At 44.0% G+C, this 576716-nt stretch overlaps 2 protein-coding genes and 3 long non-coding RNA genes across 6 annotated transcripts; 4 read left to right on the forward strand and 1 right to left on the reverse strand.

Moving 5' to 3' along the window:
• The first annotated feature begins 15447 nt into the window (after positions 1-15447).
• SYN2 (synapsin II) lies at positions 15448-450285 on the forward strand. Of its 2 annotated transcripts, XM_073574250.1 has the most exons (13): positions 15448-16003; positions 202501-202558; positions 205799-205890; positions 206554-206710; positions 207461-207550; positions 263733-263795; positions 278927-279069; positions 280744-280818; positions 282509-282611; positions 355621-355770; positions 413329-413389; positions 427517-427751; positions 446879-450285. In XM_073574250.1, exons 1-13 carry the CDS (start codon positions 15720-15722, stop codon positions 447012-447014), a joined length of 1647 nt encoding a protein of 548 aa, XP_073430351.1. In that variant the 5' UTR covers positions 15448-15719; the 3' UTR covers positions 447015-450285. The 2 variants fall into 2 exon arrangements, with proteins under 2 accessions (XP_073430351.1, XP_073430352.1); XM_073574251.1 differs by lacking the exon at positions 427517-427751 and having other exon boundaries at positions 15451-16003.
• TIMP4 (TIMP metallopeptidase inhibitor 4) lies at positions 213354-254983 on the reverse strand. Its single transcript, XM_073574252.1, has 5 exons — positions 254731-254983; positions 225433-225521; positions 223838-223943; positions 218100-218230; positions 213354-216387 (listed from the first exon to the last, which is right to left on the reverse strand). Exons 1-5 carry the CDS (start codon positions 254852-254854, stop codon positions 216214-216216), a joined length of 624 nt encoding a protein of 207 aa, XP_073430353.1. The 5' UTR covers positions 254855-254983; the 3' UTR covers positions 213354-216213.
• A 46976-nt stretch (positions 450286-497261) lies between the features above and the next one.
• On the forward strand, positions 497262-498445 carry LOC141088355 (uncharacterized). The gene is made up of 3 exons (XR_012231917.1): positions 497262-497347; positions 497672-497760; positions 498395-498445. It is a non-coding gene; the product is annotated as an uncharacterized lncRNA (long non-coding RNA).
• A 48184-nt stretch (positions 498446-546629) lies between these two features.
• Positions 546630-547807, forward strand: LOC141088356 (uncharacterized). The gene is made up of 3 exons (XR_012231918.1): positions 546630-546715; positions 547034-547122; positions 547757-547807. It is a non-coding gene; the product is annotated as an uncharacterized lncRNA (long non-coding RNA).
• Positions 547808-571974: 24167 nt separating this feature from the next.
• LOC141088357 (uncharacterized) lies at positions 571975-573152 on the forward strand. The gene is made up of 3 exons (XR_012231919.1): positions 571975-572060; positions 572379-572467; positions 573102-573152. It is a non-coding gene; the product is annotated as an uncharacterized lncRNA (long non-coding RNA).
• Positions 573153-576716: the final 3564 nt, after the last annotated feature.

The following is a 576716-nucleotide window of genomic DNA, read 5'->3' on the forward strand; positions in this document are numbered from 1 at the left end:
ACACCACACACTATACCGCCTATACACCACACACACTATATACCCTATACACCACACACACTATACCCCTATACACCACACACACACTATACCCCCTATAAACCACACACTATACCCCTATACACCACACACTATGCCCCCTATACACCACACACTATGCCCCCTATACACCACACACACTATACCCCTATACACCACACACACTATACCCCATATAAACCACACACTATGCCCCCTATACACCACACACACACTATACCCCTATACACCACACACACACTATACCCCCTATACACCACACACACTATGCCCCCTATACACCACACACACTGTACCCCCTATACACCACACACACTATGCCCCCTATACACCACACACACTATACCCCCTAAACACCACACACACTATACCCCCTATATACCACACACACTATACCCCATATAAACCACACACTATGCCCCCTATACACCACACACACTATACCCCCTATACACCACACACACTATACCCCTATACACCACACACACTATACCCCTATACACCACACACACTATACCCCCTATACACCACACACACTATACCCCATATAAACCACACACTATGCCCCCTATACACCACACACACACTATACCCCCTATACACCATACACACTGTACCCCCTATACACCACACACACTATACACCACACACCACACCGTATACACCACACACACTATACCACCATACACTATACCTCCTATACACCACACACTATGCCCCCTATACACCACACACTATACCCCCTATACACCACACACACTATACCCCCTATAAACCACACACTATACCCCTATACACCACACACACTATACCCCCTATACACCACACACTATAACCCCTATACACCATACACACTGTACCCCCTATACACCACACACACTATACACCACACACCACACCCTATACACCACACACACTATACCACCATACACCACACACTATACCTCCTATACACCACACACTATGCCCCCTATACACCACACAATATACCCCCTATACACCACACACACTATACCCCCTATAAACCACACACACTATACCCCTATAAACCACACACACACTATACCCCCTATACACCACACACACTATAATCCCTATACACCATACACACTGTACCCCCTATACACCACACACACTATACACCACACCCTATACACCACACACACTATATACCCCCATACACCACACACACTATACCTCCTATACACCATACACACTATGCCCCCTATACACCACACATTATACCCCCTATACACCACACACTATACCCCTATACACCACACACACACTATACCCCCTATACACCAAATACACTATACCCCTATACACCATACACACTGTACCCCCTATACACCACACACACTATACCCCCTATAAACCACACACACACTATACCCCTATACACCACACACACACTATACCCCCTATACACCACACACACTATACCCCCAATACACCATACACACTGTACCCCTATACACCACACACACTATACACCACACCCTATACACCACACAAACTATATACCCCCATACACCACACACACTATACCTCCTATACACCATACACACTATGCCCCCTATACACCACACACTATACCCCCTATACACCACACACACTATACCCCTATACACCACACACACTATACCCCCTATACACCACATACACTATAACCCCTATACACCATACACACTGTACCCCCTATACACCACACACACTATATACCACACACCACACCCTATACACCACACACACTATATACCCCATACACCACACACACTATACCCCCATACACCACACACACTATACCTCCTATACACCACACACACTATGCCCCTTATACACCACACACTATACCGCCTATACACCACACACACTATATACCCTATACACCACACACACTATACCCCTATACACCACACACACTATACCCCCTATAAACCACACACTATACCCCTATACACCACACACTATGCCCCCTATACACCACACACTATGCCCCCTATACACCACACACACTATACCCCATATAAACCACACACTATGCCCCCTATACACCACACACACACTATACCCCCTATACACCACACACACACTATACCCCCTATACACCACACACACTATGCCCCCTATACACCACACACACTGTACCCCCTATACACCACACACACTATGCCCCCTATACACCACACACACTATACCCCCTAAACACCACACACACTATACCCCCTATATACCACACACACTATACCCCATATAAACCATACACTATGCCCCCTATACACCACACACACTATACCCCCTATACACCACACACACTATACCCCTATACACCACACACACTATACCCCTATACACCACACACACTATACCCCCTATACACCACACACACTATGCCCCCTATACACCACACACAATATACCCCCTAAACACCACACACACTATACCCCCTATACACCACACACTATACCCCATATAAACCACACATTATGCCCCCTATACACCACACACACACTATACCCAATATACACCACACACACTATACCCCTATACACCACACACACTATACCCCCTATACACCACACACACTATACCCCCTATACACCACACACACTATGCCCCCTATACACCACACACACTATACCCCCTAAACACCACACACACTATACCCCCTATACACCACACACACTATACCCCATATAAACCACACACTATGCCCCCTATACACCACACACACACTATACCCCCTATACACCACACACACTATACCCCTATACACCACACACACTATACCTATACACCACACACACTATACCCCCTATACACCACACACTATGCCCCCTATACACCACACACACTATACCCCTATACACCACACACACTATACCCCCTATACACCACACACACTATACCCCTATACACCACACACACTATACCCCTATACACCACACACACTATACCCCCTATACACCACACACACTATACCCCCTATACACCACACACACTATACCCCCTATACACCACACACACTATACCCCTTATACACCACACACACTATGCCCCTATACACCACACACACTATACCCCTAAACACCACACACACTATACCCCCTATACACCACACACACTATACCCCCTATACACCACACACTATACCCCCTAAACACCACACACACTATACCCCCTATACACCACACACACTATACCCCCTATACACCACACACTATACCCCCTAAACACCACACACACTATACCCCCTATACACCACAAACACTATGCCCCCAATACACCACACACACTATATCCCCAATACACAACACACACTATACCCCCTATACACCACACACACTATACCCCCAATACACCACACACACTATACCCCCTAAACACCACACACACTATACCCCCAATACACCACACACACTATACCCCCAATTCACCACACACACTATACCCCCAATACACCACACACACTATACCCCCAATACACCACACACACTATGCCCCCTATACACCACATACACTATACCCCCTAAACACCACACACACTATACCCCCAATACACCACACACACTATACCCCCTATACACCACACACACTATGCCCCCAATACACCACACACACTATGCCCCCTATACACCACACACACTATACCCCCTAAACACCACACACACTATACCCCCTATACACCACACACACTATGCCCCCTATACACCACACACACTATGCCCCCTATACACCACACACACTATACCCCCTAAACACCACACACACTATACCCCCAATACACCACACACATTATACCCCCAATACACCACACACACTATGCCCCCTATACACCACACACACTATACCCCCTAAACACCACACACACTATACCCCCAATACACCACACACACTATACCCCCTATACACCACACACACTATACCTCCTATACACTATGCCCCCTATACACCACACACACTATACCCCCAATACACCAAACACACTATACCCCCTATACACCACACACACTATACCCCCAATACACCACACACACTATACCCCCTATACACCACACACACTATACCCCCTATACACCACACACACTATACCCCCTAAACACCACACACACTATACCCCCAATACACCACACACACTATACCCCCTATACACCACACACACTATACCCCCTATACACCACACACACTATACCCCCTATACACCACACACACTGTACCCCCTATACACCACACACACTATACCCCCAATACACCACACACACTATACCCCCAATACACCACACACACTATACCCCCTATACACCACACACACTATACCCCCTAAACACCACACACACTATGCCCCCTATACACCACACACACTATACCCCCTATACACCACACACACTATACCCCCTAAACACCACACACACTATGCCCCCTATACACCACACACACTGTACCCCTATACACCACACACACTATGCCCCCTATACACCACACACACTATGCCCCCTATACACCACACACACTATACCTCCTATACACCACACACACTATACCTCCTATACACCACACACGCTATGCCCCCAATACACCACACACACTATGCCCCCTATACACCACACACACTATACCCCCTATACACCACACACACTATACCCCCTAAACACCACACACACTATGCCCCCTATACACCACACACACTGTACCCCTATACACCACACACACTATGCCCCCTATACACCACACACACACTATGCCCCCTATACACCACACACACTATACCTCCTATACACCACACACACTATACCTCCTATACACCACACACACTGTACCCCCTATACACCACACACACTGTACCCCCTATACACCACACACACTGTACCCCTATACACCACACACACTATACCCCCTATACACCACACACACTATACCCCCTATACACCACACACACTATACCCCCTATACACCACACACACTATGCCCCCTATACACCACACACACTATGCCCCCTATACACCACACACACTATACCCCCTAAACACCACACACACTATACCCCCTAAACACCACACACACTATGCCCCCTATACACCACACACACTATGCCCCTTATACACCACACACACTATGCCCCCTATACACCACACACACTATACCTCCTATACACCACACACACTATACCTCCTATACACCATACACACTGTACCCCCTATACACCACACACACTGTACCCCCTATACACCACACACACTGTACCCCTATACACCACACACACTATACCCCCTATACACCACACACACTATACCCCCTATACACCACACACACTATACCCCCTATACACCACACACACTATACCCCCTATACACCACACACACTATACCCCCTATACACCACACACACTATGCCCCCTATACACCACACACACTATACCCCCTATACACCACACACACTATACCCCCTATACACCACACACACTATGCCCCCTATACACCACACACACTATACCCCCTATACACCACACACACTATACCCCCTATACACCACACACACTATGCCCCCTATACACCACACACACTATACCCCCTAAACACCACACACACTATACCCCCTATACACCACACACTATACCCCATATAAACCACACATTATGCCCCCTATACACCACACACACACTATACCCAATATACACCACACACTATACCCCCTATACACCACACACACTATGCCCCCTATACACCACACACTATACCCCCTATACACCACACACACTATACCCCCTATACACCACACACACTATGCCCCCTATACACCACACACACTATACCCCCTATACACCACACACACTATGCCCCCTATACACCACACACACTATACCCCTATACACCACACACTATGCCCCCTATACACCACACACACTATGCCCCCTATACACCACACACTATACCCCCTATACACCACACACACTATTCCCCCTATACACCACACACTATGCCCCCTATACACCACACACACTATACCCCCTATACACCACACACACTATACCCCCTATACACCACACACTATACCCCATATAAACCACACATTATGCCCCCTATACACCACACACACACTATACCCAATATACACCATACACTATACCCCCTATACACCACACACACTATGCCCCCTATACACCACACACACTATACCCCCTATACACCACACACACTATACCCCCTATACACCACACACACTATGCCCCCTATACACCACACACACTATACCCCCTATACACCACACACACTTTACCCCCTATACACCACACACACTATGCCCCCTATACACCACACACACTATACCCCCTATACACCACACACACTATGCCCCCTATACACCAAACACACTATGCCCCCTATACACCACACACACTATACCCCCTATACACCACACACACTATTCCCCCTATACACCACACTATGCCCCCTATACACCACACACACTATGCCCCCTATACACCACACACACTATACCCCCTATACACCACACACACTATTCCCCCTATACACCACACACACTATACCCCCTATACACCACACACACTATACCCCCTATACACCACACACACTATGCCCCTATACACCACACACACTATACCCCCTATACACCACACACACTATACCCCCTATACACCACACACACTTTACCCCCTATACACCACACACACTATGCCCCCCTTACACCACACACACTATGCCCCCTATACACCACACACACTATGCCCCCTATACACCACACACACTATACCCCCTATACACCACACACACTATTCCCCCTATACACCACACACTATGCCCCCTATACACCACACACACTATACCCCTAAACACCACACACACTATACCCCTAAACACCACACACACTATACCCCTATACACCACACACACTATACCCCCTATACACCACACACTATTCCCCCTATACACCACACACACTATGCCCCCTATACACCACACACACTATTCCCCCTATACACCACACACACTATGCCCCCTATACACCACACACTATACCCCCTATACACCACACACTATGCCCCCTATACACCACACACACTATGCCCCCTATACACCACACACACTATACCCCCTATACACCACACACACTATTCCCCCTATACACCACACACTATGCCCCCTATACACCACACACACTATACCCCCTATACACCACACACACTATACCCCCTATACACCACACACTATACCCCATATAAACCACACATTATGCCCCCTATACACCACACACACACTATACCCAATATACACCACACACTATACCCCCTATACACCACACACACTATGCCCCCTATACACCACACACACTATACCCCCTATACACCACACACACTATACCCCCTATACACCACACACACTATGCCCCCTATACACCACACACACTATGCCCCCTATACACCACACACACTATACCCCCTATACACCACACACACTATTCCCCCTATACACCACACACTATGCCCCCTATACACCACACACACTATGCCCCCTATACACCACACACACTATACCCCCTATACACCACACACACTATTCCCCCTATACACCACACACTATGCCCCCTATACACCACACACACTATACCCCCTATACACCACACACACTATACCCCCTATACACCACACACTATACCCCATATAAACCACACATTATGCCCCCTATACACCACACACACACTATACCCAATATACACCACACACTATACCCCCTATACACCACACACACTATGCCCCCTATACACCACACACACTATACCCCCTATACACCACACACACTATACCCCCTATACACCACACACACTATGCCCCCTATACACCACACACACTATACCCCCTATACACCACACACACTATACCCCCTATACACCACACACACTATACCCCCTATACACCACACACACTATGCCCCCTATACACCACACACACTATTCCCCCTATACACCACACACACTATGCCCCCTATACACCACACACACTATACCCCCTATACACCACACACTATTCCCCCTATACACCACACACTATGCCCCCTATACACCACACACACTATACCCCCTATACACCACACACACTATACCCCCTATACACCACCCACTATACCCCATATAAACCACACATTATGCCCCCTATACACCACACACACACTATACCCAATATACACCACACACTATACCCCCTATACACCACACACACTATACCCCCTATACACCACACACACTATGCCCCCTATACACCACACACACTATGCCCCCTATACACCACACACACTATACCCCTATACACCACACACACTATACCCCCTATACACCACACACTATACCCCCTATACACCACACACACTATGCCCCCTATACACCACACACACTATGCCCCCTATACACCACACACACTATGCCCCCTATACACCACACACACTATGCCCCCTATACACCACACACACTATGCCCCCTATACACCACACACACTATGCCCCCTATACACCACACACACTATACCCCTATACACCACACACACTATGCCCCCTATACACCACACACACTATACCCCCTATACACCACACACACTATGCCCCCTATACACCACACACACTATACCCCCTATACACCACACACACTATACCCCCTATACAGCACACACACTATGCCCCCTATACACCACACACACTATACCCCCTATACACCACACACACTATACCCCCTATACACCACACACACTATACCCCCTATACACCACACACACTATGCCCCCTATACACCACACACACTATACCCCCTATACACCACACACACTATACCCCCTATACACCACACACACTATGCCCCCTATACACCACACACACTATACCCCCTATACACCACACACACTATACCCCCTATACACCACACACACTATGCCCCCTATACACCACACACACTATACCCCCTAAACACCACACACACTATACCCCCTATACACCACACACTATACCCCATATAAACCACACATTATGCCCCCTATACACCACACACACACTATACCCAATATACACCACACACTATACCCCCTATACACCACACACACTATGCCCCCTATACACCACACACTATACCCCCTATACACCACACACACTATACCCCCTATACACCACACACACTATGCCCCCTATACACCACACACACTATACCCCCTATACACCACACACACTATGCCCCCTATACACCACACACACTATACCCCTATACACCACACACTATGCCCCCTATACACCACACACACTATGCCCCCTATACACCACACACTATACCCCCTATACACCACACACACTATTCCCCCTATACACCACACACTATGCCCCCTATACACCACACACACTATACCCCCTATACACCACACACACTATACCCCCTATACACCACACACTATACCCCATATAAACCACACATTATGCCCCCTATACACCACACACACACTATACCCAATATACACCATACACTATACCCCCTATACACCACACACACTATGCCCCCTATACACCACACACACTATACCCCCTATACACCACACACACTATACCCCCTATACACCACACACACTATGCCCCCTATACACCACACACACTATACCCCCTATACACCACACACACTTTACCCCCTATACACCACACACACTATGCCCCCTATACACCACACACACTATACCCCCTATACACCACACACACTATGCCCCCTATACACCAAACACACTATGCCCCCTATACACCACACACACTATACCCCCTATACACCACACACACTATTCCCCCTATACACCACACTATGCCCCCTATACACCACACACACTATGCCCCCTATACACCACACACACTATACCCCCTATACACCACACACACTATTCCCCCTATACACCACACACTATGCCCCCTATACACCACACACACTATACCCCCTATACACCACACACACTATACCCCCTATACACCACACACTATACCCCATATAAACCACACATTATGCCCCCTATACACACACACACACACTATACCCAATATACACCACACACTATACCCCCTATACACCACACACACTATGCCCCCTATACACCACACACACTATACCCCCTATACACCACACACACTATACCCCCTATACACCACACACACTATGCCCCTATACACCACACACACTATACCCCCTATACACCACACACACTATACCCCCTATACACCACACACACTTTACCCCTATACACCACACACACTATGCCCCCCTTACACCACACACACTATGCTCCCTATACACCACACACACTATGCCCCCTATACACCACACACACTATACCCCCTATACACCACACACACTATTCCCCCTATACACCACACACTATGCCCCCTATACACCACACACACTATACCCCTAAACACCACACACACTATACCCCTAAACACCACACACACTATACCCCTATACACCACACACACTATACCCCCTATACACCACACACTATTCCCCCTATACACCACACACACTATGCCCCCTATACACCACACACACTATTCCCCCTATACACCACACACACTATGCCCCCTATACACCACACACTATACCCCCTATACACCACACACTATGCCCCCTATACACCACACACACTATGCCCCCTATACACCACACACACTATACCCCCTATACACCACACACACTATTCCCCCTATACACCACACACTATGCCCCCTATACACCACACACACTATACCCCCTATACACCACACACACTATACCCCCTATACACCACACACTATACCCCATATAAACCACACATTATGCCCCCTATACACCACACACACACTATACCCAATATACACCACACACTATACCCCCTATACACCACACACACTATGCCCCCTATACACCACACACACTATACCCCCTATACACCACACACACTATACCCCCTATACACCACACACACTATGCCCCTATACACCACACACACTATACCCCCTATACACCACACACACTTTACCCCCTATACACCACACACACTATGCCCCCTATACACCACACACACTATACCCCCTATACACCACACACACTATGCCCCCTATACACCACACACACTATGCCCCCTATACACCACACACACTATACCCCCTATACACCACACACACTATTCCCCCTATACACCACACACTATGCCCCCTATACACCACACACACTATGCCCCCTATACACCACACACACTATACCCCCTATACACCACACACACTATTCCCCCTATACACCACACACTATGCCCCCTATACACCACACACACTATACCCCCTATACACCACACACACTATACCCCCTATACACCACACACTATACCCCATATAAACCACACATTATGCCCCCTATACACCACACACACACTATACCCAATATACACCACACACTATACCCCCTATACACCACACACACTATGCCCCCTATACACCACACACACTATACCCCCTATACACCACACACACTATACCCCCTATACACCACACACACTATGCCCCCTATACACCACACACACTATACCCCCTATACACCACACACACTATACCCCCTATACACCACACACACTATACCCCCTATACACCACACACACTATGCCCCCTATACACCACACACACTATTCCCCCTATACACCACACACACTATGCCCCCTATACACCACACACACTATACCCCCTATACACCACACACTATTCCCCCTATACACCACACACTATGCCCCCTATACACCACACACACTATACCCCCTATACACCACACACACTATACCCCCTATACACCACCCACTATACCCCATATAAACCACACATTATGCCCCCTATACACCACACACACACTATACCCAATATACACCACACACTATACCCCCTATACACCACACACACTATACCCCCTATACACCACACACACTATGCCCCCTATACACCACACACACTATGCCCCCTATACACCACACACACTATACCCCTATACACCACACACACTATACCCCCTATACACCACACACACTATACCCCCTATACACCACACACACTATGCCCCCTATACACCACACACACTATGCCCCCTATACACCACACACACTATGCCCCCTATACACCACACACACTATGCCCCCTATACACCACACACACTATGCCCCCTATACACCACACACACTATGCCCCCTATACACCACACACACTATGCCCCCTATACACCACACACACTATACCCCTATACACCACACACACTATGCCCCCTATACACCACACACACTATACCCCCTATACACCACACACACTATGCCCCCTATACACCACACACACTATACCCCCTATACACCACACACACTATACCCCCTATACAGCACACACACTATGCCCCCTATACACCACACACACTATACCCCCTATACACCACACACACTATACCCCCTATACACCACACACACTATACCCCCTATACACCACACACACTATGCCCCCTATACACCACACACACTATACCCCCTATACACCACACACACTATACCCCCTATACACCACACACACTATGCCCCCTATACACCACACACACTATGCCCCCTATACACCACACACACTATACCCCCTATACACCACACACACTATGCCCCCTATACACCACACACTATGCCCCCTATACAGCACACACACTATGCCCCCTATACACCACACACACTATGCCCCCTATACACCACACACACTATACCCCCTATACACCACACACACTATACCCCCTATACACCACACACACTATACCCCCTATACACCACACACACTATGCCCCCTATACACCACACACACTATACCCCCTATACACCACACACACTATACCCCCTATACACCACACACACTATACCCCCTATACAGCACACACACTATGCCCCCTATACACCACACACACTATACCCCCTATACACCACACACACTATACCCCCTATACACCACACACACTATACCCCCTATACACCACACACACTATGCCCCCTATACACCACACACACTATACCCCCTATACACCACACACACTATACCCCCTATACACCACACACACTATGCCCCCTATACACCACACACACTATGCCCCCTATACACCACACACACTATACCCCCTATACACCACACACACTATACCCCCTATACACCACACACACTATGCCCCCTATACACCACACACTATACCCCCTATACACCACACACACTATGCCCCCTATACACCACACACACTATACCCCCTATACACCACACACACTATACCCCCTATACACCACACACACTATGCCCCCTATACACCACACACTATGCCCCCTATACACCACACACACTATACCCCCTATACACCACACACACTATGCCCCCTATACACCACACACACTATGCCCCCTATACACCACACACACTATGCCCCCTATACACCACACACACTATGCCCCCTATACACCACACACACTATGCCCCCTATACACCACACACACTATACCCCTATACACCACACACACTATGCCCCCTATACACCACACACACTATACCCCCTATACACCACACACACTATGCCCCCTATACACCACACACACTATACCCCCTATACACCACACACACTATACCCCCTATACAGCACACACACTATGCCCCTATACACCACACACACTATACCCCCTATACACCACACACACTATACCCCCTATACACCACACACACTATACCCCCTATACACCACACACACTATGCCCCCTATACACCACACACACTATACCCCCTATACACCACACACACTATACCCCCTATACACCACACACACTATGCCCCCTATACACCACACACACTATGCCCCCTATACACCACACACACTATACCCCCTATACACCACACACACTATGCCCCCTATACACCACACACACTATTCCCCCTATACACCACACACACTATACCCCTATACACCACACACACTATACCCCTATACACCACACACACTATACCCCCTATACACCACACACACTATGCCCCTATACACCACACACACTATACCCCCTATACACCACACACACTATACCCCCTATACACCACACACACTATGCCCCCCTATACACCACACACACTATGCCCCCTATACACCACACACACTATACCCCCTATACACCACACACACTATGCCCCCTATACACCACACACTATTCCCCCTATACACCACACACACTATACCCCTATACACCACACACACTATACCCCTATACACCACACACACTATACCCCCTATACACCACACACACTATGCCCCCTATACACCACACACACTATGCCCCCTATACACCACACACACTATACCCCCTATACACCACACACACTATGCCCCCTATACACCACACACACTATGCCCCCTATACACCACACACACTATGCCCCCTATACACCACACACACTATACCCCCTATACACCACACACACTATACCCCCTATACACAACACACACTATGCCCCCTATACACCACACACACTATACCCCTATACACCACACACACTATGCCCCCTATACACCACACACACTATACCCCCTATACACCACACACACTATGCCCCCTATACACCACACACACTATGCCCCCTATACACCACACACACTATACCCCTATACACCACACACACTATGCCCCCTATACACCACACACACTATGCCCCCTATACACCACACACACTATACCCCTATACACCACACACACTATGCCCCCTATACACCACACACACTATGCCCCCTATACACCACACACACTATGCCCCCTATACACAACACACACTATGCCCCCTATACACCACACACACTATACCCCTATACACCACACACACTATGCCCCCTATACACCACACACACTATACCCCCTATACACCACACACACTATGCCCCCTATACACCACACACACTATGCCCCCTATACACCACACACACTATACCCCTATACACCACACACACTATGCCCCCTATACACCACACACACTATGCCCCCTATACACCACACACACTATACCCCTATACACCACACACACTATGCCCCCTATACACCACACACACTATACCCCCTATACACCACACACACTATGCCCCCTATACACCACACACACTATGCCCCCTATACACCACACACACTATACCCCTATACACCACACACACTATGCCCCCTTTACACCACACACACTATGCCCCCTATACACCACACACACTATACCCCTATACACCACACACACTATGCCCCTATACACCACACACACTATGCCCCCTTTACACCACACACTATGCCCCCTGCTGTCAGTCACCGGTACATTAGGGAGCTGCTCTTCCTCCTCCTCACATCCATCAGTGCACACCCATCACCCTCCTCCCATACACGGAGCCTCCCCGCCGGCATCCCTCCTCTGCACCGCGCACATCTGGGCAGCCTCGTCCTCTGCACGCAGCTCCGGCGCCGTCCGGGGTGCGGGGGGGTCGCAGGTTGTGGTCACTGCGGACCGGCAGCTCCTCCTCCCCGGCTCTGACAGCTCCCAGCCCCGGTAAAGCGGCAGTCAGTGCGGGAGGTAGCGGCGGTGTCCTTCCTCCAGCACCCGGGCACGTCCCTGCTCAGTCACCGCTCCGCCATGAACTTCCTCCGGCGCCGGCTGTCGGACAGCAGCTTCATCGCCAACCTGCCCAATGGCTACATGACCGACCTGCAGCGCCCGGAGCCCCCGCAGCCCCCGCCGCCCTCCGCGCCGGACCGGAGCAAGCAGAGCGGGGCACAGGTGGCCGGGGGCTTCTTCTCCTCCATCACCAACGCGGTCAAGCAGACGGCGGCCTCGGCCGGACTGGGGGAGCAGAGTGCGGGGGTCCCCGGGAGGAAGTCCCGAGTCCTGCTGGTCATAGACGAGCCCCACACCGACTGGTGAGTCCGCGGCCACGGTGCACTCTGCATGTAGGGGCCCCTGTGTGAGCGGGCTATAGGGCCCCTGTGTGAGCGGGCTATAGGGGCCCCTGTGTGTGCGGGCTATAGGGGCCCCTGTGTGTGCGGTCTATAGGGGCCCCTGTGTGTGATCGGTCTATAGGGGCCCCTGTGTGTGATCGGTCTATAGGGGCCCCTGTGTGTGATTGGTCTATAGGGGCCCCTGTGTGTGATCGGTCTATAGGGGCCCCTGTGTGTGATTGGTCTATAGGGGCCCCTGTGTGTGATCGGTCTATAGGGGCCCCTGTGTGTGATCGGTCTATAGGGGTCCCTGTGTGAGCGGTCTATAGGGACCCCTGTGTGTGCGGGCTATAGGGGCCCCTGTGTGTGAGCGGTCTATAGGGGATCCTGTGTGAGCGGTCTACAGGGGCCCCTGTGTGTGAGCGGGCTATAGGGGATCCTGTGTGAGCGGTCTACAGGGGCCCCTGTGTGTGAGCGGGCTATAGGGGCCCCATGTGTGCGGGCTATAGGGGCCCCTGTGTGAGCGGTCTATAGGGGATCCTGTGTGTGTGTGTGGGCTATAGGGGATCCTGTGTGAGCGGTCTACAGGGGCCCCTGTGTGTGAGCGGGCTATAGGGGCCCCATGTGTGCGGGCTATAGGGGCCCCTGTGTGAGCGGTCTATAGGGGATCCTGTGTGTGGGCTATAGGGGATCCTGTGTGAGCGGTCTATAGGGGCCCCCGTGTGTGCGTGCTATAGGGGCCCCCGTATGTGCGGGCTATAGGGGACCCCGTGTGTGATCGGTCTTTAGGGGCCCCCGTGTATCCTGCTGCATATAGGAACTCCTGTGTTATACTGCATGCAGTGGCCACGGATTATACTGCACATAGGGGCCCCTGTGTATTCTATTGCATGTAGGGTCCCCTGTGTTATACTGCATATAGAGGTCCATGTTATAGTGCATGTAGGGACCATGCTATACTGCATATAGGGGTCCGTGTTATACTGTACATAGACTGGGGGGGTGGCCCCTGCTGTACAGGACCCCCATACTGGCTGGTGGGCTCCCTTAGGGTGTGTGCAGACGCTGCGGAATCCGCTGCGGATTAATCCGCACGGATTTTGCAAAAAACGCAGATAAACCGCAGGTCAAAAGACCTGCGGATTATCTGCGGTTTTGCCTGCGGTTTGGTCCTGCGGATTCACCATCTCCACAATGGTGGAGATAGGAACCCGCTGCGGATTCCGCAGAAAGAATTGACATGTCACTTCTTTCTGCGGTTTCAAAACCGCAGCAAATCCGCTCGGATTTTTCTGCAACGTCTACACAGCGGTTTTTTTTTCCATTCATTTGAATGGTACTGTACACCGCAGCTAAAACTGCTGCGGAAACGCAGTGGAATCCGCAGCGTGTGCACATACCCATATAATGAGACCTGATGCAAAATGTATCTGTCCATGGTGCTGAAATGTAAGTGTCTATGACGCCGATATATACGGCATATACATTATGTGGACCCTTGGGTGCACTTGTTCCTTTGCTTTGGGCATCAGGAGGGACACGTTGCCCCGTTTACATCCTCCTGAATGCCGCCATGTTTAGTCCTGCCCGGTTTGCTCATAGATGTCTCCTGGTTCTGATGATTCCTATAGGATGAAGCGCATTAGTGGGGATTTTTGAGCAATCTAGTGCAGCCTTACAGTCCGGACTAGGACACAGGTCTTCAGGAGCTTGCATTCGGCGATTTTAATAAACGTCCTTTTCAGGGGGCTGATCCTCTCCGCACCTTTTTGGGACCCTTCTCCTAATCGATTTTTTTTCAGGACGTTCGACATTGACTGATTGTACCTCTCCAACCATCGTTATTAGGTCTTTTCTCCATAAATTCCACAAACTGGGGTGGAATTCAATTGATTTATGGTCCTATTTGGGGCATAGGGAAAATTGAGCGAGGCAACTTAACATCCTCTTAGGGGGCGCTAACGGCCATTCTTTTTAGAACGCTATTCCATGTATCCCTCCGACTGAGGTATGGGGTTGATATTCAGTTGCTCAAATGGGCCGAGGTGGCTAAACGTCCTCTAGAGCATGCTATGCTATCCCAAACCATCCTCCTAAGGGCTCTACGCCATGTATGACAACGACTGGGGTGGAAATCAGTTCATTTATGGTCCTAAGCCTGAACATCAGGATAATATACTGGATTAGGGTAAGATTATAGTTCATCCTTTTGAGGGCGCTTATTCCATCCATCCTTCTTAGGACAATAATCACTATCTACACTCCATGTAGTGCACCAATTGGGGCGTTAGCAAAATGATCCGTAATCCCAATTGGGATATAGGGTGAACAGTATCCTCATAGGGCTGGGTGGTATAACATCCTTTTGTGTGCACTAAGCTCATCCATCCAAACCCGCCATCGAGGGTCCTATATGTCCCACCAATTAGGGGGAGGGATGATTCGATAAGTGTAAGGTCTTTATTGGGATGTAGGGTGCCGGCCCCAACTGTCCCTTATGGGACATTAACCACTGTCCATGTTCCATGTCTTATACTGACGTAGGTGGAACTATATGGTCCTAATTGGGACTTAGCGTTATTGGTATTTCTGTAGGACAAGGTGACCAAACATCCACCACAGGGGCACCTTACTCATCCGTCCTTGTCAGGAGATCCCATGGCAAACAATGTCTATGTTCTGGTGGTATATGAAGTTGAAAGTGCTCACATAAGAAGTGGTAACAAAAGGTCCTCCTGACACTGTTCTTTTTAGGACGATAACCATTATCAATGCTCTTTGTACTCAACCCATTGAGGTGGAATTCATCCAGACCAAGTTGAGCAGAATTTTCATCATGCCATCAAACAGTAAGATTAGCGTCCTTATACCTTTGCTAATAGGCATGGTTCCTTGCCAAACTTTACTTTTTTTGGTTTTGCTTATGTATTTGTATTTCCTGACGCACCGATTTACCAATGATTTTAATGGTTTAATAAAAGTGAAGTATTGTGTACTCTACAAGGTGATCTTTATCATGTTTTTTGTGTCCTACAACTCTGCGGCTTACCGACTGATCCAGAAGGGAGTCACCGGTATTCCGTTACTGATGTGTGCGCCACACAGGATTAATCTATGGAATGAATTATTGGATAGTTGGGGTCTACTGTGTGGGATTGTTGTCTATTGTGTGGGGTTGGGTTCTACTGTGTAGGGTTGGGGTTTACTGCGTGGGGTTGGGGTCTACTGCGTGGGGTTGGGGTCTACTGCGTGGGGTTTGGGGTCTACTGGGTGGGGTTTGGGGTCTACTGCGTGGGGTTTGGAGTCTACTGTGTGGGGTTGGGGTCTACTGTGTGGGGTTGGGGTCTACTGCGTGGGGTTGGGGTCTACTGCATGGATATGAGAAACAGATGTGAGGCATATTGTAACCATGCATATAAGAAGAATGTAAAAGTTTTTTGATTACATAGAAATTCATCACTTCAGATCTCAAATTCTACAAAGCCCAGTGGGGAACCAAGATTAAGGAAGGATAATAGTAGCAAAAAATACAATTCTGCCATACAGGCCAATTATTGCGGATAATGTCAATCTAATTATCATGGAGGTGACATCTTAACGGAACAAATCTGTGTTCATTGTGCCCCCCAGATCACGGTAAAGGAACATTGACATCATTTTCGTCCATTGTTGAGGTTCCCATCATTTTTGCCGAAAAGAATAACGCCATTTGATGCACTGTTCTTGTTGAACCTCCGAGCCGCGATGTGCCCCGCTATAAACTGTTTCAGAAAGATATCACGGTTTTCTTTTATAGTGGAAGCCATGACGCCACTGTGAACAAAGACTTAACATGCATAAGTCATGACAGTTGTACCCAGAACAGTTGTGACATCGGTTCCCATTATAGGCTGCGGTGATAAAGGGGTTTTAGAAACCTGGCACAGTTTGTTTTGTAAAAAAAAAAAAAAAAGTAACCATGCATTTCTCATCCTGTCTGGGTTCCCGTACCCCAACAGAATGTTGATGATGCTAAATCAAACCAAGAGAAACTGATACAAAAAAGGTATACTGAAAACTTTTATAACTTTTTATTCTACAAAGAGTAATGTTTATTTGCTGAATCTGCAATGTTCCTTAGATGGGTCAGTCTGGTTTTCAGATGCCACATTGAGAAAGCATAATATAGTACAGGAGGACCCCCTGTGTGCTGGACCCCAATGATTCTATCTCTGGAGGATACATACTGTCCCTGTGATTTCAGTGGATACCATTCAATGCTGCACTTACTCGCTGGCTGCTTGGTAGAGAAATAGAACTGGAGAAAAAGCAATTAATAAATTATCGAGACGTCCATAGTGCCATTCCTAATATCAGCTTCTAAAGGTCACCTTGGTTGACTTTCTTTGTAAACATATAACTCAATAAAATGCTTAAACTCCCGTATACCTTGGATGGCTTGTAGCCGAATGAGGGTTTGACTGATCGTTAGGCCGGCAGCTCTCTCGGCCATCTCTCCCATACATGGGAGCCCTGTGACTTGGTAGAATTTCGACTTGATGCTGACTTCCATGGATGGAGATCAGGAAACTGCGGCCAAAGTGTCCAAAACAGTTCTACTGTAGAACTGATCCACTCTGCCAAGTGCCCCATCTTGTCTATGAGAAAACCACTGCCAGACATCTCTGGCGGCGGCTTATAACAAGGAAGACAAAAGGATCAGCAGTCCGAAGGCAGACATGCTGGATCTTTCTGTCCAGGGATCCCATACATATTAGACTATCAGCCAAACCAGCAAATTTGTCTGATGGCAGTCTAACGTGTATGGGTGGGATGCTTTAGATTTTGTTGGGATTGGCATACCATCTAATGTGTATTTATCAGATGATGTCAGGGGAGATAAAGGTCAGGTGATCCTTATGTTCTGCACGCAGAATAATATGGCAGCAAATTTCACCTCTTGTCCCATAGATAACACATGAACGCCCGGCCAAGTGGAGCATTCATGTTCCTTGTGGGGCTGAGTCATGTTAGAAGGTACGTTATAGGGTTGATATCTCCATTAGGTGATACTACAAGGCTAGTTTTCTTCATCCTTCAGTAGAGCCGGTTTTCAGACTTTTTCCCCAGGGAGCATTGCCTGCCCTACGAGTCTCTATAAGGAGAAGCTGCAGCCATCTAGACCTGTGATGCCTCCTAATATAAAATACAGTGGGTACGGAAAGTATTCAGACCCCTTTAAATTTTTCACTCTGTTTCATTGCAGCCATTTGGTAAATTCAAAAAAGTTCATTTTTTTTTCTCATTAATGTACACTCTGCACCCCATCCATCTTGACTGAAAAAAAACAGAAATGTAGAAATTTTTGCAAATTTATTAAAAAAAACCTGAAATATCACATGGTCATAAGTATTCAGACTCTTTGCTCAGACACTCATATTTAAGTCACATGCTGTGCATTTCCTTGTGATCCGCCTTGAGATGGCTCTACTCCTTCATTGGAGTCCAGGTGTGTTTAATTAATCTGATAGGACTTGATTTGTAAAGGCGCACACCTGTCTATATAAGACCTCACAACTCACAGTGCATGTCAGACCAAATGAGAATCATGAGGTCAAAGGAACTGGCCAAGGAGCTCAGAGACAGAATTGTGGCAAGGGACAGATCTGGCCAAGGTTACAAAAGAATTTCTGCAGTACTCACGGTGCCTAAAAGCACAGAGGCTTACATGGAAGAAGTTTGGGACCACCAGAATTCTTCCTACATCTGAGCAATTGTGGGAGAAGAGCCTTGGTGAGAGAGGTAAAGCAGAACCCCAAGATCAATGTGGCTGAGCTCCACAGATGCAGTAAGGAGATGGGAGAAAGTTCCACAAAGTCAACTATCACTGCAGCCCTCCACCAGTCGGGTCTGTTAGGCTATGTGTACACGTTGCGGATTCTGCTGCGTTTCCGCAGCGTTTTTGGCCCTGCGGAAACGGGCACTTCCGCAGACATGGTACAGTACCATGTTAGCCGATGGCATTTCAAAACCGCTGTGCTCACGCTGCGGTTTTTTCCGCACGGTTTTGCTGCGGTTTACAAACCGCAGCATGTCAATTGTTTGTGTGGATGCCGCAGCGGTTTCACACCTTTAACATAGTAGAGGTGTGAAACCGCAGGGCAAAAGCGCAGGCTAATCCGCAGGAAAACCGCAGGTCACTTTACCTGCGGTTTTACCTGCGGATCCGCGCGGAAAAAACAGCAGGTGAATCTGCAGCGTGTGCACATAGCCTTATGGCAGAGTGGCCTGACGGAAGCCTCTTCTCAGTGCAAGACATATGAAAGCATAGAGTTTGCAAAAAAAAACACATGAAGGACTCCCAGACTATGAGAAATAAGATTCTCTGGTCTGATGAGATGAAGATAGAACTTTTTGGTGCTAATTCTAAGCGGTATGTGTGAAGAAAACCAGGCACTGCTCATCACCTGCCCAATACAATCCCAACAGTGAAACATGGTGGTGGCAGCATCATGCTATGGGGGTGTTTTTCAGCTGCAGGGACAGGACTAGTTGCCATTGAAGGAAACATGAATGCAGCCATGTACAGAGATATCCTGGATGAAACCCTCGTCCAGAGTGCTCTGGACCTCAGATTCGGCCAAAGGTTCACCTTCCAACAAGACAATGACCTTAAGCACACAGCTAAAATAACAAAGGAGTGGCTTCAGAACAACTCTGTGACCATTCCTGACTGGCCCAGCCAGAGCCCTCACCTAAACCCAAAGGAGCATCTCTGGAGAGACCTGAAACTGGCTGTCCACCAACGTTCACCATCCATCCTGATGGAACTGGAGAGGATCTGCAGGGAAGAATGGCAGAGGATCCCCAAATCCAGGTGTGAAAAACTTTTTGCATCATTCCCAAGAAGACTCATGGCTGTACTAGCTCAAAAGGTGCTTCTACTCAATACTGAGCAAAGGGTCTGAATATTTATGACCATGTGATATTTCAGTTTTTCTTTTTAAATAAATTTGCAAAAATTTCTACATTTCTGTTTTTCAGTCAAGATGGATGGGGTGCAGAGTGTACATTAATGAGAAAAAAAAATTAACTTTATTGAATTTACCAAATGGCTGCAATGAAACAAAGAATGAAAAATTTAAAGGGGTCTGAATACTTTCCGTACCCACTGTATACTTATAGCATCATGTCACCTGTGTATCTTTTTATATTTTCACATATTGAGTTCATTACCCCATACTTGTTAGTACGGGATGTACACTGCTCAAAAAAAATAAAGGGAACACTTAAACAACAGAATGTAACTCCAAGTAAATCAAACTTCTGTGAAATCAAACTGTCCACTTAGGAAGCAACACTGATTGCCAATCATTTTCACATGCTGTTTTGCAAATGGAATAGACAACAGATGGAAATTATTGGCAATTATCAAGACATGGTAGATAAAGCACTAGACAGTTTCAAGGACAAACTGACATAAGTCTCACCAAAAAATATTATATAGAGTATAAAGCAATAGGTGAAAATATAAAATATAACTTTTAATCAATCATTTAAAAGTACTAATTAATGTGTCACCCTGTGGAGATAAAAAAGCAGCATACAGCTGCTTATCAGGCATATAGGTCTATACTTAAAAAAGAAAAAACGGCCAAGCCTGAATAAAGGGATATAGATGGTCACCCAAAGAATTCTCTATATGGGTGTACAGAAAACATCTATGGGTTAGAGCAGTTGAGAACACTTTCCCATAAATGCCATGACCCTTTTGCATATATATATAGAAAAATGCAAATTTTCGGCCAAAAGGTCACCAAGGACCAAAAATTGACAGTCAGGTGAGAATAATAAAAGAGGAACAACCTCACCCAGTGGATAGATGGGCCAGGAGTCCGGAAGAATCCTCTATTCAGTCCAACTGGAGGATGCAGTAGGGGAAGACAATGTCCCATCGCCTTAGGGAAAGTGCAGGGCATGTGTTGTTAGGGTCAGCTGTGGACTGCCCTTGTTAGGGCAGGAGTCTGGGTTTGAGCCTAATTTAGGTGTTAGGGATGTGACAGGGTATTGTCTTGCCCTACTGCATCCTCCAGTTTGACTGAACAGAGGATTCTTCCGGACTCCTGACCCATCTATCCACTGGGTGAGGTTGTTCCTCTTTTATTATTCTCACCTGACTGTCAATTTTTGGTCCTTGGTGACCTTTTGGCCGAAAATTTGCATTTTTCTATATATATATATATATATATATATATATATATATATATATATATATATATATGCAAAAGGGTCATGGCATTTATGGGAAAGTGTTCTCAACTGCTCTAACCCATAGATGTTTTCTGTGCACCCATATAGAGAATTCTTTGGGTGACCATCTATATCCCTTTATTCAGGCTTGGCCGTTTTTTCTTTTTTAAGTATAGACCTATATGCCTGATAAGCAGCTGTATGCTGCTTTTTTATCTCCACATGGTGACACATTAATTAGTACTTTTAAATGATTGATTAAAAGTTATATTTTATATTTTCACCTATTGCTTTATACTCAATTATCAAGACACCCTCAATAAAGGAGTGGTTCTGCAAGTGGGGACCACAGACCACATCTCGGTACCAATGTTTCCTGGTTGATGTTTTGGTCACTTTTGAATGTTGGTTGTGCTTTCACATGCGTGGTAGCATGACGGACTCTACAACCCACACAAGTGGCTCAGGTAGTGTAGCTCATCCAGGATGGCACATCAATGCGAGCTGTGGCAAGAAGGTTTGGTGTGCCTGTTTGTGTAGTGTCCAGAGGCTGGAGGCGCTACCAGGGGACAGGCCAGTACACCAGGAGACATGGAGGGGGCCGTAGAAGGGCAACAACCCAGCCGCAGGACCGCTACCTCCGCCTTTGTGCAAGGAGGAACAGGAGGAGCACTGCCAGAGCCCTGCAAAATGACCTCCAGCAGGCCACAAATGTGCATGTGTCTGCACAAACGGTTAGAAACCGACTCCATGAGGATGGTCTGAGGGCCCGACGTCCACAGATTGGGGTTGTGCTCACAGCCCAACACCGTGCAGGACGCTTGGCATTTGCCACAGAACACCAGGATTGGTAAATTTGCCACTGGCGCCCTGTTCTCTTCACAGATAAAAGCAGGTTCACACTGAGCACATGTTACAGACGTGACAGAGTCTGGAGAAGCCGTGTAGAGCGATCTGCCTGCAACATCTTTCAGCATGACCGGTTTGGCAGTGGGTCAGTAATGGTGTCGGGTGGCATTTCTTTGGAGGGCCGCACAGCCCTCCATGTGCTCGCCAGAGGTAGCTTGACTTCCATTAGGTACCATGCTGGTGCAGTTGGCCCTGGGTTCCTCCTAATGCAGTACAATGCCAGACCTCATGTGGCTGGAGTGTGTCGGCAGTTCCTGCAAGATGAAGGCATTGAAGCTATGGACTTTCCCGCCCGTTCCCCAGACCTGAATCCGACTGAGCACATTTGGGACATCATGTCTCGCTCCATCCACCAACGTCACGTTGCACCACAGACTGTCCAGGAGTTGGTGGATGCTTAAGTCCAGGTCTGGGAGGAGATCCCTGAGGAGACCATCCGCCGCCTCATCAGGAGCATGCCCAGGCGTTGTACAGTAGGGAGGTCATACAGGCACGTGGAGGCCACACACAATACTGAGCCTCATTTTGACTTGTTTTAAGGACACTACATTCCACTTTAATTTTGTGTGTGACTCCAATTCCAGGCATCCTATTGGTTAATAAATTTGATTTCCATTGATGATTTTTCTGTGACTTTGTTGTCAACACATTCAACTTTGTACAGAACAAAGTAGTCAATGAGAATATTTCATTCATTCAGATCTAGGATGTGTTATTTGAGTGTTCCGTTTATTCTTTTGGGCAGTGTATATAAGACTGGGCAAGCGTTTATAGAGCAGTGGTGTCACAACTGTAGAATATACCTGCCAACAGTGTAACCCCGCTGTCCCTAAAATTTCTTCTGAATATTGACGGAAATGAGTACTGGGTATGTTGGATCACCATATGCCTGGGGGCTTAATAAGTGAGGGAACTCGTGCCTTGGCGTATCAGTGGGTTCCTTTGGCCCCACATGAGAAGACCCATGATAGTTGGAGGACTTTTTGGAGATTTTACTTTGTGAACCCATAAGCTTCAAGTTATGCTGCTGCTTATGTCTTATAAGATATATTCCCCCATACCCCGTTCATATAATAGGTCATTTCCATATATAATGGCTAAGGGTGGTGCGTACACAAAGCAGAGTTTACGCTCTTGCTGCGATTTTCTGGCTTGACTTGTAAAGATTGTGAACGATCACTCACATGCAGAAGCCTCCATTATGCCTCCATTATGACCCAGAGGCCATTCTTTCTTGCACTAATAAATGAATGATGACTTTGGGTCACTTACACATGGTGATTATCTCCAGGCACAACTGGAATTAATCCAATCAGTTGCAAGATCCAACATCGATTGGCACTTTTTTTGCGTAATTCCTTTTGCATGTTTTGATGCTGAAACCGGCTGTAAAGTCACCCATCGTTTCTCATGTGAGTTGTCAAACTGCATTGTTCACCCTGACAAATAATAGCACAGCGGGTGCACCTCGTATTGCCCTTATCTACGTCATAAATTCAATTTCCAAGCTGATTCGCTCTATTGATTTTCTGTCCAGGAGACGGCAAGTGCCGGCACATCGGCGCTGCGGACGGCAGGTAACCATCAAGGATGTGGGCATGGACATACTGCAATTGTGCTTTCTGCTGCAGCTTATAGCATGGAATGATACTGTTCCTCCTGTTATTCCTGACTGTGTTTGTTAGACTCTGTCCACACTACGGTCACGGCTTCCACCGTTTGCTTACAATATAAAGATGAACTCGATTTGTGCTGCATCCTGTTTGTTAGTTTTCACTCCTTTGCCTGGTATACGCTGCCCCAAATCCTGGCCATAATCTTCTCTCCCCGACATCATTTTTTGGGACAAGAAAAGGGATGGTCCTCTACGAATTGGATAGTCGGCCGATTCCACAGAACTCGTTGGTTCCTACCAACGTTTATCGGATGTGTATAAAGGCAAATGTCGCAGTTCTTAGTCATTGCATACAATTCATTGTAATCGCCCATTGGATTACGGTATTTTCTTTTTGCATGGGACTGCAAGTTGAAAGTAAAAATGTTTTTCCATTTGCATGCTTTGGGCATTTGGATATCATAGAGCAAACTTTTTTTTTTTTTTACCCAATTTTTTATTCAGGTTATACAATGATTTTTTTCACACTTTATGGACAGAAGAAATGGCGGCCAACAGAATGGAAGCCTTGTCTTAACAACCCAAATATCAAATTCCCGGGCTCCTGTAAATATAACTTAGCGGAGGAGAGGTTGAAAGGAGTAAAAGTGCATTTTCCACATTGACAGGTGTTGTTTGCTGTGAATGCTGCAGTTTATTTTTTATTCTAGCACAAACATTGATTTGCTGAATGGCTCGGTGATATTTTTGGCTGGTGTCACGCTCATCAGGCCAGCCAAGACTTATTCCAATGGTGCAATTATGGGTTATTGTGTAGAAGCGTGCTCCAAGTCTCCGGCAGCTACAGTCCCCTCTTCCGTCTGAGACACGTATGATTCAGAGGTGCAATTTGTCACAATCCCAAAGGCAAATTCCCACAACCCTGGATTTGCTTGGGCATTGATAAGGTGCCCTATTATCGCTTCCCATGGATGAAAGTTACTCCATTGTTACCTAACGAGCAGATGTTGCTTCTTTGTGGGATTAGCATGGCCAAGACGGGTTGTTTGACAAGCGCTTGCAGGCGATAAAAGTTCTTTCCAGTAAGCCTGATGGCGTTGGTTGGCTTCCCTAGAGATATCAAACAGTATAGGATGTCCTCCAATTAGTGTCGGGAGGACATTATTTAAAAATTACGCTTTTAATGATCGATCGGAGATCATCAGTGTGGAGAATAGGAGGTGGCCGTTCTCTACCTTCAGTGGAGGGTGACGGGCATAAAAAAAAAACCCATTGGGATCAAAATATTGCAGGAATAATACAATATTCCCTGAAGTTATCTCAAGTAGGGTCATCCCAAAAATAATTTGTGTCAATTCAATAACAAGAAAATCCGTCTGTTCCACTATAACTCCACATTAAGTGGAAGGGGACAGAATATACACAAAATCCCCAAAATTGTCTTTAGAATTAATTGAACAAAATTTTTTGACAAAAAAGTAAAATTACATAATTTTAATACAAATCTATAGTAACCTCAAGAATTGAGGGACACGAAATGTTAATGGCTCCTGTCAACACACTATGGAGTAAGCAGAGTAAAAACTTGCTAATATAGGGCAAATTGTACAAAATTAAAGTGCATGCGTTAAATGACAACTAAAGAAAACTGAGCAGATAACTAATACAGGTGAAACAAATCCAAGGATATAAAAATCAGTGAGAGCTGCTGGTAGAGGTAAAAGACTTAGAACATTGAGGACAGGACCCTGTACACACAGTGTATCCGAGGCCCAGGTACAGAACAGCGCTGTACTGGAGGGAGGCGCTACCGCACCAGTAACCCATGTGCGTTACCAGCAAAATGCCTTCACCTACAAAGTGCAAGTGTCTCCAGTCTGGACTGGCTGAGGTGTCGTATGTTTAATGTGGTCTTTAAGCCTACAGAGCCTACATACAGTTTTTCTTATTGTCCATTTTCTTTCTTAAATGTAAAGTTAATCAGCTTTCTAAATATTCTTCATGAAAAATGTTTTAGGGTCTTGCTGCTGCAGCGTGTCTGTATGTTGGGGGCTCACCTGGTGAGGTGGGTATTTGTTAAGCCTCAGGTTATGGTGGACGGCACGGACTGAAGGTGATGGCACCGCAGGCAGGACTTTCCAGCTGGCACCAGGAACAGCGAAGACCAGGACAGCAGGCAGACAAACAGAGCAAGGAGCAGCAGAAGATCCCGTGCTAGGAGTTACACTCTGGCACTGGAGACGTAAAGTCAGATCAGGATTGGCGGCAACATTCGCCATGTGAGCAAAATGATTTTTTTTATGCTTATCGCAGACAAAGGGTTTATTGTAAGGTCTGAGGAAGGATGTGCGTGCTGATTCAAGAAACCTACATGAGGTGGCTGAGATGATTGCCAGCTGAGAAAGATGGTGAGATAAAACTCCAAGGTACAAGGTGACAACACAAAGCCTGTATCCTAAAAGATCATACTGACACCCTACAACCCCACCGCCGGTGGCGGCTGGATGTTAGCATTTTCAGAGCTGAGCAGTGCAGCGTCGTCCATTGTGTAGTGGCCTCTGGCTGGTTGCTGCACATTTGTCTTTATTCAAACTATAGGGAACCTGTCACCAGATTTGACCGATATGAGATATGGCCACCACCTATCAGGCCTGATACACAGCATTCTATAAAGGTGTACATCTGCCCCCAACCCGACCTGCAAGACAAGAAGAAGAGCTTTTATAATACTCCCCTGCGGGGCGATCCGATCCTAGGGGTGTCGCTGGTCTTGGTCCGGCTCCTCCCATCTTCTTTCGATGTCTTCCTCCTTCTTGCTTCGTGTGCATGACTCATCCCTACGTCATCCACACAGTCTCCTCGGCATCGTGCTCTTGCGCAGGCGTACTTATCTGACCATAGCTGTGTGCGTGCGGCACAAGACCAGTGATAGGCTGCAGCGGTCAGGGCTACAGCCAAATAGACAGAGAAGCGGGGAGGCTACAGATGCTGGTTGTTATTATTTTATCATATTTCTTCTCCTTGACCATAATTTTTGGAAAAGCATAAAATCTATTAAGTAATTAATGAATCAGCCATTACCTGACATTATGCCAAATATGCTGAAAAAAAATTGAATTACTTAAAGAGAATCAGTCAGCAGGTTTTTGCTATGTAATCTGAGAGCAGCATGATGTAGGGACAGAGACCCTGAATCTACCGGTGTCTCTTACTAGGTTGAGTGTGTTTGTTTCAATAAAATCAGTGTTTCATCAGCAGAATATTATCACTACAGGACTAGGTGTCTCATGCCTCCTGGTCCAATCACACCCCCAGCACTGATTAGCAGATGTCTATCAATGGACAGTGTACACGGAAGCTGCTAGTCAGTTTTGTGGACAGGGTTATACACAGTTCAGCATTCAGAGCTGTGTTAGATCTGAAGAAGAGAAAACTGTGATTGCATCGAAACTGCTGCACCCAGTAAACTAAGTGATACATCGCTGGAATCAGGGTCTCTATCCCTACTTTATGCTGCTGTTAGATTACAGAGCTAAACCTTACTGACAGATTCCCTGTAAATTGTCAGTTACAGAAAAATGGTCCATTTAAAAATGGCGTATTACCAAGAGAGCAAAGATATGTTTATACACTCCCTGACAGAAGTTATGTCGCTTATCCATGTTGTGTAAATAAAAGCTTATAACCTGACGTTAAAGTCATCCATTGGTTGTATAAATTACTCTTTCGAAAGCAGAAAACCCTCCGAAATGTGGTTTAGGTTAAGAAAATAAATTGGCATCAATGCAGAAATATTGATCATTTAATGGACCCAGAATGGTCAGATTTTGGCAAGACAAATGTTTTGTCGCCTGGTCATATAATGCACCCAATCCTAGTTTACATCCTCACCTGTGCTCAGTAAATGATCGGTTAATTAGTGGGTGTGTATAAAAAGAGACCCAGCACCCCAGACCTTCACTTGAGCGGCAACTTGAGCTCTGACAACATGCCAAAAATCCACCCTGCGACCAAAGCCTTGATTATCAAGAGGCTGAAGACCAGATCCACTGCAGAGGTGGCTGGCACCTTTAATGTGTCTCAGCGTCAAGTACAAAGAATTAAAAAAAAAAGATTTGAAGAGACTGGAGATGTGTTTGACAAGCCCAGGTCCGGCAGACCCCGCAAGACAACTGCTCAGGAGGAACGTTTGTTGGTTAGAAAATCCAAAGCAAGCCCTTCTTCCACTGCAGCAGAGCTCCAACAGGCCTGGTCACCTCAAGTCCCTGTGTCAGCTAGAACAGTTTGTAGGATTCTGTCTCGAAATGGCCTCCATGGTCGAATCAGTGCCCAGAAGCCAGCACTAAACAAAAGGCAAATAAAAAACCGTGTGGCATTTGCAAACTCCTACAGCCTGCTAAACAGATGAACGCTGGAAAAATGGCAGAAGGTGGATTTCTCTGATGAATCTTCAGTAGAATTACACCACAGCCGCCGCAGATACTGCAGGAGATCTACTGGAGCCCGTATGGATCCAAAATACACCCAGAAAACAGTTAAATTTGGTGGTGGAAAGATCATGGTCTGGGGTTACATTCAGTATGGGGGTGTGCGAAACATTTGCAAGGTGGAAGGCAATATCAATAGCCTAAAATATCAAGAAGTATTAGCTACCTCTTATATTCCAAATCATAAAAGGGGTCAAATTCTGCAGCAGGATGGTCCTCCATCTCATACATCCATCTGTACAACAAAGTTCCTCCAGGCAAAAAAGATCAAGGTGCTCAAGGACTGGCCAGCCCAGTCACCAGACATGAACATCATTGAGCATGTTTGGGGTAGGATGAAAGACGAAGCTTGGAAGACAAAACCAAAGAATCTAGATGAACTCTGGGAGGCATGTAAGACTGCATTCTTTGCTATTCCTGATGACTTCATTAATAAATTGTATGAATCATTGTTGAACTGCATGGATGCAGTCCTTCAAGCTCATGGAAGTCACACAAAATATTAAATATGACTCTAATAGCAGCACAACTTCATTCACCAATGTTATGCAACATATATTTGTATATTAAGTTAATTATTTGTTTGAATATCACATTACTTTCTGTGGCCGACAAAACTTTTGTCTTGCCAAAATCTGACCATTCTGTTTCCATTAAATGATCAATATTTCTGCATTGATGGCAATTTATTTTCTCAACCGAAACCACATTTCAGAAGGTTTCAGTTTTCAAAAGAATAATTTATACAACCAATGGATGAATTTAACGTCAGGTTATAAGCTTTTATTCATATAACATGGATAAGCGACATAACTTCTGTCAGGGAGTGTACACTGGGGACCTAGCTTACACACATACCCCGTACATTGCCCGTTCCTGGGACACCCGCAAAATACCGTGTTAGATAATTAGTAATTACAATTTCCTTGCAATATTGCAAAGGTCAACATACCCTGTGAATCCATCCGTATACTGATGGCATTTTGTACAAAACAGGCCAAATTTATCAATGTAATTACATTAGTTTTCGGACTTAATTGCATTGGAAACAAAATGGCGCTCTTCATAAACATCGAATTTATCAAGTTCATCCATTTCCAGCTCCGACACAGCATTCCTCTCGGCTTGTACACCACATGACTGATTAATAAGGTTTTCTTATTCAATAAGACCACAAGAAATGTGTAATAAATGTACATAAATGCATCTACTCCATGAAACGCTCATCTATGACCCCCTGAGTGAAGAATACAGAATATGTGACCAGCGGGAAAATTCCTATCACCTTCTCGATAGCACTCAGCCCTAAGAATTCTGCTGCTTCCTTGTCTGCGGGTAATGATTTATGTCAGCAACTCACATATTGACTACAGAACTGCTTGCGGTGATAAATGACCAATCAACAGCTATGCAGGATAATAGCACACTAGTTGCGGCTTTATGAAAATAATAAAAACAGTTTCCCTTAAAATCAAGAAAATTACAAGTATATAAAAATCCAAGCTGATAGCAATTCGATTCATACTTTTCAGAGATAGCTCTTATTTATGTTGTTGTGCGAGCTAGCTGACAGCTACAGCTTTCCTGAATGTCAGATCTTCCCATTTCTGTGATGATATGTGAGCAGTGAATGTATCACTGCAGATTCCCTGGAATCCAAGTGATTGCAGAATCGATTGCACTGATTGGGATCTCAGTGATCGGTGAAATTTACATTGTCACTCTTTTTACCTGAAGCTTCCAGAAATGGCCATTATTACGGCCGGGATACTGCCATTATTCTTTAAGTAATAATAGTTAATATTCTGATAAATTGTATGCCACATAAAGATGTCAAATTTGGACAACACCTTTAAAAAAAGTAATCTTTTACTTGCAATAACCTTGTAACACATATCTGGTGTAAATTCCACTGTTCTCCTGAATCTGGCATTATTTTATTTTTGTTTCTGTGCCTTTCAGTTCCTGAGATATGACAACTTCTATGCATGAAGATCTAATCTGATTATCCTCGGGGGCATGATCCTTAGCTCCTCTCTGTGGGCGGGACTACACCATATTGGCTAGTAAGAGTAGATTTACATACAGGGAAGAAAGGGCCATATCTCAGGAACGGCAAGGCGTAGGAACAAAATAAAAACAACGCCGGATTCAGGAGAACAGCGACATTTACATCAGATAAAATAAACTAAAACAAACCCTACATATTATTATAAGTGATGCAAGTTACAGATCTTCTTTAACGAAAATTTCTACCTTTTAACAATGTTATTTGTAGGCCTGAAATTCTGTGCTCATTGGGTTGCTACATAGGAGAAGGTTGCCAGCTCACTGTATCTTGTAGTCCAGCAGGCACGGAATAACACTCTGACAATCTTAGATGCCCCAGAAAAAAACTAAGAAACACATGGCGATGCGTTTCGTACACAATCTAGCGTTCTTCCTCAAGTCTTTGGATTGCGTTGAAAATGCGTCGCCATCGGTTTTCCTGCTCTCTGCTTAATTGCCATGGATTTTTAAATGTTTGAATAAATACCCAAAACTTTTTACCAGGGCTGTGGAGTCGATAAGCCAAACCTGCGACTCCGACTCCAACTCCACGACTCCGACTCCCACATACATTGCTTATATTTAAGTGAAAAATTTATTGTAGTACAATGTGAACATCAGACATTTAATCATTTCTATGATCCAATAATCAAGATATTTATATAGAACATAATATCTATTTATTGGAATACAACTTTAGAACACAAAAAACTGTAATAAATTGTAAATATGTAATACACTGTATACATGTACATGTATACAGTACAGACCAAAGTTTGGACACACCTTCTCATTCAAAGAGTTTTCTTTATTTTCATGACTATGAAAATTGAAGATTCATTCTGAAGGCATCAAAACAATGAATTAACACATGTGGAATTATATAATTAAAGTGTGAAACAACTGAAAATATGTCTTATATTCTAGATTCTTCAAAGTAGCCACCTTTTGCATTGATTACTGCTTTGCACACTCTTGGCATTCTATTGATGAGCTTCAAGTGGTAGTCACCAGAAATGGTCTTCCAACAGTCTTGAAGGAGTTCCCAGAGATGCTTAGCACTTGTTGGCCCTTTTGCCTTCACTCTGCGGTCCAGCTCACCCCAAACCATCTCGATTGGGTTCAGGTCTGGTGACTGTGGAGGCCAGGTCATCTGGCGTAGCACCCCATCACTCTCCTTCTTGGTCAAATAGCCCTTACACAGCCTTGAGGTGTGTTTGAGGCCATTGTCCTGTTGAAAAATAAATGATGGTCCAACTAAACACAAACCGGATGGAATAGCATGCCGCTGCAAGATGCTGTGGTAGCCATGCTGGTTCAGTATGCCTTCAATTTTGAATAAATCCCCAACAGTGTCACCAGCAAAGCACCCCCACACCATCACACCTCCTCCTCCATGCTTCACGGTGGGAACCAGGCATGTAGAGTCCATCCGTTCACCTTTTCTGCGTCGCATAAAGACACGGTGGTTGGAACCAAAGATCTCAAATTTGGACTCATCAGACCAAAGCACAGATTTCCACTGGTCTAATGTCCATTCCTTGTGTTCTCTAGCCCAAACAAGTCTCTTCTGCTTGTTGCCTGTCCTTAGCAGTGGTTTCCTACCAGCTATTTTACCATGAAGGCCTGCTGCACAAAGTCTCCTCTTAACAGTTGTTGTAGAGATGTGTCTGCTGCTAGAACTCTGTGTGGCATTGACCTGGTCTCTATTCTGAGCTGCTGTTAACCTGCGATTTCTGAGGCTGGAGACTCGGATGAACTTATCCTCCGCAGCAGAGGTGACTCTTGGTCTTCCTTTCCTGGGGCGGTCCTCATGTGAGCCAATTTCTTTGTAGCGCTTGATGGTTTTTGCCAATGCACTTGGGGACACTTTCAAAGTTTTCCCAATTTTTCGGACTAACCTTCATTTCTTAAAGTAATGATGGCCACTCGTTTTTCTTAACTCAGCTGCTTTTTTCTTGCCATAATACAAATTCTAACAGTCTATTCAGTAGGACTATCACCTGTGTATCCACCAGACTTCTGCACAACACAACTGATGGTCCCAACCTCATTTATAAGGCAAGAAATCCCACTTACTAAACCTGACAGGGCACACCTGTGAAGTGAAAACCATTTCCGGTGACTACCTCTTGAAGCTCATCAAGAGAATGCCAAGAGTGTGCAAAGCAGAAATCAAAGCAAAAGGTGGCTACTTTGAAGAACCTAGAATATAAGACATACAGTATTTTCAGTTGTTTCACACTTTTTTGTTAATTTTGTTAATTATATACAGTGCCTACAAGTAGTATTCAACCCCCTGCAGATTTAGCAGGTTTGATAAGATGCAAATAAGTTAGAGCCTTCAAACTTCACACAAGAGCAGGATTTATTAACAGATGCATAAATCTTACAAACCAAAAAGTTATGTTGCTCAGGTAAATTTTAATAAATTTTAAACATACAAGTGTGGGTCAATTATTATTCAACCCCTAGGTTTAATATTTTGTGGAATAACCCTTGTTTGCAATTACAGCTAATAATCGTCTTTTATAAGACCTGATCAGGCCGGCACAGGTCTCTGGAGTTATCTTGGCCCACTCCTCCATGCAGATCTTCTCCAAGTTATCTAGGTTCTTTGGGTGTCTCATGTGGACTTTAATCTTGAGCTCCTTCCACAAGTTTTCAATTGGGTTAAGGTCAGGAGACTGACTAGGCCACTCCAACACCTTGATTTTTTTCCTCTTGAACCAGGCCTTGGTTTTCTTGGCTGTGTGCTTTGGGTCGTTGTCTTGTTGAAAGATGAAATGACGACCCATCTTAAGATCCTTGATGGAGGTGCGGAGGTTCTTGGCCAAAATCTCCAGGTAGGCCGTGCTATCCATCTTCCCATGGATGCGGACCAGATGGCCAGGCCCCTTGGCTGAGAAACAGCCCCACAGCATGATGCTGCCACCACCATGCTTGACTGTAGGGATGGTATTCTTGGGGTCGTATGCAGTGCCATCCAGTCTCCAAACGTCACGTGTGTGGTTGGCACCAAAGATCTCGATCTTGGTCTCATCAGACCAGAGAACCTTGAACCAGTCTGTCTCAGAGTCCTCCAAGTGATCATGAGCAAACTGTAGAGGAGCCTTGAAATGACGCTTTGAAAGTAAAGGTACCTTACGGGCTCGTCTGGAACGGAGACCATTGCGGTGGAGTACGTTACTTATGGTATTGACTGAAACCAATGTCCCCACTGCCATGAGATCTTCCCGGAGCTCCTTCCTTGTTGTCCTTGGGTTAGCCTTGACTCTTCGGACAAGTCTGGCCTCGGCACGGGAGGAAACTTTCAAAGGCTCTCCAGGCCGTGGAAGGCTAACAGTAGTTCCATAAGCCTTCCACTTCCGGATGATGCTCCCAACAGTGGAGACAGGTAGGCCCAACTCCTTGGAAAGGGTTTTGTACCCCTTGCCAGCCTTGTGACCCTCCACGATCTTGTCTCTGATGGCCTTGGAATGCTCCTTTGTCTTTCCCATGTTGACCATGTATGAGTGCTGTTCACAAGTTTGGGGAGGGTCTTAAATAGTCAGAAAAGGCTGGAAAAAGAGATAATTAATCCAAACATGTGAAGCTCATTGTTCTTTGTGCCTGAAATACTTCTTAATACTTTAGGGGAACCAAACAGAATTCTGGTGGTTTGAGGGGTTGAATAATAAATGACCCTCTGAATAAACTTTTCACAATTTACAAAAAAATTAAACAAAGAAATAACATTCTTTTTTGCTGCAGTGCATTTCACACTTCCAGGCTGATCTACAGTCCAAATGTCACAATGCCAAGTTAATTCCGAATGTGTAAACCTGCTAAATCTACAGGGGGTTGAATACTACTTGTAGGCACTGTAAATCCACATGTGTTAATTCATAGTTTTGATGCCTTCAGAGTGAATCTACAATTTTCAATTTTCATAGTCATGAAAATAAAGAAAACACTTTGATAGAGAAGGTGTGTCCAAACTTTTGGTCTGTACTGTGTATATATATATATATATATATATATATATATATATACACGCACATACATACAGACACACACTATGACTTATCTCGGCTAAGATAAAGCCCAGATCCTCAGGCTACATTCACACTATGGGCGTAGCCAGGATCAAACCTAGGGGGGGGGGCAGAACCTCATACTGTTCTGCAGAATTTCATACTGCACACCTCAGCTGCTGCAGAACCTCATACTTCACACCCCTACACTTGAAAATAAAGCCTGCACCTTAAGAAGATGTGGTGATGAATGCAGTCTATTTATTCCAACTATCAGTTGATGTTGATGTTACTGAAGACGAGCAATGCCTGTCCTGGGCGTCCTTTTGGGCAGCTATGAGGTGTACCTGACTGGTGCTAAAAAAAAAAGGAGTGTTAGTCTGTGTGCTATCCGGCTTTCATTCTTTCATCTGGATAGACAGATATGGATAAATGGATATATAGAGCAGATTTCTAATCTGCTTTTGCTATTGAAAACATTATCTATGAGCTCAAAAACCTTTCAGGTGATGCGGTTTTTTAAACAGCTGATCTGCTTTTGCAACTGAAAAATGTATCCTCAAAAAACGCAGCAAAAACGCTGTGTGTGAATGTAGCCTTAGATGAGGAATAGAACAGTCATTTATAGGACATTTCATAACTTTCCCAAATTCCTATGAAAAATTATTCAGCATATTCTGCATTGAACTACTGTACCCAATGTATTATATATTTTAGGAGTCGGAGTCGGTCCATTTTATACCGACTCCAACTCTGACTCCGACTTCACCAAAATGAGCACCGACTCCACGACTCCGACTCCACAGCCCTGCTTTTTACCATTTATACTAGAAGCTGAAATCTTCGGGTTTTTTTACGCTAATTACGCTTGCAAAATGCTAGTTTTTCCGTGGGAAAATCGCGGGAATTTAAAATGCGATTTTCCCGCGGAATGGAATTCCGGAATTCTCGCGGTAATTTCCGCGAGAGTTCCGCTACGTGTGAACCTAGCCTTAGGGTAGTGTCATCAATAGACATCTAGGTTATTTCTTATATGTGATGGCCACGGGCAAATGGTTTTTCTAAAGAAAAATAAGTTTGGGTGTTTATAGATTTATTCCCATCATTTTGCAAATGTTCATTTTTTGAAAGTAAGACTTAACTGTAAAATACCACTAATTATATACGGTAATCTTTGTTGTGAATTGGACTTATGCCTACGTGCGCACATGCCTATAATATCCGGATCATGGATAGCAGCCATAGATGTCCATCTTCAGATCCGTCATCTGTTATCGTTGAGAAATAGATAAGATTGGTAAATTTTCCATAATGTTTTAAAAACCTATCCCTGTAGTATAACAATGTGTAAAAAGAAATTAACGTTTAATGATCAGCCTTTGCAAAGTTCTTATCAGGATCCTGACAGCGCCGGCGTACAGCCTCCGCTGAGCAGGGACTCACCCGCACCGTAGGGACCCCTGGGTACCAGAATAGCCAGAAAGTATAGGTGCACAAGACCTTAGTGATGAAGTTTAGCAAGCCGGCACGGGACCTACGGTCATGTGACTGCAAGGGGGCGGGGCTTAGTGTCCTGCTTTCACAGAAAACAGCAAACTCAGAGTCAGGCAAAACGGAGGTCGTTCACAGTACGGACAGCGAGGTACAGGAGGGATAAACAGACGGAAGGTCAGACAAAGCCAAAGGTCATACACAGGGCGACGCGGTACCAAGGGGATGAGCAGAGAGAAGTCGGGTCACAAGCAGAGAGTCATACACGAGAGGTAGCGCAGTACAAGAGGGACAGGCAGAACTCGTAACAGGGCCAGAACCGAATCAAAACCAAACAAGCAAGCAAGATATCAGGCACAAGGCACACGTACGCACAAGGTCAACTAACTCAGCCGAGGGCAGGAGTATAACTGACACCGGACCTAGGTCCAGTGAGCATTAAATAGCCGCCCTCTGCCAGGGAGAGGTGGAACAATTAACCCCCAATCAGACCAGGACGGGCCAAAGCGAAACCCCGTCCTGGATCATGACAGTACCCTCCTCTCAATGGGGGGCCACTGGACCCCCCAGGTCTCTCAGGGTACTTGGCGTGAAAGGCCCGGACCAACCGATCTGCATGAACCGATCGAGCAGGAACCCACGAGCGTTCTTCAGGACCGTAGCCTTTCCAATGTACCAGATATTGAAGGGCACGACGGACCAACCTGGAGTCGACAATTCGTTCCACCTCGTACTCCGACTGCCCGTCTACCAAAACCGGTGTTGGGGAAGCTGATGATCCCTCCCCAGTGGACCTCACAGGTTTCAAAAGGGCCTTATGAAAAACATTTGGGATCCGCAGAGATGGCGGGAGACGCAACCGAAAAGCCACCGGGTTAACTGCCTCGGTAATTTCATAAGGACCGATAAACTTGGGTCCAAGCTTCGCAGAGGGGACCTTGAGTCTTATATTCTTGGTGGACAACCATACCTTATCCCCAATCTGCAACACCGGTCCCGCGGATCGTTTTTTGTCCGCAAAAAATTTAAACTTGTCCTGGGCCTTCGTAATATTACTCTGGACCTCTCGCCATACCTCCCCCAACCGCTGGATCGTCTCATCCGCCCCAGGACACCCAGAATTCAAACGGGAAAATTCTCCAAAATGAGGATGAAACCCATAATTGCAAAAAAAGGGAGATGTACCCGTAGACTGGTTAACACGGTTGTTAAATGCAAACTCAGCCACCGGTAACACTGAACACCAATCATCTTGTCGGTCTGGAGTCAAGCAATGCAGAATTTGATCCAGAGACTGATTGGCCCGCTCGGTCTGCCCATTAGTCTCTGGATGATAAGCGGATGAAAAGGACAGACCAATACCCAACCTTTTACAAAAAGCCCTCCAAAATCTGGAAACAAATTGCACTCCTCTATCAGACACCACATTCAAGGGTACCCCATGCAACCGCACCACATGCTCAGCAAACAATCTGGACAACGTTTCCGCATTAGGTAGAGCTGCCAAAGGTGCAAAATGTGCCTGCTTACTAAGCCTGTCCACCACAACCCAGATGACGGTATTACCCTTGGAGGGGGGGAAGGTTGGTGATGAAATCCATGGACAAATGCGTCCATGGTCTCTCAGGAATTGGCAGTGGTACCAATTGGACGGCCGGTTATGGGGGGTTTTTGCACAGGCACAAACATCACAAGCAGACACATATTCCCCAACATCAGAGGCTAAAGCAGACCACCAGAATACTCTAGCAATGGCCTTCCGGGTAGCCGAGATCCCTGGATGTCCACCCAGAACTGAGTCATGGAACTCCCGGAGGACCTTAAGGCGAAGCTGAGCTGGCACAAAAAGTTTGTCCACCGGCTTAGCCGGCGGTGCAAGGGACTGGGCTTCCCGAATCTCTCGTTCCAACATATTCGAAATACCTGCCAGCACCACCCCAGGCTGAAGAATGGAGGATGGAGGTTCCGGGGGGGACACCGGATCTAGACTGCGTGACAAGGCATCTGCTCTGACATTTTTAGATCCTGGCCGAAAAGTGATGGAGAAGTTGAATCAGGAAAAAAAAAGTGACCATCTAGCCTGTCTAGGAGTCAACCTCTTAGCTAACTCAATATAAGCTAGGTTTTTGTGGTCCGTAATTACGGTTATAGGATGGACAGCCCCCTCCAAAACATGCCTCCATTCTTCAAAGGCCAACTTAACAGCCAGAAGTTCTCGATTTCCCACATCATAGTTTCTCTCCGCAGGAGAGAATTTCTTTGAGAAAAAGGCGCAAGGTCTTAAATTGGTCAAAGTGGCGGGTCCTTGGGACAATACCGCCCCCACCCCCACCTCTGAGGCATCTACCTCAATAATAAATGGTTCAGACGGGTCCAGTTGAACAAGAACCAGGGCCGACATGAAACATGTTTTCAAAAACTGAAATGCCGCTACCGCTGCAGTTGACCAATTCTTGATATCGGCCCCCTTGTGAGTCATGTCTGTGAGGGGTGTAACCACCTGTGAGAACCCCTTTATAAATTTGCGATAGTAATTGGCAAATCTAGGAAACGCTGCAGAGCCTTCAAATCACAAGGTTGAACCCACTCGACAATGGCCTGCACCTTATTGGGATCCATGCGATACCCTTCAGCAGACACGATGAACCCCAGAAACGACAGTTCCTGAAAAAAAAAAAAAAATTTTTCCAGTTTAGCAAAGAGACAGTTCTCCCGGAGCCTTTGGAGAACTCCCCGAACGTGACCAATGTGAGTCTGTTTATCAGGAGAATAGATCAATATGTCATCCAAATATATCACCAAAAAACGTCCAATAAAATCAGAGAACACGTGATTTATGAAGTTTTGGAAGACCGCTGGAGCATTCGTCAAGCCGAAAGGCATGACCAGATTTTCAAACAACCCTTCAGTAGTGAGAAAAGCGGTTTTCCATTCATCTCCGTCTCGGACTCGGATAAGGTTATACGCTCCCCGTAGATCTAATTTTGAAAACTTAGCTCCGGACAATTGGTTGTATAAATCAGGAATAAGTGGAAGGGGATACGTATTCCTCACAGTTATCTTATTTAACTCGCGAAAATCGAGGCATGGGCATAAACCACCGTCTTTTTTTCTTTACAAAAAAGAACCCCGCTGCTACAGGAGAAACAGAAGGATGAATGTGTCCCTTACGGAGGCTCTCGGAAATATACTCCTTCATTGCAGCCCGTTCTGGACCCGAAAGGTTATACAAGCGGGCCTTGGGCAATTTAGCACCTGGAACCAGGTCAATGGCACAATCAAATGGGCGGTGTGGTGGTAAAACCTCAGCCTCTTTTTCGGAGAAAACGTCCGTATAGTCTATCAGGCACTCCGGAATACCTTCCAGACCCACAGACGACACAGACACAGTATCAAGACATTTCTCAGAACAATAAGGACCCCATTTAACAATGTCCCGACATTCCCAATTAATTACTGGATTATGCAATTGTAACCAGGGGAACCCCAACACCAGTCCCGCTGGCATGTTGTCCATCACAAAACATGAAATACGTTCCTGGTCAGTACGAAACATAATGTCATTTTTTACCAGTGGTGTTTTGTCAATGGCCACAAGGTGAATAGGAGTCTCCAACCTAACTGTCCCTAACTTACACCTGGATACCAAATCAGAGTCAATAAAGTTAAATGTTGATCCGCAATCCACGAAGGCAGAAGTGGATGTGGAGACACTCCCACAACAAAGTTCCACCTGCAACAACATTTTAGAGAAGGCAGAAAAAGGTACCTGAGAGCCTGGGTGACCTCCACGACAATCACCCAGGCTCAGTCGCTTGGTTAGTGGACGGAAGGGGCACACCTTTCTCCAATGTCCAGAATCGCCACAGTGAAAACAGTATTTTCCCACGCGCTGTGGTCTCCTTTCATTTTCCTTGAGGTCGATGGTTCCCATCTCCGCGATCTCCAAAATAGGACTGGGTCCCCTTCCTTGGGAGAATAGCTGTCTTTCACTTTGCATCACTCCCCTCGCCCGTAGCCGGTGATCCATTCGGATGGCCTGTGTCATAGCCTCCTCCAGGGAATCAGGCGGAGGGTGGAGAGCCAAGGCATCTTTCAGATATTCAGACAGGCCTCTACGGAACAAACCCCGGAGGGCGGCATCATTCCAACAGACCTCCGCTGCCCAGCGTCTGAATTCTGTACAAAACCATTCGGCTGAGTGCTTTCCCTGGCACACACTCATCACCATGTCCTCAGTCATACGCATGCGATCAGGCTCATCATAAATATGCCCCAGGGGCTTAAAAAATGCATCTACCGTCATACGCCCAGGGGCCGTGGTCGGAAGGGAGAAATCCCAAGATTGGGGGGCTCCCCTTAACAGAGACATAATGACCCCCACTCTCTGACTTTCATCCCCAGAAGAGTGTGGTCTAAGGCCATGTGCACACGATGCAGATTTGCAGCGTTTCCGCAGCGGATTTTACCACGCAGAAACGTTGCATATCCGCATTGTGATGTACAGTACCTTTAAAATGAATGAAAAAAAAAAAACGCTGTGCAGACGCTGCGGATTTTTCCGCGCGGTTTTCCTGCGGTACAAAATCCGCAGCATGTTGCTTCTTTTGTGCGGTTTTCTATCTCCCCTGTTACCAAATCCGCAGGGGGAAGACCGCAATGGAAAACCGCACAAAATCCGCATGAAAACCGCGTGAAAAATGGAAGAAATCCGCAGGAAAAATGCAGGTCATTTGACCTGCGGTTTTCTTCCATTCTGCACGGAAAAATCCGCAGGGCTCAAAACTCCGTCTGCACTCAGCCTTAAGGAAAAAAAAAGTTTACAGCCCTCCTTGAAAACTCTGAACTCTTTTTATTTCCAGAAAAGGTATCTGGTAACTTCACTGGAGACTCAGGGGAAACTAATGTAATATCCTGAGCCCCCGATGAAAAAGCCCCCTGCACAGTGTCAGCGATCACCTGTTGAGACTGAGCCAGGACTCGTTGTTCTCCAAGGAGTTTCTGAGACATCTGGGTTAGGTGTTTAACCTGCTCAGAAAGAGCGTGCATAGGATCCATCACACAGGTGAATGGAAGCAGAGAAAAAAAAAATGGTATCGGTCAGTTATAATATCAGGATCCTGACAGCGCCGGCGTACAGCCTCCGCTGAGCAGGGACTCACCCGCACTGTAGGGACCCCTGGGGACCAGAATAGCCAGAAAGTATAGGTGCACAGGACCTTAGTGATGAAGTTTAGCAAGCCGGCACGGGACCTACGGTCATGTGACTGCAAGGGGGCGGGGCTTAGTGTCCTGCTTTCACAGAAGACAGCAAACTCAGAGTCAGGCAAAACGGAGGTCGTTCACAGTACGGACAGCGACGTACAGAAGGGGTAAACAGATGGAAGGTCAGACAAAGCCAAAGGTCATACACAAGAGGGCGACGCGGTACCAAGGGGACGAGCAGAGAGAAGTCGGGTCACAAGCAGAGAGTCATACACGAGAGGTAGCGCAGTACAAGAGGGTCAGGCAGAACTCGTAACAGGGCCAGAACCGAATCAAAACCAAACAAGCAAGCAAGATATCAGGCACAAGGCACACGTAAGCACAAGGTCAACTAACTCAGCTGAGGGCAGGAGTATATCTGACACCGGGCCTAGGTCCAGTGAGCATTAAATAGCCGCCCTCTGCCAGGGAGAGGCGGAACAATTAATCCCCAATCAGACCAGGACGGGCCAAAGCAAAGCCCCGTCCTGGATCATGACAGTTCTGCTTTTTTGTAATATGCTCCATTACCTTATTTTTCTTCCTTCTCTCTCGAGCACCATGCTTAAAGTGCTATTTTAACTGCCTAGATCTTTTAGAAGCGGCTTTGAACTGCTGCTCCAGCAAATATGTCTACTTGAAACAGTATTCACAAACTCTTTCCCTGCTGGAGCTTCTGTGCTCCCATCCTTTATTCTCAGAGAGTGAGAGTGTTTGTAACTGGTGTTTAAGTGCTGATTTTTGCTACAGCAGCAGTTCAAAGCAGCTTCAAAAAGAGCGTGAAGTAGACAGGTAAAGCAGCACCTTCAGCTAAGTGTTTGAAAGACAATGATGCAAAATAAGGTAATAGACGACATTACAAAGATTCAGAACTGATCAAAAATCCAATAAAAACTGTCTAGTTATCCTGTAAGATCCTCCCAGCCTCAATTACCCTTGCTCCAATCCAAAATCCATGTGTGTATGGTCTTTATAAATACAAAGTGCTTTTTTATTTCCATGCTTTGGTGGAATGGAGCCTGTAAGTTATTTTTGCATGGACACATAATGTGACCTTAAAATACACTTTTTTGAGCAAAGTTGCTTGTCGTTTGGTATATTCTACTAAGTCTTATAAGTAGTGTTACATTGCATAGCTCTCTGCGCTCATTATGGACATTGATTTATGCAGCCAGCTTACCGGACTCTTCTACCTGGATTTTCCCGCATATTACATTTTGATCCCATGGACCTGTCTATGAATATGTGTTCCAGAATTTGTAATGCACATAATTGGCTGCATTTCTGTTGATCGACATTGTCTTATGGATTTATTAAATCACTTGCAGTTTACTTTTAGTGTTGATTTATTTGTAGACGTAGAATTAGAATTTTTTTTTTAACTAATTTGTAGCTTCATTTTTTACACAGCTACGAGCTTGCCTGTAGAAAACGTATTAATGTAATATTATTATTGTATGTCCATTTACTTATCATTAGGGCAACGTGTGGCCATATCCTTATTACGCCATATGGATATCATCAAGAAGGGCTACACTTAATACTACATTTACCCAGTAGAGGACGCTACCGGGGAACACAGCTGACAGTAACATCCCCTGGCAAAATCAGCTTTTTTAAAGGGATTATGTGGGACTTTAACATTGATGGCTATCCTTAGGATAGGTCATCACTGTCTGATTGGTGGGGGTGCCACACCTGGTACTCCCGCCGATCAGCTGCTCCTGGTGTTGGCAGCGGCTGAAACTGCTCAGTTACGGCGCTACACAGCACAGCTCCGCTGACTGTATAGTGGCCGTGGCCGGGTACTGCACATCTGTCTATTCCAACCAACTTCTCTATTCTCTCTCTACACGGCCCTAATTGGACAGACCATCAGCAGATTTGGCTTTCAGTGCCATCTTTATGCTGATGACACACAACTATACACGTCATTCCCCAACCTTACCCCCGGTGTACTACAGAACGCCAGTGACTGTCTGTCCACAGTCTCCAACATCATGTCCGCTCTCTATCTGAAACTCAACCTCTCCAAAGCTGAACTTGTTCTGCTCCCACCGTCTACTAACCTCCCTAAATCTGACATTTCCCTCTCTGTGGGTGGCACCATAATAACACCCCGACACCAGGCGCTCTGTCAGGGTGTTATGGTTGACACCAATCTCTCCTTCACCTCCCATATACAATCTCTTGCCCGCTTTTGCCGCTTACACCTAAAGAACATCTCTAGAATCGGCTCTTTTCTCACCATGGAAACAACAAAAACCCTCACTGTAGCATTGATCCACTCCCGCCTGGATTACTGCAACGCTCTATTAATTGGCCTCCCTGTTACTCGACTTTCCCCTTTCCAGTCCATCCTTAATGCAGCGGCCAGGGTCGTCCATCTGGCTAATCAGTACTCGGATGCATCCGCTCTTCGCCAGTCGTTACACTGGCTGCCGATTTATTATAGGATCCAATTCAAAGTACTTGTTCTCACCCACAAAGCTCTCCACAGTGCGGCACCCCCCTACATCTCCTCCCTCATTTCTGCCTATCGGCCTAGCCGATTACTGCGCTCTGCAATGGCTTTCGACTAATCTCTGCACTATTCCGTACCTCCCAATCCCGACTCCAAGACTTCTCCAGCGCTGTACCAATCCTCTGGAATGCTCTACCCCAAGAAATTAGGACTATCCAAAATTTGCATAGTTTCAGGCACTTCCTCAAAATACATTTGTTCAGAGCAGCCTATCATATTCCCAAAGTCATTTTATGTGGAAGTGTGTGTGTGTAGCCCATTCACTATCCCCATCCATCCCTCACTCCCTCAAGATGGCTGGACCATCATTGTAAATACATCATTGTAAATACACACCTGTACTTTGTATCTCCCCCACCTCATTGTAGATTGTAAGCTCTCACGAGCAGGGTCGTCTTATTTTGCTTTAATTATTGTATTGTTAACGTTGTTACTTATGACTTGTGTTTTGAAACTTAAACTGCAAAGCGCTGCGGAATATGTTGGCACTATATAAATAAAGATTATTATTTTTATTAGAGGGTCAGATGTGCAGTACCCAGCCATGGCCACTATTCTGTTGATAGAGCTGTGCTGTGCGGGTGTCGCACCCCCACTGATTCCCACTGATCAGGCATCAATGACCTTTCCTAAGGATAGGACCATAATGCTACATTCCTTGACAACTCCTTAAGTAGTTGTAGGACCTGTATGCAATCAAGTTGTCACAATAACGGCTCTAAAATTAAAGGTATTGTCTGTGGTGAGACAACCTCTTTACGGTGATTTTAAGAATTTCTTTTTTCCACTAATCTATAGTCTTTGGTGGGTAATAATATGGATTTACTTCTATCGAACAGAAGATTTTTATATTCACTATTATTTTCCACCCCAAGATGTTAATAGTGTTTTTTGGCTATGTGGCGACTTTGGCCCCGGCACGGGTCACGGGAACAATGATCGCTCCAAGCTTCTTTTATAGCTCTGCAAAATGCAGGTGAATGGGGTTGCCCACGTGACTTTCTATTTTTTTCTTGGCAGCTTAAGAGAAAATCACGGACAGACAATATTTTTTAAGGACGCATTGAAAAGCCATAATAAATCATTATTATTATAAGTGACACATGCCTACAGCCCGGTTTTCTCATTTGAGCATATTAGTTGTATACTGTAAAATTATGATAATTTGATAGTTTCTTCAGCGCCTCCAAAATTTCCCTACATTTTTTTTTTTTTTACAAACAAGTCAAAAATGTGTCCTATTTTATGGTTGTCCTAGAATTTCTGGATGGTTGGCAACCCTGGTATTGAACAGAAAGGGCATTGATTGTGGGGAAGTAGTGTAATCATTGATTTACCAACTAGGTCAAGACTACAATGAGTTTTAAAGTACTGCTTGTCGTAGCAATGATACTGTATATGGACTGTACACCTAAGATACGTGAATTTGTATAAGAAAAAAAAGCATACGAAAATGTAGATAAATGAAATGTCGGATTATTCCTTGATCTGCATTGATAATGTGTGACAGATCTTCAAGCTTTTGGGCTTGATAAAATACTGTAACACCGTTTAGAGGCTTGGACTGGCCGACAGGAGAACAGGAGGATCCTCTGGTGGGCCGCTATGCATATGATCATTACTTGGTACAATATAGAGACAAAGGTGACATCTTATTCATTTATCGATCTACCCAGTTCATTGTTATATACATTAATTTGTGATTGAGGATAATGTCACATTTGCATGTAGCTGAGAAGTGGGGCCCTGGGGTTTTTTGTTTTTTTTCAATATACTGTATATTTCACATGCATGACCCAGATATGATTTGGATGGAATATCTGGGAGATTCCACGTCTATTTTTCCTATGTCAGGAAGTATGACAGAGCTGCGTTGTTAGGGGCAGAATGTCCTCCTGGTGTTGAGCGGCCTCTCAGAGATAACGTTCTGTTGCCGCAGCATTTACATCTGCAGCTTTGTCAGCGGTGACTTCTGTGATGCATCATTCAGAAATAGAATAACTTAGTTAAATAAGCTGTAAAAGCCCAATGTCTCGCCCTGTCTGCCCAAGACTTCTCAGGAGAGCATTACTGCCTGGCTGGAGCATAATGCCACCCCAGCGTACAGGGTTCAGTCTTGTCAGATAAATTGCCTATTATAAATCCAGAAATGAATTACATACCGTAGATGGGAGACAATCCGGCTCCTTTGCTGACACATAAAAAAAAAATATGGACCCTATCCTCCTCCTGTACCTTTGGTTAGGTTCATACTGGAGTTGTGTAATATGCAATACAGGGTGGACCATTTATATGGATACACCTAAATAAAATGGGAATGGATGGTGATATCAACTTCCTGTTTGTGGCACATTAGTATTTGAGAGGGGGAAAACTTTTCAAAATGGGTGGTGACCATGGCGGCCATTTTGAAGTCAGCCATTTTGGATGCAACTTTATAAATGGCCCACCCAGGTGTGTCCATATAAATGGCCCACCCTGTATATATATATAACACATAAAACAAGTGCTTCCACTTATTTTTAACATTAAAGCCTTATTTTCATCTCAACCTTTCAAGTCTAGGACAGAAATAACCCCGTCCAGTAGACCACCACTAGATGCAAAGAGTGGCCAAGTCACGTAGTTTCCGTAAACTATATTAATTTCTGTAAGAGTCTCGGCCGGACGGTCTTGATTGTTTCTGTAGCCAAACCTCCAGTGATCGACTCCTGAAAAGAGTTAAGATGGGAATAACCCTTTCTTTAGACGATGTTGAGTATTTGGTGAGTTTTTTACCTCAGTATCTGTAAGCCAAAACCATGAGCGGGTGATAAATACAGAAGTGGTGATGTGTTTCCATTATACTTTTCCTCTGATTGCTCCAATCCTGGTTTTGGCTTATAAATACTGAGGTAAAATGCTGACCAAATACTGAACCTGTGAACGTGGCCTAATGAGACTTTCTTATTTGTTTTCAGCCCTTTTTTTGTTGCCCCACTGATTTCCTAGAAACCCTACTCTACGGGTGGTCACCCAGCTGCCTACATTGACTATAGGAAGACATCTATCTAACTCTTTGCTAGGAGGACACTTAAAGAATTTCTGTCGTTTTAATTTTTATTTCAGAAATCAATATTACACATTATTATTTTTTATTATAGCACTATTTATTTCATGGCACTTTATACATGAAAATAAGCAACTCTGTAATATATCTTATCAGAGAATAATATATCTTGCTTCTTTCACCTCCTATCTTGATATTTCACTCTCAATTAATGGTAAAAAATATGTATTCAGTGAGGACAGAATTCAAATTCCGGAGATAGGAGATGACAGTTGGTGCTTTTAAAATTCTATGGAGGAGGAGCTAGAGGCTGACACAGACACTCTGCTGCAAGTTCTCCTGAAAAGACAGTTACAGTTCTCTTTAGAACATTATAAGCACCAACTGTCATCTTCTAGCTCATTAATGGGAAAATCTGTCCTCACTGAATACAGATTTTACCCGTAAATTGAGAGTGAAAGATGAATCCAGGAGGAGAAAGAAATCTTGGTTGATTTACGAAAAATAAAGTAAAATGACCGTTACCCTTTAATCAGTATTAGGGGGTAATATTTCCTCCTTCAAGCAGACTATGTGCATTTGGAGGTTTTTTTTTTAGATTTTAGGAGAGGAAGCTCTTAAAATCCTCCTCAAAAATGCAAAACTCCTTAAAAGCCTGAAGGTTCTGCTCAGTTTCCTCTAAAAAAAAGACAAAAAAACTCAGCAAAGACACATAGCCTAAGAGTAATATTTTGGATCGGCGGGTCAGCAAGCATCCCTAAAGCTTTGTTCACTTATTGCATTTTTGCTGCATTTTTTTAATGTAAATTTTAAGCTGCGTTTTACAGTACCAGCAAAGTCTATGAGTTTTCAGAATCTCAGGCACGCACATTGTTTTTTTTTCCTGACTGATTTGGAAAACTGCTGCGTTTTTGAAAACATGTCACTTCTTTCAGCATTTTTGCGTCGTTTTTTCACCTATCGAAAGCAATAAGTGTAAGCAGTAAGTGTAAAAACATAGTAAAAAGTGCAGGCATCAGGTTTTGCCGTGTTTTTAGTGAAAAAAAACATGTACAGCAGTATATAAAACACATTTATTTTTGTGATTTTTCCCAAGTTTAAACCTTAATGCCTTGCTCTCCTCACCTGAGAATGGCAATTTGGATTAATACAGTTTAATTCAATTAGTGATGTGTACAATTTAAACATTGGCCGACCAAGGTGTGAGATTGAACAATACCTGACATAGCGAATCAGAAGAACTATACTACATTTCTAACTGGAGGTATTTGCTGATATTATCCATGTGTAGGGGAGATCTGTTTTACATCTTATTTGACTGCTACGTGACATCATGGCTGAATAATACATATACTGTACATTTTTTTCCGACTGCTTCATTAACTCCAATTATGGTAAAATTCCATTAAATGTAGGTCGCTGACACTATAAATCCTGCCTCGTGCTGCATATATTTACGCTCTACACATACAATATTAATGTATACTTAGTAGGATGATGCTTTAGGTGCTCTCTTCACACTCAGTTTACACTTTCTATTTAGGGATAATTGTAGATAAAAAGAATGACTTACCGGTAATGTTGTGAGTTACACGGAAATTCCAGTAAAAAAAATGACCTTTCTTTTGTGCTCATTGAGGAATCCGATGGCGTTTCGCATCCTAAGTGTTCATTAGGATGTCCGTCATACTCACTAAGGAATATATCTATATATTTTTAGAAAATTTTTGCACCTGATTAAGTTTGGGTGAATGCCAAGTAATTATTGCTGGCATCAGCCGGTGGCATTTCTAGGCATTCACGGCCCTGGGGACAGAGAGATGGGTCATTCTGTGCGATTAAGTGTGGACAAAAGGGCTTCCTTTAGAAGACATCCGATGCTAGCGTTGCGCTGCGGGGATGTTGGGTTTTGTGACGTTTTGCAGTCTGGCGGCCATCACCCCTTAAACCTCAGTCGGTCATCTGCTGACTTTCTAATTGACACCCCAAGCTTGTTCTGTCTGATGACTTTTATGCTTAGTTATCTCTGCTCAGCTTCCTTCTCCTCGGAACTTGCCACTTTCGGCATGCCATTTTCGGTTCGAGTGCTATCCGTGAAAAAAAACAGACATCACTCAGACCAATGTTATTCAATGGGCCGGTGCAGAAGAGCCATTATTTTTGTTTACCGAATCTGCGCGTGAAAAAGAAATCACAGCATGCACTATACTCTCCTCTCGTGTAAATCAGATGAGACTCAACCATTCGTCTATGTCTGGGCAAAAAAAGCCTTCAGAGCCACAGTATAGCATCCATTTTTTTACAGGTACATTGCAATTCTGTAATATAGGAAACTAATAATGGTCTTCTACAGTATTAATAGATGCTGCTGTAAAAACAGATTACATATGGACTGCTCACAGATAACAAATGAGGATAAAAACTTACAAGTTTTGTAGATCAAACTGTGAATGATTTTGTTACACACATGTCCCGGCTATCCCTGGCTCCTCTTCCTTCCCTTGGATCTACTGCTGTCTGTTGTGCTCCATGTTAGATTTTGCAAGTTGCCAGTTATGGATTAATGATATCATCTCCCTAGACCAAGTGTATGAGGGCAGAGACAGTACAAGAAATTTTATCTCCCCGAAGTACCCCTTTAAGGCTTGATAAGACACACCTGTGTCTTGGTATTGAGACTCTAGTTCTTTGTTATGCTCCACCATCTGTGCTTTTTCTGCTTGCATTTATCCCTGCTGGGTTCTACTTCACTCGTAGGACAACCAACCGTGTGCCTCTAATGCAACCCCACTGTACATAAGCCAATATTTGTGTAGAACGATTTCAACACCTACTAATCCAAAGGAGGTTCAATAATTTAGGGAGCATTACCTAATTGTGACACTGCATGGAGCACCGTATCTCTGTACACACAGGGCCCCGTGCTCCTTACTATGGAGCCCAGACTACGTATACCATGGAGCACCGTATCTCCGCACACACAGGGCCCCCTACTCCTTACTATGGAGCCCAGACTACGTACACCATGGAGCCCCGTATCTCCGCACACACAGGGCCCCCTACTCCTGACTATAGAGCCCTGACTACGTGTACCATGGAGCACCGTATCTCCGCACACACGGGGCCCCCTACTCCTTACTATGGAGCCCAGACTCCGTGCACCATATCTCCACACACAGGGCCCCCTTCTCCTTACTATGGAGCCCAGACTACGTACACCATGGAGCACCGTATCTCCGCACACACAGGGCCTCCTACTCCTGACTATAGAGCCCTGACTACGTGTACCATGGAGCACCATATCTCCGCACACACGGGGCCCCCTACTCCTTACTATGGAGCCCAGACTACGTATACCATGGAGCACCGTATCTCCGCACACACAGGGCCCCCTACTCCTTACTATGGAGCCCAGACTACGTACACCATGGAGCCCCGTATCTCCGCACACACAGGGCCCCCTACTCCTGACTATAGAGCCCTGACTACGTGTACCATGGAGCACCGTATCTCCGCACACACGGGGCCCCCTACTCCTTACTATGGAGCCCAGACTCCGTGCACTATGGAGCACCATATCTCCACACACAGGGCCCCCTACTCCTTACTATGGAGCCCAGACTACATACACCATGCAGCACCGTATCTCTGCACACACAGGGCCCCCTACTCCTTACTATGGAGCCCAGACTACGTACACCATGGAGCACCGTATCTCCGCACACACAGGGCCCCCTACTCCTTATTATGGAGCCCAGACTACGTACACCATGGAGCACCGTATCTCCGCACACACAGGGCCTCCTACTCCTGACTATAGAGCCCTGACTACGTGTACCATGGAGCACCATATCTCCGCACACACGGGGCCCCCTACTCCTTACTATGGAGCCCAGACTACGTATACCATGGAGCACCGTATCTCCGCACACACAGGGCCCCCTACTCCTTACTATGGAGCCCAGACTACGTACACCATGGAGCCCCGTATCTCCGCACACACAGGGCCCCCTACTCCTGACTATAGAGCCCTGACTACGTGTACCATGGAGCACCGTATCTCCGCACACACGGGGCCCCCTACTCCTTACTATGGAGCCCAGACTCCGTGCACCATATCTCCACACACAGGGCCCCCTACTCCTTACTATGGAGCCCAGACTACGTACACCATGGAGCACCGTATCTCCGCACACACAGGGCCTCCTACTCCTGACTATAGAGCCCTTACTACGTGTACCATGGAGCACCATATCTCCGCACACACGGGGCCCCCTACTCCTTACTATGGAGCCCAGACTCCGTACACCATGGAGCACCGTATCTCCGCACACACAGGGCCCCCTACTCCTTACTATGGAGCCCAGACTCCGTACACCATGGAGCACCATATCTCCACACACAGGGCCCCCTACTCCTTACTATGGAGCCCAGACTACATACACCATGCAGCACCGTATCTCTGCACACACAGGGCCCCCTACTCCTTACTATGGAGCCCAGACTACGTACACCATGGAGCACCGTATCTCCGCACACACAGGGCCCCCTACTCCTTATTATGGAGCCCAGACTACGTACACCATGGAGCCCCGTATCTCCGCACACACAGGGCCCCCTACTCCTTACTATGGAGCCCAGACTACATACACCATGGAGCCCCGTATCTCCGTACACACAGGGCCCCCTACTCCTTACTATGGAGCCCTGACTACGTACACCATGGAGCCCCGTATCTCTGCACACACAGGGCCCCCTACTCCTTACTATGGAGCCCAGACTACGTACACCATGGGGCACCGTATCTCCACACACACAGGGCCCCCTACTCCTTACTATGGAGCCCAGACTGCGTACACCATGGAGCACCGTATCTCCGTACACACAGGGCCCCCTACTCCTTACTATGGAGCCCAGACTGCGTACACCATGGAGCACCATATATCCGCACACACAGGGCCCCCTACTCCTTACTATGGAGCCCAGACTGCGTACACCATGGAGCACCGTATCTCCGTACACACAGGGCCCCCTACTCCTTACTATGGAGCCCAGACTACGTACACCATGGAGCACCGTATCTCCGTACACACAGGGTCCCCTACTCCTTACTATGGAGCCCAGACTCCGTACACCATGGAGCACCGTATCTCCGTACACACAGGGCCCCCTACTCCTTACTATGGAGCCCAGACTACGTACTCCATGGAGCACCGTATCTCCGTACACACAGGGCCCCCTACTCCTTACTATGGAGCCCAGACTCCGTACACCATGGAGCACCGTATCTCCACACACAGGGCCCCCTACTCCTTACTATGGAGCCCTGACTACGTACACCATGGAGCCCCGTATCTCCGCACACACAGGGCCCCCTACTCCTTACTATGGAGCCCAGAATCCGTACACCATGGAGCCCCGTATCTCCGTACACACAGGGCCCCCTACTCCTTACTATGGAGCCCTGACTACGTACACCATGGAGCCCCGTATCTCCGCACACACAGGGCCCCCTACTCCTTACTATGGAGCCCAGAATCCGTACACCATGGAGCCCCGTATCTCGGTACACACAGGGCCCCCTACTCCTTACTATGGAGCCCAGACTACGTACACCATGGAGCACCGTATTTCCAGTACACACAGGGCCCCCTACTCCTTACTATGGAGCCCTGACTACGTACACCATGGAGCCCCGTATCTCCGCACACACAGGGCCCCCTACTCCTTACTATGGAGCCCAGAATACGTACACCATGGAGCACCGTATCTCCGCTCATACAGGGCCCCCTACTCCTTACTATGGAGCCAAGAATACGTACACCATGGAATACCGTATCTCCGCACACACAGGGCCCCCTACTCCTTACTATGGAGCCCAGACTCCGTACACCATGGAGCACCGTATCTCCGTACACACAGGGCCCCCTACTCTTTACTATGGAGCCCAGACTCCGTACACCATGGAGCACCGTATCTCCGTACACACAGGGCCCCCTACTCCTTACTATGGAGCCCAGACTCCGTACACCATGGAGCACCGTATCTCCGTACACACAGGGCCCCCTACTCCTTACTATGGAGCCCAGACTCCGTACACCATGGAACACCGTATCTCCGCGTACACAGGGCCCCCTACTCCTTACTATGGAGCCCAGACTATGTACACCATGGAATACCGTATCTCCGCGTACACAGGGCCCCCTACTCCTTACTATGGAGCCCAGACTATGTACACCATGGAGCACCGTATCTCCGCACACACAGGGCCCCCTACTCCTTACTATGGAGCCCAGACTCCGTACACCATGGAGCACCGTATCTCCGCACACACGGGGCCCCCTACTCCTTACTATGGAGCCCAGACTCCGTACACCATGGAGCACCATATCTCCACACACACAGGGCCCCCTACTCCTTACTTATGGAGCCCAGACTACGTACACAGAGCAGTGTGCATGAGGCTTTAGGTCCAGACTTTTTGCTTTTGTTGTGCACCACAAGCTCAGAAAAAAAAAATATGCACTGCAGTGGGCTGCTGTGTTTTTGCTATAGAAGCAGGACAATGACATATTTCTAAAATTACTTTTGTAAAAGGCTGTGATCAGGGCACTGCACCACAGCGGAAATGTGATGGATAATAGATTTTAAAGTAATCAGTGTCATGGCTGGACATGCTCGCTCGGGTACAGAAACATTACTCCGAAGCCATCTCCCTGGTCATTCTCTTACAGACTGCCTTTACCAAAGGTTTCATTTATATCAGGAGGAAAAATATTGCGTTTGAGAAAAGGGATTTATATTTGGCTACTTTCTTTTATTGTCATGTTTACTCTTAAAGGAAATCCGTCAGCAGTTTTTGCCATGTGATCTGAGGGCAGCACAATGTAGGTGCCGAGATCCTGATTTCAGCGATGTGTCATTTGCTGGGCTACTTGCTGTAGTTTTGAGAAAAATTAAAGTTTTATCAGCAGGAGGTTACCACCACAGGACTAGATGTCTCGTGCCTTCTAGTCAAGTCTTCTGTGTAGCCACGTCCCCCACCACTTAGCAGCTTTTTTTTCAATATACAGTGTATCCAGAAAGCTGCCAATCAGTGGTGTGGGCGGGGCTATGCAGAGCTCAGCATTTAGAGAACTGCTGGATCTGCTGCAAAGAAAACAGTGATTGTATCAAAATGGCAGCAAGCAGTCTACTAAGTGACACATCACTGGACTTAGGGTCTCTGCCCCTACATCATGCTGCTCTTACACTACATAGCAAAAACCTGCTGACAGATTAATAAATACCTGGCTTCGCTTTTGGTATGGCAATAGTTCAACACATGCAAAGATCACTGACCCTTTAGCTGTCAGTTAACCAAGCCGTGGCAGAATTTCTACTTGTAAGAACGGTCCCTTAAAGGGGTTGTACAGGCATGGTGCTCAAGTCTGCAGTCTCTGCTTGTTACTTGGCGACTTTACCTGAGACACAGGGCATGCGGCTATGGATTTCTGTATGCCGCTGCTCCACCCAAACCTAATACAAGTGAATGGGGTTATATTAAGACCTGCAAGGTGCCATGACCACAAATGGCAAGTTGTAGAAAAACCCAACTTTTTCTCACTTGCATTATGCTACAATGCAGCACTAGTATACAACTACTGTATCTTTGACTATGTGCACAGCCAATGTCAGTGTGTAACCCCAGCCTTATTCCTTATCTTGAATAAGTGCATGGCTAAATATTTTAGTTATCTCCTGTCTGCAACCTTCCTAGTTGTCCCTTTTCCCCTTGGGTCAATGCTTTGTCAACTCTCCTTTTAGCAAGAAAGTACTGCAATTTTCTGAGCTCCCATAGAAATTAATGGAGAGAATCGCACACGTCCTTTCCATACAGCACACGAGGGGGCTGCATTTTTTTAGATGGACTCAGTCAGACCCAAATCTTTCAGATGGAGTCAAAGTTGTACCTGCATCTATTGGACATTTATGACTTATGTAAATTTGTCATGTCCCAGAGTTTCCTATAGAGTCTCCAGTATGCCGAAGGCCTTTGGAAGTTTCCATCACGATGCAAATGATAGCGAGGCTCCTGAGAAGATGAATATTTTCTTAGTGTAAGGGATTGATATTAACTGACCAGCATGTCTCTTGGATTTGTGATTTCTAATGTGCTTATTGGGTGGAAAGAACTCACCATGATTCTTTAATCATATGGTGAGACATTGGATCTCAATGTTGGAGGAGAGAGCACATAGCTGGAGTCCCAAAAGGGGTATAAACGACCCATTATTGCCTCATATGAAAAGCATTCAGGGAGATATCCCAGAGGGAAGACATCCTTGTGGAAAGGGGTCCAGGAGACATTCAGGGTGGGCCATACCAAGGAGTGAGCCATATCAAGGAGGGGACCATACCAAGGAGAAGGGACCATACCAAGAAGGGGAGATCATACCAAGGAGAGGAAAATACCAACAAGAGGGTAACATACCAAGGAGGGGGGACCAAACCATGGAAAGGGGGACTATGCCAAGAAGAAGGTCATACAAAGGAAGGGAGATCATACTAAGGAAAGGACAATACCAATAAGAGGGGAACATTCCAAGGAGTTGACCATACCAAGGAGGGTAGACCAAACTAAGGCGGGAGGGCCATCCCAAGGAGAAGAATGCCAAGTAGAATGCCATATTAAGAAGAGGAGATCATACCAAGTAGAGGACAATGCCAACAAGAGGGTAACATACCAAGGAGGGGGGACTATGCCAAAGAGAAGGCCATACTAAGGAAGGGAGATCATACGAAGAAGAGGACAATACCAATGAGAGGGGAACATTCCAAGGAGTGGATCATACCAAGGAGGGTAGACCAAACCAAGGAGGGAGGGCCATAACAAGGAGAAGAATGCCAAGTAGAATGCCATACTAAGAAGTAGAGATCATACCAAGGAGAGGACATTATCAACAAGAGGGTAACATACCAAGGAGGAGAGGCAAAACCAAGGAGGGGGACTATGCCAAGGAGAAGTGACCATACCAAGTAGAAAGTCATACCAAGAAGGGGAGATCATACCAAGGAGAAGACAATACCAACAAGAGGGTAACATACCAAGGAGTGGGAACCAAACCAAGGAGGGGGGGGACTATGCCAAGGAGGATGCCATACTAAGGAAGGGAGATCATACAATGGAAAGGACAATACCAAGGAGAGGGGGCCATACCCAGGAGTGGACTATATCAAGATGGATGGCCTTATCAAGGAGAGGACCACACCAAGAGGAGAGGAGGAGGCCATACCAGGAAGGTACATATTAGAGGACAGGAGGAGATATTAGGGCTATACCAAGGTGGCATAACAAAGAGGCTCCATGTGAAATATATGGGGACACTTACCGTATATACTCGTGTATAAGCCAACCCGTGTATAAGCCGACCCCCCTAATTTTGTCACAAAAAACTGGGAAAACTTATTGACTCGCGTATAAGCCAAGGGTGCACAGTGAGTGGCCCCAGTTAAGCTGCACAGTGAGTGGCCCCAGATAATGCTGCACAGTGAGTGGCCCCAGATAATGCTGCACAGTGAGTGGCCCCAGATAATGCTGCACAGTGAGTGGCCCCAGATAATGCTACACAGTGAGAGGCCCCAGATAATGCTGCACAGTGAGTGGCCCCAGATAATGCTACACAGTGAGTGGCCCCAGATAATGCTGCACAGTGAGTGGCCCCAGATAATGCTTCACAGTGAGTGGCTCCAGATAATGCTGCACAGTGTGTGGCCCCAGATAATGCTACACAGTGAGTGGCCCCAGATAATGCTGCACAGTGAGTGACCCCAGTTATGCTGCACAGTGAGTGGCCCCAGATAATGCTGCACAGTGAGTGGCCCCAGTTAATGCTACACAGTGAGTGGCCCCAGATAATGCTGCACAGTGAGTGACCCCAGTTATGCTGCACAGTGAGTGGCCCCAGATAATACTGCACAGTGAGTGACCCCAGTTATGCTGCACAGTGAGTGGCCCCAGATAATGCTGCACAGTGAGTGGCCCCAGATAATGCTACACAGTGAGTGGCCCCAGATAATGCTGCACAGTGAGTGACCCCAGTTATGCTGCACAGTGAGAGGCCCCAGATAATGCTGCACAGTGAGTGGCCCCAGATAATGCTGCACAGTGAGTGGCCCCAGATAATGCTACACAGTGAGTGGCCCCAGATAATGCTGCACAGTGAGTGACCCCAGTTATGCTGCACAGTGAGTGGCCCCAGATAATGCTGCACAGTGAGTGGCCCCAGATAGTGCTGCATAGTGTGTGGCCCCAGTTATCTGCACAGTGAGTGGCCCCAGATAATGCTGCAGAGTGTGTGGCCCCAGATAATGCTACACAGTGAGTGGCCCCAGATAATGCTGCACAGTGAGTGACCCCAGATAATGCTGCACAGTGAGTGGCCCCAGATAATGCTACACAGTGAGTGGCCCCAGATAATGCTGCACAGTGAGTGGCCCCAGATAATGCTGCACAGTGAGTGGCCCCAGATAATGCTGCACAGTGAGAGGCCGCAGAAAATGCTACACAGTGAGTGGCCCCAGATAATGCTGCACAGTGAGTGGCCCCAGATAATGCTACACAGTGAGTGGCCCCAGATAATGCTGCACAGTGAGTGGCCCCAGATAATGCTGCACAGTGAGTGACCCCAGTTATGCTGCACAGTGAGTGGCCCCAGATAATGCTGCACAGTGAGTGGCCCCAGATAATGCTGCACAGTGAGTGGCCCCAGATAATGCTACACAGTGAGTGGCCCCAGATAATGCTGCACAGTGAGTAACCCCAGTTATGCTGCACAGTGAGTGGCCCCAGATAATGCTGCACAGTGAGTGGCCCCAGATAATGCTGCACAGTGTGTGGCCCCCCGTTATGTTGCACAGTGAGTGGCCCCAGATAGTGCTGCATAGTGTGTGGCCCCAGTTATCTGCACAGTGAGTGGCCCCAGTTATGCTGCACAGTGAGTGGCCCCAGCTTTGCTGCACAGTGAGTGGCCCCAGTTATCTGCACAGTGTGTGGCCCCATCATATTGCTGCTGCTGCCTCCGTTACAAAAAAAACTGTATACTCACCTCTGTCGCTGCCTCCTGCTCATCAGCATTACTGGCTCTGCAGTGACTGTGCAGGCAGAGGGTACGATCGCGCCCTCTGACCTGAATGTCACTGCAGAGGACGCAAGACAGCAGAGCGCAGGGACAGGTGAATATGCCCCCCCCTTCATACTCACCTGGTCCTGGCGCTTGTCTCTGCAGCTCCCCTGTTTGTTCCATGTTGTCGGCGCTGCTCTCTTCCTGTTTCAGCGGTCACGTGGTACCGCTCATTAAATATGCACATATTTAACGAGCGGGTACCATTTGACAGCTGAAGCAGGAAGAGAGCAGTGCCGACAACGTGGAACAAGCAGGGGAGCTGCAGAGAAGGGTGAGTATGATCTGACACCCCCGCTCCCCCTCCCCCGCCGATCCCCCCGGTATAAGACTCGTGTATAAGCCGAGAGGGGGACTTTCAGCCCAAAAAATGGGCTGAAAATCTCGGCTTATACGCGAGTGTATACGGTTGGAAATAGAGACCTGATTGTGTGAAAGGTTCTGGTAACTGCGATATTTCTGAGATGACTGTAAATTTGTTGTGATTAATGTCTGTTGTTTGTGTGAAATATAATATTGTAATTTTTGAGTTATTGGAAAGTTATTTGTTTTTGCCTTTTTTTTTTTCAATTTTATGTTGTTCATTTGATTTTGAGCATAGTACAATTTCTTTTTCATACACTTTTGTTGATGTGCCATCTTTGCTGCTATTGTCCCCTAGAGTCTACATAGTTTTATTGTTCAGTGTTTTTATCAATTGATATTGATATCAATAATATTTCTTACACTGTTTTACAATAATGGAAAATTATGAGTGTTGTGTGGTGCTTTACACTGCAGCTTTGTATATTTTCAGGACTTGTACCGGTTGCCCGGTTGTGTGTGATATTTCCAGTCTATTTGACCTCATTGTTTTTACTGTGAGATGACGGCAGACATGATGTGAACATTCATATGCTCAGTAACGTCCCTCGTGGGGTTGATTGTACCCTTTACGCTTCACTAATTGACCGGTGATCTCCAGATGTGAAACTCACCATGGGAACAGTAGAAATATCTTGTTTATACAAGCCATTATAAATGGTAAGGTTGTGTGTTCGTTGGACTACGAGTTCAAGGGTTATTCCCAAGATCTTTAATATGTACAATTGTAAATTGCTTGAAAAAAAAGAAGCTATTTTGCAATTTAATTGCTACAAAGCAATTTTCCTTTCTCAACAATAGTCTACTTATAGTCTATGAGCCGTGAGTGGTCTCCTAGGCAAGGAGTGCGCGCTTACAAGCAGTAGAACTTGCTTGTAAGTGCGCCACTTAAGTGCCCCTGTTTTCTCGCAATGCTGTAGAAGTAAAGTTGCTTGCAGCATCAGAGATCTTAGTTTTCGGACCAGCGGCACAACCAGGCTGCTGCTGTCCTGAACTGTCAGTCAGGAGCACAAGCAGGAGGCAGGGAAGCGGTGCACTCTTGAAGACCAATCATGAGAAAACGCCATAAATTATCAGGACAGATAGGTTCACTCTATGTCGTGGCATTTCGATTACTCGTATGCGTGCCTGTCCATTTGTATACGTCTGCATATTGACTCCAACCACACTTTTTTTTACAGTTCTAATAAAAATGTTGACTTTGCTTTTCCCATAGACATAATAGTCAAAGATATGCTTAGTAGACCTTTTGGCATAAAGAAATGATGAATAAATGTCCTTATATTCCCTGTAAAGATGCACATACATTGACAAAATTGTTGATACCCGTCTGAAGAAAGTAAGAAAAATCCACAATAGTCACTGAAATAACATGATACTCAAAAAGGTCATTTTCAATGCTAATTTACTGAATATCAACTAATGAAAATCAGTCATTGGTTTTGAATTGTAGTTAAACAAAAAAAATTGATACTGGCCTGCACAAAAATGATTGCTCCTTAACTTAATATTTAACGTTTTGTGTCAATTACTGTAAATGACTTCTCTAACTCACAATGAGACTTCTGCACCTGCAGGTAATTTGGCCCTATCCTCGGGAGCAAACGGGCTCCCACTGTCCCAGTGGGAAGGGTCCCTTCTCCAGACTGTGGGATTCAACTCCTTCCACAGATGTTCAGTAACATTACATAGATCAGTTCTCATGGAAGCCTCTTCAGAATAATCCAATGCTTTGCTTTTGACTATTCATGGATGTTTTTATCTATGTGTTTTGGGTAATTATTCTGTTGGAGAACCCATGGCTTGCAACTCAGACCAAGCTTTCTGAATAGGCAGCACATTTTGCTCCAGAATTACTTGATAGTCTTGAGATTTCATTGTACCCTGCACAGTTTCATGACACCCTTTGTCAAATGCAGAAAAGCAGCCCCAAAACTTAACCGAATGTCCTCCATGTTTCACAGTAGGTACAATGTTATTTTCTTTGTATCCTTCATTTTTTTCGCATGTGAATATAGAGCTGATGGGACTTATCAAAAAACTCGTCTTGTCTCATCTGTACAAAGGACATTCTCCCAGAAGCTTTGTGGCTTGTCAATATGTATTTTGGCAAATTCCAGTCTTGGTGTTTTATGATTTGCTTTTAACAGTGGCTTCCTCCTTGATCGTTTTCCATGTAGTGAATGAATGGTGCGATCTGACACTGACGCACCTTGATCTTGAAGTTCACCTCTAATCTCTTTGGAAATTGTTCTGATCTTTTTGGTTACTATTCATATTATCCATCTCTTCAATGTGTCATGAATTTTCTTCTTGTGGCCACATACAGGGAGGATGGCTACAGACCAATAGATCTTACACTTCTGAATAATATGGTGAAACTATAGTACCAGGAACATCAGTCTGTTAGTAGATGGTCTTGTAGCCTTTACCTGTACTCATAACTTGTTTGACTATAATTTTCTTTCTGATCTCCTGAGACAACTCTCTCCTTAGCTTTCTTTGGTTCATGTTCAGTGTGGGTGCTTACCATGATAACAAACAGCACAATGACTACTTTTCACCCTGTAAAATAGGCAGACTGACTGATTACAAGTTTGTAGACACTTGTGATGCTAATTACGAGATACGCCTTAGTTTAATATGTCCCTAGGGTCAAATAATTTTCAGTCTTCTACGGGAAGAATCATTTTTGTCCAAGTCATTTTCATTAGTTTTTTTTTAATTTTATTTTTCTGTTGAACCACAATCCAAAAGCAATGACTAATTATCATCAGTTAATATTCAGTAAATTTAAATTGAAAATTACTTTCTAGTTATTTTACTAACCATAGTGGGTTTTTCTTACTTTACCAGAAGGGTTCCAACAATTTTGTCCACGTGTGTAGATATATAGGTATTGAATGTATAGGTCTTATTTCAGCTCTGGATCTAGAAGTGGCCATAACAGAGAACACCTTTAAAATGGATTTGTACTTTCATATTTTGCTTATTTCTTTTTTGTAGTATTGTACGCTCATATATAACATTTTGGTTCTTGAACCCTTTGTCTTAGCCTTTTTTCTACTTGCTGTATATTATTATAAAGTGTGGGAAGTACAGAGACGCTCATTTCACCCCAGAGCACTGACCACAACCAAAGGGTCTGCTGTACAGATAACAAACGGTAATTGGACTTATTGATTTAATAAGCCCGGTAAAGAGCTCTGATGTCTAAGAAGTAGGAATACACAGCCACATGGGCAACGTATCAAAGCAGATGGCAAGTCAGAGCGAAGAGAAGCTCGGTGACGTCAGATCCTTCTTGGCTCGGTTCTGCACTGTCCTTTGTATCTCTACACAACTGGCTGCTCTATGACAGTAATGTTACAGCCATCCAAGCCATTATCTTGGGTAATTCCGGCAATATAATCCACAGTGACAGTGTATGCTAATATTTATTGATGTATTACGCTGCGGAGACACTAGAAATAGATTTCTGTGCCCAATGACTTCATGATGTCTTACTTTTCATAAATAGCACCGTAGCTGTGGCTTGAATATATTTTTGGACTTCACTTTTCTTTATCTACGTTCATATTACGGTTGAAGTAAGACGCTTGTTCATCAAGTTCAACCGAGGGATGGGAAAGGAAAAAGGGAAGCGGTATAGAGATGTCCATAATGCTTGACCCAATTTGCCCCAAAGAGCAAGTTTTGATCCCGAGTGTTCATCGAATTTCACAATAAGAACTTTACACATTTACATCATTATTTATTTTTTTCTTAAAAAAAACAATCTAAGCCTTTTTTATTAAGCCATCAACAGTTCCCACCATGACCAGCTCCTGGGGTAAACTAATAATTATCCTGGTGAAGACTTGTCTCCTGGAGAATGAACATTTCTTTCTCTAGGGAGTGCTCCCTTGTTTTCTTGAGGGTGTTTTACATAAAACAGGTTGTTTTTTCCATAATTTTTGTAGGGGCCATTTATGTGCTTGTACAAGTTAAGCATGTCTGCCCTTAGACGTCTCACCCTAAGACTAAATACATTTAATTCTTTTAATCTTCCCTCATAACCAAGATTCTTTATGCCACTTATCAGTTTTGTGGAGAGTGAGTATGTTTGGCCCTTGACACTGGGGGTTCGGACGAGTCCCCCGCATGGCATCGCACTTTTAACTGTATCGGCATCCTGGACACCAATACAGTTGAAAGCAATAATGGAGGAAGGAATGTCAGCTGACGCTCCCTCGCCCATTATTCCCCTCTGCGTCTGACATTTCAGCGCAGCGGGTACAATGACGTCATTAGGACAAGGAAAGGAGACACCATAAAAGAACTTGGGAGAGGTGAGTATTTATTTTTTTTAATGTGGGGCCCATTATACTTCATGAAGCACAACGTGGGGCCATTATTCTGTATGGAGGTCTATATGGAGCTCATGACACTGTATGGAGCACAATGTGGGGCTCATTATATTGTATAGAGCACTTTCTGGGGCCATCATACTGTATGGCACACTAGGTGGGGCCATTATACTATATTGAGCACTATGTGGGACCCATTATATTGTATGTAGCACTATGTGGAGCCATTATACTTTATGGAGCACTTTTTGTGGCCATTCTACTGTATGGAGCACTATGTGGGGCCTTTATACTGCATGGATCACTGTGTATAGGGCACTTTTTGATGCCAATTTACTGTGTGAAAGGTTGTGTAGGGATCACAGATAGTGTATGGGGTCACAATACTTTGCCTTGGGTATTGAGGAAGGGGTGGTACAGTAGAGTCATCATACTGTGTGTGTGGAGGGTACTATGGAGGAATTCACTGTGGGGGGTTTCTTACTGTGTTTCAGGGGCACTTGTTGGCATCATACTTTTTTATCTGTATTAAAGTTTTTTTATCCTTTGTTACTATATATTTAAATGAGGCCATTGGGCCTTATGCTTATTAATGCTCTTACCTAACATATTATGTTATTACAATATTCTATTCTGAGATCTGTTAATTAAAATGTACTTTGTTTGTGGGAAACTCCTTTAAGTTTGTTTCTGTTTTGAAAAAGTTAATCGTTATATTTAATGTCTCAATTGTAGACTTTTTTTTGAATAAATATCAAGGTTGGCCCCCAACTTTGTCCAAGCTTTTAATTTTACCCCTCTGTGGATTCGACTTTGACATCCCTGCGCCTAGAACATATGATGTCTACATATAATTAGTGCCCAGATGCATAACTTTATATTTCTCTACATTGAAATTTATCTGCCAAGTGAATGCCCAAACACTCAACATTCAGTTGGTCCACGTCAAGTCGTAACTTGTGGAATCAGAAGATAATCTTGTCTTCTATATAACTAGTAAATAAGTTGAATAAAAGTTGAATAATATGGGTTGACTTCTAACCTCAAGTCCATAAATGACCCCTCCCCCCCAACGTCGCTCTCTGTTACAAATGTGGGGCAAACTCCAACTCTTTTGGATAGGTCTCATTACAAACCCCTAAAATGATGTTGTTCCCCAATTACTTTAACTGATCTGCATCTTTCCGGTCCCTGTTTCATCTCATTGCCTGAAAATATCTCAATGTTTGATTACCATTTTTGTCTGGAGTGGTGGTCTGTCTCCAAGTAAACAGAGCCACATTATACCACCACCGCTTAAGAGATGGCCTTGGGGGTCTCTAACCTGACCAAATCCTACCAGGCTGCTCAACTGCTCCAGTTGACCCTATATCACATGTTTTCTGAGCCACCTCTCTGACTTTCCCGGGAAGCCCCAAAATGTCACCCATTGGCCCTTGATACCCTTCTTTAGCTTCTCCCACACCAAGCAAACATATTTAAAGTCCTACAATGTCCTATTCACTTAAAATCTGTGATTACTTAACATACCCCTTTGCCCTCATCTCTCCTTTTCTACCCTTAGCACCCTTATGGGGTGATACCCAATTCCCTAAAGGTGCACAGTCCCCCCTAGTATTCTGCATGTGGACCACTGCGGGTGTCACTAAGCTTCACCACTTATTTAATGTAGATATACTGTAATGTAGATGTACGGTAATCTACATCTTCTTTTCCATTCCCTTCTTTAGTTGTTCCCCACAATATTTTTCGTTTTATATTTTTTTTAATCAAAAGTTTGTACTTTTGTAATTTTGTAATATTATTATCCCATTTGACTTTAAAACATTCAATAAAAGTCATCCAGTGCTTTTCCATCTTAAAGGGGAACACTTTTCCAAAACCAAATAGTGACTCAAGTTTTTTCCCTAACCTGTTGGTATTTTATGATTTTTTTTTTTAAACATTCTATATCCTGTATCTAGTTACTGGGGTAGCGGTTTTCCTGAGCTGCTGTCAAAGCGTAACTGTCCTTTTTTTTATATGCTGTGGTGTACAGTGTCACATCATAGACCCATAGGCTTACTATTGAGCCCGAACAGCACGCTAATGCTATGGCACACTACCGTATTTTCTCACTTTCGAGAAAATCGGTCTGATTATGCAAATCACACTCTGATCGGAGTTTGATCAGAGTTTGTTCCGATTTTATTGGATGAGGAAAAGACGAAAAAAATGTTTTTAATCATCTTCTCCATTCTGTCAATCCATGAAAGTTTGACCAAACTTGGATATCATCCAAGTGCGGTCCAATTATTTTTCCACAGACTCATGGTCGAATGCAAATCGCGCAAGATACTATTTTTTATGTGCACGGCCCCATAGAATAACATTGGTCCAAGTTCGATCCGATGTTTTGTTGGATCGGACTGAAAATATGATCTCCTGTATGACCTCTTAGAGGACGCAACTCGTAAGAGCAGCACACTTCAGAGCAGGGTTTTGATCCATTGGTGGTGGTCATTGTGCAGAAGGTGAAGGAGAGGAGCAGTGATCATTATCTACCGTGAGGAAAGGATCCAAGTAATCCTCTGTGCATAAAAGTTTTGTTTTCCTGCCTGTTAGGATAATGAGAGTGCTGAAAAGTCTGGAGTATGAGTCTAATATTAAGCTTCGTAGCAAAGGTGATTTTTTTTTTAAAATAAAAATTCTAAATGGGAAATATAAAAAACACGACTCAAAATTGTAGAATTTGATTTAAACGATCAGTTGAACACATTTCCTTCCATGCGAGTATCACAAAGAAATAGGAATAGGCAGGAATTTTTGCATTTGTAAGTGAAGGCTTCAGCCAGACGCCATTCTCCCCTTTGTGCATAGGACGTTCAGCACCATGGACAGGTCTCTGCTATCTGTGCCATATGGTTATATTTGATTCCACCATTTGTCAGGGTTATTGTAGAACTGTGAAACCTAATTATTACCACTGAGACAGGATTATACAACGGCCTGCAGAATTGTTATTTATGATCGTCGTCTAGGTTTTCAATGTGTGAATGGAATTTTCTATTTTTATGACCCTGTGTTCATTATGTATTCTTGGCAATCACGAGTACAGCATATAGGAAGACAGAAATACTTGGCCTAAAGTAAAAATATCCTCTTCCTATTGTGTGACGATGATATCTTTTATTGGTGTATAAATGTACACTCCACAGTACCAAGAAGGAAAAGTTGTGGAACTATGGAAATCACATGATCGAGGGATGCATTACTCCAAAGTGTCCCAGGAGCCATTTTTCAACACAAAAAGCCAGGTCACGTGTTGCCCATGGTCCTGTGAGCATCCTACGTGAGCAAAACGTGCTACAATGGCCTGCAGGGTCTCCAGACTTGTGTCCCCTTCCCATTTGGGACGTCCTTGGTCGGCAAGAGCTGCCATGTGTATCCATCCTGTGATTTCCAGAATTCCACAACTTTTCATTCTTGGTGTTAGGGACGGCGGAACGCACTAAATATAAATAATAGGAAGTGCGAACGCCGCCCGGGGTCCACCGTGCAGTAGGTGTAACAACCGCTCCTGAGTAATGGCAGACTCGCTATATGGCGGTATACTGCACTTGGGTTAAACGTCACCCGAGGTGCGCAGAGCGGACTCTGTTAAACTCACAGAGGCGCTTTAGTATAAGTAAAGTATAAACGCCGAGCCTGTTAGCTTCACAGGTCTCAGCTGGTTTGCACACACGGTATACAGTCACAGGACACGGCCCAAGACAGAGGTCGGTGTCAGACTTGACCTACCATTCGTGCGGCGCGCTACCGCGGACGCGGGTAAGTGCTGCTAACTGCAGCGTGGCGGTAACTACTGCCGTTGTACAACAGTGCCGTGAGGCATAACACTATCGGACGCTAGTGTAGCGGTGCGGTAGGCACAGTGGCGTATGGCTTGCCACTGACTGGCGCTGACTATAACTCTAATTCCCTAACCACATACGTAATATCAGAGGGAATGGGTTTCAAATGAGTCAGTCACCAGAATCATACATCCGTCACCATTCACACATAGCAAGTATAGTCTATACTAGCGCATGGCCGAGCGGCCATGCGGGCCTTTTATAGCCATGCGCTTCCGAGACCTTCCAGACCTCTGAGATGGGCCAATCAGATCAGGAGAAGGACCTGAGCACGTGACCCCCGATCTCCACTGGGAGATCGTCTCGTGGGCATGCCCAGTAGCGAGGCGAGAGGACTTAGTCTCTGGAGTGGTTTTCTGCAAAGCAGGTTGCGCTACCATTGCTGGTCCAGAGGTGGCAGCAACATCCAGACCCAGAGAGCTGGTCTGAGCAGGGCGCCTGGATCGCCGAGATTGCTGTGCAGGTCCCTGAGCGGTTGAAAAGGAATGGGAGACCGCTGGATGTATGGCTCTGGATTCCCGCTGTGCAGCTGCAGGAACCCGACGCCTAACACTTGGTGTTGTAATTTCAATTTTTAGTAGTGTGTGTGTGCGCCAGATGGGATGAGGTTAAATCCTAGCACAACAGGGTCCAGCCTGCATCAGTTAAAGTGCAGCCCATATCAGATTCCCTCAGAAGGTGTAGGCAAGGTGACATCGATGGGTGGGTGGTATGGTTTAGATGGATATGGAGGGGTGAAGAGAGCGCATGGTGCGTGAGGGTTTAGACAAAATCTTTGTTAAGGAGAGTGTGGTGAGGTTGTATTCGTCAGTAGACAGGTAATGAAATGATTGAATTGTAGGTATCAAAACACTTCTTCTGGAGGGAAGATGGAAGTTTACTTGGATAGTTAGGAAAATGAATGATTTCATCTACATTAAATAAGTGGTGACGTTTAGGCTCTTCTTCCGGACTAGTCCTGCCTTGGATCTTCTAATCACACCTCTCTGGGCATGATTGATGATTGACAGCCTGCATGCATTCCCCACTATGGAAGGACTGATATACATGGTGTGAGGTACACCCAAGGAAGCATAATTACAAGATAAGAGACAGAACTAGTCCAGGGGTAGAGACACCCCTTTTGGGCTACTCCTGTTACATTAGCATATGCAATGCGGTTCCAACCTATTATTCGTCAAACACTGCAGCGTTTAATAATCCCATAAAACACAATATCAGAATATACAGGGTGGGCCATTTATATGGATACACCTAAATAAAATAGGAATGGTTGGTGCTATCAACTTCCTTTTTGCGGCACATTAGTATATAGGAGGGGGGAAACTTTTCAAGGTGGGTGTTGACCACAGCGGCCATTTTGAAGTCGGCCATTTTGGGAAGAGGGTCATGTGACACATCAAACTTATTGAGAATTTCAGAAGAAAAACAATGGTGTGCTTGGTTGTAACATAATTTTATTCTTTCATAAGTTATTTCCAAGTTTATGACCACTTATAAAATATGTTCAAAGTGCTGCCCATTGTGCTGGATTGTCAATGCAACCCTCTTCTCCCACTCTTGACACACCATTGTTTCAGATGCTGCGCATCTCGTATCTTCACAGTATAGACAATTGCCATCAGATGACACCAAACATAAAAGTCTAAGGGGGTCAGATCGGGAGACCTTGGTGGCCATTCACCAATCCACTTTCCAGGAAACTGTTCATGTAGGAATGCTCGGACCTGACACCCATAATTGATGGTATGGTGTGGTATATAGAGTACAAAGATAGTGGGGCCATTCTTCATCAATGGAAACCTCAATGACACTGGATATCTGAAATTGCTACATGGTGATGTGTTGCCCTCTTTATGCACTGAAGATGGCATGTTCCCTGAGTTTTTCCAGCAAGATGGTGCACCACCACATTATGGGTGTCAGGTCCGAGCATTCCTACAAGGATTCTAATCCCCTTAGACTAGCATTTCTTGTGCCGTGTTGCTATCAGTGTGTCAAGAGTGGGAGAAGAGGGTTGCATTGACAATCGAACACAATGGGCAGCACTTTGAACACATTTTATAAGTGCTCATAAACTTCTAAATAGCTCATGAAAGAATAAAGTTACGTTTAAACCAAGCACACCATTGTTTTTCCTGTGAAATTCTCAATAAGTTTAATGTGTCACATGACCCTCTTTCCATTGGAAAAACTAAAGTTGGATCCAAAATGGCCGCCGTGGTCAACACCCATCTTGAAAAGTTTCCCCCCTCCCATATGCTAATGTGCCACAAACAGGAAGTTGATATCACCAACCATTCCCATTTCATTTAGGTGTATCCATATAAATGGCCCACACTGTAGAAATCCCCGCGCACACTGCCATATCACTTGGGGACAGACTGGGGACCTGATGGGTTCACAATAACAGTAGCCTATTAATAGTGCCTATTGGCAAATCGGCATTGTCTGTCATGCAGTTAACACGTTTTTGGGAGCCTACTTTACCTACTGACCATTTTCAGCCGCTGGTTACCTGTGCAATCATCAGTCGGATGGGGGTGGCTAATAGAGGCGTTGCACACCACAGGACCCCTGCTATAGAATAAAACTGGAGAACTTTCAGATTTTTCACTCATTATCCTGAGTAACAAATATGTTGTGACCGGAAAAATTGCTTTTAGTGCAAAAGCAAAAAAATTATTTATTTTTGCCCAAGGATATATTTCTTTATTAAAGATGTCTTCCTAAAATTCTTTCCTTTTCCAAACTCTTTGGAGACGCACCTTGCCTTAGATAGATTTATTCTCTTTAGATACGTAAGACTAAAAGTAAGGTTGGACCTACGCTCGTTGAATAATTCTGAGATAAAAATAATAGATGCATTTCTTGCTTTTAACAAGTTTTGACTCGCTGTCAATGAAACATAACTGCTGAATGGCAGATTAAGGAGAATTCTGGTGTTTTCTAACTTTTTTTTAGACTTCCTACTTTTGGGTTACTCTTTAGTACAGTACTTTTGGTTAAATGAGGACTTCACAAAATTTGTTGTTTGAAGTTTTTAGGTAAGTTGAATCTTATTTGCTTTAGCCATGTGTGATAATGCGACTCACTCGGCTGCTCTCAGAGGTAGACACAGGAACGTTTCTTCTACTGGTTTATTCAAACACGGCATAAACCAGTGCAGTTGCACATAAACACTTCTATGGAGCTTCCTACCTCCAAATCCACAGACCAAGAAAAAAACTTAGTGGTCAGATATTTAACCACACCCTTGGGGAGGAGATATGGTGAGTGGCCGTCCCACCCATCTCATACAGCCACTCACAAAAAGCCCAACCCTGTCATGGCTGATTAACTCCTCTCAACACATAACATGCTGGAGAAAAACTTCTAGGTTTTCACATCACAGAAGATAGCAATCTTCATGATACATATCTCCCCTCACTTACATTGCCAGTGACCCTGTCACACATGTAATTAGCAACTTTGTTTCATGAGTTTTTAACAATTTAGAGTCCTTGTGGTCTGTGGCTTTAATCCATAAAATAATACTTCTTTTGGGTCAAATTTGTAATTTTATTGCTTTTAATCTACAGAAGTTTTGAGATGAGTCATCTCTAGCCACAAAATTCAGTAAGTGCCTGTAAGCTTGGAGCTCCAATATTGTGAGAAACCATAAATGAAGGTTCAGTTTAAATAAAGGAGATGACTTTGTCATTCCCGATGGCTGCAAAATGAGCGACTTGTTTACAAAGTTACTTAAAGGGCTTGATCATACTCTCCCATCTAATTTGATGGGAGTTGGGGGAGATGCTAGTTAATGCTGGACATTACAGCTGCCATTGCAGAAATCCTACGCCCAGGGTGTTTAGTGCATGGCACCCTTTTTTGTGAAGTAGAATCCTAGCTCAATGCTTGCAAAGCATCATGACAATTGTCTTTCCTTGCTTGTTATTCAAAATCCTCTCTGTCACGATCCATTTTTGGATTTGTGGCAGCTCTGGTTCCATTATGATTTAAATGTAGTTTTTTTCCTTTCAGGCCAGCAGGGGTTAATGTCACTTTCCCTTGCTGCAACTGCAGAGTTGCTAGGTCAGCTGATGTGGGTGGTGACCACTCCCACCATCCTTTAAATGGTCACCTGATGCATCAGCTGACTGTTGGTGATAGAGTCAGTCTATGGAGACCAGCCGTGCAGTTGCAGATATCTGATGTCAGCTACTTCTGGAGTTTGGAGTCCTGTTTCCGTGTACTCTGCGGTGTGGAGCTTGGCAGCAGTGCCTGGAGCTAAGTTTGTGTTTTACCTTGTCGGTCTCGTGTTTGTCACCACCCCTTTTTGTGCCACCTACAGTGGTGAGGCTAGCGCTTTAAAGGCCAGTGCACTAGCCAGGGCAGTGAGAGGTGACCGCAAGGGACAAGGTTCGTGACTGCGGCAGGGGGAAGGACCCGCTTAGGGTGTTAGGGGAGTGCAGGGACAGGCTCAAGTTGGAGCTCAGGGGGAGTCCCGTCCATCATTCCCTATCGGTAGGGCCTTTCCCCATTTCCATCCCATTGTTTGTGTGTCGTGCTGTCCGCTGACTGACCCTCTGGTGAGATTGTGACACTCTCCCTTCACAAAAACAGAAGGATTTTAATTTTTTAACTGCTCGTTTCCGAGGTTGCCGGCCAACACTGTGTTATAGAAGCTGTGGACAAACATGCACACTATGAACTCTCAATTCTGGCCAAACATCAGTCGCCTTGCGCTCTCCTATTGCCGCTGTCATGCCCGCAGTCTGCATAGGTAGTTCGTGGACCCACTGTGCCACGAGACCAGGTTTGCCTAGGAGGGGTGAAGCTAAGCGGCTACCTAGTGTTCACTGAAGCTCCTGAAGGTGGAGTCATTCTTGAGCTGCAGATAGCTGCCAGATACCACCCCTAGGTAGTCTTCGGTACGTCGGCTGACGATTCCAGGGGTCCAGTTCTCTGGGCAAAGATAGGACAGGGCTGGAATGACTGACAAGCAGGATTTGAATACTGGCCGGACTACTTGGACTTCGGGGATAAGTTCTCATTCAGACACAGTGGTCTCGGGAAACGGTTTAAGTATCGCCGACACGGCTATAGGATTCAGTGGCTTCAGAGTCACGTATAAACTGTACAAAACTACTGGGACAATACTGAATAAGGAAATATCTATAATAAACTAAGGATAGGGGACCTGATAACATACAGATACACACATATTACCACAAAGTATCTATAGGGGTTGCTCAGGCACCTCCCTATTGGGGTGGGTGGCTTTTATACAAGATGCCTCCCAGAGGTGCGCTCGCTGATGCTTTAAGAGCAGGAAGTGCGCACGCTCTAGGCATGCCACCGGAAGTCACTGTGGCGTGCACAGGAGAAAGGGAGAGAGGAGCACGAGGACGTTGCTGTGGCCGGGGCACTGAGTGTGTTGGCGTCCCCCCCATGTAGAGAGCAGAGGAACCAGGCGAGGGCGCCTGCAATGAATGTTACAGCTGCAGAGGCAACGCTGCCTCTACTTTCAGCATCAGAGAGCGAACTGTCACTCAAGCAGGAGCGTACTGCCTCCGGCAAGAGGAAAGAGAGTCTGGGGATCAGTGGACTCATCAATTTTATGTTGCAAAGCTGTTTTGTTGGAGGAGTGAGTGTATCAGATAAATTGCATTTTTTATCTTTTCCAATACGAATGTATTTTTTATACTCAAGAATGGATCAGACTTCCCTCCCGCAAGGTATAATTGCCGGTGTATGACTTTGTGAAGTAAAGGAATTGTGGAAATAACGAGTATGTTTGGAAGATTCGGTGCTTGTTCAATTCTGAATAATTGTCCCAGGGCTCTAATTAGTCACATGGGAGGTGCAGTGAAGTGGAAATTAAGCTGTCAGATATTGCTTAACTGTCCCTTGTATTTCTCATACAGGATAATACAATGCACATCACTGCAGATAAAGGATTTGTATTCCAGAGCTGAGATGCATTAGAAAAGTCCTCTTTGTATTTTTTTTTAACATTATTAACAAATCATATGTGGAGAATTAGAATTTATACCGTTGCTGAGAATATAATCTCTCCATAGCTATGAAATGTTACGAAGAAGTGCGGTATTGTAAAGATTCCATCTACCACATACAGGCGACAGCGCTATACGAGGCTCAGGAACACCCGATTTTTATGAATCCCATTTTGAATATCGTAGGGATTAACTTTGGTTTACAGAATCTGTAAACCAGTAGTAATGCGGAATAAGGATTTTTTTACAGAAGTCTAAACATAGCTTTGGGACATTTCATCCTAATGTTAATGTGGTTTCTCGTGCTCAGTTGGCACTGCAGTCCCGGGCCCAATGAGTGATGAGGCCCAACACTATAAACCCTGCGCAGCACTATAAGCCCTGACCAACACTATAAGCCCTGTCCAGCACTATAAGCCCTGACCAGCACTATAAGCCCTGACCAACACTATAAGCCTTGACCAACACTATAAGCCTTGACCAACACTCTAAGCCCTGCCCAACACTCTAAGCCCTGCCCAACACTATAAGCCCTGCTCAGCACTATAAGCCCTGCTCAGCACTATAAGCCCTGCTCAGCACTATAAGCCTTGACCAACACTATAAGCCTTGACCAACACTATGAACCCTGCCCAAAGCTATAAGCCCTGCCCAACACTATAAGCCTTGACCAACACTATAAACCCTGCCCAACACTATAAACCCCTGCCCAACACTATAAGCCCTGCCCAACACTATAAGCCCTGCCCAACACTATAAGCCCTGCCCAACACTATAAACCGTGCCGAGCACTATAAGCCCAGCCCAACACTATAAGCCCTGCCCAACACTATAAGCCCTGCCCAACACTATAAACCGTGCCGAACACTATAAGCCCTGACCAACACTATAAACCCTGCCCAACACTATAAGCCCTGCCCAACACTATAAGTCCTGCCCAACACTATAAGCTCTGCTCTGCACTATAAGCCCTGCCCAACAATATAAGTCTTGACCAACACTATAAGCCTTGACCAACACTATAAGCCCTGCAAAACACTATAAGCCCTGCCCAACACTATAATCCCTGCCCAACACTATAATCCCTGCCCAACACTATAATGCCTGCCCAACACCATAAACCCTGACCAACACCATAAGCCCTGACCAGCACTATAAGCCCTGCCCAACACTATAAGCCCTGCCCAACACTATAAGCCCTGCCCAACACTATAAACCGTGCCGAACACTATAAGCCCTACCCAACACTATAAGCCCTACCCAACACTATAAGCCCTACCCAACACTATAAGCCCTGCCCAACACTATAAGCCCTGCCTTGCACTGACCCTTTGATTGACTGCACCATTCTTTGTCTCACTCTTGATGGCTGAAATCTTAATCATGGGCCGCAGACACCTAGGACAGCTCATGAGCAGAACTTTTACCTTTCGCTGTATACTGCGTGCACAGTTATTAATCAATTTGTATTTTTGATGATTATTTTTATTATTGAACTTCTGCAATGCTGCCAATCAGTGCAAAAGGTTAATAAACCTGAGATCTGAATATTTAAGAAAGTAAAAGTGAGGTTTAGACTTTCTTAAGAGAACTTCTTTGGCAGTTAATCTTTGTCATCAACACAATTTTTGCGACCCTGTTGATTATCTGCAACAAAACTTTTGATGTTTCTGCGATCGCGCCCCATTATCTTAGCAATTTGAGGAGTTCTGCATCCCTCAGTAAGGCATGTAACACTCTATTTTGGACCATTTTCCTGACAAAAATAAGCTGCTTAATCTGCACACCTTGATAAAGCGAGTTGCGTCCTTAGGCCGCAGCCTCCTCATTACACAAATACACATCACCTGATCTGCTTCATCCAATAAGCATTCAAGTTTGTACAGCTTGAAGATAGAAAATCTGCATAAAAATGATGATATGGTCAAAATACTCACTTCCTTGATAATTGTACACACAGAGTATAATGTGGTTGTCCAACTGCACAGCATTAGGATGTGGTGTATGCGCAGGACGACATTGCAGGGCAAGTAGACCATACGCATGCTCTATTCTGTGATTCCATTGTGACTGCACAAGATTTCAGCTCTGGAGAGTGATGAATGCTGGGCGCAGGCATACAGTCAAGACTAAGGAGGCGGCACAGGGTAGTTTTTCCTAGAAGACCCTGCTGTGATCGAACCGCCCTCTGGACCCTTGTAACTTCATTAGCATAAGAGTGTGAATACTTGCTTAGGGGCCAAAATGGGGACCTGTCACTTGCCATCAACTTATAATTTTTATTTGGTGTAAATGTCTCAGTGCTCCTTAATCTGCCACTGTTTTTCTATTGTTTCTGCTCCTCTCTGTTCTTGAGATTTTGCTCCATTTTCCTGTATGCAAATCTTGGTCTTTTTATCAAAGGGTGGCATGGTCTTCAAAGGGGGCATGGTCTTCAAAGGGGGCATGGTCTTCAAAGGGGGCATGGTCTTCAAAGGGGGCATGTCTTCAAAGGGGACCATGGTCTTCAAAGGGGGCCCATGGTCTTCAAAAGGGGCATGGTCTTCAAAGGGGCCATGGTCTTCAAAGAGATCCAGGGGAAAAGAAAGCGGTCACTGGGGATGTCTGTGAGGGCCGCAGTTAAAAATAAAGGCAAAAGGTCCATCGCAGCTCCAGCCGTTAACCTTCTAAGAGGATACAAAATGCAGTAGAAAATAATAACGGTCCTAGGAGCGCTGGATATGAGACCAAGACAAGGATTTTAGTGTTTAACCACAACGCGTTTTAGCTTTCACCTGATGAAGACGGTGTAACCGTTGAAACGCGTTGTGGTTCAACACTAAAATCCTTGTCTTGGTCTCATTTCCAGCGCTCCTATGACCATTATTATTATTTTCTACTGTATGGTCTTCAAAGAGGGCATGGTCTTCAAAGAGTGCATGGTCTTCAAAGAGGTCATGGTCTTCAGAGGGGGCATGGTCTTCAAGTAGACGTTCCCAGAGAACAGTTGAGGCCTACTGATCTAAGGATATTAGATTTACTCTCAAAGAAGAGATGGGGATATCTAAGGAACGGAGAGGAGCAGAAACAAAAGAAAAACAGCGCAGGATTCAGGAGAACTTTTACAGCAGGTGAAAAAAATCCAAACCAAAACATATTAATGGCTAACTATAGATCACCTTTAGGCGCCCCACTTTGCATTCCTACTGGTTTAATGGACAGAAAGGAGTGGACATACTTCCTTTAAGTCCAGTTGTTGCAGCCCAGTATATGTTTACATTAGGGCTGTGACATCTTTCTGTTTTTTTGCACGCCTTCTGGTGTTTTACATCTACCCCAGTATTTGTCACAAGTTCGGCTATGGCTCCTCAGTGCATCTTTCTCTCGCTAATGTCTCGTCGTACTTCTTGGTTACTCTGCACATCACACCATGCTGTTGGCTCCATTCGAGGGATAAATGTGTTCTTTGATTTAGTTCACCAGTTTAGCTCCATTATCTAGAGAAATCTTCCATCCATCCTATTAATTTTACATCTCCCACGTGTCCATCTGCGTTAAGAGTGGATGATGGAGAGAACAATCTGTAGTCAGTCAGATTGTGGAATACGAGAAGATTTTAGCTGTGCCCGGATCATATTTAATAAGAATCTGTCATAAAACCAGACTTGCAGCATCTGAAATCTGGAAGATCCGAGCATAAAATCTGGAGCTTCTTCTCTCCCATATCTGCACTATTTCTAAAAAAATCATTTCTGCTAAAACATCAGTGAGAAAATGTAGAATTCACATCACGATCATCCAGTCTCCATCTGTAAATCCCATCTAATGGTTGTGTTAAGTTAATGCATTTTATTGGTGCCGGGGAGAATAATTTCTTAACATTTATTATTTCTGCAGCCAGCACTAGCAACTAAAAACTAAGGCAAAAGATGCAAAATTTGGAATGAAACCCAAATGCAAAAATGATTTTTTAGCCAAATATACTTATATTTAAGTATGAAAAACAAAATTGCCCCCAAAGGTTGGCAATGTCTTGGCGGGGAGTGTGAAGCCAGTGGTGAATGGCCGCAGGGATCATGTGATATAATTTTACAAGATTCCCCGGAGAGCCTCTGGAATGGCGCCGGCATCAGAAGTGATTGTAGGTGTTATTATTTTACTGGAGTGAAACATAGGGATGGAGAAGGGGTTGTCGGAGTAGTGGGTAACCCCTTTTTGCCCATTATTCATTATTTTAAAGCCTGTTCGGACCACACTTTCCATGTACACAGAACAATTGATAGTACAAGTGTTCTGTGCGCACAGAACATCATTATTCTCAGCAGCACATGTTGGGTTTACGCGGGATGATGTGTCGTTGAGAATTATTATTTTTGAGGAAACTTAAAATTGACTTCACCTGAATGAGCAGCCATGTTTAATCAATCATTTATTCCTTGCTTTTTACTGGGACATTTCAGGTTTGCAAATGGCATTGAGTCCTCTGGACGGTATACATTTTAAAGCCGAAACTTTGTCACCCGATTGTTTCCTATACCACTATACCGCTATATATTCCTGGTATAAAGGTGCTATCTGAGCATGCGCCTGTGGGGGGAGGAAAACGGCTCTCTAGTGGCAATGAAAAATGGTGTTCAGCATATTCACGAAAATGGCAGAAAATGTATACCGAGTGAGTAAACTAGTAAAAGTCATAGTTTGATTGCGCCCTTTGTATTCTCTAATAGTATTTGCCAATATGAATACATAGGGCAGCACCTATGGCGACAGTGATGATGGCTGTAAAGCGCTGTAGAAGATGATGGGGCTGTATAAGCCAGAAAAAGGAATACATTTTGAGTGTCGATTACCAGTAATAGTAAATCTGTCATAGAATATCCTGAGATCAAACTATCCCTCTTCCCCCATTTTGGGATAGTAAGGTACTCAACTACTTTTGCTAAATTTTCTTCTGGGTATGATCCCAACACCTATGGGAAGCTGGGCAAGTGTAGCCTTTAAGAAGACCTGTCGCCAGGTTAGAGTTGACCATTTTTGTTCCCTCTGATTTTATTCCCACTGCTCCTCTGAATAGTCTGCTTTTTTCTTTTTAAAAATCTGCTATACGGTTCCAGAGATAAGGGCCTTGTTATTTACTGTTCATTTTTATACTCTTTATAGGTGGTCACAGGGTAATTATGCTGAGCAGCCTAAAGGCCTGCCCCAGAGGAGCCTGTGAGCCACGCCCCCTTGTAGAGGACAAAAAATTAGCCCTAAATAAAAATGCTCATATCTCCGGAATTGAATAGCAGATTAAAAAAAAGATACCGTATATTCAGGAGAACAGTGGGAATAAAATTATAGCAAAAGCTGGCAGGTCCTCTTTAATGTTGGTACTTTTTTTTTTTTAAGAAGGGTTGATATAATACAGTCGGGAATGACTTAGATAATCACAACATCAATTTTTTTAGTGGTCAGTAATGGGGAACTTTTGTTGACATAAGTTCATTTTTACCATCCAGGTGTTATCTGCTTTCCTTGCATGCAAAGACTTTTACCAAAGCTTCTCCAAGCAACTGTTCAGTAATGCAACTCAAAGTTTGGTCCACAGTAAGACATGTCAGCTTCTTTTTGTTTTAATTCGAACCATCGGTCAGCAGTAAAAAATGACATGTGAAAACATTCACATTGTCAAAAATAGAGCTGAGACAAAAGATTAGGCTTTGTTGGTAGTCCGTGGCCGCCGGACCAGTCCACTGAGAACTTCCTACTTTCTCGTTATCCCCAGTTGGTGCCTCTTCTGTTTTTTAGGCCACCATGACGTCATGGCATTGTGTTGCGACTCACTCCTGACGTTGTGGTGGCCTACTAATTAAAGGAAGCGCCGGGGAGATTCTAGAAGGTCTCCAGTGCTGTGGTTCAGTGACCCCGGACTACTAGCGTAGCCGCTAGACCCATGTCCTACGAGTCTTTTTTTATTCATCTCTAGTGGAAAAATTCGTAAGAAAATGGTCATGTTATTCCTGGATTTTATCCACAAGACTTGTGATATTTCATTCATAATCTTATCTTATAAGTCGTGCAGGTTCTCAAATATTCACGAGGCAGCCGCGTTAGACGGCTGTGGTGAGAATGTAATCTGTAAATTCTAATGGAATTATTTGGAAAAAGATCGCAGTAAGACTTTTAGATTAAAGACGTTAAATAAATGTGGCGCGGACGGCCCCACTGCGGTTTCATCAACCATAAGTCGGTGCTCAAGCATACAGTATGTTTTTCTTGATTCTCAAGTGTTAAAAAAAAATCCATAAATAAGTTGTCGACAATTGGATGGGGAATATAAATTGCTTTTTTATATTCAAAACTAAGCTCTTATAATTTATGAGTCTTTATTTTTATGTGAACATAACAAAAGCAGTCCTCTCTGAGCCAGAATATTTTATGCACAGGTCATGACAATTTAATAACAGTACAAAAATGTATTGTCCATTCGGTACATTTCCCCTTCAAATGTTCTATTAGATGTAAGCATGCAATACCATATGTCACCTGCGGTGTCACTGCTGGAAAATCTGTCACCTGCGGTGTCACTGCTGGAAAATCATGTAGTTTCTGACATTGATATTCTTGATCACCAGATCAGCACTCCATAGTGGAGAGTTACACTAAATTCAGCTGTTGGCTTTAAGCGAATGTATCATCAGAAAATACGTTTTGGGGGTTACATTGTTTTTTTTTAATTTGGCAATAAAAAAAATAGTAATCTTGCAATTTTCACACTGGCTAATGAAGCTATTTTAGCTGTCATCACAAACAGTGTTGCAGAACAACAGTTAACAGCTAATAACAGGTTATCCACCAATAACAATAGGTGATGTCACAGATCTCCCTGATGTCTCTTTTCACATGCTCATTAAATGCTTCTATATAAAAGATAGTGTTTTTGGGTCATTCTGTTGCTGCTAATGTGCATGTGAATTTCCTAAAAGAAAAGGAAATATGAGTCTAGAATAGCCCCAGTGGCCAGTGTGAATTTTCTTTTCAAATACTGATCATGAATTAAAAAAAAGTAACATAAAAGCCTGATTTAAACAGTAGGTTATTTTCTGATGACATATTCCCTTTAAATTGTGTGTCTAGTATTTTAATATTGATGACCCATCTTCAGGATAAGTCATCAATATAAGATTTCGGACGTCCGACACCAGACACCCCCCACGGATCAGCTGTTGTCACCTTAGGTGTTCGGATATAAACAGTGTACAGAGGGGAACAGCACAGGACTGGACACTGTGTAATCTTGATAATCTCCGATTGAAGAGAATAACAGCATATGTTGGCCCCCACCAATCTTATTCTAGGGATAGGTCTTATTCTAGGGAGAGGTCGTTTTTATTGGAAGTCTGCTCTTTTAGCCCAGTTTGGCATAAAACATGAGATTTGTGTAATGGTTTCATCTTTACTGTGGCCTAGGGATGCTGTGAGTGACGGCTCAACTACCCTATGGGATATGGAGTGTGCAGGGCTGTCAGTATTGTGACAGTCCAATCATCCACGCTGGGGCGTGCAGGGCTGTCAGCATTTTAATTGACTGCCCTGTTGTTCAACCTAGCTTAGCCTGTGGGCGTTTCTCCAAATGCCTACCGTTCTTTATGGTTTGCTACCTATTTAACTCACTACTGTGAGCAGTCCAGTGTCAACTGTAGCTTAGCTTAGTTTGTTGTGTGCTTATCTCTGTATCTGATTGTGTCATTCTCTGATCTTGTTGTCAGACCTAGGATTTTTCGTGACCATTCGTGTGGATTATCCCTTCTGCTCTTGACATTTTCTGACTTCATGTACCTAACCTGGACTTGTCCTCTGACTATCCGTTTTTCTTGCTCCCTTATCTTGAATTACCCTTATGGTATTTAACCCCGGACTGCTACCTGACCACACCTTTGTCTTGCCCTTCTGAACCATGAACCCTCCTGGTATCTGACCTCGGACTTCCTGACTTCCCTGTCTCATGACTCTTATCTGACTTTGGACCTCCTGACTACCTTGTCTCATGGCTGGTATCGGACCTCCTGACTACCCTGTCTCACGGCTGGTATCTGACCATGGACCTCCTGATTACCCTGTCTCACGGCTTGTCCGTGAGTAGTGACTCAGCATCACAATTTGTTTCTGTCCATATCAAATCTAGGCCAAATATTCCTGTCTCTTTGTTACCCTTCATTTAAAGCGAACCTGTCAGGTGATTCATTGTGCCCGATCCACCAGCACCATGGATCAGAACTAGGCTCCGTCATATTCAACTCTAGGAACCATCAGGTGTATCCTCGCTCTGATTGATTGACAGGTGAGTCCCTACACACATGTATTCAGGTGGGGAAAAACCAGGGGGCACTTGCCTCCATGAAAGGTTCCTCTCTAATGGCAAATGCCTAAACAATGTTTCCTATGCAGGACAAAGCAGTTTTATTATTCAGATTTTTCTGCTTATATTTCATATATAACCACATAAAAATGTTTGTAGAGACCTAATTATCTATTCACTGAAGAGCAGCTTGAAATATCTGTATCTTTGATTGATACACAGGATTTCTAATCCTATAGTCTGTTTATCGTTCCTCTTCCTGGGATCAATCGAAGCTGCGCAGTGTTCAGGATAGATAGTGGCGCCATCTCTTGCATTCTGCCATCAAATATTCATCAGCTTCCTTTTAAGAGAAATGTTTCCATCCAGTGATCAGCTCCACCGGGTGCCTGCATAATGCAAGATAATACAGCCTTCATCCCAGCCGGTACGGAACATCGTCATGTACTGTCATGCTGCATATAATATACTGTATACTGAGTTAAAGCAGGAGTGGCGCCCAACACACAATGCGAGCTGCGGTATTGTGGTCTGATACAGGTCATTTATTTCTATACAAAAGAGATTTTCCTCCATCTTGCTTTAGGCAAAGATTTACCAAGTACAAATGAGCAAATGGATTTGATCCATCCTGTTCTGCCATCCTCCGTGGCAGCTGGACCAGGGCAGTATTCATTTCGGCATTAGCAGTCCTCTGCCTTTTACCAGTGCCATGAATGTGCCGCATTCTGCTGAAAACTTTGGGGTATCTGGGATGAGAAGGTCGCAGCGGTTGGCGGATTGCACGTCCTCTTTGGAGTGTACTTGGTTTTTTACCAGTATTATGAATGTGCTGCATCCTGCTTAAAACTTTGGGGTATCTGGGATGAGAAGGTCGCAGCGGTTGGCGGATTGCACGTCCTCTTTGGAGTGTACTTGGTTTTTTACCAGTGTCATGAATGTGCCGCATCCTGCTGAAAACTTTGGGGTATCTGGGATGAGAAGGCCGCAGTGGATGGCGGATTGCACGTCCTCTTTGGAGTGTACCAGGCTTTTTACCAGTGTCATGAATGTGCTGCATCCTGCTTAAAACTTTGGGGTATCTGGGATCAGAAGAAGGTCACCTCAGTTGGCGGATTTCATGTCCTCTTTGGAGTCTACTTGACGTTTAAGCTGAGGTGTCCAGATTGATTTTCACTTGATGCTGAAGGGATTAAGATTTCCTTTTTAATCCTGCTTGGATTCCTTATGGCTCTTATCTCAGATGCTGTCACTCCCTTCCATTATTTAAACTCACTCCTAGCTCTCTCCTATGGCGGTTATAGACTTCCTATGCTGATCTCATTAGAGAAGTTGTTCCAGTCCCTGAGAGGTTGTTCCTGTTTAAGTGGGGGAGTGCCATTTGTTGTTTAATTCTTCCCTATTTGTTTCCCTCCCTGTGTTTCCTTAATTTATTAATGAGACTAGTGTCTTACTCTTAGTTCAGCCTAGCTCAGGGCCAGCAAGGGCTTAGGCACGTAGCAGGGCACTAGGGGGAAGGACCCATTTAGGGACTATAGGGAGTGCAAGGTGCAGTCTCAGGTGAGTGTTTGAGGGAGTCCCTTCTCTCCTTCCCTTATTGTTAGGGCACCTTTCACCTTCTTTCCTTTGTTTGCGCAGCACTCTGAGCATTTCCTTGCTCCGGCATGAACACTAGACCCCACAGCATCAGAGGATTGCTGATGCAGAAGTGAACACTGCCTCGGAGGATGCTGGACCAAGGTAGTCTTATTCTTTATGCTCATCTCAAATATCCAACAATGCAAAAAGCATGCAAAAACTATTTTCAGCATTTTTCTTTTTTTTTGTTTAGTATCATCAGATGGCTAAATTTAGACAACGTGAAATTGAAATTACATTATTCAAAAACTACAGGCATAAATTAACTACAAATATGCTAAATGCTTTATTTATCCAAAATGATGTTTTTAGCAAGAAAAAATCACTCCCAAACGCGGCCCACTAGGTTTCTACCTTCTGTAAAACTTGCTGCCTGTTGTCAAGTGTCATCCGTCTCCAGCAGCAAAGACACCGAGATGAATTACAGTAAGTGGGAGCTGCTTTTTGTTTCTCTGCTCTTGTTCTTCTATTTGTCAGACTGCATATTAACAAGAAAGAGAGGTGGATTCGTATTCCAGGGCAGCTACCGTATACTATTGGATAATGACAGGAGCAATGGATGATGGGGAATAAGGACACTTCCAGCACCTATAGTACTGGCAGAATTCTGGCAATCCATTGACAGAGATTGACAGCCTAATTTAATTATTTAAACTGCATTGATCGGAGCTGTAATTGCAGAATTACTGTACTTCATGATACTCGATCCTTCTGACAGCCACATAGGAACACAGAATTCTCGATGTCACTGGCTCCGCTCTGGATGATCATTCTTGATAATAAGAAATTCTCTATCAAGAAGTTTCTCTTTTCTATCTCTTTATCAAAAATAAAAAAACTATATCCATGTTTATTTATTGCAGGATTTTGTTAAATGAATATGACAGAATGAGATGAAAAAAAAACTAATATAACTGCTTTACCCCGATAAATAAAACATCGCTGGGATGTCCTTGGATTTACGGCTGAACAGCAGAAAAACAAGCTGTCAAAATCGCTAAAATCGTCTGTCAGCGCCAAAGAATAACCAGAGATAAGTACAATCCCTGACAGGAGGAATAAAGTTTTCTGTTATCAAACCTGCAATAATGGCCTGAACCTCGGTGACATTTCTAGACCGGGAACTGTCATTTATACCGCATCGGTGACATCTCCAGAATTCCAAGAACTGCAGGATTAATATGGAAATGTTCCTATTAAATAGAAGAGAGAAGGAATAAAAATCATTATATCCGATCACATGTATATGAAACCATGCATTGTGTACGGTGACTTGAGAAAGTGTTCACACCTCTTGGCATTTTTTTGTGTTTTGCTACTATCACAACCTGGAATTTACTGTTTTTTTCTTGGTTTGCATCAGTACATGTAAAGAACATGCTTTTTCTTTTTATTGTGAAGCAAATAACCAATAGGACAAAATAACAAAACGTTTAGTGTGCATAACTATTCACACCCCCCCAAGTCAGTACTTTGTAGAGCCTCCTTTTGCAGTAATTACAGCTGCAAGTCACTTTGGAAAAGTCTCTTTGAGCTTTCCACATCCTGCCACTGTGATTTTTGGGCAAAAGGCAAAACTGCTTCACCTCCTTCAAGTTAGATGGTTTCCTCTGGGGAACAGCAATGGTCAAGTCTGACCACAAATTCTCAATTTGATTAAGGTCTGGGCTTTGACTAGGCCACTCCAAAACATTTATACGTTTCCTGTCCACTCAATTGTTGCTTTATCAGTATGCTTTGGGTCATTGTCTTGTTGGAAGGTGAACCTCCAACCCATTCTCAAATCACTGACAGACTGAAACAGGTTTTGCTCAAGAATATCCCTGTATTTCGCACCATCCATCTTCCCCTCGACTCAGACCATTTTCCCTGTCTCTGCTGCCAAAAAACATCCCTACAGCATGATATTGCCACCACTATGTTTCACTGTGGGTTTGGTGTTTTTGGGGTGATTAACTGTGTTGGGTAGGGCGCCAGAAATAGTGTTTATCTTGGTGGCCAAAAATTTCAATTTTGGGCTCATCTGACCCCAGCACATTCCATTTTTCTTTTTGTAATTTTTAAAATGCAAAAGATTAAAATGTATATTTTTTTTTTCTAAAATACAAGGAAAATTTGTCATCTTTAACTTAAGGCCTTTCGGAGATCAATTCATCTTCAACTTTCTTAACTGTTCACAATAACAGTCATTTTGACTAGGGGTGCCTAAACTTTTACATGCCATCATATGGCTGCAATAATGCAGTTGGTGTCTGATTCATGCTGTGAGTGTCCTATCAGGTTCTCTTTAACCACTACATATCTGGAGTGAACCTGCACCTATTTCCAGAACATGGATCCCCATTCCAACTGGTGCCATGTCTTCTAGAGAAGTTCTATGACTGAAGAGGTGGCAGCGCATCCTGTTGAAATGCCAAGAAGTGTCCGAGATGAGACTGCCTCCTAAAGTGCAGCCTGGATGAGACTGCCTCCTAAAGTGCAGCCTGGACCACTTCCACGTTGCAGTAGAGGACCAAAATACCCTAATATCATGTTGTAAAAAAGCAACTGTCGTCTTTTATAACCCTATAACATGTTTTTTTTTTCATTTTTAACTAGACGGACGCTTTAATTTATCCTAACTTCAAGAAGGAAAGATTTTGGAAATATTAGAGCAGCTGCAGATGAACTTCTCCCCCTTCGTATCCTCAACAGAACATGGGTGCCATGTAGAGAGCGCGGAGGGGCTGTCGTCACGCACTGACGGCCAATATAGCAGTCCCTCCGCTTCATCCGATGACAGAGTACAGGTGTTGCGAACATAACCATAAAGAAACTAATCTCTCCTCTATTACACAATTCCCTATATTATAAGCGAAGGTGGTGAACATCTGCAATAAATAAAAGCAATACACCAGTGAACGAATATAATTAATATGCGCACACAGCGGATCTGCTGTAAAAGTCAGCTAAACTTAAGACTAATTATTCCAACAGCCATAACTTTTTTTAATTCTCTTTTTTTTTTCTATTTTTCCATAAACATAAGCCGGCATTTGCCATTTGCCTTTTTAATGATACCATTGATTTTATCCTATAATGACTTGGAAAAATAGGAACAAAAAAAATGAAGTGATGAAAAAAAACAAATTTGCCTGATTTTTTGGGGGGTTTTATTTTATTTTTACGTCATTCAGTGTTCATTAATAATGACCGGGCAGCATGATTCTCTGGGTCAGTACAAATACAGCGATACCAAACGCATGTAATTTTCTTTTTATATATTTTAACACTTAAAAAAATGGATAACTTTGTAAAGATGAAAATTATATTTTCTTTTCTGTTGATTAACTAAACTTATATTTGGATAGATCGGACTTTTGCAGATATACTGATATCAATTTTTTTTTCTTATATATTTTTTTTATATTGGAAACGGTGAATAAAATTTTTTTATTTTTAAAAGTGGTTTCTTTTTGTTTATACCATTTTTATTTTTTACCTTTTTTTGTAGTATATGCTGCCATACTTAGGGTTCATGCAGACGTCTATCAATCTCGGTCTGATCATGGACTGCAATACACGGACTGGCTGTGGATCATCCAATCTGGGCATGACAGCCTCATAGACATATATAAAGATGTCATCCTACGGTCAGAGATCCGCGGTCAGTCCGTGCATTGATGTCCATGATGGGACCAATCTTTCTGCTCCTTTGTGTTGCGATATGTGACTAGCCCTGCGTGGCGTGACCCGACGACCGGTCAGTCACAAAGCAACAAGACAAACAAGGGGACACCGGGGAAGCAATTACAACGGTGGGCCCTGCTATAGGGAACGGGGAAAGGGACACCTCCTGCACACTGCTACGGCTGAGTCCTGGACGAACATGGCGTCCCAGAGCAGGATACCTTGTCCCTCACTTACCCTGCACCTATCCTTCACTAGGGAATTGGTAAGTGCGGACACTGGTCCCACCGCTGCACTAATAAAACACCAAGGGGAAATACGACAGACAGGGTTAAACAAAACAACACTAAGGGTGAGTTCACACAGTGCGGATTCAACTGCGGATTTTTCCACGCGGATTTTCGGGTAAAACTGCAGGTAAAGTGACCTGCGGATTTGTCAGCGGTTTTCCCGTGCGGTTTGACACCCGGACAATGGAATAGGTGTGAAACCGCTGCGGAATCCGCAGAAAGAATTGACATGCTGCGGATTTAAAACCGCAGCAAATCCGCGCGAAAAAATCTGCAGCATGTGCACTGCGGTTTTGAAATCCCATTGATTTGCATTGTACTGTACAATGCCTGAGGATCTGCAGTGGATCCCCAGAGGGAAATCCGCTGTGGATCCGCAGCAAAATCCGCACTGTGCACATACCCTTAGCTTTCTCTGCGGCCAATGCACTGTGCAGCAGAGTAAGGCTCCTGAACTCAGCTTTCAGCAGAATCACCACTGCTCCAGAAAGCTCCTCTCTTCAGCAGAACCACCACTGCTCCCAATAAGCTGAACCACCTCTGCACCAGGTAGCTCCAGCCTTCACCACAGTTGGTATCCAAATAGGACCTGTCATAACCAATAGTCAGCTGATGCGCCAGGTGACCTTATATAGGAAGGTGGGAGTGGTCACCACCAGCACACGCAGACTTACTAAACATGTAGTAACACCACCGGGGGGGGAACTACTATTAACCCCTGACGGCCTGAAAGGAAAAAAGTTTATATGTGAGCAGTCCAAACTGACACATCCAAAAATGGATTGTGAAACTTTGAAGCCCAGCCTAATGGCTTACGTCGGGCTTCAAAGGAACAGAAAGATTGCAAGAAGGCCTTCGGTAGGTCCTTAGCTGCAATCCGCAATCCTGTTGGGAGATATGGCAGGCGATGGGCGCCCAACATGGCCCACCACCAATGTCACAGTTCTTAAATACTGTTGACAGAGATTGATAGTACTGTTGAAGTTCTTAAAGAGTAGCGATCGCAGCTCCTATTGCTGCTGCTATCTTTCGGTGCTGGCTGTTTAGTACAGCTGGCGCCCTTCATGCATGGAGCAAGCTCAGTTTCATACACCCAGACCCGACATGCATCATACATGTTTCACTGGGAGTCAACAAGTGGTTTAGAGAAGGGGTTCCATATTCAGGAACCGTGTTTGTAAGTTACCGAGGATTCCACCCCAAAAAGGGGATAAAAAAAAAGCTGGTAACAGGCTGATGGAAATCACATACTACATTCCTCATTGTACTGCTGCATTTTTATGTCATCTTTGCCCTGAGACACGTCAATATCTGGGCTCCAGTGCCCGTACTTTATTTTATGCCGTTGTCTCCATTATCGTTGGGCTTTCTGTAAAGCTCACCTTATGATTGACATTTGGATAAGGCTTCCAGTACTATACACTTTCTTGTAGCTTGGATAATAATGGAAAAATGTCAGCTCTCAGGGTGTCATTAATTGGCTGCAGCCGTTCGTTCTCGTTGCTGCTGAAATCCTGATGTTTTGTCAGTTCCCTAACAAACATTGAGGGAAGGTTTAGCTCCTTTGCAGCATTTTTGCCGGACCACGTTCTTACCTGCGATCTTCAGGGCAGTAGTAAACATTTCCATGAATTTAGAAAAAAATGGATAGAAGATAGATGACCATACGTAAGTTCTAGAGGAGAAATACTTTGGATTCAGTTTTCCTAAAGAGCACAATGCCTTGTAAGTCTAGGTTTACAGGAACACCACAGAAAGAGGAAAAAATCCTCCAAAAAATTGGTTACAAACCAGACAGGCCCAATTGCATCTGCACTAATCCAGGGTGCAGCGGACCCAAGTAAAATGGCAGCTGCACAGGTGCATAAATACCGAATGAAACAGCCAGCCTACAATGAGGGATTGGCCGTGTGGTACACCAGTGCAGTGCCAATGATTCACTGGGATAGGTGTTCTTTTAATATTTTGTTAAATAAATTTGGCATTTTAGGGGATTTATATGTTTGCAATTTCATAATATGTCGGGGTGTTGTGCATTTCTATGTCTATCGATCTGTCTATATGTTTGTCTGTCTATCTCTTTAGTATTCATTGCTGTCCAAAAACGTGGCAGAAATGCGTCAGAAAGAATGTTTTTGCCACTGCGTTTTTCCTGGCCAAGATTTACAAAAATTGTACAGAAATTTCTGCATCCAAAATACTCATCGTGTGCATCTACCATAATATGTCTCTTACATTCCACTTTGGATAACCGCCACTAAAAAGGGCTGAGCTGTGGAGGAACCGGAACATGGTGTGATAACGCCGCCCATATGATTCATGAAAAGTGTCAGCATATTGTAACTCCTGTAATGGTATTCCAGTCCCTGATTATGATACTCCAGTCCTTGACTGGGGTAGAATTACTAGGCAGGCGCACGGCGCTCAAAAAAAGAGCCAATCATTATGTGGCATGCGCCTCTTAATGATTTTGCTGCCTCTTATACGCCATCAAAACTGGCATAGAGCAAGCATGTGTTATGCCATTCATGATGAATCGGCCGAATAGTGCACAGCAGTGTAAAAACAACATTTCTGTGCACATGTTCAGTCTCTAGTTACCTCTTTTAACCACTTCAGGGTTCGGAAATCATGAAGCAGTTAAAAGAAGTAGCATGTTATTTTGTTGGGCGACTCGCTAGCGGAAACTACCCACAAACAAACCACAGCACGGGATCACAAATAATTTTTTTCATTGAGGTCAATCATTGTTTAAAAACAGGCAGGGCCTCTGACCTTTCCCGGTTCCTGCGCAATGCAGTACTTTGCTCTGCCCTCAGCAGGCCAGAGAAATACGCCTGCGCAGGAGCGCAATGCCGGAGAGCCATGAAGCAAGCAGGAGGGCGGTGTCACAAGAAGATGAGAGGCGCCGGACCCGGACCTGCGACACCCATCGGACCGGACCGCCCCCCGGGTGAGTATAATAAAACTCATTTTTCTTATCTTTCAGGTCGGATCGGGGGCTTATCTACAGCATTACAGAATACTGTAGATAAGCCCTGAAAGGCGATGGCCGCATCTTATAGCGGCCAAAACAGGTGACAGGTTCCCTTTAAGTATTCCATTGAATCAGTTACTTTCCCTGAGGTCGCCGTCAGGAGGCCGTATAACATGAACAACGATCGCTTCGCAATGCTCAGACTGGCCGGCGGCTCTCCTGATCTGAGCCTGACAGAATGTATTTCTATGCAGCTGTCAATCTCAGATCAGGAGAGCCACCGGCCAGTCCGTGCAGCGCGATGGGATCGTCGTCCGTGTCAAACAGCCGTCTGACTACGCCCTTAGAGACTTTTTATCAATTCAGATAAAGCAGGAAAAAACACTTCCTTTTCACGTCGCCATATTTATCCTTTAATCCAGTGCTTTTTTCTAATTGAAAGATGTTTGAGAACCTCGGTGCCCACTCGTTCCTGCACATTCAACCTGTCACCTTCACATTTTAGATTTCTCCAAACCCCTGATCGTTTTCTGGCTTTGTGCAGGCTCTGCGGATTATTTTACTTGGACAATAAAGCAATTAATCACTTAATTAAAGAACAGTTAGATATGGGAACTGCAGGGAAACCCTAATGGAAGTCACAATGTCCAACTACTGTGTCTTTTCGATCCATATTAATTGGCATCATTGGTGGTTACTAATTTAGCCTATTGTGTAGTCAGAGCAAAGGTTTTACTGAATGAGTCGGATTTCAATATCTGTAATATGCGGTAATTATTGAGGTTTGTTTTTAGTTTAAAGCAGAATTAATGGCATGGATTAGATCGGTCGTCTCTTAGCAGTTGCAAAACTACAGCGCCAACAATACTCACAGCTACAGGTTATGATGAGAGTTATATTTTGGCTACAACTGAAGAGACACAGTTTAGAGACATCCGAGATGACTCCTTGTGCCGTCACCATGGAGCTTTTGTAAGTTTTCTGCCCTAAAATTCCTTGAAATGTCACAAATATTTAGCAAAACTAAAAAACCCGCCACTTTTGGCATTTTTACACTAGATTCCACAGCTGAGTTTAAAAAAGAGGAGTTGATTTCTTAATTTAAACTGAGTACCTCCTCCAATTACCGCTTTTCTGCTGATTTTAGAACAGATTTTCTTTTTATTCTATGCCGCTCGATTCCAAAGTTATGGCCCTGTGGAAATAAAGATACAAATGTCCCCTTCAGCCATTCAGGCATATACTACAGAACTTCCCTGTTGGCGTTTTATTGTACTCCGACGATGGCCAATCAAAACAAGGCCACACCCACAGAGAAGTTCTCTGGTACACGCCTAGTTGGGCGAAGGGAAAATATGCACCTTTATTATCAGGGAGCATAATTTTGGAATGGAGGGGCCCAGAAGAAAAAGAAATACTATTCTAGAATCAGCGGAACATCGGTAATTAGAGCAGATACGCTGGTTAAAAAAAAATATCAACTGAAAAGTCGCCTCTAAGGCTACTTTCACACTTGCGTTTTTTTGCAGTGCGTTTTTTTGCACACACAAATGCATGAAAAAAATGCATACAAACGCTGCGTTTTTTTCCAGCATTTTTATGCGCATGCAGGTAAAAAATGCAGCGTTTGTATGCAGTTTTAATGCGTTTGCGTTTTTTTGCACATTGTTTTTCCTCACCAAAAAAAAAATCTAGATAGCAATCTTGCAACACACACCACCAATGTGACATCAGTGGCGGTGTGGTATGTTAATATACAGACCCTGTCTACAGTATTCTTCACATTTGCTTGATTTTTCTCGTGTCAACATGGATCTGCGCTGGAAGAGTTTTCACTTCAACTTGGATTTGGACATCGCGATGGCTAGGGCATATGCAGTTGCTTGCCATGAACAAATGAAGAGAGAGAGACAGCAAAGACGGCAGCGGCGGCGTATGTGGATACATCCGATTGTTGAACTTCGGGAGAACTGTGGGGCGTACCACACCCTCTACAGTGAGCTACAGGCAAACCCGGAGAAATTTACAGATTATATCCGGATGTCCCAAGAAAGCTTCAGGGATTTGCTTGCTCGTGTCCAAGAATCCATCCGGAGACAGGACACACAGCTCCGTCGTGCGATTCCTCCTGAGGAACGGCTCCTGGTAACATTACGGTACGTAATATTTAAAAACCAAGGGGTGGGGTCTGATTTTTTTTTTTTTTTACATGTACTATACAAAACCTGGCCTAATTATTTTTCGTGAATGTACTAATTTTTTATTTTATAGTTTTAAAAAACCATATACAGAAATATTAATTTTACTTCTCTCTCTGTTTCGCAGATTCCTGGCGACTGGAGAGACCCTATCTTCACTACACTTCCAGTACCGTATTGGAATCTCCACCTTCTCTGGAATTGTTGCGGACACCTGCCGGGCTCTCTGGAACGTTCTTTGTCCAGAATTTATGCCCCTGCCCACCGCTGAAAAGTGGATGGAAATTGCTGACAAATTCTGGACAGTCTGCAATTTCGCCAACTGTTTGGGAGCTGTTGATGGTAAACACATATGGATCATCAAACCCCAAAGAACGGGATCTGAGTACTATAATTACAAAAAGTACTTTTCAACAGTACTCATGGCCATTGCGGATGCCGGATGTATGTTTGTAGCAGTGGACATTGGAGCATTTGGCCGTGGTAATGACTCCCAGGCTTTTAAAAACTCAGACATGGGCCGGAGGTTGTATGGCAACCAATTTAATTTCCCTATGCCACGACCTCTTCCCCACACCGAAGGTCCGCCACTGCCCTTTGTAATGGTTGGGGATGAGGCTTTTCAAATGTGCGCAAACCTACTGAAACCCTACTCCAGCCGTGACTTGGACCACACCAAAAAAAATCTTTAATTACAGGCTGACCAGGGCCCGAAGAACTGTAGAGTGTGCTTTTGGGATTCTTGTCTCCAGATGGCGAATTCTCGGCACAGCCATTAATCTTAAACTTGAAACAGTGGATGAGGTGGTGAAGGCGTTTGTGGTTCAAAATAATTTTGTGATGGCTAAAGAGCACCCGTCCTTTGAAATCGATGCTGCTCCTAACCCATTGCCTGAATTCACTCAGCACCCTCTCAGGTCATCCGTTGAAGTTGGCCAAATGAGGGACCAATTTGCGGCCTACTTTATCTCTGATGTAGGACGGGTGCACTGGCAAGATGAAATGGTGTAAAAATGTTTTCGTGTGTGTATGTTAATAAAAAACCTGTTTTGATACCTGTACCGAGTGCACTATGTTTTTTACACTCCAATAAAATAAACAACTTCCTTGGTAGGATCGGGTTTCATGAAACAAAATTTGTTTCAAATGAAACTGGTCCGACTAGTGGAAAAAAAGTCGGAGTTTCGTCCAAAACCCGACCCCAATGCAAGTCAATGGGGAATAAAAGTCAGCATTGAGTGGATGAATGTAATCCGCTCAATGCCGACTTTTATTTCCCATTAACTTACATTGTGGTCGGGTTTTGGACGAAACTCTGACTTTTTTTCCCCTAGTTTGACCAGTTTCATTTGAAAAAAATTCTGTTTCAAGAAACCAGATCCTAGTCGGTCAACTCTAGTTATTATACTAGGCTTGGGTATTGAACATATGACGTGTATTTTACCCATCAGTAGATTAAACACACACGTAATAAGAGTATGTTGTTAATTACAAGGTATATCTAAAATCCCCCTTGCCTGGTATCACAGTAAGTGAAATGAGGATGGTAAAGTATTTTCCATGCATGAAAAAACGGACCGATTATTCTGATCATTCTCTTATCAGAGTGTGGTTCAAATGTCATCAGTTTCTTTCATACATGCAGAGGAAAAAGAAGATTCGATTCTTCACCTCATCCTTTCAGACAGTCTGTGAAATTCGGACTGCACTTGAATGTCGTCCGATTTTCTTCACAGACCCATAGACATGTATGGCCGATTTTGATCTGACCCTCGGATCAAAATCGGAATTGTCACTGAAGCAAAACTGACATGTGCACAGCGCCATAGAATATCATAGGTGCGAGTGCTATCTGTGAAAGATGCAGAGAGCACTTGTGCAAAAAAGTTGGACGTGTGAATGAGCGCTAAGACTTTTGTGCAAATTGCCAGTCTTAATTATTTGGGCCCAAAATCTTTTATATTACTTGCTTCATACAGAACACTGAACCCATCATGCGCCTACAGATTAGTGTATTAGTGTGAACAGGGCCTGAATTACACCTAGAAGTTGTGTTCACTATCCATTATTCATTAATCTACCGCAGGTAATTATATTAAGGGGTACAGTAACATTTTACACATGAGATTGGTTATAGTTTACGTAGGTGTGAAATTTCCTAGGCTGCAGTATGCATGGTATCCCTCAATAACTTTCTATAAACAAATCCCATAAATGCCATACTGTCATATACTGAGAAAGTTTTTAAAGGGACCCTATATAAAATAAAAGTGCTACCTTTATGCCCTATGACACATTACCCAACCAATCTGTACATAAGCCATATCCAGCATACGGTCTGATTGGTGCCGCAGGTCCGTGCTTGTCGCCTTATCACTCCGCAATCGCTGACCCCGCTGTCTTGATGGCTATGGATGGCATCTTCTATGTTATCCACCCAGTGCTCTGCCTTCCTCTAGAAAGACTAAAGCCCTGTAATGTGCCGGTTTCCTTTTCGGGTCATTGACTTCCTCAGGAGGGAGAATCGAAATGCGTCTGCACAGGTTTGTGCTTCAACTGTATGGACTGGAAATTTGAAGTGCTGGGTGGATGACGTAGGCACCATCGGACCAGACCATACTGTATTCTAAAAGGTATTTTCATGGATACATATACTGTATTGCTGGAGTGATGTGTAAGAAGGCTTAAAGGGAATCTGTCAGTAGGATCAACCCTCCTAACCTGTCTATATGACGTGTAGGTCATAGGAGGCTGAATTAAATGATACCTTGATATCTGTAATTTGATGGGGTTTTTTCCAGAGAAATCCATGTTTTTCTTAATATGTAAATGAGGTGTTATGGCCGGACATAGATCTCATTGAGAATCTGCCTCCAGAGCTTATTTTCAATAAAAGAGGGGGCATTACCAGTGTGAGACATGTAATGACTGACATTCTGCGCTCCTGAACTACATGTCTCACACTGGTAACGTCCCCTTTCATTTACAAAAATCCCTGGAGGCAGATTATGTCCGGCCCATAGATCTTAACAGCTCATTTACATATTAAGAAAAATGTGGATTTCTCTGGAATAAGACATTGCGTCACAGATATCAAGGTATCATTTTATTCAGCTTTCTAAGACCTACATGCCCATATAGAAGGGATTGGAGGGTTGATCCTACTGACAGATTCCCTTTAAGCTTTTCCTACTCATTTAACCGTAAAAAATGAACAGCACTTGGATCTAAATGGAGCCCGAACTGAATTTATCTGAATTGCCTCCAAAACGACCTCCCTTAGAGGAATGGAATTGATTTTCATTTGCAGAAATTGCTGCACCAAATCTGGCCCATGTGAATTCACCCTTATAGATAAAATTTTAGAAATGTATCACCGTCTCTCCCATGATCTCTAATATCACACAGCCCAAATTGCAGCCGAAAATATAATCTGTGACACATTAGGGTGGCTTCACATCTGACTCGGAAGTTCTGTGCAAGGCAACGTCACAGGTTCTGTCCAAAAAGAAAGAAAAATACTGCACTATATGCCGGAGACACCGTGATGGAAACGTAACGGAGCCCATTGAGGTCAATGGGGTTCGTCAGACTGGTTGTTTTCCATCATGCCAGCGTTAAATTCCATTTTTCTGCCGATAGGATGGAACAAAAAAGGCAGAATTCTTAAAGCAAATGTGAACCTACCCTGATAACACAGAAGTCTTGGCTTAATAAGATCAGTCTGCTGGCTTAGAAGATTATCCTAATTGTCACTGACCATTAGTAAATCAGATTGTACAGCTCTCCTCTCAGACATGTTTTATCTCGCTTCCCTATAATCCCATTATCTACTTCCAGGAGTCTTGATCTTAACCCTGTGAGATGCGATAAACATTTCACAATAGAAAGGACATTTGTGATCTCAATGAGGATGAGATAAAGGCCTGGAAAGGATCATAAAAGTGACAAGGGATAAGCCGCGTGCTTCCATTCTCCGTTTTCTACCTCTTCTGGTGCAGGTATATTTTAGAAACCTTAAAATAGTTATTAAGTGAGCATTCACACTGCCTAAACAGGCTGCTGATTACCCGACTAATGAGCAAAATGCTCGTTTGTTGAGTGAAATTATTTTTAACCTGGTTTAAAAATCATTGTTCTCAGCAGCACATTGTGCCGTGTAGCACACCAAGTCCATCAAGTAATAGTATAAGTACACTCTTATAAAGAAAGTATTAATGCTCCAAGTATCCCCTTATTAAAGGGAAATTGTCACCAGATTTTTGCTACACCAAATGAGAGCAGCATGATGTAGGGGCAGAGACCCTGATTCCAAAGATATGTCACTTACTGGGTTGCTTCCTGTAGTTTTGATAAAATCATTGTTTTCCCTGCTGCAGATCTTGCAGTTCTCTGAATGGTGAGCTCTGTATAACTCCGCCCACACCACTGATTGGTAGCTTCCTGTGTACATAGGCAGAGAAGCTACCAATCAGTGGCATGGGCGGGGTTACACAGAGCAGGAGGACTAGATGGCACGGGACATGTAGTCCTGTATTGTTAATTTTCTACTGATAAAACACTGTTTTTATTAAAATGGCAACAGGCAGCTCAATAAGTGATACATCGCTGGAATAAGGGTCTCTGCTCCTACATCATACTGCTCTCAGATTGCATAGCAAAAACCTTCTAAGTAATATTAACTTCAGTGATGTCTTATGAAATAAAAATGCCCCCTTAACAAGTAATAATGCCCCTATAAACATTGGTATAGTTGAGATTGGCACTACCTCGTGGAGGGAGATGGCTGTCAGCCTCACACCCGGGGCCTGTGATCACAAACCATTGCTCTCTAGACCATATTGTATGACCTCTGTAGTTTTTTTGTCTCTTCCAGTAATCCTCCATGTTGGGATGATATAGTTAAAACTTGTCGTATGTCCCAAGTAAAACTGTTCATTTTCCCCAAAATGTCTGAATGCTGAGTGATTCTGCTGAAAGCAGAAATTTGCAACAGGCAGGGGCATCATTTTCAATGTGCACCATACGTTACCGATTTTAGTTTTTTCCCCACTTGATGGCACAACCAGAAACCAGGTACAACCTGGCACAATTCAGATTAAATAGTTTATATAACACCCTAACCTTTAGATCTCGTCAGTGAGATCGTTATATCCTCTAGTAATGAGAGCATTAATTCTATCTCAATAGATAAATGTACTCTGACGTGTAAGTTTTCCATCGATCCGAACATTTCCCTCCACACTAGAGACATAATAATAACTTCTGTGTCGGTCACAAAGGAAATGACTTTGTGATTAACATTTTACATTCCGCACCATAAATTTTAGTGATTATGTGCAGGGAGCTGCCGGTGGGAGTTGTAGTTCTTCATATGCAGCATCCTAATACTACCTGCTGATCCTTGTATTCAATAACACGAGGAAGGTGAGAAAATCAGAGCAACTATATTCCCAAATGAGATCTCTTTGAGCACGCTCGGACTGGCCCACAGGGGAACAGGAGAATCCTCCGGTGGGCCCCCATGTAGGAGTGGCTACAACTCTCTTATGTGAGCAGTGCTTGGCACAATACACTTGATTCACCATATACAGACAATGAAGCATCTTATTAATTTAACAATCAAGCCAATTTATTGCTATAGAATTTTGTGAATGAGGAGAAAGTCATTTTTGCATGTAGATGAGAGGAGGGGGTCCCATAGGTGATGTTACTAGTGGGCACTTAGCACACCAGTCCGACACTGTTTTCGAGAGTCAATGACTGGCCGTTAAAAAGTCTTGAAAAATGACTGTATTGGCAAGCTAGGCTTTGTTCACATGGAGTTTTTCTTTTAGGTATTCAAAAACTATTCATTTTTCAACTGGAAACCTCTTAGGCCTCTTTCACACATCCGTTTGTCACCATCAGTCAAAATCCGCCGTTTTGCCAAATTAACGGATCCGCCATTTTTCTTGGCGGATCCGTTTTTTTCCCCATTGACTTGCATTATCGGCGGATCTTGACGGATGGTCATCCGTTGGATCCGTTTTTTTACGGATCCACCAACATTTTAGCGTCCGCTGGCATGACTGGACGGACCATGAAACGTTTTTTTGCTTGGCCGGATCCGCATTTTTCACTGCGCATGCCCGGAAGAATTACCTTTTATTTATCTCTCTCTCTCCCTCTCTCTCTCTCCCCCTCTCTCTCTCTCTCCCTCTCCCTCTCTCTCTCCCCCTCCCTCTCCCTCTCTCTGTCCCCCTCCCTCTCCCCCTCTCTCTCCCTCTCCCTCTTTCTCCCTCTCTCTCTCCCTCTCCCTCTCCCTCTCTCTCTCCCCCTCCCTCTCTCCCTCTCCCTCTCTCTCTCTCTCTCTCCCTCTCTCTTCCAGACACGGTTACTTTGAGCAGAAATGCGGATGTGTGAAACAGGCCTTCAGGAAATGCTATTTTTGGGGATTTTTTTTAGGAGTTTTTATTAAACGATTTTGAAAAGTTTTTTTACCTTGAAGAGTTCTTTTTATTCTTTTTTAGTCTTGCAGCGTATTCTATGCCGTACTTTTTTCCCCCCACTTTTTTAAAAAAAACTGTTCAAACTGCTCATGGAAAAGGAAAAAGAAGATTTGCCATCAAACTGAATAGGAAAGAGTTTTTTTCCGAGTGTTTTTAAAGTAGTATTTGAGGACTATTTTGGAGCGAGTTTGAACTTTTGGAAAACTTTTCCAATTAATTTCTATGGAAAATCCAATTTACTGTACATATGATTATATTAAGCTTTTATTTTATTTTTTTTGTTCCTGAATAGCTTTTTGAAAAACACTTGGTGGAAAAAGAATTCAAGTGGACGCCATGTCTTTAAAGCAGATCCTGAAGCAAACTTCTGCAAACTAGGGACCGTCCAATGAAAAGGCTGCAAAAACAATTTTAGAAAAAAAAAAACATAACTTTTTTGGGAGCGTTTTTAGTGTAGATAAGCATTTTAATTTTTGGGGAGAGGCGGGGGGATTTTCTCTTTTTTTTTTTTTTTTTTTTTTTACATCACTTCTTTTTAACTCCTTTTATGTTTTTGGAAATCTGAAGCAGTTAAAAACAATTAGAAGCCCATATACAAGGACAGCAAGTCGTTTTTCAAAAGAGCTGAATCGGAAGAGTTTTTCAAGCGTTTTCTAAGCATTTATTCAGGCGTTTTTTTTTGGGGGGGGGGGGGGAGGTTTGAGCAGACCGGTTCAAAAAATGCCTCACAAAAAATGTAGTGTGAACATTTCTGGTTAATGAATAGTTCTTCACACCTTGCTGTTATAAAAACCAAGGATCGTTCCATCACGAGATTTTCTATCTTCTTGGAAAATCTATTGGGAAGGCTGGCCATACGGTTGAGAGCTGTTGTCAAAATGCATAAAATGGTCTTCTGGTGCTGACAAAATGTTTTTTTCGATATTCATCTAATGTGCATGGCCGCCTCAAAGAATCATAGAATCATAGAATCGTAGAGTTGGAAGGGACCTCCTGGGCCATCTGGTCCAACCCCCTGCTCAAAGCAGGATTCGCTAAATCATCCCAGTCAGATGTCTGTCCAGCCTCTGTTTGAAGACTTCCATTGAAGGAGAACTCACCACTTCTCGTGGCAGCTTGTTCCACTCATTGATCACTCTAACTGTCAAAAAGTTTTTTCTAATATCTAATCTGTGTCTCCTCCCATTCAGTTTCATTCCATCGCTTCTAGTCTTTCCTTGTGCAAATGAGAATAAAGTTGATCCTTCTACAATGTGACAGCCCTTTAGATATTTGTAGAAAGCTATTAAGTCTCCTCTCAGTCTTCTCTTTTGCAAACTAAACATTCCCAAATCCTGCAACCTTTCCTCATAAGACAGGGTTTGCAGACCGTTCACCATTCTGGTCGCTCTTTTCTGAACTTGCTCCAGTTTGTTGATGTCTTTTTTAAAATGTGGCGCCCAAAACTGGACACAATATTCCAGATGAGGTCTGACCAAAGAGGAGTAGAGGGCAATAATGACTTCACGTGATCTAGACTGTATGCTTCTGTTAATACATCCTAGAATTGCATTTGCCTTTTTTGCTGCTGCATCACACTGTTGACTCATATTCAGTCTGTGATCTATTAGTATACCCAAGTCCAAGAGGTTGTCATGGACTGACATATTAATGACCTTATCCCTTGGATGGGTCATCAATATGAGATTGGTGGGGGTCCAACTTTGTAAAGTAGTAGTGCACTTGGGATAATTCCTGCAGTATATGGTAGAAGGGTCCTATGATACAAATTAAATGACAGTATCCCCCATTCTAGGATCAACTGTTAAACGGGCTGTCCGGTCCAAGAGCGATAAGTCTGCCGTCACTCTGTGTGCTGTGTGGATTCGCCAGTTCCTGATCTGGGATCGAGGGTATGTATGAGCAGAATTCTTAGATGTGCTAGCAGTACACGTGCCTCGGACTCCTGCCCAGGGTGCTGGTTTTCCAAGCAAGCTCCACTTTGAACTGCGTCTTTGTTAACATGACGCTGATACATTTGGACCCCGTGGTAGAGCGGGGAGCTACGGCTCTCTGCTCCACCATTCTCTGTCCTGTGAGCCTAGGGATTATATGACATGAGCGTCCCGGTTCAGGTGGTGCAGTCATGTCATTGCATTGCACCACCTTTTTTTTGCAGGGGATGGCACAACGGTGACATTACTGCATTTGGAGTAGGAAGTTGGGGGCATCATTACTTCTTAAGGGGGCTTTAATATTTTCAAAAGAGGACATTATTTTAAGGGGGCTCCCAGGGATCATTTTGGGTGGATTTTACAGGGTGCGATACTTGCTTTGCCACGCATGCTGACAACCCACATTACGCCTCTGTCCCATTTCAGTCAATAGTTGTCCATGTAATGCAGGACAGGTAGGACAACCCATTAATCGCCACATGTATGGTTCCCATAGAATTTAGTAAATCCATACTGGGCCACGGTGAGAAATAAAATATGGTGTCACACTCCGTGGTATAAGAGCATTATTTCAGGAAGACATGCGCTGTTACATGGAGGTACTATACATTGGCCCACAGAGGTCCTAAAGCCACCACGTGGGTCTGGACAGACAGCGCCGATATATTCATCAGCCCCAAATTAATTACATCTATAAGGAAATTAGCGAGGAAATACATATTTGTCTGTAGCGAACATTGATAAATCCCGACGTTTCCTTGCATGGTGTGACTGTAATTAATCGCAAGGCACACGGCGTCATGAATATACATCACGTAGAGCCACGCGGAAACCAACGAGAATCCGGCAATGCAATAACACAGGGAAGATTAGAATGACAGATGGCTTCAGCGTAGATATCATTTATAGCGCGGCTGACCTTTTTCCTCCTTGACAGTATCTCGGGGGAGCAAGATGTACTCTAGAGGTGTAAATTTAATTTAATGTTGAAGGCTCTCCTGAGACTTACAGATCCCCTAGAGGATTTCCTTTACACTTTGTGATTCCGAACGAAGGATGAGAACAGAGGAGTTTCCGCAGCGCAGCAAAATGAGATAAAAGACGACTGCATTCCTTGATTTCACGCTTTGTTAAAGGGAATGTATCGCCAGGTTTTTTTTTTTGAGAGCATAACGTAGGGACAGAGACCCTGATTCCAGCGATGTGTCACTTACTGGGCTGCTTAGTATAGCGTTTATAAAATCAACTTTTTTTCAGCAGATTATCTAAACCTAATGCCAGGTAGTCCAACCCTGCCCCCTGCACTGATTGGTACCTATGCAGTGTACACAGCTTCCAGTCAGTGGTGTGTGGGCAGGGTTATACAGAGCTCAGCATTCAGAGAACTGGTAGATCTGCAGCAGAGAAAATAGTGACATCATAAAAACTAAGCAATCAGCCCAGTTAAAGACACATCGCTATATCAGGGTCTCTGCCCCCTTTTTACATAGTAAAAATCTGGTGATCGATTCCCTTTAAAGGATTGATTTTGACTTTTAGGGTTGCTGCCTCCAATAGATGGTACTAGAGATTCAGTTCTCTTACGCTCTGATTTGCATATTTAAATTCCCAAGGGAGCATTGCATGGCCTATAAGTCTCCTTACATCGACTTCTGCACAAGGAGAACCTTTATCCCCGTAATTCGTTATCCTGACCTTGGTCTGCAAATCCAGGGTTAAAAAAAGATTCCATCTCACCAGAACATAACAGCATTAATAGAGTTTATTCCAAGATCGCTGAATTATATATACAGCTCTGGCAAATGTTCAGTTTGTCTGATTTTTCTCTTTATAGGTATATTTTTGAGTAAAATGTAAATTGCCCTTTTATTCTATAAACTACTGACAACATGTCTCCGAATTTCCAAGCAATAAAGTTTGTATTTATTTTCAGAAAATGAGAAATGGTCAAAATAGCAAAAAATGCTAAGAAAACAAGTTCATAATCATTTAGAAACAACAATACTAATGTTTTAACTCAGGAAGAGTTCATAAATCAATATATTGTGGAATAACCATGACTTTTAATCACAGCTTTCATGCTTCTTGGCTGCTTTCCTCCAGTCTGTCACATTGCTTTTGGGTGACCTTATGCCACTCCTGGTACAAAAATGTAAGCAGTTCTTTGTTTGATGGCTTGTGACTATCCATCTTCCTCTTGATTACATTCCAGAGGTTTTCAGTGGGTTTCAGGTCTGGAGATTGGGCTGGCCATGACAAGGATTTGATGTGGTGGTCCTTCATCCACACATTGATTGACCTAGATGTGTGGCATGGCGCATTGTCCTGCTGGAAAAAACAGTCCTTAGAGCTAGGAACATTGCGTGAGCAGAAGAAATAAACTGTTTTTCCAGGATAACTTTGTATGCGGCTTGATTCATACGTCCTTTGCAAAGATAAATCTGCCCAATTCCAGCCTTGCTGAAGCATCCCCAGATCATCACCGATCCTCCACCAAATTTCACAGTGGGTACAAGACACTGTGGCTTGTACGCCTCTCCAGGTCTCTGTCTAACCATTAGATGACCAGGTGTTGGGCAAAGCTGAAAATTAGACTCATCAGAGAAGATTACCTTACTCCAGTCCTCTGTGGTCCAATCCTTATGGCCTTTGGCAAACTTCAGCCTGGCTCTCCTTTGCTTCTCATTGATGAAAGGCTTTTTTCTAGCTTTACATGACTTGAGCCCTGCCTCTAGGAGCCTGTTACGAACTGTTTTTGCTATGCATCTTACCCCAGCTGCCATTTGCCATTCCTTTTGTAGGTCACTTGATGTTATCCTGCGGTTGCTCAGTGACATTCGAATAAGATGACGGTCATCTCGGTCAGTGGAGAGTCAGTTTCGCCTGCCTTCTACCGGTCTGTAGCTTTGTTGTCCCCAATGTCTGCTGCTTGACCTTGTTGTAATGGACTGCCGTCTTGGAAATTTTAAGGATGGAGGCTGTAATGTCACGTGTGACTGGATACACCCGTGAACCTGGATACACCGCCTCCAGCAGGGCGAATTTAAACAGAGTTAAGGGAAACACCGGGGAAATAGTTACAATGGAGGGCCCTGCAATAGGGAACGGGGACGTGGAGACCTCCTGCACTCCCCTGAGTCAGTGTCCCTACACTCCTGACAATCCCTAGGCAGGTTCCGCACCTGGCAACAAGCTGGATACCTCAAATCCCTAGCTCGCCCTGCACCTATCCCTTTCTAGTGAACTGGACGGTGCAGAAACTAATCCCACCACTGCACTAATACACACACAAGGAAAGTCACAAACAGGGAAAAACACCACTTAGCTTTGCTCTGTTGCTATTGCTTCCAGCAACAGAGTACAACACCAAAGTTCAGCTTCACCCTGAAGCTCGACACCTGAATTCAGCTTCCACCTGAAGCTATTACACCAGAGCTCCCCTGAGCTGCCAGGAACTCCTCTCTGTAGTTCCTTCCTTCACCAGACTTGGTTGGAAATGAGCAATAAACACCAACCGTGATTGAGACCACCTGCTACTCCTTTATAGATAGCAGCTAGGGAATCACACCTGCTTCATTATCATGTGCAATAACACTAGCGGCCACCGGGGGCAACTAAACTAAAGTAACCAGAGTGCAATGATCCTAACAGCCACCGGGGGCAAAACTAGAACTAAAACAACCACAGTGTAATGACCCTATTGGCCACCGGGGGCAAAACTAACTTTAAGCCAACAGCTTAAAGGAAAAAAAAGGTTACTTGTGCAAAATCTGTCATCATCCAACCTGGATCATGACAGAGGCAACATGACGCTCACTGTATCCCTCTGCTAGTAAAGCCAGAATTGAACCCTTCTTTTCCTCACTCAAGACTTTTCAACTCCTTTGGCATGGTAAAAAGTTATTTTTTCATTCCTATTACTTTTGGGATATTTCTAGCACTTGTTTTGCCATCCAGCTTGTCCTATTGCAAGAGGATTGTGAACACTACAGCAGGGTTTTTATACTTTCCTTCATTAAATAAGATTTGGTTCAGGTGATCACCTAATCAGAAGCACATTAAGTAGAATGAGGTGCACTCTGGTTGGAATTCAACTGACACTGGAATGGAATGGCTGTCAGACATGTAGAGAAGCTGATTTTTATACAACTGTGCAGTGGTCTCTTCATTTTTGCCAGAGCTGTATGTTCAGGGAAATATTTAATCGCTCGTCATTACAGATGCTCTCCCTTAGAAATCAGCGCACCGGGACTCTGCGGTGCACAGTTGATTGCAGAGGACACAAGCGAGGCACGTTTTCCTTTCCCTACCCGCATGACTCTGTGTGATTTCTAAAAGCGGCTCGTTTAAGAGAACACTGCTACGTCAATTTACACTCCATGATCTGCACGATGAGCAGGTGCAAATTGTGGAGTGTGAACATCTCTCCCCCCACTACTATTATGGCTTTAAAGTCTGAGATTTTCTCCCTTCTGGCCTTTCAAGAGGTTGCTCACCCTTGTGAACTGTTTGTTTAAATGCATATAGTTTTGGCTAAAAATATTTTTTTTCAATTGAGTTTTATTAGAAATGTTGCACTGTTTGCCTTCTGCAGCCTCTGTGTTGCACTATCTGGTACTGGCTGCAGAAAGAGTTAACTAAGAATCTGTAAGTGAGCTGATTCTGGCAATTCAATTAGAGAGTTTATAAAAACTGGTTTATGTGTCTTTTTCTGCACTACATTAAAGTTAAATCTACAGGGAGCAAGGAGCCTATAAAAAAGTCATTTAAAACAAAATTGATGAATAATAGTAGTAAGCAAGTTTTGTGCAGCTTCTTGGTAATAAGGGAGTTTTGTGCGGCTTCTTGGTAATAAGGGAGTTTTGCGCGGCTTCTTGGTAATAAGGGAGTTTTGCGTGGCTTCTTGGTAATAAGGGAGTTTTGCGCAGCTTCTTGGTAATAAGGGAGTATTGTGCGGCTTCTTGGTAACAAGGGAGTTTTGCACGGCTTCATGGTAATAAGGGAGTTTTGCACGGCTTCTTGGTAATAAGGGAGTTTTGCGCAGCTTCTTGGTAATAAGGGAGTTTTGCACGGCTTCTTGGTAATAAGGGAGTTTTGCTGCAGCTTCTTGATAATAAGGGAGTTTCGCCGCAGCTTCTTGGTAATAAGGAAGTTTTGTGCGGCTTCTTGGTAATAAGGAAGTTTTGCACGGCTTCTTGGTAATAAGGGAGTTTTGCATGGCTTCTTGGTAATAAGGGAGTTTTGCACGGCTTCTTGGTAATAAGGGAGTTTTGAACGGCTTCTTGGTAATAAGGGAGTTTTGCGCAGCTTCTTGGTAATAAGGGAGTTTTGCGTGGCTTCTTGGTAATAAGGGAGTTTTGCGTGGCTTCTTGGTAATAAGGGAGTTTTGCGTGGCTTCTTGGTACTAAGGGAGTTTTGCTGCAGCTTCTTGATAATAAGGGAGTTTCGCCGCAGCTTCTTGGTAATAAGGAAGTTTTGTGCGGCTTCTTGGTAATAAGGAAGTTTTGCACGGCTTCTTGGTAATAAGGGAGTTTTGCACGGCTTCTTGGTAATAAGGGAGTTTTGCACGGCTTCTTGGTAATAAGGGAGTTTTGCATGGCTTCTTGGTAATAAAGGAGTTTTGCGCAGCTTCTTGGTAATAAGGGAGTTTTGCGTGGCTTCTTGGTAATAAGGGAGTTTTGCGTGGCTTCTTGGTAATAAGGGAGTTTCGCTGCAGCTTCTTGGTAATAAAGGAGTTTTGCTGCAGCTTCTTGATAATAAGGGAGTTTCGCTGCAGCTTCTTGGTAATAAGGGAGTTTTTCGCAGCTTCTTGGTAATAAGGAAGTTTTGTGCGGCTTCTTGGTAATAAGGGAGTTTTGCGCGGCTTCTTGGTAATAAGGAAGTTTTGTGCGGCTTCTTGGTAATAAGGGAGTTTTGCACGGCTTCTTGGTAATAAGGGAGTTTTGCACAGCTTCTTGGTAATAAGGGAGTTTTGCACTGCTTCTTGGTAATAAGGGAGTTTTGCACAGCTTCTTGGTAATAAGGGAGTTTTGCACTGCTTCTTGGTAATAAGGGAGTTTTGCACAGCTCCTTGGTAATAAGGGAGTTTCGCCGCCGCTTCTTGCTAATAAGGGAGTTTAGCCACAGCTTCTTGGTAATAAGGGAGTTTTGCAATCAATTGTTCTGTATCACTCTCAGGAATGAATGAAGCGGCACTCCATTCACAAGGGGTACTTCAGAGCGCTGGGTTTGGTGGGGGTCCCACAGGTCTGACCGGGAAGTTGTCCCTTATCCCTGGGAGAGGGAATAACTATCAAACTTGAGAATACGGTACCTTTAAATTCTGTACATACTTTACCTGATTTTCTAGAGGGTTTCACAAAGATGGTATATGATATATTTGGTGGAACTGAAAATCTTTCAAAGGAAATCCGGTCTGGGTAAAAGGCTGGTCTTCTACTGAAATGTTATTCCTGGTGTTCCTTTGGGGGGAAAAGAATCTCAAAAATGCCTTTGGTGCCCGACTGTTTGGTAATATGGAGCACACTACTGTGTAGAAGAGAGTGTGCAGAAATCCGATGCACTTGGTACCCCCTAAAATCCACGCTTGAGAGGAAAAGGTCTTTTATGTTGGTAAACCTGGCAATGGACGTCAGTAAATATGGTACTCAGAGTTGTTTCCTGGCCCAGCGCCATCTATCCCCGCTGTCTGTCTATGCTCACTGTCTTTTCCACTTTTAGGCGACCTCTACATTTAGAAGGGGATAACACAGAGTTTATTTTTGATGATTGTTTTGCTGAGGTTCTGTGTTTAGTTTGCTGACAGGTGCAGTCTGAGCAAACAACACATCCCTGCTGTTTACTAGGCCCGGGAAAAAACATCTGCGCCGGAGTCTGTAAATGATGAGATTTACTTGGTTTAATTTATCTATAGCTTTGTGATAATGTGGCGAAGTTATGAAGTGCCGCCGTTCGCAACATCAGGGTGAGCAAAGCCCTTTCTTAACTTTGGGCAAAAATTGGGCGATTCCGTCATTGAGAGGAGGGTATATTTGGCCCATGTGCTGTTTTTACGTGCCATGGACAGGACACAGACCCATCATAGCCAGTGTACATGGGCAATTTTCCACGTGGACTGTCAGAAGTTTTCGATGACATGGTCTGATAAAGTGAATTCAATGGAAGGTATCTGCAGCACCCATCCTCAAAGCGGACATACTCTTAGGCTCGGAACACATGAGCAGTAGCATGCAGTATGGTCAATTAATGTTTATTTGCAGTTGAAATATGTTAAAACATTGGCAATGTGGCACGCTACGGCACACGTGAATTTAGTATGAGATTTGCACACTTCCGGCCACTTTCTGACGACTGGACACGTCCGGGTTTGCTAAATTCTCTTGTATTAATTGAGGCTGCGCACGTTTAGTCGGCATGTGACCCCATGTATGCAAATCGCACCCACCCGCTCCCAGCACTGGAGTATCCTGACAGCAAATATTCATAAGTCTTCAGTCACATAGAATGATTTCAAGCATGGACAACCCCTTTAACTACTAAAATCCATTTTGCGCAAAAGATGGTGTTTCAGCTGCACTTAAGGATGAGATTACAGCTACCTAATGAAGTCTGTGGATAGGGGATGAGGAAGGAGGAGCGATGAGATGAGTGAGAGAGAGGGAGAAGATTCTCCTGCTATCCATTAAGTGTTCTACTTCACCCCAGAGCTGGATTCACAGCTACACTGTACAGTATGGCTGTATATTACCCTCCATGCTGCTGCTTCTGAGACAGACAGGAGAGGAGGAATCCCTCGTATCTATGTGTGCATTAAAAACGGCGCCATAACTGCTGTCATCTGATACGTCTGCACCACATCAATATTGGCAAGAAGACACATTTTAGGTGTGTGGTTTTTTTCCCCAACAATCAGTTCTAGGAAGTTTCAGGAGCCTAATAAACAAGAACCGCAGTCTCATTAAGGCTTGTTAACACTGCAGTTGCCTTGTGATCAGAATTTAAAGAAGGAGAAGTAATAAAGTCCTGCATATTTTAGTTTTAGTAATGCCCAGGGGAATAGGTGGAATCTGATTACAGTCAGCGTCCTATAGCAGGACAGCGCCTGATACTGAATGCGGGGGTCTTCATCGCTAGCTATTGAGAAAAGCATCTATTGCCTAAATTGCAACTTATTGGAAAAATCTCTTTCCCCGATGAGTGGGACCCTTTTATACAAGGTTCTTTTTCCTGGAATGTATTGCCGTTTTTGGAGAGCTAAAATGATGAGTGTACGTTCAGAAAACTCCCAGGGACTTATGTAATTGGATCAATTAGTCATCGTTCGGCTTTGGCAGGAAAAAAAAATACAATTGGGCTCGTTTTTTGTGCCGCACATTTCTCATCTCCATTTTCGACAAAGCTGCGTAGCATATGCTGTGTAGCATTCGACACCAGGTGGTACATTTTACATAAATATATTAATCATTTATCAAATTTCTCAGAGCATGTTGTAATAGTATCGGGATTCATTTTTTAAAAGGAATCTGTCACCTCCTAATCTGAGAGAAGCATAATTTAGAGACCTTGATTCCAGTGATGTATCACTTACTGTTCTGCTTGCTGTAGTTTTGATAAAATCGCAGTTTTAGGAGATTATCACTAGAGGACTAGTAAACCTGCTGCCATGTAATTCTCTATATTCATGAGTACTGTATAACCCCGCCCCCACATCTGATTGGCAGCTTTCAGTGTACACCGTGCATAGGCAGAAAACAGCCAATCAGTGATGTGGGTGGAGTTATACAGAGCTCATCATTCAGGGAACTGGTAGATCTGCAGCAGATAAAACAGGGATTTTATGAAAAGTAAGTGATAGACTGCTGGAATCAAGGTCTCTACCACTACATTATACTGCTCTCGGATGGGGAAGCAAAAACCTGCTGATAAATTGCCTTGTTCACACTGAGGTTTGTTGTTTTCAAGACTGTCAGAAACAACAAGTTTTTCGAACAGAAAATGTTTCAGGATATGCTCTTTTTTTGTCAGCTTTTTGGAAGAGTTTTTCTTTTTGTAAAGCATCTTGAACAAGTTTTCCTTCCTGATGTGTTTTTTTTTTTTTTTCTTGCAGCATTTTGATTTGATCCTGCCTAGTTTTGGAGCGGATTACATCAGGAATTTTTTTGAAAATCTTTTCAGGAAATCTTCACTGCAGCCTGTCAGCCACTGCCTTAAAGGGAATCTGTCAGTAAGTTTTTGTTATTTAATATGAGAGCAGCGTAATATAGAGCCAGAGATCCTGATTCCTGGGTTGTGTCACTTATTAGGCTATATGCTGTAGTTTCAATACAATCAGTATTTTATGAGCAGGAGGTTATCACTGCCGGACTAGGTCTCACATGCAGATCAGTCAGGCTATTTTGTGAAACCACGCCCCCACCACTGATTGGCAGATTCACAGTGTACACAGAAAGCTTCCAATCACTGGTGTGGGTGGGGTTATACACAGCTCAGAAGCTTTAGCTCTGCTACATCAAGGATTCATAACTGCACCAAGCAGTCCAGTGAGTGATACATCGCTGGAATCAGGATATCTTGCCCTACATTATGCTTTTCCCAGATCACGTTTAAAAAACTTGCTGACTGATTCACTTTAAGGTGTTCGGGTTGCTATTTTTCCCCCGTTGTCTTCGTGGTGGCTCCGCCGCCGGTATTCTTTTTGTTATTTAGACTTTTAAGTAGCTGGAGCCACCCAAAGAGTGGACAGGTTACTTCTTCTAAAGGCTTCCCAGCTTTGGAAGCCTGAAGCGGTTAGAAGTGAGAAAAGACGGAACACGTGCACAGCAAGTTTATTTTACAGTGCTGTGCATTATGTTCATTCTTTTTAGCATTTTTTTCCACCTGGAACCTGCTTGATAAAGACGTGTGCACATACCATGACTTGTCCAGCATTGCAGAAATTTCATTTGTTAGAGCTGATAGAGACAGAAAAGCCTCGGACAGATTTATTCATGGCATGTATGGATCCATCAGGAACAAAGGGCTTTGAAAAAGCAGTGACGGACATTGCAGTGATCAATATATATATGTATTATATTCATCATTTTCTGAGTTTGATCCTGCATTGACTTAATAATGAAACATATTCCCGGCCACACGGGGACATCATTCCTTTATCAGTCATTTCTCTTGAGTTTTCGGAGCAGATATTGCATTTTTCATTCCACCCCCAATCCGTCTGGAAAAAGTTGCACCAAAGCCCCCAATTAAAATTAACAGGTTCCAAGCGGAATCCGGCTGAAAAAGATGCTGAATATTTTTTTTGCAGCCTTTTGATTGGACAGTTTGCAGCGGATATCATCAAGATCCACTTTGAAGAAGGGTGATGCAATTTCTTCTTTATTTTTTCCACCAAGAGTTTTACAAAACTTTTTCAGGGAATAAAAAGCGTTAATAAAACTCCTCATAATGGACCGCGAAGTGAAGAAGTAGAACTTTTCCAAGCATTTTGATAAGGGATTGCAAAGCAAGCAAACAGTGTGAACATAGCCTTATGGCTTCCACCCTTGGACCAAGCTTGGACAGAACTGAGATCACCATATATGATCCATCCAGTAGAACTAGCCAAAAAAATGTATATATGTTACAACTGGTGGTTCTTATACTGCTACCATTAGAGATGGCAGAATCAATTCACAAGACTTTGGTACTTTGGCCATGACTGTAATCTGTGGCCTCTGGACAGAAGCCCTGTTGATCTTCTTACCTCTCGGCATTTCTGGTTCTTTTTTGGTTAGCCAAAAGTGGTCATCATTGCTGCGTGACCCACACACGATGTCGCTCTTGCCCGGCTAATCGAAAGAAGAGCCAGGAATATTGAGGACATTTTCATGGTTCCTTACTGGCAGTCATAGATAATTGTGACCTGGCCCGGAGTCCTTCAATCGATTCTCCCATGCTTGGCCAACGTGGTCTACTCATGTACCCAAGTGAATCTTTTCACAATGGCGTGCAAGAAAGAAACGGCTTCTGAGGTGCCAAGAGATTAGTTTTACGCTCAATGATGGGCATGGAAAAAAAAAAGACGTAAAAAATAGTTGGCTAATTTCGGGACCCCAAAATTGTACCTCTAATTTTGCCTGTGACTCTGACAAGTCCCCCGGATAGAGTTAGCAATCTCAATTCTGCGAAGGACATAGACGAGGCAGTCAGCAGATTTTTATGTCACTGGCAGAATTTAGCTGACGCCAGCTCATTTATTATGGGAATGAAAGCCTTCAGTTACCATTGACAAATTGGCGGCCGCTCAGATCCCGTCAGGCTTCAGTTGTGCTGTAAATTGAAATTTATTATAATTCACTGTTTTATTACGTCTTTCACTGAAAAAAAAAAAACATTTCCAGTCTGTATACTAGTAGAGTGCAAACGCCAAAATCTTGCCAAACTAACTCCTTTCTAAGGTGTGTGCACACAGAGATTTGTGAGTTTTTCAAAAAGCGATGAGTTTTCAAGAGGAAACCCATTCACAAATTTCTTTGCGTTTTGTGAGCCCAGAGTTTTTTGTGGACTTTTTGGAGCAGAAACCGAGAGGAAACTCAAAGTCCTCCTCCAAATCTCCACCAAAACTTTGAGTTTTCACCCAGTTTCTGCTCTGAAATCTAAGCAAAACGACTACGTGTGCACCTAGCTTTGAGAATTTTTTGTTGGAGGAGTTTTTAATTTCCCGTAGACGTTCCGAAGAGATTTCGCAGCATTTTTATAAAAGTTTCTTAATGCCTTTTAATTGGACAGTGCCTAGTTTAGAGCCTGTTCAGTCAGGAGCCTTTTCAAAGAAGTGACATGCAATTTATTTTTTCCCACCCGGCGTCATCCAATACCCAAAATGGAAAAAGAGACTAAAAATATTGAACAAATGAACAGCAAGACGGTTTTACAATAGAAATGAATAGGAAGTGTCTTTCAAAAGTTTTTAAAGATGTTTTTTTAGAAGTGGATTTGTTACAAAGAAAGCTTAAAAAAATCTTTCTGCATATACTCTATGGGTGTGTGCCCACTGACTTATCACTGATTTATTTACAAGGGGTTTTGGAGTAGAAACTTAACGCTCCATTTAAAATTCTTGTTTTTTGAACACCTCATGATTTTTGAAGAATTTCTGCTCCAAAAAACTCCTGAACACACCCTAAGGGTATGATCACCAAGTGTTTTTTTGCAATTTTTTTCCAGCATGAAAAAAAGCAGAGTTGGCAGGAGAACCACTTTGTCAGCATTTTTTATGCTAGACTTGAATATGTAAAAAACTCTAAAATAACTGACATTCTGAATATATAAAAAAAACTGTAAAAGAATTGACATGCTGAGATTTAAAAAAACAACTTCACCACAGCTAAAAAAAAAAAAAACGCAATTACGTCATGTAATTCAAGTGGCAGGCTGTTCTAGTCACATATCCGCAGATCACTGGTATGTGTATTTACGATACCGCTTCTCTGTCAGTTGAGACACAGGTCTTGGGAGCTGTGTTTCTTCAGACTGCAGCCCTTCTTGATACGTGAATAGAACTGACTGTCATTTCAGTAATGTTTTACATTTTTGGAGAACCCCTTTAATTAATAGTCACCAATGTTTTGTGGCTTGCATTATGCTCTACTGGATCCATCATACTAAGGATCCGAATGGAGTCTCATTGCCTTATTTATCATGTTGAATACTTTTCTATTTTTCCAGTCAAAAGCGACAGAACAGCCTATGGAAGCTCCAACTGGTTCTCAAAATAGCAATGTGAACATTTCCAGTGTGGCTGGAGGCTTCTTGGTTTTTTTATGCACATTTTGCAGCTTTACATTTCGGAGAGGTGCTGTGTTGTTCAGGGGAGGAGATGGATACGCAGTCTCTTTTGCAGAAGCACCATCTGTTAACGTGTAAAAATAGGAGACACTTTCAAGCTCTGAAAATTACACATGGCTGTGGATGATAATTAGCAGCTCGCGAAGTTCCCCTGTGTCTTCTGTAAACTTCTCTATTTATAGGCCGGAGCCTGGAAATAACAATTAGTGTAAATTCACCGCTCTAATTAATAATTTCAGAGAGATATGGGATGTGCTGATCCTCTTCTTGTAGGCGCACAGGATGGATAAATAAGATGGTGTAATCTTCTTTAAGCCTCTCGGATAACCATATTGTTTGGGGAACTTATCCACAGGAGCTAGTGTCTTGGACCACATTTCATTACCCTCATCCGGGGTATCGCTGGCGCTAGTGGTTCCCTTCTTCCATAGAATAAGACAATGGCTATGATATGAGGGGGTGCTTATATTGGGGGTAGAGTTGGTGCGAATTGATTTGCAGTACCCTGTCCAAAAGCCAAATCGGATGAAGTGTGTGAACCACCTCCTATCTCTTGACATCCGCGACTCTTTTGATTAGCTGGCGCTAATGGTGCCCTCTGCCACATAAGAATATGTCAGTATTATAAATGGCAATGAAATAAGAGGTGGTGCCTGTATTGAGGGTAGAGTTGGTACAAATCGTTTTGCATGACCCGATCTAGCGGCCAAATCGGTAATCTGTGGTCTCTGGATGGGAGCAGGAGAACCACCTCCTATCTCGGCATCCGCAGTTCTTTTGATTACCTGGTGCTGCCCTCTGCCACATAAGAAGACACCAGTATTATAAATGGTAATGAAATGAGGGGGGTTCTTGTATTGGGGCTAGGGTTGAATATGCAGGACCCAGTCCAGCGGTCAAATCAATAATCTCTGGTCTCCGGATGGGAGCGGGGGAACCGCTTCCTACTGCTCTGCATCCGCAACTCTTCTTTTAAGCGCAACGTCGCACGTGCATCAGGTCACAACGATGACGGCAGGCCAGCTAATCAAAAGCTTATAAACTAATGGCAGGTCACTAAGAAGAGAATACCCACTTTAAAGACAACAAGATGTTTTGTGCTTTAATGGCGTGAAAAGCAATCCCTCCTCTTGCTTAGATGACACAGCGTGCATCCAGGTCCCAGATCATTGCGATGGGAGTGTAAGAAGTTTACGCTGCCTCGTGTTATAATTGCAGAATCTATAAATAATGCATGGTCCTAATTTTCTCTAGATACTCAATTCCAACATCATTTTGAAGATGAGAAAAGCAGAAGATGTCGCCTGGGATGATAAATGTTTACACTTGCCAAAAAGTGGCCCACTTTTGCATAAGTCTACCCAGCAAATCCTGATCGTTCACTAATATCTTACAGCAAAGCAGAGTTTGCAGCGGTGCTGAAGTGACTTACGCAGCAGGGTAGGACATCAGTCATACTCGGGAGGAGTGGTCCAGAGGCCGGATTCATCTGGGGGAGCTCGTGCTCTGCTGGACTCTGTCTCAGTCATTTGCATATGGCGATTGGAGAGATAAAATTTGTATGGACAAAAATAAGGATTTTCTCGGGGAGGTTTGTTAGAGCTTACAAGTTCCCTTTAAGATATTTTGAAATGCCCCTCTTGAAAGTTGCTGTTTGTTTCTTAGTCCACCCTGATATATTCACCCTATTTTGCAGGATGTAGCCAGAATTCTTGCACAAAAACTTTGAGAAATTGTGCCAAAATTTAGCAACTTTTGACCTTTTAACACCAATTTCTCCCAGCTCCAACAAATTTAGTTAAACCGGGGCGGAAGTGGGTGGAGGGGGGCATGACAACTGACTGCCATTCGCCAAATTCATGATGAGTGCTGGCGTTAACAATGCCACAAATCTTACTCCAGCAGGGGCTGGAGTAGGATATGTGATGAGGCGCACAAAGAGGTGTTCACCGCTCGTTCAACATGCTTGATTCATGAACCGGGAGCGTCTTTCTCCAGCCTGTCTCTTCATCAAGACCGGCGTCAATACCAGTTTTGATATATTGGGCCTATAGAATACAAAATGTAGATTAAAACAAATACAGAGAAGGGAAGTCTCATTGGTTATTGTCAATGTGAAAAAAATAAACAAAATAGTTGATCTATGATATGCATTAATGGCCACTTTTTTGCTTTTATTGAGCTTATTTGGTCTAAAAACTGAGAAATTTAATTAATGAATCTCCCTATGTTGTAAAGGAGTTGAGTGTTAGGCGTTGAGTTCCTGTCGCTGCACAGCAGGAATCCCGAGCTTTGCCTTCGGCGGTCTCCCATTCCTCTCCGGCCGCAGAGGAATGGGAGTTAGGCGTTGAGTTCCTGTCGCTGCACAGCAGGAATCCCGAGCCTTGCCTTCGGCGGTCTCCCATTCCTCTCCGGCCGCAGAGGAATGGGAGACCGCCGAAGGCAAGGCTCGGGATTCCTGCTGTGCAGTGACAGGAACCCGGGATCGACGAGTCTGCTGAGCAGCCTCGCTCAGCAGACTCGTCGATCCCGGCGCTCTGCTCAGACTGGCACTGTGGGTTTGGTTGCTGCTGCCACCTCTGGTCCAGCTATAGCACCGCATGCTGGTCAGCAGCGAGCTACTCCAGGGAATAAGTCCTCCTTTCGGTCCACTGAGCATGCCCGTGGGACGATCTCTCATTGGAGATCGGAGGTCACATGCTCAGGTCCTTCTCCAGCTCGGATTGGACCATCAGGAAGGTCCCGGAAGGATGATGCTATAAAAGGTTCTCATGGCCGCTCGGCCATGTGCTAGAATACACAGTATTTGGTAGAGGTGTGTGTGTTGGTAGATGCTTGTGAAACGCTGACTGATTTATTATGAAACCCCTTCCCTTTGATACGTATGTTGCTAGGGTTTAGGGTCTTTGAGTCAGCACCAAGTACTGACACTGCCTAGCGCTGCAGTGCTCTCAGCTTCATTTATGTATCAGCACCTGAGGGCACCATTCAGCACACGGCACCTCGGTACTGCATTACCACATCATCCGTCAGAGCGGCGCCGTGCGCAGTTAGTGCGCTTTCCAGCTCTAAGCTGAGGCTGGTTAGTGGCGTCCGCCAGTGCAGGGCTGTACTTTGTGCGGTAAGCAGCTGTCTGCTGCACTCTGTGACAGTTAACAGGGCACAGCATACCTTAAGAGTATACTCCTGGCACCGCAGTTGCGGTCCCGTGCGCGAGTGGGTCTAGAGGGCCGCTGACCCCGTGTCTTGGGGCAGTGTCCTGTGACATTACACTAGCGCTCACTCCGCCAAGTCCTGTGATGTTAACAGGCTCCCGCATTTGTTACAGCGGCTCTGTGAAGCAACAGAGTTCACTCCCGTACACACCGGGTCAGCGGTTAACCCGCCGGTGTTTTCTTAGTACGCCATTACTGAGCAACAGTTTTCCATCTCTGCACGGTGGACCCCAGGTTGCGATCGCACGTCCTTATATTTTATATTTAGTGCGATCCGCAACCTTAAGGCTGTGTTCACACATAGCGTTTTTTTTGCGTTTTCGTGGCGGTTTTAAATGCACAATTTTGCCGCGAAAACGCAAAAAAAAGCATCCCATGCAATCCTATGGCATTCCGCACATGCTGTACTAATGCTGCGGATTTTTCCACGGCGGAATCGCATCGCGGAAAAATATGCAGCATGCTCATTCTTTGTGCGGAATCGCAGGAAAATCCGCACACATAGGAATGCATTGTTCTGCTTACTTTCCGCATGTGGCTGTGCCCACCATGCGAAAAGTAAGCAGAACATTTGCGGATGGTACCCACGGTCTGGAGGAGAGGAGACTGTCCTCCAGGCTCTGGGTACCATATCCCTGTAAAAAATAGAATTAAAATTAAAAAATTGTCATATTCTCACCTTCCGATGTCCCTGGCAGCGTCAGCAGGCCTCAGCGATGCTCCCGGCAACTCCCGTTCCCAGTGATGCATTGCGACAATGACCTTTGATGACGTCGCGGTCTCGCGATACCGTAGGGGTCTCGTGAGACCGCGATGTCATCAAAGGTCATTGGCGTAATGCATCACTGGGAACAGGACCTGCCGGGAGCATCGCGATGATCGGGAACGCAGCGCGAGACGTCGGAAGGTGAGAAAAACACGATTTTTTATTTTTTTTATTATTTTTAACATTAGATCTTTTTACTACTGATGCTGCATAGGCGGCCTCAATAGTAAAAAGTTGGTCACACTCGTCAAACACTGCTTGACGAGTGTGACCAACCTGTCAATCAGTTTTCCAAGTGGTGCTACAGATCGCTTGGAAAACGCTAGCATTCTGCAAATTCTAGCAAATCGCTAGTTTTTCCACGGGAAATAGGCGGGAATTAAAATGCAGTTTTCTTGCATATTTCCCGCGGAATGGAATTCCGGAATTCCTGCGGAAATTTCCATGGCAATTCCAAAACGTGTGCACATAGCCTAACAATGAGTACTGTCACCTTCTTCTTACTCATTGTCTTTTTGTGTAGCTGTAAAACAACTGGCTGCAGCAGAAGCCTCTCCCCACCTCTGTCCTCTCTGCAGTAACACAAAGTATTAGTAAACCACTCCTTTTGGATAAGTGGGTGGAGCTTCAACCAGCCACTTACTGAAGAAGGAACTGATCAGCAGGAGCTTAAGGGTACGTGCACACGCTGCAGAATCTGCTGCAGATTCATCCGCGTGGATTTTGCAAAATCCGCAGATAAATCCGCAGGTCAAAAGACCTGCGGTTTATCTGCGGATTATCCTGCGGTTTTGGCCCTGCGGTTTCACCATCTCCACAATGGTGGAGATAGGAAACCGCTGCGGAATCCGCAAAAAGAATTGATATGTCATTTCTTTCTGCGGTTTAGAAAACGCCGATAATCCGCGCTGAGAATTCCGCAGCGTCTGCACAGTGGTTTCCATTTCCCATAGGGAATAATGATACTGTACACCGCAGCAGAAACTGTTGCGGATCCGCAGCGGCCAAATCCGCAGCAGAATCCGCAGCATGTGCACACACCCTAAAGGGAATCTGTCACCGGAAGTTGCAGGCCTATGTAAATGGCCTGGGTCCTGTCCGATGGGCGGTGTTTCTTCTTTTTTCTTCACCCCATCTGTGGCCCCCGTCCGTGCTTTTCTCCGGTATTCTTCTCCATCGTTCGCGCGTGTGCAAAGCAATCTTGGGCAGTATGCTTTGCCCAACTGTGGGCAAAGCTGAAAATCATTACTGCACATGCGCTGGTACACTATGTCCCGAAAGTATTTCGCTGTGTTCTGAAACATAGTGTACCGGCGCATGCGCAATAATGGTTTTCAGCTTTGCCCGCAGTTGGGCAAAGCATACTGCGCGTGCATGAAGCAAGATTGCTTTGCACATGCGTGAACGATGGAGAAGAGCGCGGACGGGGGCCACGGATGGGGTGGAGAAAAAAGAAGAAACACCGCCCATCGGACCAGACCCAGGCCATTTACATAGGCCTGCAACTTCCGGTGACAGATTCCCTTTAACCCCTTTGTTCTCTACAGGATTTCTGCGAGACTGACTGTTTTAGGCTATGTGCACACGGTGCGGATTCTGCTGTGGATCCGCAGCGTTTCTGCAGCTGCGGGTCCGCAGCAGATTTAGCTGTGTTGTACAGTACCATTGTTTTCAATGGTAAACTGGAAAACGCTGTCCACATGCTGTGGATTTTTCCGCGTGGTTTTGCTGCGGTTTACAATCCGCAGCATGTCAATTCTTTAGTGCAGAAATGCTGCGGTTTCACACTTCATCCATTATGAGGTGTAAAACCGCAGATAACCTGCGGATTTATCTGCGGTTTTCACTACAAAATCCGCAGAGGCAAAAAACTCTGTGTGCACATAGCCTTAGGATCATGCAGAAAATGCTGCAGACAAGCAGTGAGGAAAACTTATTCCTTTTATAATTTAAACGTTCATCTCTAGGTTTTGTGTTCCTTTAAGTTAGACCATGAGTTTAGGCTCACTGATTCTGTGAGTATCTGAGATTAATCTGCATTTATTACAAATGAAAAATTGTATTTTAGATCTGTTTTTTTCTTTCCAAAAACTTGTGTTTTCTCTATAGACGTCGCAGAGCCGAAATTCAGAACACCGACACGCTATATTGGAAGTGAAGAGACCGCCTGCTTTTTAGCTGTCGCATACCTCACAAATACTTCATAGAATTGTTCTGAGAATTTTAAGGAGAAGTCAGAGTTTAGAACAATTCTTCTTGATGGCAAATGAAAAAGCAGAAATAATCAAGGCAATAAGCACAGGCGAGTCCTTTGGAGAACGGCCAAGGACATTGCTGCCGGAGCCGTAGTATAAGGAAAGCAAAACAAAAGCTTATATATTGAATAGCGACAAAAGAATGAATGCGGAGACATTTTTGCTCTTGTGTAAAATGCCGGCCATGGTCACATAGTGTCCTGCGTTGACTACAAAAGTGTATTTTGCAAATCACATAATTGCATACAATACAAAACCCATTTATATTGTTTAAAACATTATTGAAGTTTGTGCACTATTAGAGACAATGGTGCAAACAAATTAATAAAATATGGGGACGCGTGCTGGTTCGGTGATAGCATTGTCACCTCGCAGCGCTAAGGTCATGGGATCAAATTTACCCTCAGAGAATATCTGCTGTTTCACTCCAGAAATATACTGAGTGTACAATTCACTTCCTATTAAACTGACCATACTGTGTCTAAAATAGGGAAACGGAGATTGTGAGCCCCACTGAGACTGATGCGAATAGTAATAATCTCTGTACTGTGCTGCTTATGTTTATAGAGTAACTAAACTTTTTTATTTTATTTCCCAGGCATTGCAAAGTTATTAATTTTTGTAATACATTTTATTGCTTTTTTTTTTTTTTTTTTTTTTTTACTTATCTCCACACTATAATCTACAGAATGCTGTAGAGTTGTTTCACATGCCAAGTTCATGGTCCTTTAGAAGTTGCTTTCAACTGCTTCTCAGCCAAAGTAGGTACTCTTTTTGCAAACAATCAGAGTAGGAGAATTTTCCTGTCTGAGTAGATGGAATTTTCCTGTCTCAGGAGGGGGAATTCTCCTGTCTAAGAAGAGAAATGCTCCTGTCTGAATATGGGAAATTCTCCTGTCTGAGTATGGGGAATTCTCCTGTCTTAGGAGGGGACTTTTCCTGTCTGAGTAGTGGAATTCACCTATCTGAGTAAACGAGATTCTTCTGTCTGAGTATGTGGAACTACCCTTTCTGACTAGGAGAATTCTCCAACTTGCATATGAAAATTCTCTTGTCTTGAGTAGGGGATTTTCCTCTTTGAGTAAAGGGATTTTTTTTGTCTGTCTGTGTAGGAGAATTATGGTACCCTGTCTTGAGTATGGGAATGGAGAGCAAAGGGGGCTCAGAGAGGGGAATTCCCCTACTCTGATTATTTTTAAATAGAGCAGCAGTTGAAAGCAGCTGATAAAGGAGCATGAACTGTTCATGTGAAACAGCACTGCAGCATAATATTTCGGAGATAAGGAAGAAAAAAAAAGCAATGATGTGTATTACAAAGATTCATAACTTTGCAATGCCTGGAGGATAACTTAATACAAATAAAAGTTAATTTACTGTAATATAATAGTAGTAATAAAAACACTAATAATATAGAACCTAAGGTGGTAGTAATTCAGTGGTCATGCTTCACCGTGACCCTTGGCAAACAGATAATCTTTCCAGGAGTAGTTGTCATCTAAAGAACATTTCAACGACAGCAGAATGTAGAATAACATAGCGGCCAATAAGACATGAATCCACTGCTGGGGTGGTGAGTGCTTTAGTGAAGGAATTTGTTTTTCTTTAAAAAAAAATGTGAATTTTTTTGCATGTTTTAATAAGTCGTATAATGTCCAATATGCAGTATGTATGAAATCAGGGTATCGTTTGGTCCTTTTAGTGTTGATACAGATTTCTTAGAGGTTTTTTCTTCATTAGACAAGGATTTCCAACGGAAAAGCCAAACAATACACCTCCATCAGGTTAATGCATAGACTGTAGCGCTCTGCCGGCATTTCTATACCTGACACCGTGCGTTGCCGATCTTTGCAGAACTCTCTGCAGGCAGCACGGCAGCCATGTAATTAGTGATGGCTGCATATGGCCTTAATAGGAATAATTCATCCTAATTATTCTAATTAGTCAATAAAACGTTGTATTAGTAGTTCTGCTGCTGACAGATGCTGTCCAGAAAAATGGTTAATAGGTACACATAACAGACATAGCAGGTAGCTCCATCCATAATTACTGTGTATGTGTGCGCTTACAGTTACTCTACATTCCACAGAGACTTATGCCATTTGTGTTAATGTTTTTATAGAAAACACGAAGGGCAGCAAAAATGTTACTGCTAAATTGTATTTTAAAATTATGAAAAATGAGACACCATTTCTTTTCTTTTATCGGTGATTTCTTAAAGCGTACCTGTCCTTTTACGCAAAACCCGTAGGAAAATATGGTGTCTTTCCAAACTGCTTTGGGTGTAAATATCAGTCCAATGCATTCAGTAAGTGTCCCGAATCTTAAGCTCTGTAACTTGCCATCTATTCTTTTACGGTGGATGGTTCATTCTCTATCAATATTTTACCAGTACTATAGGTGCTGGAGCATCCTATCAGTATATTATTATTACTATAGGTGCTGGAACTTCCTATCAGTATGTTGCCAGTACTATAGGTGCTGGAACTTCCTATCAGTATGTTACCAGTACTATAGTTGCTGGAGCATCATATCAGTATATTATTATTACTATAGGTGCTGGAACTTCCTATCAGTATGTTACCGGTACTATAGGTGCTGGAACTTCCTATCAGTATGTTACCAGTACTATAGTTGCTGGAGCATCATATCAGTATGTTATTATTACTATAGGTGCTGGAACTATCAGTATGTTACCAGTACTATAGTTGCTGGAGCATCATATCAGTATGTTATTATTACTATAGGTGCTGGAACTTCCTATCAGTATGTTATTATTACTATAGGTGCTGGAACTTCCTATCAGTATGTTACCAGTACTATAGGTGCTGGAACTTCCTATCAGTATGTTGCCAGTACTATAGGTGCTGGAACTTCCTATCAGTATGTTGCCAGTACTATAGGTGCTGGAACTTCCTATCAGTATGTTGCCAGTACTATAGGTGCTGGAACTTCCTATCAGTATGTTACCAGTACTATAGGTGCTGGAGCATCATATCAGTATGTTATTATTATTATAGGTGCTGGAACTTCCTATCAGTATGTTACCGGTACTATAGGTGCTGGAACTTCCTATCAGTATGTTACCAATACTATAGGTGCTGGAGCATCATATCAGTATGTTATTATTATAGGTGCTGGAACTTCCTATCAGTATGTTGCCAGTACTATAGGTGCTGGAACTTCCTATCAGTATGTTACCAGTACTATAGGTGCTGGAGCATCATATCAGTATGTTATTATTACTATAGGTGCTGGAACTTCCTATCAGTACGTTACCAGTACTATAGGTGCTGGAGCATCATATCAGTATGTTATTATTATTATAGGTACGGGAACTTCCTATCAGTATGTTGCCAGTACTATAGGTGCTGGAACTTCCTATCAGTATGTTACCATTACTATAGGTGCTGGAGCATCATATCAGTATGTTATTATTATTATTATAGGTGCTGGAACTTCCTATCAGTATGTTACCGGTACTATAGGTGCTGGAACTTCCTATCAGTATGTTACCAGTACTATAGGTGCTGGAGCATCATATCAGTATGTTATTATTATAGGTGCTGGAACTTCCTATCAGTATGTTGCCAGTACTATAGGTGCTGGAACTTCCTATCAGTATGTTACCAGTACTATAGGTGCTGGAGCATCATATCAGTATGTTATTATTATTATAGGTGCTGGAACTTCCTATCAGTATGTTACCGGTACTATAGGTGCTGGAACTTCCTATCAGTATGTTACCAATACTATAGGTGCTGGAGCATCATATCAGTATGTTATTATTATAGGTGCTGGAACTTCCTATCAGTATGTTGCCAGTACTATAGGTGCTGGAACTTCCTATCAGTATGTTACCAGTACTATAGGTGCTGGAGCATCATATCAGTATGTTATTATTACTATAGGTGCTGGAACTTCCTATCAGTACGTTACCAGTACTATAGGTGCTGGAGCATCATATCAGTATGTTATTATTATTATAGGTACGGGAACTTCCTATCAGTATGTTGCCAGTACTATAGGTGCTGGAACTTCCTATCAGTATGTTACCATTACTATAGGTGCTGGAACTTCCTATCAGTATGTTGCCAGTACTATAGGTGCTGGAACTTCCTATCAGTATGTTGCCAGTACTATAGGTGCTGGAACTTCCTATCAGTATGTTACCAGTACTATAGGTGCTGGAGCATCATATCAGTATGTTATTATTATTATAGGTGCTGGAACTTCCTATCAGTATGTTACCGGTACTATAGGTGCTGGAACTTCCTATCAGTATGTTACCAATACTATAGGTGCTGGAGCATCATATCAGTATGTTATTATTATAGGTGCTGGAACTTCCTATCAGTATGTTGCCAGTACTATAGGTGCTGGAACTTCCTATCAGTATGTTACCAGTACTATAGGTGCTGGAGCATCATATCAGTATGTTATTATTACTATAGGTGCTGGAACTTCCTATCAGTACGTTACCAGTACTATAGGTGCTGGAGCATCATATCAGTATGTTATTATTATTATAGGTACGGGAACTTCCTATCAGTATGTTGCCAGTACTATAGGTGCTGGAACTTCCTATCAGTATGTTACCATTACTATAGGTGCTGGAGCATCATATCAGTATGTTATTATTATTATTATAGGTGCTGGAACTTCCTATCAGTATGTTACCGGTACTATAGGTGCTGGAACTTCCTATCAGTATGTTACCAGTACTATAGGTGCTGGAGCATCATATCAGTATGTTATTATTATAGGTGCTGGAACTTCCTATCAGTATGTTGCCAGTACTATAGGTGCTGGAACTTCCTATCAGTATGTTACCAGTACTATAGGTGCTGGAGCATCATATCAGTATGTTATTATTATTATAGGTGCTGGAACTTCCTATCAGTATGTTACCGGTACTATAGGTGCTGGAACTTCCTATCAGTATGTTACCAATACTATAGGTGCTGGAGCATCATATCAGTATGTTATTATTATAGGTGCTGGAACTTCCTATCAGTATGTTGCCAGTACTATAGGTGCTGGAACTTCCTATCAGTATGTTACCAGTACTATAGGTGCTGGAGCATCATATCAGTATGTTATTATTACTATAGGTGCTGGAACTTCCTATCAGTACGTTACCAGTACTATAGGTGCTGGAGCATCATATCAGTATGTTATTATTATTATAGGTGCTGGAACTTCCTATCAGTATGTTACCAGTACTATAGGTGCTGGAACTTCCTATCAGTATGTTACCAGTACTATAGGTGCTGGAGCATCATATCAGTATGTTATTATTACTATAGGTGCTGGAACTTCCTATCAGTACGTTACCAGTACTATAGGTGCTGGAGCATCATATCAGTATGTTATTATTATTATAGGTGCTGGAACTTCCTATCAGTACGTTACCAGTACTGTAGGTGCTGGAGCATCATATCAGTATGTTATTATTATTATAGGTGCTGGAACTTCCTATCAGTACGTTACCAGTACTATAGGTGCTGGAGCATCATATCAGTATGTTATTATTATTATAGGTGCTGGAACTTCCTATCAGTACGTTACCAGTACTATAGGTGCTGGAATTTCCTTTTCACTCACCTCCCAGCATGCATTAGACTAAAGCTTGATGGCCCTGAATTCAAAGCTCATCTCTTTGTTATTATTCAACGCAGTTTTACAAAGAGAAGAGTAGGAGTAGAGATAAAAGAGCCGCCTTCACTTCCTGTAATCTGCGTCTTTGCTGCTGTAGACAGATTACACTTTACAACAGGCAGTTTCCCTCACTTTGGAGTGTTTTTCTGAGTGTAAGACCAGGGACAAGGTATTTTGGTGAAGCCGATGCCCCCCCCCCCCCCCCCCCGAAAAAATGAATCCTCAGCACCAAAGTAAAGGAATGGGTCATAGAGCCCCTAAATTACCCCCATTTTTCACACACAAATTCCAGCAAAAGAAAAAAAAAAAAGGTCTACTGTAGGTGTGAAGCCCAACAGGGAGTGTGCTTTTGAAGTTATATGTGGAATCATTCATTGTTTGCGGACTATTGACACAATACAAGGGATAGATAGCGATATTCATCCCTGACGTCCTATATTTTATATGTCAGACACAAGGACGGTCTTGGAAACTAATATAATTTTGCTATAATCGGGGCCGTTTGGTTTCAATTAAAGCGTCCGTCATTTGGCAGATGCCCCTAACTGAAACTAAACAGACCCCATTATAGATAGAGGGATACAGATAGATATCACTGTTTTTAAAGAAGCCCTCCTCGTCCTCCCATCAAAATTTTTATTCTCTTAACCCCTTCACGACCTAGGGGTTTTCCGTTTTTATGTTTCAATTTTTTCCTTCCGTTCTTCCCAGAGCCATAACTTTTTTTTTTTTAGTTTTTCGTCAATATGGCCATGTAAGGGCTTGTTTTTTTTCGTGGGACGAGTTGTAGTTTTGAAAGGCACCATTTTTTTTAACATATCGTCTACTGGAAAACGGGGAAAAAATACGGGAAAAAAATCCAAGGGCTCTGAAAGTGCAAAAAAAGTGCAATCCCGCAGTTGTATTATTATTTTTTTTTTTTTTTACCATGTTCACTAAATGCTAAAACTGACCTGCCATTATGATTCTCCAAGCTATTACGAGTTCTCGGATACCAAACATGTCTAGGTTCATTTTTATTTAAGTGGTGAAAAAAATTCAAAGTTTGCAGAAAAAATAGCTAAATAAAATGGCGCCATTTTTTGGGCGTCTGAAGCTAGGTGAAGGCTTATTTTTTGCCTCTTTTATTGATACCATTTTGGTGTTGATACAATGTTTTGATCACCCGTCATTGCAATGTTGCCGTGACAAATTGGAGTTCTGATGTTTTGATTTTTTTTTTTAATCCGTTTACCAATTGGATTAATTCTTTAGATATATTGATTGGGTGTTTCTGAACGTGGTGATACCAAATATGTTTATTTTTTTAAATTTTATTTTGATTGGGGAAAATGGGGGGGGGGGGGGTCATTTGAACTTTTATATTTTTTTAACCCCTTAACCCCCAAGGGTGGTACGCATGTTAATGCCCGGGCCAATTATTGCAATTCTGACCACTGTCCCTTTATGAAGTAATAACTCTGGAACGCTTCCCTGGATCCTGGTGATTCTGACATTGTTTTTTTTCGTGACATATTGTAAGTCACGATAGAGGTAAAATTTAATTGATATAACTTGCGTTTATTTGTGAAAAAAACAGAAATTTGGCAAAAATTTTGAAAATTTCACAATTTTCCAACTTTGAATTTTCATTCCCTTAAGGCTATGTACGCACGTTGGAGAAATGCTGCGGAAATTTCTGCAACATTTCCGCACTCCCGCTGCGGGTAAAACGCACGCGACTTCGCATGCATTTTTCCCGTGGAAAACAAGCGTTTTGCAAGCATTTTTCGCTTGTGGAATGCTTGCGCATTCCAAGCGATTAGCATCGCTTGGAATGTGATAGGCAGGATGTTAAATAATAAAAAAAAATATTGTTATTCTCACCTTCCGACGGCCCCAGATCTACTCTGCGGCGCTACCAGCATCTTCCAGTCCCAGTAATGCTTTGCGCGATGGACCTGAGATGACGTCACGCTTGCGAGAGTGCGACGTCCTCGCGGTCATTCGCGCAAAGCATCACTGGGACAGGAAGATGCCGGGAGCACGATGAGAGGCTGGAAGGATTTCTGGGGCCGCCGCAGGGTGAGTATATCACTATTTTTTATTTTTATTCTATTTTTTATGGTGATATGATATGATATGGTGCCCAGAGCCTGGAGGACAGTCTCCTCTCCTCCAGACCCTGGGTACCATCCGCACATGATCCGCTTACTTTGCGCATGGTGGGCATAGCCACATGCGGAAAGTAAGCGGATCAATGCATTCCTATGGGTGCGGAATCGCCGCGATTCCGCAAAAAGAATGAGCATGCTGCGGATTTTTCCACTATGCAATTCCGCAGCGGAAAAATCCACAGCATTAGCACAGCAACTGTGGAATGCCTTAGGATTGCATGGGATGCGTTTTTTTGCGTTTTTGCGGCAATTACGCAGCAGAAAAATGCTGTGAAAACACAAAAAAAAGCAACATGTGCACACAGCCTAAATCACAGAGATACGGCACACAAAATACTTAATAAGTAACATTTCCCACATGTTTACTTTACATCAGCACAATTTTGTAACCAAAATTTTTTTTGCTAGGAAGTTATAAGGGTTAAAAGTTGACCAGCGATTTCTCATTTTTACAACACCATTTTTTTTTTTAGGGCCCACATCACATTTGAAGTCACTCTGAGTGGTCTATATGATAGAAAATACCCAAAAGTGACACCATTCAAAAATCTGTACCCCTCAGGCCATGTGCACACGATGCAGATTTCCAGCGGATCCGCAGCGGATTTTACCGCGCAGAGACGCTGCATATCCGCATTGTGATGTACAGTAGCATGTTAATCAATAGAAAAAAAAAACCGCTGTGCAGACGCTGCAGATTTTTCCGCGCGGTTTTCTTGTGGTTCAAAATATGCAGCATGTCACTTCTTTTGTGCGGTTTTCCACCTGCTCCATTCTCCAAATCCGCAGGGGAAAACCGCACAAAAACCGCAAGAAAAAAGGAAGAAATCCGCAGGAAAAATGCAGGTCATTTAACCTGCGGATTTCTTCAATTCTGCGTGGAAAAATCCGCAGGGCAAAAAAGTACGTGTGCACTTAGCCTCAAGGTGCTCAAAACCTCATTCAAGAAGTTTATTAACCCTTCAGGTGCTTCACAGGAATTTTTTGAATATTTAAAAAAAAAATAAAATTTAACTTTTCTTCACAAAAAAATTACTTCAGGTCCATTTTTTTTTATTTTACCAAGGGTAACAGGAGAAATTGGACCATAAAAGTTATTGATCAATTTGTCCTGAGTACACTGATACCTGATATGTGGGGAGGGGCAACCACTGTTTCGGCGCATGGCAGAGCTCGGAAGGGAAGGAGCGCCGTTTGACTTTTTCAACACAAAATTGGCTGGAATTAAGATCAGACGCCATGTCGCGTTTGGCGAGCCCCTGATGTGCCTGAACAGTGGAAACCTCCCACAAGTGACCCCATTTTGGAAACTAGACCCCCAAGGAACTTATCTAGATGTGTGGTGAGCACTTTGAACCCCCTAGTGCTTCACAGAAATTTATAACACCCGGGCGTGAAAATAAAAAAATCATATTTTTCCCACAAACATGATCTTTTACTCTCCAATTTTTCATTTTCCCAAGGATAACAGGAGAAATTGGACCCCAAAAGTTGTTGTCCAATTTGTCCTGAGTACACTGATACCCCATATATTGGAATAAACTACTGTATGGGCACACGTCGGGGCTCGGAAGGGAAGTAGTGACGTTTTGGAATGCACACTTTGATGGAATGGTCTGCGGGTGTCATGTCGCGTTTGGAGAGCCCCTGATGTACCTAAACATTGGAAACCCCCCCACTAATGACCCCATTTTGGAAACTATACTCCCCAAGGAACTTATCTAGATGTGTGGTGAGCACTTTGAACCCCCAAGTGCTTCACAGAAGTTTATAACTCCCGGGTGTGAAAATAAAAAAAATCATATTTTTCCCACAAACATGATCTTTTACTCCCCAATTTTTCATTTTCCCAAGGGTAACAGGAGAAATTGGACCCCAAAATTTGTTGTGCAATTTGTTCTAAGTAGGCTGATACCCCATATGTGGGGGTAAACCACTGTTTGGGCGCATGGCAGAGCTTGGAAGGGAAAAAGCACCGTTTGACTTTTTCAACGCAGAATTGGCTGGAATTGAGATCAGACGCCATGTTGCGTTTGGAGAGCACCTGATGTGCCCAAACAGTGGAAACCCCCCAATTCTAACTCTAACCCTAATCCCAACCCTAACCCTAACCCTAATGGGAAAATGGAAATAAATACATTTTTTTAAAAATTATTTTCCCTAACTAACGGGGTGATAACGGCGGGTTTGATTTACTATTTTAGCTGGTTTTTATGTTTGGCAGCAGTCACACGTTAAAAGACGCTTTCTATTGCAAAAAAATAGTTTTTACATCACCACATTTTGAGAGCTATAATTTTTCCATATTTTGACCCACTGAGTCATGTCAGGTGTAATTTTTGCGGGACGAGTTGACGTTTTTATTGGTACCATTTTCGGGCACGTGACATTTTTTGATCGTTTTTTGTTACGATATTTGGGAGGCAGAATGAACAAAAACCAGCGTTTCATGAATTTCTTCTGGGGGGTGTGTTTACACCGTTCCGCCTGCGGTAAAATTGATAAAGCGGTTTTATTCTTCGGGTCAGTACGATTACAGCGATGCCTCATTTATATCATTTTTTTATGTTTTGGGGCTTTTTTACAATAAAAACAACTTTATATAAAATTAATTATTTTTGCATCGCTTTATTCTGCGAGCTATAACTTTTTTATTCTTTCGCTGATGACGCTGTGTGGCGGCTCGTTTTTTTGCGGGACAAGATGGAAGTTTTCAGAGGTACCATGGTTATTTATATCCGTCTTTTTGATCGCGCGCTATTGCACTTTTTGTTTGGCGGTATGATGAGAAAGCATTGTTTTTTTGCCTTTTTTTTTTGAAGGGGTTCACTAAAGGGGTTAACTAGTGGGACAGTTTATAGGGCGGGTCGTTATGGACACAACGATGCTAAATATGTATCCTTTTATTGTTTTTTGTTTTTTTTTATTTACAAAAAAAAGAGTTTAGTAGGGAATATTTTTTTGTGTTTATTTAAGATTTTTTTTTATTTTACTTTTTTATTTTACTTTTTTATTTTTTTTACTTTATTATATTGTCCCAGAAGAATGACGAATTTCAGGAAAACTGCCACCAGTTTCTGCTCCAAAATCCCCTAAAAAAAATTCTGTAGAGCTGTTCACATGTCCGTATTTGTGGGCAAATTAAGTCTCTGAAAAAAAAAAAAAAAAATTTCTGTTTTTCGATCACGAAGTCTCGAATCAAAATTTCACATCATCCCAGTCTTATGAAACTGATGATTAAAAACCAACACTCTGACCAAACACGGATGAAAACCTGATCCAAAACACTGGTGGAAATCAGTCTGTTTATTTTCCAGGATGTCTCAATGTGACCTTATCTGGTGTCATTGCTAGGGGTGGTGGGTTTTTTTTGCCCATGGTGGCATAGAATTGTTTTCTTTTAGCATCTGGAGTCTCAAAAATCCAAAAGAAAAAGAAATGATTGCATGGGAAATAGAATGCCATATGGTAAAGATATATTTTTACATCTTCCAACATATGATTCTGCATTGAGCTCCATGTGGCAGCCCACCGAGCCCTGAGCCGCAGGGGCTTTGTGTCCCACCATACATCTTCCTGCCATGTTCATGAGGCTTTATACATAAATGGTTGATTTGTTTCTAATTTGTTGACATTTTCAATATCTATATATCATGTGTGTTTGTTTTTAAAGATATAATGTAACATAAGGGTATTTGTTCTGTGTTGACGGGGGCTGCGTTGAGCCGCAGGGCAGAGCGAGTGTTTTGCTGCAGTGCACCTGCCGTCGTACCCCTGGGATCTCCTCTCTACAATGTATCGCGGGTTAACTAATGCTCGGCAGATTGCGGTCAATCATTCTCACTTTTCTGCCAGGTTCGGTTTACATAAATGATCTCGTCTACAGCTCAGAATTCCTACTGGGAGAATTAAAGAAGAAGAGCCCTAGACCATGTTCTTCATGCAGAAAATTGCACAAAGTTTGGAAAGTTTTCTATAAATAAACTGATAGAACTTGTGGTCCAAATGGCGCAAAATTTTCACAGTGTCTAATAGTGGTGAAATTAACCAAATGCGCCTAACACCATATTTTCTACTCTTGGCACTGAATTTCGCCTATGAGTTTTCTTGTTTCCTGTAGATTACACCGGATTTGTTTTTTCTTTCAACCAATCCTTTAGATCCCTAGCTGCGTTGGGTGGCAGTTTCCATATTGCCTGTGACATGCATGGAGCTTCACAGGGTCGTCTATGTTGGGCGGCAGTTTTCATATTGCCTGTGACATGCATGGAGCTGCACAGGTTCGTCCATTACTTTGGGCTGCAGTTTTCCTATTGCCTGTGACATGCATGGAGCTGCGCAGGTTCGTCTGCTATGTTGGGCTGCAGTTTTCATATTGCCTGTGACATGCATGTAGCTGCGCAGGTTCGTCCGCTATGTTGGGCTGCAGTTTTCATATTGCCTGTGACATGCATGGAGCTGCGCAGGTTCGTCCGCTATGTTGGGCAGCAGTTTTCCTATTGCCTGTGACATGCATGGAGCTGCACAGGTTCGTCCTCTATGTTGGGCTGCAGTTTTCATATTGTCTGTGACATGCTTGTAGCTGCACAGGTTCGTCTGCTATGTTGGGCTGCAGTTTTCATATTGCCTGTGACGTGCATGGAGCTGCAGAGGTTCGTCCTCTATGTTGGGCTGCAGTTTTCATATTGTTTGTGACATGCATGTAGCTGCACAGGTTCGTCCGCTATGTTGGGCTGCAGTTTTCATATTGTTTGTGACATGCATGTAGCTGCACAGGTTCGTCCGCTATGTTGGGCTGCAGTTTTCATATTGTTTGTGACATGCATGGAGCTGCACAGGTTCGTCCGCTATGTTGGGCTGCAGTTTTCCTATTGCCTGTGACATTCATGTAGCTGCACAGGTTCGTCCTCTATGTTGGGCTGCAGTTTTCATATTGTTTGTGACATGCATGGAGCTGCACAGGTTCGTCCGCTATGTTGGGCTGCAGTTTTCCTATTGCCTGTGACATTCATGTAGCTGCACAGGTTCGTCCTCTATGTTGGGCTGCAGTTTTCATATTGCCTGTGACATGCATGGAGCTGCACAGGTTCGTCCGCTATGTTGGGCTGCAGTTTTCCTATTGCCTGTGACATTCATGTAGCTGCACAGGGTCGTCTGCTATGTTGGGCTGCAGTTTTCATATTGCCTGTGACATGCATTGAGCTGCACAGGTTCGTCCGCTATGTTGGGCAGCAGTTTTCATATTGCCTGTGACATGCATGGAGCTGCACATTGTCGTCTGCTATGTTGGGCTGCAGTTTTCATATTGTCTGTGACATGCTTGTAGCTGCACAGGTTCGTCCGCTATGTTGGGCTGCAGTTTTCCTATTGCCTGTGACATGCTTGTAGCTGCACAGGTTCGTCCGCTATGTTTGGCTGCAGTTTTCCTATTGCCTGTGACATGCTTGTAGCTGCACAGGTTCGTCCTCTATGTTGGGCTGCAGTTTTCATATTGTTTGTGACATGCATGGAGCTGCACAGGTTCGTCCGCTATGTTGGGCTGCAGTTTTCCTATTGCCTGTGACATTCATGTAGCTGCACAGGTTCGTCTGCTATGTTGGGCTGCAGTTTTCATATTGCCTGTGACATGCATGGAGCTGCACAGGTTCGTCCGCTATGTTGGGCAGCAGTTTTCATATTGCCTGTGACATGCATGGAGCTGCACAGGTTCGTCCGCTATGTTGGGCGGCAGTTTTCATATTGTTTGTGACATGCATGTAGCTGCACAGGTTCGTCCGCTATGTTGGGCTGCAGTTTTCATATTGCCTGTGACATGCATGGAGCTGCACAGGTTCGTCTGCTATGTTGGGCTGCAGTTTTCATATTGTTTGTGACATGCATGTAGCTGCACAGGTTCGTCCTCTATGTTGGGCGGCAGTTTTCATATTGTTTGTGACATGCATGTAGCTGCACAGGTTCGTCTGCTATGTTGGGCTGCAGTTTTCATATTGCCTGTGACATGCATGGAGCTGCACAGGTTCGTCTGCTATGTTGGGCTTCAGTTTTCATATTGCCTGTGACATGCATGTAGCTGCACAGGTTCGTCCGCTATGTTGGGCGGCAGTTTTCATATTGTTTGTGACATGCATGTAGCTGCACAGGTTCGTCCGCTATGTTGGGCTTCAGTTTTCATATTGCCTGTGACATGCATGGAGCTGCACAGGTTCATCCGCTATGTTGGGCTGCAGTTTTCATATTGCCTGTGACATGCATGTAGCTGCACAGGTTCGTCCGCTATGTTGGGCGGCAGTTTTCATATTGTTTGTGACATGCATGTAGCTGCACAGGTTCGTCCGCTATGTTGGGCTGCAGTTTTCATATTGCCTGTGACATGCATGGAGCTGCACAGGTTCGTCTGCTATGTTGGGCTGCAGTTTTCATATTGTTTGTGACATGCATGTAGCTGCACAGGTTCGTCCTCTATGTTGGGCGGCAGTTTTCATATTGTTTGTGACATGCATGTAGCTGCACAGGTTCGTCTGCTATGTTGGGCTGCAGTTTTCATATTGCCTGTGACATGCATGGAGCTGCACAGGTTCGTCTGCTATGTTGGGCTGCAGTTTTCATATTGCCTGTGACATGCATGTAGCTGCACAGGTTCGTCTGCTATGTTGGGCTGCAGTTTTCCTATTGCCTGTGACATTCATGTAACTGCACAGGTTCGTCCGCTATGTTGGGCAGCAGTTTTCCTATTGCCTGTGACATGCATGTAGCTACACAGGTTCGTCCGCTATGTTGGGCGGCAGTTTTCATATTGCCTGTGACATGCATGGAGCTGCACAGGTTCGTCCGCTATGTTGGGCTTCAGTTTTCCTATTGCCTGTGACATTCATGTAACTGCACAGGTTCGTCCGCTATGTTGGGCAGCAGTTTTCCTATTGCCTGTGACATGCATGGAGCTGCACAGGCTCGTCCACAGTCTCCACACTCCCTCCACCCCTGCTCACTTCTTGCTAACAAATTTTCTTAGGTGGGCTAGAAGAAAGGGATGTATGGGAGGGGGTGACGGCGGCAGGATCAAACTACGCAAGATCAATCTACACAGGATTTGTTTGAAGTCTGTAATCATGGAAACCAGATTTGAAGACAATGAGATATGGATGTAAACACAAAATGATGGGATATCATAAACCAAGTCTGTTTGTAAAGTTAAAGGGGTCATCCAGTGAAAATAAGTTGTCAGCTCTGAAGAGAATAGTTGGTAACTCATTTATCGGTGAGAGTCCAACCACTTGGACCTGCACCGATCGGCAGAACTGGGAATTTTTTACCCCTACAGGGTGTTTTGATCCCCTTTAGAATGGAGGCACATGCGCAGTAATTTCCACATGATATTGTTGAGGCTAGAAATCAATCTATGCATGTGCCGGCTGCGGCAAAGACAGATCCTGAGTGATATTTCTGCCAGAGCAGGCAGGCTACTGAAAAAGCATGGACCTGTCAGTCATAGACTTAGGCGTCGGGTTCCTGCAGCAGCTCAGCAGGAATCCAGAGCCTCACATTCTGCGGTCTCATTGTCTATCGACCGCAGAGGAGATTGCTCAGCAGTCTCAGCGTCCCAGACGCTCTGCCCAGACCTGCTCTGTGGGTCTGGCTGTTGCTGCCACCTTTGGGTCAGCAATAGCAATGCAGGCTGCTTTGCAGCAAAACGCTCCAGAAGCCAAGTCCTCTCGTCGCGCTACTGAGCATGCTCACGAGACGATCTCCCATTGGAGATCGAGAGTCACATGCTCAGGTCCTTCTGCTGATCTCATTGGTCCATCTCAGAGAGCTGGAAGGTCCCGGAAGCGCACGGCTATAAAAGGCCCGCATGGCCGCTCGGCCATGCGCTAGTATAGCCTCTAGTTGCTAATGTGTGAATGATGATGGATGCATGAATCTGCATATGACTCATTAAGACTCCCCTCCCTCTGATATTACGAGTGTGTATAGGGACTTAGGTTTAGAGTCTGCACCAGCCAGTGGCAAGCTGCAAGCCACAACAGCATCCTCCACAGTGCTAGCGTCCGACAGTGCGCCTGCTACCGGGCATTGTCGATTAGCGGCAGTGTCTGTCGCCGTGCTGCAGTCGGCAGCACCTCTTGGCGTCCGCAGTTGCGACGCCGCACGCACAGTAGGTCTAGACGGACTCTGACCCTCTGCCTAGGGCCCAGGTCCTGTGACCATATATCGTGCGTGCACTTATCTGAGACCTGTGAATCTAACAGGCTCAACATTTATGTTAATTTCCTAGGCATCTCTGTGAAGTTAACAGAGTACGCCCAGCGCACACCGGGTGACGTCTAACCCGCGTGCAATATACCGCGTCTGCCATTATCTAGCAGCGGTTCTATCACCTACTGCACGGTGGACCCCGAGCGGCGAACGCACTTTATTATATATTTATTTAGTGCGTTCCGCCATTCCTAACATTATACTAGCGCCAGGGTCTGGCTAGTAATGGCAGACCAGCAGCAGCTACTGCAGTAGATTTGGCAGCTGGAGGGCAGATTGGCTACTCTCGAGAGTGCCACCTCAGCTGCGAAGTTTACAGAGGCTGCTGCCCAGGCAGTCGCAGAGGCTGTCTCACGTGTGTCCACGTCCACGCCTGCGCCGACAGTTTCCCGCCTCCCGTTACCCGATAAATTTTCTGGCGACAGTGCCTCCTGCAGGGGTTTCGTGAGCCAGTGCTCTATCCAGCTTGAGTTACTGGCCGCACGATTCCATACGGAACAGGCTAAGGTGGGATTTATCGTTTCCCTTCTGTCGGGCAGGGCGTGGGAGTGGGCCACGCCACTGTGGGAGTGTGGTGACCCAGAGGTTCGGACCGCTGCTCAGTTCTTAACATCCCTAAAGCAGATCTTCTTGGGCCACGGGTCACCCACGACACCTCTCTCCAGCTACTAGCGTTAACTCAGGGATCCCTCTCGGTCAGCCAATACGCCGTCCGTTTCCAGACACTGGCTTCCGAGCTGGAATCGTCTGATAAAACCCTCATCCCTGTGTTCTGGAGAGGTTTGGCGGAGCATGTTAAGGATGCTCTATCTACCAGAGAGGTTCCCGTAAGTCTGGAAGAGCTGATTGCCATTTCCACCCGCATCGATCTCCGTTTTTCAGAGTGCGGGCTGGAGCGTGCTCAATCCAGACGGAAAGTTAGCTTGGCTCCCAACCTCTTTTAACCTCTAGGACCACCCGAGCCGGAGAGTTTACCTGCAGAGCCCATGGAGGTGTCCCGCGCTGGTCTTAAGAACCTATCAACACAACTAGCCGTGGGGGGCTCCTACGATGCCCTAGGCCCCTCGATCACAGCCGGAGGACTACATAGCCTAAAGACAGAAAGGGAAATCTAAACTGCCCCAGAGCAGACCCCAAAGCAAAAGGCAGCCCCCCACATATAATGACGGTGAAGCAAGAAGAAAGAACAAAACACAGACAGAAAGATAGACTGAGCAAAGATGGGGCCCACGCTAGCTTAGATAGGAAAGGACAGGAAGGCTGCTGTCTGCAATCCATGAAAAACCCTATGAAAATAAGAGCCAACAAACTGACAGTAAGAAAGGCCCTGAAGACGCTAGGCTTCAAAAAAGCTATGTCAGTACTCAGGAATATTCTGAAGACAGAGCAACAGGCAAAAGGAGATTCAGCTCACCCCAGCAGGGAAAGGCAGAATCCAGAAAAGCAAGGAAAACAAAACACTAATGCAAAAAGGCAAAGCAGAAATCTTAGCTTTAGATGAGCAGGAATCAGACTGGTTTCCTAGAAGTCCACAGAGAAATCACCCGCAGGCCAGAAGGGCGTCGGCAGCCTTATATCCAGTCATTAACTCCACTCAGCCAGTCATCATCATCAGCCCCAGGTGTTTGACAATCAGGCTCACTACCTTTCTTCACCAGAAGAGGGAGTTCCTCGGGCCTCAGTAGTGAAGGGGAAAATGAACTCACAACAGGTGGGGGTCTATTCGCTATGGAGACCTTCGCTCCCAAACCGGCGCTCCAAGGGACGTTAGATAGCGGTGATTCCTCTTGGGAGGTACGGGTCACGGTGGATTCCGGGGCAGAAGGGAACTTTATGTCTTCGTCCTTCGCCAAACAGCACGCTATCCCATTGGTACCACTTCCTCGCCCAGTGCCCATCAGGGTGGTCAACGGGGCGACCTTATCCCAGATTACCCACCAAACAGCACCTCGCGGTTCCCTGGCTCCGTTGCAATACCCCTCATATAGAGTGGTCCTCAGGGAAAATACTGGGATAGAGCAAACACTGTATGGGAAGGTGCATGGGGGAAAGCATCCAAGTAGCCTCTGCGGAGGTGCCTGCGGACCTTTCCGCACCCCCTACCGTGGCTCCGGTCATCCTTGAGTTAGTGCCGCCGGGGAAGACCTTTGTCCCGTCTCACTTACGGTCCAAGGTTCTTGAGTGGGCACACACGTCCAGGGTGGGTGGTCACTTTGGCTACAAGCAGGCCACAAAACTTCTGGCAAGATCGTATTGGTGGCCGCACAGGGCTTGGGACACTAAAAAATACATTCAGGCATACGCCTCTTGTGCTCGGAGCAGCTCCTCTGAACAGAGGCAGGCTGGGTTACTATATCCCTTGCCGGTGGCAGACCAGGCAGTGGAGGTTCGTGACAGTCGCACCCCGCATGTCACTCAAGCCTCTAAAGAGAGAATGAAGATGCCCGCCGACACATATCGGTGCCCCGCTCCAACTTTTGCTCCTTGCGACTTTGCCGTCCCTGACGCTTTCCACGTGTCCCTTCTCAAACCTGTTCACATGTCACGGTTTTCTAAGTCATCTGCCGGGGACATCAGACTTGTCTGAGGCCTATGCCTCTATGGGACACAAGGTGGTACATGGCGAAAAACGAAAACATTTTTTTTGATGGATTGGAAGGCTCAGGGGGGAGAGGGCCCTAGGAAGGGGGGTAATGTTAGCGTCGGGTTCCTGCAGCGGCTCAGCAGGAATCCAGAGCCTCACATTCTGCGGTCTCTCATTGTTTATCGACCGCAGAGGAGATTGCTCAGCGTCCCAGACGCTCTGCCCAGACCTGCTCTGTGGGTCTGGCTGTGGCTGCCACCTTTGGGTCAGCAATAGCAATGCAGGCTGCTTTGCAGCAAAACGCTCCAGAGGCTAAGTCCTCTCGTTGCGCTACTGGGCATGCTGACGAGACAATCTCCCATTGGAGATCGACAGTCACATGCTCAGGTTCTTCTCCTGATCTCATTGGTCCATCTCAGAGATCTGGAAGGTCCCGGAAGCGCACGGCTATAAAAGGCCCGCATGGCTGCTCGGCCATGCGCTAGTATAGTCTGTAGTTGCTACAGTGTGAATGATGATGGATGCATGAACCTGCAAATGACTCATTAAGATCCCCTTCCTCTGATATTACGAGTGTGTATAGGGACTTAGGTTTAGAGTCTGCGCCAGCCAGTGGCAAGCTGCAAGCCACAACAGCATCCTCCACAGTGCTAGCGTCCGACAGTGCGCCTGCTACCGGGCATTGTCGATTAGCGGCAGTGTCTATCGCCGCGCTGCAGTCGGCAGCACCTCTTGGCGTCCGCAGTTGCGACGCCGCACGCACAGTAGGTCTAGACGGACTCTGACCCTCTGCCTAGGGCCCAGCTCCTGTGACCATATATCGTGCGTGCACTTATCTGAGACCTGTGAGTTTAACAGGCTCAGCATATATGTTAATTCCTTAGGCGTCTCTGTGAACTTAAGAGTACGCCCAGCGCACACCGGGTGACGTCTAACCCGCATGCGATATACCGCCACATAGCGCGTCTGCCATTATCTAGCAGCGGTTTAACACCTACTGCACGGTGGACCCCGAGCGGCGAACGCAATATATTATATATTTATTTAGTGCGTTCCGTCGTTCCTAACATAGACCTGAGGCAGGTGGAGGAGATGGAAAATATCAGTGTTTTATCAGCAAGAGATTATCACTGCAGGACTATGTCTCACCTGCAGGCTAGTCAGGCTAATTTGTGTAACCCCACCCCCACCACTGATTAGCTGGTAGCTGACAGTGTACAAAGGAAACTGCCAATCAGTGGTGTGGGCGGGGTTATACACAGCTCAGCATTCAGCACTCTACTAGACCTGACTTAGAGAAACCAGGGATTCTATCAAAACTGCAGCAAGTAGCCCAGTAAGTGACACATCACTGGAATCAGGCTTTCAGCCCCTGCATTATGCTGTTTTTCAGATTCCATAGCAAAAACCTTCTGACAGATTCCCTTTAAAAATGCATTGTCATGGGGAATATGTCCCTTCACTGAATTTCTAACAAGCTTTGACGTTTTGTTTCTCTTTGGCTTTGATGTTCAGCTCCACCAGGACTTCAGTAAATTGAATGCATTTCCGGTAGAAACATCAAAAAGCTCATGATTCTGACAGATATCCATTGCAGGTGTTAAAGGCGCCCTAAAAAGTCTTATTGATACCATTACAAATGATCAGGACTTGAGAGCAGCCGCCTCATTTTTCCTTGGATCAGTGCCACATCTACAGCTACAACGAAATCTGCGTACAGCAGCGCACCTTGGTTTATAAGAAAGCAAAAGTGACAACAACCGGCAAATAATGTGTTGTGTAGGAGGTAATTATCATCATCACAGCCGTGTGCTGATTTTAGAGCAGATGCTGCTTTATGACTGAGTATTGTTGCGTTTTTCTTCTCTTCCAGCGCCATCTGTCTTCTTTTAATCTGAAAACCTTAGACCCTGTTCCCAAGTACAAAAACTGCTTTTTTCTGCACCAAAATAAGCAATAGGAATCTGCTTATCCGTTTTTTATTGCTTTTTTTTATGCGTTCTCACTTTTTTATTCTTTTTTTTTTATTTCGTCTAAAATATTTAGAAAACCATGTATCATATCCTTTACACTTTTTGCTTTTTTGTGTTGATATATCACATAAAATCCCAATAAAATACATTTATGTTTGTGGGTGTAACATGAAAAAATATGGAAAAGTTCACAGGGTAAGAATACTTTTTCCAGACACTGAAGTCATATATAATATTTGCATCTTTCACTGCCCTTGTGTCAGAAGTGCAACTGCTGAGGATGATGTTGCTTTACTCCAAAAACCACTCCTTTAATTTTGACTTAAATGTTGACCCTTAGGCTGGGTTCACACGTAGCGGAACTCTCGCGGAAATTACCGCTAGAGTTCCGGACTTCCATTCCGCAGGAAAATCGCATTTTGAATTCCCGCGATTTTCCCGCTGAAAAACTAGCATTTTGCAAGCATAATTAGCTTGGAGAATTGCTACCGTTTTCCAAGCGATCTGGAGCATCGCTTGGAGAACTGATTGACAGGTTGGTCACACTCGTCAAACATAGTGTTTGACCAGTAAGACCAACTTTTTACTATTGAGGCCGCCTATGCGGTATCAATAGTAAAAGCCAGAATGTAAATAATACTAATAAAAAAAAAAATATTGTTATTCTCACCTTCCGACGTCCCGCGCAGCGCTCCCGCCTCTCTCCACGCTCCCGGTCCCAGTAATCCATTGTGACAATTACCGCGATGACGTCAATTCTCGCGGGATCGTGACGTCTCGCGGTCATTCGTGATGACATCGCGCGAATGACCGCGAGACTTCGCGATCCCGCGAGAACGGACGTCATCGCTCGCTAAGGCTTACTGGGACCGGGAGCGTGGAGAGAAGCGGGAAGGCTGTGCGGGACGTCGGAAGGTGAGAATAGCAATATTTTTTATTTTAAATTCTATTTTTTACAGGGATATGGTACCCAAAGCCCGGAGGACAGTCTCCTCTCCTCCGGACCGTGGGTACCATCTGCAAATGTTCTGCTTACTTTTCGCATGGTGTGCACAGCCACATGCGGAAAGTAAGCAGAGCAATGCATTGCTATGGGATCGCCGCGATTCCGCAAAATTAATGAGCATGCTGCGTTTTTTACCGCGAAGCAATTCTGCCGCGGTAAAAACCGCAGCATTAGCACAGCATTGCGGAATCCCATAGGAATGCATGGGATGCTTAGTTTTCGCGGCAAAATCGCGCGGTTAAAACCGCCGCGGAAACGCGAAAAAAACGCCACGTGTGAATTCAGCCTTAGGGGGTCTCGTTTCTGTCTAATTTATTATACAGCATAAACAGACTGTCGATCACCCAACTCGTTCATCAGGTGAAATGATCTATTAGTTTCCACAAAAGATCATCATTCCCGGCAGCGTATTGTCCTGTGTAAGCAAAATCTGTGCTGCCAAGAACAATGGCAACCTATGAGTTCTGAGTACAGATTGTTCAGTGCCCATCAGAAGCGGGGTCAGCCTGTGTAGACAGACCATTAAATGACAGCCAACCAGTAAACATGTTGCCGATTGTGTAAATAAACCCTAACACAGAGGTGGTTTTCTGTTTTCAGGTAGGAAAACAGATGATAGCCGTAGCAATACATGCTAGGAGGTGAAGGAAATGGAGTCCCAGTACCTATAGTGCTGGTAGAATTTTGATAACGAGAAACTGCTCACTGATAATAGCAATTAGCAAATTATGACACATGACAATCTGAAGATTTTCTGGAAAAATTTACACAAAAGGTAGTTTTAACTTGTCAGGATGGTGGGGGCAGCCAGACCATGCTTTTCTACAGCTTTTGTATAAAATGACTGGTGTGCTTTAAAGAAGTGCTCCCATAAAAGTCTTAATTACTTAATTACTATATATAGTAATCATCATATATATGTGTACATACCATTGCTCATTTTACCTTTCTACCCTATTAATTATTCTCTTTCCTCTGCTCTATGTAGAAACAGGAAGTCTCTTGTCCCTTCATTTATCATTCCCCTCTTCATTTCCTGACCCAGCTGCTCTCTTCTTCCCCTTGACTTTTGCAGTGATGACTGTTGTGAATTCGCTTTCTGGCTTACCTCTGGTTACTAGTGAAGGTAGTGGAGCTAGTTATATTGACAGAGGGGTCGCGAGTTCTCTTTCTGGGCTCCCTCTGGAGGTTACTGGAGGTAATGGAGCTGATTTTATTAACAGAGGCTTGCCACCTGATAATGAGGAGGACGATTGGAGATCTGGGGTTTCTGACTGGATATAAGACAGCCGACTCCCTCTATCCCTGCTGGTGATTTTTTCCTGCTTCCTGAGATCTTAGTTTCCAGCTCAGTCCCTGCATGCTCAGCTAAGTGTTCTTTTGCTATTGTTCACATTTGATCTGGTTTTGTCTATTTCAGTTTTGTGTGGTCAGCCAGCTCCGGCTGGGGCTGTGCTGAATCTCTATCCATATGTTACTGATTGTGCCAGTTAGTTTTTGTCCCTTCCTAGATTGGCCTCTTTTTGCTCTGCTTTCAGAATATACCAAGGTGCTATAGTGGGCGAAGTCTAGTGACTTCAGTATTTTTCTATCAGACGTGTTGGGCATTTTTTGCAGGTTTTTTTGCATGATTGCAGACAGTGTCTTTCCTGTCCTGTCTAGTTAGTGTGGGCCCCATTGTTTGCTCAGTCTATTTTCCTATCTGTGTTTGTGTTTTCATCTTGTCTCACCGACAATACATGTGTGGGGGCTATCTATTCCTTTGGGGTCTGCTCTGGGGCAGTTTAGATTTCCCCTTTCTTGCTTTAGGCTTATTTAGCTCTCCGGCTGTGTCGAGGCGTCTAGGATCATCGTAGGTACGCTCCACGGCTACTGCTATTTGTGTGGATAGGATCAAGGGTCTGCAATCCGGTTAGTTACCAACCTCTCTGGTTTTCTATGGCTTAGCTTTGTCCACCTCTTCTCCTCGGTGACCCAATCATAACAGATGACTTATACAGGGAAGATTGACCTCCTGTTTCTACATAGAGATTAGAAGGATTCAGCTTGTCCGTTTTCAATCATGTAATGCCATAGACCTTATGGAAACGAGAAGAATTATCTGGGTAGAAAGGCAAAATGAGCAATTGTAAGTACACAGTGCTGTATAATATGATGACTGCAATATATTAAGAGGATACTTCCAAGGGACAACCAGTATGGCCATCAATAAAACCCTACTGGGGTTCTTTCCTAATTTTCCAGACTTTTGAATAGCAAGTTGCCCATTTATACAGAAGTAGGGGGCCATTGGATGTATCTCCGCTGGCCCACTGTATCCAAATCTGGGAAAACAGGATTACACTATCTTGTTGCTGGAGACTAAATTGGGGCTTTGCCGGTTGTCACGCTTTCAGAACAAGTTTGATGCATCATTCTCTCAAAAATGCCAAAGAAAACACATGTGCAAAATTGAGTCCCATGACATCAATGAAGAACTAAACCCTTAACCCCTTTCTGCCATATGACGTACTATCCCGTCCATGTGCCCTGGGACTTAATTCCCAAGGATGGGATAGTACGTCATATGCGATCAGCGGCGCTCAAGGGGGGGAGCGCCGCTGATCGCGGCCAGGCGGTCATGGACCGCCCCCGGCACATTAACCCTTCGCATGTATCGGGGGCATAGGGAAGAATCGATCAGGGAGAGGGCTCCCTGCGTGCTACCCTAAGACCCTCAGAGCAACGTGATGTGCTTGCGTTGCTCTAAGGGCCTCCCCCCTGCAGGCCCCCAGATCCAATATGGCCACGGGGGCCTTTGGGGTCCTGCAGGGAGGCGGCTTTCTCAGTGCCTGCTGAGAGCAAGCGTTGAGAAAGCCTCCTGCAGTGCCTGTCAGATCGCTGATCAGACACAGTGCACCACACATCTAGATAAGTTCTTTGGGGGGGTCTAGTTACCAAAATGGGGTCACTTGTGGGGGATTTCCACAGTTTAGGCACATCAAGGGCTCTCCAAACGCGACATGACATCCGCAGACCCTTCCATCAAAGTCTGCATTCTGTCACGTGGTCCAGTCCTGTGTGACACGGCCCGCAGGCCGGTAACTGAAACAACAAGACACGGCACGTGAAACTGTCCTGTGTGACATTATCACCAGCCAACCCATTTTTTCCTGGTGAGCCATGGCCCTAATGCAGGCCTGTCTCCAATTGCTGCAGACCCTCACTGAGGAGCGTGGGGTGCTGCGTGGTGTGTTGGAGCAACAGCTGCAGTAGTGGGAGGGGTACGGGGCCTCAGCTCAGATGCAGGCTCAACCAGAGCCCAAGTTATCTCTCCCAGACAGGTTTTCTGGAGGGAGAGAGAATTTTTTGTTTTCTCAGGAGGCCTGCAAGCTACACTTCAGGCTCCGCCCTCGTTCATTAGGGAGTGAGGTACAGCGGGTGGGATTCATTATAGCCCTCCTTGAAGGTGATCTCCTATCCTGGGCCTTCTCCCTGCCGGCCGATTCACCATCTCTACGGTCGGTGGACGAGTTTTTTGCGGCTTTGGCTAATATGCCCCCTGGGGTCCTTGCTGAGGAGGAGGACTCACAGGTGCAGGTGGATGAGCCCAGGCAGGTGGGAGGAGTTGGTTCCCCAGCGGTGTTGCCTGTGGATCGTCGTGATGTGAGGGCATGTTTTAGCTGTGGTCATGCTTTCAGGGTCTCCCCAGCGTGCGCCAAATCTTCTGTACCATCTAAGGAGCCGCGCCCCCCTGGTCGTGTGGAGGAAGACAACCTGGAAGTGTATATTTCCTCCATTTTGCCCTCAGAAGGTACTTTGTCAGCTGAGGTGATGGTTGTCGAGATACCAGAGAGCATACCGTTGTTAGTTAACAGTGGAGCAGAAGTCAGTCTGGTAGATGCTCAGTTTGTCCAGACTCATGGTCTGAGGTGTAAGATGCTGGACAAACCTATAAGTGTCCAGGCCATTAACTCTGTCCCACTGAGCCAGGGGGGTTAAACCAAGTCGTAGAAGACATTGAGCTGCATAGCGGACATCAGGATGTGTCCCGGCCATACTACGTCTTGGAAGGAAATCCAGCACCTATCATTCTGGGCCCCCCTTGGTCTAAAAAACGCAACCTGGTCTTAGATTGGCAGACTAGGGAAGTAGTCAGCTGGGAGCAGTAGTGTGAGGGCTGCTGCCTAGGGGCTACTGTCTCTGCCATCTCTCTACAAACGTCCCCTTCCTCTCCAGTGGTAGCAGCTGAGGTGCTGCAGGAGAGTAGGGGCAAGGCTCAACCCTCGCCATTGGCCAACCCTGAGAGGCGCAGACCTCGTAGTAGGAGGGGTTGGAGGGTGGTGTTTCCCTTGGTGAATTGCGGGGGTGTGAGTGTGGTGACACAGGGGGACGCTTCTGTTGCCAGTTCCAGATTGAGTTCACCAAATTTTGACAAACGAATGTGTGGCAATAAACGTTCAGGTCCAGACCTGTGTGTGAACGAGCATGTATGGGTGGCCACCAAAAACATCCAGTGGAAGTGTGTTGCGGGGGTCTGGAATTTTCAGGTGATCGGGCCGTATTTGGTGTCGGCTGTCCAGGGCCCGGAGACTTACCAGCTGGAGTTACCCACATACTTGCCCATACATCTCTCGTTCCCCAGATCAGCGCTTTGGAGATGGGTGGTGCCTCCGGAACATACATTGCCAATACCAGTTGTGCTCGGTTGTCATAAACCTGAAGTGCAGGTAGTTGCTGGGGTGAACTCTGGACCTGGGCGTCCCCACTGTAGGTGGTTCCCTGATGAGGAGCGGTCTTGAGGGTCCAGAGGCCCCTCGTTAAGGGGAGGGTACTGTCATGATCCATGCTGGATCATGACAGATAAAATGCACTAGTAACCTTTTTTCTTAAGCTGTGGTGCTTAAAGATAGTTTTTGCCCCCCGGTGGCCATTAGGGTCATTACACTGTGGTGGTTTCAGTTTTAGTTTTGCCCCTGGTGGCCGTTAGGGTCATTGCACACTGGTTTCTTTAGTTTAGTGCATGTGATTATAAAGCAGGTGTGATTGCTCTGGCTCTGCTATAAAAGAGTGTCAGGTGTTGCAATCAGTGTTGGTGATAGTGGTCATTTCAACCATCCTTGGTGAAGGAAGAATCTAGAGAGAGGTCCTGGCAGCTCAGTCAGAGCCCTGGTGTGGAAGGAGTCAGAGGGGATTTCCTTGCAGCTCTGACAGAGCTTGGTGGCAGCTATTCAGGAGGAATGCTGCATTCTGGTGGTGGACTCTGTTGCTGGGAGCAAGAGCAACAGAGCAAAGCTAAGTGGTGTTTCCCTGTTTGTATTTTTCCCTGGTGTGTATTAGTACAGCGGTGGGGCCAGTGCCTGCACCACCCAGCTCCCTAGCAAAGGATAGGTGTAGGGTGTGCTAGGGTGACAGGTATTCTGATCGGCGCCCGGTGCGGAACCGGCATAGGGAACGTTAGGAGTGTTAGGGACACTGACTCAGGGGAGTGCAGGAGGTCTCCACGTCCCCGTTCCCTATCACAGGGCCCACTGTTGTAACTGTTTCCCTTTCCCTTGTCTTGTTTTTAGTTACCGGCCTGCGGGCCGTGTCACACAGGACAGTTACACGTGCCGTGTCTTGTTGTTTTAGTTACCGGCCTGCGGGTCGTGTCACACAGGACGGGTCCACGTGACACATTCCAAAACGTCACTACTTTTCTCCTCATGTGGGGTATCAGCGTACTCAGGACAAATTGGACAACAACCCTTGGGGTCCAATTTCTCCTGTTACCCTTGGGAAAATAAAAAAAATTGAGGGCTAAAAGATCATGTTTGTGGAAAAAATATGATTTTTTTATTTTCACGCCCGGGCGTTATAAACTTCTGTGAAGCACTTGGGTTCAAAGTGCTCACCACACATCTAGATAAGTTCCTTGGGGGGTATAGTTTCCAAAATTGGGTCACTTGTGGGGGGTTTCCACTGTTTAGGCACATCAGGGGCTATCCAAACGCGGCATGGCGTCCGATCTCAATTCCAGCCAATTTTGCGTTGAAAAAGCCAAACGGCGCTCCTTCCCTTCTGAGCTCTGCCATGCGCCAAAACAGTGGTCCCCCCCACATATCAGGTATCAGCATACTCAGGACAAATTGCACAATAACTTTTGCCATCCAACTTCTCCTGTTACGCTTGGTAAAATAAAAAAAATTGGACCTGAATTAATATTTTTTGGGAAAAGATGTTAAATGTTCATTTTTTTTAAACATTCAAAAAAATCCTGTGAAGCACCTGAAGGGTTAATAAACTTCTTGAATGTGGTTTTGAGCACCTTGAGGGGTGCAGTTTTTAGAATGGTGTCACTTTTGGGTATTTTCTATCATATAGACCCCTCAAAGTGACTCCAAATGTGATGTGGTCAGTAAAAAAAAATGGTGTTGTAAAAATGAGAAATCGCTGGTCAACTTTTAACCCATATAACTTCCTAACAAAAAAAATTTTGGTTCCAAAATTGTGCTGATGTAAAGTAAACATATGTGTAATGTTACTTATTAAATTTTTTTGTGTGCCATATCTCTGTGATTTAAGGGCATAAAAATTCAAAATTGCGAAATTTTCAAAATTTTCGCCAAATTTCCGTTTTTTTCACAAATAAATGCAAGTTATATCAATTAAATTTTACCACTAACATGAAGTACAATATGTCACGAGAAAACGTTGTCAGAATCACCGGGATCCATGGAAGTGTTCCAGAGTTATTACCTCATAAAGGGACAGTGGTCAGAATTGTAAAAATTGGCCCGGGCATTAACGTGCAAACCCGCCTTGGGGGTAAAGGGGTTAAAGTAAAGCCTGTGTTGTGATGGGAGAGGCGCTCGCTGAGTGTGGAAATGAGTTAAATTATCCTTTTTTTGCTTAATAGATTAAACAAAAGAATATCCGTCTTCACGGACTGATCATACAAAAGACATAAGTACTCCATAATAGGATCCCTCGGGGTCTCCTTTCCATTTATCTAGGCTGGAGGATGAGTGGTTGGCAAAACGAGCACAAGGGGAGAAGGAGCTGTGCCGGGGGCCGCTCCCTAGATCCGTAGGAGTCAGACTTTTTCCCTTGCGGGCGTCACTCGTAGACCTTCAGGCCTAAACAGTGGTAAATAAAACCACAACAACATCAATCCTGAGGTGTCTTCGGAATAGACCGCTTATTCTGCTGCCCCAAGAAAACCATAAATCAATGTCAGTGTGATATTGCACACTGCGAATTGGCGCTTCATTGCAGAAGGATACGTAGAAGAAGATGTGCGACCGCCTCGTGTATCTACTGACCTGCCCTTTCCCTTTCGCTTGTTAAAGAGAACATGTCCTCAGAAAATTAAGCTTTTGTGTTGAATGTATTTTACTATTTTAATTTTTTGCAACATTTTTTCCCCCATATCTTTACTAAAAATAAAACTAAGAAATCATGCAATACTCACACCGGCCACTAGAGCTTTTTTTAGATTCTAATTTTCTGTTGTTTCAGGAAACAACACATGTATATTGTAAGCAAAGAACAGACCCAGTTCCTATCCTTTTGTATTGCAACATGTAGTGAGCATTTACAAAGGTCATCATGAAGGCAGATCAGATGTGACATCCGCTATTGTGATTGTTGGATCCTGTATTATGAGGCTGGGTTCACACGTAGCGGAACTCTTGCGGAAATTACAGCGAGAATTCCGGAATTCCATTCCGCGGGAAAATCGCATTTTAAATTCCCGCGATTTTCCCGCGGAAAAACTAGCATTTTGCAAGCGTAATTAGCTTGCAGAATTGCTAGCATTTTCCAAGCGATCTGGAGCATCGCTTGGAGAACTGATTGACAGGTTGGTCACACTCGTCAAACAGTGTTTGACGAGTGTGACCAACTTTTTACTATTGAGGCCGCCTATGCGGCATCAATAGTAAAAGATAGAATGTAAAAAATAATAATAAAAAAAATTGTTATTCTCACCTTCCGACGTCCCGCGCAGCCTTCCCGTCTCTCTCCACGCTCCCGGTCCCAGTAATCCTTTGCAACAATTACCGCGATGACGTCTGTTCTTGCGGGATCGCGACGTCTCGTGTTCATTCGCGATCCCGCGAGAACGGACGTCATCGATCGCAAAGGCTTTCTGGGACCGGGAGTGTGGAGAGAGGCGGGAAGGCTGTGCGGGACGTCGGAAGGTGAGAATAACAATATTTTTTATTTTAAATTCTATTTTTTACAGGGATATGGTACCCAAAGCCCGTAGGACAGTCTCCTCTCCTCCGGACCATGGGTACCATCCGCAAATGTTCTGCTTACTTTTCTCATGGTGTGCACAGCCACATGCGGAAAGTAAGCAGAACAATGTATTCCTATGGGTGCGGGATCGCCGCGATTCTGCGAAATTAATGAGCATGCTGCGTTTTTTACCGCGAAGCGGTTCCGCCGCGGTAAAAACCGCAGCATTAGCACAGCATTGCGGAATCCCTTAGGAATGCATGCGATACTTATTTTTCGCGGTTAAAACCGCCGCGGAAACGCAAAAAAAAGCCACGTGTGGACTCAGCCTTAGTATAGAAGTTACCTGTCATTGTAATCCTGCCTGTGATGATAACGAGCCTGCTGAAAACTGTTCTTGAAAGGACAGGAAGTATGAGTCTAAAAAAGCTCTAGTGGCCAGTGTGAAAATTGCAAGATTACTTATTTTGGTTTTCAATAATTAATTGTGACATTACAAAAACAAAATACATTTTTTTTAAATACATGTAACACTGAAATTTTCTGACATGTTCAAGTTCTGTCCGATTTTTATTTAGAGCATGTCTTATTTTGATCCGAGATGCGGATCAGTCTCAGCTATTCAAGTTTATGGGGATCCATGAGACACGGTTGCAGATCGGAAGGTTTCGAATTTGTTTCCATTTTGCATTTGTGTTTCACCGATCTGTTGCTCAGTGACAAATTTTATTAAAACGTCAACGTCCAAGAGTTTTTTTATTGGCTTGGAAGCAAGTACAACTCTTTCGTCATAAAAAAAATAGAAAGAAGAAAAAAACAGGAGCAACTAGGATGATACATAAGAAAAAAAAATCGGTCCACTTCTCTTGGAAGGCAGCACTCACACGGATATATGAATGTAGCCTTAAAGAGGTACTTTGGGGGAAAACAATTTTTTGTACTTTTCCTGCCCCATAGATGCCCAGTGTACTTTAATTATCTTTATGACCCTTGTGATTCCATCTGACAGGAGCTGCTCCTCACTGATCCCCCCCTCTATGGGACATTACATCACACAGCAGTCTGCAGCTTCCCCCTGTGAGTATGAGCCAGTTTCCTGGTAATAGGGGGTGTTACCTGCTCCTGGCTGTTCCTAGCTGCCCACCCCATAATATCTGTCTCTATTTAGTCCAAGAACTGGGGTCCTGCTCCTTTCTAGTAGCAGTCATGTCAACAAGAAGATGCAAATACATGCTGTGATCCTCTGCTGTACAGCCCATGACAGTGCATAATGTATCCTGCCATGTGTCAGGCAGGGAGCACTGCATTGGTCAATCACCCCTTCCCCCATATCAACTGGGCGGTGTCCTGACCCCTGCAACTTTATCAATCTGGATTGTCAGGTGTCTCCTAAGCCTGAGAAAAGCATCCAGAGTGATAAAGTTTCAAGAACTCTTGCAATTCATTCTTTGTTCTAAAATTGTGCAAAAATTTGAAAATAATTCCAAAATTAGAAAAAGTGGACAAAGCGGGCAAGGTCTCCATGCGTCTGACAAATGAGTTGTGTTAAAAGAAAATAAATTGTGCGTTTTTTTTATTCAAATCTATACCTGAGCATTGAAAGTATAGATGATATGTTCAGACTTTTAGAAAGTCTAAAATGTAAAAAAAAAATTAAGAAACCTCTTAAGAAAAGTTGCTACATTTCGCTGATATGAGCTTTGGTTTAAGAAGGACGTATGAAATGCAAATCTTAGTATATCTACCCAAAACTGTATATTGTTTTAGAGGGAATATATTACTGCATGTAATGCAGTTGCTTCCTTCTTATCAGAAGGGACTGATGATGGAGGCGTCAAGCAAATTCTCTGACAGCAGTGTGAACTAAGCCTACCCTCACAGTATAATTTTATCTTCTATAGGACTGTTGGTTATCAACAGCATCGCCAAGATTTTCGTTTGTTTTATTTTGTACAGTTCCTAAAAGAAGAAAAAAAAAAAACCATAAAATAAATGTGTAACAAGAATCAAGTTCTGATTGCCAGAGGACGTGTAGGGTTTGGAGGGAGCGGTAGGGATCATCCAGTGACCCGGTAGAGTTCGAGGTGATCTCAGTAATGTAGGACCAATTTGAGCAGAATGAAGAGAAAACACTGTATCCATTTATTTCCCTGACTTTTCCTTCCCGCTGTGTCGAGTGATGCATTATAGGGCTAAATAAATGTTTCCTTTAATCCGTCTGCGTGTGCTGCTCCGATGATTAGACTGCTAACGATGCTGATTTCTCTGCTGATGACCCTGATGCAGTTTGCTAATCACAGAATGAAGATTTATCTGCACAAGAACACTTGCACTCCATATAAACTCTGATTCGGAAACTCGGTCGATTCCACTAAGACATAAAGTAGTTCAGCCTTCTGCCGTCTTTCTTATCATTTCTTCATGTTGTACAAAGGTTTCCTAATCTTTTTTCCCCCGTCTAACTGACTATATGCGGAATAAATAATCTACATAGCAGATATTTCTATGACGGCGGTGTAATCTTCAGAGCGTGTTGCTGTCTAATAATCCAATAACTTCGTGTTTGTAGAGTTTGCGTGATCTTCTGACTAATTCGTTGCGACCTCTTTATTGCGCTGGGAAGGAAACGGGTTCCAATTAAAACTGAGATACATAATCAGAGATTGAGCGGTAGAGATGGCGTAGGTGGATTTCGCAAAAGGTATTCGATGTCTACCAGACATGGTTCCACCGTGTTATTTCTACTTTATTTTGGTAATGACAGGAGAAAAAAAAGGGGTTGCCTCATCATATACTAAAGCAAGCCAAGCAATTAGCTAATGACCACCAGTCCAGCTGCAGTGATCTCCCTTGATCATCTGCTATCACAACGGCAATCTCCAGCAGGCTGTACATGCCAATCATTCACACTGCGTCTGCCACTGTTTGTAGCGTCTGTCTATTCTAGATAATAGAAAAAGTTTCTTACGGGGGAGATCAACCATCCATAAAATCCAAATGCCCTCATATGGCATACAAACAACTATCATAATGCAACTGTGATGCTGAGTCAGTACTCACAGACAAGTGAGACAGGGTAGTACTAGTCAGGAGATCCAAGATCTGCTACCAGGAGGCCTCGTGGTACAGAGGGGCAAGACAAAGGTGTGATTAGGTAACAGTCTGTGCTCAAATGCCAGGAGGGTATGTCAAGATAAGGGATTAAGAATAAGGGATAGTCAGAGGCCAAGTGCGGGGACAGATACCGGAAGTCAGAAAGCATCAAGAGCAGAAGGGATAATCCATACAACATATCCTAGGTACAGCAACAAGATCAGAGAATCATACACAGCTAAGCCCACACTAAACTACGCTAAGATACAGCTTATATTGGACTGCTCACAGCTAGCCAGCTAAATAGCTAAGAAATCACCAAGGATGGGAGACACCTGGGTAAATACCAGGAGATTAGTCCAGATTGTGCTGCAGGGCTGTCAGTCAAAATGCTGACAGTCCAGTATGCCCCAGCATCAGCTTGGATGACTGGATTGTCACTCACAACACTTGGTAGTCCATAAAACTTCAGATCCCATAGGGCAGTTGAGCTGTCACTCACAGCGTCCATTGTCACAGTAACGTGTCAAGTACCTTTAAAAGGAACCTTACAGCTGATACATGATGTCCGATCCACGGGCATTGGACACTGGCTGGGTGAATTCAGCCAGGTATGTTCGACTTCGGAAAGGCTGCAGATTTTAAGAGAAAAACAACTTGAAAGTCACCGAGGACCGAGCCTCATGGGAGACTAGTTGGACAGTTGGTTCTTTGGAGGATTCTCCCCGCTACTCCCCTTGAGTGACAGGCCTTTCCCTGTGTTCATGTAGAAGGAAAATCCTGTGAATCACTGGAAACATTCCCTTTAATTCCGTTGCTGCCATAAAAATGTTCACACATTTGACAACTGTAAATAAAAAAAAATTATAAAATGAAAAAAAAAATTGAGTTGTATCCCTATGCCCATGTTTTTTTTTCAAAGTAGGCACTTATCAAAAACATATTCTTGCTAACTGATAAAAGGGTGATAACATGAAAAAAGTTCCCCTGGGGTATCTGCTGAAAGCTGTAGTGTAGGAAGCACTCTGTATTCTTACTGCTGTCCATTTTAACTTTTCCCTTCCTTCCACTCCCTCACACTCACACAGCCGAGAAGTAAATCTTTTCATTGTGCTCCTAGGCTTCCAATGAGTCCTATATCCCAAAAGCCACAATTCTGGGATTTAAGTTAGAAAAGTCAGTTCTCAGTATTTGTCTTTTTAAATAAATACTTGTATTACCCAGGAAAAGAGCAAGTCTGGAGTAACTTATTTTGGAACATTGTGTTGTTTAGTTCTTTTAGTAATAATACTTGAAATGTATAAATAAATTGACAACTGGGTATGACCATTCCCCATGTCAAAGGGGCGTGTCTCTTCACAGTGAACACTATTTAGACAAGCTGAGATTGTGTAGGGACGCCTTCTCAACTCTTAACGCCCACTTGCCATTTTATTTATAAATGTTTAGGAGGAATAACACAATTTGGGTTCTAACAATAGCAGAATTCATTTATTTACCAAAGAGGTCTGTTTTAATATGATGCAAACATTTAAACTATGTTCCTAAATTTCTTGTTGCAGTCTATTAAGTCCGGGTAATTACATTTGTCTTGTCGTGAAGGGGTTAATGAGGCTTCGAGGGGGAAAAAAAAGGCATTTGAATAATTAGTATAAATTAGACCATCGCAATCTTTGTAATTATGGAATAAATTGACCTAACGTAACCTGGAGTGAATCAAACACGTCTCGATCTGAACATTCCGAGAAATAACATTAGATTGCAGGTATCGCTTAGATGTGCTAGCGGAGTTTTCCCATTGACCTTCTTAAAATAACCTTAAAGCATACCACCCATATATCCCTCTAATGTATTTTCTTCGGTATATCTAATACTCAGTTGCCTACCACAGAAGCAGGACATGCCACAAGGGAAATCTGGAGCGAGTCAGAGTAATCATCATACTCTGCTCCCTCCGTCAGCCGCTATGGTGGCTGCAATGTTATCCCTTCCCGCATTGTACTCTTTGAGATTCAAGTACATTAACTCCCATCATTGTATAAATATAGGAATGAACGCTTTATTATAGAAAGTCGATAGTGCTGCTTGGTAAAGGAATGTTGGAGAGCTGCGCAGTAATCATCACAAATTGTGGTTGATGCTTATGATCTCCTCCGCATGTAAATGCTTTACACTCAGTTTCAAACATTTCGTTTTTTTCCCATTGAGTTGCATTTCTGGCGGATCTTGACGGACGGCCATCCGTTGGATCCGTTTTTTTGCGGATCCGCCAAAATTTTGACGTCCGCCGACATGCCCGAGCGGACCATGCAATGTTTTTTCGGGCGTCCGGATCCGCATTTCTCACTGCGCATGCCCGAAAGACTTCACTCAGCCGCAAATTTAACCCTAAACTCTGTTCTGGCGGCTGAAAAATTCTCTCTCTCTCTCCTTCCCCAGGCAGCGGTTCCTTTGACGGATCATCCGGTGCCAAATGTTGTGGTCAGTACAGGAACGGATCCGTTATCCGCCATTTTAGCAGATTTTGACTGACCAAAAAAACCGATGTGTGAAACAGGCCTGAGCAGAAATGTAATCATCCTACGATCTAGCGTTATCTAGCGCCACTTTCACTTCCACATGTAGAGATAAAAGACTCTGCTGATGTGGTGTCTGTCGGCCACTTTTGACAGGTCTCGTGCATACTGATGGCAGAGCTCACAAGAGCGGACTTGAGCTGTTCTGGCTCCTAGAGGATGTTGGAAGCAGAGACCCTTTTTCACTTTTTTATGCCCTAGTAAGGCACACAGGTGGGGTTGTCAGTATTGGACAACCCCATTAAGAGGAACTTGTCACTAAATCAAAACCATGTCGTTCTCATGCGGAACAGATTTCTAAATATGTACCTATCTTTAACAAAATTTACAGTGGCACGTAAAAGTTTGGGCACCCCCGGTCAAAATTACTGTTATTGTGAACAGTGAAGCAATTTAAAGACGAAATGATCTCTAAAAGGCCTACAGTTAAAGATGACATATTTCCTTTGTATTTTAGGCAAAAAAAATATATTCTAATTTTTTACATTTTAAAAATTAAAAAAATGAAATGTATATATAAAAACAAATTAGAATTTAGTAGTATGTGTATGTAAATTACCTGAGAAGAGTTATATGGGTGGTCACAGTCTCTTGAGGAGTCATGCAGTCCTGGCAGCCGCCCACATGACTCTTTCCAGGTAATTTGCTTACAGTGTGCACCGTATAAAAAGTCTTGTTTTTATACATAACTCTAAATTAGAAACACTTGATATGGGGCATATTTAGAAAGATATTCCCTATCTATATAACAACATGATGGATTTTTTTCAGTGGCTGAAGATCCAGCCTAACGCTGCTGGGAAAAAATGAACTTTATTCCTCCCAGCAGCATTCTTGATTCAGTCACAGAGGCGGTGCTGGTGGTGGTTCAGTCACCACTCCAAGTATACAGAACGGTGGCTGTAACCGCGCGCCCCGGCCTTGACTGACAGCCGTCCTCAATGCAGAGCTAGTGTCAGTCAGGGCAGAGGGCGCGGTTTCAGTCACATGGGCGGTGCTGGCACTGATTCTGGTTCAGTCACCACTCCAAGTATACAGAGCGGTGGCTGTAACCGCGCCCCCGGCCCTGACTGACAGCCGGCCCCAATGCAGTGCTAGCGTCAGTCAGGGCAGAGGGCGCGGTTTCAGTCACATGGGCGGTGCTGGCACTGATTCTGGTTCAGTCACCACTCCAAGTATACAGAGCGGTGGCTGTAACCGCGCCCCCGGCCCTGACTGACAGCCGGACCCAATGCAGTGCTAGCGTCAGTCAGGGCAGAGGGCACAATTTCAGTCACAAGGGCAGTGCCGGCACTGGTTCAGTCACTGCTCTGTTCGGCTGTATCTGCGCCCCTGGCATTGGGGGCTAGCTGTTAGTGCCGGGGGTGTGGTTACAGTTGCCGCTCTTTATACTCAAAGCGGTGACTGAACCAGCGCCGGTGGCACCCACGTGAATGTAATGGGACCGCTTCCAGGGACATTAAAGTTTCTCCTCGCATTATTCGGCTACCATAATAACACTCTTAACCTCATGTCTGCAGGTTAATTGCGGTTTTCATGGTGACAGGTTCTCTTTAAGCTCCTGGCTGAAATATACGCAATCACTAGTATGGTGTAGTAAATTGGTAGTATAGTGTAATGGCTACACTAAAATTAGGTTTCAAACTTCATAATTGTCTTCTTAAGCTTCATGGCTTATGCTCTCCTCTGTGTGCACGGCACAAGCTGAAGAATGATCTCCATCAAGCCGGAAGGATAGTTGCCTTACTCAATTAAAGAAGAAGTACGCCAAGTCACATCCAGGCCTCTCCCCCTCCTCTGGAGTAGTAACATCCTTTTCCTGTCCCTCTCAAAGTAGTGACAACCAAAGCGCTCAATACCGGTATGAAAGCCAAAGTTTCCCCATCACACCAAGACCTTGTGCATCTCGGGGTTCCCACCTTACCCCGATTCAGTATTCTCACATCAAGCTCTCCCACCACACTGCCACATCCATCTTCAAGCACTTCTTCCGACTATCCAACTATCTCCAGATTATACTTAATTTGACATCTCTCTCAAAACCATCAGTTGACCAGTGCCTCCATATACATGAGAGTGCCGGCCGAACCTGTTGATAACGGAGGTGGGGTGGGGGGGGTGTTAGCCAACATTAGTCTAATTTATATAGAATCCTTAAGGCCCTTTTACATTTAGCGATGCACCAGCGTTCCGACCAGCGATCCGACCCGGTCAGGATCGCTGGTGCATCGCTAAATGATCGCTAGTGAGCTTTCACACAGAAAGATCTCACAGCGATGCAGCAGCGACGCAGCGCACGATACTCACCTTTCGCACACAGCGATGAAGACGTCCTCCCGCCCGCCTCCACGCGTCGCTCGTCTCACACAGCAGGAAGCCCCAGCAGGAAGCAGACGACGAGAAATGGAGCCGCCCGATCTCGCGCGATCAGCGATGGACAGCCGGGGAGCCGGTCGGAGGTAAGTATCACACATAGCGATAACGCTATAACGTCACAAAATCAGTGATGTTTTAGCGATATTGCTGGCGATATCGCTATGTGTAAAACCCCCTTTAAGTAATGGGTAATAGTTCACATATTGAGAGGTCAGACTAGACATTGGGTCACCATATTTATTAATACATGTTTAGAGTAAAATTCATTTAGTCAGTGCTTTGTGGTAAGACATACAGTGGGTACAGAAAGTATTCAGACCCCTTTAAGATTTTCACTCTGTTTCATTGCAGCGATTTGGTAAATTCAAAAAAGTTCATTTTTTTCTCATTAATGTACACTCTGCACTCCATCTTGACTGAAAAAAAGCAGAAATGTAGAAATTTTTGCAAATTTATTAAAAAAGAAAAACTGAAATATCACATGGTCATAAGTATTCAGACCCTTTACCCAGTACTGAATAGAAGCACCCTTTTGCGTATAGTACAGTCATGAGTCTTCTTGGGAATGATGCAACAAGTTTTTCACACCTGGATTTGGGGATCCTCTGCCATTCTTCCTTGCAGATCCTCTCCAGTTCCGTCAGGATGGATGGTGAAAGTTGGTGGACAGCCATTTTCAGGTCTCTCCAGAGATGCTCAATTGGGTTTAGGTCAGGGTTCTGGCTGGGCCAGTCAAGAATGGTCACAGAGTTGTTCTAAAGCCACTCCTTTGTTATTTTAGCTGTGTGGTTAGGGTTGTTAGGGTCATTGTCTTGTTGGAAGGTGAACCTTTGGCCAAGTCTGAGGTCCAGAGCACTCTGGAAGAGGTTTTCATCCAGGATATCTCTGTACTTGGCAGCATTCATGTTTCCCTCAATGGCAACAAGTCGTCCTGTCCCTGCAGCTGAAAAACACCCCCATAGCATGATGCTGCCACCACCATGTTTCACTGTTGGGATTGTACTGGGCAAGTGATGAGCAGTGCCTGGTTTCCTCCACACATACCGCTTAGCATTATCACTAAAAGCTCAATCTTTGTCTCATCAGACCAGATAATCTTATTTCTCATAATCTGAGAGTCCTTCATGTGTTTTTTAGCAAACTCTATGTGGGCTTTCATATGTCTGGCACTGAGGAGAGGCTTCTGTCGGGCCACTCAGCCATAAAGGCCCGACTGGTGGAGAGCTGCAGTGATAGTTGACTTCGTGGAACTTTCTCCCATCTCCCTACTGCATCTGTGGAGCTCAGCCACCGTGATCTTGAGCTTTTTCTTTACCTCTCTCACCAAGGCTCATCTCCCACGATTGCTCAGTTTGGCTTGACGGCCAGGTCTAAGAAGACTTCTGGTAGTCCCAAACTTCTTCCATTTAAGAATTATAGAGGCCACTGTGCTCCTAGGAACCTTGAATACTGCAGAAATTCTTTTGTAACCTTGGCCAGCTCTGTGCCTTGCCACAATTCTGTCTCTGAGCTCCTTGGCCAGTTTCTTTGACCTCATGATTGTCATTTGGTCTGACATGCACTGTGAGCTGTGAGGTCTTATATAGACAGGTGTGCACCTTTACAAATCAAGTCCTATCAGTTTAGATAAACACAGCTGGACTCCAAAGAAGGAGTAGAGCCATCTCAAGGAGGATCACAAGGAAATGGACAGCATGTGACTTAGATATGAGTTTCTGAGCAAAGGGTCTGAATACTTATGACCATGTGATATTTCAGTTTTTCTTTTTTAATAAATTTGCAAAAATTCCTACATTTCTGTTTTTTTCAGTCAAGATGGGGTGCAGAGTGTACATTAATGAGAAAAAATGAACTTTTTTTGAATTTACCAAATGGCTGCAATGAAACAAAGAGTGAAAAATGTAAAGGGGTCTGAATACTTTCCGTACCCACTGTAAGTGGCATTGATTCCAATAGGTGACCTGAATCATATATTTTTAAGCATCAGAAAATATAATTATCACTCAACTGTTTCAGCCAATGCTGGGTTATTGTAACTTTATTCGATTGGTTTAGTGTTGGGTTATATGTCATTTATATACCGGCAGAGCCGCCAAGTTTTACCAGGCGAAGACATTTCAGGAATATTCCATCGGTCATTTTCTGACGCGGCTTCACCGGCGGCTGTGCTCTATACTCTTAGTATAGAGCATGGGCGTTATCCAAAGAATGAATATGTTGCTTCTTTTACCACTTCAGGATCTCCGAACCCTGAAACGGTTAAAAATATTCATATGATCTAGAACAAGTGCCGTTTGTGCACTATGTTCATTTCATGGGGCAGTTTCTGGATGAATCCTGCCTGATTGTTTGTACATAGCCTTCTATTGTTTTTTTTTATCCATTAGAGGCTTATTGTCATACATTTTAAATCCTATCAGTTGTCAAAAAAATTGGAATTCGGAGCTAAGGATGCCTCATTATACAACATCAGAGAGCTCAGGTTTCAGGCAACCAGCGCGATGATACCACTGGTTCAAACTGACAGTCAAGCAGGAGCACGGTCCCCAGCAGGAGGCGGGGGAGCTGTGCTTTCCTGCAGAAAAAGTTTGGACAACTCCTTTAAAAACCCATAAACAAAAAAATAACTTTGGTGTCAAACGTTATTAAAATCTATTGTATCCTTTTCTCCATCACATGCACTTCGGGGAATACTTGGTGACAAGCAGCTTCATTGGCGTTAGAGGAATTATTGACTAAGTAACAATTATTTTTTACTGTTACTTCCGTCGGAATCGATAAAGGATCCTATTAAAAAAGTTGTCGCATGTTTGTTTTGATATCATACAGTAGATGAGCCTTTGTCTTACGCTTAATAACTATTTCTGGAAAGTATAGATTTTTTTTTTCCTAGAAGTGTATTATATAAAACTAACTTCTTTGCTGTAATGAAGGATTCAACCTTTACAGCTTCCTATTGATCGCTCTACCTTGTAGCAGATCCCTGCGGTGACGCGTGTTCTTCCCATGGCTGCACAGATGGTCTCCGAGCTGGCCTGTATTCCACACTTAATTGCACTTTTGAACAAAATTCCCAGCGTTTCGCCGTTCAGCTGCCGACGTCGAGTGCTCAGTACAGCAGTTAATATCATCAGGGAAGGAAGCCCTGTGTAGGATTTAAGGCACGTTCTAAGTATAGACTGCCTCCAATATATATTTATTCTAAAAAAAAAGAGGGTGGCTAATTCTCCCATCCATTATCCGTAGATGGATATAACCTTTTTAAAGTCTATTTTATGTTTCCTGTCTTTTTTTTTTTATGTTGGCTATTGTGGACATGTGTTGGGGTTTTCAACTAATTGTGATTTTTTTTTTTAAATAAAAGACTGACTGGCACTTCCAAGCTGATGTGAATATGTGGATACTAGGAGGAGCCACCTCCATATACAATATACAAAAAAAAGTTGCACTCTATCGTGCTAAAGCTTGTCAATATGAAATATATGAAATATGAATAGCAATACTGCTCTGGATAATTAGAAAAAAATTGAGACGCTTAGCACATAATTTGGCCAATTCATGCATGCCCAGCAACCAACGACAAGGTGGTCTCACTCTGCTGGGACCCTAGTGTGAAAACTCTCTTACGCTGAAGTCTGAATTCCTGGGTGAATGTGGATACCTCTCAAAAAAGCCTGTATTTATGGGTAGGCATGATCCTGCTGTAATTAAAACCACCACATGTTGAAGGGTGGACTGCTCGGTCAGAGAGCTAACATAGAAGTGACAAAAGACTGACTGGCACTTCCAAGCTAATACTGAAACCACCTTGTCGTTGGTTGCTGGGCATGCATGAATTGGCCAAATTATGTGCTAAGCGTCTCAATTTTTTTCCTTATTATCCAGAGCAGTATTGCTATTCATATTTCATATATTCCATGTCTACATGCTTTAGGACAATAGAGTGCAGCAATTTTTTATTTTGATGCAAAGATACTTCAGTCCAACCTGGAGTGATTTTATACACTGCGGAAATCTTGGTGCAAATTTTGAAAAATTTTAGCTTAACATTTTACTTTTTTCTCTAAAAAGTTGAGGGAAAAAAAACAGGTTAAACTTAAATTCAACAACCACATTCTCCAAAACTGTCAACGAATGTTGCAAGACAAAAAAAAAGAAAAGTGAGTATAAAAAAAGAGCATGGAACTAGAGCGAATGGCTACTTTTTGTGACCTAAGAAGAAAGCGAAAAAAACATTGTATTTATGATTTACTGGAAAATATAGGACAGGAGTGAGTATGATATCATGTCTGCAGATTTGGTTATATCTTGATTTATTTGCAATACTGTAGGAAGCCAGATTGGATAAGACCCAGCGCCTCGGGGTAATTAGCTGGATTGCTCTTGCAAGCTCCAGTGCACCTTAGTTCTGTGACCAGTCATTACATACATTGCTTCCTCAACTCATTATTTCTGCGGTCATTTTCCAACCTGCTTACTAAATTGGCAGGTAATTAATTCTGTAAAGGCCAATTTCAGGAAAGGGGGTAATTTTCTTGGTTTCCATTACTGGATCATGATGTAAAGTGACACATTTCTGTTATCTTTACACTTTTGTGAATCAGAGGAGTTGTCTCTAGAGATACTGTGAATCAATTTGCAGTACCTAATCAGTAATCTCTGACCATCACATGGGAGATCTCCTACTTCCCGGCATCCATGGTATTTTGATTAGCCATCCTGGCGCAACGACACGTGCTCTAATCATGTGATGTATTGGAAAGCGGGGAAAAAAAAGTGTGGCTAAGGGCAGTTTCACACGTTAGTGTCTCCGGTACGTGTAGTGCCAGTTTTCTCACGTACCGGAGACACTGACACACGTAGACACATTCTCAGGAATGTGTCTATGCAGATGTCAGCGTGTTTTCATCGACCGTGTGTCCGTGTGCAAAACACGCTGACATGTACGTTTTTGTGCAACAGCACGGATCACACGGACCCATACAAGTCAATGGGTCCGTGTAAACACGTACCGCACAAGGATGGCGTCCGTGTGCTGTTTGTGTGCGATCCGTGTGCGTTTTTAAAAGTCAAAGGGTTAACATTTAAAATAATACGGACAGCACACGGATGGTACACACGGACATACGGATAGCACACAGATGTCACACGGATGGCCTACGTATGCACACGGACACGGATAGCTCCGGTACCGTTTTTTCCGGTAACGAAATTAAACTGCCCTTACAAGCGAAAAACCCCACTATTCTGCAATTTTATTTATTTTTTTTACAGTAAAACTGGTCAGGCAGTATGATTCTCTAGGTCAGTACAATTATGGCGATACCAAGCATGCATAGGTTTTGTTTTATATGGTGAAAAAAGTTCAGAAATTTATTTAAAAAAAATCACAGTTTTGCTTGTGTACTTATTTTCCAAGAGCCATAACATTTCCAATTTTCTAGAGATGGGGCTGTGTAAAGATTTGTTTTTTGCACCCTGAGCTGAAGTTTTTATTGATGCTTTTTTTTCGGGTAGATACAGTGTTTTGATCGCCTCTTATTACTTCTTTTTTTGCGCTGTTGCAGCAGCGTTCTGATTTTTTTTCTCGCTACAACATTTACCAGTCAGATACAATTATTTTGTATTTTCATAGATCAGACTTTTACGAACACAATCGTTACAAAATATGAACTTTTTTAAATTTATTTATTATTTCTTAATTTTTAATTGGGGAATAGTAGGGGTGATTTGAACTTTTATTTTTTTTTGTATTTTTTTCATATTTTTTTTAAAAGATTTTTTTCCCTGAATTTATTAGTCCCCTTAGGGGACCTGAACCTGAGATTGTCCGGGCTGTCGTTCTATATACAGCAAAGCCACAGAATTGCTAAATATAGCAAAAAATCAGAGTCTCCTATATATGCCAGTTACGGGACGGTTTTCACAGTATTACAGTCATCACAGGCATGAGGGTCTTCAGAAGACCACTGTCTATCACAGTATCCCATCCTAACACCATGGTTGCGTTGCGAGAGTGCACATTTCGGGAAGGCAGTGCAACTATGCTGCTGGTTCCAACTATCAGGCCGGAGTCACACTGGCGAGGAATACGGGCACGTGAGAGGCGCAAAAAACACGCATTACACACGGACAAATGATTTTCAATGGGGTCACTCGCACCAGGCGTTTTTTTCTCTTCCGTATCCTACGCTCCGTGCCAATCGCAGCATGCTGCGATTGTCAGCGTACTACGCCCGTAGTACGCCAATTCAAGTCAATGGGTGCGCAAAAAATACGGATTACACACGGACCACACGTGTGACCTGCGAGCAATATGCAGGTCTTTTGGCTGGTGAACAGGAAACGGGCCAATCCATCATCAGGAAGCCTAGACATGCAAATGAGCTCAAAAAGCGCTCCAGACATCCAGGAAGTACGCCTCCACGGAGTACAGCAGCAGCATGGCGTCCACATATATTAACGTTGAGATGCTAATTGTCCTGGTGCAGGAACGTCCCGAAATATGGGACCCACGCGATGCTAATTATGCGAACCGGACCAGAAAGGAGGCGTCATGGAGGCGCATCTGTCGCCAGATGTACCATGACTTTGGTGACAGACCACGTGATGAGCAGCATAAAATTCGTAAGTGCAACCATAAAAACATCATTAACCTTAGCGCGCGCTTAAAAATGATTCTACAATCAGCCCCCCCCCTTCCTGTGCATGTACTTTTATTAGCCTCATGAGGCCGTTACATTTGGATGTGACACGTGGCTTCACACAGCCATAATTAGGGATTAGGCCACAAGCTCCTCATCCTCCTAGCCAATAAAATTATTAAGTGTAGCTAATGAGACCCTGTGTATCTGCCCAATTAGATATGCCACCATGGGTAGAACGCACACCCCAGAAGGCCCCATGCCTAGACTACTGGTAGAAAATGTGACCTCTCAAATATGTGATTTTGACAATCTTTCCTGTCACATTGCAGTGGAAGATGTGATGAAACGGTGGAGAAGCATCAGGGACCAGTTCCGCCGGGAACGCCAGCAGCGGTCCAGGAGTGGGGATGCTGGCCATGTCAAGCGCAAATATATCTACTATGACCGGCTGAACTTCCTCGCCCCAATTCTGGATCTGAGACCGTAAGTACATAGCTCACACCACATTACACAAATACATTACACGAATACTTTACAGTGTCAAAAATATTGATGTATTTTTGCCTCTGTTCTATTTCATAACAGAACTCAATCCAACCTTACGGATCGAGGAACGGCCTCAGAGGCAGAGCCCATTATAGATCCTGTAGGGGATGATGTGGCTGGCCCATCTTCTCCCCCTACAAGAAGGATGGCTGAAGAGGAGGCATCACCAGAACACACAATGGCTGCCCGACACAACACACCACCAGGACGGTCTGCTGCTGCCACCTCACCCATCCTGGAAGAGCCGGGCAACTTGAGCAGCAGCCCAACTGCCCTGATCAGGCCCTCCCCACAGGCTGCTGTAGCATCACGGCGAACAAGAAGAAGGCGCCAGGTCACTCTTCAAGAGAGTAGGACCAATGTGGACACAGGGGTCCTAAATTATTTGTCCAGAGTAACAACAGATGATGGTGAGGAGGCCTATGCACGTAGCCTCACCCTTTATCTCCGTGCCCTTACCCGTGAGGTCAGGCTCCGTATTAGGGGATGTATTCAGATCCTGCTTGATGCAAGCACCCCCCCAATACCCCATATGAGGTGTTTGAATTTCTGGAGAGGTGGCAGCTCTCACCACGAAATTTAATGCGCATGAGACCATCTACACAGATGCTTGCTCAAGCAGGGTCTGAACAGCCCCTAATACGTGGGCCAACACCTCAACCCCTTCCTCCCCCTACCCAACCGTCTATACCGCAGCACCAAATGTCTTCCTCAAGCCAGCCCCACCAATATGGCCACTTGTACCCACCCAGTGTTGGAGGCTGGTCCCAACCTGGTTGGGGACGATCTGGCTACGTTGGTGGGTATGAGCCACGGGCCTACCAGAGCCAACAAGAAGCCCCTCACCATCATCAGTACTCTGGCCAGTATCCCCAACAGTCCCAGGAGGCAGGACAATTCCAGCATCATGGGCACCAGTATGGCCCCACACAGGGCGATGTTGGCCACAATGTCCAGCAGCACCCACAGGCTGTTGATCCACGTTCCCCTTCCCCAACATATGAGGATTTATGATTCTGATGGCTGGAGATGTCCAGTCAGATGTAACTGGTGCTCCTAATCTAAATTTAAAAACAGGTGTTCTCCTTCACCAACATTTATAACATAATGTAACATTCATATTTTTAAATAATGTTTTCCAAACATGAAACAATCCATCATGACAGGCAACGCTACCTCACGCCTTTCAGACAGATATTACATGTGTGTAGAAAAGAGAATATTTAAATGCGCTATACTGTGACATGAAAGGATGAAAATACACTACTCACTTGCTAATGCATAGGAAAGGCGTGCTGCCCTTAGTGAAGTAGTCACCTGTTTTGGTAGCAATGTCTAGGACAAAATTTCTAGGCGACCAGCATTCAGAATAACACGCTTTCTCTATGTATTAACAAGTGAGTTTTGTATTTTCATCCTTTCCAGTATAGCATGCTTAAATATTGTCTGGTCTACAGACAGGTAATATCTGTGTGAATGCTGTGAGGTAGCCTTGCCTGTCATGGTGGAATCTTTCTATGATTGGAAAACATTATGAGGAAATGTGAGTGTTATCTCGTAGCCTTTATTTTGGTGATGGAGCTCACCTTTTGTTGGCAAATCTAGGTTAATCTAGTGATGCAGCAATGTTGTTATTGCATAATGTTTGTGGCTGTTTTGTTCTGTTATGTTCACTTTACAACAAGTTAAAGAAGGCACAAAGGGTCATTTTGCCCATTGCCAAATTTGTGTTATGGCAATATTATGTTTGCCTTTAAGCGAAAAAAAAAAAAGGACAAAACTAAATATTTGTCTACTCTACTTAACGTCTCGGTGTGATTTTTCACAATCCCTCACAACATACTAACAGACACCAACCAATGCACTGAAACACTCATAGAATCATATAATTGAGTAATATATATTTAGACACACTTAAAGCAACAAATTATAACATAGACACAGCATGCTCTTGCCAAGAAGTTGCCCCCTCAGGTGAGATAAAGTAATTCGTGAATATATCACGCACTTTGAGGCCAGAGAGCGGTCTACGTTGAGGGATGATAGGTGGTCTCACCCTGCGCACATTGTCCGGCCTACACACAACACCATCAGAGGAGGAGCAATCATGTATCCTGGTGAAGTTATGCAGAACAACACAGGCTTTCACAACTTCATTCACATTTTGCTCACTCAACTGAATGGCAGACTGGAGTACCCGCCATTTGGCAGAAAGAATCCCAAAGGAACACTCCACCAGTCGCCTAGCACGTGATAGGCGCAAGTTAAAAATTCTGCGCCTGTGGTCAAGGTTGCGCCGGGGATATGGCCTCATGACATTGCGCGATAACTGAAAGGCCTCATCTGCCACAAGGACATAAGGGACTGATTGTTCGGGGGAGCCTGGTAGCTGGCGTGGTGGTGGTAGATCCAACTGGTTGGTGCGTAGCCGGCGAGCCATTATGGAAGTATTGAAGACTCTAGAGTCTCCCGTCCTTCCATAGGCCCCAATGTCAACAATTATAAACTTGTATTGAGGGTCGGCCACAGCCAACAATACAACAGAAAAGTATTGTTTATAATTGAAGAATTGGGAGCCTGAGTTCGGCGGCTTACGCACCCTGATATGTTTGCCATCCAGGGCCCCAATACAATTTGGAAACTGGCAGTCCTCCTCAAAGTCCCTTGAAATCCTTAACCAGTCTTCCATCCTGGGCTCGGGTAGGACCACCTGATGGAGTCTTGTCCAGATTTGTGCACATGTAGACCTCACTATGCCTGAAATGGTTGACTTTCCAATGAGAAACTCATGGTGGAGGGCGGCATAAGACAGGCCAGTGGACAGGAAGCTGTAGAACAACAGAAATAGTAAAGTTTAGAATGGCTAAAGTAAAAAAACATCAGTTACATGCCGACCAAACTTGGTAGGAAATGAGAGAGAAGAACACACACATATTTGGTGGCACAATGACTAAGTGATATGCAGGACATATTAGACCTAACATTCTGCTGTGTCAGGTGATTCATATTTGGAGTAAGATGAGGGCATTAAACTTTGTCCAAGAAGGCCAAAAAACATAAATTAACACACACATTATGAACATAGAGAATGTGGTTGTGTAGTACATACCGTATTGTGAGTAGAAGTCGCTCCTCTGCAGATATGGCTTGGCGCATCCTAGTGTCCTGAAAGGTGATCCCAGGGCGCACTGTCTCCAAGAGGCGATCAAATGTGGAAATGTTCATTCGACAGTACTGGTAAAATTTCTCCGGATGCTCCCGCAGAGAATACAGGCGGTGAAAATGCCCTCTGGTGAGTCGTTGCCTCAAAAGTGGATGTACCCACATGCGTCTCCTCCTCCGCGGATCCACTATCACAGGATATGGTTGCCCAAAGCGCCGTGACAAAAGCCAGGTAAAGAGAACCTGCTCAGTTGTATTGAATGTCAGACCCTCTGCCATGCTGCACAAAGAACACCAACACACCTCGTGAGAGCAAGGTGACAAATGGCCAGAATGGAGGCAGCCACCTGTTTCTGAGTGTCTAAATAGGGTGCAGGCTAATGATTTAAATTGTTTGCAGGCCTCAAAACCGTTAAATGTCCATTTTGCAAGGCCGCGAGAAAATCTCGCCATACGGATTGCATACGGATGCCACACGGATTAGATACGGATGCACACATGCGCAAAATACGCGACTGCACCCTGCTTACGGATGGCCTACGGAGCACTATTTAGTGGTCATTCATCCGTATTACGCAAGTAAACTACGGACCGTATTTTGCGCAGGTTAGTGTGACTCCGGCCTCAGTCTTCTGAAGCATACTGCCTTCACCAAGTAGGAACCCGGGAGTTGGGGGAGCGATGCGCTCTTGAAGACTAAAGACGAGAAACTGCGTCATGAATTTTTCAACAGATAAAGTTTGTGGAAGAAAAGTACAGGGAAATATATACAATAAACCTACAGTGATAAAGGATAATATTAGTGCATGGTATCATGCACAATTTGTAAAAACCAAAAAAAAATATACGTACAAAATGAAAAATTGGTTTCACAAAATTTGTTTTTACTTTTTCAGATCGTGCCCCCCAAAATCAGTCGCCATAAGGCTTTCCATGGTGCTCTAGGTCATGATTAGTGTGTAGGCAAGGGGTGGAAAACGTGGCCCCCAAAGTGCATTATTTGTAGGGTTACCGGTAAAATGACATCATGTCCCGCTCCAGTTTTGTTGCACAGCAGCAGTGAAATCCTGGGTTTGAATCTCACCATCATCGGCATGACAATTGTGTTTTAGGTGTTGGGTTCTCTGGTTTTCTTTTACGTCCTGTCTATTATTGGCTCTTGTGCCTTTGGAGACTCGGACTTGTGACTGATGTGCAGGGCGGCAATCTGTAGAGCAGCGGAACGTCGCAGAAATATAAGCAATGGGAAATAATGCTGCTCTGACCCCAACTGTGTGCAGGGTGTTGTGCGCTCACGGTGATGGACAACCAGGATAGATCGGTCACATGAGCCTCTGCCTAGAAGAACTTTATTGCTTTGTTGAAAGCACAGGCCGGTCACACCGAATATTGATTATGATTTTGATTTCTCTTTTGTTCATTCACTTTGCATTTCGTTAATTGGTAAAAAAATAAACTATAAACACTTCTATTTTTTTAAAAAACATTCTTAATTTGCAGCATTTTTCTACACCTGCCTAAAACTTTTGCACAGTATTAAACATTTTTGCACCTGGATATGGATTCCTGATTGAAAAATGCACATACTGGACACTTTATCTAGATTAATGCTCACCGTGTTTTGTTGACCACAAAGGCGTGTCCACACTAGTGTATAACACAGCCGAGTGCCATGTGATGTTTTATCGGATAGCACTCAGTCTAGTGTTAATCTATGGCGCAATGCAGATCTGTGATTTTTTTTTTATGGCAGAATATACAGCAGTGTGAGCGAACCCTAATGCTACGTTCTTACAATAAGTACTTGGTGAGTTTTTGGCTGTGTGCACACGCCGCGGATTAGTTGCAGATTCATCCGTGCGGATTTTGCACAATCCGCAGGTCAAAAGACCTGCGGTTTTACCTGCGGATTGCTCTGCGGTTTTGCCCTGCGGTTTACCGTCTCCTCAATGGATGAGATGGCAAACCGCAGCAGAATCTGCAGAAAGAATTGACATGTCAATTCTTTCTGCGGATTGAAAACCGCAGCTAATCCGCACGGAAAATTCCGCACCATCTGCACTGCGGTTTTTGATTCCCATAGGGAACCGCATGCATGCGTTCCCATAGACTTTAATGTGTTGTTTTTGCGCATTCCGTGCGCAAGCGTGCGCATGCGTTTTTTTGACGAGACAGGGCGGACCAAAAAATGCAACATGTTGCGTCTGGCGCGCCTGGCGCGAAAGACAAAAAAACGCATGCGCACGAAAACGCAAGTGTGCGCAAGACCATGCGCACGTCATGTTAAACATAGGTGCGCAGTGCGCATGCACACGGGTGCGCACTATGCGCTGTGCACAAAAGCGCTAATGTGAAACCAGCCTAACGCGTTTTTTTTGTCTGTTTGGTGTGTCATGCTTTAAATAAAGCTGCTTTGTTTTTTAAACTTCCTGGTATTTGACATACTTAGGTGCAGATTACATGCATTTTTCATGTGTTTCTGCCGCAAAAACGCACAGAAAACTCAGCGTAACCGCAAGAGAAATTAACATGCTGCAGATTGGAACTATGCACCGCTGGTCAGTTACGCAGCATAAATAAAAAGCACAGTGGGTGCGAGATTCCTATCAATCCCATCCACTTTGCTGGAACTGTAGAACGCTATAAAAAATATCCAGTGTCAAAAATGCGATAAAAGCCCAACGTGGGCACACAGCCTAAGGGTGAGTGCACACAGTGCGGATTCACCTTTGGATTTTTCCGCGCGGATTTGCAGATAGTGACCTGCGGTTTTCCTGCAGATTAACCTGCGGTTTGACACCCGGACAATGGAACAGTTGTCAAACCGCTGCGGAATCCGCAGAAAGAATTGACATGCTGCAGATTTAAAACCGCAGCAAATCCACAGCATGTGCACTGCAGTTTTGAAATCCCATTGGCTAACATGGTACTGTACATTGCTTGCGGATCTACTGCGGATCCAGAGGGCCAAATCCGCTGCGGATCCGCAGCAGAATCCACAGCGTGTGCACATACCCTAAGACGCAGTTTTAAGCAAGAAAAACACTTGCTAAAAAGTGTGTGCACAGAGGAAGAAGATGATGGTCACATTTGACCTGAAGGTCTTATTGTGCAGCCGGTAGCGCGACCTCTCTGGGGATAGTATATGTTTTATCCAAGCTGAATCTGAACAGCCCGGAAAGTCGTCTCATGGAAAGTCACATATACGCAGAACAAAGTGTGTTCTCATGCCCGGCAGCAAAGACTGAATACAGCTCTTGTACTGTGTATACTATATCGCCAAGCACATCCGCCCTGTGTCTAGATAATGGCGCTTCAACTTCAAAATAAGATGTGGGAAAAGTGCAGATTACCGATCCGTCCATCATGTTTTTAAGTTAAAAGCAAAAATAATGATGATAAAAAAAAAGATACCGCGAGTTGTATAATTACCAAATATCAGTTCTTCATGATTTTTGGGGTGAAATTGTAGAAATTTTCACCATGTAAGGGTAAACCTTTACATGCTAAAACCTCACAGGGTGTTTTTCATCCCTTTTATTTGATTAAGGTATGTCCCAAGTGTGCTATAAAAAAAATTGCACCTATGGGCCCCCGGCTGCTCCTCCATCCTGCTGGCGAGGTTCCCTGCTGGTCTCTCCTTCTCTTCCAGCCTGATGACCGCTGGAGACAGTCATTGGCCCCAGCAGCGTCACCACTCTGATGATGAGGCGCCAGGGATGCCAGCAGGTAGGAGGAAGAGGGTCCTGGGAAATCTTTTTGCTCAAGTATAGTGGTTAGAATATATTTTGATACTTTTAGTCCGGATTTTGGAGCCTTTGTAATGTATCTGTATATACGATTCCCTTGGTTGATACTTTCTATGTATTATTCCATATTATTACTGTTTGAGTGATGAAATATCCATCTTCAATGCTTTTGTTTTGTATTATTAAATTGCGAGTAAAATAAACGCCACAATTTAATATTTTTAAGGTTGCATTCTGACAAGTAACCACTAGGTGGCAGCGTTTTCCTGTGAATGTTTCGCCTCCTACTAGATGAAGGGGGATTGAAGGAACACGAAAAATGGATTTCTACATCTACGTAATAAACAGTGTTCAGGTTAGGGATTGCAATAGTGATATCTAGTCACTGGCAGAAAAGGGACCCTGTGCAAGAACACTATATGGGCCCTTTGCAGCACAATAATTCATCTTGTTTTAATTGGTCAATCCCTTTAAGAGGATGTCTAAAGGTGCAAAAACAGTATTTTTTTTAATTTTAATACCTTACTGATTTGCCACATCTCCCATACCAACATTACCCTTCTTTCCCGCCTCTCTGTACTTTTTCTCCATCTGGACAGACAGTGATTGCCTGCAGCCGTCTCATGTCTGTCTAGACAGGAATACAGAGACCGGCAGGAAGTGTGGATTGATCTTTAAGGCCTTATTCAGACATCACCTTAGAGACCAATTTTCCTGATCAGGCTTTGATCAGAGTGTGGTCTGAGTGATTTTCTCGTATATGGAGAAATAATAATAAAAAAAATTCTCCATTTTGACAGTCCATGAAAATTGGACTGCACTCGGATGTCATCAGAGTGCAGTCTGATTTTATTTAACAGACCCATAGACTTGCATCGGCCCTCGGATCAAAAACAGAAATGTCGCTGATATGTTGGACTCGGACTGCTCGGTCCGAGGAAAAAAAAATCAGATATGTGCACAGGCCCATAGAATATCATGGGTACAAGGGATACTTGTGAAAATCGCGGCTTGCAATAATATGCAAAAATCGGACGTGTGAATGAGCCCTAAGGCTAAGATCTCATGGTGCTTAAAACCTGCTTTTTTTTTTCTGTGCTCTCAGAAAAAAAAAACGCAGCATCTTATAGTTGAAAGCAAAAACTCCAGCTTTCCATACCCTATATGGAAAAACATACCCACTCCAAAAAATTCATGAACAATAGGAGAATTAGGAGTAATCAGCTGAATAGAGTAAAAATATAAATTTTTATTAGAAAAACATTAAAAAGATTAAAGTATTAATGTAAAGTGACGCCATACAAGAATGAACAGATGCACTAGGGTCACTACTCAGAATGACAGCAGTAGTTTAACATTGCCTGTGCACCCAGTAATAAGGTATACAAAGTACTAGTGTGTCAGAGAATAAACCCTGGTAAAGACCATCCCAGAAGGTAATGACAGCATGAGAAAAGGTCAACTGAATAGTCAGAATGAGTCACACAAAGGGATATTGCTTGCCAGAGTTAAGGGATGACAATACCCCAACGCACGTTTCGCTTTCTCAAGGGGATTCGGTGAGATTATGAACAGGACCTTCTTATGGCTCAGGTGGTCAGTCACAAGGTCGCTGTGGACCAATATCAGCGTCGCGATCGGCACACGGCAGATCCTGGCAGCTACATCACAGGACGTCAAGCATCACTGCGCATGCGCAGGAAGGGGAGAAGTACGCAGGCGTACACAGGAGGCAGAAAGATGACCGGCTGTGTGCAGGACCCTGAGAACAGCAACGCGAATGTGCCCAGCCACAAGAGTGCACAATATGAGCCTCATATCAGACATGATTTAAAGGAACAGTACACATTTAAAAAAAAAATACAGAGATGAAAGCCCAAACGTGGTAAGACTTCACAAAATGATCCATATTGTTGTATCTCAGCGGGCCCTTTGGTAAAATTCCAATTGAGGAGATGTATTACAGATGGTGCTAACGAGGAGGATGGCGCCAGAGATCACTATAAGCACTATGGGTCAATAGTTGGCACTAAATAATGATAGCAAAAAGGAAAACAACAGTAAAAAACAATAACAAAACGACCACAATATTAAAATAAAAAGCACCTGGACACAAGGGGTATTAAGATGAGTAGAAAGGACTGTGGGACAGTTCATTAAGTCAATAAATGTAACAGAAACTGATGTTATAAAAAGGAAGAGAAACTGAGGGATTCATTCAAACCCTAAGGGTATGTGCACACGTTGCGGATTCTGGTGCCGATCCGCAGCGGATTTGGCCCGGATCCGCAGTAGATTCTCCTGTGTTGTACAGTACCATTCTATCCTATGTAAAATAAAAAACGCTGTGCACATGCTGCAGAAAAATCCGCACGGAAACGCAGCATGTCAATTCTTTGTGCGAATTCCGCAGCGTTTTTACACCCATTCCATTATAGAAATCCGCAGGTGTAAAAACGCAGGTGAAATCCGCACAAAGGTAAAATGCAGGTAATTTTACCTGCGGATTTAGCAAAATCCGCAACGTGTGCACATACCCTTAGGGGTCTTAGTATCCAGGGTAAGGCTGTGTGCACACGCTGCGGATTAGGTGCGTATTCATCCGCGCGGATTTTGTAAAAAGCGCAGGTCAAAATACCTGCGGTTTTACCTGCGGATTGCTCTGCGGTTTTGCCCTGCGGTTTTTCATCTCAATGGAGGAGATGGCAAACCGCAGCAGAATCCGCAGAAAGAATTGACATGTCAATTCTTTCTGCGGATTGAAAACCGCAGATAATCCGCGCGGAAAATTCCGCACCGTCTGCACTGCGGTTTTTGATTCCCATAGGGAATCATGGTACTGTACACCGCAGCAAAATCCGCAGCGTGTGCACACAGCCTAACTATTCACTTTGTTTCCAGCTGAGCAAGGAGTTTTTTGTTTTTATCTCCCCGATGCCCATATGGATAATATCGATCCCCCTAACCATGAGTGTCTTGGCATGACAATTGTGATGAAGCCTAAAATTGTGGGTGATCGTTCTTAGGCCAGAGGGGTCACTGCCTTGTCCGCACAAATGTCCCACACATGCTTCCATATCCGCAGTCTAAGCTCTTTAGCGGTAAGACCAATGTATATCCTTAAGCAGCCACACGTAGCATAGTAAATCACATTACTACTGCCACAGGATATACGATGTTGGATATCAAATTGTCTCAAGCCATCTGAAGAGTGAAAGGTGGAGCAGCGCAGGAAATGTACACAGGCAATACAGTGGCCGCATGGGATGGAACCTGGGGTAGGGCCCCTAGAACCAAACAGATTGGTCGGAGCCGGAATGTAATGACTCCTAACCAGCAAGTCATTTAGATTTTTGGACCTCCTAGAGGTCATGGAAGGAAAAGCACCCAAAGAGGTCCCCAGGGAATGCTCGGCCCCAAGGATGACCTAGTGTTCGGCCAAAATTTGCCTCATGTTATCCCACTCGTGATTGTAAGTGGAGATAAACCATAAAGGTCCCTCCCCATCAGCACTCTTACAGCCCTTTGATGACTGCAAAAGGCTACTGCATGAGTTCTTTCTTGCTTTATTATATCCATGTCTGATGCACCTGCGGCTGTAGCCACGGGCCTCAAAACGTGATTTAAGATTCGAGGCTTGTGCCTCGAATCTGTCGTCAGAGGAGCAGATCCGCCTCATAGTTAGAAACTGTCCGACTGAGACAGCCCTAATGGTGGCAGGGTTATAGCTGATTCAGCATGGATCAAAGCATTGACGGACGTGGGCTTCCTGTAGTCATAGAATGGTAGCGTTGGAAGGGACCTCCTGGGCCATCTGATCCAACCCCCTGCTCAAAGCAGGATTCGCTAAATCATCCCAGACAGATGTCTGTCCAGCCTCTGTTTGAAGACTTCTATTGAAGGAGAACTCACCACTTCTTGTGGCAGCCTGTTCCACTCATTCATCACTCTAACTGTCCAGAAGTTGTTTCTAATATCTAATCTGCGTCTCCTCCCATTCAGTTTCATCCCATTGCTTCTTGTCTTTCCTTGTGCAAATGAGAATAAAGATGATCCTTCTACAATGTGACAGCCCTTGAGATATTTGTAGACAGCTATTAAGTCTCCTCTCAGTCTTCTCTTCTGCAAGCTAAACATTCCCATATCCTGCAACCTTTCCTCATAAGACAGGGTTTGCAGACCGGTCACCATTCTGGTCGCTCTTTTCTGAACTTGCTCCAGTTTGTTGATGTCTTTTTTAAAATGGTCTGGTCTGGACATGCCTGTTGGCGTCAGTTTTCAGAGAAAAGTCCAGGAATTGTATTTTCTTATATTCAAAATTATAAGCAAGACTGTTGTGAGCTCATTTTTGGGTTTGCCTCTGGCTTCTGGTGAGGGTTATGGAGCTGGCTGTGCTGACAGAGGAGTAGTGAGTTCTCTATCTTGACTCCCTCTGTTGGTGAAGGGAGATAATGAAGCTGATCTAAATGGCAGAGGCCGGCCACCTGAGGAAGAGGACTGCGATTGGACATCAGGAGTTTCTGATTGGATTTAAGGCAGCCGACTCCCTAGTTTCTTGCTGGTGATTTTTCCTGACTGTGGCTCCTGGTTTCCAGTTTGGTTCCTGCCTTCCTAAAGTTAAGTTTTCTCTGCTATTGTTCATATGAGTTTTTGTCTGGTTTACTTAGTTTTTGTGTTCAGCCAGCCCTGGCTGGGACTGGGCTGAATCTCCATTTTGTCTCTGATCAGTTGATCTCTTTTGCTCTGTCTTCAGAATATACCTGAGTGCTGATATAGTGATTTGAAGTCTAGCGACTTCAGGGCCTTTTTCTATCAGACGTGTTGGACATTCTTTTTGGCAGGGTTTTTTGCGTGATTGCAGACAGCAGCTTTTCTTTCCTGTCCTTTCTAGTTAGCGAGGGCCCCATCGTTTGCTCAGCCTATCTTTCTACCTGTGTCTGTGTTTTCATCCTTTTTCACCGACAATACATGTTGGGGGCTGTCTTTTGCTTTGGGGTCTGCTCTGGGGCAGTTTAGATTTTCCCTTTCTTTCTTTAGGCTTATTTAGTTCTCCGGCCGTGACGCGGCGTCTAGGACCACCGTAGGCATGCTCCACGGCTACTGCTAGTTGTTGTGGATAGGATCAGGGGTCTGCAATCCGCTAGCTACCAACCTCTCCGGTTTTCTGGGCTTAGCTTGCTTTTTGTTTTTTCCTCGGTGACTCATTCATAACAGAATCACCAGCCATACCGCAGATTCTAGGGTACTCTAAAGCAGGAGAGAATTGTAAAAAAAAAAAAAGTGGCAATTTTTTTTTTTATATGTATATTTTCTCCTCTTTTTCTCTGGGGCCGTAGGAGGATTCTTTTTTTTTTTTCTTCTTTTTCTCCTTGATGGAGATTAAGCAATTGTCTGATCGTGTGGAGCAGCTCGCTGCTGAAGTGCGGGGAATTTCCGCCTATCTCACTCATTCACATGCTGTTGAACCAAGGATCCCTGCTCCTGATGTGTTTTCTGGGGATCGGTCAAAATTTTTGAATTTTAATAATAATTGTAAATTATTTCTGGCCTTGAAGCCTAACTCATCGGGGAGCTCTGCGCAGCAGGTTAAAATTGTGATCTCCTTGCTGCGTGGCGATCCCCAGGATTGGGCGTTATCTTTGACACCTGAAGATCCTGTTTTGACTAATGTGGATGCATTTTTTCAAACCTTGGGGTTGTTATATGATGAACCTAATGCTATTGATCAAGAACCAGGGTCAAGATCCTGCAGAGTTATACTGTCAGAAATTCCAAAAGTGGGCGGTCCTTACTGCATGGAATGATAGTGCATTGGCAGCTCTCTTTCGGAAGGATTTGTCTGAGACTTTAAAAGATACTATAGTGGGATTTCCTGTTCCCTCTGGTCTTGACGATTCTATGTCATTAGCCATTCAAGTTGATCGGCGTTTACGTGAACGCAAGACTACACGGGAGTCGCTGCCACATTTTGAACAAATGTCTGAACCTATGCAATGTGATGGAGTTTTGTCTAGGGCGCAAAGTCAGGAGTTTAGAAGGCGTAATGAGGTGTGTTTTTTCTGTGGAGATGCCTCTCATGTTATTTCTGTCTGCCCTAAACGATAGAAACGTTTTGCACATACATTTGCTGTGGGTGGTGTACAACCTAAGTTTCTTTTGTCAATTACTCTGATCTGCTCCTTAGCCACATTTTCCGCGAAGGCTTTTGTGGATTCAGGAGGGGCCTTGAATCTAATGGACTTGGATTTTGCTAAACGTTGTGGTTTTCCTATGACACCTCTGCGGACGCCTATTCCTTTGAGGGATATTGATGCTACTCCTTTGGCGAAGAATAAACCTCAGTTTTGGACCCAGGTGATAATGCGGGTCGCCCCAGACCACCAAGAAAATTGCAGATTTTTGGTGTTGCATAATTCACATGATACCATTGTTCTGGGTTTTCCCTGGTTGCAAATCCATAGTCCGGTTTTGGATTGAAAATCTGTGTCTGTGGTGAGTTGGGGTTGTTGGTGTGCTCTTGGTGACACTCCTGTTTTCTCCACCTCTCCCCAGTCGCATGATGTTCCTGACTATTTGGCTGATTTTTATGATGTGTTTAGTGAGAGCAAGTCTGCGTCTTTGCCTCCTCATAGGAGATATGACTGTGCAATTGAGTTGAGACCTGGGTGTAAATTTCCCAAGGGTCAACTTTTCAATTTATCTGTACCCAAACACGAGGCTATGCGATCTTATATTAAGGAGTCGTTGGAGAAGGGTCATATTAGACCATCCTCTTCGCCCTTAGGTGCTGGGTTTTTTTTCGTGGCCAAGAAGGATGGTTCATTAAGGCCTTGTATTGACTATCGTTCCCTCAACAAAATTACTGTTAAATATCAGTATCCGTTACCCCTGATTTCTGATCTATTCTCCAGAGTTAAAGGTGCTTGCTGGTTTACTAAGCTTGACCTCAGGGGGGCGTATAATCTTATTCGCATCAAGCATGGGGATGAATGGAAGACGGCGTTTAATACTCCGGATGGACATTTTGAGTACCTGGTGATGCCTTTTGGGCTCACTAATGCCCCTTCTGTCTTCCAATCCTTCATGAATGATATTTTCCGGGACTTTGTCGATAAGTTTTTGATCATCTATCTGGATGATATTTTGATCTTTTCCAGGGATTGGGACTCTCATGTGGAACATGTTCGGACTGTTTTCCGGATTTTGAGGGAGAATTCCTTGTATGTTAAGGGATCGAAGTGCCTTTTTGGTGTACAGAGGATTTCATTTTTGGGATTTATTTTGTCTCCATCAACTATTGAAATAGACCCGGCCAAGGTACAGGCCATTTATGATTGGGTTCAACCCACTTCTTTGAAGGCTCTCCAGAAGTTTTTGGGTTTTGCTAATTTTTATCGTAAATTTATAGCTAATTTTTCTGGTATTGCTAAACCACTGACTGATTTAACTAAGAAGGTTGCTGATGTGCTGAATTGGTCTTCAGAGGCTGTTTCGGCCTTTCAGGAGCTGAAGCGGAGGTTCACTTCTGCTCCGGTTTTGCGGCAACCTGATGTCTCACTTCCTTTTCAGGTGGAGGTAGACGCTTCAGAGATTGGTGCAGGAGCTGTTTTGTCCCAAAAAGATCCGGTGATGTCTAAAATGAATCCCTGTGCCTTCTTTTCCCGAAAGTTCTCCCCATCTGAACGCAACTATGATGTGAGGAATCGGGAATTGTTAGCCATGAAATGGGCATTTGAGGAGTGGAGACATTGGTTGGAGGAAGCTAGACATCAAGTTGTGGTCCTCACTGACCACAAAAATTTGATTTAACTTGAGTCGGCCAAACGCTTGAATCCTAGACAGGCTAGGTGGGCCTTGTTTTTTACGCGTTTTGATTTTGTGGTCTCCTTTCTTCCAGGCACTAAGAATGTTAAGGCAGATGCCCTTTCTAGGAGTTTCTTTGCTGATTCTCCTATTGTGACCAAGCCTACTACCATCCTAGGTGATGGGGTAGTTCTTTCTGCCATCTCACCCGATTTGAGACGTGCTCTGGAAGAATTCCAGGAGGACAAACCTGAGCGTTGTCCTATGGGAAAATTGTATGTTCCTGACCAGTGGAGGAAGAGAGTGATGTCTGAAGTTCATTGCTCTGCATTGGCTGGTCATCCTGGTATTTTTGGTACCAGAGATTTGGTGAGTCGGTCTTTTTGGTGGCCCGCCTTATCTCATGATGTCAGGAATTTTGTGCAGTCCTGTGGGACTTGTTCCCGGTCTAAGCAGTGTGGGGTGCATGCAGGCATCTCATTAGCAAAGCATCACAGAAGCTAAGCATCCAGCAAAACGGCAGTTATACATGGCATGGAATTAACATTCATCTTCTCTCTTCACACAGGTAATCAACTGAGCCACCCTGCATGTATTTACTCCATTCACTGCTAGCAAGCAGCCTGAATGATACAACTTCCCACCTCTGCTGCCTCTATTCTCTGCTGCAATATATCCAAATGGTACAACTCCATACTTCTGTTGCTTTACCATTTTGCTGCATATTTTAAAGTGCTTGCTAAAGCTCTGGTATAATTCATTTGTTGCACTGTATGTAATACTTACTGCTTTAGATCCGTGACTGGGGCCTTTCTAGATCTTATCAGGTGGAAGGTGCTATAGCATATTGACACATCTTGGCCTAGTGCCTTTGATCATCTAACCATCCCCTGGTGTGCTGGCCCCAGCTGCCAAATTATACCCAACCAGCTCCCACAATCCCCCTCTCCTGACCCTGTAGTGTGGCCTATATATGTAGTAGTTCCTAAGGGGAAGCACGCAGTGTGGGGTGCACGTAGGCATCTCATAAGCAAAGCATCACAGAAGCTAAGCATCCAGCAAAATGGCAGTTATACATGGCAGTTAGTCAGGGCAGGAGTCAGGTAACCCACACTTTGCTCTCCCCTTTAACCATGTGCTTTATTTTTATCCTCCTGTGTTCCCCTGCCATCCACATTCACCACCCTATCCCCCCTCCATCACGACTCATACACATCAGCCCCTCTATACTTCCCTTTCCCATGTACAGCTCCCACGCACTCCTCACCTTCCTGAGAAACCTCAGCCCATCTTGCCCAAACACATCGCAGAAAAAAACTACTTACAATTCCAACAACTATTTGCTCTTTATCTTCCTACTCCTACTGATTTCAGGGGACATCTCCCCCAACCCTGGACCACCATCCCCCAACCTCAACCCCTACCCTACCTCATATTGAAACCACAATCTTATTAACATTACTTGCACTCCCTCATCTCTATCTTTTAATTGTGCCCTCTGGAATCCACGGTCTGCTTGTAACAAGCTTCCTTTCCTACACAACTACTTTCTGAACAACTCTCTTAATCTGTTGGCCCTCACTGAAACCTGGATTCAGGATTCTGACACTGCCTCTCCTGCTGCCATTTCCTACGGTGGCTTACAATTCTCTCACTCCCCGAGACCCACAAACAGACCTGGTGGTGGAGTCGGCATACTCCTGTCCCCACATTGCACTTTCCAAGTCATCCCCCCAGTTCCATCACTCTTATTCCCTTCTTTTGAGGTCCACACCATCAGGCTCTTCCGTCCCCTCTCCCTTAGGGTATCGGTCATATACCGGCCCCCAGGCTCACCCACCCACTTCCTTGACCACTTTTCAGCTTGGCTGCCGCACTTCATGTCCTCAGAACTACCAACCCTCATCCTGGGAGACTTCAACATCCCCATTAACAGCCCTACTTCCACATCTGCATCCCAGCTTCTATCACTAACCACCTCTCTAGGCCTCTCACAGCTTTCAACCTCTGAGACACATAAGGACGGTAACACCCTTGATCTGGTCTTCTGCCGGCTCTGTTCAATCTCCCACCTAAATAACTCACCACTTCCACTCTCTGACCACAACATTCTCTCCTTCATGCTCACAAATCCTCGCCCACCCCAGCTCACTCCTACCTACCACACAGTCAGAAATCTACAAGCTATTAAACCTCAGACACTTTCAGATTCCCTACACTCATCACTGTCCCCAATCTCCTCTCTTTCCTGTCCTATTCTGGCTGTTCATCACTACAATGACACTCTTAGAAGCACCCTTGACCAAGTAGCTCCCCTCACTCTCAGAACCTCCAAACACAGAGTAAAACAGCCCTGGCTCACATCTCAAACTCAACTTCTCCAGCGATGCTCCAGGAGTGCTGAACGCCTATGGAGAAAAACCCGCACACCAGAAGACTTCATCCACTTCAAATTTATGTTAAGAACCTATAACGCTGCCCTTCACCTCGCCAAACAGACCTACTTCACCACCCTGGTCTCCTCACTAGCCAACAACCCCAAGAAACTTTTTGACACTTTTCACTCCCTCCTCAGGCCAAAAGCACAAGCCCCTATCACAGACATTTGTGCTGATGACCTGGCCTCCCACTTTACAGAAAAAATAGATAATATCCGTCAAGAAATCTGCTCCCAACCACCAAGTGCTGTGACTCCCATCCCTTCCTGCATCTCCCCTGGCTCACTTTCCACATTTGATCCCATCACAGAAGAAGAAGTCTCCAGACTCCTCTCTTCTTCTCATCCGACTACATGCACTACCGACCCCATTCCCTCACATCTCCTCCAGTCTCTGTCTCCAGTCGTCACAACCCACCTAACTACAATCTTTAATCTCTCCCTCTCCTCGGGCATTTTCCCATCCTCCTTCAAACACGCCATTGTTACTCCATTACTAAAGAAACCCGCTCTCGACCCATCCTGCACAAACAATTACAGACCAGTCTCCAATCTACCCTTCATCTCTAAACTTTTGGAACGCCTAGTTTACTCCCGCCTTACCCGTTACCTCTCCACTCACTCCCTTCTAGACCCTTCACAGTTCGGCTTCCGCCCCCTTCATTCGACTGAAACTGCACTCATCAAAGTGACCAATGACCTTCTGACAGCAAAACGTAACGGTGACCACTCTCTGCTTATTCTTCTTGACCTATCTGCAGCTTTCGATACTGTTGACCACCATCTCCTACTCTCTAGGCTCCAGTCACTAGGCATTAAGGACACTGCACTCTCCTGGTTCTCTTCCTATCTCTCTGACCGCTCCTTCAGTGTTTTGTTCTCTGGCTCCACGTCATCTCCTCTTCCTCTTGCTGTCGGGGTACCTCAGGGCTCAGTCCTTGGCACCCTTCTTTTCTCTCTCTACACGGCCCCAATTGGACAGACCATCAGCAGATTTGGCTTTCAGTACCATCTTTATGCTGATGACACACAACTATACACGTCGTCCCCCGACCTTACCCCCGCTGTACTACAGAACGCCAGTGACTGTCTGTCCGCAGTCTCCAATATCATGTCCACTCTCTATCTGAAACTCAACCTCTCTAAAACTGAACTTCTTCTGCTCCCGCCGTCTACTTACCTCCCTAAATCTGACATTTCCCTCTCCGTGGGTGGTACCACAATAACACCCCGGCAGCAGGTGCGGTGTCTGGGTGTTATGTTTCACACCAATCTCTCTTTCACATCCCATATACAATCTCTTGCCCGCTCTTGCCGCTTACACCTAAAGAACATCTCTAGAATCCGCCCTTTTCTCACTATGGAAACAACAAAAACCCTCACTGTTGCATTGATCCACTCCCGCCTGGATTACTGCAACGCTCTATTAATTGGCCTCCCCGTCACTCGACTATCCCCTCTCCAGTCCATACTTAATGCAGCGGCCAGGATCGTCCACCTGGCTAATCGGTACTCGGACGCGTCCGCTCTTCGCCAGTCCTTACATTGGCTGCCCATTCATTATAGGATCCAATTCAAAGTACTTGTTCTCACCCACAAAGCTCTCCACAGTGCGGCACCCCCTTACATCTCTTCCCTCATTTCTGTCTATCGGCCTAGCCGATTGCTGCGCTCTGCAAACGACTTTCGACTAACCTCTGCACTAATCTGTACCTCCCACTCCCAACTCCAAGACTTCTCCCGTGCTGCTCCTATCCTCTGGAATGCTCTACCTCAAGAAATCAGGATGATCCACAATTTGCATAGTTTTAGGCGCTCCCTCAAAACACTTGTTCAGAGTGGCCTATCACGTTCACTAATCAAAGTTATTCTCTGTGTAAGTGTGCGTGTGTCGCCCATTCACTATCTCCATCTATCCTTCACTCCATCAAGATGGCTGGACCTGCATTGTAAATACACAGTTGTAAATACACACCTGTACTTTGAATCTCCCTCACCTCATTGTAGATTGTAAGCTCTCACGAGCAGGGTCGTCTTATTTTGCTTGAAATATTGTATTGTGACTTGTGTTTTGAAACTGTTAAACTGTTAAGCGCTGCGGAATATGTTGGCGCTATATAAATAAAGATTATTATTATTATTATTATTATTATTAAACCCTGTTGTCGCTCTAGTGGGTTGTTGATGCCCTTGCCGGTGCCTAAGAGGCCATGGACCCATATTTCATTGGATTTTATTTCTGATCTTCCTGTATCTCAGAAAATGACTTATTTGGCTGATTTGTGATAGATTCTCTAAGATGGTCCATCTTGTGCCACTCCCAAAGTTGCCATCTTCCTCAGAGTTGGTATCCTTGTTTTTACAACAGGTGGTTCGGTTGCAAGGGATTCCTGAGAACATTGTATCGGACAGAGGAGTTCAGTTTGTTTCCAGATTCTGGAAAGCCTTTTGTTCCAAGCTGGGAATTTAGTTGTCCTTCTCCTCTGCGTTTCACCCTCAGACCAATGGGCAGACGGAGAGAACAAACCAGACTTTGGAGTCCTATTTGAGATGTTTTATATCTGCTGATCAGGATGATTGGGTTTCATTTTTGCCCTTGGCCGAATTTTCTTTAAATAATAGAGCTAGTTCTGCCACCTTGATGTCGCCCTTTTTCTGTAACTTTGGGTTTCATCATCGATTTTCTTCAGGGCAAGTGGAATCTTCAGCCTGCCCAGGTGTTGACACCTGTGGTAGAGAGAATACAGCAGATTTGGGACCAAGTAGTGGATAAGTTGTCTCTCTCAGGGAAAGGCCCAGGACCATTGGTCCCCGGTTTAAAGTGGGTGATATGGTTTGGTTGTCATCAAAGAATATCTCTATGAAGGTGGCTTCTCCAAAGTTCAAGCCAAGATTTATTGGACCTTACAAGATTTTGGAGATTCTTAATCCGGTTTCTTTTCGATTGGCTCTTCCTGTTACGTTTAAGATCCATAACGTGTTTCATAAGTCGCTGTTGAAGAGATATGTTGAGCCAGTAGTTCCTATGGCTGCACCTTCTGACCCTGTATTGGTTGAAGGTAATGTGGAATATGAGGTAGAGAAAATACTGGATTCTCGTCTGGCTAGACGGAGACTCCAGTATTTGGTCAAGTGGAAGGGTTATGGCCAGGAGGACAATTCTTTGGTCTCTGCCTCTGATATTCGTGCCGATAGATTGGTTCGTGCTTTTCATCGGGCCAATCCTGATCGGCCCGGTGGCGTGGATGATGGTTCGGTGACCCCTCCTCAAGGGAGGGTACTGTTGTAAGCTCATTTTCGGGTTTGACTCTGGCTTCTGGTGAGGGTTATGGAGCTGGCTGTGCTGACAGAGGAGTAGTGAGTTCTCTATCTGGACTCCCTCTGTTGGTGAAGGGAGGTAATGAAGCTGATCTAAATGGCAGAGGCCTGCGATTGGACATCAGGAGTTTCTGATTGGATTTAAGGCAGCCGACTCCCTAGTTTCTTGCTGGTGAATTTTCCTGACTGTGGCTCCTGGTTTCCAGTTTGGTTCTTGCCTTCCTAAAGCTAAGTTTTCTCTGCTATTGTTCATATGAGTTTTTGTCTGGTTTACTTAGTTTTTGTGTTCAGCCAGCCCTGGCTGGGACTGGGCTGAATCCCCATTTTGTCTCTGATCAGTTGATCTCTTTTGCTCTGTCTTCAGAATATACCTGAGTTCTGATATAGTGATTTGGCCTTTTTCTATCAGACGTGTTGGACATTCTTTTTGGCAGGGTTTTTTGCGTGATTGCAGACAGCAGCTTTTCTTTCCTGTCCTTTCTAGTTAGCGAGGGCCCCATCGTTTGCTCAGCCTATCTTTTTACCTGTGTCTGTGTTTTCATCTTGTTTCATCGACAATACATGTTGGGGGCTGTCTTTTCCTTTGGGGTCTGCTCTGGGGCAGTTTAGATTTTCCCTTTCTTTCTTTAGGCATATTTAGTTCTCCGGCCGTGATGAGGCGTCTTTGACCACCGTAGGCACGCTCCACGGCTACTGCTAGTTGTTGTGGATAGGATCAGGGGTCTGCAATCTGCTAGCTACCAACCTCTCCGGTTTTCTGGGCTTAGCTTGCTTTTTGTTTTTTCCTCCTCGGTGACTCATTCATAACACAAGACGTATATTCCAAGAATTGCCGTTTAAATCTGACATATATTCCTCGAGCCGATGCACTGTTCCATTCCACAAAAACAAAACATCATCAATATACCTAAGCCAGCACAGCACATGGGAGACGGCCGGTGTGCCCCCATCGCCAAAAAGATATCTCTCCCAGGACCCTAGGAAGAGATTTGCATATGAGGGTGCACAGGCCATACCCATGGCCATGCCGCGCTTCTGCAAATAAAAATTGTACATAAATACAAAAAAAATTGTGAGTAAAGACATAGTGCATCAGCTAGACAGACCACTAAGAACAAATCATCTGGGGGGGATGAGGAGGTCTCCATGTATTAAACGTCTTCTCTCATGTCCTTACTGACATACAATTGTGGATGCGATTTATAGAAAGCTTACGCCCGTTGTAGAAAACTCGATTTGTCAACTTCTCAAGCAGTAAATACATGTTTTACTTGCAGATTTTCCCCATAGACTCCAATGAAGTACAGAAATTCCAGATAAAAAAAAAAACGCACCTGCTGCGGAAGCTCAGTAAGAACATGTAAAGTTTTATCAAAGTTCAGTTTATGCAAAAATGAAAGTTCACAAACTACCAAAAAGGGACCAAAAATGCAATAAAAAACGTATACCGTATATTGTATTGGTGCAAAAAGTAAAAAAACAACAAAAATCCGTAAAAAATAGTGGGTCCAAAGAAAGAGATCCAAAGAGGAATAAAGGGGAATAAGTGTGCCCTGTTCTATCGGTCCGTTTGGTTACCATCGGTCGGACCCCCGCCATCCTAACAGTGTGGCTAGGTCATAGCTTATTGTCACTGGAGACTCCCTTTAATGAGTAATAGAGCGCTAAACCTTAACAATCGCCGTAACGTCAGGCTTTTCCTATGTGAAGGTTACTCTCTAATGAAGTCTGATTTCAGACCGATGCCGCTAATGTACAAATCGTATTTGCACCTTATTTATAGGTAATGGCCATCGGAGCGGAGTCAAAGGTTTCATTCTCCCGCACAAGGTTAATGGGTGAAAAAAACAACCAAAAATCATCATAAAAAATTCAGAAGCTGAAATTGAAAAATATATTGCCATTAAGCTGCTGGCAGTAAAAATGGAGAGGTGAGAAATCTAATGCATCGCAATGAATGGGAGCTAATATTTCCACTTCTGGTTTGTTGTGTAGTTTCTTATACTCTGGGTTCTCGTCTTTCTATATATCGCTCTGTTTTCCATCAGGTTTATATTCATTTAGTAGAATGAAAATTGATTTAAAGGCATTGTCCATCTCTGGGGGCAATTTTTTTTTCTTAAATGTATGTATTTGGGCTAAAACTCATTTTCATGAAAATTTTTTTCACCGTTTGGCTTTTTTAAAGGCTTTTAGTTTCCCACCTCATTCAACTTTGATGTGGTCTCCAGTCATAAATCAGCTGAGAGGAGCTCAGAATAAGACAGATAAGGAGCTCCAAACTTTCACATTGGAACATCAGAACAAGCTCACTGATAGATTCTCAGTTAACTCATACTACATCCAGTAATAGATATAATGCAACAGAGAGGCTATAGAAGGCAAAAGGTTTTGCTCTTGGAGACTCGGGTTAGATCTGTTTTGTGCTGGAAGCAGTCACTGAGGACACGAGAACTTGAAGGGTCCTGTTATGTGTCAACAGGTTGACAAATCCAGCCCTGTGCTGTGTTTTCACCGCTGTGAATCAGTAAGTCAAGGTTTTCACTGCTCTATTTCTCCACATTCTGATTCCAGTTCCGACTCCTTCATAAATGGCCAATAATTGTAATAACTAAGTGATGGGCGGACCACTGGATGTTCGAGTTCGGCTGAACAGTTAAAAAAAAGTTTGGTTCAGGCACCAGAACTGTACCCAAACCTGAACCCAGACTCCATTCAGATGAATGGGGGGCCCGAACATCCATTGTTTGCCATGCTGTTATCAGCATGACAACACGGCCATCACTGGCTCTGATGGGCTGTAAGATTATTACCACCAGTCAGAGCTCTGTGGTTCCCATGCTATCAAATGATAGTGTGAGCCCGAAGTTGTGACCGGCGGTAAAAAGTTTACCTATGACTATAGAAGTAGTAATGGGGTTGTCTTATAGATCCCTCTCCATTACCAATCCGTGGGCTTGATGTCACCTGACAATACAAAGGTGACATCAACCCCACAAATATTACCCCACTTTCCACCACCACAGAGTAAGCAGGAAGAGCCGGGCGAAGAGCCAGAATTGGCTCAACTAAGACAATGCTATTTTTAGGCTGGGGGGGCAATATCCATGACCTTTTACCAGACAGAGAATACCTGCCCCCAGCTGTCTGTTTTAGCTTGGCTAGTTGTCAAAAAAAAATAAAATAAAACTCTATTCCTGATAACCAGCCTTGCTGAAGCTGACAGCTGAGGGTTGCAGCCCTCAGCTGTCAGTTTTGCCTGGCTTGTTATCAAAAATACAGGGGAAGCCACGCCGTTTTTTAAAATTATTTATAGCTCAGGCGCCGGCTGATGACTACTTCCATCAGCTGCCATTTGCTCTCACTGTTATCAGCGACAGCAGGCATCGGCTGATAGGAGTTGTACTGTGATTGGAGGTAAACTGTTACCGCCGATCACAGCTGATTTCTGTTAGATCAACCACAGTACTCTGACCAGTGGTAATAATCTTACCGCGATCAGAGCCGCTGGTGTTTCTCGCGCTGTCATGCGATCATGAGAAGTCCGTGTTCATGGTCCGTGCTTGAAAAGTAGGTGTTCGGCACTGACCCCGAACTTTAATGTTCGTATATATATATATATGCGTTTACAGTGACATTTCCAGGTTTTTCTAAATTTCTATGAAAGTTTAGAGGGTTGGCTCGTCTTCTTAAATGGGTGAGATTTAAAAGTGCAATCTTTTGCAATTTGACTCTTTTCAAGAATGAAGGGATTTTTAAATTTAGTATATACTGCTTGATGCCTAAGTTACCGACCACCTCTACAGTCTATCAGAGGCGACCAGTCTCCCATGTAAGGAGCGTGGCGCTCACAGGTTCTTTGCTGTATAGAGCTAGCATGCAGAGCCCTGATGCAAAGGTTTCTGGATCCAGTCAGCACCACTGCCCTTGCGCTCCTCCGATGTTACAGAGCTAAAGGTGCCTCTGTTTGCAGAATCGGAGAGCGCACAGCGCTGGTAGCGATGCAACCATACACACCTGTCCCCAGTTAGCAGCTGTGGCGCCCCTGAGGCTCAGTCACCACAGAGGTACTGCACCTCCTCCTGAGGTGTGGTGCCCCACCATCCAGGTAAGGTGGAGACACCTGACCAGCCTCCAACACCTGCACCCCACACCACAAAGTAGTGTAGCAAAGCACCTTCGGCGGCTCCCTGCTTGGAGTATAGCAAAGCACCCATTGGTGGCTCCCTGCTTGGAACACGAAACGTGCTGGGAGGTGGGTGGAGATAGTTTACATTACAAGGAGCGAGAAGAGTTTAGCATGGGAGGTCAGTTGGTTAGAGAGTTGGAGAGAAGAAGATCCCCATAGAGAGGGATAGATGGATGGAAGTGCTGCAGCAGATCCCAGTGACCTGGAAAGGGAGAAGGAGCAACATAGACTGAAAGCCTGACTCTCCATAGAGAGGAAGATCAGTACGGAACGTGAGGGGTAAAAGAGAACAGAGGACGTGGGTGAGAAGAGAACCCTTCCTAGAAGTTCTAAGCGCAAGGCCGGGGCCCGGTCCCCGAGGTTGTATGGATACTAATGGTCCTGCAGCAGACACCGGAGGAATAGAAGTAGTGACCACTTTATTCCCACACAAGACTTGGGGGCACAACAGCAACTGGATAGTGAGCCGGGACTTAGTAGCAAGGAGTCCCCGAAGCAGGCTACAGCTGTCTACCGTACACGTAGAGTTCATAAGAACATCTGACAGGAGGAACTCCAGTGTAACTCAGTACTAGGAGTACTTCATCTAAAGGCGGTATAAGAGGAGACGTTCAGAAAGGCACAAGTTGGCGGAGTGTTGGAAAGGAGTATTCCATCTTGCCTGGAGGTTGACTGAGTTTCTGACCGGAGGACACAGCACGGAGGCGGGCACCTGTTTGTACAACAGACTGTGAGTAAAGCTTTGGAACTACATGCCCCGGTGTCCTCCACTTATTCCCTGCGCCAACCTGCCCAGCACTGCTACCCCTCTGCGCCTGACACTACACCATCTACGTGTCACTTCACTTACTCTGCCCTGGGACTCCAGCCCTGCCTGTGGAGGGCTATAACATCACTGCTGCACCACACCATCTGTCCCAGAGGATCTGTCTGCAGCGTCGGCTTAACATCTTCATTGCCGCACACCACAGGTGGTGTCACGAATCACTTATAAACTTTCATTACCATAAGCACACTGCAATAACCCCTTTTACAATGGGCGCCCAGGGCCACGGACCGGGTCACTGCCACTGTGACAACCCCCATTGAAATCCACCGGGCCCGGCTCCGAGTACCCCACAGCCCTGGGTGTGAGGGAGTCCCATAGCCATATAATATATTTTATTTGTATTTTTTTGGATTTGGGCATCATTCCTGCTATGTCCAACACTATAAAAACAAATCAACAAAAATCAATGGCAGAATCATGTTTTTTGCCATTTCACTGCACATCAAGTTTTTTTTCTTGGTTTCCAGTAAAAAAAAGTTATGGCTTTTGGAAGAAGCGAAGGGAAAAAAAAATTGTCTGGTCACGGAGGGGTTAAGGGGTAACTCCCAATGTTCTTTAGTTTTTATATGATTTGCGCACATGCTGCTGATCGCTGGGTGTCTAGGGACCCCCGGGTTAAGAATGTGAAACGTAAAAATAAATCAAAATAATACGGACATTTAAATTTGAAACAGCGGGTGAGATTGTAGTTCACCTTTCTACCACCGGAGGGCATCAAACATTAATATTCTTTTATGGTTTATTCCCTGGACTATGATTGGACTATCACTGGACTATGAAACACCTTCTAGTATAGTAAATTAACTTCAAAAGGGGCATCTGATGCCGTGACCACCATCTGTTACCATAATTCTTCATCAACATTGCACACCGGTACTCATTTACATAAAACAGTAAAGCGATTAAAATTTCAGGGCAAGTTAGGAAAAACCAATGCAGATGCCACAACTTTAGACCCTGGTTTTCTTAGTTAGACCAAAACAGAAAAAATTAAGGAAATTTACCCTCGTCACCGCCGATAGTTTTTTTTTACGGGGCTGAGGAATAGCTTATTAATGCTCCTGCCCCCCAACGACGGGAGAAAATGCATCAGTTTTGATCAGTTTTAGCACCGATTGTGACCGGTTAAGCCCACTAGATGCTGCTGTCAGTCCTGACTATGACATCTAGATATAGGGCTCCATATACAGAAGTATCGCAATGGTGCAGGAGACAAGCGATCAAAGTGTTCAAGTTCTATAAGTAAAAATGCAAAAAAATAAATAAAATTTGTAAAAATTAAAAAAATCGCAAAAAATTGTGAAAAACTGTTTTGACACCAAAAATGTAGCTTTTGTGTAGCAAATATAAACAAAAAAACACGTATACATACTTGGTATGACCCAAACTATTGAACTGTCACGTTTGACCCCTGATGGACCCATTCACTGTAATGAGGCAGATGGAGTCACTCTGGTCTCTGTTTTACGGTGGTGTCCGTCTTTTTAGGCATCTTTTTGACACAGAAAGGTATGCTCAGCCATAGTGTGAATGCCTAAAAAAAAAAAACAGGACCCCATTGCCACATTCTGAGTATAACTGACTCATTTTTGGGAAGGAGTTAGACGGAAATCTCCTCGAAGGTGCTCAGCGTAGAGCACAGGATAAATTGGAACCGGGCCTTAAAAGTGATTAAAAAAATAGTTATGTGCCCCAAAATGCTACTAATAAAAACTTCAACTTGTTTGACAAAAAAAAACAAGTCCCAAGTCAGTTCCTTCATCTGTCAATGGAAAAATAGGGAGTTCAATGTTACAGCTAGCTCATCACTGTCAAAAAGTGTCATGTCTCCCACTTCCTCCCCCCAAATAAAATCCAGTAAAATCTGCGCATCTAAATTCAATCCCCCCTCCCCCGGCCGAGCGCCACTTTGTGCCAAAACTGATGTTAGGGTACACATCTTTAGTATTGCTGTAGTGGGGAAAGCCCAATTAATATATGGATTGTGTGTTTCCCGAAGCACGAGCTGGGCACTAGGCTGGCATATTTTCACTTTTCCAGGAAAAAAGCATGTATTGGATATAGATGAATTCATTGAGAGGTATATAATTTCCGATATGGGGTCACTCTTGCGGTTTATACAGTAGGTTCCACTTTTTGAGCCACCTTAAATGAGTTGTGGGCAGCACGATGGATCAGTGGTTAGCACTGTTGCAGCGCTGGGGTCCTAAGTTCCAATCCCATCAAGGACAACATATGCAAGGAGTTTGTATGTTCTCGCCGTGTTTGCATGAGTTTCCTCCCACACTTCAAAGACTTACAGGGAAATTAGATTGGTCTTGATGAATCGCCCCCATGGTTTTTTTTGCCTGATGTCTGAATTAAGTTCTTCAAAGCACTACAAACATTTATTTTTGTGGCATGTTTTCAAAGTTTGTTTTTTTGGGGGGTCCTTAAGAGTTTTTTCTCTCCCAAATGCAGCATTCTCTAGGTGTGCCATTTTTCATGTGTTTTTTTAGTGCACTTCTTTATAGAGAATAAAAAGGCATAAAAACTCATGTGATCAAAAAGGGCCACAAAAAAATGCAAAAACAGGTTACGTTTAGTTCATAAATTGTACGATATTTCAGTCTGCAGTTTTTCTTACCGCATTAGTTTTCAGGCCCCTCCTATGCAGTTTGCAGCCTGCTCCAAGTGTCACGTTTTTCTTTTGTGGGAGACCGAGGTAAAAAACTCACCAAATACTGAAGGTGTGAACGTGGATTAACACTGAGTAAGGCAGGAAGAAATCGCAGAGCGCCATGAGAAATAAGCAAAAGCTCTGATGGATTTATAACATTTTTTGCAAAGCACTCCGCTCGATAAAAATCCTTTCGACGCTGCAGAATAATGGTAGAAACTTTTAATGAAGGCTATGTAGAAAGTTCATTACCTTTACACAAGGTAGTTTCTGTGTAATCGGGGCAAATACCCGTACTGCAATCTTCAAGCCAAAGAAGATGTTTCTCCTTTACTGTCACGTGTGTTGCTGCATGCAGTGGGCGAGTGCCTCCATGTACTAAAGGCGAGTTCACACTGAGGTTTTTTTTGCTGAGTTTTTGGAGCAGAATCTCTTACATTTTTTAGGAGAATTTTGGAGAGTTACTGCAGAAAAAACTCCTAAAAAAGTGTGAGCATATCCTACTAGTGCCCCATTGTGCCTCCGTACTGTATAGTAATAGCTCCTCTCCAAACAAAATAATAGTACCCATGCTGTACCACCATATAGTATTATTGCACCTATTGTACCTCCACATAGTGAGCGTGCCCCACACAGTAATGATTCACCCATATTACTTCCACATAGTAAAAGTGTCTTTATTTTTGCACCGAATAGTAATAGTCCCTCTCTCTGTGCCTCCACATGGAAATAGTGCCCCCTTCTGTCTCCATGGTGAAAAAATGTGACTTCTGGCATTTTCACACCATTCTTGCCCCACCTCCAAAAAGTTGACGTAGCTGAGGCGGGATGGAGTCAGGGAGTGGTGACTCCTACTTGACAGAGGCTGGAGTAAGATTTGTGGCAAGGCACACATAGCAGCGCACTACCCTGATTTCACTTGTGGGACTTGAAGACTGTTGCCTGACATTTCCACTATACTGTGACATGTGTGGCCTGATGCAGTGGGTAAATGCCTCTACATATTAAGGGCGAGTACACACTGAGTTTTTTTGGAGCAGAATTTCTATTTTTTTTGAGAGTTTCTGCAATAAAAAAAGTATGAGCAAATCCTACTAGTGTCTCCATTGTGGCTCCACTTAGTAATAGTCACCCCTCCGAAACAAAATAATAGTGGCTATGTTGTGCCACCATATTGTAGTATTGCATCAGCTGTACCTCCACATAGTAATAGTGTCCCCATATTACCTCCAAAAGAATGTCCTTATTCTGGCCCCAAATAGTAATAGTCCCTCTCTCTGTACCATCACAAAGTATTAGTGCCGTCTTCTGTGCCTCTCATAGAAACAGTGCCCCCTTCTGTCTCCCGCATGAAAAAAGTACATCCGCATGATAATAATGCCCCCTGTACATGGTAATGCTCTCCCTCTCATGCCTTGTTTGCAGCAATAAAAGAATCTTAACGCTCACGAGGAGCAGTGACCTGTGTCTTCTGCTTGCAGCGCGCATCGGGGTACACTTGGTGCCTTTGTCCTCTGCATACCACCTAATGACCTCTGGCATGATACAGGCTTATGGCAGCTCATGACTTATCTAGTAATCCACAGCTTTCCACGACATCCACATTCCGTGGACTTGGTTACCATTGATGGTGACCCCATTTATATAAATTGGTCGGTGCCCCTCTTGGTGGTACCAGCAGTCGTGACTTTGCTCTTACCAATCAAATGAACAATTAAAAAAAAAATTACGTGCAAAGAAAATGAAGATAATGGCCTTTAACCCCTTCATGACCTAGCCTATTTTGACCTTAATGACCTGGCCATTTTTTGCAATTCTGACCAGTGTCCCTTTATGAGGTAACAACTCAGGAACGCTTCAACGTATCCTAGCGATTCCGAGATTTTTTTTTTCTTGACATATTGGGCTTCATGTTAGTGGTATATTTAGGTCGATAATTTTTGCATTTATTTGTGAAAAAAACGGAAATTTGGCGAAAATTTTGAAAATTTCGCAATTTTCACATTTTGAATTTTTATTCTGTTAAACCAGAGAGTTAATAAATAACATTTCCCACATGTCTACTTTACATCAGCACAATTTTGGAAACAACATTTTTTTGTTAGGAAGTTGTAAGGGTTAAAAGTTGACCACGATTTCTCATTTTTACATAATTTGCAAAACCATTTTTTTAGGGACCACCTCACATTTGAAGTCACTTTGAGGGGTCTTTTGGGCAGAAAATACCCAAAAGTAACACCATTCTAAAAACTGCACCCTCAAGCTACTCAAAACTACATTCAAGAAGATTATTAACTCTTCAGGTGCTTCACAGGAACTAAAGCAACGTGGAGGGAAAAAATGGACATTTTAATTTTTCGAACATAAATTTTCTTTTAGCATCAATTTTTTCATTTTCACATGGGCAATAGGATAAAATGGATCCTAAATTTTGTTGGGCAATTTCTCCTGAGTACACCGATACCTCATATGTGGTCATAAACCACTGTTTGGGCGCATGGCAGGGCTCAGAAGGGAAGGAGCGCCATTTGACTTTTTGAGTGGAAAATATGCTTGAATATTTAGCGGTTGCCATGTCGCGTTTGGAGAGCCCCTGTGCACCTAAACATTGAATCTCCCCCACAAGTGACCCCATATTGGAAACTAGACCATCCAAGGAACTTATCTAGATGCATAGTGAGCACTTTGAACCCCCAGGTGCTTCACAAATTGATCCGTAAAAAAAAAAAGTACTTTTTTTCACATAAATTTTATTTAGCCTCAGTTTTTTCATTTTCACATGGGTAATAGGATAAAATGGATCCTAAATTTTGTTGGGCAATTTCTCCTGAATACACCGATACCTCATATGTGGTCATACACCACTGTTTGGGTGCATGGCAGAGCCCGGAAGGGAAGGAGCGCCATTTGACTTTTTGATTGGAAAATTAGCTCCAATCGTTAGCGGACACCATGTTGCGTTTGGAGAGCCCCTGTGTGCCTAAACATTGGAACTCCCCCACAAGTGACCCCATTTTGGAAACTGGACCCAAGAAGGAGCTTATCTAGATGTGTAGTGAGCACTTTGAACCCCCAAGTGCTTCACAGAAGTTTATAACGCAGAGCAGTGAAAATAAAAAATCATTTTTTTTTGCTCAAAAATGATTTTTTAGCCCACTATTTTTTATTTTCACAATGGTAACAGGATAAATTGGACCCCAAAAGTTGTCCAGTTTGTCCTGAGTATGCTGGTACCCATATAAGGGGGAACCACTGTTTGGGCACACGGCAGGGCTCAGAAGGGAAGGAAATTTTTTCCTCAAAAAATGATTTTTAGCCCACTATTTTTTATTTTCACAAGGGTAACAGGATAAATTTGGGCCCCAAAAGTAGTTGTCCAGTTTGTCCTGAGTATGCTGGTACCCTGTTGTGAGTTCATTCTCTGGTTCACCAGTTGTGCGTTCCCCTTCTGGACTCCCTCTCGTGATGACGGGAGGTGGTGCGGCTGGTTTGATCTGTGGAGATCTGCCACCTGAGAATGAGGATGACGATTGGATCTCTGGATTCTCAGATTGGATTTAAGACAGCCAACGCCCTATTCAGTTGCTGGTGATTCCTTCTGGCTTGTCAGCTCTTGGTTTTCAGCTCTGTTCCAGTCATCTAAAGCTAAGTTTTTCTGCTAATGTTCACACTTGATTTTGTTGGTCTATTCAGTTTTTTGTGTGGTCTGCCAGCCCCGGTTGGGGGCTGAGCTGAATTTCCACTCTTATTTATCAGTATTTTGCCAATTGGCTTTTTGTCCCTTACTAGTTCGGTCTCTTTTTGCTCTGTCTCAGAATATTTCAGAGTGCTGATATAGTGGGAGAAGTCTAGTGACTTCAGGGTTAATTTTGCTATCAGAAGTGTTGGACATTATTTTTGTAGGGTTTTTTGCAGGTTGCAGACAGTGTCTTCCCTTTCCTTTCCTGTCTAGTTAGTTTGGGCCCCATCATTTGCTCAGCCTATTTTCCTGCCTGTGTTTGTGCCTTCATCTTGTTTCACCGTCAATACATGTGTGGGGGCTATCTATTCCTTTGGGGTCTGCTCTGGGGCAGTTAGTTTTTCCTTTTCTTGCTTTAGGCTTATGTAGTCCTCCGGCCGTGACGAGGCGTCTAGGTTCATCGTAGGCACGCTCCACGGCTACTGCTAGTTGTGTGGTAAGATCAGGGATCTGCAATCTGCATAGTTACCAACCACTCTGGTTTTCTGTGGCTTAGCTTGTTATGCTTCTTTTTCCTCGGTGACCCATTCATAACAGTACCCCATATGTGGGGGGGACCACTGTTCGGGCACACGTTGGGCTCGGAAGGGAAATAGTGACGTTTTGAAATGCCGACTTGATGGAATGGTCTGCAGGAGCCATGTTACGTTTACAGAGCCCCTGATGTACCTAAATGATGGAAACCTGTTATGAATGGGTCACCGAGGAGGGGAAAAAAAAGGCAACAAGCTAAGTCTCAGAAAACCAGAGAAGTTGGTAACTATGCAGATTGCAGATCCCTGATCTTAACCGCACAACTAGCAGCAGTCGTGGAGCGTTCGTACGATGGTCCTAGACGCCTCGTCACGACCGGAGAGCTACATAAGCCTAAAGCAGGAAAAGAGGAAAACTAACTGCCCCAGAGCAGACCCCAAAGGAAAGACAGCCCCCCACATGTATTGACGGTAAAACAAGATGAAAATACAAACAAAGGTAGGAAAATCGGCTGAGCAAACGATGGAGCCCGGCTAACTAAAAAGGACAGGAAAGGAAAGACACTGTCTGCAATATGCCAAAAAAAACCTACAAAAATATTGTCAAACACTTCTGATAGCAAAATTAACCCTGAAGTCACTAGACTTCAAAACCTATATCAGCACTCTGAAAAATTCTGAGACAGAGCAAAAAGAGGCCAATCTAATACGGGACAAAAAGCAGATTGGCAAATACTGATAAATAGGAGTGGAAATTCAGCATAGCCCCAGCAGGGGCAGGCTGATTACACAAGAAACTGAATTGACCAACAAGCGCAAGTGTGAACATAAGCAAAAAACAAACCTAACTTGAGAAGACTGGAAGAGAGCTAAAGGCCAGGACCTGAGAAGCAGACTGAATCACCAGCACTAGGATAGGGCGTCGGCTGTCTTATATCCAGTCTGATACTCCAGAGATCCAATCGTTATCTTCCTCATCAGGTGGCAGATCGCTACCACTTAAACCAACCTCACTACCTCCTGTCACCACCAGAGGGAGAACGGAAGGGGAACTCTCAACTGGTGGAGCAGAAAATGAGTTCATAACAGAAACCCCCCACAAGTGACCCCATTTTGGAAACTAGACCACCCAAGGAACTAATTTAGATGTGTGGTGAGCACCTTGAACCCCCAAGTGCTTCACAGAAGTTTATAACGCAGAGGCGTGAAAATAAAAAATAATTTTTTTTCCACAAAAATAATTATTTAGCCCCCAATTTTTTATTTTTCCAAGGGTACCAGGAGAAATTAGACCCCCAAATTTGTTGTGCAATTTTTCCTGAGTGCGCTGATACCCCATATGTGGGGTAAACCACTGTTTGTGCGCACGTCGGGGCTTGAATTGGAGGGAGCACTGTTTAACTTTTTGAATGCAAAATTGGCTGGAACAAATGGTGGCGCTATGTCGCGTTTGGAGACCCCATGATGTGGCTAAACAAGCCTAACCGTAATCCCAACCCCAACCCACCCCTAACCCTAATCCCAACCCTAATTCCAACCCTAACCGTAATTCCAACCCTAACCCTAATTCTAAGCCTAACCCTAATTCTAACCCTAGCCCTAATTCCAACCCTAATATAAAAATAAAAATATTTTCTTTATTTTATATGTCCCTACCTATGGGGGTGATAAGGGGGGCGGTGATTTACTTTTTTTTTTTTATTTTGATCGCTGCGAAAGTGATCAAAATAAATGAATGAATCTGCAGGTCGCAGATTCCCGGCGGGCGCACTGCGCATGCACCCGCCATTTTCCAAGATGGCAGCGCCCATCATCCGGGACGGCGGCAAACCGTGATGGCCAGAGGGACTTCGGAGCCACCGTGCAGGGTGAGAGGGGGTGATCGGAGGGCGGGGGGACCGGAGGGAAGGCGGGGAGAGCAGATTTTGACAGCGGCTGCTGATCGGCGCCGTCAGATGGTGGCGGCGGCCGATCGGCGCTGTCAGTCAGTTGGGGGAAGGGTCGGTTCAGTGTCTCCAGCCATGCCCGATGCTATTTCAGCATCGGCCATGGCTGGATTTGTAATATTTCATCAAATTTCATTGATGAAATATTTCAATCGCTCTGATTGGCAGTTTCACTTTTAACAGCCAATCAGAGCGATCGTAGGCATGTGGGGGCTAAGCCACGCCCCCTGTGGTTAACTCTAAAGTGTCCTCTGTGTGTGGGTCGGGTGACCTTTCAGTGACCCCGGTCACCCGACCCGCAGGGGGTCAATCAATTCATGACGCCACATAGGCATCATGGGTCGTTTTGGCACGACTTTTCATGACGCCTATGTGGCGTTAAAGGTCGGGAAGGGGTTAAGGAGTTTCTTGAAAAACCTTTATAAAAAAATGGTCCAAAGAAACTTCAGTAGAAGTTACTGCAATGACCACGATGTAGTATCAATACCTTTCAATACGCTCTTTACTTCTTGGCATGGTGCCCGCGCTTCGACCACACAAGTCTCCTAATAGAGGTAGAAAGCTCTGGTCTAATTTGCATGCTAATGGAATAATTTACATACAGCTGTGTCTAATTTGCATAGACAAGGTTACTCACAAGTGCTCCTTCCGTCTCGAATGGATAATTTTCGGAACAGCTTCAAAACTTAACGCTAAATTCAGCCGAAGGATCTCACACGGCGATTACATGAGCTCTTATCCACTTACAGTTCTGCAATGAGGGTCATTAAAAATAGTCGAAAATCACAGCAAGGGAGGAAAAAAATCACCTATTGTTATGTCTCATGGGTGAAAAGGTAGATTTGTGATGCGCTCTAATGGTCCTAGATTGCGTGACTTAGTGAATAGCCCATTGTGTATCATTGGCCAATGTTGCATTCATCCGCATTCAAATGACTGCTGCAGTACCAGACACAGCCTACAGATAATGCTGGCGCCGTTTCGGCCAGCAAATCCCTTGTTTTAAGCTTGGACAGCTTTTATCTGATCTTTATCCCAGTAACGCATCTAGTAAAATTGACCAGATTTGTTATTACTGTTTATGACGTTTGATCATTTTCATGGTTGCATCTTTATCTTAAAAAAGTATTTTTTTTTATATATTTTAGGGCAAAATGTTTCAGAGGAAAAAAGCTTCAAGGCGATTATGATATACGAATTGAACAGGTAAATCCATATATTCAGGTCATGATAGTAATTGAATCAGTGTCATGATTACTGCAAACATTTATTTTCAGGTTTTATTTTGACCTATTATTAAAATCAGGATTTTGTATTAAATATGTTGGTTTTTTTTTATATTTTGGACATTTTTCTTTCTTAAAATATCACAATCTTTATTAAAAATAAAAAATAGATATCTTGCAATTTTCACACTGGTGACAGAGGCTTTTTTAGATTCCTAAATACTATTTGTTTCAGGAAACAATACGTGCACATTGTCATAGAATCATAGAATTGTAGAGTTGGAAGGGACCTCCTGGGCCATCTGGTCCAACCCCCTGCTCAAAGCAGGATTCGCTAAATCATCCCATTCAGATGTCTGTCCAGCCTCTGTTTGAAGACTTCCATTGAAGGAGAACTCACCACTTCTCGTGGCAGCCTGTTCCACTCATTGATTACTCTAACTGTCAAAAAGTTTTTTCTAATATCTAATCTGTGTCTCCTCCCATTCTGTTTCATCCCATTGCTTCTAGTCTTTCCTTGTGCAAATGAGAATAAAGTTGATCCTTCTACAATGTGACAGCCCTTTAGATATTTGTAGACAGCTATTAAGTCTCCTCTCAGTCTTCTCTTTTGCAAACTAAACATTCCCAAATCTTGCAACCTTTCCTCATAAGACAGGGTTTGCAGACCGGTCACCATTCTGGTCGCTCTTTTCTGAACTTGCTCCAGTTTGTTGATGTCTTTTTTAAAATGTGGTGCCCAAAACTGGCCACAATATTCCAGATGAGGTCTGACCAAAGAGGAGTAGAGGGAAATAATGACTTCACGTGATCTAGACTGTATGCTTCTGTTAATACATCCTAGAATTGCATTTGCCTTTTTTGCTGCTGCATCACACTGTTGACTCATATTCAGTCTGTGATCTATTAGTATACCCAAGTCTTTTTCACATGTGCTGTTGCTTAGGCCTATTTCTCCCATTCTGTATATGTTTTTTTTCATTTTTATTGCCCAGATGTAGTACTTTGCATTTTTCCCTGTTAAAAACCATTCTGTTAGTTGCTGCCCACTTATCCAGTTTATTTATATCTTTTTGAATCCTCTCTCTCTCTTCTCTAGTATTAGCTATCCCTCCTAGCTTTGTGTCATCAGCAAATTTATTCAGTTTACCCTCAATTCCTTCATCTAAATCGTTGATAAAGATGTTGAACAATACAGGGCCCAGGACAGAGCCCTGTGGTACCCCACTTGAGACATTCTTCCAACTGGATGTGCAGCCATTTACGACCACTCTTTGAGTCCGATCACTAAGCCAGTTATGAATCCACCTAACAGTTGCCTTGTCCATTCCATACTTAGTCATTTTTTCAATAAGGATTGTATGAGATACTTTGTCAAATGCTTTGCTGAAGTCAAGATATACTATATCTACAGCATTTCCTTGATCCACCCAATCAGTGATTCCGTCATAGAAGGAAATTAAGTTAGTCTGACATGACTTATTAGTTACAAACCCATGCTGACTCTGTTTAATCACTTCATTCTTATCCAGGTACTGACATACATGTTGTTTAATAATTTGTTCAAAGATCTTTCCTGGTATAGAAGTCAGACTCACCAGCCTATAGTTGCCTGGGTCCACCTTCTTCCCCTTTTTGAAGTTAGGAACAACATTTGCTCTTTTCTTCCAGTCTTCTGGGACTTCTCCTGTTCTCCAAGAATTTTCAAAGATTATGGAGAGGGGTTCAAAAATTTCTTCTGCTATCTCCTTCAGTACTCTGGGGTGTAATTCATCTGGACCTGGAGACTTGAATTCATTTAGGTTAGCTAAGTGTTTCCTCACTATCTTTCTGTTTATAGATATCCTGGATTCTTTCTGTCCTCGATGAACAGACCCCGACCTTATCTTTTTGTACTGAAGCATCTAATAAGCGTGTGCAGAGGTCATTGTGAAGCTGTAGATAAGCCCCTGATCTATCCTGAAAGATAAGAAAAACAGGTTTTATAATACTCACCCGGGGGCGGTCTGGTCCGATGGGTGTCACAGGTCCGGGACCTCCCATCTTCTTGTGATGTTGTCATCTTACTTGCTTCGTGTCGTGCTCCTGCGCAGGCGTACTGATCTGTCCTGTTGAGGGCAGAGTACTGCAGTGCGCAGGCGCTGCGTCTCTCTGACCTTTCCTGGCGCCTGTGCACTGCAGTACTTTGTTCTGCCCTCAACATGGCAGATCAGTACGCCTGCACACGAGCCCGACACAAAGCAAGGAAGATGACGACATTGCATGAAGATGAGAGGCGCCGGACCCAAACCTGCGACACCCATCGGACCGGACCGGGTGAGTATAATAAAACTTGTTTTTCTTATCTTTCAGGTTAGTTCAGGGGCTTATCTACAGCATTCTAGAATGCTGTAGATAAGCCCCGAAAAGCAGTGGCAGCATCTCATAACTCAAAAACGAGGTGACAGGTTCCCTTTAAAGATCATGATCTGAAAAAAACAAAACATTCCCAGCATTTAAAAAAATACATATCCAAATAGACTCTTCAGAAGGAAGAGGATTTTATCTCTGGTGTCATCTATTGGATGTAATGAACCTTGCTACATCACTTAAGATAAGAAGCAAAACCTGAAACTCCACTTCCAGACACGTGTTTCAGGGTGTTGCCCCTCCTCAGTGCAAAGTGGGAGACATGATTTGGCCAGGTGAGCAGCCTCTGACTGGGGGTGTTAAAAAATGTGTAGCACACAAACCTGTGCTGGGGTCCTGGGTTCACATTCCACCAAGGACAACATCTGCATGGAGTTTGTGTGTTTTCCTTGGGTTTCCTCCAAATTCTCCAGTAGATTGTGAGCCCTAGTGGGGACAGTGATGATGATGCCCATAATGTGCTGCGGAATATGATGGCGCTAGATAACCAAGTACAATAAATACATAGATAAAAAAAATACATAATTATGGCAAGTGGTGAGTCCTATTTAGTTGAGCTCTGTATATACAGTGGGGAAAATAAGTATTTCACACTGCAGATTTTGCAAGTTTTCCCACCTAAAAAGAATGGAGAGGTCTGGAATTTTTATCATAGGTACACTTCAACTGTGAGAAACAGAATCTAAAAATAAAAACCAGAAAAAACTAATTTTAGCTCCTTTTTTTTTTTTTTTTTTTTTATCTACGCTACATCTATCTTCTCTTTGTCTTTGATCTGTTGTGAATTGCTTTACTCTTTCCTTCCCTTTAGGCTGAATTTTCAGAAATAAACCTCATTGCTCATTCTGACGGCACGTTTGCTGTAGATCTGCAAATGTTCCGGAATGGGACCCTAGTTGTCAGGTGAGTCCAAAAGAATTGCAAATGATTTAAATATTGATTGGATCAAAGTTCAAGTTTTACAGTTCCAGCAAAGTAGATGGGACTTAGGGCTCATACTCAGATGCGAGAAACTCGGACGAGTCTCGCACGTTAAAACACACGGCACTGCCGCCGGCACTTGGATCGGAGCGTTCAGCTACATAGAAATACATGCAGCTGAACGCTCCGCTCCCGAGTGCCGGCGGCAGTGCCGGGTATTGACGTGCGAGACTCGTCCAAGTTTCTCACATCTGAGTATGAGCCCTTATAGAAATCTTGCGCCCACTGTGCTTCTTTTTTACGCTACATAAATTGACCTGCGGAGCGTATTTTAACTCCGCAACATGTCACCTTCTCTTTCGGGTGCGCTGAGTGCTCTGTGCGGAGTCTTCCCATAGACTTGCATTAGATGCAGAAAATCCGCAGGTAGAAACGAGATGAAAACGCATGTAAAAAAACAAACAAAAAACGCAATAAACTAATATACATATTAGGTACAGAAACTCTGCAGCGTCAAAAACTCACCTGAACCTCCACGTGGGAACGTAGACTTATATGTTTAAAACACAATATGTTTGTCAGTAAGTAGTAGACATTATGATTTTATCACTTCGTAGTGTAATTGCACATTTCTGTGTTTTCTAGATCTTTTCGACCAGATTTCGTACTCATTCGACAACATTCCTTTAGTATGGCGGAAAATGAAGATTTTCGCAACCTCATCATTGGTATGCAATATGCCGGTATTCCCAGTGTAAACTCTCTGGAGTCCATCTACAACTTCTGCGACAAGCCATGGGTGGTAAGGGAACATACACTAATATTGGCCGAATCGGAGGATCTCTACTAGTAATCTTCAGTGCACAGTTGATTCACAGTTAGGTCGCTGCACAATCTTTACAAAGCTGCAGACAATTTACGGTATTCACAAGAATTTTGTGTTTTTCCTCTTAGTGGTATTTTTACCACAAAATCCACAGTGGAGTCCTCAAACTCTACCTTAAGTGTGGCTTGGGCTCTGCCGCACCATTTCCATTATATGTGAATGGACTAATGGCTAATGCTGTATATGTTGTAAGGTGAAGTGTGATTACTAAGCACCATGTCATGATTATCTTACAACAAGTGTGATTACTAAGCACCATGTCATGATTATCATACAGGTGTGATTACTAAGCACCATGTCATGATTAATTTACAACAAGTGTGATTACTAAGCACCATGTCATGATTATCATACAGGTGTGATTACTAAGCACCATGTCATGATTATCATACAGGTGTGATTACTAAGCACCATGTCATGATTATCATACAGGTGTGATTACTAAGCACCATGTCATGATTATCTTACAACAAGTGTGATTACTAAGCACCATGTCATGATTATCATACAGGTGTGATTACTAAGCACCATGTCATGATTATCTTACAACAAGTGTGATTACTAAGCACCATGTCATGATTATCATACAGGTGTGATTACTAAGCACCACGCCGTGATTATCTTACAAGTGTGATTACTAAACAACATGTCATGATTTTTTTACAGTTTGCCCAACTAATATCTGCCTATAAAACTTTGGGAGCAGAAAAGTTTCCTTTAATTGAGCAGACATACTACCCAAACCACAAGGAGATGGTAAGTTTCATAACAACTTGTGCATTTCCAATTAATGGCCTCTATGGTGTAACCATCATTGGACGCTGTAGGCTGTAACCTTTCTTTGTACACTATAGCTTTTGTTTATACGCTCTAGTTTTTTTAATGCTGTAGCTTTTCTTTGTATATTGTAGATTTTTTTTTAGTAGGCCATAGTTCTTTTTTGGAGGCTGCAGCTTTTCTCTGTTTGCTTTAGTTTTTCTTTGTACATTGTAGCCTTTTTTGCATTAGCTTTTTTTTAGTATGCTGTAGCTTTTCTTTATACGCTGTAGTTTTTCTTTGTACGTTGTAGCTTTTTTTAGTAGGCTGTAGTTCTTTTTTGAATGCTGTAGCTTTTCTTTGTATGTTGTAGCTTTTTTTGGAGGCTGTAGCTTTTCTTTGTATGCTTTAGTTTTTCTTTGTACGTTGTAACTTTTCTTTGTAAGCTATAGCTTTTTTAGTAGGCTGTAGTTCTTTTTTGGAGGCTTGTAGCTTTTCTTTGTATGCGATAGGTTTTCTTTGTACGTTGTAGCTTTTCTTTTTTGCATTAAGTTTTTTTTAGCAAGCTGTAGCTTTTCTTTGTACGCTGCAGCTTTTCTTTGTATGTTGTAGCTTTTTTAGTAGGCTGTAGTTCTTTTTTGGAGGCTGTAGCTTTTATTTGTACACTGTAGCTTTTCTATGTATGCTGTAGCATTTCTCTGTATGCTGTAGCTTTTCTTTGTATGTTGCAGCTTTTTTATTAGGCTGTAGTTTTTTTGGAGGCTGTACCTTTTCTTTGTTTGCTTTAGTTTTTCTTGGTACGCTGTAGCTTTACTTTTTTGCACTAGCTTTCTTTCATAGACCCTAGCTTTTCTTTGTAATCTCTAGCTTCTCTTTGTACCCTGTAACTTTTCTTTTTTGTACTCTGTTTTTTTTGTACGCTGTAGCTTTTCTTTGTTATGTTGTAGCCTTCTTTGTATAATTGTTTTTTGAAGATTTTCTTAGTACAGTGTAGCTTTCCTTTGTATACTGTACAGTCATAGCCAAAAGTTGAGAATGACACAAATATTATATTTTCACATGATCTGCTGGCCTCTGGTTTTTATGTGTTTGTCAGATGTTTTTTTATCACATACAGAAATATAATTGCAATCATATTATGAGTAGCAAAAGGTTATATTGACAGTTAGAATGAGTTAATGCAGCAAGTCAATATTTGCAGTGTTGACCCTTCTTCTTCAGGACCTCAGCAATTCTCCCTGGCATGCTCTCAATCAACTTCTGGATCAAATCCTGACTGATAGCAGTCCATTCTTGCAAAATCAATGCTTTTATTTTGTCTGAATTTGAAGGTTTTTGTTTGTCCACCCGTCTCTTGATGATTGACCACAAGTTCTCAATGGGATTAAGATCTGGGGAGTTTCCAGGCCATGGTCCCAAAATCTCTATGTTTTGTTCCCTGAGCCATTTAGTTATCACCTTTGCTTTATGGCAAGGTGCTCCATCATGTTGAAAAAGGCATTGTTGATCGCCAAACTGCTCTTGGACGGTTGGGAGAAGTTGCTCTCGGAGGACATTCTGGTACCATTCTTTATTCATGGCTGTGTTTTTAGGCAAGACTGAGAGAGAGCCCATTCCCTTGGCTGAGAAGCCACCTCACACATGAATGGTTTCAGGATGCTTGACAGTTGGCATGAGACAAGACTGGTGGTAGCGCTCATCTGGTCTTCTCCAAATAAGCCGTTTTCCAGATGTCCCAAACAATCGAAAAGGGGATTCATCAGAGAAAATGACTTTACCCCAGTCCTCAGCAGTCCACTCCCTGTACCTCTTGCAGAATATCAGTCTGTCCATGATGTTTTTTCTGGAGAGAAGTGGCTTCTTTGCTGCCCTCCTTGAGACCAGGCCTTGCTCCAAGAGTCTCCGCCTCACAGTGCATGCAGATGCACGCACACCTGCCTGCTGCCATTCCTGAGCAAGCTCTGCACTGCTGGTAGCCCGATCCCGCAGCTGAAACACTTTTAAGAGACGGTCCTGGCGCTTGCTGGTCTTTCTTGGGCGCCCTGGAGCCTTTTTGACAACAAGGGAACCTCTCTCCTTGAAGTTCTTGATGATGCGATAGATTGTTGACTGAGGTGCAATCTTTCTAGCTGCTTTCTAGCTTTCTTCCCTGTTAGGCCATTTTTGTGCAGCGCAATGATGACTGCGCGTGTTTCTTTAGAGATAACCATGGTTAACAGAAGAGAAACAATGATTCCAAGCACCAGCCTCCTAATAAAGTGTCCAGTGGTGTCATTCTTACTTAATCATGACAGATTGCTCCATTAACACAGGTGTGGGTGTTGATGAGGACAGGGCTGGAGATCAATCACTGAAACGATGTTAGCTGGTCCTTTTAAGGCAGGGCTGCAATGATGTTGAAATATGTTTTGGGGGATAAAGTTCATTTTCTAGGCAAATATTGACTTTGCAAGTAATTGCTGTTAAGCTGATCACTCTTTATAACATTCTGGAGTATATGCAAATTGCCATTAGAAAAAATGAAGCAGTAGACTTTGTAAAAATTAATATTTGTGTCATTCTCAAAATTTTTGGCCATGACTGTAGCTTCTGTTGGTACTCTGTAGCTTTACTTTGTACACTTTTCTTTGTAGTCTGTAGCTTTTTTTTATTCACTGTAAGGTTTCGCTCAGGTAGGCATTAGGCAGTGTTCACATAGACATGCAGTTTCTTGTCCAAACAGGAAGGTTTATTAACTCCATAAACTTCCTCTTGCATAGTCTAAGCAACTTTCACCGATCCTCTATCTTGCATCCACAGACCCAAACACCAGGGGTGTGTGCGCCTCTACTCCTGGACAAGGAATGAATAGCTCAGCTGCCCTTTTAAACCAGTTGCACCTCCTATTAACCCTCTCAGTTCCTCCTATCCAGGATTATGCCAGTTGCTTGTCTACAACTGTCTCTTATTTTTGTCCACTACCTTTTTTGAGTAAATTCACAACTATTGTCAATTTCCAATGTTCTTGTCAGTATACCCAATATAATATAGGAAAGATGTATATCTTTGTACTGTGTTAGCCAGTAGATAGAAAAATATTGATAGTCCTCAGTGGTTGATACCTTTTAATGGCTAAGGCCGGAGTCACACTACAGCGAGATACGGCCGAGTCTCGCAGGTTAAGACCAAGCTCTGGCGCCGGCACTCCGGAGCGGAGCATGCAGCCGCACAGCAATACATGGACGCTCCGCTCCAGAGTGCCTAGAGGTTGGTTTTAACCTGCGAGACTCGGCCGTATCTCGCTGTGTGTGATCCCGGCCTAACTGACAAGATGGTAACACATTGCAAGCTTTCGAGACTACTCAGGTCTCTTCATCAGGATAGACTAATACAAAATCTGAAGAGTCACATATTTATGCACAATACAACACAGAAAAAATGCAATAGATGAGACAAGTGACATAAAGCAGAACTATCAATATGGGAGAGGGAGAAACATAAATATTGGACCAGTACATAGAGAAGGGGTCCGGATGTTTTATAGTCCTCTGATTGGGGTCTCCTAATGTGTTGTGATGCCCCCACAAGGTCTTGGAAGCAAATTCCTTAATTGATGTAAAAAGTCATAAATCCATGCGACACATTCATTCCAGCACAGAGAGTGTCAAAGGTCGTCTAAATTTATACTCACAAACTCTTCTCTCTCTCTGAGATGTGACGTTACCTTTCAATACCAGTAATTTCATATCCATGTTGCTGTGATCAGGGATACAAAAATGTTTTGCCACAGGTAGATCCATTCTTTTTTCTCTTATTGTGTGACGATGAGCATTCATCCTTGTTCTAAGCTTTTGCCCTGTCTCCCCCACATACAGACCCCCAGTTGGACATTTAGTACAAATAATTAAGTACACCACATTAGATGTAATGCAGGTGAAAGTACCTGGGATCTTGTAGTCCTGATGCGAGTTGGGGATCTTTATCTTGTCCGTGGTCATTATAAATGGACAGGTTTTACATTTTTTCTGGTTGCAAGGAAAGGTTCCTGCAGCTGTTGGAGAGGACAGGGAGCTTCTGACAATGATGCTTCTTAAATTTGGGGGCTGCCTAAAACACAGCAGTGGGGGGTCTGGAAAAATGGATTGTAATCGGGCATCTTTTTGTAGTAAAGGTTGTAATTTCCGTGCAGCTCCCCTTAGCACCTCCAGATTTGGGTTGTAGGTGACCACTAGAGGCACCCGGTTATTTTCTTCTTTAGCTTTGTAATGTAGCAGGTGATTCCTTGACATTCTGGTGGCTCTTGTAATTTGGTTTTCAATTGTTCTTGGATGGTAACCCTGATTCAAAAAGGTCTTTTTGAGGCGACCAAGGTGTTTGTCTCTATCCATGGGGTTGGAACATATACGATTGTATCTGATGGCTTAGCTATAGATAATAGAGTTCTTTATGTGTTTTGGATGGAAACTGTCCCATTTCAGGTATGTTGGACAGTCGATTGGCTTCTATAATATATTGAGTTTTATATAATATTAGCAAGCTATTATAAACAGACAGACAGTCCAACTGAAGGCTGTAGAATTATCTGCATGTCTTACATTTATCGCTATGAGCAGGGAATGTATACGGTAACTGTAGGAAACACGACATGGCTCAGAATAATTATGTGTATAATAAAATAATATACGTTTAACGTTTAGGCCGTGTCCTAGAGTCTGGTCAGAAGATTGGGAATATAAGGGCTGGATGACAGATTGCATGACAACAACCTGCTGACAGATTCCCTTTAAAAAGAAAGTAATCAAACCAGATCAGACATGCGTTATCTGAGCATGCTCGGGTGCTAACCCAGTGACTTCGGCATGCTCGAGTAATATGTTCGCGTCCCCGTGGTGTCTCGCAACTGTTTGACAACCTCAACACATGCAGGGATTGCCTGTTTGTAGGCAAACCGTTGCGAGACATTTAACCGCGGGGACGCGAACATATTACTCGAGCACGCCGAAGTCACTGGGTTAGCACCCGAGCATGCTCAGATAACACCTTATCCCAGCACTATTAACCATGCTTTTTTTTGGTTATGTAATCATATGTAATGACAATGATCGAGGTAGAGAAAAAGGGGGTGGTTGGAGCTTACTACACTTGTAAGATTAGAGTCCATGGGAGGGAGAGTGGCATTTCCAGCAGCTCAATAAAAAAAAGATTTCATTTAGCAAGCCATAAAAAAAATACAAACAGGGTTAAAAAAAAACTGATTAGTTTCTGGCGTCCAGGTCGCCCTTAACGATTGTTATTAGAAAAATGACTATGATCATATTATACAGCACTGTGTACTTACAATTGTTCATTTTGCCTTTCTACCCAGATAATTCTCTTTTCCATTAGGTCTATGACATCACGTGATTAATAACTGACTAGCTGAATCCTTCTAAGCTCTATGTAGAAACAGGAGGTCAGTTTTCCCTGTATGAGTCATCAGTCACTGCAAAAGACCCTGGTGGGGAGAGGAGGGAGCAGCTGGGTCAGGAGAGGAAGAGGGGAATGATAAATGCAGGGACATGAGACTTTGTTTCTGCAGAGAAAAGAGGAGAATTATCTGGATAGAAAGGCAAAATGAGCAATTGTAAGTTCACAGTGCTGTATAATATGGTGACTGCAATATATTAAAAAGGATAAATTGGAGAAGTGCTTCTTTAATGGAGCAAAGGTAAATAGCAACAAAAAAAGCAGGTAGTCATCATAAGTACTGGCTTGTATATCACCTTTAAGTTCCTGACTAGACCATTGCTCTAAGAACACAAAAAGAAACTGCGTGGACAAAGAGTAAAGTAATATTTGAATTTTATTTGTTCTAAATTAGGCAAATTGGATGAGATTGTGCATGATATATACAGCGGTAATTACTTACTAACATATATAATTTGTTAATTTTTTTTACGAAATATTGTAGTTGAAGAAAAATCCGTGAGGCATATAATCAAGTGACACAAATATCTCGACAAAGGATGTGACATAAATATCCACCGTCTTATCATACTATGACGCCATCATCTCACAGCAGCGTCACTAAATCTCACGAGTCTAGTTCTCTGTCTATTCTTCATTCCCGTAAGCTGTGTACCTCCAATGGGATGACCACCCGATTCGGCACCACCAGAAATCTCGCCAGAATCTTTGCGTAGTTTGGCCATAAATGGAGACCCGGTAGCCAAGACCGGACGTGTTTCTAATTAGAATTTGTGCAAATCGGTTTGTAGGACCTAGGTCATTAATCCATGTATGTCGGAGAGGAGCCCTAAGAACGGCCTCCTACCTCCCATCATACATGGCTCTTCTTTCGATTATCCGACAGGCGCGACATCATTGTTGTGCCGTGATCCACATGTGATATCACGCCAGGCCATCTAATCAAAAGAAGACCCGCGGATACAAGGAGGAAGGAGATGGATTACTGACGTGGTGGCTGGATTGGGTTCTGTGAATCAGTTCGCACCAACTCTAGTTCTTATATTAGACATCGTTGATCAATTTGGGTTTAGTCCTTCTTTAAACCATAATTAATTTTGACCAAGGATGTACATACCATATGCACAGACCATACAGTAGCTATACGGCCTATGGAGAGGCGACCCAGCCCCGATTGGTGTAGGATACATGTGTCTTTCCAGTAACCTAGTAAGCCAGATCACATGTACATCTTCTCCATTGCTCTGAGCCTTTCTGGAGAAGTGAAACCTCAGCCCCTGTCAGGGCACATATTTCAGAACCTGGTCTTTGACAGGGTCACGTGTTGCCCAATGGGCGTCATAGTGCTGGAAAAAAAAAAAATGAATTTGGACATCGTAGAGAAGGCACAATTTACAGACAAGCAAAATACAAAAAGCTCGAGCAGTCAGTGTAGATTGACCCAAGACTGTGTATAATAGTCGAGACGTGATCCAAGACAACATATAGTACCATAAACCAATATGAATACTATATGACATATGGGTAGATTCACATTCACCGAGATTAATAGAATTCAGTAGATGAATTTTCACTTTCAGGAATTTCTGCGACAGATCTGCCATGTGTGAATTGTAGCCTAACACTATAGGAGCAGAGTGACTCGATAGAATAGTAGCATAGCCATACAGTGACACAAAACAACATGTAGCTGTGTCAAGACCGTGACCAAATCCTATACATATGAGGCTATAAATGAAGAGTGGACAACAGAGCTACCAGACGTGAATTATAATCCATCATCTGGGATCTGCAGAGAAACCAGTAGGCTGTCCATGTAATCACAGTGCTTGGTCCTTCAGTGAAAGATACTTTTTGCAGTCTACACTCTGTCTAATTGAATAAAGGTACTGTACTTAAAAATGTTTTTATCCAATCAACCCCCTTAAAAGAGAATCTGTCACCAAGTTTTTGCTATGGAATTAAGAGCACCGTGATGTTGGGGCTGAGACCCTGATTCGAACGATGTGTCTCTTGCTGGTCTGCACGCTGTCATTTTGATATAATTCCTGTTTTCTTTGCTGTAGATCTTTGTATAACCCCGCCCACACTACTGAAAACTGCCAATCAGTGGTGGGGGCGGAGTTACACACAGCAGTTGACCAGGAGGCACCAGACACCTAGTCCTCTAGTGAATCTCCTGCTGATAAAACTGTGATTCTATTGAAACAGCCTCACACAGCCCAGCAAATGGCACATCGCTGGAATCAGTCTCTCAGCCCTTACAGCACACTGCTCTGAGATTATATAGCAAAAAGCAGCTGATGAATTCCCTTTAGTTGCTTGAGCAGCAATTTTAATGAGCGTATTTCGTTCTACAGGACCTGTCCTTAAAAATATGAATAAGCACTGTGTAATTCTTAACTTTCCCTGAGGGGGCACTGTTGGGAAATTTACCGTTTGCGTTGCTAATTGTTTTGTCCACAGATTATACAGCTGATTGCCAAGTCTTAGTAAATAGACACATAGTACGGTAATCCTCTTTTTGCCAAAATAATCTTTAACCAGTAGCGACTGTTCAAAACGGAGAACCCTCTAAGGACTAGTTACATTTTTGAACATTTGAGTCTGTATAAATTGCTCATCTTGTAATGGAAAAATTAAACTTCCAATTTTTTTTTTTTTTTTTTTTACAATAAGCTAGCATTTTATAGCAAGTCAGCCTCAATTAATTAATGGAAGTAATGGGTTAGCGTTCGATTGTTTTACAATGATTATATTCCCATGAAAATATAAATATACAGAGAAACAATTTGCATTTCACTAGTCGCTTATTTGCCTCCCAAAGTTCTGAAAAAAAAGGATTAGATAGAGGCCAGGTGTAATGGTCAAATTGCACCCGTGCGCATGTGACGATTGGAAACCATCAGCAAGCAGTTACACCTTATGAATAGTTACAGATCAGAATTTTTTCCAATTTCATTCTAAAGACAATTTTTTTTTTATTTCTATAAATTGCTTTTCTAGGAAAATGCTAAAAAAAATTCTGCTTATTTCTTACTTCATTAATTTTCTTTCATACATGGATTTTTGCTGAATTAAAGCATTTCTTTATTGATTCCATTATACTCCACAATTTCATGATGCTTTCTGTACAGTTTATTATACTGGTTGCGATCCAGGATGATCCAGCTGGTCGTTCCAGCAGAAATAAGAGCCACGGGGGCCATTGTGATCCTCTAAGGATGGCTGGAGGTAGTCTTGTCAGACATACTTGGGTACCAGCTGCAATTTCCATCTCTCCATTTAATGCAAGCGTGCTCGCCCTCCAGCATCTCACTCTGTTCCCACGCTATACAAGGGCACTCATTTGGCGATAGATTATCGTAGGATTCCATGCCACAATATTTAATCTAAAGCAATAAAATAAGGTTTTAATATAATTATCACAAAAATAATTGTAAAAAATAGAAAAATCTAAAGGGAATCAGTCACCAGTTTTTGTGCCACTTAATCTGAGACCCTGATTCCACTGATGTATCACTTAGCTATTTGCTGTAGTTTTCATAAAATTAACTGTTTCATTAGCAGCTCTGCTAGATCTCCAACAGATAAAAGAGAGCTTTTATCAAAACTAGCAAGCAGCCACGCACGTGACACATCACTGGAATCAGGGTCTCTGCCACCTACATTATGCTGCTCTAAGATGTGGTAGTAAAAACCTGGTGACAGATTCCCTTTAAGAGAATTGAAATTATTCTGCACTTCGAAAGAAGGGAAAAACAATGCCAAGTCCATCTTGGACACAGTCATTAAAGGGATTGAACACTATTTGGACAAGCCCTTCTCAATCCTTATATTGCCCCCTAGTAAAATATTAACATTTATACTCACCTCCGATGCTGGCACCATTCTAGTAGTATCGGCTTTGGCTCTCCTCTGGCTTGCTTGACATTATGTCACGTGATCACTGAGGCCACTCATCACTGGCTTCAACTCTTACCTCCTCTGGACAATTCAGAAATCCGGAGAAAGTGAGGGCTGCGGCTGCACTCACCACCTCCTCATGTCAATTAAGTCCGTAGGAAAGTAAAGCGAAGCCATAGCTGATTGGCCACAGGGATCACATGACAATGTCATGCTAGCCCCAGGAGAGCCATTGCTTGCACGACACCCGCAGCAGCACCAGAGGTGAGTATAAGTGTTACTATTTTACTAGGGCTTGAGAAGGGGTTGTCCGAGTACTGGATGACCTCTTTATGCATTTTTTTTTTTTAAACTAACTTTTTTGTTCACAGAAGCTGCATATTAAAATGACCCAAGAGTTGGGTCCAAACTTCCGATAGATCAGTTGTCATCATACCAGCAGCATACTATGAAAAGCCTCAAGATCATCTCACTAGTCATCTCTTGATTCTGTGGCTATAACTAAAAAGAGTTCTGTATATCGCTTCTCTGATAGGACGTCTTTTCCAATCCGATCTCGAGAGGCTACTCATGAAGACAGAGGCCACTGCTCCCAACAGTGGCCACATGATGGACGTAGCCCTCTGATATGCTTGCCACCCCTGTGCGGCGTGCCATGTTCCAGCTCCATACAACACCAGCCTTGTACATAAAGCCTTAAATCAGTATTTAAAGGGCTGTCCACCATTTTTTTTTTTTTTAAATTAATCACTACTTGGTCCAAAACCATTTCTGTATTATACTAGTGTACCAACCCTCATCCGCTCCTGTTTATCACTGCTCAGGCCTCCACTGGTGTCCTTGCATCTTCCTCCAGAAGAGATGGGCATGTGACTACTGCAGCCAACTCGTGTCCAGGATTGGCTGCAGCGGTCACAAAGCCATTCGACTATAACAGAATGCCAGAAGAGGAAGCGAGGAACGATCCCAGGCGGGATTGTGGACGATCAATAGATAAGTCTAGTTTTTTGGGGGGTTTTTGCCTTTAGACCTCTGAGCTAAGGTGGTTGTTGGTGGCTGGTTTTCTAGATATTCTCTGTGATATACTAAAGCTTTCCAATTGGAAACGCTTGCAGGATCCCATCCATGCCCCTAAGTGTATGTCTCCTGCTTTACAGCTTCCATTAATAGTAAAACATCCTGTAGGATCAGCTCTTACCTTACAGTCACAGCCCCGCTGATATCCAGTGTCCGGGTGAGTGAGACTCTTTATTTGGAAAGCAGTCAGACTGTTCCAAGGGACGTTAAGCCAACAAAGGCCGATACTGAATCTGCCGTCGTAATAGCTGCCTTTAACAAAGCAGAGGGGAAAAAAAGCGGTGACAACGTGCACAGCATGAATCATCGGGATCTATACACACTCGCAGTACATTATCGGTAATTTTCCAAGTTATTTAATGGGTAAATTTCCAAGGTGATTGTAAGAACAAGCAACTTTGTGATTTAGTGCTTATTAAAGGGGTTGTCTGATCTAAATTGATAAATCTGCAGTCACTCTATTTGGCTGCAGACTTATAAATTCCCACAGCGCACGCATTGTACAGTGTGGAAATCCGCAGGATTCTGAGCCGGGACTGACGGGTATGTATGCGTTATACATGTTCTAGGCCAGAGTATGTCTAGTAGGCGTATGGAGCGGAGGCCGCACCCAATCTAGTGATGCGGAGTTCCAGTGGTTGGGGCTTCACTTGATAAAAGTGTATGGAGCGAGGCCACGCCCACTGGAAGGCTCTGCCTGGGAGTATGCATAACGTACTGGCATAATTGCTTTGATGATTCCAGGCCTATAGTGTTTTATGCTTAAGGGGCTCCATATACATTAGATACACAGGAGGACTCCCTCTGCCGAGCGCTCTACAAAAGAACCACTGCTAGACTCCTCTAGTAAAAGAAATCACCAGTTTTAAATCCGACATGCCAGATCCTTATCCTTCCAACATCATCAGTTGGGAGAGCAGTCGCCAGCCCCCCTGCATACAAATTAGCCCCCCCATCTAAGCAAATTTGGCTGAGGTTAGTCTAATCTGCATGGAGGCTGGACATAGACCTAAAGGTACTGTCACACTTAGCGATGTACCAGCGATATGACGCGGTCAGGATCGCTGGTACATCGCTAAGTGGTCGCTAGTGAGCTGCCACACAGGCAGATCTCACCAGCGACATCGCAGGGGACGGGGGTCGCTACTTACCTGTCACACTAGGCGATCCTGCGTCCTCCCGCCCGGCTCCACAGGAAGCGCCGCAGGAAGCTGACGAGAAGCGGTCCTGAACGATTTTCACGCGATCAGCGATAACCAGCAGGGGAGCGGGTCGTAGGCAAGTATCAGACACAGCGATGTCGCTAGCAATATCGCTATAACGTCACAAGTTATAGCGATATTGCTAGCGATATCTCTTAGTGTGACAGGCCCTTTAGATACAATAATTATCTGTAAAGTCCTTGTTGCCTTCCTTCCCCCTTTGTGCTACCAGCGAAATGAAGGACCAAGCATGGTAAAAATCCAACATTCCTAAAATTTTCTTTCCCAACATCAGCCATCGAGGAAACTCTTAAGAGGCCCACATACACATTGAAATGCCTGCACATCAAGCTCAAAGTAGTGGACATGTCCCGAATTAATATATATGACCATCTTTATGCCCAACTTACATCACACACAGGTATATGACCAATCGGATCAGAATCAATCTTAATAGTTATGAATTGGTGTGTTAGATGTCAATGGCAGCCTATAATTTCTTGATGGCTTCTGGGAGCAACCACCTGAGTCTGAACAATGTAGTTACTCTGACCCTTATCGTAGCTCTACTGCTACTTTATTAGTTCACAGTTTAAACCAATGGTGTCCTGACGCCCCCCAGGATGAAGCCAGCAGAGAAACGTGCGTCGGGGTGGGGAGACGCCATCTCTATTTTGCATGAGGTAAAGACTTGAACTTCTTTATATGTGCTGTGTGGTTTTGGGCTTGTAATTTCCCATGGGCTACTGAGTTACAGTGATACACATGCCTATGCTGTCTACCTTCTTGACATGGACATCTTGGACTAGTGCTAATCGATAACAATTTATATTTGCTAACTAGCATCACACACCAGTCGATGAGCCAGAAGCTGCAAGCGCTGCTGAAACACGGCATGGGCGGATGAAGCGGTAGCGGACCTTCTAAAATGGGTACGGAGAGCGAGCGTTGTACTTTTCCTACCAAATCTGGCAGCTCCATGTCGCTTTTCAGAAAGCATTGAACCATGAGATTAAGTACATGAGACAGGCATGGTATGTGTGAGCTTGCATCACCACAGAGCAGCCAACAGGTTCCAGCCATTGTCACACACAACCATGCCTGACTGTTGGTTCAGCGGTGTCAGCCACATATCTGCCTGCTGTTTCAGAGCTCTCCACAACTCTTCATCATTGTGCTGTTTGTCACATAAGCATATTATCTTCACCGCAGCCTGTTGCCGCTTTGATGAGGCAGTGCTTCAAGCTTGTGACTGATGTGCCATTTTGGGAGATGGAGGCTGAAGAGGAAGCAAAGAAGGAGGAGGTCCAGGATCTGTAGAATGTGGGGGCAACCCAGATTGACGTAGGGCCCGCAATACTCTGGGTTGGGAGGACGTGCACCATGCCAAGGTTGGAGTGAGTCCCGGCTTCCACTATGTTAACCCAGTGTGCCCTCAGTGAGCAGTACCGTCCCTGACCACAAGCACTTGTCCACGTGTTTGCTGTTGATTAAGTCCACCTAACCACATTGTTGAGGGCACAGGCAATGTTGTGGGACACGTGCCTGTGTAATGTCGGGACGGCACACCAGGACAAATAGTCCCGAATGTTTGTTGGCTTGGGGTGATCCTTCACTCTGCCCTCTTTCAAGCTACATATCCAAGCCCTTGCCTTCTCCTGCCCACTACAACTGTTAAACATTTCCTGAATCCGTACATTCCAAGAAACTTCAAAAGTGTTTGGGCATACCCTCATATGCCACCTCGACTGTTGCAAACTTCTACTCTGTCTTGCACTCTTGCAACACTCAAATCTATCCTAAACTTTGCTGCCAGAGTAATCCAACTATCCCTCTGTTATTCCCCAGTCTCTCCTCTCTGCCAGGCCCTTCACTGCCTTCCAATTGTCCATAGGCTACAGTTCAAAAACCTAACTATGACTTACAAAGCCTTGCACAACCTGTCTCCTCCATACATCTGTGACATGGTTTCCCAATGTCTGACTGGATTATGACTTCTTTGCTAACCCAGTGTGCCGTCAGCGAGATGTAATGTCCCTGCCCACAATGACATGTCCACGTGTCTGGTTAGGTGCACTTTCCCTGTAACAGCATTGTTGAGTGCACAGGTAATGTTGTGGGACACATGCTTGCGTAATGTCATGACAGCAGACCGGGAGAAAGGTGTGGACCGAGTACCTAGTTACAGTCACTGCCATCAGGTTGCGGAGAGCTTCTGTCCCCCATGAGCCCAAAATGCAACATTTCAAAGTCAAGCAGATGAGAAATGTGTGAATTTAGTACTGTGGCGTTGGCTGCATATTTCCGCTTGCGTTCCATGGACTGGGATATGAACAACTGAACACTGCGTTGGGACAAGGATGTGGACGTGCTAGTTAATGGTGCTAGTTGAGTTTATGTGCAACTACAGATACAGGGCAGGAGGCATCTTTGCATGCACCATGGACAGGGGATTGGCTTGCATGCACAATAGCAGAAGAAACAGTGGTATCATACACAGACACTGTTCATGGAACCTGGTGTTCAACCAACAAAGTTGGATGCTTTGCTGCCATGTGCCTTATGCTGGTGGTGGTAGTTTTGCTCCCCCTGCTGATGAGGCCATGGCTGGTGATGCAAATGGCCTTTAGGTTATCAGCAGAGTCTTTAAAAAAAAAACAAGACTGTTAGGGGGACATTCATTGTATCCCTCTCCCACACCACCTCCTCATGTCGACACCTGTCTTTTGGTGTTCCCCAAGGCTCAGTTCTAGGACCCCTACTCTTCTCCATTTACACCTTCAGCATGGGACAGCTGATGTAATGGTACGGTTTGCAATCTCATCACTACGCCGATGACAAGCACATCTACCTACCTGTACCTGACTTCACCTCCTTACTGACCAAAATCACACGTCTTCCCGCCTAATCATCCTGTAGGTGGCGCCTGATTATTGCTTTTGCTTCCTTGATAGGTCTTCTTGGTGCCTGCATGGTGGCTCGCTGTTGTCAGGTCCACTACCTTGTATTTTGGCGTGCTTCCCAGCACGCACTCTGCCTTGTACCCAGACGTGCTTCACAGTACATGTCCTGCACCATCCTGTACCCAGATGTGCTTCACAGTACATGTCCTGCATCATCCTGTATTATGCGTGCCCCAGTGTTCATGCTCTACGCACTTCCGTACCCAGAGTACACTGTACATATTCATGTATCCTGCGTGCCCCCGTCTTCACCCTGCTTAATACCGTCTCTCGTGCCTTTCGAGCCGGCCACCTGGTTCCAGCAGTCGAGGTACTTTTACCCTTGGCCTGCCCCTAACGCTCCCTGTATAGGGGGTGGTCCTCACCAGGTCAGCTCGCCCAGGGTTGGTATCATGGCCCAGAGAGTCCACTCCAGGAGTTGTCACACGAGCAAGGGTGGGTGGTTTTGCTGAGCTTAAAATACTTGTTATGGAAAAGGTTGAGGTGTACCCCACAGGGGAACATGTTTGCCAGCCAACACACTTAGTGTATGGGCATTACAAGTCTAGGAGACCCGCTCTTTTTTTAATGGGACATTTTTTGTTAAGAGGCCCTCCTCCATGTATCTTCCAAGGGGGGGGGGATTGACGTTATTGGGGTGCATATGACTTGGTAGCAGGGCAGACCTTGCAGTAAAGGCAACATTTTTTAGGGAAGCCCTCCTTGACATCTCGTGAAATGGGTATTGAGGTGCGTCGTAATTCTTGACAGCCTATCCACTTACTGCATAGGCTATAACAGTTTAGGAGACCCACTGTTTAATAATGGCCCTTTAAGCAGATTAATGCTGCCTGATGCCCCTGTAAAAATAGGCTCTGTGACTTTTAACAGTCCCTCCTTCAGAAATGAAACAAGATGTGTCTCCTTATGTGTCACACAACACATGGCCAGCTAGGGTTGTTAAAGGTTACATGACATTACAGTGAATGCATTAGTATTGGTTGGAAAGCAATGTTAAAGTTGAAAAACGCTGTTTCTGAACATAGCCCAAGTGGGGGATGAACATTTTGGTTTTTGGTTAATTATTTTGCCTTATATACAAGTCATTAACCTGGAAAGGATGTTCCTTTACATATTTCCAAACAAAATCCGTTTTAGTGTTTTTTGTTGCACCAGTATAAATGGCATGAAACTCTGAAAAAATTGTTTAAAGCTGTGAACTAGGACTCAGGAATGCTTTCAGGGGCGATCCCCATGATGTCGCGCAAGCATTACTGGGACCGAAAGATGCTGGGAGCGTGGCGGACAGGCGGAAAGGCTCCGGCGGCCGTCGGAAGGTGAGAATATCACTATTTTTTTTTTTAATTTTTTATTATTAATTTTAACATCCCATCTTTTATTACTGATGCCGCATAGGCAGCATCAATAGTAAAAAGTTGGTCACACTTGTCAAGCACTATGCTTGACAAGTGTGACCAACTTGTCAACATTTCCAAGCGATGCTTGAAAGTGCTTGGAATGCGCAAGCATAATACGCTTGCAAAACGCTTGTTCTTCGGGGAAAAACGTATGCGAATTCGCATGCGTTTTACCCGTGGCGGGAGTTGCAGAAATTTCAGCAGCATTTCTGCAACTTGGGTACATAGCCTTACAATGATGTTAGTAGAGAAGGGGAAAAAAAAAAAAAAATACCGCATCTTTATATGACATCTTACCTGTCAGGAGATATTCCTTTTGCTCCAACGTTTTTCCGCAGGCAGCAGATTCAGCTGGGGTGTACACAAAATTAATATCTGTCACGTTCTCGACTCCTTTGAACATCTATAAATATAGATTTGTGTGTTATTTAATGTAAAATTAGTGTAACTGGTTCATTTCTGAAAACTGAACCATTTTTATTGATACCATTTTGGGGTACATATGTTTAGATTTATTTTATTGTTTGGGAGAATTGTGGCACCCCAAAAATTTCAGATCTGGATAGTTTTTTTTACAGCTTTGAATATATGATTTATATAATTTTAGGTCTTGATAGATTTCTACAGACCTGACAATATGAAATAAACATTTTTCTTTATTTTTAAACTTGAGAAAGGAAAGTGATTTAAGCTTTTTTTTTTTCGTCTTTATTTTTTTGTAATGTTTAAAAAAAATCTTTTTTTTACTTTAGATTTTTAGTCCCTTTAGGGGACTTGAACCTGTCATTAAATCAATTTTATTGTAAGCTCTAATTCCTATGGAACAGAACCATTTGGTGGACTTATAGGAGAAGTAATGTGGCAGCAATGGGGTCTTTCAGCAGGCCCCTAGGTGCCTTGGTCACCCATGATCATATCACGGGGGCAACTGGAGCCTGTACATGAGCGCATCGGTGATCAAGCCCTTTAAAGGCCACTGTCAGGGATTGGCAGTGACTGACCTTGAATGTGGCATAATGCTCTCTCCAAACTTGCATTTGAGGGGGTTTTTCAATGTTACTTTTAAGAATAATGCCTGGTTTACACAGCACAATCATGGTCGTTGATGCAAGTCAATCAGCAGTCATTTAGGCTAGCCAAACGCAATTCTATGCGCTCAGAACAACCGTTAAATGATATTGTATGCGCACAGAAAGATTGTATTAACGATTGTTCTGTGCGCCTAGATTACCATTTTTCTTGCACAGTACGATGTATCTACATGTACGATAAGTCTACATTCAAACATCCTTGTAAAATGCCTGTGCTGTCAGGTTTTTTTCTCAGCACATCAATCCATAGAGTTACATGGATGGAAATCAGAAGACTTCCATATCTTACGGATCCTTTGCTTTTCCAGGGGGTTTTTTTTTTTTAATGGCTTTGAGACCAAACACATCCTTTCAGTAAAAAAAAAAAAAAAAAAAAAAAATTATATATATATATATATATATATATATATATATATATATATATATATATATATATATATATATACACACACACACACACACACACACAACACACACACACACACAGCAACTAGAGTGACACCTGAGAAAAAAAAATGGTCTGTCTCTCACTGATGGTAAAATTCACATGGATGGGTGAATGTAGGTTAACAATTTTTTTTTTTTATCCAGTTTAAAAATCATCGCATCCGACAATCAATATGCTTGTTCGTAGAGCGTTTGTCAGCCTGTTTAAACAGGCTGACAATCAGGAAAAATGTTTCCCTAGATTTTCCGATTATTGACCCATCTAAATGGGTTGTCATTAGCAATAGAACTTAGAGGCCAGTGACATAGTAATGTAAGTGTTAATAATAGTCATACAAAAGAAGCATTCAATACCTTGATCATTTTGATCTCATACTGGATCGTAGTGCCAAAATAATCTGGGGAGGGAATTGTCTTTTCTCCAAACACTTTTGCACGAATTACTAAAATAAAGGAAATATTAGTAACAAGGGTTAATATTTAGATTTTGCATAAAAAGACGGTGTACTTTCATCCTCACATGCGGTCAGACCATAAAATGTCAGGAGAATATTGTGAACAGGTTAGTTTTTATTAAACGAACCCATGCACGTGCTGTAACGCCACACCACGACTAAGTTCACTTATGCTGCACGGAGTGAGCTGGAGAGAAAAGTGTCAGTCATTACATGTCTCACTCTGGTAGCGACTCCTTTTATTGAGCTCTGGAGGCCAATTCTCAGTTATTATGGGTAGCATGTATGATCCGATTCCCCCGTTCATTAGTATGATGGCTGTCATTCTTCGTACATTTTAGTCACATTTATCAGCTTAGACACATTTTTAATGGACAATAAATGAGGAGGATGTTCTGCATACAGTAATTAACTATGCAGGCAATTAGACACTAATTAAACCAGCTGAGGTTGTTGCTTCATTTTCCAGATGGAGACATATGTCTGTCATGGCGAGTAATTTTTATTTATTTATTTTTTTTAAAGTTATTCTGGAAGCCTTTTTCCAATCACTTACCTGTTCTCGCAGTACTATAGCATCAAGGTGACTTTTCTCTGAACCTAGACGTGTAAATTGGCCTCGGTATATTACCAGACCTCACCGTGTTATGTATTGTTTGCCATAGCCTGCACTGTGGTTTAGAGGCGTCTCATTATACAAGTATACTGTATATAATTATATTGAAAAAGTTAAACACATCTCGGACCTATTCTGTGGATAATATTTACTAGACGCACTACCACTGGGATCCATATTTACTCCCGAGAATGGGGTCCTGTTGCATCATGTCTAACATGAAGACCTGGCTGCATATGCACAGCCGCCACTTCTCCACTGACTATGGTGCTGCCGGCTGACTATGCCATAAAGGTTTGTAATGGGGGGGAATTTAATTATAACAAACCTCTAGCCAAAATAAAATGGTCAATTTTGCTTGTAGCTTACACAGACCTATATTAGGCCATGTTCACAAGACCCGTTCTCAATGATTTTCTTTTGCAGCAACTCTCCAAAAAAACGCTAAAAACGTTGTAAAGTAATGCAACGTACCCAAATTAGGATTTATCTGTTTACGAATCGTATGCTTGGACCATGTTGTACGGACATCTGCATGAGCGCTAAGTGAGTGGTTAATGAACACCGTGTCGCCTCTGATGTATGGTTTTATCAAATATTATTGACTTAAAGTTGTCCACTACTTTCATGATCTATCCTTAGGATAGGTCATCAATTTCCGATTGTTCGGGGTCAGTCACCCAATACCCGTGCCAATCAGCAGGTCTCGGCGGCTGCCTGTCGGAAATGCTCAATTGCTGGAGCTGGCAGTCTTCTGATAGTGGCCGCGGCAAGGTAATGCTCATCCGCCTCCTATTGATTTGATTAGGAGGTGGAAGGGCAGTTCCCTGCCATGTCCACTATCAGAAGAAAGATCACCTCCACGATCGAGCATTTCCGGCTGGAAGCCGCCAACACCCAGAACAGCTAATCGTCGAGGAAGGGTGGGGCGGGTTTCAAACCCTGATCGATCAGACACATTGGTAGCCTATCCTAAGGATAGCTCATCAGTGTGAAAGTTTTGGAAAACTCTTTAAGATACAGTATATTAAAGCCTGTAGTATCCAAAGAGTCCAACATTTAATCATCAGTCCTTACAAGTTCATCCCAAATGGCTTGGTGCTTAAGGAGCAATGGAGACAATTGAGGGAAAACTACGGACGCATTTACGCGCCTTTTTATGGATGCAAAAATGAATTGCGGGTCTAGGAAACCAAACTAACAGCCTCAACAGTATTTATGAAGCCATGAGTTCAGATCTTTAGGTCCTGGAGTCAAATACGGACTTGAGTCCATAATATAAGTGAACAAATAGAACCTTGAACATGTTGATTTGAAATGGACCTTACTTCTGCACAGCATTGCTCTTTTTTTCCCATTATGCTTTTGTGCACATTTTTTGCAGGTTTTTTTTGACAAATGTAATTCACACCAATTTTTTTTGCTTTTAAATGAGTTTTAAACTTTCAAGCCACTGACCAAACAATTGAAGAAAAATGCCAAAGTGCAATTTGCACTGTTTGAATTGATGTGAAGACACCATCAATCTTATTTTTGTTCTGTCTTAGGCCTTTGTTCAGATGTCCGTTTCTCTCACATACAAGAAAAATGGACTGATTTTGATTAGAGTTTAATCAAGAGTCTAGTCTGAGTGTTATCAGTTTTTCTCTCAAGTGGAGAAAAAAAAAAGTTTCTCCACCTTCTCCGATGTTAGTCTGTGAAAATCGTACCATGCTTGGAGGTCATCCAAATGCGGTCCAATTTTTTTTTCATAGACTTCAATTGCTGATTCTGTTCCTACACTTGGATCAAAGTCAGACATCACTCAGCGATTTTGCACGGAGGACCACTTGGTTCGCAGAAAATGATGGACATGTGAATGGCCCCATAGACTATCACAGGTACGAGTGCTATCCGTTAAAACTCAAAAATAGCACTCATGCGCGAAATCAGGTTTCTAAACGAGGCCTTAGTCATGAAGAATGATTTTAGCCGAATCAGAACCTTTATTGTGTTGATGGTAGAAATGAGCTGATGCATTGACAGGACCTTGGTCCATCTGGTAGGTCATTAATTCCGTGCCTGCTGGATGGGAGCCCTAAAAACCACCGTCTACCCAATAGCATTCAAGACTCCTCTTTTGATTAGTCAGCTTGGTGTGACATCAACATTGCAGCATGATGTACATGTGATGTCACACCAACCTGACTGATTTAAAGATGACCAATGGATGCAGATACGTAGAGGGCTGTTTTCCCGAGTTCCCATTCAACAGCCAGGGAATACTGACCCTGCTGCTGCTGGAATTTATTCACTCATCTTTAGTTGATGGACATCTAGGGTACTTGTAAATTATACTGCTAATGAGCAAAATCCACACATTGGTGAATACCAGGGTAACATCCTAGAAAATCAGCTGATCAAATAACCATGATATATAGGACAGTCGCAAAGCAAGCCAAGAAACATGAGGGAACCTCAAAACATGACCAAGCAGTCCAAAATACTATAAAATTACAAAATGTATTTAATGGACAAATATTACAGGGAAAATAGTGGACAATGAAGCGCAACAGATCCGCATCTTGCATGGATGTAAGAAGCAAGGGGTGCTGGAGAAGGTAGTAACCCAAGTCTCATATGTATCATTAATAAGCAATCAAAAAAACAAATCAAATTAATATGCCACAGGAGATTACAGGTACATGCATGGTAATAGGGGGCAGTGGACAAAATTAGTCCATGAATAAGTCTATTGTGCTAACATAATAGTGCCCCAGTACCCATCAGTGCAACAAAGAGTTAATACCAACATATGTAAATTACCTCAGCGTGGCGGGAGATACAGGGGCACATACCAGACACCCACCCCGACGCGCATTTTGGATCTTTTAATCCTTCATCAGGGGGCAGGTGGACATCTAGGGTACTTGGTAGTTTTCTAGATTGTGCTGTGTATTGGCAACCAGTTACTATTCCAAGTCTCTGTATCGGTGTTATTGAATGACAATTTTTTTTGCTGGGGGGGACCTGAAATAAGCAGTGAATTTACAGAAACCCACCGTTAGCCCCGTCAAACTAGTTCTAATGCAAAGTTTGCAAAAATTCCTTGGCAGTGGTGACACAAAGTGGAATCAGTAAATACACCTGGGGGAGGGTAAATAAAGCTATATAATATGCCTGAAATAGGTGGCCTCCAAATAATTAGAATTGCCCATAACAGTAACATGAAATAAAATTAATCCTAACTTTATACGTAGAATGTTTCCAGGCAGCTGACATTGTGAAACCTCACCCGATGTTTTTAGCTTTTATTCTATAAACGTATTAATCGAAACTCCCGTTGGCATAATTGTAATTAATTACTTTGGAACGGTATATTAATAATAGTGCACAATGGTCCAATTATAGCATTTTTGATTGTAAGTAAAAGGTGTGTTGTTGTGCAAGTCTTGGTAATTGATAGTGTGTAGTAATATATCTACGTGCAGACAACTAACCATTAAACGTGTATGATAGTAACAGACAGAAGATCTTCAGTCTATCAATTCATTTTAGAAGAACTGACAATTTAATAAAATAACATTCTTAAGGGGACGATGTAAAGTTGAACTTTAGTACAGTGGATTGGAATAGGTGTCCCCTTTAAGATGACCTTGTTTTCTAATGTAAAGAATTTGAAGCAGTGGTTCAGATTTTCGACAGTAGCTAACCTACTAACATTACAGCTAATATGAAGCCAAAAGATGTCCCTAAATGTCTCTGAAGACTGTCCAAACAGCTGTGGGCCTTCTTTCTTCATCTAAGTGTCACACTGTGGCAGTCTTCGGTATGGAATGGGGCCTCACACGGTTTCTGGAACTCGGACTCTAATTATCCCTGTCCCGGGGATACTCTTGAAGATGGAGAGGCCCATGTCTCTGACCATACTATGCTCCTGTTAAACCCTGATCTTTTCCCGCCCCCACCCCGTGAGGCATGGGAGAAAAATGAAAGATAAACAAGACACAGACAAAGCAGGGATAACAGAAAATCTTTATCATACAAAAGCACTAACCAACAATAGTGAGGAGGATAGGGACAGGGAGGTATAAACTAAATGGAAACAAGGACCAGGAGATAAACACACACACACACACACACACACACTACAGCAAACCACAGAACATTACTACAACATCTCTTCTCCAACCACTTAGCTGTAGCACAGGAAGATGAATTTTTCACCGGCAGGGACAAGGTCTGACAAGTATTTATAGTAAGACGTAATAAGATCAGAAGCAGCTAAAATGGACTTGCATGTTTCTGACCAGCATATAAAGGGTCGTTAACTACCTCAGCATCAGAAAACTAAATCCATTTGATATGGGACACTAATCACACCATCTCTAAAGAAGACCTGCGTTTTATTACCCGATGTGACCGTCTAGCTCCAGGGCTTCCAGTGGGACTTGACACCCTCATGACACTAAGGTCCAATACATACAACCCCACGAAGAAAACATTGGGCACATGTAACATTCTTATAGCGATATCGATATCTAGCGCCTGGTTGCAGGTGTCCCATCGGGATTGCCCTATTAATATTATATTAGACAATCTGGTTATTGGTTTACTTTTGTTATCCGTTTGATAGGATTTCAATAGGGTGAGTAGGGACAGCCACCGTGGAGCGGGGGCGCCATTTGCATTCCAAGAGGGTGCCAACCTCCGCTGTTAGGTAGGGGTCAGTCACAGGGCCCCACAGGGATAGTCGGATTAATACTCACTACCGAGTGTTGTGAGAAACATTTGTATAGGCTGGATTATAATGGAGTGTATAGCATCTAAGGTGCCTTTGGTTCTAATACTTTGAGATTTTTTAACAAATTGAGAATAAAGGAATTTTTTTAAAATTAGTGTTTCTTTTTGAGCAGTCCAAGTATTCTGCTATCTTTGGGAAACAAAGGCACAATGTTTGTTCATATTGAAGAACACCAATGGGTCAACATATTAAGGACAATCTATGCATGTTGTTTGAACATTCCAGCAGCGAGGGATGGCCTCCTGCCACCTTCCCACAAGCCTGTGGTAGAATGACTGAATGAGAAGTTGTCACCTATAAAGAGGAGGTTCTTCCTGTGTTCATGGAGTCTACATTACAGAAGTCATGGCATCATCACTCCAACTGAAGAAATAGAGCTGCCTCACTGAACCATCAAAGACGTTTAGAGAATCCATGTTGGGACAGTCAGGTCACCTGGCCACATACCTCACTGCTCTGTTAGCTTCCTAAACTTGTCCTTAGCTCCTTGCTGTGTGGGGCGCCACTGGTGGGGGTATGCGGCACTGGAAGCATCTCTAATCCCGGCAAGTCAGCGGAAGGGTGAGACTCTATAATTTGCACCATCTCAGGTATTTGCTGGGACTATTCTATATGCTATTGTGTGTTAGCTGTACAATAAATTTGTCACATCGTTTTACCCTCACCCTGTGTTGTCTGAGTAGTGTTCTGCCCACAGGAGGGGGGGGGGGGGGGAGAAGAGAGAGAGAGAGAGAGAGAGAGAGAGAGAGAGAGAGAGAGAGAGAGAGAGAGAGAGAGAGAGAGAGAGAGAGAGAGAGAGAGAGAGAGAGAGAGGACATTCAGTGGTAAAGACTGCCAGGACAGCGGACAAGAGCACCCACTGACCCCCATGCCTCCACAGTTGTCTTTGAGACTCCTTTCATGACAATTTACATAAATGAATTAGTGACTGAGTGAGCAAAATTAGAATGGTATAGAGCAGAAGCCATTAATTTTGCCGAGTAGGGTGAACTTAATGAATATTTGACTTTTCTACATATCTGTCTATAGACTAGCCTATATGGTTTATATGCAACACAACCAAAAAAAAAAACCAAAACAAAACAAACTATAGCCCATACACACACACACGTGGTCAAAATTGTTGGCATTTTCCATTTAATGACAGAAACACCCACAATGGTCACAGAAATAACTTGAATCAGACAAAAGTAAAATAATGAACAAATGAAAGTCAGACATTGCTTTTCAACCATGCTTCCACAGAATAAAAAAAAAAAAAAAAAAAAACACACCACAAAATAGCCAGACTGGAATTTGCCAAACTACATGTTGACAAGCCACAAAGCTTCTGGGAGAATGTCCTATGACCAGATGAGACAAAAATGGAACTTTTTGGCAAGGCGCATCAGATCTAGGTTCACAGATGGAAAAATGAAGCTTTTCAAGAAAACACTGTCCCTACTGTGAAACATGGAGGAGGCGCTGTTATGTTCTGGGGCTGCTTTGCTGCATCTGGCACAGGGTGTCTAGAATCTGTGCAGGAAACAATGAAGTCTCAAGAATATCAAGGGATTCTAAAGAGTAATGTGCCAGAAAGCTTGGTCTCAGTCACAGGTCATGGGTGTTGCAACAGGATAATGACCCAAAACACACAGCTAAAAACACCCAAAGAATGGCTAAGAGGAAAACATAAGACTATTTTGAAGTGGCAGTCTATGAGCCCTGACCTAAATTCTATTGAGCATTTTTTGGAAAGAGCTGAAACGTGCCATCTGGAAAAGGCAACCTTCAAAAACGAGACAACTGGAGCAGTTTGCTCTTGAAGAGTGGGCCAAAATACCTGTCGAGAGGTGCAGAAGTCTCGTTGATAGTTACAGGAATCGTTTGATTGCCTCAAAAGGTTGTGCAACAAAATATGAAGTTAAGGGAACCATCAATTCTGTCCAGACCTATTGCATGTTTTTTTTTTTTTTTTTTTTTTTTTAATTCTGTGGAAGCATGGTTGAAAAGCAGTGTCTGACTTTCATTTGTTCATTATCATAGATTTCTTAAGTTATTATCACTTTTGTCAGATTCAAGTTATTTCTGTCACCATTGTGGGTTTTTCTATCATTAAACAAGGGGTTTTGACCACTTGTGTAAAAAAAAAAAAAAATAAAAAAAAATTATTATATCTCAATCTTTATTAGTTCAATACATGAATGATTAAAAACAAATAAAAAGGAGACTGAACAATGATAACTTTTCACCAGGAAAAAAGCTCAAAAGGCTAAAGTGCCAGGCTGATTATAATTTAAAATAATTAAGATTACATTTGAATAAAGTCATGGCTGAAAGTGTTGGCACCCTTCAAGTTATTCCAGAAAATGAAATATTTCTCAGAAAATTATTGCAGTTACACATGTTTATTCCCTTTGTGTGTACTGGAACAATACAAAAACAGAAGAGAAAAAAAAAAAAAAAAAAAAAAAAAAAAAAAAAAAGGCAAATTTGATATAAATTTCACACAAAACCACAAAATTAGCAGGACAAAATTTTTTGCACCTTTTCAGAATTGTGGGTAAACAACTTTGTTTCAAGCACGTGATGTTCATTCAAACTCACCTGTGGCAAGTACAAGGTGTGGCAAATATGAAAATCATACCAGAAACCAGATAAAAAGGGGAGAAGTTGATTCAATCTTTGCATTGTGTGATGGTTTGTGCCACACTAAGTATAGAGAACAGAAGGGGGAAAAAGAGAACTGTCTGAGGACTTGAGAGCCAAAATTGTTGAAAAATATCAGCACTCTCCAGAGATCTTGATGTTCATTTGTCCATACTGTGCAACATAAATCAAGAAGTTTACAACCCACGGCACTGCAACTAAACACACTGGAAGTGGACAGCAGAGAAAAATTGATGAATGCTTGCAACGCAGAATAGTCTGAATGGTGGATAAGCGGCCCCAATCAAGTTCCAAAGAAATTCAAGCTGTCCTGCAGGCTCAGGGTGCATCAGTGTCAGCATGAACTATCCGTCGACATTTGAATATAATTAAACACAATGTCAGGAGACCTAGGAGGACCCCACTGCTGACAGACAAAAAAAAAAAAAAAAAAAAAAAAGTGTCATGCTTGCTTCTGACTGTTCACACTGGGGAGCGTGTTGTGCAGTCTTAAGGCCCTGTCACACACAGCGAGGTCGCTGATTTTGTGACGCCACAGCGATCTCGCCAACGATATCGCTGTGTGTGACATACATCAGCGACCGGCCCCCTGCCGGGTATCACTGCAGGATCGTCCTGGGCCAATTTTTGATCGTTGCTCTCCCCCTGGCCAGCGCGCATCGCTGCATGTTGGCAGCGGGAGCCAACGATCAGCGAGGCTCCCAGCGCTCTAAGCAGGCGCTGGGAGCTAGTATCTAAGGTAAATATTGGGTTACTAAGCGGCGCGCGTCACTTAGTCGCTTCATAACCCAATATTTACCTTAGATACCAGCTTCCTCGTTGGTGCTGATCGCTGGTGAAGCTGCCTGTTTGGCAGCTCACCAGCGATCATGTAGCAATGCACCAGCGATCCTGACAAGGTTGTATTGTTGTCGGGATCCCTGGTGCATCTTTAAGTGTAATGGTACCTTTAGACCTTCCTGTTGCTCATCCTGAGTTTGAGCGTCGGTTTGTTCACCGATGTTCGGCTTGGCAGGAGTTAACTTTTTGATTAGTGGCTGAGGCTGCTGGGAACACTTTTTCCCTTTTAAGTATGGCTCAGAACATTCCTGGATGCAGACTATAGCATTTGAGTGCCTCTTGCATGCCGTCCTGTTTTGGAGTAGCTGTAGAGTCACATCTTAATTTGGAGACTAGTGAAGTATACTTTGTGGTTTGTTCATTTGCCTATTTGTATTGCGTTTTCCCTTACACACATATTGCGTCGTCCTGACAGTTTGCGTTGTGGTTCAGTTTTCTTTATCCCTGTCAGTCTTTATCTGTGGTTTCTCTTACAGTTCACCTCCTGGGGTGGGGATTAGCTCAGAGCTGGCCAGGAGATAGGGACAGGTTGGTGACTCAGGCCTCCCTACCATCAAGGGTACCCTTGAGTTAAGGAAAGACAGGGCACCCCTAGCCTGAGGGGTAGTTCAGGGGCCCAGGTTCCTTATCTCCTGTTTTCCCATTGCTCCCCGTGACAAAGCTAGACTGCAGTTTGCCAAAATGTACATGAGTAATCCAAAATCTTTCTAGGAAAGCCTCTTGTGGACAAATGAGACCAAGATAGAACTTTTGCTAAAGCCCATCTGTTGTGAACTCATTTTCTGGTTTACCTCTGGCTTCTGGTGAGGGTGGTGGAGCTGGCTGTGTTGACAGAGGAATCGTGAGTTCTCCATCCGGGCTCCCTCTGGTGGTAACAGCAGGTAATGAAGCTGATCTAAATAGCAGAGACCTGCCACCTGAGGAGGACTGATTGGACATCAGGAGTCTCTGACTGGGATTTAAGACAGCCGACTCCCTAATTTTGTGCTGATGATTTTTTCCTGCCCTGAGGTTCTGGTTTCCAGTTCTATTCCTGCTTTCTCAAGCTAAGTGTGCTCTATTTTTTCTCATGAGATTTGGTCTGGTTTACTCAGTTTTTGTGGTCAGCCAGCCCCTGCTGGGGCTGTGCTGAATTTCCATTCTTATGTCTGTTTATGCCAGTTTGCTTTTTGTCCCTGTTCAGATTGGTATATTCTGAAGACCGAGCAAAAAAGACCAGAGTGCTGATATAGGGAATTGAAGTCTAGCGACTTCAAGGTTTTTGTTATCAGAAAGTGTTGGACATTTTTTGGCAGGGTTTTGTGTGTGATTGCAGACAGCATCTTTTTTTCCTTTCTAGTTAGTGTGGGCCCCATCGTTTGCTCAGCCTTTCTATCTTGTCTCACCGACAATACATGTTTGGGGGCTGTCTATTGCTTTGGGGTCTTCTCTGGGGCAGTTTAGATTTCCCCTTTTCTTGCTTTAGGCTTATTTAGTCCTCCGGCTGTGACGAGGCGTCTAGGATCATCGTAGGTACGCTCCACGGCTACTGCTAGTTGTGTGGATAGGATCAGGGGTCTGCAATCTGCTTAGTTACCAACCCCTCTGGTTTTCTGTGGCTTAGCTTGTTTGTTTTTCCTCCTCGGTGACTCATTCATAACACCCATCATTCTACTGTTACTGAAAATGAAATAAGGCCTACAAGGAAAAGAACACTACCTACAGTCAAATATGGTGTTAGTTCAAGGATTGATTGCAGTTATTTATTCCAAGGGGTGTGCAACCAAATAGTAAGTTGAGGGTGCCAACAATTTTGTTCTGCCCATTTTTGGAGTGGTGTGAAATTATGTCCAATTTGCCTCTTTTTTGTGTTGCTCCAATACAAACGAAATAAACGTATATAACAAAACATGTGCAGTTGCAATAATTTTCTGGGAGACATATGGTACTTCATTTACTGGAACAATTTCTAGAGTGCTAATACTTTTGGCCATGACTGTAGGTTTACGTAAAACTACATAATATGGTAACTCATGAAGATAAAAACTGTCAGAGAAATTGTACTTACTAGAGAAAAGTTCAGTGTCTAATTCAGGAACAATAAATGGAATGTAAAAGTGACTTGCCAAAATTCAAAAGTCAAGATTTATGATGGGTGAGCCTGTGGATTGTCGAGTTCTTGCGGGTTCAGCTGAACATTTTTAAAAAGTTCGGTTCAGGTACCAGAACTGTCCGTGAACCTGGCCACATTCAAATGAATGGGGTCCTGATTATCCGGTGTTTTCTGCGCTGTCATCTACATGACCGCTTGAGAAACACTGGCACTAATCGGTGGTTAGTTTGTTACCACTGGTCAGAGTGCTGCAGTTCTCACATTGTCGTGCAAATGACAGTGTGTGAGCCACCAGCTGTGACTGGGCGAAAAAAGGTTACCGCCAGTCACGGGCATCAGATGATGATAGTAGTACTACTGATCATCGTATCCTCGGTCTTGCTGATAGCAAATAAGCGGGCGCCTTTGCAATAAATAAAAATTGTGTGGGGTCCCCTCTGTTTTAACTAACCAGTGCAGGAAAAAACCTACAGCTGCAGGCCTCAGCTGTCAGTGTTATCTTGGCTGATCAAAATTAAAGGGGTCCGTTTATTTAAATGGCATAGGATCCCCCTCCATTTTTGACAACCAGCTAAGCTGAAGCAGACAGCTGGGGGCTGGTATTCTCAGATTAGGAAGGGGCCATGGAAATTGGCACTCCCCAACCTAAAAATAGCAGCCCGTAGCCACCCCATAAAAGGCCTATCAGATGTGCCAATTCTGGTGCTTTTCCCCACTTGCCCTGGTTCGGTGGCAAGTGTGGTAATATTTGTGGGGTTGATGTCAGGTGACATCAACTGCCATTTTTCATTTATTTTACAGGTGCTGACTGATGAATACTCTCATCATCATATGCCTGCTCTCGCTACTAACAGCGAAACCGGGCGTACGATGATGAGAGTAGTACTTCAATACACGGTTTGGATGGTGGATTTCAACCTCCAAACTTCTTTAGAAACTCACGTTGGCACCTTGTTAAGGACTCAGTTTTCCAATAAGTTTACACGCTCCTCCAAACTGTATCTGTACATTGTTAACAAATGAAGAAGGAATTTGGCAGGAGTGAAATGCATTCACCACGCATAAACTACCAACACGCAGAAAGGCACGAAGCAAGTCTGTCTCTTAGTGGAGATGAGTGGCGGGGGCAACAAGTCGGCGAGACCACTCAGGGCGAGGATGTTTCTCATTGCTGTCGCTGAGGTTCATTGCATTCCAACTTCTCATGAACTAAAGTATAGTCCAAATTTCAGTAAGGTCGACCAGACATTTTAGAAGTTACAGCAATTTTTCTGGGTTAAGTAGTGAGTAAATCGCACTGGAATGCAGGGTGAAACAACTACTTTCCAGCAGCAGTGTGGTCAACCAAAAACCTCCAAATCCTTTTACTCCTCAAAGTAACACATACTGGCACCTAATGTGCATAGAAGAACATATCCTGTAGTTCTTGTAAATAATACCTGAAGAAATAGAAAGTAAACAAAATGGTAATGAAGGACAAGAATCTGCAAGAGAAATCACAGAGAGAACACCCCAATGCATGTTTTGTGTTTAGCTTTTTGTTAATGGTTTATATGTTTATGAATGTCTGCACCTCTTTAAATACCTGATATTGATAATCAGCTAACAATGTACCGAGGGCCAAAATAGACATTCTTATTGTGTTACCGAGTGGCCATAGAATTTTTTTTCTGGTAAAACTAAAACAATAGCCATTGGATTATATTCAATTGAACCCGTCAATTTTTCCAGCAACAGATGAGTTTGTGGAAGAGAAAGATCAGGCAATGTGGACAAATTGCCAATCTTTTTGTTCTCCTGGGAAATAAGTCACCGCCAGACGTGTCTGACAGTAGCCTACTCCGCTCTTGCCATAGAGAACACATGAATGCGCTGCCAAGTCTATGGGAAGAGATAGTTGTCAGCTGAATAAGCAGTTGGCCGACAGCCAAGTTGCTTGGACACCTTAATTGGCTTTCAACTGTGCTTCATAGCCCCAGACTATACAGTATGTTAACCCCTTAAGCCCCAAGGGTGGTTTGCACGTTAATGACCGGGCCATTTTTTACATTTCTGACCACTGTCTCTTTATGAGGTCATAACTCTGGAACGCTTCAACGGATCTAGGCAATTCTGAGATTTTCTCGTGACATTGTACTTCATGTTAGTGGTAACATTTCATTCATATAACTTGTGTTTAACTATGAAAAAAAATGGAAAAATTTTTGAAAATATTGCAGTTTCCAAACTTTGAATTTTTATGCCCTTAAAATAGAGAAATATGTGACACAAAGTAATTACTAAATAACATTTCCCACATGTCTACTTTACATCAGCACTATTTTGGAAACAATTTCTTTTATTAGGAAGTTATAAGGGTTAAAAGTTGACCAGCGATTTCTCATTTTTACAACACTTTAAGGGACCACCTCACATTCAAAGTCAGTTTGAAGGGTCTATATGGCAGAAAATACCCAAAAGTGACACCATTCTAAAAACTGCACCCCTCAAGCTACATTCAAGAAGATTAACCCTTCAGGTGTTTCACAGGAGCAGAAGCAATGTGGAAGGAAAAAAAATGAACATTTAACTTTTTAGTCACAAAAATGATCTTTTAGCAACATTTTTTTTTTTATTTTCCCAAGGGTAACAGGAGAAATTGGACCCAAAAAGTTGTTAACCAATTTGTCCTGAGTACGCTGATTCCCCAAATGTGGGGCGGAACCACTGTTTTAGCGCATGGCAGGGCTCAGAAGGGAAGGCGCGCCGTTTGACTTTTTCAACCTAAAATTGAGATCAGACGCCATGTTCCGTTTGGAGAGCCCATGATATGCCTAAACAGTGGAAACCCCCACAAGTGACCCCATTTTGGAAACTAGACCCCCTAAGGAACTCATCTAGATGTGTGATGAGCACTTTGAACCCCCAAGTGTTTCGCTAAAGCTTATAATGCTTATTAAAAAAAAAATTTTTCCACAAAAATGATCTTAGTCCCCAATTTGTTATTTTCCCAAGAGTATCAGGAGAAATTGGACCCCAAAAGTTGTTGTCCAATTTGTCCTGAGTGCGCTAATACCCCATATGTGGGGGAGAAACACTGTTTGGGCACACAGCAGGGCTCAAAAGGGAAGTAATGACGTTTTGGAATGCAGACTTTGATGGAATGGTCTGCGGGCATCATGTTCTGTTTGCAGAGCCATCGATGTACCTAAACAGTGGAAACCCGCCACAAATTACCCCGTTTTGGAAACTAGACCCCCTAAGGAACTTATCTAGATGTGTGGTGAGCACTTTGAACCCCCCAAGTGTTTCACTAAAGCTTATAATGCCCGGGCGTGAAAATATAAAATCCTATTTTGTTTCCACATAAATTATTTAGTCCCCAATTTAGTTTTCCCAAGAGTAACAGAAGAAATTGGACCCCCAAAGACGTTGTCCAATTTGACCTGAGTACGCTGGTACCCCACATGTGGGAAAAAAACTGTTTAGGCACATGTCGGGGCTCGAAAGGGAAGTAGTGACGTCTTGGAATGCAGACTTTGATGGGTCTGCTGGCGTCATGTTCCGTTTGCAGAGCCCCTGATGTGCCTAAACAGGAAAAAACCCACATGAGACATCATTTTGCATACTAGACCCCCAAAGAACAAATCTAGATGTGCCCCCAACTACACTAATGTAAATTAGTAGTGCATGGAGGTGTGGTGCAATTTGAAGCAATCCTTCATACACAGGCCAGGTTTTTCAGGGCAGGTGTCGCACTGGTAAATGGTGTCCTTGCATATTCCCTATTTGTAACACACTCAGCACCTTTTTTTGCGGCTTACCTTTTCTACCAGTTGGCGGGACCACCCCCGGAAAATGCTGACCTGGTACGATACGAGCACCTTCAGTTCCGGAAGTACTGGGACCCTCTCCTTCCTGAGCGCCAAACATCAGGGCCTTAACCACTACCTCCTGGAAATGAAGGTACAACGCATCGGTGGGGTGTGCACATTGTGACAGCAGGAATGCTTTGAGCATTGCCATTTGTACGATGTGCACGGCCAGCTTTTTGTACCACATCCTTGCCTTTCTGAGAGCATTGTACGGTTGAAGGTATTGAACGCCCCCCCCCCCCCCCATGTTTTTGTTGTACCCCACTACACAGGTCGGTTTTCTGACCTGTGTGGAGGTACCCCCGTACAGTGCGGAGGGTGCTGCCATCACCGTGTATGGTGGTCAAGAGATGGACATCCCTCTTGTCCTTGACCACCAGCAGGTGGTCGCTACATTGGGCTCTGCTCTCACCTTTTACGAGCATCTGTCCAAGTAGCGTCTTCGGAAGGCATCTCTGATTTTTGCGGACAGTACCGCAGAGTGGGATGCTGATATAAAAGTTATCAGTGTAGAGGTGATCACCTTTATCCAGCAGTGGGTGAATCAAATCCCACAGTTTTCCTACTCACTCCCAGGACAGGGGGGGACACTCAGGGGGTTCAATCCTGGTGTCCTTTCCTTCGTAGACTCTAAACCTGTGAGTGTACCCCGAGGTACTCTCACAAAGTTTGTAGAGTTTGATTCCGTACCTGGCCCTCTTACTGGGCAGGTATTGACGGAATCTGAGCCTTCCCTTGAAATGGACAAAGGACTCATCCACGCTGATGTTCCTTTGGGGCACGTACACTTCAGCAAACTTTGTTGAAGTGTTCGATGACCGGCCGAACTTTGAACAGACGGTCAAAGTTGGGGGTCATCTCGTGCAGGACAGTGCATTATCTGTATAATGCAGAAACTTGTGGATGGCCTCAAAACGCATCCGGACGATGACCATTCGGAACACTGGAGTGTTGTATAAAATATCAACACTCCCAATATTGCCAAATTTCCGGCTTCTTCTGTACCCCCATGTGGAGGACCAGGCCCCAAAACTGCATCATTTCAACTGCGTCCACAGGAGACCAGTTGGAATATGTTGAAATCGGGTTTTCCGCCAAAAATTGACGAGCGTACAAATCAGTTTGCTCCACCATGAGATTAACAAAATCCTCAGAGAAAAAGACTTTGAAGAAGTCTGTCTGTGAGGCTGGTGGTGTCAAACTTGATTCCCGATTCTGCCACAAAATCAGGAATCAGTGGCTCGTAATTTTCAGGGGGGGGGGGGGGGGGGCGAAGTCCATACAGGGTCTACTGAATCAGCTTCGGGCATGGTGGGCGCTGCCTCATCTTCTGTCCTGGAGCATCTGCGTGGCGGTTCCACAGGACCCGAAGAGGAAGAGGATGAAGAATCCGAAAAAGAAAAGTCGGATCGTCATCCTCGCTATCAGTGTCGGAGGCAAGGTAAGAGTATGCCTCCTCCATTGAATAGCGCTGTTGGGACGAACGCGATGGGCGGGACATTTTTTGTGAAAGTGGTGCTTGGGTGTACTTTATTTACAACTATGTGCATGTGTGGGGGGCTAGTGATTGGTGCACACTATCCTGTAAAGAAAAAGCTAAAAGAAAAAAGGAAATGGGGAGAAAAATACCTGTGAAAAGAAAAGTCTAAGACAGCAGGCCCTAGCTCTGATAAGTGAACGGCGTCACTTATCAAAGTTCAGTGGCAGCTGCTGAGTGTGCGTACAGGTGTGGTGCAAGGGGGGGGGGGGGTGAAAAAAAAGGAAATCAGCAGGCACAAGCTCTGATAAGTGAACTATGTCACTTATCACAGTTTGGCGGCTGTGCGATGCGAATAAGGAGTTGGCGCTAAGGGGGCTGCTAAATGTGTGCACAGAGGCGACGCAAAGGGGGATTGAGGGGGGATGAAGAGATCGGACAGGGATTAGCACTTACGCTTGTAGTCAGGTGGCGCAAAGAGGGAGTGAAAAAAAAGGAAGTCAGCAAGCACAAGCTATGATAAGTGAACTATGTCAACTTATCAAAGTTTGGCGGCTGTAGGATGCGAATACGGAACTGGCGCAAAGGGGGAAAAAAAAACAAAACGCAAGCACGAATGTTGATTGGTGAACTGCGTCACCAATCGACGCAAAGGGGGGGGGGGTGAAGGGGGATGAAGCCAGATTTGGCAGGGATCAGGCAATACTTACAGTTGTAGGGTTTTCTCTTTTTCCTTTAGCAGGTATTGTGATGCTACAAGCTGCTGTGGCACCACAATACCCAGCACACCAGGAGTTCCAGACGTATGACTGCTCTAGGGAATCCTCAGCTAGTGTGAGGACCCCCTGCAGAGCTGTCATACAGGTCACAGGCAGGTCACATCAGTGCTGTGACCTGCCATTGGTGGGATCGAATGATAATATTGATCCACCAATCACTGCACTGCCTGTGACCATGGCAACCGCCTAGGATCAGAGCTCACAGCTCCGATTCAAAGGCAGGTCATGCCCAGGTCATCAGGAGGGCACAGAGCGGTCACAGAGTGACCGCTGCTGTGCCCTGTGGTTGGCGCAATCGCCGATCTAATCGATCGCGCCAACCAGCTCCTGCAGGCCCTACTGGGCCTCTATCAGGTCCCTGCCTAGGATCGGCACTAATACAGCACCGATCCAGACTGATACTGGCAGGGCAGAGTGGTGCTATAGCGCCGCTGTGCCCTGCGATTGGCGCGATCGGTGATCGGTGGGGGGAGTTGCCGGTGCCTGGATCCAGTACATCGGTACTCGATCCCAGCCTAGCACATCAGCCGCGTCGATTGGCTGAAACAATGAGAAGCACTGATTGGCTGTTTCAATTTCAACAGCCAATCACAGTGATCGGGAGGAAGGGAGGGTGGCGGCAGACCCCTGGATGCCAAGGCCATCTACCATAAGGTAGGATGGCGTTGGAATTTTAATGCGATCATCTCGACTGAAGTCGCGATGTCGCATTAAATGCCATGACGTACTATGCCGTTGTGGGAGTTAAGTCCCAGAGCACATGGACTGGATAGTACGTCTCATGGCAGAAAGGGGTTAAAGGGAACCTGTCACTTGAAAAGAAAAAAAAAAAAAAAAAATATAATAGCTATTAACCTGCAGATGTGGGGTTAATCTGCAGGTTAATACTGTTCTGAACCTGCCTGGCGCCTGCACTTAGACTCCCGCTGCTGGGAGAAAATTACCTTTATTCCCCCTGGCAGCGTTCCGGTTTCAGTTACTGGGGTGGTGCTGGTACAGGTTCAGTCTCAGCTCAGTGTATATAGAGCAGCGGCTGTAACCTCTCCCCCCACACTGACAGAAGCTCAACATTAGGGCCAGCTGTCAGTCAGTGCCGAGGGCACGGTTACAGCCGCCACTCTATACACTGAGCGGTGACTGAGCCTACACCGGTGCCGCCCCCATCACTGAAACGCTGCCGGGAGGAATGAAGTTAATTTCCTGACGGAAGAGTGGGTCTATGTGCCGGCACCGCGGAGGTTCAGAACACTTAACATGCAGATTAACTTCATATCTCAAGGATTAAAGCATTTTTTCAGGTGACAGATTCCGATTAAGGCTCACCAGGTGAGGTGGATCCTCTAATCCTTAGGTTGAGGTGGAAACATGGACCCCAGGTGTTTATGCAGAAACCAGAAAGTCATGTGGGTGGCAAGGAGTCTAAAGGCTGATGGGATTCTCAGGATCAGCAGGATGGATGAAGGGAAACCCAGCAGGGATGAATGCAAGCAAAACCACAAATACAGATCATGGAGCACACCAAACGTAGGACAGGGTGTCTTAATCCCAAGACACAGGTGAGTGTGTCAGTGGGACTTAAAAAGGTCTAGGGAGAGGATGTCACTGATCCTCTCTGGGCAACCTGCAAAACCCGACGTGGAGCAAAGCAGAGGGCAGTGGTCCCAGAGGAAGGAAGCCGATACCAGGGACATGTGTAACAGTACTAATTTTTTTTTTTATAAATTCTTTATTTTAAGACTCACAATGAAATCCAGGTTAACATAATTGAAACCAGACAAGTAGACAAATACAACCAATTACAGTACCTCAATTTGCCTGGCCATTCACCTTCCAATGTAACTTTCTCTATTAGCATGTTTTACCAGTGATGAAGACACAAAACCACGTGATGTGAAAGATTTCCGAAATCCCATCCCGATCTCGGTGTAGATTTTTAGTGGTGCGGAAGCCACATGGAAAATCAACATGCATTGACCTACTTTCTTACCCATAGTGTTCGCACAAACAATATTGAGAAGAGGAAAAAGCACATTTTTCATCTTTAAAAGCATCCCCACATCATGATATATAATCATGGCCCGCTTAACTCTTGTTTTGATGTAGGAAAATCTTTTAGATATGGGTTATGAGCAGTGGCAGAATGTGTACAACCTTGGGGCCTCTAATGCTGCAGGCATTAAGCTTTTTTCCAAGTGGATTGCCAAGAGTTACGTCTTTTCACCTGTGAGATGTTAAGCACAGATTGGAATTTCTGATATGTGATATTTTATCCAAGACTGTATCCCTGCCGACTAGGCTGCTCAAGAATCATGGTGACCTACGTGTGCAGACTGATGTCAACTGTCATTGTTCTACAGGCAACTTACATCTATAGCAGTGACCTGGTTAGATAATTAGACTGATACAAAAGAAAAAAATAAGGAGAGTTGGTTACTCATACCTGGACACTCCCTCAGTTAAAGGGAGATGCAAAAACCTCTCCATTGGAACAGAGCATTGACCACATGTATGGGTGGGATTCTGGAGCTCCAGATTCGATTTGACCTGTTTGGGATTTTTTTGACCTATAGTCATCATTTATAGTATTGCCGTTTAGAAAATGTTTTGGAAGATGATTTTTTCCAAGTACTAATTTAATGGACATGATAGACTGGCCTCCACCTGAAGATTAAGAATAATTTGGTGGGTCAGAAACCAAAAAAAGATTCCAAACTTCAACAATCTCTGCGTTCCAGCAGACAACCCCATCAGAAGATGATGCTCAAGTTTATGAAAGTTTGGAATTATTTGAGAATTACATTGTCCTATAGATTTTATGATCTCACTGAGAAAAGTGGAGTATATAATACAGTTAACTGATGTCCAGACAAATAAAAGCTTATTTCAGAGTCTTAAATTTTAATAATTCTCCCAATGTTCTAACTTATGTTCCACTTAGCTCCATTGGTGGTAGATATCATTAAAGTATACAGATCTAGCAAAGGTTGCCTTGGCTGAGATAAAATGGTCCGGGGATATCATGGCACAAAGGAGTGCAATTCAACATCTAACTTGACATCAGTCAATGACATCTTAATCCTGTTAAAGGATCCATGGTTTCCCATTTTCTTGGAGGATTGACAGTTCCGACCAGCGGCTTTGTGATGCCACCGATTCGAGCTGAGCGCTCTCTAAGGCTACTGGCAGAAGCAGCTTTGTCTGCAGAATGGGATTTGGTGATCCGGACAGCTTCACAACAGTGACAGGAAGCTCTGAAGCTTAGAACTTACAATCGGAGTGAGCTTCTCACCTAGGAAATCCTAAGCAAGTAGCTGTACACAACAAAATAAAAAATCCCTCAATTCAGAAGGGAGAAAATTTTTAATAGGAATTAAACTGTGTTTACAAGTATTTTACACATTTAAGAACTCAAGACTAGGGATAAGCGGACCCGTGGATGTTCGGGGTCTTCGGATTCGACAGAACTTTAGTCCAAAGTTTTGTTCTGGTACCAGAACTCTACCTGAACTTTAACCCCATACAAATCAATGGGGACCTGGAAAATTGTCTCTCTCTCACACACACACACACACACTAGGTATGCAGTACAAACCCCAAATTTTACAGTTCGGGTTCACTAATCTCTACTCAAGACCCTAGATTTTCAGGCAAACTAAGCGACCCAAAGAATGAACATGTTACTACTTTTAACCACTTTCATAAGACAGAACATGTGCAGAGCAATGTTGTCTTGATGTCGCTGTGCATTATGCCATACTTTTTAGGTGTTTCCCCCCCCCCCCCCCCCCCCCCCCCCCCAAGTGGCTTGAACATGGAATCAACCTGAAAAAGGAGTGTGCACATGTCCTTTTGGTGCCTGGACAACCCCTTTATCAGTATTCATGTCCTTTTGACTCCTCAGAAACTGGTGGTCTGGCAAATCATATACGTGATTTACGTTCGGTTGCTGAACATGATTTTTCGTGGTTCTGCTGTGACTTGGTGACCACGCCAACATCGCTCATCTCACCCTGCTTCCGTCCTGATGAGATTCTTAAGGCTTTTTGCAGGGTAGCTGGATCTGTTTTGTAGCTATGCGTGTTGTAAAGGAATCAGCCTGACAAGACAAAAGAGCACTGACAAGGAGAAGACGACAAAATGTCACACCACTAATCACCCACACAAAAGTGGAGAGGAAAGTGCTTGGCCCAGACTTAATTTCTCTGCTTACTTCTTGTAGGAGATGTAAGATGAAATCCCAGCCCTTTCACAGGACTTACACAGCTCATTGGTGACTGGGGCTCTGCAATATTGTAGCAAGGTGACCCCTGAGAGAAAGTGCAGTAGAACAAACACATGCTTTGTTCAGCAGGAGCCAAGGAAATGTCATGATTTAAATATATTTTTTTCTTGTTGCAAAGTGTTGTGTTTGGTGGAGGTTATCAAGCAGTACAGCATGGTGGCACAATTTTTATTATCGTTAGCACAGACACTTCTTTGGCAAAGTCAAATATCAGTATAGTAGATGTCTGTAGAACACTGTCGCGAATGTTCTATTCTGCAGTGCCTCCACAGGAGAAGAAGGGTGTTGCATGTACTCTTTAAAGTTAATGGGCTGTCTTTGTAAACCGCCCAGTCCTAGGTCCTCCAAAATTGAGATTTTTTTTTTTTGGTCAACCCCGCTTAGTCTGGTTTAAATGGGTTGTAGGTTTAAAAAAAAAAAAAATAAAAAAAAAAAAAGTATATATATATATATATATATATATATATATATATATATATTGGATAATGCTTAAGCAATAAAAAAAAAAAACAAAAACAAAGGGAACCTGTTATGAGCAAAAATTATATTTACCTATAGATATAGGGCTAAAAGCGTAGTTGCTGAAAGCTGGCGGAAGGAAGTGAACTGATATCTTGCAGGTGCCACTCACTTTCAGTCATAGGGGCAGTCCAGAGAGCGTTGAGTCATCAGCACTATACTGAGCAGCGGCTGTAATCTCTCACTGGCAGTTTGATTGACAGCTCATCTGAAAAGATGTGCTGCAGAGCAAGCCGTCAAATTGCTGTGGAGTGTTTACAGTCTAATCACGCTGTGCAGGGACTAGTTGAGAGGTGGCGCTCTAGTGGTAGGGGCTTAAATAGGTAATATGACGCCTATTTTGTTAGTTTAAAGCATGCATCTACCGGTACCCCATTGTTTTTTTCTGAAAATTGAGAACCCCCTTTAACAATAAATGTGCCTGCCAATATGGCCATGGTTTTCAACCAGTGCTGGAGATTGCTGGGTGACATCCTACCTGGTTTCCCTAGTAAATTGGCCAAAAAGAGTTTTAGAACTTCATGGTGTTTATCAAGCATTACTCCTTAACTTTTTATCTTTGAACACTGTCTTTTTTTTCCCCAAGCTTGAACACCTCTTTAGACTTATGGAGAGAACATCATCTCTTGGGTAGACTGAAAAGCTGCTCTTCATGCAGATAACCCAATAATGTGAATACACACTTTGTCATGCTTAATTTCCCTTATGGTGATGCTACAAGGAAAGGGAGGCCTTTTCTCAGGTTTCCCCATGGATAACTACTGATTGCTTGGATGTCCCACCCAGTGTAAACCACTTTTTGATCTGCATATTTTCTAGGGACCATGGTCCCTTAAAGGGAGTCTGTTCGTAAGATCAAACCCTCAAAGTCGACTATATGGGCATGGAAGTCTTAGAAAGCTAAATTCGCAGACATCTTTATATCCTCTGTTGCCGCATTTCTGAAAAATCAGAATTTTAATTCATATGCAAATTAGGCATTAAGTACTCTGGGTGTGATGGAGCACTCCCCAAGCCTCTGCCTCCTCAGTTTGTTTCCCCGCCCAGCACCAGCCACTTTAGCTTGATTGATAGCTCACTGTCTGATTTCCTTAGCTTGTGCCTGATGTCACAGACAGTGAACTATCAAGTGGTGCTGACCAAGAAAACAAACTGGGGAGGCAGAGGCTCAGGAAGCGCCCTGTCACTCCCAGAGCACTTAACACCTTATTTGCATATGAGTTGATTTTCTCTATACTAATCCTGTACTGTGATTGATTGCTTTGGGTAACAAGGTCACTTTTTTGGTTAGACAGTTTTTATAAATGAGGCCCAGTGTCACTGTCAGGAGGGTGTCACATCCCCCTGGAAGATGGTCACTTTGGGTAATCACAGGACTTCTTTAGAGATGGTGTTATTTGTGTTCCATATTAAATGAATTTTGTTTCTCTTGGTGCTGAAGAGGTTAACAACCCTTTCTATGCCAGTCAGAAACATGCGGATCCATTTTAGCTGCTTCTGATCTGGCCATTACCTCTTCTTATATAAACTGGCCAACTGGACTGTTGTAGTAGTGTTCTGTGGTTTGCTGTAGTACATGTGTGTTTATCTCCTGGTCCCTGTTACCATTTAGTTTATTCCTCCCTGTCCCTATCCTCTTCACTATTGTTGGTTATTGCTTCTCTGTTCTCCCCGTTTTGTCTTTGTTTCTTATTTCGCTAACATTTGTGCCCCATGCCTCATGGGTTGGGGGAGGGGACAGATCAGGGTTTAACAGGAGCATAGTAAGTTTGGAGACTGGGGCCTCTCTACCTTCAAAGAGTACCCCCGGGACAAGGATAGTTAGGGTCCCAATTTCAGGGACAGTGTGGGGAACCACTTCGTTACTGTAGACAGTCATAGCATGACATACAGTCATATGTAAAAGTTTGGGCACCCCTATTAATGTTAACCTTTTTTCTTTATAACAATTTTGGTTTTTGCAACAGGTATTTCAGTTTCATATATCTAATAACTGATTGACTCAGTTATATTTCTGGATTCAAATGAGGTTTATTGTACTAACAGAAAATGTGCAATCTGCATTTAAACAAAATTTGACTGGTGCAAAAGTATGGGCACCCTTATCATTTTCTTGATTTGAACACTCCTAACTACTTTTTACTGACTTCCTGAAGCACTAAATTGGTTTTGTAACCTCATTGAGCTTTGAACTTCATAGCCAGGTGTATCAAATCATGAGAAAAGGTATTTAAGGTGGCCACTTGCAAGTAGTTCTCCTATTTGATTCTCCTATGAAGAGTGGCATCATGGGCTCCTCAAAACAACTCTCAAATGATCTGAAAACAAAGATTATTCAACATAGCTTTTCAGGGGAAGGATACAAAAAGTTGTCTCAGATTTAACCGGTCAGTTTCCACTGTGAGGAACATAGTAAGGAAATGGAAGAACACAGGTACAGTTCTTGTTAAGCCCAGAAGTGGCAGGCCAAGAAAAATATCAGAAAGGCAGAGAAGAAGAATGGTGAGAACAGTCAAGGACAAGCCACAGACCACCTCCAAAGACCTGCAGCATCATCTTGCTGCAGATGGTGTCACTGTGCATCGGTCAACAATACAGCGCACTTTGCACAAGGAGAAGCTGTATGGGAGAGTGATGCAAAAGAAGCCGTTTCTGCAAGCACGCCACAAACAGAGTCGCCTGAGGTATGCAAAAGCACATTTGGACAAGCCAGTTACATTTTGGAAGAAGGTCCTGTGGACTGATGAAACAAAGATTGAGTTGTTTGGTCATACAAAAAGGCGTTATGCATGGAGGCTAAAAAACACAGCATTCCAAGAAAAACATTTGCTACCCACAGTAAAATTTGGTGGAGGTTCCATCATGCTTTGGAGCTGTGTGGCCAATGCCGGCACCGGGAATCTTGTTAAAGTTGTGGGTCGCATGGATTCAACTCAGTATCAGCAGATTCTTGACAATAATGTGCAAGAATCAGTGACAAAGTTGAAGTTACGCAGGGGATGGATATTTCAGCAAGACAATGATCCAAAACACCGCTCCAAATCTACTCAGGCATTCATGCAGAGGAGCATTTACAATGTTCTGGAATGGCCATCCCAGTCCCCAGACCTGAATATCATTGAACATCTGTGGGATGATTTGAAGCGGGCTGTCCATGCTCGGCGACAATCAAACTTAACTGAACTGGAATTGTTTTGTAAACAGGAATGGTCACAAATACCTTCATCCAGGATCTCATTAATAGCTACAGGAAGCGACTAGAGGCTGTTATTTTTGCAAAAGGAGGATCTACGAAATATTAATGTCACTTTTATGTTAAGGTGCCCATACTTTTGCACCGGTCAAATTTTGTTAAAATGCAGATTGCTCATTTTCTGTTAGTACAATAAACCTCATTTGAATCCAGAAATATAACTGAGTCCATCAGTTATTAGATATATGAAACTGAAATAGCTGTTGCAAAAACCAAAATTGTTATAAAGAAAAAAGGTTAACATTAATAGGGGTGCCCAAACTTTTACATATGACTGTATATTCCTAGTGAACACAAACACTGGTCTAAATGTGGCAAATTTCAATTTTTATCTATATTGGTATGTGAACATTTTAGTGGAAGTCTAGTTGTAGAAGGGTCACCGAGTGCTGAGGCGCGTAATGTATAAAAGCCAACAACGCTCTGCTATCTCCAATACTGCAAAACCGAAACTTCTGGTATTAACATCTAAACAAAAACTGTGCACTAGGATCGTCGTGGCATGGGTTTCCATGGATGAGCAGATGCATTTAGCCATACATCACCAAGCACAACTCAAAGTTTTACAGTATATAGTGTGGTGTAAAGCAGTGTTCTGTGCATTGACGTATCACTTTTCTATCAGGCATCTAATGGGCGAATCTGGGTTTGGCAACTTTACATTGTGCTACAGTAAAGTCGGGGTTGTCTTTTTTTTTTTTTTTTTTTTAGAGGCTAGTCTAGGCCCCTAAGCTCCAGTGAAGGGAAATCGTAACGCTTCAGCATACGAGACATTTGGACAACTGTAGCTCTCAACTTTGCTGGAACAATTTGGAAGAGGCCCTCTTCTGTTCCCCCTGACTGTGCCCAGTGCACAAAGCAAGATCCAGAAAGATATGGTTGGGGTTCTTTGGTGTGGAAGAACATGACCAGCCATGCAGAGCACCGACCTTAGCCCCATCCAACACCTTTGGGATGAACTAGAATGGAGATTACGTGCCAGGACCTTTCATCCAACATTACTATCTATCCTCACAAATGGGAAAATATTCCCACAGTCAAATATGTTGTAAAAAAAAAAAAAAAAAAAAAAAAAAAAAAAAAAAATTTACCAGAAGAGTGGGAGATGTTTTAGCTACAAAATCCTTATTAAAGCCTATAGATTTAGAGTGGAATACCATATTATCTCCTGTAGGTGTAATGTGGAGACGTCCCCATTAGTGACGAGCGAGTATATGCGTTGATCGGGAAAATGCGAGTAAGGCCGGGGTCACACTAACCGACGCAAAATACGGTCAGTATTTTACATGCGTAATACGGATGAATGTCCCCTAAATAGTGCTCCGTATGTCATCCGTAATCAAGGTGTGGTCGCGTATTTTGCGCATGTCAGCATCCGTATGGCGAGATTTTCTTGCAGGCTTGCAAAATAGACATATAATGGAGCCCTATGACAGGGTTTCTAACAGAAACCAAAGAATAGATATAGACACACACATATATATATGCGCATTCTATGTATTCTATGTGTAAATAGCTATTCATTCGTTTCTTTATTAAACCTGTCAGTGTGAGATTACTGTATAGTGCACAGAATTGCCGGCTTTGCTAAAAGACACCTGGTGCGTATTTCTCGCAAGTCACACATGTGGTCCGTGTGTAATCCGTATTTTTTGCGCACCCATAGACTTGCATTGGCTTTATACGGGCGTAGTACGCTGACAATCGCAGCATGCTGCGATTGGCACGGACTGTAGAATACGGATGAGAAATATACGCCTGGTGCGAGGGACCCCATAGAGAATCATTGGTCCTTGTCTAATGCGTGCTTTTAGCGCCTCTCACTCAGCCGTATTCCTCGCCAGTGTGACCCCGGCCTAACGAGTATACTCGCTGATCACTAGTCCCCATCTCTTTCTCCATATAGTCCTTATGGATAAACATGTTTTTTTTTTTTTTTTTTTTAAAACAACACCCCCCTTAGCCCCATCCCTTTTCAGGCGGACATAGATTCTCTCATCCAAGATAATCAGGCTGATTATGCAAATGATACTCTGATCAAACTGATCAGATTGTGACCATAATGTGATCCAATTCTCTTGGATGAGTGACTCAGAGCACACTGTGGAGAAGATGGAGAAAATAAAATTTCTCCATTCTGTGAGTCCCTGGAAGTCAGACTGCACTTGGATGTCATCTGAGTGCTGTCCAATGTTTTCCCAAGTACCCATAGATATGAATGGGTGAGTGGTAAAGTGAAATTGCAGAATGCTGCATTTTTTTTTTTTTTTCTTCACACTGACATTATGTCAATGAAAAAAAAAAAAAAAAAAAGTCATGCATCGGCACTGCACCATTAAGGCTACTTTCACTTTTTTTAGCGCTGCGCTTCGTGCGCAATAGAAACGCATGCAAAAAACGCATCATGTGGTTTAGCCAGTTTCTAGCCATGTTAACTCTTAAAATGCATGCGATTTTAAACGCAGGCGTGCACATGTCCATACGCACACCTGTATTCCCATAGACTGTAAGGTGTTATTTTGTCGCATTCTGTGCGCAAGCGTTTTTTTTTTTTTTACATAGGTTGGACGGACCAAAAATGCAACAGGTTGCGTCCGGCGCGCTTAGACGCACACTCCAAAAAACCTGCATGTGCACAAAAACGCATACGAACGCTAGACCATGTTAAACATAGGGGCGCATGAACGCACACGCTGCGCTAAAAAACGCTAATGTGAAACCAGCCTAAGTAACATTGTTCCGAGCACTATCTGCCAAAAATCAGATATCATTGTCCAATTTGTACGCTCTTAGGAAACCCTTAAGCTGAGATTTAATGCAGAAATCACTATAAATTTCTCCCATATAAGGCTACTTTCACATTAGCGTTTTTGTAGCGCTGCGCTTCGTGCACAATAGAAACGCATCATGCATTTTGCGCTTTTACCAGTTTATAGCCACGTTCACTCTTAAAACGAATGCGATTTTAAACGCAGGAATGCGCATGGGGCACGCCAGGGTTCCCATAGATTTTTTTTTTTGCGCATTCCGTGTGCTAGAGGGCGCATGCGTTTTTTTTTTTTGAAGGACCCAAAAGTGCAACAGGTTGCGTATGGCGCACTACGAAAAAAAAAACACATGCGTACGAAAACGCATACAAACGCTAGACCATGCGCCCTCCATGTTAAACATAGGGGAGCATGGACGCGCACAATGCGCTGCGCTAAAAAACGCAAATGTGAAACCAGCCTAAGTACTAACATTTTACAGATATCCATATTAGTATACAAAGCACATCATGCGTTTCCACTTACTTATAGCCAGGCAGCCATTGTATCATGGGCAGATGCAGGAAACTAACCCAAAAAAAGTCAGTGTAAGTAATGATCTTTCGTGCTAGGAGTCTGGCCCACAAAGATATTTTCTTGGCGGCTTTTCGAGCTATTAATCTGTATGCAGTAAGTGCCGTCTGCACTATAGAGATGCTAATTGTGAGGTTCTTCGGAGAGGCATGTTGTACATCTACTGCGCGCATGGGATGAGAGCTAAGCAGCCACAGCATGACTCGATGAATTAAATGGACTTTACATTTTCTCCTGTGTCCGACCCTTGGGTGTAAGAATGAAGGCAAATCTTATTTCACCTGATCTGTGTCACAAGACGCAATGAGACATATCGACAATGGATATTCACATGAATACAGATGCCCAAAATGTGATCACCAGAGTGTAAATGATAAATGCTCAGCTTAGCAATTGGTGTCCAAAGTTTAGCACCGAGATCTCGAAATGCAAGTGCTGGTAACACCATGGCATTGCAATAGCATTACCATTTCATTAAAGGTTGCCTTCTGCTGAAAATTGCTTTCCGACCTGGGATATGCGGACTGATTTTAATACAGTTTAACCCACAGATTGATTTTTGCATACTTTGTCACAACCGATGAAGCCTCGAAAAGTTTAAGGGCAAGTTTAGAATAAGAAATATAAAAAAAGACCATTAAAAAAAAAAAAAAAAACCCACACACACACCTTCTACACCATGTACGAGGGCTGTAAACATAAAATGACTCACCAAACTTGGCATTACAGAATTGCTGCTGGGGGTGAGCCGTGGCGCAGGAGCATGCCTCTGTCAGTTCCTTAGGGGTTAAAAGTAGCAGGGCGCAACAGAGCAATGTGTGTATGAAAGGATTCATGCTGAGTCTACAACGTGCACCTCCAGCCAAGAAAGGGATTCTTTTCAGAAGCTGGTCTTCCTCTGACAAGCGTGGAAATTTCTTCAGGCTCTTGAAAATCTGATGTCCTATTACCACGGCATGAAAGCTTCTTATTTATGGATGAAGAACGCTGACCCCTCCTTCTAAACACAAGAAACACCAATCACAGGAGCAAAAATCCAGCGTGGCTGTCTGCTGGTACTGACACAGTTACTGACAAGTTGTCATTGCCTCAGTGCTGTCAGTCTGACAACCTGCACACCGTCCTATGCCAAGGTGAAAATGGCCCTTCGTCCGCGCCCCCAGCAGCACCCTTGCATGTGGACAGTCACAATCCAAATTAAATCAGTGTTCCTGAGGAATCTTGGTTCTAACTTTTCTTGCGCTTTTGGGTCATTAAAAGTGCCCATCTTGATGTTCAGTCATGGAGACCTTCAGCACTTAGTATGTGCCTTGCTATACGAATTAAAACCTCAGTGTCTGCTACCACCAGGTGATGCTGCAGGTCTTTTGCAGTCACTTAGGGTGTGTGCACACGCTGCGGATTGGGGCGCGGATTTTGTAAAATCCGCAGGTAAATCTGCAGGTCAAAAGACCTGCGGTTTTACCTGCGGATTGCTTTGCGGTTTTGCCCTGCGTTTTTTCATCTCCTCAATGGAGGAGATGGCAAACCGCAGCGGAATCCGCAGAAAGAATTGACATGTCTATTCTTTCTGCGGTTTCAAAACCGCGCTGAAAAATCAGCACCGTCTGCACTGCGGTTTTTTAGTCCCATAGGGAATAATGTTACTGTACACCGCAGCAAAAACCGCTGCAGAACCGCAGCAGAATCCGCAGCGTGTGCACACACCCATAAGGGTTTTTGACTGGGTATCTGATGGCAGCCGGTGACATCTCGCTCTTTCTGCCACCTCCAGTTAGAGTAATCACGGTTACAATAAGTCGGAACTTGCAATCTATGGTTCCAGCTGTATCTTTAGGATAATTTATTAATGCCTTTACTCTATTTTTACATCTTTTTCATTATTTGTGCAAGTGTCCAATCTTTTTGGACTAGACCTTTGCAGTAGCTACACATCACAAGCGCGCCTAATGCAACTAATGAAGTCATTGATTAGTTTCATCAGGTGCTTGAGACAACATTCAATTTGCTAATTCTATTCAAGGGGTTGAATAATTATGATTTTGCAGTTGTCAGTAAATGTGGCATCTTTCGAGAAACTACTTGTTCCATTAGTTAAAACTAAAAACAAAACGCAAAACAAATATCCTAAAATAAAAAAGTAAAAAATAAATTGCAGAAATTGCATGAAGGTAGTAATAATAATAAGGGTATTTAGTTAACATAATTTTGATCAAAATAATGTACAAGCCATCCCGCCATGTCACGGCAACCCTTGTGGGACAGTCCCTACTCTAGTATTTAAAACCTTTTCACTTGTCAAGTGACGTGAATGTGAACAAGGATCGAGGGACTGAACCACCAGTAATAGCATAGGCCAGACAGGATGGATTTCCCAGCTCAGAAGCAGGGCGGTCACACCCTCATATGCACTGAATGCTCACTGAACTAAATGAGAAACTGGGTCTGAGCTGAAAAAGTAAATTAATGTGTATGCACAATGTAAATGCATATGAACACAGGACCTTTACACAGAGAAAAACAAAAACAAATATCCTAAAATAAAAAAGTAAAAAATAAATTGCAAAAATTGCCTGAAGGTATCAATAATAATAAGGGTATTTAGTTAACATAATTTTGATCAAAATAATGTACAAGCCATGACGTGGCGGGATGGCTTGTACATTATTTTGATCAAAATTATGTTAACTAAATACCCTTATTATTATTGATACCTTCAGGCAATTTTTGCAATTTATTTTTTACTTTTTTATTTTAGGATATTTGTTTTGTTTTTGGTTTTCTCTGTGTAAGGCTACTTTCACACTAGCGTTTTTTGCGCTGCGTGCGCAGTCCAAACGCATCAAGCATTTTGCATGCGTTTGCGTATTTTATGCGCATGCATTTTAACCAGTTTGTAGCCATATTGACTCTTAAAACGCATGCTATTTTAAACGCTTACGTAGGCCGTAATGTGTTATTTTGTCGCATTCCGTGTGCACGCGTGCGCATGCGTTTTTTTTTAAGACAGGTCGAACGGACCAAAAATGCAACAGGTTGCGTCCGGCGCGCCTGGGCGCACACCGGAAAAAACGCTTGCACACGAAAACGCATACGAACGTGTGCAAACGCTAGACCATGCGCCCCCATGTTAAAGATAGGGGATCAGGACGCATGCGCATGTACGCACACGATGCGCTGCGTTAAAAAGCGCCAGTGTGAAACCAGCCTAAGGCTCTGTGCACACAGTGCGGTTTCTACTGTGGATCCGCAGCGGATTTGCCACTGCAGATCTGCAGGTGATGTACAGTACCATTATAGGCTATGAAAAAAAAACGCTGTGCACATGCTGCGGATTTTTCCGCGAAAAAAAAAAGCAGCATGTGACTTCTTTTGTGCGGTTTTGCTGCATTTTTCCACCTGCTCCATTCTACAAATCCACAGGTGGAAAACAGCAAAAAAAAAGGAAGAAATCCGCAGGAAAAATGCAGGTCATTTGACCTGCGGATTAATCCGCGGGAGGATCCACACCGTGTGCACATAGCCTAAAGGTCATGTATTCATATGCATTTACATTGTGCATACACATTAATTTACTTTTTCAGCTCAGACCCAGTTTCTCATTTAGTTCAGTGTGCATTCAGTGCATATGAGGGTGTGACCGCCCTGCTTCTGAGCTGGGAAATCCATCCTGTCTGGCCTATGCTTTACTAGTGGGTCAGTCCCTCGATCCTTGTTCACATTCACGTCACTTGACAAGTGGAAAGGTTTTAAATACAAGAGTTAGGACTGTCCCACAAGGGTTGCCATGATGTGGCGGGATGGTTTGTACATTATTTTGATCAAAATTATGTTAACTAAATACCCTTATTATTATTACTACCGTCATGCAATTTTTGCAATTTATTTTTTACTTTTTTATTTTAGGATATTTGTTTTGTGTTTTGTTTTTGATTTTCTCTGTGTAAAGGTCCTGTGTTCATATGCATTTACATTTTGCATACACATTAATTTACTTTTTCAGCTCAGACCTAGTTTCTCATTTTGTTCCATTAGTTGTGTTGAGATATTTAAATTGGGGCGTGCAGTGCCTGAGAGAAATCCCTGCCTCCTGTCTTCATTACAATACTACCCCGCTCCTATGTATGTCAGTTATGGCTCCGGTATTCCAGCACCTGCCCCCTAGACTCTCTCTCAGAAATACATACCTCATCCTCCCTTATCGGTATGCACATCGGAAGTCACTGGAGCAAAAGTCACCTGGATACAGTGCCCAAAGAAGGGAGGATGAGGAAGGTATTTCTGAGGGAGTGCAGGGCACAGGTGCGGGAACCGGGGTAACCACTGACGTGCATTGGTGGGGGGTAGTATTGTTCTGAGGACAAGAGGCAGGGATTTCTTCCAGCACCGCACGCCCCGGAGCCTGGAAGAAATCATTAACATAAAGACAGAATATAACATCTCTCAGCAACAAGACCATTAATATGAGGCATACAGGTAGTACTAGAGTGACATTGACATTTTTATTACCTGTATGCCCATATTAATAGGTCATATACGTCCCAGGGGGGGGGGATGACAGATTCCCTTTAATTAACCAAGAATGTTCAACAAGTAAAATATATAATTTTGACTTAAATTGGAATGATATACCATGAGAAAACAGTTCTGAAAATATGGTGTTATTAGATTGATGATACTTCTCAAGTAACCTCATCAGAGGTCAAATAAATTGGAACAGTGAATTGTGTCCCTTAAGATGGGTTTGTAAGGGGCCTTATACACAGTCGTTAGCTGTCAGACGTTTGATGGGTTTGGATAATCAGTTATCCAGCAGCTATCGCTCCAATTCTTCTGCCGAGCACTCATGTGCACTCTACTAAAGAGTCGCCACCAGACTCCCCTGCCGATGGGGGAGAGGACATCCCAGATCCTTATCTCGCCAAACATCATCTGTTTGGGGAGAGTTTGGAGCTCCCATGCATACTAGACTGTCGGCCAAAGCTAACGAATATGATGGGTTCTACAGACGTTAATCTAACGTGTTTGTGCACTTTAATCCCCTCTTTGACCCCACAAGCATAAAATTGGCATGCTCGGTTCCTTTACGGAGAGGTTTTTTTAACATATGCATTGTGGCTTCTGTAACACAAGTTTGGAAGCTGTGCCAAGTAAATAATTTTATAGCTGTCAATGATGGACCCCATTGACTTTGGTCTCCACTGATTATGGTGCTGCGGTGGCATTGTGAACATAAATATAATCCTACAGTATGTTATGCACAATTGTTCGCATACTGTACAGCATAACACAGGATGACAGATTGCCCATACACCATTGATGTCTGTTGCCCGAATCCTTTATTGCCCGACAGCGATGTCGCCGATCTGACCACTATACATGAAAGGGGAGAAGGTCTCTACCAGACACCACAGGTAGAGGCTGACAACAAGGCAAGCACAGTGTACAGTGAGCGGCCCGCTTTGTAGAGCGGTACTTCCAACTTTTTCCTTCCAAATCTTTTTTTAAAGGTGATGTATCATTAGAAAATGACCCATTGTTTAAATCATATTTTTGTGTTAATTGTATTTTATCGTTAATGTTTTTTTTTTCTTACCACCTTCAGAACTCAAACCTACTTGTTCTTTTCAGAAGACTTTTCAACAGTCTCATTATCATCACAGGCACGATTGCAATGGCAGGAAGGTGATAACAGGATCCACAGTTCACATCAGGCATTGTCACATCTCGCCTCTTCCTCTTCCAAATTACCTTTGCACACGCTCATATATCGCTTCAATTCAAGAGATAGGGTCAAAGTGAAATTTACGAGATTTCTAATTTTTTTAAATCCAGATTGCCATGTGAAAAAAAAAACAAAAACAATGCATTACTAAAAATGATATAAAATGCATTTAACATAAATATCTTATTTAAATAGTAGGTTAATTTCTGATAACACATTTCCTTTAAGAAACACAGAGGATAATGATATGTTAATAGACACAGACTGGCAGAGGACACTGTACAGAAATAATCCAACCGGTCTTACAGGATACATCCCACATCATGCTTTCCTCACATTCACACACTTCACTTCTGACGAACATTGTTAGTTATGTTTTTTTTTTACCCAAGCTCATCACTTTCTTCACCTCCTAATTAACAATAAACGTCTAAACTAAGTGCCGTCTTAGAATAATTTATGTTTATTTTCTTAGAAATGATCTGTACATGCATTTCTGGCAGCAGAATTACTGTACGGTTGTGTAGAGAGCCGGGTGGTGTAAATTATTACTCCTAGGTGTAATAATGAAACTTTTTACTCCCGATGACAAATTTAGCTCCTGGGCTATAATTAGGGTTGCACGGAAAGTGACTTTGATGACTGTTTAGTGTGCTGCGGTCTCTCCAGTCTCTCTTTATTTCACGGTTCCTCCCTTGTTTCCTATGTGTTTTTTTTTCCATTGATGGCTGGGGTTTCGGAATAATTGGTCAGTAGTAGCTGCTGTGTGTAGAGAGGTAGGCATAGTCCCTGCTGACGTAGGGGTAAAGAACTCCATGATCCGGCATCCTGTAGACCATGATATGAGGACATATTGTGGGAGCACAAATCAAACACACAGCCATCCAACCACCATAATCCGTGGTATTACTATGGGTCATCCTGAAGACCTTAGGGACATTAAACAAGGCCAGACTTTATGGACATTTTTTCAACCTAATTAAAGAGAGTATTCCCATCTCCAAGATCGTATCCCAATATGTAGTAGGTGTAATAATAATAATATTAGCAAATACCTCCAATTAGAAATGTAGTGTAGTTTTTCTGATTCGCTATGTCTTTCCTCATGTGCCGGCATTGCAGGACCTTAAGTATCTATGGTTACGAACAATAGCAGCTAACTGTGATTATATGAGTGGACGTAACCAAGGATACCTAAGGTCCTGCAATGCTTGCACATGAGGAAAGAGACATAATAAAACAGAAAAACTATACAACATTTCTAATTGGAGTTATTTGCTAATATTATTATTTTTATACCTACTGGATATTGGGCTAGGATCTTGGAGATGAGAATACCCCTTTAAGGAGGTATCACTGAAACAGAGCGAGCGGCTTCTGGACACGGAAGCACCTGGTGCATAAATCATTGTCTATCCTCTGTTGCATGAGTTACTACAGTGTTCCTAACCAGACATGCCATCAGGACACGAATTGTGCCCAGGAGCTTCATGTAATGGGCCTTCATGGTCTATCAGCTGTCCCTGAGCCAAATATCACCATGACCAGTGTCAAGCATTGACTGGATTGGTGTAACGCACATAACCGCTGGACTCTTAAGCAGTGGAAATGAGTTCTGTGGAGTGACTAGTCCATTTTAATGTTTGTCAGATAGACCTGGGTTTGGCGGCTATCCAGAGAGTGTCAGCTACCTAATACATAGTGACCACAGTGAAATTCACTGGAGGAGTAGATGATATTTTAGACAATTTCATGTTCCTGGTTCTTGTCTCCCAGTAGTGATGGGGATGGGACCAATCAGGCCTAGGTCACTTATAGCCACGATCCCCACAGAAACTGCATGATCTTATACACTGTATATAGTGTACAATGAATTTGGTAATAATTTTTTTTTGTAAAAAAAAAAAATCACTGTTTTTATGCCATCATAAAAATTAAGATAGTGATTAGTGATGAGCGAGTAGCCTCGTTGCTCTGGTTTTCCCGAGCATGCTCGAGTGTCCTAGTATTTTGGCGTGCTCGAAGATACAGTACATCCCACATGTATTCAGGCTGTCTAGCAGCCGCAAATCATGCAGCTGCGTCAACAAAAACTAAATCTCCCAGCACTCCAAAATACTCGGGAAAACCCGAGCAACGAGTATACTTGCTCATCACTAATGGTGATACGTTTACAAGTAATATATTATTATTGTAGTATCCATGGTCATTTTTCCTTTTTTTGGAGAGTTTCCATATATCATATACTAGTGAATAATGTGAGCCCTGTAATTGAATGATGGAAATGACAAGTGTTTATTATGTTCTTCATTAACATCTCTATTATTATATACAGTGGGGAAAAAAAGTATTTAGTCAGTCAGCAATAGTGCAAGTTCCACCACTTAAAAAGATGAGAGGCGTCTGTAATTTACATCATAGGTAGACCTCAACTATGGGAGACAAACTGATAAAAAAAAATCCAGAAAATCACATTGTCTGTTTTTTTTTTCATTTTATTTGCATATTATGGTGGAAAATAAGTATTTGGTCAGAAACAAAATTTCATCTCAATACTTTGTGATATATCCTTTGTTGGCAATGACAGAGGTCAAACGTTTTCTGTAAGTCTTCACAAGGTTGCCACACACTGTTGTTGGTATGTTGGCCCATTCCTCCATGCAGATCTCCTCTAGAGCAGTGATGTTTTTGGCTTTTCGCTTGGCAACACGGACTTTCAACTCCCTCCAAAGGTTTTCTATAGGGTTGAGATCTGGAGACTGGCTAGGCCACTCCAAAACCTTGAAATGCTTCTTACGAAGCCACTCCTTCGTTGCCCTGGCGGTGTGCTTTGGATCATTGTCATGTTGAAAGACCCAGCCACGTTTCATCTTCAATGCCCTTGCTGATGGAAGGAGGTTTGCACTCAAAATCTCACGATACATGGCCCCATTCATTCTTTCATGTACCCGGATCAGTCGTCCTGGCCCCTTTGCAGAGAAACAGCCCCAAAGCATGATGTTTCCACCACCATGCTTTACAGTAGGTATGGTGTTTGATGGATGCAACTCAGTATTCTTTTTCCTCCAAACACGACAAGTTGTGTTTCTACCAAACAGTTCCAGTTTGGTTTCATCAGACCATAGGACATTCTCCCAAAACTCCTCTGGATCATCCAAATGCTCTCTAGCAAACTTCAGACGGGCCCGGACATGTACAGGCTTAAGCAGTGGGACACGTCTGGCACTGCAGGATCTGAGTCCATGGTGGAGTAGTGTGTTACTTATGGTAGGCCTTGTTACATTGGTCCCAGCTCTCTGCAGTTCATTCACTAGGTCCCCCCGCGTGGTTCTGGGATTTTTGCTCACCGTTCTTGTGATCATTCTGACCCCACGGGGTGGGATTTTGCGTGGAGCACCAGATCGAGGGAGATTATCAGTGGTCTTGTATGTCTTCCATTTTCTAATTATTGCTCCCACAGTTGATTTCTTCACTCCAAGCTGGTTGGCTATTGCAGATTCAGTCTTCCCAGCCTGGTGCAGGGCTACAATTTTGTTTCTGGTGTCCTTTGACAGCTCTTTGGTCTTCACCATAGTGGAGTTTGGAGTCAGACTGTTTGAGGGTGTGCACAGGTGTCTTTTTATACTGATAACAAGTTAAAACAGGTGCCATTACTACAGGTAATGAGTGGAGGAAAGAGGAGACTCTTAAAGAAGAAGTTACAGGTCTGTGAGAGCCAGAAATCTTGATTGCTTGTTGCTGACCAAATACTTATTTTCCACCATAATATGCAAATAAAATGAAAAAAAAACAGACAATGTGATTTTCAGGATTTTTTTTTCTCAGTTTGTCTCCCATAGTTGAGGTCTACCTATGATGTAAATTACAGACGCCTCTCATCTTTTTAAGTGGTGGAACTTGCACTATTGCTGACTGACTAAATACTTTTTTTCCCCACTGTATTTGTATTATTTTAAGAACTTTCATTTCATTTTTGGCTTGTATTTCAGCTTGCAATGCCATCATTTCCAGTTGTAGTGAAGATTGGACATGCACATTCTGGAATGGGAAAGGTAACTATAAATTTTATTTTACAAGTCAAGCTCAAACATTAAACCAGCGCTAGAGTCACGGGTCAGGCCTAGGGCTTGTTGATGCACGTGGAGAGCTAAGGCTTGCCCGCCCGGTCCACTCCAACACAGAAGATGTTTTAGCACAAATTTCTGAAAAAGACAATCCGGGCTATAATAGGTATGAAAGGTGTTGGACACCACAGTGCATGACAGCTTGTTACGTTTTTGGTTGTGTAGCCGCAGAGCGGTAATAGTGCACAATCTCACTCCTCTCAAAAGGGAGTATGTATTAGAAAGTAATGGCAGTTGGATGCTGTCGGAGAAGAAGGCAAGCCAATGTAAGTAGTTTCGTGCTCAGGGCAGTGTTCTGCTTGAAAACTATTGCTTCTGGTATTCTTGTGGATGTTACTTTGACATGCATCACCTATCTAAACCTTGTACAGACCAGGCAATGTTGCTCCCTAATAATAGTAGCTTCTTCAGCAAGAAAACGCAGCCTTTCCACCAGGGCTGTGGAGTCGGAGCTGTGGAGTCGGAGTCGGTGTCCATTTTGTTGTAGGCGGAATCTGTATAAAATGGATCTACTCCAACTCTTAAAATCTATATATATAAAAGTGAATGTATGTGTGTGTGTGTATCACCAACCAAATCACGAAGCATCTTTCATTTAAACAAAACTGTTTAAAAGAAGCTGAGCTGGGATTGGTTGCTATGAGCAACAGTTTTTTCACTCCACGACAACACCTCAGCAGACAGTGACCGGGTGGGAGAAATCTGGCATCCCCGGAAACATAAGCTCCCAGCCATTGTCTGCCCCCCAGAAAGGAGCAGAGAGCACATGACAGAAATGAATCCCCCCCCTCCCGTGCCCATATACTCATCACACATTCTCCAACCCATAAGCACATCTTCCCTCTTAAAGGGATCTCCGGTATGGAATTTAGGGCAAATCCCTCAGCGCTCTGATTCTGACCCCAGTGTTATGAATGAGTCACCGTAGGAGGCAAAAACAGAAATACTAGCTAAGTCCAGAAAACCAGAGAAGTTGGCAGCTATCGGATTGCAGACCCCTGAACCTATCAACAACAACTAGCAGTAGCCGTGGGGGGTTCCTACGGTGCCCTAGACCCCTCGATCACAGCCGGAGAACTAAATAGCCTAAAGACAAAGGGAAATCTAAACTGCCCCATAGCAGACCCCAAAGCAATAGGCAGCCCCCAACATATAATGACGGTGAAGCAAGATGAAAAAACACTCACACAATCAAACAAGGCAAAACAAAACCAAAACACAAATGCAAAAAGCAGAGCAGAAAACTTAGCTTTTGAGGAGCAGGAATCAGACTGGTCTCCTAGAATCCTTCAGAGAGATCACCAGCAAGGCAGAAGGGCGTCGGCTGCCTTATATCCAGTCAGCAATTCCAGTCACCCAGTCATCATCACCCTGCTCAGGTGCTTGGTAATCAGCCTCACTACCTTCCTTCACCAGAAGAGGGAGTTCATCAGACCTCAATGGTGAAGGGGAAAATTAACTCACAACAGTACCTCCCCCTTGAGGAGGGGTCACCGAACCCTCGTCCATGCCACCAGGGCGATCAGGGTGAGCCCGATGAAAGGCACGCACCAATATTTTGGCATGAATATCAGAGGCAGAGACCCAGGAATTATCCTCCTGACCATAACCCTTCCACTTAACCAAATACTGGAGTCTCCGTCTAGCCAGACGGGAATCCAGTATCTTCTCTACCTCATATTCCATGTTACCTTCAACCAATTCAGGGTCCGGAGGTGCCACCCCAGGAACAACTGGTTCAACAAACCTCTTCAACAAGGACTTATGAAACACATTATGGATTTTAAATGTGACAGGAAGAGCCAAACGAAAAGAGACGGGATTAATAATCTCCAAAATCTTGTAAGGTCCAATAAATCTAGGCTTAAACTTAGGAGAAGCCACCTTCATAGCGATATTTTTTGATGATAACCAAACCATATCACCAACCTTAAACTGGGGACCAATGGTCCTATGCCGGTTGGAAAACCACTGGGCCTTTTCCTGGGAGAGAGATAACTTATCCACCACTTGGTCCCAGATCTGGTGCATTCTCTCCACCACAGTGTCAACACCTGGGCAGGCCGAAGGCTCCACCTGCCCTGAAGAAAATCGAGGATGAAACCCAAAGTTACAAAAAAAAGGTGACATCAAAGTGGCAGAACTAGCTCTATTATTTAAAGCAAATTCGGCCAAGGGCAAAAATGAAACCCAATCATCCTGATCAGCGGAAATAAAACATCTCAAATACGACTCCAAGGTCTGGTTTGTTCTCTCCGTCTGCCCATTGGTCTGAGGGTGAAAAGCAGAGGAGAAGGACAACTGAATTCCCAGCTTGGAACAGAAAGTCCTCAAAAATCTAGACACAAACTGAACTCTTCTGTCAGATACAATGTTCTCAGGAATCCCATGCAAGCGAACCACATGTTGCAAAAACAGGGGCACCAACTCAGAGGAAGATGGCAACTTAGGGAGTGGTACAAGATGAACCATCTTAGAGAACCTATCACAAATCACCCAAATAACAGTCATTCTCTGAGAGACAGGCATATCAGAGATGAAATCCATTGAAATATGGGTCCATGGCCTCCTGGGGACCGGCAAAGGCATCAACAACCGACTAGAGCGAGAACAAGGTTTAGACCGGGAGCAAGTCCCACAGGACTGCCCAAAATTCCTGACATCACGAGACAAGGCGGACCACCAAAAAGACCGACTCACCAGATCTCTAGTACCAAAAATACCTGGATGACCAGCCAATGCAGAGCAATGAACTTCAGACATCACTCTCTTCTTCCACTGGTCAGGAACATACAACTTTCCACTGGGACAACGCTCAGGCTTGTTCTCCTGTAACTCTTCCAGAGCACGTCTCAAATCGGGCGAGATGGCAGAAAGAACTACCCCTTCACCTAAGATGGTAGCAGGCTTGGTCACCACAGGAGAATCAGCAAAGAAGCTCCTAGAGAGAGCGTCAGCCTTGACATTCTTAGTGCCAGGAAGAAAAGAGACCACAAAATCAAAACGTGTAAAAAACAAGGCCCACCTAGCCTGTCTAGGGTTCAAGCATTTGGCCGACTCCAGGTAAATCAAATTCTTGTGGTCAGTGAGGACCACGACTTGATGTTTAGCTCCCTCCAACCAATGTCTCCACTCCTCAAATGCCCATTTCATGGCTAACAGTTCCCGATTCCCCACATCATAGTTATGTTCAGATGGAGAGCACTTTCGGGAAAAGAAAGCACAGGGATTCATTTTAGATGTTACAGGATCCTTTTGGGACAAAACAGCTCCTGCACCAATCTCAGAAGCATCCACCTCTACCTGGAACGGGAGTGAGACATCAGGTTGCCGCAAAACTGGGGCAGAAGTGAATCTTCGCTTCAGCTCCTGAAAGGAAGAAACAGCCTCCGGAGACCAATTTAACACATCAGCACGCTTCTTAGTCAGATCAGTCAATGGCTTGGCAATACTAGAAAATTTTGCTATAAATTTCCGATAAAAATTAGCAAAACCCAAAAACTTCTGGAGGGCCTTCAAAGAAGTGGGCTGAACCTAATCATAAATGGCCTGTACCTTGGCCGAGTCCTTTTCAATAGTTGACGGAGACAAAATAAATCCCAAAAATGAAATCCTCTGTACCCCAAAAAGGCATTTCGATCCTTTGACATACAGGGAATTCTCCCTCAAGATCCGGAACACAGTCCGAACATGTTCCACATGAGAATCCCAATCCTTGGAGAAGATCAAAATATCATCCAGATAGATAATCAAAAATTTATCCACAGTCTCGGAAAATGTCGTTCATGAAGCACTGGAAGACAGAAGGGGCTTTAGTGAGCCCAAAAGGCACCACCAGGTACTCAAAATGTCCCTCCGGAGTATTAAACGCCGTCTTCCATTCATCCCCATGCTTAATGCGGATAAGATTATACGCCCCCCTGAGGTCAAGCTTGGTAAACCATCAAGCACCTTTAACTCTGGAGAATAGATCCGAAATCAGGGGTAATGGGTACTGATATTTAATAGTAATTTTGTTGAGGGCACGATAATCAATACAAGGCCTTAATGAACCATCCTTTTTAGGCGCGAAAAAAACCCCGGCACCTAAGGGTGAAGAGGATGGTCTAATATGACCCTTCTCCAACGCCTCCTTAATATAGGATCGCATAGCCTCGTGCTCGGGTACAGATAAATTGAAGAGCCGACCCTTGGGAAATTTACACCCCGGGCTCAGTTCAGTTGCACAGTCATAACTCCTATGAGGAGGCAAAGACGCAGACTCATTCTCACTAAATATATCATAAAAGTCCGCCAAATAGTCAGGAACATCATGCGACTGAGGAGAGGTGGAAAAAACGGAGCCTCACTAAGGGCACACCGACAACCCCAACTCACCACAGACACAGATTTCCAATCCAAAACTGGATTATGAATTTGCAACCAGGGAAACCCCAGAACACTGGTATCATGCAAATTATGCAACACCAAAAATCTGCAATTTTCTTGATGGTCTGGGGCGACCCGCATTACCACCTGGGTCCAAAACTGAGGTTTATTTTTCACCAAAGGAGTAGCATCAATCCCCCTCAAAGGGATAGGCGTCCACAGAGGTATCATCGGAAATCCACAACGTTTAGCAAAATCCAAGTCCATTAGGTTCAGGGCTGCTCCCTAATCCGCAAAAGCCTTCGCGGAAAATGTGGACAGGGAGCAGATCAGAGTAATTGCCAGAAGAAACTTAGGTTGAACACCACCCACAGAAAACGTGTGTGCAAGACGTTTCTCTCGTTTAGTACAGACAGAAATAATATGCGAGGCATCTCCACAAAAAAAACACAGCTTATTACGCCTTCTGAACTCCTGACGTTGCTCCCTGGACAAAACTCTATCACATTGCATAGATTCAGACACTTGTTCAACAGGTGGCAACACCTCTCATGCAGTCCTGCGTTCACGTAAACGCCGATCAGCCTGAATGGCTAATGACATAGAATCGTCAAAACCAGAGGGAACAGGAAATCCCACCATAGTATCTTTTACGGCTTCTGACAAACCCTTCCGAAAGAGAGCTGCCAAGGCATTATCATTCCAGGTAGGAAGGACCGCCCACTTTCGAAATTTTTGACAGTACAATTCTGCAGAATCTCGACCCTGGCTCAATGCCAACAGGGTCTTTTGAGCCTGATCAATAGCATTAGGTTCGTCATACAACAACCCCAAGGCTTGAAAAAATGCGTTCACATTAGTCAGAATAGGATCATCTGGTTTCAAAGAAAACGCCCAATCCTGGGGATCGCCACGCAGCAAAGAGATGACAATTTTAACCCGCTGCGCGGAGCTCCCTGACGAGTTAGGCTTTAAGGCAAAAAATAATTTACAATTATTTTTGAAATTCAAAAATTTAGACCGATCCCCAAAAAACACATAAGGAGTAGGGATCTTTAGTTCAGCAGCATGTGAATGAGCAAGATAGGCGGAAATTCCCCACACTTCCGCAGCGAGCTGCTCCACATGATCAGAATTGCTTTATCTCCATTGAGAGAAAAAAAAATTCCCCCTACGGCCTCAGAGATATAGAGGAAATAATATACACACTTTTTTTTTTCTTTACAATTCTTTCCTGCTATTGAGTACCCTAGGATCTGCGGTATGGCTGGTGATTCTGTTATGAATGAGTCACCGTAGGAGGCAAAAACAGAATTACTAGCTAAGTCCAGAAAACCAGAGAAGTTGGCAGCTATCGGATTGCAGACCCCTGAACCTATCAACAACAACTAGCAGTAGCCGTGGGGGGTTCCTACGGTGCCCTAGACCCCTCGATCACAGCCGGAGAACTAAATAGCCTAAAGACAAAGGGAAATCTAAACTGCCCCAGAGCAGACCCCAAAGCAATAGGCAGCCCCCAACATATAATGACGGTGAAGCAAGATGAAAAAACACTCACACAGATAGAAAGATAGGCTCAGCAAATGATGGGGCCCAAGCTAACTAAATAGGACAGGATAGAAAAGTTGCTGTCTGCTATCCGCCAAAACCCTATCAAAACAAGAGCCAACAGACTGATAGGGAAAAAAGCCCTGAAGACGCTAGGCTTCAAAAAGACTATATCAGTACTCCCTTTCTTTCTTTAGGCTTATTTAGTTCTCCGGCCGTGACGAGGCGTCTAGGACCACCGTAGGTACGCTCCACGGCTACTGCTAGTTGTTGTGGATAGGATCAGGGGTCTGCAATCCGCTAGTTACCAACCTCTCCGGTTTTCTGGGCTTAGCTTGCTTTTTGTTTTTTCCTCCTCGGTGACTCATTCATAACAGAAGCCCCCGTCCGGACCTGACGCGGCCGCGCAGGTCCCTACAGAGACCCCTGCGGACCCGGGGCTGCCGTTAACTCCACCGCTATCCCCGGTGTCCCACCGAACGGCGTCCACTGCCCCCATGCCTGCACTGGAGCAGAGACCACACTGCCGGGAGGCCCCAGGTACGTTTGATGCCCCTACACCTGGGAAGGCCCTGGGGTGTACCGCGGTTGCAGCGGCTGGCAAGGTCGTGCTACATCTGGTCTGGGACTGGGATGCCTGTCCTCGGGGGGAAACACCGGAACCTGTTATGAACGGGTCGCCGAGGAGAAAATAAAAAACAACACAAGCTAAGTCTCAGAAAACCAAAGAGGTTGGTAACTATGCAGACTGCAGACCCCTGATCCTAACACACAACTAGCAGCAGTCGTGGAGCGTTCCTACGGTGGTCCTAGGCTCCTCGTCACAACCGGAGAGCTAAATAAGCCTAAAGCAGGAAAAGAGGAAAACTAACTGCCCCAGAGCAGACCCCAAAGGAAAGACAGCCCCCCCACATGTATTGACGGTGAAACAAGATGAAAACACAAACAAAGGCAGGAAAATTGGCTGAGCAAACGATGGGGCCAAACTAACTAGAAAGTACAGGAAAGGAAAGACACTGTCTGCAATCTGCCAAAACCCCTACCAAAATGTCCAACACAACTGATAGCAAAATTAACCCTGAAGTCACTAGACTTCTCCCACTATATCAGCACTCTGAAATATTCTGAGACAGAGCAAAAAGAGGCCAATCTAATAAGGGACAAAAAAAGGCAATTTGGCAAATACAGATAAATAAGAGTGGAAATTCAGCACAGCCCAGCCTGGCTGGCTGACCACACAAAAAACTGAATTGACCAACAAGAACAAGTGTGAACATTAGCAAAAACAAACTTAACTTGAGAAGACTGGAACAGAGCTGAGCCCAAGACCTGAGAAGCAGACTGAATCACCAGAACCAGGATAGGGCGTCGGCTGTCTTATATCCAGTCTGATACTCCAGTATCCAATCGTTATCTTCCTCACCAGGTGGCAGATCACTACAAATTAAACCAACCTCACTACCTCCTGTCACCACCAGAGGGAGAACGGAAGGAGAACTCTCAATTGGTGGAGCAGAAAATGAGCTCTTAACAGGAACCCCTGAATGTGGCGCCGCAGTACCAAACCAGTCTGGAGCGGTCCTGGGAGGAACGGGAGGATGAGGAGAACTGGGCTAGTTGTCAAGCTACCATCCATCAACTGGCAGCTGAACACCGGAAGAGGGAGCAGCGCCGGCTAGCAGTTCTAGGCCCAGATTTGGACCGGAAGGAGCGGGTCCGTGCCGGTCATTATGGTCCCAGAGATGCAGCAGGTTGGGGCCACGTCCTGAACGTGAACCATGAGAGGGGGTTCGGCTTTATCCATGACCCTAGCCGAATCTCCAATCTGTTCTTTAACCGGCGGGATGTAGAGCCACATCTGAGAAAGGGGCACCCTGCCAGGAACCTGAGCCCGGGAGATCACGTGACCTTCACTGGACATGAAGGACTGAGAGGCTGGTACACCATGAATATTAGGCGAGTCCCGGAGGATCTCATCCAGACCTGCAGGCAGAAACCACCTACTGCCCCCAAGTGCCAAGATGTACCAAAGGTACAGAAGACCTCAAGCTTCACTCCACTGCAGGAAGAGTACCTGAGGACTGCACAAGCATTCTTTTTATCTGGTAGCAGTTCCCAATCAGCAGCTTACAGAACCCCAGGAGGGGACCACCACTTGTAACCTGCAAAATAACCAACTTTTGTTACCCAGGAGGATTTAGTTGCACAGTTGTGCCTTTGTTTTTCCTATTATGTTCCAGATTTTGTTTTCCAGTGTTGCCCTGTTTTGATTGGCAGCGTTTCTTCAATTAGAACTGTGGAGATCATGGTGCCCTCTCTTGGTTTTACATAGACACTTTGCGAAGATAACGTCTACCTCTTGTGGAGCAAGACTCCAATCAAAGGACACTGCAAGAGATCCCGGCTGGGAGCGGTGTCCAGCTTTTACAAGAATTATTGAAAAGTTTTAATGTGAAGTATATGATGATGTGTCTTATGAGAGTAAATGGCTTTTATATAGAATTAAGAAATGTTTTGACAGAGAAATGAGAGATTTGAATAAAGAATAAAGAGTTGAAAATGTAGATGGTGAATATCACTTTGAGCTGATGACAGAAAAGTAGAAAATGTGAAAAAGGAAAGATGATGAAGAAATGTGTTGATGAAGAATACTGAAGTGATAGTGAGTAACAGATGATAGCACTTTGAATTACGTCTTGTATTGAAAATTGCACTTTTGACTTAGGATTTTAGATAGTTAATTAAGAATTGTTTGCAACGTTCAAGAATGAGTGCCTCTCATATTGGGAAGTTTAGTATAAGAAATCTTTATTCAGTATTGCAAAAATTTTGTATGTCCCTGTATTGTCAACTTTGTTTGCCTTGCAGCCCGCGGACGTGCTGTGTTTAACGGGGGGGTATGTGGCGCCCCTGAGGCTCAGTCACCACAGAGGTTCTGCACCTCCTCCTGAGGTGTGATACCCCACCATCCAGGTAAGGTGGGAGCTCCTAACCACGCTCCAACACTCGCACCCCACACAACAGAGTAGTTCAGCAAACCACATTGCGGCTCCTTGCTTAGAGAGTAGCAGAGCACCTTTGGTGGTTCCCTGCTTGGAACACTAATCGTGCTGGGAGGTGGGTGGAGTTGAGAATACATAAAAGAGCGGGGAGGTTTAGGATTACAGGTCAGTCTGATGGGAGGTCAGTCAGTAGGGCAGTCGGGAAGGAAGCCACTCAGAGAGGAGTGGGGATCCCTGGAAGAAGGGATGGAGGAAGGAGTGCTGCAGCTGCCTCAGTGACCTGAGCCAGCTGGCACGGGAAAGTAAAGAAGGAGAAAGACGTAGAACTGAAACCTAAGCTTCCATAGGAAAGAAAGACAAGTACGGAACGAAGGAGTAGAAGAGAACACAGAGGACGTGGGTTAGGAGAGAACCCTGCCTAGAAGTTCTAAGCGCGAGGCCGGGGCCCGGTCCCCGAGGTTGTATGGACACTAACGGTTCTGCAGCAGACACCGGTGGAGTAGTGGGCTGTAAATGCACTACTCCCATCTAAGACTTGGGGGCACAACAGCAACACGTATAGAGAGCCGGGACTCAGGAGTAAGGGAGTCCCCGAAGCAGGCTACAGCTGTCTGCCATACAAGTAGAGTTCTTGGGAACATCTGATAGGAGGAACTCCAGTGTAACTCAGTACTAGGAGATCTTCACACTAAAAGGCGCTATAGAGGAGACGTTCAGAAAGGCACATGTTGGCGGAGTGTGGGAAGGGAGCATTCCATCTTGCCTGGAGGTTGCCTGAGTCCCTGACCCGGAGGACACGGTACGGAGGCAGGCACCTGTGTGTACTACAGTCTGTGAGTAAAGCTTTGGAACTACAAGCCCTGGTATCCTCCATTGATTCCTGCGCCAACACACTCAACACCGCTATATCTGGGTACCAGCTTCCACACCGCCTGCGCCTCTTCTCTTCCCCCTACATCTACACTGCCCTGGGGCTACAGCTCCACCTGTGGGGAGCTACACCATCTTGGCTGCAACACACCACCAGCCCCAGAGGACCTGCATGCAGCGTCGGCCTAACATCTCACTTGCCGAACACCACAGGTGGCGTCACAAACTATTCATTCAAACCATTACATTCCCCCATTACTTGGGCGCCCAAGGCCACGGACCAGGTCACTGCTGCTGTGACGCGTCCCGCTGACACCGGCCCGATACCGAGTACCCCACAGCCCTGGGAGGGCGACCCAACTGTGGAGATGAATCTGTGCTGCACTTTATGCACATGCTCAGTAGTGACCAGTGCTGTGGAGTCGTAGTGGAGATGAATTTGTGCTGCACCTTATGTACATGCTCAGTAGTGACCAGTGCTGTGGAGTCGTAGTGGGGATGAACCTGTGCTGCACTTTATGCACATGCTCATTAATTGACTAGTGCTGTGGGGTCGTAGTGGGGATGAATCTGTGCTGCACTTTATGTACAGGCTCAGTAGTGACTCTGTGCTGTGGAGTCGTAGTGGGGATGAATCTGTGCTGCTGCACTTTATGCACATGCTCAGTAGTGACCAGTGCTGTGGGGTCGTAGATGAAATGAATCTGTGCTGCACTTTATGTACATGCTCAGTAGTGACCAGTGCTGTGGGGTCGTAGTGGAGATGAATCTGTGCTGCACTTTATGTACACGCTCAGTAGTGACCAGTGCTGTGGGGTCGTAGTGGAGATGAATCTGTGCTGCACTTTATGTACATGCTCAGTAGTGACCAGTGCTGTGGGGTCGTAGTGGAGATGAATCTGTGCTGCACTTTATGTACACGCTCAGTAGTGACCAGTGCTGTGGGGTCGTAGTGGAGATGAATCTGTGCTGCACTTTATGTACAGGCTCTGTAGTGACCAGTGCTGTGGGGTCGTAGATGAGATGAATCTGTGCTACACTTTATGTACAGGCTCTGTAGTGACCAGTGCTGTGGAGTTGTAGTGGAGATGAATCTGTGCTGCACTTTATGTACATGCTCAGTAGTGACCAGTGCTGTGGAATTATAGTGGAGATGAATCTGTGCTGCACTTTATGTACAGGCTCAGTAGTGACCAGTGCTGTGGAGTCGTAGTGGAGATGAATCTGTGCTGCACTTTATGCGCATGCTCAGTAGTGACCAGTGCTGTGGAGTCGTAGTGGAGATGAATCTGTCCTGCACTTTATGTACAGGCTCAGTAGTGACCAGTGCTGTGGGGTCGTAGTGGAGATGAATCTGTGCTGCACTTTATGCACATGCTCAGTAGTGACCAGTGCTGTGGAGTCGTAGATGAGATGAATCTGTGCTGCACTTTATGTACATGCTCAGTAGTGACAAGTGCTGTGGAGTCGTAGATGAGAAGAATCTGTGCTGCACTTTATGCACATGATCAGTAGTGACCAGTGCTGTGGAATTATAGTGGAGATAAATCTGTGCTGCACTTTATGTACAGGCTCAGTAGTGACCAGTGCTGTGGAGTCGTAGTGGAGATGAATCTGTGCTGCACGTTATGTACAGGCTCAGTAGTGACCACTGCTGTGGATTCGTAGTGGAGATGAATCTGTGCTCCCCTTTATGCACATGCTCAGTAGTGACCAGTTCTGTGGAGTCGTAGATGAGATGAATCAGTGCTGCACTTTATGTACAGGCTCAGTAGTGACCAGTGCTGTGGAGTTGTAGCTGAGATGAATCAGTGCTGCACTTTATGCACATGCTCAGTAGTGACCAGTGCTGTGGAGTTGTAGCTGAGATGAATCTGTGCTGCTCTTTATGTACAGGCTCAGTAGTGACCAGTGCTGTGGGGTCGTAGTGGAGATGAATCTGTGCTGCTGCACTTTATGCACATGCTCAGTAGTGACCAGTGCTGTGGGGTCGTAGATGAAATGAATCTGTGCTGCACTTTATGTACATGATCAGTAGTGACCAGTGCTGTGGGGTCGTAGTGGAGATGAATCTGTGCTGCACTTTATGTACACGCTCAGTAGTGACCAGTGCTGTGGGGTCGTAGTGGAGATGAATCTGTGCTGCACTTTATGTACATGATCAGTAGTGACCAGTGCTGTGGGGTCGTAGTGGAGATGAATCTGTGCTGCACTTTATGTGACCAGTGCTGTGGAGTCGTAGTGGGGATGAACCTGTGCTGCACTTTATGCACATGCTCATTAATTGACCAGTGCTGTGGGGTCGTAGTGGGGATGAATCTACGACCCCACAGCATATGTACATAAAGTGCAGCACAGATTCATCTCCACACTTGGGTCGCCCTCCCAGGGCTGTGGGGTACTCGGTATCGGGCCGGTGTCAGCGGGACGCGTCACAGCAGCAGTGACCCGGTCCGTGGCCTTGGGCGCCCAAGTAATGGGGGAATGTAATGGTTTGAATAAATAGTTTGTGACGCCACTTGTGGTGTTCGGCAAGTGAGATGTTAGGCCGACGCTGCGTGCAGGTCCTCTGGGGCTGGTGGTGTGTTGCAGCCAAGATGGTGTAGCTCCCCACAGGTGGAACTGTAGCCCCAGGGCAGTGTAGATGTAGTGCTGTGGAGTCGTAGATGAGAAGAATCTGTGCTGCACTTTATGCACATGATCAGTAGTGACCAGTGCTGTGGAATTATAGTGGAGATAAATCTGTGCTGCACTTTATGTACAGGCTCAGTAGTGACCAGTGCTGTGGAGTCGTAGTGGAGATGAATCTGTGCTGCACGTTATGTACAGGCTCAGTAGTGACCACTGCTGTGGAGTCGTAGTGGAGATGAATCTGTGCTCCCTTTTATGCACATGCTCAGTAGTGACCAGTTCTGTGGAGTCGTAGATGAGATGAATCAGTGCTGCACTTTATGTACAGGCTCAGTAGTGACCAGTGCTGTGGAGTTGTAGCTGAGATGAATCAGTGCTGCACTTTATGCACATGCTCAGTAGTGACCAGTGCTGTGGAGTTGTAGCTGAGATGAATCTGTGCTGCACTTTATGTACAGGCTCAGTAGTGACCAGTGCTGTGGGGTCGTAGTGGAGATGAATCTGTGCTGCACTTTATGTACATGATCAGTAGTGACCAGTGCTGTGGGGTCGTAGTGGAGATGAATCTGTGCTGCACTTTATGTACATGCTCAGTAGTGACCAGTGCTGTGGAGTCGTAGATGAGATGAATCTGTGCTGCACTTTATGTACAGGCTCAGTAGTGACCAGTGCTGTGGAGTTGTAGCTGAGATGAATCAGTGCTGCACTTTATGCACATGCTCAGTAGTGACCAGTGCTGTGGAGTTGTAGCTGAGATGAATCTGTGATGCACTTTATGTACATGCTCAGTAGTGACCAGTGCTGTGGGGTCGTAGTGGAGATGAATCTGTGCTGCACTTTATGTACACGCTCAGTAGTGACCAGTGCTGTGGGGTCGTAGTGGAGATGAATCTGTGCTGCACTTTATGTACATGATCAGTAGTGACCAGTGCTGTGGGGTCGTAGTGGAGATGAATCTGTGATGCACTTTATGTACACGCTCAGTAGTGACCAGTGCTGTGGGGTCGTAGTGGAGATGAATCTGTGCTGCACTTTATGTACATGATCAGTAGTGACCAGTGCTGTGGGGTCGTAGTGGAGATGAATCTGTGCTGCACTTTATGTACATGATCAGTAGTGACCAGTGCTGTGGGGTCGTAGTGGAGATGAATCTGTGCTGCACTTTATGTACATGCTCAGTAGTGACCAGTGCTGTGGAGTCGTAGATGAGATGAATCTGTGCTGCACTTTATGTACAGGCTCAGTAGTGACCAGTGCTGTGGAATTATAGTGGAGATGAATCTGTGCTGCACTTTATGTACATGCTCAGTAGTGACCAGTGCTGTGGAATTATAGTGGATATGAATCTGTGCTGCACTTTATGCACATGCTCAGTAGTGACCAGTGCTGTGGGGTCGTAGTGGAGATGAATCTGTGCTGCACTTTATGCACATGCTCAGTAGTGACAAGTGCTGTGGAGTCGTAGTGGAGATGAATCTGTGCTGCACTTTATGTACATGCTTACTAGTGACCAGTGCTGTGTGGCTGGAAGTCAGGGAAATAGAGGAGTTGGAGTCGGTGGTTTCGCCTACCGACTGCACATCAGTTGCCACACTACAAAAATTGTTCAAGAATAGGAACATGACATCACAACTTACAGGATCTGGTCCTAATATCGTGAAGCAAGATACCAGAGAACATCTTCAGAAGTCTTTAGGAGTTCATGCTTAGAAGAATCAGAGCTATTTTGGAGGCACCATGCAGCTTGCACAATATGAGGCAGCTAGTTTCATTGCTGCATGTGACTAATCTGTCTAAATCCATCTCTCCAGAGAGCCAAGGAGTTTGCTGATTTCTGTATCATCATTATTAGGGTTTTACCAGGGTTAAAAGTTATCTCCTATTCATAGAATATATAGTATCTTGCTATTTGCTGATAGTTTGGCTGCTGGGATGTCCTGATCTGAATAGTGGGGCTCTTCAAAGATCCTTTTTAATGGGGTTCTCTCATCTTCAGAATGGTAAAATTGCTAAGTGCTTGTAAAATTTACCTCTTATTAAGTACCCTCTCCGTTCTTCAGAACAAAGGGACTTTTAGTGTTGTACTTTACTGCTCATAGCCTAAGTTACTGGCCACCTCTGTAATTTATCAGTACGAGTCTTCTCCTGCAGCCGGCCAATTGCCGGATCAGGCCAGTTTCAGTACTCCTGTGCGTCTACGAGGCTGCAGAGTCAAAGCTGTCTCCGCTTCCAGCACTGGAGGGCTAGTGATAACAACCAGTCGCTGGTCCGAACTGTCAATGATTCATGGAAGCACCACCCCTTAGCAAGCAGGAAGTCGGGAGGCTGGGGAGCGGTGTGCTCCTGAACAGTAATCGTGAGACAACCCTTTCGCTAGAGAAGAGATTGAGCACGTGCACCTCTGCTCCAGGCGGCCCATCCCATAGACCATAAATGAAGCGGAGATACAAATGCATACATACAAGCTATGGAGCCGTGTGTGCAGTGGTCCAGACTGAACTGTAATGCAATCTTTGGTGGGAAATATTGGTAGACATTTTGCTCTGATATGTTTTCTGGTGTTTTATTTTTTATTTCTCTAAAGCATTTTTACTGATGGTCCTTGTGTATAAAGGTTGTGACTGGTGTTTTCTTCTACAGGTGAAGATAGAGAACCACTATGATTTCCAGGATATCGCCAGCGTCGTGGCCTTAACGCAGACCTATGCCACCACCGAACCCTTTGTAGATTCTAAGTATGACATCAGGATTCAGAAGATAGGAAATAACTACAAGGCATACATGTAAGCCCTCCATGTCATACGTCATGCTGGATGTATAGATTCTACGTCTTATGTTTCATTGAAGAAGTAGGATGGGTACGCAGCATTCGAGTGATCATATCCTGTCCATCATTTGTGTGTAAATACATGGCTCACCCTAATTATATTCTCAGGGCTGTCCAGTTATAGATCAGTGGTGGTCCTACTGATGGAACTCCACTGATTGTCCTTTTAAAATGCTTGACCTCTGCTCCATTCTTTCTCTAAGGCGCTGCTGGAGAAAGACAATGTAGCTAAGGGGAGTGCCTCATTCACAACCTCCATTAATTTGCAGAAATGAAGAGCACCTGTCAATGGAGGATCCAACATGCCCATTCATTATACAGACAGCTTAATGATTTCAGTGGACTTAGTGTAATGCTTCATTTCGCCTGCGATGGTGCTATAGAGGATATTTAACACCTCCCGACTTCCGTAGATAATAGCTGATCTCTGGACAGATGCAGGGTTCCCTCTTCAGGGGACATAACTGATAAAAAGGCATTACCTACAGCAGACGACCCCTTTAAAGACGACGGATAAGCCTGCACTGCGACATGAGATCAGTGTCACATTGGGATATCGCATTTTGTGATGTCGTCTAGTGACACAGAGTCGCAAATGTTTCCAAAAGGGTTGGATTTTCTGCTTGGTCGTAATTCGCACATGACTCACTTGCCGCAGACTTAATTACAAGCCACATGTGACTTATTGGAAATTTAGCCATTTTTTTTTTGCAGCAAGATCTCATCTCTAAAATAGTCACAGGACAACAAATTGTAGATGTTTTTCTTTTTGCTTGGCTTTTCTGAGAATTGTTCCCGCATGACACATGTCACCGTGTAGCCCCAACCTAAAGGCCCCGTTACATTTAGCGATGCACCAGCGATCTCGACCACGATACGACCCGGTCAGGATCGCTGGTGCATCGCTAAATGGTCGCTAGTGAGCTGCCAAACAGGCAGATCTCAATAGCGATGCAGCAGCGGTTGGCGGTCGTTACTTACCTGTCAGACGCGGTGAAGGTGACCGTCTTCCGCCCGCGTCCATGGCTTGCTCGTCAGCAGGAAGCCGACGACGAGAAATGGACCAGGCCGATCTCGCGCGGTCAGCAATATCCAGCGGGGGAGCCGGTCGGAGGTGAGTATCACATGTAGCGATATCGCTAGTGATATCGCACTGCGTCACAAAATCGGTGACACTTTAGCGATATCGCTAGCGATATCGCTATGTGTAAAGGGCCCTTAAGCTTCCTTAAACATCATCATTCTGGGCAGCGCATCACCCTTTGTAAACAGGAGATGTTCTGTCGAGAACTATGACAATCTATGCGCACAGAACGATCTATTACCGATCGTTCTGTGCACATTCAAACTGCATTCAGCCTGCAGTACACCATCCGCCACAAGTCGGATGGTGTAGATCCACCATTAATCTAAATAGAACTGCATTTTAATACTGCAAAATGTGACCAAAAGTGGGTACTGGACCTAGAGGGAAAAGATCTCAATTACAATGGAAGTCTGTTTGTGTCATCTTAAAGGGGTTGTCAATCTGTAAAAGAATGAATGGTGTGTACAGTTGGGGGAATGTATGGTATAAGTTTATTTAAATTGGTTTCTATAAATTATATTTTATTTTTTATTTTTTAACCAGGAGAACCTCAATATCTGGTAATTGGAAGACCAACACTGGGTCTGCAATGTTAGAGCAAGTGGCGATGTCGGATAGGTAAGTAACATTGAAATTACACTGAAATTTCCAACATAGATTTTATATATCAGTGTCTTCGAGGGGATCTGTCAGCAGTTTTGACCCCTGAAAATTTTATAGGAGCTGAGCAGTTTAAACCTACCTCGGTTGATGGTTTTTAATAAAACTATGACCTATTTAGAATATTCGATTTATGTACTACTTTTATGCACAAACCCAATTCCCAAAAAGTTGGGTCGCGGTGTAAAATGTAAAGAAATCAAAAATCCCATGATTTGGAAATCTCTTATAGCCATATATTATTCGCAGCCGAACATAGATCACAGATTAGAAAGTGAATGTTGGACATTTTTTCATTCATTTGATAAAAAGTAACTCATTTAAAAATCGATGGCCGCACTAAATCACAAAATAAAGTTGGGACAGGAAAATTAAGTGTTACTAATGATTAACAGCTGGAAAGTCAATTTTTAACTAAGTCACATGACTGTGCATAAAAAGAGCATGTTAGAGAGGCAGAGTCTCTCAGAAGCAAAGATGGTCGGAGGTTCACTAATCTGTAAACAACTAAGTCTAAAAATTGGGAAACAATTTTAGAAAAATGATACTGAATGTAAAATTGTAGACTTTGAATATCCCACCCTCTACAGTACATAATATCAAAAGATTCAGAGATTCTGGAGAAATCCAGGTGCACGTGGGGGAAAAGGCCGACTATCAATATTGGATGAGCGTGATCTTTGGGCCTTCAGGAAGCCCTGCATTAAAACAGGCATGATTGAGTATTGCAAATCATTTCATGTGCTCAGGAATATTTCCAGAATATTTCCAGAAATCATTGACTGTAAACACTTTGCCGTGCAATCCACAAATGCAAGTTAATACTATATCATGCAAAGTAGATGCCACAGTCCCGATATGCTGCCATCTTCTCTGGGCCAAAGCTCATCTAAAAAAGACTAAGGCAAACTGTTCTGTGGTCAGATGATTCAAAATATGATTTTTTTTTATGGAAACCACGAATGGTGTGTCCTGTGGAATCAAGAGGAGAGGGACCATCCAGTTTGTTATGTGTCCTGTGGAATCAAGAGGAGCGGGACCATCCAACTTGTTATCAGCACATAGTTCCCACATCTCTGATGGCTGGGGTTGCACTACTGCCTATGACATGGGCAGCTTACACAATGTTGAGCATTATGTAGAAAGTTTAGAACAACATGTGCTCCATCCAGACAATGTCTATTTCAGTGAAGGCCTTGTATATTTCAGCAAGACAATGTAAATCACATCCCAACAGCATGGCTTGATTGAAGAAGCATTTGGGGGATGAATTAGCCTCCTGCATTCTACACTTTTCACCAATAGGAAACATATGGCAGGTCATGAAATGAAAAATTCTGCAAAGACCCAACAATTGTGGAGTAAGGAGAATTATACATCACACAAGAGTAGGACAACGTTCTATTCCCCAAACTCCAGCAATTGTTCTCCTCAACTTCCCAGATGTTCATACACTGTTGTAAAAAGAAGATGGGATGCTACACAATGATAGACTATGTATAAATGTAATTATAAATAGGGTGTAATAACTAATATAAAACATTTATAAACGTGGCTGATGCAGTTTCAAGAGGAATCTGTCTTAATTTTTTCACCAATTTTGGAGCAAACATAATGCTAATTGTCCTCCTGTGCTTTGTATCTGCAGGTATAAGATGTGGGTGGACATGTGTTCAGAAATCTTTGGTGGCTTAGATATCTGCGCTGTGAAGATTGTGCATGGAAAAGATGGAAAAGATTATATAATAGAGGTCAGTATAGCATGCAGACTCCAGCATCATGATCAGCTCAACTCCCAATATTCAGTTCAGCGATATTTTGAATTACATTTTTGAAACCCGCTAATAGATACTGATAATGGAGGATCGACATGGGACACCGCACAGAGGGTGAAGGTGCGGCATTGGTTGGGAACATGAGTATTGTTTTTATTCTACCCTGGTTCTACTAAGTTTAATTAGGATTATATTGGACACAACCTTTAAAGTCCCTGATCGCAAGTGTCTGATTAGGATTATTCTTCTCTTTTGGGCAAGGCTGGCTACTGAAGTTTTGTGTTGTGCCACCTGCCTCAGGTTCAAATACCTTCATTCTAAAAAGTTTGAGCTTTGTGGGCCAGAGTCTTTTTTTTTTTTAACTAATGTAACTTTGTTGAACATTTTATATGGCGCTCTTCTTTATTAAGTTAATATGCATCATGATCTGTTTGCAGTTTAATATTTTGTTTTTACAGTTATATAGGAGTGAATATAAAATAATGATCAACCATATCTGGCCCCCGCTTCCTGCAGAATAGTGCACTCTCGGCGATGGATTTTACATTAACAGAAAACCATTTAGGTCACTCTTGCAAGTGTGATGCGAGAAACTTGCACAAGTCTCTCGCATCAATACCCGGCACTGCCGCCGGCACTTGGACCGGAGTGTGTGGCTGCATGTATTTCTATGCAGCCACACACTCCTCTCCCAAGTGCCGACGGCAGTGCCGGTATTGATGTGAGAGACTTGCGCAAGTTTCTCGCATCACATTCACAAGTCTGACCCCAACCTAACTGCAATTACAGTATTTGGTTGACAACACACTAGCACAAACCCAAAATGTCAGCCACTTTGGGTCTTCAAATGACAATCAACAAAATAAGAATAGTTGTGTGATTAAAGAGAAATGTCCCAAAATATTTTTAATTGGAAAATGAAGTTGATAAATCGAGAATTTGGAATTATCAAAGACATAAAGAGGTTACATTAATTATTCCAGTGCCACACAGTGAAGGCTGTATGACACATTGATAGATGTTTTTGGGGATGTGTAATTGTATTTGGCTTTTAGTTTTAGTCTTTTTTCCTGCCGGTGCCACTGACAAATGCTAACTGGCACAAGAGTCACCCATCCAGTATGGTGGATGATTGGAAGGGCATTTTGAAAGTTTGGCCAAGAGAGTAACCACAGATGTCCTGCCACCAGTGTCATCTATTATTTATTTTTGGATAGTACTCTGGTTCCCCTTCTGGATTGTTACTTTTTATCTCGGCTGAATACTTAACCACGCTCCAGATTAGCCCATGGATGACCTTACTGGTTTGACCCATGTACTGCCTGACTCCTCTCAGTCTTCTGATTCTGCGTTCCCTCCTGGTCTCTGACCCAAATTCCCCTGAATACACATTTGGATATGATTTATTCCTTGTCATATTAGGTTTAATCTTACTTTCTGTACCATTCAGCAACTACTCCATGGACACAATCGAAGGGCCCCTGCCCGGCCCCGACGTCTACGTGCCTGTACAGAGCTTGACTGGTGAAAACCAGGAATCCCCTGAATCCAACTCTGCAGAGTGGTCTCACCAAGCCTGACCATGGCAACTTGCATGGAGTTGACAAATTGTCACAAGTCTTAGCTGCTGCAGCCCAGCACATCCGCACTAAAGTCAAAACTTGTAGATGCAGATTTTTTTTCGCAGTGTGTGAAAAGGTTTACTGTAGTTTGCTGCATATTTTACATGAGATTTTGCTAATTTTTTTTTTGCTAATTTTGCAAGTGGTTTAAAATTGCCCATTGACTTTAAATAGCTGTTGGGAGATCTCTTGTATTACTGACAGCTCTCTCTCATCACCTCTTATACCTGCATGCTTGTTGTCAAAGGGAAGTAGATAATAATCCACTTAAAGAAGCCTCCCTTGAAGGCATAGTGGAGATTTTGCCTCCAGCATGTCTCATACTGTAGCTGGAGAAAATGCCAATCGTACAAATATGCAATTACAGACAGCAGAGAGGGACACCGGGCAGAAAAGGTGGGAAAACAAAATAGGAGAGGATGAGGATATGCACACAGCAGAGACACCAAGCAACAGTCAGAGATCTACACGCATCTACTAATAACCAACACTTCCACTACACACCAGGCAGTACAAGACTAACACTGGCAATCCAGATTGCCAGGAGCAAGGATATATAGGAGAGAGGAGTGGCCAACACTGAACTGCTGAGATCATCCAAGCAGGAAAGTTTCAGAGACTCTCAGCTGAACAGTTTAAGCCCTGCACTGATAAAAGAAACCTGCACCGTTTATTACAGTGGAATTGCTTTTAATAAGTGCAGGAGTATGTGAAATCAGACACAGTGGTCTTGTGACCCCATTCTGTTGCCACAAACTTGAGACAATGGCAGTCAGGCAGTGAAATGAAAAAAACAAAAAACGCAGGAGTAATGCTTTAAAATATCTGTCAGCTAAACTCTCAGTCAGACAACAGGACTTCCTCTTCACATCCCTATACGAATGTATGCTCATCTTGGTTGAGCGTGTATGTGCGTTCAATGGGGAGAGTGGAATATGCATTGCCTAGACTTCTCTAGCTGTGGCTTACCTTCCATGGGAACATATGATTAGGCATGTTCAAATCTAATATGCCTGATCTTTCATTCCCCTTGACATCTGCCTTTAGTGGAGGGTTGAGTCAGCCTCGTACATATTAGATAGCTTGTCATGGCAAAACAACATGGGTATTTTATTTAATATGTATGGCCACTTTAGCCAAGGTTTCTGGACTAATTTAATAATTTTAAGGGCTTGTGTCCCTGAATACCAAGTACAGTAGAAGCTCAACAGTTTTTATTACTAACACTCACAGTATCTGGATACCCAGATGTACATATCCAGATTAAACACTCACACAAGGAAATAGAAAAATCACAATAATCAAGTTTATTGCTCATGCAATCAAACAATATAAACCAATACCATATTGTTAGCGGTGTATTATTCAGGCATGGTCTAGGCGTGTACCAGGTCAGTTTTTCAGGAAAAGAACCTATAAAGTTTTTGTTCTTACAGTATGACTCATAAGCACATCTGTCAGTGTTGGTAGGTGGGATATCTGTCCATGTATTTTCCCTTTGTCCTCCTGGGATAATTTTTTTAAACGCTTAAAATAACTTTAGTTCCTCCTTAGGTTTTTTAAAGGGAATTTGTCAATAGATTTGTGCTACCCCATCTGATATCAGCATGACAGAGACCCCGAATCCAGCAATGTGTCACTTGCTGGGCTTCTTGCTGAAGTTACGATAAAATCTCTGTTTTATATGCTGCAGTCTTACCAGTTGTCTGAATGCTGAGCTCTGTATTACCCCACCCACAGCGCTGGTTGACATCTTCTGTGTACACTGTGCATAGGCAGAAAGCTGCCAATTACTAGTGGAGACGGAGTTATATAGAGCTTATGAATATGGAGGACTACCTGGTCATCCATTCTAGTGCAGGGGTGTGCTGAGCTGTTGATATTTTGTTAGACAGCTCAGCTGTCCAATTTGATACTGGTAGGTGCTGACTTCTTGCGGGTGCTTCATGTTTCTACATTATTACCTAGCTACTTAGCTGAGCTCTCGGCCCCAGATCCCTGCCAATCGTAGCGTGGTACTGTTTGCCTGGTATTCTTGTGCTCTATTTATTGATCTATTACTGCCTGACTTTGAGCCTCGTTCTGACCATCCATTTGCCTAGCCTCTTTGCTCTGATCCCCTATGTTTCTGGTATACTGACCTCGAACCGTGACCTGACTTTGTCTTTTCCCTTTTGTTTACTGCGTGCTTTCTTAGTATCTGACTACCCTGCCTCACGGTTTCTTCCTGAGTAGTGACTAGTGTCACAGGGACATTCCCTATCTGAGGAAAAAGAAAAGATCCAACCAGCTTACCTGTTGCAGCTTGTGGTGTGTGGGAGCACGGGAACACGTAGTCCAACGTGTGTTCAATTAAGAAAAAAAAAGGGAGAAATTCCCAGCTTCCAAAAGATCCATAATTTATTGTGTAAAAACAAAGTTGACAGAGTTCACATGAATGTCAGAGCGACGCGTTTCGAACACTAGACCTGTGTTCAACCGGTATTTCATTTGGTTGTACCTCTCTGTTAGAGCAGAAAAAAAACTTTGGTAATGGTTGGTTCAACGAAAACACTTTTTGACTGTCTTCAGCTACTTCTTGCCTCAATAGACAATAATACAACCAACATTTGCTTGCTGGACCCAGCGATCGGGCTTTCTCCTAATTTGATCGAGAAGCTGTTTTTCAATTTGCTATCACTTGAATACCCAGCCCATCTGGGGTTAATTAAAATCGATAGAGTAAGAGCAGACTGAGCTCGTGTTTTCAATGTGGAGAAAAGAATATGGCACTTTCAAACTTCTCTGGCAATGGCTTATGTTAAACAGAAAGAAAGGATCGGGCAGGTTGAAATCCAACATGCCCGATCATTTATTATTCCCAACGTTTACTGTTTGGGAACAGATTTAGGACATTCACATTAGATAGTCAAGTCATCACGCAGAAAATAGGCGAGTTCATTCTGCTCTCATCTAATGTGTATGGCCACCTTAAATGTCAGATGAAATGATTTCGTATTTTTGAGGGCCTAAAGTAGGGTAGAAACTTTGCTGTTATATTACAAATATGCACAGTATCCGGATATCCAGACTTATAGACTCACATTTGTACAAGGAAATACAAAAATCAGAATTGTCAAGTTTATTGCTCAGATAGTCTAACCAATCCCATATTGTTATCAGCTGATTATTGAGGACATTGCCCGAGTGGGTGGTTTATTTGGAAAGAGGACGTGTAAAGTATTTATTACAGGATTACACGTCAGCTCGTCTGAGGGTTTTTTTTTAAAAAAAAAACCTATTAGCAGATTGACGCAGTTTCTCCATTCCCAGCTTGATTGCAGTTTCTCTCTCGATTAGTAAAAACTGGTAATTTTGGCACCTTTGTTGGGTAGAAAACTTCTATCTTCTTCTCACTGGATCTGGATTTCCAAATAGGTCCCATTTCCGGTGATCTTGGTTTCAAAATTTTTGTCTTAGGGTGTTACCAAATAATTTATGTAATCTTGGTGACCCAAAATTACATCCTTCTCCAAAGAGAAGATATTACCTTCTGTTCCTGGTATTGTAGCTCTCAGCAGCTCAGTCCCATTCAAGTGAGTTTCGGTACCAGGCACAGCCACTACAAGATGCTAAACAATGAAGGGGCCCACCGGCTTCACACTAGCTCTTTAATTAGCTGATTTGTGGAGGTTATGAGCGCTAGACTCTCATTGACCTGATATTAAAGGCAACCTGTCACCAGGTTTTCCCAGTGTAAACTACACCCACTACCTTTAGCTCTTCTTTTACAGCAGTCTAGCAAGCTGTATATACAGTAAGTCGCCAACCCTTCTGTAGATCCCCAAAAAATACCTTTTATAACTTGGGATATGGCGCAGTCATATCCAATCGGCGCCCCTCGAGAAAGCCATACGTGAAACGTGCGTCAGGGTTCCCAGCCTGCACCTCTTAGGTATAGTGCCTGCGTTATTTTGCTCTTTCACTTTAAGTTACTTACTTTCACCTCTTATCCTCTTTCTTTTTGCAATTGCAAGCATCCAGTATGCACTTTTTTTTGCGTGGTTTGCACATACTGTATAATGATTCAATGTATGCACACTAAGTATTGATACTTCCCTGGTAATGGATTTCATTTGTTACCGGTATATTACAATTTATTAACTATTCGGCCATTCTTATTCTTGATAGGAGGTTTATTAACCCCTAATATACCTTTATGGCATATTATTTATTTTTTTATTTATTTATCTATTTATATACTCTATATGATATCCATCTATATACCTTGTATTATTTAGTCGCTTTTATGTAACCTTTTTGCACACTACCACTATTGTGCGACTCTCCATTTGCATACTGTGTCCACAATATTTTGACATGGATTTATGCTATTTTAAAAAATAAGTTTTTTTTATTGAACTCAAATAAAGTTTAAACAATTTTAGACATAGCTTCCTTTTGCTCTTTTGATGTTTTTGTATGTTTGAAGCAGTCTTCCCTAGGCGTTTAATTGATTTTGAAACATATCCAATGGTTGTTGTTGGTCTTGCTTGGTACTGTCACGCGTACCCTTCCTGTGTGACACGACCCGCAGGCCGGTAACTAAGACAACAAGACACGGGGGAAGGGGAAACAGTTACAACGGTGGGCCCTGCGATAGGGAACGGGGACGTGGAGACCTCCTGCACTCCCTTAAGTCAGTGTCCCTCACACTTCTAACGTTCCCTATACAGGCTCCACACCTGTCGCCGAGCCAGAACCTGTCACTGTTGTGAGTTCATTTTCCCCTTCACCATTGAGGTCTGATGAACTCCCTCTTCTGGTGAAGGAAGGTAGTGAGGCTGATTACCAAGCAACTGAGCTGGATGATGATGACTGGGTGAAGGGAATTGCTGACTGGATATAAGGCAGCCGACGCCCTTCTGCCTGGCTGGTGATTTCTCTGAGGGATTCTAGGAGACCAGTCTGATTCCTGCTCCTTAAAAGCTAAGTTTTCTGCTCTACTTTTTGCATTTGTGTTTTGGTTTTGTTTTGCATTGTTTTTCTGGATTTCTGCCAATCCCTGCTGGGGTGAGCTGAATTCCTTTTTGCCTTTTTGCTCTGTCTTCAGAAAATACCTGAGTACTGATATAGTCTTTTTGAAGCCTAGCGTCTTCAGGGCTTTTTTTCCCTGTCAGTCTGTTGGCTCATGTTTTGATAGGGTTTTTGTGCGGATTGCAGCAGCAGCTTTTCTATCCTGTCCTATTTAGTTAGCTTGGGCTCCATCATTTGCTCAGCCTATCTTTCTATCTGTGTTAGTGTTTTTTCATCTTGCTTCACCGTCATTATATGTTGGGGGATGCCTATTGCTTTGGGGTCTGCTCTGGGGCAGTTTAGATTTCCCTTTCTGTCTTTAGGCTATTTAGCTCTCCGGCTGTGATCGAGGGGTCTAGGGCACCGTAGGAACCCCCCCACGGCTACTGCTAGTTGTTGTTGATAGGTTCAGGGGTCTGCAATCCGATAGCTGCCAACTTCTCTGGTTTTCTGGACTTAGCTAGTATTTCTTTTTTGCCTCCTACGGTGACTCATTTAAAACAGAATCACCAGCCATACCGCAGATCCTAGGGTACTCAATAGCAGGAAAGAATTGTAAAAAAAAAAAAAGTGTGTATATTTTTTCCTCTATATCTCTGAGGCCGTAGGGGGAATTTTTTTTTTCTCTCAATGGAGATAAAGCAATTCTGATCATGTGGAGCAGCTCGCTGCGGAAGTGCGGGGGATTTCCGCCTACCTTGCTCATTCACATGCTGCTGAACCAAAGATCCCTACTCCTGATGTGTTTTTTGGGGATCGGTCTAAATTTTTCAATTTCAAAAATAATTGTAAATTATTTTTTACCTTGAAGCCTAACTCGTCAGGGAGCTCCGCGCAGCAGGTTAAAATTGTCATCTCTTTGCTGCGTGGCGATCCCCAGGATTGGGCGTTTTCTTTGAAACCAGATGATCCTATTCTGACTAACGTGAACGCATTTCTTCAAGCCTTGGGGTTGTTGTATGACGAACCTAATGCTGTTGATCAGGCTGAAAAGACCCTGTTGGCATTGAGCCAGGGTCGAGATTCTGCAGAATTGTACTGTCAAAAATTCCGAAAGTGGGCGGTCCTTACTATCTGGAATGATAATGCCTTGGCTGCTCTCTTTCGGAAGGGTTTGTCAGAAGCCGTAAAAAATACTATGGTGGGATTTCCTGTTCCCTCTGGTCTTGACGATTCTATGTCATTAGCTATTCAGGTTGATCGGCGTTTACGTGAACGCAGGACTGCATGAGAGGTGTTGCCACCTGTTGAACAAGTGTCTGAACCTATGCAATGTGAGAGTTTTGTCCAGGGAGCAACGTCAGGAGTTCAGAAGGCGTAATAAGCTGTGTTTTTTTTTGTGGAGATGCCTCGCATATTATTTCTGTCTGTCCTAAACGAGAGAAACATTTTGCACACACGTTTTCTGTGGGTGGTGTTCAACCTAAGTTTCTTCTGGCAATTACTCTGATCTGCTCCCTGTCCACATTTTGCGCCAAGGCTTTTGTGGATTCGGGAGCAGCCCTGAACCTAATGGACTTGGATTTTGCTAAACGTTGTGGATTTCCTATGACACCTCTGCGGATGCCTATCCCTTTGAGGGGGATTGATGCTACTCCTTTGGCGAAAAATAAACCTCAGTTTTGGACCCAGGTGGTAATGCGGGTCGCCCCAGACCATAAAGAAAATTGCAGGTTTTTGGTGTTGCATAATGTGCATGATACCATTGTTCTGGGGTTTCCCTGGTTGCAAATCCATAATCCAGTTTTGGATTGGAAATCTGTGTCTGTGGTGAGTTGGGGTTGTCGGTGTGCCCTTAGTGAGGCTCCGGTTTTTTCCACCTCTCCTCAGTCGCATGATGTTCCTGACTATTTGGCGGACTTTTTTGATGTATTTAGTGAGAATGAGTCTGCGTCTTTACCTCCTCATAGGAGTTATGACTGTGCAACTGAACTGAGCCCGGGGTGTAAATTTCCCAAGGGTCGGCTCTTCAATTTATCTGTACCCGAGCACGAGGTTATGCGATCCTATATTAAGGAGGCGTTGGAGAAGGGTCATATTAGACCATCCTCTTCACCCTTAGGTGCTGGGTTTTTTTTCGTGGCCAAAAAGGATGGTTCATTAAGGCCTTGTATTGATTATCATGCCCTCAACAAAATTACTATTAAATATCAGTATCCGTTACCCCTGATTTCGGATCTATTCTCCAGAGTTAAAGGTGCTTGCTGGTTTACCAAGCTTGACCTCAGGGGGGCGTATAATCTTATCCGCATTAAGCATGGGGATGAATGGAAGACGGCGTTTAATACTCCGGAGGGACATTTTGAGTACCTGGTGATGCCTTTTGGGCTCACTAATGCCCCTTCTGTCTTCTAGTGCTTCATGAACGACATTTTCTGAGACTTTGTGGATACATTTTTATTTATCTATCTGGATGATATTTTGATCTTCTCCAAGGATTGGGATTCTCATGTGGAACATGTTCGGACTGTGTTCCGGATCTTGAGGGAGAATTCCCTGTATGTCAAAGGATCGAAATGCCTTTTTGGGGTACAGAGAATTTCATTTTTGGGATTTATTTTGTCTCCATCAACTATTGAAATGGACCCGGCCAAGGTACAGGCCATTTATGATTGGGTTCAGCCCACTTCTTTGAAGGCCCTCCAGAAGTTTTTGGGTTTTGCTAATTTTTATCGGAAATTTATAGCAAAATTTTCTAGTATTGCCAAGCCATTGACTGATCTGACTAAGAAGGGTGCTGATGTGTTGAATTGGTCTCCGGAGGCTGTTTCTTCCTTTCAGGAGCTGAAGCGAAGATTCACTTCTGCCCCAGTTTTGCGGCAACCTGATGTCTCACTCCCATTCCAGGTAGAGGTGGACGCTTCTGAGATTGGTGCAGGAGCTGTTTTGTCCCAAAAGGATCCTGTAACATCTAAAATGAATCCCTGTGCTTTCTTTTCCCGAAAGTTCTCCCCATCTGAACGTAACTATGATGTGGGGAATCGGGGACTGTTAGCCATGAAATGGGCATTTGAGGAGTGGAGACATTGGTTGGAGGGAGCTAAACATCAAGTTGTGGTCCTCACTGATCACAAGAATTTGATTTACCTGGAGTCGGCCAAACGCTTGAACCCTAGACAGGCTAGATGGGCCTTGTTTTTTACACGTTTTGATTTTGTGGTCTCTTTTCTTCCTGGCACTAAGAATGTCAAGGCTGACGCTCTCTAGGAGCTTCTTTGCTGATTCTCCTGTGGTGACCAAGCCTGCTACCATCTTAGGCGAAGGGGTAGTTCTTTCTGCCATCTCGCCCAATTTGAGACGTGCTCTGGAAGAATTCCAGGAGGACAAACCTGAGCGTTGTCCCAGTGGAAAGTTGTATGTTCCTGACCAGTGGAAGAAGAGAGTGATGTCTGAAGTTCATTGCTCTGCATTGGCTGGTCATCCAGGTATTTTTGGTACTAGAGATCTGGTGAGTCGGTCTTTTTGGTGGTCCGCCTTGTCTCGTGATGTCAGGAATTTTGTGCAGTCCTATGGGACTTGCTCCCGGTCTAAACCTTGTTCTCGCTCTAGTGGGTTGTTGATGCCTTTGCCGGTCCCCAGGAGGCCATGGACCCATATTTCATTGGATTTCATCTCTGATATGCCCGTCTCTCAGAGAATGACTGTTATTTGGGCGATTTGTGATAGGTTCTCTAAGATGGTTCATCTTGTACCACTCCCTAAGTTGCCATCTTCCTCTGGGTTGGTGCCCCTGTTTTTGCAACAGGTGGTTCGCTTGCACGGGATTCCTGAGAACATTGTATCTGACAGAGGAGTTCAGTTTGCATCTAGATTTTGGAGGATTTTCTGTTCCAAGCAGGGAATTCAGTTGTCCTTCTCCTCTGCTTTTCACCCTCCGACCAATGGGCAGACGGAGAGAACAAACCAGACCTTGGAGTCGTATTTGAGATGTTTTATTTCCGCTGATCAGGATGATTGGGTTTCATTTTTGCCCTTGGCCAAATTTGCTTTAAATAATAGAGCTAGTTCTTCCACTTTGATGTCACCTTTTTTTTGTAACTTTGTGTTTCATCCTCGATTTTCTTCAGGGCAGGTGGAGCCTTCTGCCTGCCCAGGTGTTGACACTGTGGTGGAGAGAATGCACCAGATCTGGGACCAAGTGGTGGATAAGTTATCTCTCTCGCAGGAAAAGGCCCAGCGGTTTTCCAACCGACATAGGACCATTGGTCCCCAGTTTAAGGTGGGTGATATGGTTTGGTTATCATCAAAAAATATCGCTATGAAGGTGGCTTCTCCTAAGTTTAAGCCTAGATTTATTGGACCTTACAAGATTTTGGAGATTATTAATCTGGTCTCTTTTCGGTTGGCTCTTCCTGTCACATTTAAAATCCATAATGTGTTTCATAAGTCCTTGTTGAAGAGGTTTGTTGAACCAGTAGTTCCTGGGGTGGCACCTCCGGACCCTGTATTGGTTGAAGGTAACATGGAATATGAGGTAGAGAAGATACTGGATTCCTGTCTGGCTAGACGGAGACTACAGTATTTGGTTAAGTGGAAGGGTTATGGTCAGGAGGATAATTCCTGGGTCTCTGCCTCTGATATTCATGCCAAGAGATTGGTGCGTGCCTTTCATCGGGCTCACCCTGATCGCCCTGGTGGCGTGGATGAGGGTTCGGTGACCCCTCCTCAAGGGGGAGGTACTGTTGTGAGTTCATTTTCCCCTTCACCATTGAGGTCTGATGAACTCCCTCTTCTGGTGAAGGAAGGTAGTGAGGCTGATTACCAAGCACCTGAGCTGGATGATGATGACTGGGTGACGGGAATTGCTGACTGGATATAATGCAGCCGACGCCCTTCTGCCTGGTTGGTGATTTCTCTGAGGGATTCTAGGAGACCAGTCTGATTCCTGCTCCACAAAAGCTAAGTTTTCTGCTCTACTTTTTGCATTTGTGTTTTGGTTTTGTTTTGCATTGTTTTTCTGGATTTCTGCCATTCCCTGCTGGGGTGAATTCCTTTTTGCCTTTTTGCTCTGTCTTCAGAAAATACCTGAGTACTGATATAGCCTTTTTGAAGCCTAGCGACTTCAGGGCTTTTTTTCCCTGTCAGTCTGTTGGTTCATGTTTTGATAGGGTTTTTGTGCGGATTGCAGACAGCAGCTTTTCTATCCTGTCCTATTTAGTTAGCTTGGGCCCCATCATTTGCTCAGCCTATCTTTCTATCTGTGTTAGTGTTTTTTCATCTTGCTTCACCGTCATTATATGTTGGGGGCTGCCTATTGCTTTGGGGTCTGCTCTGGGGCAGTTTAGATTTCCCTTTCTGTCTTTAGGCTATTTTGCTCTCCGGCTGTGATCGTGGGGTCTAGGGCACCGTAGGAACTCCCCACGGCTACTGCTAGTTGTTGTTGATAGGTTCAGGGGTCTGCAATCCGATAGCTGCCAACTTCTCTGGTTTTCTGGACTTAGCTAGTATTTCTGTTTTTGCCTCCTACGGTGACTCATTCATAAAATGTCACCCTAGCACACCCTACACCTATCCCTTGCTAGGGAGCTGGGTGGTGCAGGCACTGGCCCCATCGCTGTACTAATACACACCAGGGAAAAATACAAACAGAGAAACACCACTTAGCTTTGCTCTGTTGCTATTGCTCCCAGCAACAGAGTCCACCACCAGAATGCAGCTTTCCTCCAGAATAGCTGCTACTTCACCAAGCTTTGTCAGAGCTGCAAGGAACACCTCTCTGTAATTCCTTCCTTCACCAGACTTTACACCAGAGCTCCCCTGAGCTGCTCTCTGTAGTTCCTTCCTTCACCAGTCTTGGTTGGAAATGAGCAATATCACTAACACCTGCTCATAGACCATGTGACCCTATATAGGAAAAGGGAATGGTCAAATGATCAGGGCCAAAAGCTGCTATAATCCCAGTGACCACCAGGGGCAAAAGGCAAAGCAAAGAAAACATCAAGTGCAATGACCCTTACGGCCACCGGGGGGCAAAACTAGAACTGAAACCACCAGCTTAAGGAAATAAAAGGTTACTAGTGCTTTCTAGCCTTTCTAGAAAACACCGGCGATTGTCTAAACGCTGTGTCTAACATCATGTCCTCACTATATCTGAAACTGAACCTGTCAAAGACTGAACTCCTTGTGTTTCCTCCCACTACTAATGTACCTATACCAGACATTGCCATTTCCGTGTGTGGTTCCACTATTACTCCCCAGCAACATGCCCGCTGTCTTGGGGTCATACTTGACTCCGAGCTTTCCTTTGTCCCCCACATACGGTCACTGACTCGCTCTTGTAATCTGCATCTCAAAAACATTTCTAGAATTCGACCTTTTCTTACTTTTGACTCCGCAAAAACTCTGACTGTTTCTCTTATTCATTCTCGTCTCGACTATTGTAACTCCCTTCTAATCGGTCTCCATTTTACCAAACTCTCCCCCCTCCAATCTGTCTTGAATGCTGCTGCCAGCATCATATTCCTCGCCAATCGTTACACCGATGCCTCTATCTTGTGCCAGTCATTACACTGGCTACCCATCCACTCCAGAATCCAGTACAAACTTATTACCCTCACCTACAAAGCTTTTCATGGCTCAGCGCTCTCCGTTCTGCTGATGACCTGAGGTTAGCATCCTCAATAATCAGAACCTCCCACTCCCGTCTCCAAGACTATACACTTGCTGCGCCAATTTTTTGGAATGCACTTCCCAGGTCAATACGAGTAGTCCCCAATCCCCACAATTTTAAGCGTGCCCTGAAAACACATTTATTCAGACTGGCCTATCACCTCAACACATTAACCTAATCTATCCCTGTGTGGCACAGCCAAAAGTTTTACCATAACCAGGTTCCCCGCATCATGTTCCCACATGCTTTATGCATCCATTAGCCCTCTGTGTCCGTACTGTGTTACACACTTAACATTATGGCTGGTCCAAACAATCAGGGCAACGGTTACCACCCACCTTTCGTGTCTCCCCTTTTTTCCTCATAGATTGTAAGCTTGCGAGCAGGGCCCTCATTCCTCTTGGTATTTGTTATAATCTATGTGATTATTGTTATGCTGTAATGTCTATTGTCTGTACAAGTCCCCTCTGAAATGTAAAGTGATGCGGAATATGTCGGCGCTATAGAAATAAAATTTATTATTATTATTATTATTATTTTATCTGTCATGATCCCGCATGGATCATGACTGGTACCTCCTCTCTTCCTGCAATCACCATCCTCCTGCCCTATTTTGTGTGGATCATGAGATCTACTCCAGCCATACTGAGAGCAGGGCAAGGTCCTGTAGTGTGCATGCGCATGCTTTACTTCTGGGTCATTGGCCTCTCCCGGCACATGCACACTACAGTGTCCTATGAGGAAGGGTGTGTGTGCTCAACAGAAACACTTCAGGCTTTGGGTCATTTTAAACTTTTTTTAAACTGCTCCAATAAAGAATAGTTTTATTACCGGATTGGATTGTGCTGATGGAATCTTTTTTTTGTTTCTGAACATGGCTGTTGTCACCAGCGGATACAGCACCCTCCGACTGAACTCTTGCTTAGAACCGAGGTCTTCAACGTGGTGAGCTTCACCCACCTTCTCCCCACCTTCCCTCCTTGCACACTACAGTACTTTGCCCTTCCCTCGTCAGGGCAGAGCAAATTACTCTTGCGCAGTAGTGTGATAGGGAGCGCTGTGTGGACGATGTAAGATGCATCATCCAATTGAAATAGGGCAAGATTGATGGCGATTGCGGGGATAGAGGAGGCACCGAAGCAAGATCAATAACGCCCATCGGAATGGACCAAGCCTTATGGTCGGGTTATGAAAGGGTATTTGTGATCTGCAGAGGGAGCTGGAGACATATATACAGATTACTAGACTACTGTAAAAGAGTCATTACAGGTGGTGGCCATAGTAATGCGAAGACATATTCTACATTATTTCCATTCTTGGTTTCACTTAGTTGAACGGGACTTCTTACTTTGCATGAATGTCCTACTTTAGAAACAAACATTATTTGCACTTGCGCCTTTTTTTGTTCTAGTTTTGCTGTTTTTCACCTATATTTCATTTGTACCTTATTCTTCTAATTTACGCTTTTTTTAAAGTCTGTTATACATACATATGTTCGTCTGTGGGTTTTTTTTTTTACGTTCATCATTGTTTGCGAGGCTTGAGGTTTGCCGATGTTTTCGACCTATTCATCAATTACAAATTTTTGTGGTGCAAATGTACTCCAGTCCCCCTTGTGGAGTAACGTTATGCGCACCTGAAATTTATGTGACATTTGAGCAGAACATGCATTTTTTTGCGTAAAAAAAAGGTTAAAGACAAAATAAAGAGCATAGATGATTTTTTAGCAAAATTCATGATTCACGCGTACTAGTTTGAGGGATTTGGCACAAAAATTTGAATGAATACCATAAGAGAAAAAAAAAGAAACGTGCCATAGCTGTAGAAAAAAAAACCATGAACCGCACATCCTCATTTTATGATTTGATCTTATACGGCTAAGCAAAATTTTAATAACTGAATATAAGGTCCTTAGTTAATATTTTGATCAGAATGTGCAAGCCCACTGCGACACCACGGCGAATCTATCAGTGGGCTCCTAACCTGCCAAGTGCCCGTCTTGGGAACCCTGAGCCAGGACTTTTGGATCCCTAAAGTTCGACCCCCCCTGTATTTATAGGCTAGGTAATAAATACGTTTAGTGGGAGAGCCCTCCTCAATGGATATACAGTAGTTAGGTGGGTAATGGCCTTATATGTGTAGAGTATAATTACTATTTCAGCCAAAAAGATAGGAAAGTTGGAATCGTTGTGTGGACACCATGATGGTCGTCTCCACTTTTGACTGGTGGCTAGCTTGGTCTAGCGGTCAGCTTATCTTTATTGGTCCACACTGGGACCCTTCTATGCTCTGGTAGGTCATTGAGATGCTGGTTCTGATCCCAGGCTCTAAAAGGGATCCCCGGTATGGAAGACAGGGTAATTCCACTCAGTGCTCTGATTCTGACCCCAGTTTTTCTTAAAGGGATCATTGGTATGGAAGTTAGGTCAATTCCACTCAGCGCTCTGGTTCTGACCCCAGGCCCCTCTTAAAGGGATCACCGGTATGGAAGTGAGGGTAAATCCAAACTGGGCTTTGGTACTGACCCCAGGCCTCTCTTAAAGGGATCTCCGGTATGGAAGTTAGGGCAAATCCCTCAGCCCTCTGATTCTCACCCCAGGATTCTATTAAAGGGATCATTGGTATGGAAGTCAGGGCAAATCCACTCAGCGCTTTGGTTCTGACGCCAGGCCTCTCTTAACGGGAGCCCCGGTATGGAAGTTAGGACCGTTCCACTCAGCGCTCTGGTTCTGACCCCAGGCTGACGGGATGATGTGGGATATTAGGGGTAGTAGTCTGGTGGCTCTGGCTGATAGGATGATGTGGGATATTAGGGGTAGTAGTCTGGTGGCTCTGGCTGACAGGATGATGTGGGATATTAGGGGTAGTCCGGTGGCTCTGACAGAATGATGTGGGATATTAGGGGTAGTAGTCCGGTGGCTCTGACGGAATGATGTGGGATATTAGTGGTAGTAGTCCGGCGGCTGTGACGGGGTGATGTGGGATGTTAGTGGTAGTTGTCCGGTGGCTTTGATGGGATAATATGGGATATTAGGGGTAGTAGTCCGGTGGCTCTGATGGGATGATGTGGGATATTAGTGGTAGTAGTCCAGTGGCTCTGGCTGAAGGGATGACGTGGGAGATTAATGGTAGCAGTCCAGTAGCTCTGGCTGACGGGACGATGTCTGATATTAGGGGTAGTAGACCGGTGGCTCTGGCTGATGGGATGATGTGGGATATTAGGTGTAGTAGTCCGGCGGCTGTGACGGGGTGATGTGGGATATTAGTGGTAGTAGTACGGTAGCTCTGGCTGACGGTATGATGTGGGATATTAGGGGTAGTAGTCCGGTGGCTCTGGCTGATGGGATGATGTGGGATATTAGGGGTAGTAGTCCGGTGGCTCTGGCTGATGGGATGATGTGGGATATTAGGGGTAGTAGTCCGGTGGCTCTGGCTGACGTTATGATTTGGGATATTAGGGGTAGTTGTCCGGTAGCTCTGGCTGACGGGATGATGTGGGATATTAGGGGTAGTAGTCCGGTAGCTCTCGCTGATGGGATAGTGGGATATTAGGGGTAGTAGTCCGGTGGCTCTGGCTGATAGGATGATGTGGGATATTAATAGTAGTTGTCCGGTAGCTCTGGCTGACGGGACGATGTGGGATATTAGGGGTAGTAGTCCGGTAGCTCTGGCTGACGGGATGATGTGGAATATTATAGTGAATGTGGCTATGCGGAGTGGGCGGGGCTATACACTCAGCTTTATATATATATATATATATATATATAGATATAATCATCATAATTTGTTATAACTGTAGTTAATTACTATGCCCGGGCAGCACCAGGCTCTTCAGCTAGTATATTTATATTATTAAACCCTAGCTGTTGTGAATTCGCTTTCTGGCCTACCTCTGGTTACTAGTGAAGGTAGTGGAGCTGGTTATATTGACAGAGGGGTCGCAAGTTCTCTCTCCGGGCTCCCTCTGGTAGTTACTGGAGGTAGTGGAGCTGATCTAATTAACAGAGGCCTGTCACCTGATAATGAGGAGGATGACTGGAGATCTGGAGTTTCTGACTGGATTTAAGACAGCCGACTCCCTCTATCCCTGCTGGTGATTTTTCCTGCCTCCTGAGGTCTTAGTTTCCAGCTCAGTCCCTGCATGCTCAGCTGATGGATTCAGACTTTGCTAAATGTTGTGGTTTTCCCATGATACCCCTGCGGACTCTTATCCCTTTGAAGGGTATTGATGCTACTCCTTTGGCGGAGAATAAACCCCAGTTTTGGACCCAGGTGATAATGCGGGTCACCCCGGACCACCAAGAAAATTGTAAATTTTTGGTGTTGCACAATTTGCATGATACTATTTTTCTGGGTTTCCCTGGTTGCAAACTCATAATCCTGTTTTGGATTGGAAATCTGTGTCTGTGGTGAGTTGGGGTTGTCAGTGTTTTCTTAGTGACACTCCTGTTTTCTCCACCTCTCTCCAGTCTCACAACATTCCTGATTATTTGGCTGATTTTTCTGATGTATTTAGTGAGAGTAAGTCTGCGTCTTTGCCTCCTCATAGGAGTTATGACTGTGCAATTGAGTTAATGCCCATGTGTAAATTTCCCAAGGGTCGGCTTTTCAACTTATCGGTACCCGAACATGATGCTATGCGATCTTATATCAAGGAGTCGTTGGAGAAGGGTCATATTAGGCCATCCTCTTCACCTTTAGGCGCTGGGATTTTTTTTGTGGCCAAGAAAGATGGTTCATTAAGGCCTTGTATTGACTATCGTTCCCTTAACAAAATCACTGTTAAATATCAATACCCGTTACCCCTTTTGTAAGGGAGGCAGCGGCAGCAGCAACATGATGGGGCCACTCACTGTGCAGATAACTGGGGCCACTCACTGTGCATGATAACTGGGGCCACTCACTGTGCAGAAAAGCTGGGGCCACTCACTGTGCATCATAACTGGGGCCACTCACTGTGCAGAAAAGCTGGGGCCACTCACTGTGCATCATAACTGGGGCCACTCACTGTGCAGAAAAGCTGGGGCCACTCACTGTGCATCATAACTGGGGCCACTCACTGTGCAGAAAAGCTGGGGCCACTCACTGTGCATCATAACTGGGGCCACTCACTGTGCAGAAAAGCTGGGGCCACTCACTGTGCATCATAACTGGGGCCACTCACTGTGCAGAAAAGCTGGGGCCACTCACTGTGCATCATAACTGGGGCCACTCACTGTGCATGATAACTGGGGCCACTCACTGTGCAAATAACTGGGGCCACTCACTGTGCATCATAACTGGGGCCACTCACTGTGCATCATAACTGGGGCCACATACTATGCAGATAACTGGGGCCACTCACTGTGCATCATAACTGGGGCCACATACTATGCAGATAACTGAGGCCACTCACTGTGCACCCTCGACTTATACGCGAGTCAATACATTTTTCCCAGTTTTTTTAGGTAAAATTAGGGGGGTCGACTTATACACGGGTCGACTTATACACGAGTATATACGGTATGTTTGGGGGCTATCTATTCCTTTGGGGTCTGCTCTGGGGCAGTTTAGATTTCTCCTTTCTTGCTTTAGGCTTATTTAGTTTTCCGGCTGTGTCGAGGCGTCTAGAATCATCATAGGTACGCTCCACGGCTACTACTAGTTGTGTGGATAGGATCAGGGGTCTGCAATACGCTTAGTTACCAACCTCTGTCATTTTCTGTGGCTTAGCTTGGATTTGCGTTCCTCCTCGGTGACCCAATCATAACAGAATCACCAGCCTAAACCGTAGATTCTATGGTACTCAAAAGCAGGAGAGAATTGGAAAAAAAAAAAGTATTTTTTCCTCTTTTTCTCTGGGGCCGTAGGAGGATTTTTTTTTTCTTTAATGGAGATAAGGCAATTGTCTGATTGTGTTGAGCAGCTCACTGCTGAAGTGTGGGGAATTTCCGCCTATCTCGCTCAATTATCTGCTGTTGAACCAAAAATCCCTACTCCTGATGTGTTTCCTGGGGATCAGTCTAAATTTTTGAATTTTAAGAATAATTGTAAACTATTTCTTACCTTGAAGCCTAACTCATCGTGGAGCTCTGTGCAGCAGGTTAAAATTGTCATCTCCTTGCTGCGCGGCGATTCCCAGAATTGGGCTTTTTCTCTGACACCCGGAGATCCTATTCTGACTAATGTGGACGCATTTTTTCATGCCTTGGGGTTGTTGTATGATGAACCTAATGCTATTAATCAAACTGAGAAAACCCTATTGGCATTGAACCAGGGTCAGGATTCTACACAGCTATACTGTCAAAAATTCCGAAAGTGGGCGGTCCTTACTAAATGGAATGACGATACCCTAGCAGCGCTCTTTCGGAAGGGATTGGCAGAAACCGTAAAAGATATTATGGTGGGCTTTCCTGTTCCCTCTGGTGTTGTGAGTTCATTTTTCCCTTCACCGTTGAGGTCTGATGAACTCCCTCCTCTGGTGAAGGAAGGTAGTAGTAAGGCTGATTACCAAACACCTGGGCAGCTAGATGATGACTGGGTGGCTGGAATTGAGGACTGGATATAAGGCAGCCGACGCCCTTCTGCCTTGCTGGTGATCCTGCTGGATTCTTGGAGACCAGTCTGATTCCTGCGTCTCAAGGCTAGGTTTTTCTGCTCTGCTTTGTACACTTCAGTTTTGTTTTTGTTTTGCCTTGTTTTTTGGGAGTTCTGCCATCCCCGGCTGGGGGTGAGCTGAATTCCATTTTTGTCTCTGATCTGTTGATCTTTTGCTCTGTCTTCAGAATATACTGAGTGCTGATATAGTCTTTTGAAGCCTAGCGACTTCAGGGCCTGTTTTTCCTATCAGTCGGTTGGCACATTTTGGATAGGGTTTTTGCGGATAGCAGACAGCGGCTTTCCTATCCTGTCCTATTTAGTTAGCTTGGGCCCCATCATTTGCTCAACCTATCTTTCTATCTGTGTTAGTGTTTTCATCTTGCTTCACCGTCATTATATGTTGGGGGCTGCCTATTGCTTTGGGGTCTGCTCTGGGGCAGTTTAGTTTTTCCCCTTTCTGTCTTTAGGCTATGTAGTTCTCCGGCTGCGATCGAGGGGTCTAGGGCACCGTAGGAACCCCCCACGGCTACTGCTAGTTGTTGTGGATAGGTTCAGGGGTCTGCAATCCGATAGCTCCCAACCTCTCTGGTTTTTCTGGACTTAGCTAGTATTTTGTTTTTTCCTCCTTCGGTGACTCATCATAACACTCTGGTCTTGATGATTCTATGTCATTAGCCATTCAAGTTGATCGGCGCTTTCGTCAACGTAAAACTACACGAGAGGCATTGCCTCTGAACCCATGCAATGTGATAGGGTTTTGTCTAGGGCGCAACGTCAGGAGTTTAGAAGGCGTAATAAGCTGTGTTTTTTTCTGTGGAGACGCCTCTCTGCTATTTCTCTCTGCCCTAAACGAGAAAAACGTTTTGCGCACACATTTGCTGTGGGCAGTGTACAACCTAAGTTCCTTTTGGCAATTACTCTGATCTGCTCCTTGTCTACATTTCCCGCTAAGGCTTTTGTAGATTCAGGAGCAGCTTTGAATCTGATGGATTCAGACTTTGCTAAACGTTGTGGTTTTCCCATGATACCCCTGCGGACTCTTATCCCTTTGAAGGGTATTGATGCTACTCCTTTGGCGGAGAATAAACCCCAGTTTTGGACCCAGGTGATAATGCGGGTCGCCCCGGACCACCAAGAAAATTGTAAATTTTTGGTGTTGCACAATTTGCATGATACTATTTTTCTGGGTTTTCCCTGGTTGCAAACTCATAATCCTGTTTTGGATTGGAAATCTGTGTCTGTGGTGAGTTGGGGTTGTCAGTGTTTTCTTAGTGACACTCCTGTTTTCTCCACCTCTCTCCAGTCTCACGACATTCCTGATTATTTGGCTGATTTTTCTGATGTATTTAGTGAGAGTAAGTCTGCGTCTTTGCCTCCTCATAGGAGTTATGACTGTGCAGTTGAGTTAATGCCCATGTGTAAATTTCCCAAGGGTCGGCTTTTCAACTTATCGGTACCCGAACATGAGGCTATGCGATCTTATATCAAGGAGTCGTTGGAGAAGGGTCATATTAGGCCATCCTCTTCACCTTTAGGTGCTGGGATTTTTTTTGTGGCCAAGAAAGATGGTTCATTAAGGCCTTGTATTGACTATCGTTCCCTTAACAAAATCACTGTTAAATATCAATACCCGTTACCCCTGATTTCTGATTTATTTTCCAGAGTTAAAAGTGCCTGCTGGTTTACCAAGCTTGACCACGGGGGCGTATAATCTTATAAATATCAAGCACGGGGATGACTGGAAAACGGCGTTTAATACTCCAGAGGGACATTTTGAGTACCTGGTGATGCCTTTTGGGCTCACTAATGCCCTTCTGTCTTCCAATCTTTTATGAACAATATTTTCCGTGACTTTGTGGATAAGTTTTTGATCATTTATCTGGATGATATGTTGATCTTTTCCAGTGATTGGGATTCTCATGTGGAACATGTCCGGACTGTGTTCCGGATTTTGAGGGAGAATTCCCTGTTTGTTAAGGGATCGAAGTGCCTCTTTGGTGTACAGAGGATTTCATTTTTGGGATTTATTTTGTCCCCATCGGCTATTGAAATGGACCCGGCCAAGGTACAGGCCATTTATGATTGGGTTCAGCCCACTTCTTTGAAGGCCCTCCAGAAGTTTTTGGGTTTTGCTAATTTCTATCGTAAATTTATAAGTAATTTTTCTGGTATTGTCAAACCACTGACTGATCTGACCAAAAAGGGAACTGATGTGGTGAATTGGTCTCCAGAGGCTGTCTCGGCATTTCAGGAGCTTAAGCAGAGATTCACTTCTGCTCCGGTTCTACGGCAACCTGATGTCTCACTTCCATTTCAGGTGGAGGTAGATGCTTCTGAGATTGGTGCAGGAGCCGTTTTGTCCCAAAAAGATCCGGTGACTTCTAAAATGAATCCCTGTGCCTTCTTTTCTCAAAATGTCTCTCCTTCTGAACGTAACTATGATGTGGGAAATCGGGAATTGTTGGCCATGAAATGTGCATTTGAAGAGTGGAGACATTGGTTGGACGGAGCTAGACATTAAGTTGTGGTCCTCACCGACCACAAGAATTTGATTTATCTTGAATCAGCCAAACGCTTGAATCCTAGACAGGCTAGGTGGGCCTTGTTTTTTACACGTTTTAATTTTGTGGTCTCTTTTCTTCCGGGCACTAAGAATGTTAAGTCGGATGCCCTTTCTAGGAGTTTCTTTGCGGATTCTCTTATTGTGGCCGAGCCTACTACCATTCTAAATGAGGGGGTAGTTCTTTCCGCCATCTCACCCGATTTGAGTCGTTCCCTGGAGGAATTTCAGGAGGACAAACCTGAGCGTTGCCCTATGGGAAAATTGTATGTTCCTGACCAGTGGAGGAAGAGAGTGATGTCTGAAATTCATTGCTCCGCGTTGGCTGGTCATCCAGGTATTTTTGGTACCAGAGATTTGGTGAGTCGGTCTTTTTGGTGGCCCGCCTTATCTCGTGATGTCAGGAATTTTGTGCAGTCCTGTGGGACTTGTTCTCGGTCTAAACCCTGTTCTCGTTCTAGTGGGTTGTTGATGCCCTTGCCGGTGCCCAAGAGGCCATGGATCCATATCTCAATGGATTTTATTTCTGATCTTCCTGTCTCTCAGAGAATGACTGTTATCTGGGTGATTTGTGATAGATTTTCTAAGATGGTCCATCTTGTACCACTCCCAAAGCTGCCATCTTCCTCAGAGTTGGTGCCCTTGTTTTTACAACAGGTGGTTCTGTTGCATGGGATTCCTGAGAACATTGTGTCGGACAGAGGAGTCCAGTTTGTCTCCAGATTTTGGAAAGCTTTTTGTTCCAAGCTGGGAATTCAGTTATCCTTCTCCTCTGCGTTTCACCCACAGACCAATGGGCAGACTGAGAGAACAAACCAGACTTTGGAGTCCTATTTGAGATGTTTTATATCTGCTGATCAGGATGATTGGGTCTCATTTTTGCCCTTGGCCGAATTCGCCCTAAATAATAGAGCTAGTTCTGCCACATTGATGTCGCCCTTTTTCTGAAACTTTGGGTTTCATCCTCGATTTTCTTCAGGGCAAGTGGTATCTTCAGCCTGCCCAGGTGTTGACACTGTGGTAGAGAGAATGCAGCAGATTTGGGACTAAGTGGTGGATAAGTTTTCCCTCTCTCAAGAAAAGGCCCAGCGGTTTTCCAACCGGCATAGGACCATTGGTCCCCGGTTTAAAGTAGGTGATATGGTTTGGTTGTCGTCAAAGAATATTCCTATGAAGGTTGCATCTCCAAAGTTCAAACCAAGATTCATTGGACCTTATAAGATTTTGAAGATTCTTAATCCTGTTTCTTTTCGATTGGCTCTTCCAGTTATGTTTAAGATCCATAACTTGTTTCATAAATCTCTGTTGAAGAGGTTCGTGGAGCTAGTAGTTCCTATGGAGGCGCCTCCTGACCCTGTATTGGTTAAAGGCAATGTGGAATATGAGGTAGAGAAAATATTGGATTCTCGTTTGGCTAGACGGAGACTCCAGTACTTGGTGAAATGGATGGGTTATGGCCAGGAGGATAATTCTTGGGTCTCTGCTTCTGACATTCATGCCGATAGATTGGTTCATGCTTTTCACCGGGCCCATCCTGATTGGCCTGGTGGCGTGGATGAGGGTTCGGTGACCCCTACTCAAGGGGGGTACTGTTGTGAATTCGCTTTCTGGCCTACCTCTGGATACTAGTGAAGGTAGTGGAGCTGGTTATATTGATAGAGGGGTCGCGAGTTCTTTCCGGGCTCCCTCTGGTGGTTACTGGAGGTAGTGGAGCTGATCTAATTAACAGAGGCCTGCCACCTGATAATGAGGAGGATGACTGGAGATCTGGAGTTTCTGACTGGATTTAAGACAGCCGACTCCCTCTATCCCTGCTGGTGATTTTTCCTGCCTCCTGAGGTCTTAGTTTCCAGCTCAGTCCCTGCATGCTCAGCTAAGTGTTCTTTTGCTATTGTTCACATTTGATCTGGTTTTGTCTATTTCAGTTTTGTGTGGTCAGCCAGCTCCGGCTGGGGCTGTGCTGAATTTCCATCCTTATGTTACTGCTTGTGCCAGTTTGTTTTTGTCCCTTATTAGATTGGCCTCTTTTTGCTCTGCTTTCAGAATATGCCAGAGTGCTGATATAGTGGGCGAAGTCTAGTGACTTCAGTATTTTTCTATCAGACATGTTGGGCATTTTTTGCAGGGTTTTTTGTGTGATTGCAGACAGGGTCTTTCCTGTCCTGTCTTGTTAGTGTGGGCCCCATCGTTTGCTCAGTCTATTTTCCTACCTGCGTTTGTGTTTTCATCTTGTCTCACCGACAGTATGTGTTTGGGGGCTATCTATTCCTTTGGGGTCTGCTCTGGGGCAGTTTAGATTTCTCCTTTCTTGCTTTAGGCTTATTTAGTTCTCCGACTGTGCCGAGGCGTCTAGGATCATCGTAGGTACGTTCCACGGCTACTGCTAGTTGTGTGGATAGGATCAGGGATCTCCAATCCACTTAGTTACCAAACACTCTGATTTTCTGTGGCTTAGCTTGGTTTTGCTTTCCTCCTCGGTGACCCAATCATAACACCTAGCTGTATTCCCTTCTGCAATGACGTGTCACATTTTAGCTTGGACGGATGTGAGTCACCTAACTGTCCTCCTTATATATAAGTTTCTGTTCCAAGGATATCACCGGAAATGTTTAATTGTTTTTTATTGACAACAGTGCTTTTATATATTAAATGTATATATGTACTAGGGCTTAAAGGGGGCAGTCCCTCAATGTGAGGCTATCCCCAGTATATAGGATAGGGGAAAACTTACTAGGATCCCAACAGTTCTGAGAACACGTGTCTGGAGAACTCCATCTTGGATGGGGAAGAGTTGCGCATGCTGGACCGCCTCTCCATTAATTGTCTATGTGACTGCTGGAAATAGCAGTCGCCGGCAGTCCAATAGACAATGAATGGAGCTGAGCTTTATCCTATGGCTAGAGGATAACATATTTGTGGGAATATCCTTAAAAAGCCCTCTATCAACTGTTTTTGGCCAAACTGGAATACTGTCTAATGTGTATGGGGGCCTCCTAAATATTAGTTTTTAAAAAATTCACTCCACTGTGTGGCTCAGCTCTTAAACTCGCTCCATAAATCTGCACCGGATTTTAACCTGCACAGCCGATTTGAAGTATAAAATGACAATTTACTCCAGAGATTTTTGTTTAGCAAGGATTTAACCCTTTTCAAAGTAGCTTCCTTAACAGATTCACTTCTTTGTCCAGTAAATTGATGGAGCGGGGTCCGGCGCTATCCTTTTTTTCCTAAAAATAAATAATAATGCAGATGTGAACTTAGCCTAAGATGTCATAGGGTATATGCCCACGGCGCTTTCTGGATGCCAGCCTTTCATATTCATTTTGAAGTAGAAGACACTTAAGGAAAACGTTGGCGGTGTTTTTCCCCATGCATTTTCTTTGATTTCAGAGCAAAAAGATCCCTTGTATCTTCCTTAACCCACAACCCCAAACAGTTGTTCAATACTTTTAACTCCCTCCTCCGCCCACCACTGCCACCTCCGACTTCCCTAATCTCTGCCGAGGACTTTGCCGCACACTTCAAAAACAAGATGGACCAATCACCGCAAGTCTTTATTGCTCAACCACCACAACCCTTTTGTATACCAGACCAATGCCCAAACCCCATAACCTCCATATCTAACATCACTGAAGAGGAGCTTGCTCATCTTCTCTCCAAATCACACCTCACCTCTTGTGCACTTGACCCTATGCTATCCCACCTCCTCCCCTACATCACCACCACTCTTATCCCATCCCTAACCCACCTCTTCAACCTATCACTAACTTCTGGTACCTTCCCTTCTGCTTTCAAACATGCTGCAATCATGCCTATCCTTAAAAAGCCAACCCTCGATCCAACAGCCACGTCCAGCTATCGCCCCATATCGCTGCTCCCATTCGCTTCTAAACTCCTGGAGCAGCATGTCCACACTGAACTTTCCTCCCACCTCTCATCTAACTTGCTCTTTGACAATCTACAATCTGGCTTCCGCCCCCATCATTCCACTGAGACAGCCCTGACCAAAATTACCAATGACATACATACAGCCAAAGCTAACGGACAATACTCTATACTCCTCCTTCTAGACCTGTCCTCTGCTTTCGACACAGTTGACCACTGCCTCCTACTACAGATCCTCTCCTCCTTTGGCATCAAAGACCTCGCCCTATCCTGGATCTCCTCATACCTTTCCAACCACACATTCAGGGTCTCCCACTCCCACACTACCTCTTCATCCCACCCTCTCTCTGTTGGAGTCCCCCAAGGCTCTGTTCTAGGACCCCTACTCTTCTCAATCTACACACTTGGCCTGGGGCAACTCATACGGTCCCACGGATTCCAGTACCACGTTTATGCCGATGATACTCAGATCTACCTCTCTGGCCCAGACGTCACCTCTCTGATCTCCAGAATCCCAGAGTGTCTATCAGCCATATTCTCCTTCTTCTCCTCTCGCTTCCTCAAACTCAATGTGGACAAATCTGAACTGATCATCTTTCCCCCATCTCACAGATCTTCCTTACCCGACCTTTCTATAACAATTGACAACATTGCGCTTTCCCCCGTACCGGAGGTCCGCTGCCTCGGAGTAACCCTTGACTCTGCCTTGTCCTTCAAACCACACATCCAAGCTCTCTCCACCTCCTGTCACCTCCAGCTCAAAAATATTTCCAGAATCCGTCCCTTCCTCAACCCTCAATCTACTAAAATGCCTGTGCATGCCCTCATCATCTCCCACCTCAACTATTGCAACATCCTTTTCTGTGGCCTCCCTGCTAACACCCTTGCACCTCTCCAGTCCATCCTCAACTCTGCCGCCTGACTAATTCATCTCTCTCCTCACTACTCCTCCGCTTCTCCCCTCTGCAAATCTCTTCACTGGCTCCCATTCCCTCAGCGTATCTAATTCAAATTACTAATACTGACCTACAAGGCCATCTACAACCTGTCTCCTCCATACATCTCTGAACTAATCTCCCGATACCTTCCCTCACGTAATCTCCGGTCCTCCCAAGACCTCCTTCTCTTCTCCACACTTATTCGCTCCTCACCCAACCGCCTCCAAGACTTCTCCCGAATAGCCCCCATCCTCTGGAATTCCCTGCCCCAACACGTCCGGCTATCAACTGCACTCGGATCCTTCAGACGGAACCTGAAAACCCACCTCTTCAGGAAAACCTACAGCCTGCAATGACCCCCGCTGCCTCCTCACCACTACTGGAGCCACCGCCTCACCATCACTGCAGCTGCTACAACCCCCCAACCTACTGTCTCCTTCCCCACCATCCTGTAGCATGTAAGCCCGAAAGGGCAGGGTCCTCTCCCCCCTGTATCAGTCTGTCATTATAAGTTTGTTTACTGTAAGTGAGATCTGTAATTTGTATGTAACCCCTTCTCATGTACAGCACCATGGAACCAGTGGTGCTTTATAAATAATAAAAATAATAATAATTTCAGTTTTATACTATAGTGATATCCAGTGCTGCGTTTAAAATGCAAGAGACAAATCTCGCAAAGCAAAACACAGCAAAAAACGTAGCAAAAACGCAGCAAAGAAAGCTAGAAAAACCAAGGAAAAAACGCCTAGTGTGAACTTACCCCAAGGCCATGTGCACACATTGAGTATTTGGTGAGTTTTTTACCTCAGTATTTGTAAGCCAAAACCAGGAGTGGAAGAATCAGAGGAAAAATATAATAGAAACTCGTCACCACTTCTGTATTTATCACCCACTCCTGGCTTTGGCCTACAAATTCTGAGGTAAAATACTGACCAAATCTGCATGTGGCCTAAGGGTCGTAATAGAGATGCTAAAATGGGACCTGAACCTTAAGACTGAGTGCAGACGGACTTTTTAGCCCTGCGGATTTTTCCGCGCAGAATGGAAGAAATCCGCAGGTCAAATGACCTGCATTTTTCATGCGGTTTTCATGCGGTTTTCGTGCGGTTCTCCATTGCGGTTTTCCCCCTGCGGATTTGGTGACAGGGGAGATGGAAAACCGCACAAAAGAAGTAACATGCTGCGGATTTTGTACCGCGGGAAAACCGCACGGAAAAATCCGCAGCGTCTGCACAGCGTTTTTTTCCATTGATTTTTAAAGCCTCCTGTACATCACAATGCGGATATGCAACGTTTCTGCGCGGTAAAATCCGCTGCGGAACCGCTGCAAATCTGCATCGTGTGCACACAGCCTTATAATTAGGGCTGGGGAGCACGAATGTTATTTATACGCTTACTGCTTTCTCTGTAAGGCGATGAGAAATACGTTGGCGCTGTATAAAAAATAGCTTACTACTATTATTAGTAATATAATGATTGTGGTTGTACAAATGGATGATTACAGCTAGGAGGAAACCACAGAAATTCCTAATGAGCTTCCTATAACCTATATTTGGAAAGCAGAGAGAAATTTAGGGATTTTGCAACAACCTAATTAAGTACCGTAATATTCTAGGAATGAAAGATGTCCTATAGTCTATAAAGATAAATATCCAGTTCTGATCCCGACTCTCAGGCGTGAAGAAACCTATACACCATGCGTAGAATAACATGAGTCTATAACAAGTTTCTAGAGTATGCGAGAAAGGTTTCACGATTAGGGCTCATGCAGACGACCGTCGTTTCGGTCCAAGTGCTCGCCAACAAAGCATTGGAACGCACTCGGACCAATTTTATTAAATGAGTCCGTGCATTTGTCCGATTAGTTCCTCGGACCAAGGAAAAAAAAAATTGCAGGATGCACGATTTGCCTCCGCTTGTTGTATCGCACTCGGCCATTTAAGTCTATGGTCCCGTGAAAAAAAAAAAATCAGACTTCACTCGGATGACATCCAAGTGCAGTCGGTATTTCACGGACTGATGGAATGGAGAAACCTTTTTTTTAAATTCTACAAGTCTGAGAAAAACGAATCACACTCTGATCAAACTCGTATCGGATGTGGAATATACGGTCGTGTGACCGTAGGCCCGCACAACTTCGTGTGGATTTCACCTAGCTCCCATCTGTAAAAGTACAAAAGAAATATGAAAAAGAATGAACATATAATGTGAAAACGACTTTCTGATCTCGGGTTCCGTCTTTTTTTACTTCTTTCCATCGCTTCAGGCTTTGAAAGCCAAAAAGTAGCTGAAAGAAAGGACTTGACCATTCTTTTAGGTGTTTTCCACTTAGAAGCTGCCAATATCTTAATATATAAAACCTTAAGGAAAAAAAAGCCGGTGGAAATTATGAGGCAAAAAGGTGCAAAAAAAAAAATCAAAGAAAATGCATGGGGAAAAACACCGCCAACGTTTTCCTTAAGTGTCTTCTACTTCAAAATGAATATGAAAGGCTGGCATCCAGAAAGCGCCGTGGGCACATACCCTATGACCTCTTAGGCTAAGTTCACATCTGCATTATTATTTATTTTTAGGAAAAAAAGGATAGCGCCGGACCCCGCTCCATCAATTTACTGAACAAAGAAGTGAATCTGTTATGGAAGCTACTTTGAAAAGGGTTAAATCCTTGCTAAACAAAAATCTCTGGAGTAAATTGTCATTTTATACTTCAAATCGGCTGTGCCGGTTAAAATCCGGTGCAGATTTATGGAGCGAGTTTAAGAGCTGAGCCACACAGTGGAGTGAATTTTTTAAACATTAATAGTTAGGAGGCCCCCATACACATTAGTCAGTATTCCAGTTTGGCCAAAAACAGTTGATAGAGGGCTTTATCAGGATATTCCCACAAATATGTTATCCTCTAGCCATAGGATAAGAGCTCAGCTCCATTCATTGTCTATTGGACTGCCGGCGACTGCTATTTCCAGCAGTCACATAGACAATTAATGGAGAGGCGGCCCAGAATGCACAACTCTTCCCCATCCCCACCAACTCTTCCCCACCCTATAAACTCATCTCTCTCACCCACAAAGCTCTCCACTGTTCTGCACCGCCTTATATCTCCTCTCTCGTCTCTGTCTATCGCCCTACACGTGCCCTCCGTTCTACAAATGACCTAAGACTAACATCCCCCGTAATCCGAACCTCGCACCTCCGTCTCCAAGACTTCTCTCGTGCTGCTCCAGCTCTCTGGAATGCACTTCCCCAGACGATCAGACTGATACCTAGCCCTGACCTATTCAAGCGCGCTTTGAAAACCCATCTCTTCAAACAAGCCTACCACATCAACTACTCAGCAAGCTAACTTTGCCCTGTTCCCTCCTTCCAAATATTATTCTGAATCTGCACCCTACTATTCATCTGTCTCCACACCCTTCATGCACATGATAACTGCATTTGATACTTGTCTATTGCACTTAAACACACGGGCTGATGACCGGATCATGCAGCTTTATATGAAAATCCCTATTATAATTGCCAGACCTGAATTAACAAGCATTTCTCACCTACTGTGTCCCCCCATTTCCTTGTAGATTGTAAGCTTGCGAGCAGGGACCTCACTCCTAATGTCACTGTTTGAATTGTCTTAACTTGTATTTAATTTATTGTCTGTACATGTCCCAGCTTAATTGTAAAGTGCTGCGGAATATGTTGGCGCTATATAAATAAAAATTATTATTATTATTATCCAAGATGTAGCTCTCCAGACACGTGTTCTCAGAACCGTTGGGATCCTAGTAAGTTTTCCCCTATCCTATATATTGGGGATAACCTCATATTGAGGGATTGCCGCCTTTAAGCCCTTGTACATATATACATTTAATATATAAAAACACGGTTGTCAATAAAATACAGTCATATGTAAAAGTTTGGGCACCCCTATTAATGTTAACCTTTTTTCTTTATAACAATTTTGGTTTTTGCAACAGCTATTTCAGTTTCATATATCTAATAATTGATGGACTTAGTTATATTTCTGGATTCAAATGAGGTTTATTGTACTAACAGAAAATGTGCAATCTGCATTTTAACAATATTTGACCGGTGCAAAAGTATGGGCACCTCAACATAAAAGTGACATTAATATTTCGTAGATCCTCCTTTTGCAAAAATAACAGCCTCTAGTCGCTTCCTGTAGCTATTAATGAGTTCCTGGATCCTGGATAAAGGTATTTGTGACCATTCCTGTTTACAAAACAATTCCAGTTCAGTTAAGTTTGATGGTCGCCGAGCATGGACAGCCCGCTTCAAATCATCCCACAGATGTTCAATGATATTCAGGTCTGGGGACTGGGATGGCCATTCCAGAACATTGTAATTGTTCCTCTGCATGAATGCCTGAGTAGATTTGGAGCGGTGTTTTGGATCATTGTCTTGCTGAAATATCCATCCCCTGCGTAACTTCAACATTGTCACTGATTCTTGCACATTATTGTCAAGAATCTGCTGATACTGAGTTGAATCCATGCGACCCTCAACTTTAACAAGATTCCCGGTGCCGGCATTGGCCACACAGCCCCAAAGCATGATGGAACCTCCACCAAATTTTACTGTGGGTAGCAAGTGTTTTTCTTGGAATGCTGTGTTTTTTAGCCTCTATGAATAACGCCTTTTTGTATGACCAAACAACTCAATCTTTGTTTCATCAGTCCACAGGACCTTCTTCCAAAATGTAACTGGCTTGTCCAAATGTGCTTTTGCATACCTCAGGCGACTCTGTTTGTGGCGTGCTTGCAGAAGCGGCTTCTTTTGCATCACTCTCCCATACAGCTTCTCCTTGTGCAATGTGCGCTGTATTGTTGACCGATGCACAGTGACACCATCTGCAGCAAGATGATGCTGCAGGTCTTTGGAGGTGGTCTGTGGATGGTCCTTGACTGTTCTCACCATTCTTCTTCTCTGCCTTTCTGATATTTTTCTTGGCCTGCCACTTCTGGGCTTAACAAGAACTGTACCTGTGTTCTTCCATTTCCTTACTATGTTCCTCACAGTGGAAACTGACAGGTTAAATCTCTGAGACAACTTTTTGTATCCTTCCCCTGAAAAGCTATGTTGAATAATCTTTGTTTTCAGATCATTTGAGAGTTGTTTTGAGGAGCCCATGATGCCACTCTTCATAGGATAACCAAATAGGAGAACTACTTGCAAGTGGCCACCTTAAATACCTTTTCTCATGCTTTGATACACCTGGCTATGAAGTTCAAAGCTCAATGAGGTTACAAAACCAATTTAGTGCTTCAGAAAGTCAGTAAAAAGTAGTTAGGAGTGTTCAAATCAAGAAAATGATAAGGGTGCCCATACTTTTGCACCGGTCAAATTTTGTTTAAATGCAGATTGCACATTTTCTGTTAGTACAATAAACCTCATTTGAATCCAGAAATATAACTGAGTCCATCAGTTATTAGATATATGAAACTGAAATAGCTGTTGCAAAAACCAAAATTGTTATAAAGAAAAAAGGTTAACAATAGGGGTGCCCAAACTTTAACATATGACTGTACAATAAAAAATTTCCGGTGACATCCTTGGAACACAAACTTACATATAAGGAGGACAGTTAGGTGACTCACACCTGCCCATGCTAAAATGTGACACGTCATTGCAAATGGGAATACAGCTAGGGTTTATTAATATGAATATGCTAGCTGAAGAGCCCACGCTGCCCGGGCATAGTAATTAACTACAGTTAGTTATAACAAATTATGATGATTATATCTATATCTATATATATATATATATATATATATATATATATATATATATATAAAGCTGAGTGTATAGCCCCGCCCACTCCGCATAGCCACATTCACTATAATATCCCACATCCAGGGCCGGCGTTAGGGGCAGGCAGACCAGGCAGCTGCCTAGGGCCCCCGCTCCTCCAGGGGCCCCCAGCCAGCGGCACATCACGCAGCCGCTATGGGGCCCCTATGAGGCAGGGGGGCCTGCCTGCCCCCAGCGCCGACTCCTGCAGTCTCCCGCCACCGCATTGAAGGAGGCAGTGATGGAGGAGAGAGCGTCAGCTGATGCTCCCTCTCCCATCATTCCCCGCTCTGCCTCTGACGTCATCGCACTCTCACTGTGTGCCAGACAGAGCAGGAGGAGACAGGAGCAGCCAGCAGCGCAGGCACAAGGAGAAGGTGAGGAGTGTTTTGTTTTTTTTTTTTAAATCAGTGTGAGTACTGGGCAGTGGGGCCACTCTAGGGGGACTATATACCATGCTCGGCTGTATCATACCATGCTGGGGGGACTATATACCATTCTGGGCTGTATCATACCATGCTGGGGGGGGCTATATACCATTCTGGACTGTATCATACCATGCTGGGGGGGCTATATACCATGCTGGGCCGCATTATACCATGCTGGGATGTATTACACCATTCTGGGGGGCTATATACCATGCTGGGCTGTATTATTCCGTACTGGGCTGTATTATACCATTCTGGGGGGCTATATACCATGCTGGTCTGTATTATACCATGCTGGGCTGTATTATACCATTCTGGGGGGGGCTATATACCATGCTGGGCTGTATTATACCATTCTGGGGGTTATATATCATGCTGGGCTGTATTATACCAATTTGGGAGGGCTATATACCATGCTGGGCTGTATTATACCATGCTGGGCTGTATTATACCATTCTGGGGGGGGGGCTATACACCATGCTGGGCTGTATTATACCGTTCTGGGGGGCTATATACCATGCTGGGCTGTATTATACCATGCTGGGCTGTATTATACCATTCTGGGGGGGCTATATACCATGCTGGGCTGTATTATACCATTCTGGGGGTTTTATATCATGCTGGGCTGTATTATACCGTGCTGGGCTGTATTATACCAATTTGGGAGGGCTATATACCATGCTGGGCTGTATTATACCTTGCTGGGCTGTATTATACCATTCTGGGGGGCTATACACCATGCTGGGCTGTATTATACCGTTCTGGGCTGTATTATACCATTCTGGGGGGGAATGATACCATGCTGGGCAGTATTATACCGTACTGGGCTGTACTATACCATTCTGGGGGGATATATACCATGCTGGGCTGTATTATACCATTCTGGGGGGGGCTATATACCATGCTGGGCTGCATTATACCCTGCTGGGCTGTATTATAAAATTCTGGGGGGCTATATAGCATGCTGGGCTGTATTATACTATGCTGGGCTGTATTATACCATTCTGGGGGGCTATTTACCATGCTGGGCTGTATTATACCTTGCTGGGCTGTATTATACCATTCTGGGGGGGCTACATACCATTCTGGGCTGTATTATACCATGCTGGGCTGTATTATACCATTCTGGAGTGGCTATATACCATGCTGGGCTGTATTATACCATCATGGGCTGTATTATACCATTCTGGGGGGCTATATATCATTCTGGGTTGTATTATACCATGCTGGGCTGTATTATAACATTCTGGGGGGGAATGATACCATGCTGGGCAGTATTATACCGTACTGGGCTGTACTATACCATTCTGGGGGGATATATACCATGCTGGGCTGTATTATACCCTGCTGGGCTGTATTATACCATTCTGGGTGGGGCTATATACCATGCTGGGCTGCATTATACCCTGCTGGGCTGTATTATAAAATTCTGGGGGGCTATATAGCATGCTGGGCTGTATTATACTATGCTGGGCTGTATTATACCATTCTGGGGGGCTATTTACCATGCTGGGCTGTATTATACCTTGCTGGGCTGTATTATACCATTCTGGGGGGGCTACATACCATTCTGGGCTGTATTATACCATGCTGGGCTGTATTATACCATTCTGGAGTGGCTATATACCATGCTGGGCTGTATTATACCATGATGGGCTGTATTATACCATTCTGGGGGGCTATATATCATTCTGGGTTGTATTATACCATGCTGGGCTGTATTATAACATTCTGGGGGGGAATGATACCATGCTGGGCAGTATTATACCGTACTGGGCTGTACTATACCATTCTGGGGGGATATATACCATGCTGGGCTGTATTATACCCTGCTGGGCTGTATTATACCATTCTGGGGGGGGCTATATACCATGCTGGGCTGCATTATACCCTGCTGGGCTGTATTATAAAATTCTGGGGGGCTATATAGCATGCCTGGCTGTATTATACTATGCTGGGCTGTATTATACCATTCTGGGGGGCTATTTACCATGCTGGGCTGTATTATACCTTGCTGGGCTGTATTATACCATTCTGGGGGGGCTATATACCATTCTGGGCTGTATTATACCATGCTGGGCTGTATTATACCATTCTGGAGTGGCTATATACCATTCTGGGCTGTATTATACCATGCTGGGCTGTATTATACCATTCTGGGGGGCTATATATCATTCTGGGTTGTATTATACCATGCTGGGCTGTATTATAACATTCTGGGGGGGAATGATACCATGCTGGGCTGTATTATACCGTACTGGGCTGTATTATACCATTCCGGGGGGGCTATATACCATGCTGGGCTGTATTATACCATGCTGGGCTGTATTATACCATTCTGGGGTGGCTATATATCATTCTGGGCTGTATTATACCATGCTGGGCTGTATTATACCATTCTGGGGGGGCTATATAACATGCTGGGCTGTAATATACCATGGTGGACTGTATTATACCATGCTGTGCTATATACCATGGTGGGCTGGGCTGTATACCATGGTGGGCTGGGCTGTATACCATGGTGGGGTGGGCTGTATACCATGGTGGACTGGGATGTTTACCATGTGGTGCTGGGGTATATACCATGTGGTGCTGGGCTATATACCATGGGGGGTACATTTTACATTATATTCTATAGGGGGAGGCTGTGTTATGTAATATGGGGGGGCTACATTATATTCTATGGGGAGGTTGGCTGTATTATATTCTATTTGGGGCTACATTATATTCTATGGGGGGGCTGTATTATATTTATTATATTCGATGGGGGCTGCATTATAATATATGAGGAGGGCTACATTGTATTCTATGGAGTGGCTACATTATACTATATAAGGAGCTGCATTATATCCTATGAGGGGTTGCCATATATTCTATGGAGGGGATGCATTACACTGTATGGGGGTGGGGCTGCATTATATTCTATGGGGGGTTACATTATATTCTGTGGAGTGGCTGCATTATACTCTGGGGTAGCTGCATTATTCTCTAAGGGGTGGCTGCATTATACTATAAGAGGGGGGCTGCATTATATTCTATGGAGGTTACATTATATTGTATGGCGGGGCTGCATTATACTCTGTGGGGTGGCTGCATTATACTATATGTGGGCTGCATTATACTGTATCGAGGACTATGGGGGATACATTAAATGAAGAACTATGGGGTGCATTATACTATAGGAAGTGAATTGTACTACATGGGTGACTATGGCGGTGCATTGTAGTATATGGAGAACTATGAGGAGTGTATTATACTATATGGAGGACTGAACAGTGTATTTTAATATATGGAGGGCTATGAGGAGTGTATTATACTATATGGAGGACTGAGGAGTGTATTACACTATATGGAGGACTATGGGGCACATTATATTATATGGAGGACTATGGGGTGTAAACTGTAGATGTGCTGCTGATAACATGAAACTGTATGGTGATTTGTTAGGGTGTGTGCACACGTTGCGGATTAGTCTGCGGCTTTTTCTGCAGAGAATCCATATCTCTTGGCAGAAACCGCAGGGTAAAACACATGCATTTTTCCTGCAGATTCCTAGCATGTGTACAGCGGATTTGATGCAGGTTCTAGTGCGGTTTGGCAGTGTGGATGAGAGAGATTGATTGATTTGTATGTCCCGGAACGTACACTGCAGCTGCGGTTCCACAAAAAAAAAGTAACATGCTGCGGAAAATAAACCGCAGCAAATCTGCGCGGAATCTTCCGCAGCATGTGCACAGCGGATTTGGTTTTCCATAGGTTTACATGGTACTGTAAACCGCATGGAAACTGCTGCGGATCCACAGGACCAAATCCGCTGCAGATCCACAGCAAAAACAGCAACGTGTGCACACACCCTTAGTGATCCATTAGTGATCGTTCTGTTCCCATCATTCTTTCTCAGACGGTGGAAAGAGGCTGGGAAACAAGTGTTGAACGATTTCTTCAATTTGTCGATCACACTCATTTAGCGGCCTGAACTCCGCGCATGTAAATACAATCGAAATGCTTCTGTGATGTGCAATATGTTAGCATTTGGAGCCCCATTTTAAACTTTGCCTAGGGCACCACTTTGCCTAAAACCGGCCCTGCCCACATCATCCCGTCAGCCAGAGCTACCGGACTGCTATCCCTAATATCCCACATGGTCCCGTCAGCCAGAGCTACCGGACTACTACCACTAATTTCCCACATCATCCCATCAGCCAGAGCCACCGGGCTACTCCCCCTAATATCCCACATCGTCCCATCAGCCAGAGCCACCGGGCTACTCCCCCTAATATCCCACATCGTCCCATCAGCCAGAGCCACCGGGCTACTCCCCCTAATATCCCACATCGTCCCGTCAGCCAGAGCTACCGGACTACTACCCCTAATATCCCACATCATCCCATCAGCCAGAGCTACCGGACTACTACCCCTAATATCCCACATCATCCCATCAGCCAGAGCCACCGGACTACTACCCCTAATATCCCACATCGTCCCGTCAGCCAGAGCTACCGGACTACTACCCCTAATATCCCACATTATCCCATCAGCCAGAGCCACCGGACAACTACCCCTAATATCCCACATCATCCCATCAGTCAGAGCCACCGGACAACTACCCCTAATATCCCACATCATCCCGTCAGCCAAAGCCACCGGACTACTACCCCTAATATCAAACGTCTGGGCCAGAGAGGTAGATCTGAGTATCATCGGCATCCCTAAATTTCTTTCTGCTTTCCAAATATAGGTTATAGAAAGCTCATTAGGAATTTCTGTGGTTTCCTCCTAGCTGTAATCATCCATTTGTACAACCACAATCATTATATTACTAATAATAGTAGTAAGCTATTTTTTATACAGCGCCAACGTATTTCTCATCGCCTTACAGAGAAAGCAGTAAGCGTATAAATAACATTCGTGCTCCCCAACCCTAATTATAAGGCTGTGTGCATACGATGCAGATTTGCAGCGGTTCCGCAGCGGATTTTACCGCGCAGAAACGTTGCATTTCTGCATTGTGATGTACAGTAGCCTTTAAAAATCAATGGAAAAAAACGCTGTGCAGACGCTGCGGATTTTTCCGTGCGGTTTTCCCGCGGTACAAAATCCGCAGCATGTTACTTCTTTTGTGCGGTTTTCCATCTCCCCTGTCACCAAATCCGCAGGGGGAAAACCGCAATGGAAAACGGCAAGAAAACCGCATCAAAAATGGAAGAAATCCTCAGGAAAAATGCAGGTCATTTGACCTGCGGATTTCTTCCATTCTGCGCGGAAAAATCCGCAGGGCCAAAAAGTCTATCTGCACTCAGCCTTAAGGTTCAGGTCCCATTTTAGCATCTCTATTACGACCCTTAGGCCACATGCAGACATCCAGTATTTGGTCAGTATTTTACCTCAGAATTTGTAGGCCAAAGCCAGGAGTGGGTGATAAATACAGAAGTGGTGACGTGTTTCTATTATACTTTTCCTATGATTGTTCCTCTCCTGGTTTTGGCTTACAAATACTGAGGTAAAAAACTCACCAAATACTCAATGTGTGCACATGGCCTTGGGGTAAGTTCACACTAGGCGTTTTTTCCTTGGTTTTTCTAGCTTTCTTTGCTGCGTTTTAGATGAGTTTTTTTGCTGTGTAGTGTTTTGCTTTGCGAGATTTGTCTCTTGCATTTTAAACGCAGCACTGGATATCACTATGGTATAAAACTGAAATTATTATTATTTTTATTATTTATAAAGCACCACTGGTTCCATGGTGCTGTACATAAGAAGGGGTTACATACAAATTACAGATCTCACTTACAGTAAACAAACTTATAATGACAGACTGATACAGAGGGGAGAGAGGACCCTGCCCTTTCGGGCTTACATGCTACAGGATGGTGGGGAAGGAGACAGTAGGTTGGGGGGTTGTAGCAGCTGCAGTGATGGTGAGGCTGTGGCTCCAGTAGTGGTGAGGAGGCAGCTGGGGTCATTGCAGGCTGTAGGCTTTCCTGAAGAGGTGGGTTTTCAGGTTCCGTCTGAAGGATCCAAGTGTGGTTGATAGCCGGACGTGTTGGGGCAGGGAATTCCAGACGATAGGGGCTATTCGGGAGAAGTCTTGGAGGCGGTTGGGTGAGGAGCGAATAAGGGTGGAGAAGAGAAGGAGGTCTTGGGAGGACCGGAGATTACGTGAGGGAAGGTATCGGGAGATTAGTTCAGAGATGTATGGAGGAGACAGGTTGTAGATGGCCTTGTAGGTCAGTATTAGTAATTTTAATTGGATACGCTGAGGGAATGGGAGCCAGTGAAGAGATTTGCAGAGGGGAGAAGCGGAGGAGTAGTGAGGAGAGAGATGAATTAGTCAGGCGGCAGAGTTGAGGATGGACTGGAGAGGTGCAAGGGTGTTAGCAGGGAGGCCACAGAAAAGGATGTTGCAATAGTTGAGGTGGGAGATGATGAGGGCATGCACAAGCATTTTAGTAGATTGAGGGTTGAGGAAGGGACGGATTCTGGAAATATTTTTGAGCTGGAGGTGACAGGAGGTGGAGAGAGCTTGGATGTGTGGTTTGAAGGACAAGGCAGAGTCAAGGGTTACTCCGAGGCAGCGGACCTCCGGTACGGGAGAAAGCGTAATGTTGTCAATTGTTATAGAAAGGTCGGGTAAGGAAGATCTGTGAGATGGGGGAAAGATGATCAGTTCAGATTTGTCCACATTGAGCTTGAGGAAGCGAGAGGAGAAGTAGGAGGATATGACTGATAGACACTCTTGGATTCTGGAGATCAGAGAGGTGACGTCTGGGCCAGAGAGATAGATCTGAGTATCATCGGCATAAAGGTGGTACTGAAATCCGTGGGACTTTGAGTTGCCCCAGGCCAAGTGTGTAGGTTGACAAGAGTAGGGGTCCTAGAAAAGAGCCTTGGGGGACTCCAACAGAGAGAGGGTGGGATGAGGAGGTAGTGTGGGGGAGTGGGAGACTTTGAATGTGTGGTTGGAAAGGTATGAGGAGATCCAGGATAGGGCGAGGTCTTTGATGCCAAAGGAGGAGAGGATCTGTAGTAGGAGGCAGTGGTCAACTGTGTCGAATGCAGAGGACAGGTCTAGAAGGAGGAGTGAATACAAAAAAGAAAAATTCCAAGACAATAGTGCTTATCCTGATTAAATATATTACTTACTTATAGTGAACCAATTTATGCACACCAAATGGACAAATATAGGATAATTCGGAAAACTAAACAAAACAGACTGCGAAAAACCGAACTGATATCCAAAAATATTTTATTGTTAAAACATATACAAAAGATGTATATATGTACACATATATATATAAAAGAAAGGGTGGTAATCCCAATACCCAAATGGAGGAATACCGGGAAACAATATGGCATTAATTATAATAAAGTGTCCCCAAATAGAGAAATGTACTATAATTTAACTGAAATGTGTACAGCATAGCAAAATTGAATCGAATGGTGTAACCACCAATGATGTGTAACCGGTAACAACACCCAAAAATATGGGCATATATTATATTTTAAGCTAGTGCTAACATGAAAAAATGTATACAAATATATAAAAACGTACAGTTACATGTTACACATTTGTGTATTATAAGCAACTCGATAAGCACCAATGTGCTACAGGCTAAATAGCCCTGCCATATTGCACACACCTAAATCAAATGGAAAACACTGGAGTATATAACGCCACAATGCATTTAAATATATTTGAAACTAGTGCCACTTTATATGTATCAATACCCCACAAGTAGAATAGCCGTGCCATGAGGCCTACAATTGTGATAGACACATATCCAGAAAAAGGCTATAAATACCTTGTAACTATTAATGCCAAGTTCCCAGTATACGTCCGACCCCGACGCGCGTTTCGGCGTCTGCCTTCATCAGGGGGTGGCGTCATACACATAAGGGTAGGTTTTTATGTGATATAGAACCAATGAGAGAGGGAGCGGAGGGTGTGACGCGCATAGGCATCAGACGTTACCAGGAAATCCCGCCCCTCCGCCCCACGTGATCCCCGCGGCTGCGAATAAAACTCGCAGACACAGGGGACGTGAACGCGATAGGCTGGGATACCCGGGACGCCGACGTCAATGCGCGTTCTGTCCGGCCCTCTGCCATTGGTGGACGGAAGTCATGTGACTGGAAGGTCCTTTAACATACAAAGCAGTCGCGGGGCTGTCATTGGTGGACAGAAGTCATGTGACTGGAAGGTCCTTTGACATACAAAGAACAAAAAAATGTGAAAGAAGAAAAAAGAAGAAGAAGGGGAAAAAAACATGTATACAATATAGATAAAAAACAATATCCTATATTAAGTTATATTAATATCGTTAGTGCAAAAAGTAGTGATAGGTGACAAGAAATGGCCCACTTACACAAATGGTAAGAGAGTCATGTGACCGAAGGGTCCTAAAAAATAAGACCAAAAAATAAAATAAATAGAAATAAAAATAAAAGTAATTATAATAAGAACCGAATACACTGTGATATATGCCATAGTTCGATACACACCACAATGATATCTAATAATCAGACATGTATCGCAGTGATTAGAATAACACTAGTGAACCACACATCCTCGGATGTTATAGTGGTAGTGACCGTAATGAATGCTGGAAATATGCGATGCATATAACAGCACTATGAAAAATGTATACAGTGCAAAAACAAAAAAGAAATACAAAATAGAAATTAAAATAAATAAAAATAAAAATACATGATAAAGAATAAATAAAATAAAAAATAAAAAATAAAGAATAAGTGTAAATAAAATGTGAAAATAGTGCCCATGGCACACAAATAGATATTCATACCATAAATATTACATATATGATAGTGTTATTTATTAACATGACAAATTAACAAATTATCAAATGACTCCTCTTCACTCTTCTCCCCTCTTGCATGTAGATATATGAAGATAAAGATAAAGGGCCCAAGACAGAAGGACTCCGCCGGAGGTGGAAGGTATGATCATACACACAAAAAAGAATTCACCCAACCAAGATGGAATAACTAAAAATGAATAAAACACACAAATAATTAAAAACTTACATCAAATATGTAAGCACAAAAAACCTACAAAATTATGAATAAAAACAATTAAAAACAGGTAATCAAATGTACATAACACCAAAAGACAAGGGTGGTCATAGAAATGGAACAAAGTTCATGTTCTCATTTAAACCAAGGGGATGGATAGTGTTTAACATCCATATCCATCTGGTTTCTATCTGGGCCAATCTCTGACTGATATTACCTCCTCGTATATTAGATGGAATTTTATCAATACCTCTAATCCTCAAAAGAGAGGGATCACAATTGTGGTACTGCTTGAAATGCTTAGGGATTGTTTTTAGGAACATCAGTTCGTCCTCATTCTTTGCAGCCAAAATACCATTAACATGTTCACGTGTCCTGATTTTCAATTGACGGGTTGTTAACCCTATATAAATTTTTGGACATGGGCATACTGCATAATAAATCACTGCCTTCGTCTCGCAATTAATGTGATGGTTTATTGAAAATGTTTTCTGGCCTGTGGAGTCTACAAATTTGTCAGTCCTATCAATATTAGAACAGGCCACACAGTGACCACATTGGAAAGATCCCTTTCTCTGTTCAAAATTAGATAGGAAAGTCTTAGGTCCATTATCATAATGGCTCCTAACAAGTTGGTCCCGTATATTTTTTGGTCGACGATAGGTGATGCTAGGTTCATCTGCAAGATATTTGGATAATGTATTATCCACCATGAGAATTGGCCATGCCTTGGCCAGAGCATTTCGCATTCTCTGATCTTCAGAATGATAGGTAGAAATTAATCGAACTTTCGATGTTTTCTCGGATTTAGGGGATGAATATAATAGATCATTCCTAGGAGAATGTTTTGCCCTATTGTATGCCCTTTTGATACTGTGCCGACTGTATCCCCTCTCAATAAACCTCAATTTCATTTCCTCAGCTCTCATTTCAAAATCCCTATCAGTAGAACAAAGGCGTCTTAATCTCAAAAATTGGCTCACCGGAATAGATCTTATCAATGATGCAGGATGAGCCGATGAAGCATGCAGTATTGAATTTGTGGACGTACTTTTTCTAAAGATGTCAGTTTGTAGAATACTATTGCTGTCACGTTTAATCAGAACATCCAGAAATTCAATTGAATTTCTATCATAACGACAAGTCAATCGAATATTTAATTCGTTCAAGTTCAATTCAGTAATAAATAGATCAAGAGCCTCAGCTGAACCCTGCCAAATGAAAAATATATCATCAATGTACCGTGTCCAAAAGAGGACACGGCACATTGACGAAAATTGATCAGAATGAAAAAGGTCCCTCTCCCACAGCCCCAGGAACAGATTGGCATACGCAGGTGCGTAAGAAGCGCCCATTGCTGTACCCTGGAGCTGCAGGTAGAAGGACCCTTTGAAAGTAAAGAAGTTATGGGTTAAACTAAATCCCAAGATCTCAATGATGAATTCCCTCATACTGGGACACAAATTTGACATTGACAAAAAATATTTAACTGCTTTGATCCCATCCACATGTCTAATGTTTGAATATAGAGACTCGACATCACATGTGACAAGTAGTGTGTCGGTCTCAATATGGAGGCCATCAATTTTCTTCAAAAATTCCATCGTATCTTTTGTGAAGGAAGGTAAACATTCGACCATAGGTTGTAATTTATGATCGATAAATTTACCCACATTCTCCAAAAAATTCCCATTGCCAGATACAATTGGTCTACCTGGCGGTAAATCGATACTTTTATGTATCTTTGGCAGTAGGTAGAATGTGGGTATACAAGGTTCCTTCACAGTCAATGCTTGTTGGAGTTCCTTCGAAATGACTCCTTCAACAGTAGCTCTATTGAAGATATCATGTAATTTGGAACAGAAAGATATTAAGGGATTATAAGTAAGTTTTTGATAACATACTTTATTCCTAAGTTGTTTGAAAGCCTCTGCCTCATACATCTTGGATGGCCAAATAACGATGTTGCCCCCTTTATCTGATGGTTTAATAACCACATCTGTCAGATTCCTAAGTTTATCCAAACTCTTACGCTCTTCAAAATTTAAATTACCGTTACCTACATGCCGTGGTATTTGTTTAAACTCTTCACTGACGATTTTAACAAATAATTCAATATTGGGACAAGATGAAAATGGGGGAAATTTCTTTGACCTTGGCAAAATACAAGTGGGGATCTTACCTCCTTCCTCTCCTGAATGCTCCTGAGCAAGTTCCTCTAGGGTTTGTAACGCCTCTTGCTCCTTGTCTGTGGGAAACATATCATGTGTAATATCATCATGAAAATATTTCTTAAACATCAGGGACGTTGCAAAAATATGCAAGTCCTTAATGGCAGAGAAAGTGTCAAAATGTGAGTCAGGACAAAAGGATAGCCCCTTATAAAGTACCCCTAAATCTACTTTGGAAAGGTGATGAGTACTCAAATTAATTACCTTAAATTGGTTGTCAACCGGGTAATCATTATTACGTCTGTATTGTAAATTCCTCAAATTCCTCTTCCGTTTAAAAGAGTCTTGAGGAATTTTTTTAGAATTACTAATTAACCTGAATACTAAAAACATTACAGATCTGGATCAACAAATTGAGGTCACGTTCAATCTAGCTAAAACTCAATTGACAAATGAGGACTTCCAATCAATCAATGTGACTATGGAAAAAGAATTGGATATTTGGGTAAAAGATATACAGGAAAGCCAAGCAAGTAAATTAGCTCGGGATATGAAGGATTTTCAAACAAATAATGTATATCGTTGGAGAAGGACAATGACAACAGTAGATTTGAATCGAACTCCTTCTATTTCGTCCACAATATCACAGAGTGATTACTCTGATGCTTCTACATCCTCCTCTGTATCATACAAAGACTCTTTTAAACGGAAGAGGAATTTGAGGAATTTACCATACAGACGTAATAATGATTACCCAGTTGACAACCAATTTAAGGTAATTAATTTGAGTACTCATCACCTTTCCAAAGTAGATTTAGGGGTACTTTATAAGGGGCTATCCTTTTGTCCTGACTCACATTTTGACACTTTCTCTGCCATTAAGGACTTGCATATTTTTGCAAGGTCCCTGATGTTTAAGAAATATTTTCATGATGATATTACACATGATATGTTTCCCACAGACAAGGAGCAAGAGGCGTTACAAACCCTAGAGGAACTTGCTCAGGAGCATTCAGGAGAGGAAGGAGGTAAGATCCCCACTTGTATTTTGCCAAGGTCAAAGAAATTTCCCCCATTTTCATCTTGTCCCAACATTGAATTATTTGTTAAAATCGTCAGTGAAGAGTTTAAACAAATACCACGGCATGTAGGTAACGGTAATTTAAATTTTGAAGAGCGTAAGAGTTTGGATAAACTTAGGAATCTGACAGATGTGGTTATTAAACCATCAGATAAAGGGGGCAACATCGTTATTTGGCCATCCAAGATGTATGAGGCAGAGGCTTTCAAACAACTTAGGAATAAAGTATGTTATCAAAAACTTACTTATAATCCCTTAATATCTTTCTGTTCCAAATTACATGATATCTTCAATAGAGCTACTGTTGAAGGAATCATTTCGAAGGAACTCCAACAAGCATTGACTGTGAAGGAACCTTGTATACCCACATTCTACCTACTGCCAAAGATACATAAAAGTATCGATTTACCGCCAGGTAGATCAATTGTATCTGGCAATGGGAATTTTTTGGAGAATGTGGGTAAATTTATCGATCATAAATTACAACCTATGGTCGAATGTTTACCTTCCTTCACAAAAGATACGATGGAATTTTTGAAGAAAATTGATGGCCTCCATATTGAGACCGACACACTACTTGTCACATGTGATGTCGAGTCTCTATATTCAAACATTAGACATGTGGATGGGATCAAAGCAGTTAAATATTTTTTGTCAATGTCAAATTTGTGTCCCAGTATGAGGGAATTCATCATTGAGATCTTGGGATTTAGTTTAACCCATAACTTCTTTACTTTCAAAGGGTCCTTCTACCTGCAGCTCCAGGGTACAGCAATGGGCGCTTCTTACGCACCTGCGTATGCCAATCTGTTCCTGGGGCTGTGGGAGAGGGACCTTTTTCATTCTGATCAATTTTCGTCAATGTGCCGTGTCCTCTTTTGGACACGGTACATTGATGATATATCTTTCATTTGGCAGGGTTCAGCTGAGGCTCTTGATCTATTTATTACTGAATTGAACTTGAACGAATTAAATATTCGATTGACTTGTCGTTATGATAGAAATTCAATTGAATTTCTGGATGTTCTGATTAAACGTGACAGCAATAGTATTCTACAAACTGACATCTTTAGAAAAAGTACGTCCACAAATTCAATACTGCATGCTTCATCGGCTCATCCTGCATCATTGATAAGATCTATTCCGGTGAGCCAATTTTTGAGATTAAGGCTAGTTTCACACTTGCTTTTTTTTGCAGCGCGTTTTTCCCGCAAAAAAACGCATTGAAAAAAAGCATACAACTGCTGCGTTTTTTTCAAGCATTTTTATGCGTTTGTATGCGTTTTTAGTGCGTTTTTACCGCGTTTGCATTTTTTTCCAACATTAGGTGGCCCCTCACACTAACCCAAACCATGACTTTACTAACCCTAACCCTGACCCTAACCCTAACCCTGACCCTAACCCTTAACCAAACCATACTTAACCCTAACCCAAACCCTAACTAACCCTAACCCTAACCCTGACCCTAACCCTGACCCTAACCCTTAACCAAACCATACTTAACCCTAACCCTGACCCTAACCCTAACCCTGACCCTAACCCTTAACCAAACCATACTTAACCCTAACCCAAACCCTAAACCCTAACTAACCCTAACCCTGACCCTAACCCTTAACCAAACCATACTTAAGCCTAACCCAAACCCTAAACCCTAACTAACCCTAACCCTGACCCTAACCCTTAACCAAACCATACTTAACCCTAACCCTGACCCTAATTCTAACCCTAACCCTGACCCTAACCCTTAACCAAACCATACTTAACCCTAACCCCAACCCTGACCCTGACCCTAACCCTAACCCTAAACCCCTTTAACTAACCCTAACTCTAACCCAAACCCCTAAATTCCATGGTTAACAAAAAAAAACGCATGTGCAAAAAAACGCATACATAAGCATGCCAATGCGCACATATGCGCACCCATAGGCTATAATGGCCATTTTTAGCGCAAAACGTGCGCATACGTGCACATGCGCTTTTTTGCAGGGCCAAAAAATGCAACATGATGCGTCTGGAAAATACCAACGCACACCCCAAAAAAACACAGCGCATGAAAATCGCATACGTGCGCATGCCAGCGCGCAGGTATGCGCACCCATGTTAAATATAGGGGAGAAAACGCATGCGCACGTATGCGTTTTTTTCCAGCGCAAAAAAACGCAAATGTGAAACCAGCCTAAGACGCCTTTGTTCTACTGATAGGGATTTTGAAATGAGAGCTGAGGAAATTAAATTGAGGTTTATTGAGAGGGGATACAGTCGGCGCAGTATCAAAAGGGCATACAATAGGGCAAAACATTCTCCTGGGAATGATCTATTATATTCATCCCCTAAATCCGAGAAAACATCGAAAGTTCGATTAATTTCTACCTATCATTCTGAAGATCAGAGAATGCGAAATGCTCTGGCCAAGGCATGGCCAATTCTCATGGTGGATAATACATTATCCAAATATCTTGCAGATGAACCTAGCATCACCTATCGTCGACCAAAAAATATACGGGACCAACTTGTTAGGAGCCATTATGATAATGGACCTAAGACTTTCCTATCTAATTTTGAACAGAGAAAGGGATCTTTCCAATGTGGTCACTGTGTGGCCTGTTCTAATATTGATAGGACTGACAAATTTGTAGACTCCACAGGCCAGAAAACATTTTCAATAAACCATCACATTAATTGCGAGACGAAGGCAGTGATTTATTATGCAGTATGCCCATGTCCAAAAATGTATATAGGGTTAACAACCCGTCAATTGAAAATCAGGACACGTGAACATGTTAATGGTATTTTGGCTGCAAAGAATGAAGACGAACTGATGTTCCTAAAAACAATCCCTAAGCATTTCAAGCAGTACCACAATTGTGATCCCTCTCTTTTGAGGATTAGAGGTATTGATAAAATTCCATCTAATATACGAGGAGGTAATATCAGTCAGAGATTGGCCCAGATAGAAACCAGATGGATATGGACGTTAAACACTATCCATCCCCTTGGTTTAAATGAGAACATGAGCTTTGTTCCATTTCTATGACCACCCTTGTCATTTGGTGTTATGTACATTTGATTACCTGTTTTTAATTGTTTTTATTCATAATTTTGTAGGTTTTTTGTGCTTGCATATTTGATGTAAGTTTTTTAATTATTTGTGTGTTTTATTCATTTTTAGTTATTCCATCTTGGTTGGGTGAATTCTTTTTTGTGTGTATGATCATACCTTCCACCTCCGGCGGAGTCCTTCTGTCTTGGGCCCTTTATCTTTATCTTCATACACTCACTGGCCACTTTATTAGGTACACCTGTCCAACTGTGTGTTAAGACTTAATTTCTAATCAGCCAATCACATGGCGGCAACTCAGTGCATTTAGGCATGTAGACATGGTCAAGACAATCTCCTGCAGTTCAAACCGAGCATCAGTATGGGGAAGAAAGGTGATTTGAGTGCCTTTGAACGTGGCATGATTGTTGGTGCCAGAAGGGCTGGTCTGAGAATTTCAGAAACTGCTGATCTACTGGGATTTTCACGCACAACCATCTCTAGGGTTTACAGAGAATGGTCCGAAAAAGAAAAAAAATCCAGTGAGCGGCAGTTCTGTGGCCGGAAATGCCTTGTTGATGCCAGAGGTCAGAGGAGAATGGGCAGACTGGTTCGAGCTGATAGAAAGGCAACAGTGACTCAAATTGCCACCCGTTACAACCAAGGTAGGCAGAAGAGCATCTCTGAACGCACAGTGCGTCGAACTTTGAGGCAGATGGGCTACAGCAGCAGAAGACCACACTGGGTACCACTCCTCTCAGCTAAGAACAGGAAACTGAGGCTACAATTTGCACAAGCTCATCGAAATTGGACAGTAGAAGATTGGAAAAACGTTGCCTGGTCTGATGAGTCTCGATTTCTGCTGCGACATTCGGATGGTAGGGTCAGAATTTGGCGTAAACAACATGAAAGCATGGATCCATCCAGCCTTGTATCAACGGTTCAGGCTGGTGGTGGTGGTGTCATGGTGTGGGGAATTTTTTCTTGGCACTCTTTGGGCCCCTTGGTACCAATTGAGCATCGTTGCAACGCCACAGCCTACCTGAGTATTGTTGCTGACCATGTCCATCCCTTTATGACCACAATGTACCCAACACCTGATGGCTACTTTCAGCAGGATAATGCGCCATGTCATAAAGCTCGAATCATCTCAGATTGGTTTCTTGAACATGACAATGAGTTCACTGTACTCAAATGGCCTCCTCAGTCACCAGATCTCAATCCAATAGAGCATCTTTGGGATGTGGTGGAACGGGAGATTCGCATCAGGGATGTGCAGCCGACAAATCTGCGCCAACTGTGTGATGCCATCATGTCAATATGGTCCAAAATCTCTGAGGAATGCTTCCAGCACCTTGTTGAATCTCTGCCACGAAGAATTGAGGCAGTTCTGAAGGCAAAAGGGGGTCCAACCCGTTACTAGCATGGTGTACCTAATAAAGTGGCCAGTGAGTGTATATCTACATGCAAGAGGGGAGAAGAGTGAAGAGGAGTCATTTGATAATTTGTTAATTTGTCATGTTAATAAATAACACTATCATATATGTAATATTTATGGTATGAATATCTATTTGTGTGCCATGGGCACTATTTTCACATTTTATTTACACTTATTCTTTATTTTTTATTTTTTATTTTATTTATTCTTTATCATGTATTTTTATTTTTATTTTCATTTATTTTAATTTCTATTTTGTATTTCTTTTTTGTTTTTGCACTGTATACATTTTTCATAGTGCTGTTATATGCATCGCATATTTCCAGCATTCATTACGGTCACTACCACTATAACATCCGAGGATGTGTGGTTCACTAGTGTTATTCTAATCACTGCGATACATGTCTGATTATTAGATATCATTGTGGTGTGTATCGAACTATGGCATATATCACAGTGTATTCGGTTCTTATTATAATTACTTTTATTTTTATTTCTATTTATTTTATTTTTTGGTCTTATTTTTTAGGACCCTTCGGTCACATGACTCTCTTACCATTTGTGTAAGTGGGCCATTTCTTGTCACCTATCACTACTTTTTGCACTAACGATATTAATATAACTTAATATAGGATATTGTTTTTTATCTATATTGTATACATGTTTTTTTCCCCTTCTTCTTCTTTTTTCTTCTTTCACATTTTTTTGTTCTTTGTATGTCAAAGGACCTTCCAGTCACATGACTTCTGTCCACCAATGACAGCCCCGCGACTGCTTTGTATGTTAAAGGACCTTCCAGTCACATGACTTCCGTCCACCAATGGCAGAGGGCCGGACAGAACGCGCATTGACGTCGGCGTCCCGGGTATCCCAGCCTATCGCGTTCACGTCCCCTGTGTCTGCGAGTTTTATTCGCAGCCGCGGGGATCACGTGGGGCGGAGGGGCGGGATTTCCTGGTAACGTCTGATGCCTATGCGCGTCACACCCTCCGCTCCCTCTCTCATTGGTTCTATATCACATAAAAACCTACCCTTATGTGTATGACGCCACCCCCTGATGAAGGCAGACGCCGAAACGCGCGTCGGGGTCGGACGTATACTGGGAACTTGGCATTAATAGTTACAAGGTATTTATAGCCTTTTTCTGGATATGTGTCTATCACAATTGTAGGCCTCATGGCACGGCTATTCTACTTGTGGGGTATTGATACATATAAAGTGGCACTAGTTTCAAATATATTTAAATGCATTGTGGCGTTATATACTCCAGTGTTTTCCATTTGATTTAGGTGTGTGCAATATGGCAGGGCTATTTAGCCTGTAGCACATTGGTGCTTATCGAGTTGTTTATAATACACAAATGTGTAACATGTAACTGTACGTTTTTATATATTTGTATACATTTTTTCACGTTAGCACTAGCTTAAAATATAATATATGCCCATATTTTTGGGTGTTGTTACCGGTTACACATCATTGGTGGTTACACCATTCGATTCAATTTTGCTATGCTGTACACATTTCAGTTAAATTATAGTACATTTCTCTATTTGGGGACACTTTATTATAATTAATGCCATATTGTTTCCCGGTATTCCTCCATTTGGGTATTGGGATTACCACCCTTTCTTTTATATATATATGTGTACATATATACATCTTTTGTATATGTTTTAACAATAAAATATTTTTGGATATCAGTTCGGTTTTTCGCAGTCTGTTTTTTTTTTTTTCTCTAGAAGGAGGAGTATAGAGTATTGTCCGTTATCTTTGGCTGTATGTAGGTCATTGGTAATTTTGGTCAGGGCTGTCTCAGTGGAATGATGGGGGCGGAAGCATAGTAACATAGTAACATAGTTTTGAAGGCTGAAGGAAGACCTTATGTCCATCTAGTTCAGCCTATTTTTAGTGCAGCTGTTCTGCATTGTTGATCCTGGGGAAGGCAAAAAACCACAGAGTAGAAGGCAATTTTCTCCATAGGGAAAACATTTTCCTTCCCCTAAGCTGGGTCAACCATCTACCTATAATATTCTGTTATTCGTAACCTTCTATACTGTTACTCACAAGAAAAGCATCCATTCCTTTCTTAAATTCATTCAGTGAGTTGGCCATCACCACTTCCTCAGGAAGAGAATTCCAGAGCCTCACTGCTCTTACCGTGAAGAACCCTCTTCTATGCTGGTGCAGAAATTGTCTTTCCTCCAAACGAAGAGAATGCCCCCTTGTTCTTGTCACAGTCCTTGGTACAAACAGTTCATTGGAGAGATCTCTGTATTGCCCTCTGATATACTTGTACATATATATTAGGTCTCCCCTAAGTCTTCTCTTTTCTAGAGTAAATAGACCTAATTTTGATAACCTTTCTGGGTATTGTAGTGAACCAACTCCATTTATCGTTTTAATAGCCCGCCTTTGAACCCTTTCAAGTTCAGTAATGTCTTTCTTGAGCACCGGCGTCCAAAATTGCACACAATACTCCCAAGTGTGGTCTGACGAGTGATTTGTACAGAGGGAGAATTATGTTTTCATCTCGTGTCCCCAGACCTCTTCTAATGCATCCCATGACCCTATTTGCTTTGGTGGCAGCTGCCTGACACTGGGCACTCCAATTTAGCTTCTTATTGACTATGATGCCTAAGTCTTTTTCCATGTCTGATTTCCCCAGCAGTTTCCCATTTAGTAAGTAATTGTAGCATCTGTTTCTCCTTCCCATGTGCATAACCTTACACTTATCTGTGTTAAACCTCATTTGCCATTTTTCAGCCCAATTCTCCAATTTACTCAAATCTGTCTATAGTTACAAACTGTCCTCCTTTGTGTTAACTACCTTACATAGTTTTGTATCATCTGCAAATACTGATATTTTACTGTGTAAGCCATCCACTAGATCATTATGTATGATGGGTATATGGGCACGGGACTATGGGATGGAGGATAATTATAATTTTCTATAACTAACCACAGTTAGTTACTATGCCCGGGCAGCGCCGGGCTCTTCAGCTAGTTAATAAATATATTAAATAGTAGGGGGCCCAATACAGAACCCTGTGGTACACCACTAGTTACCCTGGCCCAATCTGAGTATGCACCATTAATAACCACTCTTTGTTTTCTATCACTAAGCCAGCTACCTACCCATCTACACACATTTTCCCCTAGCCCAAGCTTTCTCATCTTACTTACCAATCTTTTATGTGGGACAGTGTCAAATGCTTTAGAGAAGTCGAGATAAATGACATCCAATGATTCTCCTTGGTCCATTTGAGAGCTTACATCCTCATAGAAGCTGATCAGGTTAGTTTGACAGGAGCGATCCTTCATAAATCCATGTTGATATGGAGTTAAACATTTATTAACATTGAGATATTCCATAATGGTATCCCTTAGAAACCCTTCAAAAATTTTACCCACAACAGATGTTAAGCTTACCGGCCTATAGTTTCCAGGTTCCCTTTTACACCACTTTTTGAATATTGGTACCACATTTGCTTGCCGCCAATCAAAAGGAACAGACCCTGCTTCTATAGAGTCTTTAAATATAAGGAATAGAGGCCTGTCTATCACATTACTTAACTCCCTTAATACCAGAGGGTGAATGCCATCAGGGCCTGGTGATTTGTCAATTTTAATCTTACTAAGGCGGTTCTGCACTTCTTCCTGGGTTAGGCAGGTAATACTTAATGGGGAGTTTACATTATCACTCTGCACTTCCCCTGGCAAATCCTTTTCCTGTGTGAACACTGTTGAGAAAAAAGTATTTAAAATATTTGCTTTTCCCACGTCACTCTCTATGATTTTACCCTCATTGTTCTTTAAAAGGCCGACACCATCAATTTTAATATTTTTACTGTTTATATAATTAAAGAATAGTTTGGGGTTTGTTTTACTTTCCTTAGCAATGAGTCTCTCAGTTTCCACTTTTGTTAAATGTATTTGTTTTTTACACATTTTATTTTTTTCCTCTATATGTTTTTAATGCTTCTTCATTGCCTTCTTGTTTTAGCTTCTTAAATGCCTTGTTCTTGTTATTTATTGCCCTTTTTACATCCTTATTTAGCCACATTGGTGTTCTCCTGTTCCTAGCCCTTTTATTTCGGTATGGGCTAGGTACAGATTGTAGATTGTCAAAGAGCGAGTTAGATGAGAGGTGGGAGGAAAGTTCCGTGTGGACATGCTGCTCCAGGAGTTTAGAAGCGAATGGGAGCAGCGATATTGGGCGATAGCTGGACTTGGCTGTTGGATCGAGGGTTGGCTTTTTACGGATAGGTGTGATTGTAGCATGTTTGAAAGCAGAAGGGAAGGTACCAGAAGTTAGCTATAGGTTGAAGAGGTGGGTTAGGGATGGGATAAGAGTGGTGGTGATGTTGGGGAGGAGGTGGAATAGCATAGGGTCAAGTGCACAAGTGGTGAGTTGTGATTTGGAGAGAAGATGAGCAAGCTCCCCTTCAGTAATGTTAGATATGGAGGTTATGGGGTTTGGGCATTGGTCTGGTATAAAAAGGGGTTGTGGTGGTTGAGCAATAAAGACTTGCCGTGTTTGGTCTATCTTGTTTTTGAAGTGTGCGGCAAAGTCCTCGGCAGAGATTAGGGAAGTCGGAGGGGGCAGTGGTGGGCGGAGGAGGGAGTTAAAAGTATTGAACAACTGTTTGGGGTTGTGGGATAAGGAAGATACAAGGGATGTAAAGAAGGCCTGTTTAGCAGAGGTGAGAGTGTGGTTTCATTTTTTTGTTTTTCCAATTAAAAGCATATTTCTTGCTTTCCTCTTCTTCTGTTTTTCATCATTTGTCTTTTTTTTAAATTGTTTGTTTGTAATTAATTATAAAATGTGACTAATAAAGCCTTATAAAGTGTCAGATAGAAATTATATTTTAGGGTACGTTCACACTTGCCTTTTTTTTCAGCATTTTTTTCTGCAGCAAAACCTGATCTCTTAGGCCGGTTTCACATTAGCGCATTTTATGCGCACGCACGGCCGGGGGTAGCTCCGCCCCCGAGCCGGCTCTCTGCCCGGCGTGCCCGCCCCTTCCTTGTAGCGCCGCCTCCTAGCGGACAGCGGCGCCTGCGATCGGCGCACCCTATCTTTAGCATAGGGTGCGCCGATCGTGCGCAGGCCGTGCGCTAGTTGCGCTTTGACCTGCGCTGCGCACTTTTGACGGTGCGCCGTGCGCGCCAAAATCAAACTTTTCGGATTTTGGCGCGCACGGCGCACCGTCAAAAGTGCGCAGTGCAGGTCAAAGCGCAACTAGCGCACGGCCTGCGCACGATCGGCGCACCCTATGCTAAAGATAGGGTGCGCCGATCGCAGGCGCCGCTGTCCGCTAGGAGGCGGCGCTACAAGGAAGGGGCGGGCACGCCGGGCAGAGAGCCGGCTCGGGGGCGGAGCTACCCCCGGCCGTGCGCGCGCTGAAAATGCGCTAATGTGAAACCAGCCTTAGCAGTAAAGAACCTGCAGAAAAAAAACATGTTTTGCTTTGGGTTTTTCTACTGCGTTTTGTGTGTGTTTTTTGCTGTTTTTTGGCATGTTAGATTTGTCTTTTGTGCATACCTATAAAGTTTAGTGTTGAAAAAAAAGTTATTTTCCATAGAATCAGGTTTTGCCATAAAAAAGGCAGCAAAACCTGGGTTTTTGGTGCTTTTTTTTCAGCGTTTTTCACCACTCATTCAAGTCAATGGGTGAAAAAGGCAGAAAAAACGCTGAACGAAGTGACATGCTCTTTGTCCAAAAAAACAAGCAAAGCACAAAATCCTGATGACAAAAAAAGCCAATGAGTGTGCATGAGATTTCTGAAATCTCATAGGCTTGGCCGCAAAAACGCCCGGTGTGAACAGAACCTAAACCTTAATTCTGGTTGAATAGAGCCGCAGGAGCTCCATCTCTTGTGCCCGTATGTTATGGCCTATATTTGTGAATCAAATCATCTAGTGAGCGCAAATGTTTTATCATGTCTCATAATCAGTAGCCATTTTTTTCCTATTTTGACAACCATTTTTCAGCTTAACCTGATGTCATATTGGTATCACCATTTTTTTATTTTATTTTCAGCAACCGCCACATGAATAATGCCCTGTAATATCCCTTTCTTAAAAAAAATATAAAATGACCACACGTTCGTTATTTATTTAGACCCAATTCACTCTGCGGCATAGCCAAAGCATAAAAGCCGTCCCTACGGCTCTAAAGTAGACACTGTTGATGTCCTATGGAACATGTCATTTTATTTTATTTTTTTACAGACTTTATTTTGGCATGTATTTTTATATATTCTGTTATTTGACATTTTAATTCCTTTTTATTTATTTTGGTGTTAAAGCAACGATTGTTGAACATTTCAGAAGATTTATCGCCGGCTGAACAATAAGTTGTCGTCAAACAAGTATCATCAAAATAATAGGCCATATAATTGTATTATTGATAATAACAGTCAATACATCATAAAAACATATGCACCAACAACAGAAGCAACCACTCAATCACAAGCAATCATACATCATCACTCTAAAGTGCAAAACTCTCCAATCCTCCTCCCCCCAAAAAACCCTGAAGCCCAAAATGTACAGAGAGCACCCATAACCCAAATACATAGCGCATGACATTGAGTTCAACCAGTTCACCTATGTAGTAGTGTCCATCAACTCCAGTCAACTACTGGCAGACCAATGTTAGTCTATGGGACTGTGCACATGTTCAACTTTTTCTCGGACACTGCCATGCAAATAAATGAGTCTGGGGAAAACATTGGACAACACTCAGATAACATCTGCGTGCAATCCGATTTCCTTGCACTGACACAATGGAGAAGATGGAGAATTTTTTTTTCTCCATCTTCTCATCCGAGAAAATCAGAGCAAAATGTGATCAAACTCTGATCAGCGTGAGCAGCATAATTGATCAGATTTTCTCAAATTACAAAAAACACGCTCTTATGCACCTAGCCCAAGAATAAGTCTGGCACAGGATGAGCCAATGGTCCCATGTTGCCCGAGCAAAACATCCCCCACACAGTACAGAAAGGTAGATGCAAGAAAATGAACTATTTCATATCACAGGTATGCAAAATTGAGGAATTGAGACAGCAGACATAACGTAGGATCTGTTTATTGTTGCCTTAATGGAACAGTGTACTGTCGCCAATCGAAGGAGACCCCGTTTTGAAAGTTTCCCTGTGATGGAGAAAGATGGGGACATGGACACTTTTCTTCGGGTGTTTTAACAAACCTGCATTCATTCTGCCCCATGATCAATGGGCACAGTATTTAACTCAAGTGTTAAAAGAAAAATCTTTGGAAATATTTGCTGTCCTTCCACCAGATCTAGATGAGTGGACTTTGACCAACAAAAGAGGCCTTGATAAGTAAGTAAAACCTCATCCCAGAAATATACCAAAAAAGTTCCAGAGCCTACAGTGCGGTTGTCATGAACAACTTGAGGATCACTTTCCAACAGTGGACCCAGGGATTTTCTGTTCCCAGCTTTGAGGACCTACAGGATCTTATTGTCAAGGATCAATTTCTTCATATCTTCCCTGTGAATGCATGACAGTTTGTGTGCAACCAAGAGTTTAAAACTGCTGATCAGGTTATAAAGATTGTCGACTCTTTAGCTGCCATCAGGATGTCAGAAGCTGGCAAGTCATCAGGATTTAACTGGAAAGACGCTATGCCAGTCAGAGACCCCTCTTCTGCCACCCGATCACCAGGCTCTGTTTCCTTATTCTGAGGTCACCCTGGGACCAAACACTTTTTTATTGACACACGTGCAGTCAGCATGTATCAATAAAACAGGAGTTGGAGGAGACATCCCTGACGTACCCATGGCCCAAGTGTGCAGTGAGTATGGAAGGTATACAGACCCCTTTAGGCTACGTTCACACGTCGCGGTGGTTTCAAACGCGCGATTTTGCAGTGAAAACGCAAAAAATAAGCATCCCCATGCATTCCTATGGGATTCCGCAATGCTGTGCTAATGCTGTGTTTTTTTCCACGGCGGAATCGCTTCGCGGTAAAAAAACACAGCATGCTCCTTAATTTAGAGGAATCAAGGCGATCCCGCACCCATAGGAATGCATTGTTCTGCTTACTTTCCGCATGTGGCTGTGCACACCATGCGAAAAGTAAGCAGAACATTTACGGATGGTACCCACGACCCGGAGGAGGGGAGACTCTCCTCGGGGTTGTGGGTACCATATCCCTGTGAAAAATAAAATTAAAATAAAAAATATTGTAATTCTTACCTTCCGGCGTCCCGCGCAGCCTTCCCGTGTCTCTCCACGCTCCCGGTCCCAGTAATCCTTTGCGAGAATGACGTCGCGATCTCGCGGGACGCGACGTCTCGCGGTCATTCGCGATGATGTCGCGGGAGCGCAATGTCTCACGGTCATTCGCGCAAAGGATTACTGGGACCGGGAGCATGGAGAGAGGCGGGAAGGCTGCGCGGGATGCCGGAAGGTAAGAATAACAATATTTTTTTAATTATTTTTTACATTCTATCTTTTACTACTGATGCTGCCTATGCACTAGTCAAATACTACCGTATTTTTCGTACTATAAGACGCACCGGACCATAAGACGCACCCCAATTTTCAGAAGGAAAATAGGGGAAAAAATAATAATGTGTCAAATTGGGGTCCGTCTTACAGTCCGAATTCAGCTTACTTGGGAAGGGATCCGGCACAGGTGGAGGAGTGGTCACAGGGGTCATTCAGTGCTCCAAGCTGGTGCGGTGGCGGTGGCTCTGTGCTGGGGCAGGTAGGCTGTGCTGGGGCAGGTTGGTTGTGCTGGGGCAGCTGGGCTGGGCTGTGCTGGGCTGAGGCAGGTAGGCTGTGCTGGGGCAGCTGTGCTGGGGCAGGTGGGCTGTGCTGTGCTGGGGCAGCTGTGCTGGGGCAGGTGGGCTGGGCTGGGGCAGCAGGGCTGGGCTGGGGCAGGTGGACTCTGTTTGGTGAGGGTGGCGGTGGGCTGTGCTCCGGTGCAGGGGCGGCGGCTCTGCTGGCATTTCCTCGAAGCCCGGAGGCCCCCGCACATCCGTTGCTGGCTGCTGCCATTTTGCGGTGGCCTCCGGGAACATGGACACCGGGAAGATGGCCGACGGTCCGGGGACGGCGCATGCGCAGGTTCAGATCTCATCCCGAGATCTCGGGAGACGAGATTCAAATCTCGGCAACGAGATCTCGTCCCCCGAGATCTCAGGACAAGATCTGAACCTGCCCATGCGCCATCCCCGGACCGGTGGCCATCTTCCCAGCGTCCATGTTCCCGGAGGCCACCGCAGCATGGCAGCAGCCAACAACGGATGTGCGGGAGCCTCCGGGCTTCGAGGAAATACCAGCGGAGCCCCCCACGGAGCACAGAGAGCCGCTACCCCTGCACCAGAGCACAGCCCGCTGCCACCACCGTACCACAGATCCCCGCGGCACCCGCACCAGCCACGAGCCATGGACGGATGTAAGTATATTGCTACCATAAGACGCACCCCCCACTTTCCCCAAAAATTTTGGGGGGGAAAAGTGCGTCTTATGGTCTGAAAAATACGGTATGTTTGACGAGTGTGACCAACCTGTCAATCAGTTCTCCAAGCGATGCTACAGATCGCTTGGAAAATGCTAGCATTCTGCAAGCTAATTACGCTTGCAAAATGCTAGTTTTTCGGCGGGAATTTAAATGCGATTTTCCCGTGGAATGGAATCCGGAATTCTCGCTGTAATTTCCGCGAGAGTTCTGCTACGTGTGCACATAGCCTTAAAGTTTTCACTATTTGTTTCATTGCAGGCATTTAGTAAATTCAAAAAAGTTCATTTTTTTTCTCATTAATGTACATCCTGCACCCCATCTTGACTGAATAAAACAAATGTAGAAATTTTTTGCAAACTTATTAAAAAAGAAAAACTAAAGAATCACATGGTCATAAGTATTCAGACCCTTTTGAAGTAGTACAGCCATGAGTCTTCTTGGGAATTATGCAACAAGTTTTTCACACCTGGATTTGGGGATCCTCTGCCATTTTTCCTTGCAGATCCTCTCCAGTCCTGTCAGGATGGTTGGTGAACGTTGGTGGACAGCCATTTTCAGGTCTGCTCAATTGGGTTTAGGTCAGGGTTCTGGCTGGACCAGTCAAGAATGGTCACAGAGTTGTTCCGAAGCCACTCCTTTGTTATTTTAGCTGTGTGCTTAGGGTCATTGTCTTGTTGGAAGGTGAACCTTTGGCCAAGTCTGAGGTCCAGAGCACTCTGGAAGAGGTTTTCATCCAGGATATCTCTGTACTTGGCCGCATTCATGTTTCCTTCAATTGCAACCAGTCATCCTGTCCCTGCAGCTGAAAAAAGCCCCCATAGCGTGATGCTGCCACCACCATGTTTCACTGTTGGGGTTGGATTGGGCAGGTGATAAGCAATGCCTGTGTTTCTCCACGCATACCGCTTAGAATTATCACCAAAAAGTTCTATCTTCATCTCATCATACCAGAGAATCTTATTTCTCATAGTCTGGGAGTCCTTCATGTGTTTTTTTAGCAAACTCTATGCGGGCTTTCATATGTCTTGCTGTGAGGAGAGGCTTCTGTCGGGCCACTCTGCCATAAAGGGCTGACTAGTGGAGGGCTGCAGTGATAGTTGATTTTGTGTAACTTTCTCCCATCTCCCTACTGCATCTGTGGAGCTCAGCCACAGTGATCTTGGGGTTCTTCTTTACCTCTCTCATCAAGGCTCATCTCCCACAATTGCTCAGTTTGGCTGGACGGCCAGATCTAGGAAGACTTCTAGTGGTCCCATACTTCTTCCATTTAAGGATTATGGAGGCCACTGTGCTCTTAGGAACCTTGAGTACTGCAGAAATTCTTTTGTAACCTTGGCCAGATCTGTGCCTTGCCACAATTCTGCTTCTGAGCTCCTTCGCCAGTTCCTTTGACCGCATGATCCTCATTTGGTCTGACATGCACTGTGAGCTGTGAGGTCTTATATAGACAGGTGTGCGCCTTTCCAAATCAAGTCCTATCAGATTAATTAAACACAGCTGGACTCCAATGAAGCAGTAGAATCATCTCAAGGAGGATCACAAGGAAATGGACAGCATGTGACTTAAATATGAGTGTCTGAGCAAAGGGTCTGGCTACTTATGACCATGTGATATTTTAGTTTTTCTTTTTTCTTAAATTTGAAAAAATTTGTACATTTCTGGGGTTTTTTTCAGTCAAGATGGGGTGCAGAGTGTACATTAATGAGAAAAAAATGAACTTTTTTGAATTTTCCAAATGGCTGCAATGAAACAAAGAGTGAAAAATTTAAAGGGGTCTGAATACTTTCCGTACCCACTGTATCTGGACTGGGGAGCAGGAACAAGACTGAAGGACATGGGAGTACCAGACTATATTCCAACCAGTGTGTAGCTGGGCATTGACTTGGGCTGGATAATGTCGCAATATGTCCCTAAGGAGATTCTCCCCACTGACACACGAGTCATTTGATTGTGAGAAGCGTCTGGTTGGTATCTTTCTGTTCAGGAAACAGTTATTGAGAATTGCTCATGAAATCACTCTTGGAGGGCATCTTGGAGTACAAAAGATGTTTGACACATAACATTTACTGGCCCAATATGGGAATTTACATAACCAATGATTGTCCATCATGTTCATGATGATCTTGCATAATTTGCAATTTGGAAAAACTGGGAATATCGATATGGCCCCATTGATTTCACTATCTGTGATTGATGAACTTTTCCAGTGTGCGGCTGTCAATATTATAGGACCATTTGTAATACTTAGCAACTCTGGGAAACATTTTATTCTTACAGTGTTCAACTATGCTACTTTATATCCATAAGTTGTGGTATTGTTCTTCATAAGAACCGATGTGGTTGTAGATACACCAGTGACTATTTTCTATAATGGGGTTTCCTAGGGAAATGTTGACTGATCAAGGAACCCAATTCATGACTAATCTAATGCAAAGTCTCTGCAAGAAAAATCTTGTGCAGCATCTTGTAACCAGTCTTAATCATCGTAAGACTAATGGTCTATGTGAGCATTCAAAAGGGACTCTAAATCAAATGCTTAAGACGCTTGGGAGACCAAAGCAAATGACTTGTCACATCTTTGGTTTTCTTGCAGAGAGGTACCCGATACCTCAATCTCTCCTTTGAATTTGTTTATAGGAAAAAGGTTGGGGGGTGTCATGGTCTGATTATGCTCTGTTGGGAGAATATCCCTGAAACTCCAAGAGTCTCTAGGGTGGAGTATTTTAGCAACATGGCTCCAGAGAGTGTGATCTAGGCACAAACCAACCAGAAACTCTGGTATGACAAATTGAGGGTCTACGAATTGGGGCAGAAGGTTTGGGTGTTCTATAACAAGTTACAGGATGCATGGGAGGGTCCTTACACTGTTTTCCAGTGTCTGAATGATGTTAGCTATGATCTGACCCTGGATGAACATACAAAGTGTCAGGTCTGTCATGTTATTATGATCAAAGCCCATCATGAAAGCGAAGCCCAAGTCCTGCCTGTCTGCAAGTCTGCCGGAGGAGAGGGAGGGTGACCTGTTGTTGATCTCAGTTACTGGGATACAGGTTAAGACCATGATAACATGGATGGTTAATCTCACCAAAGAGGTAGAGTGCTAACTTTGTATAAAGAGTCATAGAATTGGTGAACTTTTATTTCAGGTTTAGGGGTATCGGGAATCCAAAGCCAAGGAGGGTTTATCTATGGGAGTATAAAGACTCTCATTTCTGACACCTAGACCTGGTTATCAAAGATTGGGCAGATAGTTCTTTGTTACCCAAACGCGACATCCCCCATTCCATTTAGTATAAGGTGATGCAAGAAATGTAACAATTAGCTCTAACTTAACCACTAGCTTACAGACCTATGTTTTCCAAATTTAAATGATAGTCCATCCTGGAAATCCGAGCCCAGGACAACAGATCCAGTTCCTGATCAACGGGTTTGACCACCCTTGCCAAAGACTCGCTCCACCGGTCAGCTAGCACTCCGTGGAGCAATTAAACAATGAAGGTTAGTATTTCTTTAGGTTCTACTAGACAGGTTGACTTGAGCAAAGCTTATTGGAAGTTGCCTGATGACTTCTGACTTTACACATGGAAATTAAACATATATGATTGATTGCCATCATCATCATTCTATAGCATCTCTGCTCTGTGAAACAACACATCACCGCTGGATGTATGTAGGGGTCTCCTTTCTTCAGTGCAGATTTACATTCTGTTTAGTTGCACAACCATGAATAGTACATTTCCAGAAATGGCATATACATACCTTTGCCCCCACATAAGATTACACACTGTATAATGGTCCCACTTTATCTCACATGCTGTATGATGGGCCCAAATTACCTCACAAACTGTATAATGATCCAGCAGTAGCTACAACACTGTATAAGAGCTGCACAATAGCTCCCACGCTGTATAATGGCCCCACATTTGCTTCCAGTTTGTATAATGTGTCCAAATTATCCCACAAACTATATAATGGTCCCACAGTAGCTGCAACGCTGTATAATCTATTTGCTCATACTCTGTATAATGGTCCTAACATTGACTCCCATGCTGTATGATTGCCCCCACAATGTATGCTGTAAGTGGCTCCCACAGTAGTCCCTACAATGTATCAGTGGGGCCTCCATTACTCTATGATGCCCACAAGTTTTGAACAAAATTAAAAACATCATATCCTCACCTATTCCACGATCCTGAACAACACGCTGTCATCTCGCCGGTGCATGCACAAGACATGAGTCCCGGCACAGCGCAATGACGTCACCAAGGTGGGACTCTGACTTCCTGTGAATGCATCGGCATCTCAGCCAGTTCTGTAGACTGCAGGCTTAAAGCAACCTGGGGTCTACAGAAAGGAGAGTAGTAGTGCAGGCAGGTCATGTCAATAGAGCCTAACTGTAAGGGCGCACGGCGCACACCAATATGGTTATCAGTAGTGTAGCTCTGAGTGTGAATGGGCCCCAATAAGCACAGGGCCTGATGTGACTGCACCCTCTGCCCTCCCAGTAGCTGCGCTTCTGTCCAGTGCCCAACACTATTGCCCATACCCAACGGGCAGATGCCCAACTTCCACCATTTTGGCCATCACTGGGCTAACATTTTCACTGACTATTTGTGTATGCTTCCTGTTCAGTCTGGAAAGTTTATACTAAGTGCAGCATGATGGCTCAATGGTCAGCACTGTATGGTGGCTCAGTGGTTAGCACTGTATGGTGGCTCAATATTTAGCATTGTATGGTGGCTCAGTGGTTAGCACTGCAGCCTTGCAGCGCTGGGGTCCTGGGTTCAAATCCCACCAAGGACAACATCTGCAAGGAGTTTGTATGTTCTTCCCGTGTTTGCTTGTGTTTCCTCCAGGTTCTCCGGTTTCCATCCACTCTCCAACGACATACTGATAGGGAATCTAGATTGTGAGCCCCAATGGGGACAGTGCCGATAATGTCTGTAAAGCGCTGTGGAATTAATGGCGCGCTATATAAGTGGGTAAAAGAAATAAAAAATAAAGTGTCCAACATAACAGCTGAAACATGGTTGATGATTCTCAAGGCAGACCTACTACAGTCTTCTACATTGATCAGCTATGGTATTATGCAGTGGCTGGGATTTCTGGCACCTTTAGTGTTTCTCCTCCTTCATACTTGAGTCACATTCCAGATCCCCAATCAGTTATGTCACAGTTACTAATCAACTGGCGTAATGAGAAGAGACATCCCGTAAAGTGGCACAAATTAGTGTCTCATCCGTTTATACTACAGCATTAGGCTACATGCCCACGATCAGGAATAGCAGCCTTATGGATGCAGCTTCTTTGCGCTGCATCTAAAGCGCTGTGTTTTATTTTACAAGTACAGTGGATGGGATTTCTAGAAATCCCATGCCCTCTGTGCTTCTATTTAACTCTGCGTAGACTCACCCGCGGTGCAGGTTTACGAGCCGCAGCATGTCAATTTCTGTAGCAGAGTCTCTGCTGCTTATTTTCACCAATAGAATGTTATTACATGCGGTAAATCCGTCTGTAGTAGCAAACAAGTTTGGTAATTAGAACTTCCGCGATTTGGATGCAGCGAAAATAAGCCGCTTCCAAAACGCTACTATTCTTGATCGTGAGGACGTAGCCTTGGAGTCAGAAGTAGTGCAGTCATCACAGCAGAAAACGAATGAAGACGCCAGAGCCCTAAATAAATAAATGAAAAATCCAAGATTCCGAGGCACCAGAGAAAATAGGGATAAAACATAACCTTTATTCCATCCTTAAAAATCTGATGGTGAAATACAATTGAGGTAGACGAGTGAAGCAACGTTTCCGCCCAAAAGGGCCTTTTTCAAGCCAGAAATGCAATAAAGAATTTTAAGAATGAAATAAAGGTTATGTTTTCTCTGGGGTTTCGGAATCTTGGATTTTCTATGACCTTGGACCATGTGGGGGGTCTAACTGAGTCGTCAAGCATGGAGCGACCAGTGGTGCATGAGAATCACTTTTGCCCTAACTAAATAAATACCAGACCTGTAACTACAGATCCTAGACCAGTTCCCCAAAATACAATTCCTAGACGAGATCCCTAAATACAGACCCCGGACCCTTAAATACAGACCACCGATCAGATTCACTAACTGAAAAAAGAGCCCAGACCAGACACTTAATAAATACAAACCATGAACTAGACCCCTAAACAAACACAGATAATGGAAAAGAACTCCTAAATAATACAGATCCCCCTAGACCCGAACTGTAAGCATTACTGACATCTACATAAATACAGAACCAGGACCAGACCCCTAAACAAAATCAGACCAAAGACCAGGCCAGAAAATTGATGGACCGCCATTCATCCAATAGATGGGGATACCAGAGGTCGCATTTATGGCATTTGCATCTTTATCATTATTTTTATTTTCTATTATTGTCTTTGGGTCATATACCTGCACTGCCAATCAACTGAACACGGTTTGCATAAATCCATGAGTTCGTGGTAGAAACAAACCCGTTTCTGTAAATATTAACTGATGTTTTTAGTTACAGACATTTTTGTCTAGGCAAACAATTGTAGAAATAACATTTTTGATTTCCTCTGCCAGTTTCAGCTGATTATATTGATATAAAAAAGTAAATAGTTGGAATTATTTTTGAGTAGCATTTTTTTATTGATGTGCCTAAAAAGGTCAGAAATGAGATGGGGAAATGGAGAGAAATTATTAATTTTATAGTTTTTCTCATCTTGTGACTGGAGCTGCGATCAGCCCTGATCATGTGACTAGATTTCCCCCAACCTATTGGTCACATAACCGATCGATCAGTGACCACGTTTCGAGGCTGTTGGATTATTGCTTCCTCCACTGTATAATATCATAAAGAAAAACAGTTGCACTTAAAAAATCATATCCTAGTAAAGAAAAAGATTTGTTTCAATCACAAAAAAGTGCAATAAATTCACTGCTGTCAGGTCAAATGAAGAAGAAAAAGGTACTTTCTTTGTGTAGTCACTGTGTACATACATTACATTACTGATCCTGAGTTACATCCTGCACTATACTCCAGAGCCGCACTCACTATTCTGCTTGTGCAGTTACTGTGTACATACATTACTGATCCTGAGTTCCTTCTTGTATTATGCTCAAGAGCTGCACTCACTATTCTGCTACTGGAGTCACTGTGTGCATTTCTATATATAAAATTGAATGTATGTGTGTGTATGTGTGTGTGTGTCACCAACCAATCGGGAAGCATCTTTCATTTCACCAGAGCTGTTTAAAAGAAGCTGAGCTGTGATTGGTTGCTATGAGCAACAGTTTTCCTTGCAACCAATCACTAAGCATCTTTCATTTCACCAGAGCTGTTTAAAAGAAGCTGAGCTGTGATTGGTTGCTATAAGCAACAGTTTTCCCACTCCACAACACCTCAGCAGACACTGACCGTGTGGGAGAAATCTAGCATCCCGGGAACATTAGCTCCCAGCCATTGTCTGCCCCCCAGAAAGGAGCAGAGAGCACATGACAGAAATGAATCACCCCCTCCCGTGCCCATGTACCCATCACACATCCTTGGTATGGAAGTTAGGGCAATTCCACTCAGCTCCGTGGTTCTGACCCCAGGCCCCTCTTAAAGGAATCATTGTTATGGAAGTTAGGGCAATTCCACTAAGCGTTCTGGTTCTGACCCCAAGCTCTCTTAAAGGGATCCCCGGTATGGAAGTCAGGGCAATTGCCTTCAAATGCTCTGGTACTAACCCCAGGCTCTCTTAAAGGGATCTCCTGCATGGAAGTTAGGGCAAATCCCTCAGCGCTGTGAATCTGACCCCAGGATTCTATTAAAAGGATCATTGGTATGCAAGTCAGGGCAAATCCATCCAGCGCTCTGTTTCTGATCCCTGGGTTTCTTAAAGGGATCCCCGGTATGAAAGATAGGGTAATTCCACTCTGCGCTCTGATTCTGACCCCAGGCCCCTCTTAAAGGCATCCCCGGTACGGATGTGAGGGCATATCCACTCTGCGCTTTGGTACTGACCCCAGGCGTCTCTTAAAGGGATCTCCAGTATGGAAGTTAAGGTAAATCCCTCAGCGCTCTGATTCTCACCCCAGGCTTCTATTAAAGGGATCATTGGTATGGAAGTCAGGGCAAATCCACACAGCGCTCTGGCTCTGATGCCAGGCCTCTCTTAAAGGGATCCCCGATACGGAAGTTAGGGCCATTCCACTCAGCGCTCTGGTTCTGACCCCAGGCTGACGGGATGATGTAGGATATTAGTGGTAGTAGTCCGTTGGCTCTGGCTGATGGGATGATGTGGGATATTAGGGGTAGAAGTCCAGTGGCTCTGGCTGACGGGATGATGTGGGATATTAGAGGTAGTCCGGTGGCTCTGGCTGACGGGATGATGTGGGATATTAGGGGTAGTAGTCCGGTGGCTTTGACGGGATGATGTGGGATATTAGGGGTAGTAGTCCGGCGGCTGTGACGGGATGATGGGGGATATTAGTGGTAGTAGTCCGGTGGCTCTGGCTGATGGGACGATGTGGGATATTAGGGGTAGTAGTACGGCAACTGTGATGGGGTAATGTGGGATATTAGGGGTAGTAGTCCGGTAGCTCTGGCTGACGGGATGATGTGGGATATTAGGGGTACTAGTTCGGTGGCTTTGACGGGATGATGTGGGATATTAGTAGTCTGGTGGCTCTGGCTGACGGGACTATGTGGGATATTAGGGGTACTAGTCTGGTAGCACTGGCTGACGGGGTGATGTGGGATATTATAGTGAGTGTGGCTATGTGGAGTGGGCGGAGCTATACACTCAGCTTTATATATATATATAATCATTATAATTTGTTATAACTAACCGTAGTTAGTTACTATGCCCGGGCAGCGCCGGGCTCTTCAGCTAGTATATTATATTAATGATCCTGAGTTACCTCCTGTATTGTACTCAAGAGCAGGATTCACTGTTTTGCCAATGAACAGTCCACACTGACATCTTGTCACTTACTCCGTCTCCTGTTCTTCAGGTCACTTCCTGTACGTTCGTGGAAGAACGTTCTAATCAGGGGGTCCTGGCATATTTCTTGCACGGGCCCCAAGCTGCCATGTCTGTCATGGACATAAATCCGTTCTAAATCTGGCTTACAAATTTGTGGTTTACTGCTACGATGCTTACATGAAGTTTTATAACTACAGTTTTGTGGGGAGGGGGGTGTCCTGGAAATACAGCAAAAAGTTTATTTTAAAATTATAGTTGACAATATAAATATCACAAACTGTGCCCCGAACAAAATCTCATGACTGGCCCCACTTCACATTAGAAATTGGAAGCCGAAAATAGTGCTGTGAGATGTGCGCCACAAGTCGCCCGTTCTATGCCGGCTGCTGGTAAATTATGTGGGTAAACACATAAAACAGCTAAAGTTATGTAGGAAAAAACTCTTTCCTAGGGAACGTTATGCACAATGCCCCATATATACCGTAATAAGAAAGAGTAGAGGGCTAAGGGTAGGGTTTACAGAGGCATGACCAAGTCAATATGTTATTTTGCCAATAGTTGTTCACGCCAGTGTTGATGAGTGAGTGTGCTGCTGTCAGACGCTCCTGACGCCTCTTCATGGATCTGGACGGTTTGATGAGTGGCGTTCACCTCCGTGGACTATGGCAGAAGTCTCACTCCAGTCACAACTCATCATGGGTTAGACAGGCTATGACATAACACCCCCCGACGTGCCCCTGTCCCGCCCCAGCTCTGCCCATTTTACCAAAGCTGTAAGAAACTGTCGTGAAGACTCCAAAAGTTGCCAAACTTAGGTCCAACTCATAGTTGCGTCTACATTTTTCGACTAATCAAAGATTTTTACTCTGGAATTCTCACGAGAATTTGATGAATTGGGCCCATTGTTTTTTAAGGTCAGCACGGTGGCTCAGTGGTCAGCATAGTTGCTTTGTAGCACTCCCATCCTGGGTTCTAGTGACACCAAGGACTGCATCTGCAAGGAATTTATATGTTCTTCCTGTTTACCTAGATTTCCACCTAGATTTCCTCCGGGATCTCCGATTTCCACCCAAATTGAAAAGAGATACTGATAGGGGAGTTAGATTGTGAACCCCAATGGGGACGGTGATGATAATGACTGTAAAGTGCCGTGGAATTAATGGCGCTATATAAGTGAGTAAATTCTAAGTCTGTGGATCCATACACTGCTCTCACGGAATGTCGTACAGACACAAAGAAAGGTGTCTTGAGCGATCGGTGGGACTCCACTGAAATTTGCTGCACCTTTTATTTATTTATTAGGCTTCTCTTATACAGCACTATCTTATTCCACAGCGCTTTACCTACATTATCATCACTGTCCACAATGGGGCTCACAATCTAAATTCCCTATCAGTATGTCTTTGGAATGTGGGAGGAAACCGGTGAACCCAGAGGAAACTCACACAACACATGGAGAACATACAAACTCCTTGTAGATGTTGTCCTTGGTGGGATTTGAACCCAGGACCCCAGCGCTGCAAGGCTGCAGTGCTATCCACTGAGCCACCGTGCTGCCCTAATCATATAGAAATATGTCAACTTAACATTCCTGCCCCTGTAATATAAAAGATCTTTTCAAATGATAATTACCTATCACGACTAGTGCTGCATGTGCCCACAATGGTTGCAGGAACCAAAACATTTATTTTGCTGACGTCTGACCATTTTGGAACTCGTATTTGTCTGTAAAGAAGACAGGTTGTCGGTGAATCATAAGTCACACTGTACAGTAAACTCTACAGGACAAAGTTCCATACAACCAAAAATGCAAAAGTTTGATATTTTTCAAGATGTTTGTGTTGTGGTGGGTTGCAAGACGTGGTAACTTCCAAAGTTCACTCGGATCATTTACATGTTTTTTAAGGCTGAAAAATCAACAATAAAACAAAAAAAGATATAATTTTTATTAGCACTTTTTGGTGTTCGTTTTTCACAGTTTTTGGATACGAGGTTTTTTTTTCAAGCAGATAAAGCTCAAAAATGAACTTGTTGCTTCGTTTTGCTTGTGGAAAAATTCATGAAAGAAAAGGCATCATGTGCCCTACTGTATAGTCGTATATTCCCATTGAAATGAATAGGAAGATTATTCAGAGTATTTAAAATATATATATTTTTATGTAGATTTTTCTATGTCACAAACCTATGTGAAGTAAAAGTGTGGATATTGCAAGGAAATACTCCGAATCACTTTTTACAGCTCATAAGAAATTGGCGACTGAGCAATTTTTTACCCTCTGCTGGAAAAACTGCAGAATCTCTGACTTGGTTTGGAAAATATATTCAGCAAAATTAATGACTATACAGATAGAAATGGAGGTGCATATCATTATTTGCTCTTTTTTTTTCATCTAGATTTTGGCGTTTGTCACCTGTATTTCATTTTCACCTTCTTCTTTAAATTTTAGCCTTTTTTCCAAAGTCTGTTTTATATGTATTCTCCTGGTATTTTTTTGTTTTGTTTTTATTCTGTTTTAATGCTTGCCATCGTGGACCTGGTTCGGGGTTTCCAAACGTTATCAGCTTTATCATCTATTGTGACTTTTGTGGTTAAAATGAAAAATACTTGTTTAATGTCTCAGCCTTCTCTTCTACCTCTTCAATTATATATCTAAATTTAATTTTTAGGTTATATCGGTTAAAGAAACAAAAAAAAGAATTTGGGTCAAAAAGCTAACAAATGCCATAAGACAATAAAAAAAGAAAAGTGACTTAAACAAAACGCAATTGTTGCATCGAAACCTGTACCTTATGTTTTTCTTCTACATTATTTTCTCATACATATATCATAAATCAAATGTTCCACAACAAAATCAATTGTATGTTACTTAAGATTATTTTTCTTCAATTGTTTTTCACCTCGATTTGTAAAATGTTCTATCAATATAAACTGTATGCTGTTTATGAAGGCAATGGACAGAAGGGTGAGCAGTTATAGTACAGCTTTCTGTTCAGTCCCATAGATGGGGTGGGCTCAAGCAAGGGACCACCTTCTATAATAACAGCACACAGACTTGTATCCTAGATAACCTCTTTACTTTAAAGAGACGTTTATTCCAGAATTTTGTCATGAAATGCCTAGAAGACTTGGGAAAAAGATGTTTAAACCACTCAAAATTGCACAAGCACTTTGCGACTTTTGGGGGTTTTACGCCAGTCCAAAGTGGGCAGAGAAGGTGCAGGGCAGGGGGTGGTGGACATAAATTACACCACAAAAACATTTGTGTCAGTGGTATATGGCAGTTGTAAGAGGCATGAAGCGTCTATTGAATTCTGGTCATCTAACTCGAACCGTGCCAACATTAAGACTGGCGTACAATCACCAGTCTTAAAGAGAATCTGTCAGTAGAATCAACCCTCCTAAGCCGTCTATATGAGTATACAGGTCATAAAAAGTTGAACAAAGTGAGAATTTGATATCTGTGATCCGATTTCTTATTCCAGAGAAATCCACATTTTTCTTAATATGTAAATGATCTGTTAAGATCTATGGGCCAGACATAGATCTCCCTGAGAATCTGTCTCCAGAGCTTATTTTATATGTGAGACATGTAGATCAGGAGACAAGACTCAATGCACGACTGACTCATTACATGTCTCACACTTAAAATAAGCTTTATAGGCAGACTTTCTGGAAGATCTATGTCCGGCCCATAGATCTTAACAGCTCATTTACATATTAAGAAAAAAACGTGAATTTCTCTGGAATAAGACATCAGATCGCAGATGTCAAGGTATTATTTTATTCATCATTTTATGACCTACGTGTCCATATAGACGGCTCAGGAGGGTTGATTCTACTGACAGATTCCCCTTTAATGAGTTGAATTTGGAGAAACGATTTGTTACTGTATGTTAGTTGTGTTGAGCTATTTATTTATTGTTCTTGTGTCATTGGTTTATTACAAACAGTGGAAGGTTGGTAAATGTTGCCAATAAACCTAACTGCAACGGGGGTTGAAAAATTTTGATTGCAACTGTCAGTATTCTATTCAACAGGTGCCCTCCCCGCAAGCTGCCTATAGGCAAAGGCCGACTGTGCCCATGGTAAAATTCATCCCTGGTTATGGCAATGCTATTTGTCTGTTTGTACTTTACCATGACTGATGTGTAATATCAAGATAATGTTTTAAGTAGAGGTAATATGAAATACAGATATGTTATGTAGTACTGGGTCATTGATGTGTATTAGTTTATTGCTTGACGATCTCATAAACAGCAATGTGTCTGTTGTCTTTCAGGTCATGGATTCTACAATGCCAGTGATCGGTGAACACCAAGTGGAGGATCGACAGCTAATAGCTGAATTAGTTGTAAACAAGATGAATAATGTTTTGTCGAAAACTCCGATTCCCTCCCCGCAAAGACCAATGGCAACCACACAGCCACAGGTAGCAATGTACAATATAATAGAACTATAAATATATCGCCCATGACTAATACTGTATGTTGATGACCTATTTGTAGGATGGGTAATCAATATCAAATGTCACGGATGTGTCAGAGGCTGCAGACCGTTGCACGGTGTTAAGGGTAGGGTTAGTTTTGTGAAAAACCCGGGAGTGGACCCTCTGGGTCGTGGCTCCAGAGCCCCCAAGGGCGAGCGGACCAGGTGAAGACAACCCCCTATACAGGGAGTGTTAGGAGCAGGCCCAAGGGAGATAGAACCACAACAGCCGGAGCCAAAGGGTGACTCAGGGCAAGGCAGAATGAGCACGAGAGAGCAGGACTGGAGGCAGGACTCTGGAACGGAAGGCACAGGGGGTCAACGGAGCCAGTGACCAGGGCTGGCGGGGGCTTGGAGCTAAAAGGGACAAAATTAAGGAGGCGTCTATAGGATGGTACCGGGATGTGGACCCACCACGGGGGATACCGGAGTGTGGATGAACACGGCTGAGACACAGGGCAGACAGGCACGACAGACACAGGACTGAGGCAGGGCTGACACAGGGCGAACAGGCAAGGCAGAGGCACGAAGCTGACAGGCACGGCTGAGGCACAGAGCTGACAGGCACGGCTGAGGCACAGGGCTGACAGGCACGGCTGAAGCAGGGGACCTGAGGTGTGAGTCGGTGCTAAGCGCAAGGACGCCAGCGCTGACCCGCTGTGATAATCAGGCGTCTTACTTTTGCCGATGCCATGCAGAAATACCTGGTGGGCGCCGCCATGTTGGGGGCAGAGCCACCGGGTCAGCGCTCCCAGGGACCCTTGCAAAAGGGAGAGAGGAGGCGCATGCATCGGGCACCGACACGCAGGGAGCCAAGGTGAGCAGCAGCCGCAGGAACGCGCTGAAGAGCGGCGATGCGCCGGGGAGCGGGCACGCGCCGGTGAGTACCGGCGGTGTCCGTGACAGTACCCCCTCCCTTACTCCCCCCTTTATAAGGCTGGAGAGGAATCTCTTCATGATACGAGCAGCATTGATGTTCTCCCGTGGCTCCCAAGATCTCTCCTCAGGACCGAATCCTTTCCAGTCAATTAGAAAGAAAGTCCTCCCTCTAACTATCCTCATAGCCAATATATCCCTTATTTCAAAGGTATCATCAAAACTGCTTGGTTGGGGAAAACGAGAAGGAGATGAATGGAAGCGATTAAACACTGCTGGTTTGAGGAGCGATACATGGAAGGTATTGAGGATCCGCAGCGAGGCAGGCAATTTTAACTTATAGACCACGTCATTGATACGCCTCAAGATCTCAAAGGGACCAATGTAACGTGGACCCAGCTTATGGGAGGGAATCTTAAGCCTGATATAACGCAAGGACAGCCAGACTTTGTCACCCGAAAGATAAGGAGGAGCGTCCAAGCGTTTCTTGTCTGCATACCTCTTCATCTTGTCCCTAGCTCTCTCAAGAGCTCCCTTAGTCTCCTCCCAAATTTTAGAAAATTCCAAGGACAGAGCGTCTGCAGCCGGTACACCCGAGGCGGGGGAAACTGGAAGGGGAATGCCAGGATGTTGCCCAAAGAATGCAAAAAACGGGGATTTGGAAGAGGATTCACTGGGAAGATTGTTATAGGCGAATTCTGCCCACGTGAGAAGAGAGACCCAATCGTTCTGGTGATTACTGGAAAAGTGGCGAAGGTAGGATGTCAGAGCCTGATTGACTCACTCCACTTGACCATTGGACTGCGGATGATAGGCCGAAGACAAGTCTAGGGTTACCTTCATTAATTTGCATAGAGCCCTCCAAAAATGGGAGGTGAATTGGACCCCATGATCTGAGACGATATGTTGAGGGAATCCGTGAAGTTGGAATACATGGTGCAGGAAAATCTTCGCCAACTCTGGAGCAGAAGGCAGTCCTGGCAAAGGAAGGAAGTGTGCCATTTTAGAAAACCGATCTACAGCTACCAGGATCACGGAACAGTTAGAGGAATGCGGCGAGTCGGTAATAAAATCCATGACAATGTGGCTCCAAGGGGCCAAAGGCACATGCAGCGGATTCAGGAGTCCAGAAGGCAGCTGCCGAGGAATCTTGTTCCTGGCACAAGATGAACAGGAGGCAGTGAATTCCAAGACGTCTTGGCGAAGCGATGGCCACCAATAATGGTGGGAAATAAGAGAGAGAGTCCTCTTGGTTCCAGCATGACCGGTAATTCGGGAGGAATGTCCCCAACGTAAGACTCTCACCCTGTCAGTCTGACACAAAGGTTTTACCCGGTGGTGGGATGGTTATATCCAAAACAGTCACGGTGATAATTCTTACCGGATCAATGATATGCGCTGGTCTCTCCTCCATGTCCACAGGCTGGAATGACCTAGACAGAGCGTCCGCTTTGACGTTCTTGTTTCCAGGTCGAAAGTGAAGCTCAAAGTCGAAACGCCCAAATAACAGGAACCATCTGGCCTGGCAAGGATTGAGCCTTTGGGCCGACTGAACGTAGGCCAAATTCTTGTGGTCGGTAAATATGACGAAAGGATGAACAGCCCCTTCAAGGAGATAACGCCATTCCTCCAAAGCCAATTTTATGGCTAATAGTTCTTTGTCCCCAATGGAGTACTTGCGTTCGGGGGAAGAGAAGGCTGTGGAGAAGAAGCCACAGGTGACCAACCGCCCGGTGGCGGATCTCTTTAGAAGCACAGCTTCAGCAGAAGAGGCGTCAACCTCGAGGATAAATGGCTTATTGGCGTCTGGTTGGTGAAGCACAGAGGCCGTGGCAAATTCTCGTTTCAGGGTCTGGAAGGTGTCTTAAGCCTCAAAGGGCCAAAGGTTAGGTTTGGCTCCCTTACGAACGAGGGCTGAGATTGGCTTAGTCAAGGCGGAGAAGTGGGGAATAAATTGCCGATAATAATTGGCAAACCCCAGAAAGCGCTGGATTGCCTTCACCCCAAGAGGACGTGGCCAGTTAAGGACGGCGGACACCTTCTCTGGATCCATCTTCAGGCCGGAATCCGAGGCGATTTACCCGAGAAAAGGCAACGAGGGCTGTTCGAAGATGCACTTTTCTAGCTTGGCAAAAAGATGATTCTCTCTCAGATGCTGCAGAACTTGGCAAACATCTCGTCTGTGGGCTGATAGATCCGGAGAAAAGATGAGAATGTCATCCAAGTACACCACGACACTGGAGTAAAGAAGGTCCCAAAAAACATTGTTTACCAATTCCTGAAAGACGGCAGGAGCATTGCAAAGGCTGAACGGCATAACCAAATACTCATAGTGACCATCACACGTGTTGAATGCGGTTTTCCACTCATCCCCAGCGCGAATTCGGACCAGATTATAGGCCCCACGAAGGTCAAGTTTGGTAAACACACGCGATCCTTTCAGGCGGTCGAAAAGCTCCGGAATGAGCGGCAATGGGTATTTGTTTTTCACCGTGATGTTGTTCAGGCCTCGGTAGTCAATTCAAGGACGAAGGGAGCCGTTCTTCTTTTTTTACAAAGAAGAAGCCTGCGCCAGCGGGTGAGGAAGACTTCCGAATGAATCCTTTAGCTAAATTCTCTTGAACATACTCAGACATGTCTTGGGTCTCTGCAGGCGAAAGAGGATAGATTCTCCCTCTAGGTGGGACGGCACCAGGGACGAGGTCAATGGGGCAATCGTAGGGTCGGTGCAGAGGAAGGTTCTCTGCTTCCCCCTTATCGAAGACATCCGTGAAGGATCCTTAAACGGAGGGTAACCCGGAGGGGATATTAAGGGAACGGGAACCACCGGAAGCAGGCACCGCCCCTGGCAGGAATACCCCCAGCACAGAATATTGCCATTATGCCAATCCAAGGTAGGTTTGTGAGTTCGCAACCAAGGAAGGCCAAGAAGAACAGGATGGGAGATGCCCGCTAACACATAAAATGAAATCTTTTCCTTGTGTAAAGCTCCCACTTGAAACTGTATCTGCTACGTAACTTGAGTAACAGTCTCCTGTAAGGGTTTACCATCAACGGATGCAAGGATCCGAGGATTTTCTAACGACCTCACAGGGACTGAAAATCTCTCAACCTCCTCGAGCCTAATAAAATTCCCTGCTGCACCCGAATGTACATAAACTTTGACAGAGAAACGTTTACCACCAACATGCAACAAAACAGACAAAGTGAGGGGTAGAGAGGTATCACATACACCTAGGGAGGCCTCTCTTACCTGGCCTAGGCGAAGGAGTTTTCCGGACGTTCAGGACAGGCTCGGAGCAAATGGGATGCACTCCCGCAATAGAAGCAAAGACCCTGGGTGCGTCTTTCCTTGCGACGTTGCTCGGAAAACTTAAGCTGGTCTACTTGCATCGGCTCGGGCGCAGAGACAGAGGTGGACGTCCCGGACCGAGGACTGGGTGGTCTACGAGTAGACAGAGAAGAGCGAGGAATTCTTCTCTCATGAGCACGCTCATGGAAGCGGAGATCAATTCAGGTGGCAAGTGAAATTAGGTCTTCCAAGGCAGTTGGGGTGTCGCGGCCTGCCAACTCGTCCTTTATTCGCCCAGAAAGACCTCGCCAGAAAGCTGCCGCCAGTGCCTCGTTGTTCCAGCCCAGATCAGATGATAGGGTGCGGAAATGGATGGCATACTGACCGACCGTTATGGACCCCTGGTGGAGGCTAAAAAGTGACTCTGTAGTAGAAGCGAGGCGACCCGGCTCATCAAATACTCGACGAAAGGTCTCCAGGAAGGTTGACAGCTGAGAGATCACGGGGTCGTCACGCTCCCACAGGGGATTAACCCATGCCAGAGTGTCTCCCTCCAGGTGGGAGACCATGAAGGCCACCTTGGCCCGATCCATGGGGTACTGCTGAGGCAGCAGTTCGAAATGGAGACGACACTGATTCAAGAACCCCTGGCACAGTTTGGGGTCACCATTGTACCGGGGTGGTTTCACTAATCGGGGAGGGTGATGAGGAGTTACGGTTTGGACAGAGGATGAAGCGGCCGACTGCAAAGAGAGCAGACGGTCGTCCACCGAGGCCATATAACTAAGAATATGGGCCAGGGTGTCTCGCTGCTGGGCCAATTCCTGCTGCAGGCCGGCCAGCTGAGAAGCGTTCCCAGGATCAGAGGTTTGTAGAGCGGAGAGTCGGGAGTCCATAGACTTCATGAATGACATCATACGCGTCTGATTCTCCCGCAGAAATATTAGCTCCTTCTGCGCGGCCGCGGCTCCAGCGGGATCCATGGCCTGATTATACTATTACGGGTAGGGTTAGTTTTGTGAAAAACCCGGGAGTGGACCCTCTGGGTCGTGGCTCCAGAGCCCCCAAGAGCGAGCGGACCAGGTGAAGACCACCCCCTATACAGGGAGTGTTAGGAGCAGGCCCAAGGGAGATAGAACCACAACAGCCGGAGCCAAAGGGCGACTCAGGGCAAGGCAGAGTGAGTACAAGAGAGCATGACTGGAGGCAGTACTCTGGAACGGAAGGCACAGGGGGTCAACGGAGCCAGTGACCAGGGCTGGCGGGGGGCTTGGAGCTAAAAGGGACAAAAATAAGGAGGCGTCTATAGGATGGTACCGGGATGTGGACCCGCCACGAGGGATACCAGAGTGTGGATGAATACGGCTGAGACACAGGGCAGAAAGCTATGACAGACACAGGACTGAGGCAGGGCTGACACAGGGCGAACAGGCAAGGCAGAGGCATAAAGCTGACAGGCACGGCTGAGGCACAGAGCTGACAGGCACGGCTGAGGCACAGGACTGACAGGCACGGCTGAGGCGGGGACCTGAGGTATGAGTCGGCGCTAAGCGCAAGGACACCAGCGCTAACCCGCTGTGATAATCAGGCGTCTTACCTTTGCCGACGCCGTGCAGAAATACCAGGTGGACGCCGCCATGTTGGGGCGGAGCCACCGGGTCAGCGCTCCCAGGGACCCTTGCGAAAGGGAGAGAGGAGGCGCGCATGCACCGGGCACCGACGCGCTGGGCGAGCAGCAGCCACAGGAACGCGCTGAAGAGCGGTGACGCGCCGGGGAGCAGGCACGCGCCGGTGAGTACCGGCGGTGTCCGTGACACACGGCATCTGTCTGCAGGAGGTCTCGGTTGTTTGCTTTGCAGACTAGTGGCCACCTTCCCCGGTACTAATGACCACACCTGGACCTGGGTGTTTATAACTCCCTACTTCCTGTTGGGAGTGGCGGGTGTTATTTCCTATTTGCATGTCTCTGTTGAGGCCTGGAGCTGTGGCAGTCTGTTAGCATCCTCTTGGAGTTTGGAGGGCGTCGGGATTTCTCTCTGAGTCTACTCAAGCTAAGTGTCCCCCTGATTTCCTTTATCCTTACTGTCTTTAGTGTTAGTGGGTTTGACTAGCATTCATTCTGTCCTTTCCAGTGCAGGGCTTATCGCCAGGGTCACCCAGGGATTAGGTATCCTGCCCAGCGATAGGTGCGGAATCTATATAGAGACGTTAGGACAGACAGGGTGATGTTAGATCAGTCTAGGGGTCTCCACTTACCCCTTCCCTAGTGTTTAGTTCTCCTTCCCTAATCCCTTTGTGTTGCATTTAGTCTGTCCTACGCTGTGCGGGACATCAAATTGGTGAGGGTCCGGCATCCACTGTTATGAATGAGTCACCGTAGGAGGCAAAAGCAGAAATACAAGCTAAGTCCAGAAAACCAGAGAAGTTGGCAACTATCAGATTGCAGACCCCTGAACCTATCAACATAACTAGCAGTAGCCGTGGGGGGTTCCTACGATGCCCTAGACCCCTCGATCACAGCCGGAGAATTACATAGGCCTAAAGAAAGAAAGGGGAAAACTAAACTGCCCCAGAGCAGACCCCAAAGCAATAGGCAGCCCCCAACATATAATGACGGTGAAGCAAGATGAAAATACTAACACAGACAGAAAGATAGACTGAGCAAAGACGGGGCCCAAAACTACCTAGATAGGAAAGGACAGGAAGGCTGCTGTCTGCAATCTGCCAAAACCCTATCAAAGACATAAGCCAACAAGCTGATATGAAAAAGGCCCTGAAGCAGCTAGGCTTCAAAAACTAAATCAGCACTCAGGTATTTTCAGAAGACAGAGCTAAATGAATTCAGCACACCCCAGCAGGGAATGGCAGAAATCCAGAAAAACAAAGCAAAACAAAGTCAAAGCACCAAAGCAAAAGGCCGAGCAGCAAACTTAGCTTTAGTGGAGCAGGAATTCAGACTGGTCTCCAAGGATCCCACAGAGAAATCACCCGCAGGGCAGAAGGGCGTCGGCAGCCTTATATCCAGTCAGTAACTCCACTCAGCCAGTCATCATCATCAGCCTCAGGTGTTTGATAATCAGGCTCACTACCTTTCTTTACCAGAAGAGGGAGTTCCTCTGGCCTCAGTAATGAAGGGGAAAATGAACTCACAACAGTACCTCCCCCTTGAGGAGGGGTCACCGAACCCTCAACTACGCTACCAGGGCGATCAGGGTGAGCCCGATGAAAGGCACGCACCAATCTTTTGGCATGAATATCAGGCAGAGACCCAGGAATTATCCTCCTGACCATAACCCTTCCACTTAACCAAATACTGGAGTCTCCGTCTAGCCAGATGGGAATCCAGTACTTTCTCTACCTCATATTCCATGTTACCTTCAGCCAATACAGGGTCTGGAGGTGCCACCCCCGAAACAACAGGTTCAACAAACCTCTTCAACAAAGATTTATGGAACACATTATGGATTTTAAATGTGACAGGAAGAGCCAAACGAAAAGAGACCGGATTAATAATCTCCAAAATCTTGTAAGGTCCAATAAATCTAGGCTTAAACTTAGGAGAAGCCACCTTCATAGTAATATTTTTTGATGATAACCACACCATATCACCAACCTTAAACTGGGGACCAATGGTCCTATGTCGGTTGGAAAACCGCTGGGCCTTTTCCTGGGAGAGAGATAACTTATCCACCACTTGGTCCCAGATCTGGTGCATTCTCTCCACCACAGTGTCAACACCTGGGCAGGCAGAGGGCTCCACCTGCCCTGAAGAAAATTGAGGATGAAACACAAAGTTACAAAAAAAAAAGGTGACATCAAAGTGGCAGAACTAGCTCTATTATTTAAAGCAAATTCGGCCAAGGGCAAAAATGAAACCCAATCATCCTGATCAGCAGAAATAAAACATCTCAAATATGACTCCAAGGTCTGGTTTGTTCTCTCTGTCTGCCCATTGGTCTGAGGGTGAAAAGCAGAGGAAAAGGACAACTGAATTCCCAGCCTGGAACAGAAAGTTCTCCAAAATCTAGACACAAACTGGACTCCTCTGTCAGATACAATATTCTCAGGAATCCCGTGCAAACGAACCACCTGTTGTAAAAACAGGGGCACCAACTCAGAGGAAGACGGCAACTTAGGGAGTGGTACAAGATGAACCATCTTAGAGAACCTATCACAAATCACCCAAATAACAGTCATCCTCTGAGAGACAGGCATATCAGAGATGAAATCCATTGAAATATGGGTCCATGGCCTCTTGGGGACAGGCAAAGGCATCAACAACCCACTAGAGCGAGAACACGATTTAGACCGGGAGCACGTCCCACAGGACTGCACAAAATTCCTGACATCACGAGACAAGGAGGGCCACCAAAAAAACCGACTCACCAGATCTCTAGTACCAAAAATACATGGATGACCAGCCAAAGCAGAGCAATGAACTTCAGACATCACTCTCTTCTTCCACTGGTCAGGAACATACAACTTTCCACTGGGACAACGCTCAGGTTTGTCCTCCTGGAACTCTTCCAGAGCACGTCTCAAATCGGGTGAGATGGCAGAAAGAACTACCCCTTCGCCTAAGATGGTAGCAGGCTTGGTCACCACAGGAGAATCAGCAAAGAAGCTCCTAGAGAGGGCGTCTGCCTTGACATTCTTTGTTCCAGGAAGAAAAGAAACCACAAAATCAAAACGTGTAAAAAAACAAGGCCCAGCTAGCCTGTCTAGGGTTCAAGCGCTTAGCCGACTCTAGGTAAATCAAATTCTTGTGGTCAGTGAGGACCACGACTTGATGCTTAGCTCCCTCCAACCAATGTCTCCACTCCTCAAATGCCCATTTCATGGCCAACAGTTCCCGATTCCCCACATCATAGTTACGTTCAGATGGAGAGAACTTTCGGGAAAAGAAAGCACAGGGATTCATTTTAGATGTTACAGGATCCTTTTGGGACAAAACAGCTCCTGCACCAATCTCAGAAGCATCCACCTCTACCTGGAATGGAAGTGAGACATCAGGTTGCCGCAAAACCGGGGTGGAGGTGAATCTTCGCTTCAGCTCCTGAAAGGAAAAAACAGCCTCCGGAGACCAATTTAACACATCAGCACCCTTTTTAGTCAAATCAGTCAATGGCTTGACAGTACTAGAAAATTTTGCTATAAATTTCCGATAAAAATTAGCAAAACCCAAAAACTTATGGAGGGCCTTCAAAGAAGTGGGCTGAACCCAATCGTGAATGGCCTGTACCTTGGCCGGGTCCATTTCAATAGTTGACGGGGACAAAATAAATCCCAAAAAAGAAATCCTCTGTACTCCAAAAAGGCATTTAGATCCTTTGACATACAGGGAATTCTCCCTCAAGATCCGGAACACAGTCCGAATATGTTCCACATGAGAATCCCAATCCTTGGAGAAGATCAAAATATCATCCAGATAGATAATCAAAAATTTATCGACAAAATCTCAGAAAATATCGTTCATGAAGCACTGGAAGACAGAAGGGGCATTAGAGAGCCCAAAAGGCATCACCAGGTACTCAAAATGTCCCTCCGGAGTATTAAACGCCATCTTCCATTCATCTCCATGCTTAATGCGAATAAGATTATACGCCCCCTGAGGTCAAGCTTGGTAAACCAGCAAGCACCTTTAACTCTGGAGAATAGATCAGAAATCAGGGGTAACGGATACTGATATTTAACAGTAATTTTGTTGAGGGCACGATAATCAATACAAGGTCTTAATGATCCATCCATTTTGGCTACAAAAAAAAAAATGGCACCTAAGGGTGACGAGGATGGTCTAATATGACCCTTCTCCAACGCATCCTTAATATAGGATCGCATAGCCTCGTGCTCGGGTACAGATAAATTGAAGAGCCGACCCTTGGGAAATTTTCACCCCGGGCTCAGTTCAATTGCACAGTCATAACTCCTATGAGGAGGCAGAGACGCAGACTCATTCTCACTAAATACATCATAAAAGTCTGCCAAATAATCAGGAACATCTTGCGACTGAGGAGAGGTGGAAAACACCGGAGCCTCACTAAAGGCACACCGACAACCCCAACTCACCACAGACACAGATTTCCAATCCAAAACTGGATTATGAATCTGTAACCAGGGAAACCCCAGAACAATAGTATCATGCAGATTATGCAACACCAAAAATCTGCAATTTTCTTGATGGTCTGGGGCGACCCGCATTACCACCTGGGTCCAAAACTGGGGTTTATTTTTAGCCAAAGGAGTAGCATCAATCCCCCTCAAAGGGATAGGCGTCTGCAGAGGTGTCATCGGAAATCCACAACGTTTAGCAAAATCCAAGTCCATTAGGTTTAGGGCTGCTCCCGAATCCACAAAAGCCTTGGCGGAAAATGTGGACAGGGAGCAGATCAGAGTAATAGCCAGAAGAAACTTAGGTTGAACACCCCCAACAGAAAACGTGTGTGCAAAGCGTTTCTCTCGTTTAGGACAGACAGAAATAATATGCGAGGCATCTCCACAGAAAAAACACAACTTATTACGCCTTCTGAACTCCTGACGCTGCTCTCTGGAAAAAACTCTATCACATTGCATAGGTTCAGACATTTGTTCAACAGGTGGCAACACCTCTCGTGCAGCTTTGCGTTCGCGCAAACGCCGATCAATCTGAATGGCTAATGACATAGAATCGTCAAGACCAGAGGGAACAGGAAATCCCACCATAGTATCTTTTACGACCTCTGACAACCCCTTCCGAAAGAGAGCAGCCAAGGCATTATCATTCCAGGTAGTAAGTACTGCCCACTTTCGGAATTTTTGACAGTACAATTCTGCAGAATCACGACCCTGGCTCAATGCCAGCAGGGTCTTTTCAGCCTGATCAATGGCATTAGGTTCGTCATACAACAACCACAAAGCTTGAAAGAATGCGTTCACATTAGTCAGAATAGGATCATCTGGTTTCAAAGAAAACGCCCAATCCTGGGGATCGCCACGCAGCAAAGAGATGACAATTTTAACCTGCTGCGCGGAGCTCCCTGACGAGTTAGGCTTCAAGGCAAAAAATAATTTACAATTATTTTTGAAATTCAAAAATTTAGACCGATCCCCAAAAAATACATCAGGTGTAGGAATCTTTGGTTCAGCAGCATGTGAATGAGCAAGGTAGGCGGAAATTCCCCGCACTTCCACAGCGAGCTGCTCCACACGATCAGACAATTGCTTTATCTCCATTGAGAGAAAAAAAAAAATTCCCCCTACGGCCTCAGAGATATAGAGGAAAAAATATACACACTTTTTTTTTTTTTTTTTTTACAATTCTTTCCTGCTATTGAGTACCCTAGGATCTGCGGTATGGCGGGTGATTCTGTTATGAATGAGTCACCGTAGGAGGCAAAAGCAGAAATACAAGCTAAGTCCAGAAAACCAGAGAAGTCGGCAACTATCAGATTGCAGACCCCTGAACCTATCAACACAACTAGCAGTAGCCGTGGGGGGTTCCTACGATGCCCTAGACCCCTCGATCACAGCCGGAGAATTACATAGGCCTAAAGAAAGAAAGGGGAAAACTAAACTGCCCCAGAGCAGACCCCAAAGCAATAGGCAGCCCCCAACATATAATGACGGTGAAGCAAGATGAAAATACTAACACAGACAGAAAGATAGACTGAGCAAAGACGGGGCCCAAAACTACCTAGATAGGAAAGGACAGGAAGGCTGCTGTCTGCAATCTGCCAAAACCCTATCAAAGACATAAGCCAACAAGCTGATATGAAAAAGGCCCTGAAGCAGCTAGGCTTCAAAAACTAAATCAGCACTCAGGTATTTTCAGAAGACAGAGCTAAATGAATTCAGCACACCCCAGCAGGGAATGGCAGAAATCCAGAAAAACAAAGCAAAACAAAGTCAAAGCACCAAAGCAAAAGGCCGAGCAGCAAACTTAGCTTTAGAGGAGCAGGAATTCAGACTGGTCTCCAAGGATCCCACAGAGAAATCACCCACAGGACAGAAGGGCGTCGGCAGCCTTATATCCAGTCAGTAACTCCACTCAGCCAGTCATCATCATCAGCCTCAGGTGTTTGATAATCAGGCTCACTACCTTTCTTTACCAGAAGAGGGAGTTCCTCGGGCCTCAGTAATGAAGGGGAAAATGAACTCACAACAATCCACACTGATTAGCTAAGGAATTGCACCTTATTTTCCATTCCCTTGTATGGCATATATGTATAATGAAGCTCTGCTCATGGTAGCCTAGCATTTAGTAATAGGGCTTCCAGAGAAAGTCTCTGCACAAGACACTCCACTTAGCAGGTCCAGAGGAACCCTGACCTCCAGCCATTAATACAGGGATCTGGACTTATTTAGAGTAACATCCATGGAATGGTTGCTAGCCGGATGAGCAAGCTGGCAGAGACGTTTGTCAAGCTGGGTGTGTGTACTGTGCACAAAAGCCTGTGTGTGTACTCTGTGCGAGTCTCAGAGGGAGTACCGTGCCAAAAAATCTCTGTGTGCTCTGTACCTGTGTTTGTGGTAATACTGTTCTAAGAAGCCTCTGTGTGTACCCTCTACCTGTGTCTGTGTACTCTGCACCCATAGTGAGGTAAATTCACTGCACACTCTTGTGTGGAATGTAAATCCTAAAAACATAAGCTCAGATTAGGCATACCGGGCAAGTTGTGAATGCGACCAAACATTCAACCTGGTTCAGAGTCTTGTTCACAGAGTCGCTCTTGGTGTGCTGAGCTTGTCCAAAGGTGTTGGTGTTGTTATTCCCTGGAGTGTAGAGCAGAGAGGTTTTTCCTGAATTATGGTGTCTTGCTGTGTGCATCTGCGCCTCTGGTCTGATTTTTTTTTTTTTTTTTAGGGACCACATCACATTTGAAGTGACTTTTGGGGGGCCTATATGTCAGAAAATACCCAACAGTGACACCATTCTTAAAACTACACCCTTCAAAGTCCTCAAAACCACATTTGAGAAGTTTATTAACCCTTTAAATGCTTCACAGTAACTAAAGCAATGTGTAAGGGAAAAATTAGCATTTTACTTTTTTAACAAAAATTTTACTTTAGACCCATTTGTTTTTATTTTCACAAAGATAACAGGAGAAAATGGACTCCAACATTTGTTATTCAATTTCTCATGAGTAAGCTGATACCCCATATGTTGGGGAAAGTTATTGTTTGGGTGCACAGTAGGAAGGGAAGCAGCACCGTTTGACTTTTTTGAGCGAAAAAATGGTTGGAATTAAGACCAGACGCCATGTCGCTTTGGGAGAGCACCTGATGTGTCTAAACAGTGGAAACCCCCCACAAGTTAACCCATTTTGGAATCGAGACCTCTCAAGGAACTTATTTAAATGTGTGGTGAGAACTTTGAACCCCCATGTGGTTCACATAAGTTTATAACAGAGAACCGTGAAAATAAAAAAAAAAATAATTTTTCCCACAAAAATGTATTTTAGCCCCAATTTTTCTTATTTTCACAAGGGTAACAGAAGAAAATGGACCACAAAAATTGTTGTGCAATTTCTCCTGAGTACGCCAATATCCCATATGTAGGGGAAAACTATTGTTTGTGCGCACGCCAGGGCTTGGAAGAGAAGGAGCGCCATTTGACTTTTGAAGCGTAAAATTGTCTGGAATGATTAGCTGAAGCCATGTCGTATTTGGAGAGCCCCTGATATGCCTAAACAGTGCAAACCCCACAAAAGTGATCCTATTTTGCCACCTCTCAAGGAATTTATTTAGATGTGTGGTGAGCACCTTTAAGCCCCAGGTGTGTCACAAAAGTTTATAAATGAGTCGTGAAAATAAAAAATAAATTTTTTCCCGCAAAAATGTTCTGGTAGCACCAACTTTTTCATTTTTACAAGGCTAGCAGGAGAAAATGAACCCCAAAATTTGTTGTCCAGTTTCTCATGAGTACACAGATACCGCATATGTGGGGGGAAATTACTGTTTGGGTACATGGCAGGGTTCAGAAAGGAAGGAGTGACATTTTGGAATGCAGACTTTGAGGAAATGGTCTGCGGGCATCATGTCGTTTTTTGAAAGCCCCTGATGTGCCTAAACAGTGAAAACCTCCCACAAGTGACCCCATTTTGGAAACTACACCCCTCAATATTTAATCCAGGGGTTTAGTGAGCATTTTGAACCCACAGATACTACACAGAATTTGATAACATTAGGTCGTTATAAGGAAAATTTGCAATTTTTTCGCGAAAATGTTGTTTTAGCCCCAAATTTGTCATTTTCACAATGCATATTATGTGAAAACGGATCCCATAATTCATTGCGCAATACCTCCCAAACGTGATGATACCCCATATGTTGTCAAAAGCTTCTGTTTGGACTCATGGCAGGGCTAGGAAAGGAAAGGGTGCTATTTGTCTGGAATAAATTGTGAATGTCATGCCTCATTTAGAGAGACCCTGACATGCGAAAACAGCAGAAACCTCCTACAAGTGACCCTATTTTGGAAACTAGACCCCTCAAAGAATTCATCTAGGGATGTACTGAGGATTTTTAACCCCTCTCTGCCATCTGACGTACTATCCTGTCCATGGGAACCGGGCCCCTATGCCCTTGGACGGGATAGTACGTCATAGCGAGCCGGGTGTCAGCTGATTATCACAGCTGACACCCGGCACTATGTGTCAGGGGCAGTCATGGACCGCCCCCGACACGTTAACCCCTGGCACACTGCGATCAAACACGATCGCAGTGTACCGGGGGTTTAGGTAAGCATCGGCAGGGAGGGGGCTCCCTCAGTGCTTCCCTGAGACCCCCGCAGCAGCGCGATGTGCAGCGCTGCTGCGGGGGCCTCCTTCCCTGCATGTCCCCGGATCCTATATGGCGGCGGGGACCTTCGGGGGCCTGCAGGGAGCTGGCTTCCTCACTGCCTGCAAAGCGCAGGCATGAGGAAGCCTTCTGCACTGCCTGTGACAGATCGCTGATCTGTCACAGCGATCTGTGATGTGATAGATCAGCGATCTGTCACATGACAGTTATGTCCCCCCTGGGACAATGTAATAAAACAAAAAAAGTGTAAAATTAATTTATAAAAAATCGCTAAATAAATTAAAAAAAAAAAAAATTTCCCTAATAAATTCATTTTTTGGAAATAAAAAAAAAACAATAAAAGTACGCATATTTAGTATCGCTGCGTCCATAACGACCCACCCTATAAAACTGTCCCATTAGGTAACCCCTTTAGCGAACCCCTTAATAAATAAAAATAAAAAACAAAGCAAAAAATAATTCTTTATTATCATATCGCCAAACAAAAAGTGCAATAACGCGTGATCAAAAAGATGGATATAAATATTCATGGTACCGCTGAAAACATCATCTTGTCCCGCAAAAAACGAGCCGCCACACAGCGTCATCAGCGAAAAAATAAAGTTATAGCTCGCAGAATAAAGCGATGCAAAAATAAATATTTTTTATATAAAATTGGTTTTATTGTATAACAGCGCCAAAACATAAAAAAAAGATATAAATGAGGTATCGCTATAACCGTACCGACCTGAAGAATAAAACCACTTTCTTAATTTTACCGCACGCGGAACGGTGTAAACGCACCCCCTCAAAAAAATTCTTGAAATGCTGGTTTTTGTTCATTCTGCGTCCCAAAAATCGGAATAAAAAGCGATCAAAAAATGTCACATGCCCAAAAATGATAACAATAAAAACATCAACTCGTCCCACAAAAAATAAGACCTCACATGACTCGGTGGGTCAAAATACGGAAAAGTTTTGAAAATGTGGTGATGCAAAAACTATTTTTACAATAAAAAGCGTCATTTAGCGTGTGACAGCTGCCAAATATAAAAAGCCACCATAAATAGTAAATCAACCCCCCGTTATCACCCCCTTAGTTAGGGAAAAATAATAAAATTAAAAAAAAGTATTTATTTCCATTTTCCCATTAAGGTCAGGGCTAGGGTTAGGGCTGAGATTAGGGTTAGGGGTGTGTTGGGGTTAGGGTTGGAGTTAGAATTGGGGGGGTTTCCACTGTTTAGGCACATCAGGTGCTCTCCAAACGGAACATGGCGTCTGATCTCAATTCCAGCCAATTCTGCATTGAAAAAGTCAAATGGTGCTCCTTCCCTTCCAAGCTCTGCCATGCGCCCAAACAGTGTTTTACCAACACATATGGGGTATCAGCCTACTCAGGACAAATTGCAAAACAACTTTTGGGGTCCAATTTCTCCTGTTACCCTTAGGAAAATAAAAAATTGGGGGCAAAAATATCATTTTGGTGGAAAAAATATGATTTTTTTATTTTCATGCCTGGGCGTTATAAACTTCTGTGAAGCACTTGGGGGTTCAAAGTGCTCACTACACATCTAGATAAGTTCCTTAGGGGGTCTAGTTTCCAAAATGGGGTCACTTGTTGGGAGTTTCAGCAGTTTAGGCACATCAGGGGCTCTCCAAAGGCAACATGACAACCAAAGACCATTCCATCAAAGTCTGCATTCCAAAACGTCACTACTTCCCTTCCGAGCCCCGACGTGTGCCCATACAGTAGTTTTCTCCCACATGTGGGGTATCAGCATACTCAGGACAAATTGGACAACAACTTTTGGGGTCCAATTTCTCCTCTTACCCTTGGGAAAATAAAAAAAATTGGGGACTAAAAGATCATTTTTGTGGAAAAAATGTTTTTTTTATTTTCACGCCCGGGCATTATAAACTTCTGTGAAGCCCTTGGGGGGTTCAAAGTGCTCACCAAACATCTAGATAAGTTCCTTGGGGGGTCTAGTTTCCAAAATAGTGTCATTTGTGGGGGGTTTCCACTGTTTAGGCACATCAGGGGCATTCCAAACGCGGCATAGCGTCCAATCCCAAATCCAGCCATAAAAGTCAAATGGCGCTGCTTCCCTTCCGAGCTCAGCCTTTGCGCCCAAATAGTCGTTTACACCCACATATGGGGTATCAGCGTACTCAGGACAAATTGCACAATAACTTTTAGGGTCCTGTTACCTTAGGAAAATAAAAATTGGGGGTGAAAAGATCATTTTTGTAAAAAAAATATGATTTTTTAATTGTACAGCTGTACGTTATAAACTTCTGTGAAGCCCTTGGGGGTTCAAAGTTCTCACCAAACATCTAGATAGGTTCCTTGGGGGGTCTAGTTTCCAAAATGGGGTCACTTGTGGGGGGTTTCCACTGTTTAGGTACATCAGGGGCTCTCCAAACGTGACATGGCGTCCAATCTGAATTCCAGCCAATTTTCCATTGAAAAAGTCAAACGGCGCTCCTTCCCTTCTCAGCTCTGCCATGCGCCAAAACAGTGGTTCCCCCCCACATATCAGGTATCAGCGTGCTCAGGAGAAATTGGACTGCAAACGTTATTGTGCAATTTGCAGTCCAATTTCTCCTGTTACCCTTGGTAAAATAAAAAAAATTGGACCTGAAGTAATTTTTTTGTGAAAAAAAGTTAAATGTTCATTTTTTTTTTTTAAACATTCAAAAAATTCCTGTGAAGCACCTGAAGGGTTAATAAACTTCTTTAATGTGGTTTTGAGCACCTTTAGGGGTGCAGTTTTTAAAATGGTGTCACTTTGGGGTATTTTCTATCATATAGACCCCTCAAAGTGGCTTCAAATGTGATGTGGTCCGTAAAAATAAAATGGTGTTGTAAAAATGAGAAATCGCTGGTCAAATTTTAACCCTTATAACTTCCTAACAAAAAAAAATGTTGGTTCTAAAATTGTGCTGATGTAAAGTAAACATGTGGGAAATGTTATTTATTAAGTTTTTTGTGTGCCGTATCTCTGTGATTTAAGGCCATGAAAATTCAGTTGGAAAATTGTGAAATTTTCAAAATTTTCGCCAAATTTCCGTTCTTTTCACAAATAAACGTAAGTTATTTGAATGAAATTTTACCACTAACATTAAGTACAATATGTCACGAGAAAATAATGTCAGAATCAGTGGGATCCATGGAAGCGTTTTAGATTTATTACCTCATAAAGGGACAGTGGTCAGAATTGTAAAAATTGGCCCGGTCATGAACGTGCAAATCACCATTGGGGATAAAGGGGTTAAAGTACCAATGATTCATGAATCTTTATAACATTTGGATGTGAGAAAAAAAAATATTTTTTTTCCACTAAAATATTGTTTTAGCATCTAGGGGTGTAGTGAATATTTTGACCCCACAGAATTTTATAACATTGAGACATGGAAATATGACATTTTAGTGGTAAAAATGTAATTATTGTATTTGCTGCAAATTATTTAGGTACACAAGGGTTAATAGGTGAGACTGGATCCCATAATTTATTGTACAATTTCTCCCGAACGCTGTGCAGCCCCATGATGCCAGAAATTACTGTTAGGCTACATGTCACGGCTCAGAAGGAAGGAGCGCTATTTGGCTTTTGGTGCATGTATTTTGCTACAATAGTTTACGGGTGACATTTGTGGAGCCACAAAGGTGCCAAAAGAGCAGAAAAAAACAAATGTGACCGCATTGTAGAAATTGCATCCTCTCAATGAATTCATCTATAGCTGCAGTGAATATTTTGTAACATCCACTCCAGGCTTTTTTCTGGTGAATTGCAAATATACCAGTTTAGTGCCCATACGTTGTGCCCCCATACAGCGTAGAGCCCCCATATTATTATTATTATTTTATATAGCACCATTAATTCCATGGTGCTGTACATGAGACGGGTTTACATCAAAATGCAAATATCACTTACAGTAAACAAACTAACAATGACAGACTGGTACAGAGGGGAGAGGACCCTGGCCTTGTGGGCTTACATTCTACAGGATTATGGGTAAGGAGACAGTAGGTCAGGGGTTGCAGTAGCTCTGATGGTGTTGACCGTGTGGTCATTACAGGCTGTAAGCTTTTTTGAAGAGATGGTTTTTCAAGTTCCGTTTAAAGGATCCAAATGTGGTGGATAATCGGACTTGTTGGGGCACAGAATTCCAGAGGATGGGAGCTATTCGGGAGAAGTCTTGGAGGCTATTGGGTGAGGAGCGATTAAGTGTGGAGGAGAGAAGGAGGTCTTGGGAGGACCGGAGATTACATGAGGAAAGATATTGAGAGATTAGTTCGGAAATATACGGAGGAGAAAGGTTATTGATGGCTTTGTAGGTCAGTGTTAGTAGTTTAAACTGGATACGCTGGGAAATTGGGTGCCAGTGGAGGGATTTGCAAAGAGGGAAAGCAGTAGTGTAGTGAGGAGAGAGATTAATTAGGCAGCAGAGTTAAGGATGGACTGGAAAGGGGTGAGAGCCACAGAGGAGGATGTTGCAGTATTCGAGGCGAGAGATGAGTAGGGCATGCACAAGCATTTTGGTAGAGTGAGGGTTGAGGAAATGATGGATTCTGGAAATATTTTTGAGTTGAAGGCGATAGGAGGTGGCGAGAGCTTAGATGTGTGGGTTGAAGGACAGGGCAGAGTCAAGGGTTACTGTGAGGCAGCGGACTACCGGGACAGGAGAAAGTGTGAATTAATTTATTGTGATAGATAGATCATGTAGGGAAGGTATGCAAGATGGAGGAAAGATAATTAGTTCAGATATGTCCGCATTGAGTTTGAGGAAGTGAGAGGAGGAGAAGGAGGATATGGCTGATAGACACTCTGGGATTCTGGAGAGCAGAGAGGTGACATCTGGGCCAGAGAGGTAGATCTGAGTGTCATCAGCATATAGATGGTACTGGAAGCCGTAGGAGTTTGAGTGGTCCCAGGCCAAGGGTATAGATTGAGAAGAGAAGGGGTCCTTGGACAGAGCTTTGAGGGACAACAACAGAGAGGGGGCGAGATGAAGAGGTATTATGGGGGTCGGAAATGCTAAATGTGCGGTTGGTAAAGTATGGACTTGTATATATCCCATATATTGTAGCATCCCCATACATTATGCCCAGCTTGTGCTTCTTGTGACAGGCACCCCATAAATTGTTAAGTGCTCTCTGCCCACTACAATTATGCTAAATATGTGGCCCCTTACTGTGGTTTAGGCACAGTGGGGCTCAGAAGGTGGGCACCTTTGGATTTAGGAGCGCAGAATTCACTGGATGTTATTTGCGAGGCGGGAGCCGTTGCTTTTCCAGAGTCTTTGTTCTACAAGTAACGTGGGAACCCCGTATAGTTCCAGTGACACATGGCGGACCTTAGAGGCGATTGGTTTTGTGCTCGATAAGTTAGGGCGTTTAATGGTAACATTTTGGGGTACATAACATTTTTTTGATCGCTTCCAGAATAAGGCTAGATCACATTCTGTGCGCTGAGGGTTTCCATGTAAATCCCACAAAAATGCGATTCAAACGAAATCCCAGACGGAACCACTCACCATGATGCAGATGAAGACATTTCGTACTCTATTTGACGTCCGATGGTATTCATCTTTTTAGGCGTTCACTTGTGCGCTAAAATGACTCCTAAAATGGTGGGACACCGCCAGAACACAGATCAGTCCAAAGTGACTCCATCTGAGTGGTTCCGTCAGGGGTTTCGTCTGAATTGCGGTTTTCGGGAATTTGCACAGGCACCCCGAAGTAAGCGCTCAGCGGAGAGCGCAGGATAAATGTGAGCCGAGCCTTGTTCTTATTTTTAGGAGGTAGAATGAACAAATGGACAGCAGTACAAGAATAGTTCTCATTTTTATTTTTGCGCTGTTCACTGTGCAGTGTAAGTGATAAGGTATATTTATTCTTCGGATCAGATCAATTCCAGCGATACCAAATTTATATATTTTTTTTTAAGCTTTGTTGCTATCACACAGTAAAAATGCTTGTTAATAAAAGTTGTTTTTTTTTCCATATTCTGATAGCTGTAACTTTTTTATTTTTTGACAAACAAAGCTGTATGAGGGCTTATTTTTTAGGGACGAGTTGCAGATTTTTTTGTTACCATTTTGGGGTACATAATTTTTGATCTTTTTTGTTCAGATTTTTCAAACACAGAATGAACAAAAACCAGCAATTCAGTTATTTTTTTTAATTTTTTTTGCGCTGTTCGCCAAGTGGTAAAAGTGATAAGGCCAAAGTTGTTTGTTAGGTCGGTACGATCACAGGGTTACCAGATTTATATATATACTGTACTAGCTGAAGAGCACGGCGCTGCCCAGGCATAGTAACTAACTGTGGTTAGTTATAGCAAATTATAATTATCCTCCATCCCATAGTCCCGTGCCCATATACCCATCATACATATCCACTGCCCATATATCCATCATACGTATCCTCCATCCCATAGTCCCGTGCCCATATACCCATCATACGTATTCTCCATCCCATAGTCCCATGCCCATATACCCATCATACATATTCTCCATCCCATAGTCCCGTGCCCATATACCCATCATACATATTCGCCATCCCATAGTCCCGTGCCCATATACCCATCATACGTATTCTCCATCCCATAGTCCCATGCCCATATACCCATCATACATATTCTCCATCCCATAGTCCCTTGCCCATATACCCATCATACATATTCGCCATCCCATAGTCGAGTGCCCATATGCCCATCACCCATCCTTCATCTCATAGTCCCATGCCCATATACCCATCATACATATCCTCCATCCCATAGTCCCGTGCCCATATACCCATCATACATATCCTCCATCCCATAGTCCAGTGCCCATATACCCATCACACATCCTCCATCCCATAGTCCCATGCCCATATACCCATCATACATATTCGCCATCCCATAGTCGAGTGCCCATATGCCCATCACACATCCTTCATCTCATAGTCCCATGCCCATATACCCATCATACATATCCTCCATCCCATAGTCCAGTGCCCATATACCCATCATACATATCCTCCATCCCATAGTCCAGTGCCCATATACCCATCATACATATCCTCCATCCCATAGTCCAGTGCCCATATACCCATCATACATATCCGCCATCCCATAGTCCCGTGCCCATATACCCATCATACATATCCTCCATCCCATAGTCCCGTGCCCATATACCCATCATACATATCCGCCATCCCATAGTCCCTTGCCCATATACCCATCATACATATCCTCCATCCCATAGTCCCGTGCCCATATACCCATCATACATATCCGCCATCCCATAGTCCCGTGCCCATATACCCATCATACATATCCGCCATCCCATAGTCCCGTGCCCATATACCCATCATACATATCCTCCATCCCATAGTCAACCATTATGACATCATAATGAGGTGCAGGGCTTGATACACACACACTTTATCCCCAGTATGTAGATAGGGACAAAATTGTTTGGTGAATTGGAACGCGGGGTTAAAATTTCGCCTCACAACATAGCCTAGGACACTCTCGGGGTCCAGACGTGTGACTGTGCCGAATTTTGTGGCTGTAGCTGCGACGATGCGGATGCCAATCCCGGACATACATACATACATACACACTTGAGCTTTATATAATAGATTTTTTTGCTTTGCTAGTTTTACACACTAAAAACAGTATTTTACAAAATGTAACTTGTTTTTGCATTGTCATATTCTGAGAGCTGTAACTTTTTAATTTTTTTTTGCTGAATGAGCCATATTAGGGCTTTTTTTTGCAGTATGGTTTGGTATTTTCATTTAGGCTGGTTTCACACTTGCGTTTTTTTGCGCTGTGTTTTTGCGCATAAATGCGCATGCGGTTTTTTCCCCTATACTTAACATGAGTGCGCAGGGTCATGCGTTTGAACGCGTTTGTATGCTCATGCGTTTTTTTGTAGTGTGCGCTTGGGCGCACAAAATGCATTCTGTTGCATTTTTTGTGCGTCCGACCTGTCTCAAAAAAACGCATGCGCACGAAATTCACCCAAAACCCATTAAAGTCTATGGGAGCGCTGATGTGCGCCTAGTCAAGCGCACATCAGCGCAAAAAAGGCATGCATTTTTTTGTAAAAACCATGCGCAAAAACCAAGAAAACGCTTGATGCGTTTTTTATGCGCGTTTGCACTGCGCACGCAGCACAGCGCAAAAAATCGCAAGTTTGAAAGTAGCCTTACACCATTTTTTTTGCATATGATTTTTTGATCGTTTTTATTCACTTTTTGTGAGTCAGTATGACGAAAAATCAAGATTTTTGTTGTGTTTTTTATTTTTTAATTTTTTTACAGCGTTCACCAAACGGAATAGTTTTATAGGGCAGGTTGTTTTGGATGTGGCGATACCAATTATGTGTATGTTTTTACTTTTGTTTTATCACAAACACTGCCTTTTGAGTGGCGAAATGGCTTTTTGGGATTTTTGTGTGCATTATATTTTTTTTACTCTTTCACTTTTTTACACTTTTTTTTTTTACTGTGGAACGTGTATAATTTTGGGGGGATTGCTGGCCTCATACACTGCAGTACTCATGTGCTGCATTCCATGAGAGCAGTCAGTGAGTCACAGACTCAACCCGTGAGACCCAGCTTATATTTGGATCGCACAGGCCACCGTATCACATGACCTCAGGGTACCATGGTAATCATCCGGACTTGCGATTCTCATCGCAGGCACCGATGGCTGCTAAGGGGTCTTCTGACCCCCTTGCAACAACTTAAATACCGTGTTGTGATTGACAGTGGTATTTAAGGGGTTAGTCGGCCCCAAACGGTTGCAAAACTGGCTGGGTCCAATACTGCAGGGTGTGAACTGTCATGTACAGCTGACACCCGTGGGAATTGCCGTCGCATGGCGGTCCTGTTTCCTTATTATCTGCGTTTTAAAACCGTGATAAGGGAATAAGGCCCTTTAACGACTGCCGTTTTAATGCGTATCAGCGGACTTTAAGGCGTTAAAGCCAAATATCAGGAAGTATCAACAACAAGTAGCTTTATTTAAAACATGACAACAAAAGAAAAAAAAACACAGAGTCAAAAACAAGATAAAAATGCAATGGAAAAAAAGCAGCTAGCCTAATTTACTTAAGTAAAAAACCAGAGTGTTGGCAGGAAAAATGCTAGGTAAGGCGCACACGTTTTACATGCATTTTTTACTTGCATTTTTTCACATTCATTAAAATGGGTGAAAAATGCTGCAAACATCCTGAAAGAATTGACACGCTGCAGATTTGAAAAAACGATTGGACAGTCCAAATCTGCATCGAAAAAATAACCAGCGTGTCCATGAGATTTCAGAAACCTCATACACGTTCCTAGTTCTGTGTAATGCTATTACAAAAAAGCAAAACTGCAGCGCGTGAACGGGCCCCACTAGGTGCAAAAATAGTGCAAACAATCGACTTGGGATAAAGGCTTGTTAAACAATCGATACTGAATTTTAGGATTAGCACGTCCAATAGTTGGCGCTAGAGCTCCAGTCCTCTTTCTCTCTGAAGAGACAATTTCCATATTTAATTTCCCAATGGAGCATTGCATGGCCTATAAGTCTCCTCACTGTGACTTGCCAGGCATGCACGTTGCAGCACTAGGTCTGCCAAATAAATTAGCAGATAAGGTCATCTCACCCCTTATACCCAATCAATCATTTGCAAATGCTTGCTCCAGCTTGTGACTTGCTGAACAGAAATTTGGGGACCACACTACTTCATTTGGTATGTCTTAATGCTTTTTTATGGATGCCCTAATTTTGAGACGTCCATCACCCTGGCAGATCCCTTATCACACTAGTTCTTGCAGCGGAGGAAGAGAGCAAGAACTCTAGCGCCTCCTACTGGAAGCAGTGTCATTGTATTTCAACTGTGTTTATTAATTTTTAACACTAAATGATGAAAGGGTAAAATACAGAGAAAAGGGGAGGGGAAGAAGGTAAAACAAGGGAATTAGGATAGGGAAGAATAAAGGGAATTAAAATTTAGATAACTCAATGTATAGATACATACCTATAAGAAAAGCAGTATTAAACAGTATAATAAACAGAATGTATCTTCCTAACACTATAAGCCTGAGAACAGTATTACATAGAGACAAGTTATGAAATGTTCCAACCAAACCAACCACTAATTAATATCAATTAGGAAACTGAGAAAATTAGGAGATATCTTTAAACATGAAAATAGGACTAAAATTTGGGAAATGTCAGGTTCCAATGATCCCATCTCCTGGAATATAGAATCATAGAATCATAACTATGCAACTACATCTTGTCCATGATGTCAGGGAGTCTAGGAACGTCTGTTTTCTTCCAGAAAAAAGGCCAAAGAATTTTTAACAACTAGAAAAACATCTGAATAATTAAGAACATATCTTATTGATGGGTCAAATTCTTCCATATCAATTGAAAGTAAAGCCATAATCATAAAGTCTCTATTGAGAAGGGAATTAGTGATTATATTAATTTGTTTCCACAGTTTAAGTTTTGGGCAACTCCAAAATAGGTGTAGAAGATTTCCTGGATTACCGCAATCTCTCTGACATAGCAATGAATAGTCCAGGTTAATGTGGGAAAGCCTGCCCGGAATGTAATACCATCCAACCAAGATTTTATAATATGATTTGTGAAGAACAAAACAGGGATCCTCACAATGTGAGAATATTGACCCCTTCAACAATCTATAAACTAGCACCAAAAAAGAACCAATAAAGGAGCATTCAACTAAATGTTTAAAAATATAACAAATTTTGTTAAATGAATTAATAGAGAATATGTGGTAAAAAATACATAAATAGGACAAAAGTGTATAATAAGGACAAGCATCAAGAGACCAAAATACAGCGGAAACCTTCAAGGTACAGACCCTTGAAACGACAATATCTAACTCTGAAAAATAATTCTGGGTCTGGCTAAAATAACACCCTGTAGACATGGCTCAGAAATGATCATGTAAAGTGGCTGTAGTGCATATTAATAATAAGCTATGGCACTCGAATACTCCCATCCATCGATATATACATAATGTGCCAAGCTGTAAACTTATGAATAATGCCAGTAAATCAAACTATATAGTTAAAAACTCATAATGAGTCAAATGGGGGCATTAGAAAACAGGCACCAATACTACAAAGCCACAATGTGTTCATAATCAGCAATTACCCGAGTCCATTGTGCAGGGGTATGAGGACCGCTGTAACACACCTCGACGCGCGTTTCACCGCCGCTTGCAGTTTCGTCAGGAGGTTTGTGAAGAACCATCGAAATACTCAAAGCATATGTATAACCAATGGCTGTTTCCCATTGTTCAATCTGCAGTGAAATGTTCAAATCAGACCCCCATCGTGATATATATATATACATTCTTAGAGAAACTACTGTCTCTATTAAAATGACAGTATAGCTTTTTAATATTCCATAGAGCTTTATGATTTGTATTACTCAAAAGTAATGCAATTATTTTTTTTTTTTGAAGATTAGTTATGGCTCAGTTTTCTAGTATTTTCCTTTGGAATTACAAAAAAAAACCATTAAATCAGAAGAGGAAAGATTATATTTATTCCTGATTTCTTGAAAAGGTATGAAATTGGTCCCATCATAGATATTTTTTATTGTTTTAATTCCGGATTTAATCCAGTTATCTGGGATATCAACTTTATAAATAGAAGCCAATAGTTGAATTGGGAAGTTTTTAATAAAAATCTTCTGTTCTATTGTATCCTCTTCCCGGTTTTTGCCAGAAGCTTCCATGCGTAAATTATAGCTTTAATTACCGGATGTTGAGGATCATATGAATCACCGGTAAGGATTCATAAAGGGATTGTTCACTTTTGGCGGCCTTTTTTTTGCATGTATTTGGGGGCTAAAACATATTTTAATTGGGTTTAATTAAAACATTTTGCACCATTTAGCTTTTACAGGCTCTTTGTTTCTTGCACATTCAACTTTGTTATCGTTTGTTGTCATAAATCAACTAAAAGGAGATAAAAAAAAAAAATGTCAGATAAGAGTTACAAACTCACCAGTCCATCAGAATGAGCTCGCTAACAGATGCTCTGTTGACTCATTCTTCAGCCAGCAAGCGATGCAAAATTTTTAATGAAACCCTTTTGCAAATATATTTTTATCTCCCAATACATGGATTTAAGTAAAGATAAAAAAAAAGAAAACAAATTTTCCCCAAAGGCTGACAAACCATTTAGGCAGTGGCATTGTGTTCTGAACTGGCTTTGCACTGGTTACCAGTAATGTAGAATGGATTGTACCTGAAAGCAACTTTAATTATCATACTGGGGATTTATTTTTTTTTTTGTACTATAGATGACATGAATAGTTTTTCTGAAAAAAAAAATTCACATGATGATCAATAGATGGCACTTGAAGACTATGTTGTATGGTAAGTTAAGCATCAAGCTATACTCCAGAATCCAGTTTATTGCTAATGATGTAGCAGGGAAACAGGGGCTGTTAGTAGAGATGAGTGAATGTGCTCGGATAAGGTGTTATCTGAGCATGCTCGAGTGCTAACCGAGAGTCTCCAGCGTGCTCGAATAATATGTCTGAGTCCTCGCGGCTCCATGTCTCACGGCTGTTCAACAGCTGCAACACATACAAGGATTACCTGTTGAGCACGATGTGCTTTAGCAAAAAACTCTACTTTGGTCTCATCTGTCCACAAGACGATTTCCCAAGAGTATTTTGGCTTACGTACATTTTGGTAAACTGCAGTCTAACTTTATGTCTCTGTGTCAGCAGTGGGGTCCTCCTGGGTCTTCTGCCGTAGCGTTTCATTTCATTCAAATGTTGATAGTTCGCGCTGACACTGATGCACTCTGAGCCTTGAAGACAGCTTGAATTTCTTTGGAACTTGATTGGGGCCGCTTATCCACTATCCGGACTATTCAGCTTTGCAACCTTTCATCAATTTTTCTCTGCCATTGCACAGCGTGGGCAAAGGAACATCAAGATCTCTGGAGATGGACTTGTAACCTTGAGACTGTTGATGTTTTTCAACAATTTTGGTTCTCAAATCCTCAGACAGTTCTATTCTCCTCTATCTATTCTCCATGCTTAGTGTGGCAGACACAGACACACAATGCAAAGATTGAGTCAACTTCTCCCCTTTTTATTTGGTTTCACGTTTTCATATTGCCCACACCTGTTACTTTCCATAGGTGAGTTTGAATGAGCATCACATGGTTGAAACAAGCAGTTTACCCACAATTTTGTAAAGATGTCAACAATTTTGTCCAGACCATTTTTCGGAGTTTCATGTGAAATTATGTCCAATTTTCCTTTTTTTCAGTTTTTTTTTTTGTGTTGTTCCAATTCACACAAAGTGAATAAACACGTGTATAAGACTACTTTCACACTTGCGTTTTTTTTGCGGTGCGTTTTTTGGCAACACAAACGTATGAAAAAACGCATCATGCGTTTGTGTGGGTTTTTTGGTGGGTTTTGGTGCGTTTTTTAAAAAAACGCATGTTTTTTTTGCGCATACGTGCCATGGAATAAATGGCGCTATAAAAATAAATAATAATAATTTTCTGTAACAATTTCAAGAGTGCCAACACTTTGGGCCATAACTGTATACTGCCAATGTTATGTTGAAAACTTTTATGTTGAGCACAATGGCTGCCACCTCTAGGTCAGGTTTATCGATAAACGTATCCTACATACAGGTGCTTTAGTATATCATCAAAAATTTAATTTATTTAAGTTCTTCAATACAAAAAGTGAAACTCATATATTATATAGAGTCATTACAAACAGAGTGATGTATTTCATGTTTTTATTTCTGTTAATGTTGATGATTATGGCTTACAGCCAATGAAAACCCAAAAGTCATTATCTCAGTGAATTTGAATAACTAACAGAAAACACCTGCAAAGGCTTCCTAAGCATTTAAAAAGGTCCCTTAGTCTGTTTCAGTAGCTTCACGATCATGGGGAAGACTGCTGACCTGACAGATGTCCAGAAGGCAGTCATTGACTCACTCCACAAGGAGGGTAAGCCACAAAAGGTCATTGCTATAGAAGCTGGCTGTTCACAGAGTGCTGTATCCAAGCAAATTAATGGAAAGTTGAGTGTAAGGAAAAAGTGAGGTAGAAAAAGGTGCACAAGCAACCGGGATAACCGCAGCCTTGAAAGGATTGTTAAGACAAGGCCATTCAAATATTTGGGGGAGATTGACAAGGAGTGGACTGCTGCTGGAGTCATTGCTTCAAGAGCCACCACACACAGACGTATCCAGGACATGGGCTACAAGTGTCACATTCCTTGTGGTGTCAAGCCAGTCAAGACCAATAGACAACGCCAGAAACATCTTACCTGGGCCAAGGAGAAAAAGAACTGCACTGTTGCTCAGTGGTCCAAGGTGATGTTTTCAGATGAAAGTAAATTCTGCATTTTATTTGGAAATCAAGGTCCCAGAGTCTGGAGGAGGAGTGGAGAGGCCACAATCCAAGCTGCTGGAGGTCTAGTGTGAAGTTTCCACAATCAGTGATGGTTTGGGGAGCCATGTCATCTGCTGGTGTAGGTCCACTGGTTTTATCAAGACTAAAGTCAGTGCAGCCGTCTACCTGCACATTTTAGAGCACTTCATGCTTCCCTATGCCAACAAGCTTTTTGGAGATGGAAATTTCATTCCCCAGCAGGACTTGGCACCTGTCCACACGGCCAAAAGTACCAATACCTGGTTTACAAACAACAGTATCACTGTGCTTGACTGGCCAGAAAACTCGCCTGACCTTAATCCCATAGAGAATCTATAGGGTATTGTCAAGAGGAAGATGAGACACCAGACCCAACAATGCAGATAAGCTGAAGGCTGCTATCAAAGCAACCTGGGCTTCCATAACCCCTCAGCAGTGCCACAGGCTGATTGCCTCCATGCCACGCCGCACTGATGCAGTAATTGATACCAAAAGAGCCCCGACCAAGTATTGAGGGCATTTACTGAATATACATTTCAGTAGGCCAACATTTCAGATTTTAAAATCATTTTTCAAGCTGGTGTTATGAAGTATTCTAATTTACTGAGATAATGACTTTGGGGTTTTCATTGGCTGTAAGCCATAATCATCAACATTAACAGAAATAAACACATGAAATAGGTCACTCTGTGTGTAATGACTCTATATAATATATGAGTTTCACTTTTTGTATTGAAGAACTGAAATAAATTACGTTTTTGATGATATTCTAATTTCGTGAGAAACACCTGTACATGTGCTGTCTGTCTTTAAATTGGATAGTATATAGACCAATGTTATTAAATAAGGCTGTTAAGATTAGTTTTTTCACACAGAATTTTTTGTTTGAGATTTATAAGAGTGGTCGTAAATGGCTGCACATCCAGTTGGAAGAATGTCTCAAGTGGGGTAGCACAGGGCTCTGTCTGGGCCCTGTATTGTTCAACATCTTTATCAACGATTTAGATAAAGGAATTGAGGGTAAACTGATTAAATTTGCTGATGACACAAAGCTAGGAGGGATAGCTAATACTAGAGAAGAGATAGAGAGGATTCAAAAAGATATAAATAAACTGGAGAAGTGGGCAGCAACTAACAGAATGGTTTTTAACAGGGAAAAATGCAAAGTACTACATCTGGGCAATAAAAATGAAAAAATCATATACAGAATGGGAGGAATAGGCCTAAGCAACAGCACATGTGAAAAAGATTTGGGTATACTAATAGATCACAGACTGAATATGAGTCAACAGTGTGATGCAGCAGCAAAAAAGGCAAATGCAATTCTAGGATGTATTAACAGAAGCATACAGTGTAGATCACGTGAAGTCATTATTTCCCTCTACTCCTCTTTGGTCAGACCTCATCTGGAATATTGTGTCCAGTTTTGGGCGCCACATTTTAAAAAAGACATCAACAAACTGGAGCAAGTTCAGAAGAGAGCAACCAGAATGGTGACCGGTCTGCAAACCCTGTCTTATGAGGAAAGGTTGCAGGATTTGGGATTGTTTAGTTTGCAAAAGAGAAGACTGAGAGGAGACTTAATAGCTGTCTACAAATATCTAAAGGGCTGTTACATTGTAGAAGGATCATCTTTATTCTCATTTGCACAAGGAAAGACTAGAAGCAATGGGATGAAACTGAATGGAAGGAGACACAGATTAGATATTAGAAAAAACTTTTTGACAGTTAGAGTGATCAATGAGTGGAACAGGCTGCCACGAGAAGTGGTGAGTTCTCCTTCAATGGAAGTCTTCAAACAGAGGCTGGACAGACATCTTACTGGGATGATTTAGCGAATCCTGCTTTGAACAGGGGGTTGAACCAGATGGCCCAGGAGGTCCCTTCCAACTCTACGGATTCTATTATTCTATTCAAATCTCTGTGTGCGCCGAAAAATGAAAGACCTCATACAGATCATCTGTTTGTTAGTGTATGTGTTGCGGCTGTCAGTTGCATGACATGCAGCCGTAAGGACTTGAACATATATTTCGAGCACTCTGAAGACACTAGTTAGCCCCCGAGCATGCTCAGATAACACCTTATCCCAGCACGGTTGCTCATCACTAGTAGTAAACAATCGACCTTCTTAAGTTTTCTTACTGCCGTGTGAAATAATAGTACAATCTATGCAGCCTGCATAGCGTAAATGTCAGAACATTTTTGACCAGTAGGGGAAGCTCCTCATCCACGGTACCATATGACGGTACTATATAAAACCTCCTGTTCACTGGATTTACTGTAGCAATTTCCAGATAAAATATGTGCCTTACTACAAAGATAATTTTTTCCATTCACTAACATTTCCACCGCAGATTTTTACAACAAATATGAAGATTGCGGTGCAGATTTCACTCTCTACACAACAAAGGATAAAATTCAAAATCCTTCACTTATCCAAATTCGCCCTACTTGCTCTCAATTTTTTTTAACATTTTTCCATCGGTTTGGGGCATTTTTTTTTACTAGCATTTTCCAGATGTTTTTCTAACTCCAGCAATGAAAAAAACGCTAGCAATTATTGAAGCAAAAGCACTAACAAAACAAAACGCTCAAGAAAACTCCTGGCACCTTTTGAGCCTTCCTGCTGATTTGTTTTTTAGGCCGGGATCACACACAGCGAGATACGTCCGAGTCTCGCAGGTTAAAACCAAGCTCTGGCGCCGGCACTCCGGAGCGGAGCGTGCAGCCGCCCAGCAATACATGGAGCTGCACGCTGCGCTCCGGAGTGCCGGCGCCAGAGCTTGGTTTTAACCCGCGAGACTCGGCCATATCTCGCTGTAGTGTGACTCCGGCCTTAAAGTATATACCTTCTTCAGAGCAGTAAGAGTAGTCAGGTCACTTCTCTTAGCCTCTTGGCATCTGAGGAAACCTGAAGTGATTAAAAGACGCCTAAAAGACTGAATTATATGAACAGCTAGTGGCTTTTACGTAAAAATATATTCATATTTTGAGCTTTTAGGTGGCGCATTTTCAGGCAGGTTTTGGAAACAATTCGCCTGAAAAAACACATAAATGCTAAAAAGAATAAACATATGCATTTCTATGTAAAAACCACTTGTAGTGCATGTTTCATTTTTTTAGGCTTTCTTCAAAATCCATGAAGCAGCTAAAATAAGTTACCTAGCCACTCATTCCCTAGTTTCTATATACAGTTTAAAAAAAGGCTCCATATACCTGTCAATTCACTCATCGGAGGCCAAAAAAGTGTCCTTCTACCTCATGGGGGTGGTATGTGGTGACATCTTTTTTTATGGTGCTGTTTTACTTTTGCATTATAGTCAATGAATACAAATAAATTTATAGTTGGATCTATTGGCGGTATATGTTGCAGAATATTCTTGAAGTATAACTGACATGTAGACCAAAGGAGATGTGACAGAGCCTTGCAGAATTTCTGCTCCGAAACCTAGCACATCCTCTGTGCTTGCAGAGTTTTTTGAGGAGGTTTTAGAGCATAAACTGAGCGGAAACTCTGCAAATCCTCCTTTAATTTGAAGGTTCTGCTCAGCTTCTACACCAAAGGCTCCATGCGTACATAGCCTAAGAATTGATATGTTGCTGCTTTTTCCATGTGAAAGAAAAACAGAACCATTAAAATTAATACAAAACTTATTCATAGAGAACTTACAGCTATTTTTCAAGATGATTTTGGAGCAGAATCTGCTCAATTTCACATAAAAACCTGCGTCGGAAGTAGACCTAAGGTCTGGACAATAAGCAGTGCCGTATGACTTGGGTGTCCCGAACTGAAAGGAGACCAAGACAGTGGTTAGCATGAACTGGAGAAAAGAGACCAAGACAGTAGTTATCGTGAACCGGAGCAAAGAAAGAAGTGACCAAATTATAGAGTGATGTACCTCCAGACGGGTCCTAGCAGTTTGGCCCAGAATTTATAACTCGGAAAGGTAACGGGCCAAACGGGACATAGAACGTCAGACAAAGAAAGAGCCCAGGCAGTAGTTCCAAGGTGTCAGTAGCAGAGAAACTAAGTCCTGGCCATGTTGGTAAGCTAGTTCCTTTGAGGGGGAAGAAGACGCGATACCGCAGGTTAAGAATAGGGCTCTCACTAATAGGACTGTAGTACTGAGACGGGATGTGGTGAAGGAAGGTGAAACAGTGGAGACAGAGACCAAGTGAGTTAAGAGAAAGGAACTGAGACTGTGTGAAAATGCTCCGTATTGTGAGCGAAATATTTATAAAACCGAGTACCTATTATCTACTGTATATAATACCTCCCAAGTTATTGTTCAATGGAAAGTTTATTTTTGACTGGTGGTCTCCGTCTTTGAACTGTTCAACATCTGTTCCTGGTCATCCCAAGTCATCGGTAACATGTGGAAGCCGTAGCACAAGTCCACACCACACATACCCTGCCAAGACCGGCACAGTCATGTGCCTGGGCGTAAGAGATGAGTACCTCGCCCACGGCTACCACCCCACGCCACATTACAAAGACATGTCACCTTTTGTTCTGGGTCATGTCACAATCACCCACACAAGTCTATGGGTCTGTGAAAATTACAGACAGCACACAGTTGGCTGTTATGATTGAGTCACCGTAGGAGGCAGACACAAAAAATAGAAGCTATGTCCAGAAAACCAGAGAAGTTGGCAACTATCAGATTGCAGACCCCTGAACCTATCAACACAACTAGCAGTAGCCGTGGGGGGTTCCTACGATGCCCTAGACCCCTCGATCACAGCCGGGAAGCTAATTAGCCTAAAGACAGAAAAGGAAATCTAAACTGCCCCAGAGCAGACCCCAAAGTAAAAGACAGTCCCCAACATATAATGACGGTGAAGCAAGATGAAAAAACACTCACACAGATAGAAAGATAGGCTGAGCAAACGATGTGGCCCAAGCTAACTAAACAGAACAGGAAAGGAAGGTTGCTGTCTGCAATCTGCCAAAACCCTATCAAAGACATAAGCCAACAAGCTGATATGGAAAAAGACCCTGAAGCAGCTAGGCTTCAAAAACTAAATCAGCACTCAGGTATTTTCAGAAGACAGAGCTAAAGGAATTCAGCACACCCCAGCAGGGAATGGCAGAAATCCAGAAAAATAAAGCAAAACAAAGTCAAAGCACAAATGCAAAAAGCCGAGCAGAAAACTTAGCTTTAGAAGAGCAGGAATTCAGACTGGCCTCCAAGGATCCCACAGAGAAATCACCCGCAGGGCAGAAGGGCGTCGGCAGCCTTATATCCAGTCAGTAACTCCACTCAGCCAGTCCTCATCATCAGGCTCAGGTGTTTGATAATCAGGCTCACTACCTTTCTTTACCAGAAGAGGGAGTTCCTCGGTCCTCAGTAGTGAAGGGGAAAATGAACTCACAACAGTTGGCATATTTTTCTGTTGTGCATTTTTTTTTTTTTGTATACTAAAAAAATCACTGCAGGAAAAAACTAATACACTAACCAAACGTTGATGAAAATCTGATCCAGCACACTGATGGACATTGGTCAGATTTTATCAAGTATTAGAAAAAAACACAGCTGAATGAGGGCTAATGTACTGTAAAAAGGTGGAAACGACCTGAGGCATCTCTCTAGTCACTGTGTTGCCGAAGCAAGACTGCGTTCACGCATGGCTATCAACAGCCCTATGTCACTGCGGTCTTTCCACTGTTTCCCTACATAATCACTTCATTTTACAGGGAAATAGGTTTTGTTCAGTGTTTGGTCAGCATGGCAGTTTTTACCACAAGGCTTCTTTTCACACAACCTCTTTTAGACACCAAGTTTTCCCAAGTGAAACCGCTTTAGGATAACACCGGTGGTTGTCTGTCTGAGGCGACTTCTCCGGTGGCTTTGAAGTCATTCTTGAAACAGCTCCACCGCTGACATCTTTCATTCTAGAGAGCGGATGTCTTCTGAGTGGAAGCCATGTGAAGAGTGAGCATGTCACTTTTGTTAACCGCTTGGAGGTTTCTGAACCCTGAAGCAGTTAAAAGATGTGACATATGGTGGAACATGTGCACAGAAATATTATTTTATGGGACACTTTTGCAGCAGAATCCACCTGAAAAATATACCATGTGCACATACCCTCTTAGTGTCATAAGTTTTTCTCGTATATATATATAAAAAAAAAAATCCTGAGTAAGGTTTCTCCAGCTTCTCTTATCAAACAAGCTGTCTGATTTTTTTCATGGACCCATAAACTTGCATTGGTGAGTTTGATCCGTGACTGACCAAAATCGGACAAGTCTGCTTGTTTTGGTGCGGAAAGAACACACAGTAAAATACACGGACGAGTTAACTGTCCTAGGTACGACTTCTATCTATGGAAAACATGGAGACTGATTAGACCCGAGTACACCAAACTAACACGGTTCCCATGAATAAATAACACACATTACATAATAATAAAACTCTTTTTTTCCTTTTAATGGATTGGGGTCTGTCACAGGATAAAAAGGTACGGTATATCAACTAAAAGGCACCTTTGGCCTGGTGTAACATTTTGGTACAAAGAGTTATGCGAACAACCGGACTCCCGGCGCAAGTCAGTCTTCGTACAGGAAAAATATCAGAATTGTAAAATTGACAGCTGCTGTGACTTAATAAGCAACAACCATTCTAAATAATAACTTATGCGATAACAAGAGAGGGTGGATGGGCCAAAAGCCTCGGAGACCAGAAGAGTTAGGGATAGGACATATAGAGAGATAGGATGGGAGGAGAGCAGGAACTATTGGCTAGGAGGAGAACAGGAACTATTGGCCGGGAGGAGAGCAGGAACTATTGGCCAACGAGAGGGCAGGAATTATTGGCCAGGAGGAGAGCAGAAACTATTGGCCTAGAGGAGAGCAGGAACTATTGGCCTAGAGGAGAGCAGGAACTATTGGCCTGGAGGAGAGCAGGAACTATTGGCCAACGAGAGGGCAGGAATTATTGGCCAGGAGGAGAGCAGGAACTATTGGCTTAGAGGAGAGCAGGAACTATTGGCCGGGAGGAGAGCATAAACTATTGGCTAACGAGAGGGCAGGAATTATTGGCCGGGAGGGGAGCAGGAACTATTGGCCGGGAGGAGAGCATAAATTATTGGCTAACGAGAGGGCAGGAATTATTGGCCGGGAGGGGAGCAGGAACTATTGGCCGGGAGGAGAGCATAAACTATTGGTCTAGAGGAGAGCAGGAACTATTGGCCTAGAGGAGAGCAGGAACTATTGGCCGGGAGGAGAGCAGGAACTATTGGCCTAGAGGAGAGCAGGAACTATTGGCCTAGAGGAGAGCAGAAACTATTAGCCAACGAGAGGGCAGGAATTATTGGTCAGGAGGAGAGCAGAAACTATTGGCCAGGATGAAAAGGAGGCAACATGGGAACAGAAACATTGATTGACCCCTTATAACGGGGCACATCAGTCAGAGACATCCAATTGGATATTGGAATGGCCTACATAAAACTTTAATGTGAAGTACCAACAACAGAATGAGCCATTATACATTCATTGTCCCCTGCAGATCCTGATTCCCTCAGGTTGTCATAACACAGACTAGAAAGACTGAAATAATGAACTCCGTTCTTCTCAGCACCATGTTGATGGAAGGGTAAAAATTATTATTGCCGACTAGAGTTGAGCGAAACGGGTCGGTCAAATTCAAAAGTTGCCGACTTTCGCCAAAGTCGGGTTTCATGAAACGAAACCCGACCTTAGCGTGAGGTCGGCCACGAGGTCAGCGACCAGAGCGCCAAAGTCGCGTTTCAAAAGATGCTTCAGCGCCCTTTTTCAGCCAATCAGGAAGAACGGACACTGAGGGCAACGCGATGACAGGCAGCGGTCACCACCATCTTTGAGAAGGGCATGCAAGTGATTGGCTGGCTTTGTGTGGCGTCACAGGGGGTATAAAAGGGCGTGCACGCCGACCACCATCTTACTTCTGCTGATCTCAGAATAGGGAGAGCTGCTGCTGCTGATGATTCTGTAGGGAGAGCGTTAGGCAGGGAAGAAGATAAAAAAAACTGCTTCTGCTGTTAGCGATTTTGCCTGTACAACACACCAGTTAGTGTGCAGTGCAAGAGGAGGCTATATTTTGGTGCATCAGCTCTGTTGGTTATTAGGCTGCCTTATAAGGCTCTCTGATAGCTGCATTGCTGTTTTCACACTGCTGTGCAAACTGCTTTTTTAAAAGCAAAAATACTTTTCATCCTCTTTTTTGCCCAGTTAGGCTAGTTTCACACTTGCTTTTTTTTGCAGCGCGTTTTTCCCGCAAAAAAACGCATTGAAAAAACGCATACAAAAGCATACAACTGCTGCGTTTTTTTCAAGCATTTTTATGAGCATGCATGAAAAAAACGCAGCGTTTTTATGCGTTTGTATACGTTTTTAGTGCGTTTTTACCGCGTTTGCGTTTTTTCCAAACATTAGGTGGCCCCTCACACTAACCCAAACCATGACTTTACTAACCCTAACCCTGACCCTAACCCTGACCCTAACCCTAACCCTTAACCAAACCATACCCTGACCCTAACCCTAACCCTTAACCAAACCATACCCTGATCCTAACCCTAACCTTGACCCTGACCCTAACCCTTAACCAAACCATACCCTGATCCTAACCCTAACCCTTAACCAAACCATACCCTGATCCTAACCCTGACCCTAACCCTAACCCTAAACCCCCTTAACTAACCCTAACTCTAACCCAAACCCCTAAATTCCATTGTCTAAACTAATGGTAAAAAAAAAACCGCATGTGCAAAAAAACGCATACATAAGCATGCCAATGCGCACATATGCTCACCATAGACTTATAATGGGTGTCTTGCTGTAAAAAAACGCATTGCGCGCACATGCGTTTTTTTGAGGCAAGTCGGACGGCCAAAAAATGCAAAAGGTTGCATTTTGTGCGCCCGAGCGCATACCGCAAAAAAATGCATGCGCGGAAAAACGCGTACAAACGCATGTGTATGCGCACATAAGCGCATCCCATGCAAAGTATAGGAAAAAAAACGCATGCGCTATTTAGCGCTAAAATACCGCGAAAACAAACGCAAGTGTGAAACCAGCCTTACCAAGCGTTCATTTTTCCACACTTTTGTGTGCAGCAGTCCTACTTATTAGGCTGCCTGCTGCCATACTTGGGACTGAGAGCATCATTGTCAGCTTGCTAAAATCTCTAGGGAGAATCAAATTCTCCCTAGTCCTATATAGACATTTTTTACACCATCCAATTTCAGCCTGTTATATTGACGTGTAATCTACACTGGCCCTGAGATAATACTTCAGTGTCCAGAAGTGTGTAAGGAGATTCAAATTTTCCCCAATCCTATATTCACCTGTCATACACCAGCCAATTTCAGCCTGTTATATTGAGGTGTAATCTACACTGGCCCTGAGATAATACTTCAGTGTCCAGAAGTGTGTAAGGAGATTCAAATTCTCCCTAATCCTATATTCACCTGTCATACACCAGCCCATTTCAGTCCACAAGTGTGTAAGGAGATTCAAATTCTCCCCAATCCTATATTCACCTGTCATACACCAGCACATTTCAGCCTGTTATATTGAGGTGTAATCTACACAGGCCCTGAGATAATACTTCAGTGTCCATAAGTGTGTAAGGAGATTCAAATTCTCCCCAACCCTATATACTTGTACCTTGTTTTACAGTACCATATAGCTGGTGGTATTTTGGGTACATTTTCCCAAAAATGAGGAATTGTGGTGGAAGAGGCCGTGGAAGTGGGCGGGGGTTGCCAGCTAGTAATGATGGTGGTGGTGGTGTATCTGCTGGTAGTGGCAAAAGCACAATAGCACCTAATGCAGGAGGTGTTGAGCCTGCATCATTGACTGGCTCCACAAGGCCTCGAAGGCTCTCTTTTCTGGGAGTAGGTAAACCGCTTTTAAAGCCGGAGCTTCAGGAACAAGTTTTGGCTTACATTGCTGACTCAGCCTCCAGCTCTATCGCCTCCTCTTCTGAAGTTTTAAAAAATAAAAGCACTGAGTCGTCATTGGAGGCTCATGGTCATTAACCACACCTTTCCTTGTGTCCTTCACCCCTACCAAAATTGAAGGATGCGGCAGGCCACACTACAGATTACTCCATGGAGCTGTTTTCACATACCATGCCTGGGTTATCAAGTCAAATCGTGAATTGCCCAGGCCAAGATGAATCTGACATGGAGTGCACTGATGCACAGCCACTGCTAGATTTATCTGCTGGTACATTCACTCAGAGCACTACATTGTCCTCGCAGTGTACTGAGCCTGAATCTGACCCTGATGAAACTCAGGTGCCCCTTCCCGCATACTATACCACCATACACTATGACACAGAGGAAGGTGCATATGACATTGAAGAGGAGGTAATGGATGACCCAGTTGTTGACCCAGATTGGCATCCATTGGGGGAAGAGGGTGCTGCTGCCAATAGCTCAGAAGAGGAAGAGGAGCATCCGCAGCAGGCATCGACATCGCAACAGCTGTTATCTGGCAGGCCCGGAGCAGTCCAAAAACGGGTTACAAAAGCCAAAAGAGTTGCAGGACAGCTTGGCCAGACAGTCAAATTAGCACAGCATGCAAGGCCTCAAAATGTCTTCCATAGTAGGAAGAGTGCAGTGTGGCACTTTTTTGAACAAAATCCTAATGATCAGGCAAAGGTTATCTGTAAGAAGTGCGCAAAGACCTTTAGCCGAGGGAAAAATCTGAGAAATTTGAATACCAGTTGCATGCTTAGACATTTAACCACCATGCACTTGCAAGGGTGGACGGACTACCAAACCTCACATACCACATGTGCAACTGCTCCCAATGAAGGTAGTCAGCAACGCTACATTGTTTCCCCCACTGTAAGCCCACCGGTTAGCACACCACCAGCAGCAAATGTTGAGGTGTCTTCGCAAGGCCAAAGCAGTCGGAACCACAATGTAATTGCTGCGAAAGACTGAATCTAGGCCATCAGAAAGAACACCAACTCCATCACCATCATCAACCCTGTCTCAGTTCGCCATGTCCACTGCTAGTTCCACCATATGCAGCTCTCAAGTCCAGCTCACCCTACCAGAGACTATGAGTAGGACAAGAAAGTACTCATCCTCTCATCCGCATACACTGGGTTTGAACGCCCACACTGCCAAACTAATCTCGATAGAGATGATGCCCTACCGATTGGTTGAAAACGCAGCTTTCCGCGAACTCATGGCCTACGCAGTACCACGCAATGACCTACCCAGTCGGCACTTCTTTTCTCGCAAAGCCATCCCAGCCCTCCACCTTCATATGAAAGACCGCATTGTCCATGCACTCAAGCAATCAGTGAGTGGAAAGGTGCACCTCACCACAGATGCATGGTCGAGTAGGCATGGCCAGGGCCGTTACGTGTCCATCACTGCGCACTGGGTTAATGTGGTGGATGCGGGGGCCACAGGGAACAGCGCGGTGGTGGGACAGTGCTGCCTAGCCCATGGTATAGGAAACAGTTGGCTGTAGGCATTTGACCCTCCTCCTCCAGACCAGAAGCGAAAGCTCATCCACAGAGCGCAGTCGCATGAGCACTCCATCTGCAGCTGCCAGTGTTGCACACGAGGTGTCCCACTATCGAACAGCTAGTGGAAAGCGTCAGCAGGCTGTGTTGAAGATGATGTGTTTGGGCGACAGACACACCGCGGAGGTACTGGCCGACTACTTTCAGCGACAAACTGAGTCATGGCTGGGCAGTCTACATCTTGAGGCAGGCAAGGTAGTTAGTGATAACAGCCGGAATTTTGTGGCAGCCATAGCCCTTTCAAAACTCAGACACATACCTTGCTTGGCTCACACCTTGAACCTGGTGGTGGAGTGCTTCCTCAATAATTATCCGGATTTAACAGGCCTGCTCCATAAGGTCCGAAGACTGTGCTCGCACATCCGCCGGTCGCCCGTACACTCCAGTCGTATGCAGAAGCTGCAGCGATTGCTTCACCTTCCCAAGCACAGCCTAATTATCAACGTTGTAACAAGGTGGAACTCCACCCTGCACATGGTTCAGAGGCTGTGCGAACAGAGGCAGGCTGTAATGCATTTGTGGGAGGATACACGGGCAGGCACTTTGAGGGCAGACATGGAGTTGTCAGGTGTGCAGTGGTCGAAGCTGAAAGACCTCTGTAAAGTCCTTCAGTGTTTTGAGGAATGCACACGGCTGGTAAGCGCAGACGACGCCATCATAAGCATGAGCATCCCACTTATGCGTCTGCTCATGCAAACTTTGACGCACATTAAGGACCAGGCGTCTGCAGCCGAGGATGATGAGGAAGAGGAGGAGGGAAGCCTTGATGACAGTCAGCCATTGTCTGCTCCGGGACCTCTCCTGGACGAGGTGGAGGAAGAGGAGGTTGATGATGGGGATGATTATTTAGGGGAGGAGGATGCTTCTCATGGGGCAAGAGAAAATGTTGGCGTGGCAAGGTCTGGTACAGGGTTTGTGCGTGACTGGAGGGATGTGGTTTGCCAGAAAGTGCTCCTCCACCCAGCATTCGCAATGCATCATTGACACCGGGAACATTGGCCCACATGTCAGATTATGCCTTGCAGATCCTAAAAAAGGACCCCCGCACTGCCAAAATGATGAACGATGACGACTACTGGTTGGCCAGCATCCTGGATCCACGCTATAAAGGCAAATTCCAAAACATCATGCCACAGGAGTACCTTGACCTAATATTGGCTAACAAACAAGCAACTCTGGTAAACCGGTTGGTTGAGGCATTCCCAGCACACAGCAGCGGTGATGGTTCTCACACGAGCCGTAGGGGCCCGGGGCAACTTGGAAGTGGTGTTCGTGGTGCACACATCAGAAGTGGCGTTGGAGACAGGGGTTTCATGACCATGTTGTGGACTGATTTTTCAAGTCCCGCTCACGCGACTGGTAATACTGCATCGTTTGAAAGTGACAAGGAGACAGCAGTTGTCAACTATGGTTACAAACTACTTCTCGTCCCATATCGATGTTCTCCCTCACAGGTCATTCCCCTTTGACTATTGGGCCACTAAACTGGACACCTGGCCTGAATTGGCACAATATGCCTTACAGGAGCTCACTTGTCCAGCTGCTAGTGTGCTATCGGAAAGAATCTTCAGTGCTGTTGGATCAATCCTGACAGAAAAAGGACCCATCTGTCGACCCAAAATGTTGATGATCTAACCTTCATTAAAATGAACCATGCATGGGTTTCCAAGGATTTTGTCCCACCTTCCCCTGATGACACATAGGTTGCCAGAAAAATGGCTTGCTTTGGTCCTCCTCTTCCTCAGACTTGCCCAATTTCGCCTTTTGCAGGAGCTGAATGTCCAACATCAGCATATGCCATTTTGTAAACCTCCCTAACTGGGCTGCCTTCCCCCCCATGGCTGGGGTCAACACCTAGCGCACGCAACCGTGCGAGTGCCGTTGCCCTGGACAGGTGGGGGGCCCGACTCTTGGGCGCCTGCACTGGCACAGGGTCCCTCATAGTGCAATCAAGTGTCTCTGACGGTGGTGGTGCACACCCGCCGTCAGACACACCGGCGTACTATGAGGGGCCCAGTGCCAGTACCGACGCCCACGAGTGTACCCCCCTTGCTTGGGCAGGGCCCCAGCATTTGCAATGTTTACCTCTCCCTGCTCCTCCGCTGTGTAGTCTGGCCTTTCAAATCGTTCACTGGGACTGCCACTACAAATTTGGTGAACTGATAGATGATGGTTAAGACGTAGCTATGCCCTGTCCTGCTGGCCGGGCTCTAGCTTCAGATGATCAATGGCTTCCATTTCTTATGGACGTCCACTCACAATGAGATGCAGTGGTGGTTTATCATCAGCTTTCACTGTTTTCCTACTCACAGACGTGACATTCCTGCGCACATTTTTAAATGTGTCCTCTCATGCCAATCCAATAGAATCACATACGGCCTGTGGCTTCTGTCTTTTGCACTCCAAAGTTATGTGACAGATCATGATAGGCAGTGAGCACCATGTCTACATTTCTCCCTGGGATCAAAATATGATGGAGATGAGTAACGGTGATGGGATCAACGGTACTGCAATACAGCAACCCTTTCTTCACAAAGAACTGTTTTCGCTGTCTCCACACACAAAGTAATTGAGGGTTAGCATCGCCTCTGAGAATTCTCCCTGGAGTTTTTCCCGTGATTAGCAATTCCTACATTTCTGCAATCACTAGACTTTATGTCTGTACTTTTATGCATCTCATTTCCTATTGCGGAGAGTCTGGACTGTCTTACTGAGACAGAAATATATATGAAGATTTAAAAATACCACCAAAAGTGTATACTGGTGTACGCTTCAAATACATTTCCTTTTTTCTACTTTTTAGATTGTTGTCTAATCCATACTGAGAACAAGGAGATTTTAAATGTTTAAACTATGCTATATATACCTGCTATCCAGTGATACTGTACCCTTTCTCTACTTTGTACAATCTGGTCAAATCCATACTGGGCCTGAGACCGTCTGAGTCTGCCTCCTGATCTATAGACATAGATTTTTAATGTGTAAACTATGCTATATATACCTTTAATCAGGTGATACTGTACCCTTTCTCAACTTTCTGCAATCTGTCGAATCCATACTGTGCCTGAGACCATCTGAGTCTGCCTCCTGATTACAGATGAGTGGTGTTTGAGTGGAACTGTTAGCCAAGTTCAAATTCTAGCTGTTTTGGGCGGTGTTAGATCCGTTCATCGAAGTACAACACTTTGATTAAAATTCGGATGTTTGAGTTTCTGTTTCGTTAAACAAAAGCGCAACTTTATTTTCACATTAATAATGGTTTTCAAAGATAATAGACAGTTTCACGGCATAGTAGCGGTGTCTGGTAGCCAGCGGTGTAGTACACCTGTGAAGGAGCTACACCGAGTGTGCTTCTAATAATTTTTTAGCGCATATTGTCATTAAAACCCTTTTGGGCCTACTAACTGTGTCTGCTACTCAGCAGAGGAGCCCACCCGTGAACCGAGCTATGCCGCCTGTTTATTAAAGATCCAGTTTTTGACTGCATTTACACCACTTAATACTTTGGGCCTAGTAACTGTGTATGCTACTCAGCAGAGTTGGCCACCCGTGAACCAAGCTATGCCGCCTATTTATTAAAGAACCAGTTTTTTAATGCATTTACACCGCTTAATACTTTGAGCCTAGTAACTGTGTATGCTACTCAGCAGAGTTGGCCACCCGTGAACCAAGCTATGCCGCCTGTTTAGGTAAGAACTGTGTGCTACTCAGCAGAAGAGCCCAGCTGTTAAGCAAGCAAGCTACAGCACCTGTGGTTTGGACACTTCATTTTTTCCTTTTTTCTGGAATTCCGGTTGACCTGCACTTACTGGGAAATCCTCGTTTGTGGGGAAGAATTGGAATCCCAGATCCCCATCACTAACGGTGTTCAGTGGGTTATCTGCACCTGTAAGCGACACACGCTGGTCCTTTCAGTGTAGCGCGCATGCAGCCACGGACATGTAAGGGCATGACAGACCTGTTATTGGCCGATCTCGGGTGCCAGAGCCTCGCGTGTCCCTCTAGTAAGCTGGATGCGGACCGTGGGGGCATGACGGAGTCTCGTTCGTTAACGGAATTAAGCTTGCAGTGTGTGCATCTTTTCTGTGGCTGGATGGTTGAGGTTGCCTGTGTTGAGTCCAATTAAGCCACAGGCTCCACTCCTGGTGGTGCCCTTCTGGACATTCCTTTGAGGTTCAGCTTTGCAACCATACTGGCCCCGGAAACCAAACACTTTGCCTTCATGGACGCTGTTTGGAGGGTCGTGACTCGTGGGAATAACGCCGCACGATCGGTTTACCTGCTAGAGAGATCCTTCGTTGCTCACAAGCATGACATCACACTCCCTAGGAGGAAGGTAATGCCACTGTGGCGAACGTTCTCCTTGGGGAGCCACAAGTGCACAGATGCCCAGCCAATGCTAGATGATTCTGCTGGAACATTGACCCAGACCACTACGCCCACCAACACCCGTCCACCCCCACCCGTCATACACACGCCGTCAGACACACTGCAGTACTATGAGGGGCCCTGTGCCATCACCAACGAGTGGCCCCCCCCTGCTTGGTAAGGATAGCAGCACTTACAAAGTTGAAATACTTACCTCTCCTTGCTCCTCCGCCGTGACGTCTTCCGCGTTTCCTGACAGTGACATTCTGGTCAGAGAGCACGATGACATCACGTCTGTACTCCCTCTGCCTAAACAGTCCAAGTGCAGAGAGATGGAAGATGGGGATGACGAGGAGTCCAGAGTACAGGGATTCCCTAACGAGGAGACTTATTTAATTGTTTTAAAGGTTGGGAGCAATTTTTGGGGAGCACTATACTCTGGAGAATGATATATGGGGCCCACCATACACTGGAGCATTCCAAAGGTGGACATCAGTCACTGCAGCAGCATTTACAGGGCCCATTATGCACTGGAGCATTAGAAATGGGGCCCATTATATATGGAGCATTATTTCAAATCAAATCAAATTTATTATCGCCAAGTACATATTACATATATACAAGGAATTCTTTGTGGCAAAGAGGCAACATAATATATAACAACAGATACAACAAGTAACATCTAACAAGACAGATACAGTATATAGTCTACACATGACGATTTAATTGTTGAACAGAGAGTGGATAGAAGCTGTTCATATGGCGGTTGGTGCTGCATTTGGGGACTCTGAAGCGACGTCCTGAAGGGAGTAGTTGGAATGAGGAGTGTCCCGGGTGAGAGGGATCGGATGAAATTTTCAATGCGTGGGATCGAATACTCTTATCATAAAGATCCTGGATTTTAGGCAGGGGGGAACCTATAATTCTCTCTGCTGTTCTGAAAGTCCTTTGTAAGCGGAGTTTGTCATGCGCAGTGGCTCCCCCATACCAGACTATCAGAGAGGAACAAATCACAGATCTGATGACAGCATTAAAGAATAAGATCAGCAGATTCTTAGACAAACCATATCTTTTCAGCTGACGCAGGAAGAACATCCTCTGTTGTGCTTTTCTTATAACAGCATCCACGTTTTTCCCCCATTTAAGATCATGAGAGATGATAACACCAAGGAATTTGGTCTCTGTGACCCTAAGAACCACTTCGTCATGGATGTAGATTGGAAGTATCTCATGTTGATCTTTCCTAAAATCCACAACCATCTCAGCAGTTTTTTTAGTGTTGAGTACAAGATTATTGGCTTTACACCAGTCACATATTCTTTCCACCTCACTCCGATACAAGTCTTCAGCATTTCCCCTGATGAGAATTTGGGCCCATAAGACAGTGGAGCTTCATCCATGGGGACCAACATATACTGTAGCATTATGTGGAGCTCATCATATACTGTATCGAACATTATATGGGACCAATGATTCTGTATGGAGAAATATATGGGCCTCATTACTCTGTATAGCGCACTATGCGCTGGCCATAATACTGTATGGAGTAATATACTGTCTGTTTTTGGAGCTATTGGAGAATTTAAAATGGATATCAGTCATGAGATGTAAAAAGTGAAGTATTTTTCATTGTACTATACCGCTATATCTCTGCCGTATCAGAGGATCATGAATTGTGGCATGTGTTAAAGGAGCCCAGTGACACTCTTTGGCCCTGGCCCATGAAAATCTGGAGCCAGCCCTACCCCCCCCCCACAACTTTAGCCAAATAACCCCCAGTTTTCAATGCGTAAGTATTATTATAAAGTAAATTAAGGTTGACAAGCTTAAGTTATAAGAATTTATGCTTTTGGCATTAAAATGGGCACTGTAGGTGTGTTTCCTGTCCTCCACTCACTGCCGACTTTTCTTCTCCATTGACTTACATTGGGTTTCGTGTTTCAGTTGGCCTTCGACTTTTCACAAAAATCTGCCAATTTCGTTCAACCCGACTTTTGCGAAAGTCGGGTTTCATGAAACCCGACTCGACCCGAAAAAAGGCAAAAGACGCTCATCTCTATTGCCGACCATGTTCTTCCATTTAAGGCTGACATTTCTCCAGATGGACTATCAGAATTAAAAATGACCATCACATAGTAAGGGCTCCTTCACACACAAGAAAAATGGACCAATTATTCTAATCAGACTTTGATCAGAGTTTGGTCCGAGTGTCATCCAAGTTTCTTGTACATTGAGAAATTAAGGGTATGTGCCCACGCTGCGGATTCTGCTGCGGATCCGCAGAAGTTCCACAGACAGTGTACAGTACAATGTTATCCAATAGGATTTCAAATCCGCAGTGCACATGCTGCGGATTTTTCCACGCGGTTTTGCTGCGGTTTTAAATCCGCCGCATGTCAATTCTTTCTGTGGATTCCTCAGCGGTTTGACACCTGTTCCATTGTCCAGGTGTCAATCCACAGGGGAAAACCACTGGCAAATCCGCAGGAAAACCGCAGGTCACTTTACCTGTGGTTTTACCTGGAAATCCACGTGGAAAAATCCGCAGGTGAATCTGCAGCGTGTGCACGCAGCCTAAAAATATCTATATCCACATTCTAAATTCAGACAGTCTGTAAAAATTGCACCGGATTCAGATGTCATTAGATTTTTTCATGGACCCATTGACTTCCATGGCTGATTTTGATCAGCGAAAACTCACGGACATGTGAATGGTCCCATAGACTATCACAGGTATGAGTGCTATCCGAGAAAACCACAGAGAGCAGTCGTATAAGAACAGTCTGTATAAGCCCGAAGGAAGAGGAGAAAATCACTGATGACACACTGATAAAAATGTCATCCAAAACACTGATGAAAAGCGGATCATTTAAGGTCGGAGTTACACCAACGTATGGCATCGGATGCCAGCTCTGATGCGACCGGGAGCCGAGTGTCAGTGTTCTATGCTCTGAGCCCCTCGCATCAGAGAATCGTAGCATGGGTGCGAAGGAGACGGGGAAAGCTGCAATCGCTCTGCACTCGGGAGGCATCTGAGTGCAGTTCAGTGTTTCACACGCACCCATAGACTTGTATGGGCACATCCATGGGCTTCTTGTGGAGGTTACTGAGTAATTGAACAGTCCTCATTAAATATAGCATTCAACTGTGGTTCTTCAAGAAAAAAAAAATAAACGCACTATTACCTGTCTTACTGTCATCCTTCCAGGTCTATGCGTTGGCTGTTGGCACTATGTCTCTGGCATTGAGTTATTTCTGCTCATTTGGATTTTCTTCAAGGTCAATGTGCTTGCAGTGATTAGGCAATAATTACTTAACGACTTGTACGATTATTTTCTGCCATTAGTAATCACTTGTAACTTGGTCATTGTGCACTGTTAGAAAGAAAACTACTTTACGGAAGGGAACTGAAAATCATGGAGCAATCACCTGCAGGCATAGACTAGGCTGACCTTCAGTGAGAGATTATTAGCATGATTGCAGTGTACTGTAAGCTCATGTATTACCATCACAAGATGGTGCTTAACCCCCTTTTTTTTTTTTTTTTTTTTCTTTTCATTTTTACCTTGTCTCTTTCCAAGAGCCTTACTTTTTGTTTATATAGGTTGTACTTTAGAATGACACCGTTCATTTTACTGTGCAACATACTGGAAAACAGGAAAAAAATCCAAGTACCATACATTTAAATTGCGGGAAACCCCCCTCCCCCCCATACACACAATTCCTCAATTATTTGGGGTGGTTGTTTTTATGGCGTTCGTTGTATGGTAACAATGATCTGGTATCGTGATTCTCCAGGTCATTATGATTATGGTAATAGCAAGATTACATATTTTATTTAAATGGTGGGAAATAATTCAGAAATTCGTAAAAGAAAACATTTTTGCTTGTTTCACCATTTTCCGATATTTGTAATCTTTTGTGTTTTTAGTGGAGGAAACTGTTTTGGAGGATTAATTTTTAAGTGGAGAGCTGCCATTTTTATTGCTAGCATTGAGCCGGCTCTTCCCAGCGCTGCTGCAGGTTTCTCCCTATGTATATCTATAAATCTGCAGCAGCGCTGGGAAGAGCCGGCCTGGGGCATTATCTCGTCTCTATAGTCTCATCCGATATGGTCAAAGTATATTGCAGTGGAATTGGGCAGCATGAACTGCCTGACAGGTTCCCTCTAAAGATCAATATAATATATATTATTATTTTTTTTTAATAGAGCAGAAAATGTCATAATCAAGCCCCTGGTTGTGGCCTGCTAGGGTATATGCAAAGGGGTTGTACTGATGATGAGACAACCCTATTAAAAAAATAAATATATATATATATACATTTTTAGGAACTCTAGGTGTGTAAAGGAGACCCACAGTTTTGCACTGGGGCCATATGTTTTTTGCTTTTACTAGACATTAGATAATGTTAATCACACTTAAAGGGTTCATCCAGGACTGTTTTTATTGGTACTGTGGGCCTAAAAACTAACAGTCAAGCAGTTGCTACCTACCTGCTTGTTATACCCGGTGTCAGCTCAGAGCAGTCACTGACCGCTCCTGGCGGCGATTCAGCTGCTCCATGCCAACAGAGCAGCTCTTCTTCTTCCGAGCTGCTCTGTTGACAGGGCATGCCTGCTGAATTCATGCTGATTGACAGCCAGCTTACAGCAGGTAGGCAGCGGGGAGCCGGCAGTCAATCAGCATGATGGCAGTCACACCCCATCTATAGAGTGGAAGTGCTCTGTTGACATGACCGCTCTGTGCCGGCATAGATCGGCGCCTTGCATAACAGACAGGATGGTAATAACTATCTGTATGCTAATTTTTAGGCCTATTGTGGAAAAAAAAATAGTCATGGATAAATAAAATTGGAGACCATTAGGAGAAAAAGCCTTATTTTAATGAAGCGATGCCTTGTCTAGAATAAAGTCTCACATGAGATGCTTGGCTTTTCCATTACACAGCTATAGGATCCTTTCGTCAGGATGTAGATTGTTATTGTAGTGGTATAGCTTGTGGATGTCTACGTCGTGGACCATTGCCCTAATGCACCCAACCATGCGACCTGTGAAAATGTAAAAGCCAGGAATAGCCCCAAAACGAAAAGTTTATATTGACCCCTTATTTCCTGGACAACGAGTTCATTCCAAGCCAACATTTCTTACATGGATTGATTTCCTGCCATTCATTTTACTTGGACTACTTCGTTACAGGGTTTTTTGTTTAGTCTTTTTATAACTTTATTTTCAGTCTTTTGGTTTATATCAGGAAAAACTGGGCGGCACAAAAAATGATGACAATTATTACTTGGCCTGGGCGGAAAGTAATGTTCTGATGCTCTAATCCTAGGGGATGCACGTCTCGCGGCTGTTCAACAGTGGCAACATATGCAGGGATTGCCTAACAAACAGGAACTCCCTGCATGTGATGCGGCTGTTATAAACAGCTGCGAGACATGCAGCTGCGCGGACTCGAACATAGTGTTCAAGCATGCAGAAGTCACTCGGATAGCACCCGAGCATTCTCAGATAACACCTTATCCCTGCACGCTCGCTCATCACTATTCTCCAGTTAAGTATGATTACACCAAACTTACATAGATTTTTGTTTTTTATTTAAGTGATGAAAAAAAATTCCAAAGTTTGTAAAAAAAATAAATAAATTATATTGCATAAAAAATGTTGTAATTTTCCGAGACCCTTAACGCTTTTATTTTTCCATCATTGGAGTTGTGTGAAGGCTTATTTTTTGCGTGGCAAGCAGATGGTTTTATTGATAAGATTTTGGAGAAGATGTAATATTTTGATCGCATCTTATTGTATTTTTTTAAAGAAATATGATGATGGAAAAACTTTAGTTCTGTCACCTTTCTTCCCTGGCGCCTGACGTCACACAGAGAGTGAGCTATCGACAAGCTAAAGAGACTTGGCGAGTAAACATCCTAGATGGGCAGTGGCTCGGGAAGTGCTCTGTTACACCCTGAGCTCTTAACACCTCATTTGCATAAAAATTATAAGACAGATTTCTCTGGAATTCATCAATAGATGCTGGATGTAAAAGTGTCTATGGAGTTACATTTCAAAGACCTACGTGCCCAAATATTAAGCTTGGTGGGGGTAACCTTACTGACAGCTTCTCTTTAATGCTGAAATTCCTGAAGCTTCATAGCATTGAATGGTTATAATCTCCGGTACTCTCAAGGCTATAGATAAAAGTCAGCCGAACCTGCTGATTTTGATTGGCCCAGTTTACCATCTGATGTCGGCGAAGGTAAGCATCAGGCAATGCCAAGCTTTCATGTATGTGAGTGTGTTGGGAGAGATGGCCAGGTTTTAGTTAACTCTCATAAACCTATCCCAGTAAGCTCTGAAAAACAAAGAGAAAATGGAAGCATGTCACTGTGGTGGTAAGCATTTTGACTCCTTTATTGTGAAAAGGTATTTCATGTGCCATACTATTGTTGCTATTTTTTAGAAATGCACTTTAATTTTGAAGCTCTGGACATGCTGATAAGGCAGGACTAGTCCGGCGGGGCGTCTCTACCCCCAGACTAGTTCCGCCACAGATCCACTAATCATACTGTGCTCGTTTCCATACATTACCGCTCATCTTGTAGGACCGCAAGCACACCGCCTGCATGTGGGAGATTTCCAGTTATCACGACAAGGAGTGTATCGAGGCTGTCAATCACGCAAAGAAAGGGGGAGACAGAAGCGCACAATAGGGTCTTATCCAATGATATAAACGTTTCACAGATATGGATCCACTCACCTGGTTCAGTTGTGTGGAACACAACAACCATAAGCACAAATGGGTAGGATCCGATGAACTGCAGCAATCAGCCGGTCACTAGAATTGCATATATAGGAAGGAGAGAAATCCGGCTTTCAGGATCGCGCTGTTCCAGTCCAAAGTTCACAAGGAGTTAATGCAAGGACCAAGCAGTGATTATAACGCGTAGAGTTTATGGAATAAAAAGAAAGTTATAATCACTGCTTGGTCCTTGGATTAACTCCTTGTGAACTTTGGACTGGAACAGCGCGATCCTGAAAGCCGGACTTCTCTCCTTCCTATATATGCAATCACGCAAAGAGACATGAGCTAAAGATCCGAACCATGACTAGTAAGGGAAAAGGCACGCCTGCCGGAATAGTCCTGAGTCGTTAGCATGTTCATTGCCAATCTAGTATATAATTACCTTGTAATGTCTTCACATCCTGTTCCATCCAGATGTGTCCTAATCCCAAAATTCTAAGCGGAAGTTCACTGACCGCCATATTGGGACACCCAAGTGATGGTATCTCAATATGGAAACTGCTGGTGGTACCAACCTATTGCGCGGTACCACCAGTGGAACACCGTCGCATCACACACACACTGTATACACGGTACGCACCACACACAAAGACACACTGTATATGCCGTACGCACCAGACACACACACCACGCAGACGCACACACTGTATACGCCGTACGCACCACACACTGTATACGCCGTATGCACCAAAATGTTACCTTTACCTACTTTGCTTTCATTTTATCACAGGGGGAGGGGTGACTGCACATAGGAAAGAGGACACACAGGGGGGAGACAGCTCAAACAAGAGAACACATGAGGGAAGAAGACAGCACAATGGTGGAGAAAGTGAAAGCACACAAGGAGGAGAGCACATGGGGTACACAGGTCAAAGAAGAGATGACATGAAAGGGGAAGACAGCAGATGGGGAAGAGAGAAAGCGCACAGGGGTGGGGGAGACAGCTCAAACGGGACAGCACAGTTAGGAGAGAGACAGCAGACAAGGGGGATAGCACATGGGGTAGACAGGTCAAAGAAGAGAGCACAGACGAGAGAAGTCAGCACATTGGGAAAGAGAGAGTGGATAGGTGGGTGAGCACATGGCGGGAGAGATTATCAGTGCTGCAAAGCCTGCCTCCATCGTGACATTACTGCCCTCGGGCCTCCATCTAGTATAATATATTTGCCATAATATTGTTGCATTTATAATAGATACCTAGAAAATATTATGGCAAATTAAATGCCTATTCAGAATAGAGGAATTGGCATGCACACAGATATAGTGGGGACAGTCATGGAACTGGAGAGGTTCTCTCTAATGACCTTTTATGGGATTTTCCAGGCTTTGATATACATGGTCTAACCCTACACAAGAATCAGTTCTAGAAAATGCTCATCCTGTTTCTATGGATTCTGTAATTTTACATACATTTTTTACTCTGCATTTTCAAAAACAAACAGAAAAATCATTAAAAAAAGTTCAGCTTTCAAACAAACTGAAATGACATTTTTGAAACATCTGTAGGCTGCAGTTTTTATGATTTTCATGGACTTGTGAAATGTTTTTATGGATCATGAATCTTTGTTGCCTCTGGTTTTATATCCTCCTGAGACATCACAGACAAGGTAAATAAAACTTGGCAAGAGACATTAGAACTTGTAAACCGAACCCTGTATTCCCGTCCGTGGACGTTTCTCTGGCGAGATGTTGGCTGATGAGTAACTTGCTCCTGTAACGACTGTGCTTAAACATCCAGCATAGGATGGGAATTTCATATTACTAGATGCTGTAAAAAGGTTTTAGATGTGACACAATATATTTAGTGCAGTTAATGACTAGCACAATGTTTGCTCTTATATGGCGCTCCTGTTCTGTCATGCATTTATATTCTTGGGAACGTAATCACACTTTTCATGATATGCGATGATACTTTTCATGTGTAAACAGGCTGTAGGATCGCCTCACCAGCTAAAGTCCAGCCAGGCTAATTTACCGGCTGAACTTTGAAGTCTTCCTGTTCCCTACTGTATACACAAAAGAGGCGGCCATTGTATGAAATGAAGCAATGAGAGTCAATAGTCAATGTTGTTTCTGAAGCTAAAATTGAAGTTCTTTACTTTTACAGTGGTTCTATGCTGTAGGTTTTCTTCTGGTCTAGTTTGTCCTCAAATGATAGGCATTGGAAGACGACTGTCTTGGACACGACGTTACCCAAAAAGCCCAACACAATCCTGTGCCGTGGAGTGCTTTCCTAGCTACAGTCAACCACTAGTAAGAGGCCAATAAACTTTCCAAGCTAGGTGGCCAGGTGGTTGGTTAAAGGAGGCACCGCTGTACCTTTAAAGGGAATCTGTCACCTACTTTTTCGACTATAAGATGCGGCCACCACCATCAGGGGCTTATCTACAGCATTCTGTAATGCTGTAGCTAAGCCCCCAATATAACCTGAAAGAGAAGAAAAACAAGTTATATTATACTCACCCAGGGGCAGTCAGGGTCCGATGGGTGTCGCGGTCCGGCGCCTCCCATCTTCTAGCGATGACATCCTCTTCTTTGCTTCCCATCACGGCTCTGGCGCAGGCACACTGCTCTGCCCTCTTGAGGGCAGAGCAGAGTACTGCAGTGCACAGGCACCGGGAAAGATCACCTCCCAAATAAGCGAAGCGTGCGTTGGGGCAGAGGGACTCCATCGCTTGTGCAGCGGGCAGTGCCTTGGATGACAGGTGTAATCATCTCTTTTACTTTAAACTGTTTCTCATATGGATTCGGGTATGTGTGTTATTAGCAGCCTGTGAGCATAATGTGAGTTGATTCTGTCATCTGAATAGCATACTTGTTATTGGTCTTGGGTGGCAATAGACGTTTAGTGGTTTGACAATGCATATTTATATAGCGCTAAGCTAATTACCATATGTAATTTTTCTTGTTGTTCTTTCGCCATTATTGTAATTATTGTATGCTCATTATATGAATTTTTCAGCGCTGTCCGGGCACTATTGTGCACAGCCTTGATTGTAGGTCCCTCTTTTTAATGCATCCCTTTTTGTATATATTGCTGGTTCTATTATTTCAATAAAATGTACATCTTTTTATGAAAGCAATATATTCTTCTTGTTGTTTCCATGTGAAATTGATTGGCAACTTAGTAGACGAGAGGAGGCACCAGGTAGATACAACAATTTACTTATTGGATTAGCAATACGGAACTAAAACAGAGATACTGAATATGACAAATCACAAAAGGACAATATTTACAGAGTATTTGACAAGCAATTATGTAACAGAGGTATATGAGTCAGTATGCAACAAGAAAATCCAGAATTGGCTCTAAGTCTACTGTCCAACCTAGTTCTAGTGGGGGTCAAATCCAGTATTTGTTAGGTACAGTCTCTAGACGTTTCTGTGGCTTTCTGGACCTTGACGAGGGCCGCTGCTCCATCTCACTAGCTGCACGTTCTTCTTACAAAGTCTATCAATGCACTGTGGGCCGCTCTAGTGTCAGCTGGACCATATCTGGTCTGCAGCCCTCCCCCTGCCCACGCCTGGTACCGAAAGTCCATGCTGAAAGTGGCAGCCAGTCTTACACGTCTTCTTCGTTCACTGGCCCAGGCTGAAGTCTCTAGCCAGGTATTCCCAGGGCCTCATCAGTGACTAAAATAGCCAGAAGAGTACTTTTGACTAACAAAAGATTGACTGTCACTTCCAAACAGAAACCAGGTGTGCAGGTGCAAACTAAGAGTATCCACCTCCATATATAACTAACTAGAAAAGTACTTTCAAACTCTCTTTCTTGATGCCAGCCGGTCAAGGAAGGGGCAGAATATTAGACTGGTGGCTGCCAATCAGTTGCCCATCCCAGTGGCTGGGATGGTGTGGAAGACCGTTCGGATGTCCAGGCTTGGCTGGTACCCATGGCTGCAGCCTACTATCTCGGCTGCTGGAGCTGCAGCGAGAGCATCTGCCACCTCTCCAGGTACCAAATCACCTCCCGTTTTTGCGCGTTGACCTTCTATGACGAAGGCTGGTTTTGTCACTGTCATCTGATCGGCACACTGCCTAATTCTATCCCCTCTGAAACTATTCTTCAAAATAGGTCCGCAGGGTTTTGTTAAAGTCTGGAGGACGCAGAGCTTTCAACACTTTGCCTCCTATGCTCCGTTCTCCTACACCCGCTGCCCTGGAGTGACAGGTTTCCCCCCATAAAAGCATGCAGGGAGAAAACTGTCAGTGGGGAGCAGCCATCAGAGACCCATCTGTCCAACTATATTCTTGTGCGACTCCGTCCCCTGGCGGCTTTTAAAAGTTTTTTTCTGAAACGCTGCAGCATTTTAGAGTCAAACATGTTTGGCTGAAGTCATGCAGCTAGTGTCTGATACATGATGCCCCTGGATTGGGCAACATGTGTCAGCTGTCCGGTCCCCTTGAGGCATTATTGGCGGGATGGTCTAACAGTTGATGAGTATGGGCCAAAATGATGCTGCGGCGGCAGAGAAGGAACTGCTGAATTTCAACACCTGATCCTTTTGTTCTCTGTGGACATAAGCACTGTCCTAGAGAACACAGGAGCCAGGAGAGACAGCCGTTGGCCAAATGATCATTCGACTGACAGCTCTGTAGTGTGATTGGGGGCCTTTAGGCAGAAGAAGGAACCTTTCTGCCCCATAAAAGTATCACCAGGATATAAATGGCACATGGTATGTGGGAGGCCCTGCTGTAGAGTTCACCCTGGCGTACTGGAGCTTGGTACTCTGTGCAGCTCGCTGTTTAGCTCCCATTTATTTATGTCACCATGTCAGAGACCCAGATTACGCTAGGTGACTTCCCTATGAGTCCTTGTTCTTGATTGCCCACATAGCGCTTGAATTCTGTTTCTTTCTCTATGGTCCTTGGCCTACCTACAATCTGAATGTCTAAAGAAAGTCCAACTTAGGACTAAAACTTTACTTTTTCTGTGTTTTGCATTTAGTACACCACATATTCTTGAACATTAAATAAGTTCAGATTTTCTTATTACTATTGGAAGACGAGCTAGGCTCATTCCCAAGCACCAGGTTCAGAAGGAGTGTCATGGATTCCCATGTCCATTCCAGGGTGACTGTGCCCGCTACTGCAGCTCAGCACTTTGAAGTGAAGGTGGCTAACCATGGATAAGGTGCGGTACCGGCACTATCATATGGACATTACTCCACAAAGCTCTGCTGTGAAGTAACCACTGTGGTCCATCCAAGGATAGGCTGTCAATGTAATATTCTGGAATGTCTTGGAGACCTTTATTGCCCTTTTTTTGTGCTTGATAGCAGGAAAATGCATTCATGTTATCATAATCTCTATTCCAGTAACTAGGTCCTAAATCTTTCCCTGTTCCTTTTGTGTTTTTTTTCTTCTTGGTAAAGTCCAGATCTGGAAATGGTACATCAAATTCTTGTTTCTCATTTCTGTTTTTCAGAGCGGAACGATGAAAGAATCCGAGCAGAGCAAGATTCCAGCACAACGACCTCCACCCCAAGGTTGTTTGCAGTACATTCTCGACTGTAATGGCGTTTCAGTAGGACCAAAACAAGTCCAGGCTGTGTGAGGGGTTGATGAAGAGGGGTTCTAGCCAAAAAAAAAGAAAAAACATAAAAAAAAACAAATGTTGTGCAGTATTTGCCATGTTTCAGTGCTGACCTGGACTGTGTTTTTCTATGCAGTGTCACCTCCTTCTGTCTAGTCCTTCCCTCTCTGTGTCCTCGCCTGTGACTCTATCTTCTCTTTTCTCTGTTTAACTTGTGATTCAGAGCTGATGTTACCAGTATACCCAGAATTGTGCCTCTTTCAAGTCTAACCTGACTGTTTATGATACCTGTTTTTTTTTTACGTATTGTGCGGAATAATACCGACTAACTCGAGTTTCAATCCTCAGACTTTCCATCAAGCGTGTATGTGTGTGTGATGGCGTGTGAACACTTGACTTCGAGATTACTCGGTTACTTGCATGAAACGATGACGGAGATTAATGAGTTTAAATCCAGGTTTATCTGGGCTGTTGAATTTCGGGGGCTACTCTCTTTTTTTTTTTTTTTTTTTTTTTGTAATTTTATAGATTTTTGCTGTCATTGTTAGCATGAGTAGACTTAGTAAACATGGACTTTAGTACTGTCTGTTCCGTGGTTCCATAAAATGACATACTCATGCGGAGGTGTGCAGTCGGTACTTTTTAAGCATTCTCGTGTAAGTGTGATTTGCACGCCATATTGATAGGCCACTAGTGCAATATTTGTGACAAAGTGTGATATGTAGTCCACCTATTCTGTCCTGGCTTTTGTGGCTACCTAAGAACACAGAGCGAGTGATTATAGAAATCTTAAGTTAGATCTATGGAATCGTGACTTCTGCAGATCGCCTTCCTTCGCAACCTACTTGCTTATTCTTTATACTGTGTTCTTGTCGTCAGTCTGGGATGTAAATATTACCGTACACAGAAGCTCGGAGAGTGTTTCTCGGCTTCTTCTTCTGCTACATGTATCTCTCAATAGCCATATCGTGTGATGTGACTCTCGCATTGATTTATAGCTTAGCACTACCCAAAGAGGCAATAGGCAATCATGCTGTGCTTAAAGGGTTATGGGTAGAACGGTTATTGCCTTCATTCTTACGTTGATCCAAAGATCACAATCCGTTCGGGTCAGCTAACTATGGGCACGGATAGATCCCCCCCTATAGTGAGATGTCGGAGGACGTGTACAGATTAGAAAAGATGGTGATATATTTATACTTTATATTTGTGAACCCTCTGTCTTCTCAATTAGATATATAAGGTGTAATATTGAGCTTTATCCTGTTAGTATGGATGGTCCTTCATCGGTTTTAGTTCTTTGGTTCGACATAGTCTCCACAACGCGCGTTTTCGGTTTACTTGTTGAATTCTTTATGACGTATGTTCCATTTGTCCGTTAGTCACCACTGATTATTGCAAAATATCTGCAGAAACTGAAGGACTTGTTCTTACTGGCAGAGGTGCTTTAATAAGGCTCATGACACCACGGATGGTTGGTTAGAGGATAGGTTCCAAGGCGAACCTCACCCGGTTTTGAGTAGACCGTCACCAGTGTGACATTCTGACTTTCTTTAGTCTTCTAATTCTGCTTTTTTTTTTTTTTTAGATGGAATGCATTTAAATATGATAAAAATATTTGCAGGACCTTGGTCCAGCGGCCACTTTGCTAGTTTGTGGTCTCTAAACCAGAGCTTTTGCCATTGCCTCCTGCCTGGCCGGAAAACCCGTAGCAACTTCTAGATCTGAGGTGACATTGGCATTGCGGTGTGATGTACGCATGACATTGTGCCGGGCCTACTAATCAGAAGAGGCACCAGCAGATAGGTGACAGTTGCACAGATTTTTGACTTGGGCGCAGTACCAGGGTCCTTCAAATGTTTTGATCATCTCTTATCAAATTAGTTGTAAAAGCATAAATGATTTTGTCCATAAACAGCATCACTCTTGTCCATGGGCTGTATTTAGTACTAAGTCAGCGCCATCTAAGAATTTAAATCGTGATTGCTCTTTGAAGGCAGATTTACACAATTAGATTGACCTGACAAGAGTGGCACTGTTTCTGGAAAAAAAAAAAAGCAACCATGTTTTTTTTTTTAATTTCTTACATCTCTCTTAACCAAGACCCGTTATTTGTAATAAATATATCATGTTTAGACCTGAAGTAAATATTGCTGTTCTCTTGAATTAGCGGTTGTTTATTTTTGGTTCCTGCACCTTTCCATTCCTGAGATACGGCCTCTCTTTGCTGCGTATAAATCTAGTATCTTAGACAACTGGGTGTGGTCCTCAAGAATGTGCCTACAAAGAGCTGAAGACCACGCCCACTCGGAACCTAAACTTGATTCACATACCGGAAAGAGAGAGGCCATGTCGCGGGAACGGAGAGACGAAAGAGCTAAAGAAAAACTATTCCACATTCAGGAGAACAGCGGCATTTACATCAAGTGACGTGTCCTCTCTAATGAAATAATTCACATTAAACAAACAGTCCCATCTGCAGGCAGCATGTTGTGAAACAGTAGGAACAGAGAAGATTAGTTTATACGGTAATTTTGTGGGAATAGAATCGGCCATTTTTTTTTCATTTCAATTCTTTGTCACTCTAGGTGTAGGAGTCCAGTGGGCGGTCTTATATAGGATTTGACTATTTCTTGTGCGAGTATTCATACAGAGATGGCCATCAGTTATTAGAAACACTTATTAGACGGCTAAGCTCAGAATGAACATGGATTGAAATGAGTAAAATGTAGGTTGTCGTAAATCTTTTCCTGTAACATACCGCTCACAAATCGGACTGCATGTTCAATGTGACAGGTTTCCTTTAAATCTTAGCATGAGTTTTAATAATAATTTATTTTTTCAGTTTATTATTATGGAACTATAAAGTGCTTTTCTTACTACTTTCACTAACTCTGTGTCACAAGTGTCGTGTTGGTCATGTTCCCGTTCCCATGCAGAGTCTTCCCTATACCAACGTGTATCCTTTCTCTTATGTGTGTTTGTATTTACTCTGCCCCCCAAAAATGCCCATGTGTCCGGAATAGCTTATCCAAGGGCTCCTATCATTGACCGACAGTAGACATCATTTATCATGACAGACTATTAAGTCCGTTGCACTTTAACGACTGTGGAAGCGTTCACTACTGAATACGAGGAAGAAATGGCAATGGGGGCTTGAGGAATACAATTGTACAGCAATGATCACGTTTTTGTCATTTTGACTCTGAAGTGCAGCTAAAATAGTGATTGTAGGTTCACAACGGCCTTACTGGCTTCTAGTTTATTACCTGTCACTTACATTGGTTGTCTAAAAGTAGAACCATATGAACATTGGTCCTAATTGGTGCATGCAGTTATGTGTGGGTCCCACCGCTTGAGCCTCTAGTCATTCTGTTTGCACAGTTTGGCAGCAGGAAAGTGTGTTAAGAGAATTTGTCTGTAAGATCAGCCCCCCAAATTATGTATATACATGGGCATGCAGGTCTCTGAAGTATAAATCCATCAACACCTTTTCTATCGTCTATCTGATGCTGCATTTCCAAATAATTAGCATTTTAATTTAGAGGCATATGAGGCGTGAAGCGCTCTAGGCGTGCCAGAGCACTTATTGAACCTTTGGCTCACCAAGTTGTTTTGCCAGCCAGAACCAGCCTCTTTAGCTTGATTGACAGCTCACTGCCTGTGTGCCACCATCCTAGGAAATCAGACAGTGAGATATCAGTCAAGCTAAAGAAGGCTGAGAGAAACAATCTGGAGAGGTATAGACTTAGGAAGTGCTCTGACATGCCGCCGAGCACTTAATGCCTCATTAGCATATAAATGAAAATGCTAAATACATGGGAATGCAGCAGCAGCAGATAGAAGATATAAAGGTGTCTGTGGATTTGCAATTCCAAGACCTATACGCAGTTTGGGAGAATTGATCTTACTCTTAGATTCCCTTTAAGCCAACACAGGTAGCCAAGGGATTAAATCCTGTTTCTACAATACACAAAGATGTTAAATGCCGCTAGTAACATTTGAGATTACTATATATTTTTGGCATGTAAGCATGTTTCGGTGCAATGTTGTGGGAAACGGGTCAGTTGTCTTAAAATGTAGATTTTATGTATTTATTATTTTTCTTTTTTTTTTTTCTTGTTTGTTAGACTTTTTTCTTTTTTTTTTTTTGTACAAAGCCAGATATGTGGCACAGAGTACATGATGGATGTTTGACTGCAGTGATTTATGTGAAAATTCTTGTACAGCTTAATGTGTAATAAAGGAAATAACATCTGCCTTCAGTGTATGGTTTTTGGGTCCAAACAATCTAATTATTATCGTTTTATAGCAAACGGAATATCTATTGTAATACATCTGACTCCACGACAGATTGACAACCAGCTCCCGGTGTTTGCTTTCATGTAATTATGGTGCATATTACTTCTACATGGTTCGCTAAAGGAGGAAATACATAGTACGGAGTCGCAGGGACTCTGCCTGCTTCCATTTAGCTTCTCTACTCCTGGCTCAGTTGCCTTGACCTGTAGAAAATTGAAAGGTGAATTGACCTCATAAAGGTCCCCAGTGTTTTCAGTAGGAATAAAAAGTGATAAAAAAAAATCAGATTTTATTAAGGACAATATTTTTTTGCGTGATAGAGACAGATTCTGTGTAATGTTTCATGCTGGATCATTTATCTTGTTGACAGGGTTTCCGAAAAAAAAATCAGTGCCCGTTTTTTCCATCTGGCCGGACATTTTGTTGATGGAAGGAATTGCCATTAGCCATTAATTTCCACATTTTTTTTTAAAGGTCTCCCTGGTACTGTTTTTAAAGAGTAAATGCAGTTTGAAACATACTGAGTGTTTTCTAAAAAATTAAGTCAAAAATTTTGATAGGTAGTAATCAGGGTGTTGAGACCCCAACCAATTGCTAAATTGAAGGGTAGGAAACCCAACACGGTGCTGTTCTTCTCCAAAAATGAAGCCCGGCACAATAGAATATTCAATATATGGTCATTATTTTGCATTCCAAAACCAGGAATGGTCGAAGGAATAGTGGTCATGTGAAGGTACTGCATATCAACGCCCTATTGATTTGATCAATATACAGTCAACTCCACAACTGAGCAGTTCCCCAACGCCGTGAACAGCTGATCGGCGGAGGAGCCAGGTGTTGCACCCCCCCACTGATCAGGCATTGATGAGTTATCCTAAGGAACGGCCATCAATGTTAAATTCCCGACAATCCCTTAATGGGTTTTTTCCCCCATTTCATTTGAATGGGTGAAAAACGCTGCAAAAACTCAAAATTTGGAAAAAAAAAATGTTCTTATGTTTCAAATCTGTAAGGAAAAAATAAGCAGCGTGTCCATGAGACTCAAAATTCTCGGTAATTTTACTCTTATTGCAAAACGGGGCTTTTTTTTTCCACGGGGGGAAAAACTCATCGTGTGAACAGCCTTTACAAAGTCCATCTCCAGTCTCAGAAGAGAGCAACAATGGACGCATATGCTCTTCTGGTTTAACAATCTCAGTCTCCGCTCTCCCGCCACTCAAAAACTCTGCTATCATAGCTAACTTTTGTTTTTGCTTTTTTTTTTGCAGAAAGGAACTGATTTACTGTAATATACTAAGGGTAGAAGAAACATTTCCAAAAGTTTTTTTGGGCCAATATCTAAAATTAGCTATTTATTCCAAAATGTAGATTTTTGTTTTCTCTGAAATATTCCCACAGATATGGTTGAGTAGTGGAGAGTAAAACAAAATTTTGAAAAAAAAAAATCAATTTTATCCAATGAACTTCGCCCCCCCAAGAACAGACATTGGAGGGGTCAGACTGGGCACGTACAGATTACATTGTCAGTAGATTCTGCCATTAAAAAGGATTGTCCACCTTTTTGGGGTATTTTTTTGTTCTTTAATGCGTGTATTTGTGGCTATAAATCATTTATGCTATTGGCTCTATTGTTAACTCAATGCTTCCTTTCCTTTGTAGCAAAAATATTGCTTATGTTAAAACCCTCATTATGTCATATTATATTTTGGTTTAAATAATTTTTGCAATAATTCTAAATATATGTTCATGTCATTCTATAATCGCCATTACATTTAAAGTAGCCAAATTTGAAATCAGTAAAGAAATAGATCATTTGATACGTACAGTGAACACGGGCAATTGTATTCCTCATCTTCCATGCATGATTCATTTTATAGACTGTCATTGTAAATCATGAAACTTTTTATAATAAGACAAGGTTATACCCAAATAGTGCAAACCATAACAAGGTTTTTGTCAAATGGTGGTGCCATGATGACGAGTCAGGTAATATTGTGTTGGCTATGGAGTTGAGAGGGCATCACTGATAATGGAGATTGCAAAAGTAGAATGTAGCACTTGATAATTGGAGTCAGAAATTAAACATATTGGCAGACTTTAATGGAAAAACGTATATATGCTGTACAAGAGATAGGTAGAGTATACCTATGCCCTGCACGGTCATTGGCGACACTTGCCTTTACACGATCGGAGCTTCCCTGTATGGAGATTAGACACTTGACCCAGAATTGCAGCATAAAGTCAAGCGAGTGTTTCTTGGGTCAGATTTAGTGTCAATAAACATTAGAATAGGAAAACCAAGCGATTCCATGGGCATGGTCGTTGGAGCAAGACTATCCAGAGGCCAGTATCTGAAAGCTGCCAACCCTGTTGGGTTCCCTCGTGCAATGCTGTTAAGAGTACAGTGTGATCAGTGCTGAGAAATGTATCATCGAGGAAGAACATCCAGAGAAAGAGAATCTTCTAGACAAACAACTTTTTAAGGAACATCAAATTATTGATTATATCAGAGTTTACCGGCCTAAGAGTCACTTTAGCGAGTGTCTTGTAGCTGGAAACCTACTATTTTCTTCACCTAAGTGAAGAAAAAAGTTCTAAAGTATGTGGTCTAACACAAGTTCAGTGTGAAAGGAAAAGGGTCCCAACAAAATTCTACCCAACAATCTGGAACTGAAGGCCACATCAATGTCAGGGAGTTGGATTCGTGGCCTTCCTTTGCCATGGGAAAACCAATCTAATGCACAGTTTTATCTTCCATTTGAGTTGCTATGTCAGTGTCTACATCCCTTTGATGGGGGAACAGCCTTTGATAGTGGATGAGAAACCTGAAGGCTAACTTCACCCCTCACCTCCAGAAGGGACATCTCAACAGGGCAATGTATCTTTAAAGACCTGTATGACAACAAAATATGGACAGTAAATATACAGTAACAAAAAAAAAAAAAAAAGATTAGTGGTGTGAATATGGCCCAGACATCCAACTGGAACGTTGAAAAAAATCCACACATTGGCTTAGCCAGAAGACCAAGACTCAAAAGAGTGAAAGTAATATGCATGCAAGAGTACCGTAACACAAGAAGATTATCACACCCAGAAATTTCTCTAACCACAGGGTCACTGCTTTTTGGGGACTTGGCATCTCAGGCATTCAACCTATGACTTTGATTAAGACCTATAGGTAGCCATTGGGCCAACCTATGTAAAGCAAGAAGCTTCTACACCCTGTGTGAAATGTACCCATCCATAACCAATGGCCCCTGACAATTGTTAGGAACTACTCTTGATCTTAGCCCAAAGGCCGAGATGTTGGACACTCACCAATATTAATCATGATGACCTGGACCCAGAGCTGATTTTCTTGGAAGGTTAAAAACCCTCATGTGCCTTTGTAGATTTCAATAAGACATTGATTTTATTGGGGAGATAGTTGTATATCTATTGTGATTTTACATTCAAATCCGCTCTTCAATAAGATTTACTCTGAAGCACTTGCATCTCCTAATGATTATAGTGGAGCGGTAGCCATTTGCATGAACTTTTGAGAAAGTTCAGGTGTGCCGTACCCTAAAGAAGGTCTTACAATAATGGATATCTGTCAGGGCGCTCGCAAAAATGGCTAAAACAGCTTTCATCTTCTAGGATTTAGTGTTTTGCTAAATAGCTGGAATGCAGCCATTGTTTCTCTTTGGTTGAGTTTTGCAATTGTTTTATGTTTAAAAGGAACATTTTCTACTGTCAGCTTGTGAAACTACGGCATTGGCCTCAGGCCAGATTATGTCAGAAACTGCATTTCACATAGAATAGCTATTATATTTTATTTCCAAGAGAAAACCGCTGCTGTCACCCATGCCTAATTCAAGACGGAGCTATTCAATGCAATTATACGGACTGCATATTCGAAACGGCTTGAAATCTGCAAGTAAAATATAAGCAGTATGTGCAAGAGATTTTAGAAATCGTGTTCACTTTGCTGGGACAGAAAAACGCAGGGAAAAACGTGACAAGAACACAATGTGTGACCGTATCCTAAGATCTCTGATCGTGTCTGGTGTCTCCTTCCTTCTTTACCAGTATCTGCCAAACTACTCCATTTTCTCCTCAGGGGAACCAAACTACTTCTTCACGCTTTTTACTTTGTACCACACCACGGTTGTGTTTGTGCCAAATCACTCATTCTTTGGGCTTGTGCACATGATCATCTTATAAATCTGTCCGAGTGTGATCCATCAAAACAGTGGATCACACTCGGACCAATGTTGTGCTATGGGGCTATGCACATGTGCAAGGAAAAAATAGCAGCATGCCTGAGTTTGATCCAATATTCGGATGGCCCTTAGTCACCCAAGACAATAAGTATGTGGAAAACATTGGTCTGCACTCGGATGACATCAGTGCAGTCGGATTTCCATGGAATGACGCAATGGAGAAGATGGAGACCATTTTTCTTCCATCTTCTCATCCAAATGAATCGTAGCACACTACACTCACAGTGTGGACAAACTCTAGTGAGTTTGATCAGAGTATGACTTGCATAATTGACCCAATTCTCTCGGATGCAAGACTATTCATTGGTGGTACCGTAGCCTTCCAAACATTTACTTACTAAGGAGACTTTTTTCCAATGTCTTCTTTGTACCAGACCTATCTTTTCAATCCTATGCTATATACAAGTCCACCCTTTCCAATTCCTCCTGCTCTAAAGTTCTGGTATAAACTTTCAAGATATATTTCTATGTCAGGCCAAGACTTTCGTAGATAGAATCATAGAATCATAGAATAGAATCGTAGAGTTGGAAGGGACCTCCTGGGCCATCTGGTCCAACCCCCTGCTCAAAGCAGGATTCGCTAAATCATCCCAGTCAGATGTCTGTCCAGCCTCTGTTTGAAGACTTCCATTGAAGGAGAACTCACCACTTCTCGTGGCAGCCTGTTCCACTCATTGATCACTCTAACTGTCAAAAAGTTTTTTCTAATATCTAATCTGTGTCTCCTCCCATTCAGTTTCATCCCATTGCATCACACCTGTACATCACAACTTCTTTTGTTCCTCTTTTGCCAGTCCTCTCCTTCCTCTCCTCTAATCTGTGTCCAGGGCATATCGAAAACAATTCAGTGTTAAAATATGGAATTATAGAGGGAATTTGGACAATGCAAGAACTTTCAGCACCATATCTGAGGTGTATGTGAAAGAGACAGATCAGGTTCAACATTTAGGCTTGGGCTGGACATCGACTTTGACAGCGGTACAGGTCGCGTGGTCAAGGATCACTTTGTGCTGGTGCCATGATGAAGCGTAATACAGGTGAATGGGGTCACCATGCAACCCACACGATTCTGCGATCAAGGCAAGCAAATGGTTCCGTCTTCTTCTGACTCACTTGTGTCGACGTCGCCATTCAGCCACAGCCCTAGGTTTAGGATGTTATGATACTACCTTACATTACTTGACTACTAGCTGTCTGTGGTAGCTGGAGAACCTCTATAGGTGGCAGTTTGCCGTGAACATACCAGATTACCAAGTTGGCACCACACTGCAGCTTTTACAAATTTGTGCCTTGTAGGCTAAAGTTTTACACCATGAAACATTTGGCTACTGTATGTTATGGTATAAAATATCAAGGAATGCATTACAAATAACGGCGGTAAGTTGTCACCAAATTATGAGTATAATATAGAAATGGTTGGTTTTTTTCTGTATTTTATTAACGTGTTATCTACATTTTTAGTAAAATTCTTTAGATGTTGTGCTAAGAATAGTCCTAAAGAGTAAACTAATGGCATCCTACTAATTTGTCAGATACTAACATTTCTGGATTATACCGGCACTGGGGGAAACTAGTTTTCTTAAATAGCAGAATCAGCAGCAGATTGCTCAGACCACATGGAAACGCTTGATAGTGGTCACAATGTTCTGCTAAAGTAAGGAAGAAGAAAAACTTCACGTATTGCCTTTTCTCAGATCTGCTGATCCGGTTACTAATACATTTCACAATTCTGTACTAAATATATATGAACTGCCTGCAAATATGAGATGTCAGCCTGGGTCATGGTATAAAATTAATTCTGGCAATCATTTGATTCATACATCATGAGTGATAGTATATTCTGTATTATCTAACCACAAATACCTCTGGAAGACCTTATGACTTAATACAGACCTACTAAAATTATACTCAAATTACAGAGGGAGCAGAGATGAACTTTACATTTAACTTTTCCTTTTGTGGCCAGTGATATAATCTGTAAATCCTCAGATATCACATCAAATCACACGATAAACTGGGCCAAGTGGTAATCTTTATTCCATCTCGTGAAGCAACCATGACCATATGTATTGCTCTCAACTGCTTTAATTGTCATGTACTATGTAGGGTTGGAAGGAGATGCCTTCAAGCTCTTTGACCTCACAATGCGACACCTATGACCAATGTGCAAACCAATGTAATTCATGAGACAGATACAGTTAATAAATATATTTATCGGGTTGCTAAAATATTCATTCTAAGATACATTTTATCTATGGCAGTGGAAACGGTAGACCTTTGGTGCCTTTATGTGCAATCCAATCAATTCTTCCTTCCATTCAGAACATGCCAACGAGCCTCTCCAAAAGCAAAAATGTATAAGACATTATACAGTCATTCTGTATGTAAAAAGCCCAATGGTAGACGTCTGATCGGCTGTAAGATTAAAATCACTGACAGATGAAGTCAATAATGATTATGTTCCCAATATGCACTGGTTAGTACATATGAAAAGTGATACAAAGAAGGCCAAATGGTCAACCAGCAACAGACACCTACGACTAACTTATGCTCATTGATACCAAAGACTAGCCCAGCTGGTAAAATGCCATTTAGAAGTTTTATTACTTAATGGCCTTCGTCTCGAACTCGAGCCATGGTGACAGTAGGAAGATCTTGTGCAAGTCTACATAGGTCCACCCGGGTTTTTTCTGCCGTTATCCTGATAGTATCAAGCCATTGGGTTGCTGGTCTTCCTCTTCACCTTGTTCCTTCTATTCTTGCAACCATGATGTCCTTCTCCAGTGATTGCTCTCTTTGAAGGTACAGTAGCATAAATTGCTGAAAAGCTTAATACTGGCCAAAATACATAGGTGTCAAGTAGAGATGGTTTGAGGGAATCTGCTCCATTGGTAAGGTCAGAGGTCTCTGGTCGTGAGCTCTGCATATTTCGTACCTTTCGGGATCCCCAGCATAATGCGATCATTACAATGTAACGGAAGTTAAGGGATTCGCAGAGCTCATACTACCTGCCAGAGACTACTGACCTGACCTTGCAAATTGATCCACCCATGTTTAGTGTCAAGACAATGCATTGCCAATTGCTGTACGAGTGCCTATTCCAACCACTGTCCACCTCTTAAAGTGCTTACAAGAGGCCTGTGAGTCTCAGAACTGGACCATGGAGCAATGGAAGAAGGTGGCGTAATGAATCACACATCATGTGTGTGCTTTCCTGAGAAAAAGTTGGGACCAGTCTGCAGTATGAGTACCGAAGACATGAAACCAGAGGCAGTGGCATTTTTCATCTGGGATTACATGGCCTTCATGTTGATGCCACTTCGATCACCTACCTAAATCTTGCACAGACCAAATGGTAGTTGTCTCTGTTACCAAGATAACGCAATCTAACACACTCCAAAACTTGTCCATGAATGGTTTAAGAAGTATGACAGACTTCAGGGTGATTACTCTAAATTCCCCAGACCTCAATCCATCTGTGTGCTGTGCTAGAAAAAACCTTCAATCCAAAGAGGCCTTGTATCACAACTTAAAGTACTTAAGGCATGACAAAACGTTTTATTTATCTTTGAACGAGTTTGTCCAGCATGGAAAGTTTTAAAACTTTGAAAATCACTTTATTAAAGAATTTGTCTTCATTCCGGTAAAAAACATTGCATGCAAGTGACCGCAAAACCCCCAATTTTTCCCAGTCTGTTAGCCTGAGTACATCTGCATTGAAAACAGAACATACTCATTTGGAGTACAGATGATGGCAGTGATGATTCAGTATTTGTCCCCTCTAAGTGTTCTACTTGTTAGAACAATATCCTGCAGCAGCTTAACCCTACTCTATGACAAAGGGCTTCAACCAGAAACGCGAAAGAGGAAAAGTGATTTTCCTATGTTTTAGTTGGATGTAACAAAAACTGGATTTTAACATTTTCTATGCCAATCCATATTTTTTTTTTCCATCACTGCCATCATATGTACTCCAATTGAGCACATTCTGATATCAGTGCAGGTGAATAGAACAGGGAGAATGAAAGATTTTGAAGCCACTTAGGTTAATTTTATTTACAGTAATGAAGACAAATCCCCTAATAAAGTGATTTAAAGTGTTTTGTAACTTTCCCTACTGGACAAAATGATTAATAAAAAAAAGAAAACAAATGTAATTATTCTTTAAACGATCTGCTGCTAATATCTAGATCCCATTAAATACTCTCTGCGACCTCTTCCAGTGCTGTAAAATGTTCTTGAGAACAATGTCAAATGGTGTTGGAATTACAGCGATTGCTGAACAAGTCCTGGATGTATTATGATCTGCTCATCAACATGTGGTCTGAACAATCCAAAGCTCATTGTGAGGACTTAGGCATTCTAAGTCAATCCAGAAATGACAAAGAATGGACATTTTCTTTACAGAATTGTAATATATCAGTATGTTAAAAAAACAAAACAAAATGATATTGTCTTGCCAGAGAGCGTGATTGTTTTATACTTTACTTGGACTTTAACCTCTTTCATCTAGCGATAATTTAATTGAAGCTTTTACTGCTCTTTACAACACAGCTCTGTATTTATATCCGGCAATAACCATTTCCCCGAGTCATATCAAAATATCCATTATCTCTAGGACTCTTCTATGCTTGCAAGAGCTTACATTATATAATGTGGAGGCATACAGGTCTATTTCACTGTTAGAAAGTCAATGGTTGGTGAGTAGTGATTAGAGTTGTGCGAATTTGTTCGGATTTGGTCGCCGAGTCTGAATTTGCCATATTCGTGCCATGTTGGTACCCTATTCGTGCTGAACGTGTGTTTGTTGATCGGTTCCGAACAAATTCGGTAATTTCTACTCCCATTGATTCTAATGACGTTCCACGAATGTTGCAAAAACAATATCCACCGCCGATCGTATTCGGAACCAAATCTGAATAAAGTTGCTCAACTCTAGTAGTGATGAGCGAGCGTCCTGGGATAAGGTGTTATGTGAGCATGCGTGTGTGCTAACCGACTGTCTTCGGCATGCTCGAACACTATGTTCAAGTAGCCGCGGCTGCATGTCTCGGTTTACTGTTCGACAGCTGCAACACATACAGGGATTTCCTAACAAACAGCCAATCCTTGCATGTGTTGTGGCTGTCGAACTGCCGCTAGAAATGTAGGCGCGGGGACTTGGACATAGTAATCAAGCACGCCGAAGATAATCTAATGCACGACCATGCTCGGATATCACCTTGTCCGAGCATGCTCGCTCATCACTATTGGTGAGATCAGGAAAAGCGGTAAGGTGGCGTGCCAGGGATAATGTACCGGCAGGACAACACCAATAACACCTTTTTATTCCAGACTGTTATATTGTGCAGCAGTATGAAATAAAAGGCTGTTTTATCTGCTCCCTAATGATTGCATCACGTTTGCATGGCTAGCATTTGCTCCGCACTGTAAAAGGTAGTGGGTGAGATCAGAGTTGTTGTAGAAGCCATTAATGCTTTAACCATGTGAAGTTTTTCTTGTGCTAAACCTAGGGTGCCCAGCGCAACCCCAAGGATTACTTATTGATCAGCCTCCACAAAGTGTGGACCAGCAAAAGCTTCCTGGTCAAGACCTGTTTCCAGAGAATGAACCGCCAGGGCCGTCCATCGCTACAGGTCCACAGCCACTTTCTGTAGAACAGGCATTACCTCCTGTGAGCAGTGTGGAATCGTCACCCAGGCATCAGATGGACCCACCTCAAAAAACCCAACCCCACCCACAGCTGAAGTAAGACTGTAGTGAATATATTTATACCTATAATGGCTTTGGTAAATGAATATATGTCTTAAATACACCAGAAGGGCCAGTTACAGCAAGAACATAATACTAGACTCTGTTCTCTGCATCGGAGGCTCCGTCACAGATTCCGTCACTTATGACGGAAAGAAATTGGGCAGCTTGCAGCACAATTTTTCCAGTCAAACCAAAGGGCACTAACAAAAGTGTTTGCAGAATGACTGAAATCTATCCCCCATCCACACAACATAGATCATTTCCTGATTGCTGGGGGTCCAATTACAGGGAGTGCTGCTGATCCCGAAGAAGGGTTCTGCTTGAATGCTATCTGTTAGCACCACACCAGGTCCCTGCTCTGACAGGCATGGTCTCCGGTGAGTCAGTTCACTCACTCACGCTGCAGTTGGTTCCTCTCTTCCTCATGCTCCGCATGCTCCCAGCAGCACTTCCAGCCGGGTCTCTAGCCATGTCCTAAGGGCACGCGCGTGCACGCTCCCGCCTTCTTAAAGGGCCAGCATGTGCACTTGCTATTTCCTCTCCAGCCAATGGTTATGAGACATTGTGTATATATTGCTTCCTCTCCACTGGGGAGGTGCCTAAGCAACCTTCCTGTTTACAGTCTATGTTGTGAAAGGTCGCAAACCAGCGCAAGTCCTGTTTGCTGCACTCTTAAATTCAAATCCTGCTTGCTGCACTCAGAGGCAAATCCTGCTTGCTGCACTCGGATGCAAGTCCTGCTTGCTGCGCTCTTGTGTAATTCCTGCCTGCTGCACTCAGATATGAACTTGGTCAGCTGCACTCTGATACAAGCTCTACCTGCTGCTCCATCCAGTCTTTTTTCTGGGTCCAGCTGCTGCATGATCGTTGGTCTGTCCTGTAATGGCGCCTGACGTGCATCGGGAGCCAAGTCTAACCTCACCATCAGAGGCTCTAGTGAACAGTCCGGTGCTAGCCTAGTCACGCCCCTCCAGGCACTCTGTGGTCCGTGGCGCAGTGGTTCCACAAACCATGTCCATGACACTATCTGGTGCTCCCATTCAGATTGAATGGAGAAGAGGTACACATGTTCAACGTCAGTGCCTTTCAGACAAGGCTCTTCAGAGCTTCGTTCTCGGGATCACTGGGGTGCCAGCAGTCAAACCCCCAGCGATCAGGAAGCTTTCCTCATCCTATAGATAGAGAATAACTTCCAATCTTGTTGCAGACCCTTAAGTCAATGAGGTCCACTGGGCGCCAGTGGCGTCCACTATGCAACAGAAACCACAACTCAAGTGGTGAACATAACAGAAGTTGATCTCAGAGAGCCTACTCTTATCAAACTCTGATCGGAGTCCAATTTTCTCGGATGGTGAGAATAATGTCGTCTGCACCTGCCCTTACTAAAAGAGGCATGTCAGTAATAAAAAAGGCTGGTCTGTTAAGAAAAAGCAAAAGTGTTATCCGGACCTAACAATCCAATTTTCTCTTCACAAGATTAATTCAAATGATTAGAACATCTTTTATGCATCGATCTGCAGATTCAGCATCAGCCCTATACAGATAGTAAGACTTCATCATTTTCCTTAATTAGAAGTCATCTTTGTCTCCTACACCTGATGACACATTATGTAACAGTGCAAAAAGATCTTTCCTCATTTTGCAATCAGCCGTAAGTGCTTGTATTATTAGAAACACTTCCTATCACGTGAGCGCATTGTGGTTATTGTTGGGAGGTGTCACGAAAAAAAGAAGGAAATCCTTGGGTGATTAGTCACATTCCTCCCACGTTTGCACTGTATCTCTCCTGGCTTGTAGTAACTGAAGTAGTATCTCACTCCAGCCATTACCTACTGTAAAGAATAATTCATTGCTCTCGACACCTCCACTAATAAAATAAGAATACATCTTCTTCCTATTTTCATCATCCCAGGCAGTTATTCTGTATTTGAGACCTTTATGCACTCTATTTTTTTTTCCCTATGTGCCATTAATTGAATTTTCTAAGATGCTAAGGCCTCATTCAGACATCAGGGTGTTTTTGCACACAAGACAATTGTCTCTTTGGCGAAGAAGAGGACTAGAACTCTAGTGCCAATTATAGGAACTAGCTATGAGCCTTGTCACATGACTTGGGATAAAAGCCGAAACCAGAATCACTTTTAGGACTGCTACTTCCTATAGGTGGTCCTCTCTGAAGAGACAATTTGTATATTTCCCAAAGGAGCATTTCAGCTTAAAAGTCTCCTCACCTCGGCATGTCAGGCTTGACTTGTCACTCTCCACAAGGGGAAATGTTACCCCTTCGACAATTTTTCATCAGTGTCTTGTATCTAATTTTCATCCATCTTCTGTCCAATATCAACAGTCTAACATCCATTTTTGTCATGTACAAAAAAAGAAAATCCCCAATTTTTCTTACCCATTACACTACATTCCCATGTAGCATGTCCACTGTAGACTTCCCATGAGGCACTTACCTCTGCACATATAATTGTGAAGGAGCCGTGTAGGGTGCATTGGAAAGGATGATATTCCTTCTGAAATCCGCAGCATAAATTGACCTTCGTGGATCTTTAACCCTCAGCTCCTCTCAATTTACTCTAAAGATTAATTTTGCAGCAAATACATGAGATTTCTTAAAATCTCATACACTATGCTGGCAGTGTAAAACAAGGAATACACTGGAAAATCACTTGTGTTTTTGGCACCTTGGGAACTAAGCCCCAAAGAGTGCTTTCCATTCCATTTAACTGACCCGTTCACTTGAATGGGCAAGTTTGAGCCACAAGTAATATAAAAATCGGACACGTCTCCATTTTGTATGTTTTTATCCCACAATTGGTAATGTACGAAAAGAAACTGACCTGTCAACATGCCTGAAGGCTGTAATGGGAATGTGTTTTATCCCTAAGGAACACAAATGTCTGAGGCCTAAGGGAGAGTTATTAAATGACTTGTGCCAATCTTCGTTTGGAAAAAAAAGTTGCAGATTATATTACAACTAGTGATGAGCGAGTGTGCTCGTTACTTGAGTTTTCCGAGCATGCTCGGGTGTCCTCCGATTAGTTTGGGTGTGCTCAGAGATTATGTTTGAGTTTCCGCAGCTGCATAATTTGTGGCTGCTAGACAGCCTGAATACATGTGGGGATTCCCTAATGAACGGGCAATCCCTGCATGTATTCAGGCTGTCTAGCATCTGCGGGAACTCAAACATAATCTCCAAGCACGACCAAGATACTCGGAGAAAACCTGAGCATGCTCGGAAAACTCAAGTAACGAGCACACTCGCTCATCACTAATCACAACCTGTTTTGTGCAGAAATGTGACTTTTTTTGTTTTAACTTATACAGTATTTAGCTATTATTTTTTATTACTTTTTGCCTATTTCCTCACTTTTCAAAAGAAATTTATCATGTATTTGATATAAGGGACATCACAACCTGGCATAAATTGTAGCACAAATCTACCTATGCTCATAGAAGTCCAAGGCTTGCTTTAAAAGGGTTGTCTCAAATAATTTGGTTAAAATTGTTAAGTGATTGTAAAAGCAAGCAACTTTCCAATATACTTCTTATTAAGAATCCCCTATTCCCAAGAATAGAGGGATTTTTAATTCTACATGTCGCTGCCAAGGTTACCGACCACCATTCGACTGGCTGAGTGTCTGATTACCTCTAGCAGGCTCTTTGCTTTAGCGCACATTCAGTATTTGGTGAGTTTTTTACCTCAGTATCTGTAAGCCAAAGTCAGGAGTGGGTGATAAAAACAGAAGTGGTGACGTGTTTCTATTATACTTTTCCTCTGATTGTTCCACTCCTGGTTTTGGCTTACAAATACTGAGGTAAGAAACTCAACAAATACTGAACATGTGAACGTGGCCTTAGAGCCTGCTCACAGCGCTCTGAATCTGGCCAGACTGTTAGATCCAACCAGACTTAGTGTCCCCAACACTTCTTCCATGCTGCCTAGGAAAAACTGCCTCTACTAGTAGACTGCAAAAGCGCTTAGTTTGGACTAGTTGGCACGACCATGTCAGCGGTCCAAACCATCAATCTTCAGGCGTGCACTACCGCTGGCTAAGCAGGAAGCCATGAGCCTACGCCATTTTATACCAATATACTTTGGACTGGTTAAGAAATGCCTATCTATATTCTCATGAAAAGTATAAAATAAGAGGCAGCCACAGGTAGGGTATTGGGTATTGGGCAATAACAAGCTATTGATTCCATAATATTGCATACCTCCCAAATTTGAGAGACAGGATGCCCCTAGAGTGCTCCTTTACATAGTATGATGCCCACCCTCCTTTCCATAATATGAAACCCCCACAGTACCCGCCATACAATATGATGCCCATAAAATGATCCTCCACATAGTATAATGCAACCAAATACCCAATCACATGGTATAATGCTCTTACAAGTGCCATAGCACTATGATGATGCCTCCACTGTTCCCCCCACACAGTATGATTCCCTCACAGTGCCCCCAACACAGTATGATGCCCTCACAGTGCCCCCCACACAGTATGATGCTCCCAACCCCACAAACACACATGGTACAATATCCTACAGTATCCCACAGTTTGATGCCCCATCATTCCACCCAGCTCCCTACACCACCATCATATTCATGAATTTCTTTTCTAAAGATGCTGATACAGTTTAAAGCAGAACATACCACCAACCTCCTGGGACTTCTCAAACCTGTGACTGTCCTGCTGGATTCGGGATGGTTGAGACTAGAGCCATGGTATTGATCTGTATAACATGGATGCATAATACAGCTATATGCAAAACGTATGGGAACACAAGGCCCACTTATTCCCTTTTAAATTAATAAAATTAATATAAATAATGCAAACTGACTCAGACTGATGTAGAATAAAATCTTGTGGTCGTGAGGCTTTATTAAGGTTTAAAACAGAATAAAATAATTAAATAAATACCATTTTATTTTAAATTCCTCTAAAATTACCATAACCACCATACTTTCCAAAATAAAGTCCTTTAATCCACCATACTTTCCAAAATAAAGTCCTTTATTAAAACCGAAGACCAAAATCATCCCAATAAGATTGGGATATTTTTGCCCCAAAAGGCTGAACATCAAAGATGAGAAGCCCCCCACAGCCGAGAAAGACAAGATTCCACAGCAGTCTGAAGACCAAGATTAAAAATATCCAGGTCAATATCTCCCAAATGGACACCGTCCGGCCTACATAAACTCGGAAAATAACCCCCAAGATCGATATCGCCTGTTGACTGTAAAAATCTTTCCAAACACCTGTTGACCCTTTTTATGATGCTCTCCATGAACTATAACCTATCAGAAGCCCAAATAAGGCAAGGAACGATCTCGGACAAGATCAACCAAGACCCAGGGAACATGGACTTGATGAAATGCAGGTCCCGCTTAAAATACGCTAAAAGGTTTAAGGTTGGGACCTTGCCAATATCGTTCCCGCCAACATGCAATAAGATAACATCAGGAGGAGGGAAGACCCTTGAAAGTTGACTAAGGCACGGGCACACGTGGGGCAAATGCATGCCTCTCATCCCAAGCCAATAGATGGCCACTTGCGAGGTGTCAAATGATAGATTCTCACCATAAGAGCGAACCAAAGCTCTTTTTTGGGCCCAAAAGATGAATGAGTGGCCAACAATCCATATGATAATAGGACCTATAAAAGAATAAAACAGTTAAACCAGCAGAGCAGGACGTATGTACAATTTAGCTCTATTAGAATCCCAACGCCCCAGATGCTGAATTTGCATATCCCCTAAACCTGCTCTAGCCGCCTCAGTGGCAGCCCCAATTCAAAATGAATGTGACGAAAAATTCAAATGCCCTAAGTTTAGACGACCCAGGCATTTTTTAAGTACTGCAGAAAATTGAAAACAAGTAACAGGTTCCCCATTTTGATGAACAAACAAGGGGTCTGCCATGTGCGGTCGTATGGAACACCACTGATGAAGATTAGCTACCGGGCACACGGGAGAGCCCAGAATTTCCCGAAGCTTTATACTTACACCATATCCAAGTTGATCCGTCTTAGAACGGCGAACCAGCAAAGTCACTGCAGAAGACAAAAATGAGAGATCCTCCACTTGCAAGCCGGAGGCCCTATTATGGCTATAACAGATCAATTCCCCAATACAAAAAGCCCCAAAGAATGCAGTGACAAAGCAAGAACGAAACAGACTAACTTCATTGGGGTAAAACAAACATCCTTTAATGAAAACCAGAGCTTAAGCAATAAGTCCAAAGAAATCAGCCGGCCCTGCATCCGCCGTAAAATGCAGCTTTTTCACACCTTTTAGGAACTGCCTAACAGGAAAATGGCTCATCGATGAAGTTCCTCCGTAAAGCTGAAGAAAAAAGGAAACTCCAAAGAGCAGCTTAGACAAACTCGAATGGCGTAAGCCTCGATTGGCTAACATATCACAAAAAGATAGCACACAATCAGTTCTATTATTGAGGACATTAAAATCCCCAGAAACACAAAGTACACCACTCCTGCCAAGCAGCTGCATAAGCCGCCCAAGTTGAAGGAGCTAGCGAATTCCTGACATAACTTAGAGCTAATATAGAATCAGAGACCACACCTCGGAAGGGACCACCATCCCGTTGCGGTTCACCGTAGGGTAAGCCTCCTGAAAACGATTCCATTTCTGGTGAGAGAGGAAAACCACAGGATTGTCATGCAAATCAGTGGTCAAGGCTGATCTCAGCCATAAATTAAGACGTAAACATTTAAGAACAATATGTCGGAGAAGCTTGTTAGCTATATCCAATTTGGACGAAAGAGTGTTAATGACCATGACCATCCCAGGGAAAGAAAAACGCAACAAAAGCCAACGATTGGAAAAACAAGAACCCCAAAGCTCCACCCAAATTAGGATTATCAGCAAATCCAAAACCACAGCGAGAGAACTCAAATGTACCGCTGCAAAGAAAAGAGGCCACGAGGAAGCACACCATTTGTTCCCATACAGAATCCCAAAACCCCTTGAAGGAAGAACATGCCAAAATAAGCCTAAATCTTCCACTGCCGAAAAAGGGGATTGGATACAGCAAATCCCATTAAAATCTTTTAAAAAATATGACCAAACCAACAGGTCAGACTTTAAAGGTGCAGTAATCCGAATATGGGATCTCGGAGAAGATGCCCCTTTTGTTGCCTCATACATACGCCGAAGAAATGGGTAGCCCATAGGCATTATACGAAGAGCGAAATTGAGGCTCCCCAATAAAGATTGGAAATCCCTCAAAGTCGCTTTATCCTTCCCCAGCATAGCAAAAACCAGACACTTCAGCTTACAAATTATCTCGTCAGAAAAGCTGAATTCCATCTTGGTAGTATCAATGGTAATGCCCAGATTCTCAAGGCGGTGACAAGGCCGCACAGTTTTATCGGGAGCTAATGGGACTCCAAATTGGCCCATAAGCTCCACAAAATGATTCAAAAGAGAATGGCACTCAGAAGTGCCATCCCTACCAACAAACAAAAAGTCGTTGAGGTAGTGAAGCACTCCGCCAACAGGGCAAATAGAGCTCACTGTCCAGGCCAAAAAGGTCTAAAAAGCCTCGAAATAAAAACAAGATAACAAAAAGCCAATGGGCAAACAGCGATCAAAATAAAAATGCCCATCAAAATAAAAACCGAGAGAATTAAGACCGGAAGGCCATATTGGCAGTAAACGAAAAGCTGACTTAATGTCGGACTTAGCCAGCAAGCAGTTAGCGCCTGAGCGTTGTAAAAGCTCAACCGTACAATCAAAGGAGCTATAATGAACCGATGAGGTAGAAGGATCATCCTCATCATTGAGAGAACCCCCTTTCGGAAATGACAAGTGATGAATGATACGAAATGCACAAGCTTCCTTTTTAGGAACAACCCCTAAAGGGGATATCCTAAAATCCGGAAAGGGGGGCTCAGAAAACGGCCCAGAAATATGGCCAAGCCGCAATTCTTTAGCAATGTGCAATGCTACTGCTGACATATGAGAAAAAAGCGATGACAAATTCCATACTAACGAACAGCCGTGGCCCCGAAAATTAGGAACCTTAAAACCAAAACTAAAACCTTCAATGAGAAGGAGCGCAGTCTGTCTGTCTGGGAACCTGGCGAGCCACAGTAACATTTTTGCCAGATTCACTGGTGTCATAGCTTTTAAGAAACTGCTCACGTCCCTGGACGGTTAACTGGCCCTGTTGCTGCTGTTTTTTAAAACATTTGAACGCAGCATGATTGCCCCCACAGAAAGAGCAATCATGGGGAAACCTGCAAGAATTCAACCACTTACAGGTAGATTCGTTAAATGCAAAACAAACTCCCTTACGAAGAGTCTGTCCAGCAGATGGTTTGGAAGATGGAGTACGCTGGGGTAACATCAGATTAAGCCATAACCTGACGTCTTTCACACCCCAGTGTAATGAAGGATGAACCGCCCGCTTCTGCCGGAACGATTCATCATATTGCAACCATGCGACACCGCCAAAATTGCGGTACGCCTCCATGATGATGTCCAAATGCTGAAACAAACCACTACACAAAGAAGGAGACCGTTCTCCTAAAACCGAGGCGTAGATCACGAACGCCTGTAACCAAGAATGGAAAGACATATAAGCCTTGTGCTTATCCGAATCTTGCTCAGATTTGTCATTCTTCTTGTCCCCTTTGTCCCTATTAACTGGCAATAGGGAAAAAATATCTATATATTCCCTATTCCAGACTTTCTCTTTCACGGGTGTGGATAGATGGAAACCCAGAGGGGACAATTCACATGTTAACGCTTCTTTATAAATAGACTCAGATACATTAGACTGAGCAATTGGTAATGAAGGAGAAATCCCTGAGCCAACCCCACCCTGCCTCCCAAGGAACCCATTAGCCGAAGCTTGACTAACTAAAGATTGAACTAATTCCAAAGAAAGACCTTAGGTGGCAGAAAAATCAGAAACTGCAGAGTTCTCACCACTAGTCTGAGGCAGACGAAGACGGGCACCAGCATGGAGACCGACAGCAGGAGACGCCGACCTCACAGGAGCAACAGCCGGGGCACCAATGTCGTCACGACGATGAGGGAAGTCTTCATCAGAGGAATCAGAGTTCGACATCCAGGCTCTATGAGCGACGTCCATCCTTGAATCTGGCAGATGTTGGTGTCCAGAGGAGGATCCAGGTAGCTGCAAGTTCATAGGAGAAGAAGCAGAGGCCGAGACAGAAATAGCAGGCCTCTGGGTGGCACAGGCTAAACCATCCAAGCCTTCAGATGGCGCTCCCACAGCAGAGGACAGAGGCCTATGAGTGTCCATAACAGGAACCGCAGCAGGGAGGGAGACAGCAGGTGAGCTGAATACAACAGTCCCGGGGCCTCTGGGCTGGTCTCTCGAGTTCTGCCGAGACTCCTGTGGAGATGACCGGCAACGTGACGGTAAGACATCACGCTTATGCGGCCGCTTACCCCGCGAGGAAGAAGCAGGGGAAGGAGACCTCCGGTGTCTAGAAGGGGGCTGGCGTCTCTTCCCTGGAGCTGGGGACGGTGAATGCGTTCCCTGGGAGGCTTCTTCTTGCGCAGACTGCGCCCTGCACCTTCAGGTAAATCACCGGTTACCGGCGGCTCCGGTGCTTGAAACGGCATAACCGGGGCAGCAGGGCCCTGTGGTAAGGCCAAACAGGTCTGCAGCCAGTCCTCACCCCCTGACTGACCGGCTCTGAGTAGAATGTCAGCCACCAGCTGGTCCATTGTTTGATGGTCAGAGCTGATAATGAGCTCTGACAGGAATAGCTGACTATAAATAGCCCGCAGCTTGCCGCCAGAAATTCACCAGCCAATCAAAAAACACACCTGGACTTACACATGTGATTGGCTGGACATAAACCAATTGTTAAACATACCTGAAAGAAGTTGGCTAGCAACAACAAAAAATATCCTATGCCTTTCGGCTGTAATAGATAAACCCATTAAAACAATAGGGGACAAAAGCTTACAATGGGCTGAAACGCGTCCTATTGACTTGCTGAATGAAAAACAAGTTCACTGAATTATGACTGCTGAGATTTTATTGAAGTTTCACTAGCTGTGGTCAAGGACACCGAACTACAAGAGAAATATTATACCCCACATCATTTTTACAGTGGTGTGAAAAAGTGTTTGCCCCCCTTCCTGATTTTCTATTGTTTTGCATGTTTGTCACACTTAAATGTTTCTGATCACCAAACAAATGTAAATATTAGACAAGGATAACACAAGTAATCACAAAACGCAGATTTTAAATGAAGGTCTTTATTATTAAGGGAAAAAGAAATCCAAACCTACAGGGTCCTGTGTGAAAACCTAATCATTGGTTGGGCCACCCTTAGAAGCAACAACTGCAATCAAGCATTTGCGATAACTGGCAATGAGTCTTTATAACGCTATGGAGGGATTTTGGCCCACTCATCTTTGCAGAAATGTTGTAATTCAGCCACATTGGAGGGTTTCCTAGTATGAAACACTTTTTTAAGGTCATGCCACAGCATATTAGTCAGATTAAGGTCAGCACTTTGGCTAGGCCACTCCAAAGTCTTAGTTTTGTTTCCTTAAGCCATTTAGAGGTGGACTTGCTGGTATGTTTTAGATCGCTGTTCTGCTGCACAACCCAACCATGCTTCAGTTTGAAGTCACGAACAGATGGCCACATTCTACTTCAAGAATTTTTGGTAGACAGCAGAATTCATAGTTCCATTTACTACAGCAAGTCTTCCAGGTACTAAAACAGTAAAACAGCCCCAGACCTTCACACTAGCATCACCATATTTTACTGTTGGTATGATGTTTCTTTTCTGAAATGTTGTGTTACTTCTATGCTAGATGTAATGGAACATACATCTTCCAAAAAGTTCAACTTCTGTCTTGTCAGTCCACAGAGTATTATCCCAAAGTCTTGAGGATCATCAAGATGTTTACTGGCAAAACTGAGACTAGTCTTTATGTTCTTATTGCTCAGCAGTGGTTTTCGTCTTCGAACTCCGTCATGCCAGCCATTTTTTCCCAGTCCCTTTTTTATGGTGGAGTGATGAACGCTGACCTTAACTGAGGCAAGTGAGGCCTGCAGTTCTTTGGATGTTGTTGTGGGGTCTTTTTTGACCTCTTGAATGAGTGGTCGCTGCGCTCTTAGGGTAATTTTGGTCGGCCGGGCACTCCTGGGAAATTTCACCACTGTTCCATGTTTTTGCCAGTGGGGATAATGGCTCTCTTTGTCTTTTGCTGGAGTCCTAAAGCTTTAGAAATGGCTTTATAACCTTTTCCAGACTTATAGATGTCAATTACTTTGTTTCTCATTTGTTCCCGAATTTCTTTGGATCGCGACATGAGGTCTAGCTTTTGAGGATGCTTTGACCTACTTCACTTTGACAGGCAGGTCCTATTTAAGTGACTTCTTGATTGATAACAGATATCGTAGTAATCAGGCCTGCATGTGGCTAGGCAAATCTAACTCAGTTTCCCAAAGTTGTGATAGTGAGCAATCACTTTTTCACAAAGGGCCCTGAAGTTTTGGATTTATTTTTCCCTTAATAAGACCTTCATTTAAAACCTGCATTTTGTGTTACTTGTGTTATCTTTGCCTAATATTTAAATTTGTTTTGTGATCTGAAACATTTAAGTATGACAAACATGCAAAAGAATAGGAAATCAGGAAGGGGCAAACACTTTTTCACACAACTGTATGTGCAGTATGTCTTGTTAAAAAGAGCGACTCCATAAGAGTTCCTTCTAACATAAAAACAAATTACATTTTTCTACTTTTTTAATTGTTTGTACTACTTAGTGCTACCCTCACTGAAATGGTTAAAGCATTTTACTATAATCATTAATAGGGTTGGAAATCACTACACGTACATTGCATGCTGTTGTGGATATTGACCCTATACTTTTTTCTTTTAGATCCCTCATTCACTGATTGCCTTTAATTCAGAACATATAATAGAGGATCTATGTCAGGACAGGGTCCTTGTAAAATATTGATTCCTTGTAATATGTCAACTACAGGATTTCTTTGCTACTTTATGATGGTTGTCTGGCAGCGGAACCATGTTTTCTGCCAGATTTTCCTGATGCATGTTGTTGATCTTTACAAGAGTCTGACTCAGGATGACTAAGAATTTAATACAGCTATTATACCCCCCATGGCCATTTAAGAATCGACACTTGTATGGTACATTGTCTTGACCTTCTATATGGCATATTGTCATACAATAAACCAATACACATACTGCCTAATGATCAGCATCATACAAGACGGTGCTCAGATAAGTTGGTACTCTACCTGTACAAGAGAGTACTCCAAAAGTGGTCAGTGTGTAACAACTGCCTAATAAATAGTATTGTACAAGATGGTGCCCAGATAAGTTAGTACTCTACCAGTGCAGGATGGTACTGTTAAAGTGGTCAGTGTCTAATAACTAGGAGGTCAAGAGTTATTTTATACGTAAGTAATTTTATTAATAAAACAAAAATTGCATAAAAATCAAACAAAAAATACCGCTATCCAAGCAGGCAAGGGGGAAAATTTTATCACAATATAACATTAATTACATAAAAATTACAATAAAGCAGAAATTAGTCTATGGGCACAAAAGAGGGCATATATATGTATAAATAAAATGCAAATGCTACATAAATTACTTAAAGTGCCAGCAGCCAGGTATATGAAAAAATCCAATTGCGGTATATATAATAAAGTGACAGTACACACAAACCATAGCAATGGCAAAGATGTACATTAAAGTGCATATAGCTGGATAATAGAGGCCCTATGAAATGCCCTAATCTATGCAGGAAAGTGAAGGTTTATTACCCTCTTATCTAAGTTTGGTCGCACATGTATAGCGCACAATAACCATATGACATTAAAATCAGCCTAGTCAGTGAAATACATAGCCTACATAAGACTAACTTACTGTGATGAAGTATGCCCCCACCTGCCGCCGCAATGCGCGTTTCGGCGTTCTTCGTCACGCCTCCTGACGAAGAACGCCGAAACGCGCGTTGAGGCGGCAGGCGGAGGTCATACTTCATCACAGTAAGTTAGTCTTATGTAGGCTATGTATTTCACTGTCTAGGCTAATTTTGATGTCATATGGTTATTGTGCGCTATACATGTGCAACCATACTTAGATAAGAGGGTAATAAACCTTCACTTTCCTGCATAGATTAGGGCATTTCAGAGGGCCTCTATTATCCAGCTACAGTTGTGGCCAAAAGTATTGACACCCCTGCAATTTTGTCAGATAATACTCAGTTTCTTCCTGAAAATTATTGCAAACACAAATTCTTTGGTATTATTATCTTCATTTAATTTGTCTTAAATGAAAAAACACAAAAAGAATTGTTCTAAAGCCAAATTGGATATAATTCCACACCAAACCTAAAAAAGAGGGTGGACAAAAGTATTGGCACTGTTCGAAAAATCATGTGATACTTCTCTAATTTGTTTAATTAACAGCACCTGTAACTTACCTGTGGCACCTAACAGGTGTTGGCAATAACTAAATCACACTTGCAGCCAGTTGACATGGATTAAAGTTGACTCAACCTCTGTCCTGTGTCCTTGTGTGTACCACATTGAGCATGGAGAAAAGAAAGAAGACCAAAGAACTGTCTGAGGACTTGAGAAACCAAATTGTGAGGAAGCATGAGCAATCTCAAGGCTACAAGTCCTTCTCCAAAGACCTGAATGTTCCTGTGTCTACCGTGCGCAGTGTCATCAAGAAGTTTAAAGCCCATGGCACTGTAGCTAACCTCCCTAGATGTGGACGTAAAAGAAAAATTGACAAGAGATTTCAATGCAAGATTGTGCGGATGTTGGATAAAGAACCTTGACTAACATCCAAACAAGTTCAAGCTGCCCTGCAGTCCGAGGGTACAACAGTGTCAACCCGTACTATCCGTCGGCGTCTGAATGAAAAGGGACTGTATGGTAGGAGACCCAGGAAGACCCCACTTCTTACCCCGAGACATAAAAAAGCCAGGCTGGAGTTTGCCAAAACTTACCTGAAAAAGCCTAAAACGTTTTGGAAGAATGTTCTCTGGTCAGATAAGACAAAAGTAGAGCTTTTTGGGCAAAGGCATCAACATAGAGTTTACAGGAGAAAAAAAGGCATTCAAAGAAAAAAGCACGGTCCCTACAGTCAAACATGGCGGAGGTTCCCTGATGTTTTGGGGTTGCTTTGCTGCCTCTGGCACTGGACTGCTTGACCGTGTGCATGGCATTATGAAGTCTGAAGACTACCAACAAATTTTGCAGCATAATGTAGGGCCCAGTGTGAGAAAGCTGGGTCTCCCTCAGAGGTCATGGGTCTTCCAGCAGGATAATGACCCAAAACACACTTCAAAAAGCACTAGAAAATGGTTTGAGAGAAAGCACTGGAGAATTCTAAGGTGGCCAGCAATGAGTCCAGACCTGAATCCCATAGAACACCTGTGGAGAGATCTAAAAATGGCAGTTTGGAGAAGGCACCCTTCTAATATCAGGGACCTGGAGCAGTTTGCCAAAGAAGAATGGTCTAAAATTCCAGCAGAGCATTGTAAGAAACTCATTGATGGTTACCGGAAGCGGTTGGTCGCAGTTATTTTGGCTAAAGGTTGTGCAACCAAGTATTAGGCTGAGGGTGCCAATACTTTTGTCGGGCCCATTTTTGGAGTTTTGTGTGAAATGATGAATGTTTTGCTTCATTCTCTTTAGTGTTTTTCCATTTAAGACAAATTAAATGAAGATAATAATACCAAAGAATTTGTGTTTGCAATCATTTTCAGGAAGAAACTGAGTATTATCTGACAGAATTGCAGGGGTGTCAATACTTTTGGCCACAACTGTATATGCACTTTAATGTACATCTTTGCCATTGCTATGGTTTGTGTGCACTGTCACTTTATTATATACAGTGCAGACCAAAAGTTTGGACACACCTCATTCAAAGCGTTTTCTTTATTTTCATGACTATGAAAATTGTAGATTCACTCTGAAGGCATCAGAACTATGAATTAACACATGTGGAATTATATAATTAACAAAAAAGTGTGAAGCAACTGAAAATACGCGTATATCTTATATTCTAGGTTTTTCAACGTAGCCACCTTTTGCTTTGATTACTGCTTTGCACACTCTTGGCATTCTCTTGATGAGCTTCAAGAGGTAGTCACCGGAAATGGTCTTTCAACAGTCTTGAAGGAGTTCCCAGAGATGCTTAGCACTTGTTGGCCCTTTTGCCTTCACTCTGCAGTCCAGCTCACCCCAAACCATTTCGATTGGGTTCAGGTCTGGTGACTGTGGAGGCCAGGTCATCTGGAGTAGCACCCCATCACTCTCTTTCTTGGTCAAATAGCCCTTACACAGCCTGGAGGTGTGTTTGGGGTCATTGTCCTGTTGAAAAATAAATGATGGTCCAACTAAACTGGATGGAATAGCATGCCGCTGCAAAATGCTGTGGTAGCCATGCTGGTTCAGTATGCCTTCAATTTTGAATAAATCCCCAACAGTGTCACCAGCAAAGCACCCCCACACCATAACACCTCCTCCTCCATGCTTCACGGTGGGAACCAGGCATGTAGAGTCCATCCGTTCACCTTTTCTGCGTCGCAAGAAGACACGGTGGTTGGAACCAAAGATCTCAAATTTGGACTCATCAGACCAAAGCACAGATTTCCACTGGTCTAATGTCCATTCCTTGTGTTCCTTAGCCCAAACAAGTCTCTTCTGCTTGTTGCCTGTCCTTAGCTGTGGTTTCCTAGCAGCTATTTTACCATGAAGGCCTGCTGCACAAAGTCTCCTCTTAACAGTTGTTGTAGAGATGTGTCTGCTGCTAGAACTCTGTGTGGCATTGACCTGGTCTCTAATCTGAGCTGCTGTTAACCTGCGATTTCTGAGGCTGGAGACTCGGATGAACTTATCCTCCGCAGCAGAGGTGACTCTTGGTCTTCCTTTCCTGGGGCGGTCCTCATGTGAGCCAGTTTCTTTGTAGTGCTTGATGGTTTTTGCCACTGCACTTGGGGACACTTTCAAAGTTTTCCCAATTTTTCAGACTGACTGACCTTCACTTCTTAAAGTAATGATGGCCACTTGTTTTTCTTTACTTAGCTGCTTTTTTCTTGCCATAATAGAAATTCTAACTGTCCTACTGAATAGGCTATCAGCTGTGTATCCACCAGACTTCTGCACAACACAACTGATGGTCCCTGTTAGGCGTCAGATTCCGGACACTGCACAGCGGGAATCCAGAGCCAGACATCCAGCGGTCTCCCATTCTCCTCCGACCGCTCCGGGTGCTGCTCAGCAATCACGGCGAGCCAGGCGTGCTACTCAGACTTGCTCTGACAGCCTGGTTGTTGCTGCCACCTCTGGTGCAGCAATGGTAGCGCATCCTGTTATGCAGGGAACCGCTTCAGAGGCTAAGTCCTCATGCTGTGCTACTGGGCATGCCCGCAAGGTGACCTCTCACTGGAGAGCAGGGGTCACATGCTCAGGTCCTGCGTCGGATCTGATTGGTCCTTTCCAGGGTACTGGAAGGTCCCGGAAGCGCATGACTATAAAAAGCCCGCATGGCGGCTCGGCCATGTGCTAGTGTAGCATATTATGCTGTGTGTGTATGGTGAAGGATGCATGGACTGGTGACTGACTTATTATGAAACCCCTTCCCTTGGATAATACGATTGGTGACTGTGTGTTGGGTTAGTCAGCTCCAGGTTGTGGCAAGCTACATGCCGTTGTGCGATCCACGCCTACACTAGCGTCCGTCGGTGCCCGGTTCTCGGCGCCGACGCTTGCGGCTTTAGCTGCCGCTGCGCTGCAATACCAGCAGCTATTGGTGTTCGCGGCTGCGACGCCACACGCCGGCTCCTGTGACGTTAACAGGGCCAGCGCCTTTGCATATATTTTTTCCAAGCGACTCTGTGTCTGAACAGAGCCGCTCCTAGCGTTCGGGTGACATTAACCCGTGCGCACTACGGCACCTTCTGGTGCATCTGCCATTGTCCAGCAGCGGTCTAGTCACCTACCGCACGGTGGACCCCGGGCGGCGAACGCACCTGACTGCAGTCATCCGACTAGTATGCTGTACCTGCTGGAATTTTAATATGCATTGGCACAATAAAATGGATTTTTAATTTTCCATTTCTCACGCTGGTATTTCTCTTTTTTCTTTTTCACTGTTGATTGACTGCCTGGTCAAGTCCGTGCGCAAGGATTTGGATACTGCCGGCAGGGCAGTACGGTGAGCTGGATTGTTTTTTCTTTTCTTTTCATCATATTATTTATATTTGGTGCGTTCCGCCGTCCCTAACAGTCCCAACCCCATTTATAAGGCAAAAAATCCCACTTATTAAACCTGACAGGGCACACCTGTGAAGTGACAACCAGTTCCGGTGATTACCTCCTGAAGCTCATCAAGAGAATGCCAAGAGTGTGCAAAGCAGTAATCAAAGCAAAAGGTGGCTACTATGAAGAACCTAGAATATAAGACATATTTTCAGTTGTTTCACACTTTTTTGTTAATTATATAATTCCACATGTGTTAATTCATAGTTTTGATGCCTTCAGAGTGAATCTACAATTTTCATAGTCATGAAAATAAAGAAAACTCTTTGAATGAGAAGGTGTGTCCAAACTTTTGGTCTGTACTGTATACCGTAATTGGATTTTTTCATATACCTGGCTGCTGGCACTTTAAGTAATATATGTAGCATTTGCATTTTATTTATATATATATATATGCCCTCTTTTGTGCCCATAGACTAATTTCTGATTTATTGTAATTTTTATGTAATTAATGTTATATTGTGATAAAATTGTCCCCCTTGCCTGCTTGGATAGCGGTATTTTTTGTTTGATCTTTATGCAATTTTTGTTTTTTTAATAAAATTACTTACGTATAAAATAACTCTTGACCTCCTTTTTTCTGCCTAAATGTGGCATTGTTGGATGGTTTGGGTGTTGCTATAGATGATATAGAGTTAAAAAATTTTCTTTGTGCCATTTAGTGGAAATTTATGTATACCTAAGTGTCTGATAATTGTCTAATAATCAGCATTATACAATATGGTGCCCAGATAAGTTGGTACTCTACCAATATATGTTGGTACTTTAAAAGTCTTCAGAGTCTAATTAAACATTTTGGGTATCATTCAGGCGTCCATTTTTTCTCACATGTGAAAAAAATGTGACAATTCTCATCAGTGTTTGGTCAGTGTGTCTCTTTTTACCATCAGAGTTTCATCAGTGATTGTTTTTTACTTAAAAAAAAAATGCAAAACTTCTGCTATCCACTGCCATGTTAAAATCAGACCTCACACAGATTGTATATGGATGGACTCATAGGGGTATTTAAGTTACTTTTCTTTTTTTGTCTTGTAGTGTTCATTGCCATTTTTTGCGCCAAATTCTTTGAGATGGCCTACGTTCATGAACTTTGTACAAAGTCAAAAATAGTCCTTATGCCCCAATTCATGAAAACCTTTCCACCAGAAAACTAGTGTAAAAAGCTTTGAAAAGTTGCGAAATTTTTGTTCAATGTGAGACTGCGCCAAAATTTTGCGACTTTTAGCTCTTGCACGCCATTTTTGCTCAGCTGACCCACTAGTAACCCACCACACTTTTCAGCTACATGCAAATGTGACATTATCCTCAATCACAAATTTATATAACAATGGACGCGGCAGATTGTTAAATGAATAAGATGCCGCCTTTGTCTGCACATAGTGATTCAAATATATAGTGCCAAGTACTGCTCATATAAGAGGGTGGTGGCCACTGCTGCACAGGGGCCCACCAGAGGATTCTCCTGTTCTCCGGTGTGCCAGTCCAAGCCTGGCTCATATCACTACAGCGACAATTATGTTCAAAGCATGACTAATAATGTTCCTTAATCATTTGTCACCGGGATAAATTTCCATCACGGTTGTTGCGTTGTCATCTAGATATAAAGCACAGAAACTAGAATAGTAATTGACTACATCACAAGTCATGGGCTGTGGTTCCTCAGGTCTGCCTACCAGAAAAATGTCTTCCTCTATGTGACCGCCAATGTCAGACGTCGCCACGTTTTTCCAAATAATTGTTGCCTATAGTAAATGTATTTCTATTTTTCTTTAATTAGCAAGTCCCAGTCTCTGACCAACGCCTTCAACTTCACCCAGTCGTCATTCTTCCGCTCGTCAACGAATGAAGATGAAGCTAAAGCGGACACTATCCGGAATCTAAGGAAGTCCTTCGCCGGTCTGTTCTCTGACTAAGTGTCATAAAATTATAGTAGTAAAAAGTAATCGTGCGCCTAATGTTACACAGGATATAAAATATGATACCCAAAAGAGATGAGTTATCGGACGCTTCTTACTTCTGTGCAAGTTTGTTAGCTATAGGCCATAATGCCTGGTGCAAACGTGTTTCTGGTATATAACTAGTAAAAGCAATATTGCTGTGCGAAAATTCAGGTATGGGACTAAGCCATAACCGCCAGCTCAATTATCAGTTATTATAAGTATGGTTATATGGTAATTATCATTATGTTGCTATTATTATGTATATTATATTACTAGTTGGACTAGTGTTTTTCTTCTAATTTCGTTTTCTTGAATATTTTGTGCCGCTATCCATTCATCCTGCTGCTTGGAATTCATACTCTGACATGCCATGCTTGGCATGTCACTCTCCACAAGGGGAAATGTTACCCCTTACACTCTATTAGCTGGGACTTCGGTGCCAATAGACTACTCGGTACATGTCGTATAAATGTTGAAATCCAATTTTGTAGTCAAAACCGTTAAAGACATTGTTCTTTTTTGGAAAACATTTCCATACACACACAGTTACGGTAATTGAGAAAAAAAAACCTAAAAAACTGTGCTACTTACCCTCCCCAAGCTGAGTTCAGCGCTGTGTCTCCAATGCTGCCCTGGTTTCCATCGAATTCGCTGCAGCTAATCGCTGAGCTCGGCGGCTCTGCCAATGTAGGCGGCACAAACCAAAAAGCTCATTGATTGGCCTGTTGATATGACATCCGCTGCAACCAAAGAGAGATTGACTAATGGCGGAGGGAAAAAAAAAGCAGTATACACAAAAAAGCTAAGGCTTCTAGTATAGAGAAAAAAATGCTACAAATATTTCTCTCCTTGTGTGCACACCACAGCTTTTTCTGAAAAGTCCCCAGAAAATTAGTTTTCACTGTAAATCAACTTTACGTCATTATTTAGTTGCGTCGTATAGACATGTTTTTTGACGACTCCCATCATCTAGTAGAGGCTCAGTTTTCACTAGCATTGGCGATGTCTGCTATCCCTTTTGTTCTGTTTTGAGATTTATTTTTAACTAAAAATTGGAACGATTCTCAAAGGAAGGAACAAGACAAACAGGTGCAAATTTTTCCTTGGCATTGCAGCCTTCTTTGTTAGATTTCCTAAATTCTATTTAGGAAACAAGACTCACGTGAACAAGCATATCAGTGCTTTGTACACCCTCCAAGTAATCCAGAGCCTTAAATAAAATTTGTCACCACAAAATTTTGCTACCACATGTAAAAGCTGCATGATGTAGGTGGAGAGACCCTGATTCAAGTGATGTATCACTTAGTTTACTGGCTGCAGCAGTTTTGATAAAATCATTGCAGATCTAGCAGTGCTCAGAAAACTCAGCAGTGTGTAACCCCACCCACATCACTCATTGGCTGCTTTCTGTGCACACTGTGAAAGCTGCCAATCAGTTTTGTGGGTGTGGTTGGACTAGAGGGCATAAGGTAGCTAGTCCTCTAGTAATAATCTCCTGATCATACTAATTTTATTGAACCTATGGGAAGCAGCACAGTACGCGCACATCGCTGGAATCAGGCTCTCAAACCCTACATCATCCTGCTCACAGATAACATTGTAAAAAACCTGGTGTCCAGATTCCCTTTAAAACGGATCTGTCATCTGAATTTTCATTTAAAAGAACAGATTTGTTATTGTGTTTTGACCCTGTAAAATGCCTACTAGAGCTGTGTGTCAAGGTGTACTGTTAGAGTCCAGTATATTACTATATATATTTTCTGTCTTAAAGAGGTTGTCCAGGAGTAATATATCGATGACCTCTCCGTAGGTGCAGCCTTTAAATCAGTGTTTCCCAAACTCCAGTCCTCACGGACCCCAACAGGTCATGTTTTCAGGATTTCCTTAGTATTTCACAGGTGATGGAAGTATCATCAAGGCATCAGGAATTATCTCACATGTGTAACACTATTGAAATCCTGAAAACACGACCTGTTGGGGTCCGCGAGGACTGGAGTTTGGGAACCATTGCTTTAAATAATGTTCTGAGCCAGGATGTTTTGTCTCTGTACATCATTTACATCAGGGCAAATTAATGGGAATGCCGCATGTCAGACCCTCTCTTCTGATATTTATTATTTTTTATTTATTATTTTTATCGCTGTCCTCATTGGGGCCCGTAATCAAAATTCCCTATCGGTATGTCTTCGAATTGTAGGAGGCAACCGGAGAACCCAGAGGAAACCCACGCAAACACATAAATTCTTTGCAGATGTCAACCTTGGTGGGATTTGAACCGAGATCCACAGTTCTGCAAGGAGACAGTGCTAACCATTGAGCCACCGTACAGGGCTAACCACTGAGCCACCATACAGTGCTAACCACTGAGCCACCATACAGTGCTAACCACTGAGCCACCGTACAGTGCTAACCACTGAGCCACCGTACAGTGCTAACCACTGAGCCACCATACAGTGCTAACCACTGAGCCACCATGCAGTGCTAACCACTGAGCCACCGTACAGTGCTAACCACTGAGACAACATTCTGCCTTCTCTGATGTTCATAGGGCATCAATTTGTTAATCCTGGATTATTAAAATGAAACTAAAATGAATGAAAACCTTAAGAGCAGAAGTTAGATTGGCCGCCTTCCAGATGTCTGCGAGCTATCATTTAATCACTCCTACAAATATAGGAGTGCCATACTAATTTAAGACATACAGAGCGTGACATCGAGATTGGCGTATATCAAGAGAGGGTGCGGAGGGAGGAGCCCGGCGAAGTGATTGCGGGGGATCACATAGAGCTTTTCATGCCATCAAGATAAGCAGATTACACTTTCAAATTCTTAATCCCTTTTTTTCAGTAGGAACTACAGCTCTGGAGCACAAACATCAGTCCTACCAAGTCTAATTTAAAATAAAAAGAACATTCATAAACATGTGAAAAGTTTTATTATTGGGTTGGAGAGAGGGGTTTTCCATTTTTTTAAGAAAACTCATCTTGATAGTAGTTGTCCGTTTTATGCCGGCTGAGAGCTGAGGTATAAGTGGAATAACATTATTGTGAATTGCTGGGTAAAGCTGATTTGCTGTCATAACTTTGCCATTTGTTCCCTGGACTTGTTTTTACTTCTAACCTCCTGTCCTTCATGCAGTGTTGCAGCCCTTATTGTTGTGTAGACTATATGACAGTTCATTTCAGCGGATGAAATTCTGTGTACATAATATATACCATACAAATAAAGAGCATTACTAAACCGACTGACTGACTTTTATGTGTTTTTTTTTATTATTATTTTTACTTTCTTGTATACCGTAGCACAATCAAAAAAAACTTTTTCTTAAAAAAGGGTTATCCAGGAATAAATTGGATTTTTGGCTCATGGTTGAAAAAATAATAACAGGCAGGTTGTTCCATCCAGTGCCGGCTCCTGCAATAGATCAACAGAGCAGCTCTTCTTATTCTGGGCTGCTCCGTTGAGGTAGTGTGACTGCCAGCGTCATGCTGATTGACAGCTGACTTCCTGCAGTTAGGTAGTGGGGAGACGGCAGTCAATCAGCATGACGTCAGCAGTGACGCCCTGTCGACAGAGCAGAGTCTACGAGAAGCCGATGCTGTCGACGCGATGACAGCGGAAGCCACAGAACCGCTGGCAGGAGCGGTCTGTGAGCACTCTGTGCCATCAGAGTTCTGCGCTGGACAGAACAGGCAGGCAGCAACTACCTGCCTGTTGGTTCTTAGGCCGACAATAAAAAATGAATATAGCCCTTTAATACTCACTGGTATAAAACGCTGGCTGAGCGTTGGTTTAGGCTCCACCGCAATAAAAAATAAAAGTAACTAGTAATACAACGATATCTTCTGCAGGACATGAACAATAGATAATTCCCACACATCCCGCTAATGACTACTAGATGCAATGACAACCTGCTGTACATGAGGGCAGCTCCTTTGTGTCTTGTCTGATTCTGATGGAAAAAAGTTACTAAAATCAGGACATTTGCCCTGGGAACAACCAAAACTGTGCATTTTGGGACAATATTTTCATACACCGTAGCCTTGCCTCCCAAAATCTTGACTGTTGACAGTCATGTAAATGGCAGCTGCCTATCATCCTGTGCCCATGGCAGTAAAAATGCACGCACAACCAATAGATTTCAGTTAGCAGTGTCTACCAGAGTGTCTGGGAAGGGTTGATGACATTTCCATTCCCCATTATCTTGGCCCTTGTTTTTCCAATCTATATGTCTTTTAAAAACAAAGTTTATTTTATTTATACCTGATTAGGGTTGATTTTATCACATAGATACTGTGCCACATAGCAGCAATATACTGAAGCTACAGATGCAAGGACTGGGGGAAACTATATGTAAATGTGTAAGGAATTGGCTAAATGACGGGAAACAAAGAGTCATCATAAATGGTACGTTCTGTAAATAGGATATAGTCAGCAATGGGGATCACAGGGATCTGTGCTAGGAACAGTGTGGACCGCAGGGATCTGTACTGAGAGCAGTGGGAGCCGCAGGGATCTGTACTGGGAACAGCGTGGATCACAGGGATCTGAACTGAGCAGTGGTAGCTGCAGGGATCTGTACTGAGAACAGTGGGGTACCACAGGGATCTGTACTGAGAGCAGTGGGAGACGAAGGGATCTGTACTGGGAACAGCGTGGACCACAGGGATCTGAACTGAGCAGTGGTAGCTGCAGGGATCTGTACTGAGAACAGTGGGGTACCACAGGGATCTGTACTGGGAGCAGTGGGAGACGAAGGGATCTGTGCTAGGACCAATTCTTTTTAACCTCTTTATTAATGACCTTGTGGGTGGGATTGAGAGTAAAGTGTCAGTCTTTGCTGATGACCCCAAACTGTCTAGGATACTAAAATCTGACCTTGACATTACAATTTTGGAAAACGATCTGAATAAGATGACTGAATGGGTAAAGGTACTGTCACACTTAGCGATGTACCAGTGATCCCGACCAGCGATATGACGCGGTCAGGATCGCTGGTGCATCGCTAAGTGGTCGCTAGTGAGCTGTCACACAGGCAGATCTCACCAGCGACATCGCTGGGGACAGGGGTCGCTACTTACCTGTCACACTAGGCGATCCTGACATCCTCCCGCCCGGTTCCACGCTCGTCGCTCGTCTCTCCACAGGAAGCGCCGCAGGAAGCTGATGACGAGAAACGGTCCAGGACGTTCTCGCGCGATCAGCGATAACCAGCGGGAGAGCGGGTCGTAGGTAAGTATCACACACAGCGATATCGCTAGCAATATCGCTATAACGTCACAAGTTATAGCGATATTGCTATCGATATCGCTTAGTGTGACAGGACCTTAAACTCTTGACAAATGAGGTTTAATGTAGATAAATGTAGATTAATGCACCTAGGACGGAGTAATCCTATTGCTGCATATACATTAAATGGGAGAATACTCGGGACTACAGAACAGGAGAAGGACTTGGGTATTTTGGTTACAAGTAAGCTAAGCAGCAGTACTCAATGTCAGGCAGCAGCTGCAAAAGCAAACAAGATTTTAGGGTGTATAAAAAGAGAGAGAAAATCCTGCAATCCCAATGTATTATTACCACTTTATAAATCACTGGTGAGGCCACATATAACATATGAGATCCAGTTTTGGGCTCCTCATTTGAAAAAAAGGATATTCAGAAGTTAGAGTTAGTTAGATTATTACAAGGAACACTACATTCCTCGATACACATGACATTGTGGGTTATAGTTAATTTAGTGACGAAATGTACAATTGGTGGAGGAAGGTTGAACTTGATGAACCTAGGTCTTTTTTCAACCTATATAACTATGATATAATTCCAGTCTTTCTAGTTTGTGTTTCACATGTCTTTTATGCTGTTGGGTGTGAATATTCACGACAGAGCAGAAGCACAGCGAGAGTGTATGATCACGTTGTTCTAATACTTTACTATATTATCAAGAGTCGTGACATCAGCAGTCACGTCCCGCCATCAGAGAAGAGCGGAAAAGAAGTTGCTGTTCTGTCAACGTGACGTCAGTGGAAACCGCATAATCGCCGGCTGGAGCGGTCAGTGACCGATCTGTGCCGGCAGAGATCTGTGCTAGGCAGAACAGGCATGTAGGCAGCAACTTCCTGCCTTTTAGTTGTTAGGCCCATAGTAAAATAATTAGTATAGTCCTGGATAACCCCTTTAATAAATCAGGAGTGTCTGACAAGTGGCGTGCGCCGCTGTGCACCACTCCCTGAATCTTACTCCAGTCCTCAACTGGAGAAAGATTTCTAATGCCAAGGATGCCACAGCTCAACAAGAATTAGATGCACCCATCCTGCCCCATCTCTGCTCTTTTAGGCAGAACTGGGGTGTAATGGCGAAAACTCCAAATTGGTCAAATATTTTGTGATTATTTAAAGCAATTTATGCCAGAATTCTGTCAAAATTGCTTTAACCCCTTACCTACAATTGACGTAATATTCCGTCCATGTGACCATGGACCTAATTACCATGGACGGAGTATTACGTCACCATGATCAGCGGCGCCCACGTGGTGAGCGCCGCTGATCGCGGCCGGGTGTCAGCTAATTATCATAGCTGACACCTGGCACAATGTGTCAGGGGCGGTCACGGACCGCCCCTGACACGTTAACCCCTTGCACACCGCGATCAAACGCGATCGCGGTGTACCGGGGGTTAAAGGGAAGCATTGGCAGGGAGGGGGCTCCCTCCGTGCTTCCCTGAGCCCCCCACAGCAGCGCAATGTGCAGCGCTGCTGCGGGGGGCTCCTTTCCTCCAGGCCCCCGAATCCACCTGGGACAAGGTAATAAAGTAAAAAAAAAAAAAAAAAAGTGTTAAAAATAATTAAAAAAAAATCGCTAAATAAATTAGTAAAAAAAAAAAAAAATATTCCCCAATAAATCCATTTTTTCAAAATAAAAAAAAACAAAAACAATAAAAGTACACATATTTGGTATCGTCGCGTCCGTAATGACCTGCCCTATAAAACTGTCCCATTAGTTAACCCCTTTAGCGAACCCCTTAAAAAATAAAAATAAAAAACGAAGCAAAAAATAATGATTTATTATCATACCACCGAACAAAAAGTGCAATAACGCGCGATCAAAAAGACACATATAAATATCCATGGTACCGCTGAAAACGTCATCTTGTCCCGCAAAAAACGAGCCGCCATACAGCGTCATCCGCAAAAAAATAAAAAAGTTATAGCTCGCAGAATAAAGCGATACAAAAATAATTATTTTTTATATAAAATTGTTTTCATTGCAAAAAACCGACAAAACATAAAAAAAGACCTAAATGAGGTATCGCTGTAACCGTACTGACCCGAAGAATAAAACCGCTTTATCAATTTTACCGCACGCGGAACGGTGTAAACGCACCCCCCCAAAAGAAATTCATGAAATGCTGGTTTTTGTTCATTCTGCGTCCCAAAAATCGGAATAAAAAGCGATCAAAAAATGTCACGTGCCCGAAAATGGTACCAATAAAAACGTCAACTCGTCCCGCAAAAAATAAGACCTCACATGACTCGGTGGGTCAAAATACGGAAAAATTATAGCTCTCAATATGTGGTGATGCAAAAACTACTTTTACAATAAAAAGCGTCTTTTAGCGTGTGACAGCCGCCAAACATAAAAACCGCCATAAATAGTAAATCAAACCCCCCGTTATCACCCCCTTAGTTAGGGAAAAGTAATAAAACTAAAAGAAAATGTATTTATTTCCATTTTCCCGCTAGGGTTAGGGTAGGGTTAGGGCTAGGGCTAGGGTTAGGGCTAGGGTTAGGGCTAGGGCTCAGATTAGGGTTAGGGGTGTGTTGATCTCAATTCCAGCCAATTCTGCGTTGAAAAAGTCAAATGGTGCTCCTTCCCTTCCAAGCTCTGCCATGCGCCCAAACAGTGTTTTACCCCCACATGTAGGGTATCAGCCTACTCAGGACAAATTACAAAACAACTTTTGGGGTCCAATTTCTCCTGTTACCCTTAGGAAAATAAAAAATTGGGGGCAAAAATATAATTTTGCGGAAAAAAATGTTTTTTTTATTTTCACGCCCAGGCGTTATAAACTTCTGTGAAGCACTTGGGGGTTCAAAGTGCTCTCCACACATCTAGATAAGCTCCGTGGGGGGTCTAGTTTCCAAAATGGGGTCACTTGTGGGGAGTTTCAATAGTTTAGGTACATCAGGGGCTCTCCAAACGCACATGACACCCGCAGACCAATCCATCAAAGTCTGCATTCCAAAACGTCACTACTTCCCTTCCGAGCCCCGACGTGTGCCCATACAGTAGTTTTCTCCCACATATGAGGTATCAGCGTACTCGGGACAAATTGGACAACAACTTTTGGGGTCCAATTTCTCCTGTTACCCTTGGGAAAATAAAAAAATTGGGGACTAATTGATCATGTTTGTGGAAAAAATACGATTTTTTTATTTTCACGCCCGGTCGTTATAAACTTCTGTGAAGCACTGGGGGGTTCAAAGTGCTCACCACACATCTAGATAAGTTCATTAGGGGGTCTAGTTTCCAAAATGGGGTCACTTGTGGGGAGTTTCCACTGTTTAGGTACATCAGGGGCTCTCCAAAAGCAACATGACACCCGCAGACCATGCCATCAAAGTCTGCATTCCAAAACGTCACTACTTCCCTTCCGAGCCCTGATGTGTGCCCATACAGTAGTTTTCTCCCACATATGAGGTATCAGCGTACTCAGGACAAATTGGACAACAACTTTTGGGGTCCAATTTCTCCTGTTACCCTTGGGAAAATAAAAAAATTGGGGACTAATTGATCATGTTTGTGGAAAAAATACGATTTTTTTATTTTCATGCCTGGGCATTATAAACTTCTGTGAAGCCCTTGGGGGTTCAAAGTGCTCACCACACATCTAGATAAGTTCCTCAGGGGGTCTAGTTTCCAAAATGGGATCATTTGTGGGGGGTTTTCACTGTTTAGGTACATTAGGGGCTCTCCAAAGGCAACATGACACCCGCAGACCATGCCATCAAAGTCTGCATTCCAAAACGTCACTACTTCCCTTCCGAGCCCTGATGTGTGCCCATACAGTAGTTTTCTCCCACATATGGGGTGTCAGCGTACTCAGGACAAATTGGACAACAACTTTTGGGGTCCAAATTCTCCTGTTACCCTTGGGAAAATAAAAAAATGGGGACTAAAAGATGATGTTTGTGGAAAAAATACGATTTTTTTATTTTCACGCCCGGACGTTATAAACTTCAGTGAAGCACTGGGGGGTTCAAAGTGCTCACCACACATCTAGATAAGTTCCTTAGGGGGTCTAGTTTCCAAAATGCTGTCATTTGTGGGGGGTTTCCACTGTTTTGGTACATCAGGGGTTTTCCAATCGCGACATGATGTCCGATCTCAATTCCAGCCAAAAACGTCAAATGGCGCTGCTTCCCTTCCGAGCTCTGCCATGCGCCCAAATAGTGGTTTACACCCACATGTGGGGTATCAGCGTACTCAGGATAAATTGCACAATATCTTTTAGGGTCCTGTTACTTTTGGAAAAATAAGAATCGAGGGTGAAAAGATCATTTTTGTGGAAAAAATATGATTTTTTAATTGTACTGCTGTACGTTATAAACTTCAGTGAAGCACTGGGGGGTTCAAAGTGCTCACCACACATCTAGATAAGTTCCTTGGGGGGTCTAGTTTCCAAAATGGTGTCATTTGTGGGGTTTTCTAGTGTTTTGGTACATCAGGGGTTTTCCAATCGCGACATGGTGTCCGATCTCAATTCTAGCCAAAAACGTCAAATGGCGCTGCTTCCCTTCCGAGCTCTGCTATGCGCCCAAATAGTCATTTACACCCACATATGGGGTATCAGCGTACTCAGGACAAATTGCACAATAACTTTTAGGGTCCTGTTACCCTTGGAAAAATAAAAATTGGGGGTGAAAAGATCATTTTTGTGGAAAAAATATGATTTTTTAATTGTACCGCTGTACGTTATAAACTTCTGTGAAGCCCTTGTGGGTTCAAAGTTCTCACCACATATCTAGATAAGTTCCTTGGGGGGTCTAGTTTCCAAAATGGGGTCACTTGGGGGGTTTCCACTGTTTAGGTACATCAGGGGCTCTCCAAACGCGGCATGGCATCCGATCTGAATTCCAGCCAATTTTGCATTGAAAAAGTCAAACGGCGCTCCTTCCCTACTGAGGTCTGCCATGCGCCGAAACAGTGGTTCCCCCCCACATATCAGGTATCAGCGTACTCAGGACAAATTGCACAATAACTTTTGCAGTCCAATTTCTCCTGTTACCCTTGGTAAAATAAAGAAAATTGAACCTGAAGTATTTTTTTTGTGAAAAAAAGTTAAATGTTCATTTTTTTTTTAATATTCAAAAAATTCCTGTGACGCACCTAAAGGGTTAATAAACTTCTTGAATGTGGTTTTAAGCACCTTAAGGGGTGCATTTTTTAGAATGGTGTCACTTTTGGGTATTTTCTATCATATAGACCCCTCAAAGTGGCTTCAAATGTGAAGTGGTCCCTAAAAATAAAATGGTGTTGCAAAAATGAGAAATCGCTGGTCAATTTTTAACCCTTATAACTTCCTAACAAAAAAAAATTTTGGTTCCCAAATTGTGCTCATGTAAAGTAAACATGTGGGAAATGTTATGTATTAAGTTTTTTGTGTGCCGTATCGCTGTGATTTAAGGGCATAAAAATTCAATGTTGGAAAATTGCGAAATTTTCAAAATTTTCGCCAAATTTCCGTTTTTTTCACAAATAAACGCAAGTTATTTGAATGCAATTTTACCATTAACATGAAGTACAATATGTCACGAGAAAACAATGTCAGAATCATCGGGATCCATGGAAGCGTTCCAGAGTTATGACCTCATAAAGGGACAGTGGTCAGAATTGTAAAAATTGGCCCGGTAGTTAACGTGCAAACCACCCTTGGTAGTGAAGGGGTTAATGGATCTAGGTCAAATTTTTTTTTTTCTTTGTTCAAAAGTCATTGTGGCTAAGTGGAGCGTTAATTTGCACCAAATTTTTTATTGGCGTGAACCTTTTTTTGGCACTAATTAAGGGTCTAAAGTGACCCAAGTTCAAGTTAGTGTGAATCTGAGACAGGTTTCTATCTTCTAGTAAGATCTATCACACAGTGTGCCACTGTGATCAATCTGGTGCAAGTTCAGACTGCCAGGACTACATTTCCTGATTATTAGATGGCATTGGTAAATGTGTGCCATTATTAGACATGTAACCAGTTAGTGCCCGAGGGCATAGTTATTAGTTACCCTCATTAATAGGATAGGCTACACTAGAATGACACTTTAGTGCTGCAGTTTAAATATACCTCAATTTTGGGGAGTGTGAATTTGGGTTGAAAAGTCGATATATATTCTTCATCATCAAACCAGTTGTATGTTTAAAGTGTTCCTATTTTATTTTGTGCCATTTTTGCCGTACTACAGCATGCTCCAAGAAAGAAGAATTTACACTTGATCCCCTGCAATTATGCGTCACTTTCCAAATATTGCACCATGTTTGTTAATAAAAATCTTTTGTTTTTAATGTGTCGCAATTTTTTTATCCATCAGACTTATGCTTCCACTTCTATTTTACACAGTCGTCCGTTCCGTATTGCTTATGTCACAATCTAGGGAGGGGTAAGGAATTCTAGGAGTGTACAGTTTGGTATCTATTCCACGAAGCTTATAGATTGCACCATATATACAAAAGCGAAGGTTTATTTGCACAAGTCCTGGCAAGATTCTTTTCACACATTCACTGAGTATGTGATCAATTACTAATATGAAGAATATCACATTCCAAGAGGAAATAACACAACAGACAATGTACAGCCACCTAAAGGAAATAGTCAGTGATAGCGTTGTAACAGTTAAATGTAAGGAAACTGGGAGATATATTCCAGGGAAAACAATTCATTTCCTTTTTCGTCAAATATTGACAACCTAGTTTGCATCCGAGATAAAATTAGGATTTGGGGATGGGATAAGACTTGGTCTATAGGGACCGTAGTAAGATAAAAATAGAGTAAGAAATTGGATTTAGGCCAAAAAGAAAAGGAAATCATGTGATTAATATTTAATGTAAGTTTGCACATAAGAGAACGCCGTGCTATAAGTATTTAGGGTACAGCAATAATGATGACATTTAAGGCTAATCAAGAAAATTGATCTATGATGTATGAAAATACCTATATTGATGTCAGAGGTACTATATAGCGCTGCATTGTAACATTGGCACTGACAGCCGTGGTGGTCAAAAGTTGCTGTGTTGCCCTAGGCTTGTAGAGAGTGCCAAGGTGACGTAGAGAGACTTATAGGCCATGCAATGCTCCGTGGGAATTTAAATATGCAAATATCCTTTTTAAAGAAGAAGAGAGCAGTAACTCTAGTGCCACCTAATGGTATATCAATAATATAAGTCAATATTGACCCTTTAACGAGCCTTGAATCATGACTTAGTGGTACTTCACACTAAGCGAGATCGCTAACGAGATCGCTGATGCGTCACCGATTTTGTTCCGCATCAGCAATCTCGCCAGCGATCTCGCTGTGTGTGGCACGCATCAGCGCTCGGCCACCCCGCCGGGTATCGCTGATCATGCAGGAATGTCCTGGGCCATTTTTTGATCGTTGGTCTCCCGCTGGCCAGCACGCATTGCTACTTGTGGCAGTGGGAGACCAATGATCAGCGAGCTCCCAGCACGGTAAACAGACACTGGGAGCTGGTATCCAAGGTAAATAGTGGGTAACTAAGCGCACGCGTCCCTTAGTTACCCACTGTGTACCCTGGATACCAGCATGCTCGCGCTGGGAGCTGGTATCCAAGGTAAACAGAGGGTAACTAAGCGCCACGCACTTAGTTACCTGTTATGAATGGGTAACCGAGAAGGAAAACAAGACCAAGCCAAGTCAGAAAACCAGAGAGGTTGGTAACTATGCGGATTGCAGACCCCTGATCCTAACCACACAACTAGCAGCAGCCGTGGAGCGTACCTACGATGATTCTAGATGCCTCGTCACAGCCGGAGGACTAAATAATCCTAAAGCAAGAAAAGGGGAAATCTAAACTGCCCCAGAGCAGACCCGAAAGGAATAGACAGCCCCCACACATGTATTGACGGTGAGACAAGATGAAAACACGAACACAGGTAGGAAAATAGGCTGAGCAAACTATGGGGCCCACACTAGCTAGAAAGGATAGGAAAGGAAAGACACTGTCTGCAATGACGCCAAAAAAACCCTGCAAGAATGTCCAACACTTCTGATAGCAAAAAATATCCTGAAGTCACTAGACTTCTCCCACTATATCAGCACTCTGGCATATTCTAATAAGGGACAAAAAGCAAACTGGCACATACAGGGGCGTAAGAGTGGAAATTCAGCACAGCCCCAGCCGGGGCTGGCTGACCACACAAAAAACTGAATAGACCAAACCAAATCAAATGTGAACATTAGCAAAGACAACTTAGCTTGAGAAGGCAGGAACTGAGCTGGAAACTAAGATGTCAGGAGGCAGGAAAAAATCACCAGCATGGGAATAGGGAGTCGGCTGTCTTAAATCCAGTCTGAGACTCCAGATGTCCAGTCCACTTCCTCATTATCAGGTGGCAGGTCTCTGTTAATTAGATCAGCTTCACTACCTCCTGCCACCACCAGAGGGAGCCTGGAAAGAGAACTCACAACTCCTCTGTCAGCACAACCAGCTTCCTCACCAGAAACCAGAGGCAGACCAGAAAATGAGTTCACAAAAATTACCCGCTGTTTACCTTGGATACCAGCTCCCAGCGTGAGCACGCTGGTATCCAGAGTACACAGCGGGTAACTAAGGGACACCTGCACTTAGTTACCCGCTATTTACCCAGGTTATCAGTGTCCTCTCTGGTCCTGATTGCTGGTAAGTCTGCCTGTTTGAGAGGTCACCAGCGATCATGTAGCGACGCACCAGCGATCCTGACCAGGTCGTATCGTCGGGATCGCTGGTGCGTTGTTTAGTGTAACGGGACCCTTAGGATAAAAAGCCAAACCAGTAAATACTTTTCCAAAAACATGTTTTGGGATGTTGCCCCTCCTCAGTGCAAAGCAAGAGAATGAATTTGTAGCAAAGCCCTTTAAAGTGGCAATATTTACTTTTAGAATTGTTCCTTCAAATTGGTTGAAACAAGAGATTTTGTCCTTTTCCTCTCTGAAGAAGCTATTTGCATATTTAAATTATAGATGAACATTCCATGGCCTTTAAGTCTCTCAATGCTGACAAGTCAGCCCTCCATAAGGAGGAACATTGGCCCTTAGACCACCTGTCAGAGGCCATTCACCTAGCTGAATTAGTCTTCCTGCTTTGCATTGATGAGGAGCAAACATGCTGAAACAAATCAGCAAATGGAGTGTCTAGATTGGCTTTGTACCTTAAGTTATGTGGCAAGGCCCTATAAAGGGTCGATACTGACTTTTTGGATTCCTACTTTGAATAGGTGGTGCTAGAATTCTAGTCCTCTTCCTCTTTAAGAAGGCTATTTGCATATGTAAGAGGTGTAACTTGAAGATCCTGGCCCAAATTGCAGATTCGTAATAGGGTCCACAGACTTTACATGCATATAATACAGGGTGGGCCATTTATATGGATACATCTGGGTGGGTCATTTATATGGATACAACTGGGTAGGCAACTTATATGGATACACCTGGGTGGGCCATTTATAAAGTTGGATCTAATATAGCCGACTTTAAAATGGCCACCATGGTCACCACCCATCTTGAAAAGTTCCCCCCTCCCATATTACTAATAACAGGAAGTTGATATCACCAACCATTCCCATTTAATTTAGGTGGATCCATATACATGGCCCACCCAGGTGTTTCCATATAAATACCCCACCCTGTATAGTATAGATGTCATATCATATGGTAGAGATCAGCTTAGAAATCGCTTTAAAAACTGTAAACAACAGTGATTAAACAGCATTCTAACTAACAGCTAGAATTTGCTGGGAAAATCACAGCAACCTGATCACTATGGTCTTGTGATTTTGCAAAATATTTCCAAACATGAACATTCTTAAGTGTTTTCATAGCATATCCTGTACTGGCCATGGGGCAGGGAGAAAATGTTCTGGTTTGGAACATTGCATTGTTCGTATGTCACAAAACAATTAAATGAGTCACCATCGTAATATAAATGGCCATTCTTTGATACTGCAGTTCTGCTCCCATTCACACTAGTAGAAGAGATGATGCAGTACCCAAGAACGACCACTACACAGTGCACAGAGCTGTGGTGTTATAGTTTTTTTTCACTGTTTACTTCTCACTGATTGGTGGAGTTACCAGGTGCTGTACTCCTGCCATGTCCCACAACTTAGGAATCATACAGTATTGTGGTTTTTTAACTTTTTAATTTGCCTTATTAGAGGTTTATCCTGTCTCTCTCCCTGTATGTCTCCCATCGCTAATGTCAGTAAGCCTTCTCTTCATCCTCCTGCACCCGTGAATGTAAGGCATATTCGTGGGAAGATCATCTCTATACACCTCTGGATCAGAATTGTCTTTTTTCACCTACTGTAATTGTGCATAACTACACGAATTCAGCTTGAAAACAAACCGCAGATCTGGAATGCCTCCTGCAGTTGAGTCAAGCTATCTGATGAAATCACTTAGTGTGAGTACTGGTCAATAAAGACATCTATAGGAACAGGAACCCCACTCTCGCAGCCTAGTTATGGAGCCAAAATAACCCCCCTCACCTCTATTCTAAGGATAGGTTGTCAATATCATAGTCCCGAAGAAACCTTTTAAGACATTTTTGCCTAACTTTACACCACTAATTTGTTGCCTTCATTTTTTCCATGTTGTATTATTTTAAGCGACAACCACCTCCCAATCCTGTTTTTAATGAGATAGTAACAATGTTTGGTCAGGGTTCAGACGCGCCAGTCACATCCGTGTAGCTTTGTGTCCTATATTGCGGATGGATGCAGAACGTGCCTTCCATTGCATACACTCCACTTAGGTCCATGTGGAGAGACGCCCTTGTGCACTAGCACATTGGCTGCAATGGGTTTGCTGTTTGTGAACGAAAAACACTCCTCTAAACAGGCCCTTAAATGTATATTAGGTGTAAACTGGAATGTGACAATATTTGACTCATTTTGCGGCCAGAGTTGAGGCGCACTGGCAATTGTGAGAAAATACAAATGGTGATGTCTGGACCAGCCATGAGTTTTCTGACCCGAATTTATCAGCCTCTTATTTGTCTTTTATACAAAAACCAGACTCATTGTATGTTACGCACAAATTTACTGTGCCTTAGCAAGAACATTAACTCCACTGTAAATTTCATATGAAAACAGGAGGACTACAGGAGTTTTTTCTACAAAAATTGCAAAAGTTTTTATTAGGTTATCAAAAAACTACAAACAAAAACACACAGATAAAAATACATGTGCTCAGTGAGACACCAAGAGACTCACTTAAAGGGCCCGCACAGATGTAACAATTATCACTAAACAATAAAAGAAACACAATTAAAATTGTTGCTGTGTTGTTGTTTTTATGATTTTAATTGTGTTTCTTTTATTGTTTAGTGATAATTGCTATATCTGTGCGGGCCCTTTAAGTGAGATCATGGGACGTCCTGATAAAGAAATTATAACTATGGTCATAAAAGAAATGGAAAAATTTCATGCAATACTAAAAAAGGACTGTATGGAGCGCTGTTTCAAGACGTGGACGTGACGTGGCGTCCTGCTAAAGAAATTACAACTATGGTCATAAAAGAAATGGAAATATCTCATGCAATACTAAAAAAAGGACTATATGGAGCGCTGTTTCATGATGCGGACCCATGAATATGATTTTGTTACTATGTATAAAGTTTTTTTCACATGTTACGGTGGGGGTTAATTAAATAATGACCCTTTAGCGCTGTGGTGCTCATGCGCCTGTCATCTGACTGCTCCCGCCCCGCGGCATCCGGCACGGCTCTTGCAGGTGTGTGATCGAGGAGTTAGTCCTTGCTCACACGCAGGCTGGTCACCGCCGGGTGATGTGGGTATGGGAGGGTCGGGGATCGGCGCATGCGCCGTCATTACACAGCGACGTCTGTACGGGTCAGGTGATGGTCACCTGACCTAATCACCATGGATACTTAGGGTCCTGTTGGTCAACTTTTAACACACCTCCCCTTGAGAAAGCGGCAGTAATGGCAGCGAAACGCACGTCAGGGTGCATTGGGACCTGGATTTGAACATTGCACTGGGTAAGAAGGATTAGGTACTTTTTTTTCTCCCCCCTGCTTCTCCTTATAGTGTCCGAGCAAGATGAATTTAGTATATGATGGATAAAAGTAATACCGGACAAAAAGGAGAGTTAATTATTATTATATGATCCTCTGTTATTTTACAGTGGCCCCATTATTGTTTTGGTGCTTTGGGATTTATTATAAGCTCTATTGTTGTACATCTTTCATATATTTTTTTGCGGTGTGGTCTCTAACCCAGAAGTATGTATCAGTATGACATATACGAATTATTGAGATATGTACCTTGTATTGTGGCCCATAGTTCCCTTCTCTTGGTGTCTGACTGAGCACATCTATTTTTATCTGTGTGTTTTGTTTGTAGTTTTTTGATATCCTAATAAAAACTTTTGTAATTTTTATAGAAAAAGCTCATCGTATTTGTCTATGAAGCTGTTGAGTTTTGGTAAGTAGACCTTCTGCCGATGAGGACATCACATGATCCATACTCAGACTGTGAATGTTGGAGGTGTGAAAAGGCTCAACTTCCCATGCTGGAGAAGAAACATGATGCAGTAAGAGTGTAGGTAATTGCCTCCTCCACCGTTAAGATGGAAAATTTCTTCTGCTTGCACTTGGTTCACATGAAGTGTCAACAATTTTTAAGTAATTTTTGCTTTCATGTGAAAGAAGTCTGGGTGATTGCAGTTTAAATGCGAGTTTTGGAACGGTACATACACTTCTCGCCACAGATCAGCATGATTCAGCAGTTCTCGGAACAACATTCTTCCTTTCTCTTTAACATTGAATAATGAGTAACCAAACTAGCATATCAAGGTGTTTCCAGCCACTCTGCCACTCTCTCTTCACGTGCTACTGCTTACCGAGCCTTTAACCTGTTCTGCTCTGTGTAATTCTCCTTAGAACAGCATAAAGAAGAGCTAGACCCAATACCGGGAATACTCAACTGGGCGGTTCCAGATCTATACAAAGCTCAGATTACAGTAGCCCATTTCAGCTCTTCCGTAATTTTTTATCCCGGTTGGATGTTATGTTTGCTTCTCCAGATCAAAATAACGTTTCATTAGAATTGCTGGTTTCGTATTAAAGTTCAAATTGCTCCTAAATCCTGAAATTAAACATCACGGGCTCAGTTCTTTAAGGCCATGTGGACACATTGCGTATTTGGTGATTTTTTTTTACCCCAATATTTGTAAGGCAAAACCAGGAGTGGAACGGTCAGAGGAAAAGCATAATAGAAACATTTGCACCACATTTTTCAGCCACTCCTGCTTTTGGCTTACAAATACTGGGGTAAAAAAACTCACCAAATACTGGATGTGTGTATGTGGCCTAAGAGTGTCAATCAGGTAATGATCTTCCACCTCATGCACATACATGAGATGTACAGAGGAATAATACAACACCCATAGAAATTTGATCGCCCATGGCATATGCTCTCGAAGGCATATATGGTATTTGTTGGTTGCATTTGTTTTTCCAAAATTTGTTATGCTTTGAGTATGGCCGCGTTAGAAAAAAATCCAGTTTTTTTTGTTTTAAAAACATTTAAAGGGAATCTGCAACAAAACGAGGTTCCAAACTATGCACAGCACCTTGTAGAGGACGCAACCCTAATGAACATTGTAATATTAGTGTTTTACCTTGTTGCTGCATTTGTTAGGAATCGCCCTTTATTCAAATACGCTAATGAGGTGCATTGTTGGCATGGTGGGGCAGTTTAGTGCACCCTCTCACTTACATTATTGTACCTGTCTCTCTCTCTTAAATGTTATACCTGTCCTCACTTACATGTTATACCTGTATCCATGCCCCTTCTTTCTTGATTGACAGCACTGGCTCCTGTAAAATTTGCATGTTTATTCACATCATGTTTTAGACACATCTCAATGGCTCCATCAGGGCTTACGTCTGACACCCTGAGAAAGGACATTTTGGCATATGTGCCGATGGACCCATGAACTTTAATGAAGCAGACAGAGTCACTTTATGATCATTTCAGACTATTACCACCACTTTAAAGTAGTAAAAAGTACGTACATACATAGCGTTTTTAATTATTACAATACATTGTATTATTTATAAATTTTACAATCAGACAGACTAAATTACAAACCAGCTCCTAAAAGCCCTTTAAAAATGATTCGTATAACATTGCACATCATGTGTTTCACAGTACCAGGCACGATTACATTGTTTTATAGCAAGGACATAATATAGCTATGCAATGTAGTAAGAATACTATCATTGGGTCATTATCATATATTTAAAGAGGAGTCAAATTTGTGCTACAATAACAAGAATATCTGTTGACATGCCTCAAGAATCATAGTGCCCCCTATTCACAGTGAACAGCCTATGTAGATCAATATAAATACATTTAGAACCAAGGACAATACAGACCATGTGCATAGTGATCAGAACCCCACTGCCCAGTGCTCCCATGCGCATTTTGCATCTAGCTTCGTCAGAGGGTGATGTTTAGTGTAAGCGTTTTGTTGGTTTTTTGGCCACTCCTCCCTCCTTAGAAGTGCTATTTTTCAGCCTTTTTAATTGCTCATTTCTTGTTTGAGGGATTTTCATCCATTCTTCCTTGGAAAATTCTTCCAGTTCTGTGAGATTTCTGGGTTGTCTTACATGCACTGCTATTTTGAGGTCTAGCCACAGATTTTCAATGATGTTCAGATCAGGGGACTGTGGGGGCCATTGTAAAACCTTTCAGCTTTTCTTTGTACACATCCAGTTGAAGTTTTTGCTGGTGTCGGAGGGCCCACACCCACACGGGCCCGTTATGCCCCTGTCACCTAACGTCATCACAGAAGAGTTAAGTCATCACCTTATGTGGCTACCTCATCCCACCAAAATTAGCACTTCAGCTTTTTATTTTTAGCTAATGTACATGGGAGTCTTATCAAACAATTTTGGAAAGGTCATCATGGAACTTTTGTTTAAGACACAGTGTTACCGTAAGTCTGAATATGCTAGGAAAATTAGTATTGTAAGATGAAGGCTAGCTCCTATCTTTTATATTTCTCAACCTTGGATTTATCAACTGATCTTTTCTTCATTGTTTGAGACAATCATAATAAATAATGTTGTTACATAGAATGATCCAAGTGTCCATCAAATACTACGCAGTGCCTACACCAAAATATATAAATCCTGGCCTGTGACTGTACCTCGCACACAGGTACAAGAAAAGGTAAAACGATGGAGTTGTAGTTGGATGTTAAACACTGACTTGTACAACATGAACATTCAGATTTAATGCTAAAACATTTAGCTTAATAAGTTAGAAGTTAGAGAGCTAGGATCTAAGTGGTAATGTTTCTCCTTGTGGAGAGAGACATGCCTGGCATGCCATGGTAAGGAGACTTATAGGCCATAAAGTGATCTTCTGGGACATTAAATATGCAAATTGCCTTCTCATAGAGGAAGAGGACTGATAGATCTGATTTGGCTGTATGAGAGACCTCAGACTGGGGTCTAAGCAGTAACGTTTCTCCCTGTGGAGAGTTTCAAGCCTGACATGCCACGTTTAGGAGACTTATAGGCCATGTCATGCCAGTTCAAGTCCTCTTTTGCTCTGAAGAGGCAGTTTGCATATTTAATTTCTCAGAGGAGCACTGCATGGCCTATAAGTTAAAGGGTTGATATTGACTTTTAGGATTGCTACTAGAGTTGAAGTCCACTTCCTCTTTGAAAAGGCAATTTGCATGTCAGAGAACTAGGGCACCCACCAGCACATGTGCCCAAAAATCTGACAATCCCATCCTATAATATATGGCTATTATTTCTTGTTTAAATATCAACCAGTAAAAATAACACAGTAAGCTCCATAGATGGTTCTACAGAAGGACAAGCAAAAAGTTGGAGAACCCTGTGTTCTGTTGAACCAGTAAATAATTTAACAAGTATAACATTGCTGCTTAGGTTAAAAGAAGATATATGTCAAATAAGGGTAATATATTTTTGACTCTTGGAAGACACAGTGTTATAGTATTGAATTCTAGCATTTTGAGAAGGTTGGTTTATGGAGTTTATAGCTGTATTTCTAATCCTTACATCCGTGTGTAGACGTAGTAGGTTGAGTACATAGTGTAATATCTTGACAAGGTCTACCTGCTTTTCCAAAACATTTTATCTCAAGGCTAGAGGAGGTTGAGAGTATTTGCACTGAGAAAGTGTCCGGTTGGTCTTGTTATTACATAACCTCGGGTCACACAGTTTATTGTGCAGCTCTTTCATCATGTAGCGTTGTATCATAAAGCATTTCCGTCCACTAGGGGGAAGTCACAATGTGTTATCGCCTATATCCCAGCAGCTAATAATGATCTCCGGCATCGGCTGATGTAAGAGTTTGAGGACTTTGGATTTTAAAGGTAACTAAGTGAATGCAACGGGAGACTTTGGTTACCGATCAGGAGACTTAGAGAAATTGCTAACAAAGAAACTGATATACAGAAATGTCTTGTTCAGGACCAAAGGGGTAGAAAAAATATGTTAACATAGAAATATTCCCTTCTCGATACCTCTGATGCCAGGGGTACCTAAGACTAAACTCTAGGAATTCAGTCATAACAGTCCCACTCTTATATTTTGGTCTGTTTTTGGCATTATTTCTCAACTTCAAAGGGAACCTGCCACCAGGTTTTCCCAATATAAAGTTCAGCCACCACCTGTAAGGCCTCTTTTACAGTATTCTAGTATCTGTATGCAAGTCGGATGTAAGTTTTAGTAGCTCAATAATGGCTAAAAATGTTAATATACAGCAAGTTGCAAAAGTGCTTGTAAAAACAATACCCATTTTATGCAGATGAGAATAACTCTTAAATATTAGCATTGTCCTCGCTCTAGTATGAAACACGTTCCAGAATTGTATGTAATCAAATATACATAATATACATGAGCAAAAGAAATGGCAATGAGCATAAACTGGAAGCCATAAAACCAGCCCGACAGACACAGAACAACCCAGTGGGAAGGAATGGAACATGAGGGTTAGGGGAAGGGAATGGACAGCAATTGACCAGTTGTGTAAAAGACAGAAAGAAACTACCATTCATGGTCTATGAGCCACAAGTTACATTCTCTATACATGATCCAAGCACTCCAAAAAGAAAACCACTTGTCTATCAAGCCGGAGGTCCATATCCAGACCTCCTCCATCTGCTCCAACTCAGATGACGATAGCCTAGATTTCCAATATCTGGAGGTTACTAGTCTACAAGGCTCTTAGTTGAAAGAAGATGGAAACAGGCATGAGAGAAAGCAGAGCCATGGTAGGAACCCAACTTCTAGACCTGGTTGTAGAGCTAGTTTAATTTACTCCAAAATGGAGCTTTGATTTTACATGACCACCATATGACTAGGTGTGTGCTCACCTCCTCCCAATAACGCCAACACATCGCAGAGCAATGCAGTGCCGATTGTTGTATTCACTGCAGCGAGCTGACTGAGCTTATGGAGCTGGCACAAGAGAAGGCAGAAGTGGTGATTAACTATTTCTGTCTTTTCCCGAGAGTCCTGAGTCCCTAGGGTACAAGACCTGCTATTGGCAGATTGCAGTAATATGAGCATTAAGGCAGCAATGACAAAAGATATTGCTGCAGATTTAGTACACCCATTCAGGAGTTAAACAGCTCCAAATTTCCCGATAAATGATAAATAAATGGGAAGTTATGGGTTCATGCAACTACCACTACGGAGAGCTTATAAACATGCATATTGAAGCTATTCTTAAAAGCTTTGTCCATTTTTTTTTATATTTCCTCCAGAAACCTCCTGTACATGCAAATAACAAAATCAGGGAAAACCTGGCTGGACGGAACTTGAAAAGTTTCTAATAATAATTTCTCTTTATCATCATTCATAATATCCCATTGATTGGATCCATCTTTTCCTTTACCTAATCACTCTTTGCCGAAATCTACTATCTCACTTTGGAAAAAGCTGTATAGTATCTCAAAAACTAATAAATATAACATTAATCCAAACAAACTTGCTATCTCAATTTTTCATAAACCTCTCCAAAATTTTCCATGTAAAAAATGGGAAAAGTTTGGAATTCTAGACTGTTCTTATTACGGGGCCTAAATTAGACTCGATTATAAACCCTATACAATCTTCCTAACAAAGAATTATATCATTTTCAATCCGATTTATGCTGGAGGAATTGGGGTCAAAGAGGTAATGTTCTTCACATGTTCTGGGAATGGCCCAACTTTTGATACTTAGAAAAGATGTGTTTTTACTATCGACTAAAATAAGTGAGTCTCCCATCAAAATTTCTCCCCAATTGTCTCTCCTTTATCTGGAAGCAGATGACCTCCCTCGAAAAATTAGAAATTTATATGCAGAGAGCTCCCTCTATTGGTTGCTGCAGATAGACAAAAGTTTCATCTTTTGTCCACAAGGCTAAATAACAAGAAGGAAGAAATCCTATATATTTCACTCTGTAACAAAGGAATTGAGTTTAAACCTTTAAAAAAGTTATATTATTATAATAAAAGGTCTAACATTTTGGATCTACAAATAAAATGATTTTCACTGCTGGACATGCAATTTGTCACAAGTCCAGTTACCGAGATAATTTTTATGCCCTTTAACCAAACACAATGCCTACCGTTAGATGGAGAGGTGTAAAGACGCAAACACTGGATTCCGATGAGGTTACAGTAAAAATGTGTTTTGTGAAGTAAGGAATCATGCTCCTCAATCTGATGTAGGAGTCTGGATTTGGTGAATATTATCTGCCGGACTGTATTGTGCCAACGTAAAGTTAGGTGGAAGAGGAATAACACCATGGTGTTGTTTTCAGGGGTTGGCTTTAGGGCCCCGTCACACATAACGACGCTACAGCGATCCCGCTAACGATACGACCAGATAAGGATCGTTGCTGCATCGCTATGTGGTCGCTGGTGAGATGTCAAACAGACAGATCTTCCCAACGACGCAGCAACGATACAAGGACCCATAGCGATCTTTGTAACGATGTCGGCGGTCGCTGAAACCCTGTCACACTACTTCTGCTCTGACGATGCAGACCACGATGTGGGTTGTACTCTGTGACGTTGTAGGCACCCAGGCGTGGTTTAACGTTGCCTTTTCTGCGCCCCCTTGTCTCCGATTGGTGGTCACTAAGGTAAATCCTATACCAAAACATTTTGGACATTTCTATTTTCTGATCCAGCATAACTGTGCCCCAATGAACAAAGCAAGGTCCATAAAAGCAAAGTTGGGTGAGATTGGCGTGGAAGAACATGACCGGCCACGCAGAGCCCAGACCTCAACCCCATCGAACACCTTTTGCAATGAACAAGAAAGAAGTCTGTGAGCCTGGCTGTTATGAGCTCATTTTCTGCTCCACCAGCTGGGAGTTCTCCTTCCGTTCTCTCTCTAGTGGTGACAGGAGGTAGTGAGGTTGGTTTAATTGGTAATGGTCTGCCACCTGACGAGGAGGATAATGATTGGATCTCTGGAGTATCAGACTGGATATAAGACAGCTGACGCCCTATCCTGGTGCTGGTGATTCAGTCTGCTTCTCAGGTCTTGGACTTCAGCTCTGCTCCAGTCTTCTCAAGTTAAGTTTGTTTTTGCTAATGTTCACACTTGCTCTTGTTGGTCAACTCAGTTTTTGTGTGGTCAGCCAGCCCGGCTGGGCTGTGCTGAATTTCCACTCTTATTTATCTGTATTTGCCAATTTGCCTTTTTGTCCTTTATTAGATTGGCCTCTTTTTTGCTCTGTCTCAGAATATTTCAGAGTGCTGATAAAGTGGGAGAAGTCTAGTGACTTCAGGGTTAATTTTGTTATCAGAAGTGTTGGACATTATTTTGGGTAGGGTTTTTTTGGCAGATTGCAGATAGTGTCTTTCCCTTCCTGTCCTTTCAAGTTAGTTTGGCCCCATCGTTTGCTCAGCCTATTTTTCTGCCTTTGTTTGTGTTTTCATCTTGCTTCACCGTCAATACATGTGGGGGGCTGTCTTTCCTTTGGGGTCTGCTCTGGGGGAGTTAGTTTTCCTCTTTTCTTACTTTAGGCTTATTTAGCTCTCCGGTTGTGACGAGGCATCCAGGATTATCGTAGGCACGCTCCACGACTGCTGCTAGTTGTGATTTAAGATCATGGATCTGCAATCTGCATAGTTACCAACCTCTCTGGTTTTCTGAGACTTAGCGTGTGTTGCTTTTTTTCTCCTCGGTGACCCATTCATACCAGAATCACCAGCCATACCGCAGATTCTAGGGTACTCAAAAGCAGGAAAAAATTATTTAAAAAAAAAAAAAAGGAGAAAGAGAAAAAAAAAGTGTCAGATTTTTTTTTTTCTTCTCCTAATGGAGATTAAGCAACTGTATGATCGTGTGGAGCAACTTGCTGCTGAAGTACAGGGAATTTCTACCTACCTCATTCAGTCACATGCTGCTGAACACAAGATCTCTACTCCTGATGTGTTTTCTGGGGATCGGTCTAAATTTCTGAATTTTAAGAATAATTGTAAATTATTTCTTGCCTTGAAGCCTAACTCATCGGGGAGCTCTGTGCAGCAGGTTAAAATTGTCATCTCCTTGCTGCGCGGCGATCCCCAGGATTGGGCTTTTTCTTTGACACCTGAAAATCCTATTCTGACTAATGTGGATGCATTTTTTCAAGCCTTGGGGTTGTTGTATGATGAACCTAATGCCGTTGATCAAGCTGAGAGAACCCTGTTAGCATTAAACCGGGGTCAGGATCCTGCAGAGTTATAGTGTCAAAAATTCCGAAAGTGGCGGGCCTTACTACATGGAATGATAGTGCACTGGCAGCTCTCTTTCGGAAAGGTTTATCAGAGACCGTAAAAGAAGTTATGGTGGGATTTCCTGTTCCCTCTGGTCTGGATAATTCTATGTCATTAGCCATTCAAGTTGATCGGCGTTTACGTGAACGTAAAACTACACGGGAGGCACTGCCACCTTCTGAACAAATGTCTGAACCTATGCAATGTGATGGGGTGTTGTCTAGTGCGCAACGTCAGGAGTTTAGAAGGCGTAATAAGCTGTGTTTTTTCTGTGGAGACGCCTCTCATACTATTTCTGTCTGCCCTAAACGAGAGAAACATTTTGCACACACTTTTGCTGTGGGCAGTGTACAACCTAAGTTTCTTTTGGCAATTACTCTGATCTGCTCCTTGTCCACGTTTTCCACTAAGGCTTTTGTGGATTCAGGAGCAGCTCTGAATCTGATGGATTTGAACTTTGCTAAACGTTGTGGTTTGTCCATGACGCCTCTGCAGACGCCTATTCCTTTGAGGGGTATTGATGCTATTCCTTTGGCAGAGAATAAGCCTCAGTTTTGGACCCAGGTGAAAATGCGAGTTGCCCCAGACCACCAAGAAAATTGTAAATTTTTGGTGCTGCATAATTTGCATGATACTATTGTTCTGGGTTTCCCCTGGTTGCAAACTCATAACCCAGTTTTGGATTGGAAATCTGTGTCTGTGGTGAGTTGGGGTTGTCAGTGTGTTCTTAGGGAAGCTCCTGTTTTCTCCACCTCTCCTCAGTCTCATGATATTCCTGATGATCTGGCTGATTTCTCTGATGTATGTAGTGAGAGTAAGTCTGCATCTTTGCCTCCTCATAGGAGTTATGACTGTGCAATTGAGTTGATGCCTGGGTGTAAATTTCCCAAGGGTCGGCTTTTCAACTTATCTGTACCCGAACATGATGCTATGCGATCCTATATTAAGGAGTCGTTGGAGAAGGGTCATATTAGACCATCCTCATCACCTTTAGGCGCTGTTTTTTTTTGTGGCCAAGAAAGATGGTTCATTAAGACCGTGTATTGATTATCGTTCCCTTAACAAGATGACGGCTAAATATCAGTACCCGTTACCTCTGATGTCTGATTTATTCTCCAGAGTTAAGAGTGCCTGCTGGTTTACTAAGCTTGACCTCAGGGGGCGTATAATCTTATTCGCATCAAGCACGGGGATGAATGGAAGATGGCGTTTAATACTCCCGAGGGACATTTTGAGTACCTGGTGATGCCTTTTGGGCTCTCTAATGCCCCTTCTGTCTTCCAGTCCTTTATGAATGATATTTTTTGAGACTTTGTAGATCAGTTTTTGATCATCTATCTGGATGATATTTTGATCTTTTCTAGTGATTGGGATTCCCATGTGGAACATGTCCGGACTGTGTTCCGGATTTTGAGGGAGAATTCCCTGTTTGTTAAGGGATCGAAATGCCTCTTTGGTGTACAGAGGATTTCATTTTTGGGATTTATCTTGTCTCCATCGACTATTGAAATGGACCCGGCCAAGGTACAGGCCATTTATGATTGGGTTCAGCCTACTTCTTTGAAGGCTCTTCAGAAGTTTTTGGGTTTTGCTAATTTCTATCGTAAATTTATAGGTAATTTTTCTAGTATTGTCAAACCACTGACTGATCTGACCAAGAAGGGAGCTGATGTGCTGAATTTGCCTCCTGAGGCTGTCTCAGCATTTCAGGAGCTTAAGCGGAGATTTACTTCAGCTCCAGTTCTACGGCAATCTGATGTCTCACTTCCATTTCAAGTGGATGTAGACACTTCTGAGATTGGTGCAGGAGCTGTTTTGTCCCAAAAAGACCCTGTGACTTCTAAGATGAATCCCTGTGCCTTCTTTTCTCGAAAGTTCTCCCCATCTGAACGCAACTATAATGTGGGGAATCGGGAATTGTTGGCCATGAAATGGGCATTTGAGGAGTGGAGACATTGGTTGGAGGGAGCTAGACAACAATTTGTGGTCCTCACCGATCCACAAGAATCTGATTTACCTGGAGTCGGCTAAACGCTTGAATCCTAGACAGGCTAGATGTGCCTTGTTTTTCACGCGTTTTAATTTTGTGGTCTCTTTTCTTCCGGGCACTAAGAATGTTAAGGCAGATGCCCTTTCTAGGAGTTTCTTTGCTGATTCTCTTAATGTGACTGAGCCTACTACTATCCTAGGTGAGGGGGTAGTTCTTTCTGCCATTTCGCCCGATTTGAGATGTGCCCTGGAGGAATTTCAGGAGGATAAACCTGAGCGTTGCCCTATGGGAAGATTGTATGTTCCTGACCAGTGGAGAAAGAGAGTGATGTCTGAAGTCCATTGCTCCACATTGGCTGGTCATCCAGGTATTTTTGGTACCAGAGATTTGGTGAGTCGGTCGTTTTGGTGGCCTGCCTTATCTCGTGATGTCAGGAATTTTGTACAGTCCTGTGGGACTTGTTCTCGGTCTAAACCCTGTTCTCGTTCTAGTGGGTTGCTGATGCCCCGCCCGGTGCCCAAGAGGCCATGGACCCATATCTCAATTGATTTTATTTCTGATCTTCCTGTTTCTCAGAGAATGACTGTTATCTGGGTGATTTGTGATAGATTTTCGAAGATGGTCCATCTTGTACCACTCCCAAAGTTGCCATCTTCCGCTGAGTTGGTACCCTTGTTTTTACAACAGGTGGTTCAGTTACACGGGATTCCTGAGAACATTGTGTCTGATAGAGGGGTCCAGTTTGTTTCCATATTTTGGAAAGCCTTTTGTTCCAATCTGGGAATTCAGTTATCCTTTTCCTCCGCATTTCATCCCCAGGCCAATGGGCAGACTGAGAGAACAAACCAGACCCTGGAGTCTTCTTTAAGATGTTTTATATCTGCTGATCAAGATGATTGGGTCTCATTTTTGCCCTTGGCCGAATTTGCGCTGAACAATAGAGCTAGTTCTGCCACTTTGATGTCACCCTTTTTCTGTAATTTTGGGTTTCATCCTCGATTCTCTTCAGGACAAGTGGAATCTTCTTCCTGCCCAGGTGTGGACACTGTGGTTGTGAGAATGCAGCAGATATGGGACCAAGTGGTGGATAAGTTGTCACTCTCTCAGGAAAAGGCCCAGCGTTTTTCCAACCGGCATAGGACCATTGGTCCCAGGTTTAAAGTGGGTGATATGGTTTGGTTGTTGTCTAAGAATATTCCTATGAAGGTTGCATCTCCAAAATTTAAGCCAAGATTTATTGGACCTTATAAGATTTTGGAGATTCTTAATCCTGTTTCTTTTCAATTGGCTCTTCCAGTTACGTTCAAAATCCATAACGTATTTCACAAATCACTGTTGAAGAGGTTTGTTGAGCCAGTAGTTCCTGTGGCGGCACCTCCTGACCCTGTTTTGGTTAAAGGCAATGTGGAATATGAGGTAGAGAAAATATTGGATTCTCGTTTGGTCAGACGGAGACTCCAGTATTTGGTCAAATGGAAGGGTTATGGCCAGGAGGATAATTCTTGGGTCTCTGCCTCGGATATTCATTGGTTTGTGCTTTTCATCGGGCCCATCCTGATCGGCCTGGTGGCGTGGATGAGGGTTCGGTGACCCCTCCTCAAGGGGGGGTACTGTTATGAGCTCATTTTCTGCTCCACCAGCTGGGAGTTCTCCTTCCGTTCTCCCTCTGGTAGTGACAGGAGGTAGTGAGGTTGGTTTAATTGGTAATGGTCTGCCACCTGACGAGGAGGATAATGATTGGATCTCTGGAGTATCAGACTGGATATAAGACAGCCGACGCCCTATCCTGGTGCTGGTGATTCAGTCTGCTTCTCAGGTCTTGGACTTCAGCTCTGCTCCAGTCTTCTCAAGTTAAGTTTGTTTTTGCTAATGTTCACACTTGCTCTTGTTGGTCAACTCAGTTTTTGTGTGGTCAGCCAGCCCGGCTGGGCTGTGCTGAATTTCCACTCTTATTTATCTGTCTGTGCCAATTTGCCTTTTTGTCCTTTATTAGATTGGCCTCTTTTTTGCTCTGTCTCAGAGTATTTCAGAGAGCTGATATAGTGGGAGAAGTCTAGTGACTTCAGGGTTAATTTTGTTATCAGAAGTGTTGTACGTTATTTTGGGTAGGGTTTTTTGGCAGATTGCAGATAGTGTCTTTCCTTTCCTGTCCTTTCAAGTTAGTTTGGCCCCATCGTTTGCTCAGCCTATTTTTCTGCCTTTGTGTTTTCATCTTGCTTCACCGTCAATACATGTGGGGGGCTGTCTTTCCTTTGGGGTCTGCTCTGGGGGAGTTAGTTTTCCTCTTTTCTTACTTTAGGCTTATTTAGCTCTCCGGTTGTGACGAGGCGTCCAGGACCATCGTAGGCACGCTCCACGACTGCTGCTAGTTGTGATTTAAGATCAGGGATCTGCAATCTGCATGGTTACCAACCTCTCTGGTTTTCTGAGACTTAGCGTGTGTTACTTTTTTTCTCCTTGGTGACCCATTCATAACACCTGGCCCTCTCGTCCAACATCACAAATGCTCTTTTGGATGAATGGGCTAAAATTCCAACAGACACAAACCAAAATCAAGTACAAAATCTTCCCAGAAGAGTAGAAGCTGTTATACTGTAGCTGCAAAATGGGATCAATTCTTATTAATGTCTATGGATTGACAACGGGATGTCACTAAAGCTCCTATAGGTGAAATGTGTGTGTGCACATTTATGCAATTATAACTGTATTGACTGATTTCCTTATTCTGAGTGCTATTATACTGTATACAGTGAGGAAAATAAGTATTTGATACACTGCCAATTTTGCAAGTTTTCCCACCTACAAAGAATGGAGAGTTCTGTAGTTTTTTCTACTGTGAGAGGCAGAATATTAAAAAAAAAATCTAGAAAATCACATTATATGATTTGTGCGTAATTAATCTGCATTTTATTGCCTAAAAAAAGTTTTTGATACAATAGAAAAAATAGAACTTAATATTTGGTACAGAAATCTTTGCAATTACAGAGGTTAGACATTTCCTCTAGTTCTTGGTCAAGTTTGCAGACACTGCAGCAGAGATTTTAGCACACACCTCCATATAGATCTTCAGACCTTAAAGGTTTCAGGGCTGTAGCTGGGCAACATCAAATTTCAGCTCTGTCCAAAGATTTTCCATTGGATTCAAGTCTGGAGCCTGGCTAGGCCACTCCAGTTTCTTGAAATGCTTCTTACAGTGGCACTCCTTAGTTGCCTTGGCTGTGTGTCTTGGGTCATTGTCACGAAAGAAGATCCAGACGTGACCCATCTTCAACGTTCTTACTGAGGGAAGGAGGTTGTTGGCCAAAATCTTGCCATACGTGAACTCATCCATCCTCCCTTCAATACGGTGCAGTCGTCCTGCCCCCTTTGCAGAAAAACACCCCCAACGTATGATGTTTCCCTCACCATGTTTCATGGTTAGAACGGTGTTCTTGTGGTTGTACTCATCCTTCTGCTTCCTCCAAACACGGCAAGTGGAATTGATACCAAAAAGTTCTATTTTGGTCTCATCTGACCACATGACCTTCTCCCATGCCTCCTCTGGATCATCCAGATGGTCATTGGCGAACTTCAAATGGGCCTGGACATGTGCTGGCGTCAGCAGGGGACCTTGCGTGTCCTGCAGGATTTTAATCTATGATGGCGTAGTGTGTTACTAACAGTAATGTTTGAGACTGTGGTCCCAGCTATCTTCAAGTCACTGACCAGGTCCTCCCATCTAGTTCTGTGCTGATTCCTGACCTTTTCTCATTCATCCTTACCCCATAAGGTGAGATTTTGCATGGAGCTCCAGACAGAGGAACATTGTGACAGTCATCTTGTGTTTCTTACATTTTCTAATAATTGTGCCAACAGTTGTGGAGTTCTCATCAACCTGTTTGCCTATTGTCCTGAAACCCATCCCAGCCTTGTGCAGGTCTACAATTTGTTCCTGCCTTGGTGTCCTTAGACAGCTATTTAGTCTTTGCCATGGTGGAGAGGTTGGAGTGTGATTGAGTTTGTGGACAGGTGTTTTTCATACAGGTAACAAGTTGAAAGAGGTGCAATTAATACAGGTATTGAGTGCAGAGTAGGATGCTTCTTAAAGAAAAACTAACAGGTCTGTGAGAGCCAGAATACTTGCTGGTTAGTAAGTGATCAAATACTTTATGAAATAAAATGTAATTATTTAAAAATCATACAATGGGATTTTCTGTTTTTTTATTTTTAGATATTGTCTTTCAAAGTTGAAGTATTCCTACCATAAAAATTACAGACCCCTCCATTCTCTGTAGATGGGAAAACGCACAAAATTGGCAGTGTATCAAATACTTATTTCCCCCACTGTATCTTTTATATATGTTGTACTTTCCCGAACTTCTATGTAACTAAACTCTAACTTTGTTTCTTTGTTAACTGTGTGTTTATTTAATTTCTCAGATTTGATTCCACTTTCACTGTCGGCTCCAGATTATACGTCACACCCCAGTAGTAAGTCACTACAAACTGAATAAAAAACTTTTCTTAATTCTCTGTGACTTGACCAGCAAAATATGTCGTAAACTCCTTTAATTGTAATTCTGTGTTGCTGAGATGCTTACAGCCATTTATCGTGGTAAACTTTGAAACTAATATAACTTGACAATTGAATACACATCTATGGAAATTAAACATCCAGATGTGTAATAAGATATATTTACTGCTGCCTATATGCCAGACTATAAAAAATGTACAAAGGTTCAGGTTCAGGTATAGGTAAAGAACAAGTCATTTACCTTGGATTAAATAACTATTAGCTTTTTTCTAATGATTATTTAAGCACACAATGTGTAAAGTTTAGCGAGATAGCAAAGTGAAAGATATTTCTGATTGCTGCCATTTTTATGCCATAAGAAGTTTTTATATATTTTTCTCTTTCAAAACTCTTCAGTTTTTTTCATCTCTTAACCTCTCACTGCTGCTGCCGATTTTTGACATTGTGTTTTATTTTCTTCCCTCGTCTTCTACAAGAAACAAAACTTTTTTATCTTCCATCAGAATAGCCGTATGAGGGCTTGTTTTTCACTTGACAAGTTGCCGTTTTGAATGACACCATTCATTTTACCATGCAGTATTGTAAAATGGTGTGCTAAAATAGTAGAAAAACAAAACTCTAGCAGTTTTTTTAAAATTTTTTTCGTTTTTTGTCGTGTTTATTGTGCAGTAAAAATCACTTTGCAACATGATTTTCTAGGCTTATTGAAAATAAAATAATAGGGTACATTTAATCAAAGTTTTATAGAAATAAAAACACTCACCGATATATATTAAATATATTAAAATACTTAAACTTTATATAATAATATTAAAAACGATTAACTCCATAGAAAAAGGTAAATAATGAAGTAGAGATCCATATATACTGACAATTGCTAAAACCCCCCAATATTCATATTTTATCCCAGAGAGAAGAAAAGTAGCGCATGTAAGGGTTATGAAATAATCATAAAGATAGTTGGTACGAGGAAAGGGGGGAGCATGTTCACCTCCAAAGCAGCACGCTTAGTTACCAGCTGTTTACTGTGGATACCATCTTCCAGCGCGAGCACGCTGGTATCCAGGGTACACAGCGGGTAACTAAGCCACGCGCGCGCTTAGTTACCCACTATTTACATTGGATACCAGCGTGCTCGCTGGTGCTGATCGCTGGTGAAGCTGCCTGTTTGAGAGCTCACCAGCAATCATGTAACGACCCACCAGCGATCCTGACCAGGTCGTTGTCGGGATCGCTGGTGCGTCGTATAGTGTAACGGGACCCTTAGGCTACATTCACACTTGCGTTTTTGCGCTGCGTGCGCAGTGCAAACGCGCATAAAAAGCGCATCATGCGTTTTTTATGCATTTTCTTGGTTTTTGCGCATGGTTTTTACAAAAAACCGCATGCGTTTTTTTTGCGCTGACGTGCGCATGACAATGCGCACGTCAGCGCTCCCATAGACTATAATGTGCTTTTGGGTGAATTTTGTGCGCATTGCGTGCGCATGCGATCATGCGATTTTTTGAGACAGGTCGGATGCACAAAAAATGCAACAGGATGCATTTTGTGCACCCGGGTGCACACTACAAAAAACGCATGCGCATACAAACGCGTACAAACGCATGACTATGTGCACCCATGTTACGCATGCACATTTATGTGCAAAAACGCAGCGCAAAAAAAACGCAAGTGTGAAACGGACGAGAAACTGGAGTTTACAAGAAACATTCTTTTCTGTATAATGACTTGTATATAAGGCAATATTTAAAAAGGATTAAAAACTAATAATTTATGTAAATCAAAATTGAAATTTTTATTAGAAAATTAGAAATTTCAGTGTAATTTATGAAGGAAGCAAGAACTGACAAAAATTAGATGGAAGAGGGACTCAGATACACCCTGTATTAGACAAAAAGGATGGCCTCATACACATTCTGTTCAAATTGTCATATCGTGGTACGCTGTGCACACAGTGCAAAAGCTGCCAAAAATTACAAGCAGGGCCATCTATACACACTTAAAGGCACCAAATGGAGTCCCTCATTCAAGTGTTAAGAAAGTGTTGTTGTGGTACTTCTACACACAAAAAGGTTCTGCACACAGTGCAAAGCCTGTCAAAAATTATTAGGAGGGCTATCCATAGACCGTTGAAGGCAACAACTGGCAGACCTCATTCAAATATTGAAGATTAAAAACACTTTAAATGCTGCTGTCATCTGTTGGTGTGAAAAAGTCAGGGCTAATCCAGGCTTTGTTCATTTTTATCGCAGTGAGCCCATCAGCATTTTCAATTGCAGAACGTGGTTTGTCCTGATGAGGAAGTTGAAATAACTTTGAGACGCATTGACCAATAAACAACCTACATTTGGATTCTGCATCATTTATATCGTTCTGAATGTCAGCGCAGTTTAACCCATTTGCTTCCAGATTACCAGCATTTTCTATTGACAGGCGAAAGTCCCTGTCTTTTATGACCCCCTGACACTAAGAACCTGCGCAGACAAGATGTTAGCGGCAGGACAGCACAACACCTCCAAAGCATACAGGTACAGCTCATGCCAGGAGTCCAGTTTTGAGACACAATCGTTGAAGGTCGCAGAGGAATTAGGGAGTATATACTGGTTTGGTTGGCCAGATATTGCTTGACCATCATTAAAAACTTTTTCCTCCTTGTCAAAAATACCCAGTTATCAGGACCTGGACACTAGGAGGGTGTCATGAAATTGGCGCAGGCCTTTGACAGTGTACCCCTGCTTTCTGGTATAGAACCATTTTAGTAGACCTCTCTACCTCAGGAAGGAAAGATGCAAGGTTCTTTTTGTAGAATGGGTCTAGCAGGGTGAACAACCAGTACTCTTTTTTGGCCAAGATGGATATAACACAAGAGTCACGGGAAATGCAGCGGTACATAAAGTCGGCCATATGTGCCAAGATCCCTATAGCTAACACTTCCCTGCCTCCACCAAGATGACAACTCTCCATCTTCTCCTCCTCCCTCTCTTCCTCCTCATTCCCCTCCTCAGCCCATCCACATAGGAGTGACAAGACAAATCTTGTGTTGGTACTAGCCTCTATTGTGCTAGCAACCAGCTCCTGTTCCTTCTCCTCCTCATCAGCCTCCACCTCCTCATTGTTACTAAATCTGCGGTGAGCAGATGAGATGAGGCTGTCTCTATGTCTCATGTCTTGCTTCATCTCCACCTGGTCTACATGCAAAGCTTCATGTTTAATTGTGAGCAGCGACTGTTTAAGTAGGCACAGAAGCTGGATTGTTGCACTAATTATGTCATCTTCGTCACTCACCATTTTTGTGAAGTCCTTAAAGTCATGGAAAACAGCACAAATGTCAGACATCCATGCCCACTCTTCAGTTGTTATGTGCGGAGGCTGACCAGAATACGACAGGCGTGTTGGAACTGGTATACAACAATTGGCCTCTGCTGCTCACAAAGCCTTGCCAGCATATGCATTCTGGAGTTTGAGCACTTGGTCATGTCGTACACCAGTAGCTGACTTGCGGAAATGGGCGCTGATGTGGTATACCTTGACTAGAACTGAGCACGTGGGCCAAGAATGGTAAGTGTGTGAGCTTGCCAAGCTTCCACCACCATGAGCTTGCTGCTTCACTAAGGCAGTGCTGGAGAGCTTCCAGCTTCTGGCTGATGTGGATGACGTGATCTGAGATAACAAATTGGAGATGGAGAGGGTGCAGCAACTGGTGTAGGAGGTGGAGAAAACCCTTATAGGAGTAGGGCCAGTAATCCTTGGCATTGGTAGCACATGTGCTGTGTCAGAGTGGGACTCTGGCCGGGCCTCTACTATGTTCACCAAGTGTGCCGTCAGGGAAATGTAGCATCCCTGCCCACAACCGCGTATGCACATGTCGGTCATTAAGTGGACCATGCCAGTAAATGCGTTGGTAAGGGCACCGGTGATGTTCCTGGACACGTGGTGGTACAAGGCGGGGACACCACATCCGGGGAAATATTGGTGGCTGGGGACCGAGTAACGAGGGACGACTGCCACCTTGAGTCTGAGGAAATCCTCCCTGTCCACAAGCTGAAATGGCAACATTTCCACGGCATGCAGCCTGGAAATATTACCGTTTAACATTTGGGCATGTGGGTGTTTACGCTAGATGCTGTGCTGGACAAGGATTTGGAAGTGCCTGATGGCGCCTCAGAATTTGCAAGGACCGGTAAAGGGCAGGAGGCATCTGCGCCTGTGAATTGGACAGGGGATTGGCAAGCACTTAGCACAGAGGAAGAGGCAGTGGTGTCAACTGCTGGCGCCAATTGTGGACACAGGCGTTCGACCAACTGAGTCAGGTGCTTACATGATATGTACCTGATTATTCTAGTGGTGGTTAGGCTCTTAGGCCATGTGCACACGCTGCGGAATCACCTGCGGGTTTTTCCTGCGGAACTGCAGGTAAAACCACAGGCAAAGTGACCTGCGGTTTTGCTGCGGTTCGGCCTGCGGTTTTGCCCTGCGGTTTCACACCTCTACTATGTTAAAGGTGTGAAACCGCACGGAATCCGCAGAAACAATTGACATGCTGCGGAAAAAAAACCCGCAGCAAAACCGCGTGGAAAAAACCACAGCGTGAGCACTGAGGTTTTGAAAACCCATAGGGTTACCATAGGGTACCATGTCTGCGGAACTGCAGCGGTTCCGCAGGGCCAAAACCGCAACGGAACCGCAGCGTGTGCACATAGCCTTAGTGGTCAGGCCCCTGCTGATCTTGGAATGGCACAGGTTGCAAATGACAATTTTGTCTCAGAACTCTCTTTTTAAAAAAGTGCCATACTGGGGAACACTTAACTCTTTGATGGAGAAATTCACGCGTGTTGGAGCTCTGCGGATCAGTTGCCCACCTTCTCCCTCTGGTCACCCCTCTGCCTCTTCTTGCCTGTTTCAGTGCTGCCATTCCCTCCCCCTCAGCAGTGCTGGCCTCGCTCTGCATGCCAGATTCCCAGGTTGGGTCAGTGACCTCCTCTTCCACCACCTTGTTTTACACCGCCCCAACCTGATCTTCCTGACTTGGTGACTTAACAACCTGACTTATCAGCAATTTTGTCTCATCATCATCTACCTCCTTAGACAAAATTTGTCATTCCCCACAGTCATCATCTTGTGACCGTAGGTGCTCTAAGTTTTGTGCATCACTAAACAGCATGTCCTCCTGTTCCTCTTGGAACATGCAGGGTGAGAAGCCATAATCAAGAAATCATTATGTAAAGATCTCCTCGGAGTGTCCTAGTATGGGATCTTTGGTCTCCTGGGACTCAACATGGTGGGAGGAAGGAGGATCAGGGTGAGGATTAAGTGATGCAGATTACTTGATGGGGAAACTGGACCTTGTGGAAGACTTGATGGTGCTGGCAAGTATGCTGGATGCATTATCTGTTATCCAACCGACAACCTGTTCGCACTGGTGTGGCTTCAAAAGTGCTGTCCTTTGCCTTCCTGCAAAGTGAGACAGGGAGTCTAACTGAAGGTGAGGATTTACTAAATGTTAACGAAGGAAGGCTGCTCACCTGGCAGGAATTCTCAGGGTTGTAAGATATGGGAGATCATCAAAGTCTACAGCATCATGGTTATACACATCAAAAAGTCCAACCAAAGTATATAACCAACCCCATAGAAATTATAATAAACAAAATCCCATACAAGTTTAGAAGGGATAAAGATGCATAATATACTAAAAAATGAAAATGTACTAAAAAAAGAGGCTAAATGTACTAAAAAATTATATTTTATTACAATAAGTCATTAAAATTTACAAAAAATAAAATAAGCAGCGGGATGATAATCTCAAAAATAGCCCGTGAAAGCCCACAGTGGCCTAAGGACATAAGATTAAAATAGCTGCAGCTTCACAATGTTTTAAAATCATAATTACATACAGTGATACAATATGTTGCAAGTAACAGCAATCAAAGGAATATTGTAAAGTGCAAAGTGCTTAAATATAACATAGAGTGCTGTTACCCACAGCATACAAAATCATAATCACATCACAATAATTGTGAGACCATCAGATCATAAAGTGCACGAGTGCATGTAATATGGAGCTGCCGAATGAATCAAAGTGCATCATTTAAACTTACATGAGTGCAAGTCCCGGCCACAGGCCCACCTCAGCTACACCCCAACAGCGCCGTTTCGCCCGACTGGCTTTCTCAAATGGGGGTTTGTGTGTAACCCGCCTAATGTATGGCTATAAATAGCATGTCAGCAGCTGTAATGTGTGTCGGCACTAATTAGGCTTGTATTGCGCATGCGCCATTTTCCAGACTTCCTACATGAGTAACAATGACTTCCGGATCCCGTGCCTGGAACGCAAGTGTGAAACGCAAGACGTCACCCTGTGCGCGGGGCCAGAAGTTATAGGTCATCCCAAACTGCGCATGCGTCATCTGATCACCGAGACACAGCAGCCGTAACTATGTGTGAAGTGATGCAGTGACACATCGGTAATAGTAGGAAGGGGGGGGGGCAGATGATGAAAATAAATAAGAACAGGGAAGAAAATGGAAAATAGATTACTTTGAAAAGATAATATGGAAGAAAGAATAATTATGACTGCTGAAAAAAACACTAATAAAGTGTACCGTAATTGTGAATACGGTAAATAATGTCGGTAAATTTGCATACATATTAAATAACTAATGTAAAAATATAATAAATGGTGAAAAAATAATTTATGCACAATAAATATAAATAATATGAACAATTCAATATGAGAGTTCATCAATATGTAAAATTACAAAGTGAAAAATGCATAAAGAGAATAAATAGTGATCAATAGTGATATCTTAATACTAGGGAATAATTACTCCCATTAACGTGCAAAAATATGCTATGTGACATTCTAAATATGTATAATGATAATATACACTAATACATATACTTAAAATATAACAATCCAAATACCCCTTCATTAAGGATCCCTGATATGGGGGCAACAGGAATGGAACCCAAAAAGAAGGGGGGGTCAACCACCCCAAGGGATGCCACTAGGAATTATGGGGGCCCATACTGGTAAAATTTATGGGGTCCCCCTTGAGACTCCACCCAGGCTCCACCCCAGTTCTGCCTCCACCCTAGCTTCTCCACCATGCGAACCTTCCAAAATCGAATCCAATAGCAATCTATTTTATAAAGCTCAAGTGTGTGTATGTATGTATGTGTGTATGTATGTGTGTATGTATGTGTGTATGTCCGGGATAGGCATCCGCACCGTCGCAGCTACAGCCACAAAATTTGGCACAGTCACACGTCTGGACCCCGAGAGTGTCCTAAGCTATGTTGTGAGGCGAAATTTTAACCCCGCGTGTTCCAATTCACCAAACAATTTTGCCCCTATCTACATAATGGGGAAAAAGTGTGCGTGTATCAAGCCCCGCCCCTCATTATGATGTCATAATGGTTGCCATGGCGACACTGATGTCATCATAGGTTGCAAGCCCCGCCGCTCATTATGATGTCAAAATGGTTGACTATGGGATGGAGGATGTGTGATGGGTATATGGGCACTGGACTATGGAATGGAGGATATGTATGATGGGTATATATATGGGCACGGGACTATGGGATGGAGGATGTGTGATGGGTATATGGTCACTCGACTATGGGATGGAGGATATGTATGATGGGTATATGGGCATGGAACTATGGGATGGAGGATATGCATGATGGGTATATGGGCATGGGACTATGGGATGGAGGATATGCATGATGGGTATATGGGCATGGGACTATGGGATGGAGGATATGTATGATGGGTATATGGGCATGGGACTATGAGATGAAGGATGTGTGATGGGTATATGGGCACGGGACTATGGGATGGAGGATATGTATGATGGGTATATGGGCATGGGACTATGGGATGGAGGATATGCATGATGGGTATATGGGCATGGGACTATGGGATGGAGGATATGTATGATGGGTATATGGGCATGGGACTATGAGATGAAGGATGTGTGATGGGTATATGGGCATGGGACTATGGTATGGAGAATATGTATGATGGGTATATGGGCATGGGACTATGGGATGGAGGATGTGTGACGGGTATATGGGCACGGGACTATGGGATGGAGGATATGTATGATGGGTATATGGGCATGGGACTATGGGATGGAGGATGTGTGATGGGTATATGGGCATGGGACTATGGGATGGAGGATGTGTGATGGGTATATGGGCAAGGGACTATGGGATGGAGGATGTGTGAAGGGTATATGGACACTCGACTATGGGATGGAGGATATGTATGATGGGTATATGAGCACGGGACTATGGGATGGAGGATGTGTGATGGGTATATGGGCACGGGACTATGGGATGGAGGATTTAATTTGCTATAACTAACCACAGTTAGTTACTAGGCCCGGGCAGCGCCGGGCTCTTCAGCTAGTGTATATATAAGTACAATCAGAGCTGCTGTTGCCGCCACGCCCACCACCCAGTCAAGAAGAATCTAATGGTCGTCTCAGCCTGCCCACCAAATAAATGGAAAATTTATATTACTGCATATATAATCACTGATTATACACTACAAAAAATTATTTATTGGTGTAAATACACCTCAAAATGTAACTCTAAGTGATTATGTAAAAAAACAAAAATAAATAAAATAGGAATCAAGAGTAATGGGCTGACCACCCCATTTATTTAGTTTACCAACTTTTATACAGTAATAATTCCAAAACTCTTTAGGGTATGTTCCCACGGTCAGTAAACGCTATGGTAAAGTAGACCCCTTAAGGAACTTATTTAGATGTGTGGTGAGCACTTTGAACCCCCAAGTGCTTGACAGTTTATAATGTAGAGCCATAAAAATCAAAAATCTTATTATATTTCACAAAAATGATCTTTCCTCCCCCAATGTTTTATTTTCCAAAGTGTAACATGAGAAATTGGACCCTAACAGTTGTGCAATTTGTCCTGAGTAGGCTGATACTCGATATAGGACTACGGGCTGAGCTGCAGGTGGAGACAGTCAACATGCTGGTACTGTGCAGCACAATCTGTGCTGACTAAAAGAGTAGGACAACGGTTGAGCTGCAGGTAGAGACAGTCAACACGCTGGTATCGGTCAGCACAGTCTGTGCTGACTAAAAGGATAGGACTATGGGCTGAGCTTCAGATGGAGACAGTCAACATGCTGGTACTGGTCATCACAGTCTGTGCTGACTAAAAGGATAGAGCTACTGGCTGAGCTACAGGTGGAGACTGTGGAGACAGTCAACAATGTGCCTACTAATCATGGACGCTGAAGATTTGTCCCCCTGGGCCCTGGCTCAACCCATCATCAGCCCCCTGGCTCACTCCATCATCAGCTGGGCTCCCTGGCTCACCCCATCATCAGCCAGGCCCCCTGGCTCCCCCATCATCAGGCCCTAGCTCACCCATCATCAGCCCTTGGCTCACCCCATCATCAGCCCCTGGCCCTGGCTCACCCCATCATCAGCCCCTGGCTCTGGCTCACCCCATCATCAGCCAGGCCCCCTGGCTCCCCCCATCATCAGCCGGACCCTCTGGCTCCCCCATCATCAGCCAGGCCCCTAGCTCCCCCAGAATCCCTATCATCAGCCGGGCCCCTTACTCACCCAGACCCCCATCATCAGCCGGGCCCCTGGATCCCTCAGGCCCCCATCATCAGCCGGGCCCCTGGCTCCCCCTGACCTCCATCAGCCAGGCCCCTGGCTCCCCCAGACCTCCATCATCAGCCGGGCCCCTGGCTCCCCCAGACCCACATCATCAGCCGGGCCCCTGGTTCCCCCAGACCTCCATCATCAGCCGGGCTCCTGGCTCTCCTAGACCCCCATCATCATCCGGGCCTCGGCTGATTGATGGGGGTCTGGGGGAGCCAGGGGCCCAGCTGATCATGGGGGTCTGGGGGGAGCCAGTGGCCCGGCTGATGATGGGGGCCTGGGGGAGCCAGGGGCCCGACTGATTCAGCCAGGCCCCTGGCTCCCCCAGGGCCCAGACCCCATCATCAGCGTGGTCGCCACGGGGAGAGGGAGGGAGACAGACAGAGACAGAAAAGAATACTTACCTGCTTGCTCGCTGCCGTCCACTGTAAGACGTTTTCTGCCACCGGCGCAGCCGCTCCCAGTCCCACGCCACGTGGCACGCTGCCCGCATGCCCCTCTGCTCTTGCTCCGGAGTCAGGAATGAAGAAGTGGAGCAAGTAGAGCAGCCGCAGCGTGTGACGTCACGAGAGGGGGCGGCGCTGGAGTGCTGGACCATGGTGCACCAGGGAGGGGGGAGGAGAGGGGAGGCAGGCGCTGCGCCGCTGCGACATGAACCACCATGTCATCATGTAATTAAAATCGGAGAAGAAGCCAGGGCAGGCTGAGGGGGGCTGAACAAAATGTAGGGGGGGCCCGACCGCGGCCCGACCACGGACCGAGCTGCCAGCGTGCTCACCGGGCCCCATACACGTGTAAGGGCTGTCAGGCCCTGATGGCGGCCCTGACCACCCCTACACAACCCAAATTTCTTCATATATATACATATTTCAATGTCCACACTAATATATTTCTCCAGAACCACATCAGGATTTCTCAGGATATCCTCAAAGTGGCCGAATGATTTGTTGGAGAGCTTCGATTGTTCACAGAAGGCTTATGGGGCCCACAACAACATGAAACAGACCGCTGTGTCACACAACACTCAGGGATACTAAAATGAACAAATAAAATCAATTAACATAAAACAAAAAACACAATTAAAATGATCAACAGGATACATGGAAATAGAATAAATAGTGGTCAGTAAGGTTATAAGAATAGTAATGACCGCTGTGTCTCGGTGATCAGATGACTCATGCGCAGTTTGGGACGACCTATGACTTACGGCCCCGCACACAGGGTGACGCCTTGCGTTTCACACTTGCCTTCCAGACGCGGGGATCCGGAAGTCACTGTTACTCATGTAGGAAGTTCGGAAAACGGCGCATGTCCGATACAAGCCTGATTAGTGCCGACACACATTACAGCTGCTGACATGCTATTTATAGCCATACATTAGGCGGGTAACACACATACCCCCATTTGAGGAAGCCAGTTGGGCGAAACGGCGCTGTTGGGGTGTAGCTGAGGTGGGCCTGTGGCCGAGACTTGCACTCATGTAAGTTTAAATGATGCACTTTGATTCATTCGGCAGCTCCATATTACATGCACTCGTGCACTTTATGATCTGATGGTCTCACAATTATTGTGATGTGATTATGATTTTGTATGTTCTGAGTAACAGCACTCTATATTATATATAAGCACTTTGCACTTTACAATATTTCTTTGATTGCTGTTACTTGCAACATATTGTATCACTGTATGTAATTATGATTTTGAAACGTTGTGAAGCTGCAGCTATTTTAATCTTATGTCCTTAGGCCACTGTGGGCTTTCACGGGCTATTTTTGAGATTATCATCCCGCTGCTTATTTTATTTTTTGTAAATTTTAATGACTTATTGTAATAAAGTATAATTTTTTAGTACATTTGGCCTGTGCCTCTTTATCCCTTCTAAACTTGAGTTGCATTTTGTTTCTTATAGCATCACAGTTAGTCTCTACAGCTCTATGGTGAAAGATTTTGGGAAAGTGGAAAGGAGAGATGATTTTGACCTATTGATGGGGTCTAGTTCATGTGTAAATTCCCTGGGTACCTGATTAATTTATCCATTGGGGTATAACAGTAAATGACACTGAGATAGATGGTAAACAATAAAGGGCTGGGATAAATTGAAAAAAGCAGTGACCAACAAACAATGGAGAGGAATGCAGTACAAACTGATTCATAATGTCATTTATGCTTTCCATTGTTCCTACAAAGATGCTTCATCACATTATTTAAGAAAATGCCCAACATGTAACCTAAAGCCAATTTGTTTGATAGCATCTGGCAATACCCATCCATCCAAAAGGTGCAGGAAGAGACCCTTCTCTATTTAGACAATGTTTTGAGAATTAAAGTCCTAAAGTCTCCTCAGGCATGTTTATTGTAAGAGAACATCGGGAGGATAGGGACAGAGTCCTGTCTATACAGATAATACACGTATAGTGGCTAGATAATGTATACTGAGATATTGGTTGGAGAAATAGACGCCTCAATTATCTGAAATAATCAAAACTGTAAAAACCTTATTTATGACAAACTTGAGAAAGACAAAGAAAAGTCAATGACTATGTGTTTTTCAGAAATGGAAATCTTTTATTGAATATAGCTATACGCAATCTGATATGTAACAGCTGATGAAAGTATTCCGACACACATCCTTGTAGAATATGGAGGAACTTAAGAAGACATCAGGATAACGTAAAGTCTAAAGGATTCATACATTTACATCCATTCATATATGGATTATGGCAAAGTGTTTTTTTTTGGTTGATTTTCATGTTGACCTAAAATTTGAATCAGGTAAAATTGTGTCAAAAAATAGAAAATGATGGGATGGATTTGATACTTATTTATAAAGATGTGAATTGTGTTGGTACATGTCATGGAGATTCTATGATTATAACCTTATTTTCATGTATATTTTGTTTTGTCAAATAAAGTTTGTTTAAAATAAAAGAATCGGAACACTGGATTGATTATGACATCACAATTAGCCTTCACTACTTACAGAAGTGTTTGCATCCATATAGTCACTTTGACATTCCGTGTCATTGCCTTCAGTGATAAGCTACCTAGCTAATCATATAGTAATTGCGATTGGATTATTTGAAATGTCTGAAATTTCTCCAGACAAATTTCAGGTGTTAGCACTACTCCAGGGGATTCTTACCACATATGCCCCTGACAATGTGCTACCACTACCCGATGGCGTCCTCAGCTTCACTTACCGGCTGGTTATGAAGCTTGTGAGAGACTGCCTGAGCAAATACCGCCAAGGTCATATTAGCTCAAAATATCTTGAGCATTTACAGCAGAACATCTGGACCCTAGTACAGCAGGTAAGTAGCAAATAATCTGCACAAATCTTATAAAATAATAATTCTGGGAAATAATAATGGAGTACAAGTTTAAATTTAACCTGTACTAAATACTAAGATAAGAATAGCCGGGAGCCAAAATAGGGCATACAGGCTACACGGCGAGGGAAATTGTGGGATCTAAAGGGTTAATTGAATTAGGAGCGGGAAGGTTGTTTGTGTAGGGGAATAGGATTGGTTACCTTGTAAGGACCAGGAAATTTGACGTTTTTCTCCTCTCATTTTTTTCACCACTTTCTTTCAAGAGCAATAACTTTTTTTTTTAAAGGCAACCTGTCATGTAAAATAATGCTATCAGCCTGCACATATGGGGTTAATCTGCAGGTTAATAGTGTTCTGACCACATGTGGTCACCACACTGAGAGCTCCGTTGTTGGGAGGACATGAACTGTATTCCTCCTGGCAGCCTCGCTCTTTCAGTGATAGGGATGGTGACGGCTCGCTATCAGTCACTGCTGTCTGCTTAGTGAGTGGCGGCTCTAACCGTCCCCGGGACTGACAGCTCTAATATGGCCGCATGGTGTCAGAACACTATTAACCTGTAGATTAATGACATATCTGCAGTTAATACCATTATTTTACATGACAGGTTCCATCTAGAGGTTCTCAAGTGATCGGATCCCTCAGCTGTTATGTAGTATTTGTAGAGCAGATACCAGGAGTAACACGGTGACATAAATGGCGTCCTCATTCTTCACTTTCTCTTATGATTTTCCTTTCTTGTTTCCTTTCATCTCTATAGGCTGAAGAAAAAACCCACAGTGAAGAACTGGCCTTTATTAAACAACTGGCCCACAACATCCTGCTTGTACTGGAGTATCCGGCCTACTCACAGGAGCGTCTGGTAAGCATCCATTGTCTTCTGTATCTCATGTCCTTGTTGTCTGATCTTCTCCAGATCACCAGTCATATAGCAGAAGCTCAGATTTATGATGGTAGAGGCCTCCCTGTCCTCATCGGGCAGACACAGGATACTTTATGGCAGCCTGTCTCTGCGGCTCATTCATCTATGGTGGCAGTCTGTACTCCGCGGTGTGGAGTTTGTATTCCCGCTTCTGTCTCTCTCGATAATCTCAGTTTTCCATCTTATAAATGCTTCAGTCCCGATAGAAGATATTAGAGAACAGTTGTAGATACAAGTCGCTTATACATTAATGTGGATTTACTGGAGGCAGCGGCCATGTATAGTCCGTCCAATACTGAAATTATCAAGTAAATCCAATGTTTAGTCCTTCCTGTCTACTGTATGTGGTGATGTAGTATTTGTGAAATGTTATATTAATTGTATATATTATATCCGTCAGGAAACATCAGAAGGCTACTCCAAAGAGAGGCAAAACCGAAATATTGCTGACCGTGATATCAGTCAGCCGGGGCAGAACTCTGATCCGATGGAAGGTAAGCCGATCATCTAATATCATACATATAAATATCAGGTTATAGAGAACGGCAGAGAATATGGAGATTTACTCTTCATCCACTGTATGAGGCCGCTGATGGCTCATGAACCCCCCATAGACTACAGTTTAGGGGGCTCATGTAATGCTGCTCCTCTCCTCTAGGCTCTTCTCAGGTCAAAAATGTACAAAGAGGCTCAGAGGTCCCCAATCATGTAATTGTTGAGGATTCGAACAGATCCTGAGCAATGACACATTCATAGTACAGTATATACAGTGTATAGCTATGCCATAAGTGTATACAGTGTGCAGAATATCCATATACCTAGTATATTCCATGTACGCGGGTCTTGCTCTTTCCTTTATGATACGGATGTGTTATATATGTGCTGATATAGACTAATACATGACATCTCTTCATTATTTTATCATTATTTTAGGAATAACTGTGCCGGCAAATACTGATGGTGGAATATGTAAGACACCAGAGATCACCCAGGAATCTGCCAGAGTAAGTATCAGAGGGGCATCTGTATATTATCAGATGGCGGGTGTGAATTGCACATCCCATGTTATACCCCATATGACAATGGGATATCGCTGTCCTTATGTAGATCAGCCCTATTATGTCTGACTATGGCATTATAATTCTGCCTCCTCGATGTGATGTCCCTTATCCTCCCCTGCAGTACAATGATTTATGTGTATGGGGTATATCCCCTTATAATATAATAGGGTCTGTGGGGGTCCGGCTTGTATCACGTTCTCTACATCTGCTGCAGTGTAATCAGCGGGGACATAATATAGAAGGAGCCGTTCCTGCATCTGGAGCTTTTATCTCCTGCAGTTCCTATGTCTTAATGTCATTTCTTATTCTTTTATAGGCCTTGATCGGATCATTGAACCCGTGGAGAAATCCCTGTAAGAGCGACTATGACCCTATCAAGCTGATCAGCTGTGGAGGCTTTGGGTGAGCTTTACTTTGGTATAATATTTATTTCTCAGGGCTCCTTATGACGATGCCTATGTCTCTGTGTCCTGCCCGTGCGATGCTGCCATAGAGAATGATGAGTCCACATCACTGTCCACATCTAATGTTCTCCACTCAGGTCAATTAGGATGTGACGTGGATGAGGACTTCCATAGGTTATCATTTATGGAGTGTTATTTTATAGATTTCTAGACATGGATTTCTAGTGATGGCCGCACATCTAGTATTAACCATTAGTACGGGAGATCACTTGATGAGGTCTATAGATGGACTGTTAATAAGAATTAATAATAAATCATGGATTTTCCTCCTCTCCAGGGCCGTCCACTTAGTTCGCCATACAGACACAAACAAGATCTGTGCTATGAAGAAAATGGACAAGCAGAACCTGAAGCCAAAGAGCCTGAAATGGGCCTTTCAGGAGAGAGACATTGCTACATTCGCTGATTGTCCCTTTGTGGCCTCCATGCTCTGCTCATTTCCTACTAAACGTCATCTGTGTATGGTCATGGAGTATGTACCAGGTAGGACACATCCAATGTATCTATATGCTATCCTGTCCCAATATCTCCCCTTATTTCACCTTCACCCTCATCATGTGTAGTTTACACTGTAACAAACCCTCACTTGTTGTATTTGCTTTCTGCTCTAGGAGGAGACTGTGACAATCTTCTAAAGCACAGGGGTCCTTTACCTATCACCTTGGCCCGGCTGTACATTGCAGAAACGGTGCTTGCTGTGGAATATCTGCACAGCTATGGTGTGGTGCACAGAGACCTGAAGCCTTCAAAGTAAGTGACCCTTGAGGGGATGAAAGTTACAGCTTGTTATACAGTCTATGGGATATTACTTGGGGCTGACACCATCTTTTCTTTTACAGCCTCCTGATAACATCGACAGGACATATTAAAGTGACCGATTTTGGGGTTTCAAAAGTCGGCCTCATGAGACCATCATCAAAACTCTACACGGCTACAACGACGGACATCACCAGAGAGTTCCGTGATAAAGAGGTCGGCTTTACTTACAGGATCTTGTACTTTAAAAATCTCATCTCTTTCTCCTTCTGTGATAATTTCTCATCACTTTTCCACTGATGTTAATTTTTGTAATCATATTTATTAATCATCTCATTCTTCTATTGGTTTCCAGACTGCTGGCACCACAAGTTACATGGCCCCAGAAGTGATCCTAAAGAAGGGCTATGGCAGGCCCCTTGACTGGTGGTCAGTAGGGATCATCCTCTATGAGTTTCTTTTTGGATTTACACCATTTTATAGAGCTTCCGAAAAGGAGAAGTTACGCAGTATTGTCAGAGGTGAGTAAAATAATCTGAAGGCATGTCACGTCACTGTTATTTGGGTTGATTTGTTCTTTGGTTTAGTTTCTAGCTTTGTTAAAGACTTTTTTTATGAAAATAAATTAATAGGTTTTCTTTCCTTTTAATATTTGCTTTTTATATAACAGATGAAATAATTTGGAGATCTAATTACTTTCCTCCACCCGCTGCTCGGGGTATCATCACTCAGCTGCTCAGAAAAAATCCAGAACAAAGACTTGGGACAGGTAATATTATAATAGTACTGTTAATGACTTATTACAGCTCAAATGATTGTGTCCATAAGGATCAGCACTGAGATTCTCTACTCTACCAACTTGTCCATTCCCCATTCTTCATGCTACAATGTTCAGTATATTTCCTTCATGTTGTCTCTGTTACATCTTCAGTTCAGATTAATATAAACTGTACATATATGGAGTAGTTTCTCTGACAATGATTGTATCAATTTCTGTCTTGTTTTTCTTTTCCAGGAGGAGCTAATGAGATAAAAATGCATCCATTTATGCGTGTGTTAGATTTTAACAACCTTCTAAATCAAAAGCCTCTGTTCGTTCCTGATCTTAAGTCAGATGAGAACACCCGCTACTTTAACAGTAAGTAAAATGAGACGTCATCTGCAGAAAACTGCTGTGTGTCTTTTCTTTCATTATATGTGATAATCAGTTCCCATGATTATTAGTGATAACATGGTGACTGTCTGACCGGGTCTTATACTAATAATCTCTGATAACTTCTGTACTTTGCAGCTCGCATTGGGAATTACAAATTTAGGAATTCAGATGAAGAGGACACAAATGAGGACAATGGCTGTCCAGAAATAAAAAACTTTGTTTCATCTTCTCAAAAGTTTTGTAAAGTAAGTATGTGGTCAATAAAATGTATAAAACCTATAATTATAAAAAAAGTTGAAAAATATATCTATTTTCTATATCTCTGTGTGTTTTAGCTATATACCACCAATAACATGATGGTGACCAATGAAGAGCCCATGTCACCTCCATTGTGCTCCCCAGAGAACAGTGAAAAACACTCAGACATGTGAGTAGATTATTATTATTATTATTATTATTAGGTTAAATTCTGATGTATGTTTAGACACAAGTTACACAAATCTAAATCCAGCATCCACCACCCCATGATAACTGGTTTCTGTGCAGCTTGCTTGTGATAACCCAGAAGTATCATTTGATCATTGTGACCAGCCATTCATTTCCAGCTCATTATAGGCCAATATTACTAGTTAGACTTTATTCGTGCTGGTGGAATGGCGCCCTGAGCATGGTGTCCCCTTCTTGTTGTTCTAAGTGGTCTTTTGCATTTGATTTTCACTCATAATTTACTTGACTTTCTTCTACCAAACAGGCAGCAAGAACCTCCCCATTCCAAAACTGATGATGACAATCAGTGTTTCACTGCTAAAAACAGTGAGCCATCCTCGCCCTCATTATCAGGTATGTACTGGTTTATATGCCATCCTATTATAGCTTATAACACAAAAGTATAATATGAATTTGCATATGAAGGATCTGAAAATTCCTTACTTTATTCCCACTGCCCCCCTGAGTATTAAAATTTTCGTTTTGCTAAAATCCACAGTATGGATCCAGAAATATTGGCCTTTGTATTTAGTGCTAATTTTTATGGTCTTTTCCAAGGGGGCGGTGCTCCCAGGATTATCTGGGGGCGTGTCTTCAGGCTGCTCTGCTGTTTTATACTGTGAGCCACACCCCCATGGTAAAGAACATAAGAATTAGCACTGACTAAAAAGACTCCCATCTCTGGAATCGTAAGGGGGATTTTAACAAAACCTAAAACAGACGTCTAAGGGGAGCAGGAGAAATAAAGTAAGAGTGCATCTTGGATATTTATGACGGGTCTTCTTTAATCTTACGCTGAAGTTTTATTATTATAACACTTTGGCTTGCTGCAAGTAATGTCATGTTAATAAGGGGACATCGTTCCTTTGGGAGACACCACATGGCGGCACATAGAGGCTACAGGTGCATATTAACCAGTTTGCATAACTCTATAAAGATAATCTATTAGGAGTTTATAATCAACATCTTTGTCTAACTTTTTCATTAGAATCTCCAGTTCAGGAGAGAGAGAAATCTGCACAAAAACTGAGAACAAAGCAAAAAACAGATAAAGTAGAAGAGGGGAAGAGGAGGCGAGGTAAGTGTGACCATAATCTCCTTGTTGTTTGAGGTCAGTGAGAAGAAGTCATGTGAAGCAGATGTGATCTGTCAGTGGTGGCATTGCACATGTTTGATAACTGACAATGATCCGACCTCTGTATGGAGAAGATTCCTCTACTGTCCGGTCACAGTGACACCACAGTAGTGTTCTCTAATATGGAGTCCCATTACTTACTTTAGTTTTACATCTTTTCTCATAGGTTCCGTCTTCCGTCGGTTTATATCATCCTGTCGGCGTGGTTTATCCAGGGCTGCTCGCACTATCAGACATAGCTGCATATTTGCCTGCTGTCACCAGTGCACCAGAAACATCTAAAGGACTGTAAACTGTGTGTACAAACAAGTCTTTTACTAAGATCTTTGACAATTGTAAAAGCCCAAAAATTTTGTACACAAAAGCGGGACTAACTCCTAGCCGCGGTCTACGGACCAAACATTGGGCATGGGCAGGGCCTTGGGGGCAGATCCCAAGTGCGCTCAACCATGTGAAATAGCTTACGCTCAGGAACATTGAGAGATAGCGCTATCTGATGGCTCTACCCGTTCATTTCCTTTAGGAATAGAGCTATGGGATATCTCTACCCGTGCACTTTCTTCATGGATAGCGCTATCCGAACAGTATTAACGACAGAGCTTTTTCATACACAAGATAGGAGTGGCAGGAGAGGTACACCCGGTATTTATGTTTGCTGTTAGTTTGCGCATATGCCAGTCTGGTGCGTGGTTACACCCCATTGTGTGGTTCGCAATCCCAGCGTGTGCCCGAAGGGTGCGCAATCACTCCTTATCTAATATATAAAGCTCAAAGTGTGTATGTATGTATGTGTGTATGTATGTGTGTATGTCCGGGATAGGCATCTGCACCGTTGCAGCTACAGCCACAAAATTTGGCACAGTCACACGTCTGGACCCCGAGAGCGTCCTAAGCTATGTTGTGAGGCGAAATTTTAACCCCGCGCGTTCCAATTCTCCAAACAATTTTGCCCCTATCTACATACTGGGGGAAAAAGTGTGTGCGTGTCAAGCCCCGCCCCTCATTATGATGTCATAATGCCCCTATTTGCATACTGGGGAAACAGTGTGTGCGTATCAAGCCCCGCCCCTCATTATGATGTCACAATGGTTGCCATGGTGACGCTGATGTCATCATAGGTTGCAAGCCCCGCCGACGCTCATTATGATGTCATAATGGTTGACTATGGGATGGAGGATGTGTGATGGGTATATGGGCACTGGACTATGGGATGGAGGATATGTATGACGGGTAAATGGGCACTGGACTATGGGATGGCGGATATGTATATGGGCACGGGACTATGGGATGGAGTATGTGTGATGGGTATATGGGCACTTGACTATGGGATGGAGGATATGTTTGACGGGTATATGGGCACGGGACTATGGGATGGCGGATATGTATATGGGCACGTGACTATGGGATGGAGGATGTGTGATGGGTATATGGGCACTGGACTATGGGATGGAGGATATGTATGATGGGTATATGGGCACGGGACTATGGGATAGAGGATATGTATGACGGGTATATGGGCACGGGACTATGGGATGGCGGATATGTATATAGGCACAGGACTATGGGATGGAGGATGTGTCATAGGTATATGGGCACTTGACTATGGGATGGAGGATATGTTTGACGGGTATATGGGCAGGGGACTATGGGATGGTGGTTATGTATATGGGCATGGGACTATGGGATGGAGGATGTATGATGGGTATATGGGCACGTGACTATGGGATGGAGGATGTGTGATGGGTATATGGGCACTGGACTATGGGATGGAGGATATGTATGATGGGTATATGGGCACGGGACTATGGGATAGAGGATATGTATGACGGGTATATGGGCACGGGACTATGGGATGGCGGATATGTATATAGGCACAGGACTATGGGATGGAGGATGTGTCATAGGCATATGGGCACTTGACTATGGGATGGAGGATATGTTTGACGGGTATATGGGCAGGGGACTATGGGATGGCGGTTATGTATATGGGCATGGGACTATGGGATGGAGGATGTATGATGGGTATATGGGCATAGGACTATGGGATGGAAAATATGTATGATGGGTATATGGGCATGGGACTATGGGATGGCGAATATGTATGATGGGTATATGGGCATGGGACTATGGGATGGAGAATATATATGATGGGTATATGGCCATGGGACTATGGGATGGAGGATGTGTGATGGGTATATGGGCACTGGACTATGGGATGGAGGATATGTATGACAGGTATATGGGCACGGGACTATGGGATGGAGGATATGTATGATGGGTATATGGGCATGGGACTATGGGATGGAAAATATGTATGATGGGTATATGGGCATGGGACTATGGGATGGCGAATATGTATGATGGGTATATGGGCATGGGACTATGGGATGGAGAATATATATGATGGGTATATGACCATGGGACTATGGGATGGAGGATGTGTGATGGGTATATGGGCACTCGACTATGGGATGGAGGATATGTATGATGGGTATATGGGCACGGGCCTATGGGATCGTGGATATGTATGATGGGTATATGGGCACGGGACTATGGGATGGAGGATAATTATAACTTGCTATAACTAACCACAGTTAGTTACTATGCCCGGGCAGCGCCGGGCTCTTCAGCTAGTTAATTAAATATATTATAATTGATCATTGTCCTTTTAAAGTTAATTGAATATTACTGACATGAATGACAAATGAATCAATACTAAATGTCTGATGGTTTGGACACCAAACAAAAGAAAATTGGTGCTAGGTTTCCCATTAACCAGCTAGACCCCAGCAAAAAGCGGAGGAGAGGAACAGAAATTCTGTTATGCATACAGCGCATTATAGAGGTCAGCATACCTGATGAACACAGTACTTTCTGTAGGAAGACGCTTCAGGGATATTTTTGTCAACCATATATAAATTAATGAGCGACTTCCATACAGAAGCCACCAGCAGACTGAACAGGTCACTTCCTTTAACCACTTCATAGTTTTGAAATCCGGAAGCAGTTAAAAGAAGCTGAAAAAGACTGAAACATACAGCATGCACAGCAAGTTGTTTTCACATTGCAGTGCATATGCTCAATCGTTTTAATTTTTATTGAGTGGCTTTCTTAAGGGATCCAAGAGGAATCCACCTGAAAAAGACATTGTGTGCGCATACACTGAGAGTGGTGTAAGGGGATGGCATTGCTATGGACAGTAGAGACAAGCTGCCACTTTAAGAGACAGCACCCCCTTGGTTAGAGCAGTGGGACATTCTGCGCTTCCCTGCTGTAAAGGCTTTTTGGTTTCATCTGCCAGACTAGGGAGGGGAGGGTCTGTTTTTCTGTGTGTAGGAGAGACCCGAGATTTCTGCAGGAAGGGGACGTGCCTCCCTGGAGCTGTGAGGAAAAGAAAGTTTAGTCTGCGACTGTGACTTTGTAAACTATTCTGGGGACTAAAAGGTGGCTTTCCTGTCTTGCTGTGAGAAGCCATGAAGAAAAGACAAGAAAGGAACCCAGAGGAGGAATCCACTGTTTCTAGGAGCATCATTGAACTTGCACACAAGGAAAAGATCACATTGCACAGAGTTTCCAGGAAGAAACGCGCACCATCTTGCAAAGTTTCAGGGGCCCCCAGGAATGGACTGAGATACCAATGCTACTGGGAGTGTTAACCTCTTCTGCACACATGTTTAGGGCTTAGGATATGAAGAGGAGGATGAATGAACTCAGGGAGATCAACATCCGACACTGCGGAGACACCATCACGTGTTTCTCAACGCAGTGATTCTAGAGCACTGCCCCCATCCCTTATGGGAAATATGTAAAACATGCAAAACAGAAGCCGCGGAGACACGTGTTTCTCAACGCAAGCAATGACCAGCCAGGTCTTTGCCCGGGAAGGAACAACCACGGGAAGGGCAGTCTCCAATGAAGGAAACCACCAAAACATGGTATCCATCCATATACAGCTGTTTCGGGGTATTGCCCCTCATCAGTGTGGAGTAGGAAACTGGCTGGTAGGAGCAATGCCTAGTAAAAAGAGGGGCAATACCCCGAAACAGCTGTATGTGGATGGGCAAAGACCTGGCTGGTCTTTGCTTGCGTTGAGAAACACGTGATGGTGTCTCCGCGGCTTCTGTTTTGCATGTTTTACATATTTCCCATAAGGGATGGGGGCAGTGCTCTAGAATCACTGCGTTGAGAAACACGTGATGGTGTCTCCGCAGTGTCGGATGTTGATCTCCATGAGTTCATTCATCCTCCTCTTCATAGTCTTTTTACTAGGCATTGCTCCTACCTGCCAGTTTCCTACTCCACACTTATGAGGGGCAATACCCCGAAACAGTTGTATGTGGATGGATACCATGTTTTGGCATAGGTGGTTTCCTTCATTGGAGACTGCCCTTCCCGTGGTTGTTTCTTCCCGGGCAAAGACCTGGCTGGTCATTGCTTGCGTTGAGAAACACGTGATGGTGTCTCCGCGGCTTCTGTTTTGCATGTTTTACATATTTCCCATAAGGGATGGGGGCACTGCTCTAGAATCACTGCGTTGAGAAACACGTGATGGTGTCTCCGCAGTGTCGGATGTTGATCTCCATGAGTTCATTCATCCTCCTCTTCATAGTCTTTTTACTAGGCATTGCTCCTACAGCCAGTTTCCTACTCCACACTGATGAGGGGCAATACCCCGAAACAGTTGTATGTGGATGGATACCATGTTTTGGCATAGGTGGTTTCCTTCATTGTAGACTGCCCTTCCCGTGGTTGTTCCTTCCCAGGCAAAGACCTGGCTGGTCATTGCTTGCGCTGAGAAACACGTGATGGTGTCTCCGCGGCTTCTGTTTTGTAGGGCTTAGGATAGGCTGCAATAGACAGAGCACGGTGGCTGTGCGGCCGGAGTAGCAGCGGTGGCCAGATAGGTTATAGTTAGTGTAGCAGCATACTGTACTTTATTGTATTGTTTTGCCTTTTGCAAAGTACACTGATCTGTAATAGTTGGTGCTCCGTGCCATTTGTATGGCCCAGCTAGAAAATATCACTTTTGTAAATTGTTTTATGTCATTGTATACCCCTGTTTACACTTTCCTAACACTGCATTCCTTGCCTGTAAATAAATTAACCCTTTGTTGCTTGCACCTCATCTTGTGTACCGTAGTCTCCCTGCATTGTGGTGGTCTCCTGGCCATCGCTTCAAGTGGCGCTGTGAGCACGGTGTTGTGAGTTCATTTTCCCCTTCACCATTGAGGTCTGATGAACTCCCTCTTCTGGTGAAGTAAGGTAGTGAGGCTGATTACCAAGCACCTGAGCAGGATTATGATGACTGGGTGACTGGAATTGCTGACTGGATATAAGGCAGCCGACGCCCTTCTGCCTTGCTGGTGATTTCTCAGAGGGATTCTAGCAGACCAGTCTGATTCCTGCTCCTCAAAAGCTAAGTTTTCTGCTCTGCTTTTTGCATTTGTGGTTTGGTTTTGTTTTGCCTTGTTTTTCTGGATTTCTGCCATTCCCTTCTGGGGTGAGATGAATTCCTTTTTGCTCTGTCTTCAGAAAATACCTGAGTACTGATATAGTCTTTTTGAAGTCTAGCGTCTTCAGGGCTTTTTTCCCTGTCAGTCTGTTGGCTCTTGTTTTGATAGGGTTTTGGCGGATTGCAGACAGCAGCTTTTCTATCCTGTCCTATTTAGTTAGCTTGGGCCCCATCATTTGCTCAGCCTATCTTTCTATCTGTGTGAGTGTTTTTTCATCTTGCTTCACCGTCATTATACAGTGGGGAAAAAAAGTATTTAGTCAGTCAGCAATAGTGCAAGTTCCACCACTTAAAAAGATGAGAGGCGTCTGTAATTTACATCATAGGTAGACCTCAACTATGGGAGACAAACTGAGAAAAAAAATCCAGAAAATCACATTGTCTGTTTTTTTTCATTTTATTTGCATATTATGGTGGAAAATAAGTATTTGGTCAGAAACAAAATTTCATCTCAATACTTTGTGATATATCCTTTGTTGGCAATGACAGAGGTCAAACGTTTTCTGTAAGTCTTCACAAGGTTGCCACACACTGTTGTTGGTATGTTGGCCCATTCCTCCATGCAGATCTCCTCTAGAGCAGTGATGTTTTTGGCTTTTCGCTTGGCAACACGGACTTTCAACTCCCTCCAAAGGTTTTCTATAGGGTTGAGATCTGGAGACTGGCTAGGCCACTCCAGGACCTTGAAATGCTTCTTACGAAGCCACTCCTTCATTGCCCTGGCGGTGTGCTTTGGATCATTGTCACGTTGAAAGACCCAGCCACGTTTCATCTTCAATGCCCTTGCTGATGGAAGGAGGTTTGCACTCAAAATCTCACGATACATGGCCCCATTCATTCTTTCATGTACCCGGATCAGTCGTCCTGGCCCCTTTGCAGAGAAACAGCCCCAAAGCATGATGTTTCCACCACCATGCTTTACAGTAGGTATGGTGTTTGATGGATGCAACTCAGTATTCTTTTTCCTCCAAACACGACAAGTTGTGTTTCTACCAAACAGTTCCAGTTTGGTTTCATCAGACCATAGGACATTCTCCCAAAACTCCTCTGGATCATCCAAATGCTCTCTAGCAAACTTCAGACGGGCCCGGACATGTACAGGCTTAAGCAGTGGGACACGTCTGGCACTGCAGGATCTGAGTCCATGGTGGCGTAGTGTGTTACTTATGGTAGGCCTTGTTACATTGGTCCCAGCTCTCTGCAGTTCATTCACTAGGTCCCCCCGCGTGGTTCTGGGATTTTTGCTCACCGTTCTTGTCATCATTCTGACCCCACGGGGTGGGATTTTGCGTGGAGCACCAGATCGAGGGAGATTATTAGTGGTCTTGTATGTCTTCCATTTTCTAATTATTGCTCCCACAGTTGATTTCTTCACTCCAAGCTGGTTGGCTATTGCAGATTCAGTCTTCCCAGCCTGGTGCAGGGCTACAATTTTGTTTCTGGTGTCCTTTGACAGCTCTTTGGTCTTCACCATAGTGGAGTTTGGAGTCAGACTGTTTGAGGGTGTGCACAAGTGTCTTTTTATACTGATAACAAGTTTAAACAGGTGCCAATACTACAGGTAATGAGTGGAGGAAAGAGGAGACTCTTAAAGAAGAAGTTACAGGTCTGTGAGAGCCAGAAATCTTGATTGCTCGTTTCTGACCAAATACTTATTTTCCACCATAATATGCAAATAAAATGAAAAAAAACAGACAATGTGATTTTCTGGATTTTTTTTTCTCAGTTTGTCTCCCATAGTTGAGGTCTACCTATGATGTAAATTACAGACGCCTCTCATCTTTTTAAGTGGTGGAACTTGCACTATTGCTGACTGACTAAATACTTTTTTTCCCCACTGTATGTTGGGGGCTGCCTATTGCTTTGGGGTCTGCTCTGGGGCAGTTTAGATTTCCCTTTCTGTCTTTAGGCTATTTAGTTCTCCGGCTGTGATCGAGAGGTCTAGGGCACCGTAGGGACCCCCCACGGCTACTGCTAGTTGTTGTTGATAGGTTCAGGGGTCTGCAATCCGACAGCTGCCAACTTCTCTGGTTTTCTGAACTTAGCTAGTATTTCTGTTTTTGCCTCCTACGGTGACTCATTCATAACAGCACGGTTACTGTCACCAAGATGCAGGCAGCAGGCGGCAACGGTGATAGTGCTAGTGTTAGTAGGGATGCTGTGGGCATTGGTGGAACCCCTGCAAGGACACTCCCTATGGGCACCATATTTAGTGTGCTTCCAAAATTTGACGGCAATAATATGCCCCTGATTGATTGGGTGTACCAGCTGCAAAGCACCCTGAAGATTTATAATATCAGCACAGACCTTGAAGTGGACATAGCTTTGACTGCCTTGGAGGGAGAGGCCCGTAAAAACGTCTGTCTACAGCCGGAACTTACCCGTAGTACCCTGAAGGAGTTAGTGAAATTCTTGGAAGAGATCTACGGTGAGACCACTAGCGCGGGACACCTTCGCTCCAAATTTTTCTCTAGACTGCAGCAGGAAGAAGAAGGGATCTCTCAGTATGCAACAGCACTGCAAGAAGTGTTGGCAGAAGTTCAAAGGAAAGAGACGGATGGGCTTGGTGGCATGGGCTCCACAGACCGGATACTCCAGGAACAATTCATTCTGGGACTGCATAGCACATCCTTGAGGAGAGTGCTGTCAGAACGGGTCCATGTAGATCCGACTCTTTCATTCCGTCAAATCCTGGCAGAAGCAGTGGCCCGAAGCAAGGAAGACAGTTATGCGTCTGGTGAGATGCGTGTCCAGGGTTCCAATACCAGAGGGGACCCAAATCATCAGGTGCTGGTCCAGGTAGTGCACGACTTGCAGCGGTCTCTTGTCAGTATGCAAGATAAATTAACCCGGATGGAGCAAAGAATGGGAGAACAACAGTCTGACTCAACGCACTCATATAACCATCCTTCGGCCCAACTTTTAATGGGTCAGTGGGTGCAAGCTTCCCCCCACCAGGCATCAGAGGCACGAAAACAGGCTCAGGGTGCCCCTCGGCGAAGAGGAGGCATGCAATGCTGGGAAGGTGGAGGTCAAGGGCACCTTGCTAGCGACTGCCAGAATTATACTCAAAGCCAGCAACAGTCGCCATTAAACTACCAACCCCCGCAGTAACGCAGCACTCTGTGGGGGAAGCAAGAAGAGAGGCCGCTCCTTATCATAATGAACACTTGATTGCTGGGAGTCCCATTCTGCGTGCTGAATTTGAGGGCGTTCCAGTGGATTGCTTGATAGATACCTGTTCACAGGTGACAACGAAGCCAGAATCATATTTCAAACAGCATTTTCAGGCACTGGCTAAGCCAGAGAAGGAGACATTGGTTTGGTTGTTTGCTGCCAATCAACAGCCGATCCCGGTCACAGGGGTAGTGTGGCTGAATATTCGAATCTGTGGGCAAGAAGTAGGAAAGAAAGGGATCCTGCTGGTCCCTGAGCCCATCAAAGAAGATGTACCTGTAGTACTGGGAATGAATATCCTACGAGAACTCGATCAGATAATGTTCACCAAACAGGGACCCAGTTATTGGAAGAAGGCTGCCACACACAAGCCTACTCAAGAAGCCCTTCAGCGATTGATCCTCTTCTGTGGGGCGCAGAAGAGTGTGCCATCTTATCAAGCCGTAGGGGTCATCAGGGCCCCTGCGAAGGCGTCTGTAATCCTGCCTCTCGAGCAAGAAAGTATATTACTCCTTCCAGTGGGGACTCATCGCAACGTTGACGGGATGGAGGTGATAGTTCAGCCTGTGGTAGGCGGAGGAGCGGACCAAGAAGTCATGATAGCTCATATGATAGCTGTGGTCCAGCGAGGACATATCCCCATAAGAGCTTTGAACGTGGGCCCCAGGGAAGTCAACTTGCCACGGGGGACAGATCTGGCCCGGGTGTACCTACTCAAGGGTGAAGTGGTGAGTCAGAAAGAGATGGCTTTATTGCCGATCGAAGGTGCTGGGTGGACCATGGCAGTTGCTGCGGGGCCTGAAGAGAAGCCATCCCTGGAGTGGAATGGGTGAATCATCCTTGACCAAATGGAAGTGGATGTGAAGGCCCTGAATGTGTGCGGGCGATGGAAGCTATGCTGTGGGAAAATCAGGCCGCATTCGCCTGTCACGCCGAAGATTTTGGCTGTACCGAAGCGATTACACACGAGATACTGACCGGGGATGCTCGTCCAATTCGAGAACAATACTGGCAAATCCCACCCAAGATGTAACAAGAGGTGAAGACATTACTGAGGCAGATGCTGGATTCAGGAGCAGTGCATAGTAGTCAGAGCCCTTGGGCCGCAGCGGTGGTGCTCGTCAAGAAGAAGGATGGGACCATCTAGTTCTGTGTAGATTACAGGAAACTCAGTGCCTACACTGTGAGAGACTCATCTGTTACCCCGCATCGAGGAATCCTTGACAGCATTGGGGAAAGCCAAGAACTTCTCCACCTTGGACCTAGCAAGTGGATACTGGCAAGTGGCCGTGGCCGAGAAAGACAAGGAAAAAACTGCCTTCATCCTCCCTATGGGATTGTTCGCGTTTAACCGGATGCCCTTTGGGCTCTCTAATGCTCCGGGCACATTTCAACGGCTGATGGAAAAGTGTTTGGGAGACTTAAACTTTGAGGCTACCGAGATCTACCTGGATGACATCATTGTGTTCTCTGCCTCGTTCGAAGACCATCTTGCCCTGCTTGGACAGGTACTCGGAAGACTGCGGGCTCATAACCTGAAGATGAAGCCAAAGGAAGTGCCACCTCTTCAAGAGAGAGATTGAGTACTTGGGCCACTGTGTCACAAGACGGAGTAAAAAAGTGGCTGCTATCCAGAAGTGGCCAGTTCCTCGAACCGCGCAGGAACTCCAGGCCTTCCTTGGACTCGCTTGGTACTACCAACGGTTTGTCAAAGATTTCGCAAAGGTGGCAGATCCTCTAAATGAACTGCTGAGGGGGACCGCTGGAGTGCCAAAGACCCAGTGCATCCCCTGGGGACAGAGGCGAGATGAGGCCTTCCAGGCTATAAAGAATGCTCTTACTTCAGACCCGATTTTGGCCTACGCAGATTTCGATCAACCGTTCGTGTTGTACACAGACGGTAGCCTTCATGGACTCATGATGTTCACCTTCCCCTGATGAAGCTACAAGACGTAGCGATACGCGTAGGGACAGGCAGTGCAGCATAACATTCATTGGTGAGTATGGCCATTCCTGCATTTATGCAGTATATATAGTATTATACAGGGTCACACTATTAGGTGCTTACATATTATAGCATTGCCGGTGATGATATTTTCTACTATGGGTGTTTCATTGTAACATATGTTGACAGATCTATATCTTTTTTATTATAAAATGTTATATTTATTTCTGTAGTGACTAGTGTTGAGCGATACCATCCGATATCGTGAAATATCGGATCAGATTTGATTGGTCCGATACCCAAAAAGTATCGGATATCGCCGATTCCGATACCGGAAACCAATGCAAGTCAATGGGACTGTGACGTATGCTGTGACGACAGGTAGGTTACGTCCGAGAGTGGACCCTCTGGATCGCGGCACTGGAGCTCCCGGGGGTGAGCGCGCCAGGTGGTGCCGACCCCTATACAGGGGCCGTTAGGGGCAGGCCCTCGGAAGACAGATGCCGCGACTGCTAGAACCAAGAGGGGCGGCTCGAAGGACTGAGTGAGGGGTGCAGGACTTAGAACGGAATGCAGAAGGGAGCAGGAAGTACAGAGTGGAGTGCAGGACGGAAACACAGAGTATAGGACCAGGCACAGAGAGGGGAGCACGGGACAGAGACATGGAGTACAGGACTGGGCACTGGGGTACAGGACGGAGACACGGAGTACAGGACTGGGCACTGGAGTGCAGGACGGAGACACGGAGTACAGGACTGGGCTCTGGGGTACAGGACGGAGACACGGAGTACAGGACCGGGCACTGGGGAGCAGGATGGAGACACGGAGTACAGGACTGAGCACTGGAGTACAGGACGAAGACACGGAGTACAGGACTGGGCACTGGGGTGCAGGACGGAGACACGGAGTACAGGACTGAGGAGAGAGAGTGAGAAGGGGGAAACCCCTAAACACTTGGCCAGGATACCGTAAGGAAAGGCACACGATAATCAGGCATCTCCACCATGTTGGAGACGCCTGATATACCCGGTGCTGTTAGCTGATTGGGCGCTCAGGCTTCTGGGCGGGCGCTGCAGGGTTAAGAGACCTGCAGAGCGCGCGCCCGCGGCCTAAGGCGCCCGCACGAAGCAGGCACGCGCCGGACAGAGGGGAGCGAGGAGGAGGCGGGCACAGTGCGGCATGGCGAGCGCCGGTGAGTATAGGCAGCGGCGGGCCCCGCCGCTGCTGGGACGGCGGCGGCTACCACCGCCGACGTAACAGTACCCCCCCTTTACATCTCCCTCTCCTGAGGTTGGACAAAAACCTCCTTAAAAGAAGAGGAGCATTAACATTCTCCTTGGGTGCCCAGGACCTCTCTTCGGGGCCAAAACCCTTCCAATCAATGAGGTAGAGGGTACGCCCCCGAACTTGTCTCACGGCAAGAATTTCTTTCGCCTCAAAGATGTCATCGGCCCCTACTGGCGGAGGGGAAGGAGGTGAGACTGAGCGGTACCGATTCAGAACAGCAGGTTTGAGGAGCGAGACATGGAAGGCGTTAGGGACCCGAAGCGAAGCCGGCAACTTCAATTTATAAGCCACGTTGTTAATGCGTCCCAAAACCTCGAACGGACCGATGTACCGAGGACCCAGTTTGTAAGAGGGTATCTTCAAGTGGATATACTTAGTTGACAGCCAAACTTTGTCACCAGGTTGGTATGGCGGAAGATCCCTGCACCTCTTGTCTGCATGTATCTTAATCCGGATACTGGATCTTTCAAGTGCCTCTCTGGTCTCCTTCCAGACTTGAGAAAATTCGATAGCGAGGGCATCTGCTGCGGGAACACCAGAAGGCGAAGAGAGAGGTAGTGGAACACCAGGGTTCTGGCCGGAAACCACGAAGAACGGCGTTTTGGTGGTGGACTCATTAGGATGGTTGTTGTGGGCGAACTCTGCCCAGGGCAGAAGAGACACCCAGTTGTCTTGATGGGCGTTAGAGAAGTGACGTAGGTAGGCTGTTAATACCTGATTGATCCGTTCCACTTGCCCATTGGACTGAGGGTGATAAGCAGAGGAGAAGTCCAGAGATATACCCATGAGCTTGCTGAGTGCCCTCCAGAAACGGGAGGTAAACCGGACCCCTCGATCGGAGACAATTCGTTGAGTGAGTCCGTGAAGCCTAAAGATCTGGTGTATGAAGACCTTGGCCAGCTCAGATGCCGTAGATAACCCGGGAAGCGGGATGAAATGGGCCATTTTGGAGAAGCGATCGACCACTACTAGGATGGTAGTACACCCGGAAGAGCGTGGTAGATCGGTAACGAAATCCATACCAATCTGTCGCCAAGGGGCTTCAGGAGGAGGCAGAGGGTGGAGCAGACCAGACGGCAGACTTCTTGGTACCTTGTTCAGAGCTATGGGATGGAGGATATGTATGATGGGTATATGGACATGGGACTATGGGATGGAGGATGTGTGATGGGTATATGGGCACTCGACTATGGGATGGAGGATATGTATGATGGGTATATGGGCATGGGACTATGGGATGGAGGATATGTATGATGGGTATATGGGCATGGGACTATGAGATGAAGGATGTGTGATGGGTATGTGGGCACTCGACTATGGTATGGCGAATATGTATGATGGGTATATGGGCATGGGACTATGGGATGGAGAATATGTATGATGGGTATATGGGCATGGGACTATGGGATGGAGAATATGTATGATGGGTATATGGGCATGGGACTATGGGATGGAGGCTATGTATGATGGGTATATGGGCATGGGACTATGGGATGGAGGATGTGTGATGGGCATATGGGCACTCGACTAGGGGATGGAGGATATGTATGATGGGTATATGGGCACGGGACTATGGGATGGAGGATAATTATAATTTGCTATAACTAGCCACAGTTAGTTACTATGCCCGGGCAGCGCCGGGCTCTTCAGCTAGTGTATATATAAGTACAATCACATTCTGAAATGGTGGACAAACGAATACATGGACTTGTTACTTACTCAAGAGCTGCTTTTGCCGCCGCTCCCACCACCCAGTCAAGAAGAATCTAATGGTCGTCTCAGCCTGCCCACCAAATAAATGGAAAATTTATATTACTGCATATATAATCACTGATTATACACTACAAAATATTCTTTATTGGTGTAAATACACCTCAAAACGTAACTCTAAGTGATTATGTAAAAAAACAAAAATAAATAAAATAGGAATCAAGAGTAAAGGGCTGACCACCCCATTTACTTAGTTTACTAACTTTTATACAGTAATAATTCCAAAACTCTTTAGGGTATGTTCCCACGGTCAGTAAACGCTACAGTAAAGTATACCCCTTAAGGAACTTATTTAGATGTGTGGTGAGCACTTTGAACCCCCAAGTGCTTGACAGTTTATAATGTAGAGCCATAAAAATCAAAAATCTTATTATATTTCACAAAAATAATCTTTTCTCCCCCAATGTTTTATTTTCCCAAGTGTAACATGAGAAATTGGACCCTAACAGTTGTGCAATTTGTCCTGAGTAGGCTGATACCCCATATAGGACTACGGGCTGAGCTGCAGATGGAGACAGTCAACATGCTGGTACCGGTCAGCACAGTCTGTGCTGACTAAAAGGATAGGACTATGGGCTGAGCTGCAGGTAGAGACAGTCAACATGCTGGTACTGTGCAGCACAGTCTGTGCTGACTAAAAGGATAGGACTACAGGCTGAGCTGCAGGTGGAGACAGTCAACATGCTGGTACTGTGCAGCACAATCTGTGCTGACTAAAAGAGTAGGACAACGGTTGAGCTGCAGGTAGAGACAGTCAACATGCTGGTACTGGTCAGCACAGTCTGTGCTGACTAAAAGGATAGAGCTACTGGCTGAGCTGCAGGTGGAGACTGTGGAGACAGTCAACAATGTGCCTACTAATCATGGACGCTGAAGATTTGTCCCCCTGGGCCCTGGCTCAACCCATCATCAGCCCCCTGGCTCACTCCATCATCAGCTGGGCTCCCTGGCTCACCCCATCATCAACCAGGCCCCCTGGCTCCCCCATCATCAGCCCCTGGCTCACCCATCATCAGCCCCTGGCTCACCCCATCATCAGCCCCTGGCCCTGACTCACCCCATCATAAGCTCCTGTCTCTGGCTCACCCCATCATCAGCCAGGCCCCCTGGCTCCCCCATCATCAGCCGGATCCCCTGGCTCCCCCATCATCAGCCAGGCCCTTGGCTCCCCCAGACCCCCATCATCAGCCGGGCCCCTGACTCACCCAGACCCCCATCATCAGCCGGGCCCCTGGTTCCCTCAGGCCCACATCATCAGCCGGGCCCCTGGCTCCCCCAGACCTCCATCATCAGCCGGGCCCCTGGCTCCCCCAGACCTCCATGATCGCCGGGCCCCTGGCTCCCCCAGACCCATATCATCAGCCGGGCCTGGGCTGATTGATGGGGGTCTGGGGGAGCCAGGGACCCGGCTGATCATTGGGGTCTGGGGGAGCCAGTGGCCCGGCTGATGATGGGGGCCAGGGGGAGCCAGGGGCCCAACTGATTCAGCCAGGCCCCTGGCTCCCCCAGGGCCCAGACCCCCATCATCAGCGTGGTCGCCACGGGGAGAGGGAGGGAGACAGACAGAGACAGAAAAGAATACTTACCTGCTTGCTCGCCGCCGTCCACTGTAAGACGTCTTCTGCCACCGGCGCAGCCGCTCCCAGTCCCACGCCACGTGGCACGCTGCCCGCACACTGCTCTGCTCTTGGTCCGGAGTCAGGAATGAGGAAGTGGAGGAAGCACAGCAGCCGCAGCGTGTGACGTCACGTGAGGGGGTGGCGCTGGAGTGCTGGGCCATGGTGCACCGGTGGGGGGGAGGAGGGGGGAGGCAGGTGCTGCGACATGAACCACCATGTCATCATGTAATTAAAAATGGAGAAGAAGCCAGGGCCCCATACACGTGTAAGGGCTGTCATGCCCTGACCACCCCTACACAACCCAAATTTCTTCATATATACATATATATATATATTTCAATGTCCACACTAATATATTTCTCCAGAACCACATCAGGATTTCTCAGGATATCCTCAAAGTGGCCGAATGATTTGTTGGAGAGCTTCAATTGTTCACAGAAGGCTTATGGGGCCCACAACAACATGAAACAGACCGCTGTGTCACACAACACTCAGGGATACTAAAATGAACAAATAAAATCAATTAGCATAAAACAAAAAACACAATTAAAATGATCAACAGGATACATGGAAATAGAATAAATAGTGGTCAGTAAGGTTATAAGAATAGTAATGGCCGCTGTGTCTCGGTGATCAGATGACTCATGCGCAGTTTGGGACGACCTTTGACTTACGGCCCCGCACACAGGGTGACGCCTTGCGTTTCACACTTGCGTTCCAGACACGGGGATACGGAAGTCACTGTTGCTCCTGTAGGAAGTTCGGAAAACGGCGCATGTCCGATACAAGCCTGATTAGTGCCGACACACATTACAGCTGCTGACATGCTATTTATAGCCATACATTAGGCGGGTTACACACATACCCCCATTTGAGGAAGCCAGTTGGGCGAAACGGCGCTGTTGGGGTGTAGCTGAGGTGGGCCTGTGGCCGGGACTTGCACTCATGTAAGTTTAAATGATGCACTTTGATTCATTCGGCAGCTCCATATTACATGCACTCGTGCACTTTATGATCTGATGGTCTCACAATTATTGTGATGTGATTATGATTTTGTATGTTCTGAGTAACAGCGCTCTATGTTATATATAAGCACTTTGCACTTTACAATATTTCTTTGATTGCTGTTACTTGCAACATATTGTATCACTGTATGTAATTATGATTTTGAAACGTTGTGAAGCTGCAGCTATTTTAATCTTATGTCCTTAGGCCACTGTGGGCTTTCACAGGCTATTTTTGAGATTATCATCCCGTTGCTTATTTTATTTTTTTGTATATTTTAATGACTTATCGTAATAAAATATAATTTTTTAGTACATTTGGCCTGTGCCTCTTTATCCCTTCTAAACTTGAATGGGATTTTGTTTCTTATAGCATCACAGTTAGTCTCTACAGCTCTATGGTGAAAGATTTTGGGAAAGTGGAAAGGAGAGATGATTTTGACCTATTGATGGGGTCTACTTCATGTGTAAATTCCCTGGGTACCTGATTAATTTATCCATTGGGGTATAACAGTAAATGACACTGAGATAGATGGTAAACAATAAAGGGCTGGGATAAATTGAAAAAAGCAGTGACCAACAAACAATGGAGAGGAATGCAGTACAAACTGATTCATAATGTCATTTATGCTTTCCATTGTTCCTACAAAGATGCTTCATCACATTATTTAAGAAAATGCCCAACATGTAACCTAAAGCCAATTTGTTTGATAGCATCTGGCAATACCCATCCATCCAAAAGGTGCAGGAAGAGACCCTTCTCTATTTAGACAATGTTTTGAGAATTAAAGTCCTAAAGTCTCCTCAGGCATGTTTATTGTAAGAGAACATCGGGAGGATAGGGACAGAGTTCTGTCTATACAGATAATACACGTATAGTGGCTAGATAATGTATACTGAGATATTGGTTGGAGAAATAGACGCCTCAATTATCTGAAATAATCAAAACTGTAAAAACCTTATTTATGACAAACTTGAGAAAGACAAAGAAAAGTCAATGACTATGTGTTTTTCAGAAATGGAAATCTTTTATTGAATATAGCTATACACAATCTGATATGTAACAGCTGATGAAAGTATTCCGACACACATCCTTGTAGAATATGGAGGAACTTAAGAAGACATCAGGATAACGTAAAGTCTAAAGGATTCATACATTTACATCCATTCATATATGGATTATGGCAAAGTGTTTTTTTTTGGTTGATTTTCATGTTGACCTAAAATTTGAATCAGGTAAAATTGTGTCAAAAAATAGAAAATGATGGGATGGATTTGATACTTATTTATAAAGATGTGAATTGTGTTGGTACATGTCATGGAGATTCTATGATTATAACCTTATTTTCATGTATATTTTGTTTTGTCAAATAAAGTTTGTTTAAAATAAAAGAATCGGAACACTGGATTGATTATGACATCACAATTAGCCTTCACTACTTACAGAAGTGTTTGCATCCATATAGTCACTTTGACATTCCGTGTCATTGCCTTCAGTGATAAGCTACCTAGCTAATCATATAGTAATTGCGATTGGATTATTTGAAATGTCTGAAATTCCTCCAGACAAATTTCAGGTGTTAGCACTACTCCAGGGGATTCTTACCACCTATGCCTCTGACAATGTGCTACCACTACCCGATGGCGTCCTCAGCTTCACTTACCGGCTGGTTATGAAGCTTGTGAGAGACTGCCTGAGCAAATACCGCCAAGGTCATATTAGCTCAAAATATCTTGAGCATTTACAGCAGAACATCTGGACCCTAGTACAGCAGGTAAGTAGCAAATAATCTGCACAAATCTTATAAAATAATAATTCTGGGAAATAATAATGGAGTACAAGTTTAAATTTAACCTGTACTAAATACTAAGATAAGAATAGCCGGGAGCCAAAATAGGGCATACAGGCTACACGGCGAGGGAAATTGTGGGATCTAAAGGGTTAATTGAATTAGGAGCGGGAAGGTTGTTTGTGTAGGGGAATAGGATTGGTTACCTTGTAAGGACCAGGAAATTTGACGTTTTTCTCCTCTCATTTTTTTCACCACTTTCTTTCAAGAGCAATAACTTTTTTTTTTAAAGGCAACCTGTCATGTAAAATAATGCTATCAGCCTGCACATATGGGGTTAATCTGCAGGTTAATAGTGTTCTGACCACATGTGGTCACCACACTGAGAGCTCCGTTGTTGGGAGGACATGAACTGTATTCCTCCTGGCAGCCTCGCTCTTTCAGTGATAGGGATGGTGACGGCTCGCTATCAGTCACTGCTGTCTGCTTAGTGAGTGGCGGCTCTAACCGTCCCCGGGACTGACAGCTCTAATATGGCCGCATGGTGTCAGAACACTATTAACCTGTAGATTAATGACATATCTGCAGTTAATACCATTATTTTACATGACAGGTTCCCTCTAGAGGTTCTCAAGTGATCGGATCCCTCAGCTGTCATGTAGTATTTGTAGAGCAGATACCAGGAGTAACACGGTGACATAAATGGCGTCCTCATTCTTCACTTTCTCTTATGATTTTCCTTTCTTGTTTCCTTTCATCTCTATAGGCTGAAGAAAAAACCCACAGTGAAGAACTGGCCTTTATTAAACAACTGGCCCACAACGTCCTGCTTGTACTGGAGTATCCGGCCTACTCACAGGAGCGTCTGGTAAGGATCCATCGTCTTCTGTATCTCATGTCCTTGTTGTCTGATCTTCTCCAGATCACCAGTCATATAGCAGAAGCTCAGATTTATGATGGTAGAGGCCTCCCTGTCCTCATCGGGCAGACACAGGATACTTTATGGCAGCCTGTCTCTGCGGCTCATTCATCTATGGTGGCAGTCTGTACTCCGCGGTGTGGAGTTTGTATTCCCGCTTCTGTCTCTCTCGATAATCTCAGTTTTCCATCTTATAAATGCTTCAGTCCCGATAGAAGATATTAGAGAACAGTTGTAGATACAAGTCGCTTATACATTAATGTGGATTTACTGGAGGCAGCGGCCATGTATAGTCCGTCCAATACTGAAATTATCAAGTAAATCCAATGTTTAGTCCTTCCTGTCTACTGTATGTGGTGATGTAGTATTTGTGAAATGTTATATTAATTGTATATATTATATCCGTCAGGAAACATCAGAAGGCTACTCCAAAGAGAGGCAAAACCGAAATATTGCTGACCGTAATATCAGTCAGCCGGGGCAGAACTCTGATCCGATGGAAGGTAAGCCGATAATCTAATATCATACATATAAATATCAGGTTATAGAGAACGGCAGAGAATATGGAGATTTACTCTTCATCCACTGTATGAGGCCGCTGATGGCTCATGAACCCCCCATAGACTACAGTTTAGGGGGCTCATGTAATGCTGCTCCTCTCCTCTAGGCTCTTCTCAGGTCAAAAATGTACAAAGAGGCTCAGAGGTCCCCAATCATGTAATTGTTGAGGATTCGAACAGATCCTGAGCAATGACACATTCATAGTACAGTATATACAGTGTATAGATATGCCATAAGTGTATACAGTGTGCAGAATATCCATATACCTAGTATATTCCATGTACGCGGGTCTTGCTCTTTCCTTTATGATACGGATGTGTTATATATGTGCTGATATAGACTAATACATGAAATCTCTTCATTATTTTATCATTATTTTAGGAATAACTGTGCCGGCAAATACTGATGGTGGAATATGTAAGACACCAGAGATCACCCAGGAATCTGCCAGAGTAAGTATCAGAGGGGCATCTGTATATTATCAGATGGCGGGTGTGAATTGCACATCCCATGTTATACCCCATATGACAATGGGATATCGCTGTCCTTATGTAGATCAGCCCTATTATGTCTGACTATGGCATTATTATTCTGCCTCCTCGATGTGATGTCCCTTATCCTCCCCTGCAGTACAATGATTTATGTGTATGGGGCATATCCCCTTATAATATAATAGGGTCTGTGGGGGTCCGGCTTGTATCACGTTCTCTACATCTGCTGCAGTGTAATCAGCGGGGACATAATATAGAAGGAGCCGTTCCTGCATCTGGAGCTTTTATCTCCTGCAGTTCCTACGTCTTAATGTCATTTCTTATTCTTTTATAGGCCTTGATCGGATCATTGAACCCGTGGAGAAATCCCTGTAAGAGCGACTATGACCCTATCAAGCTGATCAGCTGTGGAGGCTTTGGGTGAGCTTTACTTTGGTATAATATTTATTTCTCAGGGCTCCTTATGACGATGCCTATGTCTCTGTGTCCTGCCCGTGCGATGCTGCCATAGAGAATGATGAGTCCACATCACTGTCCACATCTAATGTTCTCCACTCAGGTCAATTAGGATGTGACGTGGATGAGGGCCTTCCATAGGTTATCATTTATGGAGTGTTATTTTATAGATTTCTAGACATGGATTTCTAGTGATGGCCGCACATCTAGTATTAACCATTAGTACGGGAGATCACTTGATGAGGTCTATAGATGGACTGTTAATAAGAATTAATAATAAATCATGGATTTTCCTCCTCTCCAGGGCCGTCCACTTAGTTCGCCATACAGACACAAACAAGATCTGTGCTATGAAGAAAATGGACAAGCAGAACCTGAAGCCAAGGAGCCTGAAATGGGCCTTTCAGGAGAGAGACATTGCTACATTCGCTGATTGTCCCTTTGTGGCCTCCATGCTCTGCTCCTTTCCTACTAAACGTCATCTGTGTATGGTCATGGAGTATGTACCAGGTAGGACACATCCAATGTATCTATATGCTATCCTGTCCCAATATCTCCCCTTATTTCACCTTCACCCTCATCATGTGTAATTTACACTGTAACAAACCCTCACTTGTTGTATTTGCTTTCTGCTCTAGGAGGAGACTGTGACAATCTTCTAAAGCACAGGGGTCCTTTACCTATCACCTTGGCCCGGCTGTACATTGCAGAAACGGTGCTTGCTGTGGAATATCTGCACAGCTATGGTGTGGTGCACAGAGACCTGAAGCCTTCAAAGTAAGTGACCCTTGAGGGGATGAAAGTTACAGCTTGTTATACAGTCTATGGGATATTACTTGGGGCTGACACCATCTTTTCTTTTACAGCCTCCTGATAACATCGACAGGACATATTAAAGTGACCGATTTTGGGGTTTCAAAAGTCGGCCTCATGAGACCATCATCAAAACTCTACACGGCTACAACGACGGACATCACCAGAGAGTTCCGTGATAAAGAGGTCGGCTTTACTTACAGGATCCTGTACTTTAAAAATCTCATCTCTTTCTCCTTCTGTGATAATTTCTCATCACTTTTCCACTGATGTTAATTTTTGTAATCATATTTATTAATCATCTCATTCTTCTATTGGTTTCCAGACTGCTGGCACCACAAGTTACATGGCCCCAGAAGTGATCCTAAAGAAGGGCTATGGCAGGCCCCTTGACTGGTGGTCAGTAGGGATCATCCTCTATGAGTTTCTTTTTGGATTTACACCATTTTATAGAGCTTCCGAAAAGGAGAAGTTACGCAGTATTGTCAGAGGTGAGTAAAATAATCTGAAGGCATGTCACGTCACTGTTATTTGGGTTGATTTGTTCTTTGGTTTAGTTTCTAGCTTTGTTAAAGACATTTTTTTATGAAAATAAATTAATAGGTTTTCTTTCCTTTTAATATTTGCTTTTTATATAACAGATGAAATAATTTGGAGATCTAATTACTTTCCTCCACCCGCTGCTCGGGGTATCATCACTCAGCTGCTCAGAAAAAATCCAGAACAAAGACTTGGGACAGGTAATATTATAATAGTATTGTTAATGACTTATTACAGCTCAAATGATTGTGTCCATAAGGATCAGCACTGAGATTCTCTACTCTACCAACTTGTCCATTCCCCATTCTTCATGCTACAATGTTCAGTATATTTCCTTCATGTTGTCTCTGTTACATCTTCAGTTCAGATTAATATAAACTGTACATATATGGAGTAGTTTCTCTGACAATGATTGTATCAATTTCTGTCTTGTTTTTCTTTTCCAGGAGGAGCTAATGAGATAAAAATGCATCCATTTATGCGTGTGTTAGATTTTAACAACCTTCTAAGTCAAAAGCCTCTGTTCGTTCCTGATCTTAAGTCAGATGAGAACACCCGCTACTTTAACAGTAAGTAAAATGAGACGTCATCTGCAGAAAACTGCTGTGTGTCTTTTCTTTCATTATATGTGATAATCAGTTCCCATGATTATTAGTGATAACATGGTGACTGTCTGACCGGGTCTTATACTAATAATCTCTGATAACTTCTGTACTTTGCAGCTCGCATTGGGAATTACAAATTTAGGAATTCAGATGAAGAGGACACAAATGAGGACAATGGCTGTCCAGAAATAAAAAACTTTGTTTCATCTTCTCAAAAGTTTTGTAAAGTAAGTATGTGGTCAATAAAATGTATAAAACCTATAATTATAAAAAAAGTTGAAAAATATATCTATTTTCTATATCTCTGTGTGTTTTAGCTATATACCACCAATAACATGATGGTGACCAATGAAGAGCCCATGTCACCTCCATTGTGCTCCCCAGAGAACAGTGAAAAACACTCAGACATGTGAGTAGATTATTATTATTATTATTATTATTAGGTTAAATTCTGATGTATGTTTAGACACAAGTTACACAAATCTAAATCCAGCATCCACCACCCCATGATAACTGGTTTCTGTGCAGCTTGCTTGTGATAACCCAGAAGTATCATTTGATCATTGTGACCAGCCATTCATTTCCAGCTCATTATAGGCCAATATTACTAGTTAGACTTTATTCGTGCTGGTGGAATGGCGCCCTGAGCAGGGTGTCCCCTTCTTGTTGTTCTAAGTGGTCTTTTGCATTTGATTTTCACTCATAATTTACTTGACTTTCTTCTACCAAACAGGCAGCAAGAACCTCCCCATTCCAAAACTGATGATGACAATCAGTGTTTCACTGCTAAAAACAGTGAGCCATCCTCGCCCTCATTATCAGGTATGTACTGGTTTATATGCCATCCTATTATAGCTTATAACACAAAAGTATAATATGAATTTGCATATGAAGGATCTGAAAATTCCTTACTTTATTCCCACTGCCCCCCTGAGTATTAAAATTTTCGTTTTGCTAAAATCCACAGTATGGATCCAGAAATATTGGCCTTTGTATTTAGTGCTAATTTTTATGGTCTTTACCAAGGGGGCGGTGCTCCCAGGATTATCTGGGGGCGTGTCTTCAGGCTGCTCTGCTGTTTTATACTGTGAGCCACACCCCCATGGTAAAGAACATAAGAATTAGCACTGACTAAAAAGACTCCCATCTCTGGAATCGTAAGGGGGATTTTAACAAAACCTAAAACAGACGTCTAAGGGGAGCAGGAGAAATAAAGTAAGAGTGCATCTTGGATATTTATGACGGGTCTTCTTTAATCTTACGCTGAAGTTTTATTATTATAACACTTTGGCTTGCTGCAAGTAATGTCATGTTAATAAGGGGACATCGTTCCTTTGGGAGACACCACATGGCGGCACATAGAGGCTACAGGTGCATATTAACAAGTTTGCATAACTCTATAAAGATAATCTATTAGGAGTTTATAATCAACATCTTTGTCTAACTTTTTCATTAGAATTTCCAGTTCAGGAGAGAGAGAAATCTGCACAAAAACTGAGAACAAAGCAAAAAGCAGATAAAGTAGAAGAGGGGAAGAGGAGGCGAGGTAAGTGTGACCATAATCTCCTTGTTGTTTGAGGTCAGTGAGAAGAAGTCATGTGAAGCAGATGTGATCTGTCAGTGGTGGCATTGCACATGTTTGATAACTGACAATGATCCGACCTCTGTATGGAGAAGATTCCTCTACTGTCCGGTCACAGTGACACCACAGTAGTGTTCTCTAATATGGAGTCCCATTACTTACTTTAGTTTTACATCTTTTCTCATAGGTTCCGTCTTCCGTCGGTTTATATCATCCTGTCGGTGTGGTTTATCCAGGGCTGCTCGCACTATCAGACATAGCTGCATTTTTGCCTGCTGTCACCAGTGCACCAGAAACATCTAAAGGACTGTAAACTGTGTGTACAAACAAGTCTTTTACTAAGATCTTTGACAATTGTAAAGCCCAAAAATTTTGTACACAAAAGCGGGACTAACTCCTAGCCGCGGTCTACGGACCAAACATTGGGCATGGGCAGGGCCTTGGGGGCAGATCCCAAGTGCGCTCAACCATGTGAAATAGCTTACGCTCAGGAACATTGAGAGATAGCGCTATCTGATGGCTCTACCCGTTCATTTCCTTTAGGAATAGAGCTATGGGATATCTCTACCCGTGCACTTTCTTCATGGATAGCGCTATCCGAACAGTATTAACGACAGAGCTTTTTCATACACAAGATAGGAGTGGCAGGAGAGGTACACCCGGTATTTATGTTTGCTGTTAGTCTGCGCATATGCCAGTCTGGTGCGTGGTTACACCCCATTGTGTGGTTCGTAATCCCAGCGTGTGCCCGAAGGGTGCGCAATCACTCCTTATCTAATATATAAAGCTCAAAGTGTGTATGTATGTATGTGTGTATGTATGTGTGTATGTCCGGGATAGGCATCTGCACCGTTGCAGCTACAGCCACAAAATTTGGCACAGTCACACGTCTGGACCCCGAGAGCGTCCTAAGCTATGTTGTGAGGCGAAATTTTAACCCCGCGCGTTCCAATTCACCAAACAATTTTGACCCTATCTACATACTGGGGGAAAAAGTGTGTGCGTGTCAAGCCCCGCCCCTCATTATGATGTCATAATGCCCCTATTTGCATACTGGGGAAACAGTGTGTGCGTATCAAGCCCCGCCCCTCATTATGATGTCACAATGGTTGCCATGGTGACGCTGATGTCATCATAGGTTGCAAGCCCCGCCGCCGCTCATTATGATGTCATAATGGTTGACTATGGGATGGAGGATGTATGATGGGTATATGGGCACTGGACTATGGGATGGAGGATATGTATGACGGGTAAATGGGCACAGGACTATGGGATGGCGGATATGTATATGGGCACGGGACTATGGGATGGAGGATGTGTGATGGGTATATGGGCACTTGACTATGGGATGGAGGATATGTTTGACGGGTATATGGGCACGGGACTATGGGATGGCGGATATGTATATGGGCACGTGACTATGGGATGGAGGATGTGTGATGGGTATATGGGCACTGGACTATGGGATGAAGGATATGTATGATGGGTATATGGGCACGGGACTATGGGATAGAGGATATGTATGACGGGTATATGGGCACGGGACTATGGGATGGCGGATATGTATATAGGCACAGGACTATGGGATGGAGGATGTGTCATAGGTATATGGGCACTTGACTATGGGATGGAGGATATGTTTGACGGGTATATGGGCAGGGGACTATGGGATGGCGGTTATGTATATGGGCATGGGACTATGGGATGGAGGATGTATGATGGGTATATGGGCATGGGACTATGGGATGGAAAATATGTATGATGGGTATATGGGCATGGGACTATGGGATGGCAAATATGTATGATGGGTATATGGGCATGGGACTATGGGATGGAGAATATATATGATGGGTATATGGCCATGGGACTATGGGATGGAGGATGTGTGATGGGTATATGGGCACTGGACTATGGGATTGAGGATATGTTTGACAGGTATATGGGCACGGGACTATGGGATGGAGGATATGTATGATGGGTATATGGGCATGGGACTATGGGATGGAAAATATGTATGATGGGTATATGGACATGGGACTATGGGATGGCGAATATGTATGATGGGTATATGGGCATGGGACTATGGGATGGAGAATATATATGATGGGTATATGGCCATGGGACTATGGGATGGAGGATGTGTGATGGGTATATGGGCACTCGACTATGGGATGGAGGATATGTATGATGGGTATATGGGCACGGGCCTATGGGATCGTGGATATGTATGATGGGTATATGGGCACGGGACTATGGGATGGAGGATAATTATAACTTGCTATAACTAACCACAGTTAGTTACTATGCCCGGGCAGCGCCGGGCTCTTCAGCTAGTTAATTAAATATATTATAATTGATCATTGTTCTTTTGAAGTTAATTGAATATTACTGACATGAATGACAAATGAATCAATACTAAATGTCTGATGGTTTGGAGTTTGGACACCAAACAGAAGAAAATTGGTGCTAGGTTTCCCATTAACCAGCTAGACCCCAGCAAAAAGCGGAGGAGAGGAACAGAAATTCTGTTATGCATACAGCGCATTATAGAGGTCAGCATACCTGATGAACACAGTACTTTCTGTAGGAAGACGCTTCAGGGATATTTTTGCCAACCATATATAAATTAATGAGCGACTTCCATACAGAAGCCACCAGCAGACTGAACAGGTCACTTCCTTTAACCACTTCATAGTTTTGAAATCCGGAAGCAGTTAAAAGAAGCTGAAAAAGACTGAAACATACAGCATGCACAGCAAGTTGTTTTCACATTGCAGTGCATATGCTCAATCGTTTTAATTTTTATTGAGTGGCTTTCTTAAGGGATCCAAGAGGAATCCACCTGAAAAAGACATTGTGTGCGCATACACTGAGAGTGGTGTAAGGGGATGGCATTGCTATGGACAGTAGAGACAAGCTGCCACTTTAAGAGACAGCACCCCCTTGGTTAGAGCAGTGGGACATTCTGCGCTTCCCTGCTGTAAAGGCTTTTTGGTTTCATCTGCCAGACTAGGGAGGGGAGGGTCTGTTTTTCTGTGTGTAGGAGAGACCCGAGATTTCTGCAGGAAGGGGACGTGCCTCCCTGGAGCTGTGAGGAAAAGAAAGTTTAGTCTGCGACTGTGACTTTGTAAACTATTCTGGGGATTAAAAGGTGGCTTTCCTGTCTTGCTGTGAGAAGCCATGAAGAAAAGACAAGAAAGGAACCCAGAGGAGGAATCCACTGTTTCTAGGAGCATCATTGAACTTGCACACAAGGAAAAGATCACATTGCACAGAGTTTCCAGGAAGAAACGCGCACCATCTTGCAAAGTTTCAGGGGCCCCCAGGAATGGACTGAGATACCAATGCTACTGGGAGTGTTAACCTCTTCTGCACACATGTTTAGGGCTTAGGATATGAAGAGGAGGATGAATGAACTCAGGGAGATCAACATCCGACACTGCGGAGACACCATCACGTGTTTCTCAACGCAGTGATTCTAGAGCACTGCCCCCATCCCTTATGGGAAATATGTAAAACATGCAAAACAGAAGCCGCGGAGACACGTGTTTCTCAACGCAAGCAATGACCAGCCAGGTCTTTGCCCGGGAAGGAACAACCACGGGAAGGGCAGTCTCCAATGAAGGAAACCACCAAAACATGGTATCCATCCATATACAGCTGTTTCGGGGTATTGCCCCTCATCAGTGTGGAGTAGGAAACTGGCTGGTAGGAGCAATGCCTAGTAAAAAGAGGGGCAATACCCCGAAACAGCTGTATGTGGATGGGCAAAGACCTGGCTGGTCTTTGCTTGCGTTGAGAAACACGTGATGGTGTCTCCGCGGCTTCTGTTTTGCATGTTTTACATATTTCCCATAAGGGATGGGGGCAGTGCTCTAGAATCACTGCGTTGAGAAACACGTGATGGTGTCTCCGCAGTGTCGGATGTTGATCTCCATGAGTTCATTCATCCTCCTCTTCATAGTCTTTTTACTAGGCATTGCTCCTACCTGCCAGTTTCCTACTCCACACTTATGAGGGGCAATACCCCGAAACAGTTGTATGTGGATGGATACCATGTTTTGGCATAGGTGGTTTCCTTCATTGGAGACTGCCCTTCCCGTGGTTGTTCCTTCCCGGGCAAAGACCTGGCTGGTCATTGCTTGCGTTGAGAAACACGTGATGGTGTCTCCGCGGCTTCTGTTTTGCATGTTTTACATATTTCCCATAAGGGATGGGGGCACTGCTCTAGAATCACTGCGTTGAGAAACACGTGATGGTGTCTCCGCAGTGTCGGATGTTGATCTCCATGAGTTCATTCATCCTCCTCTTCATAGTCTTTTTACTAGGCATTGCTCCTACCAGCCAGTTTCCTACTCCACACTGATGAGGGGCAATACCCCGAAACAGTTGTATGTGGATGGATACCATGTTTTGGCATAGGTGGTTTCCTTTATTGGAGACTGCCCTTCCCGTGGTTGTTCCTTCCCGGGCAAAGACCTGGCTGGTCATTGCTTGCGCTGAGAAACACGTGATGGTGTCTCCGCGGCTTCTGTTTTGTAGGGCTTAGGATAGGCTGCAATAGACAGAGCACGGTGGCTGTGCGGCCGGAGTAGCAGCGGTGGCCAGATAGGTTATAGTTAGTGTAGCAGCATACTGTACTTTATTGTATTGTTTTGCCTTTTGCAAAGTACACTGATCTGTAATAGTTGGTGCTCCGTGCCATTTGTATGACCCAGCTAGAGAATATCACTTTTGTAAATTGTTTTATGTCATTGTATACCCCTGTTTACACTTTCCTAACACTGCATTCCTTGCCTGTAAATAAATTAACCCTTTGTTGCTTGCACCTCATCTTGTGTACCGTAGTCTCCCTGCATTGTGGTGGTCTCCTGGCCATCGCTTCAAGTGGCGCTGTGAGCACGGTGTTGTGAGTTCATTTTCCCCTTCACCATTGAGGTCTGATGAACTCCCTCTTCTGGTGAAGGAAGGTAGTGAGGCTGATTACCAAGCACCTGAGCAGGATGATGATGACTGGGTGACTGGAATTGCTGACTGGATATAAGGCAGCCGACGCCCTTCTGCCTTGCTGGTGATTTCTCAGAGGGATTCTAGCAGACCAGTCTGATTCCTGCTCCTCAAAAGCTAAGTTTTCTGCTCTGCTTTTTGCATTTGTGGTTTGGTTTTGTTTTGCCTTGTTTTTCTGGATTTCTGCCATTCCCTTCTGGGGTGAGATGAATTCCTTTTTGCTCTGTCTTCAGAAAATACCTGAGTACTGATATAGTCTTTTTGAAGTCTAGCGTCTTCAGGGCTTTTTTCCCTGTCAGTCTGTTGGCTCTTGTTTTGATAGGGTTTTGGCGGATTGCAGACAGCAGCTTTTCTATCCTGTCCTATTTAGTTAGCTTGGGCCCCATCATTTGCTCAGCCTATCTTTCTATCTGTGTGAGTGTTTTTTCATCTTGCTTCACCGTCATTATATGTTGGGGGCTGCCTATTGCTTTGGGGTCTGCTCTGGGGCAGTTTAGATTTCCCTTTCTGTCTTTAGGCTATTTAGTTCTCCGGCTGTGATCGAGAGGTCTAGGGCACCGTAGGGACCCCCCACGGCTACTGCTAGTTGTTGTTGATAGGTTCAGGGGTCTGCAATCCGACAGCTGCCAACTTCTCTGGTTTTCTGGACTTAGCTAGTATTTCTGTTTTTGCCTCCTACGGTGACTCATTCATAACAGCACGGTTACTGTCACCAAGATGCAGGCAGCAGGCGGCAACGGTGATAGTGCTAGTGTTAGTAGGGATGCTATGGGCATTGGTGGAGCCCCTGCAAGGACACTCCCTATGGGCACCATATTTAGTGTGCTTCCAAAATTTGACGGCAATAATATGCCCCTGATTGATTGGGTGTACCAGCTGCAAAGCACCCTGAAGATTTATAATATCAGCACAGACCTTGAAGTGGACATTGCTTTGACTGCCTTGGAGGGAGAGGCCCGTAAAAACGTCTGTCTACAGCCGGAATTTACCCGTAGTACCCTGAAGGAGTTAGTGAAATTCTTGGAAGAGATCTACGGTGAGACCACTAGCGCGGGACACCTTCGCTCCAAATTTTTCTCTAGACTGCAGCAGGAAGAAGAAGGGATCTCTCAGTATGCGACAGCACTGCAAGAAGTGTTGGCAGAAGTTCAAAGGAAAGAAACGGATGGGCTTGGTGGCATGGGCTCCACAGACCGGATACTCCAGGAACAATTCATTCTGGGACTGCATAGCACATCCTTGAGGAGAGTGCTGTCAGAACGGGTCCATGTAGATCCGACTCTTTCATTCCGTCAAATCCTGGCAGAAGCAGTGGCCCGAAGCAAGGAAGACAGTTATGCGTCTGGTGAGATGCGTGTCCAGGGTTCCAATACCAGAGGGGACCCAAATCATCAGGTGCTGGTCCAGGTAGTGCACGACTTGCAGCGGTCTCTTGTCAGTATGCAAGATAAATTAACCCGGATGGAGCAAAGAATGGGAGAACAACAGTCTGACTCAACGCACTCATATAACCATCCTTCGGCCCAACTTTTAATGGGTCAGTGGGTGCAAGCTTCCCCCCACCAGGCATCAGAGGCACGAAAACAGGCTCAGGGTGCCCCTCGGCGAAGAGGAGGCATGCAATGCTGGGAAGGTGGAGGTCAAGGGCACCTTGCCAGCGACTGCCAGAATTATACTCAAAGCCAGCAACAGTCGCCATTAAACTACCAACCCCCGCAGTAACGCAGCACTCTGTGGGGGAAGCAAGAAGAGAGGCCGCTCCTTATCATAATGAACACTTGATTGCTGGGAGTCCCATTCTGCGTGCTGAATTTGAGGGCGTTCCAGTGGATTGCTTGATAGATACCTGTTCACAGGTGACAACGAAGCCAGAATCATATTTCAAACAGCATTTTCAGGCACTGGCTAAGCCAGAGAAGGAGACATTGGTTTGGTTGTTTGCTGCCAATCAACAGCCGATCCCGGTCACAGGGGTAGTGTGGCTGAATATTCGAATCTGTGGGCAAGAAGTAGGAAAGAAAGGGATCCTGCTGGTCCCTGAGCCCATCAAAGAAGATGTACCTGTAGTACTGGGAATGAATATCCTACGAGAACTCGATCAGATAATGTTCACCAAACAGGGACCCAGTTATTGGAAGAAGGCTGCCACACACAAGCCTACTCAAGAAGCCCTTCAGCGATTGATCCTCTTCTGTGGGGCGCAGAAGAGTGTGCCATCTTATCAAGCCGTAGGGGTCATCAGGGCCCCTGGGAAGGCGTCTGTAATCCTGCCTCTCGAGCAAGAAAGTATATTACTCCTTCCAGTGGGGACTCATCGCAACGTTGACGGGATGGAGGTGATAGTTCAGCCTGTGGTAGGCGGAGGAGCGGACCAAGAAGTCATGATAGCTCATATGATAGCTGTGGTCCAGCGAGGACATATCCCCATAAGAGCTTTGAACGTGGGCCCCAGGGAAGTCAACTTGCCATGGGGGACAGATCTGGCCCGGGTGTACCTACTCAAGGGTGAAGTGGTGAGTCAGAAAGAGATGGCTTTATTGCCGATCGAAGGTGCTGGGTGGACCAAGGCAGTTGCTGCGGGGCCTGAAGAGAAGCCATCCCTGGAGTGGAATGGGTGAATCATCCTTGACCAAATGGAAGTGGATGTGAAGGCCCTGAATGTGTGCGGGCGATGGAAGCTATGCTGTGGGAAAATCAGGCCGCATTCGCCTGTCACGCCGAAGATTTTGGCTGTACCGAAGCGATTACACACGAGATACTGACCGGGGATGCTCGTCCAATTCGAGAACAATACTGGCAAATCCCACCCAAGATGTAACAAGAGGTGAAGACATTACTGAGGCAGATGCTGGATTCAGGAGCAGTGCATAGTAGTCAGAGCCCTTGGGCCGCAGCTGTGGTGCTCGTCAAGAAGAAGGATGGGACCATCTAGTTCTGTGTAGATTACAGGAAACTCAGTGCCTACACTGTGAGAGACTCATCTGTTACCCCGCATCGAGGAATCCTTGACAGCATTGGGGAAAGCCAAGAACTTCTCCACCTTGGACCTAGCAAGCGGATACTGGCAAGTGGCCGTGGCCGAGAAAGACAAGGAAAAAACTGCCTTCATCCTCCCTATGGGATTGTTCGCGTTTAACCAGATGCCCTTTGGGCTCTCTAATGCTCCGGGCACATTTCAACGGCTGATGGAAAAGTGTTTGGGAGACTTAAACTTTGAGGCTACCGAGATCTACCTGGATGACATCATTGTGTTCTCTGCCTCGTTCGAAGACCATCTTGCCCTGCTTGGACAGGTACTCGGAAGACTGCGGGCTCATAACCTGAAGATGAAGCCAAAGGAAGTGCCACCTCTTCAAGAGAGAGATTGAGTACTTGGGCCACTGTGTCACAAGACGGAGTAAAAAAGTGGCTGCTATCCAGAAGTGGCCAGTTCCTCGAACCGCGCAGGAACTCCAGGCCTTCCTTGGACTCGCTTGGTACTACCAACGGTTTGTCAAAGATTTCGCAAAGGTGGCAGATCCTCTAAATCAGGGGTCCTCAAACTTTTTAAACAGGGGGCCAGATTACGGTCCCTCGGACCGTTGGAGAGCCGGAATATAGTTTAAAAAAATTATGAATAAATTCCTGTGCACACTGCACATATCTTATTTAGAAGTAATAAGACAAAAATAGGAACAAATACAATATTATTAATGAAGTTAAATCATCAAACTTACTGATTTTTTTGGGTTCTTCGAATATTCTACACTTCGAGTCAATTTTTTCTCTTTCTTGATATCATTGTTTCCTAGGGATTCAAAATCGCTATTAGTAAAATACCAACATATATACAGCGCTACAAAAACAATATACCAGCAATAAAACTGCCTACACAGAGACATACAGACTGCACTGCCCATCAATGCAGCCTGATCAGTGCCCATCAATGCAGCCTGATCAGTGCCCATCAATGCAGCCTGATCAGTGCCCATCAATGCAGCCTGATCAGTGCCCATCAATGCAGTCTGATCAGTGCCCATCAATGCAGTCTGATCAGTGCCCATCAATGCAGCCTGATCAGTGCCCATCAATGCAGCCTGATCAGTGGCCATCAATGCAGCCTGATCAGTGGCCATCAATGCAGCCTGATCAGTGGCCATCAATGCAGCCTGATCAGTGGCCATCAATGCAGCCTGATCAGTGGCCATCAATGCAGCCTCATCAGTGCCCATCAGCGCAGCCTGATCAGTGCCCATCAATGCAGCCTGATCAGTGCCCATCAACGCAGCCTGATCAGTGCCCATCAATGCAGCCTGATCAGTGCCTATCAATGCAGCCTCACCAGTGCCCATATTGGTGGAACTCCACTTTTACCTCAGGCTCAGACTGGTGTGGTGCAAGAATCCCTAATAGGCAGCATTGGTCCCTAAAAGGCAGGTAAATGTACCCAATAGGCAGCATACGTCTCCAATAGGCAGGTAAATGTCCCCAATAGGCAGGTAAATGTCCCCAATAGGCAGCACAGGTCCCCAAAAGGCAGGTAAATGTCCCCAATAGGCAGCACAGGTCCCCAAAAGGCAGGTAAATGTCCCCAATAGGTAGCACAGGTCCCCAATAGGCAGGTAAATGTCCCCATTAGGCAGCACAGGTCCCCAATAGGCAGGTAGATGTCCCCATTAGGCAGATAAATGTCCCCAATAGGCAGGTAAATGTCCCCAATAGGCAGGTAAATGTCCCCATTAGGCAGCACAGGTCCACATTAGGCAGCACAGGTCCCCAATAGGCAGGTAAATGTCCCCAATAGGCAGCACAGGTCCCCAATAGGCAGGTAGATGTCCCCATTAGGCAGATAAATGTCCCCAAAAGGCAGGAAAATGTCCCCACTAGGCAGGAAAATGTCCCCAATAGGTAGCACAGATCCCCACTAGGCAGAACAATGTCCCCACTAGGCAGGAAAATATCCCCAATAGGTAGCACAGGTCCCCACTAGGCAGGAAAATGTCCCCACTAGGCAGAAAAATGTCCCCAATAGGTAGCACAGATCCCCACTAGGCAGGAAAATGTCCCCACTAGGCAGGAAAATATCCCCAATAGGTAGCACAGGTCCCCACTAGGCAGGAAAATGTCCCCACTAGGCAGAAAAATGTCCCCAATAGGTAGCACAGATCCCCACTAGGCAGGAAAATGTCCCCACTAGGCAGGAAAATATCCCCAATAGGTAGCACAGGTCCCTACTAGGCAGGAAAATGTCCCCACTAGGTAGAAAACTGTCCCCAATAGGTAGCACAGATCCCAACTAGGCAGGAAAATGTCCCCACTAGGCAGGAAAATGTCCCCACTAGGCAGAAAACTCCCCAATAGGTAGCACAGATCCCCACTAGGCAGGAAAATGTCGCCAATAGGTAGCACAGATCCCCACTAGGCAGAACAATGTCCCCACTAGGCAGGAAAATATCCCGAATAGGTAGCACAGATCCCCACTAGGCAGAAAAATATCCCCAATAGGTAGCACAGGTCCCCACTAGGCAGAACAATGTCCCCACTAGGCAGGAAAATATCCCCAATAGGTAGCACAGGTCCCCACTAGGCAGGAAAATGTCCCCACTAGGCAGGAAAATATCCCCAATAGGTAGCACAGGTCGCCACTAGGCAGGAAAATGTCCTCAATAGGTAGCACAGGTCCCCACTAGGCAGAAAAATATCCCCAATAGGTAGCACAGATCCCCACTAGGCAGGAAAATGTCCCCACTAGGCAGAAAAATATCCCCAATAGGTAGCACAGGTCCCGACTAGGCAGGAAAATGTCCCGACTAGGCAGGAAAATATCCCCAATAGGTAGCACAGGTCGCCACTAGGCAGGAAAATGTCCCCAATAGGTAGCACAGGTCCCCACTAGGCAGAAAAATATCCCCAATAGGTAGCACAGATCCCCACTAGGCAGGAAAATGTCCCCACTAGGCAGAAAAATGTCCCCAATAGGTAGCATAGGTCCCCACTAGGCAGGAAAATGTCCCCACTAGGCAGGAAAATGTCCCCAATAGGTAGCACAGGTCGCCACTAAGCAGGAAAATGTCCCCAATAGGTAGCACAGGTCCCCACTAGGCAGAACAATGACCTCAATAGGACCCGGCATTTAAAAAAAAAAAAAAGTACTCACCTATGTCCCCGCGCTGCTCTGAAGAGGCGCCCGCTCGTCTCCGTCTTCTTCCTGCACAGGCACACAGGCGGCGTGACATCATCAGACCGCGCAGGCGGCGTGATGACAATCACGTCGTCTCTGTGCACTGTGCTGCGGGAGGGCTGCGCAACGCCTTTCCTTGGCGCCTCGTCCCACCCGCAATTACACGGCCCGCCGGAACTGAACTGCAGTGCAGTTCATGAGCTCAAAGTCGGCCTGGCCAGGGGCTGGATAAAAGTCTTTGGAGGGCCGCATGCGGCCCGCGGGCCGTAGTTTGAGGACCCCTGCTCTAAATGAACTGCTGAGGGGGACCGCTGGAGTGCCAAAGACCCAGTGCATCCCCTGGGGACAGAGGCGAGATGAGGCCTTCCAGGCTATAAAGAATGCTCTTACTTCAGACCCGATTTTGGCCTACGCAGATTTCGATCAACCGTTCGTGTTGTACACAGACGGTAGCCTTCATGGACTCATGATGTTCACCTTCCCCTGATGAAGCTACAAGGCGTAGCGATACACGTAGGGACAGGCAGTGCAGCATAACATTCATTGGTGAGTATGGCCATTCCTGCATTTATGCAGTATATATAGTATTATACAGTGTCACACTATTAGGTGCTTACATATTATAGCATTGCCGGTGATGATATTTTCTACTATGGGTGTTTCATTGTAACATATGTTGACAGATCTATATCTTTTTTATTATAAAATGTTATATTTATTTCTGTAGTGACTAGTGATGAGCGATACCATCCGATATCGTGAAATATCGGATCGGATTTGATTGGTCCGATACCCAAAAAGTATCGGATATCGCCGATTCCGATACCGGAAACCAATGCAAGTCAATGGGACTGTGACGTATGCTGTGACGACAGGTAGGTTACGTCCGAGAGTGGACCCTCTGGATCGCGGCACTGGAGCTCCCGGGGGTGAGCGCGCCAGGTGGTGCCGACCCCTATACAGGGGCCGTTAGGGGCAGGCCCTCGGAAGACAGATGCCGCGACTGCTAGAACCAAGAGGGGCGGCTCGAAGGACTGAGTGAGGGGTGCAGGACTGAGAACGGAATGCAGAAGGGAGCAGGAAGTACAGAGTGGAGTGCAGGATGGAAACACGGAGTATAGGACCAGGCACAGAGAGGGGAGCATGGGACAGAGACATGGAGTACAGGACTGGGCACTGGGGTACAGGACGGAGACACGGAGTACAGGACTGGGCACTGGAGTGCAGGACGGAGACACGGAGTACAGGACTGGGCTCTGGGGTACAGGACGGAGACACGGAGTACAGGACTGGGCACTGGAGTGCAGGACGGAGACACGGAGTACAGGACTGGGCTCTGGGGTACAGGACGGAGACACGGAGTACAGGACCGGGCATTGGGGAGCAGGATGGAGACACGGAGTACAGGACTGGGCACTGGAGTACAGGACGAAGACACGGAGTACAGGACTGGGCACTGGGGTGCAGGACGGAGACACGGAGTACAGGACTGAGGAGAGAGAGTGAGAAGGGGGAAACCCCTAAACACTTGGCCAGGATACCGTAAGGAAAGGCACACGATAATCAGGCATCTCCACCATGTTGGAGACGCCTGATATACCCCGTGCTGTTAGCTGATTGGGCGCTCAGGCTTCTGGGCGGGCGCTGCAGGGTTAAGAGACCTGCAGAGCGCGCGCCCGCGGCCTAAGGCGCCCGCACGAAGCAGGCACGCGCCGGACAGAGGGGAGCGAGGAGGAGGCGGGCACAGTGCGGCATGGCGAGCGCCGGTGAGTATAGGCAGCGGCGGGCCCCGCCGCTGCTGGGACGGCGGCGGCTACCACCGCCGACGTAACAGTACCCCCCCTTTACATCTCCCTCTCCTGAGGTTGGACAAAAACCTCCTTAAAAGAAGAGGAGCATTAACATTCTCCTTGGGTGCCCAGGACCTCTCTTCGGGGCCAAAACCCTTCCAATCAATGAGGTAGAGGGTACGCCCCCGAACTTGTCTCACGGCAAGAATTTCTTTCGCCTCAAAGATGTCATCGGCCCCTACTGGCGGAGGGGAAGGAGGTGAGACTGAGCGGTACCGATTCAGAACAGCAGGTTTGAGGAGCGAGACATGGAAGGCGTTAGGGACCCGAAGCGAAGCCGGCAACTTCAATTTATAAGCCACGTTGTTAATGCGTCCCAAAACCTCGAACGGACCGATGTACCGAGGACCCAGTTTGTAAGAGGGTATCTTCAAGTGGATATACTTAGTTGACAGCCAAACTTTGTCACCAGGTTGGTATGGCGGAAGATCCCTGCGCCTCTTGTCTGCATGTATCTTAATCCGGATACTGGATCTTTCAAGTGCCTCTCTGGTCTCCTTCCAGACTTGAGAAAATTCGATAGCGAGGGCATCTGCTGCGGGAACACCAGAAGGCGAAGAGAGAGGTAGTGGAACACCAGGGTTCTGTCCGGAAACCACGAAGAACGGCGTTTTGGTGGTGGACTCATTAGGATGGTTGTTGTGGGCGAACTCTGCCCAGGGCAGAAGAGACACCCAGTTGTCTTGATGGGCGTTAGAGAAGTGACGTAGGTAGGCTGTTAATACCTGATTGATCCGTTCCACTTGCCCATTGGACTGAGGGTGATAAGCAGAGGAGAAGTCCAGAGATATACCCATGAGCTTGCTGAGTGCCCTCCAGAAACGGGAGGTAAACCGGACCCCTCGATCGGAGACAATTCGTTGAGTGAGTCCGTGAAGCCTAAAGATCTGGTGTATGAAGACCTTGGCCAGCTCAGATGCCGTAGATAACCCGGGCAGCGGGATGAAATGGGCCATTTTAGAGAAGCGATCGACCACTACTAGGATGGTAGTACACCCGGAAGAGCGTGGTAGATCGGTAACGAAATCCATACCAATCTGTCGCCAAGGGGCTTCAGGAGGAGGCAGAGGGTGGAGCAGACCAGACGGCAGACTTCTTGGTACCTTGTTCAGAGCTATGGGATGGAGGATATGTATGATGGGTATATGGACATGGGACTATGGGATGGAGGATGTGTGATGGGTATATGGGCACTCGACTATGGGATGGAGGATATGTATGATGGGTATATGGGCATGGGACTATGGGATGGAGGATATGTATGATGGATATATGGGCATGGGACTATGAGATGAAGGATGTGTGATGGGTATGTGGGCACTCGACTATGGTATGGCGAATATGTATGATGGGTATATGGGCATGGGACTATGGGATGGAGAATATGTATGATGGGTATATGGGCATGGGACTATGGGATGGAGAATATGTATGATGGGTATATGGGCATGGGACTATGGGATGGAGGCTATGTATGATGGGTATATGGGCATGGGACTATGGGATGGAGGATGTGTGATGGGCATATGGGCACTCGACTATGGGATGGAGGATATGTATGATGGGTATATGGGCACGGGACTATGGGATGGAGGATAATTATAATTTGCTATAACTAGCCACAGTTAGTTACTATGCCCGGGCAGCGCCGGGCTCTTCAGCTAGTGTATATATAAGTACAATCACATTCTGAAATGGTGGACAAACGAATACATGGACTTGTTACTTACTCAAGAGCTGCTTTTGCCGCCGCTCCCACCACCCAGTCAAGAAGAATCTAATGGTCGTCTCAGCCTGCCCACCAAATAAATGGAAAATTTATATTACTGCATATATAATCACTGATTATACACTACAAAATATTCTTTATTGGTGTAAATACACCTCAAAACGTAACTCTAAGTGATTATGTAAAAAAACAAAAATAAATAAAATAGGAATCAAGAGTAAAGGGCTGATCACCCCATTTACTTAGTTTACTAACTTTTATACAGTAATAATTCCAAAACTCTTTAGGGTATGTTCCCACGGTCAGTAAACGCTACAGTAAAGTATACCCCTTAAGGAACTTATTTAGATGTGTGGTGAGCACTTTGAACCCCCAAGTGCTTGACAGTTTATAATGTAGAGCCATAAAAATCAAAAATCTTATTATATTTCACAAAAATAATCTTTTCTCCCCCAATGTTTTATTTTCCCAAGTGTAACATGAGAAATTGGACCCTAACAGTTGTGCAATTTGTCCTGAGTAGGCTGATACCCCATATAGGACTACGGGCTGAGCTGCAGATGGAGACAGTCAACATGCTGGTACCGGTCAGCACAGTCTGTGCTGACTAAAAGGATAGGACTATGGGCTGAGCTGCAGGTAGAGACAGTCAACATGCTGGTACTGTGCAGCACAGTCTGTGCTGACTAAAAGGATAGGACTACAGGCTGAGCTGCAGGTGGAGACAGTCAACATGCTGGTACTGTGCAGCACAATCTGTGCTGACTAAAAGAGTAGGACAACGGTTGAGCTGCAGGTAGAGACAGTCAACATGCTGGTACTGGTCAGCACAGTCTGTGCTGACTAAAAGTATAGGACTATGGGCTGAGCTGCAGGTGGAGACAGTCAACATGCTGGTACTGGTCAGCACAGTCTGTGCTGACTAAAAGGATAGAGCTACCGGCTGAGCTGCAGGTGGAGACTGTGGAGACAGTCAACAATGTGCCTACTAATCATGGACGCTGAAGATTTGTCCCCCTGGGCCCTGGCTCAACCCATCATCAGCCCCCTGGCTCACTCCATCATCAGCTGGGCTCCCTGGCTCACCCCATCATCAACCAGGCCCCCTGGCTCCCCCATCATCAGCCCCTGGCTCACCCATCATCAGCCCCTGGCTCACCCCATCATCAGCCCCTGGCCCTGACTCACCCCATCATAAGCTCCTGTCTCTGGCTCACCCCATCATCAGCCAGGCCCCCTGGCTCCCCCATCATCAGCCGGATCCCCTGGCTCCCCCATCATCAGCCAGGCCCTTGGCTCCCCCAGACCCCCATCATCAGCCGGGCCCCTGACTCACCCAGACCCCCATCATCAGCCGGGCCCCTGGTTCCCTCAGGCCCACATCATCAGCCGGGCCCCTGGCTCCCCCAGACCTCCATCATCAGCCGGGCCCCTGGCTCCCCCAGACCTCCATGATCGCCGGGCCCCTGGCTCCCCCAGACCCATATCATCAGCCGGGCCTGGGCTGATTGATGGGGGTCTGGGGGAGCCAGGGGCCCGGCTGATCATGGGGGTCTGGGGGAGCCAGTGGCCCGGCTGATGATGGGGGCCAGGGGGAGCCAGGGGCCCAACTGATTCAGCCAGGCCCCTGGCTCCCCCAGGGCCCAGACCCCCATCATCAGCGTGGTCGCCACGGGGAGAGGGAGGGAGACAGACAGAGACAGAAAAGAATACTTACCTGCTTGCTCGCCGCCGTCCACTGTAAGACGTCTTCTGCCACCGGCGCAGCCGCTCCCAGTCCCACGCCACGTGGCACGCTGCCCGCACACTGCTCTGCTCTTGGTCCGGAGTCAGGAATGAGGAAGTGGAGGAAGCACAGCAGCCGCAGCGTGTGACGTCACGTGAGGGGGTGGCGCTGGAGTGCTGGGCCATGGTGCACCGGGGGGGGAGGAGGGGGGAGGCAGGTGCTGCGCCGCTGCGACATGAACCACCATGTCATCATGTAATTAAAAATGGAGAAGAAGCCAGGGCCCCATACACATGTAAGGGCTGTCATGCCCTGACCACCCCTACACAACCCAAATTTCTTCATATATACATATATATACAGTATATATATATATATATTTCAATGTCCACACTAATATATTTCTCCAGAACCACATCAGGATTTCTCAGGATATCCTCAAAGTGGCCGAATGATTTGTTGGAGAGCTTCGATTGTTCACAGAAGGCTTATGGGGCCCACAACAACATGAAACAGACCGCTGTGTCACACAACACTCAGGGATACTAAAATGAACAAATAAAATCAATTAGCATAAAACAAAAAACACAATTAAAATGATCAACAGGATACATGGAAATAGAATAAATAGTGGTCAGTAAGGTTATAAGAATAGTAATGGCCGCTGTGTCTCGGTGATCAGATGACTCATGCGCAGTTTGGGACGACCTATGACTTACGGCCCCGCACACAGGGTGATGCCTTGCGTTTCACACTTGCCTTCCAGACGCGGGGATCCGGAAGTCACTGTTACTCATGTAGGAAGTTCGGAAAACGGCGCATGTCCGATACAAGCCTGATTAGTGCCGACACACATTACAGCTGCTGACATGCTATTTATAGCCATACATTAGGCGGGTAACACACATACCCCCATTTGAGGAAGCCAGTTGGGCGAAACGGCGCTGTTGGGGTGTAGCTGAGGTGGGCCTGTGGCCGGGACTTGCACTCATGTAAGTTTAAATGATGCACTTTGATCCATTCGGCAGCTCCATATTACATGCACTCGTGCACTTTATGATCTGATGGTCTCACAATTATTGTGATGTGATTATGATTTTGTATGTTGTGAGTAACAGCACTCTATGTTATATATAAGCACTTTGCACTTTACAATATTCCTTTGATTGCTGTTACTTGCAACATATTGTATCACTGTATGTAATTATGATTTTGAAACGTTGTGAAGCTGCAGCTATTTTAATCTTATGTCCTTAGGCCACTGTGGGCTTTCACGGGCTATTTTTGAGATTATCATCCCGTTGCTTATTTTATTTTTTTGTATATTTTAATGACTTATTGTAATAAAGTATAATTTTTTAGTACATTTGGCCTGTGCCTCTTTATACCTTCTAAACTTGAATGGGATTTTGTTTCTTATAGAATCACAGTTAGTCTCTACAGCTCTATGGTGAAAGATTTTGGGAAAGTGGAAAGGAGAGATGATTTTGACCTATTGATGGGGTCTAGTTCATGTGTAAATTCCTTGGGTACCTGATTAATTTATCCATTGGGGTATAACAGTAAATGACACTGAGATAGATGGTAAACAATAAAGGGCTGGGATAAATTGAAAAAAGCAGTGACCAACAAACAATGGAGAGGAATGCAGTACAAACTGATTCATAATGTCATTTATGCTTTCCATTGTTCCTACAAAGATGCTTCATCACATTATTTAAGAAAATGCCCAACATGTAACCTAAAGCCAATTTGTTTGATAGCATCTGGCAATACCCATCCATCCAAAAGGTGCAGGAAGAGACCCTTCTCTATTTAGACAATGTTTTGAGAATTAAAGTCCTAAAGTCTCCTCAGGCATGTTTATTGTAAGAGAACATCGGGAGGATAGGGACAGAGTCCTGTCTATACAGATAATACACGTATAGTGGCTAGATAATGTATACTGAGATATTGGTTGGAGAAATAGACGCCTCAATTATCTGAAATAATCAAAACTGTAAAAACCTTATTTATGACAAACTTGAGAAAGACAAAGAAAAGTCAATGACTATGTGTTTTTCAGAAATGGAAATCTTTTATTGAATATAGCTATACACAATCTGATATGTAACAGCTGATGAAAGTATTCCGACACACATCCTTGTAGAATATGGAGGAACTTAAGAAGACATCAGGATAACGTAAAGTCTAAAGGATTCATACATTTACATCCATTCATATATGGATTATGGCAAAGTGTTTTTTTTGGTTGATTTTCATGTTGACCTAAAATTTGAATCAGGTAAAATTGTGTCAAAAAATAGAAAATGATGGGATGGATTTGATACTTATTTATAAAGATGTGAATTGTGTTGGTACATGTCATGGAGATTCTATGATTATAACCTTATTTTCATGTATATTTTGTTTTGTCAAATAAAGTTTGTTTAAAATAAAAGAATCGGAACACTGGATTGATTATGACATCACAATTAGCCTTCACTACTTACAGAAGTGTTTGCATCCATATAGTCACTTTGACATTCCGTGTCATTGCCTTCAGTGATAAGCTACCTAGCTAATCATATAGTAATTGCGATTGGATTATTTGAAATGTCTGAAATTTCTCCAGACAAATTTCAGGTGTTAGCACTACTCCAGGGGATTCTTACCACATATGCCCCTGACAATGTGCTACCACTACCCGATGGCGTCCTCAGCTTCACTTACCGGCTGGTTATGAAGCTTGTGAGAGACTGCCTGAGCAAATACCGCCAAGGTCATATTAGCTCAAAATATCTTGAGCATTTACAGCAGAACATCTGGACCCTAGTACAGCAGGTAAGTAGCAAATAATCTGCACAAATCTTATAAAATAATTATTCTGGGAAATAATAATGGAGTACAAGTTTAAATTTAACCTGTACTAATTACTAAGATAAGAATAGCTGGGAGCCAAAATAGGGCATACAGGCTACACGGCGAGGGAAATTGTGGGATCTAAAGGGTTAATTGAATTAGGAGCGGGAAGGTTGTTTGTGTAGGGGAATAGGATTGGTTACCTTGTAAGGACCAGGAAATTTGATGTTTTTCTCCTCTCATTTTTTTCACCACTTTCTTTCAAGAGCAATAACTTTTTTTTTTAAAGGCAACCTGTCATGTAAAATAATGCTATCAGCCTGCACATATGGGGTTAATCTGCAGGTTAATAGTGTTCTGACCACATGTGGTCACCACACTGAGAGCTCCGTTGTTGGGAGGACATGAACTGTATTCCTCCTGGCAGCCTCGCTCTTTCAGTGATAGGGATGGTGACGGCTCGCTATCAGTCACTGCTGTCTGCTTAGTGAGTGGCGGCTCTAACCGTCCCCGGGACTGACAGCTCTAATATGGCCGCATGGTGTCAGAACACTATTAACCTGTAGATTAATGACATATCTGCAGTTAATACCATTATTTTACATGACAGGTTCCCTCTAGAGGTTCTCAAGTGATCGGATCCCTCAGCTGTCATGTAGTATTTGTAGAGCAGATACCAGGAGTAACACGGTGACATAAATGGCGTCCTCATTCTTCACTTTCTCTTATAATTTTCCTTTCTTGTTTCCTTTCATCTCTATAGGCTGAAGAAAAAACCCACAGTGAAGAACTGGCCTTTATTAAACAACTGGCCCACAACGTCCTGCTTGTACTGGAGTATCCGGCCTACTCACAGGAGCGTCTGGTAAGGATCCATCGTCTTCTGTATCTCATGTCCTTGTTGTCTGATCTTCTCCAGATCACCAGTCATATAGCAGAAGCTCAGATTTATGATGGTAGAGGCCTCCCTGTCCTTGTCGGGCAGACACAGGATACTTTATGGCAGCCTGTCTCTGCGGCTCATTCATCTATGGTGGCAGTCTGTACTCCGCGGTGTGGAGTTTGTATTCCCGCTTCTGTCTCTCTCGATAATCTCAGTTTTCCATCTTATAAATGCTTCAGTCCCGATAGAAGATATTAGAGAACAGTTGTAGATACAAGTCGCTTATACATTAATGTGGATTTACTGGAGGCAGCGGCCATGTATAGTCCGTCCAATACTGAAATTATCAAGTAAATCCAATGTTTAGTCCTTCCTGTCTACTGTATGTGGTGATGTAGTATTTGTGAAATGTTATATTAATTGTATATATTATATCCGTCAGGAAACATCAGAAGGCTACTCCAAAGAGAGGCAAAACCAAAATATTGCTGACCGTGATATCAGTCAGCCGGGGCAGAACTCTGATCCGATGGAAGGTAAGCCGATCATCTAATATCATACATATAAATATCAGGTTATAGAGAACGGCAGAGAATATGGAGATTTACTCTTCATCCACTGTATGAGGCCGCTGATGGCTCATGAACCCCCCATAGACTACAGTTTAGGGGGCTCATGTAATGCTGCTCCTCTCCTCTAGGCTCTTCTCAGGTCAAAAATGTACAAAGAGGCTCAGAGGTCCCCAATCATGTAATTGTTGAGGATTCGAACAGATCCTGAGCAATGACACATTCATAGTACAGTATATACAGTGTATAGATATGCCATAAGTGTATACAGTGTGCAGAATATCCATATACCTAGTATATTCCATGTACGCGGGTCTTGCTCTTTCCTTTATGATACGGATGTGTTATATATGTGCTGATATAGACTAATACATGACATCTCTTCATTATTTTATCATTATTTTAGGAATAACTGTGCCGGCAAATACTGATGGTGGAATATGTAAGACACCAGAGATCACCCAGGAATCTGCCAGAGTAAGTATCAGAGGGGCATCTGTATATTATCAGATGGCGGGTGTGAATTGCACATCCCATGTTATACCCCATATGACAATGGGATATCGCTGTCCTTATGTAGATCAGCCCTATTATGTCTGACTATGGCATTATTATTCTGCCTCCTCGATGTGATGTCCCTTATCCTCCCCTGCAGTACAATGATTTATGTGTATGGGGCATATCCCCTTATAATATAATAGGGTCTGTGGGGGTCCGGCTTGTATCACGTTCTCTACATCTGCTGCAGTGTAATCAGCGGGGACATAATATAGAAGCAGCCGTTCCTGCATCTGGAGCTTTTATCTCCTGCAGTTTCTATGTCTTAATGTCATTTCTTATTCTTTTATAGGCCTTGATCGGATCATTGTACCCGTGGAGAAATCCCTGTAAGAGCGACTATGACCCTATCAAGCTGATCAGCTGTGGAGGCTTTGGGTGAGCTTTACTTTGGTATAATATTTATTTCTCAGGGCTCCTTATGACGATGCCTATGTCTCTGTGTCCTGCCCGTGTGATGCTGCCATAGAGAATGATGAGTCCACATCACTGTCCACATCTAATGTTCTCCACTCAGGTCAATTAGGATGTGACGTGGATGAGGACTTCCATAGGTTATCATTTATGGAGTGTTATTTTATAGATTTCTAGACATGGATTTCTAGTGATGGCCGCACATCTAGTATTAACCATTAGTACGGGAGATCACTTGATGAGGTCTATAGATGGACTGTTAATAAGAATTAATAATAAATCATGGATTTTCCTCCTCTCCAGGGCCGTCCACTTAGTTCGCCATACAGACACAAACAAGATCTGTGCTATGAAGAAAATGGACAAGCAGAACCTGAAGCCAAGGAGCCTGAAATGGGCCTTTCAGGAGAGAGACATTGCTACATTCGCTGATTGTCCCTTTGTGGCCTCCATGCTCTGCTCCTTTCCTACTAAACATCATCTGTGTATGGTCATGGAGTATGTACCAGGTAGGACACATCCAATGTATCTATATGCTATCCTGTCCCAATATCTCCCCTTATTTCACCTTCACCCTCATCATGTGTAATTTACACTGTAACAAACCCTCACTTGTTGTATTTGCTTTCTGCTCTAGGAGGAGACTGTGACAATCTTCTAAAGCACAGGGGTCCTTTACCTATCACCTTGGCCCGGCTGTACATTGCAGAAACGGTGCTTGCTGTGGAATATCTGCACAGCTATGGTGTGGTGCACAGAGACCTGAAGCCTTCAAAGTAAGTGACCCTTGAGGGGATGAAAGTTACAGCTTGTTATACAGTCTATGGGATATTACTTGGGGCTGACACCATCTTTTCTTTTACAGCCTCCTGATAACATCGACAGGACATATTAAAGTGACCGATTTTGGGGTTTCAAAAGTCGGCCTCATGAGACCATCATCAAAACTCTACACGGCTACAACGACGGACATCACCAGAGAGTTCCGTGATAAAGAGGTCGGCTTTACTTACAGGATCTTGTACTTTAAAAATCTCATCTCTTTCTCCTTCTGTGATAATTTCTCATCACTTTTCCACTGATGTTAATTTTTGTAATCATATTTATTAATCATCTCATTCTTCTATTGGTTTCCAGACTGCTGGCACCACAAGTTACATGGCCCCAGAAGTGATCCTAAAGAAGGGCTATGGCAGGCCCCTTGACTGGTGGTCAGTAGGGATCATCCTCTATGAGTTTCTTTTTGGATTTACACCATTTTATAGAGCTTCCGAAAAGGAGAAGTTACGCAGTATTGTCAGAGGTGAGTAAAATAATCTGAAGGCATGTCACGTCACTGTTATTTGGGTTGATTTGTTCTTTGGTTTAGTTTCTAGCTTTGTTAAAGACATTTTTTTATGAAAATAAATTAATAGGTTTTCTTTCCTTTTAATATTTGCTTTTTATATAACAGATGAAATAATTTGGAGATCTAATTACTTTCCTCCACCCGCTGCTCGGGGTATCATCACTCAGCTGCTCAGAAAAAATCCAGAACAAAGACTTGGGACAGGTAATATTATAATAGTATTGTTAATGACTTATTACAGCTCAAATGATTGTGTCCATAAGGATCAGCACTGAGATTCTCTACTCTACCAACTTGTCCATTCCCCATTCTTCATGCTACAATGTTCAGTATATTTCCTTCATGTTGTCTCTGTTACATCTTCAGTTCAGATTAATATAAACTGTACATATATGGAGTAGTTTCTCTGACAATGATTGTATCAATTTCTGTCTTGTTTTTCTTTTCCAGGAGGAGCTAATGAGATAAAAATGCATCCATTTATGCGTGTGTTAGATTTTAACAACCTTCTAAGTCAAAAGCCTCTGTTCGTTCCTGATCTTAAGTCAGATGAGGACACCCTCTACTTTAACAGTAAGTAAAATGAGACGTCATCTGCAGAAAACTGCTGTGTGTCTTTTCTTTCATTATATGTGATAATCAGTTCCCATGATTATTAGTGATAACATGGTGACTGTCTGACCGGGTCTTATACTAATAATCTCTGATAACTTCTGTACTTTGCAGCTCGCATTGGGAATTACAAATTAAGGAATTCAGATGAAGAGGACACAAATGAGGACAATGGCTGTCCAGAAATAAAAAACTTTGTTTCATCTTCTCAAAAGTTTTGTAAAGTAAGTATGTGGTCAATAAAATGTATAAAACCTATAATTATAAAAAAAGTTGAAAAATATATCTATTTTCTATATCTCTGTGTGTTTTAGCTATATACCACCAATAACATGATGGTGACCAATGAAGAGCCCATGTCACCTCCATTGTGCTCCCCAGAGAACAGTGAAAAACACTCAGACATGTGAGTAGATTATTATTATTATTATTAGGTTAAATTCTGATGTATGTTTAGACACAAGTTACACAAATCTAAATCCAGCATCCACCACCCCATGATAACTGGTTTCTGTGCAGCTTGCTTGTGATAACCCAGAAGTATCATTTGATCATTGTGACCAGCCATTCATTTCCAGCTCATTATAGGCCAATATTACTAGTTAGACTTTATTCGTGCTGGTGGAATGGCGCCCTGAGCAGGGTGTCCCCTTCTTGTTGTTCTAAGTGGTCTTTTGCATTTGATTTTCACTCATAATTTACTTGACTTTCTTCTACCAAACAGGCAGCAAGAACCTCCCCATTCCAAAACTGATGATGACAATCAGTGTTTCACTGCTAAAAACAGTGAGCCATCCTCGCCCTCATTATCAGGTATGTACTGGTTTATATGCCATCCTATTATAGCTTATAACACAAAAGTATAATATGAATTTGCATATGAAGGATCTGAAAATTCCTTACTTTATTCCCACTGCCCCCCTGAGTATTAAAATTTTCGTTTTGCTAAAATCCACAGTATGGATCCAGAAATATTGGCCTTTGTATTTAGTGCTAATTTTTATGGTCTTTACCAAGGGGGCGGTGCTCCCAGGATTATCTGGGGGCGTGTCTTCAGGCTGCTCTGCTGTTTTATACTGTGAGCCACACCCCCATGGTAAAGAACATAAGAATTAGCACTGACTAAAAAGACTCCCATCTCTGGAATCGTAAGGGGGATTTTAACAAAACCTAAAACAGACGTCTAAGGGGAGCAGGAGAAATAAAGTAAGAGTGCATCTTGGATATTTATGACGGGTCTTCTTTAATCTTACGCTGAAGTTTTATTATTATAACACTTTGGCTTGCTGCAAGTAATGTCATGTTAATAAGGGGACATCGTTCCTTTGGGAGACACCACATGGCGGCACATAGAGGCTACAGGTGCATATTAACCAGTTTGCATAACTCTATAAAGATAATCTATTAGGAGTTTATAATCAACATCTTTGTCTAACTTTTTCATTAGAATCTCCAGTTCAGGAGAGAGAGAAATCTGCACAAAAACTGAGAACAAAGCAAAAAACAGATAAAGTAGAAGAGGGGAAGAGGAGGCGAGGTAAGTGTGACCATAATCTCCTTGTTGTTTGAGGTCAGTGAGAAGAAGTCATGTGAAGCAGATGTGATCTGTCAGTGGTGGCATTGCACATGTTTGATAACTGACAATGATCCGACCTCTGTATGGAGAAGATTCCTCTACTGTCCGGTCACAGTGACACCACAGTAGTGTTCTCTAATATGGAGTCCCATTACTTACTTTAGTTTTACATCTTTTCTCATAGGTTCCGTCTTCCGTCGGTTTATATCATCCTGTCGGCGTGGTTTATCCAGGGCTGCTCGCACTATCAGACATAGCTGCATTTTTGCCTGCTGTCACCAGTGCACCAGAAACATCTAAAGGACTGTAAACTGTGTGTACAAACAAGTCTTTTACTAAGATCTTTGACAATTGTAAAAGCCCAAAAATTTTGTACACAAAAGCGGGACTAACTCCTAGCCGCGGTCTACGGACCAAACATTGGGCATGGGCAGGGCCTTGGGGGCAGATCCCAAGTGCGCTCAACCATGTGAAATAGCTTACGCTCAGGAACATTGAGAGATAGCGCTATCTGATGGCTCTACCCGTTCATTTCCTTTAGGAATAAAGCTATGGGATATCTCTACCCGTGCACTTTCTTCATGGATAGCGCTATCCGAACAGTATTAACGACAGAGCTTTTTCATACACAAGATAGGAGTGGCAGGAGAGGTACACCCGGTATTTATGTTTGCTGTTAGTTTGCGCATATGCCAGTCTGGTGCGTCGTTACACCCCATTGTGTGGTTCGTAATCCCAGCGTGTGCCCGAAGGGTGCGCAATCACTCCTTATCTAATATATAAAGCTCAAAGTGTGTATGTATGTATGTATGTGTATGTGTGTATGTCCGGGATAGGCATCTGCACCGTTGCAGCTACAGCCACAAAATTTGGCACAGTCACACGTCTGGACCCCGAGAGCGTCCTAAGCTATGTTGTGAGGCGAAATTTTAACCCCGCGCGTTCCAATTCACCAAACAATTTTGCCCCTATCTACATACTGGGGGAAAAAGTGTGTGTGTGTCAAGCCCCGCCCCTCATTATGATGTCATAATGCCCCTATTTGCATACTGGGGAAACAGTGTGTGCGTATCAAGCCCCGCCCCTCATTATGATGTCACAATGGTTGCCATGGTGACGCTGATGTCATCATAGGTTGCAAGCCCCGCCGCCGCTCATTATGATGTCATAATGGTTGACTATGGGATGGAGGATGTGTGATGGGTATATGGGCACTGGACTATGGGATGGAGGATATGTATGACGGGTAAATGGGCACAGGACTATGGGATGGCGGATATGTATATGGGCACGGGACTATGGGATGGAGGATGTGTGATGGGTATATGGGCACTTGACTATGGGATGGAGGATATGTTTGACGGGTATATGGGCACGGGACTATGGGATGGCGGATATGTATATGGGCACGTGACTATGGGATGGAGGATGTGTGATGGGTATATGGGCACTGGACTATGGGATGGAGGATATGTATGATGGGTATATGGGCACGGGACTATGGGATAGAGGATATGTATGACGGGTATATGGGCACGGGTCTATGGGATGGTGGATATGTATATAGGCACAGGACTATGGGATGGAGGATGTGTCATAGGTATATGGGCACTTGACTATGGGATGGAGGATATGTTTGACGGGTATATGGGCAGGGGACTATGGGATGGCGGTTATGTATATGGGCATGGGACTATGGGATGGAGGATGTATGATGGGTATATGGGCATGGGACTATGGGATGGAAAATATGTATGATGGGTATATGGGCATGGGACTATGGGATGGCAAATATGTATGATGGGTATATGGGCATGGGACTATGGGATGGAGAATATATATGATGGGTATATGGCCATGGGACTATGGGATGGAGGATGTGTGATGGGTATATGGGCACTGGACTATGGGATGGAGGATATGTATGACAGGTATATGGGCATGGGACTATGGGATGGAGGATATGTATGATGGGTATATGGGCATGGGACTATGGGATGGAAAATATGTATGATGGGTATATGGACATGGGACTATGGGATGGCGAATATGTATGATGGGTATATGGGCATGGGACTATGGGATGGAGAATATATATGATGGGTATATGGCCATGGGACTATGGGATGGAGGATGTGTGATGGGTATATGGGCACTCGACTATGGGATGGAGGATATGTATGATGGGTATATGGGCACGGGCCTATGGGATCGTGGATATGTATGATGGGTATATGGGCACGGGACTATGGGATGGAGGATAATTATAACTTGCTATAACTAACCACAGTTAGTTACTATGCCCGGGCAGCGCCGGGCTCTTCAGCTAGTTAATTAAATATATTATAATTGATCATTGTCCTTTTAAAGTTAATTGAATATTACTGACATGAATGACAAATGAATCAATACTAAATGTCTGATGGTTTGGAGTTTGGACACCAAACAGAAGGAAATTGGTGCTAGGTTTCCCATTAACCAGCTAGACCCCAGCAAAAAGCGGAGGAGTGGAACAGAAATTCTGTTATGCATACAGCGCATTATAGAGGTCAGCATACCTGATGAACACAGTACTTTCTGTAGGAAGACGCTTCAGGGATATTTTTGTCAACCATATATAAATTAATGAGCGACTTCCATACAGAAGCCACCAGCAGACTGAACAGGTCACTTCCTTTAACCACTTCATAGTTTTGAAATCCGGAAGCAGTTAAAAGAAGCTGAAAAAGACTGAAACATACAGCATGCACAGCAAGTTGTTTTCACATTGCAGTGCATATGCTCAATCGTTTTAATTTTTATTGAGTGGCTTTCTTAAGGGATCCAAGAGGAATCCACCTGAAAAAGACATTGTGTGCGCATACACTGAGAGTGGTGTAAGGGGATGGCATTGCTATGGACAGTAGAAACAAGCTGCCACTTTAAGAGACAGCACCCCCTTGGTTAGAGCAGTGGGACATTCTGCGCTTCCCTGCTGTAAAGGCTTTTTGGTTTCATCTGCCAGACTAGGGAGGGGAGGGTCTGTTTTTCTGTGTGTAGGAGAGACCCGAGATTTCTGCAGGAAGGGGACGTGCCTCCCTGGAGCTGTGAGGAAATGAAAGTTTAGTCTGCGACTGTGACTTTGTAAGCTATTCTGGGGATTAAAAGGTGGCTTTCCTGTCTTGCTGTGAGAAGCCATGAAGAAAAGACAAGAAAGGAACCCACAGGAGGAATCCACTGTTTCTAGGAGCATTATTGAACTTGCACACAAGGAAAAGATCACATTGCACAGAGTTTCCAGGAAGAAACGCGCACCATCTTGCAAAGTTTCAGGGGCCCCCAGGAATGGACTGAGATACCAATGCTACTGGGAGTGTTAACCTCTTCTGCGCACATGTTTAGGGCTTAGGATATGAAGAGGAGGATGAATGAACTCAGGGAGATCAACATCCGACACTGCGGAGACACCATCACGTGTTTCTCAACGCAGTGATTCTAGAGCACTGCCCCCATCCCTTATGGGAAATATGTAAAACATGCAAAACAGAAGCCGCGGAGACACGTGTTTCTCAACGCAAGCAATGACCAGCCAGGTCTTTGCCCGGGAAGGAACAACCACGGGAAGGGCAGTCTCCAATGAAGGAAACCACCAAAACATGGTATCCATCCATATACAGCTGTTTCGGGGTATTGCCCCTCATCAGTGTGGAGTAGGAAACTGGCTGGTAGGAGCAATGCCTAGTAAAAAGAGGGGCAATACCCCGAAACAGCTGTATGTGGATGGGCAAAGACCTGGCTGGTCTTTGCTTGCGTTGAGAAACACGTGATGGTGTCTCCGCGGCTTCTGTTTTGCATGTTTTACATATTTCCCATAAGGGATGGGGGCAGTGCTCTAGAATCACTGCGTTGAGAAACACGTGATGGTGTCTCCGCAGTGTCGGATGTTGATCTCCATGAGTTCATTCATCCTCCTCTTCATAGTCTTTTTACTAGGCATTGCTCCTACCTGCCAGTTTCCTACTCCACACTTATGAGGGGCAATACCCCGAAACAGTTGTATGTGGATGGATACCATGTTTTGGCATAGGTGGTTTCCTTCATTGGAGACTGCCCTTCCCGTGGTTGTTCCTTCCCGGGCAAAGACCTGGCTGGTCATTGCTTGCGTTGAGAAACACGTGATGGTGTCTCCGCGGCTTCTGTTTTGCATGTTTTACATATTTCCCATAAGGGATGGGGGCACTGCTCTAGAATCACTGCGTTGAGAAACACGTGATGGTGTCTCCGCAGTGTCGGATGTTGATCTCCATGAGTTCATTCATCCTCCTCTTCATAGTCTTTTTACTAGGCATTGCTCCTACCAGCCAGTTTCCTACTCCACACTGATGAGGGGCAATACCCCGAAACAGTTGTATGTGGATGGATACCATGTTTTGGCATAGGTGGTTTCCTTTATTGGAGACTGCCCTTCCCGTGGTTGTTCCTTCCCGGGCAAAGACCTGGCTGGTCATTGCTTGCGCTGAGAAACATGTGATGGTGTCTCCGCGGCTTCTGTTTTGTAGGGCTTAGGATAGGCTGCAATAGACAGAGCACGGTGGCTGTGCGGCCGGAGTAGCAGCGGTGGCCAGATAGGTTATAGTTAGTGTAGCAGCATACTGTACTTTATTGTATTGTTTTGCCTTTTGCAAAGTACACTGATCTGTAATAGTTGGTGCTCCATGCCATTTGTATGACCCAGCTAGAGAATATCACTTTTGTAAATTGTTTTATGTCATTGTATACCCCTGTTTACACTTTCCTAACACTGCATTCCTTGCCTGTAAATAAATTAACCCTTTGTTGCTTGCACCTCATCTTGTGTACCGTAGTCTCCCTGCATTGTGGTGGTCTCCTGGCCATCGCTTCAAGTGGCGCTGTGAGCACGGTGTTGTGAGTTCATTTTCCCCTTCACCATTGAGGTCTGATGAACTCCCTCTTCTGGTGAAGGAAGGTAGTGAGGCTGATTACCAAGCACCTGAGCAGGATGATGATGACTGGGTGACAGGAATTGCTGACTGGATATAAGGCAGCCGACGCCCTTCTGCCTTGCTGGTGATTTCTCAGAGGGATTCTAGCAGACCAGTCTGATTCCTGCTCCTCAAAAGCTAAGTTTTCTGCTCTGCTTTTTGCATTTGTGGTTTGGTTTTGTTTTGCCTTGTTTTTCTGGATTTCTGCCATTCCCTTCTGGGGTGAGATGAATTCCTTTTTGCTCTGTCTTCAGAAAATACCTGAGTACTGATATAGTCTTTTTGAAGTCTAGCGTCTTCAGGGCTTTTTTCCCTGTCAGTCTGTTGGCTCTTGTTTTGATAGGGTTTTGGCGGATTGCAGACAGCAGCTTTTCTATCCTGTCCTATTTAGTTAGCTTGGGCCCCATCATTTGCTCAGCCTATCTTTCTATCTGTGTGAGTGTTTTTTCATCTTGCTTCACCGTCATTATATGTTGGGGGCTGCCTATTGCTTTGGGGTCTGCTCTGGGGCAGTTTAGATTTCCCTTTCTGTCTTTAGGCTATTTAGTTCTCCGGCTGTGATCGAGAGGTCTAGGGCACCGTAGGGACCCCCCACGGCTACTGCTAGTTGTTGTTGATAGGTTCAGGGGTCTGCAATCCGACAGCTGCCAACTTCTCTGGTTTTCTGGACTTAGCTAGTATTTCTGTTTTTGCCTCCTACGGTGACTCATTCATAACAGCACGGTTACTGTCACCAAGATGCAGGCAGCAGGCGGCAACGGTGATAGTGCTAGTGTTAGTAGGGATGCTATGGGCATTGGTGGAGCCCCTGCAAGGACACTCCCTATGGGCACCATATTTAGTGTGCTTCCAAAATTTGACGGCAATAATATGCCCCTGATTGATTGGGTGTACCAGCTGCAAAGCACCCTGAAGATTTATAATATCAGCACAGACCTTGAAGTGGACATTGCTTTGACTGCCTTGGAGGGAGAGGCCCGTAAAAACGTCTGTCTACAGCCGGAACTTACCCGTAGTACCCTGAAGGAGTTAGTGAAATTCTTGGAAGAGATCTACGGTGAGACCACTAGCGCGGGACACCTTCGCTCCAAATTTTTCTCTAGACTGCAGCAGGAAGAAGAAGGGATCTCTCAGTATGCGACAGCACTGCAAGAAGTGTTGGCAGAAGTTCAAAGGAAAGAAACGGATGGGCTTGGTGGCATGGGCTCCACAGACCGGATACTCCAGGAACAATTCATTCTGGGACTGCATAGCACATCCTTGAGGAGAGTGCTGTCAGAACGGGTCCATGTAGATCCGACTCTTTCATTCCGTCAAATCCTGGCAGAAGCAGTGGCCCGAAGCAAGGAAGACAGTTATGCGTCTGGTGAGATGCGTGTCCAGGGTTCCAATACCAGAGGGGACCCAAATCATCAGGTGCTGGTCCAGGTAGTGCACGACTTGCAGCGGTCTCTTGTCAGTATGCAAGATAAATTAACCCGGATGGAGCAAAGAATGGGAGAACAACAGTCTGACTCAACGCACTCATATAACCATCCTTCGGCCCAACTTTTAATGGGTCAGTGGGTGCAAGCTTCCCCCCACCAGGCATCAGAGGCACGAAAACAGGCTCAGGGTGCCCCTCGGCGAAGAGGAGGCATGCAATGCTGGGAAGGTGGCGGTCAAGGGCACCTTGCCAGCGACTGCCAGAATTATACTCAAAGCCAGCAACAGTCGCCATTAAACTACCAACCCCCGCAGTAACGCAGCACTCTGTGGGGGAAGCAAGAAGAGAGGCCGCTCCTTATCATAATGAACACTTGATTGCTGGGAGTCCCATTCTGCGTGCTGAATTTGAGGGCGTTCCAGTGGATTGCTTGATAGATACCTGTTCACAGGTGACAACGAAGCCAGAATCATATTTCAAACAGCATTTTCAGGCACTGGCTAAGCCAGAGAAGGAGACATTGGTTTGGTTGTTTGCTGCCAATCAACAGCCGATCCCGGTCACAGGGGTAGTGTGGCTGAATATTCGAATCTGTGGGCAAGAAGTAGGAAAGAAAGGGATCCTGCTGGTCCCTGAGCCCATCAAAGAAGATGTACCTGTAGTACTGGGAATGAATATCCTACGAGAACTCGATCAGATAATGTTCACCAAACAGGGACCCAGTTATTGGAAGAAGGCTGCCACACACAAGCCTACTCAAGAAGCCCTTCAGCGATTGATCCTCTTCTGTGGGGCGCAGAAGAGTGTGCCATCTTATCAAGCCGTAGGGGTCATCAGGGCCCCTGGGAAGGCGTCTGTAATCCTGCCTCTCGAGCAAGAAAGTATATTACTCCTTCCAGTGGGGACTCATCGCAACGTTGACGGGATGGAGGTGATAGTTCAGCCTGTGGTAGGCGGAGGAGCGGACCAAGAAGTCATGATAGCTCATATGATAGCTGTGGTCCAGCGAGGACATATCCCCATAAGAGCTTTGAACGTGGGCCCCAGGGAAGTCAACTTGCCACGGGGGACAGATCTGGCCCGGGTGTACCTACTCAAGGGTGAAGTGGTGAGTCAGAAAGAGATGGCTTTATTGCCGATCGAAGGTGCTGGGTGGACCATGGCAGTTGCTGCGGGGCCTGAAGAGAAGCCATCCCTGGAGTGGAATGGGTGAATCATCCTTGACCAAATGGAAGTGGATGTGAAGGCCCTGAATGTGTGCGGGCGATGGAAGCTATGCTGTGGGAAAATCAGGCCGCATTCGCCTGTCACGCCGAAGATTTTGGCTGTACCGAAGCGATTACACACGAGATACTGACCGGGGATGCTCGTCCAATTCGAGAACAATACTGGCAAATCCCACCCAAGATGTAACAAGAGGTGAAGACATTACTGAGGCAGATGCTGGATTCAGGAGCAGTGCATAGTAGTCAGAGCCCTTGGGCCGCAGCGGTGGTGCTCGTCAAGAAGAAGGATGGGACCATCTAGTTCTGTGTAGATTACAGGAAACTCAGTGCCTACACTGTGAGAGACTCATCTGTTACCCCGCATCGAGGAATCCTTGACAGCATTGGGGAAAGCCAAGAACTTCTCCACCTTGGACCTAGCAAGTGGATACTGGCAAGTGGCCGTGGCCGAGAAAGACAAGGAAAAAACTGCCTTCATCCTCCCTATGGGATTGTTCGCGTTTAACCGGATGCCCTTTGGGCTCTCTAATGCTCCGGGCACATTTCAACGGCTGATGGAAAAGTGTTTGGGAGACTTAAACTTTGAGGCTACCGAGATCTACCTGGATGACATCATTGTGTTCTCTGCCTCGTTCGAAGACCATCTTGCCCTGCTTGGACAGGTACTCGGAAGACTGCGGGCTCATAACCTGAAGATGAAGCCAAAGGAAGTGCCACCTCTTCAAGAGAGAGATTGAGTACTTGGGCCACTGTGTCACAAGACGGAGTAAAAAAGTGGCTGCTATCCAGAAGTGGCCAGTTCCTCGAACCGCGCAGGAACTCCAGGCCTTCCTTGGACTCGCTTGGTACTACCAACGGTTTGTCAAAGATTTCGCAAAGGTGGCAGATCCTCTAAATCAGGGGTCCTCAAACTTTTTAAACAGGTGGCCAGATTACGGTCCCTCGGACCGTTGGAGGGCCGGAATATAGTTTAAAAAAATTATGAATAAATTCCTGTGCACACTGCACATATCTTATTTAGAAGTAATAAAACAAAAATAGGAACAAATACAATATTAAAAATGAAGTTAAATCATCAAACTTACTGATTTTTTTGGGTTCTTCGAATATTCTACACTTCGAGTCAATTTTTTCTCTTTCTTGATATCATTGTTTCCTAGGGATTCAAAATTGCTATTAGTAAAATACAGCGCTACAAAAACAATATACCAGCAATAAAACTGCCTACACAGAGACATACAGACTGCACTGCCCATCAATGCAGCCTGATCAGTGCCCATCAATGCAGCCTGATCAGTGCCCATCAATGCAGCCTGATCAGTGCCAATCAATGCAGCCTTATCAGTGCCCATCAATGCAGTCTGATCAGTGCCCATCAATGCAGTCTGATCAGTGCCCATCAATGCAGCCTGATCAGTGCCCATCAATGCAGCCTGATCAGTGGCCATCAATGCAGCCTGATCAGTGGCCATCAATGCAGCCTGATCAGTGGCCATCAATGCAGCCTGATCAGTGGCCATCAATGCAGCCTGATCAGTGGCCATCAATGCAGCCTCATCAGTGCCCATCAATGCAGCCTGATCAGTGCCCATCAGCGCAGCCTGATCAGTGCCCATCAATGCAGCCTGATCAGTGCCCATCAACGCAGCCTGATCAGTGCCCATCAATGCAGCCTGATCAGTGCCTATCAATGCAGCCTCACCAGTGCCCATATTGGTGGAACTCCACTTTTACCTCAGGCTCAGACTGGTGTGGTGCAAGAATCCCTAATAGGCAGCATTGGTCCCTAAAAGGCAGGTAAATGTACCCAATAGGCAGCATACGTCTCCAATAGGCAGGTAAATGTCCCCAATAGGCAGGTAAATGTCCCCAATAGGCAGCACAGGTCCCCAAAAGGCAGGTAAATGTCCCCAATAGGCAGCACAGGTCCCCAAAAGGCAGGTAAATGTCCCTAATAGGTAGCACAGGTCCCCAATAGGCAGGTAAATGTCCCCATTAGGCAGCACAGGTCCGCAATAGGCAGGTAGATGTCCCCATTAGGCAGATAAATGTCCCCAATAGGCAGGTAAATGTCCCCAATAGGCAGGTAAATGTCCCCAATAGGCAGGTAAATGTCCCCATTAGGCAGCACAGGTCCACATTAGGCAGCACAGGTCCCCAATAGGCAGGTAAATGTCCCCAATAGGCAGGTAAATGTCCCCAATAGGCAGCACAGGTCCCCAATAGGCAGGTAGATGTCCCCATTAGGCAGATAAATGTCCCCAAAAGGCAGGAAAATGTCCCCACTAGGCAGGAAAATGTCCCCAATAGGTAGCACAGATCCCCACTAGGCAGAACAATGTCCCCACTAGGCAGGAAAATATCCCCAATAGGTAGCACAGGTCCCCACTAGGCAGGAAAATGTCCCCACTAGGCAGAAAAATGTCCCCAATAGGTAGCACAGATCCCCACTAGGCAGGAAAATGTCCCCACTAGGCAGGAAAATATCCCCAATAGGTAGCACAGGTCCCCACTAGGCAGGAAAATGTCCCCACTAGGCAGAAAAATGTCCCCAATAGGTAGCACAGATCCCCACTAGGCAGGAAAATGTCCCCACTAGGCAGGAAAATATCCCCAATAGGTAGCACAGGTCCCTACTAGGCAGGAAAATGTCCCCACTAGGTAGAAAACTGTCCCCAATAGGTAGCACAGATCCCAACTAGGCAGGAAAATGTCCCCACTAGGCAGGAAAATGTCCCCACTAGGCAGAAAACTCCCCAATAGGTAGCACAGATCCCCACTAGGCAGGAAAATGTCGCCAATAGGTAGCACAGATCCCCACTAGGCAGAACAATGTCCCCACTAGGCAGGAAAATATCCCCAATAGGTAGCACAGGTCCCCACTAGGCAGAACAATGTCCCCACTAGGCAGGAAAATATCCCCAATAGGTAGCACAGGTCCCCACTAGGCAGGAAAATGTCCCCACTAGGCAGGAAAATATCCCCAATAGGTAGCACAGGTCGCCACTAGGCAGGAAAATGTCCTCAATAGGTAGCACAGGTCCCCACTAGGCAGAAAAATATCCCCAATAGGTAGCACAGATCCCCACTAGGCAGGAAAATGTCCCCACTAGGCAGTAAAATATCCCCAATAGGTAGCACAGGTCCCGACTAGGCAGGAAAATGTCCCGACTAGGCAGGAAAATATCCCCAATAGGTAGCACAGGTCGCCACTAGGCAGGAAAATGTCCCCAATAGGTAGCACAGGTCCCCACTAGGCAGAAAAATATCCCCAATAGGTAGCACAGATCCCCACTAGGCAGGAAAATGTCCCCACTAGGCAGAAAAATGTCCCCAATAGGTAGCATAGGTCCCCACTAGGCAGGAAAATGTCCCCACTAGGCAGGAAAATGTCCCCAATAGGTAGCACAGGTCGCCACTAAGCAGGAAAATATCCCCAATAGGTAGCACAGGTCCCCACTAGGCAGAACAATGACCTCAATAGGACCCGGCATTAAAAAAAAAGAAAAAGTACTCACCTATGTCCCCGCGCTGCTCTCAAGAGGCGCCCGCTCGTCTCCGTCTTCTTCCTGCACAGGCACACAGGCGGCGTGACATCATCAGACCGCGCAGGCGGCGTGATGATAATCACGTCGTCTCTGTGCACTGTGCTGCGGGAGGGCTGCGCAACGCCTTTCCTCGGCGCCTCGTCCCACCCGCAATTACACGGCCCGCCGGAACTGAACTGCAGTGCAGTTCATGAGCTCAAAGTCGGCCTGGCCAGGGGCTGGATAAAAGTCTTTGGAGGGCCGCATGCGGCCCGCGGGCCGTAGTTTGAGGACCCCTGCTCTAAATGAACTGCTGAGGGGGACCGCTGGAGTGCCAAAGACCCAGTGCATCCCCTGGGGACAGAGGCGAGATGAGGCCTTCCAGGCTATAAAGAATGCTCTTACTTCAGACCCGATTTTGGCCTACGCAGATTTCGATCAACCGTTCGTGTTGTACACAGACGGTAGCCTTCATGGACTCATGATGTTCACCTTCCCCTGATGAAGCTACAAGACGTAGCGATACGCGTAGGGACAGGCAGTGCAGCATAACATTCATTGGTGAGTATGGCCATTCCTGCATTTATGCAGTATATATAGTATTATACAGGGTCACACTATTAGGTGCTTACATATTATAGCATTGCCGGTGATGATATTTTCTACTATGGGTGTTTCATTGTAACATATGTTGACAGATCTATATCTTTTTTATTATAAAATGTTATATTTATTTCTGTAGTGACTAGTGTTGAGCGATACCATCCGATATCGTGAAATATCGGATCAGATTTGATTGGTCCGATACCCAAAAAGTATCGGATATCGCCGATTCCGATACCGGAAACCAATGCAAGTCAATGGGACTGTGACGTATGCTGTGACGACAGGTAGGTTACGTCCGAGAGTGGACCCTCTGGATCGCGGCACTGGAGCTCCCGGGGGTGAGCGCGCCAGGTGGTGCCGACCCCTATACAGGGGCCGTTAGGGGCAGGCCCTCGGAAGACAGATGCCGCGACTGCTACAACCAAGAGGGGCGGCTCGAAGGACTGAGTGAGGGGTGCAGGACTGAGAACGGAATGCAGAAGGGAGCAGGAAGTACAGAGTGGAGTGCAGGATGGAAACACGGAGTATAGGACCAGGCACAGAGAGGGGAGCACGGGACAGAGACATGGAGTACAGGACTGGGCACTGGGGTACAGGACGGAGACACGGAGTACAGGACTGGGCACTGGAGTGCAGGACGGAGACACGGAGTACAGGACTGGGCTCTGGGGTACAGGACGGAGACACGGAGTACAGGACTGGGCACTGGAGTGCAGGACGGAGACACGGAGTACAGGACTGGGCACTGGAGTGCAGGACGGAGACACGGAGTACAGGACTGGGCTCTGGGGTACAGGACGGAGACACGGAGTACAGGACCGGGCACTGGGGAGCAGGATGGAGACACGGAGTACAGGACTGGGCACTGGAGTACAGGACGAAGACACGGAGTACAGGACTGGGCACTGGGGTGCAGGACGGAGACACGGAGTACAGGACTGAGGAGAGAGAGTGAGAAGGGGGAAACCCCTAAACACTTGGCCAGGATACCGTAAGGAAAGGCACACGATAATCAGGCATCTCCACCATGTTGGAGACGCCTGATATACCCCGTGCTGTTAGCTGATTGGGCGCTCAGGCTTCTGGGCGGGCGCTGCAGGGTTAAGAGACCTGCAGAGCGCGCGCCCGCGGCCTAAGGCGCCCGCACGAAGCAGGCACGCGCCGGACAGAGGGGAGCGAGGAGGAGGCGGGCACAGTGCAGCATGGCGAGCGCCGGTGAGTATAGGCAGCGGCGGGCCCCGCCGCTGCTGGGACGGCGGCGGCTACCACCGCCGACGTAACAGTACCCCCCTTTCCATCTCCCTCTCCTGAGGTTGGACAAAAACCTCCTTAAAAGAAGAGGAGCATTAACATTCTCCTTGGGTGCCCAGGACCTCTCTTCGGGGCCAAAACCCTTCCAATCAATGAGGTAGAGGGTACGCCCCCGAACTTGTCTCACGGCAAGAATTTCTTTCGCCTCAAAGACGTCATCGGCCCCTACTGGCGGAGGGGAAGGAGGTGAGACTGAGCGGTACCGATTCAGAACAGCAGGTTTGAGGAGCGAGACATGGAAGGCGTTAGGGACCCGAAGCGAAGCCGGCAACTTCAATTTATAAGCCACGTTGTTAATGCGTCCCAAAACCTCGAACGGACCGATGTACCGAGGACCCAGTTTGTAAGAGGGTATCTTCAAGTGGATATACTTAGTTGACAGCCAAACTTTGTCACCAGGTTGGTATGGCGGAAGATCCCTGCGCCTCTTGTCTGCATGTATCTTAATCCGGATACTGGATCTTTCAAGTGCCTCTCTGGTCTCCTTCCAGACTTGAGAAAATTCGATAGCGAGGGCATCTGCTGCGGGAACACCAGAAGGCGAAGAGAGAGGTAGTGGAACACCAGGGTTCTGGCCGGAAACCACGAAGAACGGCGTTTTGGTGGTGGACTCATTAGGATGGTTGTTGTGGGCGAACTCTGCCCAGGGCAGAAGAGACACCCAGTTGTCTTGATGGGCGTTAGAGAAGTGACGTAGGTAGGCTGTTAATACCTGATTGATCCGTTCCACTTGCCCATTGGACTGAGGGTGATAAGCAGAGGAGAAGTCCAGAGATATACCCATGAGCTTGCTGAGTGCCCTCCAGAAACGGGAGGTAAACCGGACCCCTCGATCGGAGACAATTCGTTGAGTGAGTCCGTGAAGCCTAAAGATCTGGTGTATGAAGACCTTGGCCAGCTCAGATGCCGTAGATAACCCGGGCAGCGGGATGAAATGGGCCATTTTAGAGAAGCGATCGACCACTACTAGGATGGTAGTACACCCGGAAGAGCGTGGTAGATCGGTAACGAAATCCATACCAATCTGTCGCCAAGGGGCTTCAGAAGGAGGCAGAGGGTGGAGCAGACCAGACGGCAGACTTCTTGGTACCTTGTTCAGAGCTATGGGATGGAGGATATGTATGATGGGTATATGGACATGGGACTATGGGATGGAGGATGTGTGATGGGTATATGGGCACTCGACTATGGGATGGAGGATATGTATGATGGGTATATGGGCATGGGACTATGGGATGGAGGATATGTATGATGGATATATGGGCATGGGACTATGAGATGAAGGATGTGTGATGGGTATGTGGGCACTCGACTATGGTATGGCGAATATGTATGATGGGTATATGGGCATGGGACTATGGGATGGAGAATATGTATGATGGGTATATGGGCATGGGACTATGGGATGGAGAATATGAATGATGGGTATATGGGCATGGGACTATGGGATGGAGGCTATGTATGATGGGTATATGGGCATGGGACTATGGGATGGAGGATGTGTGATGGGCATATGGGCACTCGACTATGGGATGGAGGATATGTATGATGGGTATATGGGCACGGGACTATGGGATGGAGGATAATTATAATTTGCTATAACTAGCCACAGTTAGTTACTATGCCCGGGCAGCGCCGGGCTCTTCAGCTAGTGTATATATAAGTACAATCACATTCTGAAATGGTGGACAAACGAATACATGGACTTGTTACTTACTCAAGAGCTGCTTTTGCCGCCGCTCCCACCACCCAGTCAAGAAGAATCTAATTGTCGTCTCAGCCTGCCCACCAAATAAATGGAAAATTTATATTACTGCATATATAATCACTGATTATACACTACAAAATATTCTTTATTGGTGTAAATACACCTCAAAACGTAACTCTAAGTGATTATGTAAAAAAACAAAAATAAATAAAATAGGAATCAAGAGTAAAGGGCTGATCACCCCATTTACTTAGTTTACTAACTTTTATACAGTAATAATTCCAAAACTCTTTAGGGTATGTTCCCACGGTCAGTAAACGCTACAGTAAAGTATACCCCTTAAGGAACTTATTTAGATGTGTGGTGAGCACTTTGAACCCCCAAGTGCTTGACAGTTTATAATGTAGAGCCATAAAAATCAAAAATCTTATTATATTTCACAAAAATAATCTTTTCTCCCCCAATGTTTTATTTTCCCAAGTGTAACATGAGAAATTGGACCCTAACAGTTGTGCAATTAGTCCTGAGTAGGCTGATACCCCATATAGGACTACGGGCTGAGCTGCAGATGGAGAGAGTCAACATGCTGGTACCGGTCAGCACAGTCTGTGCTGACTAAAAGGATTGGACTATGGGCTGAGCTGCAGGTAGAGACAGTCAACATGCTGGTACTGTGCAGCACAGTCTGTGCTGACTAAAAGGATAGGACTACAGGCTGAGCTGCAGGTGGAGACAGTCAACATGCTGGTACTGTGCAGCACAATCTGTGCTGACTAAAAGAGTAGGACAACGGTTGAGCTGCAGGTAGAGACAGTCAACATGCTGGTACTGGTCAGCACAGTCTGTGCTGACTAAAAGTATAGGACTATGGGCTGAGCTGCAGGTGGAGACAGTCAACATGCTGGTACTGGTCAGCACAGTCTGTGCTGACTAAAAGGATAGAGCTACCGGCTGAGCTGCAGGTGGAGACTGTGGAGACAGTCAACAATGTGCCTACTAATCATGGACGCTGAAGATTTGTCCCCCTGGGCCCTGGCTCAACCCATCATCAGCCCCCTGGCTCACTCCATCATCAGCTGGGCTCCCTGGCTCACCCCATCATCAACCAGGCCTCCTGGCTCCCCCATCATCAGCCCCTGGCTCACCCATCATCAGCCCCTGGCTCACCCCATCATCAGCCCCTGGCCCTGACTCACCCCATCATAAGCTCCTGTCTCTGGCTCACCCCATCATCAGCCAGGCCCCCTGGCTCCCCCATCATCAGCCGGATCCCCTGGCTCCCCCATCATCAGCCAGGCCCTTGGCTCCCCCAGACCCCCATCATCAGCCTGGCCCCTGACTCACCCAGACCCCCATCATCAGCCGGGCCCCTGGTTCCCTCAGGCCCACATCATCATCCGGGCCCCTGGCTCCCCCAGACCTCCATCATCAGCCGGGCCCCTGGCTCCCCCAGACCTCCATGATCGCCGGGCCCCTTGCTCCCCCAGACCCATATCATCAGCCAGGCCTGGGCTGATTGATGGGGGTCTGGGGGAGCCAGGGGCCCGGCTGATCATGGGGGTCTGGGGTAGCCAGTGGCCCGGCTGATGATGGGGGCCAGGGGGAGCCAGGGGCCCAACTGATTCAGCCAGGCCTCTGGCTCCCCCAGGGCCCAGACCCCCATCATCAGCGTGGTCGCCACGGGGAGAGGGAGGGAGACAGACAGAGACAGAAAAGAATACTTACCTGCTTGCTCGCCGCCGTCCACTGTAAGACGTCTTCTGCCACCGGCGCAGCCGCTCCCAGTCCCACGCCACGTGGCACGCTGCCCGCACACTGCTCTGCTCTTGGTCCGGAGTCAGGAATGAGGAAGTGGAGGAAGCACAGCAGCCGCAGCGTGTGACGTCACGTGAGGGGGTGGCGCTGGAGTGCTGGGCCATGGTGCACCGGGGGGGGAGGAGGGGGGAGGCAGGTGCTGCGCCGCTGCGACATGAACCACCATGTCATCATGTAATTAAAAATGGAGAAGAAGCCAGGGCCCCATACACGTGTAAGGGCTGTCATGCCCTGACCACCCCTACACAACCCAAATTTCTTCATATATAGATATATATATATATATATATATATATATATATATATATATATATATATATATTTCAATGTCCACACTAATATATTTCTCCAGAACCACATCAGGATTTCTCAGGATATCCTCAAAGTGGCCGAATGATTTGTTGGAGAGCTTCGATTGTTCACAGAAGGCTTATGGGGCCCACAACAACATGAAACAGACCGCTGTGTCACACAACACTCAGGGATACTAAAATGAACAAATAAAATCAATTAGCATAAAACAAAAAACACAATTAAAATGATCAACAGGATACATGGAAATAGAATAAATAGTGGTCAGTAAGGTTATAAGAATAGTAATGACCGCTGTGTCTCGGTGATCAGATGACTCATGCGCAGTTTGGGACGACCTATGACTTACGGCCCCGCACACAGGGTGACGCCTTGCGTTTCACACTTGCCTTCCAGACGCGGGGATCCGGAAGTCACTGTTACTCATGTAGGAAGTTCGGAAAACGGCGCATGTCCGATACAAGCCTGATTAGTGCCGACACACATTACAGCTGCTGACATGCTATTTATAGCCATACATTAGGCGGGTTACACACATACCCCCATTTGAGGAAGCCAGTTGGGCGAAACGGCGCTGTTGGGGTGTAGCTGAGGTGGGCCTGTGGCCGGGACTTGCACTCATGTAAGTTTAAATGATGCACTTTGATTCATTCGGCAGCTCCATATTACATGCACTCGTGCACTTTATGATCTGATGGTCTCACAATTATTGTGATGTGATTATGATTTTGTATGTTCTGAGTAACAGCGCTCTATATTATATATAAGCACTTTGCACTTTACAATATTCCTTTGATTGCTGTTACTTGCAACATATTGTATCACTGTATGTAATTATGATTTTGAAACGTTGTGAAGCTGCAGCTATTTTAATCTTATGTCCTTAGGCCACTGTGGGCTTTCACAGGCTATTTTTGAGATTATCATCCCGTTGCTTATTTTATTTTTTTGTATATTTTAATGACTTATTGTAATAAAGTATAATTTTTTAGTACATTTGGCCTGTGCCTCTTTATACCTTCTAAACTTGAATGGGATTTTGTTTCTTATAGCATCACAGTTAGTCTCTACAGCTCTATGGTGAAAGATTTTGGGAAAGTGGAAAGGAGAGATGATTTTGACCTATTGATGGGGTCTAGTTCATGTGTAAATTCCCTGGGTACCTGATTAATTTATCCATTGGGGTATAACAGTAAATGACACTGAGATAGATGGTAAACAATAAAGGGCTGGGATAAATTGAAAAAAGCAGTGACCAACAAACAATGGAGAGGAATGCAGTACAAACTGATTCATAATGTCATTTATGCTTTCCATTGTTCCTACAAAGATGCTTCATCACATTATTTAAGAAAATGCCCAACATGTAACCTAAAGCCAATTTGTTTGATAGCATCTGGCAATACCCATCCATCCAAAAGGTGCAGGAAGAGACCCTTCTCTATTTAGACAATGTTTTGAGAATTAAAGTCCTAAAGTCTCCTCAGGCATGTTTATTGTAAGAGAACATCGGGAGGATAGGGACAGAGTCCTGTCTATACAGATAATACACGTATAGTGGCTAGATAATGTATACTGAGATATTGGTTGGAGAAATAGACGCCTCAATTATCTGAAATAATCAAAACTGTAAAAACCTTATTTATGACAAACTTGAGAAAGACAAAGAAAAGTCAATGACTATGTGTTTTTCAGAAATGGAAATCTTTTATTGAATATAGCTATACGCAATCTGATATGTAACAGCTGATGAAAGTATTCCGACACACATCCTTGTAGAATATGGAGGAACTTAAGAAGACATCAGGATAACGTAAAGTCTAAAGGATTCATACATTTACATCCATTCATATATGGATTATGGCAAAGTGTTTTTTTTTGGTTGATTTTCATGTTGACCTAAAATTTGAATCAGGTAAAATTGTGTCAAAAAATAGAAAATGATGGGATGGATTTGATACTTATTTATAAAGATGTGAATTGTGTTGGTACATGTCATGGAGATTCTATGATTATAACCTTATTTTCATGTATATTTTGTTTTGTCAAATAAAGTTTGTTTAAAATAAAAGAATCGGAACACTGGATTGATTATGACATCACAATTAGCCTTCACTACTTACAGAAGTGTTTGCATCCATATAGTCACTTTGACATTCCGTGTCATTGCCTTCAGTGATAAGCTACCTAGCTAATCATATAGTAATTGCGATTGGATTATTTGAAATGTCTGAAATTTCTCCAGACAAATTTCAGGTGTTAGCACTACTCCAGGGGATTCTTACCACATATGCCCCTGACAATGTGCTACCACTACCCGATGGCGTCCTCAGCTTCACTTACCGGCTGGTTATGAAGCTTGTGAGAGACTGCCTGAGCAAATACCGCCAAGGTCATATTAGCTCAAAATATCTTGAGCATTTACAGCAGAACATCTGGACCCTAGTACAGCAGGTAAGTAGCAAATAATCTGCACAAATCTTATAAAATAATTATTCTGGGAAATAATAATGGAGTACAAGTTTAAATTTAACCTGTACTAAATACTAAGATAAGAATAGCCGGGAGCCAAAATAGGGCATACAGGCTACACGGCGAGGGAAATTGTGGGATCTAAAGGGTTAATTGAATTAGGAGCGGGAAGGTTGTTTGTGTAGGGGAATAGGATTGGTTACCTTGTAAGGACCAGGAAATTTGACGTTTTTCTCCTCTCATTTTTTTCACCACTTTCTTTCAAGAGCAATAACTTTTTTTTTTAAAGGCAACCTGTCATGTAAAATAATGCTATCAGCCTGCACATATGGGGTTAATCTGCAGGTTAATAGTGTTCTGACCACATGTGGTCACCACACTGAGAGCTCCGTTGTTGGGAGGACATGAACTGTATTCCTCCTGGCAGCCTCGCTCTTTCAGTCATAGGGATGGTGACGGCTCGCTATCAGTCACTGCTGTCTGCTTAGTGAGTGGCGGCTCTAACCGTCCCCGGGACTGACAGCTCTAATATGGCCGCATGGTGTCAGAACACTATTAACCTGTAGATTAATGACATATCTGCAGTTAATACCATTATTTTACATGACAGGTTCCCTCTAGAGGTTCTCAAGTGATCGGATCCCTCAGCTGTCATGTAGTATTTGTAGAGCAGATACCAGGAGTAACACGGTGACATAAATGGCGTCCTCATTCTTCACTTTCTCTTATGATTTTCCTTTCTTGTTTCCTTTCATCTCTATAGGCTGAAGAAAAAACCCACAGTGAAGAACTGGCCTTTATTAAACAACTGGCCCACAACGTCCTGCTTGTACTGGAGTATCCGGCCTACTCACAGGAGCGTCTGGTAAGGATCCATCGTCTTCTGTATCTCATGTCCTTGTTGTCTGATCTTCTCCAGATCACCAGTCATATAGCAGAAGCTCAGATTTATGATGGTAGAGGCCTCCCTGTCCTCATCGGGCAGACACAGGATACTTTATGGCAGCCTGTCTCTGCGGCTCATTCATCTATGGTGGCAGTCTGTACTCCGCGGTGTGGAGTTTGTATTCCCGCTTCTGTCTCTCTCGATAATCTCAGTTTTCCATCTTATAAATGCTGCAGTCCCGATAGAAGATATTAGAGAACAGTTGTAGATACAAGTCGCTTATACATTAATGTGGATTTACTGGAGGCAGCGGCCATGTATAGTCTGTCCAATACTGAAATTATCAAGTAAATCCAATGTTTAGTCCTTCCTGTCTACTGTATGTGGTGATGTAGTATTTGTGAAATGTTATATTAATTGTATATATTATATCCGTCAGGAAACATCAGAAGGCTACTCCAAAGAGAGGCAAAACCGAAATATTGCTGACCGTGATATCAGTCAGCCGGGGCAGAACTCTGATCCGATGGAAGGTAAGCCGATCATCTAATATCATACATATAAATATCAGGTTATAGAGAACGGCAGAGAATATGGAGATTTACTCTTCATCCACTGTATGAGGCCGCTGATGGCTCATGAACCCCCCATAGACTACAGTTTAGGGGGCTCATGTAATGCTGCTCCTCTCCTCTAGTCTCTTCTCAGGTCAAAAATGTACAAAGAGGCTCAGAGGTCCCCAATCATGTAATTGTTGAGGATTCGAACAGATCCTGAGCAATGACACATTCATAGTACAGTATATACAGTGTATAGATATGCCATAAGTGTATAAAGTGTGCAGAATATCCATATACCTAGTATATTCCATGTACGCGGGTCTTGCTCTTTCCTTTATGATACGGATGTGTTATATATGTGCTGATATAGACTAATACATGACATCTCTTCATTATTTTATCATTATTTTAGGAATCACTGTGCCGGCAAATACTGATGGTGGAATATGTAAGACACCAGAGATCACCCAGGAATCTGCCAGAGTAAGTATCAGAGGGGCATCTGTATATTATCAGATGGCGGGTGTGAATTGCACATCCCATGTTATACCCCATATGACAATGGGATATCGCTGTCCTTATGTAGATCAGCCCTATTATGTCTGACTATGGCCTTATTATTCTGCCTCCTCGATGTGATGTCCCTTATCCTCCCCTGCAGTACAATGATTTATGTGTATGGGGCATATCCCCTTATAATATAATAGGGTCTGTGGGGGTCCGGCTTGTATCACGTTCTCTACATCTGCTGCAGTGTAATCAGCGGGGACATAATATAGAAGCAGCCGTTCCTGCATCTGGAGCTTTTATCTCCTGCAGTTCCTATGTCTTAATGTCATTTCTTATTCTTTTATAGGCCTTGATCGGATCATTGAACCCGTGGAGAAATCCCTGTAAGAGCGACTATGACCCTATCAAGCTGATCAGCTGTGGAGGCTTTGGGTGAGCTTTACTTTGGTATAATATTTATTTCTCAGGGCTCCTTATGACGATGCCTATGTCTCTGTGTCCTGCCCGTGCGATGCTGCCATAGAGAATGATGAGTCCACATCACTGTCCACATCTAATGTTCTCCACTCAGGTCAATTAGGATGTGACGTGGATGAGGACTTCCATAGGTTATCATTTATGGAGTGTTATTTTATAGATTTCTAGACATGGATTTCTAGTGATGGCCGCACATCTAGTATTAACCATTAGTACGGGAGATCACTTGATGAGGTCTATAGATGGACTGTTAATAAGAATTAATAATAAATCATGGATTTTCCTCCTCTCCAGGGCCGTCCACTTAGTTCGCCATACAGACACAAACAAGATCTGTGCTATGAAGAAAATGGACAAGCAGAACCTGAAGCCAAGGAGCCTGAAATGGGCCTTTCAGGAGAGAGACATTGCTACATTCGCTGATTGTCCCTTTGTGGCCTCCATGCTCTGCTCATTTCCTACTAAACGTCATCTGTGTATGGTCATGGAGTATGTACCAGGTAGGACACATCCAATGTATCTATATGCTATCCTGTCCCAATATCTCCCCTTATTTCACCTTCACCCTCATCATGTGTAGTTTACACTGTAACAAACCCTCACCTGTTGTATTTGCTTTCTGCTCTAGGAGGAGACTGTGACAATCTTCTAAAGCACAGGGGTCCTTTACCTATCACCTTGGCCCGGCTGTACATTGCAGAAACGGTGCTTGCTGTGGAATATCTGCACAGCTATGGTGTGGTGCACAGAGACCTGAAGCCTTCAAAGTAAGTGACCCTTGAGGGGATGAAAGTTACAGCTTGTTATACAGTCTATGGGATATTACTTGGGGCTGACACCATCTTTTCTTTTACAGCCTCCTGATAACATCGACAGGACATATTAAAGTGACCGATTTTGGGGTTTCAAAAGTCGGCCTCATGAGACCATCATCAAAACTCTACACGGCTACAACTACGGACATCACCAGAGAGTTCCGTGATAAAGAGGTCGGCTTTACTTACAGGATCTTGTACTTTAAAAATCTCATCTCTTTCTCCTTCTGTGATAATTTCTCATCACTTTTCCACTGATGTTAATTTTTGTAATCATATTTATTAATCATCTCATTCTTCTATTGGTTTCCAGACTGCTGGCACCACAAGTTACATGGCCCCAGAAGTGATCCTAAAGAAGGGCTATGGCAGGCCCCTTGACTGGTGGTCAGTAGGGATCATCCTCTATGAGTTTCTTTTTGGATTTACACCATTTTATAGAGCTTCCGAAAAGGAGAAGTTACGCAGTATTGTCAGAGGTGAGTAAAATAATCTGAAGGCATGTCACGTCACTGTTATTTGGGTTGATTTGTTCTTTGGTTTAGTTTCTAGCTTTGTTAAAGACATTTTTTTATGAAAATAAATTAATAGGTTTTCTTTCCTTTTAATATTTGCTTTTTATATAACAGATGAAATAATTTGGAGATCTAATTACTTTCCTCCACCCGCTGCTCGGGGTATCATCACTCAGCTGCTCAGAAAAAATCCAGAACAAAGACTTGGGACAGGTAATATTATAATAGTATTGTTAATGACTTATTACAGCTCAAATGATTGTGTCCATAAGGATCAGCACTGAGATTCTCTACTCTACCAACTTGTCCATTCCCCATTCTTCATGCTACAATGTTCAGTATATTTCCTTCATGTTGTCTCTGTTACATCTTCAGTTCAGATTAATATAAACTGTACATATATGGAGTAGTTTCTCTGACAATGATTGTATCAATTTCTGTCTTGTTTTTCTTTTCCAGGAGGAGCTAATGAGATAAAAATGCATCCATTTATGCGTGTGTTAGATTTTAACAACCTTCTAAGTCAAAAGCCTCTGTTCGTTCCTGATCTTAAGTCAGATGAGAACACCCGCTACTTTAACAGTAAGTAAAATGAGACGTCATCTGCAGAAAACTGCTGTGTGTCTTTTCTTTCATTATATGTGATAATCAGTTCCCATGATTATTAGTGATAACATGGTGACTGTCTGACCGGGTCTTATACTAATAATCTCTGATAACTTCTGTACTTTGCAGCTCGCATTGGGAATTACAAATTTAGGAATTCAGATGAAGAGGACACAAATGAGGACAATGGCTGTCCAGAAATAAAAAACTTTGTTTCATCTTCTCAAAAGTTTTGTAAAGTAAGTATGTGGTCAATAAAATGTATAAAACCTATAATTATAAAAAAAGTTGAAAAATATATCTATTTTCTATATCTCTGTGTGTTTTAGCTATATACCACCAATAACATGATGGTGACCAATGAAGAGCCCATGTCACCTCCATTGTGCTCCCCAGAGAACAGTGAAAAACACTCAGACATGTGAGTAGATTATTATTATTATTATTAGGTTAAATTCTGATGTATGTTTAGACACAAGTTACACAAATCTAAATCCAGCATCCACCACCCCATGATAACTGGTTTCTGTGCAGCTTGCTTGTGATAACCCAGAAGTATCATTTGATCATTGTGACCAGCCATTCATTTCCAGCTCATTATAGGCCAATATTACTAGTTAGACTTTATTCGTGCTGGTGGAATGGCGCCCTGAGCAGGGTGTCCCCTTCTTGTTGTTCTAAGTGGTCTTTTGCATTTGATTTTCACTCATAATTTACTTGACTTTCTTCTACCAAACAGGCAGCAAGAACCTCCCCATTCCAAAACTGATGATGACAATCAGTGTTTCACTGCTAAAAACAGTGAGCCATCCTCGCCCTCATTATCAGGTATGTACTGGTTTATATGCCATCCTATTATAGCTTATAACACAAAAGTATAATATGAATTTGCATATGAAGGATCTGAAAATTCCTTACTTTATTCCCACTGCCCCCCTGAGTATTAAAATTTTCGTTTTGCTAAAATCCACAGTATGGATCCAGAAATATTGGCCTTTGTATTTAGTGCTAATTTTTATGGTCTTTTCCAAGGGGGCGGTGCTCCCAGGATTATCTGGGGGCGTGTCTTCAGGCTGCTCTGCTGTTTTATACTGTGAGCCACACCCCCATGGTAAAGAACATAAGAATTAGCACTGACTAAAAAGACTCCCATCTCTGGAATCGTAAGGGGGATTTTAACAAAACCTAAAACAGACGTCTAAGGGGAGCAGGAGAAATAAAGTAAGAGTGCATCTTGGATATTTATGACAGGTCTTCTTTAATCTTACGCTGAAGTTTTATTATTATAACACTTTGGCTTGCTGCAAGTAATGTCATGTTAATAAGGGGACATCGTTCCTTTGGGAGACACCACATGGCGGCACATAGAGGCTACAGGTGCATATTAACCAGTTTGCATAACTCTATAAAGATAATCTATTAGGAGTTTATAATCAACATCTTTGTCTAACTTTTTCATTAGAATCTCCAGTTCAGGAGAGAGAGAAATCTGCACAAAAACTGAGAACAAAGCAAAAAGCAGATAAAGTAGAAGAGGGGAAGAGGAGGCGAGGTAAGTGTGACCATAATCTCCTTGTTGTTTGAGGTCAGTGAGAAGAAGTCATGTGAAGCAGATGTGATCTGTCAGTGGTGGCATTGCACATGTTTGATAACTGACAATGATCCGACCTCTGTATGGAGAAGATTCCTCTACTGTCCGGTCACAGTGACACCACAGTAGTGTTCTCTAATATGGAGTCCCATTACTTACTTTAGTTTTACATCTTTTCTCATAGGTTCCGTCTTCCGTCGGTTTATATCATCCTGTCGGCGTGGTTTATCCAGGGCTGCTCGCACTATCAGACATAGCTGCATTTTTGCCTGCTGTCACCAGTGCACCAGAAACATCTAAAGGACTGTAAACTGTGTGTACAAACAAGTCTTTTACTAAGATCTTTGACAATTGTAAAAGCCCAAAAATTTTGTACACAAAAGCGGGACTAACTCCTAGCCGCGGTCTACGGACCAAACATTGGGCATGGGCAGGGCCTTGGGGGCAGATCCCAAGTGCGCTCAACCATGTGAAATAGCTTACGCTCAGGAACATTGAGAGATAGCGCTATCTGATGGCTCTACCCGTTCATTTCCTTTAGGAATAGAGCTATGGGATATCTCTACCCGTGCACTTTCTTCATGGATAGCGCTATCCGAACAGTATTAACGACAGAGCTTTTTCATACACAAGATAGAAGTGGCAGGAGAGGTACACCCGGTATTTATGTTTGCTGTTAGTCTGCGCATATGCCAGTCTGGTGCGTGGTTACACCCCATTGTGTGGTTCGTAATCCCAGCGTGTGCCCGAAGGGTGCGCAATCACTCCTTATCTAATATATAAAGCTCAAAGTGTGTATGTATGTATGTGTGTATGTATGTGTGTATGTCCGGGATAGGCATCTGCACCGTTGCAGCTACAGCCACAAAATTTGGCACAGTCACACGTCTGGACCCCGAGAGCGTCCTAAGCTATGTTGTGAGGCGAAATTTTAACCCCGCGCGTTCCAATTCACCAAACAATTTTGCCCCTATCTACATACTGGGGGAAAAAGTGTGTGCGTGTCAAGCCCCGCCCCTCATTATGATGTCATAATGCCCCTATTTGCATACTGGGGAAACAGTGTGTGCGTATCAAGCCCCGCCCCTCATTATGATGTCACAATGGTTGCCATGGTGACGCTGATGTCATCATAGGTTGCAAGCCCCGCCGCCGCCGCTCATTATGATGTCATAATGGTTGACTATGGGATGGAGGATGTGTGATGGGTATATGGGCACTGGACTATGGGATGGAGGATATGTATGACGGGTAAATGGGCACTGGACTATGGGATGGCGGATATGTATATGGGCACGGGACTATGGGATGGAGTATGTGTGATGGGTATATGGGCACTTGACTATGGGATGGAGGATATGTTTGACGGGTATATGGGCACGGGACTATGGGATGGCGGATATGTATATGGGCACGTGACTATGGGATGGAGGATGTGTGATGGGTATATGGGCACTGGACTATGGGATGGAGGATATGTATGATGGGTATATGGGCACGGGACTATGGGATAGAGGATATGTATGACGGGTATATGGGCACGGGACTATGGGATGGCGGATATGTATATAGGCACAGGACTATGGGATGGAGGATGTGTCATAGGTATATGGGCACTTGACTATGGGATGGAGGATATGTTTGACGGGTATATGGGCAGGGGACTATGGGATGGCGGTTATGTATATGGGCATGGGACTATGGGATGGAGGATGTATGATGGGTATATGGGCACGTGACTATGGGATGGAGGATGTGTGATGGGTATATGGGCACTGGACTATGGGATGGAGGATATGTATGATGGGTATATGGGCACGGGACTATGGGATAGAGGATATGTATGACGGGTATATGGGCACGGGACTATGGGATGGCGGATATGTATATAGGCACAGGACTATGGGATGGAGGATGTGACATAGGTATATGGGCACTTGACTATGGGATGGAGGATATGTTTGACGGGTATATGGGCAGGGGACTATGGGATGGCGGTTATGTATATGGGCATGGGACTATGGGATGGAGGATGTATGATGGGTATATGGGCATAGGACTGTGGGATGGAAAATATGTATGATGGGTATATGGGCATGGGACTATGGGATGGCGAATATGTATGATGGGTATATGGGCATGGGACTATGGGATGGAGAATATATATGATGGGTATATGGCCATGGGACTATGGGATGGAGGATGTGTGATGGGTATATGGGCACTGGACTATGGGATGGAGGATATGTATGACAGGTATATGGGCACGGGACTATGGGATGGAGGATATGTATGATGGGTATATGGGCATGGGACTATGGGATGGAAAATATGTATGATGGGTATATGGGCATGGGACTATGGGATGGCGAATATGTATGATGGGTATATGGGCATGGGACTATGGGATGGAGAATATATATGATGGGTATATGGCCATGGGACTATGGGATGGAGGATGTGTGATGGGTATATGGGCACTCGACTATGGGATGGAGGATATGTATGATGGGTATATGGGCACGGGCCTATGGGATCGTGGATATGTATGATGGGTATATGGGCACGGGACTATGGGATGGAGGATAATTATAACTTGCTATAACTAACCACAGTTAGTTACTATGCCCGGGCAGCGCCGGGCTCTTCAGCTAGTTAATTAAATATATTATAATTGATCATTGTCCTTTTAAAGTTAATTGAATATTACTGACATGAATGACAAATGAATCAATACTAAATGTCTGATGGTTTGGACACCAAACAAAAGAAAATTGGTGCTAGGTTTCCCATTAACCAGCTAGACCCCAGCAAAAAGCGGAGGAGAGGAACAGAAATTCTGTTATGCATACAGCGCATTATAGAGGTCAGCATACCTGATGAACACAGTACTTTCTGTAGGAAGACGCTTCAGGGATATTTTTGTCAACCATATATAAATTAATGAGCGACTTCCATACAGAAGCCACCAGCAGACTGAACAGGTCACTTCCTTTAACCACTTCATAGTTTTGAAATCCGGAAGCAGTTAAAAGAAGCTGAAAAAGACTGAAACATACAGCATGCACAGCAAGTTGTTTTCACATTGCAGTGCATATGCTCAATCGTTTTAATTTTTATTGAGTGGCTTTCTTAAGGGATCCAAGAGGAATCCACCTGAAAAAGACATTGTGTGCGCATACACTGAGAGTGGTGTAAGGGGATGGCATTGCTATGGACAGTAGAGACAAGCTGCCACTTTAAGAGACAGCACCCCCTTGGTTAGAGCAGTGGGACATTCTGCGCTTCCCTGCTGTAAAGGCTTTTTGGTTTCATCTGCCAGACTAGGGAGGGGAGGGTCTGTTTTTCTGTGTGTAGGAGAGACCCGAGATTTCTGCAGGAAGGGGACGTGCCTCCCTGGAGCTGTGAGGAAAAGAAAGTTTAGTCTGCGACTGTGACTTTGTAAACTATTCTGGGGATTAAAAGGTGGCTTTCCTGTCTTGCTGT

Source organism: Dendrobates tinctorius, unplaced genomic scaffold, assembly GCF_039654945.1.
Source record: "Dendrobates tinctorius isolate UK_male_01 unplaced genomic scaffold, ASM3965494v1 ptg000038l, whole genome shotgun sequence".
Taxonomy (NCBI): domain Eukaryota; kingdom Metazoa; phylum Chordata; class Amphibia; order Anura; family Dendrobatidae; genus Dendrobates; species Dendrobates tinctorius.

Bases quoted from the DNA above. Each gene is read 5' to 3' on its own strand.
- SYN2 (XM_073574250.1), top strand. From the start codon at position 15,720: ATGAACTTCCTCCGGCGCCGGCTGTCGGACAGCAGCTTCATCGCCAAC. The intron at 205,891-206,553 runs GTGAGTCCAAAA...TGTGTTTTCTAG, and splicing joins AATGGGACCCTAGTTGTCAG to ATCTTTTCGACCAGATTTCG. The intron at 279,070-280,743 runs GTAAGCCCTCCA...TTTTTTAACCAG, and splicing joins AATAACTACAAGGCATACAT to GAGAACCTCAATATCTGGTA.
- TIMP4 (XM_073574252.1), bottom strand. From the start codon at position 254,854: ATGAATCCTTTCATACACACATTGCTCTGTTGCGCCCTGCTACTTTTA. The intron at 223,944-225,432 runs GTATTGAATGCT...CTATATTTATAG, and splicing joins ATGAGATCAAAATGATCAAG to ATGTTCAAAGGAGTCGAGAA. The intron at 216,388-218,099 runs GTAAGAGCTGAT...TTATTGCTTTAG, and splicing joins AGCGGGGCTGTGACTGTAAG to ATTAAATATTGTGGCATGGA.